The sequence below is a fragment of the Trichosurus vulpecula genome, chromosome 1 (genome assembly GCF_011100635.1).
Source record: "Trichosurus vulpecula isolate mTriVul1 chromosome 1, mTriVul1.pri, whole genome shotgun sequence".
Classification (NCBI taxonomy): domain Eukaryota; kingdom Metazoa; phylum Chordata; class Mammalia; order Diprotodontia; family Phalangeridae; genus Trichosurus; species Trichosurus vulpecula.
This window is the reverse complement of record NC_050573.1, coordinates 483,254,369-483,831,084: the sequence shown is the minus strand read 5'-3', so window position 1 is coordinate 483,831,084 and position 576,716 is coordinate 483,254,369. Positions and strand designations below refer to the sequence as shown.

The window sequence follows — 576,716 nt, the reverse complement described above, 5'->3', positions numbered from 1 at the left end:
TAACAGTTGAGTTTAATTGTGTAACAGCTGGTACTTGTTTGGGGTATTCACTGTACCTCATTACTTGTTCTTCATGCTATTTCCTGGTTTGGAACTGCTTCTGAACAATACATATTTTTTAACCTCAAATATAAGTTTTGAGACTGAAGGGAAACATAATCAAAATTATTTTTCTAAATATCTTTTCATTGTGGAGTTTCTTTAGGCTAGAGGTGGTGATTATTAGGTGTGGAAAAAAATTTCAGGGTAAAGGAAGGTTTCACTGGCTGGCTATCTTTCATTGTCTTAGAATACTTTCCAGTCTTTTCTTAGTTTGACTACAGTTATAAATGGTTGTGATTTACAGCTATTTATGGGCCAGAATGGCAAGGAATCCTGTCTTTTATGAGTGGGCAAAGATGTGCTTCCTCTTTTAGAAACATATGGGGAAGGACATATGTATGCAGTATTAGTGAGTAAAAAAGCATCATGGAAGCAAGATGTCTCTTGTGCCATATTAAATCCAATGAAAGCTTTCAAAGAGGAGACATTTAGGGAGGTAATGGTGAGAAGTTTAATGTTCATAGGCTGAAAGGAAGGAAACAATAATCACATGCAAAAGTGTGTGTCTGTGTGTGTGTGTGAAATAAGTCAGTAAAGTATTTTTAAATCATTGTTCCTGAGTAGAGGACTGGACCTGTGATTTCATCTGTATAGGGAACTCTTTACAAAGCAGGTAGGCAACTTTTCTGCAGTCTTAGAGTTTCCTAGAGTAATAGAAATGACCCGCTAAAGGTCAAACAGATAATATGTGTTAAGACTTTGAGGCTGGCTCTCTATGTACTACACAATATGGGCCCTGTGTGTTCCTAAATAAAAAAGATTTTAAAATATTACTTCTCTGAATGCATAGTTTAATTGGGAAAAGTGTATTCTGGTCCAAATGTGAATATATGAAAATATTCAGCATCTAAACAAAATGGCTCTCTTGGAAAAGAAAATGGTATCTGGTAGCTATCTTATTATAGACAAAGAAGGCCAAAGAAATGAATAATAGAGGAATTGTAAAACCACAGTATGGATTTATGATTAGTGAATCAACTTTATAAGTTGATGAGCTAGACTCAAATATCTGTAGACAATAATCTTTAAAACTTTTTTAAAATGAAAGAAAGAAAATTAAGCTACCCAAGGATTTTTCCTGATGAGGTAACTACTTTCAAAAGTAGCTAATTAGTGAACCTGATTCTGAAATAGCCAGGGTCAGTAAAGCATTTTCTGATAATTATCCCTGAACAGTAATGATTTGGCTTCATAGGGATGTACATTAATTTCCTTAGTTAACTACCCAACATAGAAAAATGAAATGAAATAAATAGTTTCTAAGATTATTATGCTGGAACCTGAGTAATACACTATTCGCCTTGGAAAGAACTATGTCAGGTCCATCTTTAGTCTCCTCCAAACCAGTATTATTTAATTACAACGACCTTAATATGGAGGCGTCTCACCTCAAATATCAAGCAAGAACCTTCAAGTAAAGTGGAATCTAGCTCCTCCCTTCCCAGGACATTGAAACCTCAGTCATTCCCTACAATAATCAATGCCACTTCATTCATTTCCCCCAACATACTGGACACACTAAAAGGTTTGCTTCTTGCTCCTCATTGTACTTCCACTCTGTTTCTCTATCACCATTAGTCAGCAACCTCTTCTCTGAAGTTCATTCCAATAGAAAACCATGTTGAGAGTCTGGTAACTTTTCTCAACCAATGCACAGGTCATTTTCATTTCTCAAGGAGTTGAGTTCCCTGTTCACAATCTTCTCCACCCTATACCAGGGATCTTCAATTTGTATCTAGATGTTTCCTTATTTCTTAGTTCATTAACCTAAGCTCCCATGACTTTCACCCCACCACAGCCACACAAAAGGATAGTCACATCCTTGGTCTCATCATCACCCACCGTGTTTCACAAAGAAGCATTAGGCTGACTACCAACCTGAAAGTCTACAGAGCCTTTGTGCTGATCTCATTGTTGTATGCCTGTGAAACCTAGACAGTCTACCAGAGCCACGCCAGGAAATTTTCTTTGCGTGTGTGTGTGTGCGTGTGTGTGTGTGTGTGTGTGTGTGTCTTAGGGCTGTGATGGAGCCTATGTCTGATTTCCTAAAATAGCTAGCTTTTTACAAAGCCTTTGCCTTTTGAACTGAAAGATCAGTGTAGAACCCACTCTTTTTTGAAGAGGGAATCCCTAAGGACTATAGCAGAAGCCAGAAGCTGGAAGTAAAGAAGAACTCCACGGTCATATACCTCATAAGGCCATGGAAGTATTAGAATGAGACTACATGCCATCCTGCAGCATCCACTAAAGGCTTTATTTCTAGGGAACCAGTATTCAGCAGAGAAATATATTTTAGTAGGAACAATGTCCAGCTAAGACTGTGTGTCCAAAGAAGACCAGTTGGAAATAGGAGCAGTGGTTGAAGTATGATGACATTACTAGAAGATGCCAGTGACCATTCAGTGTTGGTGTTATGATTTGCCCTTCCATACATATATTTGTGGCCATATGTGTTCCCTATGCATGTGTTTTCATATATGTGCCTATGTCTTCATGTGTGTCTTCAATGCATGCTCCATATATATATGTATATATATATGTTCACTTCACAGATGCTACATTTGTGGAAGAGGGGACACCAGGCTTATGAGAGAAATGTTTTATTGATACTGTGTAATGTCATTAAATCCCTATGTTTTGAACTATTTGTCTTCTTTAGCTTATTATTAAGTATAAATGCATTGATTTTAGTGGATGTATAACACTGAATATCTTGAACCTTGAAAGCTATCTCTGGATAAGCCATCTTTTGTTGGGGGGGGCAGATCATCAGGTACTACATATATTTGTATTCAATATTTGCTTTTTTGTGTAAATGTTGCTTCCCCTCCCACTCAAAAAAGAATATAAATTCCTTAAAGATAAGGACTATTTATTTGTTTGTTTGTTTTGCATACCCAATGCCTAGAACTTAGTAAATAAGAAATTAATGACTGAATCCCTGACCACTGGATTGGGTGTCATGATCTGGGCTTAATTCCTGGCTCCACTATTTACTATTTGTGTGAATCTGGGCAAATTCATATAGCCTATCTGAGCCTCAGTTGTCTTACTGATAAAATGGAAATGAGAATAATTCATAGGGTCATAGACTCATAGGGTCATTGTGAGGGAAGCACTCTGTAAACTATAAAGTACCATTTAAAGAGACAAGGTTGTAAAGAAATTTAGAGGTTTAGAGGTTTTAATTGGCTAATTGAACAGTAGAACTAACTAATAACATAATGTATAATTGTACTACTTTTAAATAAGAAATTTACGGTACAATGATTTCAAACCATGTAGATACCATCAGAAAGTTTATTACATACCCTTCTCAAGGAACAATTTCTCAATGCTTGAGTCATCCTTAAATAGTTTTTGAATGTCACTCTCCCTTCAACCCCAGGTCCAATTTAGAGTGGAACCCATCAACTGAACTAACTGACAATCAACACTGTATGTGATAATTATAAAGTGTTTAGATAGCATAGCAATGAGATAGAAACTATTTGGATTAGAAAACACTCAAATATTCTGTTATCACTATAACATGCCCCTTTTAGAATGCTTGATAAAAACAAATAAAAAAAAACCCATAAGGACAGAAGCTGTTGATTTGCTTGAGATCAGATCACTCATCCTGTAGTTGAAGAGAAACTATAAGAATGATTCTATTATCTTGATATGACTAGATACAGCCTGTGTTTTCATGCATGCATATTTAGACCATACAGATAGTGCATGCCCATCAGTCTAGGGAACTTACATGAATATTTATGAAACTGAGTTGAATAGTTAGAGTTACATTAATTTGCATTATTGTTGATAGAGTTGGGCTTTGGCTTTACTTATTAGTGTTCTTATAAATCTCACTAATGGATATAATAGAGGTCCCCTTAGCAATGTGCCCTCACTAATTCTACAGCCATGGCAATGAAAGCATTAAAGCGTCTTGAGACAATTTACAGTTAAAACGGTTTGTCTGAGTTTAGCAAGATATATTTATGCCATACTGTGTTTCGTGTTTTTATCTTTCTTAATGCAGTATTAACATTGATATTGGCCTCAGAAGGGAATTGCCGTGTACAAAAGATGCTGAAATGATGAAGGAAGAACTTATTTACTCACTCTTATTAAGGTGCATAGCATATTTATAATGATTTAACAGAATAAACACTCTGACTTAAAGAGTATGATCTTTAGCAGAATTAGGTAAACATTAACATCAAGTTTACAATAAATGTCAGATTTTCTCTGATTTCAAGGTTGTTGCTAATTTGGGAAAGGGTGAATTTTGAAAGCTTAAATCAAAACAAAAGGTAGTTCCTATACAGGCTATTCTTGGAGCTCCTCTGAACATCCCAAGTTAAACATAGATGATTTCTTTTTTGTATTTCACCTCCTCTCTCTCCCTCTTCCTCTTCACTACTCCTCTCTCCTCTTTCCTCTGCTTCTCCTATCCCTCCTCTTCCCTCTCTCTCTTCCACTCCTTCCTTCCTCCTCTAATGTCTCCCTCTTCTCTTTCCTGGATGGTCACTGAGAAGGGTCTATTGCAAGGTGCTGGGAGTGGAGCTCAGCCCAGCATGGGTCACATAGGGACCAACCAGACCAGTAGTCTGGTGGATGGAGCAGGGCTTAGGGCCGGGAATCACTGAGCTGTGGCAGTTACCAGACTTCTCAATCCACGAACACCAAACACAATGGAGCAGGTTAGTGGGAAAAATGCTGGATCAGGGTGAGAGTGGTCCGGCCCCAGCCGCAGGGGTGGAGGTGGTGCAGTGGTGGTGGTGGCAGCAGCAGGAAGCTCCTGAGGCTTCTTCCAGAGCTGGTTGTTTCTGGCCCCAGGCCCACCCATGGGAGGAATCAAACAGCAGATCAGAGCAGGAGTGCAGGGAGTGCTTTGCTGGTGTGGAAGCAGGTTCTCTCCAAATCTGGGTTGCAGTCCTGGTTGGCAGTTCTTGGGGGAGGAGAAGCACTGATGTGGCAGAGCTTGCAGTGACAGTAGAGTAGAAGTACCTCTGAAAACAGCAGCACAGGCCCTAAAGCTTGGGACAAGGTACTCTCTACTCTACAAGCAGTCGTACCCTGACAAAAAGCTCAAGGGTCAAGTAGTTAGCTAGGAACATGAACAGGCAGCAAAAAAGAACTCAGACTATAAAATCTTTTTATTTGGTTACAAAGAAGACCAAAACATACAGCCAGAAGAAGTCAACAAAGTCAAAGAGCCTACATCAAAAGCCTCCAAGAAAAATATGAATTGGTCTTAGGCCATGGAAGAGCTCAAAAAGAATTTAGAAAAGCAAGTTAGAGAAGTAGAGGAAAAATGGGGAAGAGAAATGAGAGTGATGCAAGAAAATCATGAAAAACAAGTCAATGACTTGCTAAAAGAGACCCAAAAAATACTGAAGAAAATAGCACCTTAAAAAATAGACTAACCCATGTGTCAAAAGAGCTCCAAAAAGCCAATGAGGAGAAGAATGCCTTGAAAGGCAGAATTAGCCAAATGGAAAAGGAGGTCCAAAAGACCACTGAAGAAAATACTACCTTCAAAATTAGATTGGAGCAAGTGGAAGCTAGTGACTTGATGAGAAATCAGGATATTATAAAACAGAACCAAAGGAATGAAAAAATGGAAGACAATGTGAAATATCTCCTTGGAAAAACCACTGATCTGGAGAATAGATCCAGGAGAGATAATTTAAAAATTATTGGACTACCTGAAACCCATGATCAAAAAAAGAGCCTAGATATCATCTTCTAAGAAATTGTCAAGGAAAACTGCCCTGATATTCTAGAGCCAAAGAGTAAAATAAAAATTGAAAGAATCCAACAATTGCCTCCTGAAAAAGATCCCAAAAAGAAAACTCCTAGGAATATTGTCACCAAATTCCAGAGTTCCCAAGTCAAGGAGAAAATATTGCAAGCAGCCAGAAAGAAACAATTTGAGTATTGTGGAAACATAATCAGGATAACACAAGATCTAGCAGCTTCTACATTAAGAGATCGAAGGGCTTAGAATATGATATTCTGTAGGTCAAAGGAGCTAGGATTAAAACCAAGAATCACCTACCCAGCAAAACTGAGTATCATGTTCCAAGGCAAAATATGGATTTTCAATAAAATAGAGGACTTTCAAGCTTTCTCAGTGAAAAGACCAGAGCTGAATAGAAAATTTGACTTTCAAATACAAGAATCAAGAGAATCATGAAAAGGTAAACAAGAAAGAGAAATCATAAGGGACTTACTGAAGTTGAACTGTTTTGTTTACATTCCTACATGGAGGAATGATGTTTGTAATTCATGAGACCTTTCTCAATATTAAGGTAGTTGAAGGGAATATATATACATATAGACAGAGGACACAGGGTGAGTTGAATATGAAGGGATGATATCTAAAAAATAAAATAAAATTAAGGGATGAGAGAGGAATATATTGAGAGAGGGAGAAAGGGAGAGATAGAATGGTGCAAATTATCTCACATAAAAGTGGCAAGAAAAAGCAGTTCTGTTGGAAGGGAAGAGGGGTGAGGGGGAATGAGCGAATCTTGCTCTCATTGGATTTGACTTGAGGAGGGAATACCATACACACTCAATTAGGTATCTTACCCCACAGGAAAGTAGGGGGAAGGGGATAAGAAAAGGGGGATGATAGAAGGGAGGGCAGATAGGGGGAGAAGATAATCAAAAGCAAACACTTTTGAAAAGGGGTAGGGTCAAGGGAGAAAACTGAATAAAGCGGGACAGGACAGAATGGAGGAAAATGTAGCGAGTCTTTCACAACATGATTACTGTGAAAGTGTTTTGCATACTGATACATGTGTGGCCTATGTTGAATTGCTTGCCTTCTTAAGGAGGGTGGTTGGGGAGGGAAGAGGGGAGAAAATTTGGAACTCCAAGTTCTAAAAGCAGATACTCAAAAAAAGTAGTGTTTGTATGCAACTGGGAAATAAGATATACAGGCAATGGGGTATAGAAGTCTATCTTGCCCTACAAGAAAGTAAGGGAAAGGGGAAAGGGTGGGGAGAGTGGGGTGACTGAAGAGAGAGCTGATTGGAGAACTGGGTAATAAGAATATATGCCATCTTGGAGTGGTGTTGAGGGTAGAAATGGGGAGAAAATTTGTAACTCAAAATCTTGTGGAAATCAATGTTGAAAACTAGAAGTATTAAATAATAAAATATAGATGCAGCATAAAAAAAGAGTGAATGTGCTAAAATTGACAGCAATGTGGAGTTATTGCATCAAATTCACGTGACTCTTGCAAACCACATCAACCTTTGCATCACAAATTATGGAAATCATATTGAAAATATTATTTGTCAATATTTCAATTAAATAAAATGTTATTGGAAAAAAGAAAAGACATAACCCAAGATTTTAAAAAAGATTAAATCATTCCCCCCCTATTTTTGTCTCTGTTACTCCAACTACAAACCTGCTTCTGAACAGAACTCAAGCTTCAACTACTGAAACCTGTACTTATATCTCTGGCTTCATTTTCACTCCTTCCAATTATTTCTAAAAGGTAACTTTTGAAACCTTAACTAGGAACTTTAGGATAAATAAGTAAAAGAAAGTAGGCCACTCTTCCTTTTTATACTTTACACAGTAGGTAACAAATTTAGAAACCTGTTTACCCCAAGGCATATAATAATAAAGGGATATAAATATAAAACAATTTCCAAAAATGTGGCCAAATATATGAATAATAGAGCCATAACTGGTAAGTGAAGCTAGGATATACCTCACCTTTTAGGTTGTCAAATATGCTCTTTCAGATGATGGGCGTGGGGATATCATTAGTAATATAATATTTGTCTAGATGGAATATATGGATGATCAATCAAATAAGTATTTACTAAATGCCAACTATGTGTTAAGAACTAGGCTAAGTATTGGAGATGCAAACACCATACAAAGAATGAAACAATCCCTAATAGAAGAGACAAGAAATGCCTTTACAAGTATATACAGAATAAATATAGAAAGAATGAATAGAAATAAATATACAGTAGTTAGGGAGAGAAGATGCTAACAATTAGAGGAGAGATCAGAAAAGTTTTCATGTAGAAGATGATGCTTGGGTTAAATCCTAAAGATCTTATGAGGCAGAGGTGAGTAAGTAATACATTCTAGGCTTTGGGAGCCAGTCAGTGGAAAGGCACAGTGATAGGATTTGGAGGGCCACATGTATAGAAGAGAGATAAGGCCCATTTGGCCATATAGCAGTGTACAGGAAGGAGAGTAAGGTATAAAGAGCTTGAAAGGCATGTTTAAGCCAGTTTGTGAAGACCTTTAAAAACTAAATAGATGGGTTAATATTTTATCCTATAAGCAATAAGGAGCCACTGGAGTTGATTGAGTAAGGAAAAGACATGACTAGATCTGTACTTAAAAAAACACACTTTGGCATCAGTTCAGGATGGACTCTGATGGGAAGACTTGAGGCAAGAAGACCAATCAGAAGGCTGTTACAATACTCTAAGTTAGAAGTGTTAGCATTTCAATTAAAGTGACAGTTGCATGAATAAAGAAGAGGGGCTGAAGGTGAGAGATGTTGTAGGGATAGAACTGGAACAGTTTTGCAACTGATTAGATATATGGGGTGAGTGCAAGTGAGCACTTAGGTAAAATGTCAAGGTTCCAAACCTGAGACACTAGGACAATGGTGGAGCCTTTGACCAAATACAGGGACATTTGGAAAAGAAAGTTTTAGAGGGAAAGAAAATGGGTTCTGTTTTGAACATATTAAGTTTAAGATGTCTCCAAGATATCTACTTTGAAGTGTCTAATAGTTAATTGGTGAAACAGAACTGAAACTCAGGGTAGAAACTGATTTTATGCATATATTTGTGAATTATCTGCATAAAAATTAAAGTTAAACTCACGGGAGCTGGTAAGGTTGCCATGAGAGAGAGAGTGTGTGTGTGTAGAGAGAGAAGATAGGCCAGCACAGAGATTTTGCAAACATCCACAATTATGTGGCATAACATGGATGATAACCAGCAAAGGAGACTGAAAGGAGGTAGTCAGGCAGGTAGGAGGAAAACCAGGAGAGAATAACATACAGAAACTCAGAAAGAAGAGAGTATCTAGGATAAGAAGATAGTTGTATCAAATGCAGCAAAGACATCAAGAAGAATGAGGAATAATGAAAAGCAATTTGGTTTGGCTTTTAGAGAACTGTTTTAGCTAAGTAATGTTGTCATAAATCACATCAAAAACAGTAGAACAATAAATGAGGGAAGAGAAAGTAGAGTCAATTGACAAAGAAAGCTTTTGCTGGGAGTATAACTGATAAAGGGAGGAGAGATAGATGGTAATTATTAAGGAGATAGTTGGGTCTAGATAATTTTTGTTTTTGTTTTAGCAAATACTAGAGGGGAAAAGGAGGAATATGTGGTGGTGGGATGATGTCAAGGGGCTTTGAGATGAAGAAAAGGGGAGAGAAGGGAGCTTAAGCAAACTGCTTTAATTTTGTCAGTAAAATAAGAGGCAAGGTCCTCAGCTAAGTGAGTGGTAGGAGGAAGAGGGCTGATAGGATTGATAAGAGTGAGATAGGGAATGAAGTATAGAGGAATAAAAGGCTTGCCCTGCTTTAATGAAGGTCTAGTTGAAGTTGGTTGACAGAAATTTATAGTATACTCAGCACAGTTACATGACTGCTTCCAGCTCTGTCTAGCAGCAAGTGGGAATAAGTAGTATTGATAGGACAATGGGGTGAGTGATTCAAGGGTAGAAGAGAGTATAGGGTTGAATTGGTTTAACTACAGGCATATCTCTTTTTATTGTGCTTCCCAGATACTGCGTTTTTCACAAATTGAAGGTTTGAGTAACCCTGCTTCGAGCAAGTCTGCCAGAGTCATTTTTCCAACAGCATGTGTTCATATCATGTCTCTGGGCCACATTTTGGTAATTCTCAGTATATTCTATACTTTTTCATTATGGTTACATCTGTTATTGTTATCTGTGTTCAGTGATCTTTGTTGTTGCTATTGTAATTGTTTCGGGGAACCATGAATTGTTCCCATATATAACGGCAAACTTCATCTATAAATGTTATGTGTGTTCTGACTGCTCTATCAGCCATTCCTCATGACTCTCTTTCTCTTCTGGCCTATTGAAGAATATTACATAAGCTTAATTGATAAAGCAGTAGCAGGATTTGAGAAGATTGACTCCAATTTTGAAAAAAGTTCTATTGTGGGTAAAAATGCTATCAAAAATCGTTGCATGTCACAGAGAAATCATTCATGAAAGGAAGAATCAATCAATGTGGCCAACTTCATGATTGCCTTATTTTAAGAATCTGCCACAGCCACACCAACCTTCAGCAACCACCACCTTCATCAGTCAGCAACCATCAACATTAAGGCAAGACCCTTCATGAGCAAAAAGATTATAACTCATTGAAGGCTCAGATGATGATTAATATTTTTAACAATAAAGTGTTTTAATTAAGGCATGTACATTGGTTTTTTAGATACAATACTATTCACATTTAATAGACTACAATATAGTATAAACTTAACTTTTATATGCACTGGGAAACCAAAAAATTCATGTGACTAGCTTTATTGCAGTGGTCTGGAACAGAACCCACAATATCTCCAAGGTATGCCTGCATGAGGTCAGAATTTGGGAAGTAAACAAAGTGGAGTAAAGCAGACTTAATGACCTGAGGAAAGGAAAACCAGGAAAACAATATAAACAATGACCACAAAAATATAAATGGAAAGAAAATCCACAAAACAATTGAAACTGAATGCTGCTAAATTACAATGTCTAAGCTTGGCCCAAACAAAGATATATAAGAAGCCACACCTCCCCACTTATTTGCTGAAAAGGTGACTATCAGTGTGGAACACTATACATAAAATCAAAATATTTTGCTATGTTACTGAACTTTTCTTTTCTCTCTGTCATTCTTTATCATAATGGATGGCCTTCAGGAAGTGAGAGGTACAAGGAACACATTGGGAAATGGTATCTTTGGATAAACAAAATGTATCCAAAATTATTTTAAAAGATATTAGCCTCAAAAACCCCTTTCTATGGAGGAAACTGCATAGTTCATCTGGTTAAAAAATAAGAATTGGATTTATGATAATCAAGGATAGTGTTCAGTTCCTCTTGACCTTCACCAGTAGTAAAGTCTGTGCTAGAGCCCTTCCTGATGGGATGTGTAGAGAGGGAAAATGACAGAAGATCAAAAAAGAGGCATAGAAACTATTCAAAGTATACGAGTTTGTTATCATAGATTGGTTCAAAGTCAGAGGCAGATTCCTCCAAAAATGCAGGACTTAGTTAAGTAGTATTGGAATCTAAGAAATGAGGATTGTAAAGGGTCATGTAATCAACCGTGAACTGGGTATCCAAAGCAATTTTGGGCTCATTCAAATCCAAAAAGATCTGTTCTCCAGTGTGACTCATTGGATTTCTTGACATTGCTATGTGTGATTCAGGGGCCAGAATATATAGACTGCTTGTAACTCACAGGTAGTTAAGCTGTAATTTACTTGACTGTGAGCTGAAGTAGCTTTCTGTAGAATTACAAAGTATTTGTACTTGGGCTAATAATTAATTTATATTTCAATAGTTTAACCAGGGTCCAACAAGAGATTGATAAGAGCCAGCTAATTCCAAAATTAGCATTCAATTCAATTCTATGAACATTTATTTTTTATTATTATTGAGTATATACTATGAGCAAGCTACTATGCTAGAAAGTCCCTTCCTTCAAGAAGTTTCATTCTAATGGAAAAGTATAACATACACAGAGACAAGCAGGTGAAATTTCAGTTGGGAGAATGTAATGAAGCAGTTCCTGAGCTTGGTCTTCAAGGAATTTTGAGTGAAAGGCATAAAGGGACAGATGAGACAACCTGTCTAAAGTCATAGAGATGAGAGATGGCATATGGAGTTCTAGGACCATGCTGGTTGGAGTACATGGAGAGGAATGATATGAAATAAATCTGGAAAGGAGGGTGGAAACTAGATTGTGGAGAGCTTAAATTCTAGGCTCTTCAGTTTTTATTTCATCCTAAAAGAAGTAGAGATCCAGAAAAGTAGGGAGAGGCATGGCCAGAACTTCACTTCATTATAGTCATATTGATTTGGTAGCTGTATGGAGGTTGGATATATAATCTACCATTGAAAACATACCCTGTCAGAGTCAAGAGATCTATCTTAATACAAGTCAAATACATGCTAGAGTTTCCTTATAAAATCTTCGAAGTTTCTGAGTCCCTTGTCAAGTCAAGGGCCAGAAAGTGGCTTTCTCTCTGAGTTATAAGATCAGAAAGACTATTTTGGTTCAAAGATTTGTCCCATGCAGAATTTTCTAGAATCAGATTCTAGGAATAGTTCCAGCTAGGCTACAAACTAGCCTCCAACTTGTTGATATTAGAGCAACAGACATCTGTTAGAAACAAGCACTCCTCATAGCAATCGGTTCCCCAATAACCAGAGAAGAAAGAAAATCCAGGCTCTGACCACAGGTTCAGCCAGAAGTAGATCAGAGGTTTGGCTCCCAGAATCCAATATGAAATATAAATGAAGATGAAAGGGTGATTCTAAGTAGCCAAGAGCAAGTGAGGAGGCTATACAAAGCTAAGAAGTTAATTATCATTACATGAGAAAGGATAATATTATTTCAAAGTCTGAAAGGGTCTAACAGGTCATTATCTCCAACTGTAACCTGAATGAGAATCTCTTCTACAATTTTGCCAAAAAGTGGTCAATATGTCTCCATTTGAAAACTTCCAGGGATGAGAAATTCCTCACCTCCTAAAGCAATCCATTCCACTTTAGATGGTTGGTTGGTTGGTTGTTGTCCTTTGTTCTCAAAGAGAACCAAAATGACATCCCTATTTTCGAGTCGAGTTACAGTGTGTTGGACTGTGGCTGATTGGGTTAATATGAGCTCACAGTGCTCCACTACAGGTTGGGCACAAGTAGATCATGTGAATATTTGGAGTGGATTCTCTAAATTAACACATCTCCTGTTTCTATTGAGCTACTTCAATTCTGCTTTCCTCGTAGAGTGCATCACCTTCTTTAATGAGGGCACACCATGCTGGGCAGTCCTATGCCAATATCTCCCAAATCTCACAGTTGATTCCAAAGTTCTTCAGAGAGGCCTAGAGAGTGTCCTTGTATCGCTTCTTCTGACCACAATGTGAGCACTTGGTTTGTGTGAGTTCTCTGTAAAATAGTCTTTTAGGCAAGCATACATTTGGCATTCAACAATATGGCCAGCCTATCAGAGTTGTGGTCTCTGCAGTAGAATTTGAATGATTGATAGTTTAGTTCAAGAAATGACTTCAATATCCAGTACTTATCCTCCCAGGTGATCTTCAGAATATTCCTAAGACAATTCAAATGGAAATGATTCTGTTTCCAGGCATGGCACTAGTATACTGTCCAGGTTTCACAGACATGCAGTCAGCACAACGGCTCTGCAGACCTTCACTTTAGTAGTCAGTTTAAGACCTCTTCTCTCCCACACTTTCCTTCAGAGCCTCCCAGAAACTGAAATAGCTCTGGCAATGCATGGGTCAACCTGATTATCAATATGTATATCCCTGGAAAGTATTCTGCCAATGTAAGTGAACTTACCCACACTATTCAAAACCTCTCGATTTGCTGTAATCAATGGTTCTACATGCGAATGGTGTGGGGCTGGCCAATGGAGCACCTGTATTTCTTGGTATTAATTCTTAGGCCAAAATGAGCACAAGCAGCAGAGAATCAATCCATACTTTGTTGCATCTCAGCTTCAAAGGCTGCATTGAGTGCACAATCATCTGTTTTTATTCCACATTAGACAATTCTAATCACTTAGAAGTTGTTCGTTATATGGAGTCCAAATCTGTCTCTCTGTAACTGATACACATTGTTCCTGGTTCTAGAACTAAGTAGAACAAATCTAATTTTTCTAATACTATTTGAAAGCTACCAAGTCCCCTTTTTTATATAGGCTCAAGATCCCAAGTTGGTTCAACCAATTTTTGTATAGCATGGTTTCCTGTCCCTTCATCATCTTGGCCCCCTACTCTATACATGCTCTTTCCTAAAATACAACCACCAGGATGGCAAACAATATTCCAGAGATAGTCTGACAGGGGCAGAGTGCAGTGAGCCTATCTCCCTTATTCTGGATGTTATTCTTCTATTAATGCAACCTAAAATCATACCAATGACCATCTCTGAACTAATCTTGGCTGAGCTCAAAGAGCAGATTCAACCTGTTGTTGGGCATATCAGGTTCTTCAAAGTCTTACGGATTGGTAAGACCAGTCAGAATTATGTTCCACTAAATTGGTAAATAATTAGAACAGGATAGAGGCAGGTTTGTATGTATGACAGTGATAAATCATTTGTGGCAGAATCTCAGTTTCCTCAAATGTAAAATGGGATTTATGATATTGGCGACAACTGCATCATAGAATTATTATGAGGAATGTTTTAAGATGTTAAAAGAGTTATATAAACAAAAGTTGTTGTTTTAATGTCTTCAAGAACTCAGAATCCTCTCTCTGTTGTAAGGAGAAAAAAGGAATTTAGTTGTCAGAGAAACGTATTAGAAGTACAGGCAATAGATTATTTGAGTGTTTCTTTATCCCTTGTTCAAAGCAACTCATGAAGACTGTTTACTTAGGCTACAGCCTGGGCTTCACATGTTGATTATTCCCCATAGCTAGTGGTATTTCCTGCATTAGCAATGGTTGTGATGAATGGATATCCCCAAAGCAAATGACACAGTTAGCCAGCATTTATTAAATTATAATTTTTCTGTATCCTATGAAGCAAATAATACCCTTTTTTCCAAAATGGATCATTTTTGGGGAGCAAATAGGCATTCCTCACCTAAGAGTATTACTTGGTTCTTCAAAAACTTGAGAGATGAAAAGGCAACTAGTTCTATAGGAATGACATAATAATAGACAACTGACTAATGTGATAGCAAATTTTTGTGACTATGCTTTTATTTGATTATAATGTATTAATAGTTACTTTAAAAATTATGTTAGATGGTATTACATAGAGTATAATCTATATAGATGGATCTGTGATCTTATCTGCATTCCTTTGTTAAAAGGAAAATTCTTTGTTTGGGCTTTTGTCCTGATCAAGGATGCAAAACTCAGGACAAAGAGAATTTATTAAAGTACATCAAGGTAGCAAGACATTGACTGATTACAGGAGATCAGCAATGGCTTCAGGATGAAGCCAGGTTTTATTTATAACTTTTGTAATGACATAAAAGACAATTCAAATAGGCCCACATCAGTAAAAGAGGATGGGTCATTGCATCTCAATTGCTTCCCAAGGTATCAAGTACAGATAATTTCCAGGTATAAGCAGGTAGAGGAATGACTCACTACACAATGAATATCAAATAATACAAAGCTGGAGACAAAGCAACTCCTTCCCCCAACACTGATTGACAAGCAGGTCTGGAAACAATGGGTCACTGAGTCAGCCTAACTTTCAATACCTTCCTGCTAGTACAGATGACAACTTCGCTGCCTCTCTTCTATCATGAGTAATGCTTGTCTGTGAATTCTGTTAAAAGAAAGAAAGGTGTTCAGAGGAGATGTATCAGGATGGGGTCATCTATCCTCCAAAAATGGCTCATGATCCTCCTGTTCCTGTCAACTCTCATCTTAATACCTTTTATCTCTCCTCATTTTCAAGGCTAAACTTCTTAGAAATGATCATTCAATTGCCAAAACTAGTGGCCTTTTTCTCAATCCTCAACTTTCTTGACCAATCTGTAACCTTTGACACTAACAATCACCCTCTTCTCCTCTCTAGGTTCTCATAATAGTCTTATGTCCTGGTTCTTCTCCTATCTGTTTGACCACTACTTTTCAGCCTCTTTTACTTTACTGGACCTTCATCCAAAAAATGCCCACTACCTGTAGATATCTCTCAAGGATCTTTCCTTCCTCTTAACAGAATTCATAGAAAAGCATCAGTTGTGATGAAGAGGTGGAGAGGCTGTCATCTGTACCAGTGGGATGGAATACAGAGAAGATCACAGATCCATTTATTAAAGTTATATTTTCTCACTTCTCTTGGCCCTCTATACTATCTCGCTCCATGGTTTTGGGTATCTTGTTTATGCAAATGATTCCTGTATCTCTTTATTCAATCTTAGATTCTTTTCTGACCTCTATTCTCAAATTTCCAACTGCCTATTGGACATCTCAAATTCAGCATGTCCAAAACAGAACTCATATTCTCCCCCAACCCTGTGCCAAATCCTCCCCTCTTCTAAACTTCCCTATTCCTATGGAAGGTACCACCATGCTTCTAGTCATCCAGGGTCACAACCTCAGTGTCATCTCTGATGCCTCATTTGTACTCACCCACATATCCAAGTATTGTAAGGTATACCAACATAACATCTCTTACACATGTTTCCTTCTTTCCAGTCATATAGCCACCACCCTGATGCAATCCCTCATCACTTCATGCTTAGACTACTTAAGCAGCCTTTTGGTTGGTCTCCTTGACTCAAGTTTCTCCCCACTATAGTCTATCTTCCATTCAGAATTCAAATGGATCTTTCTAAAACAAAGGTCTGACCATGTCATCTCTTCCCCCACCCCTGCTCAATAAATTAGTGTTTCCCCATTGCCTCCAAGATCAAACACAAAATCTTCTACTTGACTTTTTTAAATTTTTTTATTTTATTTTAAATTTATGAAATAAAACAAGCATTTCCATAATGTAGTAGAAAAAAGATGATTTCTCATGAAACTGCAAATCTATTACGTACAACTTGCTATTACTTTTATATATGTGTGTGTGTATGTATATATATATATATATACATATATATGTGTGTGTGTGTGTGTGTGTGTGTGTGTGTGTGTGTATACATAAAATAAAGCTATCATGTAAATTTCTTTTTTTCCCCACTACCATCCCTCCTCCAGTGGCTACCATTATCCCTTCACCACTTGGGACATTCCTACCTTTCAAGTGTTCTTATACTTTCCTCCCCTCCACTAACTCAAGGATGCAGAGACAGTGGCTTCCTTGCTGTTCCTAATACACAACACTCCATCTCCCAAATCTATACCTTTTCACTGGTTGACCTTCAGGCCTGGGACTTCTCCCTCCTAACCTCCTCCTCATGAATTCCCTGCTTTCTTTAAAGATGCAGCTCAAATCCAACCTTAAAACCTGTAGAAGAGCCTTCCTGATTCTTGCAATTCAGAACTTGTAGTCCCAAAACCCACTCCTCCAACTTAGAAGAAGAGATGTATTTCATCCAGGTTACCTTTTTGTAAGCAATGAAAGGTTTACATTTTGAGACTATTAAAATTAGAATTTTTTTCTGATTCTGAAACCCTACAATTCTATCTCTAAGACCTACTCTAAACCCAATGTCATGAGAAAATTTATTTCACTTTTTCTCTATTCATTTCCCCAAATGTTCATACAAGTAAAGGATTCTATAGTACAACATGGCTAACTGTCTATATTTTCACCATCCCTCCTCAAAAAGTTGTCTAGACTCCAGCATTTGCATGTCCAACATGCATCTGATGGTGGTTATACTCTGCCTGACCCTGTGGCACAGCCCACCTGACGCTTTTAACAAAGATAAAATTTTACCTGGGTGTTAGGTACTCATCAGGTAATAAATAGTCCATTAGGGGCTATCTACCTGCCTGCCACTGCCACTGTATAACTAACTGCTGCTAAACGTCAAAGCTTAAAAATCCTCAGCACCTAAGATCAGGCAAAGAAGATACAGAGTGGACTAGGTGCTTGCCAGAAAGCCAGGGCACAGCATCCAATTTTGCTACTGGAACAAAGGATAATTGAGAAGAAAGACAAAAGGAATTATTCATTGACGCATGTAATATATGAATCAAGGTAAGAAACTGAGATGGGAAAGAGGCTGAAAGGGGAAAAAGCAGGTGAGTGGGTGTTGTGGTTTCTAGACCGATATCCTGATGAGTGATTGTTTTCATTGATGAGTACATGCTGTACACACACATACAGTGGGTGAAACTGAATAAAGCTGTTGAGCACACCTCACCAGCACCTAATAAAAAAGAAAGGGATTTATGACAGAGGGGAAAAAAAAACACTAAGGAGAATAACATGGTCAGAAGGTTTCTTCCCTTGTCCTTTGAGCATATTTCATTTTCTCTAGAGAAAAAAAGGAGTAAATTGAATGTTATAAAGAGACACAAGGAACTTAGAGATCATCCACCGTGGGTTCTTAACTTTTTTGTGCCAGATATGCCTTTGGCAGCCTGGTGAAGCCTATGGAGCCCTTCTCAGAAGAATGTTGTTAAAAGCATAGGATTAAAAAGAAAACCAATTATACTGAAATTCAGTTATCAAAATATTTTTAATTTATTTTTTAATTTTTCCCATTTAATAGTATTTTTTCCAATTACATGTAAAGACAGTTTTCCACATTCACTTTTATAAGATTTTGAGTTCCAGATTTTTTCTCCCTCCCTTCCCTGCCCTCTCTCCAAGACAACAAACAATCTGATGTAAGTTATACATGTACAATCGTATTAAACATATTTCCACAGTAGTTATGTTGTGAAAGAAGAATCAGAACAAAAGGGAAAAACCATGAGAAAGAAAAAACAAAAAAAAAAGTGAAAATAGTATGCTTCGATCTGCATTCAGACTCTGCAGTTCTTTCTCCAGATGCAGATAGCATTTTCCATCATGAGTCTTTTGGAATTGTCTTAGATCATTGTATTGCTGAGAAGAGCTAAGTCTATCATCCTTGATCATTGTACAGTGTTGCTGTTACTATGCACAATGTTCTCCTGGTTCTGCTCACATCACTCAGCATTATCTCATGTAAGTTTTTCCAGGTTTTTCTGAAATCCGCTTGCTCATCATTTCTTATGGAACAATAGTATTTCATTACAGTCATATACCACAACTTGTTCAGCCATTCCTCAATTGATGGGTATTTCCAATTCTTTCCCACAACAACAAAAAAAGAGATGCTAAAAATATTTTTGTGCATGTGGGTCCTTTTCTATTATTTATTATCTCTTTGGGATATAGATCCAAAAGTGGTATTGCTGGATCAAAGGGTATTCACAGTTATCAAAATATTTTAAAAAAACAGTTCATAGAACTACTTCCTTTCAAGATAAAGTCAATTACCCAAGTCCCACAGGTACTAAGTTGCAGAGCTGCATAGTGATAGGGTTGAAAAAACCATCCACTAATATTTTGAATCCTGAGTTATTGCCACTGAAAAACAAGGAGAATAGTATTGAAGCATAAAATGTGGAAACCAAGCAATTCTGAAGTAATGGAAGCCAAAGAAATGGCTTGTGTCTGATGAAGTGGTGGAAGGTGGGGAAAGAGAAGGGGGGAGGGGGCTGGAGTGCTGGCACCTTCTCATTCAGCCGGATCACAACTTGGCCAAGTTGTTTACTTTAATCTGGGGCCAATCACAAGGAGGAGGTGTGAATTTGTGGCCAAGGCTGAAGCATAAGGTCCATGTGCCACAAAGGGTGAGGCAACCTCATAGAGAAGGCAAAGACTGCAAGGGCTCTTTTATATTTCCACTGAAAGAGTACAATGTTTTAACTCAAAACCAGAGGGTTATTAGTTTCCCAACCAAAAGAGTCTCAAATGTGGGATTCCACATAGCAGTGTTGCTTTTGAACTCTCCAGCCCTCAACATCTGCAGCAGTTTCCATTTCTTCAAGCTCTGCCAACTCCTGCTCTCAGGGCTGATATCTCCACAGACACATGGCTTTTGGCAGCAGTGCTTAGCACAAGGAGCTAGAGGAAGGGGAGCAGAGGGAAGCAGGGCACTGGATTCTTGGTGCATGGCTCTAACTTTCCTTTGTGCTTTTTATTTCCATCTATAGAACAACTTCAGAAGAAAATAAATTTAATGTGCCGCTTGTGAGTATGACCAGGCTATTATATATAAAATGCTTCCAGGCCTTTGTAAATACACACAAATAATAGATGCAAAAACTAAAAAAGAGGAACCCAGAATGCTCTGAGAAATCATACTTTATAATTTGACAGCAATAATAACACACATCTAATTAAGTTGCCCTACACATACCTAGTAAGTGTTTTGTTTTGCTTTGTTTTTACAATCACAGATGAGCAAATCATGGAATGGGTATACTGTCAGTTTCCCAAGGTCTATAATAATTGACCAGCAGTGTAAATAAGATCACAATCAGTGGAGAGACAATAGCACAGGGCTGGAACTCAGAATACCTGGTTTCTAGTTGCTGCTCTTCTACGCCTTGCTTTGTGACCTTGGGCCATTTGCACTTTGATATTCCTTGGTTTCCTCATCTGTAAAATGAATAGCTGATTTCTAAGATCACTTCCAGACAATGTTACAGTGGTAAATGTTTAATAACTGGTACCAAAAAATATACCCACAATGCCCGCCTTTGAATTTAATGTGCATTATTAATCTGCCTCTCCATCACCTTCTAAAGTCTAGACCAGAAGTTGGTAAAGGTTTTCTGTAAAGGGAAAGTTAGTTAATATTTTAGATGGGTGAAATGGCAAAATTGAAGATAGTATGTAGGTACTTACATAAGAAGAGAAAAAACAAATTTCCAAAAAAATTTTACAGACAAAATAAAGATATAATACTACTAATAATAAAATAATAGTGCAGTTTTAATACAGGTTTAGTGAAAAGAATGGAATTTCTTTTGGGGAAGGATAATATATTACTTAATTGGGATTCAAAGTGAGTGTTCCTTCTCATCAAAACTGATTTCAAATTTTCATCTGTTAATGGTGATCAGTAAAGAAATTTCATGTACAGAAGGAAGCTTGCCTTATGGCATTCCCAGATCCCCTAACATGGAGGAACCCTATATCCTATATTCTCCTACCACGAGGGTGGCAGTAGCTTCCTTTGACTGACTGTGTAAGTAGAACAGGCTGACTGTTTAAAACCAACTAAACTGGGACCATCTCTGTCTTTCCTGTGTGACTTTTCTGTAAGCTCTGGGTGAAGATCACAGTTTACCCACATTACAGGTGTAATGAACTGAACTGGAAGAGAGGCTACCTCCCCTCTCCTCTTTTACCCCAGCTCTGACCTACAGTTATTTGTTACTATTCTATGTCATTTATCCTTCTCAATTTCAGGGACCTATGGAGGTGGAGTCACAATTCCAGGCAGGATGGTGTAGACAGCCAGTCTGGCAGGAAAGCCCTGAGAAGCCAGGTTGCCTAGGACTTGAGCCCAAGGGGTGATGAGGTTGGACTTGTAACCAAGACTTTGTTATCACAGGAACTGAGCTAAGATGTGAACTTAATTCCCTTTCTATCCCAGAGACTGAGGTGGTAAAAGGGGGAAGAGGATTAAGTTCCATATGTTGGGGGAGTAAATATGTATATTTGTTATTATACCTTAGGAGTAAATATTTCCTCCTGAAACTTAATCTGTTAGGGACTAAATGAAACTAAAGTGCAGGTGATTCCCCACCCCGTCCCCAATCAGGGGAATGCCATTGGTGGGAGCTGGAGCCAATGACAGAGAACCTAGACACTCCCCACATACTCCAAGAGACCAAAGAACCCTGGAGGAGGGAGCAAAATATAACATACCTGACCTTCAGGCAATGAGGCCAAGGGTAGTAAGTGATACAAGCATTTCATCTTCAAAAACATCTTTTCACACAGATAAGTACTGCCAAATACTGATACCAATCCATAAAGAAATCTATTTAATTTTTCTCTTAATATTTGTCTATAACTTATCATTACTTCCATTTGAAGAGTAGGTAAAAACTTTTCAATTGCATAGTTAAGCAAATATTGAAATATGGACATTTCTTTGCATTTGCATTAAGGTCCAAAAACACTGCTGGAACTGTAGTTTGAGCTAAAAAAGACATATGTGTGTGTGTGTGTGTGTGTGTGTGTGTGTTGTGTGTATATATATATATATATACACACACACACATATCTCCAGTATATAGATCCGCTATATATTTATGTGTATGTTTATATACACACGTTCTCTCTCTCTCTCTCTCTCTCTCTCTCTCTCTCTCTCTCTCTCTCACACACACACACACACACACACACACACACACACACTATAAATTTGTGTGGGAATGGATACCTCACTTCTTGTTTTAACTTTTGTCAGCACAGAAAGTATATAAAGCAGCTAGACGTTACTTGCAATTCAAATAACATTAGTTGTCAGTGAATTGACTTTATCACAGTATAGTTTCACACAAAAATACTGCTTTACCTTGTAATTTTAGGTTGAATTCATTAAGGAATATTATCAAGTCAGCAGCAAAAACTAATTTCCAAAGCCATTCTGCATTAGATAATAGTGGCTAAGGACAGTTCTCATTCAGAAAAATTTCAGTCTGAGCTCTGAGCTCAAAAGATCACTATATACACATACACATATATATTCTTGTTTTGACATGAAACAAATGCACTAGTGATAAAAAAAAATAAAATAAAATGTCCCAGTAAGAAGATACATGTGGCATTTAAAACACTGTCAAGTTACAACCATGTCACTGCAATTTATAGTGAGCCAGGCACCGTGAGAAGTGATGAGAGCACCACATATGGTCTCTGTCAACTACTCAACTTGGCCTTTGTAGCTCAAAAACATCCATAAACAATATGTAAACAAATGAGTATTTCTCTGTTCCAATAAAACTTTATTTATGGACACTGAAATCTGAATTTGTATCATTTTCATGTGTAATGAGATATTATACTTCTGATTATTTTCAACCACTTAAAAATGTAAAAAAAAAATTCTTGCTCCTTTCAGACTTCTAGAAGTAACCTGTGCATATGTCTAATACTATAGCTTTGATACTAATGTAGGCATCTCCTCCCAACACACATTCTCATCACCAATGCCATTTTCTCAACATCATCTAACCAGTGATTACTGCCCCAATATTAACTGATCTCTCTTCAGTTATTTAGCTTTCAGCATTTAATAAGTGCCTACTATGTGCCAGGTACTGCTTTAAGTACAATTAACCAGTTAGTTTTTGATGGAGGGTTATTTCCTGAGAAGATATAGCAAGACCCAGAGTTCTAAAACTGAAAGCTCCCTCTCCTCTGCCACTTCAGTCTTTGAAGAGAGTGAATTCAAATTTATAATGGTGACTACAAATATTTCCCCTCCCCCCACTCCCATCAAGTTAATTTCTTTTTTAATAAATTTTATTTATTTTTAATTTATGAAATAAAACAAGCATTTGCATAACACAGTTGAATTTTTAAAAAGATGATTGCACATGAAACTGCAAATCTATTATGTGCAAGTTGCTATTCATTTTTAAATATATGATAATTATCATGTACCTTTCTCTTTATTTCTTTTTTTCCCTTCCCTCCCCCATCTCTTCCCTAGAGATGGCTGCTATTAGATAAAGATATAGTTATAGACACATATACATATATGTGTATACATATACATATATGAATGTAAAATATATGTCTATATATGCACATATACATACATGTTTATCCGTGTGATACATACACATGTATGTATATACACACATACATATATGTACATCATTCTATACTTCTATTTATTGGTTCTTTCCAAATTCACTTCTAAGTATGGCACAGCCAAAGGACGAATCTCTTCCCTGCTTTCAGGACACAGTATCTCAGCTGATGGGTCATTTCACTGCTAGCTAAGTCAAGCAGGTCACCTCAACAGGTTTGATTCCTACAGCTAAGGGCAGATTCTGTTGTGGACTCCAGTTAATAGTTATCTGGTGGGTCTTTCAACCTTTAGAAGATAACAAGGTCATAACCTGGTCTGTTCCATCTCTAACACTCAATCACCTAAACTCAGGAAAGAATAAACACAACAGAAAAACAGCAACCCATGCATTCATGAACACATAGCAAACGTGTATGTGCTTGAGTGGGGGAGGGGAGAGAGAGAGATTCAGAAACAGAGAAAAAGAGAGAGACAGAGAAACAGAGACCATTTTCCTACATGGAGACCCACAATATTGTCAAAGTCCAAAATAAAACATTTTTCTGGAAATTTAAGACTTTTTAAATCACATGTGTTAACATTTGCAGTCAGCATTTTAAAATCATTTTTAAAGATTTTATTGAAAGGATCTTGAAGTTTTGTTCAAAGTGGATATTTTCAGAACTTCAAAATGTTTGAGAATTACTTAAATAGGTACTTTCTCAAGTTCTTTCCAGCTCCAATATGCTATGATTTCATTAAATTTTTGTTTCATTTGTCTCTCTAGCCTTTGAAGAGCAATTAGCAGACTTTCATTTAAAAGCTTTCTTGATATCATTGTCAGAGACAAAATATTGGGCTAGATAGGTGAGATGGTGACACACTCCTATCTGTCATTTCTGATATTCATATAAAACCTCCAATCTATATCCCTACAGAAACTTTTCTTAAATATCTGCACAAAAATGATTCAACATGTCATGGTTAGAAATATTCTCTTGCTTCTAAGTGAGCTATAGACTTTTATGCTTGCACTCAATACTCTCATATTTGATATTTCTTATTAGTTTCAATCTCAGAGAACAATTTTGTCCCTTAATTTGGGTATATCTTGCATTGACTTTAGATAATTCTAATTATTTCTAATTAATTAGAATTATCTCTAATTCATTATGTCTCTAAAAATCACCATTTACCCGCCTACAAAGCAGTTCTCCCCACAAACTTCTATTTCTTTTTGTGTCTTTGTCAGCTAGACTGAAAAATTCACATTCACAATTGACTTCTTCCTCCAAACTCCTCTCTGCTTTGCCCTCCCTGATCCCCTTCCTCCCTCACTCTTTGCTTAGAAAACCTGATTAGTTAGATTGCTGTAATAGGGACATCTGGGAAGACCTAAGTGGTTGGGTACAGCCCCAGGAATACTAATGCAGGTCTCTATACAGTCTCTATGGCCTCAGGCAAGCAGTGCCTCTGACCTCTACTCAAGACTTGAATGACATCAGTTGGTTTTTAGGATCTACCTCAAATCAGCTTTCAGTGCTTAATCCCTTTTAGGAGGCCACCATGTGTTCTGGGCTTCCCTAACCCTGTTTTCTTTTTTTTTTTTTTAACTGAGCGTGGTTGTCATATAGTGAGGTCAGTTTGGAACTCTTTTTAGATAACCCTGTGCAATTGGGAGAAATTTCAGATGCCTAGAATACAGGGACCCAGAACAAATATTTTTCTGGAGATCTACTTACATATGTTTTTGGAGCTAGGCTGGGATTAAAATTTCTCTTAGGAGTTAACCTGTATTTTTTTTTTCTGCTTCTCTAAGTTTCTTGGTTATTTTTTCCAATTTTATTTTTTTTAACTCTCTTTGTATGGACTGGAACAGGTCCTTTTGAAGTATTAAGAAAATAACCGATGAATTTTGTAAAATGTCTTTTATCTGTTAGATTTGGGGGCAATTTTCATTTCTGTAAATTTGGGACTGTGTAAGATTTGTATTCTGTGGACTGTTTGAGACTCTTAATGCATGGCAACAGAGAGGCAAGTGAAAAACACTTATATATTTAATTACCTAATGTATTTTCCTGGATTGGAGATATGGACAAAAATAGCACCCCAAAATATAGTCCATTTGATTTTCTAAGGACAGTTACTAGGTAACTTGCAGGATCTGTGTGTATGCTCTTCCAGATCACATAGATACCAATTCCACTATGCTTCAGTCTTGCTATGGCTGTGAAATTTACTATCCTGTGGCTAACCTCACAATGAAGGAAAAAAGGTGGGAGGGAAGGAAGGAAGGAAGGAAGGAAGGAAGGCAAGAAGGAAGGAAGGAAGGAAAGAGGGAAAGAAACAAGGAAGGAAGGAAAGGATAAAAGGAGGAAGGCTAAACAATTGAATGTAATGTACTGTACTGTAAAAAAAAAAATGATGATAGGGATGAGACCCCTCAGAAGACTGGTGTGAACTGATACAGAATGAATTCAACAGAAATGAGAACAATTTGTATAATAACAGCACTTTAGATCAGATCAATAAAAACACCTACCATGATTCCAGAGGACTTATGATGAGCTATGTTACCCACCTTCTTGACAGAGAGGTGGTGTAGAATGAAACACATGTTCTTGAATGTTGATAATGTAGTAAATTGCTTTTCTTGACTATGGATATTTGTTAAAAGACTTTGTTACAGACTCTCTCTTTTTTTTAATCAAAGGAGGGAAAGTACATAAATGTCTGTTAATTAAAAATTCAATAAAATACTTTGCAAACTTTAAAATACTATGTGAATTTCAATTATTTGTTCTGTTGTTAAGAAGCAGTGCAGTATAGTAGGCAGAGCACCGAACTTGGTGCCAAAAGTCATTAATTTAAATCCCCTCCTCTGACACATACTAATTATATGACCATAGGCAACACTAATATTTAGAAAAATAGTCTTCAGCAAGTTGCTATATTGCCCCAAAATCTTAAATGGCTTTCCATCATTCATAGGATAAAGTCCATACCAGATTTTCCATCAGCATTTCAAATTGAATTTGTCCCAAACAGAATCCATCATTCTGTCAAGGGTACCATCAATCCTTCCAGTCATCCAAGTTTGCCCCTTCAGAATCATCCTCTGATCCTCATTCTCCCTCATCCCACATATCTAATCAATTGCTAAGTCTTGTTGATTCTATCTCCACAACATTTCTTTTATCCATCCCCTTCTCTCTATTCATAAGACCACCATAGTTCAGACCCCCATCTTATCAGCTCATGCCTGGGCTATTGCATTAGTCTCTAAATTGCTCTCCCCACTCAAATTTATCCTCCACTTGGCTGGAAGAGGAATTTTCCTAAAGTAAGGCAGATCATGTCAGCTTCCTGCTCTATAAACTCCAGTGGCTCCTAAATGCTGCTGGGATCACATCAGAAACTCATTTGTTCAGCCATTAAATCTTTTTCAACCTCCCTTCACCCTACTTCCATACACAGTCTATGGTCTAGTCAAATTGTACTTCTTGTTTTCCTTCCTATCTCTGTGCCTTTGTACTGCTTATATGCCTTGCCTGCAATCTACTACAATCTACTAAGCATCTACAATGCTTAGTTTAATGCCTGGCACAGAGTAAACATTAAATGCATTTTCACTCAGATTCTTATGTGCATGCTATCTCCCTGCCCTCTCCCCCCAAGAAATATAAGATCCTTGAAAGCAGGAATTCTTTTCTTTCCTTTCTTTCTTTTTTTCTTTTCTTGTGTCTCCAATGCATAGTAGCTATCACAGCTCTTAATAAATGTTTGGTAGCAGATTGATTAACTTGATATTAAAGGCTCTGAAATCTGACCCCAACCTCTTTTCATAATCCTATTTTCACTATTTCCTTACCTCAAATCTTTATCTCTAACAGATTGGTCTATTTACTCTTCTCAAAATTACATTTTTTACTTTAATATTGATCTTATAATCTTGTCCTGGTTTGGGAGGTACTCCTTCTACCCCTCTCCCCTTCCCAAATCCTTTCTATCCTTCAAATCCTAGCTTAATCAAGCCTTCGCTACTCTAGCTCACAGTAATCTCCTTCCTATGAAGTAACTCATGAGATAAATATTTGCTGATCACCTACTATGAACAAAGGATCATGCTAGCCTCAAAGCACTCACTGTTTATATCATTTATTTGATTTAGTCATACTGAGTGAAGGCAGCACTTACAATATTTCTAATTCTTTTATTACTATTTAACATATGTGCTTGCATATGTATATGATACCCATCTCTATATTATATTCCTTGAAATAAAGGTACCTGAATTATATTTTTGTAGCACCTAGCAGGCTCTTAGTTAATATTTGCTAATTAAATGATATTCCTATAGGGGAAAGAATGCTTAAAGTCATCAGTTATTTATACTAAAGTGGAAAAGGCTAAATGTGAAATTGCTGGTATCTTGACAGAAAATGACAGGCTACCAAAGGGACAGTCATTTCCAAATGAACTGCCCTGTTCAGCCAGGCTGGGTAGATCATATCTATGAAAGTAAAAATCAACACGAAAATACAAATAAGATAAAAGATAAGGAATTCAAGTACTCTATTAAGCTCTAACCTGACCTATTCAAACAAGCTACTGAAACTGAAAAGTGGGAAATGAGACAAGGAAAAGACATCAGCTTGGATTGTCCAGATGTCCTACAGAAGTTTAAGGTAAAGCAATTGTCACAATGAGGAGGCCTAAAGAGTTCAGAACTTCCTTGACCAGCAATCTCTTGACCTCCTTGACAAGAAAAGAGATATGGCAGGCAAAGGTAACATTAATTTAGAAACAATCATTTCCAATATCTCGTAGAAGAGTAGATGATTACACACATTATTACCCCTTACCTCCGTCAAATAGTGAGAAGCAATTGAGGGGAAACAAATAAGCTTGGAGAAAGCTTGGTAAGACTCAATCCCAAGATCATTAAAAAATACAACCAGAACATAAAAATGGGCCAAAACAATAGAACAATTGTGTTATTTCTGTAACAAGGTTTTTTTTCCTTTGTCAATGGCAATGAAACCATCGGATCTAGACTCCAACTTCCCAGATCCTGATATGCTTTATAAAAAAGTAGAAATGGCACTAGAAAAAAATGAACAACAGGAAGAGAAACTGAACCATATCAACTATATAGAGAGGAAACCCATGCTAGTTATGATACAACTCTGAGTGTGTTGAGGGATGGATTCTGAAAATATCTGAATGAGAAGATATTTTAAAAAATAAAAAAAATGGAAAATATTCCCACTGGAACACATAATCAAATAAGTATCAATAACTACCAAGCCACATGCCTATTTTTGAAACTCTATAAAATCTTTAGAAGGATGCTTTACACACATATGAATGGCATCATTCACAAAAATATGAGGAAAAAAAGCCTTTCAGAAAGAACATTCTAGAACAAATCACCTCTTAATAGACATACAATGCACTGAAAGGTGCTGAAAATGCAAGATCTCATTATAATCATTGTTTTCTTGATTTTTTTTAAATAGCATTTGACTTGATAGAATCAAACCCCCTTAAAGATCCCCCTCCAACATGGTATCTCTTATGCTTATTTCACAATTTCAGAACATTAAGTTTGTGAATTTAGGTGTCTAGAATGATCAACAGTAATGGGGATAATCGAAAGAAAGTGTGGTTTGAGGGGAAAGAAAATGAGTCAATGAGTCCTGTTTTTTGCCAGTGTTATGAATGACATCCTGTGCAGACTACAAATTGGAGAGATATTCTCTAAAACTTGATGAAGTTTGCCTGTTTGTGGATGACATTGGACTGAGTATGTAAAGCCCCAGAAAGACCTACTGTATAGTTTCTTAAATAAGATCCAATAAAAAGAGTTTGGTCTAAAAAACTCACATAGGGAAAACCAAAAACCCCATCATCATGGCTATCATATGCAGCCTGAGTTCTATATTGGTACCCACATATGTTAAAAGACATATAGAAAGACCTCCCTCAATTTGGATGGAGCCTCTCTGGAGGATTTATGTGAGGACATGAACAAGAGTTTCAAAGGAAGACAAGCAGATCAGCTGAGATCCATGAAGTGAATGATTTTTATCCATAATTCACCACCAAATATTTGTTACAGCACTGGGGTACACTATACATATTAAAGGACAAACTTTAGCTTTAAGAGTAAATTTTGGTAGAAATTATTACTATCCTGAGCCTTGAAAGGAAGGAAAAGAGCTCCTCCATAGAGGATAAGACTATGAAACTTGGATGATGAGCCCCTGAAGATAAAAAAAAAAAATTGCCCACTTCACACTTTTGTCCAGGATTTATGCCAATTATCTATCTTCACATGGATTCAGACACAGGAAGTTTCTATTTATCAAAGGTAAGCCAAAGTAACTGACATAAAAATTCCATTTTGCTTTCTCAACCACAAGGCATTGCATAATGTAGTGGGAAAAGGGTTGGCCTTAAAGTCTGATGACCTGAGTTGGAATTCCTGCTCCTCCTGTTACTACCTGGGCCAAGTCCCTTCACCTTCATCTCTGTCCTTATCTCTAAAATGAGTAATCAAATGCCAATCCTAGCTCGCCAAGTTCTTGTTGTGAACTTGCTTTGTAACCTTAAAACACTCGGTACATAAGATTGTGATTATTTTTTTCAAACAAAAAGAGGGATGTTTTTGTGTGTCCAGGCATGTCTGTCCCTTTGCTGATTTGGTGAGATTTTACTGTGAATTCAAGTCAAAATGAAATTGAGGTGAAGGGGGAAGAATATGTTAGGAGGAGCCCCAGGTCCTCCCAGCCAGGTGAAGGAGAATGAATCTCCCTAGGGCCATGGAACTTTCCCCCAGACTAAGAAATAAAATTGTAAAAGCAGACCCATGGAAATGGCTACCTGTTCAGTAAATAGGCTATAAGCTATTTTCTCTCATCTCCCTTTAAAAAAAAGAGCTTATTTTTAAAAGGGGGAGGGGGAGTTTTCTGCCATTCAATTCTCCCATCCATAAAACAAAAGGAATGTTTCAACACTTTGTAGATAAAAGTTAGTTGGAGAAACTACAGTCCCTTTAATCCAAAGAATGTATCCTGATTAGAAGAAGAGGGTGCATCACCTATTATTAATAATAATAAAATAACTTTGAACTTCTCTCACACCTTTCATCCAAGAATTTAAATTTGCTTATATTAAACCATTAAACCTTTCTTTTACTTTATCACACCCAGTGAGGTAATAAGACTTCAGTGCTTAGAATTTCTATAGGGCCTTGTAGTTTCTAAAGAGCTTTATAATCATTCATTTTTCCATGAAGGTTACAACTCTGGAGTGAGCTGCTATAATTATTCCCACTTTTACAGGTGAGGAAACAGACAGAATTTCAGGATGATAACAGAGCAAGAAACACAAAACAACTAATTCTTAACCCTGGACTTGTCTTCAATGGAGGAGGAGAAGGCCCCTCCCTGCCTCAAAAGAAAAGAAAAGGGGGAAAAAAACCTGTGATTTTTCCCTTCCCTTTTCTTCCTCCTATCTCCCGACTATCAGAAGAAGGGAAAATATAAGCATAAAGTACTAAAGATGCTTTTAGCTTACCCAGAAATAGTGGAACAAAGCTAAAACCTTTGAAAGACTGAAATTCTTTGGGACAGGCTACATTGTCTTTTCAAAGACTCAATCAATGTCTCTCAAAGTGAGCGTATTCTTGGAGAGGGTCCTGGAGTAAGAGCAAAAGGAATTCCCTTCTAGTCCAGTTCTGCCACTTTATCAGCCATGTGTTCTTGGGCAAGTCACTTAAATAAGACATAGAAAAGTTTCCCCTAAAGAGAGGTCATTGGATCTCCAGGCCTTACTTTTTTGCCTTTCTTTGTATTAAGTGCCCAACACCTAGAAAGTGTTAAACAGGTATTACTTGACAAGCTGACTTACAATCCAGGATTCTAGGATAAGGAGCATTTAGGGAAGCAGAGAAGCAGAGAACTAAGAAGTGACCTGTAGTGTCGGATTGTTGATTTAAAGCCAGAAGGGACTGTAAGCCTTCTGGGCCAGCCACCTCAATTCCCAGAGGAAGAAACCAAGGCCCAGAGAAGTTAAAAGACCTTGTCCAAGGTCACACAAGTAGTAATAATAAAGCCAGCACTGTAATCCAAGTTATCTGACTCCAGAATTCAAAGCTTTCCACTAAGAAATTGAATGTTACTAGGTTCTTGTTAGAATGTGCTTTTCCATTTTTTCTCTCTCTTTGCATTTTAAGGAGGGTGGGAGGAAGAAAAGGGAGAAACAAGGTCTTAAAGAAATTATGTATCCAAAATCCTCCTCTATTGAACTCCTGCACCTTCCAATGACAATGAAATTAACTCTCACAAAGCATTTTTTGTAGTATCAAAACATGTTCACTTTCTCTTGATTCTGTTCCTTCTCTCTCCCTCTCTCCTTCCATCCTTCCTTACTCCTTCCTTCTTTCTCTTGTTCTCTGTGTCTCTGTGTGTGTGTCTGCCTGTCTGTCTCTCTTTCTCACTCCTTCCACCTTCCTCTCAAACAACTTCTAAAGAATAATATTTTCCAATCTTTTAAGATATACAAAAATTACACTTTAAGAAAACAGTATTTTATTGGCAAGATTGTCTGATCATCTTTGTAAAGACACCAGAATGTTATCCCTTTAAATTCTATACACACAGGATGCCCTTTTCTCTCTTTCTCCAAATGGATTTAAAAAAAAAAAACTATAACCGAATGTCTTTAGTTTAGGAGGGTGCAATCTCCATTTCTTCTGATAAATTCTCATGACTTTCTGCCCAAGGCAATAAGCCAGTTGGAAACTAAAAAGTACCCAAAGTGGCTTGGCTACTGGTGTCAGAATACTGAAAGGAAAAAAGATATATTAACCCACAATATAAATGCATCACATCCTATAACCCATAACTATTCTTTGAAGAACCCCCACTATTCAAACAGTGGCCTGGTCTGACCCTGCTTGGCTTACACAAAATAAACCCAGCATATGGACCTCCTGGTTTGGCAAGCAGAGCATCCTAGGCAAACTGTGGCCTGACCCAGGCAGATCTTTGGCCCAGGCTTCAGAAGATACTACAAAGCAAACAAACAAATACCCCATGAATACTAAAATCTGCTTCAGGGAAACTCAAGGATTCCAAGGGAAAGGCATTTAGGGTAAATAATACAGTCATCAGAGAAATATTTTTGCACGGAATTTACCCAGGAATACCTGGGATTCATTTCAGTGTACGGATTTCCTAAATTCTGAATTCACTGACTGCATCCATCCCCTCCCAAAACAAAAGAAACAAACAAACTCTGATTTTCCTTTCTCTTTCCAAGCCTGAGCACTTTGACCATGATAAAGTCATGGTTCTCTCCCAAACTTGCAGTGAGAAAGAAAATGACAGATCTAGCCATAACCAATGAATGCATTGTGAGTAAACAGAAGGTGCGGAATGAATATGTTATAGAAATGAGAAGCTATTTTAAAACTTTGCCTAGAAATCTTGAAAAATGTGGGTTGTTTTTTAAATTCCAGTCAAAAGGTACATGAAGACTACTTTGAAGGAAATTTAATTTGGCGAGTTACTGCTTAATAGACACTTACTCTGCTGGTAAAAGTTATTCGTTTTATTCAGAGCAACTATACTGCAAATCCCTGGGAGTAACAGGCTCTTTAAATCTCAATCAAAGGTTAGAAGGCAGTGCCTGTTGGACTTTTCCTTAAGTCTGCCAAGCTGGCATGAAGGCAGCTCATTGGGGAGATTTTTTTTACACAAGTCTTCATTCAAAACCAAAATTGGACCCAACTGTCCCTTGCAATTAAATTTCAGTGATTCAAGCTGGGTGTTTGTGTTTTTGCTAGTTGATTAATAGTGTTCACATTTAAACGGTCACAGCCAGCCTTTGAAGTCATTAACACCCCATTAAGATGAATAGGGGGAACTTCACACCTTTTGTTTCAGTCAGCTGGGCTGTAGACTTTACAAAACAGCAAGGCACTTATTTAGAGAGGGAAGATTATTCTGACAACCAGCCAGGCTAAAAACTTTCCAAAAACCCAGCCCTCCCAGAACCTTATTTTTGGAAGCATGCTACAAAAATCTCCCACAAGAATCCTAAACCCGCTGCCTTTCTATACCTGTACATATTCAGTAGGGTTCTTTAGGAGTGTTTACTAAGCCATGAATCTATTCACTCCTGTGTCCTTTGCTTCAAGTCTGTAATTATGAGTGGGAGATTTCACTTTCTGAAGAAAAGGAATAGTAACATGGATGTCTACTTAATTCGTTGCATGGATTTCTCTACTTGCTTACACTAATACCCTGTACCCTATTCTTCCACTCTTCAGTGGAGGTTTTAAATGACTGGCAAAGTTAAAATAAGAATTTATATGGTTTATTGTGAGGAAAAAAAATTGGAAATGGGGAAGTCTAAGGCTTAGACTGCCTCTGCTTTGTTAAGTGAAGCCCAGGCCATTAGCAATATAGCAGTTGGTATTTCTAACTTCTCTTCTCTTTCTAAATACCCCCTTCCAAAAAAACTTGCATGATGACAGTAATTTTTAAATAAAAACAGCTGTCTAAAAACATGTTAAATACGGTAATTCACCTTTGTATTTGGAGTTCCCATAGTGACATGAGAATACATTATAAAAGCAGGAGTCAATCTGTAGTTGGTCTTATTTCCAGTTCAGTTCTCTTCAATTAAGTTACTTGGAGGTTTCCATTTAATCAAAATGGTAGCATTATAGTTATTGGCTGTTATCATTCAAAGTGACTTTTATTGAATCAAAGATTATTTAATGTTATCTCTGCAAATTCTCCCATTTCCTTCTCGTTGAAACTGATCACTTCTGCCTCTGAAAGCAAAATTTCTTGCATCGACAGATGACAGACTGTGGGGTTTGAGTGGTTCATAAACTATAATCCATCTATAAAATCTCATCTACCAAGACAAGAGAATGTTTTTTGAGTTCTATATATCTTGCCCCATTCCCCACCCCCACCCTTTTCACATGCCCCTGGGCAGCTGGCCAGCATTCGTATCCAGAGGAGGAAAAACATGTCTCTTTTCCATTTCTTGGTGTAGCACATTTCCAAGATCCTAGCAGGTTAGCTGTGCGTTATCATTTGTACACAAGCAAAGTTCAGAAGGAAAAATTCTCTCCTTGTAATGAATATGATGAAAAATAGATTGCTGTGTGTTACCAGTGACCACATGCACTTGGGAATTGGCTTAGAGGATATGGTTAAGAATATCTGTGATTGGAAAAGGAGGTGTGTCAGTATTCTGGAGAACATGTGAAAAGCACCAGGGGTGCAGTGTTACTCTAGAAAGGTAGAATGGAAAGGATCTTGGATTTAGAGTTAGAGGACCTGTCGTTGATCCCTATCTTTCTCACACTATTTGCTGCAACCCTGGACAAATAACGTAATCTCTCTCTACCTCGGTTTCCTTATTTGGAAAAGGAAGAGGTCAGACTAGAACTCTGAGGTTGAGGTACCATTGCAGAGTCTACAGGGCTGAGGCACTCAACCCTCTCTTTTTTGAACCCAGTTAGGAGTTGCAACCTACCTTTAACGAGAGAGGTTAGGCAATTTCTCATATTCTTCAGTCTATTAAACCCCTGTATGGGACAGATTTTTTAAACAATAGGAGAGACATCTTTGAGAGAAACAAAGTAAATTTGTTCTACAAACCTTGCAAGATTTGGGCACACCTCCATAATGGAGGAGGCGAGGTAAAAGGCAACCTGCCTTAATTTATAGTCTTAATGAAAAAGATTCCCACCCACCTCTATCCCTTCTCACCATTGGCTGGAAGGTGGGCTTACAGTCTAGGCACGAAAACTACACAGAGGACCAAGATTGATCCACTCCATTCAGGTTTTTCCCTATCAGAACTTTGCCAGGGTGGCTTCTGAAAGTCTAGGAGAAGAAATGGGGTGGGGGAAGGAGAGACCCTTCCCAGAGCAGAGAACAAATAGCTCACAGGAAGTTCATTATCTTCTAACATCTGAGAGAGAGAGGGGGAAGGGTGCCCACAGTTCCAGGCCCTCGCCTTCCAAAATCACAAAGCCAAATCAAATCCCAAAACCTCTCCATTAGACATACCCTGTTAAGTCTTCACAATTATCTGTCCCATTCACCCCTAACCCCAAGGACACTTTTACCAATAGCTTAATAGAGCAGGCTTCTCTAAAGGTTCCTCCAGAAAAGGGAGGGTGGAGGGGGAGATAAAAAGTCACTCAATATCCAGTGTGAATCATGGATAATAGGGTAATTTATTCAGTTAGTGTAGTGCCCTAGTCATAGTAAGCAGTTAATAAATGCCTTTACAATTAATTTATTCATCCCAACACACAAAAGAAGATGCTGAACATAAAAGACAAGTACGGATTTGTTAAAAAGCAAACTTCTTAAAAAATCAAGCTTTAGGAAGTTTGCTTTTAACCTCTGTTATAATCTGCTGGAGAGCGCATACTTAAACTTTATCATAACATAAAGCATTTGCAGAACTGCTAATTAAGTTTTTTACTTTTCACCTTAACATTACACTGTGCAAACAACTCCAGGGTACACAGTAAAATGGCCACTGGGGCCAATTCTCTTGTTGGTAGCTGCATAATGCATAAATTTCTACTAGATCCAGCCTGCCCTAAAACTGATGGGACTCAAGTCCTCTTGAACTCACAAGACAGCTTCCAAGCCTGATACTTCCGTCACCAGATATGTATCCCTTTACCTAAAGTCAAGGAAGAACAAATACCCAAGAGGCAGCCCAAACAAAGCTCAGGCTTGCCTGGAGGGCATGTGCTTTAGATACCAAGTGCCTACAATCACTTGGAAGCCTGTAAGGGAGGGTAAGAGCAACCCATCCTTCCTCCCCATCACTCTCCAGAAGCAGCTCAAAATAGTCCTGATTAACATTTGGAAAGAAAGAGAAAAGTCAGAGTCACTCCCTTTCATCTGCTAAATTACTGTCTCTGAAGTCATTAAGAAAACTTATCATCTCAAAGTCCAAGCCCTTCAGCCTTGAGTCTCATGTGGCCAGGAGCAGGTCCCTCAAAGCTTCAGCAAGTTCACCCAGCACTATGCTTCATCCTATACTTCATGAGATGCCTCCTGCTGTACTTTGAAAGTAAGGGGAAAGAAGGAAGGAAGGAAGGAAAAAAGGAAGGAAGGAAGGAAGGAAGGAAGGAAGGAAGGAAGGAAGGAAGGAAGGAAGGAAGGAAGAAGGAAAGAAAAACAGGAGGGAGGGAAAAAGGGTGGAAGAGAGGGAGGACTTAAGTGCTTACTATGTGCCAGCCACTATACTAAGCACTATACTAAGCTCTAGGAGGTAGCTGCTTTTATTATCCCCATTTTACAGCTAAGGAAACTGAAGCAGATAGAGGTTAAGTGATTTATCCAGGGTCACATAGCTAGTTAAGTATATTAGGTCACAGTTAAATTCAAGGCCTCTAGCCTGATAAGTAGATTTTCTATAGGAAATTTATTGAAGAAATTGGCTAAGAATTACATTGAATAAGATTTAGAGGAGACTACATACCAGTGAAGTTACAAATCTGCCAAGTACTAATAAAAATGACCACTTCTCTCTGATATTTTTTGACCATTTTTTCTAGAAGAAAAAAATCACCCACATTTTGGCAAGACCCTAGAGAAGCTATACCTAAACTGTTTCTTAAAGGTTTTTCTCCAGACTAGGGGCATTGAACCAGAATCTTTTACTTCTTCCACCTATTTTTTTCCATTGCTCCTGCAGCTACAACATGTTCTAGGCAGTCTTGGAGAGTAACCATTAGGGAGAAAGCTCTTGACTCAAATCAGCTTTAATTATTGCCTTGTGCCATTCTTCTTGGCTCCTGAATGTTGGAAAGGAGAACAAAGGCCTGACCCAACGGAGATAAGGCCCTGCAAATATTTCATCAAGATAAAGTCAACCTTCAAAGGTTCCATTCCCAAGAAAAGATAGTCTATTGTTTTAGAACAACTCCTTCGCAACCAACAGCTGGAAGGTAGGGAAAACCCCTTTACCAGAAAGACTACTGCAGCTGGAATGTCTTCAGAGGGTTCTATATATGATTGGAAAATCTGTAGATTGGGGCTGTCTCCTTTCCCTTCCTTTCTCCATCCTACCCAATCTAGCTTTACATTATAGATTTTAGAACTGGAAGGGTGCTTAGAGGTCATCTAGTCCAATCTCCTTATTTTAGAAATGAAGATGGGGCAGCTAGGTGGCTCAGTGAGTAGAGTACTGGCCCTGGAGTCAGGAGGACCTGAGTTCAAATCCAGTCTCAGACACTTGACACACTTAATAGCTGTGTGACCTTGGGCCAGTCACTTGACCCCAATTGCCCTGCCTTCCCCCCCCCAAAAAAAAAAGAAATGAAGAAAGGGAAGCCCAGGGAGCTTAAGTGATTTGCATAAGTACTAAGTGGCAAAGCCTTTATATAAGGGGGCAGACCTATCTGGGTTGTCTGGGACTCAGAAATTCTAGATTTTCCATAACAAACTTGTTCTTGATTAGATAGATGTGTCATCTCTGATCTTATCCTTCTGAAGATCACAAGCAAACCCATACCAGGATTTAAAAACCTACTAATGTACTAGTACCTCATCATAACTTACCTTTCTTTGTACCATAAAATTCTTTGCAGCTTTATGATTGCAAGCTCTGCAATTTTTTTTATTACTATTCAGATCATGCAGAAAAATATAGCCAGGTTATACCTGGATGTGAATCTCATTCAACCAGAATATTTTGGGTGTAAACATTCTATATATATATATGTTCTCCTCCTCTAGTTTTTGGTTCATTAATACAACCTTTTTCAGCATGTTATATTGTATTTGGAAGGAGGCTTTTCAAGGTCTAGGATAATTATGTTGGTTTGTTTGAAATTTTATGAAGTTATAGTCTGGCCCTCAGGCAATTAGCACATTTAAAATAAAAAATATTTATTTTCATAGCTATAGATACAAACTTACTGTAATCGAAGATATTAATTTAATTTTCCAGTTTATGAGCACAAGTTTATTGGTATGATCCCAGGACCAGTCAGATACCTTCATCCTGAGCCATATACAGAGACAGCACAACCCTTACTACTTCTAGCCAATTTAGAAATTTGCACTTCTGATTATTATCAGATTTGATTGATAGTGTAGCAGCCTCAGAGTAAAATCTATTTGCTACTGGCAAAGTAAAGTATTACTGAATATCACCTTGAGATACAATGCTCCAATCTGGACTCACCCAGACCCAGATTCATCACTGAAGAAAGGAATTCCCCCAAGGTAAGGTCAGATTTCTTTCCAGATTCTGGTTCAATGCCTCTAGTCTGGAGAAAAACCTCTAAGAAAAAGTTTAGATATAGCTCCTCTAGAGTCTTGCCAAAATGTGGGTGATTTTTCCTTCTAGAAAAAGTACTCAAAAAAATCAAGCATAGGATAGAAATTTATTTCCTCTACCATGAAGAATGTTTAATACAAACACACACACACATACACACACACACACAATACCCCTCAAAGGATCATAAGAAGAATTACAGAAAACATAAAATAGTTAAAATAGCTAATTATATTCCCCAAAAAGGGGGGGACACTGAATATATATTTAATATTCACTTCAGTCCTGCACCATTTGAGAAACTTACAATTTCTGTATCTCCTGGTGTATTGGCAATGAAAATGGGCTCTTAGCACTTAATTCAACCAAGTGCCCTTGAAGAGTTTGGCCTTTATTTCCTTGATTAAATTGGGAGTCCGTGATGACCTCCTTGCCTCAAGGGAAAGCCTAGTTTACATGGGTTTGAGTGATGTGTTTGTGACATCAGAGGCTTTTAGACCACGTGGGTTTAAGTCTCATTTTTGTGGCGATTTTGGGTCACGTGGGTGAGTTGCATGTGTGACTCACCCTTGACCCTGAAAAAGATATAAAAACAGGGGTTGGCTTTCTTTTTTTGGAGCTCTTAGCTGAAGCAGTAGTGACATGTGACTCTGAGCCAGCCGTTGTCAAGCTCCCCAGCTGAACTCAGATGTTGGTAACTATGAATTTTATTTGGTCTGTTTGTAATTTGATTGTATTTGCTCTGAAGTTCAGGGTGTTGGCTTTTTCCCCTGAACTAACTGAATGATATTTGTATATCGGATTAAAGTAAGATTGTTAACCCCTTAATGTTGCTTTCCTTAGTAAAGCCAATCAAAAGGACCTGGGCTTGCAGCATTCTGTGAGCTGGTTGTTGTTGGTTTTACACCCCCACAGCAGCTGCTAGTTGAATTGTTGAAACACCTGGTCAGCCAGAGCATGACTTTGGTTGTCTTTAGTCCCTCACAGGATCATCTTTTCATAGTCATCATCTTTTCCAAGAAGTTCTACTCTTATGAAGAGAGTGTGGGCAGCCCACACTCAAATGCAGAATTCTTGAAGTTTCGAACTCAGTAGGTAGCTACCAAAGTTGAGAATGTCTGTTCTTAGCATTGCTAATGTCTGCCTTGTTCTCCAGTAGGGGGCCAATATGGTCTTGGGCTTTACTAGTCAAGTACACATTGCTGCTGCCCTGTGCTTCTGCTTATGTTTGCTGTTGCTAAGGGAAAAAGATATCCCCTGCCTCTCTTTCTCAAAAGTCCAAGGGTGAGAAAGTATGTGCTCTGAGACAAGGGTGTGAAAGAGAGAGGGATTGGAGACATTTCTACAAGTTTTATAGCCCAGCCAGATTCCATCCTTTTGGGCCTCAAAGGCCAATCCTCTTTGACACAACATCCTAGTCATGGGGACAAATTAGCAGTTGCTGGGTCATCCCAGCAAGGAGTATGTCTCTCAGAAAAGAGAGTTCATACTCAGCAACATGTTCCCTTATCTGACATTAATGTTGGTCATGTTGAAGACCACTAAGCAATATATACAACTAAAAAAATAAAGATAGAAAGGTGAAAAATACTTTTGTCTCCATTAGAAATATTACTTTGTTCTGCCCTCCAGCTAATCACAGTTTTCCCATTTACAATGCTCAAGCCTGAAAAGTAGCAATTGGCACAGGAGGTTTGATCTACTCACTTTCCATCCTGGGTCAGTTTTCCCCTCTTTAGGCGACTTGGTAGTGCCCTTGCTCCCAGGTGCTCACTACATTGATGCCATATTGATCTTCATAGCCCATTTAGTGGGCTATATAATTGGCCAGTCTATGCCTCCCCTGTGGCAGGTATTATAGGCATTCACCACGGTGATAGCTTTGTTTTTACAATGCCTAGATTTCCCTCTCTATCGTTCCTCCTCCCTCCTTCCTAGAAAGCTATCTCTTATGACAATATTTTTTTAAAGACAAAAAGCAAAAGCAAAATAAAAATTCAGCAAAACAGATCAATACATAGAAAAAAAATTCAATACTACATGCAGAGTTCCATACTGGTAGACCACAACACACACATACACACAGACATACACACACACACACACACACACATACACACACATACACACATACATACACACACACATACACACACACACACACATACCGCTTCTGCAGAGGAATGGGGGAAGATGTTTTCTCATATTTTTTCTTTGAGGCCAAGCTTATTCTTTGTAATTCTGCAATTTTCATTTTCTATTGTTTCATAGTAGTTGTTTCCATTTACATTGCTGTCAGTATGCATATTTTTTCTTGGCTAAGCTTCATTTTTTATTCTCATTACAAAAAAAATTATATACATATATATAGTCATCTTCAAAACCAACTTTATCAATTATTTTATCTCTTAGCTATTAGTTATTGGGGGAAGAAATCTGTACCCATTACAAATTGCTAGACAGAAAGGATTTTAATTTCGTTACTTGCTATTGATTTTACATTTAAATGGCAATGGTGCTAAGCATACCAAAATGCTCCCTTTTCTGCTGATTTCTTCTTAACTTTTCATTCCTTATGAAGTACCAGAGAATCAATATTTGACAGTGAGGTTATATGGAAAATGCAAAAGGTTAGAAGGTATGTGAATGATCCCTACACATGGTCTGGGGTTTTGTATTATTCAAACCGAGAAATCTGGAGTATTTCATCTAGATCCTAAACCCCTGAGCAATGCTCTCAGTGTCTCACCACGTGGTAGAAGACAAGGGAGAGAACTGGCAGAAGTTATCTCTTCCCACCCAGTTTAACTGATTCAGACAGGGCAATTTTGTTGAAAAAGTCTGCTGGCAATCTGTAGCTCTCTGCTTGTTCCTCTCTGCCTTGCTGAGAGACAGAGTTGTTGGAAAGAAATCAAGGCATGAAACTTTTGCTTCTCTACTTTAAAGCTTATGAAAGCAGATGATCTCCAGGGCACTAATCCTTTCACCTTGGTAAACATACAACAAATCTCAAAGAAAGAAAAACAGAAGACCTCCCCATTCATTCCTCCTTCTGCAGCACAGATATATATCTGAAGACCCCAGGCTAACTAATAGATAGCTCCTGAGTCTCCTCGGGAAGAAGATCCTTCCAATGAAACAAAGAAACTCAAATTTGGGGATGACAAATGAGGAATTTTCCAAAACACTGAAGAAAATGTTTTGAGAGGAAACTGTTGATCTTCCCCAAATCCCACTGCCCTAAGAACCTGATGGTTTGACAGCAATTGATCTGGGATGCTAACAGCCAGTTTACTTTTGCAACAAACACTCAATAAGATGTCAGTTTTGTAAGACTTTTCTGGGATTTTGGTTGCTATTTAAATCAGTTCTGCTTTACTCTATAACTTGCTGTATCAAGTAGTGAAGGTGAGAAGTAAATTATTAGATTCAGTTTGATAGTTTTTCCTGTAGATCAGTTTATCAATTTTAATTATTGATTAAAATTATTTGCACTGGATAAAAATATATGAAGCTACAAGATGAACATGCAAACCTGCACATCCAAAGCAAAATTTATTTTTCCCTGAGTCATGCATTTTTTAATGCTATTATAGATTGTCAGGACATTTGAGGATATTTGGCAGCACATTCCAATGCTTTCATCTCTGGAAATCTAATATCAGGTCAAACAAGCGGTTTTATCAGACCCTTATCAGCAAACAGTAGTACAAAAAATAGCTTCTGAAATCTCATCCCTTGAGATGATGGTGAAGCAAACTGGCACCAAATTACAGGAAAACTCCAATTATGGATGCTACATGGGGATTTTAATCAATAAAGCTGTGACTTTTTTCCCACTAGGGATACATCAACCAGTGAAATAACTTGCTCCAAAAACTCACTCCAGCAAAGGAATATATGCTATACCATATTATCCCTTTCTTGTTTTGGTTATATTCAAAGATGAATTCAGCTTGAATACAACACTGGATGACCAACATAATGAGGGCATGTACTTTAGTAACTATGTGCTTCATGAAAATAGGATATTGGAATTAAAATTAATGCAATAGGCAATATTATTCTGAATGTTCCATATCTAAACCTCCCTCCTCCCATTCTTGAGTCCCCAAAGGATTTCTTCTGGGTGATGCTGCAGACAGATCATCAGACCTAAGTTTGGAAGTCCCAAGTTCAAGTCCAGCCTCAAATACTTATTACCTAGACAAGCCACTTAACTTCTGTCTGACTCAGTTTCCTCAACTGTAAAATGGACATAATAGCACCTGCCTTATGTGATTGTTGTGAGGATAAATGAGATAATATGTATAAAGTACTTTATAAACCTTTAAAGCATTATATAAAGCTATAATTATTTTTATTATTATATTGCTAGGATGTCTTCATTCATCTACAGCAAAACATTCAAGCTCATTCTCCATCTTTCTCCACAGTCTCTAAAAATATCTAATTTATCTACTTATTGATATTCCTTGCATTTTTCTTATTTTTCCCTCTGTAGACTTCACCCACCCAATCTAAGCCTTTCATGTTTCCATTAAAGTCTAGTGCAGACTTTCAGTTAACATTGGTAGGTATACAGCAGTTCTTCCAGTCAGCTCCCAAAGAGCTGCCTCTTCTGTGAATTATTTTTATTTTAACAAACACAGCATTGTTCAGCTTCTTCCTTAAGACAATAAATCCTGTTGGGAAAAGTTTCATGTGTGCGTGTGTGTTTTTTTTTTTTTGTTTGGCACAATTCAATCTATCGTAAAGCCTTCTGTACATTTACAGCACTATATAAATAATCACTCTGCTGTCCCCTGTTGCACAAGATTAAGTACCTCATACTTTTGGTATTGTAAACAAGACAGGATTATTGGACCTATGGTTCATGATTTTGAAAAGAATCTAAGGTGGTTTCCACACTGGCAAAGTGAAGCACATTTATAAAATCCCTGAAAAAAAAATATAGTGAATTTGACAGAGGCTCAAAGGAACCTGTTTAAAAGCAAAAAGAACACCACAAAAAATTGTCAGCATTTCTACCAAGTAATAACTTAAACCAGGAAGAAATTATAGAGGAATCTCTTTCATAATAACTAAAAAGTACATCTGCAAGTTTGGTCTAAAAAGCCACACAAAAGTCACATAATTACAAGTATAAAATATTATTTATAGAAATAAGAAAGAATTAAAAAATTGGAGGAATGTTCATTGTTCCTGGTTGGGTCACTCCAATAGAACAAAATGATGATATTGACTATATCTATATACAGATTTACAATTACACCAATCAAATCACCATAAGCTCCTTTATAGAACTAAATAATATCAAAATTCATTTGAAGGGATGAAATATCTTATATCTCAAGAGAAAAAAAAGTGGAAATAGAGGGGGAATATCACTTCCAAAGTATAAACTGTATTGTAAGGTAATAATCAACAAAATTATTTCATATTAATTAAAAATGACAAGGCAGATCAGGGAAATAGACTAGAAATGCAAAACTCAGTGCATACACACATACGCACATGTGCACACACACACGCGCGGGCACACACACACACGTGCATGTGCAGGAATTAAGTATCCAAGTATTTGATAAACCCTCATAGAGAAGACTTCTGTATTTGACAAGAATTGGTAGGAAAACTGGAAAGCAGCTTAGAAAAAAAAAAACACCTTAGTATTTTGTCAGTTATTTTAAGTGAAGCTGGGAAATTTGATTGATTGCTTCAATCAACCCCCACCAATAACAGGTATCATCAGGAACATCAGAAACTAGAAGATAGAAAGTAGAAGTCATATAGAGATACCTGAAAGATGAAAAGACTTTAGAGATAAAATAACTGCATCTATTTTTAGAAAAATTATTCTAATTTACTAACAGAAAATAGGATGGGAAAGTATAAATTTATCCAATGATAATATTTGAAATGGACCTTGGACATTCAGGTATCTGAATTGTGAAGTTCTATTACTGTGCCAGAAGGATGGTAGCTTTTTAAAAAAGTTTCAGACAGTATTAGCCAAAACTAAGTATGAGTAAAAATATTGGTGTGCTATTTTAATAATAATCATTATAACATCCACTTTCCCCTAGACTCTGTTTTAACTTGTGTCACAGACTTTTGGCGGGGTGGCATTTCATTTTGTTTTGTTTTACCAACTCTTACTATATTACCTTAGTAAATATGCCTTTCTAAAAGCTAATTGTCTGGCTAAGCAACAGATATCAATCAATAATCATGGAGGTAACACATCAGTTGGGGCTCGTGACCTGTAATACTAGAAAACCATATCCAATGCCTCAGGGCTAAGCCTATAAAACTAAGAGATATAGAATCCATATTCCTAGAACCCAGGATGGTCATGTGAACAGGGCTTGGGAGATTAGCTCCAGAGCACGTTTCCCTTGTAGTATGGGAAATAATTAGCTATCTTATACTTGAAACTACTTTGTATAGTAAGTAGATATCATTCTAAAATCACTTTTAAGGAGAGACCCTTAACATGAGTCAGGCTTAAATTGGGGTTTATAATTTTTTCCAGTGTTCTAAAAGTGACAGTTCCTATCACAGCATACATATCTTCTACCCTTGTGGCCAAATAGCATACATTTATGAAGAAGTTAACTGTAATTGCAAGCTCCTCTATGTGATTCTAACACCTAGACAGAAGATAAGTAGCATCACAGGAGACAAAGCACTGGATTTATAATCAAAGAAATCTTACTACCTATTTGACCTTAGACAAGTCATTTAAATTCTCTGAGCCTCAGTTTCTTCATCTTAAAAATAACATGGATGGACTAAATGACCTCATAGGTCCCTTACAGCTTTAAATCTATGATATGACTTTTGGCTCAAGAATTATTCTCTGAGCTAAATATCTGGCTTCCATAACAATAAGCCACCTAAACTGAAATGGCAGAAAGAGATGGTGTGAACACAACATTAAGGTTACAAATACAAGCAGATGAAGTGTTAAAAAAAAAGAGATGTTTTGCAAGGTAATATTAGATTTTCCCTATAATTATTCAGCATCATATCAGGTGTTCTGCACTATTTTTTTAAGAATAGAAAGTACTTAATTTTCATATTTAGGAAATGTTGACACCTAAGCAGAAGACACTGAATTCAAGTTCATAGTTCTGTTACTTCTATTAGTCAGGTGAGGAAAGTTTAATTAAAGCAAATGTCAATGAAAGATTTTATTCATAAGTACTAGAGTTAGCTATTTTTTCATAAAACCTCCCATCAGTGATCTGAGGACATTTTATTCATCAAAACAAATTGTCCCCCAGTAAGAAAATCCCATCAAGACAAAATTCGGAATTAAATATTCCTCATTCCTCATCTTTTCTCCCCCTAAACCAAGAGGATACAGGGACAGAATCAAGTCTACCCTGTCTGCAATGTGGTACCTAGGTCCACCCTTAAAAAGACATTTTGCCGTTCCCCAAACCAGCCCAGGCCCCAAGACATTTACACAGACCAGCAATGGACCCTTGATGAATTGAATGACACTGCATTGCACTGTCTGACTACCAATACTCACCCCAGCCCTGACTCCCCTTTTGGTATTGGACCAAGATTCCTTGGACATTCCTCTCCCACAATTGCTCATGAAACACATTTATAGAATGCCTGAGAAAATACAGTGAATTTGACAGAGGCTCTCAGGAACCTCTCTGAAAACAAAAAGAACACAAAAATTGTCAGCACTTCTATACAGTAATAACTTAAAGCAGAAAGAAATGACAGAGGAATCTTTTTCATAATAACTAAAAAGTACATAACATGTCTGGAAGTTTAGTCTACCAAGCTACACAAAAGTCACACAATTACAAGTATAAAGTATTCTTTACAGAAATTAGTAAGAATTTAAAAATTGGAGAAATATTTTTTTCAGACACACACTTCCCCTTGCCTAGGACAATTGATTGGCTGAAAACCAGGCCAGACTCTGGGAAAAGAATAAGAAACCAATGAGCCTGGCTTTGGACCAGCTGTTTTCAGTTCATTGTTAGATAAGCGTCAAAGCTGTAAAGAGAATGTAATGACTTGATCTCTAACCCCTACCCTGTGATATGATTTCTATCATAAAGTCTTAGAGATTTTTCTTTCTTACAAGCAACCTTTAATCTATTCTTTTTGATTTACTCAAAGTAATTGCTCAAGCTGGTCGTTTATTTTTACTTTTCAATTTTTTGTATGTTAAACAAATAACCTTAAAAATGTGGGTCATTATCTTATGTACAAACCACTCTAGAATATGCAAGTTAGCAGTAATGCCCCAGTATGAAGCTTTAATCAGTTAAGAAGTATATATTGAGCACTTACTATGTGCCAGGGGCTTCAAGCTCTATTTAAAGGGTTAATCAGAATGTTTTCCAAGGGTTGAAAGAGGAATGGAAAATGAAGAATGGCATAAGAATTGAAGGGTGTAAGCAGAGGTATCATGTTCAACATGAATTGCTAAACGAAAGGCCAGTAACTGTTAACACTCGGCTTCACATTGAGTTCTCCTTTCTCATTTTTGGTCCATTGAAGATTTTTATGTTTAATCCAAGTGCTCAAATTCCAATTCCCTTAGCTCTCTGATTCTGTCTCTTTAACTGTATAGTGGCTCAACCCTAACTTTCAAAGCTTGGGTGTGTCCATTTTTCACAGACAGGTTTTGTTTCCAAGTAGGCTTATGGCAATTCTCCCCTTCTAATGTCTGGGTTGTTTACACTGGGACAATTAAATGTATCAGCTGGAAAACTCCCCTGTGAGTGATAGACTGATTTAGATGATACATTTTGCTGTCATACCATCCTAGACCAAACTAGGAAAACAGCAGTCATATAGGCCTGGCTCCTTCAGGCAACAGTGCTGTCATCAAATGGCCAAAGAGATGCTGGACTGGAACTTAGTTTTTCAAATGATGATTGAAACATTTAGTTTTAGAGCTAGCATAAACTTAAAAACCAGCTATGGACCCCCTCACTTTATAAAGGAGGAAACTCAGCAACAGAGATGTTTTAAATTACTTGTCTCAGTTCATACAGCTAACAAGTATCAGAGCCAGGACTTAAGTCAGTCTTTCCACTGTACCATTGATGCTTCCCACACATTACAGGGCCATTTAATGTCATCCTTTAATAGTAAGCATCCACCATAGGCAGCATATGAAAAATATGGTTAGGCTACTTGATTTCTGGTGTCCTTTCAAGCTTTAATATTCTATGAGTCTATCAGGAGCTTACAAGACCTATTAAAATTGTTGTTGGATTTGGGGTTTTTGTTTTCTTTTGTTTTGAAGTTGGGTTATAAAATAAATTTATAATACCCACATTTTTTTTTACTTCTGAAAGGTTCTATGACTCATAAGACTGTTAAAAATATTATGGTGGCCAAGGAAATACCAATCTGCAATTAGGAAGAATGTATGAACCCAAGTTCTCCATACTTTCCTAGATGGAAAAAATCTTTTTTAGTGTAGCATTCTTCCTGTTGTCATAAAAATAATGTACAAATATTATATAGACATTAAAAAGCAAATTCAAAGACTTGTAGGAAATAGACTCACAATATTCTGTGCTTGGTCGGACTTCATCAGAAATGTGTTTTTTCAGTTGTAGATACCACCCTATAGTACGAATAGTGAAACCCTAGAGAGCATTTGGAGGAGAATGACTAGACTGCTGAAAGGCCTGAAGTTCATCCCATATAATATTCAACTAGAAAAAAGTGGAAAAATTAGTCCTGACATGATATCTTTCTCTAAGCTTTAGAAGGATTGTCATGTGGAAGAATAATTAGACCTGTTCTGTCCAGATGGCAGAACTAAGGTTAAGGTTGCCAAGAAAAAAAACTTTAGGCTTGACATAAGGAAAAAATTCCTATACATTAAAGCTATCAAAAAGTGAAATGGGCAGCCTCAGGAGATAATAGATGTCTTCCTGCTAGAGGTTTTCAAGCAAGGATGGATGAGCACTGCACTATTTAGGGTTATTAGTGAAAGGGAGCTTTCTCATTCAGGGAGAGGGTGGAGCAGGTGGTCTCTGAGGGCTCTTCCCAATCTGTCATTTGGGGTCTGTTTTTAATTCAGTGGTTCTTTGATAGGGCATAAATTGGACAAATTATTTATATTAGTTTATTTTTAATGTCCGTATAATAATTATAGGTTATTTTTATAACTGGAAGAATTCTCCACCAAGAATTATTTTTTCCCTACAGGAAAATTTGGAGGACTTGGGTTTGCATATTCTTCCTTTGTGCTCATGATGGTTTGCATAGATTCATTTACTCAATTAATATATATTTATTGCTTATTGTGTACAAGGCAGCACAGATGTGATTATATTTACTTTTTCACAAATTATAGCTTAAAAGGCTATATTCACAGCACTTGATATCTGGGTAATTTTTTGTTTTGTTCTGTTTTGTTTTATTTAAACCATAACTGCTCTTTTTGGAGTTGTCAAGCCCAGAGTTCTTTTTTTCAATCCATATAATGAGCCTTTTATACTATTCATACTAACAATTAAATTTAAAACATGATGAAAATGTTATACAAGTCAAACCAAAGTTTTATCTCAGCCACTTGAAAAAGAGTTAAAAACTAAAAAGAGGGCAATGTGATAAGGTAGAAAAGGCATTCACTGAAGGACAGAAGTTCTGGAGTCCTGGTTCTGTTATTAATTATGTGGCCCAAGACAAAAGACTCTCTGGACCTCGGGTTCTTCAACTGAAAACTGCAATGATATGATCCAGTCTATTGTGAAAATCAAACGAAATAATGCAGAAACACTGCATACTATCAATCAACAAACCACCAAGCATTTATTAAGAACCTGCTATGTGAGTAGAGCACCGGCCCTGGAGTCAGAAGGACCTGAGTTCAAATCCAGCCTCAGACACTTGGCACACTTACTAGCTGTGTGACCTTGGGAAGTCACTTAACCCCAATAGCCCTCCAAAAAAAATTTAAGAACCTACTACTTGTTAGATGGAAGCAATACAAAGATAAAAATGAAACATTCTGATCTCAAAGAACTTTACATTCAAAAGAAAAGGCCATCATTAGTATTTAGCATCTGCCTAGCATTATGAGACATTAAGCTGCATATTGTCCCAGAAGTCTTAGTGTAATTTTAAGCTTTAATAACAACAGAAATAAAAATACTACATGTAAATATTTTATAGTATGTATAAAAACCTTGTTCTTTGGATAATCTTAAGGCTTGGATTGCAAATCCAATCCTTTCAGTCACTGAGCAGCAGCTGATGAAAGTTTTTACAAAATTCAAAAATCAGAATGATATAGTACAAGTACTAGAGTGATTTTAGTACAAGATGGTAATTACGTCAAATTTTGTTTGGGTAGCAAGGTGACTCAGTGGATAGAGTGCTGGGCCTGAAGTCAGTCTTCCTGCATTCAAATTTGGCCTCACACATTTGCCTCAGTTTCCTCATCTAAGAAATGAACTGGAGAAGGAAATGGCAAACCACTCCAGTATCTTTGCCAAGAAAATCCCACAAGGGGTCACAAAGAGTTACACACAACTGAATAACAACAACAACAAAAATTTAAGAATTTAAAATAACCTTTTTTTATAAATTTGTACCAGTTATACTTTAGAAGTTATTAAAATTAAAACTTCACTAGTACTTTTGGGAAACTCTGTATATCAGAGAATCACACAAGTTGACTCAGAAGAGACTTTAGTGGTCATCTATTCCAGCTCATACATGAAAAGAATCCCCACTGTAACATGATAGATGGCAATCCTGAAAACCTCCAAGAAGGGGGAGAAGCCACCACCTCTTGGGACAACCCACTGCACTTTTGGACAGTTCTAACTGTTAGGAAGTTTTTCCTGACATCAAGCCTAAATTGGTCTCTTTGCAAATTCCTCCCATTACTTTTGGTTTTACCTTCTATGGGCAAACAGAGCAAGTTTAATCCTTGTGACAGCCCTTCAAATACTAGAAGACGGCTATTATTCTCCCCTCCTGAATTTCTCTTCTCCAGGCTAAACATGCACAATTCCTTTAAATGATTCTCATATGGCATGGTCTCCAAGTCCTTCAAAATACTGGTTGCCCTTCTCTAGACATATTTGTAATGTAAAAACAAGGCGTATCAATAAATGGACAATTAACTCTTAGTAAATACATTTACTCAAATAGCAAGAACATGAGTTACAAGACCATTACTCCATGAACATAAGGCTCTCTTTCCTACAAATACAGATAGCATCCATGGCAAGAGTTAGCTCAAACCTAGATCACAATAATATTAAAGCCCATGTATAGGATACATGTGTGAGAAAGGGTAACTCACAACCCTGGAAGTCATTTTTTCCTTTGTGGAATCTTCAGATGATTCCCTTTGGCTGCAGCATCTCTTCTGGACAGTCTGTTGACTTGCTCTCCCAAGGCCTGTTCCTTTTTTGAGTCTCTACCAACACTCCAACACAAAGGGTTTTTATTGTTGCTTTTAATATTTTATCCTTGAGCCAGGGGTTTCAGAATTTGACTATAATATTCCTATGTGTTTTCCTCATAGGATCTCTTTCAAGTGGTTGTTTGATGGATTTTTTTCTGTTTCTACTACCCCCTCCCCACCTTGTTCTAATGGTTCAGGACAATTTTCTTTAGTTATTTCTTGTATTACTGTATCAAGATATTTTCATCATAATTTTCGGGTAGTCTGATTATTCTTATGTTTTTTCTTCTTGATCTCTTTTCCAGATCAGCTGTTTTTCTGATAAGATGTTTCACTTTCTCTTCTATTTCTTCATTCTTCATATTTTGTTTAATTATTTCTTAATCTCTTATAACTTTACTGGCTTTGCCTTGCCCAATTCTAATTTTCAAGGTATTGTTTTCTTCGCTAAGATTCTGGATCTCCTTTTCTAATTAGTTGACTTTCTTTTTATAATCTTCTTGTTTTTCTTGGATTATTTTTTTCTTTTAGTTTTTCCTCCATCTCTCTCATTTGATTTTTAAAGTCCTTTTTAAGTTCTTCTATGAATTCTTTTTGGGCAGATGACCATTTGAGGTTATTCTTTAGGGTAGAAGAGGTTGCTCCAATATCCTCCTCTGAAGATGATCCCCAGTCTTCTCTATTCTCATAATAACTTTCTATGGTTGAATTCCTTCTCCTTTGGCTGTGCATTTTTTGTAGTAATAGCTTAATTTTTGTAATCACCTCTAGCCCTGGGGTATGGGAAATGGAGCCTCTTGCTCCAGATCTCAGTTCTCCCCTCTAGCCTGGAACCAAAACCAAACCTCCAACCTCCTGTAAGTGCCCACAGCCAGGGGCTTTCTGCCCTACTGCTTCTGCACTCACCCTGCTGATGCTGGTTCCTTATCACCCTTACTGCTCTTCACAGCACAGCTAGGTCTGTCATTCCTTGTCAGCAGAGGTTCCCTCTATCTTCCTGGGCTCAGATGCCCAACTCCCCTCATTGTCCCAGAGGCAGAATTTCTGGTTACTGGGGCAAAGGCCGCCTCCCAAATCAACTTGCTGCTTGTTGTTAAGGTGGACCCTAGCCTGGAGGAGTTCACTCTTCACAGGGACGAAACCTCCTCCTGCAATTTTTCTTCTTATCTTCTCCAATTGTCCCAGGAAGATGCCAGCTGTCTCTCTATTCTTATTTGTTTTTTACCGCACTTTGTTCACCCTAAGGTGCTATTTTATCTCTTTGGTGGAGGAAAATCTTGAGAGCTTGTAGTTCTCTGACCTACTCTGCCATCTTCCCAGAATCCTCTTTCAAAATTCTTTATTAATATTGTTTGAACCTAGATTTCATTTCATATCAACTGAGGTGGGGGATGGGGTGATTCCCTCCATTACACATTCCTAAAAGCTTTGCTAAAACTTAAGTAAACTATGCCGCTATATTCCCTTTCTATAGATATATAGACATAAGGATATAGATATATGTACAAGTATTTTATACATACTTCTATTTATCAGTTCTTTCTCTGGATGCATCTTTTCTTCATATGTCCTTTTTAATTAATTTGGATATCTATAATAGTCACAATAACTTATTCACTCAAAATCCTTCTTAAAACAATATTGCTGTTGCTGTATACAATGTTCTCTTGGTTCTGCTCATTTAGCTCTCCATTATTTCATACATTTCCATGTTTTTTTAAGCTGCGGATGCTGTTGCCAACCCTGCTCAAGAGCCCAGGTTTCCCCAAATTTCCTTTGCCTCAAAATGACAAATGTGCCTGCTACAAAGCTCTGTGACATCATAGAAGTCCCTTTCAGTGCCAGTGAGATCAAGTTAGAGAAAGGATATAGAAAGTTGGCCGAGGAACACTACCCTAACAATAATCCAAATGAAGGGACAGATTTTAAAAATAGGTTTTGCATATGAAGTTTTAGCAAACCCTGAGAAACAGGAGTTATGTGATTGACTTGGAGAGCAAGGCCTTTGGGAAGGTACTGGTGGAGTAGGGAGCACAGATAATATTTTTTCCCATATTTTTGGTGGAAGATTGTTCAGTTTTATGGGTAATTAGAATAGAAGATGAAATTATAGAAGAAATGAGGACCCTCGAGGTGTCTTTATAAGAGCATTATAATGACAATACCACCAAACTGCAACTTGACATCTTTGTAATGCATGCAATGGCCAAGGTGGCAAGACAGAAGCTGTTCAGAAATGTAGTACATGTTAGGTCAAGGTGTACAAATAATGATAAGACTCTTATGATGGTACAGTAGATGTAGTCTGTGTGCTTTAATTGTAATGGAGAAGGGAAAGTAATTAATGAGAAGTACTGTTGTAAAAAAAATGTGAAGAAAAGAATTTAATAAAAGAAGTGAAGATTCTTGAAGTGCATGCACATGAACAGGGGAAACAGATCAGGCCCCAAGAGTGGAAGCAGGAGTTATTGTTCTTTTGCTACAAGAGGAAAAAAAAAACATGAGGTGTTTCAGAGAGAGGTAAGCAATTTACCTGAGATTCACAAGATAGGACTTGTTGAAGTACCGTCTGGATTTCAGTTTACATTAAAGTACCTAGATAACAGAACATGGTGAAATATCCATCTGGCAAAATAATGGAACCAAGCTGTGTCCATGTAGTTCAGAAAAAAGGGATGCCACTGTATTGTAATTCCTTTGAAAAAGATAATCTTCACCTAAAGTTTGTTGCCTGAAAACAAATGGATTAGTCCAGAGAAAATTTCTGACTATAAAGACCTTCTTCCAGCTAAACCTGAAGTTCCTAGTGTGATTGGACAGAGAAGAGGTAGATAGGTCTTCAGGAGTTTGATAGCACTCGGGACTCTGCAGGAGGTCAGATGAAGGCAGCTTATGACAGCTCTGACAAGGCAAGTAGCCATCATGGACCAGGAGCACAGTGTGCCCACCAACAAATATCGCTTTAAAAAAAAGTGGCAAAGAAGAAATGCTCTTCAGTTTTGACTGATTTATTTTCAGTGATCCATCTGGATTGCCTAAGCGATCCAGGTATACTGATGGACGTTTGTTGCTGTATAAGTAACTTTTAAATTGGTTATAGTTTCTCAAGTATATAATTTAAACTAAACACAAAGTTTTATACCTTCATTTTGACTGTTCTGTAGCAGAATAAAGCTCTTGAAAAGAATACTAGATTCTCTTTCACACAGGTTTTAAGTTTCAGTGCTGGTATCTGCACTTGATTTTTATAGTTGTATAAATTCTATGTTTCTTATTTTAAATTCAAATCCTATATTGCAAAGGTTGTGCACAATTTATCCTAAGTCTGTGTATTTGGGTGTACTTGTATAAGCTGCCATGCATACAATAAAGAATTTCATAGTCTATATCGGTTATTTAAATGCATGGTCAATGTACACAATAGGGTTAGAGCTGAGTGGGAACAATAGAAAACTATATTAGAAGTAGTTATAAAGTTTGTTTGTTTACCATCTTGTGAAAGATTTCTGAACATAGTGATAAAAAACAATTAGTGGAAAAAATCCAAATATCGTTGGCCATGGCTATACATCACATCTACCAATTCTTTTGGGACCCAAAAGTCCAGGTGGTATAAATTCATCAAAGATAAAAAAGAGCCCACTTTCTAATTAAAGCCAACTTTAACATAGCTCTTTAAGCCTCGCAAAATACTTTACAGATACCTTCTATAACCCTCATAACCATCCGGGGAAGTAGGTACTATTACTATACTGATTTTACAGAAGAGGAAACTAAAACTGAGAGAGGTTGAGTGAATTACCCAGGGTCACAAAGTTAAAGTGTCTGAGGCTGGATTTGAACTCAAGTCTTCCTGACCCCAAGTCCAGCACTCTATCCATTGTGCCTTATATTACAGAGCAGTATTTGTTGTTCTTACAAAGGAAATTTATAACTGGGACTAGTCTGGAAATTAATATGATGAAAAACAAAGGGAACCAAAAACTTATCATAACAAACATACATTGTTTTAATGTCTATGATAACTTGGTAAGAACACTTCTTCTATCTCTTGATCATGGAGACGCAACACCAGGATGCATGACATAGTAGCTGGGGAAGGGCAATGGCAGCAAGAGTCATTCCCTTAGCCAAAACTGGTATACTTCTTTTGGTTTACTTCTCCTTTCCCATATAAAATGCAGGAATATATAGCCTGAGTTAGGATCCTTCAGCTGGTCTTTCACATCCCTGAAACCATACCTTCACCCAATAACTTTCTAAATTTCAAATTTATGGAAAATTTCACCTTCTATGACCTCCAAGACATTTAGCATCCACTGCTCACATTTTCCTGGGCACTTGTTCAAGGGTAGAGAACCTGCAGCCTCAAGGCCACATGCGGCACTCTAGGTCCTCAAGTGCAGCCCTTTGATTGAATCCAAACTTCACAGAACAAATCCCCTTAATAAAAGGATTTGTTCTGTAAAACTTGGACCCAGTCAAAAGGCCTCATCCGAAGACCCAGGTGGCCATGTGTGGCCTCCAGGCCACAGGCTCACCACCCTTGCTTCTTTAGCCCCTACCTCACAAACTCACAAAAGGCTATAAAGCTTTGTTTGGTCCTCAGTGAAAATTGGTTCTATAATAATTCTTCCCTTTTTTTTCTTTTTTTCTTTTCTGCCTTGTTAATTTATAATTATTGATCATCCCTTCTATCTTCCTAATTTTCAGAATCTCTTTACCTGCTGGCTCTCAACATATCCAGATCTCCGCCTTCTTTAAAAAAAAAAAAAAAAACTTCTCTTTGCTCTAACATCCCCTCCAGATATTGTCCTATATCACTCCTCCCTCTCACAGCCATACTCTCAGAAAAAGTTATCTACTCAAGTTGTCTCACTTTCTGATCTCACATTTACCTCTAAATGCCTTGTAATCTGGCTTTTATTCTTACCACGTGACTAAAACTATTCTCTTCAAGATCACCAATTATTGCAAAATTGAACAGCCCCTTTCTCATTCCTCATCCTTCTTGACTCTTTGCAATATTTGGCACTGTTAACTATCTTCCTGTTGGGTGTGTGTGTGTGTGTGTGTGTGAGAGAGAGAGAGAGAGAGAGACAGACAGACAGACAGGCAGGCAGGCAGGCAGACAGAGACAGAGAGAAAGAGAGAAACAGAGAGAGAGAGAGAGAGAGAGAGAGAGAGAACTCAATTTCCCTTGATGATCTGCATTAGTTCCAAACTATCATCTCTATAAAGATTAATCCCAGAATTATAAATCCAGAGACCTTATCTGAGATTAATTGGAGTAAGATATAGTAGATGATCTGCATTTAAGCCATAAGAATTCTCTTTACATGGGCGTGCTTCTAGGACAGATAAGAACAAATTGTTCCATCTCGCTTTTCAGGGCTGCTAACCTACCTTTGGGGTCCACCTTCACCCAACTGTCATTTATGTCTCCAAGAAGCTGTAGCATGCTAAGAATTCACACCTCAGTAAAAGCATCTTGACAGATGGGCTAAAGCAGGTTAAAGTCTCAATTCCATTGGTGAGTTAGGGGGATGTGTCCCCCAAGCACATGGAGACTTTCCGTAGCCAAATGGGCAAATGAGAACAATTTGTTCCAATGGCCATGAGAGCAGCTAAAGCAGGTGCTATGGAGCACTTAGAGCTTGGTCCCACCAAGGTCATCCACCGCATCCTGGGCTACTTGCCAGTCATCCTGATTTTTGTCTTGCCACTGGACTTCAATGACTCTGGAAAAGAAAGAGATGCTGAGAACATTGTGAAATTCTGCTTCACTTAAATCCAAATCATGTGCAAGTTAAGACATCACCTTGTGATGTCATTGGTCTGCTTAGAAAAAAAAAAGGACGAACAACATAAGCTGGCATGATTAACAATGGTTATATCAAGATTCATCAGATGGATCATAGACTTTAAGGTCAAGAGGGACCTTAGAGATCAATCAGTCAAACCTCATTTTATTTAGGAGGAAACTGAGGCCCAAAAAGGTGAACTAACTTGCCCAATGTCACCCAGGTACCCGTGTCACACATATGTCAAAGCTAGGATTCAAGCCAAGCTCCAAACATTCTAAATCCAATGTTCTTTCCATTTTAGCATGTTGTCACTCAACTTTTCTATGCCATTTTGGCCTGGGAAAGAATAAAATATGCCATTTTGGCCTTATCATCGTACTCTAACCACCTGTGCTAACTGGCCATCCACATCAAAAATCTGGAATAGAATGAATGCTTCCCAGTGGGGTTTCTCTCTATGCAGAACAATTACTTGGACAAAACAAGAATATGTGCAGAACAACCCAATGACAGATCAAATTTCCTCTCTATAAAGTTTAAAAGTTTCAGAGGAAAGTCTCTTGCCATCAGGATTGTTAGAACTGATCCTAGATGTGTTTCAAGTATCTCTTAAAATGGATACAAAATGCATTTTTCCTCACCTTCAAAAAAGAAAATCCTTCAACTCCTTTAAGTTATAGACTAATACATTTTATAAACATTTCTTCATAACTCTGTGTCACTGTCTTTAACACATGACAGAATTGGATTAGCAAAACTTATACTGTGCATGAAAAATAAGCAGGTTTTAGACTCAATTATTCTTTTACTGCTTACTATAATACCATTGTGGTTGTTTTGTTTTGGGTTTTTTTTGTTAATCACCCATAAAACAGTTAAGAACAGGGGCGGGGGGGGGGTGTGCTGTGCAAGATGCAATCTATCAGCTTCGAGACCCAAAAAGAGGAACTCAAAGATCAAGGGAGGGAAGGAAACAAGCATTTATTAAGTGATGTGACAGTCACTGTGTTAAGTGTTTTACAAATATATCACCTGAGGCTCAAAAGAGATGGGTACTATTATTATCCTCATTTTATAAATGAAGAAACTGAGGCAGTCAGGGGTTTAGTGGCACATAGCTACTAAGTTTCTCAGATTGTATTTGAACTCAAGATTTTCTGATTCCAAGCCTAGTACTCAACCACTATGCTACTTGGTGGCCTCTAACAATCTCCGTGTAGTTCCTGACCTATTAGGGCTTCTTTAGGTCTTCTATTATTATACTTCAGTACTTTTTCACTCCAACAGGTATGTGATCTCATGAATGTGGGTACCCTCATCCTGCAACAGCATAAACCAGAAACCATCCACACCTTCTTATCCTATGCAGTTCCAGTTTATTTCTTCCCATAAAACTTCCATGGGTTGGACAGGTAGAGAGGAGGGGCATAGTCCTGGTCATTCATCTCTTTGATGATTGTTCATATACACAACTCTGATGCTATTGATAAAAGCACATTGGGCAGGAAAGATTTCAAAATATATATTTCTAAATTAGTGTAACTTCTAAGTAGAGTTGTATTCTGGCCCTTCTCTTTTAATTTCATATCTAAAGAATTTGGTTTAGCTATAGTTAAGCATCTATATTTATATATACCATATTCAATATTCTCTTCTGAAAAGTTTATTGATTTAGTTACATGGGGGTAGGAGGGCAGCAGAGGGTGAGAATGGGGATGTTTTATAGATAAATTCATTCAGATAGGTCAGCAGCAGCACATCTACTTAAAATCAAATATTCCAAAGGGAACATAATGAGATTCTTTTATGTTCAAAATGCTAATATCTGTCTTAAATTTGGGAGAAGGGGGTGCTAGTCTCCTTCAGGCATTTATTCAATTCAGTTTGACAAGCGTTTGTTATATATCTACTATGTTCAAGACTACTTTGTTCAAGGCTGCCAGGGTGGCCTGGGTTCAAGTCCACCCTCTGCCACATTTCAGCTGTGTGAATTTAGGCAAAGCATTCAACCTTTCAGGAAACTCTTTAAGACTATCATTTGCAAAGCAGTTACTGACCTGTATTAGTGGGAGTTCCTCACTAGAAGTTCCCTGTATGAATCAAATCACAGATCCAATCCCTATGCCTATCTCTATGTTCAAGACACCAAAATATAAAAAAGCAAAATGAAAAGCAGCCCAGTTCTCAGCTAGTGTATGTTCTATTGGGAGGATATGGCGTGCTACAGGTAAGTAAAAGCAAGATAATTTGAGGGAGGAGGGAGTATCAATAACCAGGGGTCTCATAGGATCATCAATATTAGAGGTGGAATGGACCTTAGAAGTTATATAATTCAATCCCCTCATTTTACAGATGAGTGAACCGAGGCCCAGAGAAGTTGAGAGACTTGCCCATGGTCACATAGGTACTGAGTGACAGAACCTGAATCAAAAGGCTCTGGTAACTAATGAGAACACAACAACAACAAAAAAACCCTACAAACTAGGGAAAGGGTCCTAGACAGAACTTTGAAAGTCAGTAATACTTAGAGGTATATAAATGATGAAAAAAATAAAAAAAATTTAGAATGATCAGACAGTAGGAGGAAGAATAGGAGATAACAGTGTCAGAAAAACCAAAAGAGGAAAGAGTATCCAGGAGAGAAAGGAGTCAAGAAGGTAAAAACTACAGAGAGACCACAAAGGATAAGGGAGAAAAAAAAAAAAGGTCATTGGATTTAGCTATTAAGAGATGGTTATTAATCTTATAGCAGTTTCAATTGAATAATGGGATCATAAACCAGATTACACAAAATTAAGAAGCAAATGAGAGGAAAAGTGAAGACAGTAAGTATAAACACATTTCTTAGGAGTTTGGCTAAAAAAGGGAAGCATTCTATAAGATGAAAGCTTGAAGTAATGCCATGGCTATTAAAGGATAAGAGAGACCTGACCTAGGTAGCAAGGAAGGAGTGGGTAGATGAGAGATTGAATGTGAAGGAGAAGGGGTTATGATTTAAGGAGTAGACTTCTGAAGGAAAAGGGAAGGAATGGAATATCTAGGGCACAAGTGGAAGGATTGGCCTCAGCAAGGAAAAAGGGACTACTTCTTTATTAGAACCTGAAAAAAAAGAAGATAACGGAAAACATGGGATTTCAAAGTACAGAAAAGGAAGGTTTTATTCACAATATGTGACCCCAAGTTCCTCAGTAATGTTGAGGGTAATGTCCTTTGCTAAGAGGAAGTGGATGTATGGTTAAGGAAGCTTGAGGAGAGAAGAGAAAATCAGAGCAGCCACTGTGGGAAGTATAAGAGAAACTCCACTAAAGTAGAATAAAAACATTCCTTTCATTAGTGAGTGCCCAGTTGACACTAGATCACATAGATTTGTAATGAACTCAGCATGGCTGCCCAACTTTCTCCTGTGGCATTTAGCAGCATGCAAGTAGGAACAGAAAAAGTGGGAATGTCCACTGGAGGAAAGTGAAGTCAGAGCAGGAGTGATGGCCTGGGAAAGCAGGAAAAAGAAGAGTGAATGGAAGTCATGGTTAGAACAACATTAAAAGTTAAAGATGAGTGAGGCACAGGAAGAGTTTAAAGAAGAGGAAGTTGTCATCAGAGAGGATTTCAGATTTCTAAACAGTGGAAACAGAATAGCTATGTGTAATGGTGAGACTAAAGTACAAAAATGTGGGGCAAACCTAATTTAAGATTTTTAGTGGCCTGTTTTATGCCCTTTAAAGGCTTTTGAAAAGTGCTTTTGCAAAGGTGATAAGGGGATAAGAGAGGGGTGGGATGATAGAAGGGAGGGCAGACTAGGGGAAGGGGTAATCAGAATGCATGCTATTTTGGGGTGGGGGGAGGGGAGAGATGGGGAGAAAATTTGGAACTCAAAATCTTGTGTAAATGAATGTTAAAAACTAAAAAAAATAATTAATAATTTTTTTAAAAGTCCTTTTGCATATTTTAAAGGGTCAGGTATTGAACTATTTGAGAAAAGAGAAAGGATGGGAAACTACTCTATATGGCGACAAGATTCTGGAATTGATGTTTTAGAGGGATTGACTGAAAGTAAAAAGAGATGAACAATGGTACCAAAGGGAAGGAGGGCCTGGAAGTAGCATCAAAGAGCAGGCAAGCAAATCGATTCCTTCTTCTGTCCCAGTATACACATATGTGTGGGTGGGGATGAATTGAGAGAAGGCACACAAAGTACTAAGGAGGGTAGACAGGGATGTAGTGTTGCTGCAGGACAGGCCTGACTCAGGCTAGTCTGATAGTTCAGGTTCAGTATTTGAACAAAATGAGTCACTTATAGATGAACCAACACTTAATAAAAGTAAGGATACCACGTGGAAAGAATATTCAGCAAAGATACAACATTGATTCAGTTGAGTGAAGCTTCCCTGGTTCTTTGTTGATCTTGTTTGTATTTACTATTTGGAAGCATATGTCAAACCTGAAGGAGGAGCTCCTGACTTCTCACGTACTTTTGTATTTAGGTCACTGGGAAACTATGCCTTTACTTTCCTGGGGCAATTAAGACTTATAGACAATTTCAGTATCTTTTTAGGGAAAAAAAATTATACTACATATCAAATTCCTTAGTGTATGTTAGTCTTACCACATTGGTTTTCTAGGGGATAATCAGGTTACCATGAACATGAACATTAGTGGAAAAGGCTGGAGTCAATGGAATGGAGGCCTTGAGGGAGGAGTGGCATAGGAACTCAGTAGACTGAGAGATGAGACGATGGAGGCATGGGAGTAGAGGAAAGGGGTTTTTTGGCTAGGAAACTATATGAATCACAGAAATGAAAGGAGGAAGAGGTGGAAGTCAACAAGCTACAAGATGGGGGAAATAGCAAGGGTCCTGTCAATTTTCTCACAACCATCAGGGAAGAAAGGCACTAGAAAAAGTCAATAATAGATGATAGGGTCCACAGGGGCCTGGCTGAACTCTCATTCAGTACCAAATTACTCAGTATTTGTTTACCATCTTTGTTGCCATCTGCTCCTTTTCAGGTGGCCAGTGCTCTGTTTTTGTTTCTAATGGACCTATTTTACATGTCATTCAGATTTCTTAATCTGTGTCCAATCTTTTTGGAAGGAGGTGGAACATGAATTCAAAATATATGAAATCCATTAGCTGTAATGTGTTCTTTAAGGTCAGTCAAACTGACACCACATGATAAAGATCCCAGGAAACACAACCACAGAGAAAAATACACAAGTAATCTCAACAGTTCTAATTTCTACAAGTAGGACAACAATAACAAACTTCTGCATCTTTTTCTTTTTTGGTCTGAGTGACTCCCCAAAGTATAACAAAAATCAAAAAAGAAACAAGATAAATTCACCCCTGTTGCTCTCTTCCTGCAGAGCATTAATAGGTTTTAGAAATGAAATTGTTTTATTAATTTGATTAAGTTGAAGAAAAATCCGAGGCTTATGAATAATTCAGTTTTTTGTCGGAGCTTAGAAAACCATATGTAAAGCACTGTTATACCTCAAAAGAGTTCACAAGTCAACCCCATGTTTAATTTTCAATAATGCTGATTTATAGTTTTATAAAGAAAAATAATAAATATAATGAATTACCCCCATACTTCCTGATCTCAGTCACTATAAAATAACTGCTGCAGTTTTACATTTCCAGTGTGAAATATTAAATGCATAAATCAAAACAAAATTATTTTTCATCTAGAGAGGGAGACTGGGTCCTGAAACTGTCAAATTCATTTTGTTTTAAAATGAATGTTTTAAAGGAAAAAAAAACACCATTGAGTCTCAACCAGTTCCCAAAGAAACAAGAGCCTGCATTTTAATATTTTGCCTATGATGGCATAAATGACAGGAATAGTGCATAACAGAAGATTAAGAAGGTAGCAGCAACCCCAGTCTTCTTGGTGCAAATATGAGTCATTTTCCTTTCTTGCTTCCTTTCCCATGGCATTGCTTTTGTCCACAATTGTTTTATTTTTGGTTCCCATCCAGAGATAAGTGTCTCTCCCACAATATGTAGCTGCAGTGCCACCAGACTGGCATTTTTGTTATTCAAATGTTCTCTAACCGACACAACTAAGTAATCATGCAATGAGGAGTACATTATCAAACAAGAATAAGCGAAGAGAGATACAGATTTTCAAATGGGCACAAGCAGATTCATTTATTTTTACATCTTCTGAGCTTCATCCTAAAGTTTCGCAGGGAATGAGAAACAGTCTTTTGCATCCTTGATTAAAAAGAGTAAATCTAATTATAAGGATTCATTATAACATTTAAATACCTTTCAGCTCTCTGAGCACTCAACATTCAACAACAGGAAGCTTTCAAAAGAAGTGATGGAGTCTGAATACTAAAAAATGTGAGTGTATTTGTACAAAGGAATGAGGCTGAGCTGAAAGACCAAGGAGAAAAATGGAGCCCACCTTAAAACCAAGATATTAAAAAGCTTGATTCAACTATAAATTAAAAGACTCCATTTCTAAGCTAGAAGAGATGAATTTTAAATAGTGTTTTTGCATCCAATTTACTCATCCCCTTATAGTCAGGGTTTTTATCCTGATTATTATTATTATTGATACATAAATATATTTAATTATAATTGTTTCTTTTGTAACCCTTTGTGTTTTATTTTATGCATGTATTCTGAGGAGTCCATCTTCTCTAGACTATGAAAAGAGCACGACACAAAAAAGGCTCAACCTCCTTTCTTAAATGATTCTCAAGTATACTATACACACCTCCAACTGCATATTAGATGCTTGAAGTGTACCTTGTATGTTAAACTCAACATGTCCAAAACTGAACTCCTTATCTTTCTTTCCTCATCCCTTCCCTCTTCCTGACTTTCATATTGCATTCAAGGTACTACCATCCTCCCAGTCCTCGGGGCTCACAAGCTATGAATCATCCTTGACTCTCAACACTCTTATTCAATCAGTTGTTTCTATCTTCAAAACATTCTTTCATCTGTTCTCTTCCCTTTTCTGACACTGCCACAACTCTGGGTCAGGTCCTTATCACCTCACGCCTGAGCTACTGCAGTAGGCTTCTCGCTGCTCTCCCTCCATTCCATCTCCACTCATTTGTCAGAAAGATCTCCCCAAAGTCAGTTCTGACCACATCACTCCCCTTCTCAGTCAATTCCTGTGGTGCATTATTACCTCTTGTATCAAATATTAAAAGACTCTGCTTGGCTTTTAAAGACTTTCACAATCTGACCCCTTCCTACCTTTCCAGGCTCCTCCACTTCATACTCCCACACACACTCTCTCTATGATCCGATAACTTTGGTTTCCTTGCTGTTCCTCAAACAAAATATCCCACGTTCTTGTTCTATGTGTATTTTCACTGGCTAACTGGAGCTCTTGCCTTTCCAATCTCTGACTCCTGGCTTCTCTGACTTCCTTCCAGTCTCAGTTCAAGGCTTATCTTCTGCAAAAAGCCTTTCCCAACCCTCCTTAATCTTAATACTGTCACTCTGAGTCTACACCCAATTTATCCTGTACATATCTTATTTGCACATAGTTGTTTGAATGTTGCTTCTCCCATTGGACTGTGAGATCATTGAGAACAGGAACTATTTTTTTTTTCATTTCTTTGTATCTCTAGTTCTTAGCACTGTGCTAAGCAGGCACTTCATAGTAGGCACTTAATAAAGAATGTCCTGGGAAGGAGTGATTAACAAAACCAAATAAATTTCTATTTGTTAACCCTTCTGTGAGGCAGCTAGGAAGCTCAATGGATAAAGCACTGGGCTTAGAATCAAGAAGTCCTGAATTCAAATCTAGCCTCAAACACTGTACTGGCTTTGTGACCCTGGTCAAGTCATTTAACCTTTATTGCCTTAATCCACAGGAGAAGGAGATGGCAAACTACTGCAGCTAAAGGCAGCTAGGTGGCACAGTGGATAGAATGTTGGGCCCTGAGTTTGGAAGACTTATCTTCCTGAGTTCAAACTTGGCCTCAGACACTAGTTGTATGACCCTAGACAAGTCACTTAACCCTGTTTGCCTCAGTTTCCTCATCTATAAAATGAGCTGGAGAAGGAAGTGGCAAACCACTCCAGTATCTTTGCCAAGAAAACCCCAAATGAGGTCATGACGACATGATTGAAAATAACTAAACAACAAAAATCTTGTGACTAACGCTTCTTCATCTATTGGAAGAAAATTAAGTTTGGCTGGATAATGATAATACATATCAACTATAAACCATACAGCCTTAAAGAATAAAACTACTACAAGACTGCAATAGTTATTTATAAAAGATGCTCTAAAAATAACTGGAATTCATAAAGATTTTCAGAAATTAAATGGCTTTTATGAGAGAAGATTTACAGAAATCAATGTATTTTTATTTTTAGAACATCACAACATATACAGAAAGGGAAAAGGAAAAAGCATTCACAAAGTCATTCATAAGAAGCCATAAGAAACAGATTACCTTGAAAGCTCTAAAAGTAAAAATCATGGAGGACTTGTAAAAACTACCTCATACCTTAGACCAGAGGTATCAAATATAGGCCTGCAGGCTGTACGCACCTTGTAACACTCCTGAGTATGACCAGAACTAGATTAAAAGTAATTGTGAAATATTTAACAAAATAGATAAAAATACAATAAAACATAGACAATGTTAGTATATGGTTTTCTAAGTCAATATGACTTATATAAGACATACTTATGTATGGTTTAGTGGCCCCCACTTCTATTTGAGTTTAATGCCACTATACTATACCCTAGAAGTCCAGAGTAAGTTAGATTTCTAAACAGCAATTACTGTCAATCAAACAAAAACAACAAGGGATAAAATCTATATTTTGAACAGCAATTACAGATGTTATCACCTAATTATATTTAAATGTTTAAAAATTCTGATACTGTTACTTTGATGTTTCTGTAATCTCATTGATATAGGTGCTTCCACATCATCATCAGACTTGGTAAGGAAGCTCAAAGCCTATCTATGTCTGCCATCCTATGTGACTCTTGTCCATATCTTCCCATCAACTTACCAGAAGAGTTCCATCCAAGGTTTTGGAGCCTTCCTCTACGTCTCTTGACATCACATGGTCATGCAAGATGTCTCACTACATGCCTAGCCCATCTTTTTCCTTCATACATTTCTCCAATGGCTTATTTGGGAACTCTAGCTGACTAATAAAAGTAAACACATTGGTGAGCATTCACGACTTAATAGTTTTGAGTGTATACAGATTTACAGATTATCTTGAACTTGTGGTAACCATAGATAGGGGACCACTGAACAGGTTAGAGGGTAGCCCCAGTTGCAACGTTTATATCTGTTGTGTGTAGATGTATATGTATTGGGATCACCTCTTTTCTTCTAATACCCCCAACCCATGGCTATTATTTGAAATTCAGAACCCTATTTTGATTTTTTCTGAAACCACTTAACAATTTGAGTGAAAATGTCATAGAAAATGAAATGCAAACAGACTTCTTCTGTGTTGTGCAAAATCCAGTCAAATGGATATTCCATATAAACAAAGGGTTTGAGGATCTGGGGGATGTTTCCATAGAGAAAGGTAAAAAGAAGAATCCAGAAGAAAAAATTCAGAAAGTCTGGAGCAGTTGATTGCATTCATGCTGGGAGAAACCAGCTGGGCTGCAATGTGATTGCCTATATGATCACAACGGTATGTGTTTTTGAGGGTACCAGGAGAGTGAGGGGGAAATACGTGAGGAATAGGTATAAGAGAAATTTGTCAGACTCTGCAACAAGGAGTAAAATTATTTTGAATTAAAGCTAGCTTCAAGATGACTACTGACTATTTATCTAAGTAGCTAAAAGTTTCAAAACAAAATCACTCTACTGAACTGGTCTTCATGACACTGAGACCCATGCATGACAAACCAAACCAGTGGCCCTGGTGATTTTCAGTCAGTTACTAAACAAAAGGGTATGTTTAGACCTACACTTCCTAGCTGTTGTAATTTGAGGGGCACTGGACCAAAGATATTTTCCTCAATTATTTATTTGTGCCAGAATTCCATCATTAAAGATTCATTCTGTTGGGCACAAAGGTTTTTAGGTCTTTAAGAATCCTTTATTAAAATGTGAATGCTCTTGGGAGGGGTAACAGTTTAATCCATTTTCAGCCAACACTTACAGGATATCAGGAATTAATTGACAGTTAGCTGAGATAAGGGGAGTTGGGAGAAAGGACAGTGAAAGAAAGATCACCAGAAGGTGAAGAAGCAAATTTTAGCTACTTGACAATTTTCTCTAGGGCTTTACGGAGGACACAAATGGATTCTGGAACAGTTGGGGGAAATAGCACTGCAATCAATCAGTCAGCAAGACTTTATTAAAGGACTCTGTGCCAGTCACTGTGCTAGGCCCTGGAGATAGAAAGATAAACATCAAACAGTCCCTTCTGCCCCACCCCCACCCCCTTGAGGAACCCCCAAGATCTGCCAGCAGAAATACAGATTGGGGGTAAGCCAACTCAGGGAGAAAAAAGTGAAGCTGCAGATGACCTGATGGACCCTAGGCACACTCACTAATAGCCTGAGTGGCAGGTTCTAGGCTTGTGCTAAACACATGTACAAGCATATACAAAGTAAGCTGGAGAAGGCAAGGGCCAGGCACAAGCAGCTGGAGAAGCCGGTGAAGTTCTTGCTTAATAAATGATTAATTATAGGCTAAATGAGTTTTAGAGGTCCTTTCTAGTTTTAAAATGGATGATTCTTTGAAAAAGATAATAGGATCTCTTTCCTAAAACAGTTTATCACCTAGTTGGGAAAGACTAGAAATAAAACTACAGCAGATAAATTTGGTCTCCAGAATTCTTTTCCCCTCTTTCACATCGCCCAAGTATTCTTGTTCTTTCTTCACAGTTTAGCCCATCAAAACGTACTCTACATTGGAAAGGTCCTAAAAACACATCGATCTGAGGTGTACATTACTGCTTAAGGTATTACCTGTCCCAAAGGTGTTTTCCTTTCAGTAGGATACAAAGAGGTTCCAAAAGGAATTAATTTCTAAGGAGGTTTATTATGAGTTGATCTTTAAAGGAGGATTTTAGGAAGTGAAAAGGGAGAGGGAGGATATTCCAAGTATAGGCATCAGTCTAAGCAAAACTACAGAGAATGGGGGGGGGGGGGGAACGGGCATGTTCAAAGGACAGAAAGTAGTCTGATTTAACTGCATTTTGGACATTTCTAATTGTTAAGAAAGTGTTTCTTACTCACTGCAATTTCCAACCATTACTCCTAATTTGTTGCTCTGAATTCAAGAACAAGTCTCATTTCTTTTTCAAGTGATTGCTAATCCTACTATATTCAGTCTGTTGCCAAGGTCTGTGTATTTCACCTTTGTAACACGCTCACATCTTTCCTCTGACACTGCTAGACCTGTGGTACAGGCCTTTATCATTTCACACCTGGATTATTGAAACAGCCTCATAGTGGGTCTACTTGCCTCAAGTTTCTCTCCACTCCATTCCCATCCATCATCCATTCTGCCAGTAAAGTGATTTTCCAAGAGTGTAAGTCTGACCATGTCACCCCTCTACCCTAGTAAACTCCAGTTGTTACCTGTTTCCTCCAGGATCAAATGCAAAATTCTGTTTGCCATTCAAAACCCTTCATAACCTAGCCCCCTCCACCTTTCTAGTCTTCTTACACCTTAATCCTCCCCACTTAATCTTCAGTCCAGTGACACTGGCTTCTTTGCCGTTTCAAAAACAAAAGACCCTATTTCTTGGGCATTTTCTCTGGCTGTCCCCAATACCTGGAATGCTCTCCCCTCTCAGAAATTTATTGGATAGAGGGATGACATAAATTGTACTTTAGAAAAATTACTTTGACCACTTTAGAGGATGTACTAGAACAAGGAGAGACTTGTGACAGGCAGACTAATAGCAGGCTATTGCAATCATCCAGACATAAGAAGATGAAGGTCTGCAGTATCAGAGGAGAGAAGGAAGTGTATCTGAGATATGTTACAAAAGTGAAATCAACAGGCCTTGGCAACAGATAGGATATGAGATGGAAGAGATGATGAAGGTTGAAGGGCTGGGGAACTGGGAATATGGGGTTGTTCTCAACAGTAATAGGGAAGTTAGAAAAGAGGGGAATGTTTAGGGAGAAAGATAATAATGAGCTCAGTTTTGAACATGTTGACTTTAAGATTTCTAGGGGACATTTAGTTTGAGATGTCTGAAGGCAATTAGAGATGTGAAATTGCAGGTCAGCACTGTAGATTTGAGTACATTTGAGAATCATTAGATGATCATTAAATCCATGGGAGCTGATGAGATCACCAAGTAAAATAATATAAAGAGTCTTGTGGGACACCCACTGGTATCAGTTATGATTAAAATGAAGATCTGTCAAAGGAGGCTGAAAGGAAGCAACCAGATAGGTAAGTGGAGAAGCAGAAGAGAATAGTGTCCCAAAAACCTAGAGAGAAGATAGTATCCAAAAAAAAAGAGGGTGATCACCAATGTCAAAGGTTAAAGGAGTCAGGAAGGCTGAAAATTGAGAAAATGCTATTAAATGTGGCAAATAAGAGATTGCTATTAACTTTGAAGAAACCTGTTTAGATCACATGATAAGGTCCTAAGCCAGACTATAGATAGTCAAGAAGAGAGTGAAAGTAGAGCCACCTATTGTGGATGGCCTTTAGCTATTTTGGCCCCAAAGACTGGAGAGATATGGGATGATAATTAACAGAAATGGAAAGATCAAGGGAATGTTTTTTGAGGATAATGCAACCTTGTGAGGTAAATGCTATTATTATCCCCATTTTACAGATAAGGAAAGGGAGATTGAAATAGGTTAAGTGATTTGCCTAGGGTCACTCAGCTAAGTGTCTGAACTCAAGTCCTGACTTCAAGTCCTGTACTCTATCTACTGCATCAACTAGCTGCCTAAAGTAACAATTTATCTACAGAATCCGAGAGTCAAATACAAAATTAATTCTCACAATCACATCAGCAAAGTTGTAGGGTATAAAGGAAATCCGCATAAGTCAGCAGGTTCTCTGTATAACAAATAAAACCCAACAGGAAAACATAGAAAGAGAAATTCCATTCAAAATGACTACAATGTGTGTGAAGTATTTGAAGTATATCTAACCAGATATATAAAAGAATTATAAAAATACAAATAAAAAACATCATTTACATAAATAAAGACAGAGCTAACTTATTGATTAATGATAATAGTACCTATATTAATTTACTTATTTAATGTCATACCAATCAAATTACAGAAAAAATAACTTTATAGACCTAAAAGATCATCTGTAGGAAAAAGCTCAAGAATTTGAAGAAAAATGATGGAGAAAAGATTGGAAAGAAAAAGACTCAGCAGTATCATATCTAAAACTATAATACCAGTCAGTTATCGTCAAAAACAATTTGTTTTTGTCAAAAATTAGAAAGGTTGATCAGTGGAATGAATTATATGCACTAAATATATAAAAGAAAATGAACATAGTAGCCTAGTGGTTGATAAACTCAAAGGCCTTAGATACTGGGGTAAAGACTCATTATTCAATAAATTGTTAAGAAAATTGTTAATTATGCTGGCAGAAATTAAATATAGACCAACAACTCACACCATATTCCAAATTAAACTCCAAATGGATTCACAACTTAGATATGAGGCCACAGCATTAGCAAATTAAAAGAGCAAATAAGAAAATACTTTTTGCAATTATGGATAGGTAAAGAGTTCATCACTAAACAAGGTATAGAGAGGACAACAGAGAAATGCAAATTAAAGCAACTCTGAGGTTTCACCTCACAGCATCAGATTATCGAAGATGACAAAAAAGAAAATGATGATTGTTGGAAGTGCTATAGGAAAACAGGTACACTAATGCGCTGTGAAAGGAGTTGTGAATTGATTGAGCTATTCTAAAAAACAACTCAGAACTGATAGGGGTGGGATCTGAACCCCTATAAGGAAAAGCTCCTAGACTTTCCCACATGGCCCAGGTCCCAAGCATTCATGGTACACTGGGCTCTTCCCAGTTAATAATCCTTTCATTGTCTGCATCTGGCAGACCACCACTCCTTGATTCCATCTAGACCCTTTCCACGTAGCCCAGGTCACTGGTATTCACCTAGGGCACCTGGCCCTTCCAGGCCCTTCTCTGTTACCTCTCAGTCACCCCAGACTTCTTGGCCATTCCTAGATCCTTCTCATAGTCTTTCTATATATAAGGTCCATCTTGCCCCCCATTAAATTTCTCAGATTCCTTAAAAGTCTGGCCAATGGCTCAGATTCAATCTGACCCACTTGTCAATACAAGTGTCACAATAGTGTGGATTCTTAAAATCTCACCCACTCCATCCAGTGTTGTACTAAACCTTGTCTTTGGCTGAAAAAAAACTTGAGGTGAATTCATTTGAGGCAGAACCTGAATTGCTTGCCCTTGAATTTCAGAGTCCCAACACCCCTAGACTTCAGCAGAACTATACCCAAAAAGTCATTAAACTTTGACCCAGCAAAACTACCACTAGGTCAAAAGGCCCAAAGAAATCAAAGAAAGAAGAAAATGATGCATAAGTACAAAAATATTTGTGGCAGGATTTTGTTATACCAAAGAACCAGAACCCAATAGAACACTGATCAACTGGGGCATAACATAAAATTCTGGTATATGGATATAAAGGAAGATTATCCCATCATGTGAAATGCCAAATGAATGGTTTCAGAGAAACCTGGGGAAATGTAGGAACCCGTGCAGAGTAAGGTGAAAAGAAGCAGGGAAACAATCTATACAATAACAACATCATAAAGAAAAATAATTTTGAAACTCTAATGATCAACAATAATTTTAGAGTTTGGATGGTGTGATGGTAAGTAAAGTGGGACTTTTTGTAGTCTTTTGTTTTGGGGTGCTTTTCAGCACTAAGGCAATCAAGTGCCTTTGAGTTTTGCCTTTGTTTCAATCAAGAGTGTTTGATTGAATTGGGAGTCTTTGATACTCTGCTTACATCACAGGACAGCTTAGGTCACATGGGTTTAAATCGCATGGTTGTGATGCCCTCTGACCCTGAAGAAGTGTATATATACTCTGAGGTTAGTATTTTTCTTGGGGCTCACTCATTGAAAGGCTGTTCCTGTGATTTGGCCAGATGAGACTCTGGGTAGTAACTGTTGGAGCCCCCCAGCTTTGAAAAACCAAATGGTGCTTTTCTCTCTGGTAACTATGTATGTAATGTCTTGGACAAACAGATAGAAGCCTGTCTAGTGATTTGTATTTATTTGCTCTGTTTATATAATTTCTGCTTGTAATTTTTGTTTGTATTCTCTCTGAAGTTCAGGGTGCTGGTTTTCCCCCAGAACTAAGTGAACGATATATTTATGTTTAATTAAAGTGAGATTGTTAACCCCTTAAAGTTGCTTTCCTTAGAAAAGCAGATCAAAGAGCCTGTGCTAACAGCCCTCCTGTGTACTGGTATTGCTGGTATATACAGCCACAGCAACGGCAAGTAGCATTGTTGTTACAGATGGTTAAACATAATACCTACCTCCCAACCCATCTTGGTAATGGAATTAAGATGCCAAATAAAAATACACATTCTTCGACATGGCCAATTAGAGAATTTGTTTTGCTCGACCATATGTATTTCTTTCAAGGGAGAATTTTGTTTTCCCTTTTTTCCATTTCAATGTGAGGAAGGAAAGCTAAACTAGTTATAGGAAAGGAAGGGAAGGGAAGGAAAGGGAAGGGAAGGAATTGAAGTTTTTTATTCTTTAAATGAACAGAAGAGAACAGAGTAGAGATCAGAAAAACAAACAGGAAAGTTATACATTTAATTTATTATGTATTTTAAAATAAAAACAAGATTTACATAATAGGGATTTGAAGTTTCATGAGCAATTCTCTTTTTCTGTTCTACCATGTATATGGAAATTATCATTTTATTTTGTGTTTATTAAGTTCAGAATTTTTTAATTTAAAAAACAGGATTAAATAAAGTGTTTTTTTTAAGTACAGGCAAAAAGACTAAATTTAAGTTTAGGAATGTTTTTGCATTTTTCTTATGGTTTGTGCATTTGCTATATTCTCACTTACTAAAAACTGCTACAGATCTGTGAAGCTAAGGTTAGGAAGTCAACAGAAAAATGCTAAGGATGACAAAAAGTGGGGTTTTTTTTAGGTTTGTTCAGAGAAAGGAGAGGAACAAAGATATGGGCTTATTGCTTGGGGCAAATGGTATAAAATCAACAGAAACTTGCATTTCTATTTTATGGCAATGAGACTAAACCTGACGGTTCTTTTGATGTCTCTTCATCTTTAAAGTGAAACCTTAGACTTCTTTAAAAGGGGCATGTTTTTTATAGTTGCACATAGAACTAATACTTACTGAAAATAACAGTTACATGGTAGTGGAAAGTCAGTAAGAGTTTTTGCATTGTTTAATTCTCTCAGTATTGTACCAGTGGATCTTTTCCTAAATGGGTGCTCAAAGATTAGAAGAGAAGACAGATGTTATTAGTTGCAATAGGAACAAGAGGAAGATAAAGGAAAGGTAGATGGGAAGATAAAAGACACTAAAGGGAAGGTAGAATTACTTAGCTTTTTTTTGTTTCTGTTTTTTCTACCAAAGAGAATAATATTAAACTGATAAGCACTGAACAAAAATGGCAGACAGAAAATTGAAATCCAAAATAAGTAAGATAATAATACAAAAACACCTAGCTCCCCTCACTGAGTTTAAGTCTCTTAACCCTTAAAAACTACACCCAAGGGTACCAAAAACATTTAGAGATTAATTGCAGTCTGCAACTTGGAGAAATCAGTGGAGTCAAATACAATGTCGATTCATCCAACATTGTCCACTATATTGCTTCCCAATTCAGTACTGAACTGGGGGTTTGATTGTTAGCTCCTGCAAAAGGCCATCTCTTTTCCAACTCATCTTAACTGCTCTAATTTTGTCATTCCAAAGAAACCAACTTTCCCAGCCTTTTTGTTTCACTCTGCTTAAATCCCATTTTGGACCCCAACCATCTTCTCATAAAAGGATTGCCCTTCTTTTGGTTGGATGTGACAATAACATGAAAAATAAAAGCAATAATTTTTACTATATTCTGCCTGCTTGGATCACAACATAAATATTCTGGGTTCCACATTTAGAAAGCACATGGATAAGCTGGCGTGTCAGGAGGCTATTTATTAGAGTTTTTAAGAAAGGTGCTGAACAGACTGGCAGTTAAGATCACGATCTGAAAGACCCTAGAAGAGCCCATCTGTTCCACAAATACTCCAGCAAAGTTCTTAAAATACACCCAAAGGAAGAATGATAAAGAAAACTAAAGAGAAATGGGAATAATCTCCCTCTAGTTCAGGACTCCCCAAGAAGACTGTTAGTTTCCTATGGGTACTTTGAGTACAAACAAGACTGAAGAAAAGGAAGGCAGCTCAATAAGCTAGAGGTCTAAAGCCAGCAGGATATCAGCCCTGGCTTGTATCCCTAGCACCACCAGTGTCAGAAATAGACCCCAGAGAAACATGTCAGGTCAGTCTCACTTGAAGCCTTCCAAGAAGTCTGACTCCAGAGCCCCGGCATATTGTATGGAGTCATAGCAGGAGACAGGGCAGCATAGCACTCAGGCAGTCCCAACACCAAGAATCCTACCAGAGGCCCCAATCTCATGCTCCTAGTGGGGCCACCAGTTCATCATCCCTCATGCCTAGACCATTGAAATAGCCTGCTGGTTGGTCTTCCTGCCTCAAATCCCTCCCCACTCCAATTTACCCTTCCCTCAGCAGGCAAATTGATCTTTGTAAATCACAAGTCTGACCATATCACTACCCCACCCCCATCCAATGACCAGCAGTGGCTCCCTATTACTGTGAGGATCAAAGATAAAATCCTCCATTTGGCTTTCAAATCAGTTTACTTCCCTCAACAAATTCTATGCTCCAGTGACACTGGACTCCTTGTTGTACCTCACATATGACATTGCATTTCCCTAATTCTGAACATTTTCACTGGCTGTCCCCTATTCCTGGAATGAAATGCCCTCTTCATTTGTGCCTCCTGGTCTTTTTGGCTTCCTTCAAGTATTATCTAGAATCCTACCTTCTACAAGAACCTTTTTCCCAATCCTTCTTCAATTTAGTGCCTCTCCTCTGAAGCTACCTTGTACATATTTTATCTGTACATGGTTGTTTACATGTTTCTTACCCATTAGACTGTAAGTTCCTTGAATATAGGCAGTCTTTTGCTCTTTTTTTTTTGTTATCCTCAGCATTTAACACATTGCCTGGAAAACAGCAGGAACTGTGACCAAAGCAAACACCCAGATGGTCCTATAGGGTCCACAGCATGGGATGTTTCTGCAAGGAGAAAACAGAGAAGGACCAATACTGAAACTCATGTTGGGTCATCAGGAAACACACCCAGAAGTTCAGGATATCAGCAGAGGGGCTTCTTCCAAGACTCCCAAACCAGAAATGTAGCAGCAATAACCACCATACAGCAGAGTATGGCCTACCAAGCCCATCCAAGAATGTGGGAAGGAACAGAATCTGGCCCTATCATAAAATCCATAAACCAAAGCAGCAGATACTAGTAAAAAGAAGAAAATGCCAAATATAATGAAGAAATATTATTAGTTAAGAGAAGCTTCTGATAAAACCTTAGTTCATAAAAATGGTCACCTTGGGTCATGGAAATGATAATTGTAGCAGATGTTTCGTATAATCCATAGGTAATATTTGGTATAATCCATAGGTAATACCTATGCATTATAGGGTTTTTTTTCTACTTTCCATCCTTTAGAAATAAGGATAGCTTTTGTGAGTGGGAGGACATTTTAGAAAAGAAACACTTCTTTCCTCAGAATTAATGAGAAATGGTAGTAAATATTCAGGATCATAGATTGATTAGTCAGGTCATGTTTACTCAGAAGCTAATTAACTAATTTATAGTTTCTACCTCCACTAACCTCCTACTTTAATGGTTGTGACACACAGTTGACTATGGGTTCTCAAAGACTGTATCATTGGAATATTAGCTGTCATGTCTTACAAAACTGGAAAAGCTTTGAGTATGCACCCAGGGATGGAATGCATGTCTGTCATTTGAAGATGAGTCTTTAACTAGTTTTGGAGAGACTCATCACCAGGTCACTGCATGATGATTTTTTTCTTCTACTCAAAAAAATCAATTACTAAAGCATGGAAGAGTTTGAAGCTGTCCTGGTGGTGAAATTTCCTACACTTGTGAAATCACCACCCTTTGAAATATTGAAGTTAAAACTTCAGTCACATGGTTTCTCCCTCTTTCTACCTGTCATTGTATTGATTGATTGATACATCCTGCTTTCACACTGCAGACATTTCACAGTAAGCACCCAAACAATGCCCTCTTATAAAAGAAGAAATAACACCTTAACTGGCACAGATCAATTTGTTAAAGTGTCACCTGATTCTGAAAACATTTGAGTTAATAGAAGCATGAGAGGTCCAGACCATATGAAGGTTGCTCAAGAAAGAAACTTCTATAGAAGATTTGGGTGCCCTGAGAACAATGGTAATCTAGAGGTTTTTCCGAAAATGACTCTGGAAGGACACCAAAGATAATAGTCACTATGATTTTGCCCCAAGTGTTTCCTCAGAGGGGAAGAACAGGAAAGGTAGAGGAATAAGTCAGTCAAAAGTTTGCAGAGAAAAAAAGATGAAATTAATTGACTCAAGAGATTGCCATTTGGTGTTTCCAGAAGACACAAAATGTTTGTATTCCTCCTTTTGTAAGCAATAAAATTTAAGCATCACTATAATTCTTTACAAAAACAATCCCAGTGTTCAAAAAGGTATCATGTACAGAAGTAGTGGCCTCTTTCTTAATTGTAAAAGGCTATTGAGAAAAATTTTATCACTGTTGATTATAAGATCTGAACAGCTCCTAAAATAATATGATAACCTCATTAATGAAGATGTGACCTAAAAACTGTAGATGTGGCTCTAAAGTTACCAGGATTCTACTCTTGCTAAAGGACCAATACATGAATGCAAAAAAAAACCCATAGACCCATAAACCACTATTTATTTGGAGAATGGCAATGAAAAATATGAAAAGAAGGAATCAATCCTAAAAGTAATTACTAAATTACTAAAAATAGTGACTAATACCCACAAAGCTAGTGTCAGACTTCAGACCCAGTCTCCTCATTGAATCACGACTTGTAATACCAAGTTGGTATTATTAACTTTTGCAGATACTTTTAGTTCTCTAAAATTTTCACTTCTTGCATTTGCTATACTCACCTATGTTCCAAGGGATGAGTAGATAATTAATGGATCGTTCATGAAATAAAAGGAACTAAAATTATGCATAGCATTTAGCAGCACTCCCTCTTGACAACAGGCCAGTATTGGCACACCCTTAATCCCAAATCAACCACAACTGTCTGAGTCTGATCAGAGAAGCACCATTGTCTCTCATACCTTGAGTACATTGCCAACCTTAAGAGTCATAAGTGGAGGTATAATAGTAATACTGGTAATGAGTGAGGAAATCAAAACTGAGATTGATTCCTGACAAAGAATGGAGTATTTGTATATAAGCTCACTTCAGCCTTTCATTAACTTCAGAGAAATGCTTGTCAGTCATCTATTAAATGGGGTTTCACATTGTAAGCAATCATCAATCCTGAAGTCATGCCCCCATCAAACTTAAATCAGGGCACCTTTATAGCTATGGAGGCCTTAAGTGACCGTAAAGACTAGCAATGCAGGGTAGCAAACTATTGATAGGGATTTTAGCTCTGCATTTCCTAATAAGAAACAATGCCTGAACTGTCGTCCCCAATTTCAGTCAATGCTAGCTTCTAACTTCACAAGATTGTTTTGAGATTCCTGACTCTGAGGGAGAAAAGTTGGGCCTCCCTACCCACGCTGCCTTTGCATTGCTAGGGAATCAACCAAGCTTGCTTCATCATGAGGCAAGATCCAGGATTTTACAATGCATATCAGGCATCTAAGACAGCCCTTTGGTGTTAGATGTGTGTGTGTGTGTGTGTGTGTGTGTGTGTGTGTGTGTGAGAGAGAGAGAGAGAGAGAGAGAGAGAGAGAGAGAGAGAGAGAATTTGTGCAGAGATGTAGATGGGGGGCTAGTATGGTTCCCAAATCACTCTATCAAATCTTCCCTTTGGTAAGAGGAACAACCCTTTGTGCCACTCCAGGTGAATTCAGTGCATTTACATTACAACCACCATAAATCCACATCATCAAATTAGGAGGCATAAAGAGCATTCATTGGCTCTAGAGTCAGAAAACATTGTTTCAAATCCCACTTCTGATGCCTACTACCCTTGTGAACTTGGATAAGTCATTCAGTTTCCCTTAGCCTCAATTTCCTCATGGGTATAATGAGTGAATTGGACTAGATCACCTATAAGATCCCTTATAGCTCTAGATCTGACATCCTACAGTGAATTCAGAGTCCAGGTCATACACAGGGGGCCAAAATGAAAGTGACTAAGATTGTCACTTTGTCAGACAATTGAGGTTGTTTCCACTGCTTTGCATAGATAGAACAAGCCACTTGGACTTCATCTGACACTTTGCTAGAGGTATCCTTCAAGTGAATATGGTGTAGGGGAAAGATCAAAGGGCCTATAGTTAGAAGCTCTGAGATTAGGCATTTTCTAGCTGTATGACCTTGGAAAAGTCTCATCTCTCCAGGTTTCACTGTCCTCATCTGTACAATTGAGATGACAATACTTGTGCCACCAACCTGATAGATCTGAAGCTTTTCCATGAAGAGTAGAGTGTTATAAAGTATGAAAAGCATTGACAACTGCTCTGTCCTTTTCTTGTTAATCTGCTCACGTATAAAGTTTTCCAAACCTCGGTGATCTTTCAAAAGGATAAATCACTACTAGAACAGTTTTGTACAAAATAGTTTTGTTCTTTTGCATACTGCTCCCTCTCCCAACGAGCCTGATACAGAATAGTACCCACCTGGGGATCTCTTAGCAATGAATCATGTGTGAAAGGAAAAGTATGTCTGGTTTTATTCTGTCAAATTTAAATTTTACATGAATATTTTGACAACACAGTAGAAAGACAGCACTACACTCATGATCCATGTGTCCATTCTCCACATTGTACCTTTGGAAAAGTCATAGAGGGATTGACAAAACTTATAATTCTATCAATTAACAACCAGTGATCATCCACCACATGCCCCCCAATTCTCTTCTCAGAGTATAGCCATTGTGTAGAAAGAGAACGTTTAATCTATTAATATTTGCTGGCTAATACTTTGATATTTACAAAGGCTGAGGAACATCTGCATGAAACTCCAGCAAAAGATTAGGAAAGTGAACAAGGACGGGATAGGATGAGCAAAAGCCAGCTGGACCGGATCTCAGGGTGCGCGTCTTTGCTAGCACAAGATTTCCAAGATAAGGCCATGCTGCGACAATGCCAAAAACAATGTCAGTTCAGATATTTTTTGTCAATTAAATCAATTGATTTAAATTTTTAATAATTTAATATTTTCTTATTTTGAACTTAACATGAATATAAATATTTCTGTATATGAGTAACAGAATAAATAGATTGCATATAAAACCATAAATTTCCATTATGTATGGCTTATTTTTTTAAAGCACTTTCAGCAAACATGAGGTCCAGAAGTACCCAGCGTGTCTGTATTTTCCTTTGAACTTTCTCTTCTGTTGTGTGCAGTTTTTTAAATGCTTCATTGATGCCCTTAGCACTTTTTTCTTTGCCTCACTGTCATTAATTTCCTTCTATTTTCCTCCTCAAAAATATTTTTTTAACCTCCTTCGTAATTAAAACATATAACCAAACAAAATAAATATATACATTGGCCATGTGCAAAAATGTCAGTCTCATTCTTTACTTCTGAGACATCATATCTATGTCAAGAAATGCTAAGCTTTTCTTTTTTTCTGTCCTAAAGTGTCCTGATTGTTCATTGCACTGAATAGAATGTTTTTTCCTCTGTATAAAAAGTTGTAGTCGTATAAATTGTGCTGCTGTATCTGCTTACTTTACTCTGTATAAATTCATACAACTTAGCAGGTTTCTCAAAAACTGTCCTTTTCTTCATTTGCAGCGATATAATATAATCTGTGAAGTCATTTCCCAATTGAGGGGCCCTCCCTTAGTTTCCAAAGACCTGCCAGAAATATTTTCGTACATATGAGTCTTTTTCTTCTTTGATCTTTTTGATATGTTTAATGGTGGGATTAGTGGGACAAATTTTAGTAACAAAATTTAGTGGCATAGTTAGAAATTGTTTTCCAGTGTAGCTGTGCCATTTCATACCTCCACCAATAACACATTACCCACATCCTCTCAAACAGCTGTCTTTTTTGGTCATCTTTGCAATTCTGGTAAGTATGAGGTGAAACCTCCTAATCACTTTAATTTGCACTTATATAATTATTAGTCATTTGGAACATTTTTTCATGTAGTTTTGATAGGTTAGATTTCTTTCCTTAATAATAAAAAATAATGATTATAATAATAATGAAAATAGAAATATTTTATCTAGTACCTTAAAGTTTGTAAAGTGTTTTATATAAATTGCCTTATTTGTTTCTCCCAGCAATCCCAGCACCCAGTTGGTGCTATTATTATGTCCACTTTGCAGAGAAGGTAACTGAGGCTGAAAGAATTTAAGTGAATGGCCTGGCTAGCAAGTGACTGGGGCAGGATTTTGACTCAGGTCTTCCTGAGTCCCAGGTTCAGCACTCTATCCACTATGCTACATTGCTACCAAAGAATTGCCTATTCATTTCCTTTGACCAGTTATCTATTGAGAATGGCTTGTATTCTTACATATTTCAATCACTTCCCTAGATATCTTAGATCTGACATTTATCAGAAAAAACTTGTTACAAAGATTTTTTTCCCAGTTAACTGTCTCCCTCATAATTTGAACTACATTGATTTTGTTCATTAAAAAGCTTTTCAATTGTATGCAGTCAAGACTGTCTAGTTTTTTTTAAATCATTCCCTCTGTATTGACAGGAGGACAAGCCTCATCTTGACCATGATAGGGAAAGAATTCCCTTCTGCTGGGGTACAGGTATTGGATCAAAGAACCTTGTTCCTAGAGGCACCTAAGGGACATGATAAGGGAATTCCCTGTCACTGAAGCGTGGGGTTCAGGCACTCAGAACTTGCTCTCTTTAGTAAAGGCAATAAAGTACAGCTGCCAAAGTTCCCATTGCTAGCCCTAGTCAATAACTCATAGATCTAGGGCAGGAAGCTATGTGGCCCTTTGACTGAATCCAGGGTGAATTAGCTGATAGTGGGGAAAAACCATGCCAAAGAACTGTGATTGTTCCATTGACAGCATATGAATTCATTTTATAAAACACTGTCTTTTGGTAAAATCCAAAATATTTTATATATTCTATATTTATTTCAAATGGAATATTACATGAAGCTCTCTGCTGTGTTGCAAAGATTGGTACTTTCCTAGAGTCCATAGAGAGTTTTCCTCTCCATAATAAGAGACCATGATCTTTGAAGCTGCTACTGTCCTAGGGAATGGTCTTTTCAATTCCCTTTACAGGAGCCTCTTCTGCTGTTGTCAGCTACAACTCTGGTAACATTGGCTGCCAATGGACCCTCTAACATTTCTGATAGGATCTGCTAGTTGCTTCAGTTTTCCCTTCTCAGGGTAATTATGTGCCTAAGATCAGGAAACAATAAACACAGAAGAAATAGGTGATATGCGTTTATGACATGTATTTGTCATGGAATAAGCACTTATATAAATTACCTATTATCATTATAATCATCTCTCAAATATCTATCAGTCTATTTATCTGTGAAAGAGATCTATTGTATGAATGCTCAGTTCTGGCCCCATAGACTCTCAGTAACTTCTGGCCAGTAGTAGGATCACCAGCCCTCCATATTTTGTATTGAAACTAGACAGGTCACATCTATGCATGGTCTGCAATAGGAAAGGCAAATATGAGCACCCTCTAAAGACTAGGGCCTCATTAGCCAGTGTACCCATTATACATTGATTTCTTTTTGTATAGTCTATATTTCTAAAATTACATTAAATAGTAGTGGTGATAATGAACATCCTTGCTTTGTCCTGATTTTACTGGAAAATTTTACCTCTAGTCTTTCTCCATTACATATAATGTTGGCTATTCTTTTCAGATAGATATAAAATTTCATCTTAAGGAAAGGTTCATTTATTCCTATGGTTTAATTAATTAATTTATTTGTTTGTTTATTTTTTGCATTTTATCATTTTTATTTAATATTTTCATTTTCAACATTGCTTTCCACAAGATTTTGAGTTACAAATTTTCTCTGCATTTGTACCCTCCCCCCATTCCAAGATGGTATATATACTGATTACCTTGTTCCCTGGTCAGTTCTCCCTTCTGTCACCCCACTCTGTGCACCCCCATCCCCTTTCCCATTACTTTCTTGTAGGGCAGGATAGATTTCTATGCCCCATTCCCTATATATTTTGTTTCCTAGCTGTATGCAAAAACAACATTTTTTTAGCATCTGCTTTTAAATTTAAGGTTCCAAATTCTCTCCACTTTTTCCTTCCCACCCACCCTCCCTAGGAAGGCAAGCAATTCAACATAGGTCACACATATCATTATGCAAAACATTTCCACAATACTCATGTTGTGAAAGGCTAACTATATTTCCTTCCACCCTATCCTGTCCCACTTATCCAGTTTTTTGCCTTGACCCCGTCCCTTTTCAAAAGTGTTTGCTTTTGATTACCTCCTCCCCCTGTCTGCCCTCCCTTCTATCATCCCCCCTTTTTATCCCCTTCCCCTTACTTTTCTGTGGAGTAAGATACCCAATTGAGTGTGTATGTTATTCCCTCCTTAAGTTGAATCCAATGAGAGCAAGATTCACTCATTCCCTCTCACCTGCCCCCTCTTCCCTTCCAACAGAACTGCTTTTTCTTACAACTTTTATGTGAGATAATTTACACCATTTTGTCTCTCCCTTTCTCCTTCTCTCAATATATTCCCTTTTCACCCCTTAAATTTATTTTATTTTATTTTTTTAGATAGTGACCCTTCATATTCAACTCACCCTGTGCCCTCTGTCTCTCTCTCTCTCTCTCTCTCTCTCCATATATATGTATATATATATATATATATATGTATATGTATATATATATACACATATATATATATGTATGTATGTATTTATATGTATATGTATATGTACATATATATGTATATTCCCTTCAACTACCATAGTACTGAGAAAGGTCTCATGAATTACACACATCATCTTTCCATGTAGGAAAGTAAACAAAACTTCAACTTTAGGAAGTCCCTTATGAATTCTCTTTCTTGTTTATGTTTTCATGTGTCTCTTGATTCTTGGGTTTGAAAGTCAAATTTTCTATTCAGCTCTGGTCTTTTCACTGAGAAAGCTTGAAAGTCCTCTATTTTATCGAAAATCCATGTTTTGCCTTGGAGCATCATACTCAGTTTTGCTGGATAGGTGGTTCTTGGTTTTAATCCTAGCTCCATTGACCTACAGAATATCATATTCCAAGCCTTTTGATCCCTTAGTGTAGAAGCTGCTAGATCTCGTGTTATTCTGATTGTTTCCACAATATTCAAATTGTTTCTTTCTGGCTGCTTGCAGTATTTTCTCCTTGACCAGGAAACTCTGGAATTTGGCAACAATATTCCTAGAAGTTTTCTTTTGGGGATCTTTTTCAAGAGGTGATCAGTGGATTCTTTCAATTTCTATTTTACCCTTTGGCTCTAGAATATCAGGGCAGTTTTCCTTGGTAATTTCCTGAAAGATGATGTCTAGGCTCTTTTTTTGATCATGGCTTTCAGGTAGTCCAATAATTTTTAAATTATCTCTCCTGGACCTATTCTCCAGATCAGCAGTTTTTCCAATGAGATATTTCACATTGTCTTCCATTTTTTCATTCCTTTGTTTCTGTTTTATAATATCTTGGTTTCTCATAAAGTCCCTAGCTTCCACTTGCTCCAATCTAATTTTTAAGGTAGTATTTTCTTCAGTGGTCTTTTGGACCTCCTTTTCCATTTGGCTTATTCTGCCTTTCAAGGCATTCTTCACCTCGTTGGCTTTTTGGAATTCTTTTGACATTTGGGTTAGTCTATTCTTTAAGTTGTTTTTCTCTTCATTTTTGGAGTGGGGTCTCCTTTAGCAAGCTGTTGACTTGTTTTTCATGGTTGTCTTGCATTACTCTCATTTCTCATCCCAATTTTTCCTCTACTTCTCTTACTTGCTTTTCCAAATCCTTTTTGAGCTCTTCCATGGCCTGAGACCAATTCATATTTTTCTTGGAGGCTTTTGATGTAGGCTCTTTGACTTTGTGGACTTCTTTTGGCTGTATGTTTTGATCTTCTTTGTCACCAAAAAAAGAATCTAGAGTTTGAGTTTGAGTCTGAGTTTGAGTCTGAGATTGTTTTTGCTGCCTGTTCATGTTCCCAGCCAACTACTTGACCCTTAAGCTTTTTGTCATGGTATGACTGCTTGTAGAGTAGCGAGTACTTTGTCCCAAGCTTTAGGGTCCGAGCACTGCTGTTTTCAGAGCTACTTCTACTCCACCATCACCCAGGCTCTGTCACAGCAGTGCTCCTCCTCCCCCAAGAACCACCAACCAGGACCGCAGTCCAGATCCAAGCAGGTCACAGCAAGAGAATCTGCCTTTGTGCCCCCAAAGCACTCCTTGCAGTCCTGCTCTGGTCACAGCTAGATTCCTCCCACCGTGTGAGCCAGGGACTCAGGAAACAGCTGATGCTGGAGCTCCAGAGGCAGCCTCATGAGCTTCCTGCTGCCGCCACTGCCACAGCTGCACCTCCCATGCCACCCCCAGGGTTGGTGGCCAGACCACTCTCAACTCGATCCCACAGTTTCCCACTAACCTGCTTTTTGGTGTTTGTGGGTTAAGAAGTCTGGTAACTGCCGCAGCTCAGTGATTCATGGCCCTAAGGCTGTTCCAGCTGGCTGACTCCCAGTCTGGTCTGTTGTGGCACGGCCCATGCTGAGCTGCTCTCCACTCCCAGCACCGTGTGATAGACCCTTCCTGGTGACCATCCAGGCTGTCCTGGGCTGGAGACCTGCTTCTCTCTGCTATTTTGTGATTTCTGCAGCTCTAGAATTTGTTCAGTGCCATTTTTTACAGGTGTTTGGAGGGATTTAGGGGACAGCTTAAGCAAGTCCCTACTTTCCAGCTGCCATCTTGGCTCTGCCCCCTCTCCTATGGTTTTTTTTAATGGTTTTTGTTGTTTTACAGAAATAACTGTCAGTGAGTCAGTCAATAAGTATTTATTAATCACTTACTTGGCCCTGTTAAGTCCTAGGGATACAAAAGAGGCAAGAGACGAAAGCACCAGAAAGAAGTCCTTCCCCTCAGGAGGGGGAAGAAAAGTTTTTTCCTTCTAACAAGAGAGAAAACAAGCAAACCAATATGTCCAAACAAGTTATATGCTAAGGTAAGTCAGAAATAATAGAGAGAAGGTATTAGAAAAAATCGTTGAGAAAGGCTTCCAATAGAAGATCAGCTTTTAGTTAGAACTTGAAGGAAGCCAGGAAAGTAGGTAGATGAGATAAGGAAGGATAATATTCCAGATGTGGGAGCCAGAGAAAATGTCCAGGACCAAGAGACAAAATTTCTTGTTCATGGCACAGTAAGGAGGCCACTGTCCCTGAATTGAAGGATGCATGACAGGTAGTTGGTTATATTTACATATTTTGTTTTCTATACATAGCAATATAATCATTTTTTGTTATTAACATAATCATCATATTTATAATTTTCCTAATATTGAACCAATGCTGCCTTGTTGATGTAATTTTAACTTATTCATAGTAGATCATCTTTTTAAGGTATTGTTGTTTTCTCTTTGACAACAGCATATTCAATATGTATATAATGATGTTCATTAGGGATATTGATCTGTATGGTTTTCTGTCTCTTCCTTGTCTCTGCCTGATTTAGTATCATGACTACATTTGAATCATAAAAAAAGTTTGACAGGATATTTTTTGCAACTAAATTTTTGTAACTAATTTATGTATTATTATTAATTGTTTTTGAATGCATAATGGAATTCACTTTTAAATCCATATTTCCAGAGCCTTTTTCCTTTGAGAATTCATTTATGGCTTATTCATTTTCTTTTTCTGAGACTGGCTTGATTAAATTCTTTGTTTCTTATTTTGTGAACCTAGATGCTTTATATTCTCATAAATATTCATGCATTTCACTTAAGTATACAAATTTTTAGTATTTTGGTAAATAATTTTTTATTAATTCTCCTTCATTTTTTGTACTGGTAATTTAGTTCCACTATCTCACAGAATCAGAATAGCCAATAGTTTACCTCTTTCCTGAGATTTTTTTCAAGAAGTCAGATCCATGTTTTATTTATCAATTCATCCATTTTTTCTCTCTAACACTTAAGGCCTTATTGTAGTATATTTCCTCCATTGATTAGAGTTTCAGTTCCATTTAACCAATTAACATTTTATGATATTAATTTTGTTAATCCTTTCATGGGCTTTCAGAATTTTTAGCATTTTAGTTCATTTTTTTTGATTTGTTGATTTTCTAATGTTTTAAAAATGGCATGCCCAATTACTTGATCTCTTCTTTCTTTTGTTGATGAAATTGTCCAGAATTAAAATTTTCTTCTTAGGACTTACATTAGCTTTATCCTGAAATTTTTGGCATGTTTTCTCATTATTGTCATTTTCTTTGATGAAATTATTTCTATATTTCTATAATTTATTCCTTGACATGTCAATTCTGCAACATTAAAGTATTTCTTTTTAATGTTTAATCCTTTGTTCCTTAATCTCTTTGCCTCAGGTCCTCCCCACTCCAGTCCATCCTCCACTAAACCAAAGTGACCTTCCTAAAGCACAAATGTAAGTAACCAAATCAGATGTCAGTCCCCAACTTTAGCAGTTGCCTATTACATACATATGAGTGTGTATATATGTGTATATTTAAAATCTTCCACTTGATTTTTAAAGCCTTTCATAACCTGGCCCTTTCCTACCTTCCCAGTCTTCCTCACCTTTACTCCTCTTCTTGTACTCTACACTCCAAAGATATTGGCCTCCTTGCTGTTCCTAGCCCAAGACACTCCATCTCTCCTGACTCAGTGAATTTTCATTGGCTGTCCTCTATGCCTGGGGTGCTCTTTCTCCTCATTTTTCCCTCCTGGCCTCCCTTAAATCTCTGGTAAAATGTTATCTTCTGCAAGAAGCTTTTCTTGATCCCTCTTAATGTTAGCACTTGCCCTCTAAAACAACAACATGAACTCCTGAAGGAAAAGACTCTATCGCCTCTCTTTGTATTCCCAGCACTTAGCACAATGTCTCACTAAAGCTGCTGCTAAGTGTTATTCTTGACCCAATCCCCAACCTCCAGTTTTCCTGGCCAGGGCTCTGCCTCTTATATACCCCCTTGACACCCCTCTGGTTAGGAAGCTATTGCCCTTCCTGAGTTTTCCTGGTCAAGAAACCTCCTGAAGGGCTTCTGCGCTCGGAGCTGCTGGCCTTTTACCTGTATTTCTGTAGGCCTCTTTGGCAAGATGCCCCTTTCCAGTTTCTGAAGCTTCTGGTTAATGAAGGAGCTCATAAAAAACTCTGAGGGTTTGGGTTGTTGTATAATCAATTTAGATCTTTTTGGATCATGATGAAGTCAAAGTGGAAGAGCTGTGCTCCTCCAGCTCTTTCACATAGTCATTTTAACTGGAAGTTACTAGTTATTCTATATTGAAGAAATAAAACAAATGATCATATGTCTTGCTTTCAATAGGCTGTTTGGACATCTCTCCTAGAGAAATAGAAACTGATTGGCTATGTGTTTTAAATGGCAATAAAAAAGAAGAAAAACATTTACCTTGTTTTAGTTTATGTTTAATTTGTATCCACTGAGTATTTGGAAAGAGCTCTAGTAAATTATACATTGCTGTTTCTGCCTTTATGTGGCTTTCCTAAATGCTGCTATCATACTTTTTCATCTCAGCCTCACCTCTCTGCAATGTTCAGGCTAGACATGATTGAGATGTAACCACCAATGAGAGATGCATTTGACAGAGATGGAGTAGCTGACAAGTTGCTAAACATCGTGTTAAACTGTTTTGTTATTATTGAGGAGTGGGAAGCATTTCTTTAAAAGAATTCCCAATTTAAAAGTCAAAGTGATTAATATTCCTAGCAGACAGAGTGCGTGGAGATCTATATGGATGATGGAATACCATACTCGTTCCTGAACTTGTAGTGACACATACCCACTTCTTTAATAAGCTTCAATATTTCAGGCTCTTAAAAAGAAGTCGAGTCTAAAAGGTTGTAAAGATTTTTAGCCTAACAAATTAGTATCATGTAATCATAAGCAGAAGGCTGAGTCATAGCCAACTCAGAGGTACAGCTCATCTTCAAAGAAAGACTAAATGGACCATACACATCACATGATAGAACAGAAGCTGTTCCAGAGGTTTCTTATAGAAAGGCAAACCCAGCCACCACCCAGTACCCATGTTCTCAATCACATTTACTGTGGCTTAGATTGCTAATATTCCCCCTTTCAGATGGAATCGGACTTTTTTTCCCATGTTCTTGAAAATTTTACTGAATTAAACCAAAGAAGGATGTTTATCCATCAACGGTAATGTAGGGTCATACAGCGTGGTATGGTGTGATACAATGTGATATGGCATAAAGAGTACTAGACTGTAAGTAAGAATACTAATTCCAATCCTGGAACAGGGATTTCCTGGCCGTATGACTTTGGTAAGTCACTGCACTTGTCTGGATCAGTTTCTTCATCTGAAAAATGGGGTAGCTTAGAATTTTTAAGGCTTAAATGTTAAAGCTTGAATGATTTCTATACTTGAGAAATCTGATTCCATCAAATAATCATACAACCTAGCTGGATGTAGGACTCCAAAACTGACTTCTTAGATAGCTCAACATTTTCTCCAAAAATGTCCTCTCTTCCAAACTTCTGTATTTCTCTTTGTGGCACCACTATGCTCCTATAAGTCAGGTTGGAAACTTCAGGGTAATGCTCAACTCCATGTTTCACTCACCCCACATATATAATGAGTTCCCAAATCTTGCCGTTTCTACTTTCATGTCTTTAACATCCCATCCCTTGAAGTTTCCACCCTAGTTAAGATTCTCACCACTTCACACCTAGATTACTGAAGCTGCCTTTTAATTTGTCTCCCTACCTCAAGTTCATTGACAGACACTGGTCTATCATGTACATTGCCCCTAAATAAATTTTCCAATTGACACCCCTACTTAATTAATTCCAGTGACTCCCTATTACCTCCAGGGTAGTTTATAATTTTATAAACTCCTCTGTTTAGCTTCTAAAGTTTTTCACAACCTAGGCTCAATCTATCTTTTTAGTCTCATTGGTCATTATTTATTTTTTATTTTTTTATTAATTAATTTTTAATTTTCAACACTCACTTCCACAAGATTTTGATTTCTAAATTTTCTCCCAATCTCTCCCCTCCCCCACCCCAACTTGCATTTGATTACTCCTTCCCCCAATCTTCCTTCCCTTCTACCACCACCACCACCACCACCCCTCACCCTTCTCTTCTCCCCTTCCCTTCTATATCCTGTAGGGCAAGATAGATTTCTATACTCCGTTGCCTGTGTATTTTATTTCCCAGTTGCATCTAAAAAGAATTTTTAACATTTGTTTTTAAAACTTTGGGTTCAACTTTCTCCCCCTTCCTCCCTTCCCACCCACCCTCATTGAGAAGACAATCAATTTGATATAGGTTATACATGTGTAGTCATGGCAAAACACTTCCATAACAGTCATGTTGTGAAAGACTAACTATATTTCCCTCCATCCTATCCCACCCCCCCCATTTATTCTATTCTCTCCTTTGATCCTGTCCCTCCTCAAAAGTGTTTGCTTATGATCACCCCTTCCTCCCTTTTGCCATCCCTTCTATCACCACCCCCTCTTATCCTCTTCTGCCCTACTTTCCTGTAGGGTAAGATTGATTATCATACCGAATTGAGCATGTATGTTATTCCCTGCTATATCATTAAGGCAGAATTCATGACTTCAAAGATAACCATGAATATGCCTGAATGGTCCAAAATTGCAGGACATAAGGAATTCTCTAAGTAGAAGGCAGAGGAGTTAAAGCATTTATTGAAACTCAAAAGTACCAGACCCGCGGACCACTGTCCCCAATTCGACATCCTGGCGAGAACCTTCCAAAACCAGTATGCCCATCTCACAATAGTGACCAGGAGGTCACAGAAAAAACGTTATGGCAGCAAGCCAAGCCATACTGGTGCTTCCCTCCCCCAATGCCAGGGCCCTCCAGCAAGAAGACCACCCACTGGCCTCAAGTCCCTGCTCAGCACTCTCCAGTCTCCACGAGGGTCAGTCCTGCCTTTTTGTAGCACCTGCCACCATCGCCGCCGCTTCTGCCGCAATCTCCAAGCTGTGTTCCAGCTAGCTGACTGCTTCCTCTCTCCTTCAGCTCTTAACTGCTCTCACCAACTGCCTCTTAGCTCTGCTCCAACCATTCACCAAGCTCCTCCTACCATGGGCTTCCATTGGCTCCAGTCCTAGCCACTCCCCCCAGGACCCTGAGAGCCCCACCCCTGAAGCCCACTCAAATGGACCAGGAAGATCTTCCGATTCACTGATTGCCTTTACACCTCCAATGAGAATAAGGTTCACTCATTCTTTCTCACCTCCCCCTTCTTCCCCTCCATTGTAAAAGCTTTTTCTTGCCTCTTTTATGTGAGATAATTTACCCCATTCTATCTCTCCCTTTCTCCTTTTCCCAGTACATTCCTCTTTCACCCCTTTATTTTATTTTTTAGACATCATCCCTTCATATTCAACTCACCTTGTGCCCTCTGTCTATGTATGTGTATATATATACCCTCCAATTATGCTAATACTGAGAAAGGTCTCATGAGTTACAAATATCGTCTTTCTATGTAGAAATGCAAACAGTTCAACTTTAATAAGTCCCTTATGGTTTCTCTTTCCTGTTTACCTTTTCATGCTTCTCTTCAGTCTTATATTTGGAAGTCAAATTTTCTATTCAGTTCTGGTCTTTTCATCAAGAATGCTTGAAAGAGGGGCAGCTAGGTGGCACAGTGAGTAGAGCACTGGCCTTGGAGTCAGGAGGACCTGAGTTCAAATCTGGCCTCAAACACTTGATACACGTTTATTAGCTGTGTGACCTTGGGCAAGTCACTTAACCCCAACTGCCTTGCCCTTCCCCCTCAAAAAAAAACATAAAAAGGGGGCAGCTAGGTGGTACAGTGAGTAGCATGCTGGCCCTGAAGTCATGAGGACCTGAGTTCAAATCTGGCCTTGGACACTTGACATATGCACATGTGACCTTGGGCAAGTCACTTAACCCCTATTGCCCTGCAAGTAAGAACATTTGAAAGTCTTCTATTTTTTTGAATGCCCATTGCTCCCCATGAAATATTATACTCAGTTTTCCTGGGTAGGTGATTCTTGATTTTAATCCTAGCTCCTTTGACCTCTGGAATATCATATTCAAAGCCTTCCTATCCCTTAATGTAGAAGCTGCTAAATCTTGTGTTATCCCGATTGAATTTCCACAATACTTGAATTGTTTCTTTCTGGCTGCTTGCAATATTTTCCCCTTGACCTGGAAACTCTGGAATTTGGCAAGAATGTTCCTGTCAGTTTTCATTTTGGAAAATCTCTTTCAGGAAGTGATGGGTGGATTCTTTCAGTCTCTATTTTACTCTTTGATTCTAGAATAACAAGGTAGTTCTCCTTGATAATTTCTTGAAAAATGATGTCTAGGCTCTTTTTTGATCATGGCTTTCAGGTAGTCCAATAATTTTTAAATTATCTCTCCTGGATCTATTCTCCAGGTCAGTTGTTTTTGCAATGAGATATTTCACATTGTCTTCTATTTTTTCATTCTTTTGATTTTGTTTTATGTTTTTGATTTCTCACAGAGTCATTAGCTTCCATTTGCTCCATTCTAATTTTTAAGGAATTATTTTCTTCAGTGAGCTTTTGGATCTCCTTTTCCATTTGGCCAATCCTGCCTTTTAAGGCATTTTTCTCCTCATTGGCTTTTTGGAGCTCTTTTGCCATTTGGGTTAGTCTATTTTTTAAGGTGTTATTTTCTTCAGTATTTTGGGGTCTTCTTTAGCAAGCTGTTGGATCATTTTTCACAATGTTCTTACATCACTCCCATTTCTCTCCCCAATTTTTTCCTCTACTTCTCTTACTTGATTTTCAAAAGCCTTTTTGAGATCTTCCATGGTCTGAGACCAATTCATATTTTTCTTAGAGGTTTTGAATGTAGGAGCTTTGACTTTATTGTCTTCTTCTAAGTGCACATTTTGTTCTTCCTTGTCACCAAAGTAAGATTTTATAATCTGATTTTTGTGTGTTGTTTGTTCATTTTTTCCAGCCAATTACTTGACTTTTAACTCTTTGTTAAGGTAGGACTCTGCTTCCAGTGTGGAGGGTATACTGTCCCAAGCTTCAGGTGTTTCATGCAGCTGTTTTCAAATATATTTCTAGGGACCTGTAAATTTTCAGTTCTTCAAAGGTGGTATGATCAAAGGATAGGTGTTTACTCCTCTCCTGGCCTGTGCTCTGGTCTTTGAGTGACCACAAGCAACTTTTCTGCCTTGGCACCGTGAAGAGGATCCCCTCTCCACTGCCACCACAAGCTCCACCACGCCAACACTCCTACTCATGCCAGGACCCTCACCGAGGACTGCAACATAGATCTAAATAGGGCAAAGCAAGAGAATCCTGCCTCAGCACCATCAAAGGGATCCCTGCAAGCCTCCTCTGATCAGCTGCTTGATCCCCCAACAGTCTGTGGGCTGAGAGCTCCAGAAGCAGCCACCACCCCTACGGCTGGACTGGTGCTGGGGCCAGACTGCACTCCTCTCTCAGCCAGATGAAACAGATCTTTCCTATTGACCTTCTAAGTTGTCTTTGGTATTTGTGGATTGAGAAGTCTGGAAACTACCACAGCTGCCAGTGATTCAGTCCCCTGAGGCCTGCTCCAGGTTTGCTGGGCAGGGCCAGTCTATGCCAACACTGCCAGGGTGGGTCTGTGCTCCTCTCCCAGCCCAGTGCAATAGACCTTTCCTGTTGACCTTCCAGGTTGTCTTGTGGGTTCTTCTGCTCTAGAATCTGTTTAGAGTCATTTTTATAGGTATTCAGAGGGGTTTCTGGGAGAGCTCAAGCAAATGCCTACTTTTACTCTGCCATCTTGGCTCTTCCCCCCGCTCATTACTTCTTTAACTCTGTGAAATAGGCAAACTGGCATTCTCTCTATTCCTTCCACATGACACTCCATCAGCAATCTCTGTCCCTTTACATTGCCCATCCCCCTGTCTGGTATGCACTTCATCCTTTACTCTGCCTCAAAATGTCCCTTTCTTCCTTTAAGATGCCATTCAAGCATCATTTTCTGATTCCTCCATATTCTAACAGTTGCTGTGCCCTCCCTCCCAAGCTACCTTCCATTCAATGTATATATACACATATATACGTCTATGCACACACACACACACACACACATACATTTGAATCTATTAACTTTCTTTTTTTGTCTTTGCACTTATGCCCCCAGTGCATAGCACAGTGTCTAGCATATAGTAATCAATAAATACTTGATAACTGGTTGGTTCTACCTTCACAACACAACTGGTATATCTTGTCTGCTTTTCTGTTACACACACACACACCCACACACACAAACTTGATAAATTCCACTGCCTGCGTATTATCTTCAAGTTCAAATTTAAAGTCCTCCACTTAGCATTTAAAACTATTCAGAATCTGGCCCCAATCTCTTTACACTTTACGCTATTCTTTGTACTTTATGATCTAGCCACACTGCCTACTTGGTATTCCTTACACCTGATACTCCATTTTCTGAATAGCTACTTTTGCACCATCCCCCATCTGTCTTCACCTCCATTGTTCAGTATTCCTGACATCCTTCAAGAACCACCTCAAAGGCCACCTTCAGCAACATAACTTTCCAAGTCCCTCCAACTTCTACAGCCTTCTCTCACAATGTTACCTTCCATACACTCTGTATGTACTTTGTGTGTACCTACTTTATTTTATCAGTTATTCTCCCCCCACTTATCAGAATGTAAGCTGCTTGAAGACAGGAATTGGTTTTGTCTTTCTTTGTATCCCTAGCACTGAGCACAGTACCTGTCACATAGTAAACATTTAATAAATGATTGTTGACTGATTGACTGATATTGACAATTCAAAAGACATGGATATTTTTGGAAACAAATGCAGTGAAAAATTAGTTACCATTTCATAGAGCCTAAATGAATGAAAAAATAAATGAATAAATAAAAAGGCATCTCTTAATAATTTACCAAGTATAAAGCACTGTGCTAAGTACTAGTTATAATAATAAAGAAGCAAGACAGTTCCTTGTTCAAGGAGCTTGAATTCTAACAGGGGAAGACAAATGCAAGCCTGATGGAAAGTTGCCATGGCCCTTTTGATGCAGAGACAAAGTCAATGGCAATGCATTTTCTCTAATGTCATTTACATTAGTAAAACTGTACCAGATCATGCAAGTCAAATATTTTACTCACATCTGGCATTGTTTTGTTTTGTTTGCAGGGGTTCCTAAATGTCTCTCTGTATGCTGTATCTATCGTATTGAACATCCATCTTTTTTCATTGACGATTAAGTTCAAGTCTGCAGGGTATGGCATTTTGAGTTGCATCTTCAGTTCTTTTATTTTTTGGAATATACTCTATTCCCTTTTGTGGTTTCTAATGGTTGTAGAATAGGCTTATCTTATTTGAATTTTATTTCCTTTGTATTTGAAGATCATTCTCCTAGCCACTTACAAAATTTATTGCATTAGAATTGTTGACTATAAACACTTTGTGTCTTAGAGGTTGAAACGTAGGATATTTTTTCTGAAGATTTGTAGATTCTGTGGTTTGTTCCTTTGTTTTCTCTACCGATAAATTCTGGGTAGTTTTCCTGTATTATTTCCTGAATTGTGTTGTTAAGATTTTCATGAGTTTAGGAGTCATGTTCTTCTGGGCAATGTGTATATATATATACATATACATATATATATGTATATGTATATATACATATATATGTAACCCTTAAGTCATTTGTCAAATACAGATAATATAATTGGCACAACACTTCATAAGTTCCTTGGACACTGCAGAGTTAGTGAGTGGAGTGAGTTAATGATGAAACAGAAGGAGGAAAAAGACAAGGAAAAAAGTCAAATTTCAAGATTCAACCTTTGGTTGTATGAAAGTAGTAGTAACATTTATAACAATAACAAGCAGTTATTGAGAAAGGCAGTAAGCTTTGAAGGAAAATTTAATTTATTTTATCTAAGATGAACTTGACAGTGTAAGAAAAAATCCGAGTGGGAATATCCAATAAGCAATTGCAAATGAGTGTATAGGTCTCAGACATACAGATTTGATAGTTATTGGCACAAAAGTTGAAGACAAATAATACCCAATTCCTTCCCATATTTCACCTCTCCTCCCTCGATGTTCCAAATTGTTGTCTCATTGAGACAACATTAATTTTTATACCAATAATTCTGTAACTCCAAGGAACTGTTGCAAATGAGCTAACCATTCTCACCATCTTTCAAATTATATCTCCATTCTATTACCCATAGGGTGCATCGACATCATGCATTCAGATATGTTAGAATTTATTGTTTCTATAATGTCAGGCATTCTACCATGGGCTGATTGAGCATATGCCTGAAGCATTCATATGTTACTTTTCTTCTACAACTAAATTTAAGCATGAAAAAAATCCAGTGCTTTATAGATATCTATATTTACATATTTATGCTTTAGAAGTCATCATGGAGCTATTTTGTACTGTCCTTAGAATTTTAAATCATGAATTTGTACCCAACCCCCTTTTCCCCCAAAAGGAGCTAAATTGGGCTTTCCCATTCTGGAAATTTTAGTTGAATTTCCTTTAAGATGATCTGGGAAAGGACTAAGAAATAATAACAATTAGAGGAGAAATCAATGCCTTAGAGGTTGAGGGGGTATAGAACAGGGCTTTTGGGGACATCTATATATTTGGTCAATAAACAAACATTAGGGGGATAGGAGAAGGAAATCAAGAATTAGCACCTATTTCCAAATAACCCACCCAGGCACTCTTGCCCCAGTGACTTTATCCAACTCATTAATCATTGCTATAATCTTATTTGTCATAATGGAATTGGGCTGGGGGTGGTTGGAAGTCTCCTCCTAAACTTGACCTTTCATTTTGGCACTGTTCTGCTCTCAGACGTGGCACAAAAAAAATGAACCTGAGGAACTGTGAAAGACAATATTCAGGAATCGCTAGAGGATTGTGATAATCGGGGTTTGCCATTGTTCTTCTATCAGGAATGCAAAAAGGTCATAAAAAATCTCACAAAAGTAGAACAGCAACAGAATGACTAAGATCTCTTTTTCATTCCCATCAAGTTCATATTCTTCTGGTGTGCTTTCATGAAACACCTTGTCTAACCTTAGTAAACAAGATACTGCGAGCAGATCTCAAACTCTATCTCGAATTCAAGATTATAAGAGCAGTTGGCTAGTAATGTGAGTTATTATCAATGATTTAGTGATAATACTTTGAACTTAGAGGACCTTTTAGCCAAAGCACTTAACTGACATTAGCTCCATTAATTCCCATATTATAGCAGTAAAATGGTAACTATTAATATCCTGATTTTATGGATGGAGAAACTGAGGTAAAGTAGTTCAGTAGAGGGATGCTATTAAGCTCCAGACTGTACTTTCCAGCACTAATGTGCACCTGATTGGACTCTGAAAAAGAACATTGCCACATATTTTATTCAACCCTGGGGTGACATGATTTGCTATAATATCCATGGCCATGCCACACATTATAGCTTTTAGGTTTTTTATACTATTAGTTGGCAAGATGGCCTGAGACTTTTGGCATAGGTGAGCTTCTGGGGGAAGAAACATCTTGAATTCATTTACTTATTCAGTTCCTAGAAACTATCCTCTTGGGGAGCTCAGAACATTTTACAAAAAGTAAATAAAACCTCCTCTACCTTCCCTAGCTCTTATGTGGCAGGAGAGATGCAGCAATAAAACATGTTTAAGTAAGAGAAAGCAAATCAATTTTAAGGTTCTTTGATTACCTGCAAAAAAAACAAAGACAAACTGAAATACATTTATACAGATGATTGACCACATACATTTGGGAAAGGAAACTGTTTACTTCTATTACACAGGGATGTTTGGTCTCTCCAGTGGCCCTTAACCCAGCTGTCTTAGCCATGAAGAACTCTGTGTTCAGTTTCCCAAGAGTTTATATCTCTGTGTATCTTTCTGGGTGGCAGCAAACCCAGGCAAACATGGCTGTGACTGATAGGTGTATGAAAACATACGTGTCAGCACATGCTGAAAACATCAGACACAAGCCTGTAGGTCCTGTCCACACTGGTAACAGAAAGAGGACTGTGTTTGACAACTGTTTTTCAACATCTTGATAACTAGCACTGCTTCCATCTGATATGGTCAAAGCCTGTGCTCTGTTTTGCTTTTCTAAAACCAGGCTTACAGAATCTAGATCTCTGGCTTTGTCTCCTGCTAATTTCTCACATTATTTCAAGGAAATATTGTGCCACTTCCTCACCAAGTTAGACACAAAATCAAACCACACAAGCTATTTTTACATTTCCCTTTTCATTTTTTAAATTAAATTTTATTTTTTAATCAACAAAAATCCACCTTTCATTCACACCCACCCATTGTCGATTGATAAAGAAAGGAAAAAAAAACCTGCTGTAACAAACAAGTATGATCAAGCAAAACAAATTCCCATGTTGGTCATGTAAAAAAAGAGTCTCAATAAGCCTTCTGAGTCCATAGCCTCTCTGTCATGAGGAGTATAACACTGTGAGTCCTCTGGAATCATGTCTGCTCATTCCATTGATCAGAGTTCCTAAGTCATTCAAAGTTGTTTGTGTTTATAATATTATCATATAAACTGTTCTCTTGATTTTGTTCACTTCACTCTGCCTACAATTCTTCCCAGGTTTCTCTGAAGTCATCCTTTCAGCATTTCTTACAGCACAGTAGTATTCTATCACATTTCCGTACTCGAACTTAATTATCCATTCCCTGTTTGGTGTGTATCCACTCAGTTTCCAATTCTTTGCCACTACAAAAAGAGAGGCTATAAATATTTTTGCACATCCTTAATTTGTTTTGCTTAGGATTAATTCCTCCCTTGATCCACCCTCCCTCTTATCCCCATCCCTTCCTATTCTCCTTTCCCCCTGTTTACTTGTTGAGAGAAATACCTGTGTGTCAATCAGTCAGTCATTGAGCATTTATCATGCACATACTATGTGCCAGGCATTGTGCTAAGCACTGTGGATATATAAAGGAATTGTATTTTTCCCTCTTTTGGCAGAGTCAGGTAAGAATAAGGTTCAAGTATGGTAGACTTCCCCCACCCCTTCCTCCTTGTCTAACCCAGTTATGTAAGGTGATTTGTCCCATCCTCTCACTTTTTCTATGATATTATATTCCTTTCCCCCCTCGCTTTCTATTCTTCTTTCAAGATCGTCAAAAGTTAACAGAATCACTACCCTGTTTTCCAAGTTTAAGTGTTTAGTCTTATCCAATTCTTCATTATTCCTTTTTGGGAGTTTTCTTGGCAAAGATACTGAAGTAGTTTACCATTTCCTTCTCCAGTTCATTTTATAGATGAGGAAACTGAGGCAAGCAGAGTTAAGTGCCATGCCCAGGGTAACATAGCTAATAAGTGTTTGAGGCAGGATTTGAACTCAGGTCTTCCTGAATCCAATCCTAATACTCTATCCACTCTGCCATCTAGATGTTAAGTGACTTACCCAAGGTCACACAGCTAGTATCTGAGGTTGGATTTAAACTGATGAACATTAATCTTCCTCATTCCAAGCCCAATGATCTGTCGACTATGACACCTAGCTGCCTCACTCTGTCTGAAAAGACTCCTTCTAACTGCCTTAAGGATGATAAAGTTCTGAGGGGTTGCATGTATTATCTTCTCATATAGGAATATAAACAATTTAACCTTGTTTAGTCTCTTCTGATTTCTCACTCATGTTTACCTTTTTATGCTTTCCTTGAGCCTTGTGTTTGAATACCAAATTTTCTATTCATATTTGATTTTTCATCAGGAATGCTTGGAAGTTCTCTATTTCATTAAAGATTCATTTTTCCCATTATCTATTATTATATCTGGTTTTGCCAAGTAAGTTATTATTGTTGGTAAGCCTATATACTTTGCCTTCTGGAATATCATATTCCAAGCTTTTCCACTCCTTTATAATGGTAGCTGCTAAATCATGTGTGACCCTGACATGATCTTGTGATCATGTGAGTTCCTTGATACTCACATTCTTTTTTTCTGATTGCTTGCAGTATTTTTTTTCTTTGACCTGGAAACTCTGGATTTTGGCCATGATATCTCTGAGAGTTTTCATTTGAGAGTTTGTTCCAAGAAGTGAGGGGTAGCTTCTTTTGATGTGTATATTCCACTCTGGTCTTAAAGGATCCAGGCAGTTTTCTTTTATGATTTCTTGAAACATGAGACTCTTGTTTTGGGCATGACTTTCTGTTATCACCAGAAGTTCAGTGATTTCTAAATGATTTTTCTTCAGTCTGGTTTCCAGGTCAGTCATTTTTGCTGTGGGATACTTTATATTTTCTTCTCCTTTATTTTTTGTCTTTTGATTTTGTTTTATTATTTCCTCATCTCATAGAATCATAAATTTCTATTTGGTCTATTTTAATTTTCAAAGAATTTGTCACTAGCAAAAGGTTTGTATTTCTTTTGCCATATCTTTAATTCTCTTTCCTATTTTCTTTCAGAGTCCTCCTTCCTTTTCTATGCTTTTTCCTTTACCATTCTGATTTCATTTATAAGATCATTTTAACTCTTTTTTTTTTAAAAAAAAACCTCTTAATTCCTCTGTTCCAGGAATTCTAGTTGAATCTGTGCCCAATCTGTTTCCTTTTGAAGCTTTGCCTGTAGATGCTTTGAAATCATTCTCCCATTCCGGGTTTGTATCTTGAGCATCACTATCACCATAATAGATTTGTATGATGAGGTTCTTTTTTGTGTACACATTCTTCCAGCCTATTTTCCAACCATACTAGGGCCAGGCACTATGTACTTCGAAAGAGAATGCCTGGTCTGAATCTGGTGCTACTTTCCTGGAGTATTAAATGTTGAGTTATTCCAACATCTCAAGGAAAACTAGAGGTAGGGATCTATGAGATTTATCTATTACCTTCATAGTTTGATCCAGGAGAAAGACTGATTCCCACCGCACCCGAGTCTGAGTTCTGCTAGTTCCTGACCTGATTTTGGGTCTATACTGCAGATTTGCCCCAATAAGAGTTCCAGTAGGCTGTAGCTGGATTCAACTCTCAGCCATTATCAACCAGAAGAAAGCACTGCTAGAGTGACAGAACTGCTTGGTATATCACCTATGGCTCGCCACTGCTCCTTGCCCGGAAATGGCACCCTAAGTTCAGATGTCCTTCAGCCTTGGTGCTATGACCTGGTACTGTGTAAATAAAAATAGACTTGTCAGTTGACTATTATTCCTGCACCTTTCACAAAGTTGGGCCCCTCTCTGCTGGATTTGGAATGTCTTATTGCCTTTCCCTGAACAAGAATGCTCCAGACTCCTGCTTCTGTTGTCTGCAGATTTGTTTTCCCTAAGCCATCTTGGACAAGAAAAATGACTCCCTGTGATTTTTATCTTGGATTTCCTCATCATAATTCAGTTCAGTGCATTTTCTAGGTCTGTATGGAAGTGTGTCAGCTGTAAATTTTCCTACTACTCATTCTTAAATTTCAAACCCCCTTTGAGAGAGACTCAAAGAGTCTCTCTATTCTTCAACACATTCCCCAAACCTTTATGATCAGCTGCTTCACAAGCTGATCACACACCTTTTTATTTTTTAATCATATCAGTGATTTCTTTGGTACAGGAAACTTCCAATGATGAAATTTTAACATTGAAAATGAACACCTGTACTACAAGTCTTTGAGACTTGCCTATGGATGTTGAAAAGTCAAGTAATGACTTGCCCAGGATCACCCAGAAAATTTATGTCAGAATGGGACTGGAACACAGATCTTTCTGACTTTAAGGCCCATTCTCTTATCCACTATACTTATTGGCCCTAGAATCCAGAAAAGTGAGAATGATATATAAAAATAAAAGCTACCATTGTGATTTAAAGTATTCTTACCACTGTAGTCATCACTTAATATTGACTAAGAATTCCCAAAGTGTAAGGCACAGGCTTTGTCATTTGAAAGTGACAAAATGCCCAGGACTTCAACATTTTAGGGCCTTTTCAGTCTGGAAAACAACTCAACCAAAATTTATATACACCATGTAACGTGACACTTGGCTAAAAGCAAATCTGCCCTTAGAGAAAGATAGTCCATTTTAAACAAAACTAATTTAAAAACCTGAAATGAAAATAAATCAGCTAAGCATTGGCTTCAAATGCAGAGGGCCATGCAGTCCACATAGCAGATGCAGTCAGACCACAGCCATCCTCCCTCTCAAGAATAAAAGGGCAAAGGAACCTAGGAGGATCCTTTCCTGAACTCTGCCTGTGTGGGAAGTGTTGGAGTAAAGCTTTTGAAAACGACATTAATCACATTTGGATCCACGTACCTGAAGAAAAAGAGCCATCTCTGGGATCTGATTTCTATGTTTCAAACAGTAAAAAGCTTTTAGGATGTCTCTGGATGAGATAGAATCACCTCCTCCCACTACACTGCCTCTAAATTCTTAAATGTGTGTAAATGGAAAACACACTGTGGGTCTTTATTCCACTAGGCAGCTAGAAATAAATCACGATCACTCCTCCTCCCTGGGTCCCCGCCCCACTCTCTCCTGATATTCCACAGATGTGCAGCATTATTGGGAGGAGCACAAGCTCTTTATAAAATTAAGACATGGAAAGTGTTTTATTTACCACTGAAATCCCTAGCCTGTAGCTTCACAACCATGTCCCATCCAAAATATTAATCTGAGTACTTGTATCCTGTCAACCTAAAAGTTACCCTAGTCATTTCAATTAGACAGCGTATTCCACATTTTCCACCCAGAAGTGGTATCTTGTTGCAATGTGATATTAACAGCCAAGAGGTTACAGCCCAGAGGTGGTTGCAAGTCAGTGGTGAGCAAAGCAATTCATGTATAATGTATAAAATGTGTAAATCACTTTAGGATCCTGCTGGGTTCAAGGACCCATATAAATATCAGTCATTACCATAATTGACATTATACTGGATGCTGGAGACACAATAGCTGAATACAAATGCAAGAATTTTCATGTATGGTTCATTCATATCTAAAAATATGTGAAACATATCACAGAGCTCATGAAAAGGCTTTTAACTGATTTTAATAGTAGTCATTATAATAGAAAATGAAACTTCTCCTTGTAACAGTGATGAACTGGGAAGAAACAAAGGAGAGGTAACCAGTGCAGCGCCCCAGTGCCCTGCCAGAATTACTGTGCATCATTCTTGCTTTCAGCAGTCAGCCAGCTCTTTTTGTCAAAAAGTACCACCATCTAATGAAACAATTAAGGCTTGACAGTTTAAATAAGCTATTTTATTCTTCTCAGGCATAAGTGCCAGCCGCTAAGACAAACTATACCCACCACTTCCCTATCAGCCAAGTCATTGTTATACCAGATAGAGTGCCCTAAAAATAAAATCCATTTTGTATGTGAAGAATCATCAAGTCGGGTCATGCCTGCTCCTCAGGGCAGACTTGCAGTGTACTAATTTCATTATGCTATTTTTACACGTGGCCTCCTTGGATCTCTTAGTATGTCCTACATAGCAATACAAAGCCCACAGTTAATGCTCATGGCTTTCATTCTAATCACCTCTGTAGATATCACCCTCCTTTGTTCCCCCCAGCAATTGCATGAAGGCTTATATGTAGGACCAGAAATAGTCACACTAATGATAATAGGGTCACATCTGGGTGAATGGAACCTACTGGGCCTTGCAGAGCAGATAGGGTGTTAGAAGATCAAATCAATGTTTCAACCTAGATGTGGCAGGACGCCCTAGGAATTCTCCAGCCTAAGGCAATGGTCCTCAAAATGCAGAACCATTTCCAAAGACACTACAGTAGAAATTCTACCTTACCTAATATGTTTTAAGGGCTAGTAATTACCCTCAATGAGAAGATGAAAGGCATTATTTATATATTATATAACATACACATATAGACATAAGTGCATGTGGCATATATTTATACATATTTACATGTGTGTGTATAGATGTATGGGTATATATTTGTATCATAAATTTACATTCGTGCGCGCGTGTGCGTGCGTGTGTGTGTGTGTGTGTGTGTGTGTGTGCACGCAGGCGTGTGCTGCCTTTCAGACCTCATTGAGGAAATTGCACAGTAAAGGCAAAATGGCATAGTGCATTGTGGACAGCACCATGATAAGCTTGGAGTCTGAAAGATCTGGGTTCAGATTCTACTTTTCCATTTATGTGATTTTCATTAGGTTTAAGGCAACTCTCTAGGACTTCTCCATAGGGTTATTGGTGGTTGCAACCTGCACTGATAGAAGGAGTTGCCCATTGATAAAGTTATACCCTTTGGCATACAAATAAATCTGGGTATATCTTTTCAAACATGACTCAGAAAGCTAAAATTAGGCCTGACTGAGGGGTAAAAATGTGCTAAAAGCTAGAACAGTGATTTCACTGGTATGGGGAACTCCCAAGTGAGGAAACTCCCTCTACCATTACATGTCAGGATCTGAGCATCTTCAGTCCTCTGGAATCATGCTTTATCATTGCAGTGATCAAAGTTCTAAAGTATTTCAAAGTTGTTTTCTTATTCTTAACATTGTCATTGTATAATATGTTTACTTATGCTCCCTTCACACTACATCAGTTTGTAGAAGGCTCCCCATTTTCTCTGAAATTGTCCTTTTTATCATTTCTTATGGTGCAATAATATTCCACTATGTTCATGCACTACAATTTGTAGGGCCATTAAGAAGGAACGACACCCCCACCTTCAAGATAGGTGATAGAATTAAAATACAGAACGGGCCATACAGTATTTGACATGGACATATAGAAACTTGTTTAGCTTGACTATTCATATTTGCTGTGAGGGTTTTCTCTTTTTATTGCTCAGTGTGCGTGTGGGGAGAAGTTGGAGTAAGAGAAAGTAATTGCTTATTAATTTAAAAAAATAATATTTTTTTGAAAAAAACAAAGAATTGCCTAGTTAAGTGGTTGCTAGGAGTGACATAGCTTATATGTCAGAGAAAGGCCTTGGGCTCAGGTCTTACTTTCTGGCTGGTAGTTCAGCTCTCTAGCCAGATAAATTCAAGAATTGAAGTCCTTTGATAACCAAAACGTAGAACTGTATCTATGAGTTCAATTTTTAAAAAAAGTTTCATTGACATATTTTGTTGTTGACACTATAATCATACAATCATTTCTCCCCAAACACTCCCATTTTCCATTGTAACACAGAAAAATAGTTAAGTATAACCAAATGACAGAGTAAGTCATCTGACAATATATGCAATATTTCACATTTAATTAGATTATGATCCCCATTGCTCAACTAAATGTTTTATCAGATGTCCTCTGGAACACAGATTGGTCATTGCATTAAATTTGTGTGAAGGTGTCTGTTATTATTTTCCTTCGTTCTACTAAAATGATCGTGCATATTGTTCTTGGACTTCTGCTTTCTTCACCATGTATCAATTCTTACAAATATTGTCATATTCCTCAAAATTTCTAATATTCATCACTTTCCACTGGAAAAATTACATTGCATGACATTCATATGCCATGATTTATTTAGCCATTCCCAATTAGGGATATCCTCTTTGTTTCTCTTTCTTTTTGCTAACACAAAAACCACTGCTATGAATCTTTCTGTATACATGAGGCCTTTCTGACTTTGATCTCCTTGGGTTGAATCAAGGATAAGAGCGATTTAGTTTTCTCACTCACTTTCCAATTGTTTTCCAGAATGGTTGTAGTGACGCACAACTTTATCAATACTGCACTAGTGTACCTATGTTCCTACAGTCTTTCTAATATTATTTCCATCTTTGAAAATCTTTGCCAATTTGATGGTTGAGATAAAGCCTCAGTTTTCTTCATTTGGATTTTTCTTTTTGTTAGTGATTTGAAACATTTTTTCATATGGTTGTTGATAGTTTTTAATTCTCCCTTTGAAAATCATTTATATCATTTTACATTTGACTTCTGGTTTTATAGAGAATCAGAAAAGGCCTCCTGAAAAATGTAGATTTGACTTTAATCTTGATCGAAACCAGGGAAAATGATGGAGAGATAAAAAGGGAAAGCATGTGCAAAACAAGTTAGAAGATGGAGTAATATGCAAGCAAAAGTGGCTAGATTGTGTAGGCTAGATAGTAGCTGTGTGGAGGGCTGTAAAGTGTACAAGTGTACAAAGACTGGACAGACAGGCAGAGGAAAGGTTGTGAAGAAAATGCCTAACAGAAGACTTTATATTTGATCCTGGTGGTAATAGGGAGCCACTGGAGTAAAATTCATTTGTGGAGGAGGGTGACATGGTCATACCTACACTTTTAGGAAGTCATTTTAGGCAATGAGAGAAGAATAAATTTTTTAAAATGTGAGGAAGGAAGAGGAATTAGAAAGCTATTGTAATAGTCCAGGTTAGAGGAGATGAGGGCCTGAACTAGGGTGGTAGTTATTTGATTGGAAAGAAGTAGACATAGATGAGAGAGGTTGTGAAAGTCAAAACAACAATATTTGTCAATGGATTGGATATGTGGGGTGAACGAGAATGAGGAATCAAGGGTGACGCCGAGGTTTGTGGCTGCCCATTCTAAATTTCATCTTCCTCCTTACAACTTCCCAGTTTTAGTGTACTCTAGAATCTAATCTTCCATTCATGGAAGTTAGGTTGTTTTGAGTCACCAACTTCTCTTTGTTTTCAAGAATATTAGGTTCTGATTTCTTCGTTGGTTTCTTATAACTAAGGTGCAGCCTTGTCATATGAGCCCTTCCTTTCTCTCACGTATTTAGCTACCATAAGTGTTAGTTACTGACTATTAGATTGGACAGATCCTTAAAAGATCACTTAGCCTATTCTCACTGCCTTTAGGCAAGATAATATCTTAACCCATTTCGAAAGCTAAAAATCTACTCTCTTTTTTAACAACCCCAGAGAATATTTTATAATCTCTTAATAACAGTACTTAAAAACAATTACTGACAAAAAATTTGTTATGTATAAAACCTAAAGCCTTCTTGATTTCTTTAAATAGTCTTGTTTTGTCATCAGTAAAAAACAATTGGTAACTATATTCCATAGTCACCCTTCGTGATACACATAGGACAGACCGTCTCCAGTCATCCTGATCTGTATATTGCCACTGGACCTAGATGGCTCTGGAGGAGAGGCTGGTGACTTTGCACAGCCCTCCCTCATTTAAATCCAAGTCATTTACAAGTCACTTTCCTGATAACCATGGTCCTCTTTGAGAGTGAAGGACAAACAGCAACGACAAGGACAAGCAGTTCCATTTTAATATAGAGGCATCAGGGGATAGTGGACAGAACACTAAACTTGAAACCCAATGACTTGAGCTCAGCTCCCAATTCCAATCTTCATACTTATTAAGTAGTTCTGAAATTTGGATAACCAATCAGTGTCAATTTCTTCCTTTGTATGAAGGGAATAATAATACTTGTACAGTACTATCTGCCTAACAGGGATATTGTGAAGAAAGTATTATGGAGACTAGATCTGAGATTTCATTGATAGAATAAATGGTCAGGTCAGGAAAATCCCTCTATAATGCAGGTCAATAACATCTCTGTCTTAGAGCTGAGAGCTTTGAGAGATCAAGTGACTTGCCTAGGATCACCCAGCTAGTATATTTCAGAATTGGGACTCAAACCCAGGTCCACCCAGCTTTGAGGTCATTTCTCTAATGATTATGCCATGACGCCTCTCTCTTTTTGAGCAATTACTATTTAACAAACATTAAAAAGAATTAACCACATCTATATGAGAAAACAGTGATTGATTACTTGAAAAGAAAAGAGTTTGGTGTATTTTTTTTCATGTTGTATTTGAATTTGGAGAATTTTTAAAACTCTATTCCATTTGAATCCCCCAGATAATTTGAAACCACAGAAATGTCTAAAGAAAAGTGGGGATTTTTTTAAACAATAAACTATTTGGCAGCAAAGCCATGCCAATGGCCCCATTACATCTCCTCCCTAAGGTCAAAAGCTGGTTTCCTCAGATTCATCAGCTATTGCAAAAAGCCTCTACCTGCAATCCAGGCATTCTTCCATTGCACACTTTTGCCAAAGGAAGGGCAGCAACACTGAGCTTGATGAAAGACAGAAGGATTGGCATCATGGTTCTTGTAAATACTTTACCTCATGAGATGAAGCTATTAAGAAAATAAGATAATTGTCAATGCTCATCAAGGACACATTAAGAAACAAATGGAAGATTATGAATCTCTGCCTGACTGGTTTGTTAGAGAATATTCAGGACAGTGATTTATTCGCCTGCTATTCTAGGCTTGACTGAAGGAGTTTCTGAGTCATAATTCTTTATTATATTTGAATGCACATTACCATTTTTCACCATGTAAATAGCACTTTTCCCCCATAGGCATGATAGTGCTTTGAGAATGACTTAGAGAGTAAATCAATAATATCTTTTGGTGACATCTTCATTGATGAGCAACCTGGGTTCTAATTCTGACTGCCATATTATATAATATTACATGTTACTGCCACAATCATATTACCTTGGTTAAGTTGTAACCTATCTGGGCCTCAGTTTTCTTTAGTTTTAAAATAAAGGATTTAGAATAAATTAGCTCTAAGATTCCTTCCCACTCTAAATTCAATGATTCAATGATCCTAAACAGATTGGATCAGATCATCTAAGGTGCAAGATATTAAAAAGGTCATATTGTTTATCAAATGCTTAGAAATTTTCTCTCATTTTGTATTGTTCTGCTTTCTTTTTAAGTCTTAGGTTAAAATGTATGCATATTATCATGTATTTGTAATTTATTCTTTCCAAGCTCTTAAAATTTTTAGGTACCTTTCAACAGTCTAAGTGAAAGAGAAACATTAAATCAATAATAAAACTATCCATGTAGTAAATAATCACTAAAATATATTTCTACAAAACTTCTTTCTCTCACTGTGACATATAATCTTTTATCAGTAACTCCTCAGAAGAGTTCCATGATTAAAGTGGCTGGTGAAACAATACTATTCACACCATTTTAGGAATGATGTCTACAAGATCAAACTGAGTTGGAAATCTGAGAGTACTGACAATAATCATCCAGAAATTCAGAACAAAACAACCAGAACCCCAAACTTACTATCATTTCAGTTCAATTCAGCAAAATGAGTACCTTCTCTGTGCAAAGCCCTATGCCAAACTTGGAAGGTTCAAACAAGAATAACTTAGTTATAAATCCTCAGGTATGAACCTTACAATGTATTGTGGGATGGAAAACAAAACACATATACATACATGTGTGTGTATCTCATTGTAAAATCTGGGAATTCCCTCTTCCAACTTGCATGGTGAGGCTTTCAGATGAGATTGGCTCAGGTTCAAAGTACACTCTATATCTGCATCTACTCAAAACTATTGCATGTGAGATCATCATCAGTATGTATCTTTTCTTATCAGTCAAAAGACACAACTAATGAAAGTCATTTAACTAAATAGCGTCATTATAACCTCCACATTATCCTGGATTCCTCATTCTCCCTAACTCCACACAGCCAATCACTTGCCAAATCATCACAACACCTCTGCCTTCCCTTCTTTCCATTCACATAGCTGCTATCTTACTTCATATTCTCATCACTTCTCATTACAACAGCCTCCTCCTAATTGGTCTCCCTAACTCACTTTTCTAGTTTACCTTACACAGTTTTCAAAGTAATTTTCCTTAAGTGCCTACCACTTTCCTTAAGTGACCATACCACTCCCCTACTCAACCAAATTCAATGGCATCCTATCATCTCTAGGATAAAACATAAATTCCTCTGTTTAACTTTTGAATTCCTACACAAACTTTCCCCAACCTATCTTTTCAGACTCATTGGATATTACTCCTTTTTCATTGTGTGACAGTCAAACTGTCCCTCCCTCTTTTCTTCACACATGACCCTCATTCTCTAACCTCTGTGCCTTTACATTCTCTATGCCACATGCCTAGAAGGGTGTCCCTCTTCACCTCTGCCTCAGAGTCCCTCTGATTGATCTTTTATCAGTAAACTCTCAGAATAACTCCTTTAAGATTTAGCTTAACATGAATCTATACCTTCTATATCATTTTTTCCTTATCCACACAACTACTTCTACCCACATCTAACTACTTTTTCACACTTGCGTTTATTCATTTTATGTTTATGTTGTATATATTTATGTGTACTGGTCTCCCCCATTCAAATGTAAGTTTCTTGCAAATAAAGATTGTTTCATTCTTTATGGTTGTGTCCCCTCTACTACCTGGCACCATGTTTTGTACATAATAGGTATATAATAAATGCTTGTTGTTGATTCATTGAAAAGTAGAAATAAAACATTCTCCCCACCCTTAAACCTGGGGCATACTCTTTCACAAATATGCACATCAATACAAAAAGCAGATAAACACAGGGAACATATAGATTGGCATACATGTAGAGAATACATGTAGCTAAGAGTACACATATGATGGGCACCTCATTCCCCTGATGGTCTAGGCAGGCACAGAAGTTCCCAAAGTGATTAAGCCTACTATCCATTTTTCAAAAAAAACTTACTCAGCACCCCCCCCCCCCCGCAAAACCTACTTCCTTTAACCCTTTAACGTTTAACTACTACCATCATTCCAGTGCCCCCCAAGAGGTGGTATCACCCACATTGGGAACCTGTGCATCCTAGGGCATCTTCTGGCTATCTCATTGTGCTGCCTCCCACTGGACTACTTCCTAATGGTCTGCTAGTCATGTAGTTTCTATTGTGTTTTGCTCTCCTTTCTCATACTACCCCATCTTTAGGAAATATCATATTGCAACTTTCCTGGAATATATAAAGGGAATTTAATTTTTGTATAGTTGTCCAAAAAGTCTTACTCTTAGGAAGTTCTTCATCATATTGAATCCCCAGGAAAGCAGTCACCATCCTCTGTACAGTCACAATTATTGTTTATTTGAAGAGAAGACCATTGGTCAGTAAACTCATAGTTGAGAAAACATACTTCAATGTCATAGCTATGGTCAGCAAAGCACTGATTTAGATTATATGGCCATTTAGACTTTAGTCTGACAAGTCAATTCTCTGAACAGTCTGAAGTGACCCTATACATAACACATAGCCTCAAGAAGATTGGTACTTATATGAGAATTCTACCTACAGCTAGGTAGAAATTATTCTATAAGGTCAAGTAATAATAATGTGTGGACTATTAGAATCAAAATCAACAAGCCTGACCAATAAAATGAAATAGCTTTTTGTATTTTTTGCTCTGTCCCTACACAAATCAAATGCAAAAATTTTAGTCCCTAGACCTGACCAGAGAAGTTGTTAGGTTTGGATATTATACATGCCATATAATTGGACAAAATAAAATATAAAGAGAAAAAACCTAACTGCTTTAGATGGCATCAGCATATGCTATGTTGCATTTTTCTTCTTTCCTGATCATTACTACTTTCAAAACATTTTCATTTTTTTAAGTAGAGAAAAATAAGTAAATGTAAATGAGGTGACCTTTAATTCAAGAAAGGTGGAATTATCATGTCATGTGATGTTGTTTTTTTGTTCTTTGGAACTGAGTAATCTATAAATTCAGCATTATTTATATGATATATTAAAACAAAAATGTAACCTAAATTATTATTAAATTACACAAATATAATGACTATATTACAACAGTAAAATATATTATGCAAATTGGAGCTAATTTTATAATCCCCTCATTTATTTATGCACTAGAATGATAGTGCTGTAAAGTAGGGCTGGGTGCATATATATATATACACATATGTATATGTGTGTGTGCGTGTGTTTGTGTGGGTGTGTGTTTAATTTGAACAATTTTACTCCCTATGATTTCTTCACTATAGTAAGCATGGAAAAGGTATTTGCCATAGAGAAAACAAAGGGAGGGCAGATGTCTGAGGCATTACACCCTAGAGGATTTATCTAATTAATATCTTTCATTCTCTTTGGGTGTATAAGGTAGAGATTGCTTCTCTTCAGAGATGTATGAAGTTTCTGGTTTGCTGTCTTTTTGCCATGTCAGCCAGAGCAGCTTACAAAAATGCTGCTGGGCAGAATATTTTTAAGAGATTTGTTTTGAGATGAGGGCTACTTGAGTGTGCGGCATCACAAGTAGTTTTTGCCTCCCAGCTGTGTTCTTTAACAGATGGGCTTTGGTGAAGGCAGCATGGGATGTGGCACCACAGAATTAAGTTCCAAACATCACTTAGGAAAAGGTTTGAAGAAAACAAGGTCAGTATCCATCTGATGGAGAAATTGAATTGAATATACATTTTTAGTGAGAGAGAATGAATTCTATTTAGAAAAGAAGAGGGAAAAGAGAATATTCTATAATCTTGGACAAGTGAAAATCTGTCCAGGAACCATGGAAAGAAAACATTTTACTGCCTATTGACCCTTCACCGCTTGTTTTAGACTAACTGCTAGCCAGCTATTTCTTATAAGTAGAATTGTCAGCATATGAAATACCTACACCCATGCCCCAGTTCTATGACTTTTTTTCCCCAAATGTCTCACCAAATTTGTGAAGCAAGATTTGCTGAATTATAGCAAACTAGAACTTCAAAGACAAAGAAGAGTCAAAGACATTGAAACATTTTAAAATAGAATTATAGTTCTAAAATCAGTAGGGGCAGATTGATTAGCAATTCCTACAATATCTCTAAAACTATAAAGAAGTGGGGTGGGTATGGATTTAGGCTGAAATGGGTGTCCACAGTACCTCTACTTATGTACCTCATTAAGAAGTTGCCCTCGGATAGATTTCCTCTGCCTATTAGTCACCCCAGGCACATGAAGCTCATCTTTAATAAACCTATACTCCCAGTTTGTGATATTTTTGTTTCCTGTAAGGGTACTTCACTCCTCCCTCAAGGACCCAATATCATGATGCTCCCTAGGGCAAAATGTTTTGGGGAAAAAGAATCTGGATTTCATTTATCTTAGAGTAATGATCTACAAACTTTTTTGATTTTGTACTCCTTTCATTCAAAAAATTTTGAATATGCACCACCAATGGGTATATTTATAAATTATTTGGAGATATTACTATATTTAAAATCATGTACATTATAAAACTTACATAAAAATAGAAATTAAAACAGATTAGTTAAAGACAAAGCTATATTTGATTCTAGAGAAAATAGGGTGCTATTGGAGTTTATTGAGTTGGGGAGGGACATGATCAAATGTACCCTTTAGGAAAATTACCTTTGCATCTCTTTAGAGGCTAGACTGGACGCAGGAGAAACTGGAGGCAGCTAGATCAATTAGTAGGCTATGGCAGTAGCCCAGGTGAGAGGTGATAAAAGCCTGAAGTAGGGTTATAGCTATATGAGTTAAAAGAGGGTGGCAAATACCAGAAAAATGTTGTGAAGAAAGTAAGGCCAAGATTGGGTAACTAATTGGATATGTAGGATATGGGACATTTAAGAGTCAAAGGTAAAGCAAAAGTTTCAACCTGGATGAAGAATGTGGTCAATTAGTCACCAAGAATTATTGAGCACTTGCTACAGGCCAAGCAATGTCCTAAGGATACAAAGAAAAGCAAAAAAAATAATCTCTGACCTCAAGGAGCTCACATTTAAATGAGAAAGACAACATATAAACAATGCACATGTAAGTTATACACATACAAATAAGTCATACGTGCACATATAAGGTACTTTGGGAACAGGGTAACTTGGAGGCAATTGCACAAAGATATTAGCATTAAGAGGGATCAAGAAGGGCTGCCTACAGAAGGTGGGATTTGAGTTGAGACTTGAAGGAGGCTAGGGAACTCTAGAGGGAGAGATGAGGAGGAAGAACATTCCAGGCATGGATGAGAGCCTGTGAAAATTTAGAGTCAGGAAATGGCATGTGTTCTTTAAAGAAAAGCAAGGAGGTCAATCAATGGATCACAGAGTATGTGGAATGGAGTAAGGTGTAAGAAGACTAGAAAGGCAGGAAAAGGCCAAGTTACAAGGACTTTAAAAGTGAAAGAAAAAAATCTATATGTGATACTGAAGATAACATGGTCTGAACTGAGCTTTAGGAAGATGAATTTGACAGCTAAGGGAAGAATGGGCTAGAATGGGAGGAAATTTGAGGCAGGAAGACAACCAGAAGGCCATGGCGATAGTCTAGGTGTGGGGTAATGAAGGCCTGAAGTAGGGTGATGGCAGTATCAGATGAAGGAAGTGGCTATCTATGTGAAATATTGTGAAGGCAGAATTGATAGGACTTGACATCTGATTGGATATGGGGAGTGGCGAGGAGTTGAGGATAACATCTAGATTGCAAGCCTTGATGTCTGGAAGATGATAGTACTCATGATAGTAATAGGGAAATAAGGAAGAGAAGAGAATTTTAGAGGAAATATAATGAGTTCAGTTTTAAACATGTTGAGTTTACAAGGTCTATAGTAATCCAAGTTCTAGGTATCCAACAGGCAGTTAAAAGATGTGAAAGTGAAGATCAGGAGAGATGTTAGGATAGATAAAAAGCTCTTAGAACCATCTGCACAGACATGGTAATCAAATCTATGGGAGCTGATGAGATCACCAAGAAAACTAATATAGGGGGAGGAGAGAGTCCAAGATAGAGCCTTGAGGGACATGCATGATTAGCAGCCACAAACTCAATGAAGATAAAAAGGAGACTGAGCAGGAGCAGTTAAAAAGGTAGGAGGAGAAAGAGAAGAGAGTAATGTCACAAAAACAAAGAAAGGAGAGAGTGTCAAATACTGTAGAGAGTTCAAAAAGGATGAGGATTGAGAAAAGGCCTTTAGATTTAGCCATTAAGAGATTATTAGTAATGTTGCAAAGTAGAATGTTGTATCAGTAAGGCAAGATTCATGACCTCGAGGATGACCATGAACATGCCTGTATGGTTTGGAATTGCAAAGTATAAAAAACTCTCTAGGTAGAAGGCAGAAGAAATATAACTTTTATTTAGACTCCAGAGGATAAAATCCCAAGACCGATAAGCCCAATTTGATATATAAGTAATTATATTCCAAAACCAGTAAGCCTATTTCAATGTAGCAATAAGGAAATTATAATACAGTATTATCGCAAAGAACCAAGTCATTCTGTAACCTCCCCCCCTGCTAGGGCCTTCTCATAAACAATCACTCACGAATCCTAACTCTCTGCTCAGCACTCTCTTCTGCAGCTGTTGATGCTGGCTCTCTCAATGTCTGTTCTTCAGCACCCTCTTGATGTCTGCTGCCTCAAAGTCTTCTCAGTTCTACTGCTCTTGGTTCTGCTGCTTTCAGTTCTATCCCTCTTCGATTCTGGTTCTCTCACACTCTGGGCTCTCCTTATATACAGTCCTAGCCAGTGTCTGATTGGCTAGAACTTAGGTCTCTGATGGGCTGAATTCATGATTGACTAGAACTCAGTGCACATACCATTGGCTCTGGTCTTAGCAACTCCCCTTAGGGCCCTGAGGGTTCACACCCAAATCAGCTTAGCATCTAGTAAGTAGAGGCTTTAGGCCTACTTACAAACAAAGATATAATCAAGCTTTCCCACCTAGCCCCACCTGAGGCCTAGTGAATGGGTGGGGAAGATCTTTGATCACATTAATACTACAGATATCATTCTGTTGAATGAGGAATTTGGAAGCCAGACTATAGAGTTAAGAAGAGAGTGGAAGAAAAGAAAGCAGAGGCACTAATTGTACATCTTCCTCAAGTAATTTAGTCATAAAAGAGAGGAGAGATATGATGATAACAAGTAGGGATAGACAGGACAAGTGAAGGTTTTTGAGGATGGAGGAGTCATGAGCATCTTCGTAGAAAGCAGGGAAGTAGCCCATAGAAATGGAGAGTTTCAAGATTAGTGAGAGAGAGGAGACAAGAGAAGAGGCAATCTGCTGGAGAAGATGGGATGTAATGGAATCAATTTTGCACTTAGAGGGGTTTTACTTATCAAGAAGCACTACCTCTTCATGTGACAGAGGGGTAAAAAGAAGAGATGATGGCAAATGGCATGTGAGATGAGGAGGAGTAGAGAAGGTGAATGATCTCAATTTTGTTCAGTAAAATAGATGACTTTCAGCTGAGAGGATGAGGGGAGGGGAACCATGGAAGGTTTGAAGAGGAACAAGAAGCTTTGAAACAGCCAGTGCAATAAATGGGATAGGAATAAATTAGGGAAGTATCAAAGGGTTGTTTTGCTGTAATGAGAGACCTCTGTCTCAACTGGGTCTTCAACATATATATTAATATTCTTTGATATGTAAGAATTTCTGAGTTCATGAACATCTGTGAGTGATGGCAGAATCAAGCACATCACCATCTTTTGATGTTGCTGAGGTGGGTTTAAGGAATAGGTCACAAGAAATGAATAAATTCAGGAACTGGGAAGTTACGGTGTTTGACAGAGTATCAATATGTATGCTGAAGTAAATAACATGAATTGAATATGAAGTCTCATAAATAATATAAAATTTTAATGGACCCAGTCAGACAGTTTCGTGATGTTCTCCAACTCACTCAGCAGCAAAAGGAGCAAAGGCAGTGGATGATGAAAGCAATCTAACCTTGAGGGTTGGGAACAAAGATACTATAAAGGGGCAAGGGACTCAAACAGAGGGGACAATGTAAATTTGAACTGTTTCCTCAGGGAGTCAGGAGGGGGAAAAGAGGAGTGATGACTTGGGAAATAACTGAGGAGTGGAGGAATTGGGTGTCACAATGAGAATGAAGAACAAGTTTAGGGGTCAGAGGACAGAGAGAAAGCTGGGATGGCAACAGATAAAGATTAGATAAAGGAATTGCTGGGAAGGAAGTGGAACAAGTGAGTGATTGCAAAATCAAAGGTGTCACTATCCCTATATGTATTTGAGGTTAGTTGGAGGAATAGGTTATAGAAAATGAGTAAATTGAGGAACTGAGAAGTTACAGTGTTTGAGGAAGTATCAACATTTGTGTTGAAGTGCTCTAGTATGAGGATTGCAAATGGGGCAGAAAGATCATTAGCCAGATACTGCATTCATTGAGGGAGAAAGGAGGGAGTTGTGGAGAACATTCAATAATAGCCTTGAGAATTTTGATTGAATGATAAACATGTATTGAATAAATCCCAGAGGAGGAGATATTGTTGAGTAACGGTGGTAGAAGGACAGTCTGGATTAGGCAAAGGAAGCAAGAAGTATTTTGACTCAATCACCACAACTAATGAGGTGGGGGGTATGAGTGAAAGTATATCTATTGCTGGAAAAGTTGGCCAGGGATGCCTGTCATCAGGAGGGAACTTGCTATCAGTGAGTACAACAAGATAAAGGGAGTGAGAAGGGAAAAGGTTTAATATGAAACAATTTTCTTAGTCACAAAGCAGACATTCCCAAAGAGCACTGTAGAAGGGTTGAGTGGATGTGGAGAGGGACATTAGAGGGACTGAGTGGAGATGATTGAGACTAAGGGAGTGAGCAGTGTGGGACTACCACCATGACAGCTGGGGGTTCATATTCACTGGGATGGGAAGAATTCCTCCTATGTAGGAATGAGTTTACACAGATTATCAGAGACCAGAAGGAAATCTTTTTAGGGGATGAGGCGATTAGACTGCTCAGGAATCTTCATATTTAATCTTACAATAGATGATAATGTTGAGTACTGGGAGGCCCGGGGGACCTACCTCACAGCAGACAATATCAGGTGAAGGTAAATCCCAGGGGAGTCTAGATAGCATTTGGGAGTTGGACAGAAGGCAGATGCTGGAAATTATAGGTGGGTGTAGCCTGGAAATGGCCTCCAGAGCACTAGAGAAAGTCATGAGGTAAAGACAGAAGCCAGAAGCCTGAGGCCTGGATTAATGTTAAGGCAGGGCACCCTAGCAAGTCTCAGGTGAAGAGGGGCCACAGATAGACAGCCTGGATTAGGAGTAATGCAAGAGAAAAGGTGGAGGACATAGGCAGGCAGACACCAATACAAATGGCAACAACTCATCCATGCCGGCTCATCCTGTGCAACTCATCCTGTCTCACTCAAAATGAAAAAGGGTGATGAATGGTGAACTTATTCATTAGCCACTGCACTGGAGTACAGAGTCCATCCTCTGAGGGAGGATACCATCTGCCCAGACACAAGATAATATGGAAGACAGAGGGTGGGAATATTGCTCATGGAAGTGTATTCCCAATGAAAGCTGTTGTGGGTAGCCCTCAGCTGTTAGGTTATAACAGAGCCATCCTGAGGGGCTCAAGCCTAGCTCAGAAGCAGAGAAGTGAGAGTGGGCATAGAAGAGTCAGGGTGTTGTTGAAGGGTAGGCATTGATTGTGTTAGAAAAAGGTTTCACAACTGTCATCCCCAGGGAGAGTGGGATGTGATCTAGTTTTCTAGCCTCTGTTTGATGGATCACATGTCCCTTGAGGTTATACACCATCCCCTTGAGGTGTGACATAGCCACCATGAAGGGCCCTGTCCTCTACAGTAAAGACCACTGTCCTAGAGCATAAATCCTTGAAAGGAGTCTAAGGTGGTTCTTCCTCAAGGACAATGTGCATCTTAAACTAAAGAAAGGAAGGTACTATAATGAAATGTCAATACTCAAATACTTACACACACTCAAATACTCAAATATCGTGAGTGTATTACTAAGGAACGTGTATTATCCACCAATCATCCTTTGCCTTTGCCTCATGACCAATCTGTGTCCTTTTCTTTTTTATTACTTTTTTAAATTTTTATTTATTTTATTCTGAACTTAGGAAATAAAACAAGCATTTTCATAACATAGTAGAATAGGGAAAAAAGGATTGTAAATGAAACTGTAAATCTATTATGTACAATTTGCTATTCCTTTTAAATGTATAATAAAGTTGTTGTGTAACTTTCTTTTCTTTTCATCTTTCTTTTCTCCCCCCACCCTTATCCTAGAGATGACTACCATTAGACACAGAATCTTCCTTCACATGTCCTCTGTAGTTAATTTGGGTAAATAGAAAAATGGTAAAAATGACACAGGCACTCAGAGTTGTTCTTAAAGCGATATTCCTGTTACCGTATACAACATTCTCTTGGTTCTGCTCATTTCACTCTTCATTATTTCATACAAGTCTATCCATGTTTTTCTAAGATCATTTCTTATAGGACAATAGCATACCACAACTTGTTCAGCCATTCCCCAATTGCCAGACATCCCCATAATCTGCAGTTCTTTGCCACCACAAAAAAGATCTGCTGTAAATAATTTAGAACATATAGGTTCTTTTCCTTTTTCCATAAGCATCTTGGGAAACAGACCTAGTAGTGGCATTGCTGGGTCAAAGGGAATAGGCAGTTTAATAATTCTTTGGGGATAATTCCAGTTTGCTCTCCAAAAAGGCTGGAGTGGTTAGTTCCCAGTTCTACCAATGCTGAATTAGTGTCCTAATTTTTCCACCTCCCCTCCAACATTTGTCGCTTTTCTCTTCAATCATTTTAACCAGTCTGATAGATGTAAAGTGATATCTCAAGGTTGTTTTGATTTGCATTTCTCTAATTAATAATGATTTAGAACATTTTTTCATATGACTATAAATTGTTGAGATTTCTTCATCAGAAAACTACCTGTTTACACTCTTCAACCATTTATCAATTGGGGAATGACTCATATTCTTATAGATTTCACAAAGTGTTTATATATTTGAGATATAAGACCTTTATCTGAGAATCTGTCTACAAAAATCTTTTCCCAATTTTCTGCTTTTCTTCTGATCTTGGCTACATTTGTTTTATTTAAACAAATACTTTTTAACTTAATGTAATCAAAATTGTCCATTTTACACCTTACTTTGCTCTCTATATCTTGCTTATTCATGAATTGTTCTCCCATCCATAAGTCTGATAGAGAATATATTCCATGATCTTCAAGTTTTCTTGTAATATCTCTCTTTATATTTAGGTCATATATCCATTTTGATCTTATCTTGGTAAAAGGGCTAAGATATTGATCTAACCCAATTTCTGCCAAAGTGCTTTCTAGCTTTCCCAACAATTTTATTTTTACCAAATAATGAATTCTTGTCCCAAAAACTTAAATCTTTACACTTGTCGAATACAAGGTTACTATATTTATTTGCTGCTGTAAAATGTATGTCTACTCTGTTCCACTACCTTACTATTTCCTAGGCAGTACCAGAGAGCTTTGATAATTATTGCTTTATAATATATTTTAAGATCTGGTACTGTTAAACCTCCTTTCTTTAGTTTTTTTTATTAGTTCTTTTGATATTCTTGACTTTTTGTTCTTCCAAATGAATTTTATTATTGTTTTTCTAATTTGGTAAAAAAAAAAATTGGTAATTTAATTGGGATGCATTGATTATATGAAGTAGTTTAGGTAAAATTATCTTTTTTATCATTTTGGCCTAGCCTACCTATGAATAATTAGTATTTCTCCAATTATTTAAACCTGATTTTATTCATATAACACATTTTTGTTGGGGCTCTTATTTTATAATTTTGTTCATATAGTTTCTGGGTTTGTTTTGGCAGGTGTACTCCCAGGTATTTTATACTGTCTAGAGTTATTTTTAAATGGGGCATCTCTTACTATCTCTTCTCCCAGGATTTTGTTTGTGAATGCTGATGATTTATGTCGATTTACTTTATATCCTGCTACTTTGCTAAAATTATTGATTATTTCAAGTAACTTTTTAGTTGAGTCTTTGGGATTTTCCAAGTATATTGTCATATCTTCTGCAAAAAAAAAGACAGTTGTATTACCTCATTCCCTATTTTGATTTCTTCTTTTTCATTTACTTATTTTATTGCTATTACTAAGATTTCCAAGGCAATATTGAATAATATTGGCGATAGTGGGCATCCTTGTTTCACATCTGATCTCACTGGGAAGGCTTCTAGCTTATCTCCACTACAAATAATGTTTTGTGTAAATTTAATGAAAAATCCATTTATACCTATACTTTCAAGTGTTTTTAATAGAAATTGTGTTATTCTTTATCAAAAACTTTTCCTGCATCTATTAATATGATCATGGTTTTTAAACTTTTTTCATTGATACAATCAATTATGTTAATAGTTTTTTTATGTTAAACCTTTTTTGCATTTCTGGTATAAATCCCACTTTGTCATAATGTATACTCTTTGTACATATACTGTTGTAATCTTTTAGCTAGTATTTTATTTAGGTTTTTTGCATCCATATTCATTAAGGAAATTGGTCTATAATTTTCTTTCTCTGTTTTTACCCTTCCTGGTTTAGGTATCAGTGCCAAAAGAGCTTTAACCTTTATCAAGTGGAAGGGATCCAGTACTGCATTTGCTCAAAGTCTCCTTGCTCCTGTCCTCAGAAGAAAAGACACATCAACCTAGAGAGGCCTAATTGACAGGAACTCTGTGGCCACTGCAAAGACAAGAGACTACCCTGTGATAATATTTAGAGTTTTAAGTGGCTTCTCCTTAACTCCAGGATAAAATATAAACTCTGGCATTTATATCTCTTCACAATCTGGCTCTTTCCTATCCTTTGACTCTTCTTGAATAATACTCTCTTCCACACACTTATGCAATCACACCATACTGGCCTATTTGCTCTTCTGCGCACACAACATCCTATCTCTCATCTCTTCACCTTTGCACTGGCTGTCCATCACACCTGGAATGGTCTCCTGCTTCACCTCAACACCTTAAAATCCCTGTTTTCCTTCAAGACTTAGTTCAAATATTCCCTTCTCCATGAAGCCTCTTCTGATTTTCTTAGCTGCTGGTTCATACACTCCCTAAATTGTCTTGTATTTATTTTAGTTATTTATGGGCTCACATATGTATATGTTGTTCCTCTCATAAAAATATAAGAACCTTAAGGTCAATGTCTTTCTACTTTTGTGTTTATATCTTCAGTTGAATACTGTAGACAATTAATGCTTGTAACTGGTTGATTGAATGTAGAGTGAAGTTAGGTAAATAGTATGAAATCAGGTTGCAAAAATAGATGAGAGTCAGATCATGGAGGCTCTTGAATGTCAGGATAAGGAGTTTTGTATTTTATTCTACAATCCTTATCCCCAAATGAAGATTCCCTGAAGTGGGACAAAGACACAACCCAAGAGACTCAAGGATGTAGGACCATATCTTCTTGTTGAAAGGGTTTAGAGTGGAGTGTCACTTTGTACAAGTCAATTAACCTCTCTGAACTATAGAATGCTCACCTGTAAAATAAAGGTGTTGGATTGTATGACATTTAAAGTCCCTTTAAGCTCAAAAAGCTATGATCCTGTATCTAGAATTTGTTGGGGGTTTTGTGACGTATGTCTATAAACAAAAGGAAATGAAGAAAAGAGAGGTCATGAGTTATGAAAACAGGGAGCTATTGCATGACTGTAACCAGAATGGCCTTTGTTTTCTTTGAGTGACTCAGCTTATCTCATTGAGCCTCTGGACACTGTGGCTTGCTCTTCCGGGGCAGGAAGTCCAGCGACCATGCCAGGAATCAGAACTTCCTATGTGATGAGTCATGGGGCTGGCTGAGGGGAGGTGTTAGCTCCAGAGCCACGCCCTATTGGGTGTTAACCTGGTCTACGCTAGGGGGAGGGGCCAGCTCACGAACCAATTGGCTCTGGTCATTCAGGCGGCGCTTGATGATGTCAAAAACTCTATTAGAGGGGAGAGGACAGCTTGAAGAGCTCTCTTTCTTTCCTCTTCCGGTTGGTGTGGGAGCAACGGGGAGCATGACTCTGGGCCAGCCCTTGCTCTCGGGCCGAGCCTAGGTGTTGGTAACTATGAATTGTATTGGGTCTGTCTGTTGATATTTGTAATTTGTTTATATTTTGGTTTTGAGGTTCGGGGTGCTGGTTTGTTTTCCCCCGAACTAAATGAATGTTTTGAACCTCAGGGTGCTGGATTTTTCCTCTGAAGTATGTGAATCAATCTGTATTTGGTATATCTCTTGATGCTTGTCTTTTTGCTCCCCTGAACTAACTGAATGCTGGCGTTTTTTCCCCTGAACTAAATGAATGTTGTCTGTATGCTAACTGATTGCTGGATTAAAGTAAGCTGGTCAACCCCTTCACTGTGCTTTTCTTGTTTAAGCAGATAAAAAGAACCTGTGCTACCCTGGCGTCCTGGCAGCCTCCTGGGTCCCTCTGCCGGCAGCCTCCTGGGTCCTGGCTGTGGGTGCATCTTACGCCCCCACAGAAGCTGCTAGCTGGGTTATTAATACAATGCCTAGAAGTCATAGTGACCAAAAATATGTCTAAGATGAATGACATGGTGGGGCAGGTGGGAAGGCATTAGATTGTGAACAGAAAACATAATTTCAGAGCTCAAGATCTTGAAGACTGAAAAATTCCCAGTGATGGGAATCCCCAGATGGTTGAGATAGAGTGGAGATGGCACTTAGGGCAGTTGATGTTGATAAATTCAGAGATCATAATGTGAGAATGATTATCAATGAAAGATAATGGCAGAGATTGGGGCTCAGAGAAAAATCATATCCATTGCCTGAAGTCATTGAGTAATTTGGATAGGTGTCTTGGAGCTCCATAGATAGCAGCAACAAGAAGCTGAATAAGATGCTTTAATCAGAAGCAGCGAAATTAAAGGGTTTAAAGGTTAAGTAATGATAGGATTACAAAAGGCCATGGGGAGTAAAGAATGTGCCAAATCCAAATCTCTTCCAATTGTAGTGTTCAAAACATGGTCAGCTGGGTCACTCTAAGAATTATGCAGCTTCTTGTCCTCAGGTATTTAAAAGAAGTCTCTTAGGATCCCCTCATCCTAATGTAATTCAAACCATTTTTGAATCAGGTGACAGTAAACTCCCTGTTACTCAAAACTATTTCATTCAAAACACTTACCCAAGTCAAAGTCATTGTTCTAGGCCCTAAAGGGATACAAAATTGAACAAAATCCTGCCCTTGATGAACTTAAAATATAGTTAAAGAGGTAAAACATGAACACAGATAAATAAACAGATGGATAGATGAACGCAAATGGATGAAGGGACAGAGATAGACAGTATTAAGGCTTTAACTTTTATAAAGTGTTTTCTTCATACTTCACAGGAACCTTGTGAGCAGGTAGTGCAGATATTATCATTTCCATTTTTATAAATGAGAAAATTGAGGTTCAGAAAGTTAAAAGAGGAGCTTGCCCAGGATCCCATAAATGAGATACAAAGTGGCATGAGGCTTCAGAAGAGGGGGATATAACCCAGGGGAATAGGGATGGCTCTGTAAAGGAAGTAGAATTTCACTCAGGCCTTGAAGAATGGATAGAACTATGGATCAGGATAGAGAGCTGTTCTAGATATAGGACAAAGAGATGGGAAATGAAAGGCATGTTTGGGGAACCTCGAATAAAATAAAAAATGATATTAAGTGTCTGCCCTCAAAGAGCTTATAATCTAGTTGGAGAAATATGTCACATAAACATGGAAAATTAAAGAATGATGTGACATGGTTACGTGAATGAGTTGTATGCATTCAATTAATTCATGGTTCTTTCCCTCAAAGAGCAGTTGAGATGAGATTTGACCACAAACACATACCATATGAATTAGCATGTGATAAGTGCATGAGAAAGATGCATAATAAAGTCATCATGAAGGAGGTAGCATGTTAGCTGGCCTGTGAAGAATAGGTAAGCATTTAGTGTGTCACACCGGGAAAAAACAAGGGATTTAGACTAAGAGGACCTGAGTTTGACAAGCAATTACTCATTCTCTCTATGCCTTGGCTTCCTCATTTATAAAATAAAGTAAATTATCTATAAGGCCTGGTCCTAATTAGATTCAAATTTCAACAGGTAGAGACAGAATGGAAGAAATTGCAGATATACAGAAAGGTCTGGAGGAAAGAAATGATAGGACATGTTCTGCAAATAACAAGTAGTTAAATTTGGCTACTGCATATGAAATAGGGTTTGAAAGGTAGTTTCCAAATTACGTTGGACCTTAAATGCTAATGAAGATATTTTTGCCTGGGATATTATGCTACCACCTCAGAGTCATGATCATGATCCTTAATTAGATGCATAATATTTAGGTGCAGAAATAGTGGTCAGTAGAGAGTGATGGCTAATGTGTTTTGCTGTACAAGTCCTATTTGACAGGCTGTGACAACCACATCCCACACCCTACAGGAAATGGTCCTCAAAAAGCAGTGTCTAGGATGAGAAGTTTCAATTTGGCTGCCGGTGACTCACACAGTTCATTAAAAAAGCAAAAATTGAATTAAAATAAATACAGAATTCCATCTGTCCATAGTAAAAGATTGCAATTACTAAACATTTCAGCATAACTCATATGTAATCATTTCCCAGTCAGTGTAAATATTATCATCTCTGTATTACAAGGTGTGACTATAAAGTATTTTTGTTTGTTAGTTAAAAAAAACTCATAGCAGAATTTATGCATAAAAATCAGTATCATCCTCAAAGGAGTTACCTCAAGCAATCACACATGCATTTCCAAAGTGCTCTCCTTGCTCAAAACAATTGTCGAGCGGATGCCGTAGCAGATTGGAAATATCACTGGATTTAGAGTCAGAAGACGTGGGTTTATGTTCTTGAACTGCTTCTTCCCACCTTCATAACCTTGGACAAGTCACTTATATCCTCTTTGGACCTCAGTTTCCTCACCTGTGAAATTAGGAAATTGGTCTAGATGTTATCTAAACTCTTTTCCCACTCAAAAATTATAGGGAGCTATGGACGACCATCTATGACCTATGAGAAATTGCTTTTAAACCCAGCTAATGTGTTTAGTAAAATTAGTCTCATTGCTTTGTAGCCACATCTCATTTTCTTCCATTATTTGATATTTCTTTTCTTTTTATTTTTTTCTTTCATCTAATTTTTACAAAAATATCATCCAGGAAGATTCTTATATTCTTGTATTATAACTTCTTCCTCTCCTTCACTCCATATATTTTTTGCTTTTTTACCTCTATAACATCCCTTAAATCTGACCAATCCTTTCTTTCTAAATACTTAATTACCACCTTAGTTAAGACCCTCATGACCTCTGGCCTAAATTATCACAATGGGCTCCCAATTAGCCTCTCTTCCTTAAGTACTCCAATATAGCCTCCACGCAGCTGGCAAAATGTTTGTCTTTAAAAGCAGATCTGACCAAGTCATAACTTTCCTCAGTATACCCGGTATTTCTCTATTGACTCTAGGATCAAATATAAATTCTATTTAAGTGCTTTAGTTTTTTAAAATTCTGAACTTTGCGAACACCAAAAAAAAAAAGGGAGAGAGCGTTTCCAAATATGTAGTAGAATAGAAAAGAAGGTTGTACATGAAATTGGGGATTTCTGTTATGTAAAGCATACTTTTCTTATAAAATATATAATAAATTCAACATGTAAATTTTAAAAATATCCTGATTGTCTATTACTCATTCTGATTTTGCTTTTATTTTCTTCTGTGTTAAAAGTAGTTCAATGACTTTTTCTTTCTTCCTTTCTGTGTTTCTTTTTTGTTTTTCTGTATCTCTTTCTTTTTTCCTTCCTTTCTTTTTTTTAATTAATTTTTTTTTTTAGTTTACAACACTCAGTTCCAAAAGTTTTTGAGTTCCAAATTTTCTCCCCCTCTCTCCTCTCCCCTCCCACTCCCAAGACAGCATGTCATCTGATATAGGTTCTACATATACCTTCACATTAAACTTATTTTCCCAATAATCAAGTCGTAAAGAAGAATTATAACCAATGAAATGAACCATGAGAAAGATGTAACAAAACCAAAGATAAAATGTAATAAAATAACAAAGGAAAAAAGAGAGAGAGAGCAAATAGTTTGCTTCAATCTGCCATCAGATTCCGTAATTCTTTCTCTGGATGTGGATAGCCTTTTCCATCATGAGTCTTTTGGAGCTGTCTTAGAACCTTGCATTGTTGAGAAGAGCCAAGCAGATCAAAATTAGTCATCACCAAAGCAATGTGTCTGTGGTTGTGTACAATGTTCTCCTGGTTCTGCTCCCTTCACTCATCATCAGATCATATAAGACTCTCCAGGTTCTTATGATGTCCATGTGCTCCTCATTTCTTATAGCACAATAATATTCCATTACATTCATATACCACAATTTGTTTAGCCATTCCCCAGTTGATGGACATCCCCTTGATTTCCAATTCTTTCCTACCACAAAAAAAGCTGCTATTAATATTTTTGTACATACAGTTCTTTTCCCCCCTTGTATGATTTCTTTGGGATACAGTCCCAGAAATGGTATTTTTTCCTTCCTTTCTTTTATTCTTCCTTTTTCTTTTCTTCCTTCTTTCCTTCCTTTCTTCATTCTAGTGACTCACTTCCACCACACACCCCAATTAGGAAAAAAAGAAAATGAAAAGTCTTTGTAACAAATATGTAGTCAAGCAACACAAATTTCTACATCAGGCAAATCTAAAAATATAATATTTCCACATTGGCCAAATCTGAAAATATATTCTATATATTGAATTCATCACCACTTTTTTAGAGGTGGGTAGCATGGTTCATCATTAGTCCTCTGGAATTGTGGCTGATTGTTGCATTGGTCAAAATTCTTTTGTCATTCAATATTGTTTTCTTTTCTTTTTAAAAACTTTTTGTTTTTATTTTCAATTCCAAATTCTCTCCTTCCCTTCACTTCTCCTCTCACTCATTGAGAAAGCAATAACTATCATTCTCATTTAACATATGAAGTCATGCAAAATATTCCACATTAGCCATGTTATGAGAGAGAAGCAAGAAAAAAAAGAGAAAAATGCTTTAGTGTGCACTTAGAGTCTATCAATTCTCTATCTGGAGATGGATAGAATTTTTCGTCATGAGTCCTTTGGAAATTTCATTAACCAGACTTACTAAGTCTTTCAGAGTTGATTATCATTACCATATTGCTGACACTAGGTATGTTGTTCTCCTGGTTCTGATCACTTCACTTTGCATGAGTTCATATAAGTCTTCCTAGGTTTTTCTGAAATTGTCTCCTTCATAATTTTTTATATCACAATAGTATTCCATTACATTCAAATACCACAACTCATTCAGCCATCCTCCACTCCAATTTCCAATTCTTTGCCACCACAAAAAGAGCTATTATAAATATTTTTCTACATATGGGTGCTTTTCCTTTTTCTTTGTTTTCTTTAGGGTACAGGCCTAGTGGCAGTATTGGACATAGTTCCATATTGTTTTCCAGAATGGTTGGAGTAGTTCACAGATTATACCTATTTTCCCACATCCCTTCCAGCATTTGTCATTTTCCTTTTCTGTCATTTTAGTCAATAAATTTGTTTTCTTTGTATCTTTGTGATTATACACATTTTCCTCCTGGTTTAGCTCATTTCCCTTTGCATCAGTTCTTTTTTATTATTTTTTGTTTTAAACAAATATTAAAACTGAAACACATAATAAGAAAAAAAGAAACATTATAAACTTAAATATGAAATAAGAAAAGAATAAAATATGTCGTATGTACAGCAGAACGTAGGAGAGGATTCAGAATATATATCAATAACTTTTCATTTCAAGAAAGCCTATATATTAAATACTGTGCATTATGTTGAAAGTTGTCCATCTTTTCTTTGCTTCTTTGTCAGTTTTCTTTTGTTCTCTACTGTGCACTTTTTACTTTGTTCTTTTTTCCTCCTTCTTCCCCACTATCCGCCACCCCAAGGTTACAATTGAGCATGGATATATTTATATACACACACACACACACACACACACATACATACATATATATGAATACATGCATACATATATAAACATACTTTCCCTAAGAGATTCTACTCCTAATCTTTGTTCTTATGTTTGTGTGTATCTCTTTTTTCCTATCTCTGCTAACTCCTCTATTTTACTTCTACCTGCTACCTTGCCCTCTATTACTTAGCTAACCCCTACTTTATCCTCCCATTCCCCTAAATCTAAACACCTTTTTGTATATCTTTTTGACCTATTCCCCCCCGCTCTCCTCTAAAGCTCCTTCCCTTATTCTCCCATTCCCCAAAATCTAAACACCCTTCTATATCCCCCTTTTAATCTATTCCTTCACCCTCCCCTCTAAAGATCCCTCCTTTATCCTCTCCCCCCATCCCCTTAGAGTTTTATTTCTTTCTAAGTTTAGAAGATGTCTATACTCTTCTAGATGTATATTTTCCCTTCGTAAACCCATTCCCAATGAAAGTAGGTTTCCAGAACTAACAGCCTCCCTCCCCCATCTGATTCTTCTGTATTGGTTCTTCCTCTTGCATCTCATTTGTATACGATAATTACTCTTTTAGCTGCTCTTGAATGGTTTTACTTTTTGAAGTCGTATAATACTTAAATCTACCCCAATCATAAGCTATCTAATTTCTAGTAACAATCTTAGACATAGGATTTACATTTTACATACATGAAAGGTAAACATTCTATCCTTATTGAGTCCCTTGTAATTGGTCATTGGTAAGTACCTTATATTTCTCTTGACTCTTGTATGTCAAGTCTTCTTTTGAGTTCAGCGTGTGTTTGTTTTTTAACAAAGTCCTGAAAGTCTTAATCAAATGTCCATTTTTTTCATTCAGAATTATGCTTAGCTTTGCTGGGTATGATTTTTCAGCCTGAGGTCCAATTCTTTTGCTCTTTAATACATAGTGTTCCAAGACCTGAAATCTTTTAGTGTCGCCACTATTAGGTCTTGTGTGATTCTAATTGTGATACCACCATATGTAAATTGTTTTTTGCTTGTTGCTCATAATATTTTGTTCTTGATCTGGGGGTTTGGGAATTTAGCTATAATATTGTAGGATCTCTTTCGGGTGGTGATCAGTGGATTTTTTCTATTTCTACTTTCCCCTCTTGTTCTAAAGCTTCAGGACAATTTTCTTTAATTTCTTGTACTACTGTATCAAAATTCTTTTTTTGATCAGAGCTTTCAGGTAGTCCAATTATTCTTGTGTTTTCTCTTGATCTGTTCTCTAAATCTATTGTTTTTCTTATGAGATGCTTCACATTGTCTTCTATTTTTCATTCTTTATATTTTTTTTAAATTTCTTCATCTCTTTATAACTTCCCTGGTTTCCCCTTGCTCAATTCTGATTTTCAAGGAGTCATTTTTCCCTTAAGATTCTGGATCTCCTTTTCTAATTCATTGACTTTCTTTTCATAATCTTTTTGTTTTTCTTTTATTATTCTTATTTTTCTTTTTAGTTTTTTCTCAATCTCTCTCATTGGATTTTTAAAGTCTTTCTAAAATTCTTCAATGAATTCTTTTTGGGCAGGTGATCATTTGATGTTACTCTTGGGGGTAGAAACAGGTTTCTTTGCTTCAGTATCCTCCTCTGAAGATGAACCCTAGTCTTTTCTATTCCTATAGTACCCCTCTATAGGTGGATTCTGTCTCCTTTGCCTGTACATTTTTTTGGTAATAATTTAGTTTTTATAATCACCTCTAGTCTTTGAGCATGGGGAATGGTGCCTCTGACCTCTGATCCTCTTCAGTTCTCCCCTCTGACCTTGAACTCAAACCAAGACCTCCAGCCTCCTATAAGGGACTCACAGCCAGCAGTGCCCTGCCCCACCGCTGCTCCACTCACTGGGCATGTTATAGTTCCTTCTCACCCCTGCCACTTCCTGAAGAACAGATGACTCTGACGTTCCTTGTCAGCTGAGGTTCCCTTAGATCTTCCCCAGGTAAGAAGCCCAACTCCCCTCACTGTCCCAGGGGTAAAAGTTCCTGTGTCTGGGGCTGAGGCAGCCTTCCAACCCAGCTAACCCCCAGGCTTGCCGCTTGTTAAAGTGGACCCTAGCTTACTCTTCACAGAGAGGAAATCTCATCCTGGGATTTTTCTTCGGATCTTCTCTGATTGTCCTTGAAGGACCCCTGTTCTGCCCCTATTCTTATTTGTTTTCACCCAGAGGTGCTATTTTTATCTCTTGTGGAGGAAAATCTTGACAGCTTGAAATTTTCTGACCTACTCTGCCATCTTCCCAGAATCCTCTCCTGCATCAGTTCTTAAAAGTCTTCCTATGTTCCTCTGAAACCATTTCTTTAGTCATTACTTATTTCACAATACTACTCTATTACATTCATACAACATATGATGTCTAGCCATGCCCTAATTGAAGAGCCCATAGTTAGTTTCTGTTCTTTACTATAATTTTTTTAAAGGCTATAAATATTTTTGCATGGATGGGTGTTTTTCTTCTTCCTTTAATCTCTCTGGCTGTGGACTGAGTAGTAAAATTACTAGGTCAAAGGAATTTAACAGTTTAGTGGCTTTGGGAAAATAGTTCCAAATTACTTTCCAGAATGGGTAGGCCATTTTCTCATAACCACTTCAACAATGGTCATATGCTATTTATGCATCTTTGTCAATCTGATTGGCATGTAACAAAATCTCAGAGTCGTTTTAATTCGCATTTCTCTAAATAAATGGTTTGGAGCATTTTTTTTCATAGTTGTTGATAGCTTATATTTCTTCACTCGAGAATTGCCTGTTCATATACTTTGTTCATGTATCTGCTGGGTAATGGCTCTTCTTCTAAGAAAATTGAAATAGCTCTATATCTTGGATATGGACGTTTTTCAGAAAAAAAAACTTGCTGCAAAGATTTTTTTTTACCCTAATTGAGAGAATTAGAGAACTATTTCCCTTCTCATTTTAATTACATTGATTTTATATATGAAGAAGCTTTTAAATCTTATGTACATTTTCTCTTCTGTGATTTTATTTATTCCATGTTTAGTTATGAAGTTGCCCACATCAATAATTGCAAAATGAATATTTTTCCTCTTGCTGCTAATTTGTTTTTGATCTTTTATGTCTAAGTCATATATCTATTTTGGCTTCCCTTATTAAATGGTATGAGATGTTAGTCTATACATAATTTCACACAAATGGCTTTTCAGTTTTTACAGCAGTTTTTGTCAAATACTGAGTCATTAGTCTAGTAGTTGGGGACTTTGGGTTTATTCAAAAAATATATTATTTGTGTTTATTTCTGTGTGTTATATGCTGAACCTGTTCTAATGATTGACTTCTCTATTTTTAGCCAATACCAAATTATCTTGATGATTACTGATTTTCAGTGTATTTTGAAATTTGCTGCCAGTAAGGTTCCAGCTTTTACAATATTTTTTCACTGTTTCCTTTGAGATTCTTGACCTTTCATTTCTCAATATGAACTTCATTATTATTTTTTCTATTTCAATAAAATAATGCTTCTGCAGTTTGATTGGTATGGGACTGAATAAATACATTGTTAGGTAGCATTGTCATTTTTCTAATATCAGCATGCTCTGCTCAAGAGCAATTAATATTTTCCCAATTTGTTAGGTCTATCTTTATTTCTGTAAAGAATGTTTGTACATGTATTCCTATAATTCCTATGTGTTTCTTAGTAAATAGACTCATTAATATTTTATATATTGTGTATTTTAGTGGAATTTTTCTTTCTATCTCTTCTGTTTGGGTTTTGGGTAATATACAGAAAACTTAATTATTTCTATAGATTTATTTTATATCCAGCAATTTTGTAAAAGTTAGTTTCAATTTTTCTTTGACTTCTTTGAATTCTCTAGCTGGTCCACCTTATCAACTACAAAAAGAAATAGTTTGGTGTGCTTTTTGCTTATATTTATTCTCTCAATTTCTTTCTTTCTTTTTTTTTGGGGGGGAGGGGTTATTGTTGTTATAGATAGCACTTTTAGCATCATGTTCAATAGTTGTGGTGATAATGGACATACTTTAATTATCTCTGTCCATATTTGAAAGGCCTCTAGACTTTCTCTGTTTCATATGATATTGAATCTTGGATTTAGCTAGATAATACTTTGACCATATTAGGGGAAAGTCCATTTATTCCAATATTTTTCTAATTTTTTTAATAGAAAAAATAGTACTGTATTTTTCCAAATGCTTTGAAATAATTTACTAATATAATCATGTGTTTTTGTTATTTTTATTAATACAGTACTGTTTATTTATTCTCATATTGAACAAAACCTGAATTTTTGGCATAAATTTAATCTAGTCATAGAGTATGATCTTTTATGTCATTGTAGCTTCTTTGCTAATATGTTAGTCAATATTTTTACATCAATGTTCACTTGTAAAATTGGTCATTAGTTTTGTTTCTCCTTGTTTTAATTGGTAAGAACTTACTTGTATCATAGAAAGAGTTTGAAAGAATCCAGATCTACGCTTTAAGAAGATCACTTGGACAGCTAGTGGAGGATGGACTGAAACAAGGAGTGATTTGTGGCAGGGATAATAATCAGAACAATAGTCCAGGTATGAGGTAAAGGGGCCTGCAGTGTCAGAGAAGGGAAGAGGACATATAGGAAATCTCACGAAGGTAGAAATAATAGGACTTATAACAGACTGAATATGTAGGAAGGGAGAAGTTGAGGATGACACTTGGGTTATAAAAGGATGGTGATTTTGTCCTAATAGATTATGCCTGGTTTTTCTAAATAGGTTCTTCTTGGTTGTAAGCCCTTAGTAAACTTTATAAGATCTTTTGCCATGTGGAAAACCATATTTCAAGTCGTGTATTCATGACTGTATACTCCTTGGTACTTGAACACTTTTGTTTGGCTGCTTAGAATATTTTTTCTTTTACCTTGAAGCTCTAAATTTTGGCTATCAACTTCATTTTATTTCATTCTTCTAGAGGTGACTGGTGAATTCTCTTTTTGTTTTTTCTTGGCCTTCTAGTTATAATTTCTTGAAATATGGTATCCAAGCTTTGCTTTGGTCATGATTTTCTGGTTGTCCGATGATTCTCAGATTATTCCTCATTGACTTGTTTTCCAAATCAATTGTTTTTAATCATATATGCCAAACATGTCCTTCTGTTTTGATTTTGTTGTAATGTTTTTTTGTTGTCTCATGGGGTCATTTCTTTCTGTTCGATTCATTCTAACTTTCAGGGAGCTAAATTTCTAGTAAGGCTTATCACCCCTTCTGTTCTAAGCTATTAAGTTTCCTTGTCATCCCTCCTCACTTCCTTTAGCATTACATTTTGTATCCTTGAATAATTTCTTCCTGGGACTCTTGTAGTCCTTGTGGCCAATACATTATTTTCTCTCAGGAACGACTTGAACTTGTAGTACTCTTTTACTGACTTTCCATCTTGGACTTCTCTTAGTTCACTGTTTTCAGCATTATATCCTAGTCAATCTTATTTCCAGTCTTAGTTTCTGGATCTGTGCTTTGTACTGGATCAAACTCTTGACTCTTCCTTCCATACTCTTAGACTGTGGGAAGGCCTTGCTTCATCATGGATGCAGTAGCTAAGACTGTATTCTACCTTCCGTAGGAATTCTTGTGTTTTGGCTCAGTCTCCTGATGGCTCAACTTACATTTTGGCTTTGTTCCTCTCTCTGTTCTTACACAATTCCAAACCCAGAATTGGCTCTGTCCCTTGGTATGAACCTGACAGTCCCCACCCAGACGTTGTTGATTATGCAGATAACAATCTTCTGTGAGACCTTAGATATTTTGCTTCCCAAATGTTGCTTGGGTCCTTTCTCCTATGGTGGCTTGGAGGGCGTTGCCTGGTTGCTCTTGCAGCCTGGACAGTGGTCTGGTACTAGTCCTTGATGTATCAAATGAGATAATATTTGTAAAAAAAAATACTTAGCAAAGTTCCTGGCACACAGTAAGTATTTAATAAGTGCTTATTCCCTTCCTCTCCCTTTCTCCTATTAGGTGAGCAACCTGAGTAATGAGCTATCTTGGCACTGATTTGGCCTGGGCTCCCTCTCAGGGTCCCATGCCCTTTCCTTCTGCCTACCTGGCTTATCTACATTCAGAGTTTCAGCAGGATTCTGGAAATCCTTTGTGCCATCATGTATTGAATAGAAGGACTTATGCCTGTGTCTCTTGAGGTTACTTCATCATTATTCATTTGGTGCAATTTCATACATTGAGTGGAGTTTTTGTGTGGGACATAGTCTCCTTTAGGTTCTAACATGATGCCATCTTCCCAACTCTGTTTAGCTTTTAAAGCCCTTCTCAACCTTGTCCCAACCAGCTCTTCCTGCTTCCTTGTATGTGACTCCCCCTCCCCCCTCCCCACCTCTGTAATTTGACCTTTATTCTCTGATCCTTATACATGACACTGGGTTCTATTGGTTCTTCTACGTCTCTGGTCTCTGTGCCTTCATATTGGATATCTGATATGCCTGTAATGCACTCCCTCCTGCTGTGCTTCATTAAATACCTGTATTTCTTCAAAACTCAGCTCAAGCACCACCTTTGAAGCCACTTCCTAAGGAAGAAAGAGCTCCAAATATGTTTTGAGTGGCATTAGAATTTGTGCATAACTTTCCAAAATGACTATTTTAAAGGGATCAGTTGGATGTGAAGGCTCGGATATGTTTACTAAAAGAATCAGTTCCATTGTTTGTAGTTCAAACCTTCAGCTATCATATGATCACTGCCTTCATCACCATTTGGAAAATGCCATCATTATTCTCCCCACCCATGAAGCAAATGGAGGCCAGGCACACAAAAGCAATAGTCTGAGGGAGGGAGATGGAAAGTGGTTGAGGCAGACTTACAGAAAGCAAAAGGCTAAGAAAAGGAAAGCAACATCTCAATTTCAAAACAATTCCTGAGCCCCAATCCTGCTCTCCTTGTTGCCACAGCCGTAGGTTCTAGGCAAAGAGGGAGATCTATCAGGAGATCGGGTCTCTTGTGATTTCTCATCCCAAGATCAGCTTACAGCTTCTTTTCATTCAACCAGAAATATTTACTTTGTTCTAACAGTCTTCCTAAGACCTCAAAGTACAGACTTTGGATCTATTTTGTCCCTTAGCCATTTCCTCTGATGTGAATTGTTGTTCAGATGTTTCAATTGTGTCCAACTCTTTGTGATGCCATTTGGGATTTTCTTGGCACAGATACTGAAGTGGTTTGCCATTTCCTTTTCCATCTCATTTTACAGATGAGAAAACTGAGGCAAACCTGGTTAAATCACTTGCCCAGGGTCACACAGCCAGTAAGTATCTGAGGTTAGATTGGAATCTTCCTGATTCCAGGCCCAGCATTTTACTCACTGTGCCACCTAACTACCCCCTCCTCTGATGTGAAGCAACTGATAATTTTCTTTGCAATTTTTTTGCAGTTTTATTTAATCCATTAAAATGAAGTCAACCTTTGGTTGTTCCCTGTAAGAGGTCTTAGCCTGGCAATTCCCATCCTATTTCCTGAATATTTTTTTATGTTGTGCACTGGCAGAGCTATATATACCTGACAGACTGGTAAGTTATCATACTCAATTCAGCTGGAAAGAAAGGACATGGTTCACTATCGCCACAGTCATAGGATGGCTTGAGATTTTCCATTCCTTTGATCGTTTTCCTCACAACCTACACATCCTTCCCCCAGAGAAGAGGAGGAACAAGGAAGCAACACGTTTTTATTTTACCTGGCACTTGGCCATATGTAACCACACAAATGTGTTATTTTCATTTGGATCATGTCTTGTATATATCTAATGAATGTTTTCTCTTCCTATTAAAGTGCCAAGTTCTTTAATAGCAGGGATTTTGTCTAGCCATGTATTATATACAGCTTCCAAAACAAAGTAGGCACCTTAGACAAAGAACACTCGTGCAAATATCAATAACAACGCAAGAATATGTTTCTCTATTTCTAGTTTTCGTTTTCAATGTTCACTCTTGGGGCCTGAAGTAGTTTACTTACATGAATATATGTTGGGAGCTATTGGTAATACTGGAATGAGGATACACCAAGAAAAGCAGCAAGGTGGCATGGTGGATAGTCCTGGACTTGGATTCAGGAAGACCTGAACTTGAATTCTGTCTCAGAAACTTGTTCTAGATATGTGATTCTGGGCAAATCTCAATGTCTTTGATCCACATCTATGAAATGGGGATAATTTCAAAATCTGCCTGAAAGAGGTGTTGTGCGGAATAAATGGTTAACAGAAGTCTTTCGCATATGTTAAGTATAAAAAAAAGCAGCCTAAGAACTTCTCTGTCATAAAGCAGAACACATACTATTGATAATAAATGACTTTTTAAGTTCCTGTTGAATGCTGGCTTTGGTCAGATTGACAAAAAGAAAATGAAGATCTGACCTGAAGGATGGGCAGTTACCCACACTCTCAAGTTCCACCTTTGACCCTGACCTTAGAAGAGGGCTGATGAGCAAGAGAGGCAGAGAGCACCACAAGCAGGAATGACTTTCATAGCGTGAAGCAGAACCATGGCTGGGAGAACAAAGAGGTGTCCAGATTATAGGCCATAAGGATGATCTTTTGTTACTAATGTGTGCCAATAAGGAGAGCAAAGACACCCCCTCCCCCAGAGGGCAAAGAGTGAGACATTTACCCAGGCTAATGGTACCTGATTATTTCCCTTTATCTGGCTCTTGCTGGAGAAGCCACTCTCTTGTGAAGCAGTAATCACTTCCACCTCTCAGGGAAAGTCACATAGCACCCTTTTGCCTGCTGGTGAGATTAGCCAGGTGTGTACAAACCTGTTTGTTCCATATCTAGTAATTTTAGTTTAGATTTTTGTACTAACCAGTATTTTTTACCTAGATTGATTACTATATGTAACCTAGAAGGGACAGAGATCTAAATTATTGAGGTTTTGTGAGTTTGTCAATAAAAACTGCCTGGGTTTAGATCTACACATTTAAATAGAGGCTAGACTTTATTAGATTGTGTGTATATATATGTGTGCATATATACATATACACATATGTACGCGTATATATATGTATGTGTGGTGTGTGTGTGTGTGTGTATCCTTTCAATTATCAAGCTATTTTTTTGGTCCCTCCTACTTCCTCTCATCTCAGGGAGTGGGGAATTTTAAGAAATACAAAACCTTTATATCTTATAAGCATGGTAAAACAAAACAAACTCCCACATTGGCCATATCCAAAAATGTGTTTCTCATTCTCCATATTAGTCCATCACATCTTTTTCAAGAGATAGGCAGCCATTCTCCATCATGAGTCCTCTGGAATCATGGTTGATCATTGTATTGATCCAAGTTCTTGTCTTTCAGAATTGTTTATTTTTATAATATTGATATTGTGGTATAAATTTTTCTCTTGGTTCTGCTCACTTCACTTCACCCTGCATCAGTTTATACAAGTCTTCTCAGGTTTCTCTGAAACTGTTTTTTAATTTCACATAGCGCAACAGTATTTCATGGCATTCGTATGTTATGATTTCAGCTGTTCCCCAAAGGTTGGGCATTCCAGTTGTTTCCAATTCTTCACATTGATATTAAGTTATATTAGTGAGTACCAGAAAGAAAGAGAGTAAGCCAATTCTGGAAAGAATGCCCCAGAAGTGAGTTTGGGCAGTCAGTTTTCCCTTCCCCTAGGAGACAGAGGATTTGGGGGTTGAAAACATGCCACCCCCATCCCTTCAGAGTTTGTCTAGATAACAAAGTTAGGTGCGTAGGGATATTCAGAGAGGACTAGCACCTCTAGTTGAGGGCTTGACAAGCCCTTTTCTGGGTTTCTCATCCACCTTTGGTGTCACCTGGCACTCAACTCTCACCTGTGGCTCCAAGAAGCTATAGGATGTATTGTGGCCACATCCCAGTGAAACTGTCTCAGCAGATGAGCTAAACTAGTTTGAGGGCAGCCAATAGGCCTCACACCTGTCAGTGAGTGAGGAAGATGTCTACCCCAAGCACATGAATACTTCCCCCCAGTGGAATTGATGAATGACAACAATTTGTTCCAATGGCCATGAAGGTGGTTCAAGCAGGTGCTGTGGAGCACTTAGAGCTTGGTCAGACACTGAAGATGCCAAGGTCATCCACTGCATCCCAGGCCAACACCAGTGGTCTTGACTTTTGTTTTGCCACTGGACTTTGGTAACTCTGGAAGAGACGGTGACACTGAAAACTTTGCCCAACCCTGCCTCACTTAAATTCAGTTCACAGGTGAGTCAAGACATCACCCATGATGTCATTGGTGCTCTTCAAAACTGAAGGATAAACAACAAGAAGATAACAAAGTTAAAAGAACTCTAGGAGGTGTTTCTAAGAGTCAGCAGCAATAAATTAAATATAAAGCATTATATTTTGCAGGAGGTTGGACTAAGGAAGCCCAAGAAGTTACTAAAGAAAACTTTCCAACATGAGAAGAATGAGTTCTCTTGACATGGAAAAACAGCCTTAGTCTCTAGAATCACTAACAACCTCAGCCTGCCTTGCTCATCTGAGTGGCCATTGATTCTTTATTACATTGTTTGTCTTGTCTTTGATTTTTTGTTTCTCTGCTCCTAGGTCCTGGGATTTAGAACCAGAAGGAACCTTAGAGTAAATTATTTACCTGAAGTCACACAGGGTATAAGATTCATCCAGGTCCTCTGACTTAAGAACTCATTAAAGGCTTAGTAAATCTTTTTTGTCTTCTACCTTCTAAAATAGCAAATAATGTTTTATTCAGTTTCAAGTTCTCTATGTATGATATGAAAGGCATGATATAGTGCATCTGAGCTGTCCTCAGAGTCAGGCTAAGTCCTGCATCTCATAGGTACTGGCTGTTCGACCCTAGGCAGGTCCTTAATTAATTTGTGCCCCCAGACAACTCTCCTAAACTATGTAAGTTGCAGAAAAAGTACTGACCTGGCTTAGTAGGAGAAATTTCCTTACTCAGATTTCCCTACATTGATAAAATCACAGATCCAATCCAAATGCAGTTCGAAAAATATAGGAGGCAATACCCTATTTCAATTATTGCTCCTGTTCTAAGAAACTACTGCCATAGTCTAGATTTTGTTATCTAGCTGTTTTATTCCATAAGGAGGAATGGCTTATGGGATTTGGTAATACTAGGTTCCAAGACTAGTCTTCTGTTCTATAGTTGTTGCTGCTCCCTTAGTCTTGGATGGTAGACAGTTCTCATGCAACTTTGCTTAATGTTGGTATAATTTTAGAGGAAGAGAGATTTTGGTTTATCTTTTTCCTTTTGTGATTTTTTCTTTTCCATTCCATTTGAGATTGACTATGATTTCAAATGAGAAACACTTTGCAATGAGTCAGAGAGATGAAATTTCACTGAGATGCAGAACACAGGAAAAGAAAACGTGTGAAAAATCACATTGAACAGGGTTGTCTTGGTAGCTGGTAAAGTAGAGAAAGGAAATTCCCACACAGCAGGCTTTAATAAAATTGGCAGGCTGGGACACCTTATTGTGTGAGAATTCTTATAAAGAATATAGAGTTGGAAAGGAAGTGAAAAAAATCATACAGGCCTACCAGACCCAGGTTCCATACACATAGTTTACCATTAAATGTGTTTCCAGTTGAGAGTCATGTGTTTCATTGATTTACATTAGCAAACACACGTGCATGGTTGTGAACTTACCAATGTATGAGATTCACCAAGTGTTTTGCTTTGGTTTGATTGCTATTAATGATAACCAAATCAAGTTCTCTTTGTGAGAGAGAAACATGAAATCAAAAACAAAAACAAACCCCCTCACACATACCCACAAACTTTGTCTATGTATATCCCATTTTACACAAACCTAGTCTGTGAAAACCAGATTTGCTACTTTGGTAGATTATTGGCTTGACAAAAAGATTCATTATCACACACATCTAGCCAAAATGGCTTTCTCTCTGTTCTTCAGCTCCATCTATTATCTCCATTCCTTAACACTGGCTATCCCATATAGGTAGAAGTCACACTCTCCTAACCTTTCTTTTGTAGAATCCATCTCTTCTTTTAAGAAACAGCATAAACACCATTTTCTTCATGAAGACTTTCTTCATCCCCTCCATGACTTTTGTCCCAATCCCAATCTACCTTGTATTTAACTACTTTGTAGATATTTGTATTTATTCGTGTATTTTATATATGCCCTTGTATTCTCTCCCCTTCAAATGTAAGCTCCTTTGTGGGTTAGGATTGTTCGATTCTTTGCTCTTATATCTCCAGCACCCAGAACATGGTTATTGTATAATGGATGTTTGTTGATTGACTGATCACGTGTCCCCAAACCCCTTTAAAATGCAATGTGGGGACAATGATTTGATTTAAACAAAACTCTTCTGGAATGCAGCTCTTGTGTAAAAAAAAAATCACAAAACACAGAAAAATGTAGAAGTACTTTTCATTTTGAAGTAATAACCCCAGAACCCACAATAACAGAGGGCTCCTAATTTGGGACAAGAGTACATTTAGCCTATGTTTTTTGCCTCACTAAAATGTGCCTTAGGATTATGCAATCTGCATGAGTCCATCAGTTCAGGCTGGTTTAATTCCTATCCCTGCCTCTTTCATGGATTCTAAATATGAGGAAGCTGGAGGTTGCATTGGAGAGGGCTACTCTGAATTAGGGACTGAATTGCAGTAACCACTCTGCAGCTTATGTCACATCAGTAAACCTAGCAGAACAAAGAAGATATCTGAAGGATGAACTCTAGTAGACCACTTAATAGATCTCTAGGCATGTACAAGAATGAATTGGTGTGTGTGTGTGTGTGTGTGTGTGTATTGATATATATTGGTATATATTAGTATATATATACACACACATACAAATATATGTATATATGGGGATGTGTAGATATATGTGTATGTATATATATAGTTGGCATATACAGGTATGTATGTGTATATATGCATGTATATGCATTGTATGTGCATATATATGTATGTAGTTGGTATGTATGTGTATATATGCATGTATGTGTATATATGTATTATAATGTGTATGTAATATTATATATGTAAATATATAATATGTGCACATATATTTATATAAATATGTATGTGCATGTGTGTCTGTGTATACATGAAATCTAATAATTTAGTAGGCCTATACTGACTTTTCTAGTAAATCAAGCCAAGATGTGTTTAATGCTATGTGACTCTAGTAAGTAATATCAGAATTGCATGGAGTTCTCCTATATACATCCTAAAAAAGGGGCCAACCAACTAAACTTATGAGCCACAAATTTTCTGAGATGGAATTTTAGATCTTAACCTGAAAAATTCAATGTCCTTGAAGGTGAGGCTATAACTACTAGTAGTTCATTTGCTGGTGGTTCAAACATATTTACAATGCTACCCACCTCCTGACAGAGAGGTTCAGATTGAGACATATATTTGTTAGTCATGGCCAATGCAGAAAAAAAAATATTTTGCTTGACTGTGTATATTTGTCCCAAAGATTTTGTTTTTTCTTTTTTTTCCCCCCCAATGGGAGAGTACAGTAGGTGAAGGAAAGACAATAGAATTTTGTTAATTGAAAATTTTAAATTAAACTTGAAAAAGAAAAAGAAAAAATTACAATAATTACAAAAAATGAAAGTAAGGGGTAGGATGGGGAAAGGTTGCCTATAATGATATTCCTTCTAGAGTTACCTTGATGGAAATCTTCCAGAAACTGAGTCAGTTTGCCTTAGAGGCAGAGTTCCTAATTTTTGTGTGTATCATGGATCCTTTGGCAATCTAAAGAATCCTTCTTAGAATGTTTTAAATACATAAAATAAAACACAAAGACTAAAAAAAACAATTATATTGAAATAGTTATCAGTTTTATTTACGTGTGTTTTATGTATTTATAATTCACGAGTTGAAGCCTTTTGTTCAAGAACTCCTATTTTTTCAGGCTAAGATCTAAAACTCCCCTGTAGAAAATCTGTGGTTCCAAAGATTCATTGGTTTGGCCATGATATATATGGGTCAATGGACCTCAGACTAAGACCCGCTGTCTTAAAGGAGCAGTATTGCAATGTCAAACAACCAACCAAGAAAACCTCTACGTTGAGATTGGAGAAGAATTTGGTTCTTACAGCTCTGCTATTGTTCTTACTTTGTGCCTCAGTTTCCTCACCTATAAATTAAAGTATTGAATTAGGTATCATTTTGCTCCAAAATGTTGTGATTCTATGACCTTTGTATAATAATTTGCAACTCCTGGCCACTGGTAAGCGCTTTTCAACTAGGAGCTATTTGAAAGAAAGCAAAGCAGCCACTTCTGCCCTCAATGTGAAATGCTACTCTAAGAATGTCTGAACAAATATATATAATGTTTAGAAGTTGAAGGTGAATCTATAACAACATTACTTAAAGTCTTGAGCTTCCTTTTAGGAAGTGAATTTTGGCAGACTACTCAGCAAAAGAGCCTCTTTGTATGAAACTATCTTTAAAAAAAAAAAGCTCCAAACCAAACCCTATGTCCCTTTTTAAACTTAGTTTTGGTTGGAGAGGAACAGGAAAGAGATTGAGGGGGGAAGGGAGCCTGATCAGCTCCTGCTGCTCTCAGTGGGGTCCCTACAAGGAGGAATTCTTGTATTAACCACTTCACTGTTTTGTCCTGGTCTTGTTATCTGTTCTTGTTAAAATCTTTATTATTCATGGATGCAAAAAAAATCCCATTATTAAACCATCATAAATATTCATAACACTTTGCAATTGTGTGCATTTCATTTAGCCACTTGGCAAAACTTCTCTGAAGTATGGGAGTTTTAAGGAAATCTGGCTAATGAGAGGAGAGCACAGGAAATGTGGGGTGGGAGGTTTTTTTTTAACCTGAAAACAAATGCAGAATATAAATAATAATTTTCAAAGATAAGCAGAGGACATATTCATCTGCAAAGGAGATGCACACATTCATTGGCTTTGTCTTAACTCTGCTTTTGTGCGGAGAAGAAGATCCCAGCAAATACTAAACACAGTGAGTCCTACAAGAGGGTGAGGATCATGGGGCTGCAATGCTAATGGAGTCAGTCCCTGCTCTACAAAGGCCTGATAAAACTCCATACTTTGGTTTATCAGGGCCAATACTCCTCTTACTTTCTGCATAATTCCTGACGCCAGGTTGAAATTAAGATAAGCTGAGGACTTTTCTTGTGATGATTATGGCAGGGTAGTGTCCCACTGGAGTGTTTGTGAGGGAGCTGTATCCATGTCCCTGGTTCTAATTCAGGTTATCTGGGTTGTGCACTCTTGCATCAGCCCCGGGTGCTTTCCTCTAGTGATCAAAGGGAGCCCAGCAACATTAGCATCATTCTGTGTTTGCCAGCTAAGTGGAATTCAGGAATAATGTGTTCCTTCTCCTTTGCTTCAGTGAGGGGCATGGAGAGATTCACATTGGGAGATACTGCTTTTGATGTATGCCACCAGATTTGTGCTTCAGAATGTTCTGAACATCTCAGCTTAAGAACTCTCATTCCAATAGAGGGATTTTTCACATGATGGTAAGCTTGAAAAGAAAAATAAAATTGTATCAAAAGTAATTGATTTTGTCCATTGCCTGCATTCTTATTTCAGATGCTTCCATGTCATTACCAAAGACAAGACAGTCAGGTATGGCTATGAGCTGTCTTCCTCAAATAATGGCTAATGGGTGTGGCAGAATATTTGCAAGGCTATTTGCAATGTCTGCTGCCATTTGCCTTTGCTGAGCAAATATAAAATCCTTTGCATTCTAGACCTATGAAAAATAGTCCTGGCCCTATATATTAGACTGGACTCTGGTGAGGAGCTCTGTAGTCAAATGCAGCTAGGTGACTATAGCCCTGGGATCAGGAAGACCTGAGTTTAAATCCAGGCTCAGGCACTTCCTAGCTGTGTGACCCTGGGCAAGTCACTTAGCCTCTGATTGCCTGCATTTCCTCATCTGCAAAATGTGGATAATAATAACACCTGCCTCTCAGGATTGTTGTGAGGATCAAATGAGATAATTTATGTAAAAAAAAAAACTTTGCAAACCTTCAAGCACTGTATAAATGCTAGTTTATTGTTACTGTTGCTGTTATGATATTATCCTTGTTAATGGGTAAACTCTCTGGGTTGTCTTTCTGAGTTTTCTTAGGTGGGATTTGTCTGATCTTTAAAAAAAAAAAAAAAACAACTATTGATCCCTAAGCAGCTTTCTTGGTTTTATTTTATTGCTTCCTGGCTACTTCAGAGACTCAAAATTAACTAATTTTTAGCCCTTTTCTGTGCCAACTGTCTTGTCTGTCATTCTTTTAATGATTTCCCATCCTCTAAATGAGTTCTTTTCTTGAGAAAACTGTTGGGCTATTTTTTTTACCAGATTGAGAGCACGCAACCAGGGGTAGGGAATAAGTGGCCTTTGGAGTATGGAAAATATCCACAATTTTATGGAAATTCAAGAATCAGGTTTTCAAATGTCATTATTCTGAGATCTTTCCACATTTAATAGAACCCTCTGAGGGGATAAAAGAACTAACTTGTTCATTGCATGTAATTCAGTAACAGTCACTTGGTAGCCACAGGTTAGAAAGGTTGTGGTGCTCAGCTTCAGAGAGCTATGGTGTATTGAATCACAGACATACTACTTTACTTCTATATCTGTTTTGGAAAAAACCTAGAAAAAAACAAAATACAGCATAAGTCAGTGTCCCTAGACTCATCTCAGATGAAAAGGCTACCAGAAGCTCTTACTGTTTCCCTCTGTTTTCCTGGAGTCCTGGGGTAGGAGGGAGCCATGGGGGTGGGGGTGGGGATTCCTGAATAGCTTTCACAAGCATGAGCTCTTTTACAAATCATGACTTTTAAATGATCTGCTTCTCTGGAACAGAATGGAAAGTTGAGGACTCATCTTGACTACAAACAAGCTTTGTAAAAGACCCAAGGTATTGAAAGCATACTCCTTCTCCTGAAAGTGTCTAAGGTGCTTCAGATTGAGCACTTGAGAAAGACACAGTAGCAAAGTACCATGTCTCACCAATAGTCTTGTTGCATAGTCTTCAGATTTCTCTCTTTTTAGTATCATCTTCGATTTCACATAATCAAGCCATGTTCCTCTTGTCACTAAGATGTTTCTCCTTCTAGGCTAGGAGTTCTAACATCTTTGTGTGTCATGAACCCCTTTGAAAGTCTGATCAATCCTATGTACCCTTTCTTAGAATAATATTTTTAAATGCATATCTGTGCATTTAAATGCATAAAACATATATGATTACAAGGGAAACAAATTATATTAAAAACATAGTTATTAATTTTTTTTGAAAGTTCATGGCCACCAGATTAAGATATCCTACTTTGGACTGATAGAAGCTTTGCAGATGGGAAGGACATTGTCTCCAGCACAGGGATAGAATTTAAGAATATGTTGCCAGGATTGATACTCTAGAGACCCACTGATACCCCTACTGCCTCCCCCCAAAACGAAGGTCATCTGCTTGTGTGAAAACCATAGGAATTTTCTATTCAGTCTTCAAGAGAACCTTCTTGTGTTTGGGAGATGCTTCTGAATGAGTTGCTAACTGCCCAGGTGACGAGAAAATGGAACAAACTTACTGGTGATAAGTCCTCTGACTTTCTTTCTGTTTGCCTCCTCTGAATCTTTGTTGCTATAAAGGTCATTTTTTGTTCTTCTACTACCCTTTCTCTTCTCATTCTATACTTCTAATTAAACCTGGAAAAGCAAAATGTGTGTGTGTGTGTGCATGCACGTGTGTAACGAAATTCCTTCTTTAATTCTAGTAATGGAGTTGGTGGGCATCCTTACTTAGTAGACAGAATAGGTATTAAGTCATGTAGGGAGATTCAATGAAAAAGGAAAAGGAAAAATTGAGGGCTAAGAGACAGAAACAACCAATCAAAATACATTGAAAGTGAATCTACTTGCCGAGTCCACTAGCACTGAATCCTTGACACTCTCCTCCCTTTTTCAATTGAGTTTAAAAAAATTGATTCCATGCCACTTAAAGTGGCAGAACTGTCACTTAGCAGCAAGATTAACTTGCTCTGCTGAATACTGACATGAACTAGAGGAGGCCATAGCACACATGGAATATAGGGGACTCAGATACATGCTAAACACTAAACCTGGACTCTCAGAACTCCAGGAGGTTAGGGATTGCACCAGAACCCAGTCCTGAATATGGCAAAACTGAGAGTGAGCTTTGTGCTCCCCAAGTCTAGGGCATCATCGAAGTGTCCATGAGATTCCCAGGTGTTGTCTGGAGCAGGTCTCGAAAGATTTTCCTTCTGAGGACCTGAAGCTCAAGCAGTCCTACACCAGGGAATCCCACAGATCTAGCTTCTGCAGCATTATATGACATTAGGCATGTAGCCAATTGCTATGTGCTGAAGAAGCTGTCAGCCAGAGGGATAACCTGTGGCCATAGTGTTATTGCTAATAATGTCCCAGTCCAGCCTCCAGGTGCTCTGGAAGCTTCAGAGCTACCCTGCAGTCCTGGAGTGTTGGCTGGGGAGCTGGCAGGAAAGCTCATAGCCCAGTTATACCAACTGTCAACTGGTGTTGCCACATGGAGGAGGTGTTTTATTTTTAAAATGTTTTATTGGCTCTTTACTTTTTTTACATCACTGCCACTTTCCGAAGACTCCCCCTAACTCAATTCAACTCTTCTTTGTAAAAATAAAATAAAATAAGTCAAGCAAAACAAATTAACACATTGGCCACATTTGAAAAAAAATGTACGCAGTGTTCAGCACCTATATCGACCACCTCTCCTTTGGAAGCAGCAAGCCATCGGCCTGCTGAAATCACAACTGACACTGAACTGACCATAGAAAGGATGTGGTTTTTATATATACCAGAGCTTTTGGCTCTGGAAAAAATTCTATAAAAGGCAAACATATTTGAGCCTGACAATGGGTGACCATTTTATCCTATTTCTTTAAATTCTTTCAAACTGATTCTTCCTGATTTTGATATGACCCTCAGCATTCTCATCCTGTTCTTTTCATTCTGCTTTACACAAATGCTGCCAAGGGAAGAGCACTGTTAACACATACAATTAAAGCCAACAAACAGGCTGGAGGAAAATTGCAGAAGAAGGCAGTATCAATGCATATATTCTCTGTCTCCTTTCTGTTCCTTCTGTTGTTGTTTTTTAAGAAGAAAGAGATGGAAAATGTCTTAAGAACTGATCGAAAAAGGCTGCCTTTAGAAGCCAGTTTTATGGAATGTTAGAGCTGGAAGGACTTAAGAGACCATGTGCCAGGTGAGGAAATCTACCCAGAGAGAAGTGATTAACTCCAGGTCACCTAGTTAGTGAGGGGCAGAGCAGGAACTGGAAACCATTTCTCATGCTTGCCATTTCCACTCCACAATTTGTACTCTTTTCTGAAAGAACTGGGATCAGAAGGAATTTAGGGAAGTTACATAATGCATCCCGTTCAGTAGAACTGCCTGAAACTTTTGCAAACTCAGAAGAGAAACACCTGAGTTGTTTTTCCCCTGATAATACTTTAGATAAAGCTTTTAATCAGTAATGGGACAGGAATCTTTGTTTAAATACTGAAAGGACATGTCCTGCTGAGTTTCTAAAGTAAAAGATGGTAAAGATGGTACTCTAGTAAATTCCTGTTGTTGCTTTGAGGCAATCGGGGTTGAGTGACTTGCTCAGGGTCACACAGCTAGTCAGTGTCTAAGGTCAGATTTGAAGTCAGATCCTCCTTACTCCAAGGCTGGTGCTCTATCCACTGCACTACCTAGCTGTCCTTAAATTCCTGTTCTTTAGGAACATTCATTAGTTTATCCTTTTGTTGACTATGCCTTTAAAGTCTTGGGATAAAATTCTCTTTATAAACCATGAAGTCTATTACTATTATAAGAAACTGTATCTTCCAGGGTTGGGGGGGTGGGAATGTACTGGCTCCCCACAGGAGAAATTAATGCAGTTGAGTTTCAGTTGGCATGTGCTTTTCTAAATAATATTTTTAGGTACAAGATTTTTTATACTCCTCACAGCTTCAGGCTTATCCAGAAAGAAATGCTTCTAAAATGACTAAAGGGTAACGCAAAGTACTGAGCCAGTATGGAGTCCATAAATACTGTATGCAAAAAGCGAGGTGGACCAAGGTAGCACATAGTTTCAAAGATATGTGTGGACCATGGTCTTTCCAACCTTTTATTGTCCTGCTTGATAGTGATGGGAGGAAGAAACCTATTTTGATGACCCAGATAACAAAGGATCATAGATTCCAAGCTAGAAGAGACCTCAGAGATCATAGTGCAACTCTCTCATTTTATAGCTAAGGAGACAGTGGCCCGGAGAGATGCAGTACCTGGCCCAAGGTCACAAAGAGAGTTAAGTACTAAATCCAGATTCAAACTCATGATGTCTGTCTCCAAATCTAGTGCTCTTCCCATGACACCACACTATTTCAAATTATATTTATCATCCAAGGGGGTGTCTTTCTCTTAAGAACAAAACAACATGCCAGATATCTTGTTTCATGTTTTCTACTGTAATCCCTTTTGGAGTTTTTGTTTTGTCATTGAGATAGATAAGCAAAAAATTGTGTATTTGCCTGAAACAGTCATCACACACACACACACACACATACTCACACACACAGATATTTCAAACATCATTGGCTTGGGAGAGGTACCACCTACACCAAACTCTTTTGAAATAGCAACAATTGACAGCATCATCAAGGCCTAGCTTTTACCTAAAATTCAGCTCCTTCCTACTTTTATCATACTTTTGGCATTTCAATCCTCTTGGTTGAGGCATCTTGAAAGCCCTGGGGTTGGGAAGAGAAGGCTTGCTGTTCCAGCTTTGGGCACTCATCAAAAACCCTGATTTAAGGATAAGCTACTTTGATTCCAAAAAACATACGTGTGTGTGTGTGTGTGTGTGTGTGTGTATTTATGTGTATGTATGTGTGTGAGAGAGAGAAAGAGACAGAAATGGAGAAACAGAGACAGAGAGAAACAGAGAAACAGACAGATGGAGAGACAGAGGCAGACAGAGACAGAGAGACAGACAGAGAGAGATGGAGAGACAGAGACAGACAGAGAGGGAAATTTGTTGAAAGGATCATTATATAAAAACAAAAGTCTTCTCCCTTTGCACCAGTTCTCCAAGCAAGATCAGATCATCAGTTCCCATGGATGTAATGACCATCCATATATGGTTGACACACAAATGTCCACTGGGTATTTTTCTGATTTTCACATTGTTAATCAGCTCTACAAGTACTTTTCAAACTCAGTCACTATTCTGGACTGTCACTACTGATCCAGCACCTTTACTGGGTTCAATATTAGTAAATTTATCAAACTGAAAATCTAGGAGTTTTGTCACAATGAATGAGCTTTAAACAGCCCTCAGGAGAGTACTGGCCTTCCTGACTTTCAGAGGACAAATTTATAATCCCTTTCTATAGCTACTTTAACGAATATTTTAGATATAGGCCTCCTGGGATGAAACCTTTGTACTTTTCACTGATGCTTTTCAAAGAGAATTGCCTAACCCTGAATTCTCCCCTTGTTTTTATCTATAAGACATCTTAAGTGCCTAACTATAAGTCCAAAATACATATGGTTAACATCGTTTCCGTACCTCTGACCAATGTGGACCTTCTTGTTATAAAAATTACCAGTCATCTCCCCAATCTGCTTCTTCCTTGCTCAGAAATTCACTCATCTTTAACAGAGGCCTTAGTCATCTCTCATCTAGCTTTTGTAACACCTCCTCCCTCTCCAGACCTAATGCTTCCACTTTCACTGACTTCACACAAACCACTCACCCTCCCTCGTCTTATTAGGACACTATGCTGGTTTCTTACTACATTAAAGAGAATGACCAAATTCCTTAGTTAGTACTACTTCAAACCTCTAGGTTTTCTTGGGCCATTCTGCTTCCATTATGTCTTCTTATTCTCCCAATCTATCATCTGCTTTTCTAGGCAAATCTTCTTTATGTCCCCTTCATCTAATCATTCCCACTCTGAAATACTGATAATGACTAGGAACTCACCCAGGCCCCTCCTTTTCAAGTAGTTTCTGAACCCTTCCCTCCTCTTGACTCTATGGAAAAGCTAGTATGTATGTGTGTTTTTCCAGTCAATCCTGCCACGTCTAAGTAAGCAGCTCCCAAGACCATCAGGCTTCACTTTTTGCCAAAAAAACAATTGCATTTATCCCATTGCTCACAGAATCATAAATATTTTACTTGATTTGTATATTTGTCCAATGTTTGTATTCATCTAGTTATCATTACAGTGTTCTATCAGTGTTATCTATCTCAGGCTGTAAATTCTTTGGGTAGGGCCAAGATTGTGTGTTTTTTCATCACTCCATACAGCACCTCACAATAGTGCCACACACAGACAGGAACTCAATAAATGCTTTGGATGATAATGGTGATGATGATGATGTAATGCTGCCCTGGTTTGAAAATATCACATATACAGGCCAATGTACTAGTTCTAGGTAAACCATCGTCATATGAATTGTTCCTCTTCCCACAGAGCTGTCACTCCTCATTATCAAAAGAGGTTACAGTAAGTTAAAATTAGTATTTGCTGCCCCGTCAAATAATTGTGTAATAAATGCTTTCGATGAATTTAATGTTAACATGGTATAATTAAAGCCAAGTCTTGAAATGCATTAGGTGTTTATTATATTCAACATTTTGTGTTTTCCCCCCACAACTGAAATTCCTTGGCTCTGCTTCCAACTTTCTCATAGACTAAGAAGAGGGCCAGTATTGAGGACAACAGCATATTCAAGTCACTCAAATTTAAAATTGGTTTTGCACTGCTATGATCGTCATGCATCAGGAGAGTTTAAAGAATCATCAAATAGGAATAATTTTAGAAAAGAGAAAACTGAGACCCAAATAGACTAGGTGACTAGCTTAAGGTCACACAATGGCACAGATGTCCATTTTGGGAGGGGGGGAGGGGTGATCTTATTATGGAAGGTGCCAATGTTTCTCCTCTTGTCTCCTGGGGTCTGCAGTGGTGCTGAAAAAATTTTTCAGGACTGATTTCAAAAGAGCAAAAAGAATTGTAAGTAAAGAAAGAAAATATTTAACTACTTATCTCCAGAGGATGCAGCACTAGCCATACAGCCTATTTTAAGGGTTCATAAATTTGCAGGCAAAGTTTGAACCCTCATCATACTATCAAAAGTCAGAATTCAGCTAGAGATTTGGTTAATTCTAATCCTGTCATCTTTTAATTTCCCAGAATTCCCACATAGATTTTAAATTATCTTTTCTTCCCACAAAGATTTTTTAAAAAATCGGCAAAGGACAAGTAGTCCCTGAAATAAGGCATCATTCAAGGAACAAAGAAGTAGAAGGAGGGCTCCAATTAAAATGAAGAAAACCTTTAATTTTTATTTAGGTATACTTGTACGGACACGTGTATATACAAATACAGATTGTATGGGTTTGTTTGTTTGTTTTTTTTTACATTTTTTAAAGTTCATATAATGTAAGCATTTCAAAACAGCACTCGAATAAGTGCAAAGGAACTGCAAAGCAGGGCAGTACAAGCACAGGACCACACTGAGCTGGACTTTCATACCCAGATGAACACACAATGAGTGGCTTCAATGGGGTGTCAAGAGTAAGCATGGAAAGCGGATTTCGCAGACTCATGGGTAACCTTCAACATGCCAGCATCTATTAAACTGTACAGACAATGGCAGCAAGTCTATTGTAGGGAGATTTGTCTCACATCTGAGAAGCTCAGGGGAGAATGCATGGGAAAAACTCAGTGATGCCAAACCAGAAACAGACCTGCCCATTCACAGCTGGGAGTGGGGGAGTGGGAAGAAGGCAGAGAGGAAAAAAAAATCAGGAAGTGCAAAGGGGGTGGTGGTGGAAGTGGTGGTGTTTAAAAGTGAAGCTAGTGACCACAACTCGGAGTGCAATGAATGGACAGTTGGAACGAAACTTTGATTTTGTGAAGTTAATAGAACCACCATGGCTGCTGTTAAGGCAATGGGGAAAACACAATTGTCTCTGAAAATCCAATGATGCTTTTTTTTCCAAAATGAGAAGGGGGAAGAGTAACAGACCCCGGCCCCTCCCCCATCTGTCAGTTTAGATTCATATCCATGTGTATGCCACATGTGATGCTGGCAGGACTCTTGGGAAGGAGGGTGGGGGGAGACAGTCCATGAAGACAAACAAACAGAAAACCAGACCAAACTGAAGTGTAGAACCATTCCTAAATCCCTCGCCTCTTAGAACCAACATGCTAGAAAAACACACTGCACAGGGCTCCAACATTAAACCCTTAAACAATGAGGACAAAACATTGATCATCAAAAGTCATGTTGTTCTGGGTCCTGATATTGTGAAGTCTTGAGATTGGATGAGTGCTATTCCCGGATGAGTCCTGGGTGTTAAAGTGTCATGACCACTTGGGATTCAGTTCTCAACCATGTAACATTGGATGCTTCAAAGCTGTCTAATAATCAATGCATGTTTTATATCCTGAAAGTCTATTGTTCTCACTTACAAAAGACATAAGAATCAAATTAATACTTTATTATCAAACACTATATACAACAGAGGTTGCTAATAATACAGAATTTAAAGAACGTAGTTTTTTTTAATGTTTTACTTGTCTTTCCTTTGCCATCCAAGAAAGTACAGTACAAAACAATATTCTAAACTAACACGAAATGTTATCTTGTCTATTGAAGGATACACAGTATCCACTAAACAGACTGATCCTTATTTCCCTGCTTCATGTTGCAAAGCCCTTGGCAACCAGGACTGCAGGTCACTGGGGTTGGCTATCCCAGCCCAGTGACAGCCAAAGCTGCCCCTAAGGCTTATAGTTGCGGTTGTTTTATTTTGTTTTAAACACAAAGCTGCTCAAAAGTTGCACTGACATCCTCCAAAGCTCCCAGAGGGTCGTAACAACACAAATAAAGGCCACCAGTACTTTCTTGATGTGACTGAAGATTGCCTGATGCCATCAAGTATCCAAGATAACTGGTAACTGCATTACCCACAATTATGCTATTTATAGGAGGTGTAGCACTCAGTCTACTGGCATTAATAGTCTTGCTATTTTTCACTTAATTAGCAGTGGCACTATGGTGAAGCAAAGGGGTCTAATTTCACTGTGAATAACATTAGTTAAAAGAAAATCCCTGACAATGGTAGAGAGGGCCATGAGTACATTATTTCATTATCTATTAGAGACAAATGCTAGAAAACCACAAAAGTCACCATTTCTAAAGTGAAATTAGCACTGTTAATGTAATTACAACTAACTGCAATCATTATGGGGCCATTCTTTACTCATGGTTATGGAACATGCAGCATTATTTTGTTTCTGACTATTGATCCATTTTAGATGTCATTCTCCTCACCCCCCACCCACCCAAACCCTGTCGGCCTACAGTCCACACACAAAAAAAATCACTGAAAGTATTAACATAAGGAGAAAAAAATACTGAATGATGTGAAATGGTGACTGAAATCTACATTAGACTGTGGCTCTCTGTTGAGTTGGCTGAAGTTCTAAAAAATGGATTAATTTTACCTGTGTCTGATAGCCCCACTCAACTTATCCTGTATAAGGACAGCCCCTGCATCAATTTCATATACACTCTGAATAACAGTAGGTGAGCCCAGATTATACTTGACCATGTGTACAACTCTCCTGTGTGCCAGAAATCCATGGTTGCCTTTCATTCATGTTTTTCTAATTGAGGACTTCCCAAAATTCTAAGTAAGATCATTATTCCCATTTATAAATTCTGTCCATTAACATCACCAATTTTTTACATAGGTATTTTTAAAAACTAATATATAAAAATCCTTTTCCCCCACTGGAATGCGGTCCATTTTTCACATTTGACATGTTCATCACAGTTTTTGTTTTTTGTTCATGTTTTTGTTTTTGCTTTTGAAAGGCTTGGTTTCAACCAACATGTCATGCAATAAAAAAAAGGCTTTGTTGTTGCTGTTTTTTTCCCATTGGTCTGACACATTTCCCTGACTATGCTTTGGAGTTCAAAGTTCATGGCAGCCTGGCCAGTAAAAAAAAACCCAAGGCTTGCATTTCCTGGTGATCAATTTGTAAATCCCATGTTGGCCATGCTAAGATTCTTTGAACAGGGTCATCCTGCTTTTTATTTTTCAAGAAACAAGATATTTCCCCACATTCCTAAATGTATCAAGGGATACCACATCTCTCACAAGTTTAAATAGGACAAGCATATATACTCACTCTCAGCATAAAGTATATCTAAATAATGTATTTTCTATTCTAGTGGATCTTTAAAAAAATATTTTGTTAAAGTCTTTGGGACCCCATCTAGTTAATCTCCTGTGGATAAACACATGTTCCCCCCTACTCTTTAAGCTGTATCTGAAAGGGAAAGAATATAAAAGCAACAGTTGAATTTTTTATTCCAGTTTTCCCTTTTGCCCACCCAATCAATGTTGACTGACTCTCCTAGTGACAGGGGTTTTGGTTAGCTTCCCCTGTGGTAGTGGTGGAAAGTATAGCAAGGAGTGAGTTTCAAGGCAGGACTTACTTTTGTTTTTTTGTGGGGTTTTTTTTGGGGGGTGGTAAAAGGAGAGAGTCGGGGGAAGGCAATAAAGCACTGGAGAACCAGCGTTCCAGAATCACATTTCCTCTGGCCAGTGATGTTCTTTCCTTGGTACGTTATCATTTCCCAGAGGGATATGCCAGGCTATATACTCTATCCACTCATCAACCCTGGCTTGTCAGCCCTGGGGAAGGTCACTTTATTCATAAAAATGCCTCTTTGTGTTTGTAAAACAAATAAACAAACAAAAACATTGTAGCACCATGGTGATCTATTTTCAAAGAAAAAAAAAATCTGGTACACGCTTCCCAGTTACCAAAGAAAAAAAAATAGAGGCACTCACATACATACCCCCAGTGTACTGCTATCTATGGTACCATGCTTGCTTTGTGTTAATATCCCTACATGTAACCTCCTTTCAAAACAAAGCTTCTTCAATGGAGCACAAGTCTTACTGTCAGGATTTCTTTAGGACAGTCATTTAAAAAAAAACCAGTGTCTTTACCTTTTAGAAGCCTGCTAATTTAGGAACTCCTAGAGGAAATGATGTTACATTATATCTATTCTTAATATCTCCCCTCCAGTCCTGACATGGTGACAAGCTGCCCTGCATGATCATCTTACAGTACTGAATGAGAAGGCATAAATATTGTAGAGGAGAGTAAAATCCTCCTGGGCTTTTCCTTCACTGACTGCATCTGCCACTATTCTTCCTTGTCCACATACTGATGCCGCAGCAAGCTAACGGAGGTGAGTCCTTTGAAGAGAATGCACAGGAGCATAAGAATAACTGGTGTCATTATAACAATTTGGCTTTTTCATCTGGAGTCCATTTAATTTGGAAAGGGTGAGAAAAATCATGAGCAAAAGGGAATGGGAGGCAGAAACTAGTTATGCCTCCCAAGTTGTTGCTTATAGTTCAGGCTGAAAGGAAAAAAAAGAAATCTGACATCTGCAAAAACCAATAAAAAGTCCCTTTCTTAGGATGAGCAGTTAGGTGGATCTCTGATGTTCCAAGATCCTGATGTTTTCTGTGACAGGTTACTGGAGTAAAGTGTGCTATAATGTCAAACTCATCGCCAGGAGAAACAGCAGGATTGCCAAAAGCCGACTGGGTATCCTTGGTGTTTGTGCCGCGTTCTCACCACGGGATGGCTCGGCTGACTCATGTACGGTGTCATCTGTTCAAATAGAGAGCATACATTCCAATGAGATTTCACATCCTTAATAACTCTCCTCTAGCAGCCTGCTGCTAACCGAATTCACTACCCTCCACAAAGTAGGGTAATGAACCTTGTGCCATCATTGACTTTCATGTCTATGTAATCACTCATTATTTACAACAAACAAAGGAAAGTCACAGAAAATTGTCCCCCTTTTTTTTTAACAGTGTAAAAAGACCAGTGGGAAAATGCTCACGTTTTGTAACCATAAGTGTATAAAGCACTCTAATTCACCTTTAGCCATGCACACCTTGTAGATGAGACTCTGAATATTTAAATGTTCCTTCTAAAGTCCAAAACCTTAATGTAAAACAACCAGTTCTTCGGAAAAGAAGTAGTAACTTTATTTATCAGTGGTAGAAGGTAGCTGTCCATTTACCTCATTTACATTATTAGTCTTGAATGCCTGTTGAATGTCTGGATTAATTTCCAAATTTGAAAAATTAAAGATGAAAACGATAACCTCCTAAAATGAGACATACCTAACTATAATGCTATTTTTGTTATGAAACTCTCTAAATCCAGGATTAAATTACTTTAATTTCTGTCTGGAAAGAAAGCATGGTATAATATAATGGTAGAAAGGGAAGGGTGAGGGTGCTAAACCATACATAAGTATCTCTGCTTGCGAAATATTGATTTAGAAAACTATATATTAACACTATTTTCTATTATATTTTTATGTTGTCAAACACTTACCAATTATATTTTAATCTGGTTATGGAATAGGGCTATTTCTATACCTCTGGTGTAGCAGATAGAGAGCTGGCCCAGAAAAACGTGGTATCAAGTCCTGCCCATGACACGTATGTTGGCCGTTTGACCCTAGTGAAGTTGATTAACCTCTCTGTTCCTCCCAGGCAACTTGTTACGGCTGTAAGTTGCAAAGCAGGTGTTGATTTGCCAAATTTAAGGAGTTTCTCACCCAGAGCTCCCAATTCCAATTAAATTTGAAAGCTAGTCAAAATAATAATACTAAATTCTTTCTGGATGAAGCCTGGAATATAAAATATCAGCAAAGAGGCATATTTCCCTCTAAATGAAATGGATTAAGATGGTTGAACTTCCCTTCAACCTCTTCTATAAAGTGATTTTAAGAGATTGCTTCTGACTTTTTAGGCTTTTCCTGATTGCATGACTCATACAAGGTTTAATTTTGAAGCTAGGAATTTTATGGAGCCTAATTCTTTAATATAAACTGTTCATTTGTATACCTATCGTGGTCTGCCCTAATACTAAAAATCCTTTCACTTAAAACTGGCTTCTTTGTAGCTTTAGCTTGAGTATTATGCTATAGATGAGTGGGGTTAAATGTGGGTCTCTTTAGTAGGGATTCATTGAGTGTCAATAGAATTAAACAAGGCAACACAGGAATTGTCATGTTGTATCAGATCAGCAGTTCATTTATTTCACTCTGATGCTCAGTCTCTTAGAGTGACACCAGATGACAGTATAGTAGATGTTCATGATTTTGACCTTAAAAGGTTAAATATGTGCCCCGAGTCCCTCAGTTTCCTTACAATGTTACGATGGATATTTTATTCCTTAATTTGCCTTTTTGAAAACACTTTTCCTTTTTGCCCTATAAACACTGACAGGCAGCAACGCTTGGTGGAGAGACAGCAAGCTGGCCTAGGAGACAGGAAGACTGGGATTCAAGCGCTGCCTCTGATCACAATGGCTAAGGGAGTTTGGCTACTCAATTAACCTCTCAGTGCTCTAGACAACTTTGGAAGAGTCTAAATTGCAGAACAATTGCAGAAGCACTTTGGTAGGAGCTTCCTCACCTGGAGTTCTTTATGCCACTGAAGTTACAAGCCTGGTTCAAAACAAACCAACCCATCCAGTGGAACCAGAAAGGCACACAATTTACTATTTGTAATTTGTAGTATAAAGTAGGGGGTCTTCTTGTCTCTACTAAAATAACCCAATAAGAGTTTGGAGAGCTGTCTCACACTTTGGGCTTCATTAATTAATTTGGTTCTAGTTCACTTAGTTCATCTTATTCACATCAAATATTATTTTAGAACATGCCCTCTCTCTATCTTTCCTGTATGAAGAACTTTGATCTTCTTTTGTTTCTCCTTATAAGGAAGTAACTCCACATGTTTGATAATTTTAGCTTCCCTTCTCTGGAACTTTTCATGGTCAGCTTTTAGTATTTAGCCTAGAGAGCTAACAGGGGTTAGAAAGAGGGGAGTAAGAAAGCAGGGGAAGAATGGGAAGAACAGAGCTGGATGAAGGAGGGGATATGCATAGTGCTGCCAAGTACTCTGGAATCCTCCTTAATCTCTGCTATTATTCATCTTAAAAATTCATTAAATAGGTATTTAACAGAACAGTTAGTCACAGCCCTGCAAACACTTTGCAGGAAAAACCAAACAGTTCCACACAATTTTTGGAAGCCTCAATATACTGTCAATCAACCTGAAGTGGTTCAAGAAATGGCAGCTCAAGTCTAAAAGGGCTCTACCTGCTGACAGATGCTTGAGTTAGTTTTGCTTTTAGATGTATGACAGTGTCCATAGACTCCCCCTACCTCCAGTCATCCTTTAAAAATATGTTGCCTGCTCTTTCTCTCTATATACTTTGAGAGGAGGATCCCATAAAGCTACATGAAATTTACTAAGATTTATTTACAATAGGGGATAGTGTCACATGCACTGATTTATGTAATGGTTGCACACGGTAGACAGGAGATCCTACAGACATCACTGTACTTTGTGGGTAGGGGCAGCTTGGTAATGATAATTATGCCATCCAACAGGTCAGCTAAGGGGAAAGCCTTTGCCCTCTCTCAGAATCCAAGCAAAGTCTCTTTGTGTATACCATGATATCCTGCCAGCTAGTCTAGAGTAACGTCAGGAATTTAGGTCCTTTTATTTCTCCTCTGCGCCCCTTTAATAAGATAGTAAGTTTACATCTGGGAAGACACCTTAGAGATTATTTAACCCAGCTGATTCATTTTATAGGTGATGAAACTGAGCCCCAGACAAGCGAAGTGATTAACCTAAGGCCTCTTATGCCATTGATAGTAAACAGGTAAACCAGGATTCAAACTCAGGTACCATTACTGCAAGTTCTGCACTCCTGCCTCTACAGTGGGACTCCAGGAGTGAGGTGCAATGGATTGAGCAATGAAGTGTTTGTGAACATGGAGGCAAAAGATCTAGGTGTGAGTCCTAACTCTACCCTTTAGTAGCTATATGACCTTGGGCAACTCACTTAATCTTGAGAGTCTCATACTTCTTTTTCTAAAAAATGGGAATAAGAATAGTAAGGCTTCCTACTTCCCATATTTATTAGGAAGAAAAAGTACAGTAAACCATAATGTACTTGATAAAGGGAGGGATCAAGACTGGGGCTTGTGACTTCAATGATGCAGAAAAGCGCTGCCAACACAAGCTGGCACCTTCTCTGCAATAGAGAATTGCTGAGAACACTGAGATAGTAAATGAGTTGCTTGAGGTCACAAAGTTAACTATTTTATTAAAGTGTCATATCCGGTCCATTAAGGCAATATCGTGAAGGGCCACACACCCTGGCACTTTTCCATGCTTCTACAATGCTGACATTGACTAAAGTGGGACCTTGATGCAAAGGAGTTCCATGAGAAGAGATGAGAAACTGATCAGAATATTTCGTGAATTTCACTCTTTTCAGGTTCTTATGCATTATATAAAACTCTAAATTACAAAATTTTTTTTGAATCACAAAACGAAATCCACTCTAATGGATCAAGTCAGATAACACTAATAAAGCAACTAACACAGTGCCTGGAACATAGTAGGTACTTAATATATGCTTGTTCCCTTCTCAACAGAATGTACATCTGAACATGTGATTACTCAAAATGTCAACAATCCCTGATGTCTTAGAAAATGTGCAATTTAAAAACTCTCCTACATAACCATACTTCATCTTCACAATCAAACAAATCAAGTCTATGAATTCTTGAATCCTGGTACTCTCTAGCAAAGGTTAAATGAGAGATCACTGGCAGTATTTCTGAAGCTAGTATGTAATACATGGCTTGGCCTATTACCACCCTGTGACTGTGCCAGGAAGAATATGAGAGCACAAACAAAAGACAAGTACATTCCAAAGACAGGTAAATTAGTACACAATGCAAATGGCATGCAATTGAATTCTTTCAGACCAACTGGATTCATTAAGGTTGTATCTATGAACACTAGATGAGAAGGAAAACAAGCTAGCCTATCTTCTGGTGGCTTTTCTTGATTTAAAGTCTAATACAAACATATTTGACAGCTTTTCATTTGATGTGGTTGTTTGGCTGAATTGCCTGTGTTGACCACTTGCTTGGCTACTGCAATGTATACATCGTCTAAGCCTATGTAGCACACACTATCCTGTCCCACCTTGCCCAGGGCTACAAACAGCTCAACTAGAAAGTGGTTGAGGCAGCATTTGAACTCAGGTCTTCCCAACCCCAATACAAGTAATCTGTCTACTACTACTCCACCTAAATCACTTATATGGTCCTTTTTTAGCTCTAACATTCTATGATTTGCTATATGTACAGGGGGCAGATGATAATGATGTCAAAGAAACTGTTTCTTACTGTCCACATAAAATGAATTTTTTTAAATGAGAGATTATCAAGCTTTCTATCTAGGCACAAAAGTATCTGTTTTAAAAAAGATATGTACACATATACACAAATATATGAGCTTGTTCATTAGAATGTTTGCAGAATCTACCTGATACCTGTACAGATCAGAGTAGAAATAGTCTAATTTTTTTTTTCAATTTTAGTTAGAAAATAGTGTATAATCATTTAGAAAAATGTTTTGGAAGAGGGCGAGTTTGAGGGAAAAGATGAATTATGTTTTGACTTGTGGAACCAAAAATCCTACTTTTTTATTGTTGAATTCAAAAATAACTTTCTAAGCATCATGAGAGTCCTCAGTATGTTTTTCTAGTAATAAAGTGGCTATGTCATCTATAAAGCTACCAAATTAAAAGGTCATTTCTTTACCATGATAAAAAGGCTAACTCCTGAAAATATTACTGGAGAATTCAATTTAACAAACATTAATGAATTGCCTACTGTATGCATAAAAGCATCATAGCAAAGTACATAGAATGCTGGGGTTAGAGTCATGAAAATATAAATTTAAATTGTGCCTCTGACATTTACCAGCTGGATATAAATCATTTAACCTCTACTGCCTTAGACAATTCCCTAAGACTTAGCCATGAAATCAACTGGGTTGTATTTGGTGGATGTGGTTTCCTGTGAGAAATCACTAACCTTTCACATATATGCAAAGTACTGTGCTAGGTGCTGGGAATTCAAAGATAAAAATATGGAAAGTGATAGATGATAATTTTCTGTATGTATCATGCTTTCTTCCACCCCACTCACCTCCAGCTAGAACCTTAATGAAGTCATGATTGTTACTGCTATTAGATAGAGCAAGTCAATAAACTATGGCCTCCCAGACTGCCACTTCCCAATACATGCAGTCTTCCCCATTAGTATATAAATTCCGTGGGGACCGAGATTATCTCAATTTTACATTTGTGTCTCTGGCACTTAATGTAGTGTTTAGCATATAGTTGGCACCTAATAAATGCTTTTTAATTCATTTATTCAACAATTAATCCCTGTACTAATTTTAAAATAACCAAACAAAACCATGAGAAACACTAGGGCAAAAATTAATCAGTGAATAGGTATCAATTAAATACCTATTATGTACCAGTCACTGGAGGAAAACTCCACAGTTGTGAACCTGGTTGACTGTGATAATGGCAATGCCCTCTACAGACATACAGAGGACTGAGAAAAAGGAATGAGTCTGAGGGAAAAGATAAAGATTTCTGTTCTGGACATGTTGAGCTTAAGATGCCTACAGGAATCTAGCTCTAAGTGTCAAATGAGTTCAACAACTCAGAATCACATTATTTGAAAGCTGGAAGTGATCTAGTTACCCCATTTTGAAATAAGAAATCTCCTCTACAACATGCTTGACAAGGTTTTCAGTCTCTGCTTCAAGATATCCAATAAAAAGGATTCCACCACCTCCTGAGGCAGCTCATCCCAGTTTTGGATAGCTCCAATTGTTAGGAAGTTTTCCCTGACAGTAAACCTAAATTGCCTATTTTTAACTTCTACTGAATATTTCTAGATTGGCTCTTTGAGCCTCCCAAAAAGGACATTTTAAATACCTCTGTCACATAACTCTTCAAATACTACACACAACTATCAATCCTGCCTGCCCTCTGAATATTCTCTCTAGAGTAAGCATCAGGTGTTCCTTCAACTTCTCTCATATGTTTGTAATCAAGGCTTTTTACCATCCTAGATGCCCTCTTCAGACACTCTTCCACCTTCTCAATATCCTACCTAAATTATTTCACTCATAAATGAATGTAATGCTACAGACAAGGTCTGTCCAGGGCCTTCTTAGTCCTAAAAGTTATGCCTTGCTTAAAGTAGACAAAACCTTCACTAACTTTCATGCCTGCTACAGTATGTTGATGACATATACTGATTTTGCAATCTACTAAAACTCTTCAGTCTTTTTTCCCCTACAAATTTCTGTCTAACCATGCCTCCCTCATCATGTACATGTAAAACAGATTTTTTGACTCTACATGTAAAATTATTTCTCCTCACTGAATTTCATAATTAGATTCAGCCTAGTGCTCTATGAACCCAGAATGTCAAACTCACAGTCGGTCAATAAATCTCCCCAGTATAGCTTCAACCAGATTAAAATGTAATTGGGAAACTTGAATAAAAAATATATAATACAACACATATATACTTCAAGCAGGGGTCCTATCCTGCACTTTTCCCCAACATAACTTAAAAAGATCTTGTTATCCTTAGCTTTCTCTGCAAGTCTCAGATCATTCCTAATACTATTTTTCAAGAGTCATACTATGCTATTATGTTTCTCTTATGTTATCTGCCTTTGTTTTCCTCTTCTGAACATATCATTTTTATTTCTAAATTGGTTGGTGAATTTCCTGTGCATCCGTATCAATCTCTTCAGACAGCTCCCATTTTTCTCCTCAACAGAATGATTTCCCTTCAAGTCTTCAGAACTTCATTCTTGGGGGTTTCCCATTCCTATTTGGCTGACTTCAGGTGTGAAATTTTAGTTCATGGAATCCTACACATCCAAACGTCCTCAGAATCCTTTGAAATCTGCTCACTCCCAAATCTAGGGGGCATCCCAGACTATGCTTATATTTCTTTTCACTACCCCAGATTATAGGAGGGAGTGGTCACTTCCCCCCAGGGTTCTGATTACTTTTACTCCAGTAACCAGTTTGTCCCTGTTAGTGACAATCAGATCCAGAATGGAATTTCCCCTTTTGGTTCTTCTACCATTTGGAGGATGAAGTTGTCATCAGGACAAAAATCAAGATACTGTTAGCTGCTCTGATTCTGACAGAAAGAAAGCTCCAGCAGACTAGATAACTTAAGTCCCCCATCACTACTATATCATGCCTTTTTGCCAGGCTTGATGCCTATTCTATTTCTTTTTTCCTTCTCCATAGTCTATCATATGTTCTGATGACAAAAGTGCTTTCATTTCTCCCTCCACTGATCTTCATCTAAATGCTTTCCACCACATTTCTACACACTGACCCTTGAATTTCCTCTCAAAGTATGCTTCCTTATTATTATTGTTATTAGATCCCCTAGCTCTTGCCTAAAATTTGGACATCTGTATATATTCATTTGACACTATTGTTTTAGCTGTCTCCTTTCTTAGACTTTGTCTCCTGTAGACTTTTGGCCTTTAACTACTATTCTACATTCTCTATAGTTACCCTCGGTGGAATCTAGCTTGATGAATATACAAAAGCAGTTTTCTCCCTCTTCCAGATTATGGGGGATGGGTACACTAATAATAGAATCTAGGGAGTGTAGGACACGTGAAAAGTATTCAGAACAACAAAGATTGGGTCCCATGTATTTTAAAGCCATTTTGATTAAATTTGCAAGACACCATGCAAAATGTATTCTTAAAATCTCAGGAAACTAGTAGAAGACTTAAATGAGCAGAGAAGACAATCTTGAGGAACAGAAAGGGAGCTGTAGGTAGTCAGGTAAAATAAGATTTCAGGAGAGGAATGAAGGACTGAAAAGGGAAACTTTTTAAAGTTTCTCCAAGCTCTACACCCAAATAAAATGGTATCAGATTTAGTTCAGGGAAGAGAACACTCTGCTTATTGCTAAGGATCTCTACAGAGCTCTATTTTAGTGCCGCTTCGGCCCCAAATTTGCTCTGTGACATAGGTATGTCATTTCTCTCTCAGCATCAGTTTTCTTGGAAGTAAAAATGAAGGAATCTGATTAGATTATCATTAAGGTCCATATTAGCTGCAGGATTCTGTGAGTCCATGTAAAAATGTTACTGCTTGTGTACTCTTAATTTTTTCTACAATAGTCCAAAGGGGATAATGGAGTTTTCCAAAATAACTAATTCTTAGTAATTAGGTCTGGTAGATGTACCTTTCATTTACTTCATGGGTAAGATTTGGATAATTCAAATGCTTCAGAAAGACATGAATATTTCCATTAGTAAAAACAATAATGAAAGAATATGCTAACTTACAGTATTTATTCAGTTTAACTTTCCCTATGGCTTATTTACAGTGCTAACAGTGACAACAATTTCTGTCAGGCTTAAAAGTGGACTTGAAATCCTGCTTAACAACCGTATTTCTTAAAATAAAAATTCCAGTTACAAGTAGTTAGAAATTTTCTGTTTGAATCAGGAGTCCCTGAGGTTATGGTTTTGAAACTCTGAGATCTCTCCAAGAGAGTATGCTGGAGGGGTGTACTGATAAAAGAATCTAGGGTGGGTAGGAAAGGCGAAAAGTATTCAAAACAACAGGGAAGGGGCCCTATGAGTAATTTCTGGCTATAGTCTTTGTTCCTACTGGAAAGGACATTAATTTGTGGGTAGGATGGAGCACAGTAGCATACTCAGGACAGGAATCTTTTCCCAGTGGAAGTTAACTATGGAATGAGAGGAAGAGGCAGTAAGATGGCAACATGGTCAGGCTTTGCCAATGGCTATTTGGTGACTCCTGGTTCACAAGGAATCCATCATATGTGTGTTCATATGCAATAATACAAATATTATATTCTCTACTTTCTAAAAATGGGAATTTCATTTTGTTCACAAAGGAGGTCCCCAGTCAACATTATAGTTATATGATTCAGGGTCAGTTTGACTGCTATTGGGTACTATATTTATAAGGGGCAGGGGGAACAAAGAGGAGAGCAGGAGAATAGGTGGAATAAATATTTTATTTATTCACAAAATAATAATAAAAAGCTTTATTGGCATAACACTTTAAAATTTAGATAATGATATGTATGTGTGTATATATGTGTGTGTGTGTGTGTGAGACATATATTCATCCATATAATATACACATATATACGTATATAATAAAATCTACTTTGAGATTCAACACAGCCTTGTAAGGTAATTTATCTTATTTCCAAGTTAAAGATGGCAAATCCTGAGGCCCAGGCTTGGACCTGTCCTTGGTTATATTGACAGTAACTGTAAGCTATGGGCTTTGAGTCTAGGTCTGTCTAACTCTAAGTCCAACATGCTATTCCTCTGCCAAACTGCCTCGGTCCTGGAAAATGGGAAGATTGTTGGATTTAGAGTGAAGCGACCTAAATTCAAAACCCAGTTTTGAAGCAATATGCCTTGGAGTAAATCATTTAACCTCTGCGAGTTTTAGTTTATTCATCTGCATAATGTGGATTTTTGAAGCACTTACCTCACAGGATTATTGTGAGGAATGTGCCTTGTAAACCTTTAAAGGGATATATGAATGTGAAAGAAAGATGATGATGCTGACATCATGATTTTAGACTATTTTATGTAATTTGGGAGCCAGAAAGTAACACAACTAACTATACTATAAAAACAACATTTAAAATTTTAATGTCAGTTAAAGCTCACCATTTACCTTTATCAACTGCATATGGAATGATAAATTTTGAATCAGCTACATGTTTTGTTGGGCATTATTATTCTTAATTAATGATCTCATTACTTTTTTCCATAGACACTGACATCATGTAAAATAAAATTTAATAAACATATACAGTAGTCTAACAGTAGGAAAATAGATCCACTTAATAGACACAATGGTTTATTGGCATGCGGGAAAGATGTGAGAAAAGGCAGTGATTTGAATATTCTACAAAGGATTCTGCATTAGGGTGCTGTATTTGATCAATCCCATGTATCCAAAAAGTGCCACTTTTTATCTACCATGCACTACTCAGGAATACTAGAAAAATGAGGTAGATCATAAGTCATATTAGCACTACTAGAAATGAGCAAAAGCAGAGCAGCTATACCCATGCAAACATGCAAAGAGGAAGAAAGGAAAAAAGTACTGAAGCACCAGAGAGAGAGACGCATTGGTTAAAAGAGATTTCTCTAAGCATACTAACCTGCTGGTTCTAATGAATTTTCTACTTTGTCGTTAACATCGAAAACACGATCATGAACACCTATAGTTTTCATACAGCTGTCTATAACGAAAATAAAGATAACAGCCAAATATGTTAGTGAGACACCCTTAAACGCCCCATTTTCCTTCTTTTTTTCTCTCTTTCTCTTTTTTCTGTTCATTTAAATATAGGTTATTTTTAATTCTCTGGCATTTATTATTCGAGTGCCAATATTGTCTTCTATTTGCTGTACATGTACCACAGTCTAAGAAACAACAAGTTAGCGAATGCTATGTACTTAATAAAAAGCTTTATGAAGAATGATAAGAAAAATATGATGAAAACTGAAACATGAATGCTGATATACAGAACAGATACCACAGAGGGTTTAACAGTAAAAAGTTTTACCATAGCTAACCAGACCACACAGTGAAGCATGCACTAGGAAAGTCACCCTCGAAAGATCATTCTCCTGAACTTACTTGCTGGTCGAACAAAGACTTTGAGCTTTAGACAGGACCTCCTTCCATTATCCGGGATTGCTGAGGCTGAAAAGGTAAAAAGAAAGAAAGAAAGAAGAGAAAATGGGAAAATAAAACCTCTAATTATTCTTTATTTCCAAATAAGAAATATTTCATATCAACCTGTCTTCTGAACAATATTTTACTTCTTTGTTTAAAATGAAAGTTTCAGATCTAAAGACAACCATTCATTCGACAAACATTTATTAAGGGCTTACAAAGATGGAAAACGCACATAATCTCTAAAATGAGAGGAGAATAGTCAGAGAGACACTTCCCTCTTTTAAAATGTGCAGAAAAGAAACTTTATCTCACACTTCTAATTTTATTCATTCCTATCATCTCAAAAAGATAAGAAAAAAGCCATATAAAGATCTGTATAATCTATAGAAATAACATTTTTGAATTTTTTTTCCCAGAGACACAATTTCTTGGCTTAATCTTTTAACAATTCTCTCTAGAGAAAACAGAGAAAGTTTTATGTATCATACTTTCAAAAAACACACTTTTTCCTTACTACAAAAAGCAGAACCCATCGTAAGGCCCAAATGAAAGTAAAAATTAACTATAGATAGTGATGGTGGAGAATTTGACATGATCTATTTCTTTGAAGAAAGGTAGAACTTCATACTCCCAGAAAGCTTATCTGTCTAGTGTAATTCATCACTTGGAGTCATTACTATGAACTTGGCTCCATGTTTTAGCTAAGGCTAACATCATAACTTACTACATCTTCCTAGTATAAAAACAATGGCACTTTTAAAAAACTACAAAGAATATAATTTTAATGAAACATTTTATGTCATAAATCATTTAGTGAAAATCAGTAGAATTATATGGATTTAAACTTCTCCCCATGTTTTAAAGATTATTTTTCTTCTAATATACAAAGTGTGAGCATCAAAGGGTATTACAGAAACCTCTAAGACCTCTTAATATATTTTCTCTTCCATCCTAGGTGCCTTAAATGAACATTACTATTCTCTTTTCCTATGTGTTTTCTAAGAGTGGACCCTTTGTTTAAAAGAGAGAGAGAGAGTGATGACAGCCAGGAAGCACAAGGATTTACAAATTAAACTTGACATCATCTCAGCTACATAAAAAGAGAATTTGATGGGGTTTTTTTCTTTCTCTCTTTTTTTTCCTTTATTATTCTCCTGGGGCAGACAGAAAACTAAAATGACTCGTGTACACATACAGATCGACTCTGAGAGGTGAGAGTGTACAAGAGGATTGGTCTAAACTCCTTTAAAACATATCCTCTTATTGCTCAGTGTAGTTAGTACAAATCATGCCATCCCGGAGAAGAACTTAAAAATTCAACACAGAGAAAGAAAAAAGAAAAAGCATGAAAAAGCTAAAGTAGTCTTGCTTCTCTTTCTTGGCACTTGCTGAGGACTAACTGCATGTGCAAAAATGCCTTTCATTTTTAATGCAAAGGCCAAAAAAGTGCACAGAAAAGTTGCTTCTTCCTCCCTCCCCACATGCACACACATATTCTGACAAGCAGTTAAAAGGTGCTAACAGCTGGCTTTGCTGTAGGCATTCATTAAATCAAAGTCAGAAAAACTCCCTCTACTGACATTTACAGTAACTGGTGTGCTATTTAGGGGAGAATATTTGCACTCTGTGGTTTGATCCAGGAAATGGTGTCCTTCCTGTGGCCCTTTACTACAAGGGTGTAACTTATTAGACCATACCCACTATATGTGGATAACTCTCATTTACTAAGTGATATGGACTTCTTTGTCAGTTTCTGCATCATTCATGGAAGGCAGTGTTAGGTACATCCACTGTCCCATACAAATTCTAAGTTGAACTCATTTTAAACTCCTGTGAACTGATTTACCACACAAGAGAGCTGATTTTATAGGTGATGCAGCAAGATATGCCAAGCTCAAGGCAGTATCAAATGTTTAATTGTTTCTGTCTGGAGGTGGTTGGGTTTTATATAGGTCTTTTAAATTTCCATTTATCAGGAACCTTGTAAATCCTGTAAGTGAACACCACCTTATGGCTCATATAAATAATTAACAGCAATCATATGTTATACAACAAAATAGAAAAAAGAATCCTTTGAGAAAATCTGTTTGTATTTACACCAGCCTTTTAAAAGGGGAAACTTGTACAGCGCAACATATTGTATAGGCTCAGCTACTTGATAGGTCACATTCTTCTTTGAGGGGAAAAAAGATTAAAAAATGTACACTATCTTAATCTCTCTCTTTGCTTACTACCCCCCACTTCCACCCCACCCCAGTTCATATTCTCTATTAAGTGAAAGGCTGTGCAATGAAAACATGGGATTGGTACAAAATTTTCCCTGCTAACAGCTGATTGATAACTTGTGGTACATACAGTTTAAGTTCAAAGATAACACTAGCACTACATTTACAGTTCAAAGAACAGATGTTAGGTACTGATCCCATGAATGATGAAATGTCTTCCTGCACCCAAGGTTCTTTATTCCACAGATTTCTGGCAACCTTCACATTGCCTGCAGTTACAACTCTATTCAGGGAGTCTTCTCTCTCTTTGTATGCCTCCTCACAAGTGTCTCCTGGCACACCTTAGCCATTAAGATACAGAAGAAAAGTCTAACATTCACTAGTCTCCTTGAGGAAATAACTACCTGCTACAATAGGTGCTTTCAATGAATTTTTATTTCTTTCCTCCTTTTCCATCCTTTTCATCTTGAAATAAAAGCAATGACCAGTTTGCTTTCCTTTTCTGTCCAAAAGAATTACCCACAGGGCAGACATCAGGAGGACTTCTCTCATCTGTCTTCTTTATACACATACCACATAATCTTACCATTCAACTCCTGCCTTAAGGGACAGACTTTTCCTCCTCTCCCATGAGCTGTTTTATTTTTTATTTGCTTGTTTTCCACATTCAGCATAGAGACTTCTAGAAGCCAAACCTATTCATTTTCCCACTCTAGGTGTGGAAAGATGGGAAGGTAGATATGTGCTATGTTACCTGAAGTAATCACAACACCTACTTCATGGTCGGCTTAAAGGAGGGTTTTTGGTTTATTGGTCAAATGGGAAAGGGAATATATATATATATATATATATATATATATATATATAGTCACTGCCAGAACACATAAGGGTGGCCCCTAAATGCTTTGTCATAGGCAAATGGTGGGGGGAGGGGGGGAAGAAATGGAAAATTTCAGAATTTAAGATAACATAGCTAGGGGTGTGTTAAACTCATGAATTCTATAAAAAAGCTTCCTCTGGGATCATGATGCAATGGAAAGAGCACTAGCCCTAGAGTTCAAATTTCACTTCTGACACATGATCTGTGTCACCTCGGGAAAGTTACTTAATTTCTGTCTTATTTTCCTCATATCTAAAATGTAGGGATTGGACTAGATGACATCTGAGGAATCTTTCAGCTCTAAATCTATAATCCTATGATTAGGAAGAGAATGTTAGGGAGGAGAATAAGAAGGAAATAAGAGATTCAATATTCCACTGACTTCAGTCAAGTCCCAACTGAAAAATGAAATACACTGATATGTGCTAATATAGATCTCTGTGTATATATACGACAGAGAGAGAGATTGAGAGAGAGAGAGAGAGAGAGAGAGAGAGAGACAGACCACAGTAATAAAAGAGATCCAACTTAACAGAGATATAATTTCCTTTACATAGACCAAAATCACATGCAATGTAGTTAATGGGAAAATTATGTAATTGACTATGAAGCTTATGAAAAACTATCACCTATTCCTAGAAAGCAGCAATGCCATATTACAGAATGGGTACAATTTAAATGCTATCCTAATATATTTGACACAACAGCGAAACTTAACTGTCCTTTAGTTAAGATAGACAGTATTATCAATGAGTTTATAACTGTAATAAAGTTCTCAAACAAGTTTGATACTAGCAACAAGTATAAAAATTGCTCTTTTCGGGGCAGGGGGGATGTTAGGAATAGAACAGTGATGTAGGGACATTAAAGAAAATTGTTTCCAATTCCATTAACAATCTTACAAGAGAATTCCTAGGGTCCATTGCTTCTATTAATCTGTAATTTACTAATCAAAACCTTGCAACATTTAGTGTAATACATTTTGGGGAAATAACACTTAACTCAGTTAGAGAACCACTACACCAACTTGGCCTAAACTCCTGAGCTTTTTACCGTATCGGCCAGTTATCTTCTCTATGCCATGACTACAGACTATATCTTGTAACTCTAGCCAATCCTGAAAATATGTACTTTCAGTCACAAGGCGGACCAGGTGTAAAAGTATATGGCTCAAATGAACTCTATCACCACTACTGGAAAGAATAACAGCACATTATCTCCAAATTAATTTTTAAAAGTGACTTCTTATAAAAAACTGCATTTGGTATTACAAATATATTTATATATGTGGATATATACATATGTACATATATGTACATATCAGTATAATATATAATAACAATTATTATACATACACTATTAGGAAGGCCAATAAAGAGAACTCAGATAAAGTATGGCATGCAAATGGTGCTTAGACATCAAAAGTTTCCCAGTGTCTAACTTTTTAGACTGAGAGACTTTGATATTAAATTGCGTCTTCTGCCTAGTATTATTTTTCTCCATCAAAGCTACTTGGTATAAAATATGCCGTGGTCAGTATTGAACAATTTTATCTATTACCACCTTCATTCTATTGTTACGAGTACATTTCAAATACAGCTTGAAGGAAGCCAATTATAAACTGTTGCTTTAAAAATGCTATAAGAAATTTAACAATTGGTTCTTATTACAGCATTTGAAAAACCCATTCTTCCATTTCCTTTTCCATGAAGCTTAAAGTTTGTTTTCAGTAGCGTAGCCAACCTATACTATCTGAACCAAAATGAAGTCTTATTTTAACTCCTAATGTCCTGGGTGAACCCTACCATGTACTGGCACAATAGGAAAAAAATTCTATCTTACAAAAGTGAAATCTTTCAATGCAAGAGAAATAAATTGCGAGGTGGGAAAAAGGGGAAGGAGTGGTTTAATTCACCTAAAATGAAAGGGTTAGAAAAGTTGAGCTTCTTCTCTGAAATGAATATATTCAAGTCAAAACCTATCTTGACAAGCCATACTATCAGATAAAGCATAAGCATATTTCAAATAGGAGTCTGAATAGTCAATCGTAGTAATGGCTTTTCTTTGCCACAGAAAGATGGAATTGAAGGTTCCAACTCTGGATATATTTCTAATCTTTTTATATGAGAAGTATAGGACAATCTTTTCCAGAACTTGCATTTGTTTCACCTTTTCAAGCACAATACCATTCTCATTAGTCAATTCAACATTTCTGCCTAACCTTATACAACCCTCAAATCTTCTTTCCCAAAACTAAGAGCATTTTCCTTTTCAGTATCCAGTGTCAATCGTAATGCTTTGGGAAGTTTTATTTTTGAGACCAGTCAGCTGCTTTCTTCTTTTTAAAGAAATGGGCGTGTGTGGGAGCATTAAAAATGCAGTTTTCCATTATGTTTGCCACAGGCAATATTTCTCAATTTGTGCAAGTCAAAAGAAAAGATGGGCTATTAGTTGTTAGCAGAGCTGAGCTTTTCCCTGTTGGTTTTCATGTGGTTTACCATATAACGCAAATGTATGTAAATTAGCCAGGTAAATGCAGAATTAGATATTAATATTCCTCTCACAATGAATGCTAGAAAAGTAGCCCTATTTACATAAATGGTACTACGCAAAAGTCTGCTGGAATTTAATGAATCAATAAAACACATTTTGTATGTATGGAGGGAGAGAGCGGAATGGAAGAAATGGTGAGAGTATGATAAATATTAACCAAGGCCACATGGATCTTTTAGAAAATGGTTAACAGACCATCCAAAATAGAAGTTGGGTTTCTTCTTGGTAAATACCAGAAATGATTTAAAATGTGCTAATTGTTCTAGTTCTTTTAAAAATATTCATAAATGTGAGCACTCTAACTTCATTTCCACAGCAAGGACAAAAGTACCAGTTAGGCTGTGACAGGATAAATCTCATTGTTCTGCTTGTTGAAACGTAAAAATCATGTACATTTATTACCTGCTCATTCTTGATCCCTGCTTTATCAAGCATGCATCCTGAGTGAATTGTTTGGCTATGCAGCCGCAGGTGGTTACTAAATTTGCCAACACGTTTGATCTCACCTAGTCAGCCCTGTCTCTGTGCTAAATCAGTGGCACATTCGGGTCAAATCCTTAGACATAAGCATTAATGAAAAGATTTGCTGCTCAGGTTGACAGTCCTATGGAACCTTAAAATTTCATCTCGAGGTACATATTAAATTGCACTGACTTTGGGTAAAGGCTTCATTAAAAAAAATAAGAACAGAGAAAAAGGGAAATTGAACAATGTAAAATCTCAGTAGAAGTACCATTCCAAAAAAAAGGTTGGGATTTAGATCTAAGAGGAACCTTAGCATCACATCATCTGTATTAGACAAAAATATTCTGCAGATGAAAATTCAAGCCCAGTGAGGTGAAGAGACTTGCCTAGGGTCACAAAGTAACAGTTGGTATTTTAAACTATGCCCTCTAAATCTAACTCTAAAGTATGCGCTCTTCCCACAGGACCACACTGCCTGACAAGGAAAAGTGCCTGATGTCTAATCTCACCCCCAAAAGAAGCCCTGAAGTAACATTCCTGTTCAATCTTTTTTAACCACTTGGAGAAACATTCCCAATGTAATTTTATCATTATTCAAAATGAAGACCTTTTACCCTAAAAGATAAATTTGGGCAGACCCATTACTGTTCCATAGCATCCTCTAAAATTTGCTATTGGGACAAACATAAGAAAAACCTCCTTTCCATAGAGACTTCTGAGAGGCATTCAATACAGCAAATACGTGAGTTCTTACTATATGGCAAGACACTATTCTGAGCATTTGGGGGACAGAGAAATCCCTAAAAGGCATAGAATCTGTAACTACCATGTCTATACACAGATATGAATACACTCGTCTACATATATGGGTTTATCCCATGTAATTTCTAGTCCACAACACTTCATGGATTAGAAATATGTTTTATATATATGTGTGTGTATGTATATACACACACACACATATATATATATACATATATAGATAGATAGATAGATAGATATGGAGAGAGAGAGAGAGAGAGAGAGAGAGAGAGAGAGAGAGAGAGAGAGAGAGAGAATATAAGTTTGGAGAACTCTTTCCACATCATTTCAACACTTCAAAAGCATCTGCGATACCTTCCACTAATATGGACCACAATCCCTTCGTATCTTAGACAGTTTTTGTGAAGTACACTGGATGAAAAAGAAAAAAAAAAGCTATCCCTACCAAAGGTGTGTCCAACCTTCTGGTAACAAGCCTCTCTAAGCCTAGCCAGTGATCCTCAGGCAACATCCATCCAATCCAGTGCTGGGTCCACAATCAGTTCCCCCCCACCCCCCACCCCCCCCCCCCCCCCCCCGCCCCAGACTGTGCTTCACCAGCATGGCTTTCAATCACTTTAGTTGCTTTTAAAAGGAGCTAGAGTCAGATCAAATTCCATAGCCTGAGCTTACTTAGACCAGTGAAATGACGGGAAATATGCTCTATATTAGCTTAGAAAAACAAAAGGTATTCTAGATTCTTTTTATTAGGTGTTAAAGCCCCAAGTGAAAGCAGAAACACTTTTATTGTTTTTATTTAAATCAGCATGTATCTTAATGTGCCAGAGTAAAATAAATCTTTCGCTAATGGTAACCCTCATTATAACCACGTGCTCAGGACCGAGAGTGCCTGAAAAAACCTTAAACCATGTTTAATTTTGGGGGGGGGGGTTGGATTTTTGTTTGCTTGTAGGAAATTTTCCCAGACAGGAAGGGTCAGATAATAATTTCTTTCAATCTTAGGGGAGTTTTCTATTTCTCCTATTTAAAACTGAACAAATGACAAAACATAACTTATGATTATTTCAATCTTTCTATTACAGACTAGTAGAAGTTTTTGTTATTAAAGAAAGAGATATTAGAGATAAACAACTGTTTTCTCACAAAAGCTATTCTTTGGCTTCAGCCCTTGATGGGCCAGAATACTAAACATCTTAGTAGAATTCCTACATTCTCAAGGCATTAACTGTTTATCATTCTCCATTGGCTTGTCCTAATCCTATACTGCTATATGTCATCAGTGTTACTCTTATCTAGTAAGCAATGAAAGTTGTGAATCTGACAGTAAATTGATTTTTAAAAATCAACCAATTAATAAAATATAGAGAAGCTCCAGGGGAGAGGAATACCTCATAAAATTTGCCCATACTTTCATAATCATAATCATCTTTATTCTTCTTGACAATGTTCCTGGGTAAGGATCTGGCCTGGTAGTTTAAACATCTGAACCATGAGATTTTGAATTTTATTCCTGACACAATTTTTGGCTATTTTGTGCCCTTATGCAAATCATTTAACCTGCCTAAACCTCAATTTCTCTAAGCACGCACACACACACGTATACACACAGACGTGTGCGCACACAAACGCACACACATACACACAGACTACATAGCTTATTACACAGAAATACTGTAAACATTTATATACCATCTAGGGACTCTCATATATCAGGTTTAGAATGTCATTACTATTCCCAGCAGATCAACATGACAAGTTACATATCTAGAACTTCATCTGCATCGGCGTTTACACCATTAAAAACTCTATTTAAACAGGACCGTTGGGGGTGGGAGGTGAGGGTGCGTTTAATGTAGCTTCAATACTGAGAATGAGTGTGGACAAGGCAAGCAGATTCTGCTGACAGCTATTATAAAAGTGATTTACAAAATCTGGCTGAAGAAGGAACCTGGTGAAGAGAACCTTCATATCTCATCTGGTTTAGTAAACTGGATTATCCCACAGTTCGTTGAAAATCAAGATACTTTCTCTCAAAAATGATGTTGAAAATCTACTAAGTAGTAAGTATTCTAAGGTGTTATAACACTGTTAGCATGCTGTTAGAGTGAGGAACAGGCAAAAAAAATCTATATAAATTCTACTGAAAAGCAGCTGGGATAGTAGGAAAGCCCTCCTTTTCAACTCTGTTGTCTTTCTGTAGTGTCGCTGCAAGGCTAAAGCCTGGTCCTTGAGATGAGGTTAGGGGCTGCAGTATTTATCATCATCATATGACGCTTATCTACCACTATTTTAAGTGTACCCTATTCCATTCTTGAACATTTTTAGATTATTGCACATAATTCATTTTTGTGAAGTCAATTGGTGCTTTTATCACAGGCATAAAAACGGTGTATGCTATTATGTCCCAATCCGTGGTTTATATTGGTTAAAGTTTATGAATTCTTCCCCTTCTCTAAGTCACTCCCTTGTACTATGCTCCTAGGGAAGCATTACTATTAATAACTTTGCTATACAGCAAAGTAATACACATTTGTTTAATGAATTAAATTAATAGACTAACGGTATTACCCAAGTGGTCTGAAAGAGTTAACATAGCCTTTTTTAAAGCAATTAACCTGCTATTATAAGAAACTATTTAGGCATAGGAGACAGCAAATTCCACTGTTTTTGGAGCAAATTTGAATCTACACAATTCTGTTGTGAAGGATGTTTTTAGTTACATACCCCACCAATAAATAAAACAAATATTTTAGAAAAAAAACTACAAAAACCTATATTGTTCAGCGAACATCCATAATATTGAGATTCTCATATTGTTAGGTGAAACCAGAATTCAGAACCCAACTAAAATCTGGGAGAACAGGAAGGAGCATCTGTCTTGATTCCACAGATTAAAAACCAGAAAGAGCTGGGACTTTTCAGGTTCATGAATAGGTTCCTAGGATGCTACTGAAATTTTAGATCTGATACTAATTGAATTGGTGTTTTTCACACTGGACAAATCACTTATTTGTTGTCTTAGTTATTTCATTTCTAGAATGAGAATACTAAAAACTGTCTTTAGAGAGCTGAAGCCCTGCACCCTAGGGAATATAATAAGGGACTAGAAGAATCAAAAGAGCTATACCCATGGATGCAATCTGACCAGAGGAAAGCCCTTCTTTATATAGCACATTGTTATTTCCCTCTTCCCCACCCCCACCTCCAATCCCTGGAAGAGAAATTGGATAAGAGCCATCATTATCATTTCACAGATGGGGAAACTGAGGCTCAGGACCATGCTGTAATTTGCCCAGGATCATGAATTTAATAGGTGTCAGTGTGGGGACTCAGATTCAGATTCTTTTGATTCTAAGATCAGCATTCTTACCACTATACTTTGATACTATTTATATACACAAATACATTACAAGGTCCCCACAATTGATAATGAATATCAAATGTCTTCAAATCATTTATATTGGTCAAATACATCTGAAAAGTACTAATTCATTGTTACCATTTTCACTCTGGAATGAGCACAAAGCTGGAAGTCAAAAGGAGAAAACCAAGATCTAATGCTGGTGTTACCAATAACCAGTCATGTGATCCTAGGCAAATCATTCAAACTTTGTTTCTCCATATCTCCATATATAAAATGGGGATAATGAATCTATATTAACTATGTTAGAAACAGACTATATAGCTGAGAAGTAGTGGGGAATTTGTACAAAAAAAAGGACACTACTTAAGAAGATTGTTGTGAGGATAAGAGCTTTTTTCAAAGGAAAAAAAGTTGGAAAAAATAAGAACGTTACATAAATGAAGGTAAATTCTTCCATAATAGGTAATTTTGTCTTCATTATATTGTCTAACATATAGGATGGATGCGATTGATGATGTCACTGATGAATCTCTTTCTCCCTCTGAATGGTCACATAAATAAAACTTTAACCCTACCCTATATTACTGCTCAACAGGATGTAATGGTAATTTAAATTAGAAAATCTTTCCCAACCATTAATAGGCTCATGTGACCTGCTTATGTCACAGGAAGCCTAAGTCACATGCGGTGGGAGGAGCTTGCTGAATGAGAAGAACAAGAAAGGGTAGAGCAGGAAATGCTCAGAGCAGTTAGAGCTGAGGGAGAGAGCTGACATGTGCTGGCTGTGCTGTCTTTGTTGGTGACAAGGCCCCAGCAGGCGGTGGGAATGGTTTTGAGATGAAGTCATTCTCTTCTGTGATAACGTGTATCAATTTCTTTGCTGCTATGATGGATTGGACTTAATTGGTTTTGGGATCTGGTTCTCTGGTTTCTGAATAAATGGTTTACTTCTTCTACCTTCTATATGGAGAGTCTCTTATATTTTGCTATACAGAACTACATTGGCATATTTACAATTATCATCTATATTGTGATTATTGCCTTGCTAATACACAGGAATAATTTGCTTATTGTATATTTCATCTATGTGTGAAATTTCTGAAAAAGATAACTCACAAATATTGTTAAGCACAAGAAAAGAACGGTAAATTCTGAACATAGCTTGAAACTAAAATGTGAATAAAGCAAATGTCTTCAAGTATCTGAAAAGTCTATATAGAAGTAAGAAAAGGCTACAAAGACTAAAATACCTTTAAAGGTACAAGTCTAGCTTTTTATAATCATAGCACCTCAGGTAAAAGTCTAAAACTTAAATTACAGATTAATTACCAATCTGAATGGGCTGGGGGAACTTCACTAACCTGATGAAATCACAGGCTTGGTACACTTGGATTCTGGAAGATCTAGGTTCAAATTCTGCCTGAGACATTACTAGCTATGTGATGCCACCAAGAGGAACCCAAGTCCTGTTCTGCCTTGTCAGATGACATGATGTTGACTTTGAGTGGGACAGTGCAGAGAGATGAATACAAAATACCTAATTGGCAGCCTTATACAATGCTGTTTTGATGAGTTTTAAGTAACATGCTCTCAGCAGACTGTTACATAGTTACATATAATAGTTATAAATAGTTACAAGGTAAGTTACCAAATCCCGTTTTAAGTTGTTCTGTCTACACATGCATGTTGTCCTCCACCCATTCCATCCCTTGATGAGGATTCCTTCTGCTTCGGACGATGCAGACTGTGGTCTCTAATTTTTGCAGCCTGGTCTCTAATTTTCCTCATACTCAATAGCTTATTATATTCCCCATTCCAGTGCTAGAGAGACAAATCAATTGAAGCTTCAGTTGTGACTCAGGTCGAGGGTCTCTCCAAATAGGGCAATAGAAAGGTACTCAGTGAACAATACAAATCAGGTACTACACATATAAGGAATGTTAATTGACACAAAAGACTTATAAGCCCACACTGACAGAACAACAAAAAGGAATTTAGAAAATGTTGCAACAATTCCGCTAGCAGCTACTGTGGCTGTGTAAAACCAACAACAACCAGCACACGGAAGGCTGTAAGCCCAGGTCCTTTTGATCTGCTTTATTAAGGAAAGCAATGTTAAGGGGTTAACAATCTTACTTTAACCCAACATACAAATATCATTCACTAGCTCAGGGGGGAAAGCCAGCACCCTGAGCTTCACAGTAAATACAAACAGAGCAAATAAACACGAATCAACAGACAGATTTCTTTCTGACAAAATTACAATATACAGTTGCCAGAGAAGCATCGACATCAAAGCTGGGGAACTGATAACAACAGCTGGCCTAGAGTCATGCACCACTCCTGCTGTGGCTCAGAGCTCTGAAAGAGAGAGCCAGCCTCTGGGTTTATATGTCTTGTTCAGGGTCAAAGGTGAGTCACACATGCGACTTACCCATGTGACCTAAAATTGTCACAGAAATGTGACTTAAACCCACGTGGTCTAAAAGCCTCTGATGTCACAAACATGTCACCCAAACCCATGTAAACTAGGCTTTCCCTTGAGGCAAGGAGGTCATCAAGGACTCCTAATTTAATCAAGGAATGCTAAGAGCCCATTTGGATTCTCAATACAGAAAGTTAGCTTGTAAATATTGTTACTTTCTTTTGGGAGACTGATACACTTTATCAGAACATAAAGCAGTTTGAGGAGCCACCATCTGGCTGCTTTGTCTTTGCACTGTCCAAATAAATCTCAGTCCATGTCTTCTGGTTTGGGTCTATCCTTTGTTAGTGGTCACCTTCTCCAAGAGCACTGGAGTAGTTCTTGGGGACTTCTCCCCAAGCCACCTGTCAACTCCGACCAAAAGCCCCAGGTCCTCCTCATCTCTCAAACTCATAAGAACACTTTAAAGCTCGGATTTTTCCATCTCAAGATACATACTTTTTCACTTAATATCAAGAAATAACAAATATAAAGTGCAATCGCCAGACCCAGGCTTATGCTTGCATAGGCAAGACATATGCTTAGAGACACATGGCAGATGGGTTGGATGATAAGAACAACTGCCCCTCCTGTACTCTGCACAAAAAGTGGATCATAACAGTCCTGAATTGATGTGCCAGCCGGAAGGGAAGAGAGCCCAGAAGGTAGGGACACTCCATTTTAAATATCCACTGATACTTAAACATTTAAGCTCTTCTTGCTCAGCAATCAGTAAGGAGACTCTTTGTCATTTCAAAGTGCAGGCCCTTCAGCGCTGAGTCACACATGAGCAGAAGCAGGCCCCAAAGAGATTCCAGATGGTCCCAGGAAGGGCAACTTGAACAAACTGCATGAGAAGGTACTACTTACATATAAATGTTTTCCCCTGAATAGGAGCATAGATTTAGAGCTCTAAGCAGTCTCAGAGATCAACCTATCCCACTCTCATAGTCTGTATAAATGAGGAACAGAGGGCCAGAGAAGCAAATGACTTGCCAAATATCACATATAGATACAGGGCCAGGGTTCAAACTGATATTCTTAGTTCCAGATTTAGTATCCTTTTTCATGCAATGTGCTGAGCCTATCATTCTCCTGCCTCAAAAAGTCCAGGGGCACCCAATTACCTCTGGGATACAATACAAATTTCTCTTTTGGGTGTTTTAAGCTCTTCAAAATTAGACTAAAGCCCACCTTTTCAGACTTACTTTTCATCCCTTTCCTTCATGCACTTTACATTTCAGCCCAACTGTCTTCCCTACTGTTATCCACACACCATGATATTCCATAGTTCTAAAATTCACCCTTTCGTCAACTCTACCCCCACCTCACAGAATCCCTGGCTTTCTTCAAGGCTCAGCTTGAGTGCCAACTGCTATATAAGACTCATCTAGATCTCCCCAGGTGCTACTTTAGAAATTGCTTTGTATGTATTTTGTATTTAGAAATGTTTATGCATGTTCTCAACCTCATCTCTCCCCACCCCAACAAAATAGAAATTCCCTAAAGACAGGGACTATATACATCAATTTTTGTCTTTGTAGCCTAGGTGCCCAGCACAGTGCCTAAGACACATACAATTAATAATTGCTGCATGAATGAGCTAGAATTTTAAATATTCCAAGCTATTTGCAGCATAAGCTTTAAGAAGTCAATGTATATTACTCAATATTTTGTTTCTGTCTTACTAACTTGGAATATTTGTTATATAGTCTTCCATTGGGGGGGTTGATTTATATCCTTTTTTTCTCCCTTGGGTGACTAGATTAATAAGTACTATTTCTCAGGCTAGTATGATTTTTCTTTTCCAAAAATATGAACTTAAAATTGGCATTGAAGTTGGTTAATTACAAAGCTCATTTGGTGTAATTCCTATTTCAATTTTGTAAGTCTCATATTTTAAAAAGATTAAAAGAGTCTGAGTAGACAAAACATAAAAGTTTAGAGAGTAGGCCTTCTTGTAAGAGGATCCTCACTCCTCAGGTATCTGTAATGGGATCTTTCATCCATATTATCTAATGTATGATACCCCTCCCTTTTATTTTGACTGTAGAACCATAGACCTTGAACTTCCCAGAGGCTACAGTGCTGCAGGGAGAAGTGACAGGTTTTTTTTTTCACTCTAAATATGTTGGGAAAATTTATGTCCTGAGACTGAGTTACTGAGAAATAGAGGTCTGACGTGCAATCAGTGCACACTGCTTTCTGCAGAGCCAAAGTGATGGTGCTCAGATCTTTTCATTCTGGTGAAAAGATCATTACCATGCTACTCCAGGGAAGTTGGCCCTCCTGTAAGTGAGCTCCTTTGTTATGAATATGGAACAGATGGAGCCAAATCTATCTGCTCTGTAGGAACAAAAACACTTACAACCTAGCTCTCTCTATTAAAGACTCCACTTAGCTCCTTTATACCACTGGCTTTCTGTGCACTGCTGTGAGGTTTTGACTTTATAGAAAAAGGCACTTCATAAAAGCAATAGTTCTTCCTCTTAAACCAAAGTGGCCTAAGAACTGTAGAAGATGAATACATAGTTTAACCCACAGGACTCCTCAAAAATATGCAAATATACAATTATTCAACAATTGAGTTAAATTAAGGATAGGGAGAAGACACATTTTGGAAGAAGGAATGATATCCTCCAAGTTGGTAAAAAGCCTATGTCAAAAACCCTAACATGCCAAGTAGGGTGATAAAGGTGTCAAATGTGCCATTGACAAGATTAACTCTAACTGCCTTGATGAAAGAAAATGCCAGGATTTAAACCTATAAGTGTCAATTTGGATCAATTAAGACAGAACTACACAGAAAATACACAACTCCCTAAAGGCAAATATAATTAGGATCTGATCTTTTATTTTTCCAAATAATTATAGTGAGCTCTTTAAGAGAAAGCTTTACCATAACTACAATATTTTACTATATGAAGACATAAATTACATTTAAAATCAAACTAGCTTACAAGGTTCACATCTAGTCTGCATGTTCACATGGTACCCAATGACTTCAGCTGGAAAAAAAAAACATGAAGTACTCTTCCTTTCTCATCTTTGGAAGATCCATACCTGTGATTTCATTGGTGTAAGAACCTTGTGATGAGGAAATAGCAAATCAGATCTGCAACCCTTCTGCAACTTCAAGTCTTAGAAAGTTAACTGGTGCACAGAGGTTAAGTGACTTACCCAGAGTCACACAGTCAGTCTGTGACAAAGAAGATTGGAACCCTGGTCTTCAATGCCACTTCCCTCCTTTCTCATTACTTTTACTATATTGGTATGTTTAGTGTCTGGTAACCTTTTCAGAGGTAATTGGAATAAGGAATTCTGTGACAGAATGCTTTGATTCTGACTAAATCAAGTCTTCAGGCAAATTTCCCCCTGCCAGTGGAATCACAGCTTGCCTGAAGTCGTAACCTTTGTTGGCGGAAGGGAACTGGCCTTGAAGCAGATCACGGAGCAGATGCTTTATGCCATATCGGAGTCTAGGGATACATAGACTACTACAAATAAAACTCTTCTCCTGTCTGTTCCATCATTCCAATTCCCTGCAGTGTGAAATATGAACTTGCCAACAAATGGCCAGCATGCTGTGCTACGCAGCAGGGGGAGAGAGCACCACAGCTGTGCCAGAGACCAGAAAACTCTTGACATTCATGACATGTTCATTACTTCTCCTTTACAGCAAGGGTCTGAGCTATGACATACTAGAAGAACCCATCAGCAAGGAAGAAGATGGGGTTGGTTATGTGACCCAAACAAGTAAAGGAGATTTTCAATAAAAAAATAGATATTCTTCTCATAATAATATATTTTTGGCCAAAGGAGGCTTTGTTTTGTTTTTGAACAATAATTTTTTTTAAAAATGAGCAAAACATGCTTAATCTAAAAAACAAGAAAAAACATCAGTTTGTTTAATATCTAGAAATTACATCTGTCACATTTTAGGCTATTCAACTTGCTCTGTGATCAATAAATGAATGATTTTTTTTTTCTGAAGCTCATATCACCTATGATAGATTAGAATAGAAAACAGGATTCAAATGACTTTTTCCCTAATAAGGGAGCTGGAATGTTGCACATGGAACAGGTATATCATTTTGAATGTGAATGTGGCAAAAGATGGATATAAGATTTTTTACCTTACTTTCTATTCTTGCAGTAATAGGATGCCTGGTTTCATTTAAGCTTAATGAATTAAATTTTTAAATGAAGATTTAAAATCCAGACGTGAACATCCACTACATGAAATCTGAGGTCTTAAGTGGCATCTAAACACACGCATGTCTTTTTACTACTCTTTATGTCTGCAATCATATAAAATCGGTATACTCTACTCAGTTTCCTTCCATAATTTTTCGAAAAGCTATTTGTATATACTTCAGTCCAACTGTTTCAACTCTTAATTGTGAACTCATTAAATAGAAGTCACTGGCATCTGCCAACATCTCCTTGTAGTAGTATTTAAGAGTACTTTCTTAATGTACCAGCATTTTAAGAGTTAAATAAATCAATAAACCTTAATGTGGAATAACAATCAAGTACAGGAATAAGCATGATCCTTTTCTATACTATTTTAAATGTTTTACATTTTTCTGGTTCAAAATTGTCAACATTACATAGGTAATTTGGGGTGACATTGCAGGGACATACATATGAAGCATAACCTTAAGTCATATGGACATTTTTGAGAAATGAAATAAATATGAAATAGTTTATCATTTGAAATGACAAAAAGATGCTTGAAGTTTAAATGTTAGCTTTTATAACTAATAGATTATTATCAGATCTAATATCTAATTATTACTAGCTTAGCATTTCTGAAGGAATGTTGGATTCAATAAACCCATCTTTGAAATTGTTAAATTATGGTGTTTTTTTAAATATCTAAAACTGACTCCTATATGTTACTGAGAATTCTGCAGGTACTCACATATCCAAAAATTATTCCTTTAAAAAGAAAAAGAGAAACAAAATGACTACATACAACCTTAGCTCATGGATTACATACATACAGACAGACACACCCGCTACATAAATTTCTAAATCACAACCATATCACACTTAGGGTGCTGAGTAGGACACAACAATAAATGCTTATCCTCATCACTTTCTTGAATCTTTTCAAAAAGCCCCTTTAAAAAATCTAAACACCATAAAATTTCCCAGAGATACTATCAGTACATGACTGTTTAATCATTAGTGATTAGTTTCAAGAGGGAAATAGATTTAGGTTTCTGCATGCAAAGGCATGCCCTATATATATTTCTCAATCAATTGCATGCCAAAGAATAAAATCTCTCTAAGGCTTTATTACTGTAATCGATGTATTCCTAGGTGTCTAAATATAACCCTTTAAAGTGGGAGAAGACAGAGAGGCAGAGTAACCAGATTTTCAAATGCAGCCACACTTGATTAAGTTGAAAAAAAATACAAGGCTTGGGGCATACCTAGCATAGCCTTTTCTTCTGGGGACCTGGATGTCACTTCTGCAAAGAGAAGGCTGTGGTCTCATTAGATGCAAACAGTTCTTATATCTGTACACATGCCTCAAGGTTGATCAGAACCTAGAGGGAACATTGCTTAACCAGCAGCTGTTAGCTGACAAGAAATCAAAGGTTACAGTGTAAGGCTGATAGAAATCTGTTATTCAAAACTCAGTCTTCAGGGTAGTCCAAGGTCATGCAGCTACTTAGTTGCAGGGCTAAGACTACAACTCAGGTTTGCTAGCTCTGTGTCCAGTGGTACATGAGTCAAATATTTTGCTAATTGCACCATGGGCAGAAATGTGGAAACAAGGAAAGGGAGATGTGGATTTCAGTTACTTTATTTCCTTTCTCTTTTTCTAGCTATTTATTTCTCTTCAAAAAAAAGATGAGCCCATACAAAATGTAAAACTGAGCACGTGCAAAATGTAAAATTAAAAGAAAAAAATGGGATATCTTTTATTTGGAGGAGTGATACAGTAAAATGTCAAAAAGTAGTGGAATAGAAAATACATTTTACACCCTGGAAATGAGATAGTCATGATGACACAGTCAGCTCTGTAGATTTTTAAAAGTTAGTGCCATTCATTAAATCTTTCCCTTTATTTTGGTAAGTATCACTTATCCTATATACATTTTTTCAATGATAAGTCAAGTAGACCATTAAAACAACACTCAGCAGACATATGGAATATTAAGAGGATGTTCATAATTCCCTTCATAAGGACCATATATTTGGTATTAAAACATTCTAGGAAAAAATGGTATAAGAGGAAAAAAACAAAATGAAATGGAGAAGTAAAGGAACTTATGTGTAAAGAAGAAAACTAGACACTGTAAATATGGTAACACATAGGAGTTTATATACATATCTTGTTTCTGTTATCTACAAAGCTAAGCTTGCCAAAAAAAATTAAGAAAAATTAGTCTAGTGATTTCAGCTTCTGCTTTCTTTGTGGAATAAACTGTTTTTGTTCTTAGAATCAATTACATTACCTTGTATCTTTATTACACAATTTTATCAAGGAAGTAACATCATGTTTTCTTTTACACTCTTGACTGATGTGGAATTTATAGTAAAATACATATTCTTTCCTTGCTCTGGTTGGCAGTTGAGGAGGAGGGGAAAATTGTCTTCCAGAAATCAAATCAGTTGTCAATCTGACTAATAATAAAATTTGATGAAATATCTATTAATTAATATTAATGACTAATTTTCCTCTTAATGATTAATTGTTAAAAAAAACAATTTAGCAAGTTCCATATTGCAAATGTAGCTCTATTATGAAATTACCTCCATTCTCTTATAACTCAATTGGATGAGTTAATGTCTCAATTTAACTCATTGCAATTGCATTTTTAAGTGTCTGCCACTAGTTCAAAGTTCTTAATAGGTTACAATGAAGAAGCTCCACTAAGTCTTTCTGTCATATCTGATTTTGTAGTTATGAGAACAAAAATAGTAAGTGAGAGAAGGCTATTTCCAATTGAATCCAGACATTGACAAGATAACTTCATCATCCACAAGGGCATCATTACCACGAAATTCACCATAGAAGCTGCTACTCTTAATTTTCAAAATCCAATAATGTAATAAACTGTTTTCTAAATCTTAATATTTGCAAATTAACAAACAAGAGAATAATATGAATAAAATAGAAGTGCTTGACCACTTTGATAAAAGCTGTACCTTCATCCAATTTTCATATTAAAAAGCATGAGTATTGTGTAAGATTGCATAACCTGTCAATTAAATCAAGACTAGAATTTAAATCTTATGATTCTAGGCTCCCTAATCACTAGTCAATGATGTCTTAAATAATGAATCTATTAATGAATTCATTTCCAAAGTTGAAGTGATATTATATAGTTTAATAAATGACTACAGGTTAAACCTAAATGTAAGTTGTAGATAGTAATTTAAATGTCATTACTGAACTTGAATAACAAATATTGCTTAAATTAGATACTTCCCTATTGCATTTAGATATTGGCTGACATCATTGATTTCTTCCAAAACAAACTGAAAAGTACAAAAGGTCATGAAAGAATTAATTTTTCCTCTGATTTTGATGATCACCTTTCTATTACACTTCATAATTTTTCACAAGGTGTTTTCACAAATTTAACCTCTTTTGAGACTCACAAAAACTTCTATGAAGTACTACAGACATTATTCCCATTTTACAGGTGAGGAAGCAGGTTGAAAGAGTTCACATATCTCTTCCCCAGTCACAAATCTAGTATCAGAGCCCACATCTCTGATATCTCCAAGTCATTTTCTTTCTACTACATCACGGCACCTCTCTTTAAAAAGGTAATGCAATATGCAGAGAACATTACAGGAACAATTCAGCATTCTTGCTATGGCTTCAAATATTATCTCCTCCCTAAACTGAATTTTTTGGTCACTTGACATTTTATATGCTTGTAACTTTTATGTGGCCTTTTGATCCTTAGCCTAACTTAACATTGTAGTTGATTTTAAAATGATCTAAATCAACAACAAAAAGAGTGAGGGATATTTTAAAAGTAATCTAACAAATTTAGACAAAAAAGGTTACAGAAAAAGGTTTGCCTGAAACAGCTTAACCAAGATCATATAGATTAAAAATATGTGGAACTTAAGGATGATGCAAGTAAAAGTTGGTATCCCATATAAGACAAATAGAAAAGTTAATTTAGTGATTTAATGTGATGTGACTATCAATAAAACTTAACATGTGCAGTTATACAAGTTGATACAATGCTAGTGCCCTTACCAAATGTCAATCAAACATTTTTCAATTCAGTATTTAAAGGAATCCTATAGTGAATCTTTTTTATAAAGCAAGATCTTCCTTTTGTAATGTGAATTTCAGTAATGCAAAGATCAAATTTTGTATGTCAAGTATTCTTAATATACATCAGTAAAGAAAAGCATAACATCTTAAAGACAGATGAAGACTGACCTCCTCTAACACTAGGCTTCTTCAATTATTCCTTCTCTGCCTGTATCTTCTATTTTTTCCCTTCCTCATCAGATCCCTATAGCAGACAAACTTGCATATCCCTTGCTTGACTTTGTTGCCTTTTCTAACTACTCTTCTAATTCTCTTCTTCCTTTTGATGGTAACTTTATATAATTAAGGAGTCTATGTCTGCTTCTTACACCTCCCCTGAATTCTCTTAAATCCTAAACCTTCTGTAATCTGGCTTCTGCAATCACCACTCCACTGCAACTGTTCTTTTGCAAGTTACTAAGGCTCCCCTGATAATAACTCATGTTTATATAGGTCTTTTTTATATCACTTATAACATGTTTTTTCAAAACAACACTCTGTGAAGTAGTTATTCCAAATATCATTATGCATATTTTGAAACGAAAAAAAAAACTGAAGGTTAGATAACTTGCCAAGGTTAACACAGGAATGAAATCTTGGAATGGAGGCATGAACCCTGTTCTCTCCTGACTATAAAGCCAGTGCACTTTCCACTTTATTGACTCCAAAGGGTTTGTCTGCTTTACTTCTTCCTCACACTAGGAATTGAGGGTTCACCTCTTAAATCATCTCCCTTGACTTTTCAACACTACTGGCTTTACATTAGTGATCCTACTTTTCTTGTTTGTTGGCCCCTCTTCCTACTTCTGCCTCCCAAAGGTACACAAACCCCTAGGCAGCCCTCAACCTATCCTCTTATATTTCTAAGTTCTCCGGCTTCAGTGAGCATAGACTCTCATGACTTCAAACGTTATCTCTATGTAAGTGATTTCTAAATTCCTATCCCTAGCCTTGACTCTCTCCCTGTTTTATTCTAGCATCTCCAAGAAACACCTGAGCATTTATATTTAGTTGCACTAATATTTTGGTGTAATTATCACCATTCAAGATTATATAAAAAGTACCTTAAGCTTAACATGTCTAAAACTAAACCATTATATCATCTTTTATCTGAAACTCTTCTTGACATGTTCATTTCTGTTTATGCTGTCATTCTCCCTGTCACCCAACCTCAATGACATCTCCAATTCCTCCTTCTCTTGGCCTACTCAAATCTAATTAATCATCAGATGCTTTCAATTGTTTCTGCATCTCTAGGACCCATTTCTTCCTTCCTATCTTAAATGCCACCACTTTAATTCAGCCTCTTATTACATCATTTGTGAACTTTTGCAATAATTTCATAATTGGCCTCCCTGTCTTCAATCTACCCACTCTCATCCATCCTAATGCATAATATTTTAATAACAATGATCTAATTATTTTAATCCCCCATGTAACTTCAGTGACTTCCTTCTGCTTGCCAAATCAAACTGAAGCTCCTTACCTTGGCATTCAAGCCTTTCTGAATCTGATTTTCTATCCTTCTCTCCCACTGTTCCTTTAAATGAAGCTTCCCCTGAAGCAAGATGGTATCAGGGCATCATTCTAGAACAGATAGTTCACACTTGGTCTCCTAATCTAGACTGCCTTTCCCCTTCTCCTTACCTATTTCACCTATTCCTCATAAAATCATTAAAACCTGGAGCTAGAAGAAGACTTAGAGACCAGAATAATCCTGTATCCCTTGTGTCTTGGATTCCCAGTGCTTAACATAATGCCTGACATGTCCTAGGTACTTAACAGAAGCTTACTGAACAACTGTTTGATTTCATAGATGAGAAAAATGAAATACAGTGATGTTAAGCATGTGGCCCAGGTCATGCAGACGGGACGAGAATTCCTGATCTCCCCACCTTCTAGGAACAAGTTTGTATGTTTTTTTTAACAGAAGGTTTAGCTTAAATGACTACCTTCTGCATGTGAAGCTGAACTCCTATGATGCGTGTCTGCATGATCATATTCGAGGCTTATCAAATACTTCCTTATATACTGTTAGGTATCCTTTCACGAATAAGGGTTTGGCCTTCCTCCATTAACGTTTTAGCTCTGTGGGGACCAAGTTTATGTATTGCACCTCTTTGAATCCTCCTTAGCACTCAAAACAGAACACAGGGCTTCAAAGGGCAAGGACTCAATGAATGTTTGTTTAATGATTAATGAAAATATAGGACCCGTAATTAAAGAATACCCTCCTTTGGCTAACGGGTCTTATACTATCAGTTAAAGCAATGTTAAATGAACTAACAGTTAACCTTCAATGTAAATTAGTCAATTTATTAACAGCACAAATAGAATACTATTTTAAGAGAAAGCTGCTATAAATTATCTGGGATATCCCTTAATACAGAGCAACAAATCCGAAGAATTAAGCGATATTTTATTATTTGATTGAACTAATAACCTGGTAATATTTATAACATTCCATATTATTTTAAATATCACAGGATCACATGTAAGAAGGATAAAAAAAGCAGATGGCTCTGGAACAGAAGTTAAAGCTTGTGTCAAAACTGTAGAAAATTCAAATGAATCCAGTTAATGTGTGTGAGGTTAGAGTTTTTTTTTGAAAAAAAAAAACCAGATTAGTATTTTTTAAGAAAATGGGTTTTCTAGATCTTGATCACGTAACCAGAGAATTTTTGGCTGACAGGTGCCCATGTCACTTCTTTACTAAAATATTATCATTTGTTCTTTTTTAAGAAGCTATCATAGCACTATTATATGACTATATGAATACATCATTGCACCAAATCCAAATTCCTAATTATTAACATCAACTTGATCTATTTGCCAAGATGTACCATTCATAACACATCATATGTCCCATTGTTACTCCTGCTTCCACTTCTGTTTTTGCTATTCCCTTTGCCTAAAATATCCTTCCCATTTCTTCCTGCTAAATAAATTTCATTGGTGCTTCAAGACTCACCTATTCCTTGAAGTCTACCCAATAACACTAGTCCACACAAAACCAGTTACTTATAATGATGATGATGATGATGATGATGATATAATTGTGTGGCACTTTAAGGTCTGCAAAGATACGGACACATGTCAGTGTATGTATGTACACACACACACACACACACACACACACACATATATATATATATATATATACACATTCGCACAGGTGGGGCAGTGAATAGAGTGCCAGATTAAAATGTGGCCCAAGACACTTACTAGCTCTGTGACCCTGGGCAAGTCACTTAACCCTGTTTGCCTCAGTTTACTCATCTATAAAATGAGGTGGAGAAGGAAATAACAAACCACTTTGCCAAGAAAACCCCAAATGAGGTTATGAAGAGTTGGACATGATTGAAAACGACTGAACAACCACAAAATACAGACTCTCTCTCTCTCTCTCTCTCTCTCTCTCTCTCTCTCTCTCTCTCTCTCATTTGATACTCACAAAACCCCGTGAGGTAGATTCTTTGTGAAAGGAAATATAGCAGAACTACTGGACTCAGTCTGGAGAACTGGGTTCAAATCTTAGTTCCAATATCCACCAGCTGTGTGAATCCAGGCACATTTCTTAACCTCTTGAGCTTCAATTTCTTTACCTATAAATTTTTATGAAACTTTCTAACCCTATTGCCCGATACCAGGTTTTTGTAGAATCACTTAACAATGTGGGCTGAGATTTTGTCACATAATAAAATGCCTTTACCTCTAGTTTATCCGCTCATCAATCCATCATTTGTATATGCCAAAATAATCTTCCTAACGCATACGTCTGATCTTGACTCCAAAATCAACAGTTGTTCTACCTTGTCCCACAAATAAAGTTGAAACTCCAGAATCTGGCATTTGAATGACTACACAATCTAACAGCAACCTTTGCTCAGAGCTTTATCACATAGAACTCCCTTTCCTGTTCTTTATGTTCCAGTCAGACTAGACTACTCTCTGTTTCTTGTATTCAAAAAGACACTGCTAACCATGAATAAAATCTATCTCACCACAAAAGCAGGCCCAGCAGGAAATATTCAGACCCACTTGGAAATCCTAAGTTGTTAAGAGTAGCTATATACACTCAAGAGCAGTAAAATCACATTTCCTTCAAAATATAGTAATTGTGTTTTATAATATAGATTTTTTATACTGCCTTGATCCATTCAACCCTGCTAACTATCATCCCATATCTTTCCTCTCTTTTTTGGCTTAACTCCTTAAGAAAGCTGTCAAAAATAGGTGCTTCTACTTCCTTTCCTTTTACTCTCTTCCTAATTCCCTATACTCTAGTTTCGGACTTCTTCATTCCATCAAAGCTGCTCTCTCCAAAATTACTAATCCTCTTTCAATTGCTCTATAAAATAGCCTTTTTCCCCCAATCCTCATCCTCTCTGTCCACTCTGTAGCCTCTGACACTGTCAATCATTCTCTTCCCCCTAATATTCTCTTCTCTCTAGGTTTAGTGATATCACTCTCTCCTAGTTCTGGTACCTGAGACCTCAGTCTCAGGAGACCTGTCTCCATTGCTGGATCTTTATCCAGGTCATGCTCACTATCTGTGGGTGTCCACAGGCCTCTGTCTTGGCCCTTCTTCTCTTCTCCTTCTATACCATTTCATGTGTTGACCTCATCGGCTCCCATGTATCTCTAACGTTCTCATTCATTTGTTTTCAGTCATGTCCAACTCATGACTCCATTTGGGGTTTTCTTGGCAAAGATAATGGAGTAGTTTGCTATTTCCTTCTCTAGCTCATTATAGAGATGACAACACTGAGATAAACAAGTTTAAGTGACTTGCCCAAGGTCACACAGGTAGTGTCTGAAGCCAGATTTGAACTCAAGAAGAAGAGCCTTACAAGCCCAGGCCTGGTACTCTATCTACTGTGCCACCTAGCTGTATATTATTTCTATACAGACTCTCAAATCTGTTTCTCCAGCCCTAACCTTTTCTCTGACCTCCAGTCTTACATCTCCAGCTGCCTACTAGGTATCTCAAACTGGGTCTCCAAAAAGTGAATTCATTACCTCCTTCCTTAAGCCCTCCCCCCATTCCAAACTTCCCTATTACTGTTAAGGGTACCACCATCCTCCCTCTCCCCTTAGCTCAAATCTAGGTGTCATTCTAGGCTTTTTATTCTCTCTTACCCCACCTCCTATAACCAAACTGTTGCTAAGGCCTGTCAATTTTACCTTTGCAACATCTCCCATCTATGCCCCTTTATCTGCTCATACTGGAATCACACTAATGTAGGCCCTCATCACATCATACCTGGACTAGTGCAATAGCTTGTTGGCTGGTCTGCCTTCCACCAATATCTCCCCATTGCAGTCCATCCTCCACTCAACCATCAAAATGATCTTCCTTAAGCACAAGACTGACCATGTAACCCTCCTACCCAATAAACTCCAGTGACTCCCTATCACCTTAAAGATAAAATATAACATCCTCTGTTTGAATTCAAAACCCTTCATAACCTGCTTCCCCCCAATCTTTCCAGTCTTCTTACACCTTACAGCACCATCCCTCCACCATATTCTTTGATCCAGTGATACTGGCCTCTTCCTTCCTGGTCCTTGAACAAGGTACTCCATCAAATGATTTCAGGCATTTTCAATGGCTATCGTGCATGCCCAGAATGCTCTCACTCATCTCAGCCTCCTGGAATCCCTGGCATCCTTCAAGTCACAGCTAAAATTCTACCTTCTACAGGAAACCTTTCCTAATCCTCCTTAATTTGGGTGCCTTTCCTTTACTGTTTATTTCCCATTTACTGCATTTCCCCATGTATAAGATGTACCTTAATTTGGGGGCCTGAAATTTGAAAAAAAAATGTATTACATAAAGTTATTAAGTTTTATTCATCATAAAATTCATACAGCTCCTCATCACTGTCAAAACTCCCATCCATTAGCTTGTCCTCATCTGTGTTTGATGACGAATCACTGTCTTCATATATTGCCTTGTCCTCAGTTCCATCTATGGCATTTGAAATGCCACCCTTCTTAAATGACTTGACAGCAATCTCAATCTTGATATTATCCCAGGATCTTTTCACCCAGGTACAAACTTCTCCTATAGTTGGTTTCTTCACTCTTGCCTCTCATGGTCTTCTTCTGCCCTGGCATTTTCAGTAGGGTTTCTTCTTCCCATAGACGGTCTCGAATTGTTTTCTCAGTTGGAGGAGGACAAACTTACGTTCAGCAGCACGATTTCCATTTACTTTTGCCATCTGGATCCCTTTCAACTTGAATTCAGCACTGTACAAAAATCTTTTCTGAGCCATTTCTGGGCAGAACGATGGCAAAACGTAACCTAACATACCAGTAACAATTGCGAAACAATGAGCACAAAGACAGCAAGTGCGAAAAAGCAGGAAATGCAAGTAACAAAACTACAACCACTGTATATGATGCACCCAATTTTTAGACCCCAAATTTTTTGAGAAACGGTGCGTCTTATACATGGCGAAATACGGTATCCTATATGTAACGTGTTTGTATATAATTATTGGCCTGTTGTCTCCCCCAATAGACTTTGAGCTTCTTGAGGGCAAGGACAGTCTTTTATCTTTCTTTGTATCATCAGTGCTTAGCAGAAAGACTATGCTAGGCACATAGGAGGTACTTACTTAATAAGTGTTGACTGACTGAATATATAACCAATTAGTTCCAACTGATGATATTTTGCTATATGGAAAAGCTCAGGTAACATTGTTAATTGATTCTATACAAACATGGGACTGGGCAAAACAATGTTATCGGGGCAATTACTTAAAAAACAACTTCGGTTCAGATCTACAAGGTCAGTTCCCAGTGGACACCACGCTCAAGTAGTCATTCATCTTTAATATACAGAGTACAGCTGGGGTTATTAGAGTATTTTGTGGAAGTTTTATTTTAATGTCCTAATAATGTTTTCACAAAATTATGTTGGTTTGGTACATCGTTCCTCAAGGCATATCTGTACAAGCTCTCTGTTTTCAATGGAGTTCATCACGTTTTGTAGAGCTTTGAATTTCAAAGTCAAATTTAGATACAATATCATTAAAGCTCCACTTTCCACGCAGACTTGTCAAAATATTCCATGAAACATCTGGTGGAAAGGATGTCCATTAACAATATTCTCAGTGTTTCATTTATCAAACAGAAGTAAGAGCATGTGCATAGAAGACTTAACTAGTTCAAATAAACATAATGAGCCACAATAATGAATTATAATGCCTTATTTGCTGTACAGATATTAAAATAAACAAAAAATCTAAAATTCCACAACCAATATAAGTTCCCTAGGCAAGATACAAGACATTTCAAAATTTGAGAACTGTTTCCCAAAGGGGCAGAGATCTGGTGTATGTATGTATGTATGTATGTGTGTGTGTATGTTTGTATGTGTGCACATAGGCAGGTAGGTATTTATTAGCAAGCCAAGCAAACAGTAACACAAATTTCTACATAATGCTCACTGTGAAAAGTCTCGCTGGTGTAATTTATATTTCCTCATTAAAAAAAACTCAATAGATAATATAAATCTGCTAAGAGATTCTATGATAACTTTTAAACCAAGAGTTAAATGGCCATCCTGCTAAAATAGAGAAAAATTAGAAAAATGGGTCAACTTGAAGAAACAGTATTTCTTTTCATCAGAGACTAGAATACTGTTCTCCTGGTATCATATAAGAGGCTCAGAATTATCTCTAGCTTTCTTTCCAGATAATGTCCAAAATTTCAGCTGCATAGACTCCTAAGTTTTTTTTTTCTCATAGAAATATCTGGACATTGATTTTGTGTTTGTTTTGGGTATGCATGTGTAATTAATTCACGATATATGACACTTGGACATCATCAACTGAAGTTGAGTTCCTTTAATAAGTTACTTTGGAAAACACTGAGAATATCATGTTGACAACATGAAGTCAATAGAGTATAAACACTGTTATTCCAAGTGTCACTAGAATGTTATTTCCATTTCTCTTGACATCTGCTCTATGATACACAGAGCATACATGCAATATGGCAGCTCATTAAGTTGTTTTCAGTTAATTCAGAAACCAAATTACCTCAATATCACATCTTTTATATGTCTGAGTTACTCTTTCATTGTGAAGTTATACAATTTATCAAGGATAAAATTTCTCTGAGCAATGGGGTCACTCTTGACATTTGGGAAGAAACAAAGATAAAATACCCAAATTTGTTTCCTTTAGGGCTTCCGGTTTCAATAGAGAAAAAAGAAGGTAAGGAAACTGGATTGCGTGCTTTCTCCCCTAGGTTAAGGACTACAGAAGTAGTTAATGAATCTCTGTTGAATATTATATATTTACTCTATCAGTATCTTGACAATGGAATGCTAGAAAATAAAGGAAAAAAATTAAAATTCTTTTCTTTCAGTTTATCTGAATAATGCTGAAGAGTCAGCCAATGGGAATGAATAAGACTTTACTCTTCAGATTTTTAGAAGTGATATCATGAATTTTTACCAAGTCCCAATTATTCAACAGCTTTTATGCCCCCTTTTGACAACTTTCTGAACGCTACCAATGTCACAATCTATTAGGCCATTATGTTTGTTCTAGCTTTCTTTTCTAAACAGGACTGGCACTTAATTCTTCTCATTCTTTTTAATAGAAGCAAGTCCTTTAATCTACTTACTCTCTTAGCTAAGCATGAATTTACACCTTTAAAATTCACCTTCCTTGTCCAAGTAATATTACCATGAAATATAAAAATAATAAAATTTCTCCTAAATACCCTACGTTTTTTGCAACCCTTTTTCTGTCATTTTGATCTTACTCAGGCTTTCTCTAGTGAATTTGTCAAACCAACCATCAAATATAACATTCCCCGTGATGGGATAGATCTAAGCCCACTGCTGTCAAAGCAACTGTGGTGTGGGGTTTATGCTGATCAGATCTTGAGCAAAGGTTAATGAGGCACCTGGTAATAAACAACTCTTTTCCTAAAAGAAAAGTACAATTATGTTAATGAGTACAGAGAAATGTAGTCACCTCCCTGAATGCCTCCCTATAATGTTCTTTGTTTAACCTTTATTTAATAGTTCTCAAATTCCACTCATGTTTCCCTCCAGTATACCCTGTGATGATTAGAAACAGAATCAGTGCCATAAATTCAGTATATTCTTCCAGATTTGACTGAAGACCCTCGGAAATTAAGAAATGCAACAAAACTATTTTCTACTATAAAAACCAGCATGGTTACCAGACAGTCATAGTGGCATGGAAATGGTTTCATTCTATGAATATCTCTCTCTTTGTAAAATAAACAAAACTTTTTTTAAAATGTGTAAATGGTGTTAAGTCTGTAAGTCAGAAATTTCAACTATTATGTCAAATTCATTAAATTCTTTCTCTTTTCAGATACATATAAATATTCTATTTACAAGTTTTCAAGGGAGTACTCAGAGGTGGTGGGAACTCAGTACTATACTTCTACATTTTTTATTTCCCAAACAACTGATTTTTACAGGCTATATCCCTGAGAAGGTATGAGTATTTGCCTAATGACTTAAGCACATTTTACCTTTTGCATGTGATTTCCATTTACAACAGGGGAGAGAAAGAAAAGGTATATTCTTAACATTGATTTTAAAGGCCCATTAAATTGTAAATTTAAAGGAAATTGATGCAAATTGTATGCCAAAATAGCTACACAGCCAGCAAACAAAATTTTGGTTGACTTCTTTCACATTATATGTGATCAAACCAACTGTGCATCCTAGGCCATCTCCAGTCATCCTGGTGAATATCAGGCCACTGGACCCAGATGGCTCTGGAGGAGAAAGTGAGGCTGGTGACCTTGCACAGCTCTCTCTCACTCAAATCAAAGTCAACTGCAAGTCATGTCATCATTTTCCTGATGTCATGGTCCTCTTCAAAAACAAAAGACAAACACAAGATCGAGTTCTTGGAAATCATGTGGGTCCCTGAACGTAAGAATATAATTTTTCTTCCTTTATATTGTTGACCTATATTGCTGAAATTTGAATGAGTCAAGATCTAAAGTGTACATTCTTTGATATATATATATATATAACATATTTAATATATTATAATTATAATATAAACACACCTTCTTCATTGGGATACTTTCTTGAGATGGGGGTGGGGGGGATCCAAATACAAGTCAGTTTTCTGAGCTTTTTTCCTAAATATGGTGTCACAAGGAAGACTGAATGATAGAATCTCTTATCATCATCATCACCATTATCCTCATCTTCATCCCCATCCTCATCCTCATCATCTCTAACATTTATATAGCACTTATTATGTGCCAAGAACTTTACAATTGTTATCTTACTTGATTCTCACAACAACCCTGGGAGGCAGGTGCTAGCATGAATAAATAAAATTCAGGGTAAAACAGTTGTCCTCCTAAGACAACATGAGAAGACCTCAGTAAAGAACTTACTTCCCAGGGCAGAGGTTCTGCCACAGTAAAGAGCAAACACCTCCAGGCAGACTTCACTGACTCAATAAACAATAATCCTTAGGGGCAGCTGGGTCTGGAGGCAGCCTCCAGCACAGCAACTTTCACCTCACAGATGGGAGGTGGAAGGGGGTAGTGTTGGAACAGCTGAATAAGGGAAGATTGAAGGACTTTTTCCTATCTTGGGATGCCAGGCCCAGCTGTGCTGGCCAGACACAGTCCTGGGCTGTGGCTGTAGGAAGGAGCTAGCACATAGATTAGTGTAGCAGCAGAGTGGTGGGGACCCTGCTGGCTATAGGCATTTGCAGGAGAATGGAGTCCGTGGTTTCACGTCCAGGGCAGAGGAGAGAGCTGAAGTTTACAGCTGGAGGGACCACAAGGAGCAAGAGCATTTTGGAGCATGGCTGGGAGTCCTAGCTGTGGCTTGGGGTTGAAGAGGAGTATCCAAGGTTGGGCCCCCACACAGAGCTCAGAAAATAACAGTAAGAAGGACCAGAGGCCTGGGGCACCATTCCCCATACCCCAGGACTAGAGCCAATTACAGTAATAAGCTGCTAAAACAAAATAAAACAAATAAAAATAAGCAAAAGAGAAAGAACATGACCATAGACAGCTACTATGGGCATAAGGAAGATCTGGGTTCATATTCAGAGGAAGATAGTAAAGTTTAAAAAGCCTTTCCTACCTCAAAGAGAATGTCAAATGCTCACAAAACCAAAAAGAGTTATTGGAAGAATTTAGAAAAAACTGCAAAAATCATGAGAGAGTGAGGAAAAATTAGGAAAAAATAAGAGAAATCCAAAAAAATTATGAGAAGACAGTCATCCAGTAACTGGAAAAAGAGACCCAAAAATGTAAGGAAGAAAATAACTCCTTGAAAACTAAAACTGGGCAAGAGGAAACTAATGACATTATAAGACAGCAAGAAATAATAAAGCAAAATTAAAAGAATCAAAAAATAGAAGAGAATGTGAAACATCTTATTAGAAAAACAATGGATTGGGAGGGGGTAGTCAGAAGTAAACACTTTTGAAAAGGGACAAGATCAAAGGAGAAAAAAGAATAAGTGGGGGGTGGGATAGGATGGAGGGAAATATAGTTGGTCTTCCACAATATGACTATTATAGAAATGTTTTGCATAACTACACATGTATAACCTATATTGAATCGCTTGCCTTCTCAGTGAGGCGGGTGGGTAGAGAAGAAGGGAGAGAATCTGGAACTCAAAGTTTTAAAAACAAATGTTAAAAATTGTTTTTACATGCAACTGGGAAATAAGATATACAAGCAACGGGGTATAGAAATCTATCTTGCCCTATAAGAAAGAGGGAAGGGGATAAAGGGGGAGGATGATAGAAGAGAGGGCAGACTGGGGTTGGGGTCATCAAAATGCATGCTGTCTTGGGGTGGGGGCAGGGGAGAATTGGGGAGAAAATTTGGAACTAAAAATCTTGTGGAAATGACTGTGGCAAACTAAAAATAAATAAATAATTTAAAAAAAAAAAAAAGAAAAATTGATCTGGAGAACATATTGAGGAGAGACAATATAGGAACTGTTGGACTACCTGAAAGTTACAACCAAAAAAATGTCTTGGTACAAAATTAAAGAAATTATTAAAGAAAATTACCCTGAAGTTTTTGGAACAAGAGGACAAAATAGAAATAGAAAAAAAAATCCACAAATAACCACCTGAAAGAGATGTCAGGATGAAAACTTACAAGAATATCATAGTAAAATTTCAAAGCTCCCGAAAGTTAAGAAGAAAATATCATGAGCAACAAGGGAAAAAGCAATTTAAATACTCAAAGCTGCAATCAGGATCACACAAGACCTAACTATATTAGAAGACCATGGGTCTTGAAACAATATTTTGAAGAGTAAAAGATCCGGGGTTGTGACCAAAGTATCCAGCAAAGTTGAGTATAATCCTAAATGAAAAAAGTGGACATTTAATGAATTGAAAAACTTTCAGGTATTTGTGACAAAAAGGCCAGAACTCAATGTAAAATTCAACATATAAGATTCAAGAGAAATATAAGATAAACATTAAAGACCAATTATAAGGGAATTAATAAAATCAAACTGTTTGCTTCTTATATGTGAAAATATCAGTATTCTTAAGATGTCATCATTACTTGGGTTAGGGGTAGGGAACCTGTGGCCTTCTAGGACCTTGAGTGTGGCCTTTTGACTGAGTTCAAGTTTTACAGAACAAATCCTTTTATTAAGGGGATTTGTTCTGTGAAGCTTGGATTAAGTCAAAGGACTGCACTTGAGGACCTAGAAGGCCACATATAGCCTTGAGGCTGCAAGTTCCCCACCCCTGACTAGGGTAGTTCAGAAGAAAGACTTGGGCTGAACTGAGTATGATGGATTGACTCTGAAAAAAATAAAACAGGGCAGCTAGGTGGCGCAGTGAGTAGAGCACGAGCCCTGGAGTCAGGAGGACCTAAGTTCAATTCCGGCCTCAGGCACCTGACACATGTACTAGCTGTGTGACCTTGGGTAAGTCACTTAACCCCAATTGCCCTGCCTTCCCCCCCCCCCCCCGCCAAAAAAATAAAACTAGGTAGGGAGAGCTATTATCTCATACAAATGAGGAAAAGAAGAACTGATATAGAAGAAGCAGGTGGGGGTGGAGGGTTGGTACTGCTAGAAACTTACTCTCATCAGAACTGGGTAAAAGAGGGGAAAATATATACATCTTCGAAGGGTATAAAAGTATTCTCAATTTATGAAGAAATAAGAAGGGGAGTAGGATAAGGAGGGGACTTTTAGAAGGGTGTGTAGATTAAGAATTAGGAGGGTAAGGGAGAGGATGGAAAATTAATGTGGAGTGTAGAGGAGGATAAGGGAAGGATTCTTAGAGGGGTAGGTAGATTAAGTGATGGGAGCGCAAGGTAGTGGTTAGAGGTCAATTGGAAGTGGAAGGAGGGATAGGGCAAATAGGGCAAAAAGGATAACTAAGTGAGGAAAAATAGGATGGAGGTAATTATACAACTAGTAATTATAACCTTGAATCTGAATAGGACGAATTTACCCATAAAATGAAAAAGGACAGCAAAATGGACCAAAAATCAGACCTCAACAATATGTTGTTTACAAGAAACATGATTTAAAATGAGAGATACACATAGAGTTAAAAATAAAGGGCTTGGGTACAATTTATTATATTTCATTTGATAAAAAAGTAGGGGTAGCAATCATGATCTTAGACAAAGTTAAAGCTAAAACAGATTTAATTAAAAGAGATAAACAGGGATACTACCCTATGTGTCACCCATATTATTCAATATTGTTTTAGAAATGCTAGCAGTGAGAGAAGAAAAAGAAATTGAAGGAATCAGAATGGGAAATGATGTAATAAACTCTCTTTTTAAAGATGGTATGATGATATATTTGGAATATCCTAAAGATTCAACTAAAATTAGTTGAAACAATAATTGTAACAAAGTAGGATACAAAATAAACCCACATAAATCATCAGAATTTTTATATATCACTAACAAAACCCTATAGTAAGTGATAGCAAGAGATTTCCCGTTTAAAATGACCATAGGCAGTAGAAAATACCTGAACATATACCTGCCAAAACAGACCCAGGAACTACATAAGAAAAATTAAAAAAAATTCTTTATGCAAATAAAGCCATATTTAAATAACTGCAGAAATATTAATTGTTCATGAGCAGGCAAAGCCAATATAATAAAAATTACTATTTTACCTAACTAATCTATTTATTCAATGCCATTCCAATTAAATTATTTTTTAAAAGTATTTTACTGAGTTAGAAAATAATAAAATTCATTTGGAAGAGAAAGTCAAGAATTTCAAAAAAATTAATGAAAAAATATAAAGGAAGGAGTTTTAGCAGTACCAGAACTTCAAACTAAATTATAAGATAGTAAATATCAAAACTATCTGGTATTGGCTAAGAAATAACAAAGTAGATCAGTGGAACAGAATGGACACACAATACACAGGATTATAGTAACCTTGTGTCTGACAAATGTAACGATTTAAGTTTTGGGATTAGAATTCATTATTTGGTGAAAATTATTGGGAAAGCTAGAAAGCATTCTGGCAGAAATTGGGCAAAGACCAGTATCTTAAACCATGTACCCAAGATAAGGTCAAAATGTATACGTGACCTAGATATAAAGGGAGATATCGCAAGAAATGTCGCGAGAAAATTAGAAGAACATGGAACATATTCCTATCAGACTAATGGGTAGGAGAACAATCTACGAATAAACAAGAGATAGAGAGCTTTGTGAGGTGTAAAATGGGCAATTTAGATTATAATAAATTTTAAAGTTCTTGTACAGCTCTTCTCTTCCGCTGTGGCTCTGAGGTCAAAATGGAAGTTCAATCCCTTTGTGACCTCTGACAGAAGCAAGAACCGCAAGAGGCATTTCAATGCTCCCCCCCCACCCCACATATAGAGGAAAATCATGTCTTCTCCTCTTTCTAAGAAGCTGAGACAGAAGTACAATGTCCACTCCATACCCATTTGGAAAGATGATGAAGTCCAGGTTGTTCAAGGACACTACAAAGGACAGCAAATTGGCAAGGTGGTCCAGGTTTACAGAAAGAAATATGTGATCTACATTGAGCGTGTGCAGCTGGAGAAGGTTAATGGTACAACTGTCCATGTGGGCATTCATCCCAGCAAGGTGGTAATCACAAGGCTAAAGCTGGACAAAGATCGCAAAAAGATCCTTGAGCGAAAAGCCAAATCTTGCCAAGTAGGAAAGGAAAAGGGCAAATATAAGGAAGAAACTATTGAGAAAATGCAAGAGTAAAAATTACATGGCTGTAATTAAATTTCTAGAATGAACAAAAAAAAGTTCTTGTACAAATAAAACCAACGTAGCCAAGAATAAAGGAAATCAGAAAATCTGGAAGATATTTCCACAGACCTCCTCTCAGATAAAGGTCTCATTTCTCAAATATATAACTTTGTCAAATTTATAAGATTTCCAAATCATTCCCCAATTGGTCAAAGCATATGAACAGGCAGTTGTTCAATGAAATAAAAACTATATATAGTTATATAAAAATGCACTAAATCACTATTAATGAGAGAGATGCAAATTAAAACGACTTTGCTATATCATCTTACACCCATGTGTAATGGCTAAACAAGCTGATAGGACTGTGATGGAATACTACTATGCTATAAGAAGTGATGAGCTGGCTGATTTTAGAAAAACACGGAAAGACTTGGACCAGTGAAGGAACAAGCTATCCACCTCATAAACAGAAGTACGTACAGTATCGTTTTACATATATGTATATGTGTACATATGTATGTCAATAGGCATGTATGTGTCTGTGTATCTGTGCTTAATTGTAGCCTTCTCTAGGACAGGGTGAAGAGGGAGAAAAAAAATAAAAGTACACAGCACAGAGCAAAACAAAACTTAAAACGAAGCACAGAAAAGCTGGATAGTTTTGAAAACAATGGGTAGTATTTATTACATAGGATATAGCATATATTACTCTCAAACCTGGGAGATGTTACATCTAGAGTACTCTTTATCCTATCTCCATCAATGGAGTTTAGAAGTTATCCTGTTGTCATTAGCCAATTTGGCTTGCTTTGACTGACAGAGAACCAGGCTCTTTCCACTGCCTAAGATGGAAACAAAAGGCATACTGCCCCCAAGGGTGGAGGTGACCCACTGAGGCCTGCACAAGGGTTGCTACCACTACTTACCAAACAGCAGCAGCTAACACTATCGCTCCACTGTTTGCCTAGGAAAACTTGTTAAATGAGGTTAATGCAGAATGCACTAAAGGGCTGAAAGGCTTCTAATTAAGCCTGCTTTTCTTCAAGCATCAGCACTTAAGAATTTTTTAAATTGTTCAATTTTATTGTTTTTTCTGTCTGGATTAACTACCAGAAGTATAATTGCTACTATTTCAGCTAATTTATTGTAGGTTAAATAAGCTTTTGCGAGTTAGCCTTTGAACCTAACCATGATTTATAACAATGTTCCAATGAGAAATTATTTCCAGATTTCAAGCAACTAACAAAGAATGTTTTAGAACAGGGGTTGGCAAACTATGTTCCATGGGCCAAATCCAACCTGCCACCTATTTTTGTATAGCTCATGAGATAAGAGGAGTTTCTACATTTTTAAAAGAAAAAAAATTTCTAAATGAACAAAATGCAAAAACCATAGAATATAACTTTTTTTCAGAATGTAAACTCCTTGAAGGCAGGGATTTTCATTTTATCTTTATATCCCCCATGAGTAGCACACTGCTTAGTACATAGTATAACAGACATTTAAAAATGCATATAGATTGATTTGGGGAAAGGGAAAGGGACTAACAATCCTATAGTATTCTTCCGGCTTCATTACTGATTTTTGTGATCTTTATGGGTTTTTAATAACCCACACCATACAACCAAAAGTCTTCTAATGTCTAGAATAGATAATTACTTAAATTTCTTTTCCCAAATTATAAATTTGTATCTTATGTGATAAAGTTGCCTCAAGTTCCAAGAACAAAATATTAAGCACTTAGTTAACACATAAAACATTATCAAATGTTAATTTAAAAATATGTGCCTAGAAACATGTTCTGCTTCATGACCCTTTTTAAAATGAGACGCACAGAGAATAAAATATGCTTCTGTTTATTTTTGGGTTGTATGTCTTTTTTCAATACCTTGTAGGTTTTTTAGTATAATGAATCTTTCAGGATCATTGACCTTCAAAGAAATGAAAAACTTCTGCTATGTATTTCTATCAATCAAAGGTATGACTTCTACAATGTTAATTTATAAAAAGTTGACCAGCATTTGAACAACAAAGATTTTTTAGCTTGGTGATTAAACAGACTTAATGAGGGTGGATTTACTAACAACTTTCAAGAAATGTCTAGCTCCCAACCAAATGCGCTGAATGAAAGAGTTTTTAAAGACCTGATCCTGGAAGAGAGCCAAGACCTAAAAGGAGTGAATGAGGCAAATTATTCTTATGATTCTTTTAGTTATTCTTATTCATTTCTTCTATATTCTCTCCCAAAGAGCCCACTCTTTTATGGTTATCTGTATTTTAGATAAAGCACGCCCCATCCAGCCTGGATATGGCATAGTCACTGATCACCGCAGAAAAGTCAGCATACAAAAGTGGGTTCTCTCAACCTGTAAACATATCTAGATTTATAAAATAATCTAAACCTAAATCATCACTCTGAGAAGGCATAGACCAAGTAGTGTCCTAGAGATGAAATTTTTTCTTTTCGAAAATTAGCAAAACTGGCTTAAATTTAATATTTTCTCCTGCAAAATCTAACAATATTGCTGAGAGAGTAAAGCTTGACAGAACTCTCTATACTGTAGCTGTCAACATGGCAATTCTTGCTAATTATCTCTATCTCCAATAACAGTGCTTTTAGAGTATAAAGATGAAGGCTTTCCCCAATTGATAAATGGACAAAGGATATCAACAGACATTTTTCAGATGAAGAAATTAAAGTTACCTATAGATATATGAAAAAATGATCTAAATCACTATTGATTAGAGAAATGCAAATTAAAACAATTCTGAGGTAAATCATACCTATCAGATCGGCTAACATGACAAAACCAGAAAATGATAAATGCTGGAGAAGATGTGGGAAAATTGGAACACAAACACATTATTGGAGGAGTTGTGAACTGATCCAACCGTTCTGGAGAGCAATGTGGAACTATCCCCAAAGAGCTATAAAACTGCACATACCCTTTAACCTAGCAATATCACTTCTAGGTCTGTGTCCCAAAGAGATCATACAAATGGGAAAAGGACCCACATATACAAAAATATTTATTGCAGCTCTTTTTGTGGTGGCTAAGAATTGGAAATTGAGGGGTTGCCCATCAATTGGGGAATGGCTAAACAAGCTGTGGTATATGAACGTAATGGAATAGTATTGTTCCATAAGAATTTGATGAGCAGGTGGACTTAAGAAAAACCTGGAAAACTTCATAACAACCTGGAAAAACCTACACGACATAATGCTGAGTGAGTGGAGCAGAGCCAGGAGAACGTTGTGCACAGCCACAGATATATGGATTCCGTGAGGACCAACCCTGACATACTGTGCTCTTCTCAGCAACCTAAGGGGCAAGGACAACTCCAGGGGACTCACGATGGAGAATGCTATCTTCATCCAGAGAAAGAACTGTGAAGTTTGAATACAGATTGAGGCGCATTACATGATCGCCTTTTTTTTTTGCTTCTCTTTTGTTTTTTTGGGTTGGTTTTTTTTTTTTTTTGGTTCTGTTTCTTCTTTCTCATGATTCATTCCATTGGTCAAAATTCTTCTCCACGACTTGACTAGTGCATAAATTAATTCAATGCGAAATTATACATGACAGTTATATGAGATTCCATGCCGTCTTGGGGAGGGAGGGGGGAGGGAGGGGAGAAAATCTGGAACTCAAAACTATGTAGAGCCATGTGTGGTAAACTAAAAATAAATAAAGAAATTTAAAAAAAAAAGAAAAACCTGGAAAGATTTACATGAACCGATGCTGAGTGAAGTAAGCAGAACCAGGAGAACATTGTACACAGCAACAGCCACATTGTACAATGGCCAACTTTAATAGACTTAGCTCTTCTCAGCAATGCAAGGATCTAAGACAATTCCCTAAGACTCATGATGGAAAATGCTATCCGCATCCAGAGAAAGAACTATGGAGTCTGAATGCAGATGGAAGCATATTATTTTCTCTTTTTGTTGTTGTTGTTTTTTCTTTCTCATGGTTTTGCCCTTCATTTCTACTTCTTCTTTGCCACATGACTGATGTGGAAATAAGTTTAATATGATTGTATAAGTATAGTTTATATCAGATTGCATGCTGTCTTGCGGGCGGGGAGGGGGAGAAAATGTAAAACTCAAAATCTTATAAAAGTGAATGCTGAAAACTAAAAATAAGTAAATACTTTTTAAAAAAAGATGAAGGCTATGTTTCAATTCATTAACCTTTATCCTTTTAGCTACTTCCCTAAATGCTAGGATGGAAATGTTCCCCATAGGATCCTGAGAAAGTCTAGTCAGTCACCTTACCTAACTCATTGTGTGCCTTATCAGTTTAGGGGCCACTTAGTTATAATAATACAATGATAACTTACATGTATAGTAATTTCCAATTTTCAAAAATAATTTTCTCATTTGATCCTCACAACAGAACTGTAAAGGCAAAATTTATCATCTCAATTTTAACAATAAGTAAATTGAGGCTTAGAGAGGTTAAAAGATTTAGTTACAGGATAACACTGCCAGGCAGGTCTTTTGAATTTCAGAGAATGTTCTTTTCACTACATGGAAAATACGTATGCGAACATATGTGTATGTCTTTGCAAACAACACTAAATTAAATAAACTAGGTTTATATACCCTGAGTGCTTCCCCACGTTTGGGATTCAAATCTCCAGCTGACTAAATGACATTTTTTCCTGCTTACCAACACTGAATATGCCTAAAATAGAGAATATAATTTTACTGCCATAATTAGTAATAGCTAACATTTACACAGCACCTACTATGTGCCAATGCTGTGCTAGGTGCTTTATAATTATTATCTCATTTGGATCCCCACAACAACCCTGTGAGGTAGGTGCTATTATCACCATTTTACAGAGGAGGTATGGAGGTTAAGTGACTTGCCCAGGGTCACGCAGTTAGTGTCTTCCTGACTCCAGGCCTGGTGCTATTTACTTTGCCACCTAGCTGCTGAAACTTGCTCATCTTTTTGACTTCACTTTTTCTATCAATGGTTGTTCTTGTTGTCGTTCAGTTGTCTCAGTCATGTTTGACTCTTCATTGCCCCATTTGGGGTTTTCTTCACTGAAGTAGTTTGCCATTTCCTTCTCCAGCTTATTTTACAGATGAAGAAACTGAGGCAAACAGGGTGACTTGCCCAGAATCACCCAGCTAGTGTGTGAGGTCACAGTTGAACTCAGATCATCCTGACTATAGCTCCAGTAAACTATCCACTGTCCCTTCGATTAGTGGTACCACCTCCAGAAACTTTGTGCTATCTCTAAATTTTCCTTCTCCTCCACTTCTTAAACATAATCATTTCAATTTAACAAGCAGTTATTAAGTGACTTCTCTGTGCCAGCCCCTGTGCTATGTGCTAGAGATGCAAAACCAAAATGAAACAGTCTCTGAACTCACAGGGGTTACAGGCTAACAACTAGTTATGTGCCTTACCCTACTTTCCATTCCTGCTATTATCTAACTGAGCTCTTGCAGTGAGTACTGACAGGTCTCACTGCCTCAACTATACCATTCTCAACTAATGCTCCTATTTTTGAAACATTTATTTTCCTTATGTGTAGACACTGTTATACCTCTGCTCAAATCCCTTTAATGGGTTTCTATTCCAAATGACAGAATGTTCAAAGTTTTGGGGTTTTTTTTTACATGGTCTTCAAGGCCTTCCAAATCTAGGGCAGCTCTATTGTACTGGCTTTTTGTCTCGTTTGACGTATACTATACTTCAGTTAAGCTGAACTATCTATTATACATAACCTGGACTTTTCTACTTCCATGATTTTATTCATGATTTTCCTAATGCCTACGGGAACTTCATATGGCCAGTATACCAGTCTCCCAATCCCAACCTGACAAAATCCTTTGCATCTTTTTAAAGCCCAACTCAAAAAACATTATCTGCTGTAATTCATCCTTCACCCCCTCTCCCTCAGGAAGAAATGCCTTCTCCCACAGCATTGTTTTCATCTCTTTTATGCACTTTTCAGACATTCCGTTGGATTAGGTATTTATGAATGTATTTCCCTACTATTTATAAGATACTATATCAGAAAAATGAGCTTAGCTAAAGTTATCTTTCCAAGAATGTAGCTCAATATTCTGTATACCATAGGTGCTTAGTAAAAGCATGATGAATTGAATTAAACTTGAAAATTCAGTTTATCTTCTAAAACCTTTCTTTTAAAAAATTTTTTTTCTTGTGACAAGTAGCCCTTAACAAATATATTTGAAGTAACTGGCATGATAAATACTTTTTTTTAAAAAAAAAGAACTATGGCTATCAGAATGCCACTGTATTTAGAGCAATGAATTAAGTGAGCTATATTTGCAGGTTTATCCCCTTTAAATCTTCGTAAGAAATCAGATGTCTTGAAGCTAGATGCATCCCACAGATTGGAAGGCAAAGTAACAGCTGACAAGAATTTAAGAAAGTAGAATAAAAATAATAGTATAAAAGTCCTAAGTATAAAATACAACATTATAGCAATTTATATGTGACAAACAGCTAAGAAACAGGACTAAACATATGTCTACGGTAACAACAATTAACTACTGAAAACAAACGGCAAAGAAAGTTTTGTTCTACTGCTTACAAGGAGGTGTTTTTAAAAACCACCTCAAAGTCTAATTATATTTACTGTTCTCCATGCTTTTTCTGACATAAGAATCACTATGAGAAATATTTTGCAAGCTGAACTTTAGAAGTCTCTAAAAAAATTTCCCTTAAGATTTTCCATTCTATGTTGTTAGTATTGTCCTAGTTTGTTGAACCATAATTCTTCAAATGCATAGTTAAGTATAAATACCATTAATGTCTAAAGAAGGGGTTATTAACCTGAGGTCTGTGAACTCTTTTCTCCTTAATATTTTGATAATTGCATTTCAGTGTAATTGTTTTCCCTTGTAATCCAATGTATTTTGTTTAATTTATTTGAAAACATTATTCTGATAATGGTTCAAAAGCTTCAGACTGTCAAAGGGGCCCATGTCACAAGAAAATAAGTATCCCAAAATTATTCCAATGGAAGATGATCACATTTGTCAGACTGACAAGAACAGCCCAGATACAACTGATGATTTAGTAATAATGTCACATAGCACAATTATTTAATATAGAACTATTAAAGAATAAAATAATTGTCACCATCGTTCTAGGGTTCATGGCGTCCTGGGGTTTCCCCAGGACAGATGGCAGGAAGGGCCTGAAAGGAAATTAAATCTCTCTATTTTGAGCAATTTGGAAAATTTAATATAAAAGCCTTCAGGTCACTTCATTTCCTTAATTCTACACAGGTGACAAGAATCAGGAAGGAAACATCGTGTAGTGGTAAAGAAGAGATCTATATTGTCTCTGATTTATCCAAAGGATTTTTCCTTTGGGAATCTAAATCAGGTGAGTACTTTAGTATAAAACTATCTTTCCCCCCAATTCAAATTAGCTTATGATTATTTTTTCAACTCTCCAGTTGCCACAGAAATAGACCTTCTTCAGTACCACTAACAATAGATCCTGAAGCACAAAGTTTTTTTTTCTTTAGAGAAAAAAAATATATACATCCACTGAGCTATAAAGTCCAACAGGGAGATGAGAAGCAACGCCGGCCTGGTAATGACTACTTCATCAAACTGACACGTAGGTTTCACGCTTATTTCTGAAATCTTCACAATCTAAGTATGTTGATAAATTGAAGAAATGGGTAAAGAACCATTTACTAATCTTGTTCCCTTAGCATACATTAGGAGAGAGAGAAAAATCCTATGAAGCACAATTCTCCTTTGAGAATTTTTCAGGTTTAATTGTGAGCACAATATATGCTGCTTCTCTGGGACCTCCACATTGACTCTATTACTACTGCTATCAGAAGACTGAAAGAAAGAACATAAAGAAATATTTCAACAACAAAAAACGCATGAAAGAAAGCTTTCATGCTTATGAAACATGGCTGAAAATTTAATTTCACTGAATATCAAGCCAACACAAGCCTTATAAATGAACACCTCCTTGTTACTAATTTTGGGCTATTTCACTTTTCATTTCAAAAAAAGTAATTCCAGCAAAACTCATCTGAACAGCATAAAGCTCTTGATATTTTAAAACATTTTGGAACAATTACTTTGATGGGAGCTCTTGACAGTTAAATGACTCTGTTAAATGAATGTTATAGAAGACACATAATGATTTTAGTGAAATATTGAATTTAACTAAAAATGAGGAAAACCAGTCATAAGCACCATGGGCATATTTGAATAATAATAATATCTTGCTTATAAAGCTCAATGTATTATGGATTTTTTCTAATAATCACGCTATCAACTAGTCAGGCCATGTGTATATTTCTCATCCCAGGGTTCCACACATTTTGTTGGCTTTCTTCTGTTTTTGTTGTCATTTCTTTATCTGGGAAACCTGAATGTACTTTTTACACTGGAATGATATTTTCCTGTTAGGAGGTAAATGGAATTATCTGCCTGTTCTGAAGCATTCCCAGTTCTATTTTTCTTGTTATCATTGTTCTCTTTCTCTCATTTGCTCCATGGGATTCCAAAACAAAAAATTTCACAGGTCGGAAACACAATACTCACAAAAAGTGCCAAATTGTGGTCATGCTGGCCTTTTTAGAATCTTGTCTTTTAGCATTCTTTTGAAATTCACTTCTAGAATGTGAGACAGCATCAAAGCTTTTACATGTTTTCTTACAACCACCTCAGGAAATAGATGTTGAAATAATAAAACTCTCATCACTTCATTCCCCCTTTTCACTATATGCCAATGTATGAGCAAATGGGCCATTCTTCGTATGAAGCTGAAATTATTCTTATAAAATTTTGTTTTGAGAGGGAAAGGGGGAAAGTACTAACGGAGAGTACTATTCTTGTCTACACTGAATCTGACATGACTTTACAGTGTAATTTTACACAGTTGACTTTCCACTGCTCTTCAACTCCATACTCTTCCCTATGCTAGGAATGGCAGACCCTCTCTCTACCTGTGGTAATCCTTTCATGCCGAGATAAAATGCTGACTCTTTGGTGAAGCTGCCATTGATCTCCAAGCCAAAAGTCATTTTATGAATTTTCTCAGCACTGTGAATATTTCTTATACTTGTTCATATTCTATTTTGTACAGTACTTATTTGTGCATATGTCTTATCTCTCTAGAAAGGTAAGTTTTGTAAGATGTACGTGTCTTCAGGGCAGGACTAGTACCCTACTTATCACTGCTTCTCCCTCAGGACGTAGCACAGTATTCTACACATATCAGATGCTCAATAAATATTTTTATTTACTTTCTGGGGAAAACTGAAGTAGAAAAGACGATTCCATTCATGGTGGGTAGTATTTCCTGATGTACAAATAGACTCTGCCACGAGAAACTTTTTTAACGTAATTATAATATTCTACGTTTCTTAATAAACAGAAGAGCCCAAGATACATGACAAATTAATTATTACTCAGAAAGTTGGAGGAAAAGGATAACAGAAGATTTCTTGTTGCAAGTGATAGGGAAAAAGAGAAGGTAATTTGGAGGGTCACTAGCATAAGGTTTTACTGAAAAAGATTCTGAGTGCTGTTGTATATGGTCACTTCCTAATCACAGGTGGGTAAACTCACTCACACTATTTCACTTACAAGATACTCTCACAGTACTTTACACTTTTTCCTGCTTAAAGACACAGCTGCTCTTAATAATTATCTTTTTCTCCTTGGTGCAAAGAGATTATTTATACTAAGCCTGCTGACATTCACAGGAGTTTTAGCTTTCTCCACTGAAAATGTAGATGATTGAAAGGATATTGCTAACACCTGCACAAGAAATTCAATGACTCCATGGTATGTAAATTTAATTATTTTCTTTTTTTCCACGGTTTTTTAAAAAACATTTCTGAGCCTTAGAAAAGTCCTAGCAGTATCTTTTCATTTAAAAGTGGTTCAGTGGTTCACTGAACAGGCTGACACACAATTTCATAGCGGGGGAAAAAAGCTGTACCTTTAATCTAATTTGTGCTTTCAATTCCCAGCTAATGTATCTGGGGAACCTGATGTCTGCATTTACTAAGAGACATCTGTAATGCATAGAGCCAAGCCCTCCGCAATTTCATGAAGCATAGGTGAAAAATTAGTCTAGATTCTTGCAGCTGCTATGCAACATAGCAGAGATTTATCAATTTCTCCATATACTCACAGATGTAGAAATATTCCCGGCCTGGCCTGAACTCAAATCCTAGAGAGAAGGGAGTGAAGAGCTGGAATTTTTCAGAAAATTTCAGTGGTCCATTTGGAGAATGAGGTCGATTACATTCCCACCTCTTGAACCCTTTGGAGGTGTGGTCACAGGAGCTATAGCCATCAAAGTTCACCATGTATAGGACATATCGTTCTGTCTTATCTTCGGGGACTGAGTCCTCATAGTGAGGGCAGAACACATCCAGGTAGTCATTAATACAGACATCGATGTGGTAGTCACCTCTCTGGAATCTACAATAGAAGGAGAAAAGGTTCAGATTATTCATAGGCAAAAAGCTATCCATCCAGAAGTATCAATCATGTTATACAGGGGAGTCACTCTGCAATGATTAAGTTAAGAGACAGAACTAGCAGCCACATTATGGTGGTGTTATTGCATGAGATTGCTGGGGTCTGTATAGGGATTTGTGTGTGTCATGATTTGAGCTACTGTGTAGCCAAATCCAAGTAACCTGTTAGAGTGGGATTTTTAGTTTACCCTGTATGCAACATTAGAATTACACTTAAAGTTTTAACTGTTCAAGTTCCTGAGTAAATTGTGTAGTAACTGTAGTCAATTTTCAATTATCAGCATTAGTGAAGGGGCAGGAAAAGAAAAAATTACATATACAAATAAACCACTAACCTCATTTTAATTCATTAACCCTATTCTCCTCCCTGTCTCATATCTCTTTCTAAACTGAATTTTAAAAGTATACAAAATGTTCATTTTCCTTCCTTTTTATAATTTACTTTTGGGAGGAGGTTTGGTAAGTAGTGAAAGGAAGAATGTTAAGTGTGCAAGCAACAAGTCTAAATTATTCCTAAGTCATCAAATACACATAAACACAAATCATGTGTGACCTACAGTATAAGCAAGTCCTTTCCACCAACCAATTGGACACTTTCTCAGAACGCGTTAAGTCAAATCAACATGAGAAATGTTAGGAAGTACAAATGAAAAATGCTGGAAAACTAGTTGCAGTAGAGTTGAAGGTATCACCTTTAAAATTTTATAATTTTTCAGGGGGTGGAGCCAAGATGGTGGCTGGTAAGCAGGGACTAGAGTGAGCTCTGTTACCGAGTCCCTCCAAAAACCTATAAAAAATGGCTCTGAACCAATTCTAGAACGGCAGAACCCACAGAACAGCACAGGGAAGCAGGGCTCCAGCCCAGGACAGCCTGGATGGTCTCTGGGTGAGGTCTATTCCACACGGAGCTGGGAGCTGGGAACGGAGTGGAGCAGAGCCCAGCCTGAGCAGCGTGGACCATCCAGACCAGAAGCCGGGCGGAGGGGGCCCTAGCACCCTGAATATGTGAGCTGCGGCAGTTACGAGACTTCTCAACCCACAAACACCAAAGACTGCGGAGAAGGTTAGTGGGAAAAGCTGCGGGAGTGGAAGGAGGAGTTCGCAGTTCAGCTCCCAGCCCCGGGGGCAGCGGAGGTGGGGCAGCTACAGCTGTTGTTACTTCCGGCTCCAGGCCCACCTGGTGGGAGGAATTAAGTGGTGGATCAGAGCAGGGGTGCACAGCCTGCTGAAGATCTAAGCCCAGTTCGGGTTGGGGGTTCTTGGGGAAGGAGCAGTGCGGGTCTGACAGAGCTGGCACCTCCCCGCCAAACGTGGAACATAGAACTTGTTAGTCTACAAGCAGTCATACCCCACTGAAAAACTCAAGGATCAAGTTAGTTGGTTGGGAATATGGCCAGGCAGCGAAAACACGCCCAGATTCAGTCTCAGACTTTGGATTCTTTTTTTGGTGACAAAGAAGACCAAAACATACAGCCTAAAGAAGACAACAAAGTCATAGAGCCTACAACAAAAGCCTCCAAGAAAAACATGAACTGGCCCCAGGCCATAGAAGAACTCAAAAAGGATTTGGAAAAGCAAGTTAGAGAAGTAGAGGAAAAATTGGGAAGAGAAATGAGAAGGGTGCGAGAAAACCATGAAAAACAAGTCAATGACTTGCTAAAGGAGACCCAAAAAAACACTGAAAAATACACTGAAGAAAACACCACCTTAAAAAACAGACTAACTCAAATGGCAAAAGAGCTCCAAAAAGCCAATGAGGAGAAGAATGCCTTGAAAGGCAGAATTAGCCAAATGGAAAAGGAGGTCCAAAAGACCACTGAAGAAAATACTACTTTAAAAATTAGATTGGAGCAAGTGGAAGCTAGTGACTTTATGAGAAATCAAGATATTATAAAACAGAACCAAAGGAATGAAAAAATGGAAGACAATGTCAAATATCTCATTGGAAAAACCACTGACCTGGAAAACAGATCCAGGAGAGATAATTTAAAAATTATTGGACTACCTGAAAGCCATGATCAAAAAAGGAGCCTAGATACCATCTTTCAAGAAATTATCAAGGAGAACTGCCCTGATATTCTAGAGCCACAGGGCAAAATGGAAATTGAAAGAATCCATAGATCGCCTCCTCAAATAGATCCCAAAAAGAAATCTCCTAGGAATATTGTCATCAAATTCCAGAGCTCCCAGATCAAGGAGAAAATACTGCAAGCAGCCAGAAAGAAACAATTTGAGTACTGTGGAAACCCAATCAGAATAACCCAAGACCTGGCAGCTTCTACATTAAGAGATCGAAGGGCTTGGAATGCGATATTCCGAAGGTCAATGGAGCTAGGATTAAAACCTAGAATCACCTACCCAGCAAAACTGAGTATCATGCTCCAAGGCAAAATATGGATTTTCAATAAAATAGAGGACTTTCAAGCTTTCTCAATGAAAAGACCAGAACTGAATGGAAAATTTGACTTTCAAACACAAGAATCAAGAGAAGCATGAAAAGGTAATCAAGAAACGGAAATTGCAAAGGGACTTACTAAAGTTGAACTGTTTTGTTTACATTCCTACATGGAAAGATGATGTGTATGATTCATGAGACCTCAGTATTAGGGTAGTTGAAGGGAATATGCATATATGTATGTATATGTTTATGTATATATATAAGAGAATGTGTATGTATGTATATATCTGTGTATATGTATGTATGTGTATGTATGTGTATACATATATATATATGTCTATATATATATGTAAAAGAGAGAGAGCAGACACAGGGTGAGTTGAAGATGAAGGGAAGATATGTAAAAGAAATAAAATGAAATTAAGGGATGAGAGAGCAACATACTGAGAGAGGGAGATAGGGAGAGATAGAATGGGGTGGATTATCTCGCATAAAGGTGGCAAGAGGAAGCAGTTCTGTGGGAGGAGGGGAGAGGGCAGGTGAGGGGGGAATGAGTGAACCTTGCTCTCATCAGATGTGGCCTGAGGGGGAATACCATACATACTCAGTTGGGTATCTTACCCCACAGGAAAGAAGAGGGAGGAAGATAAAAAAATAAAAAAAATAAAATAAAAGGGGGCGGGGATGATGGAGGGGAGGGCAGATGGGGGTGGAGGTAATCAAAACAAACACTTTGGAAAGGGGACAGAGTCAAGGGAGAAAATTCAATAAAGCGGGATGGGTTGAAAAGGAGCAAAATGTAGTTAACCTTTCACAACATGAGTATTGTGGAAGGGTTATACATAATGATACATGTGTGGCCTAGGTTGAATTGCTCGACTTCTTAGGGAGGGTGGGTAGAAAGGGAAGAGGGGAGAGAATTTGGAACTCAAAGTTTTAAAATCAGATGTTCAAAAAAAAAAAGTTTTTGCATGCAACTAAAAAATAAGATACACAGGCAATGGGGCGTAGAAATTTATCTTGCCCTACAAGAAAGAAGGGAAGAGGGGATGAGAGGGGAGGGGGGTGATAGAAGGGAGGGCTGACTGGGGAACAGGGCAACCAGAATATAAGCCATCTTGTAGTGGGGGGGAGGGTAGAAATGGGGAGAAAATTTGTAATTCAGACTGTTGTGAAAATCAATGCTGAAAACCAAATATGTTAAATAAATAAATTTAAATAAAAAAAATTTATAATTTTTCAATCTAGGAAGTTGTTTTTCAGAAGCAACTAAAAATAAAGGTTTGGTTTTTTTAAAGTGCTTCTAGCATAGAAAACCACAATGAGGCAGCGCAAAGAAAAAAAAAAAAACTTCATTTTCAGCTGGTAAATTATTCTCAGAATGAGTCCTTAAAAGATTAATCACAAAAGAAAGCTGCTGCTAAAAACAACAACAACAACATCCTGGCTCAAAAACAACAGCAAAGCCCAGAATCTTAAAGTTGGAAGGGACTTCAAAAGGTTATGTAGTCCAACCTTCTTTCCAAAAGAGGAATTTATTCTTCAATATCCCTTAAAAGTTCCGCCCCTACCTAAACACTTGTAGTGATGGACAGCACAATATTTTGAGACATGACTGTTCCATAGTTGGACAGATCAAATTATTAGAAAGTTATTCATTATAGACAGCTGAAATGTATCTCCCCTGTGTGATAAGAAGTGATATCATGAGTGATGACTGAATAAATCTATTTTCTCTACTCCAAGCCACACCTTCAAATACATAACATTATTATATCACTTCTCTATGAAGAATGTATCTAATTACTCAAATTGTTCATCAAATGATATTATTTTTCAGGGCTTTCCCCATGGTAATGACTTTCCTCTCTATACATTCCAGTTTACCAACTTCCCTCTTAAAGTATGGTGCCCAAAACTGAATATGATAGGGTCTAATCAGTGCAGACTAGAGTAGGACTATGTATTAACTGTCTTGATCTAGTTCACACACTTCTTTTAAAAGCATCTTAAGATTACATGTTATCTGGGAACCAAAGTGTAACACCTTTTGCCTCTGAAGAACATCAAGCAGAGCTAAAAATCACAACTACTTCTCAGAACATATAAAAGTTAGGGGTGGGGGGAATCCATAGAAAATAGAAATAAAGGAGGAAAATCATAGATATAAAGATTAACTCCTATTTTGCCCCAAACAAATCACACGGAAAGACTATCAAGGGCATTAGTCCCTAAATTCTATTCTTAAATGTAAAACTATTCGTAGATAGAGATATTATCACCATTCGTCCCCTGTGTTTTCAGAACAAGCACACTTTGGCTCGAAAGAAGTGAAAAATCACAGACTTTTACACCTGGGAAGATCATCTAGGCCAACACTCTCAATTTACAGACAAAACTGAGGCCCTTAGATCTTAAATGATTGACTCAAGGTCACACAAAAGTAAGTGACAAAATCAGGAATAAAACTGTCTCATCACATCAGTACTTCAGTTATTAAATAGCAGAACTTTTCTCTAGATCTTCCTCTTTAAAAATGCAAAAGAAAAGACCTTTCACTAGGCTGTATCTACTTCCTTGCTGCACAGATATTAGACCATTGATACTTATATTTACAGCTGTCCTAGGATCATTTCATTTATTATTGGCAAGATGCTTTGGCAAGATGTGAGGAAAGCCCATGATGCTTTTAAAAGATTTTTAAAAAGCAATGTAACATTGTTGCCAAAGTATAAAAAGGAGACGCTGCAATATTCGGCTAAAAAGATGCTGGGATATGAATCATCAGCACACAGAATAATTTGATAGTTCTGAATGAGTGCCATAGGAGAGATGCAGTACTGTCCAGATGCACTTTGCATTATCATAATTTTTATTTAGGTTGCTGTTGATGATAATTTTTAAAAAATCATTGGTGTTTTCTGTCACACATTTTTAGTCCCTAGAGTCATGTGTTATTGAAAATTAGAAAAGTGAAATAGCTTCTCCAAATGTTTAGACCAGTCCAAGACCAGAAAGGATCTTTAAGAGAGGTTACAGACCCCATACTTTAACTCAGATTTCACAAACTGTCACAAGTATTTCACAGCACTTATTTCATTCTCTTCCCAATACTTACTCTAAAATTTTAACATTCTTTCATGTGACAAACATGATGGTTTAATCCCACTGTAGGGTTTTCCAGCTAGTTTTCATTTTTGGTGCATGTTGGTTGCTCATCTTTCTTCTTGTTGCTTCCTCCTTTTCATTCTTCTTCCTCTCCTCCTTCTCCTTCTCCTCATTCAGGTACTGAGTATACCTTATAATAATGAGCTAATGCTATAGTTACCAATGAGACTTCCATTTAATCACGGTCCTCAGAGCGCAGAATGAGACACATTTTTTTTTGGACATGACCCACACGTATTTGTTTTGCTTGACTTTGAGTATTTACTAAGAGGGTTCTGTTCTTTTTTCCAGTGGAAGACAAGGAAAAACAGATTTTTATTCACTAGAAAAAAGCCATTAAGGTCTTAAAAACAGTATCTTCCTATTTAATCACCTTGCCTCAAGCTTCTCCCTAGTCCCCTTCACAGCCATCAAGATAATTTTCCTAAAGCACAGGCTTGAAAATATTATCACCCTGATCAACAAATCCAGTGATTCCCTATTACCTCTAGGATTAAATATAAAATCCTCTATCTGGCATTTAGAGCTTTTCACAACCTGGAACATCCTTCCCTTTACAGTCTTCTTATATACTATCTCTTTCCATATAACCCAGACATAACGTTCTTCTTGCTGTTCTTCACACACAACACTCCACCTACCACAAACAGGCTTTTGCACTGCCTATTCCCCATACCTGAAATGTTCTCTTTCCTCATCTTGGCCTCCTGAAATCTCTGGTTTTCTTCAAACCTCAGCTAAAGGACCACCTTCTACGTGAAGCCTTTCCCGATGCCCTTAGCTTCTGGGCCTTTCCTCCCCACACTATTATTGTATACATTTTGCATATATTCTATATACTCTTGTATATGTACGTGTTGTCTCCTCCATTCTAATGTAAGTTCCTTATATCCACTTTTGTCTTTTCATCTCATGTTTATCATAGTACTTGGCACATGTTGGTTCTTAGTAAGTACTTGCTGATCAGTAGATTGATTGATTTTTGAATCATTACTTCCTGATGTAGGTGACCTTACCTTCTTCATTCTAAACACACGCTCCTCTGGCAGTGATGCAGACAGCTAGAGAATTTGATTTCTAGAAATGCTACTAAATAAAGTAGATTTCAAGTTGAAGTGTAACCACATCTTAATTATCCTCCCTTCAAGTTCACCTTTTTGTTAATTACTTTTCCCTGTGTAATCCTATTTTCATTCCCAATTTATTTGCTAGAGTCAAAAACATTTGCATTTTTCCAGTGAAAAGGAAAGATATGGTGCCAATTTAGAGTGGTCTGTACTGGGGCCTTCAAGATGCGGTGTGCACAGTGGACACAGGGCTGGTCTTTGAGTTAGGAATACCAGTAATCAAGTCCTGTAGTTGAGAGATACTATATAGGAGACCACGGTGAAACCATTAAAATCTCAGTGCTCCGAAGAACTCTTTAATATGTAAAGTTACAAATGTAAATGACTCATTTGCAACAGTAGAGAAAATTTCCACAATATGGTGTTCCCTTTACCAATGAAACCACAGATCTGGACTGGAGGGGAAAAAATGTTTTTTTGATCTTCAGTTGATATTTCTGATGTATCAACGAAACTACATCAAGGGAAACATATACCAAGCTATTCTAGCATGAAGCTCCTGAGTGAAGTTTCTTATTTCCATTGATACACAAGTAACATCACTAAAAGTTAGGAAACAAAGCTGTGTTTTTTTCCTTTCTATTGTATTCTTTAAGGAATTAATTATGGATATATTAATCTGTCCTAACTAGATAGAAGGCTATTGAATTCTAAACTTATTTGAATCAAGGAAGGATAGAAGGAATGAAAAAAAAAGGAAGGAAGGAAGGAAACAGGCATTTATTAAGCACTTACTATGAATTAGGCACTGGGGATACAAATGCAAGGAAAAAGAAACACATATTTTCAAGAAACAGTTTAATTGGGGATGGAAGTGAAAAGTGAGAGAAAGATTGAAAGAAAGAAGGGAAAGGGGCATGGTTTTGAAATCTAGAGAAAGTCAGGTAGAGGACAACGATGAGGAGGAAGGGAGGCTGGCCTAGGACCCTCTACAAAATGGGAATTCTAGGAGGAACTCATCAATGGGATGGGGCAAGGTGGATGCTTATGGAAAGATATTCCATGGTTTCTAGGCCATGGGTTGTAGTAGACTCAATATTCCTATTATAGTGGACCTAAATTGTAACTTCTTCAATTATAAGACAACTTTATTATTCTGAAAAGGAAGAGAAATGACGTTTTCTGTGTTCAAAGGCTAAGTGAGCATTTGATTAGCTACTGATGTTTCTAATCTCAGGGTACTTTTCCAATCCTCCCCTCTAACCCCTATTTCCAATAGCAAACCACCCAATATCAAAACTAAATCCAGAATGAGTGAATTTGACACAGTCTTTTTTTTACTCTCCCTATTAATTTACAGTTTAATATTAGAATATGACCTCTTTCTTTAAACAAAATAACACCAGTCTCCTTTAAACAAGTGCATAGTCAAAACTGCAATAAAAGTGAGGAAGAATAGAATATATTTGCAAATATGCTTTGTTAGAATATGTGAAAAGTAGCAGTCCCTGTTTGTAACAAAACAAGCTTCCTCCTCTTTCCCTTCTGCTACTCCTGTCTACACAGAATGTAAACCTTATGCTTCCCTAAAGCCTCTCTCACAACAGATGTTCTTTTTGTGGTCCTCAAGCAGTTACGTTAGAAACTACACACCTTCAAGGAAAGCTTAGGGCAATATGAGAAATATTAGCGCCACAATGTGCCTAAAATAGATTTCTTTTGTTCACTTTTGCCCTCCTTTCAAAATATGTATGCAAAACAACTTTACATATATTATCTCATTTGATCCTCACAACAAACCTTAAGTGTTATCCAATATTATTATTCGACACTACCAATATTATCATATCTATTTTAGTAATGAGGAAACTGAGAATTGGAGATGTCAAGTGATTTGCTTTGAGTCACACAACAAATAAATGTCAAAGAGATGGAACTCGAATCCAGATCTTTCTTGATTTGGGGTTCAGCACTCTTCCCTTCTTTCATAATCTAATCTTTTAACTGTACCAGTAGTTAAGCTTTTTTTAAAGATATATTAATTCATTATCACTGAAATTTTCACTACTACGAAGAAAACTAATAGTAAGTAATGCTATGAGCTATTATGTGCAAAGACCATTAGAGATAAGTTGATTCAATTCAGTGGTTTCTATCACCAGCATACTCCAGTAAAACTACTTTTCGGGCAGCTAGGTGGCACAGTGAGTAGAGCACTGGTCCTGGAGTCAGGGGTACCTGAGTTCAAATCTGGCCTCAGACACTTGACACATATACTAGCTGTGTGACCTTGGGCAAGTCACTTAACCCCAACTGCCCTGCCTTCCCCCCCGCAAAAAAAAAACTCCTACTTTTATGAATACAGAATATTTGGTACTTTTTAGAAAAATCTCAGCAGTAAATTGTAGTGATGTCACCTCTTTATCTTTTGTCAGAAGTGCAATGAATCAACAGTCACTCCTGCCCCAACTTCCACACCCTATTCCTCCCCAAATACATTTTGTAGAGAGAAACACAAGACAACTGTCAAAATATTTTGAACCTAATTTTGTTGCTCTGTTTATCCATTAATGAAAATTCAAATGCTGCCTGTGAACTTTTTTTTTTGGTAATTCCAATTCTGGTCATGAAAGCCTTGACTTGAATTCAGTAACTGTAGGTCATTGAAATAAGACATATTTCAGTTGACTAGGTGTTTAGAATGCAATAATAGCTTTGTATGCTGGCCCAATTTTTTTCCTTTTAAAAATAATTCAATATAAAATCCTATTTTGAAAAATGCCATAACCGACACTAATTGCCCATTATCATAATGATGGATTTAAAAGCCAAAATATTTTTATTGTTGCTTTCTCCAGACAAATCACATTAGTCTTAATGCACTTTTGTAAGTGTACATCACAAGAATAGCACCTATCTTAAAAGAGGGTACATTAAATGTTTCCTCTTCTAGTGTCTTGCTTTCACTCATTTGAAGTTTATTTTCTTAAGCTCCAAAGTAAACAGAATTAACATGGCAGACCCTAACACAAATTGCATTGGAAGCATAGGAAGCTCAATAATTGGTTCTAAACAGCTTAGATCAGCCTGAGGCTGATAGTGAATTCTTTCTTGGCTTTTAAAAATGTGTCAATATCAAAAAAGCTTAACCATGATTGCACAAAACCAACAAACACAGATCACATTAAATGCTTTTTTTCTAAGAAAAAAACAATTAACATTTGGGGACATAATGCATTTTGCTACAGCAGCCTCTTCTACAATGTTAAAAAAAATTTCTTTCCAGAACCTACTGAGCGATGCCTTCCCCGACAAAACTGCAGCATCACCCTCCTTCAATCACCCATTGCACTGCATTTAGTAATATATTTAACACTGCACCTGTCATGGAAACCCAGATTCGTAGAATAAGATGCAGAAAAGATCAAAGAGGCTATCCAATCCATCCTGTAAGGGCTGGATTAAACCAAATGATTCTGTTCAAGAAATGTCAGCCTCAATCAAATAAACCACCTGCCAAAATGACTTTCCCATAGCCTTTGTGTATCCTATTAGGAGTCCTCAGTCTAGGTTTTGTTTCATAATAATAATAGCAACATCAACAATAACGGATCTCCTTCACACAAAGACTCTACTGAAGAAGAATGATTTAACAACTCTTAAGTGTTTTAGCAATGCAGAAATACAAAATGAAGCGTTTATTATAGGCAATCATGATGAACATTGCTACCCCAAACCTACACTTGGCACACATAAACAAGTAATAAAATAATGTAATGTGCCTATCTATGACTTAGAAATTCATGGTTTCAGCTCCAGCTGTGTCAAAACCTTGCTGGGTAAACATGAGCAAATCAGTTAACCTCTCCAAACCTCAGTTTCTTTGTCTGAAAAATAGAGATAACTCTTCCTCTACCTAGCTTACGAGACTGCTATAAAGTTCAAATTCAGTAATGTTCATAAAATACTTTGTTAACTAAAGAGCAATAATTAAATTATTATGCCAAATACCTAATAGTATTGAGCTGTTTCAGACCAGCTGTTGTTTAAAATCATAAAAATAACACTTAAACCATCGTTCGGAAAGTGGAGAGAAAAAACTTCTAAATATTCTGGTTTTATGGCATCTCTTCTCCCTTTGGTCTTCATTACCACAAAGCAAATATATCCTCAGCAAGAATTCTTTGATGGGACTCAACAAAGAAATAAATTTTCATAACCACCATGCAAATGTAATAAAGTTATCTGTGCTTTGACGCAAAATATGAAAACAGCAATATTTAAAAAGAAAAACTAGTAATAACTAGGGCCATTCTATATTGAAACAGCATGAATTGATAGGATGTGATAGTCTTAAAAGTGAAGGTCAAGAAAAGGCGACAAAAGCATCTTGATTTCAACAAAGAAAAACAACCATTGCAACCGCTATTCTAGCAGTGGTTTAAAAAAATAATTATGCCTAGACTAGGAGACAACTTAAGTACCTAAGGCAGAGTGAAAGTTCTTCTCTTGTCATTAAGTCCTCTATTCAATTACCATTTATTGGGATAATTAAACACTGGAAAGTGATGCCAGGCTAATTGTTAGATTATGATAATTACATGTCTTTGCTATGCTACAGCTGATCAAAATAAGATGTGGTCCCATGCACTTAGCAAAAGCTGCTCTGTAATCGTCAGACTTCTATAGAGAGCCTAGTCATTTATTACTAGTTCATTAAAAATCAGGCAGAGAAGCTTATTGTTTGTAATGTTTCTTTCTTGTTCTTTTTCCCCCAACACAATCTGCTGGAATAAAACACCCAAAAGGTTAAGCCCAAACTTTTGCCTCTCACTGGCTCACTTCCATCACAATTACACAGCCGAGTAGCATCAGGCTCCTGTGTCTGAGAAGGTTCAGTGGACTGCTTCAGAATACCCAGCAGCCACCCATCACATTGGCAGGAAGACCTGAGGCCTCTGTCAACTGTGAAATGTGTCACAGGGAGTCACGTACAGGGACAATTAATCCTTTGACATTCTAGACGAGGGAATCTTGCTCTAGGGCTAATCAAACTCTAGTTCTGGCCTATATTGCTCCAGTTTGGAACATTCCCTAAGGTTCTGCTAACAACACTTTTAGGAAATTTTAACATCCCTAGATTAGTTGTATGCCTTTCCTAATCTAGGAATTCAGGTTCCTATTTGAATGTCTAGGACCAGGATAGGAATCTGATTTTTGAGAGGGACCTTCCAGTGTCAATCTTTGGGGAATGAATGAAAACCAATCCATTCTCCCTTGGAACTTTAGCATCAGGAATGACTGACCTTTCTAGGCTCACTGCCCAAAGCATAGGAAACAGTCATTCTCATTCTCATGATGGGAACTCTGATTTATCCTCAAGAACACTTAACCTCCAACGCGATCATCACTGGGCATTTCCCATTACTTTTCCTACAATGTTAAGCAAAATAAGATTTTTATGGCCTCTGCCAAGAGGCAAAAGTAGAAGTTATAGAGATTTCTTTGAACTAAGTAATAAGGCCCGAAGAGCTTTTAGAATTGCCGATATTTATAGCATTTCTTATAGGCTTATGGTACAGTTCATTTTTGACCCGTAATTTATTTCTCTTCTAATAAGTTCATCCCCGCCCCTACACTCGCCGCTCATTTTTTTTAGGAGAATGCTCTCTCTGAAGATGAAGAGTTGTGATTATTACCATTTTCATATAGCTAAATCCTCAATGAGAAAAGAGGCAAATGACAGGTGGCAAAGTAATGATGGAGGAAGGAAGGAAGAAAAGAAGTTACATATGAGGTACAGTTCCTTAGACAGAACTCAATAAACATTTGTTGATTTGAACGTCAGAGCAGGACGGTGAGGTGGGGCAAGGGGGAACATTTTTCTAAATAAAGATATTAACTATTTCTGAACGCCAAAATTAATTCACAACACTGAGAAAACTATGTATCATCACTCAAGTACTCTGTTACCTCACAATTTCAGAAAGGCTTTCATCCAGGAGATAAAATGAAAAGTGTTATAGAAAAGTCTCATGCTCTTCTTTACCTTTCTTTCACCTTGACAAAAAGAAGAGATTATGCTACTATTCTCCAAAAATAATATTAAACTGCATTCTGATGTGATGTCAGAATAGTGCTTGAAATGCCTTACTTTATACTAGTATATGTGAAGCTATGATTTTGTACGAGCATTTCAAGCCCCTGGCTTGAAATTCAAGACAGGAGAGGCACTTCAGAATAACACATAGAAAGGTTTTGTACCACCTAGTAGTATTGTTTCTTCCTCACATTCATTACAATGACATTCATTCATATAACTGGGTCCTATATTTACTTTTATAGCCTGTACCACAGAAGGTTAGAGGCAAGAAAAATGCAACCATAAAAACAACCCCCTCCCCTCCAAACTAACTGCTCTTCCCTGAGGAAACATAAAGAGGAAGGTGAAACTTTTTTAAAAAATCAACATTTATTTCCCATGGATAAATCTGGGCACTTAAAGGATGCTCAAGTACTACAATGCCTTTACCAACTTAAATACTTGTGTTTTTTGGTGACGGAAAACATCTTCTTTCTTTAAAATAAATTCCACTATCCCAACATCTGTGTTTGGAGTGGGGTTGCAGTTCAAAGTAAATACACATGACCTTCTTGGTCTTTAAAAAATTTTGTTCTACTTTTGTCTCTGAAGGAAAACACTTGTCTAGTCTGCGGGGTTTCAGGGGCACAGTTGTACCAAAACATGTAGATGATAAACTAAGAGGTTGATAAAGGGCACCTCCATGCTGTGGGACATGTCGGCTCATTGATCCTGAAGAGAGCAGGCTCATCTTTGGTTTCTTGCAATATCAGTACCTCGAATCCCTGTTCCTGCAGCTTCTTTTTCTGTGCAGATTTTTCATGTCTTTGGGAAGTTAACTTTCTAAGTTGGTCCATACTCGTAAAGGAAGAAGTAAGTAGAAACTATGAATCATTGTGTTAAAGGTATTATTTTTATTTTTTCACTAAATTTTAATGCTGACTGATCTTGGTCAGAAAAAATTGTGGGATATAACTCCAAAAGGGACATCAAAATCAGCATGGGATTCAAAATAAAATCTGTAATTCATCTCAGAAATAATAACATCTGTGATGATATCTTTTTGCTAGATTGATTTATGGAATGTGCTCATAGAACCTTAAATTATTATTTAAATTCAAATAAATACATTCAAAACAAATATTGATTTTTAAATCAAGAGAGAAATTAGATTTGCAAATCTAGAATAGGAAGTGCATCTTTCAACAAGGTTCCTGGAATGCTAATGTACAAGTTAATATAATATTCCCATGAAAACACTCTCAATTGCTCTCACTCAAGACATATAACATCTAGTTCATGTTTCTGAAAGGATTCACAGCAACAGCCAAGTCACACCCATGAATCCCAGACATTAGCAGAAAAATTTATATCCTTCATACACACATGTATATTACACAATAACAAAATAGGGCTATCTAGTAACATGTTAGTCATGGGTCTAACCTGGAAGACACTGTCTACGGGGCTTAACAGAATGAAGATCCATGATTGGTGTTGTTAATTTTGCCATGAGGCATATCCTGGTATACATTAATGGATTAGGAGTAACAATTTTCCATCTTGACAGCTCAGTTCTGTTACGAAATAGAGTGTTAGTCTTGGAATCAAGCAGACCTGAGTTCAAATCCTGCCTCAGATACTTTCTGGTTATGTATACCTTTCTCATCCTCAGTTTCTTCCTCTGTAGAAAGGGAATAATCATAGCACCTACCTCCTGAGGTTGATGTGAGGAAAAAATGACATATTTGTAACCAGTTTGCGAACATTAAAGGGCTACATAAATATTAGTTAATATTGTTATCATCATCAACATATCATCCCTAATGTTTTGGCTTTCTGTATATATAGACAGAAAACTAACACTAACGTAACAGGAGTAGGAACACTCACCAATTTGATTAGAATGAGCAATATGGTGCACTGAGGTATGAAGAGCAGGTTTGGAGATCTGCCTGTATGTCCCCCCCCCCCCAAAAAAAAACTAGAAAAGTCTTCATCTGAAAACACTACACTAGTGAAGGAAACTAAGATACCGTAAAGTGTATAGTGGATCAAGTGACAAAATATGAACCAGAATGAAGATAATTCACAATGGAAATTTGCATTATAAACCTACTATGCTACAAACAGAAATTTATAGCATGTAAAGTTGAGGTAATATCTCATCAACAACTTAATTTCAAGCATAAAGAATTTCTTGAGGAAGCATCTCCATTTAAGTTGTTTGAGCAGGTTTGTGTCGATTTTTAATTAATGCTAGTAAAGTTCTCAGAAATATTTGAAAGTACTATGGAAACATGAACTATTGCTGCTATCTGTTAGAAATCAGAACATTTTAAAATTCATACTCTGTGTGAGGAATTGTTCTGATTCCAATGACTAGAAAAGAATTTACAGGGCAACTCAAAACTGGATATATCACTCCTATTCTTTTTAATGGCAAACTACACTCCTTCTTCTCCAAGCACTAAATGAAATGAAAAATGGAATTTTCATCATTAAATTAGCATCTGCTTATTATTTATCTACCACATCCATGAACTTTTCTAAACATAAACTTTAAGCAATCTGGAACCAAAATAAAATTTCTGTCATTCTTCTCAATAAAATTAAAAATCAAAACTTCTCCCTTCAAAAACCAATAGCTTATTTCTTTTGTATTCCTAAACATTACAACTGTTTTCTAGCACTCTGCTATAATTACAGATTTGATGTTCACAGCATGAATTACTCAAGCTGATAGATGACAGGGGACCTATACAAATAGAGTTCCCTGAGGTCTCCGTACTTTAAATAATTTCACATGAGCCCTAACTCTGAGTCAGAAGCCCTGTGATCTCTCACTTGCTATCTGTGTGAGCTTGGACCAGTCATATCACTTCCCTGTGTTTCAGTTTCCTCAGTCTCTAAGATGTCTTCCAACTCCAAATCTATGCCCCAATGATATAAATAAACATGTAGAATAAAAATTCTACATATTAAGAAGTTGTCGGTTCTGGTCCATTTAATATTAGTGAGGGAGTATTTTTTCCTTCTAAATTTCATGAAAAAGAGAAAAATATAAGCAAGTTAGTTCATATTTCCCTATTTTAAAAAGTCTAGCTCCTTATCTTATTGATTTTCTATAGCATTAGTTATTTCCAAATGAAAATTTCCTGTGTTATATCACTCTAGTTCAACACCATTTTTATTGTCTAATGTGACAACGGCATACCATAATGATAAAATACTGATTGTAGTTTGCCATAAAGGGAGAATCAAAATGTAGCTTGTTTTTAAAATATACAAAAAAACTATAAAGATACTAAAAGTACATACTTGAGGGCATTTTTTTTACTCATCTTTACCTTCTGGACTAGGAGCAATTTTTATCAACAAGGAAAGAGACGAGTGTTTTCTTCTCTGTTTTGTACATGGAGTACAGTCTCTGGAATGGAATTTCTTCAGGGTTTACAAAAAGTGGGATAGGCTCTTCTCCAGTTACCATAAAAATCAACAAGGTCACTTTTACAAACATCTCCTTTAGATGCTCTAACTTCAAAACCCAGAGCTCCCTCTAATAGGAAATACTACCAAATAGCCAGATTCTTCTAGATCTATAAAGCAGTCCTCAGCACTGCCACAAACTTTTGTGACCTTGGGCCAGTCATGTCTCCTTCTTTGGACCTCAATTTCCTCATCGGTAAAGTGAGAGGAGTAAGCTGACTGTCCTGTGAGGACTCTTCTCCCTCTAATAATCTGTGAGGTTGTTGTGGTTTTTAAAGGTTGTACCACTCACTATAAATATCACATTGGACCTTGTAATAAAACTGCTTTAAACACATTAAAATTAAAAAGAGAAGTACAATTTGAGACTAGAGATGTAAAGTATCCAAATAATTATAGCTGATATAGCTAGGGAAAGAAAAGCCTTTCTTTCATAACTTTTGTTTTAACAATGCTTATAGCTTGAACTTTAAAATTTCCATTATTTGCAAATCTAGCCTTGATTTCTAGAGTAGCAATTATCAGATAAGTGTATCAAGGTTGAATTAGCCTATAGGCACCATCATATGGTGCATGCCAAGAATTGTATCTTTTCCTTCCCCTTCCCATTCCAGTCAAACATCGCTCTATTCCAGCAATATGGTAGCCCAGTGCTAAGAGAACTCGGTGTTTTGAAATGCTGTGGCAAGCCTTAGGTGGTTCTTCAGTTCTTTCCTCACACTATAATAATAGTATCAAGATAGACAGGGTGCTGAGCCAGTTAAAATAAACAACTTTCTGCTTTGTCTCTTGCTTTGATTTTCATGTGTGGTAGGTAGTGTGCTCTGTCCCTAGACCCTCAATGAAGGGGGTTGGAGGGAATGCGTTGAGCTCTTTACCAGCAGTATTTCAGCTCCCATATGGAGCAGAGGCTCAACCAGGCAAACTGGCACTCAGGTCCCTAGCTGCCTTTTCCACTTTGTGTTTCCTTTCCGGGGTAGGTGATCAAACATCATTTTTGGGGTGGATATGTCTAACCCTGAAGACAACCTCGTGAGAACAAGAAGTTCAGTGGATTTAGTTCCCAGTTATTTAGGTCCCAGCTCACAGAGGAAGCTTCTGCATCAGAGAGGATGACCACCAAAAAAAGTATTGGCCCAAGCCTGGCCAGTCTATTTACAAGCAGATATGTACCAGATGTCGCTTAGACAGTGCAGAGCCAATATGAAATATAAAATGCCTAATTAGAGGTCCTGCAAATTGCTTTGTCTTTTAAATTTTTAAGTACCACCTTTCTAGCATGTTATGTTTAGAATTTCTTTACAGGAATAAATTGTTTGTTCCATGCTTGATGCATATTGTACATTAAGCATGCTTTTGGTCCCTTCTGGGGGGCAAACCTAGATGTGAACCATAATGTAAACAATTAGTGAAATGATCTGCAAGATGCTATGGGTTTAGCAAGCTGAAGAGTGTGATAAAGTGAGCTAACTCATCTCATTAGAAGTAGGCTCCCCTAAGACACAACACAGTCCAACTCCATGACTGGGTCCAGAGCCTGTAGGCCTCCTGGGCAGCAAAGAAAATGCCATGGTACCTCAGCCCCTGCAGGCTCAACTGTGGCTCCTCAAAATTAGAAATAAATTGGTGCCTGTGGGCTATCCATTCTCCCATATTGCTTTTACATGACTTAACAGCATTTTTTTGTTGAAAGAATTCTTTAAATGGTTAATGTGTTCTAATATAAACGTCTGCTTGCTTATTAGTGTTAGACTTCTGCAAACAGATATTTGATCTAATTTCTGATTATAATAACTCTAAGAATATTTTAAGGATCTGTGATCTGATTAGTATAGATAACCCCCAGTATGAGAACACCCTTCAACCAATACAGATCTCAATGTCTGTTACTTAATAACTGGTCCCAGGGAGTTGCCTGAAACGCACACATGCTCGGTTACACAGCTAGTAATTGTTGAATAGTATTTGAACCCAAGTCTTCCTGATAAATTGAGCATTCTCTCCTCTACACCATACTGCTTCTAATAAATTATAAATGGACTGATATAAAATAACTGCAAAGATTGTAGCCTACAAGAGAAAATCAATATCATCAAAGAACAAAAAGCAAACATTATTATATTAAAGTATTAAGTAAAACACCTTTCTAAAAGTCTTAGACCTCTTTGTTGAAGAGTTCAAGTTAAACCATCAGAGGGTTACAACTGTTATTGCTATCATCTCATAAGACATTTATGTCCAAACATGAAAAATGAAAGGTAGATTAAGTTTGTTGAGTCCCATTAGTTTTCACAGGTGCAAAACTTGATTGGAGACTTGGAAACCATGCATATTTGTCACCCAGAAATCTCTGAAGATTGTGAGGAGTCAGCTCAAGACATTTATTAGTGTGAAAAAGCTAGCATTCACATAAAATATTGGAATAATTTGATATTAGTTACTCATTGAAAAGTGGGAAAATCTGAGTAAAAACTCTGATTTTTATCCTTAATTCTCCAAGTGTTGTTAGCAGACAAGGTTTGTAAAATTAGGAACTATCTGGAGGCATCCAGTAAACTGAACTGAGGTTTTCTGGTTTTAAAGAATATATCAAATTATTGAAAGGGACTATTATTACTGAATAGTTTACTATTGAGAATAAACTACAAAATGGTATTGAAACAATTAATATTATATATTTTCTGACTGCAAAAATTATAAATTACAATTCTTTGAACATATCCTCAAAAAAGAAAAATATTCAATTCTTTTGAACATCTTGATGATCTTTATAAATGTTCTTGATTTCAAGAACTTACTCTGTCATCTACTTTACTACTTTTCCAAACTGGGATTAAACTATACACCAAGAGTTAATTATGTAGTAAGACTTCAGGGATGCCAAAAGGCCAGCCTTACCAAAAAAATCTTCTTGTGATACTTGTATTCCAGTTCTCAAAGGCTTTTTGCATTTTAAGTGGGTTAAGACATTACAATACTGGGAAGGAAATGGCTAGATGACATTATGTATTTTATTTATTTAACAAGCTGTTCTAATTTAACTTATCTGCTCTCACTTGTAACCTACTACTCAGCCATAGGAAAAGGAAACTTTGATATAGAAGAGAGGACCTATGGAATGAAATCTTCTTGGGGAGAGAGAGCAAGTATTACTGAGCACCATTGTGGAAGGCCCCAAGCAGCCTAACAACAGTCCTAGGCATTTTATATTTTGCAAGAAGAAGAATAAACATAAAAATAAACAGACAAGTTTAAAATTTTGATTAGGACGTCCTACTCCTACATGTTGTAGCATATGGATATCAGCAAAACCTCTATAAACAGAAGCCCATTCAAGTTATTATTTCGCCTTGTGTAATGAGGAGGTCTGGCACATATGTAGAGCACCTGGGATGGTGTCTCAACACAAGGACAACACAGGAAGCCTCCTATGGAAAGAACTGTGATGACAAAGGAAGTACCTTGGAGAGATAGACTGTAGACTTTCTGAAACAAGTTCTGGTTAGCTCACTACATGTCAAAGGAGTCTTTGGTTGGCTACAGAACAATTCAAAATAGGCCTTTTAGTTTCACCTAAAATCACTTTGCTTCATTTGCTTCTGGAAAATCTTGGTGATTTCCTCACTCGGTGGAGTTCAGAATGAAGTGGAATGTCTGAGCTTGGGCTGTCTGAAAAGACTGGAGAGAAATCTACAGAAAACTGGGAGCCTGAGCTCAGGCCAAATGTTGCAGTAAGATCATCCCTGAGAAGCAAGGAACAATCTACAGGAACACATTGGGTTGCCTGGCAGCAGAAGTTTAAATGAAGATATGTCTGGCAGAGACCCCACCCTTGAATATGAACTTGGTAGGACCAATGCCAGGTAGGAACTGAGATAAATTAAGCCTCCTCCTCCTGAAAGAACCAGGTGGTATAGGACAGCACATACTCTAGAAGTGTGGAGGGAAATGTTTGTATGTTTCTTCTGGCTATGTCTTAGAATTAAATATCCTTCTGTAAAAGCTGATTGATATTAACTGATTAAAGAGGAACAGAGTCAATGGGGGTTCAAGCCTTTGGCAGTAGAAGAAAAAGCTGCTTTAATCCCCTCCGGGCAAAAAGGTACCCTGAGGGGAGATACAATCCATTTGTCTTTGAGAAGTGAGCTAGAGTACACACTACATTTATATTTCAGTTCAGGAATACAGCATTGTGGACAGACTAAACTATACTACATTCTCCCACTAGTTACAGGAATCATATGTTTATGACATCACATCAAAGAACATTAAGCTCCTGGAGAAGAAGAAATTTTCCATGCCCTTTTCTGACACCCCTGAGTGCTGTACACATAGCAGGAACATAATAAATCCTTGTTGATTAAGAGTAGGAACAATGTGTTTGAATAATACTCACTCCAGTTAATGGCATTGTATATAATTCTTCATTTTCCCCCATAGTGCATGAAAAAATGACTTACATTTGTATGGGCTTTACAGTTTTCAAAGCACTTTTCAATATCATCTCTCATCCTAGAGTAGAGTCTGTTCATAATAGTGATTAATAATGATTCAGGATGCATTATCTCCAACTTTGTTTATCCCAACTCCTTCTTGTCTCCTCATCCTATGTGATTCTTGACCATATCTTTATAGAAATCAGTTAAGGAAATCTACCTAAAGGTTTAGACACCTTTCCTCAAGGATGGAGGTGCAGTGCTGCTCTCAATGTGTCCCTTACAAAACCACGAATTCAGAGCTTGAAAGGAACTCAGAGATAATTTAGTCCATTCCTCTAGTTTTATAAATGGGAAAACAGCTGTAGAGAGGATATTCCTTGAAATATCTGACTGGTGGTGGCACTTCTTTTTCTAATCATATATATCCTTGTGAAACTTACTGAACATAGGTCACCATCGATAATCTATATGCTACACTATAACTTATTGGTATTTATCATAAATCTTTCTATTGCTCATTTAGTCACCAGGAATTTTGATATTTCTGAGTCGTTTAGCACTGGTTCAATAAATGTTATTGCTTAAGTCAAGAAAATCAACATGAGAATTCATGTGGCTCAATACAGATTCTTCAACCTCCAACCACATTTGTCTCTGTATAATGAAGATCAGTCAATGAATGGAAACTGATACAGCTGAAAACAGCTGAGCTGCTCTCAAGGTGGAACCCCTATTGTTCAGAAACTACAAGTGGCACAGTAGGCCAGGGTCAATCAATCACGCAAACATCAATTAAGCACCTACCATTATATATGTCAGGCAGTGAGCTTAGTGATGAAAATACAAAGGCAACAATAAATAAACTAAGCTAAAATACAATCCGCTTCCTCAAGGGATTACAACCTAGCTGAGGGAGGCAATAGCTATATATATAGGCATATTTAAAATATACACTAAATAATTTGTGGGGTAGGGCATTAGCACTTGATGGTAGCAGGAAAGATTTCACATGGAAGGTAAGCCTTCAGTTGAACCTTGAAGGAAACTAGGGAGTAGAAGAGGTAGAAGGAAACAGGGAGTTTATGCCATGCAGAGATGGGAAAAATATTTTAACAAGCATTTATTAAGCACCTACTATATGGAAGGCACAGTAGTATGTGCTTTACAAATATTGTTCTCATTTGGTCCTCATAACAACCTTGGAAGGCAGGTACTATTATCATGTCCCTTTTATACATGAGAAAACTAAATCAGACAGAGATCAACTGATTTTTCCAGGCCCTCACAACTAGTAAATGTCTGAGTACAGATGTGAACTCAGGTCTTCCTGATGCCAGGGCTCAATCCATTGCACCACCTAACTGCTTCTAAAAATGGAATATCATGTGTCTGATGAACAGAGGAAAGGACAGTTTGGATGGACCTTAGAGTGTGAGGAGGTGAGTAATGTCCAGTGAGGCTAGAAAGACAGGTTGGGGCTAGGTTGTGAAGTTTTAAATGCCAATCCAGAATTTATATCTGATCCTAGAGGTAATAGGGAGCCATTTATGTTTATTGAGTAGGGGGAGGACATGGTCAAACCTGTACTTTAGGAAAAATTACTTTTGCAGCAAGGTAGATGGCGGATAGAAGTATGGTCAAAAACTGACTTGAAATGATAATAAAGATTTTTAAATTAACATTTTAACTTTTGTCCTAAATGACTTCTGAAATGTCGCCTATTCTTTTAGTACCTAAAGTTTTTAAGAGAGCTACTGAATCCCTAAACTTCAGTTTTAAGAATTTGAGTGCAGATTACAGAAATGCTCAAAAAATGTTTTACACCTGGTCCACCCTTACCACAACATCTGCATGACATTGGTTGATTGATAGATCTTTGATTCCAAAGATTTTGGAAAACTAATCATATGCCCAAGCACAGATAATTTGGCCTTTCCCAAAATGGTTTACAATATGTTGAACAGATGGAGGTCATTTCCTTTATTTCTCTAATTTTCCCTTTCTCCTGTGATAAGAAAGATGTTGAAAAAAATGTACTTCACTGCTATGCAGAGCACATTCCTGTAGGTCCTAGTTGTGTTTAAAATCATGTATTTTAAATAATTGATTTTATCAAAGATAAATTTGGGTTCAAGATGGACAATTCTAGAAATTTTTATAAGCTTTAATTCTTACATTTGGAGAAAGTGCATGAAACATAATGGAGTCATGATTTGAGATTTTTACAGTTTTTTCTTTTCATTAAGGATCTATCGTTGAAACAACAAGACTTTTCCAATACTGTTAGGCCACTGTATTCTTTGGTTCAGGATCCCAAAAGTAAGAGATTCCTTCTAGAATTGTTTCTCTTGATTATAGAGTAAAGATTATCCACCACCTTGAAATTGAAGCTATCTGCTTCATTAAGTCTTCACTTAATTAAGCATATGGGACAAAAATTCTACTTTGTTTTTGTGATGACTCTCCTTGTTCATAGATTGTCCAAGATTTATCAGATTCTACAAGCCAATCTGAAGGTCACAGCATAGTCACAGAGATGCACTGAATGTTTTTAGTTTGATAATTAACCAAGCCAAGTTTGAAGAGGTTCATTGACAAAGAGTTGGCCAACAGGTGACATATTTTCTCACCTATATGAATTCGTGAAATTATCGACATAGCCACAGAGGAGATATGTGCATACACAAAGTACAAATACATAAAGATGACTATGAAACTACGGTTCTTTGAAATTGAAAAAGCATGGTACTTCAGAATTTTTTCAGTTCTTTATACTATTCCATCTCTCTTTACTCCTTTTACAATAATGAATTTCCTTAATGACTAAATAGTTTCTCTTTCTGCTATCTTCAAGCATGTTCATTGCTACATTCCATGTACAACATTTAAAAATAATTCTGAAATGTTTTTTTTTCTGGGTCTGTACTTGAAAATATGCCTAGAGTAGGACACACTGGTTCTTTGGCCTCTTCTTTATAAAGAACCATGTAAATTAGAGAATTATGGGTGAAAATAAGGGCACTGTACATATGTAGCTCATCCACAAAAAAATTCAACAAAATGTCCATTGTAGAGTATAAGCCAGACCTCATTCTGTAAGAAACACTGCTGATTTCTCTCTCTTTGGGGGTGTTTAAAATTCTAAAATTATATAATGTTGATGTGAATTAAAAAAAAACCTAAAACAATAGAATAAGTGAATCACATCCATACATGACAACTAATAAGTACTAAAATGAAATCTTTACAGTAAGGAACATCACTCTTAGAAGGAAAAGCTAATTATTCCAAAGTCTCTAAATAACTACAGGAAATAGAAAGAACAGTCTCTCAAGATCTAATCCCTGAGTTTTAATCCCAAAGGAATAAAAAGAATCTTCATCTTTCTGAGTCAAAGACTGTAGTACTTCATAACATAAAGATGATAGGTCCTTTCAGGATAAACAATTTAAATATTGTTTGTTAGCCTATTAAAAGTTTGCGACATCTCTGCTCTATTCCATGATATTCATCAATAAACTCCCATTGATCTCTACAGGAATCTTCATATAGACTCATACAGTAATACCTATGTGCTCAAGCATCAAAGATCCATTTACCTCACATGTGCAATTTGCCCACTTATTCATGCTGCGATAATATTCTCAGTTTAATTACCCGTAAAGCAAGTAGCTAAATCAGCTACATTGGTTAGTATTCACTGTTTACGTATATGTATGGTGCGTAAAATCATGTAATGTTTCTCTATTTGCAAAACGATTTTTTAAAATTTCACCATTCAGAATGGCTCTTTTCTTCTATCATAATTAGCTATATTCAGCAGAGAGGCTATTGACCTTTGTTCTTTTCATACTTTTTTATATTTTTCAAACTGAAATAAAATTGTTAATGTTCTGAGGGATAAGGTCAAACATTCAAACTTTCATGATTTGTATAGTACTTTGGAAAGGTGTATATAGTATACATACCGACATACAAACAGATTGTATGAGTACAGGCCATCTAATGCATGAAGAAGATATGAGGGAAAAACAACTAACAAAATACCAAAATAGTTTTGCTTGAACTTCTGTCGTAAAAGAACCACAGATTTAGACTACAGATGTCAGTATAGATTACTGCCACTCCTCATATCTCTCTTATAAAATAAAAATCTATAAATTCCAAGCATACCTGTGGAATTTATGCATACTTTTATATATTGATGGGCACTAATTACTTAAATGAAGGTTAAACATCTTTCTTAAAACAATTAACCTTGAAAATAAAATCTTTATGAATATGCTAATTATTCTTCTCTAGTAGGCATTAGCCAACACACACACACACACACACACACACGCATACACATGCACACACATTGATTTGGTTCTAAAGCTACAGATTCTATAACTGCTGTTTTATAGTACAAGGTCAAAGCTACACATCTTGCAACTATCTTCTGATTAATTACAAACATATATATCATATAAAGAAATGGTGAATATATTGACAAGGATAATTGCATCTAATATAAAATATAAACTCCCCTGATTGGCTTGGAGAGTCCTTATACATTAATTCCTTTCTCACACCCTTTGGTACAACCAAACTGGGCTGCTTGCTCTTCTTGTACACAGCAATCACTTCCGAGCCTCAAAGAATCTTCCCTTACTTCCTAATAGACTCAGCTCAAAGTCCACTTTCTATATGAAGTCTTTCCTGATGCCCTTCCCCAAAATGTCAGTGCTCTACCTCTCAAAACAATCTTGTATTTACTCTAAATAGGCTTGCATGTTTTAATGTTCTTTTGCCTAATTGAATGTAAGCTGTTTGAAGACCAAGACTCATTTTTTTTTGTTTTTGTAGCCCCAGTACATAAAAGGTATCTGGCATAGGATAAGAATTATAACGCTTCTTGATTTATTTATATTTTTTGGTGTAAGGTCAAAATAATCAAGTGTTTTGCAAAAATAGGATTACAGATTTAAGAGGTGAGACAGACCAAAGAGGTCATCTAGTCCGACCTTCTCATTTTACTTATGAGGAAACTGAGGCCTGGTGATGGGAAGTGATTTTTCCAAGATCATTAGCACCCATGGATCCATTACCTTTATGGAAATAAATTGCAGATCCATTTTTCCAGTCCTAGTCTCTTCCAAGCTTCAATCCCATGTCACCACCTTTTAGACATCTTGAATTAGATATCCTCTAAACATCTCAATCTCAATATTTCCAAAATGGAAATGATTCTTTTTCTCTCTCAAGTCCTGCTATCTTCCGAACTTTCTGATAACTGTCAATTTGGGTTATTATCCTCCCTGTCAGTCAGGCTAGCTGTACTGGTTAACTTCTCACTCTCACTCACTCCACACATCCAATCCAAATCTTACTGTTTCTACCCTCTGTTCTTATGTGTACGTACATTCTCACATAGCTACAACTCTTGTTCAGGCCTTAATTACCTCTCATTTGGACTACTGAAATAGCCTTCTAACTGATCTCCCTGTTTCAAGACTTCTCATTCCAATCTATCCTCCACTCAGCTGTCAAAGAGATTTTCCCAAAGCTCAGTTCTGATCATGTTACCCTCCCTCAATCCCAAAGGCTCTCTAATATGTATTCAAAAGCCATTTATAACATGGATCCATTCTGCTTTCCCAGTCTTTCTACATTTTGCTCCCCACTATGTGACTCTATGATCCCCAAATCCCATTCTTCTTGCTGGTCCTTCAAACTATTATCACTTCTCTGTGCTTTTTCACACCAGCTGTCCCCTATGTGTGTGGTGCTAACTTTTAGTGTCCCTGGCTTTCTTTAAGTCAAAGCTCAAATGACTTACTCTACAAGAGATGTTTCCCATTTCTCCCAGATGAGAGTGCCTTCCTTGAGATTGTTTTCCATCCACCTGGTGTATACCTAGTAGTTTGCATATTGTCTCTGTCATTAAAATGTGAATACTTTGAGTTCGGAGACTTTTAAAAAAATTTTCTTTGTATTGCCAGTGCTTAGCCTAGCACACAGTAAACCCTTAATAAATGCTTTCTGATTAAGTGGTTAAGTCAAAATCTAAACATAGGTCCTCTGATTATAGTCCTAGTACTATTTCCAAGATATCACACACACTATATTTAATCTGATAGCTAGTCCAACAATTTAGAACTTTAGAAGTCTTTAAACTCAAAAATATATTTCCTATTTCAGTTAAAGTTTGATGTTCTAAACAAGTAGATTGAAAACCAAAAAAAAAATATTGGCTTTACCCTTATTCTTAAAAGAATCTCAACACAAAGTTTCTTATACTGCAATAGTATTATGTTCATGAATTACCTTCAATAAATCCATATTAGTCTTATGGCTTCCTACTAATGACCATTTTCCTACAGAGATATGCATTATTTAAATAGATACTATTAAACATATCTTTATATCTTCATTTGCTATGAAAATCTGCAGTGCAGTCATCTTTTTCTCGGTGCTATAAATGGCAAAATGGTTCAAATAGGCAAAAGTGAAGGTTACATGCCCCTCTGAGAGATTCTTATATTTAATCAGTCACCCATCTTCTTTATTAAGAAGCTTTTGCTACCTAGTGAATTTAGACAACAACTAGACCAAAGGAGTTCATGAATCTTCTAACAGCAATATCATTTGTTCTGTCACATTTGAAAATACTGAAAAAAGCCCATTACTGCCAGATTAGTCTGAACCCTTCTGATGAAATCTGCATTTTACCTCGCCTGAAAAGGATGATGCCTATTTTTGTACATATGTGAATGTTTTACAAATGAATTTTCCCACAGATTATATGCATTTTACAGATTAGAATCATACGTATATATAGATATAAATATTTCACATATGTGCATATCTGATTTCATCATTTTTGAGCCATTTATCACCTAAGTAATTTTAAAATATACCACTAGTTCTGAGGTCTGCCGTGCATTTCTGCTCCTGAAAACGCTCAATCTCTTGTGGTCTCACTTTAAAATACACTTAAACTCATGTAATACAAGAGAAGAAAAGCAGGTCCTGATGACAGCAGGTGGAGCATAAAAGGTACTATTGAAAATACTTATTGATATGATTCAAGAGTGCTCAAAACCATCTGATTCTACAGGCCAAAATCAGCAGAGGCCTAACCTAGCTAATTGTCTCCCCTGATTGTGACAGTTTTGATTAGAAGAATAATCAGCTCTCGGCAGCCTGTAGGCGAAAATGCCAACTGAGGATTTGCATGGTATCTTTTTTTGATGATGATGCTTAGCAGAAAAGATGCCAGATCACATCATTAACCCACTCTCCCAAACATTAAAGAGGCTCCAGAATGAACAAAGCCAATAATTCCCATCATAATTAGCATAAACATTTTTCAGTCACGTTGAAAAGCTTTAATGTAAATGAAGCAAATACTGATATCTAGCCTTTCTTGAAATGGAGACTCTGCTATATTTTGTCACTAAAATTCTGCAACTATTTTGGAATGTTAGTGTGGAATAAGTTGTTAAAAATAAAGATTCAGTTTAAAATACATAAAAGTGTAGCATTGTTTGGACAATGTTACTATGTATTCCCTATCGAAATATAAATGTAAATATAAATACATAAAAGAAAATGCTTTTTTCTTCCTAAGCTAAATCAGATTTTCATCTTTAAAAACCAAAACTACTGTATTAATGGATGCGAATTTCATTACAAAAATCTACCACTTTGTCATCTTTTCTTCTTTTACCTCCAGAATGTAGTAACTACCTTACAAAAGGTAGTGAAGAAAAGAATGATGACTATCAGCAGACAATGAAAATTTACTATAACAGTTATGGTGATTCTAAATAAGAACTTAAAAATTGTGAAGGGAAATGAACAATCATTACTTGAATAAAAGTATTTTGGCTTTTGAGGGAATTTGCAATTAAATTTTTTTAATCTTAAAATTTCTAAAAATTTTAAATGATTTAATTTTTGAAACTATGAAAAATGAGCAAAATTAGGAAATCTGAAATATAGAGAATATTTTTAGCATACTTTCTAGACCTAGAATTTTATCGTAGGAATATTAATATGGCATTTATATAACTTGTTTTCTTATAAAATAATCAAAATATAGTTTGAATAATAAACACCCAAGAAAGAAGCTAGTGGGGGAGGATTAATAACAATCCCTTTTTCTTTGTTCTGCCAGTACAGAAACTACTTGAACTGTATTTTGTTTTTTTCTCCAGATACATTAAAATGTAAGCCTCTCAAGGGCAGAGAATTTCACCTTTCTTCATATGCCTAGCACTTAGCACCATGCTTTACATATTCTAAGCTTAATAAATGCTTATTAATGATATTGACAGACTTCCACTATCCCATGGTAAATTAGCTGTCTGGTATCTTTGAAAGCCCTCAGTTTATCATATACTCTCATGAAAATTGGGAAACAAAGTTGTGGAAAACTAAAAGTTGACTACCTCCACTTTCATTTCATCCAGTAAGCAGGTTTTAGCTTCAAATCAGCACTTGGAAGCTATGATCGAGATCCATCTAGAGTGATTAGTTGGAGCTGGGTTCCCATCCACCTACTTGATTCAACAAATGGCCATATTTCAGTGGGATGCTATGCATTTAACTTTCTATAAAGCAATGCCAGCACTTCATGTCTTCAAAAAGGCTACAACCAGCTTGTCCTCTTGTAAGTATCAATAGTCTATAAGTCAATCAGAATAATAACAGCTAATTTTTGTAGTGGACTTTAAGATTTCCAAAACGCTATAAATACATTGTCCCCTTACTACAACCCTGTGACATAGGTACCATAGGAATTTTTACAGTTGAGCAAACTAAAAGTTGACAGGCTAAAAGAGATTAGTTTACTTTTCAGTAGTTGTACAACTAATCAGCACTTGAGAAGGACGGAAATTAAGGTCTCCTACTATAGGTCCATATCTCTTTCCATTACAATATATTGTGTCATAGTATCACCATAGGCATATTACTTTACACAGGTCATACAGACTAGAAGACCTCAGAGCTTAATTTAAAGGATACTTTTGTTCTTGTTCCATGTTGATCAATTCAGTCAAAGCATTAAATACTGGGCTGAATTAGGTAATAAGGAAATAAAAATGTCCTCAAGGAATGTCCAATCCAATTGGAGGCTGAACAGTACAAGTTAGAATATGCAAAGTACCTAAGAGAGGACAAAGAGGGATGAAAGATCGCAGATCAGTAATAAACGCAGTAATATGAGAAAATTTCTTGGAGAAGATGGTACCTAAGCTTGGGTATAGGATGATAGGATCATAGTTCTGGAACAGACGGAAATCATAACCTACCCCTTTAATTTTACAGAGAAGGAAATTAAGGCTCAGAGAAGTTACGTGATGTATCCACAATCATGCAGGTTCTAACAGCAAAGAACACTCTCAAAAGACAAAACATGGAGGAATTCTGTTTTTCGGGCATAGGGAAAAGCCTGATCTTATGCAGAGAAGAAAAAGCTGGCAAGATGAGATCAGAAAATGACTAACAGTCTAATTTGACTGAAATGTCGAATATTACAAAGAATGAGAAATAAGACTAAATAGGTAGGTTGGAGCCAGACCAGGAAAGGACTTGAATGCTATAAGAGTTTGTGTTCTATCCCATAAGCAATGGAAAACCTAAAGATGATAGATTAAAATTAAATAAATTAATGTAACCTGAAAAATTATCAGCAATTTCTCTGCTCCTCCCCTTCTTTTATTTATGGAAGTTTCTACCTTGACAAGAAATTTGTTGAAGGAATGTTAACTTGTCTATTAGAGGAAAAGCACAGAAATATGCTCCTTCAGCCTTTGACTTAAAACAGACACATTTCAAAAATTCTTTGCAGAAAGAGGAATTTCTAACCAATCCATTAAGATGTTTTCACACTTCTAATGGGTATAGTTTATGGGGTGCCCTTGAAACTCTAGTGTTTGAATCTGTGAACTCTAATACCAGTAACAATGGAAATCCCCAGGCAAATATATAAATGAGAGAGGTTAGTTAAACTCCATAACTAAGAATTGATAAGGGCCTTTAGCAAAAGATTTTAATAGTTAGATTAGAATTGAAAAATCCCAACTTCCCACTTTCACCTTAACTCCTCTCTTCTCCCACTCAAAAAGAGATAAAGATTCAGAGAAAGCACAAATTTCTTTCTGTCTCACTTTTAAAGCTTGTTGTAGTCTGGTAATGGAGGACTTACTTGCTTTTTCACAAGACTTCAAATAATCTACAATAGATTCCAGTCAGCATTAGCATCCTTTCTGACCTACTATAATTGGACTACACAGATTTAGTGAAGAAGAACTCATGATTTTGAGGCACTCTGGTATGCAGAAGTCCTCCACTGGCAAAGAAGAATATTGGGAGAAGTTGGCTTCATCCTCTTTTTCTTAAAGATAGCATTATGGCTTATAGTTCACGTTACTAATAAAAATTACAGGAACATACTTTTCATTCAACACTATTCTACAAACTAAACAGAATTATGTTTCATAAATTAGTTTTTGTTCATGCTCATATTCCATGTGTTGACGCCTGGATGACAGGGCTCAGATGATGCTGCTTGTTGTCCTGCAAGGAGCTATTCATAAATGTCAGTCTGAAGTTAATTTAACTTATAGCTGATGAGGGTGTGACAGACACTTAGACTGTAAGACTGCAGGCCATTTTTCACATATCTCCTAACATGCTAGAACTTGTTTTTGCACCACAACACAGAAGGAGAAAAGTCTGATCAGAGGAAAGATTGTTTAAGTAACATTCAGGGCTGGGCAACTCAGCTTTATGGAGCCAGCTGCTCTTATGCTATAATCTAGGACAGCAAAGCCTGTTTGAACATGCAAAGCTGTAGGTTAGATGCTTTCAATGTAGGTAAAAGTTTGCATGAAAGAATGTGTAGCAGTTAGCAAACAGGAGTGAAATCATTCAGGTCTTACTGAACTTCTAGGGAGATAAGCATCCCCTTTAGAGTGCTGCTGATGATCCAAATGTAATTAAAGTTTTACCAGTTGGGGGAGGGGGTGGATACCTGTCTATGTAGGTAGTTTGACAAACCACATTTTTTTTGGCCTGAGGTTAATCAACCAGTCTGCACTTGCCATTGAAACTAAGTAGCTCATATTTGTTGCTGCTTTCTCTCTTACATCTCCTATTATATATAATCAACATCTGATGTGACAGTTCTATTAGAAATCCTGCCTGCCTTCAGAGGCAAGTCCAATGTCACTTACTAAAAATATGTCTAAGATTTTACCACTACTTTCTTAGGTATAAATGGCCTCAGAAACACAAAGTATCATAGTGGACAGAGTGCTAGACTCAAGAGTCAGGAAGATAAGTTTTGAATCCTTCTTCAGACACTAACTATATTGATCCCAGGCAAATTTCCGCTTTCAGCCTCAGTTTCCTCATCTGTAAAATGGGGGGGTGGTGGAATAATAAGACTTATAATAAGATTCCCCCTTGACATTGGTGAGAGAGGGAGTAGAGAATGTTTCTTTTCCTTTTGTGTTACTTTATGTTCCTTGGGGCTTTTAGGAAGTAGGTTTTTCCTCTTCTTTACCAAGGGATCAGTCTAGATCACAAGTGACACAGGCACTCTACTCGATCAACCATTTAGGAACTAATGACCCATCCAACCCATCTGAAAGCTATTACTTTTACAAACTCAAGTTGTGCCAATACAAAATTCCTAGTCTTGATAAAAACATAACTTTCATGTCTTTTACTACTTGAACCTCAATCTGCTTTAACCTGTCACCAGTCTAAGGTCATGTTCTCCAGAGGGAAAGAACAACGAGGAGCTCTGCTATGTTCTACAACTGACAGGATAATCATTTAAAGTGTAGCATTTTGCAGAATTTAAAAAAAACAACTCTAAAGTACAGCTCCTTTCTTGGGCACTGAAAATATCAAGGCATTTAAACATCTTACAAGTAAGTTACCTAGTTACCATTATAGTAACAAGCTGGACTAGCCATAGCTAGGCTGTAACTTCAGTTATGTTATATTTACTTCCTTTTTAAAAATGGACTTTGTCATGGGAGAAAACAAAAAGGCTTGCAAGAAAACACTGACTCTGGGTGAATTTTATTAAATATATGCTAAAATAGCAGCAGAAGCAACAACAGAGAGCAGGGACTGAATGATCCTGGTTAGTACTTCTTATAATGTAATGAACCTCATTTTTCAAAAAAGATTTCTTTTTTAGAGAGATCTAGTCTTCTTAGGAAGGTTTCCGTGTACTCTGTTCTTGCCTTTTTAAGCTGTATCATGTGTAACAATGCTCTTAATACTTAACATGCTACAATATGTATATACATATGCACATGTATATGTATGTAAAGTAAAATCAGACTTCTTTCTCATCTGATTTTATAACATTAGAACACTGATAAAAAATTTTAATACAAGCATTTTTTGTGATTTTTTTAAAGGGATATGGGGTGAGTTTGCACCAAAGTTTACAAACATTAGACAGTTTTCTTCAGAGATCTAGCAACCTTGAGAGGGACAGTCTGGGGTTATTTCTGAGACTAATTCTCCACATGTGGATTCCAAGTCACTGACAGGTTCCAAAATAATTTGATTTTTACTCTTGAATTAAAAATTTATTTTGCCAAATGTACACTTAAAGATCTTAAGTTCCACAGCGAAAAGAGGGGCACTTCCCCTTAAAATTTAATTCCTTCATTAATATGGAATTCTTTTTCACTATGTTGTTGTGTATGTTTTCTCTGCCCATAGAACAAAATAATAAAAATGGCACAGGGAAACAAGTATGAGGTAAAAATCATATTCTAGAATTTTCTTTTATCCCTTGTACTCTGAAATCTCAATAATGTGGTATTTGTATTTTTCCTCCAACCCCTACCCTCCACCACTCTCCCCCCAAAAAAACTATGAAAATTAATTCATCAAGCAATGGAAATAGTGGGTGAAACAGGAGGGGGGGGAAGTTTTCTTAATTTCTGATATGATGGGTTAAGCTGACATTCCTTCCTTGGGAGGATCCTAACACCTGGAATCTGATACTATATAATGAGGAACTTGCAGACAAATGGCTCTGCAGGACTCTCCATTAGATTCTCCTTTAATGGCTAAGACTGTCACCACCTGCCAAAAAACTCAAGTATACTGGAGATGAAACGGCCATACGCCATGCGTGAGCCACTCTCACATTCTTCTGGTTTTGTATACTACTCCCCTTTTACCACTTGTCTCTACTGTCATTTTTTTTTTAAATCAGAAGCACTTTATTTAGCCTGGTTTGGGGGTCTTGGGGGGAGGGAGTCCTGTCGGTCTGACCGCTCCATCCATGTACCCGTCTTGGCCTGGGCAGCACTATGCCCACTGGCTTTGCAGGGGAATCATGGCCAGAACCAAGGAGATGAGGGAGATTCCAGAAGATTTGGGAGCGAGGCTTTGCTGCAGGAAGGTGACGCCGAGAGTGCTGCTGGCAATGCCGATGTACACGGACACGGGGTTGCTGGAGGAGGTCCAGATGTGCGGAGTGCTGTGGTTGTAAGCAAAAGCACCGGTACTCTCCCGAGTTGGTCTCCTTCAAGTCACAGACAGAGAAGTTTAAATCTGGGCCAATGATCTCCGCCACGTGGTTTTTTAATTCGATGGCGCCCTTGAGCATCATCCATGTCTGGACACGGAGGTTCTCGGGGGCCTTGCAGACAATTCGCCCAGAGCCAGCGATCTTCACTTTAGTGGGGTGGATGGTCTTGGTGGGTCTGGGGAAAACATCTTGGTGCAAAGAAGGTTGTGGGGGAGGATCCAAGAGACTTGGCTTCTGAATGGCAATGGCAATGATGGAGGGGGGAGGAGGAAGGGTAGGAGCGGGGGTAGGATGGGGGGATGGGGAGGAGGGAAGGAGTGGAGGGAAGGAGAAGAGGAGAAGGAGGGGAAGAGCTCTACTGTCATTTCTTAAAGGGGGGGGCGGGAACAATCTTGAGCTGGACAATTGCACATGACTGCTTTGAAGGAGCTACAAATCGTGACAAGGGCGAGATATCAAAGATGAAAATTTCTTTTATGCTTTGTTGTTGTAGTACAATGATGACCTCAGAATGACTAACTTATGGGAAAGCTTCCTTATTAACTTAGCATAACCAACACAAGTAATTATTTGACTTGTCCAACCATGTACTGCATGGCCACGCGGCAGAAATGTTTGGTTGTGGTATCTGTTGACCTTCTGGTTTTATGCCAGCTTTGGTTCAGGAAAGATTGACCTGCTAAGACAATATCTTTGAATTGAAAGATAGCCAATAAGCCACTACATTCAAAAACAGTTCCCTTCTGCCAGTCAGAGAATGGAGACCTTACCATTCCCTCATTTAACTCTCCCTGTTAGTATGTGAAAGGTTTGATTTTGAAAGAACTGAAGTGTAACTTTTTTTTAACCTTGCTGCTTTCTACATATTGATGAGGTGAAAAAGACTCTAAAGTGAATAAAAGAAGGAGCTAGGGCCATAGAGCAAAGGATTGTGGGCTCCATCCATTTCTGCTCCATGTCTTCCATTATTGCCTGCTGACTATTTCTGCTCATAAGGGATCGTGAACTATCCATGAGTGCAAAATGGATACAGCACAAATTGATTCAGTAACATCACACAGATATGTATGAAATAATGAGATTCAGTTGCAGCCTGTCACACAGTAAGCATATCAGTGTAACTGATTTATTGAAAACTTGACTGAGGAAAGCCTAATTCATAAAAGGGGAAAATAGTCAAAAGCCTACATCAACTTCTCCTTTATATTTCAAAATCTTTTCTTCCCTAAAATCCAAACTCAAGAAAAATTAAATTCTCTGTAATTTAAAAGGTAGAAAATCCAAAGAGTGAAAATTGTCACACTGTTAACCGACTTTTCCCCTACTTAAAAAAATAAGATTAAACTATCAGAAGTCTGTTATAAAGCTTAAAAGCTTACTAGTGATTTTAAATAATATCGAATTTTCTGACCTAATAGCATCTCCTTATTTAAACAGTAAGTAGTACAGAAATATAGTCACTAAAATACAGGAAAACAAAAGGAAGCTTCTCACTTTCTCATCTTTAAAGAAAAAATGCCTAGCAAAACTGACATTGACATTCCAGTGATAAATGCATTTTATATTGTTTCTGGCTATGTAAGCATTGTGCATTTTGCATGACTATCAAGACCTTGTTTATAAATACTGATATTCAAAACAGGGGAGCCCAATACTGAATATAAAGGATATAAAACCTCTCAAATTTGTAAATAACAATAGACAGAATTTATTTCGGTGCTTTAATGTTTTCAAAGAAATTGATGAATACTATCCCATTTGATCCTTACAATAACTCTGTGAGCCAGGTGCTATTATTATCCCCATTTCACAGATGAGGAAACTGAGGCTGACAGAGATTAAATGACCTATTCAGGGTCACACCACTAGTAAGTGTCTGAAACAGGATTTGAATTCAGGTCTTCCTGAGCCTAGCACTCTATTCACTATATTACCTAGCTTCCTCTACTTGAAAATTCTTTTATGGTTTCAAAGAAAAAGGAAATGTTAAATTATATCACATATAAATGAAAAATAAAAGTGAGAATAAGGGGGAACACTTTCATAAGAAAAAGAGAAAAATAATTATGAGTTAAAAATCTATGGCACAGCATATATATTCCTCTTCACAGGAAGGAAAGATGTATACACATGCATGGGTTCTCATGATCCATAAGAAGCTATTAATTTTTTTAGGGTACAAAGGAAATTTTTATAGTTTCAAAGAATCTTAGGTTCTTTGTTTTAAAGATGAAAGGGACCTCAGTGGGCATCCACTGCATGTTCCTCATTTTCAGAAGAAAATGAGCCCCAAGAGACCAAGTTCATAGAAGTTTGCAGAAGAGCTGGCCTCCAGACCCTATCAAGTCCAACCCACACCTGGCTCCCTAATCCCCTCTACGATGTAATCCAGTTGTCACCTCACCTTCCCCTTAAGATCTACACTGTATAGGAGCCCATCGCTTTCCCAGGCAGCCAGCCCATCTGCTTTGGGATAGTTCTAATTGTTAGCAAACTTTTCATCAAATATAAAATTACTTCCTAAATCATTGGAATTAGACCCCATATGGTATTCTTGTAACTAGACCATTTTCTAAAAAAAGAAATGCATTTAAAAAAGAAAAAAATGATTAAATGAACCTATTTTGCCAAGATATCTAAAAGAGACACTGGTGAAAATTAAGTCAACACCAACCTAAATGAACAAGAGGATCTTTTAAAGGGTCATGCTTCTGTAAGCTAAAAAACAGAATTCTGAAATAAGAAAAAAGGTTCATATTGACTTTGAAAATAACTAAAAGTAGTGTCAATTTAAACCCCAAAATAAGCTGATTAACCTATCTAGATTGTTATGTTGGTTAAAAGAATTACAACTGTAATTTATTCACTGGCCCTAAATATATCTTTGAAGTAAAAGACCGCTTAATCACATTCTGAAGTTCGCACCAAACACTTGTACACATTTTCCAAAAGTTTTGAAAGCATAAAGTGCTTTTAGCTGTTGACTACACATTAACTAAATTCCAATATGCTCTGCATGGACTGCTTGACCATATATTATATCCTACAATTCTTCAGAATGTGCTTCTCAGGGATTGATTGTTAGACTCTAGGATATGTAAGGAGAGCCAGAAAACTATAAAAACATACTCCATCATACTAAAACCTTGCTTCATGGAGTTTTCGTCTTTCCAGAAGACAGAGGGAAAAGAAGACTTGAGAAAAAGACAAAGGGGAAGAAGACATAAAAAGGGGAAAGAGAAGACAGTGAAAAGGAAAAAGGGAGAAGGGAACATATTTTTTATGTCTGCAGGCTTGGGTTTTTGGACCAAGCTCTGGACTTTTTGCTAAGAAGCACAGGCAATAAATAGGAATAAACAGAAAATGAAGCATCTGCTTTCCTGTAGACTTGATTACACTATTTAAAATTCAATATTAAACTTCATTCCAAACCAGTCACTCACGTTGTTGTTTTTTTTAAAAAGTGTAATCATGCAGTCTCCTAAAATCTATGCAAATGGGCTACAAGTAAAACTTTTGCCACCTTTGCCTTGCATGACCAGGGTTTTGGGGGATGTAGTTGAAGTGGTCAACATTATCTACTTTTCTAATAGTGAGCATTTTATCAAAACGTACCATTCATTGAATGGAAACATTTTCACGTAGAATCATAATTTTTTTTCCAAAATAAATGGGCTATATTTTAAAAAGACTCATAAAAATGCCATTTTCAGTATTTGGCCATTTTTCTACTAGCAAGGGAAGGAATGTGGGGATAAATAAGTTTAAGGACCATGTTAGTTGTTTTTCAGAACCCAGCTCCATTAGTTTGGGCTAGGATGAGAGCCCAGGTTCACAGAATCTATTTTGAGTGCTATAGAGAAAGGAATCTGGTAAATTCCCTGGAAAACTGGAATGGTCTTTTCTATGCACTGGTTGTGTCTGTATCGGGCTTTGTGTAATCCCAATGACCAGCATTTTCTTGAAATGTGTCTCTACTAGGGAGAGGTAGATTAGGAATCCACCTTAGGGCATCTTTTTCTATTAGTGTAAATAGCTAAATTATTTGTCTTGAGTCCACTCAGTTATCCAGATTGAAATGGAGTAACCTGGCTCTATACAGCAAATGATTCATTTACCTAGATCAAGAATAGAGATGGGCCAAACTTCATTATTATCAACACATGAGAATTTGAAGATAAGTCAATCACTATTTACTTCCTTTTCTGCCTATACATCCTCCTATGTATGAGTACAATCTTGTTTTAAGGTACCCAATAGTTATCAAGGTAATATATACATACATACAAATGGTGAGAGTTAAGGGTTACTGGTATCTTAGTGAAGCCAAATTCTCTTTCTCAGCATAAACTTGTTCAGTTTCCTAATGTTAACTACAGGAAGACAGAAGGAGAAGTAATGAATAACCAGGAAAACCAATCAACCACAATCAATCAGAAACTCTCTTTGAATGTTTGGTAGGAGTGTGGTCCTAACTCAGAACAGTTCTCAAATGTGGTCATCAGGGACTTCTAGACGAAAATAAGCAAGAGTCATAGTCATCCTAGCCACCTCCCCCCAACCCCATTCCAGAGATAATTTAGAGACAGACAAAGTTTCAGTGCTCTGCACCACTCAGGCATCTCTCCTGGTGTTTTTTTTCCCGGTTTAATTACCTGGAAAGTATTGGAGGAGGAAGGGAGAAGTACAAAGCATATTGGACCTAGACATTATTCTTAAGTATTAAAGCCTTCTTTCTCCAAGGAGAACAGTTTCATCTCTAGTCTGAGCTTTCTACAATAAACTACAATAATTCAGCCTTCTGCCACACTGACAGTTTAGTTAAACCCATAGAGTAAAATGTTACAAATAGAATCTTGTGTAAGAGAGTAGCTGCCCATAGGCTGAAATTAAGTATCAGTCCCCAAGTACCTAACCTTCACTTTGCACATGGAAAGAACTCTCAAGTGAAACCAAGTACTTGAGTAAAATTAATCATTCTAGAAAAGAAGAGGCAAGGGAATAAAACCTAGAAATCTGCTGCTACAGTTAAGAACTCTGCTTCTAAATCCCAAATTCTAACAAAGATGCCATTTTCAGGAGGCCCTCTGCTTGTAGAAGTAAATCTTTTTAATGCAAATATTGCAATTAATTAGGCATTTCCAACCCTATCCCTTTGAGACCAATCTGTGGAACCCATTGAAGAAGCTGGGAACCTGTGGCCTAAACATTTAATTCTTTGGGGAGATTTTTTTAAAGGGATCATTCATGGAATGTTCCTGAAACACAGTTTTTCCTTAGGTCACTTTTGTCAACAGTTAGGACATGATTTTAAAATTTAAAATATGACCCAAATGATGACTCATGTTGCAGCGCATCTCATTTTCATTCCTTTCCCAAACCAAGTGCTCAACGTTCCCACAACAGTAACACAATCAGAATCTCTGAAGGGCTTAAGCAAAAATAAGCACAATTAAGTCACCAGGTCAACTATCTTTTATCAGGAATCTATTATGTAGTACAAACTGTGCAAAAAATGTGAAGATGATTCCAGAGGGATCCTTATGCCAACCACTATGTATTTTCCATCTCTTCCCTAGTTATATTCTTATATTGGTATAAACACACCTTGAGCAGACTATAAATCAAACAGAATAAACAGAAAACTCTTAAAAGGGCCCTAACCCTCTTGATTAAAAGGCTAAAGTCAATGTTTCTTATAGGTACTTACGAGAACATATGAATTTCTTTGGAGAACTCTTCTGATTCAAGAAAAACTATATAAATTTACCTCCTTGACCTCATAAAGGAATGAATCAATGTAAAAGAAAAAAACCAGGATGGTAAATATGAAGTCACTGCAGCCACTATAAGAGGCCCCAAGTCTAACTTCATTAAAAGTCAAATAAGCAGGAAGCAAAATTATTGGAGGCTTCATTTCAAGCCAATCCAACAAAGTGGACATGTAATAAGTATTTTAAAAGTTCTCCTCTTCTTCAAATGAACAATTAAAGAGTTCTTCTCTTTATAATTTGCCAATCCAATTCTTCTGCAGAGATTCCCCCTTTAATGTTACCTTAGTAGAGAGCAAAGAAAAGACACAACAGGAATCGAGGCAAACAGAAATGAGCCTATCCCTGGAAAAGGCTTTCAGTAAATAAGGAAGTAAAAAGAGAGTACATAGATCTGTGTGTGTCTCCCTGCTAAACTACTAGTCCTCTTGGCAACAAACATCTTTATGGATAGAAGGCAGTATATTATACTTGAAAAAGAAAAAAAAAGGAAATAAACAGTAGTCTTTGCATCATCTGAATTTGTTTCAATTCTTGGCTCCCCTGGACACTTACTAGATAGCTGTGTGACCTCAGGTACTACTTAATCTCTGCCTCTCAGTTTCTTTATCTATAAAATGAGGATAATAATATTTGTACTACCTACCTTGGGGCTGTTGTGAGTAAAGCATTTTGCAAATCTTAAAATACTATATAAATGTGAGCTGCTATTATAGATTTAGAGATTGTTGGCAGACCATGAGGAAGAAAGATATGATTTGTGGCCCAGCTGCTGTTTTTAAATGCTATGTCACTGCTTGGAAATGGGGGGGGAGCAGTGATACTGCCTAGGCACTTACAAAAAGCTATCTGGATATGGAGAAAGAAATCTAAACAAAAATCACAGATGAAATTATGTAAATGAATAATTTTCTACACTCCAATTGTTTCATTTTTCCAGTTTTCCCCACACAGCCATGCTTCCTTCCTCTCCCCCCTTCACTATTCCTAATTCCCAAATGAGTGGAGATTATATCAATTTCTACAAATGTGAACAGAGCAGAAATTAAAATATTTCATATTTATTAAAAATTACTTACAGGTTATTAAACATTTTGCTCACAATTTATACATGTAAATAAGAAGGGAGATAGGTAAATAGTGCCTCACATACAGCATTCTATCTTCCATCTCAGTTCCCTTGTTCATGCTGGAAATGCCCAGCCTCCTCATATGTGCATCATAGGATCCCACTTTCCTTGAAGACTCGGCTCAAATACTCCTGTCTGCATGATGCCTTTTCTGATTCCCCTCAATGATTGTTCCCATCATCCCTAAAATACTGAAATTAACTACTTGATATTATTTTGAAATTATTGTGTATTTTGTACTGTACATACAATTGACATATTGTATATGTTATCGCTCCCCCAATAGTGGCTTCTTTTTTTTTTTTTGGAGAGTGGAAGGCAAGGCAATTGGGGTTAAGTGACTTGCCCAAGGTCATACAACTAGTAAGTGTGTCAACTGTCTGAAAATGGATTTGAACTCAGATCCTTCTGACACTAGGGCCGGTGCTCTACTCACTGTGCCATCTAGCTGCCCCTCAATAGTGGTTTCTATAGAGCAGGGATTGTTTGATTCATCATTTTGGTCTTTATATCCATAGCATGCAGCGCACAGTGATGAGCACATGTGTTTAATATATGCTTGTTGATTGATTGATCGGTGGTACAAGTATTAATTACCCCTCATTTTACAGATAAGGAAATGAAGGCTCAGAGAGATGAAGTGATTTTCCTAAGGTCACATATTTAATAAATGTGGGGAGCCAAACTACAGACCCGTTTTGACTACATCTCAATGTCCTTTCCTCATAGAGGCTGCCAGGTGGCAAGACCATTAAGTATTGGACCTGGAGTCAGAAAGAAGTGAGTTCAAATCTGACCTCAGATACTTTACTTACACCCTACTCTTCTCTGAAACAAAGGGCCATCTTTTTAATATCAATATTCTATTGATATTAGTGTATGATTATGGATCATACTCACTATACTCTCTGAAGAATTAAAAATGGGTATAAGTAGGCTGTAACAGGACCAAAAAAAGGAATTACGAAGAAGAAAAAATGATGTCATTAAGTAAATGGAGGATTGAAAAAGTAGTCAAATGGAAAAAGAGCTAACTATCATATAGTCCATGTGCTCCACTAACATACTCTGACATCAAGAGAGATAAATGGCTTCAGCATGTTGAATAGACCCCCCACACGCACTCCATGGCAAGCCTATGAAAGTAACAAGATGAGTTATTATCAGTATTATTGAAAGAAATATCTACAACTAATATCATAGATCTATTTCACCATATAACCAATGACTGGGGAAAGGGTGGCTTCTGAATACTTGCTAAAAATGCAAATACATGGTGTTTTCATCACTGACACAAGAAGCCTGAGAAGCCTTGTCAATCATCCCATTTCCACATGAACATGGACTTCAAACATTTAATATCCCTTGGGAGGTATAGTATCCAAATAATATACCAAATATATTCTCCTTTATATTCTCAAAGACTGAATAGAAGAGTGATAATGTCATCTTTTTTCCAAATACTCCTGAAAATTTGTAAGTAAAATTTTCTGAAAACATCTCAATATTTAGCTGCAGAGACTAACTGATGAAATAGTTCCATTTTTTGTTAATAGGTACTTTGATATAGCATAAAGAAGTGACAAAGAAAATGATAATCATCTGGAAGTGGAGACCTGTAGACCACCACAGTCTGGTTGACCTTGCCACAGTGGTGTATTTCTTTTCTTGTTAATGTGTCTTTCAACCCTCCAACAAGGTATCAGCCACGAGGAAAGTTACTGCCCTTTTCCTACAATGAACACCAGAGGAGTTTCCACACCAGAGAGAAATTACTGCTACTCTCTGGTGAACACTTGTTCACGGCAATTTGACCTTGAAAAGAAAGCAGATGTACAATACCTTAAAAAGACACAGAGAAAAAGACATTTTCCCCACACATTCTGTCTCCTAACACTACTAACTCTTCTCTGCATTCTCCCCTTTTATCTAAAATCTTCAGATTTATCCTCTTTCAATTTAACAACTTTCTGGCAATGAAATATAGAGAGGTGATGACTTACTCCAAATTAGGAGGACATTAACAATTAAATGTTAATGTGAACACCGTTAACAGTAATGCAATTATAACTGTATTCTATAAAGGGCAATCTGAAATAATTACTCTCTTTCTCAAGTGATAGGTCTAGGAGAATGAGATTCGCAACCTACGATTCATTAGGAGGAGCAGTGCATTTCAGTGTGCAAACCTCCTTTCTGCACTAAAGATGATGTTCTTTTGCCATATGTGTTTGTAACTCAGAGACGATCACAGTGGGATCTTGGGGATACACATTCTTCTAGTCACTGGTCAACCACTCTAAGGGTTAAGAAGATTCTCGTGTGGAGCCAGAAATCACCTTTAGCTCGCAAAATGAACCAAAGAAATGGACAATTCAAGTGCTCTAGGCAGTGGTTCTGTGGATGATGAACTCTCCCCAAGATATATGTTTCCCAAATGCACCTCAGCATTTAGAATCCACCCAAAATTTCACACTGCCCTGAAATTTTAAGTTGTTGAGAGGTAAAGGGTACCATATATATATATATATATATATATATATATATATATATATATATATATATATATATATATGCAAGATAGGCAGACTGTTAATGTTTTCATTTCTTAAGTGTTTTAATAAAAAGGTAAGATAGTTGACTCTCAGTCGAATAGAGATCATTGTGCTCTTCAAATGATTTCCCAACTGTCTTCAGGACACCCTTTATCAAAGCTGTTAATAAGGACTAAAATGGTATGACTTCAATTTAATCTTTTCTTTTTTCCCCATTTCCTAGTAAAAATACTAATGGTAGAGATTCACTTTTCACTGTTCGTTCTTCAAGCCCTACAGTCTAGTTACCTATTATTTAGTTTTGTCTATTTGCCTTCAAAACATCTCCAAATCATTCCTTACACTCCTACTGCAATGCCTGAAATATATAGTAGGCACTTAATAAATACCTATACATTGACTGACTTTAGTGAATTGTCCAAGATCACATGGGGGAGCAACTGAGTCTCAAGCCCAGTTGTTCTAAATTCAAGTACTCATGTGAATTTGATCTCTTCCCCTTATGCTACACTGCCTAACTGAGCTAAGATCTGGATTCACATAAATACCTACATATATGTGAATATTCATTCCCAAGTGCAAACAGATATACATATACACACAATATATGTATTGTATAGTTGACTATATCTAATCATTTTATGGCAACTAGGTAGCACAGTGGATACAGTCAGGAAGACCTAAGTTCAAATCTGACCTCAGACACTGACCAGCTGTGTAACCCTAGGCAAGTCTGTTTAACCCTGTTTACCTCAGTTTCCTCATCTGCAAAATGAGCTGGAGAAAGAAATGTCAGACCACTCCAATATTTCTGCCAAAAAACAAAAAAACAAAATCCAACAACCCAAAAAGGGTCATGAAGAAACAGATACAACCAAAATAAAACAAAAAATCATTTTATGTATTTTGATCTGATCCATCCAACTAGATTGTGGGTCATTTGACAGAAGGATACAAATTTAGTATTTCTATTGAATTCTGTAGTGCTGGGAATAAATGATATTCCCAACAAATATTTAATAACTGGTTGCTGGATATAAACCATCTGAATTATTTTAACTTTGAATACCAGCATGCTACAAAATTAAAAGCTGATAAATAATACTAGGTCTAAGAGAATGAGCATTGGTATATGACAAAAGTGTGGTAAGTATAACTAATATATAGTAACCAATAAAATAGCTAAATTTATACTTTGTGCTTTGGCTGTCATGAATGAATGCCTGCCTTTGAATCAAGAAGACCTAGGTTCAAACTCTGCCTCTGACTTATACAACTCTGCCTTTGGCTTATACAAGTTGAATGACCGTGAACATCTCCCTTAAACTCTCAGTGCACTTAGGCAACCCTCTAAGGCACTTTCATCAGAAGCTCCAGACACAGAAGAAATCACAGATCTAGACAAAGTAATAATAAATGCTGCTTAATAATAAAACCCAACACATTTTTCATATCATAAGGGGCATAGGCAATGACCAATTAGGGAATAACAGTGATAGTGATGTTCAGTGGAGATTCTATTAGAATCAGAGACAACTGCAATAACTGTGAAACTCTGTCAGAAACACAGAAACATCAATAAATTGGTCTCTAGTGATACCTCTGATTGGATTGGATAGTATCCCTCTCATTCTCTGTGAAGTAACTTCTCCTCTGAATATAAGAAACAGGACAAAATAGGATTGCAAGCTGCCACCCCTCCCCTCAAAACTGTTGCAATGAATAGCTTGACCTGGAGAATAGTGGTACTTGATACCACAAGAAGGCAAGATTCATCAGAACAAATCAGAAATCCCACCTGCTGAAAAGGCTTTTGGGTAGATGACACAGACTGCTTAAGTGGAGAAAGCATGTACATAAAATGTACTGAAGATATGAATATTTTTCATTTTGTATGAGTATAATATCATAACAAAATTGGAAACATATCACCAGTAAAAAGGTATGGATTTCAAATTGCTTTTTGTCTATGACATTTTCAACTCCAAATTACACAATTTACTGCAGATCAATGCAGGGCAAGCAAGGTATGACTTGATTCCTAAATCTAATGAGATGAAATAGGAGTAAGAATTGAGGAGGTAACTGAATCTGAAGAGGGAAAAGCTGAAGAAGTAGAAGCCATTGCAAACCTATGTTTACTATATGCCCTGGACACATTATCTAATATTGACACAGATGACAAAATTAGTGGCAATGTTGAAAAAGATTTTGAAAAGCAGATGGACATGCTTGGAATGGAATTGCAAAAAGGCATTTTTTAGTTTTAATGACATAAATTTACTAATTGACCAACTATGACAAAATAGACTAATTTTTTAAAAGATGATATAACTATAATGAACAAATATATTTCCTAAAAAATATTTGACAAAGCATGTAAAAACATATCAAGACCAACTTTCAACAGTAGATACCATATAAGAAATGGTGGAACTGCCTAGGAATAGTCCAAAGGATAATAGTCAAACGCTATTGTAGTTGAAGCTGTTTGATAACACTATTAAACACCAACATAAAAAAATTAGATTATGTAAACATACAGTCACTAAGTGCAATAGAATACACAATATTTACAGTCATCATTTAAAGACAAAAAGAAATATTCAAAACAGAATCTGGAAACAAAATATAACGGAAATTCTTGATACTCTTAATTAACAATTAAAACCTAAAGCCAAAAAGTTAAGTGATAGATAGAATGTGCGCATGCACACACACACACACACACACACACACACACACACGGAAAAGAAATAAAAAACTAAACACCAAGCAAAAACTACATTATAGAGCAGAAGGTTCTTAATTTTTTTTTTGCATCATGGGTCACTTTGGCAGTCTGATATAGCCTAAGAACACCATTTCAGAATGATGATTTATAATGCATAAAACTACAAAGGAAACCAACTTTATTAACATATAGTTATCAATGTAAACAAATAGACAAGCAAGTGGGGGAGGGGAGAGAGAGAAAGAGAGAGAGAAACTCCTAAATATGTAGAGCATTTCTCTTCATCTGTAGCGTCAAAAAACATCAAACACAACAAAGTGCACATTGGATCAAATTCAAAACAGAAACCTCATATACCATTAAAATCATGAACAACACAATGGAATGGTCAATATATCAAAGGAGGTAACTGAAATTCTAGGCTCTCTGCAAACTGCAAAGTGGCAGGTCCAGAATCTATACAAAATTATTGGTTCAAATGCTTCACAGTGGCACATGAATTACTAGAAAAGTGCTTCACTGGCTTCCACTCTGATGCAAGTCTGATAATATCTTAATAGATAGCATGACATTTATTACCAAAAGATGAGACATCAATTCCCCCCATTCCCCAAAATACGCCAATTACATATTTACATACTTTATACAAAGCTTGTATTTCCGCACCCCTATTAAATATAGAAACACAACGAAACAATATATTGGCTAAGGAGCTAGTAGACTATGCCAAAAAAAATCCCTGGAGTGTAAAGAGTAGCTCATGATTGATTCAGTGATTATTGCAACAAGCTATCTGAAAGAAATATTTGGAACACCTTAATTGACTGCAATGCAAAATCTTTTATTCAATTCTATACTCATGGCTTGGACAGGTTCTACGAATATATAAAATGGATACATGGATGAGGAGAAAGTTAGTATATTCAATGCACATGTGGAAAACTATTCTTTATTCAAAATATGCTAATAAAACAATAATTTCAAGAACAAAATATACAACATAACATCTTCCAAGGTGACCATTTAAGCCCACTATGCCACTACCTAGCTTTAAATCAATTATCATCATTCCTAAATAGAAATGAATATAGCTTTCAAGTAAAAAAATTAAGTAGTACCAAAACATTGTATTAATCGCTTGATGTACATGAATGGCGTCAAGTGATATGACTCCACTAAAAAATTATACTAAGCAGCTATTTCATCTCATGGACTATTTCTCAATGACATCAACAGATGTAAAGTTCTTAATGTACATAAAATAGGAAGAAAGGAAGGAAGGAAGGAACTGACATTTATTAAGTGCCTACTATTTGCCAGACACCTTTTCAGATACTTTACAAATATTATCTCATTTGATCCTCACAACAACCCTGGGAGGTAGGTACTACTCTTATCTCTATTTATACAGTTGAGGACAATGAGATAAATAGGGCTTAAGTGATCTGCCCAAGCTTGTAAGAGTCTTATAACTCAGGTTTTCATGACTCCAGGCCCAGGCTCTCACTATGCTACCTAGATGATGGCTTTCAGCTTGAATCTGTGGCTAAGCAGAATCAATGGGTGAAGGAGATTCTCAAAGATACCTCTCCATCCCATCTAGGTAAGAGATATCAAGCATAAATATATCAAGGAGAAAATGAAGGCTGTACTCTTCAAGATCCTGACTGGCCTCCTAGAGTAAAAGTTTAAAGGGGAGAACACATGTAAACCAATTAACAGCTGTATATACTAGTCTGAATAAAACTGGTAGTACAACAAAATGGACAAAAATGGATTTAGAAGATGTAAACACAAAAGCCTTTTTTAAAGGGGCAGGGGGATTCACCACCCCATAGCATCCATAGAAAGTCTTCCAATTTGCTGTCTAAAAGGAGAAAGCAAAAAAATCTGTTCTCAGAGTACATGATAAGTTTAAAATGCACAGGAATACTTTTGGAACAAACAGACAAAGAAATAGTAAATTCTGACAACAGATATACACTACTGGATTTGTTGAATGTCAGTGAAAGTCATTAGTCTTCTGATAGGACTGACAAACTGGCCAATTCATAACATCCACCTGAATTCAACCAACAATATGTCAATATTTAGGGTTAGAGTAAGGACTGCCATGCAGATTTGCTTGTAGGAAGAGTGGCTTATGGTACCAATTCAGGACACAGTCACTGCCACCAGAAATTTTAGAAAGAGATACTTAAGGATACCATACTTATTGATCAATGCAATGAAGAGTAGACACTATGGTTATGCAACATATCACTACTGACTGCAAGAATTTAGCATGTACTGCACATATAGAAAAATATGACCAAGTGAATAGAACTGCAAACGAGAAACTGACTATCCTTCACAAACTAACAGACAATAAACACAGAGAATTCAGTACTAATACTAGGACCAGAGCATCACTACAGATAGAACCATTACCCACAGTCACCCCAACATAGTACTGACCCATAAATATCTATGAACAAAATGTTTAATATATCACCTGACCAATAGCTGAACTACATAGAATGGAACACTTTCAAAAACAGAGATGCAATGGAAGAAATAAAAACTATGTGGGAATGGGATGAGGTACATATTATCCACTTTATCTTACCTACTTCTAGAACTGTCCTAAAGATATATTTAAGGAGTCTACAGAAAATGAATTTATATTCTAATACTTCTATTCGACCATACAAAGAAGTTATGTTACTCCACAGTACAGTAATTTACAAAACATTAAACATATAAAGATTAATAGCAGAATAGTGATCTGTTCCAGGATTGTCTCTGAGAAGAAGATGAGGAAGGGGTAGAGGACAAAGCAAAGGAAGAAGTGGAGCAAGAAGAAAAGGCAGAAAAGGAAGAAGAGAAAGAACAAGAAGAAGACACAAATAGATACTGCCATACTGAATACTCATAACCTTCAACCTCTGTGGAAAAGCTCTCTAAATAGCCTATTAGAAAAAAATCAAAATGATGTGGGAACTGGATGAAGTACACATCATTCCGATTGTAATGACTGCTAATGGAGATATCCAAAAGACACTTTCAATAAACCTATAGAAGATGCTTACATAGCAACACTTTTATTCAGTTAATAAAAAGTAATCATTATCCACCTATGTGATAGATATTAAAAACAATATTACAACAGATTTTTCCAGGATTATTTTTATAGTCCTGAAATCCCTTGAAAATAATATATGGAGAGAAGAGAAATATCCATTGGCAATAGCTTTTAAATGTGGTTGAACAGCCTATGAACCTAAAGACCTTTCAAACAACCATCATATAACAGAAGCATACAACTCAGACTATACCCCTTCATATTAAAGATTAGGAAACGGAAACCTGTGAACGGCCCAGTGTAAAACCCATGCCTCTTGACTCACTGTCCAGTGCTTCTTCCATTATATCACAAGGCTCATACAAAGTGTAATGGGAGAAGTCACTATTGAAGACCACTTAATTTTTAAAAATTGACTGCCATTTGATAACACTGATAATGTAGTAGAGCTTGTGGATAGAGCAATTCCCCTTTGTAGATACATCCAAAAAATCTCAAGAAGGAAAAAAAAATAATATGCACCTCCGACAACAAAGCTAAAGTAAATGTATAAACTGTGAAACGGTAAAAGAGAGCCAGTCATCACACTATCTCAAACAAGATAGTATTTGTAAAGAACCTGCCACCCAGCAGGCACTTAATAAATGCTTGCTCCTTTTCCCTCCTGAGTCTTTCATCATCTTAAACGCACATCTTATGGAATTAGGAACTGTACATCTGATGGTCAAATGACATTCTGGCATCAATTTAACAACTATTTTTTTTTCTGAAACACTGTCACATTACTATAAAACTTTTATCCCACCATCTCTTATCCCTCTATTCTTAGTGGGAAGAGCCAACATTGTTGTGATTACATTTCTAAGCTGTAACATTCATTACTAGTAGTAATACCTATAATGGCAATAGGCTTGAGAGGCAGTGTGGTGATGCAGAAAGGGATTTGCCTTTGAAGTCAGGAAGACTTGGGTTCAAGACCTATCTCTGACACATACAGATTAGGTAATCAAAAGCAAGTTACATTATCCATCAGTGCTCTGTCAACAATCCAGAACCATAAATGATAAAACAGTGCTACATTGGAAGGCAGAGTTTCCAATGGTGTGGAGTCACAGATTTAGACCAAAAAAAATGTATGTATGTAAACAACCACACACAGAGAGGCCACATGATTAAAGCTTCTGACTGCACCTTAGTAAGCAACACTCCACAGTCTTTATATTAAAAGCATGGGCAGTAAGAAAGTTCGCCCAAAGGATAGTGCTTCTATGGTCTCTAAGACCTGTCAGCCTCTGTAATAGGATCCTTTTGGTCTGTCACAATCAAGTTAATTAGAGACATATGTAGCACAGAGATCAAGAGGGGGTAGTAGTGGCAGCTTATTTGCACCAGAAGAGTACAACTCATGTGGGAGGTAAAGAAGCTAGAATGACAAACAGATAGCCATCAGTAACTTGAGACTAATCAGTCATCTGAACCTTACTCACTTCTGAAATAAAGCTAACAGGGCTAAATGATGCAAATGTAGACTTGATGAAAAGGAGAGATATTTGAATACACCTTTGATATTCTTAGCCCCTTCAGGAATCTCACCAATGTAAATGGAGCCCCCAAGCACCTGCATGAGCTCATCTTCATCCTCCCAGACACAGAAGATGATGATTCTGTGGGATGCTCCCAGCTAAGTGTTCTCATTCCACCACTGTTGTATGTGGATAGCTAGCTAGAAAGACAGGCAGAGGGGAGGGATGGAGAAGGAGAAAGGGAGAGGGGGAGTGGGAGACAGAGGGAGACAGAAGGGGAAGGGAGGGAGGGAGAGAGGGAGATGGAGAGAGACAGAGAGGGAGATGGAGAGAGAGAGAGAGAGAGAGAGAGAGAGAGAGAGAGAGAGAGACAGAGAGACAGAGAGACAGAGAGACAGAGAGACACACAGAGAGAGAGTTGTTCATACTCCAAGACAATATTCTCTCTGGTGGGTTATCCCAGTGTAAATTCTATGCACATAAAGATAGTCTTATTTGAAAATGCAGTTGTTTGCACGGCTGACATAGTTAATACCTTTGCTCTGCACGTATTGTGACCATATGTCTAGGTGGTTTTTTTTCAGAGTAATCTTGATTTGAAATATTTCAACCTATTGCTCCTACATACTACTGAAAAGTCCCCAAAATGCTAGTATTTCAGCAGATACTAATTTAAGTCAATAAGCATTATAATAAAGAAGAACAAAGAGCTGGAAGACATGATGATAAAGATGTATAGGCTGAAGAAGCATTATATTTTCTGTTGAAAACATGTGCATATTAGCCCATGTTATGTATTTGTGTTGTTATGTATACATGAAGGACGAAGGCCTAGAAGACAGTAACATCGGTCATTTTCAATGAAGTTGATCTGTTAAATGTGTAACTGAATGTTTTTTTAATACTTTGTGAGACTTTTCATCATGCGATTTAACTATGGGTTCAGAAAACGTGGCCACTGTACCTTTTCCAACTGTTTTACTTAATTTTCAGATCTGTTTTTGTTTGTTTATTTATTTGAGACTGGACCCTCTATCTTGCCCAGGCTGAAAGTGCAGTGGCCAGTGACGGGCCAAACCCCTCTGCTATTCGACACAGAAGTTCTGACTTGCTCTGTTTCCATCCTGGGTCTGCTTACCCTCCCTAAGCAGCCCAGTGGCCCCTGTTCTCAAGGGCTCACCATAGTAGTGTTGGATTTAATACAAACAGCTATAGTACCTTTCAGAATTCCCAAGTTGAAGCAATTGACCAGCCTTAGCCTCCCAGGTAGCAGGGAATATAGGCAAGTGCTACCACTCCAGCCTTCAAATATTTTATGCCAGGACTATTTTTTTCTAGTACTCCAGAAATGTTTATAATAATAGCATCTCAGATTTCTATAGCTTTAAAGTTTATGAAGAATTCTCTTCAAAACAACCCTGTGACACGAATTAGAGCAAGTACTGTGATTCCCATTTTACAGATAACAACAACAATGAAAATAATTTGTTGTTTTTCAGGTACTTCTGACACTTTGTGAACCCACTTGGGGTTTTCTTGGCAAAGATACTGGGGTAGTTTGCCATTTCCTTCTCCCATGCATTTTACAGATGAAGAAACTGAGGCAAACAGTTTAGTAAGTGTCTGAGGCCAGATCTGAACTATGCCTGGCCAGCACTCTATCCACTGCACCATTTAGCTACCAATTAATGCCAATAGCTGACATTTATATAGCGCTTACTATGTGTCAGGCACTGTGCTATGCACTTTACAACCATCACCTCAGTGGGTACAACAACCCTGCAAAGTAAGTGCTATTATTATCCTCATATTACAGATGAGGAAACTGAGATTAAGTGACACCAGTTTGGGAGTCACTAGACCAGAGTTCAATACTTACCAGTTGTGTGCCTGCCTCTCTCGGAGCTAAATTTTCTGTATTTGGGTAGCACAAGGGATAGAGCACCAGGGCCTCAAGTCAGAAAGACCCAAGTTCAAATACAGCCTACTATGTGTCAGTCATTCTGCTAAGCACTAGGGATAAACGAAGATGAAAAAGACAGTCCCTGCCCTCAAGGAGTTCATAACCTAATGGGAATAATAAGTAAAAATAAAAGTACAAACAAGCTATACATAGGATAAATAGGAAATTATTTATAGACAGTCAGCCCTAGAGATTGGAAAAAACTTCCTGTATACGATGGGATTTAATTTAGGACTTAAAGGAAGCCAGGTAAGCCAAGAGGTGGAGGTGAGGAAGGAGAGCATTCTAGGCATGGAAGAGAGGAGTAATTTGTTTTTTAATGGAATAGCAAGGAGCCCAATGTCACTGGACTAAAGAATATATGGAAGGGAGTATGGAAGAGTATAAGAAGACTGGAAACGTAGGAGGGTGCTAGGTTATGAAGGGCTTTGAATGTCAAATAGATTTTGTATTTGATCCTAAAGGTGATAGGGATGATAGTAAACTGGAGTTTACTCAGTAGGGGAATGATACGGTTGGACTGTCCTTTAGGAAAATCATTTCAGTGGCTGAATGGAGGATGAATTGGGAGTTGGAAGAGACTGAGACAGTTAGACTCACCGTTAAGTTATTGAAATAATCCAGGCAAGAGGTGATAAAGGCTTGCACCAGAGCAGTGGCAGTTATCACAGAAGAGAGGGGGAGTGTATTTGAGAAATATTGCAAAGATGAAATCAATAGGCTTTAGCAACAGATTTGACATGGTGGGATGAGACATACTGAGGAGTTGAGGATGAATCCTAGATTGCAAGACTGAGAGGATGGTGCTGTCCTCGATAATAATAGGGGGAAGTGAGGAGAGTTTCGAGGGAAAGATAATGAGTTCTCTTTAAGACATGCTGCGTTTATGATCTCTCCTGGACATTCAGTTTGAGATATCTGAAAGGCAGCTGGAGATGCAAGTTTAGAGGTGAGCAGAAAGATGAATGAAGGATAGGTAGATTTAAGAAATATAAATACAAAGATGATAATTAAATCCAAGGGAGCTGATGAGATCACCAAGTGAAGTAGTACAGAGGGAGAAGAGAAGAAGGCCAGGATAGAATGCTGTGAACTGAATGAGGATAAAGCAAAGGAGACTAAGGAGGTCAGGAGAAAACCAGGAGAGAATGATGTCCCAAAAACCTAAAGAGGACATAGTATCAAAGAGGAGAGAGTGAGCAACAGCGTTAAGCAGAGAGGTCAAGGAGAATAAGGACTGAGAAAAAGCCAGTGATCTGGAAGTTAAGAGATCACTGTTGACTCTGGAAAGAGCAGTTTCGGTGGATAAATGAAGTCAGAAGTCAGAGTGTAAGGGATTAAGAAAAGAGTGAGATGAGAAGGAGAGGCACCTATTATAGACAGCCTTTAGAAGGAGTTTAGCCATAAAGGTCAAAAAAGATATAAGGTGATATTTGGCAGGGATGGAAGGATCAAGTGAAGGTTTCTTTTGAGGATGGGGAAGACAGGACTATTGCCAAGGTCGATCAATTCTACCTTCACAATATCTCTCCTATCTGCCACATCTCTCCTTTGACACTGACATCACAATGGTGTGTGATATTTCTCAGTCCCACTTAGTGGAAATGTCTTCTATCTACCTGTATATACTGTTTCTGCTCCTTTTTTGTATTCCCATAGCTTAGCACAGTGACTGGCACATAGTTGGCAATTAAATAAGGCTTGCTGAGTAACTGATTTATGGTTTTCCCTATCTAGTTCTTCAGTCCAATTTCTAGTAAACAATGTTTTCACTAGACTCATACTGTAGACAGGAGGCAACCCCACATTCACAGGGAGAATCCAGAAGTATTCTTTCTGGTTAAGCTTCTGCCAGCAATAAAGAATGGGATGACATGGTAGTTGCTGAAGCTGTTCTGCATGCTTGCTTAGGTCATTCTCAATGAAAAGAGTCAGTAGCTTCTAAATGCTCTGTCCTTTGCAATTTATGATTTTTTAATTTAACACAATACTGCAACCTCATAGGGTTCCTTCCTGATACCTGAGATAATGCAAGAATACTGATACAGGGAAAGGAGGGTTGAATTTAGAGTCAGAAAGTTTGGATTTGAAACATCTCTGCTCCTTAGTACCATTTTGATCCTGATATAGCTTCATTGGACTTTAGTTCCCCATTTGTTTTTGTACTAGATGTGTTCTGGAGTCCCTTCTAGCTCTATGACTATCATCTTATGATCCTTCCTCTTCACAAGATATGATGGTACTTGCCCTAAGTAAACTCTCAATCTGAGGTGCCAGTTGATAAAATATATTGTTAACAAGCCAAAGGGCATGTCTTCGGATTATAACTTTAGAAATCAGCAAAGTATTCTTTTAACGTGGAAACTATTTAATAATATGTCAAGGGAGTGTGCTCAGGAAACATTCTTTTCCTGTAGGGTCTATGAAATTAAATTTTAGTAATAATTTTTCAACTAATGCACATGAGTTTTTCAAACATTCCAATTTACTCTCATCTCAACCTTGTAAAAATGGGAAGTCATTTTATATAATTCACACTCATCATGACAGCAGTATTTTTTTACTTTCTCCTACTAAGTGTAAAGTAAGAGGTGAGATATTTTACAGTGTATAGTAACACAACAACACATGGTAATTTAGGGCATAGAGTCAGTTGTTTCCTCTGCATGGAGATGGTTGTGAAGAGTTTAATGAAATTGTTCAGGAAATTCAAGAGGAAAAATGTGCCACTGCTATTTATGGAAATAAGTTGGCTTAGGATGCATAGGTGTGAACACAGTGTGGAGTGGGTGTGTATGAAACATGCAGCTGGGCATACTGGTTTACTGAAGGTAACAGAGTGAATGAGCAAACTTAGCCCTCCCTCCATTCAGGTTTATGGACTGCACATAACCTATCTCACCAGTCCTCAATTTTCTCAATTCCAAGGTTTTCTCTCCCCCTCACTTTGGGCTCAGGCCAGCACAGTAATACATGTGTGTCATCATCCAATGAAGTTGTACTTTTTACAAGATCTTTAAACCATTCTCTAGTTTCCAATCTCTTCTGTTCTGGCTTTTTTTGCCTAAATTCTGAGATTTGATTGCAAGGTAAGCTACTTCAATACTGCACTAAAAACACAGTAGAATTCTTTACTCCTCTGGCTTAGTAATCTTCAGTCTTCAGTAATAGTCATCTGATTTCTCAGGCTGCGTACATGGCGTGCCATGAGATACTGGGATCAGGAAACTGTGCTGACTTTGCCCACTACATATTTCTGCTGCACAACTTCAGGTGGGGCCCCACTGCTGCTTGGCAAACTTTTCATTTTACACACTTTTCAGGGAATAAAGTAGTCATCTCTTTACCAAAGCTAAATGATTCCTCTACCTGTGCCCTTGATTCTATTCCCTCTGTGCCTGATTTCATCAAATATTCTCTCCTTTTCTCATACCTTTGGAGCTATGAAAAACCTCTCCAATGGATCCATTCTACTTACCTACAAACAGGCTTCTCTACTTGTATGAATTGATGGAAAGTAAAGTGAAGATGACCAGGAGAATACTATTCACACTTACAGCAATAATGTAATGATGTGAAAGACTTGGCTACTATGATCCAAGACAATTCCAAAGGATCCATGATGAAAAATGTTATCTACCTCCAGAGAGAGATCAGATTCAGAAATGAACTCTGAATGTAGCCTGAAACATATTTTTTTCATTTTTTTTTGCAACATGACTAATATGGAAATGTTTTACATGATTTCACATATATACTTAATATCATATTGCTTGCATTCTCAATGGGTGCAGCAGAGGCAAGACGGAGAGAGAGAAGTTGAAACTCAAAAATTTAAAAATAAGTTAAAAATAAATATTTTTAAAAGCTTCCCTGATCTTTAAAACAAAACAAAATTTTCCCTTGATCCTTTTATACAATCGAACTACTGTCCCATCTCTTACATTTGACCAACAAATATCTCATAAAACATTCTCTATCCTGGATGCTTCTACTTCCTCACCAATCCGTCATTCCACAACCCCTTTCGGTCTGCTTTCTGTTACTATCACGCTACTGAAATCAATCTCATTTACCCACAATAACCAAATCCAAAGATCTGTTTTTCAGGCCTCATCTCCTGGATCTCTACAACTTGTGATACAAATTATGGCTCACCTTCTTCTGCATATGCCCACCATATTTGGCTACTGAGACACTGTCCCTTCCCATCATTTATCTTTCTCCTGTCTCCTTTGCTGGGTCTTCTTTCTCTTTAATGTTTTTACTCTCTAAGGCTCTATTCTTGGCCCTCTTTTCTATATTCTCTCCCTTGATGACATTATTCACTCCCACGAGTTCAAATATCATATTTACGCAGATGACTCCAAAATCTCTCTATCTACTCAGACTTAATTTTTCTCCCAAGCTTAAGGCCCACACCTCACACTGCCTACAGGACATCTCTGGCTAGATGCTTTATGAAAATCTCGATTTCACTAATGTGGTTTATTCTTCTACCCAAAACTACCCTTCGTGACTTCTCTACTTCCATCTGACACTGAAATTCACTATTCATCCATGCCGCAAACCTTTAAAACCATTATTGAGTTTTTTCTCTCCCTCATTCCCTATACTTAAAGGTTGTCAAGTTTTGTTCTTTCGACCTCCAGTCTTTATCACTCACCCTTCAACCCCATCTAGCCCCACTATGATTACTCTAGGATCTTAAGATTGAAAAGACAACATAGAACATCTAGCATAATCTCCTCATTTTATGGATAAAGAAACCAAGGCTGAGAAATTAAGTGATTTAAACAAGGTCATGCACACGTTAAGCAGCTCAGAGGTTGTAACAAGTAACTGTTCTTTCCAATATACCATAGCCTCTGTCTTAGTCCAAGTCCCCATTACAAGTCCCTTGTGCCAGTCTTTTTATTTTACTCTCTCCCCACTTTTCTGTCCTTCAAATCCTGCCAAATTAATCTTGCTCATAAACAGACTGAAATGGCTTCTTTGCTCAAAATCTTTAATAGCTTACTGTTTGTCATACAAATTTAAAACTCCTTAAACATGTCACTGAAGGCCCTCCATAATTTGATACTTCCCTACCCAATTCTGACACTTGCTACCCATGGAACCCTGAGCAAACTACTTAACCTCAACCTCTGCTTCCTTATTTATAAAATGAATAGAGTTGATAATATTGACACTACCTAAAGAAAGGGATTGTTATAAAGAAAGTGCTGTGTAATCCTTAAAGTGTTACATGAATGAATTATTATTTTCTGTCTGACCTTATCTCACATTAATTGTACTCCATGAATACACTTTGCTCTGGCCAAACTGCACTATTTTCATGCTTCTCCACACGTTCTATTGTGCCCTGTTTTTATATCTGGTGATTAGATGAGTAGTACCACTTTTTTTTTTACCTATTCACCAATGACTGACTTTTGACCTCAACCAATGTCTGAACTATTACCCCTTCCTTCATCTCTGTTTACTGAATTTCTAGCCTTCTTTTATAAACCAAACTTCTATGTGTTCTTTCTCAAAAACCCATTCATTGAAAACAGTTTTATATAACACTTTGTACCTCTGTTATCAACTTATATTATTTTGCTTAGTAACTATTTATATGTGTATTAGGTACCCCCAACTAGACTGAGTTCCAGGAGGGAAAGGACAGCATTTCATTTAATTTGTTTATCTCCAAAGCACATGGGCACTGCACATAATAGGTGTTTAAAAAATATCAGTTGTCAGGATACTTTAAGCCTCTTATTGTAATACGTTTTATTTTTATGAAACAGTATCTCTATTTTTAATTTGTTTTTCCCATTATCAAGTATTTATTTTATGTCCCTCCTCTCCACTGGCATAATATTTTATATATGCTTTTGAAATATTTTTAATCTCTTGGGTTGTTGAAAGAAGAACAGACAGAGCTAGAAAATAACAACCAGAACTTAATTTTGAATTCTGTTCAAGGACTATGTCAGCCGTACCATAACCTTGCATAAGTTTTATAAATCTTAAGATGGATTTGCCCAGGCTATCCATAACCTTATTAAGCATTACTCCTGAGAACATCCCTTTAATACCTTACCCCAAAGAGAGAATACACTTTGGATCATTCTTACCAAAGATTATACTTCTTCAGAGTCTCACAACACCCAACCTGAATAGTTTGAATAGTTTCTGGAGCACTGGGATGTTTGTAATTAAGATCAACTCTTCCTAGGTAAAATATCTAAAGCAAAAAAAATTTTAACAAAAGGGAATTTCAAATTGTGTATGATTTTTACTGCATAACACACAGTATAGGCATGGCATGAAGACAAAGTAGATAAAATATGAAGTAGAAGAGGATAAGTAATGAATTTTGGAGTGTTTTTGTTTGCTTGTTTTTTATCTTTTTTCAATTAGACTTTTGAGAGGAAATCAGTGTATGTCGTATGATATGCCAACAGGAATTTGTTATAAAAACTGTAGTATCGTAAGCCCTTCCCCTCCAATAATGTCAAGTATTTAATTTCTAAGATGCCCTTATGGAACAGGAGTCAGTGTCCTTCAGACTAGGTGAATACCTGAAGATCACATAAATCACCACACCCTGCCAGGCTGACCAGATGTATTTCCATATGGAGATGGGGAAGGCCATTTATAGAATTTAACTGCTACTGTATACTTGTTGCATTGTCTTTTCTATCTTAGGGTTAGGTAAAGCTCCTTTTGTTAACTGTTCAATGACCATAGAGTGCTTCATTTTGTCTGAACAATGAAAAAAATTCTGGCATCAAGCCTGCTTCTAGCTTTCTTTATATGGAATGATACCATAAGGGGATTTAATCATAATGTATTAATGATGTTAATGTACAGGAATTTACATTGGCAGAATGTTGGACAGTGTATTCCTGTAGCACTTACTGAACAAACATTTTCAAATAAGTAGGCAGTAGATGGAGCATTGGGCTTGGAGTCCATAAAATTTGAGTTGAAATCTAGCCTCAGATCACTTACTAGCCATGTGGTGCTGGGCAAGTCACTTCACCTCTCTGCCTTGGTTTGCTCAACTATAAAATGGGGAAAATATTAGCGCATACCTCCATGGGTTGTTGTGAGAATCAAAATGAGATGGTAATTGAAAAGCACAGTGCTTAGAATGTGGCAGGCACTTTCTTTGCTTTCTTCCTTCCCTTTCCTCCTTCCTTTGCTCTTTCTTTATATTATCATTCCTTGTATCTACAAACTCAAAGCAGGAATTATTAGTTGCTTGTTTATATTCCCCATAGAGCCTTGCATATAGCAGGAACTCAATAAACATTTGCTGAATGAGTGAATGAAATATCCTTAATAAAGAGTTCCCATAAATTGAGATACTTTGTACTGTCTACTCTCACAAAATAAAACAAGTAATACTGAACTCTGAAATCAAAAGATTAATGTTATTGTCTTAAAGAGGCCTTCTTAAAACACCCAACTCAAACATGTAGACAGAAATGAAAAGTGAATATCAGACAGAACATTCACTATTTAAGTGATTATCATTCTGGTAATTACCTGTATGGGCCCTGTTATTTTTATTTTGAAATATTCTCTTGAACTATATATTTCATGTCTTTTTTTAAAAAAGGTGATATCTATGGGATAGAAGTGATACCTCTGAGAGCAACAACAACACAGTGTGATGAAAGATCACTGGGTTGGAAATAAGAACATGCTATTCCTAGACCTAGCTGTGCCACCTTAGGCAAATTATTTAATCTCTGACTCTCATCTTCCTTGACTGTCAAAGGAAGGGGGTAAGATGGATAATCATTAGGTTGCCATGTGGTTGTAAAATTTTATGTATCTATGATTCAATCTCCACATGTGATCAGGGGGATGTTATGAGGCTCAAATGACATAATGGATATAAACCACTCTGCAACCTTTAAAGCACTATATGTCAATTGTTTATTATTATTATTAATTATAATTATCATATAGTCACAGGATCTCTTGCCTGGGGATGATTTCATCCCTTGAGCCTTATTCTGTACTCCTATTAAGCTCAAGCATTTGTTTATAGAGCTAAACAGAGATGTGCTGGTCACTGTCTAAAAACTGGACTCGGGAGGGAAAATATATGCACATGCACTTTTAAGTTTAATCTGCATTAATATAATTTAAATTTTTAAGTTTAAGTTTTAAGTTTAATTTAATTCAATTTAAAAAGGCTAGACAATAAACAATAACAATAAAAACCATCCATAATTTGTAGTAATTACTGGTTTCAGAGGTATAAATGTTCACACTGAAAATTTAACAATTGGTTCTCACAAGCCAGTTAAAGCTGGCTCCAGCACATCCTTGCTTGTAATGGTGTACGGCATGTAGCAACAAGCCTAGAAATAACATGGTATCATTCAAAGAATATTGGACTAGAAGTTAGGAGACTCAGGCCTAGCTCTACCTACAGGCAGATCTATGTGATATTAAGCAAATCATTTGACCTCATTTGGGCTTTAATTTCTTCATCTGTAAAATAGTTTTAAAATTGAACTAGCTTATCTCTAAGGGTCTTTCCAAGATTAAAGGATATGATATAATCATGTAGATGTAATAGTGGCCTGATACACATGCAGCTCCCATGAGTTTGCTAAGCAAGCATCATCCACTTGGAGGATGATAGAAGTTACACCCAGGAAAGTTGTAAGAATGGGACCACATATGGACCTTCTGTTACATAGACAGAAATATCAGTGCATCTCCAGAGCAAACTGAGTCAGCACTAGCTTTGGTGTTTGCTGCATTCCTTTCTGGGGGGAAGCAAGGTGACTTCTTCACTCATAGCCCTGAGGGTTTTAGGGGCTCTAAGGACATATGGCCTCTGAGAAACAGACCTAGCTCCTTGGGGCTTTCATTCATTCTTTTCTGTTCTAGGTGCAGGGAGTGAAGTCCCTGATCTTGACTGGAAGCTAGAGACACCAGGAGTCCAAGAATCCAGGCTGGATGTTGTAGTCGGTGACACTGAGGACTTGAGGAGTATAGGTCAGGGAATGCAGCCTAGGAAAAACCAGCATTGACCTTGTTATATGAACTTGATGGGGCCAATGCTATGTAGTAACCAAGCTAAATTATAAACCATTAATCTCTACTTCAAACCCTAGCTCCAGAGACCAAGGTAGTACAAGGGTGATTATGCCCGTGAAGAGTTGAGAGAAATGTTTGTTTCTGCTATATCTATGAAGTAAGCATCCCTTTGTAAAAGCTTATCAATACTAAGTGGCTAAATGGAACTGGGGTGCTAGTTGCTGAGTAAACTAAAATCGGGGAACACAGCCGGTGGAGGCTTATACTGATAGCACTCAAAATATCTCAAATCTTCAGGGTGTCTGAGAACCCTGAAAGGCAAATGTATCAGGGCTGGCCCTAAGAGTACAGAGGAGAGTCAACGATGTTATACAGAGAAACCAAAAAGGTAAAGTTCTCAATGCGTCATTATTGCAGTCTTTTGAATAAATACTTACATGACATTTTCCCTTTTTAAAATTTCCTCTGCGATGCAACATGAATCCTTCTTGGATACAACAGTAAGACTGAATATATTCAGATTTTAACTATGCAAATGCATAACAACAAATAGATTTCAGAGAGCACCTTGTTTTTCTCAACCATGCAAATCAATACATCCTGAATTAAATTCATGCATACTGTAAATAGTTTTTCATGGTTCTGAAACTGTCTAACTAGCTATCAATCAGTGGCTGATATTTAGAGGTAGCAAAACTGATTGGCTACACTGGGATTTCTGGATGTTTTAAAGGAAATATATGAAAAAGTTTCAAAACTATAGGTAGGGGGAAAAACCTGACAATATAGAATACCATAACAGAAATACTATTCATTAAGTCATACCTAATAATCCAATTGTGCCTCATTACATAGCTGTTTTTGTTACATACTGTTGCCACACAAAATTCCTAGCTTCCTTCCCTGCGCCAGAAGTTAATATGTATTTCCAGCACAGTGGCCAGCAATCTAAAGAGAAGAGAAAGTATTCAGGAAACCCAAAGTCATAAAGATAGTAATATCCTTAGAATTATTCAGGAATTTTTAGTTGGTTGTTCAAACCCATTAACAAAGGGCCTATTTCCCAAAGGTTTATGCTGTGTAATTAGGAGCTACAAACACTGCTAGAGATTCAATGTATAGGTCAACCTATGGGATTACTTAGAAAGGTTTTGTAAATTTCAAAAGATACCTACACAGATGTCTAGGGGGAAAATGCAGACCAGCATAATAGATGCAGCCAGGCCCATTAAGCAGTTTAGGATTTGTGAGACTCAGACAGCCTATAAATTTTATGGCATAAGTCATAAAAGTCGAATGGGAAAAATATATAGCATAAAAGTTCCAAACTTTTAAACAGCCTATTAAAAAAAAACCAACAACTAGAAATTAGGAAGGGGACAAGGAAGGGAAGTGTAGGCAAAAGTTCATCACTCATAATAAATAAGACGGTCACCTGTAATTTCTGGAATCTATTTTATTTATATCTAATTATTTTTGTTAAAAGATAGTTTAGTTTTCCATTTACTTTATTGATAGATTGGCTCATTATTTGTTAATCAGCTTTCAAAAATGAAAGCTATTAAGTTTATATATGAAAGATTTTGCTCTTGATTTTGATGATACCATGAAAATATTTTCCAAGGGCATGTAGCTAAGTAATACTAATGTTAGCATTAGTAAGGTCTAGTGTTAATAAATAACAAAGCAAATTTGTCACTAAGAGAGTGACAACTACACAATCTGATGAAAATAGCTTAAATCCTAGAAAGCCATTCTAATATGATGTGGGAAAATCACTTTGCAGATGATGGGATAAGGAATAACAATGTAAAGACAATGTTTGTGGTTGGTTAATAATGAATTATTCTAGTTTTGTGAATTACAGTTGGAAAATTCTGGAGTCCACTTCTCCATAAATACTGATTAAGCAGTGCTAAAACTAAGCTGATACCTGTTAACACAAAATTGAAACTACTGTCTTGGTTGCCAACAGAAATAATTAATAAAACGCCCCTAACCTCAAAATAAAAATGTAAACAAGTGCATGGTAATGAATAATAAAAATAGCACTTCCTCCTAACTCTGATCCTAATTAAAATCTGATCAAAGAAATAATTGAGCAGCGCCTGGGCTACACTGATTTTTTTTTGTAAAGTTTCAATTGTTATACACAAATGCACTGACCTCAATAAATGCAAACACATTAAAAATAGATTGTACCTGTCCTTATTAAGGCCAAAATGTGATACACTGTCACCAAGGAATTCTGATGTTAGGAAAAGATTTCTGGTTGACAATGCAATTGCACTTAATCAGAAGAGACTGTGAGGGAGCAAATCCTCAATCCTAATTTATAGGAGGGGTGACCTTGTGCAAGTCAAATTACCCATCTGAACTAGAGTTTCCCAATGGTAATATGATAGGGGAAGAGGAAGGGAACAAGCATTTATATGGTACCATTATGTCCCAGGTACTACGCTAAGTGCATTTACAAATAACTCATTTGAGATAGGGTTCACCTATATCAGGCATATTAACCTGGGGTCTACAAACTTTTAAAAATTTTTTTAAAAAATATTTTGATAATTGTAATTGAGTATAATTTTTCTTGTAATCCTATTTATGTTATTTTATTCATTTAAAAACATTATTCTGAGATTGGGTCCTTAGCTTACCCCAGAAGGCCAAAAAACAGTCCACAACACCCACACACACACAAAAAAGGTTAAGAACTCCTGGTGTCAGTGATCTCTAAGGATCCTTCAGCTACCAAAGTGTATGATCCTATACGTAAGATACCAAAAAGAGATACTGGTTTTAGTCCCAGATCATTGCCTAACTGCATGATCCTGAAAAAGTGACAATCTTTCTAGGCTTCAGTTTCCTCATCTATAAAGTGACAGTCTTGGATTCTTGGATGTATAAGGTTCAGTCCAGTTCCCACATCATAATTTCTCTTTGCTGATACTAGCTTAGTAATAATATGAAAATGACATCCTCCATAAAAAGCCTACTTTGATCTCCTGGAGTGGAGAGAATTTCCTATGTGTTAAACATTATGCTAAGCTCTGTCAGGGATACAAATACAAAAGACTGTTTCAGCCCTCCAGGAGCTTACCTTCTAATAGGGATGACAATGCATATAGCAAATTGGTAGCTAGGGAAGGATGTTCTGGAATAGGATAGGGATAGAGTGGAACAAAGCAACTGATTAACATGCCCTTTTCCAAAAGCAAAGGTAGTGTTGATTTGATTACAATTCCCTGTGTAAGAGATTTAAAGGAGGGAAAAGGGGTGTGGGGGTGGGGGAGAGGGGGTGATGCCTTGGAGGAAGAGGTAGGATTATAATGCTTGAGTGCCTGGAGGCAGCTCTCAACAATCAGGACATACATGTCCCAAATTAAGAATTCCAAAGATAAGTAGTGAAATCAGAAATAAGGAATGAAAAAGATCTGACTTACGGACTAAACTCCACTGTTTCTCTCTTCAAATCTATCAGACCTTGCTACTGTGCCTCCCTTTTCACTATGTTACGCATTAATCCTCTTCCTTGACTCCATAATTTAGCTATGGTCTAGCCAAACTGGCTGTCTTGCTGTTCCTTCTGGGTATTTGCACTGCCCATCCCACATGCCTTAAACACACTCCCCAACTCATCTCTAAGGCTGTCTCATCTCTTTTAAGACTCAGTTCAAGCAATGCCTTCCACATGAAGCTTTTTCTGATCCCCAGTGCCCTTCTTCTTTAACAACTTGGTATTCATTAAATTTTTATTCTGTATAAATGTATATATGTACAAGCTATCTTCCCGAATAGAATATAAGCCCCTTAAGAGCAAGGATTGTCTCATTTTTGTCTTTGTTTGGCCTCCCAGAGCCTGAGACAGTGCCTGGCACACAGTAGCTACTTAATAAATTATTAATGACTGACTGATTCCTCAGAAGTTTCATGCATATGTATGATGAATGTTTCCTCCACAGAAAGGGTCAGAAGGCACTGGACACAGCAAATACTAAATACATCACAAAAAAAGAAACAGTGTATCTTAATAATCAGGAAACAATTCAGTACTGATACAGAAGTCATTCCTGAATCAATTCTCTGTTGTTGGACCACCAGTTTGTTAGAGCAAAGACTGGAGTTATTATAAGCAAGACAGGAACAAACATTTCAAACATAGTATGCAACTGAAACTTCAACTGCAACTATGTTAGTCACTGATGATGACAATTTGGAAATGAACGGAATAAAGGATATTGAGACCAAATACAATAATTTCATATTGACCTTTAACCAATGTAAATCAATTACTATAAAGGAGAGAACAAAAGAATCTAAAAGCACCAACTAAACAGCCAACATACAACTTTTTTTGCCAAGCAAAGAAATGTGGCATCCAATGGTAATACTGGTTTACATTATAAATTCATTTGTAAAATATTACAGAGGGTTATGGTGAAAGATAATGAACAATATTGCCTCATAGAACAGAAAGAAACAGTGGAAGTTAAAAAACCGTTTAAAGATAGCTCAGTGAGAGCTCTGCTAAGCAGTCATAACCAATTGTATCTAAGGATAAAACCAGAAGAACAACAAAAAAAATAAAAGATTTGTCCCCCCCAAAAGTTGTAACAAATTCTTTTCATGAAAAAAGATAGTGGAGCTACCATAGTTGGTCTCAGATGTAATTACTGAAGGGCTAGAAATAGCACCAAAGAGAACAAAGACAGGAAAAGCACTATATTAGATAAGTATACATCAAGAATATCTGTGCTTCATGTATAACCTACATCAGATTGCTCGCCATCTTGGAGAGGGGGGAAGGGAGGAGAGAGAAAAATTTAGAACTCAAAATCTTTCAAAAAATGAATGTTGAAAATTGTCTTTACATGTAATTGGAAAAAATAAAATACTGTTAAATTAAAAAAGAACATCAGAGCTTGTGACGGCACTAAAAAAGCTATTCAAAAATTATCTGAAAGCAAAGAAAATGTAGTAAAAGCCTTGACTCATTAACATAAAAATAGAACAAGGACAACAGCAATAACTAAGAATTTGCATACTTGCTTTCAATATAAAATGTCTCATATGCCAACAATCAATATAAAATTTTGTGAAAATAATTAATGGTATCTTTAATAAGGGTATTAATATGGGACAGGTAAATTCATCCAACCAATATTCCACAGTACACTAAATCTTTCCCATCACAAGTGGGCTAAAATATATAGAGACTATAAGTATATTTATGATTTGATCTGTAAAAAAGTAGTTGATTTTGGTCTCCATAAATCTCCTCTTAAACAAGGCATCAAACACGCATAGTTCTAAATATTCTAAGATTCCTTCAAGACAAAACAGATGTTATCCTCTGGCCATTATTATCAGGTAAAGCATAAAATGGGGAGATCTGTGCTGTCTACATATGTTTACACTGTAATGGAGGAGATCTAGCATAGAGGCCAAGTTATAGAGAGGTTCCTCTACATGTTGAGGCCCTGGATGCTCCTGTTTGCAGATGATATTGCACTAACTGCCTCTAACTGTGGAACACTAAAGAGCTTCCTGGATAAATTTCATAATCAACCAAAGGCATTTAGCCTAACTTGTTTACATAGAAAAAAATAAATGGGTGCAGGTCTACTGTCCAGATAATAACTAACATTTATCATGCAAATAATACAGATAGCTAACATTTATATAGCACTTTCAAACTGGCACAGCACTTTATATATTAACTCATTTGATCCTCACAATAGCCCTGTGAAAGAAATATTATTACCGCATCTTACAGATGAGAAAATAATGAGAGCTGATAAGGAGGAGAATAATGATAGCCAACATTTATTTAGAATATACCCTGTGCCAAGAACTGTGCTAAGAGCTTTATTATCTCATTTCACCTTCATAACAATTCTGGGAAGTATGTGCTAGCATTATCCCCATTTTACAAATGAGGAAACCGAGGCAAATGGAGGCTAAGTACTTGTCCAGGGTCACACAGAGAGTAAATGTCTCAGGCCAGGTCCTCCTGACTCCAGGCCCAGCACTCTATCCACTGCTCCACCTAGCCACCTAATGCAATTAGATGGCTAAACTATAGAGCTCAATTAGTACATCAATATGAATGGGCAATTAGTTAGGGCCATAATTAATCAGGAAGAGGACAGCAGATATTGCCTAGCAAAGCTCCTAGAATTACTCCAATATTACCCCTGAAACAAAGGTTCCTACTATTGTTGTATGGCTGTAAGTCACACACTACAGAGTCGGAAGAAATAAAAATGAGAATCACGTAGATGTCCATGACAGATGAATGGTATATATGAGCAATTTGCAACATATATCCAATGAAAAACTTTGAAAAGAACAGGAATAAATAAAAAGCTCATTGGAGAAATGTCTGATAAGGAGAGAAGATGCACAAGTCCAGAGTACAGCTTATAAATACAAAGTGAATAAATATAAATATACAAAGTAGTTACATACAAGGTAGTTTGGAAGGGAGGGCACTAGCAGTTGGAGGAAACGAGGAAAGGCTAAAAGGCTACATGAAGAAGTGAGCACCAGAACTGTGTGTCTGAATGGAAGAGAAGGACTATGAAGCAAAAATGAGACAATGCATTCTAATCATAGTAGAAAGACTGTAAGGAAAAGATGTTTTAGCAACAGAACAAAAGAATGAAATTAAATAAATTTTTCAAAAAGGAATAAAGGGTCTTCTCTGTCAAATACATGCTCTTTCCCTCTTCCATATGCACCCCCATCCCAGCCTTAGAATGTCCTGACACAGGCTAATTAAGAATGTGTCAGCTCACTTGTGCTTAACTTAGGCTGGAGCTGCCAAAGTGCCTGCGAGCAGCAACAGGGATTCTTCAGGGCCTTGTCATGACATCATTTGTGCAATGTAGCCTGTGATGGTAGAAGACTGGAGCTAGTATTTATACAAAAGCATTAGAGAAGAGTTCTCCCATACCAGGCTTCATATGACTAAATGTTAGCTTCAGTCTTGGGACAGGTCTCCCTCTACAACCTTTTTTTAGTTGATTGATACACACACACACACACACACACACACACACACACACACACACATATATGTATGTATGTGTATATCTGTATATGACGCTAACAGAAAAATAATTGAAAGGAGCACTGAGGCAGAGTGTATTTCACACCCTGATGCCAATGTTTCATATCTCATGAACCTCCTGAAAACAATTCATAGAGCTAATTAGTTTACAGTATTTAAGCAGCTTGTTTCCTGTCTTTAATCTTCTTTATGTAATACTATGAACAAAGCCATATTATCTTCTGATTTTTTTGGTCCAGTTTGACAAATATAATCTCCCTTTTCTTTGTAGAGATTACTTCATTTAGACATCAAACTGTGTTTGTTTTTTCACCCCCTTCCCCCAGGGGATATAAACAAATTGGCATTCATTTACACCAGTCTCAATGGCCTCCTAGATCCAACTAGTCCCTAATCTCCTTTGTTGTCTTAGAATGTACCTGGCTTAATTATATTTCCAATTTTCAACTAGTCTTCAAGCAGGTGTTTCCTGAACTCTGCACATCTTCTTGAATCCCAGCTGTAACTTACAGTTAGTCTGGCTTTTCCCTTCCTAAATTCTAGACTGGAGTGGGGGGGGGGGGAAGAGAGAGACTGGGAATGAAATCCCCATTCAAAATTAAACATGAAGTCCTTAGGGAAAAAAAATCCTGATAAATTTTCCTTTTAGATGTTTTTACAATACATTAAAATGATATTTTACGAGCACATACGAACGAAGAACAAATAAACTAAACAGTCATATAAAAGAGGAACAAATCAACTGGGAGGATGCATGGCAAAGAGGAATAATTATAGGTTGCAAATTTCAACTGAGATTGCTATTCTTACATTGGAGGATCATATGGATTTTTCAGTGAGACATCTTATGCTCTTTCATTATCTAGGTAACTCTTCCTTAATTATAATATTACCACGATATTATTCAATAGAGAAGAGGTGATTGAGTTCATGAGCTAGTTAGGGCCCATGGTGGAATAAGTGCTATGCAATTCTGTAGATGACTTATACTGGGTAAACATATTCAGTAGCAAGAGCTCAAAGCAGTCGTTCCCAAGGAGATTCTTTATTGAACGAACACTCACATACATATATTTCAATCTAAACTTTTTTTAAAAAAGGCATAGCCTCAGTAAGCCTCAATGACTTTTTTCACTTGCTTTAGAACAGCTCACTGTCCCATATGCTAGCCTATCTTCCCTAAAGTTCATTCTTTCCTTAACTGTAAAACATGTTTGTTGTAATTCTTAACTGGAGCGAAACAGGTAACACAGCTGTGGCTACACAAACCCCAAACACCTACCTAAGCCACATCCAGCTGAGCTCAGAGGACCACTCCATTTTCTATCAAGGTTTATGTCTTTGAATCTTCTGAGACTTGGAAAGCATTCATGTGAGGTTAGAAGGGACACCTGATTTTTCAGTCCTCTGCCTGTGGTACTAATGACGATTCAAGATAGTCTGAGAAGCTGAGAGTACTAAACAAGTTATAAGAAGTAGAATCATGGTAAATTTTGTTCACCCTCCATGCCCTCAAACAATACTTAAAACTATAGATCAATATCAGGGTTGAAAAATCTTTCCATTGCACTAAAATAAGCACAAATTCCCATTGTAATTATAATAGTTTGCATCCTCAAAGGTAGGGTGATGAAGCAGAGGATCTCTCAAGATCTTTTTTAGCTTTCAGATCTATGATTATATTAGCTGCTTTGTCCCCAAAACATTACAAGATAGCTTTGTAACCTACTTTGCTTTGCATCCATCTCACAACTTTGAGAGGTGTTAAGTAACTCACTTTCTAAATCAATATCCTAAAAGATTTTTTTTTAAAGTATAGAATTCAACTCAACCAAAGAAAGAATTATTTAGAAAGAAACCTTAAAATTAAAGATGTGAAAGGAAAGGAAACTAAAAAAAAAACAACTACATGAGAGAACAGGAAACAAGGAAGGAGAGAAAAAGAAAAAGGTAACAAAAAGCAAGGTATGGAAAAAGAAAGGGAGGAAAAAAGGGAAATAAAAAAGGAATGTTGCTTTCTAGATCCTTATTTCTTTCTGTCCTTCCTGATAGAGCTTTCTGCAATAAAAGTAGTATGTACCCTGAAAGTAACCTCCAAGGCATACTAATATAATTTGCAATATTTTGAAATATGTTTTGCTTCATGACAGATAACAATAGCCCACAATCGAAGAAGGAATTGATTTGGTACCATGTGCTCCTGGCCACAAATAAGTACATGTACTGTTAGTTTGGGATTTTTTTAAAGATTTTACTTAAAAGCTACTTGTTCTCTGTCTTTCTGCTATAGGAAATTAATAAGGAGCCAGTTCTTTCTCTTTTTCACTATTGTTTTATATCAAGCTTGGCAGGGAATAAAAAATCAAAGAGATTGGGCTGCGGAAAGGATAAAATGTTCATGGTTTGGGCACCTACAATACCACTTTCCAATAAAGTGCTGTGTAGGCCCTGACCTCTCTTCTTTTTGTATGTGAATTCTTTTTTTCAATATTCTCTTTTTAAAAAATTTCAACTCAGTATACTTGTTTTCAAAGGTGAATGACAATTTATTTTTCTATTTAACTTATCCAACTGTATACTGAATCTTGGATGACATATTTAGCTGGCCCTACACTTTATTTCTGATTCGTTGCTAAAATATGCTAATCTAATGTCGCAGCCATAGTAAATACTGTGAAATATCCACTACCTTAGAACAAGAGATGTAGACCTCACAAGCTAAATGTCATTAGTAACTTCCCATTAAAAAAGAATTAAATCCTCAACATTTTAGATCAACTCAAATTATAAATATCTGATAGATATTAAAATCTCAAACAAAAATATGCCAGATAATTTCCCCTCCTCCCCATACACTAAACAGGAATTGGAAACTTTGTCTCATTCAAAAGCAGCTCAAACATAGGCAATAACATCTCTAAATTGCTACATGACAGGAGTCTGATACATTGCATTTAATAAATTCTATTTCATTCCACTCAACCAGTAATGAATGAAAGATTTCTTACACCCCCAAGACCTACTAGGCATTGGGGAAATATAAAAGAAGATAATACAATCCCTATTGTCAAAATTATAATAGTCTAGTTAGTAAAAGAATACTAAAACTAGAGAAAAAAAATCTAAAGATGTGCACCTTGAAAGCATGTATAACACCATGATGCTAAAGACCATATGCATGAGTACTATTGGTATTCAAAGGAAAGGAAAGGTCATTTTGGAGTACATTGAATGTAGGAAGCCTTCACAGAAGAAGCAGACTTCTAGCTAGGATTATAATGAAACTGTAGCATATTAAGAGAAGTATAAGAAAGGAACCCTAAGCAGGGAGAGCTACATCCATGAAAAGGCATGGATGTGAGAAAGGCAGGATGAAAGGAGGGACAAAGAGTTAGAGATTAGGAGAAACCAGATTATGGGAGACTTTGGATTTCAGGCTTAAGAATGTCTATTTTCTTCTGTAGAGGATAGGAACTTGCACTTAAAGAAGTAAGAGGAGTGTTTCAAGATGATGGCTCTGGAAAGAATATGAAGGATGATTTTCAGCAGAGACAGACCAACTGGTAGACTATCAAAATGATTTAGAGAAACATAGCATAATGGATAAGGAGCCTGATTCAAAGCCAGGAAAACCTATACTCAAGTTCCACCATGAACATACTGGCTGGGTAACCCTATGCAAATTTCTTGACCTGTCAGTGTCCCAACCAACTATAAATTGCAGAAGAATTGATGATCTGCATTAGTAAAAAGGGTTTCCTACCTTTCACTGCAAGTTCCTTTCTCCAATGAAAGGGGGGGGGGAGAAGGGCTTAGACAAATACTAATGAAGGTAAAGAAGAATTAAAAACCTATAAAAACAAATAAGGAGACTTGGCAACTGATTTGGATGTTAGGACAAAAAGAGAGGGTGTAAAGGAGGATATAGAGTAAAAGTTCCAATGCAGTGAAGTCTGAGGGACTAGGAATCTGGAAGTGTATTAATTCATTCAGCAGTCATTTATTAAATGCTTAAACATAAAGGCAGTCTTTGCCTTTGGAGAGCTCATATCCCACAAAGGGGCAACAATATGTACAGAGAAGTCAATACAAAACATTCTACCTGGGGAGATGTGGGGAAAGTTATTATGTGAGATAACAATGAGCAAAAACTAGAAAGGAAGGTGAGAAAAGAGTACATTCCAGCCATGGGGGTGCCTGTGCAAAGGCAAAGAAGTGAGAGAAGGAATTTCATTCCTTATGAAAGGAAAGTTGAGAAGGAGGGGTGGCTGTTACTGGAAAGGCAATGAGTTCCCTTTATGATACATTGATCTGAGAGAAGACAAGGGATGCTATCCTGCAGTTGTAAGCAGCTAGACATACAGAGTAGAAGACCTGTGAGAGATCAGCCAGTAATAAATATATGTTAACAACAACAACAACCCTCTCTTCCTTTTATTCAACATTTGTATATTTAGTTAACAAACACTGAGTGCTTCCTTTGGGCATTCTCAGAATTTATCCAAAAACCTATTTATAGTTAATCTCTGGCCAAAATGTAAATATTCTATCCTTTGATTCTATGAAGTAATAATGAAATTACTAATGAAAGAAGATATTGGTAATAAAAAAGAAAATGCACTACCTGTCTTTCCTTCTTCTGTGCTGTTCTTGCTATTACTCGCTTACCAGGAACAGTTTGCTATGTATTCTGCTTAATAAAGCCCTTTTCATGTTATGGTCATAAGCATGGAGTTTCTAGAGACTGCTAATCATCTTATAGGAAAAATGACTCACCAACACTATTCCTTCTCTTCAAAAGCTTTTACACAGACTAGAACTGGTTTTAATATAACCACTCAGTGGGAAATTTAGTATCTAAGAAAACTTTAAATGTTCCTAGTGATATTACCTTCTTAAAAGAATAGAATTTTGAAAAAAATTATTTCCTCTCTAAAAATTGAGCCCTTTGGTGAAAAATATCTCAGGGCATAAACATGAAAAAAAAGTTATATGCACATGTATTGTAAAAAAAGGCCATTTCTTTCTATCAAGAAACAGTCCATAAATACTTGAGACTAAGGTAGATGGAATTACATTTCACAAAACTTGAAAGTGTGTTTATAATAATATTAAAGCTATTTTCTATTTTTACTAGCTTGAGTGGAAAAGATGTTTCCTACTTATCAAATAGGATTTTTGCTATATAATTAACAACATCTGTCAGGCCATCAAGCAAAACATAATGAAGCCTCACAAGAAAAAAGTAGGTTCTGGTTCAACTTAAAGGAAAACCTATAAGGTTTGAATTCTTCATATTGAGTGCTTACCAGACAGGCCCAATATGAGTTTATAAAATAATTTTGAAAATAGAAATTAAAAAATACCCTTCCATATCTCTATTGATTACTGACTTCCAAATTTAGTGTTTATTTTTTGCAGCTGAATAGAACAAATTTTTCATAAAGTGAAAAGAATTGCATACTTATACTAAGCAATTCTTTGACAAGCACAGTCTGGTCTTCAAAACTCCATGCAAGCCATGTCACCTACACTTTCATTAAAATATATTATTTTCTTCCTAGGAACTGCATTACATTTTTAGAAAATCAATGAAAAGGAAAGTAACATTTTATGCACACTTATTCTATAGCACTTGAATATGAGCTTGACAAGAAGTTAATGGATGAAAGCTTTGATCTCAGCTGGTAGGGCCAGTCACAGTCTTCTTCCTGGAGATTCTGTCATTCTATGTTGCTCCCTTAGGAAGGAAACAACTAATCTTTTTCTGTCACTATATACCTCAGAGGTTGATGGAATAAAGAATAAAGAAACTATTGGTGAGCATGTCTACAACATATGGTTAACATCATAGAAACAATCAGTTTTAGCTTCATATCTGACATGATAATTAAGGAAAATGACAACAGAATCAAAGCAATATTAAACCAACTTAGACAAATGACAGTCATTTTTAAAGAAGTATCATCTACATATGTTACAGAAATTTTGAGAATGAGAAAGCTCAACATAAAAATTCTCACTAACGTAAACAAAAAAAATGTTATTTATAAAATTGGGAGCTGCTGTACAATCTTCAGAATCTATTTTGACCAGGATACAACCCTGGTCACATGAAGGTGAAATGAAAACTAATTACAGGGGCCACTGGAAAGCATGGCTCTCTTCCAACACATCTATGATTCAAAGAGTCTCTAGGCTCTCTTCTACTACATTGCAAGGAATTTTCATTGCTTTTTTCTTTTCCCCTTTAAAAAAAACCAGTACGCTAATATTTACTGTTGTTGGAGGAAACTTATTTGACTAGGCTCATAGATACATTCAGCTTTGCTTAAGTGTATTTTTTTCAAACTTGACTGCTTCTTTTTACTTTTTTTCAAGTATATTATAGAGATACTTGTAGAGAGATTGGTTTTCGTACTCTGCACTCATTTAGTACTATCATAAATATCAGCATTCAACAGCCAGGCAGGCTTGTAACATACCACTTCTAGAATAGGAAAAATAAGTTTAGATTAATATAATTTCACTTCTTAAAGCAATTTTCAACCACAGTGTCTATTTTACATACTGAACGATATTTTTTTTATCTACTGGGTCTTTGTTACTTTGAATGATTCATCTTTTCATGAAGATGAGTACTCTCTCCATCAACACAGATCACAACCTCTCATAGTCCCTTATAGGGGGTTAGGGCCTATACACACATACAAACATAAAAATACACACACATATAATAAACACACATATATAAAAGATTTAGAGTTGGAGGGGACCTTAGATATCATGTAGTCTAACATCCTTATTGTAACAGAGTGAAAACTGAGCCCTGGATGGGTTATGTGGCTTGTTCAACAAAGGTCACACAGATATTATCTGAGATATGATTCAAAACCAGGTCCTGTGCTTTGAGAATTCAGTTTCTTCCCAGATACCATTATGCCTTCTTTTGGCTGAAAGACAAAAGATCTCTTAAACTAGTATTTATGCCAATTTTATCTATCAATATTATGAATTTTGATAGTTCATATTTAATGAATGGTACAAATGACTTAGGAAATAATATTCTTAGCTTTAAAAATAATGAGGCAACTTTCCCCTGTTATAAGTCTTCTTTTCTGCATATTTCAAAATTATCATGGAACTGTGTTGTCAGGTTACTATACCTAAGAGACAGCAGAGCACAGTGCACAAAATGCTTGAAGCCCTGAGTTCAAGTCTGGAGTCGCAACCTGTCTGAGGCTAAATTTTCTCAACAATAAAACAGGGACAATAATAACACTGATCAAACAGGTATTTTCTGAGGATTAAATTAGATAATGTATGTAAATGTTTTAAAACCCTTAAAGTTCAGCTACTATTATTGTTATATATGAATTTTATTTTTTCCTCAAAGTAAAATGTTTTGAATTTTATCTAAAATAGACTTGCCTTATCCCCAATTTCTTAATGCAAATACAAAGATATCTAACATAACACAAATACTATATCTAATATTATTAATTTATTCCATAAAAACACAAAATTATGGGGCAGCTAGGTGACACAGTAAGTAGAGCACTGGCCCTGGAGTCAGGAAGACCCGAGTTCAAATCTAGCTTCAGACACCTGTCACACTTACTAGCCGTGCAACTGTGGGCAAGTCACTTAACCCCAATTGCATTCCCTCCCTGCTGCCAAAAAAAAACCCAGAATGTTAGGCAAAACAATATTACATGAGGTAGAGTTTTTCCCATAGGACAACTGAGAAAAAATAAAAATACATTTCTTCAAGGCCAAAATTTATACTGCCTTCAACTTCCAGTTGAAGTTCATTGATATGGGTATTCCCTCTACCAGTAGAGACCAAAACCCATCAACCCCTTCATCTTGTATGACTCATGCCTGTGTCCTCTGAAGCTCAACCACTGGGTACCTATTAGACTGTTCCTAGGTCTTTTTACATCCCACATGTTCACCAGTGCAGCACTCAGACTCTCTGTCTGTTATCCCTCACACTCAGTACCTGACTGTCCTACCTCTTTTGACAGTCACACATTTCTTCAATAAGATCCCTTTATGACAAATTTTGTCATCATTCTAAAGAAGACTTTGTGAAGATTTATACATGATGAAAATGTGCAAAGAATAACAGGTAGAATTTTGTCAGTAATTTTTCTATAGTAGACTACAACTTTACAGGACATACAATTGACTAAACAGTACAGAATATATACAATCTTATTGTTGGCTGATTTTCCTTCAACTGCTACAAGGGGTTTGTTGTTCAGTCATTTCATTCATGGTCAATTCTTCGTGACTCCATTTGGAGTTTTCTTGGCCAAGATACTGCAGTGCTTTACCATTTCCTTCTCCAGCTCATTTTACAGATGAGGAAACTGAGACAAACAAGGTTTTTGCCCAGGGTCACACAGCTAGTCAGTGTCTGAGGCCAAATTTGAACTCAGATCTTCCTGACTCTAGGCCCAGCACTCTTATGTGCCCATAGGGCTCCTTTATTTCTTTCCTTAATATTTTCCTACACAAAGAAAGTGCTAAATTTGAGGAAAGTAATAACAAGATGATTTTCCTCTTATATCCACTGTTAATTTTTTCCTAATCTTTCTTCAAGCTATAGTCAATGTAAAATTCCAAGTTCCATGCAGAGAATATAAAATTAGCCAAATGTTGATGCTTGAACCTAGCAAGTTACCTTCTTCCACTGACAAATAGTCTAATTGCTATTATATTAGTGTAAGTTCTTTATTTTAGAGAAAATATTTTATGAATAATTCTAGATAAAATTTGACCCTATAAGAGGATTTCTGCTGTTTATCTAAAAAGTCAGTAGCTAGAATTTCAGTAAACTATTACCATTGAAAAGTTGAAATGTTATTTTTATAAAATTAGTCCAAAAAATTACACTTATAAGGGATTTTTACTGAGTTACGATTATCTTTACTTAGCCAGAGAGATATTATATATAACGCAAAACTTCGCAAATTAATGATTTTAAAAAAGATAGCACATGTTCTCTGAGAATCTGAAATCTAACAATCTCCTACTAAGAACAAGCTATATATTTCACATTAAGCTTAATTCTGATTTATACATGTTTATCTACAATAGTGGTTGAAACTATATTATGATGGTTTAGTAGCAGACCTCTCCTTTTGAGAGTCTGGATTATCCAAATAGATCTAACTTAGATTTTCTATCAACTCAAGCTTGTTGAAGAATTGTCAAGTCTTTTCTCATTCCCTTAGGCTGAACCAGTATACGGAAGATCATAGCTATTAGATAACAATAGTGAAAAAGAAAGATTTAATGAGAAAATAAGCTGGACAATAATTATATTAGCTAGGTAAGTAAGAGGAGGAAAAGGATCTTTCTAAATGACTCTTACATTGGTCTGGAACAGATTTAGACTCATATTTCTTGGCTATCTCTAAATTTTTCTTCAGATGACATATCTGTAGTGGTACCTAATCTTTCCTGTGAAAGACTTGCTCTACCACCCACAATCCTTCTGCTCCTATAGGAACAATCCTACCTAAAAAACTAAGAAGGCTATGCTTTTGATTAAAAGGTTGTCAATTTTTGCTAAAAGAACCAGTTAGTCTTTTACATGAGAAGTCTGTTAAATAGTGTCCTAGGCTATGGAGCAAAGAATTGCAAGTCCCTGACTAGATCTCAAGGATTAACGTGTACAAGAAGAAATCCGACTCAATGTATTAGTCACAGAATCGGCATGGCAGAACCTTTGGCTTGCCCTCTCATCGCTGAAACATGATTTCCCCCTCTGAGAAAGAATAGTTTTAGTTTTTTGGGTCTCTGTATTTGTATTTACAAAGGGGACTGCCCCCTTTGATTTGTCAATGCATCAATCAATCCTTCCCATATTTAAAGGGGTGATGATTAAGGAGAAAAATTCAGATGAGAAAGAGAGTAAGGGAATATTTAAAATGTGGAAACAAAAATTTGAATAAAAGAGGAGGGGGAAATTGTAAGAAATGGGAGGAGGAGTTTTGTTTCCACAGAACTAAAGGTGTACTCCCCCTACTCCCCCACCCCAGCTTTAGCAGAAACCAGGCCTCAAGATCAGTCAGGTGGGAGGTCAGAGGCTTGTAGGCATGAGAATGCTTTTTGAGAAGGCAGTCAGGGGAATTAGAAAGGCCAAACCAGATTGAAACAGTTCAAGCTTATCTAGGGTCTGGTCTAGGTCAAGAATCCAGGCCTACTGATTTGCATAATTTGCATATGTTAAAGAGGGAAAGTAGGGGAAGTAAAAGAATGTAGTTTAATCCTAAACTAAGACAAGGGGAATCTAATTAACTTCACTTTTGCTTCTGTATCCTTATCATCCTACCTATATAAACTGTATAACCTAGGAAAACTATGTAAAAAAAATAAAGATTGTAAACTAACCATAACTCTAGTAGGAGTGGAGGGAATGGTTACCCCTGCTCCTGCAGCTGTATCAGTGTGAGTGTTCCAGTGAGCACTACACCTGCTCCCTCGAGAAGCATAATAAATGCCTTTCTCTGCCCCACCCCCAAAATAATAGGCAGCCCCTTTACAAGGTTGAAAATGCATGCTTTCCAATAGCAAGGAACTTCCCATTTAGAATATTGGATTTACACAAAAATCTGGAATCTGCTTTGCTTAGCTTAATGACTATCCTTACAGTGACCAACATCTGAGATGACCCAAAACAAGGAACTATTGTTTCTCACCGTGGTCAACATGAATTCCTTCTATTTGGTATTGCTGTTTTGATCTATAAGTCTATTAATGCCTTAGGTGGAAATAAAAACAACAGAATGATTATAAGCAAAATATAAGACTAAAGGAATTATGACATTAAAATACATCCTTTTACAAACTCATAGGAAGTAAGTAACTTGAGGGCAGGAAATGTTTGTTCTTTCGCATCCTGGTGTACCTTTTCGTGTGGTAGGTTCTTACTAAATATATGTGTAGTTGAACCACTCCTAAAAGATAAATGGCTCCAGGCATGCGATATTAATGACAAAGTATCAGTCATGGAAAAGATAAGTCTATTCAGACACATGAGTTCTTATGAAACGTGTGTGTAAAAAGTGTGGTAAGAATTTACGTGAAGGATGAGTGGACAAATTATTTTTAATCAAACACAGAACACAGCTGGCAAGAGACTATCATCAGAGGAACAGCCTGAATGTGGTCCATCACCAAGTTGGCCACAGGTCAATTACTTTTTTAGACATTAACAATTGACAAAGATGGGTGCGTAGATTAAATGCACATGCTGACAAAATACTAGATTTTTGAAGTATGGTACCTAATGAAATAGAAGAGATACAGGGAAAATACTCCTTTTCCCTCTCTGCCTGATGGTTCAATGTGCTCCACATGAAGAAAAAGTAACAGAGCTCTGAATTCCAAATTCCACATGAATAACCAAGAGAGATAACATAGCCTTTTCCTATCCAACTAAATTTTTGTTTTGAGTTTACAAAGGATTGCAGATTTAGCACCCAAAGAGATTCTAGAGGTCACCTAGTCCAACCTCCTTATTTCAAGGATAAAGAAACTGAGGCCCAAAGAGGATAAAAACCTAGCCCAAGGCCACAAGAGTAAAAAGTCACAAAGCTAGTAGTTGAACCCAGGTCCACTGACTCTATATGCTTAGCTCTTTTCACCAAATCACACAGCCTCCACCACCACTGTAATACTATACTATTTTATACTGCTGTTCTGTCCTATCAGATATCACATCTGGTACTTTGGTAACAAATCAATGATGTAGGGCTATCGTCTAGAGTACAAACTGTAGAAACTCTGTGAAGAACATTACAAGATATTTATTTTAATGAAGTTTTCTTCCTCTCAGTGGTTTATCCTGTAACACCTATGATTATGAGTAATGTTTCTTCTGAGACTTCCACTGAAACCTAGATTTATTCTCCTGAGTAACAGCCTCATAACCCATTATAACCCTCCAAACAATTGGAACTATAATTTATAACATTCACACTGAGTCAAGACTCCCCATAGCTAAACTCATCCATATCTGGAACTACTCTTGCCCATTGCAAATGGGAGGTCACAGCAATATTCTTTTCTTTATGTCTTGAAACTTACCACAGACAAACCACAAGTAGTCAAAAGTCCTGGTTAGTTATGCAATTCTATGAAAGTAAAAGAGAAAAGTCAAGGATAATTCCAAAGGGGGAGAGAACAGGAGAATCAAGGAAAGAAATTATTTCAGAGGGAGTCAGGCGAAAAGGAAAAAGAAAATCATTCTCTAATACTAAATGATAAGACTTTCTTTAACCCAGGGACTATCATTGCCCAATTCCCCCTTTAATCAGCTACCCTCTATCTCCACCCACTCTCTGAATTACCAAACAGCTACAATTAGTTTATATTAAAAAGGCAAACACATCTAGAGGCAACAGCTGGAATTCAGCAGTTGTTGTTAATCTACCATAATTACTTATTATTATGTTATTTGTGCTTTTGGTATTCAGTGTAACTCTTTCACATACACACCCTAGCAAGCATGACTTTTCTCTGTTCAAATGGTGGTCAAAGAATTTTCACATTATAACACTACAACATGTATTTTTCTGAAATGAACAGACATTAACAGTAGATGAAACATCAAAATACTTAAGCAGAAATGCACATTGAACCAGGCTTCTAGTGGCACAATTGTTGGACCGGACATGCATTGGCTGTAGGCCAAACCAAAAGGAAACTTTGTTGCTTTTAATTAAAGTTACAGTAAGGAAAGTTGCCATTTCCCTAAACAATGTGTTTCCCGCCTCAGTAAGACCTTTTCTCTTCACTGTATTTCAAGAACAAATAAAATCAGAATGGAAGGTCCAAAGGAAGAAAAATTACCAACACCACTGGATACAAATTATCAAGGTAAATGTGGCTGTGAAGATGTAGCACCACCTGGCATATCTGACAGCTCAAAGGGAAAAAGCCCAAGAGGTCAGTGTCTCAATTCTGGAGCATTCTGTAGCCATTCCAGTAAGAATAATTTGCCTGGTGAATCATAGTAATCAATAGCTCAAAGGCAGCTGTTATTTGGCACTGAGAGCACTCAGACTGGAGCTTCATTTGTCATCCAAATGACATTCTCAAGTTGTGTCTCTTGTGTCCCAAAAATGTTGCTACAAAAGATATTTTTATCTAAATATAATTAATATTTTATTTAAAAGCCATGGTTCATAGTTTAAAATAAGATAAAAGCAACAAAATGATCGCTGATAACAAACAATATATGTAGCAGGTATTCTTATCTGTATATCTCCAGACTACTCTTGAAATTGTTTAAAAACAAACTTTAAACACTTGATTATGCTTAATTTGAATCATTTAATTAACTGAATTAAATTATTGGCATTTACTTTTAAATAATTTCAGAGTTTGAAGAGATTCAATGGCCATTCATGCCAATCTACACGTGAAAAAGAAAGCTCTCTACAACATGCTGGAATGTTATCATCTAGCCTTGGTTAACGTCCTCTAATGAGAAGGAAAACGTTATCTCCTGAGAGAGTCCATTCTACTTTTGGACAATTCTACTGGTAAAGAAGTTATTTCATTATACCGGGCCTAACCTCGGCTGGGCCCTCACTGCTACTAGGCCATCCTTCTACACATCCCCTATCAGCTTACTGTTTCCCACTCCCCACAATAGCTCCTCTAAACCTTTTCATCCCTTCTCAAATTTCTCCCCTCTCCCACCTTCTCAGCTGAGAACCTTGTCCTACATTTTACAGAAAACATTGGAGTCATTTGCCATGTGCTCCCTCTTCTCGTCCTCATCTTATATCATCCAGATACTTTCAGCCACTATCTTCTCTCTCACTGCTGTCTCTCATAAAGAGGTGGCCTTATGCTTTACCAAGGCTAACACCATCTGCAGATGCATAGGTGGTCTCATTCCATCCTTTATTCTCTTCCTGTCTGCTGTCACCTTCCCTACTGTCTAAAACATGGTCATGTCACCCCAATCCACAAATATTCCTCACTTGATCCCTCCATCCCCACTAATTATGATCCTATATTTTTTCTGCCCTTTGTGGCCATCTACAATAGATGCCTTCACTTTGCCTCCCTCTCTCCTCTAAACCCCTTACAATCCAGATTTCAACATCATCTTTCCATTGAAACTGCTCTCTCCAAACTTATTAATGATGTTTGAATTGCCAAATCCAATGGTCTTTTCTCAGTCCTCATTCTTCTTGACCTCTTTGACAATTTTAGTCACCCTCATCTCAATATTCTTTTCTCTCTAGGTTTTTGACATTCTCAACATAAACTTAAAAAAACATGTAAAATGCCATAAATAAATGGAAGGATGTCTTTCATGTTCTTCTCTGAGAAAATAATTAGGTAAATTTGTTTCATCACATATCCAAATAACAAAAAAATATCATTTCATTGGATGTTTACTCATACCATCCATCTTACAATGCTTACGATGAGCATAGACCAACAGACCATAAGGAAGACTATTTCAGTTAATAATTCCCCACTGGCCTTTTGTAAAGGATGAAGCAGTAGTGTAATGCTAAAAAGAATTAGACAAGATTTTCCAGACTAAGTAATGTGTTTTCGATCCATTTCATTTCTCTGATATATCTTATTGGTCCAATCCCTTAGCCATTGCTGTGGATTTCACTGAAGATAATTGATAATGTTTTAGGTCTTGATGTAACTATGATAATGCTGTCTCCAAATATGAGCATTTGGAGCATTTCACCAACCAAGTAAAATGGGTAGAATATCTTTTATGATGCTAACAAATACCTTAGCGGTCATGACTTCTCATTTCATACTTTTTTAGGTGTCAGGACTCACTGTACTATTAAACAATGTTATCTGAATAATTAGATGCCATAATAGCTCCTAATCATATGCTGTTTAAAGGTTTGCAAGGCACTTTACATACATTAGCTCATTTCATCCTTCCATATGCTCACTTTCACATAGATTGGATGTAAAAATTTACTTAATTATGTTGAGAATATCCATAAGGATGTGGTTCAATTGCTGCAGTGGCTCCTGGACAATGACCACACTTTAACAGTAGCAATAATTAATGTTTTAAACAATCTAATAGCTATGCGCTTTTCATCATCCCTACCCATTTTCCAGTACCACAAAAAATGGAAGGAGATCACAAAGGATGAAAGATCATTTGTATTTTTAGCTATTTTATGTGTTATCATAGGCAAAAACTTCATCACATGTGTAAAAGTATTTCAAGGACAAGGCTTTCACATTTAGTTAGGCTGGTCCTCTGGCAGCAAACACTAGGTCTGTTACTTGGCTATACGAGAAGCCTTGGCTAAATTTGCTAGATCTTAGGATCTCCTGAAATACCTTTTGAGAACAATGGATTATCCTAATGTCATTATGAAGCATCACAGTAGGACTTTAGTACAAATACTCTTTAGTACAAATACTCTTGCAGTTTATATCAGCCTCACATTTATTAAGATCAGCTTCAATAAATCAAATTGCCCTAGAAAAAAATTCCTGGACATGGTTTTCAACATTAATTCAATGAATTTTGATTGAAAACCTAAAACTGAATAACATCCATTTAACATAATTATTCCCTGAATTAATTGTGCCTTGAATTTTTTAAAGCATATATAGTAGAAAATACGTGAGAGTATCATATGGGTGTATATTGATTTACAATTCCCTGAATCTGAATGAAAAATCATTTTCACAAACAGCTGGGGAATAATAAGGGTCTTATGGTTGTATGTGGGGGGAGGTTGGATATTAAAGAGATTTGGAATTTTAACCCTTTTTGCCCTTTAAACATGTTTTTTAAAAAAATATACAAACTCGCACCATGAAGTAGAAGACTGATAGCAAGACAATGATTTGGGATATGTGAACAATACAAATGTAGACAAGTATAGAATTATTTATGATGCCCAAATACAACTTCTGTTTATGCACTCATTTCATTCAAAAGTAGTATGTAATCATAGCCACAATTCTCCATGTCCCACAACTTTTAAAAAATACTTTAAACATTTCTCAATTGCATTTTTAACATTCATTTTTTAAAATTTTGAAATTCAAATCTCTCCCTCTCACCCCTTCTCCAACCCCTTCAGAAAGCAAGCAATATATCAATTATACATGTGAAGTCATATAAAACATATTTCCATATTAGTCATGTTGCAAAAGAAAATAAATTTAAAAAACAAGAAAAACAAAGAAAGTGAAAAAGTATGCTTCAATCTACACTCAGAGTACATCAGTTCTCTCTCTTCAGAGGTGAACAGCATTTTTCATCATGGGTCCTTTGAAATTATCTTGGATCACTGTCTTGATCAGAATAGCTAAGTCTTTCATAATTAATCGTTGTTACAATATTGCTCTTTGTGTGTACAATGTTCTCAAAGTTCACTTCACTTTGCATTGGTGCATATAAGACTTCCTAGGTTTTTCTGAAACCATCTTGTTTGTCATTTCTTATACACAACAATATTCTATCGCAATCATATACCACAACATAATCATTCCTCAACTGATGGGCATTCCATCAATTTCTAATTCTTTGTCACCATAAAAAAAGAGCTGTTATAAATATGTTTGTACAAATAGGTCCTTTTCCCTTTTCTTCGATCTCTTTGGGATACAGATCTGGTAGCGGTATTGCTGTGTCTCAGGGTACGCACAGTTTTCTAGACTTCTGGATGTCATTCCAAATTGTTTTTCAGAACGGTTAAACCAATTCACAATTCCACAACTGGTGCATGATTGTCCATTTATTTCTACATCACCTCTAGCATTTATCTTTTTTCTTTTCTATCATGTAAGCCAATCTGATAGGTGTGAGGTATTCTATCAGAGTTCTTTTAATTTATACTTCTCTAATTACTAGTGATTTAGGGCATTTTTATGTGACTATTGATAGTTTTGACTTCTGAAAATTGCCTATCCCTATTCTTTACATGTCTCAAAACTTTTTTTTAAAAAGGATACCTCCTCACCCCATACTTAAATACATTTTTTTTCTTCTCATAAGGGAATATTTAAAATCTTTTCACAGGAACTGTAAAAGGACAATTGGTCCAGGATCTTGTTGGACCATGTATGAGCCTTGTCTTGCATTAAAGAAACTCCATTTGGGGTGTTAGTTCATAGTTATAAATTTGAAGCCTCTGTTTAAAATTTGAAAAGTATATAGAAAAGTCCATCTGGAATGTATTTTCACAGTAAGATGGGCCAGAAGTATTCCTTAAGGAAGGCAGCTAATTATACCAACCTGGATTCTGTGAGGGCTGAGCAGTGTTCCCCTTCACCAAACATATAACAGAAACCAATCCTCTCACTTCACTGATCTAATTCCAGTTTTCAAGCACCCTGGCTTGAAAGAGCAACTCACTATGCCAATCCACTTCCTAGTTTCCTCACCTTTCTCTTCCAATCCTTTCTCAAATGGAATAAAGCTAATTTATGGCCATTTAATGCATTTTATCCCTCATGACTCACTGCAACTGCTAGCTGCTGCCTACATTGTACTGTGACTAGGGCGTCATCTTCAGCTACTAGCTAACCACAGTATTTTCATTTAGAAAAATCTTCATTGTGCCACAGTAGGAAACCAAACAGTTTCCTAACATTTTAGGGGTATTTAGACATTTCTCCCATCTGATAAAAATGTGAACTAGCAAAAATTTTCAATGAGAAAATAGTCTTTAATGTATGCTTTAAAAAGAGTTTCTGGCACCATGAAAGTCAAGTCATGCTGCAAAGCACAGTTGTATCCTTTTGTTTCTTCTCTCTATCTTTTGACAATGAATGAATGGCCATTGCTGCTGAAAAACATGCATATGTGTTGATGTATACAGAGGGGAAGCACAAAGGAGAAATAGCCCATGTTCACTTTAAGTGTATAAAACTGTGAGTTCTAAATTCCTTTCCATCAAATGCCAGTAGAAACACTTGATAAATGGGCCCTAAGAGAGCACTTCTTGTTGCCTTAAGATGGAATGACTTGCAGGCATATGACACTCCATCAATACAGAAAGCTGGCAGATTGAAAGGCGGGAAGGACGATCACTGATAGCATGCATCTGCTTACTAATAGCAATAGTGCTCCAATCCTTTTCTCATTCATCGCCTACAGAAACTACTCCATGGAGAGGCACTCCATCAACAGATGGTCCCAGGCTAAGGTGTAATCAGGAGCAGCTTGCTAAATTTACCCAAAACAAATAGAATTACAGGCTTTTGCCCAACTCTGAAATTGAACTGAGAACTTGGGTGGTAGGTAATGGAAGATTACTCAAAATGCATCACAGCGTGTTGGAAAAGAACTGTCATAGAGAAATATTGTCGTGCTGAATTTCTTTATTTACTGCCATGTCACCCATCTATTGACAATCATGTCCTTTGCTCACAAATGTGTCCCCAACTAACAGAGTTTTCATGAGAATTGTCACCTGCTAATAAAGTCATTTACCTTTTATCGGTGGATTTTCCTGATAAAATATTTTGCTCTTACATTTTAACCCAAGCTGTGCCCTTTTGTAATCACTGCCTTATTTCTATTTGACAATGTCAACAGTCTATCAATTCCACTTTCATTAAGAATACTAAAAATTCCATCAAAATCAAATCACTACTGAGAAGACAAAAACATTAAGAGTATTAGATACTCTTGAGCTTCTACGCTGTTACACTTAGGTAGTCTTCATACCTAGACTATACTGAATGGTACTTTTCTGCAATAATTAAATGAGGGCAAAAACTAAAGAAATAAAATTAAAGCACATATTCAATAGAACTTGGCATACTTGCAATATTCACCTAGTGTACGGACTTGCTAGGTGGGAGTCAGGAGAAACATTTTGGAATTACTGAAGCTTCACAACATAAAGAAATCACCTAAAGAATAAAAGGATCTTACTAATAATCATTTGGTGAGGATGCTGTAAAGATGCATGAATTCCTAGAAGTAAAAGTATTTAAGTCCTTATGAAAGAAGGTCTTTAGACATATGGAAATTTACAAATCCAAAAGAGAATCATAATTATTACAATAGTAATAGTTTTTAATACCAGGGAAAGTGATTTAGCTATTCATAAAGGATTTTAAATATAGATATAGAATTGAAAGGGACATTAGAGGTCATCTAATCCAACCCTCTTATTAAATGAGAGAACTGAGGCCCAAGAGAGGTTGTGATCTCCTTCTGGTCACAAAAATATAGTAAGATTCAGAGCCAAAATTTGAATTACTGTGACTCCAAGTTCAGGGCTAATTCTAATGCACTATACTGCTTCCTTGTATCTAAATTTTCCTTTAAAGATAATCTTTAAAAGTAAGCATGTGCATTTTACTTGTATTTTATATTATTTACAAGTCTCAATAAATTTATGATACTGAAAAGTTTCAATTTTGTTAAATTTTAATAATGAAAAAGTTACTCTAGCCATAAGAAGCTCATTTTTCATATATCAGTATATAACTGAAGTGTAATGGCTGGTGTCCAAATAACTCTTTAAATGATACAAACTTCTACCAGTTACAGGAATGGAATTTCAAAATTAAGATTTTTCTATGGTTGTTCTGAAGTTAAGAACTTAGGGGAGTTATTTTACCTGGAAAAATCACCTGATTTCATTTACACAACCACAAATTTCACCTTAAAAAACAAGAAAAGAAGGAAAGTTGAAGTGAAGGAGGAAGAAGAAAAGGAAAAGGTTGTCAAAAATGCATCTACCTGGGTTGCTTACCAAGATATATTTTTCATGGGCACTTTGGAAAAGAGAAAGACAAGTGGTCTTCTGACATTACTAAATTATTTGTCCCCCAGAACTGAACCTTTAACAGCTATATTCTCACTCTTTTATTATATATGTGTACACACACACACACACACACACACACACACACACACACACACAAAGATACTCAAGCAGTAAGGATACATGGATAATACTACATATATGTTTACAAATATAGGGAAATAGTATAGAAAGGATGGTTACTATTCCATAAAACTAAGCATAAATATGACAGGCTAAATCAATATGCCTACATATATGGTTAGAACTATAGAGGAGACTGGAAATAAGATAATAGGATATAGAGTCATAAATGCTATGACTCTGGATGATTCGTTCAGCTTTTTTTATCAGCTTTTCTCATCTGTGAAATCAGCATAACAACCTAATGTGCCTTCCATCTCTGGATCTATGATTCTTTCCTATGATCTTGCCAAGGCATATTGGGAAATACAGAAATTAAGTACATTGAATAGATGAAAGTAAAAGTGTTAAGTAACATTGTGACCACTGGCACATGTTATCCTAGGAAGCACATGGAATGAGAAACTTTAACCAAGAATAATTGCTACTCTTTAAATCAGCCAGCAAACATTTATTGAATACCTGCTATGTGTAAGTCATGATGTTAGAAACGGAAAACTACAAAGATTAGTAAAATGTGACCTACTTTCAAAGAGCTTACAACTTAGGGTGGGAGATAAAACAAAGCTCTAATACCCACTAGAGTGTAAAACTGCAAAGGATAGGCATAAGCAAAACACTGAGAGAGAATCTAAATAATTTCTCTCAAAACATCTGAAAAACAAAGCTCAATGGAAAACCTACCATATCATTCACAGGAGAATGGTGCCACTATAAAATTTCACGGGTATTATTCACATACAGCTTCAATGAGACACTGTGTATAAAAAAATAAATGTTTCTTTTCTGTATATTTTATGCAAAGTGTTCTGAAGAACAAACATGATGCTAACAGCAAAAGACAAGCACAACAAACTTAATAGAGGAAAGAGCCTAGAAGGAAAAAAAAACTCAGCTATGATTTCAAGTCAGGGCAATACTAAGTCTTTTTACTATTATTATAGATATGTTAAGTAACATTCATGTTTGTCCAGTGTTTATGAGGTAACATATTATTATGTACACTCATACACACAGAGATGCACATTTACATACACATGTGAAGGAGTGAAAGACAATGTACAAATGAGAATTTCTAGTTTAGAAACTAAAGTTTGAAAGGAATAAGGGGAACATATTCTACCCCCTTTCTCCCTTCTAAAGTTGTATGCTTTTAATTGGAAAGGCAAATAGGTACCTACTGTTAAAATGTGAGAATGTAAGGATTACTGTGCATCACATCCTCCATGAAACAAATCTGCCATTATCGCCTGTGGCCAAATGCTGTTTTCAAAATTTAGGCAGCTGGAAATCACAGCAGACAGTGAGTGGTTCAGGTCATTAATTACAGAATTAGAAAAATTTCCCCTAGTGTGGAAAAATGAGACCAGAACATGTCACCCACACAAATACAAAAAAAATTTGTACTCACAAAAGAACATACTACATACACCACGGGAAAAGCACACTTTTAAAAGCTAATACTTGAAATACCTAAATTACTAAGTGGAGCTAATATGCAAGCATTTATTGAGAACTATCTACAAGGCACTGTACTATGCACCATGGATGGTTCAAGAGATGTAAGAAACAGGTCCTGTCCTCAAGTAGCTTACAATACAGTTAGGGAGCTATGACACTGGGTTTGGTTTATTTTTTTTTAACCCTAACAAATTAAGGTTGCAAATGGGATTAGGGAATTAGTCATAGAGTTGCAGTAAAATGCCAATAGGGAAACTATAGCCTATAACAGGAAGAAGAAACAGGGCATGAGCTGGATCTCAGAAAATTGGTAGAATTCACATAAGGCAACAGAAGAGAGGAGGGTATGCCATGCAGAAAAGTATGAACAGAAGCACAGAGGAGATAATATGCCAGATGTTCAAGCTTGGCTGGAGATAAGGTTAAAGAAAGGTTAGAGCCAAATTGTGGAGGGTCTTGAATAACAACCTAAGGAATTTAGACTTTTCAGCATAGGCAATAGGGAGACATTGCAAAAATTTTAGCAAAGGAATTGCAAAATATATCAGTATTATCTACCTATGATGAGTATCGCTCAAAGAAAAAATCACTGCAAAATCATCAGCAAACAAAAAAAGTGCCATTTCAATCTAAAGTGAATGAAATCGGAGAAATGAAGAAGTACATCCAATCAATTGAATGTCTTCTCAGAGTATGAGAAGGGGGAAAGGTATCAGAAAACAGCTCTGTGTAAACACTTGTAATCATTCTCATATAACATTCCATTTGCATTGGAACTTCGAATATAAGGCTTAAAATTAGACTAATGAAAAACAAATCCCCTAACAATGGGTGTTCCACAGGGTTCTGTCCTCTTCTCTCTTCCCAATATAGTATTTCATTTCTTGATCTCATCAGCTCCCATGGATTTATTTATCACTCTATGCTGGTGATTCTCAAACTGATTTATTATCCTCTCTGCTGATCTCTAGTCTTACATCTTCAACTGCCTTCCTGACATCTCAAACTGGATATCCAGTAGTAAACCTCTTAAACTCAACATGTCTAAAACCAAACTTATTATTCCCCCCTAAAACCTCCCATCTTCCAAACTACCCTATTACTATAGAGGTCATCAATATCCTTCCCAGATCGGTATCTATCCTGTCCTCCAGGTTCACAACCCAGCCTTCTGTATATTTTGCTTTTGCAACATCTCTCAATTATAACCCCTTCTCTCTTCTTGATACTGCCACCATATTGGTTCAGGCCTAGATGATGATGAAGATGATGATGATAACTAGCCTTTATATAATACCTTCTATATGCCAAGCACTATGCTAGGCACTTCACAAATACTATTTCATTTGATCTTCACAACTCTGGGAGGGAGGTGTCATTATTATCTTCAGTTCAGAAAACTGAAGCAAAGTGATGCTAAGTGTCTTGCCCAGGGACACAAAGCTAGTAAGTGTCTGAGGTAGAATTTGCCCACTCCATGGCACCACCTAGCAGTCTCATCATCTCACACCTGAACTACTGCAATTGCCTGCTGGTTACTGTGTCTGCCACAAGTCTTCCCAACTCTAAAACTTTCTTCATTTGGCTACCCAATTGATTATCCTAAAGTACAGCCTAACAATGTCTGTCTGTCTGTCTCTTTCTCTCTCACCTCTAGGATCAAATATAAAATTCTGTTAGGCATTCAAAGTCCTTCATAACCAAGCTCCCTCATACCTTTCCAGTCCCTGACATGTGTCAATTTAGTGACACTGGCCTCCTTGCCATTCCATGAACAACACACTCCATCTCTCAGGTCCTGGCATTTTCTCTGGATGTCCTCCAAGCCTGAAATGTTCTCCCCTCCTCTCTGTCTCTGGACTTCCTTGGCTTCCTCCCCATCCCAATTAAAATCCTACCTTCCAGATGAAGTCTTTCCTAATACTTCCTAATAATAGTGCCTTCCCCGTTAATTATTTCCTTTTTGCTCTATAAATTCTGTAACTTGTTTATACGTATTTTTGTTGTCTCTCCCGTTAGACTGTGAGATCTTCAAGGATAAAGAATGCATTTTGCTTTTCTTTGTAACCTCAGTGGATAGTGCCTCAAACATAGTAGTCACTATGTAAATACTATGTAAACCAAAGCAAAAATCCTTTAAATATAAACAAATTCTAGTGAATATAAAAAGCTAAGAGGAAAGCAGACATTCCAAACAACAGGTTGATGAATTCACTTTTTCCTTTTATTGTAAACTCAGTTATCAACAAATTTTGATATGCAAAGAACAAGAAAAAAGACTGTCTAAGAAACTGAACTTTGGTACAATCTGTCTTTTAAGAAATACATGTACATACTTATGTACACACATATGTGTGTATATATATATGCACATACAATTTAACAAGGCATTAATAAAATTGTTCTGTCTCCTTCAGCACTTTTTTCTTTCTTCTGTGTATACATATATATATATATATATATATATATACATGTATGTGTGTGTAAGGGTATGTGTGTGCACACACCCTCACATATACATATTAGATGCTTTCGGTTTTGCTGGATTACTACCTTTCTTATTTGCTGTTTTACTTTTTGAAATTTTAATTTTTTACTTATATGTTTTGCTTTTAAAAGCATTAATTTCCAAAAACATTCTTCTTCTCTCATTCCAAATATGCTATCCCTTGACCTTTAGCAAAAATCTTACAAGAAAGAGAAAAAAAGTTCTGTAAAACTCACCAGATTGTGCTTGACTATCCATAATTATATGCCTTCTCTGCAATGAAGGGAGAGAGCTACATTTTCTCCACTCTTCTTCAGTGCCAACCTCAGTCTTTATGATTGTGTAGCAGTTAATTTCATTTTTTAAAATTTTTGTTCTTTCTATTTATAATATTGTAGCCATTGAGTATATTGTTTCCCCTGTTGTGTCTAATTCTCTTTGTATCAATTCATATACATCTTCCCAGGTTCTCTGAATTCTGCATTTTGGTTGTTTCTTATGGAATAATAATATTCCTTACATTTCCTAAACCATGCTTTGTTTAGCAATTTCCCTAAATAGAAAGCATATGCTTTATTTCTAATCTTTGCTTCCAAAAAAAGCTCTGCCATGGATATTTTGGTATATAAAGAACTTCAGTGTCTTTGACCTGTTTGGAGTACGCGCCTGGTGATCGGATCTCTGGTAAACAGGTATGGGCATTTTAAGCATTCTTAAGCAAAATTCCAAACTTATTTTCAGAATGGTTGAATCAATTCATAGCTCCACCAACAGTGTATTCATGTGCCTATTTGAATGCACCTACTTTTAAAATGTTGGCCAAAAATTAATATAGCTCTGGATCAAAAAAAGAAAAAAAAAGATGAGAGAAGACAGAGAGAGGAAAGAGAATGCAGAGAGGAGGAAGAGGTAGAAGGAGGGAGGGAGGAGGAGAAAAAAAGAGGAGAAAAAGAACTGCTCTGATCAATAGCTCTTTTCTAAAGATTTAACAACAAAACCTTGCCATGTTCTGCTCCCATTTAGGAATGTCATGGGGCCCTCTGTGAAACATTCAGCTACTCACTGCTTGCTTCCAGTGGACCATGTGAGAGCTTGGAGGTGGGAACCACACAATGTTCAGCCATGCATGATTCATCACTGAGAGTCCCCAAATTGGATGCTGAGTCAGAAGAGCTGATGACAGGAGGTGTGATACTTGGTAAAAGAAGAGCTTGAACTAAACTAGGTTGGATTTGTATCAAGGCCTCTGGCTACCTTTGCCTGTTGGCACTGTTTCCTTCCTTTAGCATCAACCTTGTAAGGATTGAAAGATCTGTGGCAATGGCAGTTGTCATCTTCTTCCCTGGCACCCACACAAGCAGAAACAGAGAAAGGACTGGTGCCCAGAGAGATGCCAGCATCAGAACTGGCAATCAAAAACAGACATGGCCAAAAGAGGTGACGTTTAAGGCAGACAATTAGAAGTCTTACAAAAAACTCTCTCTCAATGAGGCTTGGATATTAGCCTCTGAATTAACTGTCCTAGTAGTAATAAATACAGCTATTGAATTCTCTTATAACTATTCTAAATGTGCACTATCATTCTCATATTCAGCATTCAACTCTGTGTAGGAATAACCTACCTATTTAAGGTGAAGATGGCTGCCTGATTAGAGGGAGATGGCCCAGCTCCCACAGATACACTCTAGCACAAATCTAAAAATCTGATTAAATAATGATCATGAAATTTTAGAAACTAGAGTAAGTGACTTCTTTCACCTAAGTGAGTCATAAATTAATAACAGGAAAGCAATAGGAAAGAGAGTTGCCAACAAAGTCAGCAACCTCTGAGTGTGACCAGAGATTAAAAATAGAGTTACATGTAGCTTGCAAGGCTCTGTATCAAGAGACAGCAATCAGGCCCAGGAGGAAACAAAAATCTATAGTCAGTACTTCAGACGTGACCAAGAAGGATAGTGCCTAGTGGTCAGACTAGAAAAGGGCTCTGCGCTCCTTTGTTGTCTATTCTGAATTGTCATACAAGGTCTGGAACATGCAGCGCCATAAATCTCAAAGATGGGGGTGGGGTGGGGTGGGGAAATGAGGTGGGGGAGGAAAAGATGAGAGGGGCTAACCGTGTAAGGAGAAGGTCAGCTCATGAACCAAGCTGACCTAAGTCAAGACCAAGCAAGCTCAACCACCCCAACCAAAAAGGCAGTGGGGGAACAGCCTGGCCCTGGCACATAATCTCATTTCAGGAATTAAGACTAAGGAGATAGTTAAACTGAAAAAGATACCAAGCACTATAAAGAATTATTGAAGTTCCATAGTATCTCTAAAATCAAAATCAGGAAAAAAGTAATGGATGGATGTACTGGAGCCAGCTTATATTAGCTCAAAAGAGCCAATTATCAAATTTTCAGTGTATTTATATATTGGAATTTAGCAAACAATAACACATCAGGCCTTCATTTTTTTCCTTTTCTAGACTTATGAAAATGATGGGACAAATATTATTAATGGATATTAAACTTAAAGTGTGGTGTTCATACTTTTTTTTCCAGAGAGAGAGAGTTGTTAAACATTTAGAAGAACACTCCTAGAGCCATAATAACTATAGGTAAAGCACTAAAAGGAAAAAAAAAAAGAATTTTCCACAGAGACTACCTGAACACATAGGGAAAACAATGAAGAGATAAGGAAGTAGAAAAAAAGCTCTGGAAGAAAAATATGGAAAGATAATAAACGGAATAGAACAAAAAGCAATTAACCTTGCCCAAGTAACAAACTCCCTGAAAAATGGAATATAGAACAAGACAGTAAGAAATAATAAAAGAAACTTCAAAAATAGAATAAAATGGAAGGTATCTGCTATCAAAGGCAACTAGTCTGGACAGACAGTCAATATAGAACTACTAGGAGGTTTCTTTTGCTCAGTATAATGAGGTGACTGACTATCCATCATTTCTTCTACACACCTTTAAGAAATTCCAACTAATTCTTCTATGATCGTTAAGCCATATATGTAACATTTTAAAGTCACCAGACTTCCTGAAAACTAAGACAAAAATATGCTTGGGTATTATATTTTAATCATAAGTAAAAATTTCCCAGATAGAGTATAACTTGAGTAGCAAAGTGAAAATACAATCTACCAACCATCTCTTGAAAAAATTTCCAAGAGTTCCAAATGTGTCATAGCCAAACTCCTTGGCTTCTATATCAAAGAAAAAATTCTACAAGCAGACAGAAAGGAGTTCAAGTAACAAGGAACAACAGACAGGATTGCATAAAACCTGACAGTAATTCTGTCAAAATAAATTCCATTGTTTAGAACACAATATTCAAAAGGAAAAATATGTGGGCTTGCAAGCAGGAACTTACCCTAAAAAGATTAATATAATCTTACATGGAAAAATATGAACCTTATAATGGAACACAGGACTTTCAAGCATTTATAATGAAAAGACCAGAGCTGAATAAGTACTTTGAAATGCAAACATAAAAGTGCAGAGAAACCTAAAAAAGTAAATTTATTTGAGCAACTGGAAGGGAATATATAATGATGATGATGCAGTGCTAAAATACTAATATAGGAAGAAGAAATGTGTACTCTAAGCACCTTATACCTTCAAAAGGTATTAAGGAAGTTTAAAGAAAGAAAAACAAAGTACCTGAGAGAGGACTGGTTCTGTTCTGAGGGTTAGAGAAGGGAAAGTAAAAGGAAGACATGCATGTCTTCCTTTTGGTATTTCTGATAATTGTAATGAGTGAGATGAAGCATATACAAATATGGATGAAGAGATGTAGGAAAGATATAGGAAACAGACATCATATGAATGTTACTCTTATTTGAACTAGACAAAGGAGGGTTGGCCCCACAAATACATGAGTATACATAAACAATGTGGTATACAAATACATTCTGCTCGACTGGGAAACGAGCTAGAATGGAAGAGGGGAGTGTTAAGCAGGAGGATAGCACCAGAAAGAGAACAGGCATAAGCAAAAGAAACTTCCTAAATCTGAACAGGGGATTAAAAGGAAAAGAAAAAGACCCTAAAATCTAAAAATGCATCCAACAATCAGAGAATGACTGAACAAAATGTGGAATACAAATGTAATAGAATATGCCATAAGAAATTGTGAAAAAAATGACTTTGGAGAATACTGAGTAGTATAAACTGAAGAAGAATAAAGAGAACAAAACCATGAGGATAATTTAAATAAGGATACCACCACCACAAAGAAAAACAGCTTTGAAAAACTTAAGAACTCTGATAAAAAAAAAAAGCAACTACCAACCACATCTCCATAGAATCCATGAAGAAACATATTATTCACTTCCTGAGAGATGATAGACCCTGGGTGCAGAGATACATTAGGGGGTATGGCCACTAGACACATATGCTTTGCCTGTTTAAGGTTATTTGTTATAGGATGTCTCTTTTTCCTCCACTGCTTTTAATTGGGGTAGGGGTTTGGAGGTAATGAAGGGTTTAACAATAGTCATGAAAAAGAGGGCCATTAAAAATGTTTTTAACGCACCAAAGAGAACAAAAGGAAATTCAAAAGGAAACAAATAAATGAGAAAATTTTGAAAGTAATGTCAAATTTATTATATACTTTTTAAAAAAATCAGTGGTATGAAATGAATATTTATGGTTTCATACAATCGTATTGTATTTGCAAGTATATACAAAAATGTTCATTGTTTTGGTGTTTAAGTTCATAGAAAAATAAAATTTAAAAAATAAAGTTAAAAGAGGAATAAACTACCTTTTCTATACCTAATTCATAAATTACAATGGTTACTTCTTTTATTCTCTTTTCCCCTTTCTGGAAAAAAAAAACGCTTGGATTTTCAAGTCTATGTCTGGTTCAGTCAACATACAATTACTGGGAGGTTTCTTTTGCTCAGAGTCTGAAGGGTTCACTATCCGTCATTTCTTTCTACATACCTATAAGAAATTCCAACTAATTCTTCTATCATCAATAAGGGGCCGAGTGAATTGTCTTGATAAGGACCTCTCCATTTTCTAGGCCTATTCTGTAAACAAGCATGTTACCCACTCTCTCAATAAATCTGTATGAGTTAGATTTCCATTGGTCTACTAATTTGTGAGTCCCTTGAATACCAAGGTTTTCAACAAATCTCTGTTTCCTTGTTGAAGAACTGACAATGTACTCAGGCATCATACTGTTTTTTGTTTCTGTCTTAGCTCTTCTGAGCTGAAATTGTGGCTAATTGGTAAGCTTCTATCAGCTTCTCTCTAGCTCAGAGATGTCCTATAGTTCTATGGAGTTGTCCCATTGATAGCATGCTCATTAAAATTGCATTTGATAGAACTGAGAGGGATGGCAGAGTCAGGATCCAAAAAGACCTCGACAGGCTAGAACACTGGGCTAAATCTAATAAGATGAAATTCAATAGGCATAAATGTAAATAATTCAATAGGGGTAAACTGGAAACTGCAGATATGGCAGAAATACTTCTATTTTATTTTGATCCATGCTCACACCATACTGAAGTTCTATGTGACCTATATACCTAACAGAAGCTTTTAAAAACTTGCAGTTGTCTATTGACTGCTTCTGACCAATCTCCTGAAACTGAACCAACATTTTCATCAATTTCCTCTTACATTCACCCAGTATCTTTCCAAAGACAATGAGGTTATCAAATTACATTAATATTTCCAAGTAGTTCATGTCTCATACTACTTTTTCCATCGGCTACTGGAAAGTGGAAGGTGTCCCTGAGATGTCTCGGGGCATATGCTCAAATTGGGAAAATTCATCTGAAGAGAAATCTGAGTGTTTGCTACACAAATCCAAGACTGAGAACCACTGGCTGCCTAGCAGATAATCCATGACATATTAAATCCCTGGCATAGAATACACATCTACCTTAGTTATTTTTTTCAAAGCCTGCATTATACACAATCACATCTTTCCATTCTTCATTATCATGACTAAAGGTGATGCATATGAGCTACTAAACTCTGATGATTCCACTGACAAGTATTTTTCTTGGATGCTTTCAGAGGTCTCCAAAAATTGACAAAGGAACCTTCCTAATTTTTTCTTGGAATGATCACCAGTCAGTGAATTGAATCATGAGGGTTGCTCCTCAGATGTATCTCATAGCCTAGTGATTCAATGAAAACATGCCTATCATCTTGCTGCATCTCTGCTTCAACGGATGTTCCATTCTTTTGCTACTGCTGAATAACCAAATACCTCAGAATTCATTTATGCTTTTTTTTCCCAGTAACAACAGATTTATTTTTTTAATGCAATTTATTTATTTAACATATTTGGTTTTCAGCATTGATTTTCACAACATTTTTAATTACAAATTTTCTCCCCATTTCTACCCTCCCCCCCCACTCCAAGATGGCTTATATTCTGGTTGCCCTGTTCCCCAGTCAGCCCTCCCCTCTATCACCCCCCTCCCCTCTCATCCCCTTTTCCCTTCCTTTCTTGTAGGGCAAGATAAATTTCTACGCCCCATTGCCTGTGTATCTTATTTTTTAGCTGCACACAAAAACTTTTTTTGTTTTTGAACATCTGATTTTAAAACTTTGAGTTCCAAATTCCCTTCCCTCTTCCCTTCCCACCCACCCTCCCTATGAAGTTGAGCAATTCAACCTAGGCCACACATGTATTATTATGTATAACCCTTCCACAATACTCATGTTGTGAAAGGCTAACTACATTTTGCTCCTTCCCAACCCATCCCACTTTATTGAATTTTCTCCCTTGACCCTGTCCCCTTTCCAAAGTGTTTGTTTTGATTACCTCCACCCCCATCTGCCCTCCACTCCATCATCCTCCCGCCTTTTATTTTTTTTTTATCTTCCTCCCTCTTCTTTCCTGTGGGGTAAGATACCCAACTGAGTATGTATGGTATTCCCCCTCAGGCCAAATCTGATGAGAGCAAGGTTTACTCATCCCCCCCTCACCTGCCCTCTCCCCTCCTCCCATAGAACTGCTTCCTCTTGCCACCTTTATGCGAGATAATCCACCCCATTCTATCTCTCCCTATCTCCCTCTCTCAGTATGTTACTCTCTCATCCCTTAATTTCATTTTATTTCTTTTAGCTATCTTCCCTTCATCCTCAACTCACCCTGTGTCTGCTCTCTCTCTTTTACATATATATATATATATAGAGAGAGAGAGAGAGAGAGAGATATAAACACATATATACATACACATACATACATATACACATAGATATATACATACATACACATTCACTTATATATATACATAAACATATATATATATATATATATATATATATATATGTGCATATTCCCTTCAACTACCCTAATACTGAGGTCTCATGAATCATACTCTTCATCTTTCTATGTAGGAATGTAAACAAAACAGTTCAACTTTAGTAAGTCCCTTGCAATTTCCGTTTCTTGATTACCTTTTCATGCTTCTCTTGATTCTTGTGTTTGAAAGTCAAATTTTCTATTCAGTTCTGGTCTTTTCACTGAGAAAGCTTGAAAGTCCTCTATTTTATTGAAACTCCATATTTTGCCTTGGAACATGATACTCAGTTTTGCTGGGTAGGTGATTCTAGGTTTTAATCCTAGCTCCATTGACCTCCGGAATATCGCATTCCAGGCCCTTCGATCTCTTAATGTAGAAGCTGCCAGATCTTGGATTATTCTGATTGGGTTTCCACAATACTCAAATTGTTTCTTTCTGGCTGCTTGCAGTATTTTCTCCTTGATCTGGGAGCTCTGGAATTTGGCAACAATAATCCTAGGAGATTTCTTTTGGGATCTATTTGAGGAGGTGATCGATGGATTCTTTCAATTTCTATTTTGCCCTGTGGCTCTAGAATATCAGGGCAGTTCTCCTTGATAATTTCTTGAAAGATGGTATCTAGGCTCTTTTTTTGATCATGGCTTTCAGGTAGTCCAATAATTTTTAAATTATCTCTCCTGGATCTATTTTCCAGGTCAGTGGTTTTTCCAAGGAGATATTTCACATTGTCTTCCATTTTTTCATTCCTCTGGTTCTGTTTCATAATATCCTGATTTCTCATTAAGTCACTAGCTTCCACTTGCTCCAATCTAATTTTTAAAGTAGTATTTTCTTCAGTGGTCTTTTGGACCTCCTTTTCCATTTGGCTAATTCTGCCTTTCAAGGCATTCTTCTCCTCATTGGCTTTTTGGAGCTCTTTTGACATTTGAGTTAGTCTATTTTTTAAGGTGTTGTTTTCTTCAGTGTATTTTTCAGTATTTTTTTGGGTCTCCTTTAGCAAGTCATTGACTTGTTTGTCATGGTTTTCTCGCATCCTTCTCATTTCTCTTCCCAATTTTTCCTCTACTTCTCTAACTTGCTTTTCCAAATCCTTTTTGAGCTCTTCCATGGCCTGGGGCCAGTTCATGTTTTTCTTGGAGGCTTTTGTTGTAGGCTCTATGACTTTGTTGTCTTCTTTAGGCTGTATGTTTTGGTCTTCTTTGTCACCAAAGAAAGAATCCAAAGTCTGAGACTGAATCTGGGCGTGTTTTCGCTGCCTGGCCATATTCCCAACCAACTAACTTGACCCTTGAGTTTTTCAGTGGGGTATGACTGCTTGTAGACTAACGAGTTCTATGTTCTACGTTTGGGGGGGAGGTGCCAGCTCTGTCAGAGCCGCACTCCTCCTTCCCCAAGGACCCCCAGTCCAGACTGGGCTTAGATCTTCAGCAGGCTGTTGCACTCCTGCTTTGATCCGCCACTTAATTCCTCCCACCAGGTGGGCCTGGAGCCAGAAGTAACAACAGCTGTAGCTGCCCCACCTCCGCTGCCCCTGGGGCTGGAAGCCGAAAGGTGAACTCCTTCCACTCCCCACAGCTTTTCCCACTAACCTTCTCCGCAGTCTTTGGTGTTTGTGGGTCGAGGGGTCTGGTAACTGCCGCAGCTCACATATTCAGGGCGCTAGGGCCCCCTCCACCCGGCTTCTGGTCTGGCTCATCCACACTGCTCAGGCTGGGCTCTGCTCCACTCCGTTCCCAGCTCCCAGCTCCGTGTGGAATAGACCTCACCCAGAGACCATCCAGGCTGTCCTGGGCTGGAGCCCTGCTTCCTTCTGCTGTTCTGTGGGTTCTGCCGTTCTAGAATTGGTTCAGAACCATTTTTATAGGTTTTTGGAGGGACTCGGTTACGGAGCTCACTCTAGTCCGTGCTTACCAGCCGCCATCTTGGCTCCACCCCATTTATGCTTTTTTAAAAAATAGTATTATGGTGTTTGCTGTCACTTTATATTTCTATTATCTTGTAGGCCTCGGTACAGAGGTTTGTATAGATGGTGAAAGTGTGTAGGTATTGGGGCTCAGCTTGCTGCTTGCAGAATCCTGTTAATATATTGAATAGGATGGAATTGGTTCCAATCAGTGCTAAAACTTCAGTGAATGTTGATGGGTCTAGACATACCATAGCAATCTTCCTATTATTCATCTTCTTATTTAAACCATCCACTTTTTTAGGGATACAGCTTGATGCATCCCAGGTATAGGTAGTCTTTACCACCTAGTCTACCCAGGCCAGGTCTTTTTTTTTTGCAGGGGGGGAAGACAAGGCAATTGGGATTAAGTAACTTGCCCAAGGTCACACAGTTGGTAAATGTGTCAAGTGTCTGAGGCCAGATTTGAACTCAGGTACTCCTGACTCCAGGGCCGGTGCTCTACTCACTGTGCCACCTAGCTGTCCCAGGCCAGGTCTTTTAAAGGTATTTTTCTCAATTGTTTCTTATAGAACTACCGGGAAATAATGGTAACCTGACATCTACTCCTATAGACAACAATATAGTCCACATCCTCAACCTTCACCATCATTTGAGTCCTAGGTCTAATGAGTCCAGGTGGAATAGACCCATAAAGAAATGATGATGAAGTCATTATGATTTCTCAAAGGAAAAATATACTGTATATTCTTGATGAAACTGCAAACAATGTATTTTACTATCATGGCAGCTGACTCTCTAAACTCTTGACATTTGGGGAAGGCCTTGTACCAAAACCCATACTTATCTCAGAAGAAAACAAGTAGGCTACAGAATTAGACTCTGTAATAAGTGACTCATTTAGGTCTAGCTATACTACAAAGCCTTGCTATATAATGGGGGGAAGGTTGAATTTGGAATTCGTTATCAAGCAGTGAAGTGCACAAGAAGAAGAATGCCTATGAAATAAATATTTTACTTCCCAAGTATAAGAGAACAGTAAATCGTTTAGAATGTCTACAGCCTTCCTCTGATAAGTCTCTGCTATGGACTATTCCATAAAGGCTCCAGAGAGCCAAAAGATAGGCCCCACACTGCAAGAAAAGTCACTGAGAAAAAAAAAATCACCAAGACGAGCAAGGGATCATTTGCAAAGCTTGGACGAAAAATGAAAGGCAAATGATACAAACGAAGAAAATGTTTCTAAGCTTTAATTTTAGTTTAAACTATTTTATAAATACATGGACTTAGAAGAGAGTTGAAAAGAAGGTGGAATAAATCATTAATCATTCAATCGATAAACAAATATTTGTTAACCACCTTCTACTAAAAAGACATTATGCTAGGAGCTTGAAATACAAAGACAGAAATGAGATCATCCTTGTCCTCAAGGATATTACATTCTATTGGGGAGGGACCCTGTACTATATCACTCTTTTTTTTAAATTTTTTACTTTTTTGACATGTGCCATAAAGCAAAGGGATCAGATTTGAAACCTGTAGGCCCACATGAAACTTGCCAGCACAGCCCAACTAGATTAAACTAAAACTTGGAAGTATTTAACAAAATAAATTTTAAAAAAACAACATAGATGTTTAATGTGTAGTCTTCTAAGTCAAAATGCCTCCAGGAGAGATATGTTTCTGTTTGACTTTGACACTACTGCCATAGAGAAATATAATTCAAAAAAGTACTTTCCTCAAGGGCTTGTGACCACCTGATGTCTCAGAGATGCCATGGGGGCCAATACCATGATGCTATCTATTCTACTACGCTATCTGATTTTCTTTTGTAATATCTGTGTTAAAGAACAGAGTAAAAAATTTAAAAGCAAAGTGGTTTCAAACTATAGGCAGATGTAAATGCCATATGTTAAGCAGTAGCCAACAGAGGAAGTCTCGCCCACTGAAAACATAAGCTTCCACTCCATCTATGTTTTATTTGAAGGCAAACTGACTGTCAATCAAAGTGTGCTCTGCAGTTAAAGAAACAAGTCCTGGATCCTCTACTGCTGCAGTGATAGTTACAGGCAAAAGCACTTCATTTTCACAAGTTGAGTGAAAAAAAGGCTCAGTGTTGATAAATACACATGCCAGAGCTATTCTGTAGTTTTTCTTTATTTACTTGAAGCACACAACTCTCTTAGGCCATCCCTAGAGACCACCAAATAGGGCAATATTGAAAAACTTTTAAGAGGCTGCATTTGCTGGCCTTTTTCAAGGCTACAAATCTTGTACTATTTTCAGTCACTGTTGCTATGAAAGTAAAACAACTGGAAGAAACAGTTTTACCAGTGCAACAAGAATGGTGTGGTGTTTTAATGGACGCATATTCACAGCCTAAATCCTCTAGGACAGATCCATCTTGCAGTAATTACAAAGGAATGTGGCTCTGAACGTGGGTGACTCTGCCAGCTATGTTTTGTGAATAAATCCTTTAACCTCTTTTATATCACTGGTTCCAAATTCTGAACGACCTTACACAGGGCGGTTAGGAAGGAACACTAATAAAAATGATTTCTTGAGCTCTTACAAGAACTAAAGGTGCTAGATAAAAAATGAATGATGAAGCCAATTCCGTGTTTCAGAAAGGTGTAACGTTCTACAGCTGGGAGATTGTCTTCTCAAACTACAACTCTTCACATTCCACTACCCCACCCCCCCACCCCTGTCCAACACTTGTGATTTCATCAATTTGTTAAATTCCCAGTCTAAAGACCACATCCACCAATTTGAACCAGCAACATAATAATAATAATAATAAGCATTTGCACAATGTTAAGGTTTTCAAAGCACTTGGCAAATGTTAACTCATTTGAGAATTACAACAATCCTATAAGGTAGGTGCTATTGTTAAACTTCACTTTACAGATATGTAAACTGAGTCTGAGTGCAGTTGCATGATGGTTACAGTTAAATAGAACAGCTACTGGCTGGGGCAGGATCCGAACTCAGGTCTTCTTGATTATCTACTACACCAACTAGATTATAAAAAAAAAACAAAACACTGATGTTTAATGTGTAGTCTTCTAAGTCAAAATGCCTCCAGGAGAGATCTAGTTCTATTTCACTTTGACAGTACTGCCATAAGAGATTATGTAATTTACCTACAGTGTAACCACTAGTCAGAGATAAGCAGGGCTTGAACATAAGTCTTCCTGTTGGAACTCCAAATCTACAATACCATAGTACCCCTCCCTTATATTTGACCAACATAAATCACTTTCCTGACAAGTCTGCTCCTGGGTCAAACCAAGGCCCTGAAGTCCGGACGTGATTAGGTCCAACAGTAGAATTAGAAAGCATACGTTTCTGGTATATTTAGCACACGCACGCGTGCACACACACACACACACACACACACAGTGTAAGTACAGATTGTAGCAATGTGATCCTATAGCTAAAGCCAAGTAGAAATGTATCTATGGCTAGAGACTCTATAATGGAGAAAAGGGAAGCTTTTCTTCCCTCCAAATTCCTGCCTGTAGTGTCTTCCTGAACTCAGAGTGAAACTCAAGAGGAATAAAAAAGAAGATTCTAGTTTACAAGAACATGCTCATTGGGAGTGCAATATAATTGTCTGATAACAATATTCTGCATTCTATACCTTATTTCTAAAGTTCTCACATCTTTTTGAATCTTTCTTTTTCTCTCAGTGCCTCAGTGGACAGGATACAATTATACCCATTTAATAGGGAGGAAATCAGTCAGATTCTGGTAGGTAGACAAATGAATGAAACCTAAAAGTCACCTTAACACACATTAACATTTGGCTAGAAGACCAATGAAAAATGCAGATACTCATAGGGATTTTACTTGAAAAGTTGAAAAATGCAGACATTGGCTCAGAAGAAACATTGAATCAAAAGAGACTGATGGTACCCATCTTTTACAAATAGCCTCCTCCCTACTGACACTCAGGATTCAGCTTTGTTTTCTTTTAGTTTCAAGTTTAGTTTTAATTTCAGGAACTAAAATTGCTGTAGTGGATGAATGAAAATGTCTAGAAAACACCAACAGTAGTAGACAGGGAGGAGAGATGGAAGCAATGTAGAATGTAAACCGATACATGCAATACAGTAAGAACAGGATGTGGTAAGGTAGACCGAGGTCAGTGGCACACAGGTGCAGGAACTAAAATGAGTTTCTTGAACATCTGCAGTGCACATAAAAACAACAGGCAAGACCATGGGTGGAGAAATAACATGTCTCACGTTGCTCTGACAAAAACAACAAAATAAAGCACATATACCTTTTCTTTCCCCTATGCCCGTCATGCTAAATGGCGGCTCAGTTCTCAGGGTGTGCTATGTGATTTGCCACATCATAAAAACATAATCAATCTTCTCTTTTTTTCTTGCAGCAAGTTGTGAAACATCTTTCTTTTGATAGCTAAACTGAGCTTGTCCCCCAGACGGAAGAAAAACAAAGCCATACACTGGGCACTCCTTTTAGGTCAACTAAGAGATTTTCTTTTTTTTCTTTCTTTCTGTTTTTTTTTTTTTTGTCAAATCCTTTAGACTAAATACAGATTGGAGTTTCCATATGGGAATTCAACAACAATTCATCTTATGGCATATTCTAAATAAACAGGGAGAAAAGAATAATTTGTGTGTTTTCTTCATCTGGGAAAAAATCCAGAAGAAGAAAAGCTTATTGTTTTATCTGAAATTATTTTCCCCTTCTGTGTAGTATATTAAGCACCTACTTTACTCATCCCAAATCTTAGCCATTAATGAAAATTATGCGTTAAATTTAGGGCACTGCATAATCAATAAAGGGTCAAACATTGAAAAACGTTAATTTTTCCAGAAAAAGGAATCTTGTCAATGTGGTCACCAACAACAGCACTCATACAACAAAAATAGTTTATTTCTTAATCATAAAGAAAATATGACGGGAGGGGAGATATGTGTGTTTGTATATGTATATATGTATATGTACAAATACCAGGATATAAAAAAGACCCAATATTTCCTGAACTACTTGTATTTAACAATACCATTCTGCTTTCCAATCATATCTAAATCGGATCCATGTGAAAGAGCAATGCTTTTAATGGTGTCTGATCATGTAGCTTTCAGAATGTACTGAAATATGTATCTAGAGGCCTCTCTACCACAAATAAAATTAGTGAATTACAAAAAAAAAATAGACTCCTGTATTCTCCGGGCAGTATATGGATGGCTCTTGGCCACAAAGTCAATAGGACTTGGGGTTTAAATCTCACCAATGACACATAACTAACAGGCTGGTGTCCATTGTCAAGTCACTTAACCTCTCAGTACCCCAGGCAACCCTACGAATTGCAGAGTAGTTCCTGATCTTTATTGGTGGAGGAATTTTTCACACTGGGAATTGCTTATACCAATAAAATCAGAAGTCTGGTTCAAAAAAAAACCTCACAACTTATGAAACTATATAATTTTCTCCTACCCATCTGTAAGGCTCAAAACTAATTAATGAGATGCTTCATATATACCCAAATCCAGGTTCTGATAATGATGAACAAAATCATAATAAAAACCATTGGAAAATAAATAAAACAAACCAGACTATATGTTATTTTTAAAAACATCCACCAGAATCTAAAACTATGTTTCCCTGCTTATACCAATCACCTGAATGCTATAACTTTCCACATTTTCCATACGAAAGCACCAAGTAGTTTAGAAAGCATAATTCTGAATAAAAAAGTCAAGGTTTTGACTACAATCCTCTTCACACATTTTCCCTCCATAATTTCATCTTTTCTCGCACTTTGCTTCCAATTCCTAAATCCATATTCATTGCCCTGATCCCATTGCCCAGGTCTAATGCTCTATTTCCAAATGCTTACTGGATTTCTCCACATGGAGAGGTTAGAAGCCCAACAAACTGAATGTGCACAAAACCAAATTTGTCCCATTCACATCCAAACTAGTTGTTTCTCCTGACTATGTCATTTTCTCATTGATAACAGCACCAACTTCCTAATTACCTAAGCTCAAGAGCTTGGAGACATGTCTGACTTCTCCAACAAGTTGCTAAACACTGTATATCCTACCTATGCAACATCTCTCAGATTTGTCCTGTCCTTTCCATTCTCACTAGCACCACCTAAATATAGACCCTCATTACCTTCTGCCTTAAAGTAGCCTCTTAACTGGGTCCCATGTCCAGTCTTTCTTCCTCTCTAATTGAGGCTACATAGCTGAAAAAGAGCACTAGACTAGGAGTAAAGAAAGATTTGGGTTCGAATCCTGCTTCTGACACTGTGTAAACATGAACAAGCTTCTCAAAAACTTCAGCTGTAAATTGGAGAATAATAGCACTTGTAGTTACATAGCTCATGAGGTTGTCATTAAATTCTAATGAGATTAATATATATATATACACACATACATACATACAACACACATATATACAACACTAGAATATATTTATACAACACCACAATATATACACACTATAATAAATTTAAACTATCATCATCATTATTAATTTTCACAAAACTCAGATTACTAGGTTATTCCCTTGCTCAAACATCTTTAATTTTCTCTGTTATCAATAATGTAGCAAATGTGCAAAAGCTGGGGGTAATGTACCAAATGTGGAAAAGCGTGCTCCCTTACCCCATAATCAACCCTCTACAAAGAGAGGGGAAGGAAGGCAGCAGAGTATTTGAAGTAACAGAAAAAGGTATCACTTATAAATTTAATGGTGCCATGGCATATTTGCAAAAGAGAGAAGCAGGACTTTATTATGAAAACCAGTAATTGTTTGAAGGCTAAACCATGAGGCAAAAAAAACTGCCCCGATTTGGCAGAAGTTTTTATCATCAGGAAAGCATCCACTACCATTTTTATGAATGGTAAAGCTGAAGATATGGACCAGACTCCACTATGAGAGACATGTCTCCAATACAAGAATACAAGACCTAGGATCTCACTAGCCAAGGGAGCAGTTTTGTCTGACCAAAAGGGAAAAGGAGTAAGTAGGGGCTGGGGTGGGGGGGTGCAGAACCTGCACCACCAGGGCACTTTTGGCTATTTGGATTCCTCTCTTTGTGGAATCAAATAGCAACCATTCTGGGGAAGGAGGATAAGTGCTAACACTTCTATAGGTGCTAAAAGGGCATGCTATCCTAGTAGAATCATAAATTTTAGTGATGGAAAGAAGTCCAAACGTCGGAAAAGCTGAGGCCAAGAAAGGTAAAATGGCCTGCCCAAAATCACATAGCAGGAGCAGGGAAAGAATCCAACCCAGATTTTCTTTCATTCCAAATCCAGGGCTCTTGCCTACCATAAATTTTGTAATATACCCCTGTTGCTTAGAAGAGTAGAACCAAATACCCCCAGATCAAGCCATAAACAATACTAGGATTAAAGTCAGATCCCTGTAAGCAAAGAACTTTGGTCCTGGGTAGATTACAATCACATAACCAAGTCCAAACTCTTCACCCTAACATTAAAGTCCTACTACAATATAACCCCAACCAGACTTTCCAATTGTATCTCCCACCACTTCCCTTCTGAAAATCTACATTCTAAGTACATTATACTCCTGTTTCCTTAACAAGTTACAAACTCCTTGAAATCAGGTTCTATTTCATTTTATTCTATTATTTCGTGTATTATTTCTGTAGTGCCATGCCTGGAACAAAGTAAACGCTTCAATAAATCTAGGCCTTTGCTCATGGCAGTCCCTCAACTTGAAAGGCCTTTCCTCCTTATCTTTACCTATCAAAATTCTACCCACTTTTCAAGTTCTACCTGAAATAACAACTGCTACATGAAGCCCTTCTTGATCTCCACTCAACCAAAACCCCTATATCAAGCATGATTTCTCACGTCTATGAACCACATTCTGCTTTCCATTACATGTCGGACTCTTGTATACATGCTAGTCTTATATAATTTTCCGGATTCCGGAAATATAAATTTCCGGATTCCAAGATCCAAGATTCATTCAACACTAATTCAATGAAGGAATGAATAGTATGCATTTATTTATTACCAGCTATCTGCACAGAGCATTTTGCTAGTTGACACAAAAGCAACATGACACAAAAGACAAAAATAACATATTTCTTGAGCTCAAGAAACTTACACTACACCATGGGAAAAGCAACACGTACCCAGATAAGTCCATATTAAACATATACAAACAGTGGTCAAAAGAAGAATTGGAAACTATTAACAACAATGTGATAGAAAGTTCCAAATCACAAACAATAGAAAAAATAGAAATCAAAACAACCATGAAGTTTCACCTCAAACCTAGTAAATTTGCAAAGTCGACAAAAGACTAGAATAGTTCATATAGGAAGGGTTGTGGAAAGATAGGTACACTCATGTGGTTGGTGGAGATATGAATTAGTAAAACTTCTGGAAAGCAATTTGGAATTAATGCAAATAAAAGTAACTAAAAATCCTTTTACTCAGATATTCTAGTCTAAGTATGTACTCCAAGGAAGTCACCGACAAAAAGAAAGGCTTCATATATACCAAAATATTTATAGTAGGACTGTTTTTGTGGTACTGAAGACTGGGAAACAAAGTAGATGCCCATTGATTAGGGAATGGCTAAACAAATAGTGGCATATGAATGTAATGGAATATTAACATGCTGTAAGCAACAATGAATATGGTGAATACAAAAAATGGAAAATGTACATGAACTGATGCAGAATGAAATAAGCAGAAAAATACACATGACTATACAATGTAAGAGAAAAAATTAGAAACAAACTACCACAAAACAATCAAGACCGAATGACGCGAAATTATAAAGAACAGCTTGTCCCCAGAGAAGAAATACGAAGAGATATATGCTCTTCCTTTTGCTAAGGGGGAAAGAGGAAGCAAGAGGAGTCCATGAGTGTGGGAGATAGCATACAGTAGCAGGCTAGTTTTTATGAATGTTTTTTTTCTTTTCCTCATCTTTTTAAAAAGAGTTCTTTTTCATAAGAAATGATTCTCTGTGATGGGGAGGGAGAGGGATACATGGGAAAATACATGTTAAAACAAAATATATTAATAAAATGCATTCAAAATGTATATAAATTAGTGTGGGAGAAATGAAAGCACTAATTAGGTTGTTCAAGTGAAAAGAAGATATTCCACACATGAAAGATAGCCCATGCAAAAGGCAGGAATGTTAAGATAGGGGTGTGCTGGGAAGGGCAAGTAGGACACTATGGCTATAATGGAGAGCGTGTAAGAGAGAATGGGAAATCAGTCTAAAAAGAAAGGTTGGCAACAGATTTTGAAGGGTTTAAAATGACAGAGGAATTTGTATTTTATCCTAGAGGAAAAGAAAGGGGTGCCACTAATACTTCATGAGCAAGGATGTGACATGATTGTGCTTTAGAATAATCACTTTGGCAGCTTTGTGGAGGATAGATTGGAGTGGATAGAGGGAAAAATAGTCAGAAAAGAAAAAGAAACCAATTAGGAGACTGCTACAATCCTTGAGGGCCAGAACTAGGTAATACTCATTATTAATGGAAACATGATAACTATTCTGGAATGGAAATTGCTCACCAAGACTGGCACAGTGAATTGAATACAGTAGGCATAATAAATGTTTGTTGACCTGAATGAAAAAAGTGCATAGGCTGCAATATATTGCCAAAGTATAGAAAGAATAGCATAAAAGGATAAGAGATTAAAATGCTGGCCAAGTTATGTCACAAAAGTGAGGGATAATCAATGGATTTCTTGAATTCTCCATTAGAATTTATGCAATGTCATGAGATCTAGAGAAATATCCCCAGGACATTGGGTGGAACTCTGCTTAAAGCAGAGTTGAGAGTCTTTATAAACTCATTTCATAAATTTATATCCTAAAATCAACTTTACTCAAATTTTCTTTGTTAATTTTGTAGGTACGGTGATTTTAAAGTTATCTTGTGCACTTGTTTGAGGTCACAGCATAAAGTTTTGGACTGGGCTTATAGGTTCGTCTGTTAAAAAATAATTTTCTTTTGATTTTTTTCCAGTGTAAAATGAAATATACCTAGCAGAGATCCAGATTGTGTGTGTGTGTGTGTGTGTGTGTATGGAACTATATCACAACATGATTAAAAGCTTTTTTAATGAATGTACTATAAACAACATTTTTTTTCCTTTTGCTTTAGAATATTTCAAATAGAACATTAGCAAACCTCTGAGACTAGAATTTCTACTATAGGAGAGATGAAAGGTTAACTGTTTTAAAAAGAAGGAATATGTTTGGCATATTCTGTTTGGAAAATAAAAGAGTTTCCTAATAAAAGCAGAGGCCCCATTTGATGTTCCTAATGCTCTTTCAATGTTTGCATACACTACCAAATAATTAGAAAGCCCCACTCCAAAAAAACAAAAACAAAAACAAAAAAGACTGGAAAAGAAAAAGCCGTTGAAGACATCAGCTGCTCCTTGTTTGCTAGGCTCACTGGAGGCCCCTGGAGGTCACTGTGATTGACAAGGTTTTGGTGTCCTTAGGAGGGTTGATAATGCACACACACACATCTCTAGAGGAGAGTTCCCTGAGTACTGACCATGCTTAATAGAGCTAGGGCAGTCACTAGGTTGAATAATGTAGCAGCCAAAGCCTGGGGAGCTGGTAGGAGAGACACTCAAGGATCTCAAATTATGTTCCCAGTCAATTAGTAGCAATTAGGAAGCAAAAGTATACTGTGCCAGAAAACAAAATCCCATGGCAAGGATCTCCATTTATTATGCTGCTCTCTCCAACATTTAGATGCACCTTTTGGTATTTCATACATGCTAGGGCTCCCCTAGCACTGAAAGAGGTAAAGTTAATTCAAAAAAGCAACACAAACCAGCAACATCAAAACTGAAGTTTCCAGAATATACAGAAGGAAAGTACTAAAACCACCATTTCATGAAGTATATTTGAAAGACAAGAAACTACAGTTTTGAATCATGAAACTACAATTAATTCCTTGTCATGTCTGGGTCTCCTGAGTTTTAATGCCAAGTCTTCAATATTTCCACATCCTTCAGAGGAACCCTGTTAATACTTCCAAATGTTGTTATCCTGAAAGATGAGGTCTGTTCATCCCCACAACCCAAAGTTAAAGTAACCTCAGCCTTTTTCATCTGGCATAATTCTACTTTGGATGTGTGATAACACAGAATCAATCCATTTCACTGACATGTTATTACATTGTTTTATGATATGACTTCATCTAGGGAACTTGTCTCTTGTCCAGGTATACAACAGACTGCTGCCACTTATCACTTCTGTATTTCCACCTTAGTTTCTTGCACTGAATTACTCCTTAAATTATTCATGAGGCTGAAGATCAAGAAGTATCAACAGCCTCCTCCTAACATTTTCACCACCAAAAAACCTCCACTGTAGTTTTTGAAATGCAAAGTTCTGTTGAGCAGACATACTCTTTGTTTATTGATGATATTTTAATGATTCAAAGTACTTTCAAGAAGACTATAGGACTTTGATTACATTTGATGAATTAAGACAAGCATAAAAATAAATTTTTCCTTGACATTCCTACCCTAAAATACACACCATTTCCCTTAAATAAAGGAATACAAGCACAAATAATCTGATCTTGGCAAGGTCACACCAAAAGTTTTCTTAAAGTAATCATGTCAGAAATTTTCTGTTTTACTTAGCTCACTATAATTTTAAAAGATCTGTTTGGAATTTCCGTACAATATAAAACAATAAAAGAATATGTAAAAGTTGCCAAAGTTCTAAGAAAAAAAAATACGATGTAGCTTTAAAAGAAAAATTATACTAGAGGCTTTTTCCAAAATAAAACCTATTTGAAAAGCCACCTTATTATATGAATTAACATTGTAGATGTCAATAAATAGCACATACATGTACACACATGATAAAATTCAGTGTGTATCTTAGAAGTAAAAAAAAAATCTAAGACATGCTATAATTGTATCACAGACCTTGTGAAAATATTTATGTTAAAAAAAGTTTTCTTCAACATTATTTAGATTTTCAAAAAATAAAGCACTTTGAAAAGCATTTTAATTTTGGTATCCTTGAAACCAAGACTAAATGATACCAGGAGGGCTTAACGTTCCCCTTTGAACTGTAAGCACTGTTCGGCTTATGTCAGGTGTGATGAAGTGAGTGTAACTGTGACAAAGCACAGTGACTCATTTTCCCATTCTCTCCTGATTTCTCATTCATAGCTTTGTTTTCCTCTTCAGAAAGGAAAAAAAAAACTACCCTCCATTCATTTTCAAAAAGGTACACAGAACTATTTCAGGGCTTACAGGGACAGTGTGTCACCAGGACAACAGAAATAAGCACAAGACAGATGTGAAGGCCAGAATTCTTCAAATGCAAGAGGGTTTGACACTTCATAAATCACTGCGTTGCTCTGGTATAATAATAACTGTTCTCATGGACTGTACTCAAGGTTTTCCTTCTTAATACAACCTAGTTTATCCTTGCATACCACATCTGGCTTATCACTAAACATCCTGTAAATGCAACAAATCAATAGGAAGTGGAAAAGTACTGTAGAACACTCTTAAAGGACATTTTACAATGAAGCAGTTGCTTCAACAATGAAAACTTCTTGGGAAGAAAACAGAAAAACCTAAAAATCTTGCTTGTTTATTTACTTAACTATTTTCTCATCCATTATTTACCAAGTATCACTTACGAAATGCTTAATCTCCTGGATTTGGGGTAAATCCAAACTGGAAGTACATTAAGGTTTTCTACCATAACTATGTTTCTGAACATTAACATACAGCAGAAGATTTGGTTTACCTAACTGTAATTAGCATGTGAGAATGTCTCTATTTGTCCACTTACATATCATCTAGAATGAATTAATATCAATGCCCAATAGTCAGGATGTTTCGCTATTTCTTGGAATAAATGAAGTTTATTTCAATTTCACAGTGTTATTAGGATAGCTGATAATCAGCTGAATGATGCTTTTAATATTGTTTAATTGTATTACAACAAATAAAAAAGTTTCTCTTTTGCCTGTTTTTTTCTTGCTTGGCCTCCATACTCTTAAAATTATTTTGATATCAATTCAAAAATAAAAAACTTCAAATTCGGGTTAAAAATATAATTGGATCTGAACTATAAGTAGTTTGAAAATGTAAAAAAAAATAAAGAAGAAGCACCTGCTATTTTGACACTGGAACTACTTTGTCAACTTTTGCTACCTTTGTTAAGGAGGAAAGCCATACAAATAGAATCTTTATACTGCAGTGGCCTATTTACCCTAAAATGGCTTATGGACTATTTAACTTCTGCTTACTTGGATTTCACAAGAGAAAGGACACAGAAACATAAGAATATAATACATAACCAAGAATATTATTGCTTGATATTTACTCTTTTTAAAAATGGAAGGTCTTTACTGATTGCACAATGTAATTTGCTGCTTGTTTTTTGAAAGACTGACCACCAACCAAATGTTTTTGACATTATCCAAATTTGGGAATTTATTATGACAAACCCATTTGTGAGAATATTTCAGATAGTTTTAATTAACCAAGTGAATATCTTTAAAATTATATCAATATCTTAATTATCTCAATCATTAATAACTACCATTTAAAAGAGATAAATGCAGTAAGACCTCATCAACTGAGGTTTAACGACCTGAAGATGCAGTGTTTTTCAGACATAGTATACTTGATGCTTCGCATAATCTTGACTTTTCACGGAATTGGATTCTTATTGATTAATTCATATCACTATTGATTCTTATTTAGTCAAAATGTTTGTTTATTGTCTGGCTTGTTTCAGATTGAGTGTGCAAACCACCATTAATTCACAGGATCATGGGACTTACAGTCAAAAGAACCTTAGAGACCTCAAACTTTAGTTCACTACAGAGCTAGAAGGTATAAGAAGAAGAAAATCAGTGAGTACAACTTGTACCTCCAGATTTCTACAAAGAAAAAGAATGGCACAAAAGGGGGATTTTGGTTGCAGGAATAACATCAGCCTCTGAAAGGGTCTCAATCATTAACAGGGAATGCAAAGATAATATTCACTGTCCACATTATACAGCTTGTGGTAATTCTCAAAAGGTTTAAGTGTACTTATCTGTCATCCCTTCACTTTATTTCTTTATTGAAATAAATCCCTTTATAATAACAAATGAGAGTTTTCTACTTATCCTGTATGCAGATGAGGTACAAGACTGCTTTTACAATGAATTAGTGAAAGACAATGACTACAGGTTGCACAAGGAGCCTGGGGATTATCATGTGCAATTGACTGAAACAGACCTATCTCCTTTTTTCTTCCCTTCTCCTTTAGTTGCTTTAATAGAAAATAATTAAAATGAACAGCACTCTAAAGCAACTAGTTGATTTCCTCCACATCTCTGAGTTAGCTGCAAGACAACAATTAAAATTTAATTTCTGTACTTGTGATTTGGGTCTCTAAAAACAATCTGTTGAATTTTTCAAATTTTATTACAGTTCAGAAAATCATCCGAATGATGCTGCTTAACCTTATCTTCACCTATGTCAATCTCTGATGCAAAGGAAGTTATTAAGGCATGGTTATTGCTGAATCCTAATTTACCATTAAGAAACACTGATACTCTATGGAGTTAGCTTTAGTTACCTCAGTAAGTAATGGCTATGACATTGTCAAAGCCAAAGACAGTGGCTATTTGTTTCAGTGAAGGATGTTTTCCACACTGGTAAAAATCACAAATCCTTCTGAATTCATGAAACTTTAATATTAGTGAGGAAATTAAATCATTATCCTGACCTGCCCAGTGTTTCCCACTTCCTCATAATTTCAACAAATGCAAATTCAAGGAGGTAGTATAACAAACAGGCTCTTGCCCTCTCCCTTTTTCTCTCCTCTTCTCCCCCCCTCCACTGAGCATGTGCAAGTGCAAGTGCAAGAGCACCCTAGCCCCACTAACAAACAGCCTTTCTTGTTTCCATCAGTCCCAGTAACATAATTTCCAGATAGATGGATGGGTAGTGACATCAGTGACAGGAAAGCAGTCTGGGATTGGCCTGGTCAGACACTACTGACTAGAACCTGACCTAAGGAACTGCAAGCTAGAAAAATACTTCAAAATAAGCACAGAGAGATGTCACTTGCGCTTATGCTCATTAACAGAACTAGGTAGATATGGGAAAAAATATTACTGCATCATTTACAATTACTCTGTTGATAATTTCTTAAGGGAAAGTGATTTTCACCATCCAATTTACTTAAATTCAATAGGTAAAGGTAAATAAATTTAGATCTAACTGTACCAACTACAAAAAATTATAAAAGTCCTGTACAACCATTTGATCCAAGGAAAGATTTGACAAATTACAAAGTGCTGAATCACCTCAAAGCTATTTTGTTCTAAAATTAATTATGTAATCTCTGTAATCTGATCAAAATCTCAATGAGTGTTTTTAAATTAAAGTTCCTCAAAGAGGCTTCAATGGAGAATCACCATGACTTATTAGGCATTTAGAATAAAATCAAAAAATTAACTAAAGAGATCTAAAGCAGATGAAATAGAAAGGGTAGTGATTACAAAGTATATAATAGGGTTTAAATTCTCAATTATGTTTGAAGGAGGGAATGTGAATGGGAAAAATGTACTATAAATCAGTTATGAAATGACTCTAAGATCAGTTGCTACGGTTACTGTGTTGACAAAATAAGTGGTTTGTTACTTATTCCTGAGTTGCTGTATTTTACAATAGCCTTGAAGGAATTTTGTTTTTGTTGTTTTCAGTTAGCAATTATTTAAATTGTCTCTTCTTGATTTAATTTTAAATTCTTACACTTCAATTAACATAGATTCTTTCACCTAAAGAAAAGTTCCATCACATATAAGCAAATGAAATTCCACCTTCAAACAGTATGCTTAAGTACACAAGGTACTAACTTAAATGAAAGTTGAAGGAGCTTAACATTAATGTGTAGTTGCTCTTATAATGGCATTACTGTACTGGCCTAGATTTTTAAGGCTAAATGTAAATTTCCTTCATCGATTACTGTAGCTACACATACAAAGTAAAATGAAGAATTAAGGTAATTATCCAAATAATACAAAATTAAAAAAAACTTTCCATAAAATATTCAGATAATTCAAGCCACATGATTTTGCAGGAAAAGGATTAGTTTTCTGGGTAATCATCTCAGTCACCCATTACATAGATGAAGACAATCTAACATGTGAGGCTCTCAAGAGTATTCCTTAGGCACTATTAGGTACTTGAAAAATGCCAGAACATTTCCCTGGAACTTGTTACTGAACTTATTTTTAAAGATTCTATGTATTAAGCAGTAAAACATGCACTGTCTTATATAATGTGCCTGTGATGGAAATGCAAAAGGTTTACCTTTCAGGTCACCAATCCTTTTTCCAACAACTATGCTTTAAAGATTTTACATAATTGATATTTTTAATAATCTAATTTATGATAATTTTATTGATATAAAAACCTTCAATGTAGAATACAATGATATAACTAAAAACTTAAGTCACTGAAACTATTCATTGAGTAAAAGTAACCTTAGGATTATCAGATTCTAGGACCTTGCTTTTTCAATAGATCAGGATCTTTCTCAAAATGCTTGAGAACTGGAAAAGCATGAAATTTCCTTAACTCCTAAAGGAAAAAAAATCTCATTATACTTTTCTTTAGTCACTTTCCCATCTCCTTTAGGTGTAATTCCTTAATGCCAATTTATTTCAACATGAGTTTTCTTGTTTCCTATCACCAATTTATATATTTTTTTTCCTTACACATATTTGTGTCTTACTTGTGATCATTTCCATCTGACTTCCAGAAAAAGCAAACAGAGCAAATTTGGTTGGTATCTAAAAAGAAATATTTTTTGCCCCCTTCCCCCATTTCTGTATTGTGGAGCAAAGAACTTCAAAATACTATTTTTTGAAAGCACTTGGAGAAGCTTATCTAAGAATTGTTGTACAGGACAAAAACTGTAACAATATGGAGGGAGTGAGGGGAATTATCTGTGCCAGTGACACTAACCAAACTGATAAAAACACTTACACTTCTCCATACCTTCACCCATTCCCTCCCCACCCCCATGTTTAATCAGTGAATTATACCCATTGCTCTGTTTCAACTACCTTCCTGGGATGAAAGATGTAGTGAAGGATGACTTCTGAGGAATGGAGTTTCAGTCAAGGCACCAAGACAGGCAAACTCTCATACAATAAAGGATATGTCAAGATACTATTATAATGAACACAGCAAAAAACTTCCTAACATTAGAGCTATCCAAAGTGCAATGAGCAGCCAATGAGGGAGTCTTCAACTAAGAATTGAATGACTACTTCTCTTACCTTCTTTAGTTGTAGCTAGATGGCCCCTGAGGCTCCTTCAAACTGTGATTCTGTCTCAGAAAACTCTACCATCAAACTTCTCAGTTAACTTGGGGTTTACTGGCCTGGCTAGATTTCCTTCCCAAAGACCAAGCCTTAAAACTCAGTTCACTCTTGATGTCATGGATTAGACAACAATAGTTCCCTGCCAAAACACCACTTAATGGTTATTTTTTGAGCCTCCTGGCTCAGAGTGAAGGTTAATAGTAATTGGCCAGCAACCCTGAGGGTCTTCCCCTCCCGATTAATTTCTTTGTTTGTTTTTTAAAGGGGCCATCCCCTGACTCACTTTTTAAAGAGCCCTATTCACTGAATGGGCATTGCCTCACTCCAAGTAACCTGAAAAGACCTTAGCTTAAAAGGGCCAAAGTCTCCCATTGCATCCTGGGCCATCTCATCATCCCAACTGATATCTGGCCACTGGACCCAGATGGCTCAGAAAGTGAGGTTGATGACTTTGTAGCCCTCTCTCACTCAAATAAGTCAATTGCAAGTCATGTCATTGTCCTCCTGATATCATGGTCCTCTTCCAGGACAAAGGACAAACCACAACTTCGGGAAAACTCAAGTACTTTATATGTGCTTTAAAGATTTAATTTTCTAGGATAGTCATAGATTTTGCTTACAAGACACCAAATAGAAATACTTATCTTAGATTTCAGGTGTTTATATTTCACTTTTAAATTCAAAATTCAACCAACGATGAATCTATAACCAGGTAAGATTTTAGAATCTCTCTTTGGAAGAGGCATTAGAAATCATTTCATTCAACTCTCCTTTTACAGAAGAGGAAACTGAGCAAGATCCACATTCAAGTTCTACCTCTAAGATTACAAGGTGCAGAGAAGGTGCCAGCTTGCGTTGGTAGGGGGAGTTTCTTGTCCAGGAAGTTCCCCATATCAGAGAATTCACAAGACTAGTCCCTAATGCTGTAGTACTTTTACATTGCAGTATTTTATTGAATCCTCATAATAATCTTTGGCAAGAGGCAGAATATTTATCATTATCCCCATTGAACACATGGAAGAATTAAAGTTCGACAGGTTAAGTAATTTGGGTAAAAGCCAGAGCTGGAGTTCTAACCCAGACAAGTCTCTTGATCCTTTCCACTAGATATAGTCATTCATTTGATCTTGACAACTCTGTGAGGGAGACAGATAAAAAACCTCAAAAAGGTTAAAAAGAGTGCAAAAGGCCACAGGGCTGGTTTGTAAAAGCCTCAGGAGTAGGATCAAGGTCACCAAATTCTAGCAGTAGTTTTCTTTCCATCTTATCAAGTAGAATGCCATGAGGGCTTCAGGCTTCCTCTCATATATAAATGTACTTCATAAGTAACACTTTTTAGAAACACAAATTAAGTTCTTTTTTAGAAAACAAAAAGATACAATTGAATATAATTATTTTCTACCCATTTAATTGAATAGGTTGTTATAGATAGAAAAAAATCATTATACCACAGCCAATTAGATAGCAGCAGTCTCATGGGTCACATAAAGGTACGTATTCACTCTCCTTTTAGGACTAAAGAAGTATTCAAGAACTTAAACAGGACAAATAGTTAAAATGAAGCACAGCAACAGAAAGCTAATAATCAAAGGGGAAAAAAACTTCAGAATGATAAGTGGCTTTAAAGAGTATTCATTCCAAAATCTTCATTTATTTATTTGTCTCTACCTACGCGAACACTGGCAAAAAGCGTGGAAACTCCATCTAAAACACTGAGAGGTTAAGTAAAGTTGAATGATTTGCCTGTGGTCTCACTTAGACTCAGGTCTTCCCTGACTCCCAATCCAGTGCTCTGTTCACTAGACATTATTTTTTCCTATCATTTTTAGATAAGGAAACTGAGGCTTACAAGGAAATCAAGGCGTCAAGTTACTGAATGTCATACACTTAGTAAGCAGTAGAGGCAGGATTTGACTAGGCTCGTTCAGACTCAAAATTGGGTCCTTTTCCCCTCTATCTTCCCTCCTTTCCTGCCTAACACCCTTAGTTCCATCCTTTCCCATATTTTCCACCCACCTCCCTTCATGCTTACACACACTTACCATATGCAGCACGGCATTATGGATAGAAATCTGGTCTCAAAGACAAGAAGACCCAGGCAAATACACCACCTCTGACACACAGGAGTATGATCCTGGACAGATCACTTTAATCCCTCAGTGCTCTTGTCAGAGAAGGTCATTGACAGAGGAAGTTTCCTTACCCATACTAATGAAAGCCCAAGTTCAGTCCCTATCTATAACTGTGCTAGGTGCTGTAGATACAAGTACAAAGAGAAAGGTGGCATAAAGTAGCGGATAGAACACTGCATTTGTGAATCATGAAGACCTGAGTTCACACCCTCCCTCACATATTTACTAGCCCCTGTGACTTTGGACAAATCACAACTTCTCTTGGACCTCAGTTTCCTCATTTGTAAAATTAGTTCCCTCCCACCCCAAGTTCCCTTCCAGCTTTACATACGATCCTATACAAAACAACTACTACCCCAAAGAGATTACTTTATACTAAGGGGAATATCACATGTATGAAGCCAATTATATACAGAGCAAATAAGTAAATAGAAAGTAATATCAAGGTAGTGAAAAGAAATAGAAATCAGAAGAAAAAAATCTTCAGGCAGGACGTGACACCTCAGTGAGTCTTGCTGCCACCGAGGCACTGGCAAGCGTATATTCAAATGGGAAAATCAAAACACAGCATAAAAAAGCCACAACTAGTTTGTACACTGCAACTCATGTAATAGAGTAAAAGAACATTGGTCTCAGGAATCAGGAGGCCTCAACCTGAGTCCCAACTCTTCTAGTAAATATCTTTTAGACATTAGATAATTTACAACTTTTCTGAGACTCAGGTTAAGTCATCTGAAAATGGTAATAACGATACATTACATACCTCACAAGGTCGTGACAAAGAAAGTTCTCTTTGCACAGATCACAAGAATGAATACAAGATATATCTATCACAACTCAGAAATACAGATACATGTTACATTTCACAATCTTCTGGGTTAAACAAAAGCAGGAGGAATAGGTAGTAACTCATTATCGAAAATCAGGATACAAAATGTGTCAACGAGCCAAAATTAGTAGCTAAAACTAACCACATGATATTTGGCAAGCTTAAATTCAAAGCCCTACACCTGAGTTTTACAAATACACAGAATGTAAGAAGAGTGCTTTAACTGCAACTCATGAAAAAAATAACCATTAGTGTTTTAGTTGACTGAAAACTCAATGAGCTAAAAGTATGACAAGGATACCAAAAAATGCTAATGCCATCTTGGACTGCATTAACAGACATATAGTGTCCAGAACAAGGGACTACTGATACTATATCATGGTCACAGAACATCTGGTATATTATTTTAAAAGGAATATTGACACACTGGAGAGTGATCAAAAGAGGACATCCAGGATGGTGAAAGGTCAGGAAATGATGCCATTTCCAAGAATGGATGAAGGAGCTAGCGATATTTAGCCTAGAGAAGAGAATATTTTAGAAGGAAAAATGATAACTGTCTTCAAATATTTGAATTATTATCATGGCAAAGAAGGATTTAACTTAATCTATGCAGTTCCCGGGGAGGGAAGAACAAGTAACATTAGATGTTAAGTTGTAGGAAAGTAGAGTTCACTACAAAACAAACAAACAACTTTCTAATAATCAGAGATGTCTAACAACAAAAAGGACTAATTTGGAAAATAGGGAGTTCCCTATCACCAGAAGTAATTAAGAAGAGGAATATGACTACTTACTTGTCAGGCATGCTTTAGTGAGGATGACTTCTAAGGTCCCTTCCAATTCTGAAATGAAATCTCTCGCTCATAAAAATGCTGAGCCTACATAAATATCAATTCAACATAGGCATTATTTTATTTTCTTCAGAAAAATATTATAAAAATATTAATGCAATAAGCAAGAATTCATCTACATGACCATGTGATTTAGCAGATTCCTTCAGGATATTATTTCTGCTGATAGTTGCATATGATAAGGATGTTGTCAACTGTGAATTATTTCACTCAGTTTGACAGATTATCAATTTTAACAGTAAACAAGGAGAAAGTAGGCGGCTACATCAGTTTGGCTGATATCTGTCTTTTCTACATAATTTGAGATCGGTAGAGCTGATGGTATGTTGGGATCCCCTAGCTGAGGAGGAAAAATAATATGGATATTAGCTTCAGGATATGAAGGTTAATGGAATATGGGAACAGTTTGTTTTATGGGTACTGCTGAAGACAGATCACTGTGCAGATGAGCACAGGAATTATTTCTTATTTGGAAAAAAATAAGGTTAAAAGATGAAGCAACAGAGTATGAACACTGCATGGGACAATTATTAGTCAAGAGCTCTGACTAAAGGTGAATGGCCTGCTGGGAGATGCAAGACATCTGATAGGTAAAGTCAGACTTGCCCTGGGGCCATGACCTCATTAATAGTTAAACAACATCACTGAAAATTAATGACCCACACTTGACTGCCCAGTGAAACTGCACTCCTCTTTACAACAGGTTAGGAATCATAACATTCACATCCAAGCAGGGAGCCTGCCAGGCAATGGTTATAGCAATTCCTTTGAGAATTAGCATGTTGAAATGAGAAGTAGCAAGACGGATGAAGGAATAGACTTCATCCGGACTATGTGATAGGACATGAAACAAAAGAAACTTGGAGGAAAATAAGTCTAAAAACTGCCCATGTGGAAAATATTTAGAAACAGAGAAACAAGAAAGGTATTGTATCAAAATTAGCTGGGCTGACCCACACAGCCAACATAAGGGTAAGGAAACTGGGTTGCCCATTAAGTGATCTCCAGCCTACCTGGCCTATGGCATCATGTGAGAACCATTCTGCAGGCTTCTCCTCTGCCTAAAAGTACTGATTTTTAAATCACTAACTGGGAAGAGTGAGCACTAGAGATACCTTTAAATTATGCATTAAATGGCCTCATTTCAACTATGGGACTTTATACTTTAGATATTTGGTTACATGGGCATTCACATAGACATCTACTCCAAGGAGAACAAAGAACACCCCTACAACCTTGGGGGGCAGGGATGGTGGTTCTGCTTTGTGTACAGATATCTGAAAACAAAATAAATTCACTGCGTGACAGTTTGCAACAGCTGAAGACTACGCTCTTGAGATGTTCCTTTTTTTTTAATTTATTGGGATTGGTGGAGTGAGGTAGTAATGGTTCCTGTATTGGATAGCTTATACTTTCTGGACCTTTAGGGACCCATCTCTGAAGAATTCTTTAACAGCTGATATGACAGGGATGTCCATTACCCAAATGGACAGCACTCTCTATTGATCAGTGCTCCACTTAGCCATCTCATCTGTCATCCTATTGTCTCTGGCCTTTACTGCTCACTATAAAAAAGGGTGGGGGGGTGGGGAGGGGCGGGGGGGGCACCATGGGCAGCGATTCTTGTTTATTCCCAGATTTTAGAACGTTAATCTACATTCCAGGCACAACTGAGCAATTAAACTGTGTAATGAGGAGAACTCTCAGTACTTCAACTACAGAGAAGCAGAAATTGGGCTTCTTCATATCTCCCCCATACAGGCCACAAAAAAGAGCACTCCTGAAAAGCTCAGGATACCAGAATACCCTTTAAACCTCAGCCATGTCAAGTGTTGCCTCCATCCCTGCTTTCAAAAACTCATTTTAACTGATAAAAAAGGAATATTTTAGGAAGAAAGGAAAAAAGCCTAACAAAACAATGAAAAGACTACCTAATCCACCAGTTAATCATTTGGGGGAAGTCTTGCTCTGAATGTAATTAGATCTATGCAGTTAAACAGCCACCATGCATTCGCCTATCCAGGGTATGTTTTTATATTGTTCTCATATGAGAGATTAAATTGGGCATAAGAGAAGCAATCTTGATACATTTAATAGTCTCCCCCAAAATACACATAAGAATCCATGTCACGAAGCTGGAAGGCTTCTTTATCCTTCCACCAAATGCAATAACAGAAATAATTAAACATCTCTCAGACCTGAACTGCATAGTCATTAGCCAATAGTCAATGATTAGAACTGCTACTGGAGCTTGAACGGCACGTTACCCTGGTTTTTCTAGCTATTTCTATTCAGAAAGCTTTCCATATCCAGATTTCCCCTGAGAACCATTTTATGATGCTATAAAGACTGTCAACCAGAGATGGGAACTCCAAGGCACCTGAGCCACATACAGGACTATCAAATAACATTTAATTGCTGGATGACACTGTGTGGCTGGGCTTGAATTCTGAACTCCAAATATTATCCATGCAACTGTGTGCAGAGATAAGGTTGTTATGATAGCAGCAAATAAAACCAATTAAATGTGAAGACAACAGACATACACATCAGGATCTTGACTTTCATTATAAACAGCTTTAAGTATGAGGATATCCAAGGAAGTCTGATATGATTTCAGCTACATAAGGAATATTGCAGAGAATTTTCCCCCCTTTGCTGGGTGTGCATGTTTGTGTTTTCCTGCACAAAAACATGAGCTGAGGGAGCTCTACATATGTAAAGATTCAAAAGCTGTTAATTAATTTTACAAGTTATGTTGAGTAAATGCTGGTAAAAGTTGTATAACTAGTTTATTTTTAAATACAGAGTGCTATTTAGGGTTTAAGCTGACATGCATGAATATTTCATCTTAAAAACACTGCACGATTTTTTTCCACCTTTTCACATTTCAGTGAGTCCTCTGCCTTTTAGCTGATGAAATTCTACTAGCCTCTCTGGTGGGTAGCACTCATATTCTAGTCTTCTTCATGATATATTTCTCAGTGCAACAGCCAAAACACCAGTCTGAAGCTCAAAACCTTAACACCAAGTTACTGCTGCTAGACCACAGATAAGGAATAACACGCTGAATTGGGGTGAAAGGGACAGTATATGTGAGCTCCCCAGAAAGCTTATCAAAATCTGACAGCTAAACAGGATGCTAAGAAATCTATCAACCAAATGATATCCTAAAGGAAAACAAAATTGATAGAAAGTAAGGGAACTTGGTTTCATTTCAAAGGGGGTTTTATTTTATAAAGTATGGATTTCTGAAGAGAAATACAGGTGGAAAACAAAGGAATGAAGTTTGTCATTAATGAAAACCTTCATTTAATCTTCTTCTTTCCCAAAATATTTTTTGTTGGCACAATGTTCAATAGCATTTTTTCCTGATAAAAAGGCCAAATTGTAGAGTCATTATCAAACAAAATGCTAAATATTCCATCACATTTGGCTTATGAATAGAATAAAATAGATTGAACTGTTGTCTCAGAGAATTAAGTTCAACAGTGAGATTCTGAATAGAACAGAGAGGTAGGAAAAATCACATATGGAAAATGAAAAATATACAAATAGGGAAACATCTGAGTGAGTCATGAAAAGCATAAATAAAGTCTGAATTGTGATGTCAGCCTGTTAAGTTAATGACATTGAGGAGCTCTGATTCTGAAAATGATCAGATCTTTATCAGAACTATATTTGAATTTCATGATGTAAAAGCGGTAAGTAAACTAGGAAGATCTAAAAGAAAATAAATTTATTTTTGTTTGGGAGGGGCAGTCCTATGTGGAAAGGCTGTTGAAATTGGAATTATTTAACTTGCAGAGAAAAAGCCTTAAAAAACACAAGCAGCAGAAAGAATACTGAACTAAGAATCAGGAAAGGTCTGGATTAAAATCTCCCCCCCAAGACTGGTTAGTTATGTGCCTACAGGCATACTGTTTAACCTCTCTGAGGATCAATGTACACTCTGTAGATTGGGATAATAATACCTGTAGAAGCTACTTCATGGGACCAGGGACAGGGGAGGATCAAATAAAAGAATTTTGAAAATCTCTGTCACTCTCAAAGTGCTATATAAATATCTATTGTGAGAAGAGTTAGTAGCATAAAAGACAGGCAAGACATTCCTAAATTCAGACAGAAGGAGATGGAAGTCTTTAGATTACTGTACATGTAAAGAGAAATAGCTAGGTTTTAACCTATTCAAAGAAAAAGAATTTCTCTGAAAATATTTGAAAGTGAATGCTTGTCAAATTAATTCATTTAGTTTTTTCTACCTCTCCTTTCTAGGACATCAATCAATCAACAAGAATTCACTAAGCACCTACTATGTGTCAAGTTCTATGCTATCTGCTAGGAATACAAGTACAAAGAATGAAACAATCCCTATGTGTATCTTACATTCTAATGGGGGAGACAAGGAGTACTTATGTAATCATAACAGCAGAAAAAAACAAGTTAACAAATGCAAATATATACAAACTATTTCAATACATGGCAGTACAGGAGCAGTTGAAGGGATGAGGAAAGGCTTGAGGCAGAACAGAGAGCTTAATCTGCATCTTAAAGAAAGAAAGGGTCAGTATGAGGTGGAGTAAGGAGAGACTCCATTACAGACACAGCCAGAGAAAATCAAGAGTTGGAGTGTCATGTGTGAGGAGCACAGATAAGTCACTGAGTGCAAGACCAAGAATAATGTGCGATAAGAATGAAAAGGTTTGGACCTGGTTGCATAGGGCTTTAAAAGCTAAGCAGAGGAATTATATTTCATCCTGGAGACAATAAAGAGACAATGGAGTTGATCTATGTTTAAGGAAAATTATTTTGGCAGTGGTATGTAGACTAGAGTTGGGCAGAGACTTGAGGCAGAGACTAATTAAGAGGCTGTTACAATGTAGGTGAGAGGCGATGAGGCCCTGAACTAAGGGTGTCACTCTGTGAGTGAAGAGAAGAGGTCAAATGTGAGATGTTGTGGCATTAGATACAGCAAAATTTAGAAACTAATTGGATGTGGGGGGTGAGGCAGAGTGAGTAGTCCAAGACAATGCAGAGGTCATGAACCTGAGATGCTACAAGGATGGTGATGCCTTTGCCTTTGGAAGCAGGGAGGATTCAGGAGCAAAGATGAGTTTTGTTTCAGACGTGATTTTAAGATGTCTCCTCAAAGTCAATACAGTCAAATCTAATTATGAACTTCCCTATTACTGACAAGGACACTATTATCCTTCTATTCCAAACAGTTCTGGAACTCCCTCCTCACTTTTATTCATTTCATAGATCCAATCAGCTGCCAAATCTTGTGATTTCATCTCTACAATCTCCCATATATTGATGGGGTGCTCAGGCCCCAACCCTGAGATCAGGTCCTTGTCCTATGAGAAAATCTTCTCTTGTTGCAGAACACATTCTCTCATCAGAACAGATATAGGGGTGCCTGGTCCAAGGATTTTTGTCCCTGGCTGGCCCACGGACTCTGCCGGCACTAGATCCTATGCCTCTGGCAACTATACAAAAACACTCTTTTCTCCTTCAATATCTGGTACCAACAAAGTTATCTCTTCAAAATTCCCCACGTTTTCCCATTCATAGCTCCCAAAGAAACCTGGATTCCTAGATTACCTAATTAGAATCCTCAGCATCCTTTCCCTTGTCCCTTTTCCATATAAGCCCCAGCACCATTCCTACTATCTCACAGGTTCCCTAAAGACCCTTGCCTGCTTTTACTAAAGCGTTTACAATAAACTTTTTGCCACTTGACTGAGAGAAAGCTTGAGTGTGTGAATTCATTCCAGGCAACTGTGCGTTAGCATTCTTGGGGTCTCAGCACTCCCAAAACTCTTCATATATGACTCCTTTTTTCCATTCACACAACCATTGTGGTTCATCATCTTTCACCTATACCAATAGCTCTTAAAATGTGGTCCAGGGTCCCGTGGCATGCCCCAGGACCCTTTATGTTCGTCTATGAGGTCAAAACTATTTTCAACACAACATTAAGATATCTTAATTTCTAATACGGTAACTATTCAAAGATATAAGCCACATAAAAGCTATTAGAGGGGGGAATCCCCCAGTAATTTTTAAACATGTACGGGGGGCTTAAGACAAAAATGTTTGAGGACCGCTGAGCTAGACCATTTTAATAGCCTCTTTCCCAAATCACTCTCAACCCTAATTCATCCTCCCTGAGCTACCAAAATGATTTTTCTAAAGCACAGGACTGACCACCCTGCTCTCATACTCAATAAATTGAGTGATTCCAGTGCTCCTTATTACCTTTAGAATGTTTGGCATTTAAAGCTCTTTACAATCTGAATCCTTCCTAGATGGCAGTGGATAGGGAATGCTGTCCTGAAGACTTTAGTTCAAATCCTTCTCAGACACTTACTAGCTGTGTGACCCTGGACCTCTCTCAGATGCAATTTCTTCATATGTGAAACAGGAACAAGAAGAGCACCTACCTCCCAGGGTTGTTATAAGGACTACACATTACTTTCCTCCATGTACTCTAGGAATCAGACATGCCCAGAGTTATTTCCTGTTCCCCACACAGGAGGTTCTATTCCCTACGTCTATGCCTTTGAACTAGCTGCACCTCATGCGCCTTAGAATTCCTGGCTTCCTTAAAGACTCAGAAGAAGCCTTCCCCTTAAAGGCTAGCTTATGTATACACAAAAACACAAACTGCTTTTGATTTCTTTTTTCTGTGCATCCCTAGTACTTAGCAAAGTGCTTTGAACACAGCAAGTTTGTTTGTTGATTGAATATAGAGAAATATACACAATTAGGAAACAACAGAAAATAAACTTATTATTAAATACTGAATGATGTGAGCTATATGTTTCACTTCCTTAAGAGAAACATCACAGAGCAGAAAGAGAAGGTTTCTAGATTATTCACAAAAGTCCATTAGAAAGTGAGGGGAAAACGATCCGCAAAATATTTAATGGATACTCAATATGTTCACAGAATTGTGCTGGGGACTGTGGTGATACAGACAAGTTTTAAAGACCATCCTTGTCCTCCAGAAGCACACAATCTCACTGGAGGAAAAAGTTGTCTCTAAGTGACAAACTAATCCATATGCGAACAAATGACGAATGAGTAAAACAGAACCTCAGAGGACGGTTATGATAAAAGAGGAAAAGGGAACTGACCTGAGTGGAACAGACAATATGTTCCTTCTGACACCAACTCAATTCTCAGTTCCTTCATTGTGGTATACTTGGTGACCTTGGATTCCAAAAGGTACAAAGAATCCAGGAAAGGAAAATCCTGGAAAGAAAATAAGCTTCCTTCTCCTCCTCCAGCATTATTCTCAGGCCCCTCTTGACTTGTTCTCCTGCACTTCATATATTCAATTAGTTGCTAAATCTTGCCTTTTTTACTTCCACAATATCTCTCACGTCTGACCCCTTCTCTCCACTCAAAGAGCAACAGCCTTGGTCCAAGACCTCATCCACCACCTCTTATAGAAGCAGTCTCCAAAATGCTCTTCCTGGCTTGAGTCTTTTACTAAAAACCCTCCTACACACTGCCGCCAATATAATTTTCCTTTAACATGTCTGACTCCTCTTCAATCAACCCCCAGTTGCCACAAGGATAAAATAAAACTTTTTATCCTATTGCCACCAAGAGAAAAATAGAACTTTTCTGTTTAGCTTTTAGAACCCTATGCAACCTGGTCCCAATCTATCTTTCCAACCTTCCTGCCGTCACACTGACCTGATCTGTGCTCCAAATGTACTCCTCCTTATCTACACCTCACAGTGGTCCTCTCTTCCCTTAAGATGAACAAATGAATGAAGCGTTTATGATGTGCTGACTTTGTGCAAAGGACTGAGCTAAGCACATACGGATACAAATAAAGAAGTAAGACAGTTCCTGGTCTCAAGGAGTTCACATTCTAATGAGGGAGCTAACATATATGGAAAATTTCTGCTGAAGTCAGATGGAAAGGGCCTATGGTACTTAAGGTATAGAAGCAAAGTACATGTTAATAGTGTATTAAGACTTTGCAGCTGCTAGTGCCCTCCCTCCCAAAATAACTTGTATTTACCCCTCTGTATGAATATATACATAAATTAATTTTGTTTATACAATATATATTGATGTGTACATATCTGTCTTCCCCTTAGAATATAAATTGCTTACGAATAGCAATCTGAGTGCCCGGATATGACATGACTGATCTTTTGAAGTATTATTTTCATTGTGTTATAATCTATTAATTAAATCTAAATTATTACCTAATAGAATAATAGAAAAACCTGAACTATCAATAGAGGAGATAGGAGAAAGGGGAGGATATTTACCTTTTTTATTCATTGGTCATTTTGAAACTTTTAGTCTTTTCTCAAATACAATTAACAATTGCACACATAAGAACCATAGCCATTGCCACAATCTTCATAGCTTCAAAGTTATCTCCAGCTTTCAAGGCACAATGCATAGTGAATACATAAATATAAAGCTGAATTTAGAATCTTATTCATCTCCCAAATGTCATACTACTTTAAGATATCCTTAGGATATTGCTGGAAGACACTGGCCTCTTTCAATGTTGTCCACGATAATTTTTTTTCATAAAGATAATTATGCCTTACATGCCTGGATTTTTTGAGGCAACATGTGCTCATCTGTTTTAAGGAAGGTGAACCATTTTAAGAAGAATGCTAAGAGCAATTCTTTCCTATATAAAGTGTTCTCCCTCTTTTGCTAGCTAACAAGATAGGCTTAGACAGGTATCACGGGTAACTAGTTTGCTTTCCTGTTAAAATATATAATTCACTACTACTAGCGAAATTTAAAGCAGGACATGGGGATCACCTAAATTTACAAGGCTCTTAGAAGGAGTTGGTCTGCTTAAGGTTTAATTTGAACACAGCTTTGTCTTAAGAGGGTAAATTCTTAAAGGAAGCATTAGTGCCCGAGCTTGAAGTCAGAATGGGTTTTTGGATGTTGTTACTGAAATCACACATTAGTTGATGGCTTCTTGCCTAACACTACACTCAGTGATCAGCTAAAAGAATAGCTCTGATTTTCACACTGCTCATCAGCTTTTCTTTAGCTTGGGACTATTTGTTTTGGACTATTTTCGGGAGGTAAAAAAAAATTTTAACCTTGTAGGCATTTGACTTGACAAGTGCACTCAAGAGGAAAGACAAAATATCCGGAGAGTAAGGGACAAGAATTACAGATGCAAGGCTACACCATTCTTTATGCTATATGGGAAACAGGAGGACCACAAGTAAAAATAAATTTTCTGGCCACAGTCACCCCTTCTTATACACTTAACCAAACCATGACATAATCTAACAGGACAGGTCAGTCAGAAAGCTAAGAAATATCCTCTCCCATGTTCTGACAACTCCATCCCTCATGTAGGCAGAGAGCCTTCAGTAATCCATCTCTGTGAATGAGGTGAGTCTCATGCAAATAATTGATCCATGGGTTACATAGAAACAGCAGGGGTGCTTTTACAGGTCATGTATAAGATGCCTCCTAGGCAAAACTGACTAGAGGAGGATACATAACATCTAAGCGTGTTCCCTGGTTCACACTAAAATTTCTCCTGATGTACTAAATTCACTCATCAATGTGAAAGAAGTATTATAAAAGAAAAGAAAGGAACTCTCTGTAAAGTAAGTTTTAAAGTATCTTCTTTAAAGGCTCTTTTACATTTATTTTAAGCTGACATTTAAATCTAAGTGACATTGTCAATCATTTTCTTTTTAAAATATGAAATGCTATTGTATTCTCCACTTATTTCTCATAGCTTCAAAAAATGGGTAAGGGAGGGAGAACCCACAGTCTCTACCAAACAATAATACAGATTTCCTTTGTAGAGGCAACTACCTCAAATATTTTATTTTAAATGCTTGTTTTAATTTAATTATTTCCTGCTATTTGGTATCATCACAAAGATGGTTTGTATTTTTTAAAAATTCCTACAGGGCAAAATACGAAAATGGCATATAGGTAAGATTTTCTGAGATTTTTAATCTGGAAATGAATCATGATGTATTTAATAAAAAATATGGAAGGTTATGTGGTAGGGCACCAAGATGGGGGAAAAAACAAAGAATACCTTGAAATTTTTAAAATTTACCTTATATTACAGTTTCCTACTTTTCAAAAGCTATTCTGCCAAAATATGAATATACTTTCCACTAGCTTTCATCTTAAGTAGTAACCTTAAAAATACCATTCCTTTGCTTAAAAATATAATTCTCATGACATCTCATTCAAAATGTTTATAAATGATAATAAATCACAATTTAATACTCTGCAAATTGAAGCATAATTCAAAAGGTGCAAAAAAATCCCACTAATCACTGCCCCCAATAAGGGCACAAAATCAAGGTGCCATCCAGGAGCCAGCATTATGAAGAGAGTGCAGGTATGGGAATGAGATGTCAGGTGGGCAATGCTGGAAAGCAGATTATATCTGTGGGGGTCCTGACATTTTGGGTAATCTAAACCTTGTTATTGTGTGAATCACCCCTGGTAGGTGGGAGATTTTGAATAGACATCTCTCTACCCAAGCAATTAAGATCATTTAGGAAACAGTTAAAATGGGCAATAAGGGGATCCCTCCTAGAGAGCACTTACATCAATTCAATCAGCACAGTTCAGCCAAAGCAGATGAGATGTGGCATTTGCTGAATAAGAAGAGGGGGAACCACTATGATGCTCAGTACCGTAAGAAACCCTTTTCTCTTAGGAGCTATTTTCCTGAACATCATGCGCTTCAGAAACACAGAATATACATCAGTTCTGAAGCTCTGACAAGTAGTCAGACAAGGGCACATTTTCCCTCAATGACCCCTACAGGTACCAGGTCACATCTGCCCTTCAGTGACTATGAACAGGTCTGTTCCTGCAAAATAGCTTATCTTCCATGAATAAAAATAAAAACCTGAATTTTAAAGTACACAAGAACAGTGCTTGAAAACAGCAAATACTAGACCCTTACACATTCTGAAAATCATCCACTGTGCTTACACATGGGATAAGAATACATTTCTTTTGCAAAAAAGAAAAAGAAAACTATTATTATCCTTGTATTTTTTTCTTCCTCCAGTAGACCTTAGATGCCAACAACTTTCACTGAATTACTGATGTCCTGCTCTTCTTCCTCAGTAATTAATTTCTATGCAAGTGACTTTAAAATCAATGACAAGGAAAACTAGCAACATAGGCTACAGGTTGAATGACAAGTCCAGAACATATGTTCTTCCCTGTCTCCTAAAACCATACCTTGATCTCTGTTAAATGGAGAAATAAAAGCTGCACATTGAACCTTTCACTTTCCTTAATGCATCGAAACCACATTTTTCACAAACATTACCTGCCTGTCAAAGCATCAAGGTTTGGCACAAGGGATGCAATGTTGATTTTATAATCTCGGCTGTAAGCCATATGTGCTCAATCTATTGGCCAAATTTTCCAAAAGCCATGGGCAATATTCTGATGAGTATGAAACAAGCTTTTGATCCCATGCTTTTCTTTTCAAATCACCTGAAAGAAAATGGTCATATAAAACATTAAAATAATGAACAAGAGCTATATCAGGGCTATACAAAATGTGGCCCATGGGTCACATGAGGCCTGCAGTGCAATTTATGTGGCCCCACTACAAGCATATAAATTTACATAAATGCTTTAGTAAATGAAGCCGAGCTACCACAGAGCTCTCACTAAAATGGCAAATCAAAATATATTATCTGTTGTTTCAATAAAAACCTAAGGTTTACATAAAGCAGCTTCATGGAAACATGTCCATCTCCACCCTGTCCCTGTGTTACATGGAAAATCTCCCCGTCTGAACCTGAATTTATTAACTAAGGATGAACATGTATTTGCGTCACAGATTCCTGTAGAGGACTGTGTTGCTCCAAAACTGCTAATTCCTCGAGGTAGGGGTCAGGGACCTGTGGTCTGAAAGCTCTTTAGCAGCATGCATTTATCCTGTACCAGACCTGGCATCAGACCCTAATTTTCAATAGCACATAAGTGCAAAGGAGTTTTGTTGGCAAGAAGGATCTTTGATGGTTGTGTAATAACTCTGCTCCAGCAGTCCTTTTACAGTGACTGAAAGCAAGTCAAACTTTCAGAAATCCATTAGTTTTTCCAAGCGAAACATTATCTCTATTCCTCCCACCATCTTGCCTGTAAGATTGATATGTGTGGACAAGCAAAAAAAAAATCTGAATAACTCATCATGGTAACAATCTGAAAAGAGAACAGCGCCTCTTCTATGTTTTTAAATGGACGCATAATATTAAACAATGTACTCCCAATCACAAAAGAGTGATTTCCACTAAAACTCACTTTAGGGTACAGTTTTTGGCTGCTCTTCCATTTCCATCAAGTGATAACATATTGTCTACCTTTCATACATGAAAGAGGAAAACAGGAAAAGGCAGCTTTCTTCCTCTCCCTGCAGTATGGAGAAGAACTAATAGCAAAGAGTCTTAAGAAGATAATATAATTTCTAAGGCGCACCCTCCCTAACACTGTTGCTACTGTTCTGTTCATCCTCCCTGATCAATTTGGTTCTCTCTAGCACATCTGCTTGTGAGCCGACAAATGATGAATTCCATCTCTGAATCCATAAGCAGAGAAAAGCATGCTGATAAACAGCTGAGAGGAAATATATGCACCTTTCCTAAGCAAGACAAATCACTCGTTCTCACCAAATGCTTTGAACAGGAACACTGATTCTGTATTTATTTGCACAGCATATGTACTGCGTCCAAGTAAGTACATTAACAAATATCTCAGGCAGCCAACTGCTTTGATTACATTTATTCATCTCAGTATTACAAGGTCTAAATGGCACAGCTCAGAAACAAGAAGCTGGTGGAAACTGGAAACATTTTATAAATGGTTTATTAGGGTTAGGAGATTTTTCTGCTATTTATTATATATAATGGCTAATAAGACATACAATACACACACACACACACACACACACACACACATATATGTATATAAGCATATAGAGATATGTATATCTCATGCTTATAGATACCATTCCCTGATTTGGAAAAGGATTTTTTTAATATTCAAATTCTGTGGTCATACAAACCAAAGCTCTCATGTGCCTTTCCTGCTCTACAGAAGTTATTTTTAATAATAACTCCAAGAACATATTGTAGGATTCTTTTTGTTTTTAGATCCGGTCATGTGACTCTCTTGACACCAGGGAACACTGGGTAAATTGTAATGTTCTAACATGCCAATGAATGGTCCCTTTTAAAGCAGAGATGGTGATGAATTGTTATTTGCTAAGGCCTAAGCAAGCACAGAGCACTATATATATTCTGTCTTCTGTGTTCTCTAGAATGATGGATAGAAGTGAGAGGCAGGAAAGAAGTCACAGAAACAAGCTCGAGCTGACAACCAAGCAACTCCAAGCAAGATTGTTTTAATCAAGCTGCAAGAAAAGTGGCTTTTTGTATTATTACTGTAGCTTCATTCTCCTACTAAAGCATTGATCATGGATATACTGTACCATGTTAGCCTGTCTGAGAACTGCAATGCAGTGGAAACAACAGAGAAGAGAACTTCCTTCAGAACCCAGAGAAAGATCTTTTCAGAGAGGTATTTCCTATAAATGGCAGAATATCAAATGTATATTCCATCCACATGACAGAACTGTCTTTCTGGAGGAGAAGGATAATGGGCTTAGTCTATTTTCCTTTAATTATATACTGGAGCCTCACTTCCTCACTCTTCTCAGGGTCCATGGCACAAGACCTTCACATAGGTAAAACAGCATTCTAATAATATCCTTTTAATAATAATCCTCCTATACTCCAGTGGGTCGCATAATAACAAGCCTTTACTTTGCTCAAAAGAAAATTCAGGCCCATCTCTTGTCACTGGAGGTACTAGGGCAGAGACTAGCTATAACTAGATATAAATTTTTAGGTTATCTATTGTAGTCAGGGTTCCTTGTACAAGGTGACTTAAAATGTCCATTTCTAAATCTAATATCCTATGACCCTGTGAAGTCTTTTTGAAATAAAGGTAGCTATCACACTAGACATTTTTTATTACAATTGGCCCAGAATTACCAGAAAAAATATTGAGTTTTATATTTGCTGTGATTTTTTTAACAACATAATTTTTAAAATCAATTCTGCCTTTTGGACAATGAATAATAATTGTGAAGAACAACAAATTGGAGTATCCCCATTGAATTTTTTTTTGCAATTTTTTTTTTGGAGGTGGAGGGCAGGGCAATTGGGGTTAGGTGACTTGCCCAAGGTCACACAGCTAGTAAGTGTGTCAAGTGTCTGAGGCCGCATTTGAACTCAGGTCCTCCTGACTCCGGGGGCGGTGCTCTACACACTGCACCACCTAGCTGTCCCTCCTCATTGAATTTTAAAGGGATATTGTAAATTTGCCAAAATAGTTCTGATAATCTTTTAAAATAAGCACTACATGACTGAAAAACATCACATCAGTCTCAAGCGAAGCATGCTAGGCTTAATACCAATTGCAACTCTTAAAAAGTCTCATTTCTTAATCTAAAACACTATTCAATTCCAGAGGAGGCAGTCAGTACTCTCTGTATCATACAAGTTCAGGTGCCAATGTGGTTCTATTAAAAAAAATTTTTTAATCAGTGCACAAGGTAAAGTACTTTAAGAAAAATCTATTCCATGAACTTTTAACTAGAACATAATTTTAAATTTGGAAAGGGCCTTTAAAATCACCCAGTCCAAATCCTCTATTTTATAGGGTAGTTACCTATCTCAATGGTTAAAGTACTTTTTGTTGTTGTTCAGTTGTTTTCAGTTGTGTCTAACTCTTCATGACCCCATTTGAGGTTTTCTTGGCCAAGATACTGGAGTGGTTTGCCATTTCCTTCTCCAGCTCCTTTTACAGATGAGGAAACTGAAACAAACAGGGTTAAGTGACTTCTCCAAGGTCACACAGCTACTATCTAAGGTCAGATATGAACTCAGGAAGATGAGTCTTCCTGAATGCAGGACCAAGCACCCTATCCATTGTGTCACCTAGCTGCCCTTAGCCTGAAAGGGCCAGGGTCTCCCGATGCATCCTGGTGAATATCAAGCTACTGGACCCAGATGGCTTGGGAGGAGAAAGTGAGGCCGGTGACTTTGCACAGCCCTCCTTCACTGAAATCAAAGTAAACTGCAAGTCATGTCATCATTTCCCTGATGTCATGGTTCTCTTTGAGAATGAAGGACAAACACAACAATAGCTGCCCTATATAGCCAGTGAGTGATAACTAAACATTGAGTTAATATTGTAGTGATGGGTGGTACAATATTTAGCTTTTAAAAATAGAATCCATAATTATACTTTGTCTTATAAACTTCAAAGAGTAACCAAACTCCTTAAAACTCTACATGACCCAAATATATGCGGAAAAATGATGACATGAGTATTAGCTAATAAAAAAAAAACTCTGAAATTTCTTATTTCATCCAGTTTTAGTTCACAGTTGACAAAAGTTGAATATTAACCCCAACAATGGGAATGGGCAAAATATAGGAATACTGCAAATATATTTCACCTAATTTTTTTTCTTTGAAATGCTAATAATGTCTATAATGGGCTAGAGTGAAAACTCAAAGTTAGGCCAGTATTTGCTTTGGTTTCTATTGCATAAGAGCTACAAGATACCTCCATATAAATAACACAGTGCTGAAATGTGTGACTGACATGAGATTTGAATAGCAGAAATGCTTTTCAGAAATAACTAGTCTGATACTGCATGTTTGTGAATTGGCCCTTTGTTTGAGGACCAGATGTGCAAAAGGCAATAGCTCCAGCCAGTTGTCTAATCAGTAAGAAGTAGGCTTTCAAAAATCTGTCCATGTTAGTGGATTAAAGTGAATGGGACAAGTAATCCACCAGTTTCATTAGCTCTAAACTGGAATTTGGCAAAGGAAAAACTCATCAAGACTCTGCACTAAAGATTATCAAAACTTCCAAGACCAATAAATGGCCTTTAGTTTGGTAAAGTGTACAACCCAGACCAGACAGTCTGGCACATACAAGAGACCTGCACAACCATGCTCTTCCAAAGTCAGTGAAGGCCTTCAAATTAAAAAAAAATCACAACACATGGCCTTTAGAAGATGGCATTCAAAAACTCCCAAGAAAAGCTAACCAGTTTGGTTTAATTGTCAAAGACTTAAAAGAGCTTGGAAATACAATCCTCACACCAGGAGTTAGGAGTTTATTTGCTGTGAATGGTTGGATTTGATAGAAATATCTGTTTTATTCCAATTCACTGAAGATTTTTCTATATGGAAATGATATTCTTCTTTGAACTATACTTAAGAGAACCTACTTTAAATCAGACTATCAGGATGTTTCAACAATGGTCTAATTTGGCCAGCATGATAAAAAATGAACAAGTCTGGTTCATCAGAAGTTTGGGGGCAGGATGCTGCAACTCTGACAACTCTGGAAGACTAAGGGTACTGGGGTTGTAGTCTACATCAGGGAACAGAGTAGCACACTGACGAAATCATGGATGTCTGATGTATTGAAGTAATTTTGTACATAAGGCATGATTCCTTAAGAGTTCCCTTCATTACTCTAGCATCATTATCCTTTTGATTGCTCCCCAATATAATAACATCTGAAACTCTAAGAAAAACTCCAAGAAAAAAATATAATCAAGATAATAAAGCATGTTAAACTTTATGTAATAAAATTATAAAATTATCTCCTTTTCTAGATCAACAAAATCCACCGAACTTCTTTCTTCAAGTGTTATTGTCTTTGGGGGGGGGCGTAACGGAAACCATCTCATTTTATAAAAATACCCAAGAAACTGGTAACTTTACACTATGGACACATCTAACATAGAAGACATCATACGAATATGCAACATCGAACTGATTACTAAAGCTAACCCTTTGCCTACACACACACACACACACACACACAGAGCAGGGTTACAAGGCCATTAGCATTATGCCCCACAATACTTCACAATGTATAGAAAGTCATCATTATTCTGGTCATTTATAATACAGATGGTTAAGGAGGCCAAAAAAAAAGCATTCCTCATATCAGCCTCATGTCAAATGGTGCATAAATGGTAGAAAAGAGAATGCGGCATCATCGGGGTTTAACTTTTAATTTTTTTTTACTTTTATTTTTTATTAATTTATTTTAAACTTAAATACACAATAAGAAAAGAAAAAGAAATATAAATTTAAATACAAAATAAGAAAAAAACATTGCCATATGCACAACAGAACGTGAGAGGATTCAAAATATATAGCAACACATTTCCATTTCAAGAAAGCCTATATAATAAATACTACACATTGAGTTCAGCACTGGCCATCTTTTCTTTGCTTCCTTGTGAATTTTCTTTTGTTTTCTGCTATGCACTTTTTACTTTGTTCTTTTTTCCTCCTTCCTCCCCCATCCCCCAAGAAGGCTATAATTAAGCACAGATACACACACATATGTATATGTTTGTAGGTATATACACATATACTCACATATAGACATACATAAACATACATATACTCAGATGCCTATAATCATACTCATATATAGACATATACATTCATATGCATCTATGTAAGACTGTACTATACTTGTTTGTCCTCTGTTTCTCTGAGGGTGGGTAACACTTTCCTTCATAAATCCAAGTCTTTCCATATTTTCCTAAGTCTAGCAACTCATCATTTTCTACATCACAGCAATATTCCAACCTTATACTGTCTAGTTATTTCATCATAGCTGTATGTCCATGGGCAAATTACTTTCACCGCTCAGTGCCCCAAATAACTCTGAAAGACCATAAATTTGAAGGCTAGCTGCTGATTTGCATTAGTGGACAGTGCTTCCCCACTGGGAGTTTCTGAAACCAATGAAATCACAGGTTTCTAAGAACAAAATACAAAGAATTGACCCACTAATTTCAAAGCATGCCTTGGATAAACCATCATTAAGGGTCATGATCCTAAGGAAGATAAAACCATTGATTATCTTATCAATTCCTTGAGCATAGAAATCCTGGCTGTTATTTATTTCATATCTCCACGAAATAAAGTTGTTTCTACCATACAGGCAAGGCTTTGACCTATAATAGAGGTTCTGGCTCTTATCTATCACAGCCCTTCTCCTGACGATAGTTCATCAATTCTCCAGAAAATCATTATGCTGTGTAGACTGTTTGAGTGGCTTGGTGGTTAATCACACAGGGTGACTGGCAGCGTGTGTGTGTGTGGAGAAGGTGAAGAAAGGCAAACTAGACTAAATGGGTAAGTTGTGGCCACAGCAATTAGAAAATAAAAATATGAATCAAATGGAGACACAACCAATGCGAAAATCTGATTCAAGCGAAAGTGAAAAAAGAGAAAGCTGGTGTGAAATCAGAGGTCAAACAGCATTGATAAAAATGCTTAGCTTAAATACATAGATGGAAAGTGAAATAAAGTGTAAGAACATGAGGAATGTGGAGGAATGTACTGTGGAGGAGACATTCTCATATTAGTGTAGGAAACAGTTTAATCAATTGTTTGGATATCTTATAATGATGGAGACATTTAGGCATACGCATTTACTAACCAATGAAATAAACTGTGATTAGTGATACAGTGTGATGTCCACTGAAAGACTGATATCCTAAGTAGGAACACAGATGTTAATCAGATATATTAAATTCAAAGACGCTTATTATGCTATTTAACCCTATGAATTTGGGGACTATTAGTAGAGGACATGCCTATCTTGGGGATAAAACAGGGTAAGCTAGAGTAATTTTTGCTATGTGTTACATACCATAGGTGACACAGAACAGCTCAAAGGAGGCAGGGTCCTAGTACATGCTTTGTCTAACACATACTACCATTCAGTAGGAATGCTAAACAAACACTAGATTTGACAGATAATTCAATCCACGTTTTTTTCTTCAGGAGATTACTTGTTTGTTGAGCAACAAGGACATTAAAGCATTGGGAATGAATTTGCAGTACAAGTACATTTGTGCTTCTTCTCCTGGCTAGCTTTTCTGCAGCTTGTTAAAATACACAACTATGTTTTCTACCCATGCCATTTGCTGTCCATAATTTATTTTTTTTATATTTCGAAGAAAATCTTTTTATGATGCTTTTAAAAAGATATTTAACATTCAGAAATTATTACTCAAAAAACTGGAGTAGTTTTATGATGAAATTTGTTTCCCAGAATAAAAACAGTTTCTTCAAAGAAACATAAAATGGAATTGATGGTTCATCAAACTGATTATCCTGTAATGTTTTTGTGCTCCTTTAAAATGGTACTGACAATAATATTCCATTTTGCAAGGCACTTTTTTCCTTTAAAATATTTCAAAGGCCAGCAAATGTAAAAAGGAAAGAAATTGCTCCAGATTACAGATAGATTAGTATTAAAATCATGCATCTCATTTATGTTAAAGCCTTCCCCCAAATTCAAGATTTATGCATCCTTTTCAGCAGCATTCCATTCTGACATGTAAGTTGGATTTTATTTATAAATCTCCAACATGGAAACAATGAACACTGTGTAAACAGAACACAAGAACAAATCTGATAACATAAATGTTATCCAAAAGCAACAATTGTAAGATATCTTAATTTTGTTATAACAAACAGTAAGGAGAAAAATGTGGAATAATCAAAAGTAGTATAAAAATGAAGGGAAACCATTTTAAAAGGATGAGCAAAATGAAAAAGATCAGCACTGTAAGTGTCAGTAAGTCCTGAGGTTAGTCATTCAAAAAGAGCTTCACCAGGAGTAGAGGTCAGGAAATTCACTTCTGTAAAACTCAAAAGAAATTTTAAATAGCAGCTCTCCATATATATAGGACACCACCGTCCTGATTACTTAGCGAGTCACATGACCTACTATTACACTTACTCCCTGGCCATCTCACCAACTTTCTTGCCATCTAAGTCATGCTCTGGAGGACTTAACCCTTTCATATCTAAAACTTCTGGCCTTGGGAGCTATTTTCCTGACTGGTGACTGACCATTCATATGGCTCACTATTTCAGATCTGTTCAACTACAGCCATACTTCTCTTTTTTCCTCATCATCTCTTCACCAAATGCCTGCTCCTTTCCTTGCCCCCCCTTTTCCCCACTATTCCAGATCTAAAATCATAATCAAATCAACACCATGAAATCAATGTATCAGTTACCTCCACCAGGGCTCCATTCACCATGCTTAAACTTTCCAAACCATAATATCCCTTTCTGGCTGCCACTCCCCATTATATATTGTCTTCCTCTAGCAGAGTATAACCTACTTGAGGAAAGGGACTGGCTTCTTTTTTGTATTTGTATCCACAGTGCTTAGCACATGATAAATGCTTTATAAATATTTTTTCATTCATATGCTGTGTTCCTAGGATTCTATCTGTGTAGGAACCATCTTAGAGACTATGCATTTCCCTCAGCATCACAGTCTCTTAGATCAATATTACATCTCCTAATCCTTAGACATCTAAGGTTGAAGAGCGAGGTGTCTGTCAGCTTTGAGCTAGAGCTTAGCAATTTTTCTGCTTGAATTGGGCATATAGTTGCTTCTTTCTAGGTCTACATAAAACACAGTATTTTACTTTTCAGAACCAACAGTTGTGAGTGGGCAGACTAAGAAATAACAGGTCCTAACTACTGAAAAATGACATATTGCTAATAGATAACTGGATTTTTCAAATCAGATTAATCACCTTGTAACAGACAATTCCACTATTGTGCCCAAATAAAAACTCACAGTTAGAACATAAGTCTAATGTATATAAAATCAGATAGCCTTTTCTCAGTCTTCATCCTTCTAGACTTCACTGCAATGACTGACATTATTAATCACCTTCAACTCTACACATTCTTCCCTCCCTAAGTTTTTGTAACGGCATCCTTTCCTGGTTCTGTTAAAAGCTGGACATTCCTTCTCAGCCTCCATTGCTAGATTATCATCTAAATTCTGTATCATACCCACTTTGTGTAGAAGCATTCCAGGGCTGTACCTTGAGCCTGCTTCTTTTTTGGTGCTCTCAGAGGCTGCAGAGAGGGTGTGTGTGTGTGTGTGTGTGTGTGTGTGTGTACTGGACAGCCTCAAATTCTACATATTCAAAACTGAATTCTTCATCTACATAATTACAAATTGAAATCTAGAATGGATGGACTTCTTCATAGCTCCACCAAGGAGTATATCACATTTACCTTGCAATAATGTCTGGTCTTGTCTTTTTTGACAGTTGTCAATATGCATGATGTGAGATGAAATTTACTATTAGTGATTTGGAGCACATTTTCACATCATCTGCCTCTTTTTTGTTTGTTTGTCTTTTTTGGGGGGGAAGGCAGGGCAACTGCGGTTAAGTGACTTGCCTAAAGTCACACAGCTATAATTGTGTCAAGTGTCTAAGGCAGGATTTGAACTCAGGTCCTCCTGACTCCAGGGCCAGTGCTCTACTCACTGTGCCACCCAGCTGCTCCACATCTGTCTCTTTTGCTCCATTTACAGGGGCACCACCCTGCTTCAGATCCTTATCACCTCTTACCTCTACTGTTGCAATGATCTTATGGGATTCACTGTCTCTAGGACTTACCTTCTCTCATATATTGTCAAGATAGCTTAAAAATTGTTATTCTTAAAGCACAGGTCTGACCATATCAGTCCCCTGCTCATCAAACTTCAGTGGCTCCCTTTTGCCTCTAGGATAAACTACAAATTCTTCTGGCTTTTAAAGCCCTTCACCATCTGGCTCAAAGTTAATTGTAAATTAATATTCGTCATGGTCTTTGCTCCAGCCAAACTGACCTACTTTGAGTGTTCCCCTATATGTTATACTCTATCTTCAATTTTTATGCCTTTGCATAGGCTGTCTCAGGTTCCTAGAAGAATATCCTACTCCTCACCTTCACATCACAGAATCTCTAGTTTCCTTCAAAACCTAGCTTAAATTCCACCCATTATGTAAGGGATGACAATGAACTCTCTTCCCTACCCAATGCTACTTCCCTCTGCTCTGAACTTATCTAACATATATGTTCTATTTGCTTTTCTATGTACATACTATTTTCCTCCAATAGAAAGTAAGCCCCCCAAGGGCAAGGACTACTTTGTTTATGCCTTTTTTTTGGTCAGGACATAGTAAATAGCTTGACGTCACTTAATAAATGCATGTTTAGTGATGGATATACGTATATAATCATTATATTAATTCAATTGCATGTATTAAATATATACATTCATAACCCAATTGTGCAGACAGAAAAATAAATCAGTTCTATATATCTACATATCCTAAAATATTTCTAGTTTTTTTTTTCTCACTGCTTCCTTTCTTTCAATGAGGAATAGTTTCTTCTATTTGATTGTCTTCATTTTTTCTGAATATTTTTATTTCTAGATGATATTAAAATATTTTCATGTACTATTGAGGATCAGTGTTATACATCTAATAACCTTAAATTATTTGCCTATTGAAGATCATGGGAGGGCTAGAATTGGAAAGTACCTCAGATGCCATTCAATTCAACCCCATCCTTCAACTCCTATTTTGCAAAATAATAGCAAAAAAGGCTATGGTCCAGGTAATTTAAGTGATGTGAAGGGTAACAAAGATATTAAGCATCTGAAGCAGGATTTGAATCCAGAATTGTAGCATATGTAATGTTTCAGACAATATGAATACTAAACAAAACTATGATTTGGTTTATAAACAACTATTCACTAATAATAACGATAGCTAACATTCATATGGCTGTTTAAGGTTTGTAAAGTATCTTACAGATATTATCTCATCTTCACAACAACCCTGGGAAGAAGGTACAAGTATTATTGGGCCCATTTTACAGATGAGGAAACTGAGGCAAGGTGTGACTTGCACACAACTATATGTTTTTGTGGATGGACTTTAACCCGGGTCTTCCTCACTCCAGGGCCAGTGCTCTATTCAGGGCTTCTTAAACTTTTTTCCACTCCTTACCCCATTCAGTGCTTCTCAAACTGTGCACCATGGGGTCACAACCTCAAGTTGAAAACAATGGATGGAAATTTTTCTAAAAAAAAAAAAGGAACAGTGTATATGCCACAAATGTCTCTTAACTGGATTTGGAAACTAAAAGACCTGGGCTCAAATCTCTTATAAAACTGACTGTAGGCAAGTCACCTAAACTCTAAGCCTGGCCTTTCTCATCTGTAAAACGGGAATAATATTAGCATCAAGCAGCTGGGTGGCACAATGAATAGAGTACATTGGGCCCGGAGTCAGGAAGACTTGAGTTCAAATCTCACACTAGCTGTGTGACCCTGGGCAAGTCACTTAATCCTGTTTGCCTCAGTTTCCTCATCTGTAAAATGAGCAGCAGAAGGAAATGACAAACTACTCTATATTTGCCAAGAAAATCCCAAATGGGGTCATGAAGAGTCAGACACAACAACAGTGACAATATTAGCATCAAAAAAAAGGACTGTATAAGGTGTATCCAGATGACAAGCAACCTAGCACAACCGTGTTAAGGAGAAGAGTCTAGGGGAATGGTATAAGGCATAGCAGAGGTAGAGGCAGCTAGGTGGCATAATGTTACACTTGCAGGTTTAAAAACTTCCCAACCAACTTGCTAACTATATGACCCTGGGAAAGTCACTTAACCTCTCTCAGCCTCAGTTTTTTCATTTGTTAAAAAAAAATGGAGATAATCATAGCACCTACCACAAAGAGGCCAAAATTAATTTTTTAATAATTTGGCAAGGGCCAAATTAACAGGAAAAATGCTTTGCAAACACACTATATAAATGCTAGTTATTGTTTACAGATTAAAAAAATGGCTTTAGGTGGACATCGTGACCTCCATACAAAGGAAAATTTTTTAATTAGTGTACTAGGAGAGGGCAAAGACGCCAGGTAGGAAATCTCTGTGCAGAACTACAATAGTCTGGTGTTTCTGAGAATATCCTCCTCTACCCTCTTATCATCTACTAATGCTCCTCCCCTTTGAGAAAGGTTCTGCTAAGACTTCTACAATCTGTGATTATCTCTTATCCAAAAGATGACCATGATGCAAATTAGCCTCAAAGTCTGAGAGGGCACGACAGTCAGTCTATACTTTCAGGCAAAATGGGACTTACCTAATTAGTGCTTCCTGGGGCCAAAATGGTCCTTTTAAAGGTACCAATAGGGAAGGAAGGAAAGAAGCATGTATTAAGCACCTACTACATGCCAGGAATTACGCTCAGCCTCATTTGATACTCATAGCAGCCCCATGAGATAAGTGCTAGTATTATCCCTATTTTACAGCTGGAGAAATTGAGGCAGACAAAAGTTAAGTGATTTGGCCAGGATCGCACAGCTAGTGTCAGAATTTGAACTCACCTCTTCCTAACTCCAGGCCGTGTTCTATCTACTGCACCACAGTAGGGGAGAATAGCATGAAAATGCCACACTGCCTATATGCCCTAATGGCTGGAATTATTTCCACCATCATTTCTATGTATACAAATCCAACTTCAGGATCTGGCTCAAGCTGGTGATTAATCTGAAACCATCCCTGCCTACGGCAGTCCACAGTGACCTATCTCAGCCTTCACTGAACTCCTATAGCCATTTATTTTTTCTGGACTATTGTTTTGGTACTTAGGTCATCTTATATTACTATTGGTTTTTTCCCCATAAATGTATGCTCTCCTCAATGAGATTATAAACTCCTTGGAGGTAGTAACTTACAATTCTCTTATATTTCCCTCCACTACACCTAGCATAATGGGTGCACAGTAAGTTTTCGATAAATGTCTATTGAAATTATGAATGAATTCCTCACACCAGTAATCATGCTGCAATTTCTTCCTAACTGGAAATTCCTTATGTAATTCATGGTAGCATAGTAACTTTTACCAAGATCTCAATCTGTTTAAATTAATTCTAATGTGTAATATTCTATATGAGATAAAATGCAGTCTCCAAAAGAGTTCTTTAAAAGTATTCATTCTCTCTCAGGAAGGGGCTCTTCTGTAGTTATTCTAACCATTTGAATGAAATTATTGAAACAGAATGTGAGTTGCATAACATTGCAAAGATAAATTCTGAATACATAGTTGATGCCACTAAAAAGCAATTATCCTTCAGAAAGACTGTTTTTTGGAAGAAATTCTGGGTTATATTTTTCAAATGTGAAAACAAATATCCTGTGTTTGTAACTTAATACATGTTTTGAAATTGAAAAGAGGGACAGATTTGCTATGGATATAATACATACATATTTCTACAATGTTACTGTAAAGCTCTTGGGATAATGAAAATACGATATAAAACTAAGTTGACTCTTTTCTTTTTTTTTTTTTTTATGTTCACAAGGGAATTTTATTATTAAAAATTCAACTTTAATATTTACATGTTTAAGTTCTTTTGAAGGTCTTTTTATTATTTGCTTATTAGAACTGAAACTCTAAATGAGCAAAAAGCAACGGGATGATGTATTAAAATGCATGTTATGTGGAGGAACAGACTTTTATTTTTTTTTTTTTAGTTTTTTTTTTTTTTTAAATGCAATTTATTTCTTTAACATATTTGGTTTTCAGCATTGATTTTCACAACAGTTTGAATTACAAATTTTCTCCCCATTTCTGCCCTCCCCTCCCACTCCAAGATGGCGTATATTCTGGTTGCCCTGTTCCCCAGTCAGCCCTCCCCTCTATCACCCCCCTCCCCTCTCATCCCCTTTTCCCTTCCTTTCTTGTAGGGCAAGATAAATTTCTACGCCCCATTGCCTGTGTATCTTATTTTTTAGTTGCATACAAAAAGTTTTTTTGTTTTTGAACATCTGATTTTAAAACTTTGAGTTCCAAATTCCCTTCCCTCTTCCCTAAGTTGACTCTTTTCTGAAAAAGCTCTACTACTTGATTCAAGTTTCTTACCATTTAAAATTTATTTTGTTTTTTTTCAAATTGAGATTTCACCAAATTAATTACTTTCATGTCTTATTCAATAGCTATCATCCAAGATACAAAAGTCTTTACATTTCAACTCTAACTAAAGTAGTAAAGTGGTTTTTGTCTACATGCTGCCAAAACAACTAGTTACTTAGTCATTTCAGTGAAAAGAAATCAATCAAAACCAACTAGATGACTGTGATTGGGTTTTTTCTCTTCTCTTTTTAGTATTAGGTAAACCTAGTCACAGCACAAAATCAAAAACTTTAGCTATGTGTGAAATCAATGGGGAGGGAAGAAGACCTACCTAAGAACGTTCTTTTTTGTATTAATGGGGATTCTTTGAATAACTCAATGCCAATCCTGAATAACATCTACTTGCCACTCCTGTAACCCAACTACATAATCCACCCATCTACTTTGGATAATACTATCTACATTCCTGGGCCCTCCCAAGGTTATGGAAATTTGCCAGGGGAGATTGAGCTATATGACTCTTAACATATAGGGCTAGCAGGATAAGCAGGCATCTGGAGCCCCTCCTACAAGGAACCAAACACAATCTCCACAGCATGGTCATTTTCACTCAATCAAATTACTGCTGTGTTCTACCATCCATGGCAGCCCTAACAGTCTACTATCAAGGACAAGTTTCCATATGTTAAAAAGCAAGGCCATGGCCCTGACCCCCAGTTTGATGGATTAGTAGCTTATTTCCAACATCTAGGCCTCTGCTCAATAATTGAGTTAACTATCTTAATCTTGAGTGTTTTCCTGAGATCATTTGCAATGTTTCTAGATACCTTGAGAAACAGCAATACCACTAACACCCCCACAGGACAGGGTAAAAAGAAAAGAACACTGCACACAGCATTTACAAAGCCTAAGTTTGCTCAGGAAAACTACTGGTAATTTACCAAATCAATAGCAGAGCAACAAAATCTTTTCGGGTTATCTTTTATACTTTATGCACAAAGATGAATGTTCACATGACCTTTCATAATTATTATGACTTAATTCTCCTTTATTTAATAAGGTTAGTATGTAAGCACCCCTGAATGAAAAAATGGGTGATTTTTGTTCTATATTTTGATTTTCAATAAGACCTGGAATTTCAATATAATGCAGGCTTTAAAAGCCTAAAACTTTTTATTTTTCAGTCATCCAATAGTTAATGAAAAATTAGAGCTAAGCTAAGTAATAATTTGGACATACAGAAAATATATGGACATTTATATAGACAATTCATCTTTCCTCAAGAAAATGAGTAAACTGTGCTCACAACAGTAAAATCATGTTTTAAGTGTCCACTCTGTATGTATATAATGTGTTGGGAGATACAAAGAAACAGAAAACATAATTTCTGCCTTTAAAAATCTGTGTTTAATGAATTAAAGGAAATAAAACAGAAATGAAGATCATTTTCCCATAGATTTTTATTTTTATACTCATTCCAAGTATACTAGCCTCTACTGTTTAAAAGACAAAAAGCCTAAATTAATCTGAAGGTAATCTTCCAACACTTAGAACAGTGCTTGGCACATAGTAGGCACTTAATAAAGGTTAATTGATTGATTAAAGTTTATGTAGACATTTCATGTAATTAAAAAAGGTAAATTACATGTGAAATTAAATACCAGTTTTATTAGATTTGATATGACAGGAATTACTTCGGGGAAGAGACAATTTTGATAGCCACATCCTTGTATAAAACTCAGATATGTAAAGTACTTTCTATTGGCACTGAAGTTATTGGGGGGATTTTTAAACACAAGGCACAATACTTCTCAAAGCCAATCTCAAAGAATTGCAGTATGAGTTGATCTAAATTCTTTTTCAGCAAAGATGGCACAATGTGGGTCTTTTTGATGTTCAAATCTCTCCCTGAAATGAACCTATTCATTTTCTGTAAAATCATAATAAACCTAATTAGGTCACAAAATAGAAAAAACGAAAGGAAGAAAACACTGTTTGGCTACATTTTGATCTGATTATTTGGCAACAACTAGTCCAAAGTTTCATAAATATGTTTCAGTAATAACTTGGGGGTCTAATTCCTAAAGGGCCTTTTACTGGTTCATTATCCTCTTTCAGCTTTCTCTAGGGCCCTTTTTCAAGTCATAGTTACAAATGTGTTAGGAACGGATAGTAATGACTGTCAAGTATCAGTATATCATAGCGATCCCTGATGTGTGTGATTTTTTACTAGCTGAGAAGGTTCACTGTATGCACAAATTTTCCGAACTACACTCTTCTTAGTCATCTCATTAAGAAATCGTATACCCTTTCCTATGTATGCTTCCCTAATAAGGAAGAAGCAACATGTGACCTTTGCAAAGCCTGGGTGCTACAAGCTGGAAAACCATTAGCAACTCTGGCAGATGTGAAGGCCAATGACACACTATCATCATTCTGAGGGAAAGCCACAAAGGAAGTCCACACTGGAACTAATTGGCACTGAACAGGAAGTGTGATACAATACTCTACTTTCCACAGAAAAGCCTTCTGTGGTTTCAGGGTGAGGACCAGGGGAAAGGAGAAAAGTAAACATAATGTGAAATATAAACCACACCAAGAACTAAACATTTTGGCCCAAAGACCACAAAGCAGTATTTTATGGGTAGCCTTTAATTTGATCAAGATAAAATGAGGAAAAGAGGATGCATAAGAACTGCACAGTTTTGTCGTACGACAATAAATGCCAATATTTCATTCCATGTGGGGGCTAACAACAGAGCTCCTCACATTTAACTCATGTTTATTAAAAAGTATACTCTTTATTTACAATATTCATATTTTTACTATCTCATAATATATACTTGTAGGAACTCAGTTACTTTATGGAAGATGAATATAGATTGATTTCTAATATATGGTTTTCATTTGTTACATTGGACAACTTAACTTCCATCCCATTCATACAAAAACACTGCTATATTATACTTTCAACCTATGTAAAAGAAGATATTCCATAATACGATGTATAGCTATTTACCAACATGACCCACCTTCTTTGTTTATGATTCTGAGGCATAATAAAGCTAAAAATATGAAAAATAAAAAGGAGTTTTATCTTCATTATATTTATATTTATCATATTTTTTTCCTGTGCTAGATGGGACTAAAGATTAAAAACAAATATGTTAAATTATTTAAGCTCAACAAACCCAAAAATGTAAAAAAGAAAATCAGAAAAATAAGAGATAGAATTTAGATAGCTAATTATCCTCTCAAGGAAGAAGGGAAAAGTTCGATTTTAAGCATATAATTTCAGCTTAAGAAAATTCTGAGTTATCCCCCAAAATTCATCTACTTTCTAATAAAATTTGTTTTGAAATGTCCTTTGTTTATATGTTAAAAAAAGATTTCTCTAATGCAACTGGCACTACCCTTTGACCTCCAACCTTGCCTCAATGAGAGACTGGTTAACAAATCCCAAAGCATTAATAAATGAAAAACCATTTAAATGGGGAGAAAACACCTCACAGCCTGGTTGTCTCTCTCACTCTCACCCTCTCCTCTTGGCCCCCTAAATGGTGGCACGCAGGTCTAGTCAAACTACACAATTCCCTAGCCTTCATAAACCAACCATTTTTCACTCATGTTTGATGGGTTTTTTCCCTCCCATTCAAAGGGGCTTTCACAGACATGTGAGTGGTGAGAGCTTTCTCTTCTGGGACTTAGATTTGATTAATTTGTGGCATTCATGTGTCTAATTCTCTCCACACAATGGGAATAGACTAGCTTAGACTCCATCGACAATCAATTTATGCCAGGAAAGTTCAAACTTAAAGGAAAATGCAGTAACAGAGACAATAGTTTCTAACTTACTAAGAATGGCCAACAACGAAATATAATGAAACGTTAGCTAAAAATAATACTGCTACTTTTGATGATGATATTTTAAAACATTTACACATAAGAGCCTAAACAGCTTATCTCTTGTCACATATACATACATCTTGTAAGGATAGGAAAAGACAAAACTAAAAAACTCTCACCTAATTTAAAAGAAGTTTTATGTACAACATAAAGTTAGCTTTTATCATTTCTGAGGAGAGGGAAAGAGAATAAACATTGTGGCCATATGATTTTTATTTTTGATTCATTTTTTTTTATTTACAACAATGTGAAAATACGAAGCAAATGAATCTTTATTGAATCATTTTTTAACATTCCATGCATTCTTCAGCTACGGCACTAGGCTACCCTATTAATTAATTTTGGCTGAACCAGACAAATAGTCAAGCGTTAAAAGATACCTTCCTTCCCTGTGTGATTTCTCCATTCTATTTTCCATTAGAATTTTCTAAGTTGGGGACCACTAGAAATCTGACAGACTTCCATGCATTACTCACTTAATTCAAAAACAGGCAAACAGAACCTAAAATAAGATAAAATTGCTTGATAAACACAAAACTAAAGGAATGATAACATTGTGGCATGGAATTCCACATATACTGTGGTAGAGAAGAGGATTCTGACTGATCCATGAGCTGCTGATTTCTGAGTAAAATGACTCCATAGCTCAAATTCAATTATTTTCTATATAACTGCATTAAAAAAGAACAGGAGAAAAGAAAAATATGCTGTAACATAAGATATTATTAGGAATTCCTGTGAGAAGATCCCAAGAATGGAAGGAACTCTACCATCTTGAACTTAACTTTCTCTTTTCTTCTCTTTTCTCTCTGTCTCTGTCTGTCTCTGTATCTATCTCTCTCTGTCTCTCTCTCTCTCTCTCCAGGTATGACACGCTGGGTTTGCTTTCTCTATCAGAACAATTATGCACATATTTTTATGTACACAAACATGCACTATCTGTTGTGCAGGATTCATCACTAGGTTGGCTTCAGGTTCATTTTTTTTGGGGGGGGGGGTGGAATATCAACTCTCAAAAGACTGCCTACTAAGTTTAAAGTATGGTGGAGTAAGAACTCATGCTGATAAAAATCACAGATGTTGAAATATAAAAACAAAACTGAGAGGCAGTGTGGCATAATTGTTAAAGGCCTAGGCTCAGACTCAGGAAGCATTGGGATAAAATCCTGTCTCAGACACATGCTGCCTGTGTAACTCTGAACAAGCCCCTTCAGCTCCCAGTGCTTGCCCCCAGGTGATTCTATAAACTACAGAGCAGGTAGTGATCAACGCTGGTAGAAGAAGCTCCTCACCCAAGTGTTCTATAACAAAGAACTTACAGTTACAGGTTTTTTTTAAAAGAAGTATCAAAATTCTTACTTCCCTATAGGCTGACTTCTCTTAGGTTCAGACGAATTTCTCCTGAGTACACACATACACATACATGTACACACACAGACATGCATGTGTGATACATGCATTTAATACTCAACATATTTATCCCAAATCAGACATAAAGGTCAGAGCAACACTTTAAAAAACAGAAATTGTTAATAGCTACTATTTTTTAAAAACTTCCCCAAAAGGTAGTACATCCAGAATATGTTAGGAGAACAAAAGGGGTACATACTGGAAATGGCCAGTGTTCCTGTTAAATTTTGCTCCCGTCAGCCAAAATTATGTACATTATTACTCTGATCTCAAACATATGAAGACTTCAAAGAAATCCGCAAGTTTCTAAGTCGGTATTAGGATAATAGGATCATAGATTGAGAAACAGAAGACTTCTGAGAAATCATGTAGAAATCATTTTACAGATGAGGAAGCTGAGATCCAAGAAGTTAACTGATTTGCACAAGGTCATACTGACTGATAGTAACTAGCAAAGGGCAGGGACTCAATCCTAGTCATCTTATTTCCATTCCACCTTACCTCTTACAGCTGCTTAAACACTTTCACTGAGCATGCCCAGGAAGATTCTGAATATAACTAGTGCCCACCTAATAACAGGTCTACATCCGTTAACACTAACCAGCCAGAGCCATAAAACTATAATGGTGAAAGAAACTGTTTTCATATTCTGTGAGGCAAGATCCACAAATGAAAGAAGCCCCTCTAATTTCTAGTAATTACCCTGGTACCTTAAAGTCAGTAATTACACAAAGAACCATGCCCTGAACTGGCCTTCAGTTTGTTCCATAGCCAGTGCATGTAATTAGCTTTGATTAATATCCCATGTTTCACATCAACAGAAATAGCAAATCCAAATGATCTACATTTTATGCTGCCTCAGGAAAACTCAACGTTCATATTATGTGCCTTTATCTAGAGAACATGCTGCACAAATGGTATGGAAGGAGGCCTTGGCACCCTCATTGGCTGACTTATTAAGAGAGGAGCAGCAATGCCTTTCATGTAATCATCTTAATCCCTTGTATCAACTAATTAATACACAGAGAAAGCTTTTACTTGCATTTGAGTAATTATAACAAGTTCCTGGTCTGTGTCCAAATGGATTTATGATATAATTCATGAACAATGACAGTGTAGAAAAGACAGCTTTGAAAGATGATTTCTAAATAGGAAAAAAGGGGGAAAAGTTATGGCTCAGAATTATTTTTTAATTAATAACAAGAAAGAATACAAAACACTAGAAGAGATAGTATTAAATAAAAGTCAAATCTACACTGTGGTGCTTCTGTTACTTAGTGAGATGCTTCAGCCTAGGTAAGTACAATATGAGCTAGCAGTCCCTTTGAAAATCTACCAAGATTTTACCAGGGAAACTGATAAGAAGGAAAATGACTCCATTAAATAGCAAGCTTTTTACAGGTAAAACTAACCCAACATGGGCTCAAACTCCTGATAGCACCATGAGAAATCTGTGAAAAAAAAAATGAATGCATGTCAGCTCACTGATACCAAACACCTCACTGAAAAGGAGCTACTTTACCTACCTGTTGCACAGGTTTTCCACCTTGTAAAGGTGGAGCAGCTTGTGACACGGATGCCCTATGACAAGAATCAGCAACAGCTGTCCATGGAGCCCATTTGCAGATAACAGGAAAGTAGCCTGTGCGTGAAGCTAACATTAAAAGCAACAGAACCTGCTGTGTGGTTTCTGTTCTCAAGGTTTTGCCCCAGTCAGAGTGGGAAGCCCTCCAGCATCGGAGCAGCACATAATCCCACACAGGGCAGAGTGCACAGGAACCTACTGGGCCGGTCATCCAGGCAAAGGCTCTCAGTCATAAAGCACAACATTGTGGCTACAAACTCGGAATGTACAACCCGTGAACTTTTCACTGTGCAGATGGTCCGCTGCCTGGGTAAAACTACTACAAGAGGCCAGTGAAGTGATACATTGAATTCAAATTTCAAGAAATAAAATATCCCTTTTGGATGATTACTGCACTGTGCAGGGGTTGTTTTAAAAGTACAATGAAAAATCCTCATTAAGAATAAGATTCTAATCACACAGCATTTGAGCTCTCAGAATTAAATACTGTAGCACATCACCCTGGGAGGCAGTCTGCATGTATGCTCCAGGCTAAAAGGCTGAAGAATGAGCAATCCCGTCAGTGGAATTTTCATGATCCAATTTCCTCATGCCTTATACCCCCTGGCAGGCACCAAAGAGTGAACGAAGCCCTGTACCCAGCTTATGAAACAGGTTTGGGTTTATTTTTCCCCCCTTTCCCACGGAGACATTCTTTTACAGCTAGGTAATGTAAAATGAGAGTACAATCACTCTGTGATCACTTTTTAAAATTCCCTTCAGGTCATGTGTGGGTGCCCTCAGAAATAAGGGGAAACCCCAGCTCCCAGCTCTAGAAAAAAAAGGCAATGAAGGAAAGCCACCCTATCCCAAATGCATCATGTTTTTAAAAGGGGAAAAAAAAAAACCTGATGCCTTTTAATCACCAGGAAGTCACAGTGGCAGCTGTAAACAAGTGAGGTGAAAAAGGAAAAAGGCCAGTCAAACCAAGGTAGGGAGAAGGGAAGGTAGAGAGGGTCCCGAGGAGCTGTGGTGTGGACACTGAAGGAGTCACGTCTTTTCTGGCAAGGACACCCCCTGCTGGTGCCTACTCAGAACTTTTTCACTCAGGCTTCCTCCAAAATCCTTTGATATTTATTTACATGAACAGCCTAAAGGAGAGGCCGGAATGTAGTGCTCTTGGGCACAGACAACACATGACAGGAGGAAATCGCTCCATGGCTTGATAATTTTGATAAAAACACATTAAAACCCCTCAAAATCTTTTGACTAACTCTCTGCACTTAAATGAATTCCAAACAGGACAAAGGGAAATCTGAATGCTATTTTGTGCCTGAGAGGTTTAGTCAGAGAGAGAGAGAGGGAGAGAGAGAGCGGGGAGGGAGAGGGTGAGGGGAGAGGGAGAGAGAGGGAGAGAGAGAGAGAGAGAGAGAGAGAGAGAGAGAGAGAGAGAGAGAGAGAGAGAGAGAGCGAGCACAAAGGTAAATCACTCAGACATAAAGTGTTTGATCCCTAGAGGGAAATAGAGCTACTATTTGAAAAACTATCGGTTGATCTCAACCTATTAAAGTAGATATTTAAATCCTTGGAATACCATAGCAGAATAATATTTGCAATAAGAAAAAATATAAAAATTAGTTAGGATGGGATCTGTTACTAATAAGATATGAAAATCAAGTCCATTCAATAACCCATCACTTGTTTTTAGGTCATGCTGTGATGTTCCAACAATAATCCTTTTCCTTTCTTTGTCACTTCATTTCTCTTAATTTCCATGGCTAAATTTGAAAATTACATTGATTTGTTAACAACCACCTTCTATACCATTTTGGTTAATTCCTCTTGATACTGTAATCTTTCAATGCTTTGATACCCCTCTCTCCAAATCCTATCCTCATCAACTTAAAGAAAGATGCCAATGTGTTGCACTAGGCTCCATCCAGAGTGAGGACAAAAGGAAACCTGTTTTTAAAGGGAAATATTGCATAATCTGGTAAGTAAGCCCTTTGAAGGTATCTATGTGGCTTTCCCCCCTACTATGATGACATACCTGGGCATCTTGAACTGAGTGTCCTTGCCCTTAGTCATAATAGGTTGGCCAGCTATGGGTGAACTGAATTTCCCCTGGGACATCAGTCTACTGACTGTTCCCAGCTCTCTACTTCAAACACTCAGGATAGGGAAGACAGACATCTGAGACTGAACAGAGAAATATAATGGGTAAAACAAACACTCCTTATCCACTTTGGGTCATATGTTCTGGGTTTTATTTTCTCGTTTATATAAGAAGCCACTGGGATTAGGACAAACACTCATAGTACATTAGCCTTCAAGGACAATGTTATCCATTCATACAGAAGGAAAAAAAAAAGATTTCTTTAAAGTTGAACATCTCAGTCCAAGCTCTTTATTTAATCATAGATTCTCCCAAGTCCTCAGGTTTTACCTTGCTATTCTCCTGCAAAATCAAAAGTTGACATAAGTTAGGGGAGGTGGTGAGACAACTGGGGTTTTGTCTCTCACTGCTCTAGTTTTGCCAAAATATTTGGTGCGGGCAATATTTGGCAGTAGACCAATAACACACCTCCATCTACCATTGCTTTCAGCAGGTAATGTGGATGTCTATCCCCTTTAGCAACAAGACTGTTTGGGTTTCCATGCTGTGGTTTCTAGAGTTTAACCTCTGGCTATCACAAGGCCTAAAAGTGGTCTCATTTTTACTTAGTGGCAGAAAGGAGAGAAGAAAGCTTTTAGAATCAATATGTACCAGCTCTGATAATGAGAGTTGCCAACAGGGGCTTTATTTATTTTAAATAGAGGTGTCAATATGTCCATAACCTGTTCAGCCCAATTTCTGTTTAGATTTTTAACACTCAATAACTAATTTTTGAAATTTACCATTTAAAAAAGGATTCTCAGAAAAACTTTTTCTGGAGGTAATTCAGTTTTCTATTGTTTTATATACCAACAAACAACGTAAATGCATGTTATATGTTTATCATGAAACAGATCTAATGAAAGCAATGACATCTTGGTATAATCTCTCTGAATCATCTCAATATTTAATGTTAGACTTTATTTAATGGCAAGGGCCAAATCTAATGGCTTATTGTTGTCTTTCTCGAATTCAACAATTGTCCAAGCAATTTAAATGAAAAAAAACTTACTGAAGAGAAATCCAATTTATGGGAATTTGTTTAAGTCTTCAAATATCACCACATAGTGAACAAGGGGATGGGGGTGGTGGGAATCAAAAACTAGATATTTACACATCTATTGTCAATCTCCAGTATTTTTTAAATAAGGAAAAATTCAATAAATTAGCTCTGACTGATAGCAAACCTCACTAGGTTTAACTCAATATTCTATTAATATGAAAAGAATTTGACAGTTTACATAAGGGATGTGACCTAGTGCCAATAACCTCTGGCTTCTCCATTTTCCAGATGGCAGAAGATTAGCAGGCAGCCTTTATTCTCATAAGAAGATTTTTTCCCCCACAGAAAAACTATAAAGGCTAATTCTGTTCCAAACTTGGAGTCTCCTTCACAAATGTCTACTCAATTCTGGGCCTTAACTAATGCCTATTAAAATAAGCCCTTGGGCTTGAAGCTGGGGTGAGGGTTGAGAAGGGAGGTGAAGACTACAGCAAACTTAACTCTAATACCTGCCTTTAAAAGATCTATTGACAAAAGCAGTAGGGAAGAGTTTGAACTAATGTTAACTTAAAGAAAAAGCTTGGTGAAATTCAATTGTGGATTTGAACGCTTGCTTGAGTTTGATCTTGATAGGATGATGAAGGAAAAATGCTAAGCCTGCTTACATCTTTTAAAATTCAACAGCTCCAACTTCACCAGGCATCATTTTTTCTCACTCTGATTTATACCCATCAGACAGATTACAACCCTGAAGGATATTGCTGTATCTAACATGGTAAAAGATTGTGCTTTCATTACTTGGCAAATATCAATGTGAGGAATCAGGTCCTGACCATTTTGTGCCAAAATTTCACATTAATTTCTCAGCAATATCAAAGATGTAGAAAAATGGAAACATTAATTGATCACATTCTAGAGGTAAGAAACAAGTGGTTAATCAGGAAGGGCCAAGAGGTGAAGAAATACATTTCTTATAGAGTAAGAAATATTTTAACAGCGCTATTTAATTAGTTATGACAGGCAGTCATGACTTAATGGATAAAAGGCAGGCCTCAGAGTCAAGAAGTATTGGGCTCAAGTACTATCTCAGACATACATGGACTGGGTGACTCTGGGAAAGTCCCTTAACTCTTAAGGCCCCCAGGCAACTCTGAAGACTATCAGTGTTACAACAACTGCCTGTCTGCATTGAGGGAGGTAGTTTTCTCAGCAGAAGTTGAAGATGAAATCCTAAGTCTGGACCAAAAAAAAAATAACTAGCTTTTTAATTTTATTTGCTCTTCTTATTAACACCAAGATAAAAACTGTTAGGCTTTCAAATACTTAACATATCAAGAAAATACAATTATACAAAACAATAAAAAAGATTCATTTTGTGGCTACCAGGACATAGAATTTCATTTCCCACCTTGTCAGGAAAATGACTTTCCCCAAAGGAAAAAACCATTTTTAGCCAGGAAGCATTCTTCTCTTTTGGTATATGAATTCTAAATATGGAATACAGATATTCTTTATATGTCAATTTGTTTAAAAAATTGTGAGATATAAATTCTTTATGGACATCAGACTTGGAATATCAGCTCAATCTTCCAGAAAGTTTAAAAAACAACTTAGGCCTACTGACTAACATTTCTATCAGCTGATAATGATAGGTGCCAAATTGAATTTGCCCAGTGATTTTTCTTAAGTAGGTTACATTCATTATCTTCATGAATGACTCTTAACAACCCAAGTACAATCAAACATTCACTGAGCACCTACTATGTGAAAAGTACTGGGTAAAATGCAAGTTGTAAAGCGTTGTCCTTACCTACAGTCCATTTATGAGACAAGCAATAAAAATGGGATTAGCGAAATAGCAAGCAAAGATTTAAATATTTCAACTTTAAGCTAACAGAGAGATATCCAAGAAGAAACATACTTAAGGCTATTGGAAAAGAGAACTCGGACTTTGGGAACAGAGAATTATTAATGCAGGAGATATAGTTCTAGGACTCATCTACACAAGAAATGTCAACCAAAACTACTGAAATTCAGGAGACCTGGGTTCTGGTGACAATCATCCGAACTTCAATTTCATTTTCTGTAGAATGATAGGGATTGCTTAGGTCAGGTATCAAACACACAGCCCCAGCTGCATTGTTGTAACACTTCCATGGACAGCCAAACTAGATTAAAATATATTGGGGAAATATTTAAGAAAATAAATAAAAATGCAATAAAACAATATTAATATGTGGTTTTCTATATCAATATGAGACCAGAGATCCTTATGTAAGGTTTAGTGGCCCCATTTTTATTTGAGTTTGACACTCTGGATTAAAAGTGGTTTCCAGCTTTAAAAAGTCTATGATTATAGATGAGATGCATAAGTGGAAGAGAGCCAAGTGGAGAAAAGAGCCCAAAACTGAACTGAATCCAAACAAAATCCAGTCCCTTCATCAACGATCACTTCTTATCACAATCTCCCAGGGCTTTTAATTAAAAGAACAGAAGCATCTTCCTGTAATTCCCACGATATTTTAAAAATTAAAATATCATAGCCTCAAAAAAGGAAAAATAGTACTTAGTTCTTTTTGTTTGGAAAGAAGTTCAAATAGTTTTATTTCTTCAAGGCTATAGGCATATGTAAACTCACATAGTCAAGCTGAGTCACCTAGTGCTCACAACACAGGGTTGCTGACCAATGAAATTTAACTGAAGATGATGTTTCATTCTGTAATTGTATTAACATGGAATAAAATTTAATGAAAAGATGGTTGTTTATTTACTCACCTTTTTCCTTATAACAAACACTTCTCCAGGAAATGTCAATTCTCACTATAGCAATTTTAAATAGAAAAAAATGACATTATCATTATGGCCATGCCCAATAAAAGAACTACCATACCCATCCGCAATCAGAAAACAAATTTAGGAAATGGTTAAAGGAAATGAGCTAGCAAAATTAAGCACAGGGCAAGATTATTTCTGATTGCTACAATACATGCTATTGGGGTACACTGTTCTTTCAAGTGATCATTTTTAAAGCTGTTTCACAGAGGTTAATCTGCAGTCTAATTCATAAAAATCAGCTTTGGAACATGTCAATTATAAAAGAATTACATGCAAATCAAGCATCAGAAATCATAGCAACAATTTCTTGCCTGGTAAAATTCTACTTTTCTTTGTCTTATTTGCAACTAATTTGGGTATTATACATCCTCATTGGTATGACACAGTACCTTATTTACCTGGTGTGTTGGGAAAACATAATTGATAGCACTGGCTGCTTCCCGTAAAAAAAGTTGCCAACCCAGAAATTTGGTGATCTGTGAATATATATAAAGGTTCATGCTAGCATTCAATTCAAAGACTATCAAGACTCTTCTTAATGCCTGAGGACTGAAGATATTAGCAAAATCATCTGTATAACACCTAATTGTGATAAAACCCCTTCCTTTAATCCATTCTGTGGTAAACTAAAATTATTACAACATACCCTGATGAGGTTTAACATTCCAAGGTAATCTCCAGTTATTTCCAAGAAGTAGAAATCTATTTCATCCTTTCCTCCTATCCACCTCTCTTACTTCCACTGAGAACAAACATAAATTTCACCCTGAAGTCCAAAAAAAAAAAGACCTACTAATTGCCCAGGTTTTTACTCTTGGCTACTAGTAGATCACATTGTGATATGTAAATCACATCTTTCCTCTCTAAAATATCTAACATAAATATTGGAACCAATTTCTTCAGACCTTTCAGGGCTCCTCTAAAAGCATTTGTGCTATGGAGTCACTTCGAAAAACGTCAATTCGGAAAATACCATTTTACCTTAAACCTTGCTTGAGGAGAGTTTTAAAAGATGTAAGTCTGCTGTTCATAAGATAAATTCAATACATCTGCCTGTTATTTGTGCCTATGAACAAAATTTCCATTGCTAGTGAATATGAAAATTAAATATTAGTTGCTATTTGAAAACACAGATGGGTAGATATCTTAGTTTATTCCAGAACCACAAAAATTGAGTATCTCTAGTGGGATTTGGATTAGAATTCACTACAATGGTAAATTTTAGGATGTACCACTCCAGTTGGATTACATCCAATTTTCACTTATCTGAGATGGAATTAGACCAAATGTCACAAGAAAAGAAAAGGCAACCTTACCCCCTTCATGTTTGGGGAAGAGCTAGACTTGGTGTTTTGCTGACATTTTAAGCATAAAAGAATCTTATTGTAAATTCTGGACCCCCAGAAGGGCTGCTTCCAGAGAAGTATGAAAAGAGAGATTAGTTGAATGAACTTTAGCTGTAGATACCAACCTTCAATCACGTTAGACACAGAGCTTTAGCCACCTTTTTGCCCAAAGCCATGCATGTGGCAGAAAGTTTAATTATATCATAGACTGCATCAGCAAACATATTGTCCTGCATCCACAGGAGGGGAAAAACCCTTCCTAAACTGCCAGAGCTCAGACTGATCTAAGGGACGCTTCCTGAATCTTTGGGTTATGCCTGACAATTGACATTTTTTTCTCGTCTGATCATAAAATACAGCCTGGGTTCTAATTTAATGACAAAAGGTTTCTTTCACAAATTTGACCATTTGGGATAGGCTGACCAGTACCACATGTACAGGAAACTGACGGTTTAACTGACTGGGTTACTGACCAGAACACTTATTTATTGCTCGACAATTATTTATTATTTGTCTTCTAGGTACATAGCATCATGCTAGATGAAGAGGGGGGAACCAAAAAATATATATAAGGCATGACTCTACAAATTATAATTAGCTGCAACAAACCAGCCCACTAAACCAAAACAAAAAGGACTTTGTCCTACCTAGGATGTGCACGCAAAACCTAATAAACCCATATATTTTAAGGTACCAATTGAGATTTATGCTGCAATCTGTGATAATTTGATTACATCACTAATAATATGCATGGCGCTATACCAAGAACAGAAGTAACTACACTTTTAACACTAAGTTCTAACTCAAAGGGCAAATGGATCTATACCTGGGAATAGAATTTCAACACCGTCCCCTCAAAAATCAATATAGAATTACAAATTTAGAGTTAGAAAAAAATTTAGAGAAGTCCCTTTACCATGTATTGTTGTCTCTCAAGTTAGTGAAAGCAAAAAAGCCTTTCCTTTCTCCCAAGTGAGTAAATGTCCAAACTTTTTTCAAAGATAAGATATACATATGAGGAGTAAACTAAAAATGAATTAAATGTTATATCTTTAAGAATAACAGGCAACTGAACAGAAATATCATATAAACTGAACCCAACTCCAGGGTTGGGTCTGAGTCATGCCAGCAATCACCACTGAAATCAACTGTCTAGTTCTGCCAGCAATAACACAACTCTACCCTCCTACAGCACCAAGCAGAATGTTTTGCGCACAGTAGGCATATGATATTTGCTGAATGAACAGAAAAAAAAAACAGTGCTACTACCACTGATCAGAATAGTATAGGTCCAAGTTTGAAGTCCATAGAACTCAGGCAAGGCACATGATATCCAAAGAAGTGAGATGGAGTTCTTGAAGCAAGGTGCTACCTTTCAAACTACTTACGGTATTTATGAAATTAAAAACAAATTGTATGGGTGGGATTTCCATATTCTTTTTCCTAGATAGAGATGGTAATGTGATTTTAGTCATTTTAGTTCATATGATACAAGAGTTAAAGCCGATATCCTGATTCCATTTAAAATACAATTTTAATGTGTCTGTCAACGATGGCAATAAACTACATTATTTTGACCTGATTATTCAATAATTTAATTTACATATCAACTTTTTCTTTGTTTACAACATTTCTGTTCCATGAAGAAGAAGTGAGATATCAAATTGACTGAAACATAAAATTATTTACAATAAGTCTGTGTTCATAAATCTCTTAAAAATGAGAATCCTTCTTTAAATTACACTGAAATTAAATACTTGTTTTATGTTCTTTTGACAAGGACAGTAACAATAATTCAGCCTCTTGAAAAGACATATTAACAAACTACATAATCATACTTGTGAAAGTACTAGAAAAGTCCATGTAACTACACACAAATTACCATTTAATAGCTCTTTCCAGTTATACAGAATTGCCTATGTAATTGAAGCCACTTAATACTAAAAGTTAAATCCCTGATGACACCTCATGAAAATGGTGAAGAATGTTCCATTTAAAAACAATCTTGGTAATATCCTAATTTCTATTCCCCCCTTTTATAATCAAGGACATTTGCATAAGAACAGGAACTGTATTTTAGTAAACTAATTTGCTTCTGCTGCTTATTCCCCACTTAAAGAATTCATCCTTTCTTCATTATTCAGAACAATGACAAGTTTGGGTGAGGGAACAAAGAGAAAAAAAAGCAAAAGAAGGGAAATCTTTCCAGGAAAAAATGATGAACATATAACTATGTCTAGTTGTTTGCGTCCTGTTTTTCAGGTGCTTCCTTGTGCCTATTTAGTCTTAAAATCAAGTTCAATGGCTCAGAAGATTTCCTACATCTGCTCATTTTAGTTTTTTTTTATTTGTGTAGACATCAGAGTAATTTTCATTTTAGAGCCATTTGTCAAGTTATATATCATAAGAATGATACAAAATTGAGTGGAAAGCTGAACAATTAAATCACTAATTTTGATCAGTGTAGGGCCAACCTAGATAATGCTCTTTTTTGTCAGTATTACCTTGATATGCACATCTCAATTTTCAGTTTGGATCAAATTGAGATATAAACCAAATTGTTTCTTAGACATTGATTTGTGGAGTGATGATTTTTTGTAGGTTATATTAATCATGAACATATAAAAGACCCTATGATAAGAATAAACTGTATCTTCAGGGATGTTAACAGCTGAAGAAGGAAAGAGAGGGGATAGAGATTGCCTTTGGATCAGGACAAACTAGTTCCAAGTCACACTTCTGACACATACTGGCGACATGATCCTGATCAATTCAATCAATTCACTTAGCTTATCAGTGCCCCAAGCAACTGAGGCTGTAAGTTGCATAAAAAGGGTATCGGGGGTTTCCCCACCAGGAGTTCCATAAACCAGGGGAATTAGACATTAAGTATGCATACAGACGCAACACACACACACACACACACACACACACACCCCAATTTTTAAAAATTCCAAGATGTAATGTAATTCTCAAACAACTGATTAAGTTGGTATAGAGGAAAGTATTATATCATAGTAGTAGCCAACTGTTTAAAACTAAGTTCTGACACCATCTATACTGACTCTACAATGCTACTTGTGTACTGCCAGGCATAAAGCAAAAACTGAATTTTCCCAGGCATTTCACTCCTGTAGACAATAACAGATGTCACATTCAAGTTTCATGTGCTGTAATACGCAGTGATTTGGACTCAAGTTCCACTTGTACAGCTGCCTGCCTCAGTGTAAATATGAACAGGGAAGTGTGAAGGGCAGGCTCTACAGTCACACAGAAAATGGATCTTTTTATGTCTTATGAGACAGCCTCAATGCTAAGGCGTCTAGCTACCTCGAAGCTCTGGAATCCCTATGTCATTCCAGCAGCTGAATTAGTATTGCTCAGGAGCCAGGAGATTTTAGTTCTAAGTTACAGACTATACTGAAATCACAGACACCAGCTGAGTGGAGCTTTTGATAGACAGGAACAGAATGGAATGAGTGATAGAAAGAACCCTAAATTACAACTTAGCAATATTTTTTAAGAAGTATTTAACACTGCATTCATCTAGGGAGAGGCTACCTGAGGAATCAACAATCAATGTGCCATGAGCAATGACCAATACACAAGAAGTGGGCATTGAATGAGGAACAAAACTTCAAACTTCAGAGGCTGACTTGAGGCTCAGAGGCAGTTTGGCGTAATAGTAGGTAAAGGGCTAGACTTGGGAAAGAAGAAGACTTCCCTTCTCACACTTACAAGCTATATGAACTAGGGGAAGTAATTTCACCTCTTTGAGCCTGTTTTTTCTCCTCATTTGCAAAAGAAGTTCAGACTAGATTGCTTCTAAGAACCCTACCTATCCTAAAGCTATGATCCTATGAGTTAAAGAAACGGAAAGTAACCCAAAGTATAAACACTAACAAGTGTACAGTGATCTTTAATATTCTATAATGTAATTTTTTTCTATAAACACACTTTAACACAATTCTACCACAGGCTTCATGTTAGAGTGGAATTATACTTCTGAAAATAGAAAGTAATATTTCTCATTTAGGTAGCTGGGAGGGGTAGGGGGTAGAGGGAATGGGTGGGAAAGTGAGAGAGAGGAAGAGAGGGAGAGAGGGAGGGAGTGATGGAGGGAAAGACAGAGAGATAGACAGAGAGAGAGACAGAGATAGGGATGAGACAGAGAGAGACGAGAGAGAGACAGAGAGAGAACGCATGAAATTGAGGGAGGTTGTAGTTTCAAATGAAAAAAAGTTTCATAGAAATCACATCCCAACTTTAAGATAGTGGTATTTAAACAAAATGTTAAATTCTATACTACTTAATACTAAAGTCTGAAGCACAATTTGTAACTGATTTTTTTTTAAATCTGGTATCCAAACTAAAACTATAAAAGAAAGAAATACCAAGGAAGGTCTATGACAAGCTTGTAAAATATTCTTTTAAAACTTGAACAGAAATTCTTCCTCTTTTTCTCCATTTCCAAGTCTACTTTGTATATAAAAAAATCCACATTCCATGTAGAATGAGAGATGAATAGAAGTTTGGCTTTCCAAGGAAACAGCTATTTAAAAAGCATTATAATCTGGTTATCTGGATTCTTTTTGGTTTTAAGGGACATCAGGAGCGCTAAGCCTCCAGATGCAAAACTTTATCTCCCTCCTATGGGGAAACAATAGGACATTTACTAAAGATCAAAAAGAAGAGTTCTTAGTTTAAGAAAGAAATAGCAATTATTAGTCTCAGAATAAAGGAATTTTAATACCCCCAAAGCAAAGATTCAAATATCTAGTAAGCAAATATATCATAAAAATATGAGCATGGTGTAAGGAAAGAGTACTGGAATAGGGAACAGTAGATGTAGGTCTGAATTGTGACTGACATGTATGACATGTATTAGCTGTGTATGAGTAATACGCCTGCTTCACAGTATTTTAAGAAAAGCTTGAAGATCCATGTGAATGGAATGAGTTGTTATTGAAGAAAAATCTAATTGTATTATAACTTCTCATATTGCCTTAGTCCAAATGTAGAAATCTGAGTTAATGATTCAGAAATGAAAAGTATGATAAAATTAAGTAAACTAAAAAATAAATGACAGCCATATCCAAAAAACCCATATTGTTAATATTCCCCTATTTAATGGCTCAGTCCCTATGGAGAGACTAGTGTAAAAAGGGAAAGTGGAAGCATGGTTTTATTTTCAGGGATTAAACTTGTGATTTCATTGGTATAAAGAGCTCCTAAGGAGGAACTCCCTTTACCAATGGAGGTCACCACCTCTTCTGCAACTTAAGAGTCTTCTGCTCATAAAACTGCTTAGTTTAGAATGACTTAACCAGGGTCATCTAGTCAATGTGTCAGAGGCAGAAGTTAAGCACAGTTCTTCCTGTCTTCAAAGCCAGCTCTCTACATACTCTATCATCTTACCTCTTGTATTTTGAGACATATAAATACATAACTCCCTCTGAGAAAATAAGGAATGTCTAAAACCTGTTTCTCTTCCTAACTGATAGTATTTGATAGTAGTTATTTGGGATGAAGCGTGTGGTTCAGTTTTTCACATGCACTTCCTTTTTGTTTTAAAATTAATTTGTGGTCTCCTATAGTCTAAAGAAGAAAGATTATGCAGATTAGCATTTAGCCCCGGCCTTGTGGGGAGGCATGAAGTTCAACTTTTGAAAGGTCAAGTTGCAGATTTCTGTTACAGATTTTCAACCAAAAAGTGGAAATATTCTCTATATCATCATACCTACTGATGGTAAAGTCATACTGGTTCTTGCCAATTAAAATTTATAATTCAGGCGGGCAGATGACCACCAACAGTTTACCTTGGGTATACAAGTATTACTTTCCAAATCTATGTTACAAGTCAGGGCTGCATATTGTGGGAGCTGCAGATGATAATGAAGTCTCCCTTTGGAGTATATCTCTTCCATTGCACTAACAAATACATCACAACAGGTAAATTTGTTTAAGTAAGACTTTCTCAATCTAATAAAGCTTTGCCCATTTACCATTAAGATGGAGGCTGTGGAATTCCAATCTGGCTACTGAAGAACCCAAGCCACGCACACTTATACAAAAAATGTAAGTATTCCACTGGTTCCTGCTACCTCAGAGAAAAAACAGCAAGAACTCAACTTCCTCTCTCCTATAAGTCAGAGCTGTATTCTGTGCCTATAGCAGCAGCAAATTGGAGGCAAGCATCAGGTTTGGGGATGGCAGAACCCTACCACTATGTTACCTACAGCTCCAACAGAGGAAACAGTTGCAGTCCTCAATTTAGGGTACCTGTGGTAACCATATCTCCTAAATGCTTCAACTTCTACAATGGAAAGTCTCACTTTATAAATGGAATTTTAGGTGCATAGACATTTTAAGCTCACTTAAAGGAAAGAGTAAAAAAAAGTGTCACCTTCAGCTGTGCAGGATAAGTCTAGTAGCTTACCAAGTGCCTGGCACATGTAAATGCTTAATAAATGTTTATCAACTGACTGGTTGCATGACATTGATCTTCAGGAAATTCCAAATCTAGAATCAGTGGTAAAGACAAGTAAAACTAATTATAAATTTTCCCCAGAAAATGGAAAATTATTATTCATCAAATCAATTTGCTCTTTAAAGGAAGTCATTCAAGGGAATTTTTCCACTTTGAAGCCGAGACTGGTACAGCAGAACTTCGTCCTAAGTGTGGTTAGAAGTTGTCATATAAGAACATCTGGATGGTGATGATTGTATTTAGGGTTAGTTTATTTCACAGATGTGTGTGTGTGTGTGTGTGTGTGTGTGTGTGTGTGTGTATAATGCTTTAGATAATACAGTGGGTAAATCTACCAAAATGAGTACTTAAATCATTCAAACAGAAAAATTAGATATCAAAACCCCTACCAACTCAATATGCAATAAATCATGTCCACTGCTTTGAAAGGCTATATGCAACAGAGACTCTGCCATGTTTCCTTTTTCCTAGTCCCTTATTTCATTCATATGACTGTCCGGATTTTAAAACTCATGTTCTGGCAGTTCTGATTTTTAACAAAATCACACTGGGGTGATAGCAAATATACATTGCTTACATGAAATTCACTACACAGAAACCTGCAGTTATGGCAATATTAGTCTCAGAAAAGATTTTTGGAAGGGTAAATTTTTTTGTTGTCATTCTAACTTGTTATTTCACTGGTCTGGGGAAACTTCCTATGTGGAAATGCTTCCCTTCTTCCTACAGACTGCAACACAATTGTCAGTTAAAATCAGTACCTAACATTCCGAGATTAAGTGACTTCCTCCTCCGGGTATCTAATAACAAGAAATTCCTAAAGAGAAGTTGGCCCTCACCAAAAAAGTTGTGAAGAATATAAATAAACGCAATACCCTTATTAGGGTCTTTAAATAAACATTTCAGAGATAGGGCAAGAGATAAACCACTGTAGAAGAAACAGTTTACAAAGGGAACTTTTCTCTTTATACAACAGTCAAAGCCTGAATTTAAAAAATTCAATTAACAAAACTATATTTAATTCAATTCACCTTTTAAAAAAAATCTTCTGCTATCCTCTTTCTGATCATATGGCTATATATAATACAGGCAGATAAATGACTACAACATAGTAAAGGAAGAAATAAGCATGGTAAGAGACAGAGAATACTATGGTAGTACAGAAGAAGGAGGAACCAAGGAATGCTACAAGAGGAAACATTTGAAATAATACATCTTTTTCCCTTGAATCTAATGTGTTTCAGCAGCACTTCTCCATTTCTTTTAATTCAGATAACTTTTATGTGTTGACTTGTGTAGTAGGAAAAAAAACAATAATTCTGTAGTCAGAAGACCTAGGTTTTGACTATTTGCTCTAACCCTTACTAGACCTCATTGAACTTGTAATACTTCGAAAACTAACTCTAAATTGTGAGGAAAGTGCTTTGTGATCCCTCAAGCTGTATATAAATAGCTTCTTCTTCTTACTTTCATTCCCTCTTTTCTTCCTTCCATATTTTATCAGAGAAAAACTGTAAGGATAATTAAGGGGAAAATGATTGCCAACTATGAGAGATGTACTAACTTCACTATTATATATAGAATCATAAAACTAAAAGTTAGGTCTAAACTCTTGTGGCCTACTTGATGCTTCTGTCTCTAAGAAAGTTACTTGGCCAAAGCTGAAAAATTGTTGCTTCTCTTGAAAAGAAATTTCTGGTAATATCAATATTATAAAATCAGAAATGTATATTTCAATATAAAATTATACTTAAAGGGAAGCAAACATTTTAAAATCATATATTAAAATAATGATTTGGAGCTAAATAGTAAGTTCTATGGGTACATGAACTGAAGCTGAGTGAAGTGAACCAGGAGAATATTGCACACAGTAACAGCTACATTGTGCAATGATCATCTATGATAGGCTTAGCTCTTTTCAGTAATAGAATCAACTAACACAATTCCAAAAGGCTCACGATGAAAAACGATATTCACATCCAGAGAAAGAATTATGGTGTCTGAATGCAGATTGAAGCATATTATTTTCCCTTTTTTTGTTTTTTTTTCTTTCTCATGGCTTTTCCCTTTTATTCTGATTCTTCTTTTACAATATGACTAATGTGGAAATATGTTTAATATGATTGTACATGTATAGCCTATATCAAATTGCATGCCAAATTGGGGAGGGGGGAATTTAGAACTCAAAATCTTATAAAAAGTGAATGCTGAAAACTAAAAATTAATCAAGTAATTTTTTGAAGTTGTCTGAGGAATTGAAATCACATAACCAGTATGTGTCAGAGGAGAGACTTAAAGGTGTATATCCTAGAGACAGGGGTATCAACTATACTACAGAATCACAAGATTTTAGATCTGACCCCTTAAATTCACTTCCACTCTTATGATTCTAAACTGAATAAACACATCAGTGTAAAATTATTATAATCTCTTTATGTAGTCCTTTAGGGTTTACAAAGCATTTAACTCACCACAATTCTACAAGTTAGATGGTAGAAGTTATTACTATTGCATTTTACAGACGAAGAAACTGAAGTTTAGACAAACTAATTTGTTCAGGATGTCAGAGGCAAGAGTCAAACAGGTCTTCTGATTCCAAGATCAGTATACTTTTTATTACACAAATCAACCTCTAAAAAGCAAAAAAGATGTTTTGAAACACAGAAAAGTGCTGTGGATACAGACTTCATAGAACGTAATTTTTTTGTTTCTTTGCTTTCTGAAACATCTAAAAATTCTATCCAGACTAAAGAAACTTCTTGACCTAGTCATATGTGGCAAAAGATAAAGCAGAAATTACATAGAATATCTTCAGGAAAGAAAAGTAGTCATGGGGAACCCAACACTCGCTTAAAACTTAAGGTACTAACCAATTAAACAGTGATCCTGCTCTGCTTCCAAGATTAGATCTGCAATTTAAACTCATTTTTTGCCACCTGAAGTTTTGAGATGTGACAACTGGCTGTTCTCTTTTCTGAAGCTGGCACTCCCTAACTACTAGAAAAATAAACAAGGCAGCAAAAGATGCTGAGAGAGGGAGATAGGTCAACTCCCAGAGCTGAAACCAAAGGCAGCAGGCCTAGTGGTGCCAATCACCAAAAGGCAAACCACTATGCACATGAAAACTTAATCAAAGCCAGACAAATTGTGAAGTTTAAACAATTTAACATGTGTAAGGATGAAGCTGAAAACTTGCAATGACCCCTTATCCTTGGCTCAAGCATGAACTCATTAAAAACATGGCTTGGCAAGAAATTAGTCAGACAGACCAAACCACTGTCTCGGAGAAATGTTCATGTTCTACTTGCTGCTTACGTGGTCTGCAGTAGCCTGTAAAATAATCATATTTTATGATCTGTCTGAAAAAAGTAGGACACAAGGTTTTTTGGCACATTATTTTATCCTTAGACTAGAGAATTAAGAGACAAATTATAGTCATATGGACACAATTCTCACATCCCAAAAGGGAATCTCCTGCTGACTTCTTTTTTCCTCAAGTGATATTCTTCTTATAGTTGTATTTTCCTTATCCTGGTCTCTCTGCCCTGATACTAATCTGCCTTGAAATTGGTTGATTCCGCTCAAGCCATGTTTATAGGGAAGCAAGTTTCATCTGGTTGTCCTTGTTGGGAAACCAGTTTATGCACTATAAGCTGAGAGATTATTTTTTAAAAAAAATAACTCTATGTTACATGCACATGCTTTAAAATGACTCAGTTTGGGGAAGATAACTGTATCATATCTGCATTCCATTCCCTAAACTGTAGAAAGGGGATAGGTATCATTAAAATCTGAAATGGAAATTGTTTCCTAAAGATATTATCCTCAATAAAAAACATTTAGCAACTGTTAGTACCCATGAGACAAAGGCTAAGGGATTTAAAAAAAAACCTGTGTGCATGTTGGGATGAGGAAGAGAGAGGAGAAAAAGGCTCATTTAAATTATCACGCTGAGCATTAACCACAAGGAGAGAAAAACAAATGTTCTCTGTTTTGCACAAACATCAATTACACCTAGTAATTTAGCTGATTCCTCTTACCGAACAGGTGCGTTGGCTGCAGTGCAAAGCAAGAAAGAAGTTAGCACACTATTCCGACTTCTAGAAAAGGAACAAAGAGTGCTCAACCTTGCACTAAAACAGCTTTCCAATGCTCACTCTCATTAATGTCAACAGTACTCTGGACTGCGTGCAGGACACCATGGGCACTGTATGTGTACTAAAAAAAAAAAAAAGGTTAGTTCCCTGCCTTTTGGAACTATTCAGAATAGACGGACAAAAAGGGGGTATAACAATACCAAGGGTAGGAAAACTTATACTTCTTCAGGCAAATGATTATTTTCCTTCAGAAGAATAGAAACATCTGCCCCTTCCCCACCCAGTTACTGGGAATGTCAAAGATTCTGCTGTCTCAACAGCGAAGAGAGATGCAACTGTGGCAGGGAGAGCTGAAGTAAAGGCAAAGCTGGGAGCAGACAATCAGGGATAGCGGTGTCACTGGTTCTTGAAAGGTCTGGCTGCTGAGTCCGCTCATTCCAATGGGTTAGAAGCAGTCAAACATCTCCGCCAATGAACAAACAGCTCAGAGAAGAGGAAGCATAAACCTTCTTGAGTACCCCTTCACACAACACCCCACGTTCCAGGCTATGGATCCCAAATCCAGACATCCACCATTTTGGGCCTCCACATCTGATTATCATTCCTACCAGAACTACAATTACCACAACCTGTTGAAACTATGCTAGGTATAGTCCTCTTGCCTACTCATAGGAGCCATGCCAATGGTGAACTATTTGCATATTTTAGAGAATTTCTGGGTCCAGATCAATCAATCCAATGTCTAAAAAGACTTCTGCAGTTTATAAGAACAGTGTACTCACAGGCACTTGGTAGATCTTGTATTTTTTTTAATCTGTTTCCTTCTATTAAGGGCTCCACCATCCGTCTCTCTGGTCACCCAGATTTGGATATATGGGGTAAGGGAGAGTCAAGAATGAAGAATTACTCCAAGGTTGTGAACCTATCTTTTGCATATGCCTCATTCTCTCCACTCACACACTCACCACCTTAGTTCAGACACTCATCACCTCTCACTTGGATTATTACAATAACTAATTCTAATTGGTCTCCCTGCTTCAAGTCTGTCCCCTCTACACAGTCACCAAAATTATTTTTCTAAAGGCAGTAAACTCAGTAAACATCAGGGACTACCTTACCTTTTGGATCAAATATAAACTTTCTGTGCATAATAAAGAAAGCCAAGTGGATTAATTGACCCTCTTTCAATCAACAGAGAAAGATCCTGAGATAGTCAAAACTGTCCAAGAAGGATACCAAAAATACTGGAATCCAACATATTTACCTTAAGTCATAAAAAAGTTATGTAAGGCATCTGTTTGCAGAATTGATTTAAACACATTATCCGTTGTACCTCTCTAATATACATATCATGTAATACTATATATTACAGGTATGTGTTGTATTCCCCTTACAGAAGGTAAAGCTCCATGGAGGTAGGAACTGTGGGGTTTTTTCCCCTTTCCATTGTGAATCACCTTCAGCGCTTAAACAGCAGCCTGCACAGAAGAGGCACTTAAAGGTTTGCTGAAGCTTACTGAATTCTATTATGACAAAGCAAAAAGCCCCTTCCCAGTAAGAGAAGCAGAATACTAGTTTCAACCATGCTTTCTTCTCTAAGACCCCTATCATACCAGTCACAGAAAAGAGGAGACAATTTTCCAGTTTCACTATTGTTTTATCATTATCATTCGTGAAGGGAAAAATCTTAAAGAAACGAGCCCTTAACCTTCCTTGTTGACTTTCTACTTTGGTTATTGATGTTAATCCCAGAAGAAGAGAAGAGGATTTTGCTCTGAATGCCAGGGTCTTAGGTACTAAGGCATTTGTTTACTTTGGGCTCCTCCTTCCTCCCCCTCCCTCACTAAGTAAACTGAAATAACTTAGAGCTTCTTTTTCTTTTCTCTTCCTTTCCTTGTAGTTCCTAATTCCTAAGTTTCTAGTTTTATCAACCTTGCCAAGCAAAGAATTCCCTCAGGACTCTGGCCTTCTCTCAACAATGAATAGTGATAGTCCCCTGTCTTATGTAAATACATGAGCAACTCTGTATTGACATGAGAAGAGACTACAGCTACTCCACGTTTACTGAGCTATATATTGCCAAAGAAATTCTAAGATACATACTTCAGCTTAATAATTTTTCAGAAAGGAGGAGGGGGACTAACAAGTCACATAAAAGTGTGTTGGGGATTTCAATTCCCATTCTAGTAAGACCCAGTAACCTTGGACTCAGTAACACTTATACTAATTTCCTGGATTTTATACTGTGGCTCTGAAGAGGGAAAATTTAAATGACTAATACTGATGGCAATCAAGATCTTTGTCTATAAAAATGTTCAACATAAATAAAACCAATTCATTTTCTTTTAGGGAGGTAGTTACTTCTTGTATTCTAATTCCTACCCTCCAAAGGATACCATTAAAATTATCATTCTTAAACATTTTTAAAGCAAAAGTCATGGGAGAAAAAAAAAAGTCTGATGTCAAATGTTGATTCTTTGGGATCTCTAATCACAGGCATTATGTTATCATAAAAAAATGGCACAATCATAGAAATGAAGAAATTGATTCCACATTTTCCTTTACCTCAGGCCCTGACCATATAAAGATGATTATCAGCTTTTTGCTGCTCCTTCGAAAGTGACTTCAGACAAAGATTTAAATATGGCAAGCATGCATTTGGGCTGTAGTTTCAATGTTCCTGACTAATAAATATGTTATCACCTTACAGACTTTTATGCAATCAGTTTGACTCTAGATAAACATATAACTAATAACGCATAAAATAATAGAATCACAGAATCTTGTCATTTGAAAATGCCTATTTTAAAAAACTCATTTTTAAAATATCTGAACAGTGTTCATCCATCCTTTGGTTAAACACTCTAGATAAGTTCCCTGTAAGGGGAAAATTATCCTTTTTCATATGAATTTATTTTGTTTTCTTCAATGTGGAAAATTATTTCCACACAGCATACACTTTTGAAGTATTAGAATACTTTTTTATAAAATTGCTTTAAGTACATTTTGGAAAAGTAGCTTTTAGTTACACCTATTTTCCAGGTCCACAGAAATGCAATATGCCCTTGTAAAGGCATGTACCTTCAATCAAAGAGGAAAGTCAACAGAAGCCAATACTGCATTACTTCTGAAACTGGGCTGAGCCAGAGAGGGTCAAATGATTTTGGCAGCCACAAACATGTCTTAAAGGGTCTATCAAGCCCTAAAATTTTCTCTAGCCAGTCCCCATTTATTCTCCCCCACCCCCAGCAAAAAAAAAAAATCTTTGGTCTTTAACAGACCAACTGATTTTAACACTATGTAAAATGAGTCTAGAATAGGGCAAGGATGCCATTCTACTTTCTTCCAGATAGGTTTCAGATTAATCTCCTACCTTTTGATGACTTAAAAGCATCCCCAACACAATATCAAGAGGAAAAAAAAATACTCCCTAGAAATACAACACCATTTACCCTGAGGTACAGCAAGTATTCATGGAGAGAAGACCGTGGGTAGCCACTGAAAGGTCCCTGAGTTGGGACTGTTTAATTTTAATTATAAAATAAAAATAAGAGAGTAGATTTTACAGCAGTCCATAAATGATTAATTAAAATAATAGAGCAATAGATTTTATATCCTTTTTTCTGATGTCAAATATTAACTTAAGATTACAAGGCATAGTGAAGGCTATGATGACTGAAGTTGTTTTATGACTAACCACACTTATGGGAAATCATGAAAAGTCATCAATGAAACACCAACTCTTGGCACAGCTGATTTTTCACAAGCAAAAGCTAACTGCAAAATCTATTTTAATGGGGAAAATATGGTACAGGAAAAGAGCAACAGTTTTAAGACTATGGTGATAAGAAGTCATTTAACCTCTTATGGTCTCACTTTATTATTTGTAAGATGGGGGATTACACTATCCTATTTCATAGTGTTGTGAGAACAATGGTTTATAAAATGTAAATACATAAATATAATAGCTGCCATTATACTGTGAGCAACTGAGGGCACTGTTATTAAAAGAGGATGAAAATGAATTATATTAATCCTTCTACTTCTTAGTTTTCATTTGATTCATTTTTTACCCTAAATATATCTTAGTATCTGCTTTGAAAGACGCTTCTAAGAGGATGACTGATCCTGTGGATAATACAGATAAAAGTATAATACAAAACCATGGGCATAAGGGACACATGGCCTGGCAATCAATAGCTTCATCAAAGCAACATACTGTTTCAAGTAGAACACAGTACCACACCATCATATACAAACTTGGGTGTCCCCCAGGCGTCTATCCTGGGCAGTCTTCTCCCTTCATACTATTTCACTTAGAGTTCTCATTAACTTTCATGAATTTAATTATCATCTCTGTGCTGATGATTTTCCAGTCTACTTAGCTTGCCCAAAGCTCTCTCCTGACCTGCAAAATCACATCTCCAACTAACTTTCAGACATCTTACACTGGACATTCAGCAGATATCTCATAATGGAGGTCTAGTAGATATCTTAAACTCAACATGTCTCATGAGCTCAAACCCTAAAACCTTCCAACCTCTTACCTTCCCTATTTACTGCAGAGGACAACACCATGCTCTGTCAGGCTCACAACTAGGTTTCATCCTCAACTCCTCACTATCTCTCCCCACCTACATCCAATCTGTTGCCAAAGCCTATCAATTACACCTTTGCTACCTTGCTCCAATATGACCCCTTCTCTCTTCTTACATTGCTATCTCTCTGGTGTAGGCCCTCAACACCTCACACCTCGGCTACTGCAATAGTCTGCTGATGGGATCTGCCTGCCTCATCTCTCCCCACTCCAGTTCATCCTTGATTCAGCTGCCAAAGTAATTTTCCTGAATTGCAGGTATGATCATGTCACCCCCACCTCCCACTCAATAAGCTCCAGTGGCCTCCAGGCTCATTGAAAAATCATTTGTTTGGCATTCAAAGCTCTTCATAATCTAATCCCCTCCTTGTCATACACTCTTTGATCCACTGACACCGGCCTCCTTGCTTTTGCACAAACAAGAACACTCCATCTCCCAGCTCTGGGCATTTTCTTTAGCTGTCCTTCATGCCTGGAATTCTCTCCCTCATCTCCATCTCAGCTTTCTGGCTTCTTTCTAGTCCCAGCTCAAATCTCCTCATTTACAGGAAGCCTTTCTAATCTCTCTTAATTATAGTGCCTTCTCTCTTGTTTACTTACTATTTATCCTGTATATAATAGCTTGTCTGTACATATTTGTTTCCTTGTTGTCTCCCCCATTAGACTGTGAGCTCTTTGAGGTCAGGGGCTGTCTTCTGACTCTTTCTGTATCCCCAGTACTTACTGCCTGGCACACAGTAGGTGTTTAATGTTTATTAACTGACTGACAGAAGGCTGGGAGCATAGAACCAGTTAGTAATACTTCAAAATATTTCAGCAGTATGTACTATTGGGATCAGTCTGTTTGTTGGGAAAGGGGAGATGTCCAGCTATACTGTATAGTTGATATCAAGGCAATTCCTTTCTGACTTGAAAGGAAATTTGTCCAAGACCCTTATGCATTCCCAGATAGGTCAGCAACTTTCGGTACTCTGCAGGACACAAAGAATAAAAGAAAAGGTGGCGGGGGGGGGGTGAAATGTGGACAGAATGAGACAGGAAATAGAAGAAAATAAAATTATAATTTCCATGTGAATAAAATTTATAATGGGTCTCCTACCACTCTTCTCAGAATTCCAGTGCTGAACCATATATGTTCTGCATTCTGTCTTCCCTTCTTATCAATCACTCTCTCATTTATAATGTGATTTAATTCAAACAATTATTAACTGTATGCTATGTGTAACCTTTGTGGAGCTGTCATTATTGTGGAGAAAGAAATACAATATGTACACAAATAAACACAATACAAGGCAAGATGGAGAAAGGGTGAGCATTAACAACTGATGAGGGTTAAGAAAGGGTTGTGGTAGAAAGAGGTACCTGAGCTGGGTCTTGAAAGAACACAAGGAGACATGAATAAGGAGTAAATTCAAGATGTTTAATATAGCCTGTGTGCTAAAACCCCATCCTACCTGCTTTTGCTTCACACCATTTGATTAGTAAGAAAAGCATGAATTTACCCTTTCGTTACAGGCCATTTCAAACATCAAATTAAAGTGGGAAGGCAAATAATATAGTATGCTTGGACTCCTGTCAATATAGTTAGCCTACAGTCTCTTTTCTTCCATAAGGGAATAGATGTTGGCATCTAAAAGTGACATTTCTGAAGTAGATTTGCAATTATCAAGATTTCAAGACTTATTTATGAAAGAACAAATTTGAAATGTATAAGGATCTTGGATTTGCATCTTTTAAAAATGTAGCCCTAGTTACTATTTCCTAAAGCACCTTCTAGTTGGATGAATCAATGAAGCTATCTTAACTTGGAATTTTTGGAAAATAGATTATTATCACATCATAATTCTTGTAAGGAGCACAGTAAAAAAAAATACCCCTTTAGGGCTTTGGCCAACTCCAAAAGCTATTGTGATCACTGCTCTCTATACGTCAAACAACTTCATCTATATGTGCTTTCAAAGACTCGATTTTTTTTGAAAAGTTGATTTTTTAAAAAGCAAAACCAAAGTTAATAAAATGTTCCAGTAACACCCTATCATCAAATCTTACTCAGCCTGTGGTATGGGGCAACATTTGTTAATATTTTAGCTACAAAATCAAAGATTTTTCTTCCAAGCATTTCCTCATCCACTGCCCCCCACCCCATATACAGTCCACAAAGCATGGAAATCCCTGCTTTTTATACCATATATGCTTAAGCATCCACATGAATAAAAAATAGTGAATATCATTCTTGTGAGACTTGGAAAGGCAATTGAATGTTTCCCATTGCTCACTTCAATGATCTGGCTACTAAGCAGGTTTTTAAACCAAAATGTGGCTGGCTGAGCCCTAGAGTCCTTTATATTGCTGTGTTTTTCACATGTTCTGATTCAGCCTGGCAAACAGAAGTAGAAGAAAAGTAGAATTAAAGACAGGGATAGAGAAAACTCAATCACTTGTACCAACCTTGATTAGTTTGTGCTAATATACTATATAACCAAGAGAAAACCCACCTTCAAAGTCTTTTGTCAAACTTTCCTTAGAGAGTTGGTTGGGATTGTAAATAAATAACTGTCATCTGACTGAAAAGCAGGAAAAGGAGCTGGAAACTAATTAAGAGCGAAAAAATATTAATCTGCATCTTCATAAAAGGAAAAGGCAATGTTACTTTGCAAAGGGATTTTCTAGTAGTATTTAAAAATTACAGCACACACGAGACTGTCAGACTATTTAAAAAGTGATATGCTCAATGTGAAAGGGTGAAACACACTGATGCAGAGATATGATCTCATTCAAGCCATACGTTTCTTATATTATTGGCCTAAAATTCTAAAATTATAATTTTTCTTCATATACTCTTTTTTCTTTGTTACTCAATATGATTCAACATAGAAAAAAAGAAAACAAGAAAATATTCTCTTAAAGTTTCAAGAAAGGCAGAGTTTTTTTAACCTTTTATGTCTACTCAATAAGTTACATAATTACAAAATACACTTCAGGGATAAGCCTGTAGCTTTCAAAATGATGGGCACAAAATCTAATACACTATAGATGATCATATAAATTACAACCACCTTTTCTCTTTATATTTAAAAATATCATTTTTGAGACCCTTTTGTTTGAACGTAAGTTCCTTACAAGAAACAATTATTTCATTCATTATTGCATACCCCAACCTGGAACACAGTAGCTTAACAAATGATTGTTGAATGACTGGTTGGTTGTTACATTATATTCATTTCTTTTTTTTTAATTCTGGACTTGACAAACTCTGACAAAGATGAACATTTGCACATAAATATATTTGCAAACCCCTCAAGGTCTGCACATGAAATTGTGAATATTACCTATAGCTTGATCTTTTAAAAATATATAATGAATCAACTTGTTAGTTTCATAGCCATCCCGCTTATCTGACTTTACTCTAAACTTCATGCTTCATTATCAGTCTTCTGGAATCATGTTGGTCACTGCATTCATCAAAGTGCTCAAGCCTTTCAAAGCTGTTTTTCTTTTTCAATGTCAGTCAATAAGCAACATCGCCTTAAGTACGGGGGAGATACAAAGAGAAGTAAAAAGTATTCCCTGGTCTCAAGAAGCTCAGAGTAACAAGCAAACAACTATGTACAAACAAGCTACATACAAGATAATTTGGAGATAATCAATAGAGGGAAGGCATCATAACGAAGGGTGTAATCAGGAAAGGTTTCCTGGAGAAGATGAGATTCCAGCTGGGACTAAAAGAAGCCAAGAAGAGCAGATGAGGAAGAAGAAAACCACCAGTGAAAATGCTCCAGTTCGAAGATGTAGTGTGTTGCGGGTGGAACAAGAAGAAGGCCTATGTCTCACTGGATTGCAGAGTACACAGAGAAGTAGTAGGAAGTTTAAGTCTAGAAAAATGAAGGGAAGGTTATGAAGGGCTTTGCATTCCAAACAGAGGCTATTTGATGCTGAAGGTGATAAGGCTTCACTATTAAATACAGGGGTGACATGCTTCAACCAGCACTTTGTGAAGATCACTTTGATAGCTGAGTGGAGGGTAGAATGGAATGAAGAGAGACTTGTGGTAGGCAGACCAACCGGGAAACTATTGCAGTAGTCCAGGTGGCATGTGATGAGGGCCTGTACCAGGGTGGTGGCAATGTCAGAGGAGATAAGTGGCTGTATTCTGAATACAGCTCTTGGTAACAAACTGAATAAAATGAGTGATAGAGAGTGAGAAGTTGGGGATGACACTTAGATTGCGAGCCTGGGTGACTAGGAGGATGATGGTGCCCTCAATAGTAATAGGGAACTTAAGAAGAGGGGACAGTTGAGAAAAAAAAATATGAATTCAATATTGGACATGATAAATACAAGCTGTCTACAGGACATCCAGTTAAACTGTCCAATAAGCAACTGGAGATGGAAGACAGGAGGTCAGCAGAGAGGCAGGGGTTGGATACTTAGATTCAAGAATTATCAGCATAAAGATAATTGAATTCATTGGAGCTAATGATATTACTAAGTGAGTATATAGAGGAAGAAGATAAGACGGTTCATAACAGAGCCCTATAGTTATATAAATTGCTCCTGGTTATGCTTACCTTGGCATCAGTTCATACAATCCACATTTCTCTGAAGTCATCATTTCTTTGGGTCAATAATATTCTATAACATTCACATACTATACTTTGTTTAGCCATCCCCCAATTATTGGGTCCACTCACCAATTTTCCAGTTCTTTGCCCATTAAAAAAATGCTACTACAAAATTTTTTGTGCATGTGTCCTTTCCCTCTTTTTAAAATTTCTTTGGAGTATATGCCTAACTAGTGGTATTGCTGGACCAAACCATATGTACAAGTTGATGATTTTTTTTTAATGCACAGGCCTAATTTTCTTTCCAGAATAGCTGAACCACTTCATAGCTCCAAAAAATAGTGCACTGCTATCGCTGTCACAACTATCATTTTCCTTTTCTGGTTATTTTAAAAATCTGATGGGTAAAAAAAAATCTTAATTGTTTTAATCCATACTTCTCTATCAGTAATTTAGAGTATTTTTAATATGGTTGTTAATTGATTGGACTGCCTTCCTTGAGAAATATCTAATCATATGCTTTGACCATTTATGTATTGGGGAATTGATCCTGTTCTATGTATTTGAAATAGTTCCCTTTATAAATAAGCTTCAATTTCATACTTTATCAGAGAAATTAATTGCAAAGATTATTTTTTCTGAATTAACAATTTCCCTTCTAATTTTAATTGCATCAATTTTATTTGTGCAGAAGTTTTAAATTTTAAGTAATTCTGTGAATTTTTCCAGCCCTGGTTAGACAAGAATTCTTTCTCTAAACAGAATTGTAAACCTATATCCTTTATTATTCCTCTAATTTATGTATGAAGTGACCTTTTTATTTAGGTCAGGCATACATCGGGTGTATGGAGTGAGATGTTGACTGAAACCTAATTTCTGCCAGATAGCTTCCCAGTTTTCCCAGCAATTTGTTGAAGAGTGAATCCTTACAGAGGCCAGTGTTTATCAACCATATATTTCTATGTTCATTTACTTTTGTATGCTATGTCCCTAATCTGTTCCACTATCCAACTTCTCTATTTTTAACTAGTAACAAATAGATCCAATGATTGCTCTTTTGTAGTATATTTTGATACACAGTACTGCTAGGTCTCCTTCCTCCTGACTTTTAAAAATTAATTCCCTAAAGATTCTTGAGTGTTTATTTCTCCAAATGAATTCCAGATGCATTTTTCTATAGTATTTTTTGGTATGGCACTGAATCTTTAAACTAATTTAGTCAGTACTATCATACTGGCAAGCCTGACCATGAGCAATTCATCTCTCTCCAATTATTTTAGTCTATCATTATTTCTGTGAAAAAAGTGTCTTGAGATAGTTATATAATTCCTATATGTTTTCACAGGTAGATAAACTTGTTAATACTTAATACATGCTGTATTTGACTGGTATTTCTCCTCATATTTTTTCCACTGAGTTTATATGTATAAAATGCATAAAACATATTGATAATGTTGATACATACAATAGTAAGAATATATATTAATATGTAATGATTTATCTGGTCTTATTTTATAACCTCCTTTGCTGAAGTTTTTGTTTTAACTAATATTTTAGTTGAATACCTAGGGTTCTCTAAGTATATAATCATTTTATCTGGAAAAAGGAATATTCTTGTTTTCTCTTTACTCATCTCTATTCTTTAATTTTTTTCTTCTTTTACTGCTATAGCTAACATTTTTAGCACTAGATCAAATAAAAGTGATGTCTATGGACTGCTTGTTGTACCACTCCTTCATCTTGTAGTTCTTTTGAATGAGGTATCCCTTCCTATTATTTTTTTATGAATTTTGATTCTTCCATATAAAAAATTATGATGATTTTTTGGGGGGTGTTGTACCCTGCTGTAGTACTGAAGCTCTGTCTTAACTGTTTTTTCTTTTTCTGACTCATTCAGTTTTTTTCCTAAGTCAACTATCATGTCATCTGAAAATGAAGATAGTTTTGCCTCCTCTTTGTCAATGTTATCCTTGCTCTTTAAACAAAGATAACCATATACTTCAAAAAAAAGGCAATAAGCAAAAAGACTGTGATGAACAAGTATTTTTCTCACTCATTAAGAGATGCTTTTCCCCTCAATTGAATTTTCAATAAACTAGATTCCAAAAGATTAAAAAAAATTTAAAAAACTCTATTTTAATTGACTTCATAAATATCAACCAAATAAATATCAAGAAGATGTAATTTTCATAGTGAAATGTTTCCACCTACTTTTGTTAATTTCTCATAAACAAAATAATCATCTTTTTACATCAAAGTAATTGACTTTTAAATCAAAAGTTTTTTTTTAAAGGAACAATAATCTGAGAGTATCTTTTTCAAATTTTGTTAACACTGAACGAAACTTTAATACAGTGATATAACATGTTAGCTGAAAGAATATCTTTACAAATCAAAATTAGTGAAGCCATAATTTAAAAGAACTTTTTTCATGGCTGTAAGATGCTCATTTAATTTCTCCTATAACTCATCCATGACTTGAGCTATACAATAGGAAAACAATAGTGACTTTTCTTGGTACTGTATCAATATTTTGTACCCCAGGTGAATAAACTACTAAGGTATAATTTAATAGATACATACATTTGGTTTATAATATATTAAGAACTCCCACAATTAAATTTATTTCAGAAAATTATAATGAGGATCATCTTTAAGGACAAAATATCAGTCTAAAATTATAAATATTATTTTCCAAACTCATAAACAAAGGTATTCAAGAGCTCACTATATTCATATCTGCTAAGGTACTTAGGCAAACATGTGCAGGCACATACATATACATGAAGTATACAATTCTTAGTTTGGTCATATTTGGTTTCTGTCAAACAGCCTAGCAAATACCAATGTAAGCTCCCACTCAGTCAACAGTGCCTGGAAACAAATTCATATTCAATAAAATTATTTCCTTAAACTGGCACTGACCCATTACCAGAAAAAAAAATTCCTGTTTTCTCAGTATTCTGAATTAGGAAGTGGATGCTCAGGCTAAAGAACCTCCTGAAGCTCTGTGTGTGTGTGTGTGTGTGTGTGTGTGTGTGTGTGTGTGAGAGAGAAAGAGAGAGAGAGAGAGAGAGAGAGAGAGAGAGAGAGAGAGAGAGAGCGCTTGAACCTGGTTAAAAAAATAACACTTTTCACAAATGAAAAAATTGGCTAAATAAAAAGTGAAGGGAAGATTAAAATGAAACATTTCCAAATAACAATACAGAAAAGGAATCAAAAGAAAAACATCAAATTAACCATAGTTTAAAAAAATAGACAAAAACATTATTTTGCTTTGTTGCGCCTTCTAGAAGAGCCATTTTAATATAGTCACATGAATTTTAACAGACCAGGAACTACAGGTTTATAACACAGGATGAGCAAAAAAAAAAAAAAAAAACCAAAGATTTTTTTTTAGCTGATGAGAATGTGGTATTGGAATTAGTACATATCTTGATAAAATTGTTAATGCACTGTTTTTAAAATAGAAAGGTACTAAATACAAGAATATCATCCATAGGTAACATGGTAAAGCAGATTCAAGCAGATTACAACAAACTACAAATAAGGCATTCCAAAAGATGAGTGGCATAAAGGGTGTAATCAAAGAAATATGTGACTACACAGATAGTGCAATAGATGGATAGATAGATGGATAGATAGAGAGGTAGATAGATGGATGGATGGATGGATGGATGGATGGAATGGATGAATGATCTCTGTCTATATTTACATATTTTCATATATGTATATCCATATATATATGTGGGTATAAACTGGTCACGTGGCAAGAGAGAGGGAATAAACAGTGGAAAGACAATGTGCTCCATTTGTATTATAATATCAAAGGAAAGTAAAGAAGGTGACCAATATGTTCAATGGACCCTCCTTGGCCATCCTATGGAACAAGTTGCATAGGATGAGAAAGCATGGATGGGGTATTATCTACATCACTGGAAAGAATGCTTCTATATCATTTGAATATCTGAATACCAAACAAATCACATAACAGGAGGGCCCACATAAATTAATATGTGTGTATATTTGTGTGTGTGTGTATGTGTATATATATATACACACACACACACATACACAGATATATGTACACACCCACACATGCAATATACATAGTTCCTTTAAAGTCATGATGAGAAAGAGTATAGAACGGTCAAATAATTTATTATGGAGTTCTCAATGTAAATGCTAAGATTCAGTAATAACAATAATGATTATGATAATTATAATAAAGCCTGCATAGCCCAATTCATTACCCATGTCAGGAGAAGGGGGCAAGAGCCAAGTAAGGGAATGCCAGGCAGGATGATATATAGAAGGGACTTCATGTGCTCTGAGAAAACTACAGTAGATATTAAGGCCTGGAAAGAACTCTGATGTGGCAGCCAACTGTGCTCCAGAGATACCATTGACTGGATTCCTATCTCAAGGCCAGTGTGATGTATCTGCTTCTCTGAATCTAAGAAATAAGCAGGGCCACATAAAGCTGGCCCTATTCAAAACCACTGTGATGATCAGCTAGACAAAGATTATGATGGTGTAAATGGTGCTCAATTATCTAGGCCCACAAGAAGGCAAGATACAATAGAACAAATTAGAAATACCAACTCTCCACCTGCTAGAAATGCTTGGGTGTGGATGGAACCAACCACTAATAAAGAGAACAAACCACAAGTGTGCAAGAAAAAAAGATTGAGAATATCAAAGTTTGTTGCTATGAAGCTGAAGAAAACCATGAAACCTAATTATATACCCACAAAGTTATGTTATGTAATCTTAAGTGGGCCTTCACTTCAACAAGACCACCCTTTTAGACACCCCTGCTAGACTCACTATCCACTCACTACAGCACTTTTTCCAAACCTTGCATTTCCCATAGCTCCCCCTCCTATATCCTTTCCACTGAGAACCTGCCTTCATAATTCACTGAAAAAAATTAAGACCATTCATCAACAGTTCCCTCTTCTTCCTCCCTCCTCAACTCACATCACCCCACGGCCTTCTTCCACTATTTCCACCATCACCCCTGTCTCAAATGCAGGACCTCTTTTAGTTGTCAAAGCAAACTCAGTAGGTGCACAGATCCTATTCCATGTCTCTTCTCCAGCAAACTGTCACTTCCATCATCCTGTCTTATCTCCAATCTCTTCACCTATTAGCTTCTTCCCTACTGCCTACAAACATGCTAATGTCTACTCTATCCTCAAAAACACCTGTCACTTGTACCATACATCCTGGCTAGCTAGCATTCATGATTCTCCTCCCTTTTGTGGCTAAACTGCTCAAAAGGCCATTTGTGATAGATGATTCCACTTCCTTTGCTCTCATTCTCTTCTTAACTCCTCATAGTATGGAATCTGACCTAATTATTCAACTGAAACTGTTCTCTCTAAAGTTATTAAAGATCTGTTAATTTTCAAATCTAATGGCATTTTCTCAGCCCTCATCCTTCTTGACCTCTCTGCATCTTCTGGCATTACCACCTTCTCCTTGATATTCTCTTCTTTCTAGGTTTCTGTGACACTACTCTTGGTTCTCCTACTTATCTGACTTCTTCTCAGTGCCCTTTGCTCCTTCATTCAGATCATGCCAACTAGCCATGGGTACTGAATAGGACTTTGTCCTGGGCCCTCTTCTCCCTCTGTACCATTTCACTTGATGATCTCATCACATCCCACAAATTCCATTATCATCTCTATTCTGATGATTCCCATATCTACTTATTCAGCCCTAACCTCCCTGCTGATTTCCATTCTCTCTATTCCAAAAGCTTACTGGAGTTCTATCCTTCTCCCCAAACCCTCTCTTCTTCCTAACTACCCTCTTACTATCTAGGATTCTACCATATTCACAGTCAAAAAGCTCACAATCCAAGTGTTATCCTTGACTCCTTGCTCTTACTTACTGACTCCTTACTCTCCCTCATCCCCCAAAATCCAGTCTGTTGCCAAGGCCTGCCAATTTTACCTTTGTAACCTTTCTCATCTATGACCCCTTCTGACATTGGCCCTACCTTCATCAATTCATGCCTAGACTACTGAAATGTTCTGTTAGTTGGTCCCCCTAATACAAGTCTCTCCCTACTCCCATTCCCATCCTCCACTTAGCTATCAAAATGATCTTCCTAAAGTATAAGTCTGATGATGTCACACCCATCTATTTACCCCTGCCACTCAGTCAACTCCAGCACCTCCCTATTACCTCCTACCTCTGCTTGGCATTCAAGGTCTTTCATAACCTGCCCACCCTTCAATCCTTATGTTTTACATTCCCCTATGCAGTCTGAGATCCAGTGATACTGGACTTCTAGCAAAACTTTTCATTTCCCTCCTCATATCTACCTCCTGGCTCCCTTGACTTTCTTCAAGTCCCAGCTCCAAACTATCCTATACATAGCTCATACATAGCTATTTATATAGTTGCCTCCCTCATTAGACTGGGAGCTCCTTGAGAGTATAGACTATCTTCTACTCTGTTTCCCAATACTTTGTTAGCATGGTACCTGGCACTGTGGAGGCACTTAATAAATGTTTGTTTGCTAAATGATGAATTATGTGTCAAAATAACATAATAAACTAGGGAATGAATCTTCTTACAAGCAGGGGCTTCAAACTCCTTTATATTTATGGTATCCTCAGCTCCAAGTTATACAACAATATACTGCATGTCAACGCAGGGCAATAGTAAGAAATAACTTCATTCTTAAATCCAAATTAGATGAAATTGAAGGAAACTGACAGTTAGCTAAGAAAAGGAAAAAGCTGAACACAGAGGAAATTAAAAATCTACATTTAACATGAACTCTGCAAATGCTACCTAATAATGAAATAATAAAATTGATTTTGAAGAGGAAGTGGGTATACTTAAGATGGAATTTTGAAAAGCCTTTTTTGACTTTGATGACACAAATTCAACTAGTCAACCTGCTATGCCAAAACAGAGTAAGTTTAAAAGCTGGTATCTGCTACAATGATCATGAAAAAATACTCTCCCCCCAATATTTGATAGAGAGTATTCAAAACATTTCAGGGCCTATCCATGCAGTAGAAAACTAAAATACGATATTGCCCAACTAAAGCCAAGAAAAAAGAAACATTAAGAACACAATAATTAAAAACAGAAAGCAAAAGCCAAGAAGCTAAAGCAACGCCAGGACTTAAAGCAGCACAAAGAACAAAATAAACAACTCCATTACAACTTTTAAATGTATATTTTGAAGGTCATGGAAGCCAAAGAAAGAAAGGAAAAGAAAGAAAAGAACAAGATGCTGATGATATTGAACATTTAGATAATGGTTTGAGGTTTATAAAGTACTTGATGAAAATTATTTCATTTTACCCTCACGACAATCCTAAGAAAACAGGTGCTATTACTGTCCCCACTGTGCAGCCGAGTAAACTGTCCATTGTGCCACCTAGATGCCATCTGAAAAATGTCTGGCCATTCACCATATAAGCATCAACTCATGAAAAGAAGGGAAGAAAGAAAAAAGAAGGGAGGGAGGAAGGGAGGGAGGCACCAAGCAGCTATTATTAGCTGCTTACTATGTGCTAGGCCACAGTATATTATTGGATAGGTAATATGGTTAGTATAGATTCTGCATCGTTATCTGCCGCTCCATTTCTAACCTTGGGGGTCAGCAAAATTGATCCCTTGGCTAGCTATAGCCTCGTCTTGCCTACAGCCTTACAGCAACACTGCCCTACTCATGGTGGAGTCCATGTCTACAGTTTTCACTCTCAGATCAATGGAACTTCTTGATTTACAATCCTTGCCTGTGTCAAATTTTTGTGCTTTTAAAAAATTTTTTATTTTTATTTTTTTAAAGTTTTTTAAAATTTTTGTACTTGTTTGTTTGTTTGTTTTTGTCTCATGGTTCTCCCTTCCAGCAATCCCCTGCTCTCCTCCAGAAACCCTTGCTGTTCTCCTTTGCAAATGTTACCTGGCCTGACATTATAGAAAGGCAAGTCCTTTTCTTATTTCTAAAGGTCCCCTTCTTTCCCCCACCATTTGCAAAGGCTATGGGTCAAGGGAAAAGAAGGAAAGACTCAGTCTGAACAAAATAAATAATTCAATACGAATTACCTATATGCATATGTGTGTGTAAATAAGCATATCTATAAACACATACCTTAGCAACTCAGGAACAAAGAAATCAGGAGAGAAAAGCTTCCCCCTCCCAAAGATGGAAGATATGGAAAATTTCTGATCATCTAGATAGTCTAAAGAAATGCAATACAAAGAATGCAAATGTGAAATGGAAAGCTTGCATAAGGTGAACAACGAATGACAGAATGGTTCTATCAAGAGAGGTGAATGAATCTAGTAAGCAGCAGATTTAGATAATAGCCGTAATTATTGGTTCAAATACTTCACAGTTAATTATGATTTTTCTACCAAAGAACTTTACCATCTTCTTGTCTGATGCAAGCCTGATCTCACCTTTCTTAATAAGAATTTATTACCAAAATGATTTATTAATCAAAAGATGAGAAAAGGGGCAGCTAGGTGGTGCAGTGAGTAGAGCACCAGCCCCGGACTCAGGAAGACCTGAGTTCAAATCCAGCCTCAGACACTTTGACGCACTTACTAGCTGTGTGACCTTGGGCAAGTCATTTAATCCCAATTGCCCTGCCTTCCCCCCTCCAAAAAAAAAAAGATAAGAATATCTGTGACCTCTCCAAATACACATCAATTACATGTTTATGTTCTTTATGAAAGGTATTCACAGCTTATATGACTAAGAAAAACTATATATATATATATATGTGTGTGTGTGTGTGTGTGTGTGTGTATGTATATATATATATATATATTTATATACATTTGTTTAAGAAAATAATATATTGCCCAAGGAGCAAAAAGGGTGTGTCAAAAATGCCACAGGTTAAAAAGAGCAACTCATTATCACTTACTGAAGAAGCCACCTGAAAGAACCATAACATTTACACCACCTCTTTTGACTACTGTCAAGCTATGATTCAGCTTCATTCTCACATCTTACAACAGGTATTCCAAATATATAAAACAGACCCAAGCATAACGAGAATGCTAGAATATATGATGCCTATGTGGGAAAATTTACACTACTTAAAACATGCCACCAACACAGTTTTCAAGAACAAATGACATAAAGAAAGCATCTTCCAGGAACACAGTTTAAGTCTATTGCAATTCTGCCTATCATCACTCCTGAAAGCCACTCCATGGCTTTCTCGTAAAAGAGGGAGTTGTACCTGATCATCGTGTTAATCACTTAATCAATATGGATGACATCTAGTTATATGGCTTCACTTGGAAAAACATATTAAGCTCCTATTTCACATTATGAGAACTTTATCCAATGGTATCAGAATGTCTTTTGGGCTGGATAAGTGTAAAATTCTTAATGTGCACCAAAGAATAATAGAAACTAAAGTCTTTGCATTCAAACTTAGAGGCCAAATTCAAAAAGAAGAAGGCAATATTTACAAGTACCTTAGTCTTCTTCAGACAATAAACATCAAGCATAAGGCTATTTAAAGAGATAGCTATCTTTGCAAATTAAGACACTGACTAATCTTCAAGTCAGAGCAAAAGAACACACAAATCAATTAAAATCCTATGTAATATCAGTCTTAATGTATACTTTGAGTGCAATAAAATGGACAACAGAACTAGAAGATGTCTAAACAAATTCTTGGAAAATTTTAATGAAATCCAATGTTCTTCACCCCCAGAGAGACATTAAAAATTAATACTTCCTCACCATAAAAAGAGAAAGGGGATTAATAGTGCTCTTAGAACACATAACAAAATGATTAAAATGTAAAGAAATAATTTGAAACAAACACATCTCACTTCAGAAAGCAAGAAAAAAGCCTGATAAGAAGCATACGTGATGAGATTTTTTGAATGAAACCCAAAGTAGTTTATTTCTGGGAGGGGCCTCTGAAATGGCTAAGATCCAAGAAAGCAATCAAAAGGTGCTCCACAGGCAACATGCACATGAACTTAACCAACAATATGTCAACAAAGAAGGATCAAACAAAGAGCTGAGTCATGTGGAATTACTTATAGAAACATAAGGCTCAGTGATAACCATTCAGGAGCAAGTCATTGCCACTGTAAATTACAGAATGTTTATCCTTACGGAGGCCAGTCTTACTGATCAATTCAGATTATTCAATGAAGTGGTAAAAACGGCAACATTATCACTCCAGGTTGCTAAAAAAATAGCATCTACAAGATACCTAGAAAGATTCCAGTTGGATAAAATTATACACTAGAAGCTCACTATCCTGGATGAGCTGATGACAAACTCTCATATAACAAATATAAACATCCGGGTATCCTCTATAATCCCACAAATCAATGGCACTGGAGCCAGAACATCATTATAGTTAGGATTCTTGCCCACAATCACTTGGGGTCAAAATTAATTCATAAAATATTAAAACTAATATTTTCAAGACATTAACTTACTAAATAATAATGTTCAAACTACATGGAATAAAACATTTCAAAATATAGAGACCAAGTGGAAGATATTAAAACGAGGTGGGAAAAAGATGAGGTACATGCCATCCCTGTCATACTGTCTGCTAACGTAATTACACATAAAATGTTTTAATAACTCTGCAGAAGATGAGCTTATATGTCACTTTTCTTCTTCCATTCGCAAAACAGCAGTCTTCTTATCTATTTCTGTAACAGGCTGCAGAACACTAAATATAAAAGAATAATAGCAGGATAGTAACTTGTCCTTGGACTTTTATATGACTTCCATTTTTAAAAAAAGATGAGAACTATATGTTTATTTTTTAATGGATTTGTGATTCCACCAGGGCATGAAGCTCCCAAGAAGAATCTCCCTCTACCTATGCAAATCAGAAATTTCTCCACATCTTAAGAGTCTTAGAGAGTTACTTTGTAACACTAAGAGCTTATATGACCTGGCCAAGGTCATACATGCCACATATGTTAGAAACAGGATTTGACCCCAGGTCTTCCAAACTCTTGATAATGATGATAATCATCACATAAAAGTAACAGAATTAAGATATCAAAAAGGGGGAAGGGTCTGTGCAAGTACTACTGAGGACTTCATATTCTATATTCTGTCCTATTTTAATGTCTTTATCAATGACTTCCATAAAATGATAGTGTGTTCGTTAAACATACTGTCAAAGAATTTTAGAATTGAAAACAACCTCAAAGGCCACATATTCAGTGAACGTAAATCCCCTTTATAACACCTCCAAAAAACAGTTAAACAGACTATGCCTGAAGCTCCCTAGTGAGGGAGTGAGGCACTCTAATCATTAGGAAATCTTTTCATAAGATGAAGTGTAAGTCTGTTTCTTTGCACTTTCTATCCACTGTTCCCTATTTTCCATCTAGAGCCAAAAAGGATCAATTTTAAACCCTCTTTCACAGGACCACTTCTTAATATTCTTAAAAGTAAACTTGTTCCAAGGTAAACATCCACAGTTCCTCAAACTTATCTTTGTATGGCATGTTCTTAAGTCCTCTCAACATTCTTATCAAGGACATTTAAAGCACTGGGCCTGAAGCTGGGAAGACCTGAGTTCAACTCCAGCCTCAGACACTTACTAGCTGTGTGACCCTGAGTAAATCATTCATTCTGTTTGCTTCAACTTCCTCATCTGTAAAAATGGGATAATAATAGTACTACTTCCCAGAGTCACTGTGAGGAGCAAATGAGATAATTGTAAAGCACCTGGAATACAGTTAAGTGCTATAAAATTTTAGCTATTAGTAGTAATTCTCATCACCTGACTGTGGATGTACTTCAACTTATCAGTGCATCAATCAGTAAAAAGGATGGAGCTAGAATTTTAAATGAACAAAGTTTTCAATAAATGGTCACAGACAAATGGAATGAGAGCAGCAGAAAGCAAAGGTATAAATAAAGAAAAAAAACAATTGAATTAAAAAATGTTTATTGTCTAGGTGACGGTTTACACTTGAATAGAAAACCTAAGAAACTTTTACATCAGGACAAATATGCTGTACAATTTCTATAAATAGATCACAGGATTATAGTTCTTGAGTTGGGAAGGACATTATAGGTCATGTTGTCCAACTCCCATTTCAAAGATGCAGAAACCAGGGCTTAGGGAGTTTATGTACCTTATGAACTTGCCCAAATTTGCACAGATATTAAGTGGCAGACCCAGGATTTGAACTCAAATCATAAGATCAGGATGGCATATATAGAGCAGCAAAGGACCTTAGAGGTCACTGAGTCCAAGCCCTATACTGTATGATGAAGTAAATGAGGTCCAAAAGAGTTGAGCCAAAGTCATATGGTACATCCATAAAGCAGGATTTGAGGCTGTCTTCCTGATCCCAAGCCCAGTCTTCTATCCGCTACACTAGGATGCCTCCAACTACACCCTCTCTCTCATCTGGCGATGCCAAGTTCAGTACTGCAAATTAAGCACTCTTTTTATTGTACCATGATACCTCTGGTTTGATCTCAAAATCAAACAGGAGGAGAGTGACTTTGAGAACCTGCAAAGCTATTTTAGGAACACCAAGTCTCTTTCTGGCCTCTCTTTTTAATACCAACATTCTTCCAGAGTAATTGTATGGCCCTAAGACATAAGACATTAATTAGACTCTCCAAAGGCTTTAAAATGAGTTATCATACAGAGGAAAAGGAGAGGTTACTTGGTAGGTGTGAGCATGCTGCAACAGTACAAATGAGGAACAGGGAGAAATATAATACAGGATGTCATCAAAAAGATTCATGTTTGAGAAAAATGGGCTGGCTACATGGTGAGATAGAGGAATAACACATGGACAGCCCATGTGCTTCATTGCTATCCTCACAACCTCAAGAAAATTGAGGAAGCCCCCCAGCAGCAAACTTATAAACTTACAAGAGAATGGGCAGACAGCATGGGCAAGAGTCACACAAGATGGGCAGGTGTGGATAATTTTAACTGTTAGAGGAGAGAATATACACTCCAATGAGATTGCAGATCCATTAGAGTGCTAGAGCAAATTAAGAGTTTGGTACTTTTCCATTTCTGATCTACTTCCAAATTCATAGCACTTCCCCATAGCTATGTTTCCTGATCAATAGCCATCTAACCAGATCAATGGTACATTACTATGTCCTCTTCCATGCTGTGACTCATCTTTACCCTGAAGTCTTAATGTAGCTACTTTCTTAAAAATGCAAATTTATATATACATATGTAGATAGGTAGAGAGATAAAGAAATGATAGATTAGATAGACAATAGATAGACACATATTTCCATACTGTCTCTATGGCACATTATGTCCAGTGACCATGGGTCAGGTGTTACATACACTTATAAATAACTTGCTTAAGCAACTACAACGTGTAGAGCAGTGTGTTACGTCCTGGGAGAGATGTAATTTGCAAAAGGTGTAGTCCCTGCCCTCAAGAATAGAGGGTACGTTCAGGATACAACAAAAATTATGAATTTCATAAAAGGTCAGGCTCTGGACAGTAAAGTGAAGCAGCTACTGAATTTCAGAAGTTTAATATTCTTTTCAAATGTGTACAATGTTGGCAGACAACTCAAACTCCCTTATTTTATATTCCTTTAGGCCAAATTGCAAAGATATCATTGTTTTCTTCCAGAAAATCAACCTCCACTTCCTCAACATTCGCTCCTTCTTTACCTCCTTACAATTGGTTTCCATCCTCATCATTCTACAGAAACCATTCTCTCAAAGGTCCCCAATTTACTTGCCAAATTCAATCAAACATTTATGAAACATCTACTGTATGTCAGGCATAATTTAAAAATATTTTTATTATAGTGAATTATTACTAATGGAATGAGATGTCTCTTTTTATTAACTTGTACTTGTTTGTACTGCACTTTGCAAATATTCTCATGTTATTTCATGTGTACATATTTGCTCACCCCACACACCGTAGGTTCCTGAAGGACAAGTATTAAGTTTTCTATATCTCATCCTCTATTATTCGAGCTTGAGACTACCAGTTTTGCAAACAGTAGGTATTCAAATGCTGAATTGTTTTCACCTTACTGACAAACGAGGCTATCAGGAAGCCAGACTCAAAAGGAGGCTAAAATTAGGTTGAAATGGTGAGATGAAATGCAACTGTAAGGAAAGAAAGACATTAAATACCAACAATAAAAGTATAGTCATCAGAAGCCATACAATGTAAAGAAAGATAGCCTTATCCACTAAGTCCAGAGGGTATCACTAAGCAGAAGAAGGAAGAACTGACTAAAATACTTCAGCAGTCTGAGAGAAATCACTAGAAGAGCTAGTTAACCCTTCTTTTAGCGGTCATAATTTCATCCATATGGACATTCCCTCCATTGACACAGTGAGTGTCAATCAACCAAAAGGCATTTATTAAGCATCTTCTATATGCCAGAATTATGAAACAGACAAAAACAAAAGTCCTTGTCTTCAAGGAGCTTACATCATTATAAGGGAAAATAGTGTGCAGACTGAAATCCCTCCACCCCTTAGCAAAGGACTAAGTGGCATGAGCTGCTGGAGTCAAATTTAAAAAAACAAAAAACACAAACCTCATGACCTTTGGTGAGGGATCTCTCTAAACTTGTCTAGACTGGTCCTTAGATAAAAGACACAGAGTCCATCATCAGGCATATACTTAAAGGCTTTCTAGTTTAGAAGAGCTTATGTCCATCTCATAGCCTTTGAGAATCCAGGAATTACCTTTATGTCACGAAATGGACCTCTAAATAACTCAAAAGCTCCTCAAATAATGGCTCTTTGAAACCATAACTGATGTTAATAATGAAGACCTGGAATCAGCAGAGAAAAGTCAAATTATATTCAATATATTGTTGATGCTTCCAAAACATTATTTAGGAAGATTTCCACTTAATATGGTATAATTAGATTTTCAGTGATAAAGTATTAAGCATCATTTATCTGGAATTTTAGATATCTGGAATACCTCTTTCCCTAGCAATGTTAGATAAGTGTTACTGTAACTAATTCTCTTTAAAAATAACTTAATTTGTAATAAAAAAACGATAACTATTTTCTTTTAATGGATTTTTATTAAGTTTAGCCCAGAATGCACATTGCTTAACTTTGATTACAAGAAACTGGAAAGCTTCTGCACGGACAAAATTGACATACCTTGTATAAGTATGGAAGCGGTCAAATATGAAAAATTCTTTATCTTGATTAATTCTTTTTTCTTTAATAAGGGTTTGATATCTAAGATATATAAACAATAAACATACATGTGTATAAATATATATATGTACTATATGTGTGCATATATATGCATATACATATATATACACACATGTGTGTGCCATTCCCAATCAGAAACTGGGCAAAGAACGCAAACAAACATTTCTCAAAAGAATTGCAAAGCATTAACAACCACATGAAAGAATGCTTACTATGTTCCAGGCACTGAGTTAAGTGGTTTTTACAAATATTATTTCATCTGATCCTCACAACAACCCGTCAAGGTAAATGTTATTATTATCCCCATTTTATAGTTCAGAAAACTGAAACAAACAGGGATTAAGTAAATTGTCCGGGGTCACACAGCTAATAAGCGTCTTAAGACCAGAGCTGAATTCAGCTCTGACTCCAGGCCTAGCACTCTGTCCACTGGACCACCAGCTGCCTCTATAACAAGAGAAATGCAAATCCAAACAACTCTGAGGTTTCATCTCACACCCAGCAAATTAGCAAAGATGACAAAAGACTGTAATAGTCAATACTGAAGGAATTGTGGGATGATAAACACATTGGTGCATTATTGGTAGAGAGTTGGTACAACCATTTTAGAAAGCAATTTGGAATTATGCATATAAACTGACTAAAACGTTCATACCATTTGACCCAGAGATTTCGTTACTGGGCTTGTATCCCAAGGAGGTCACTGATAAGCAGAAAGAATCCATAAACACCAAGATATTTATAGCAGCACTTTTTGTGATAGCTAAGAATTGCTATAGCTAACAATTATCCATTGATTGGAGGATGGCTAAATGAGTTGTGGTACATGATTGTGATAAATATCACTGCCCTGTAATGAATATAGAGAAGCATGGAAAAAATCTACTTGAACTGAATCAGAATGAAGTAAACAGAACTAAGAAATGAATACGCAAGTGACTACAACAATGTAAACAGAAAGAATGACACACCAAAAAAATCAAAAGTTGAATTATAAAAATCAAAATTATAAAGAACAAGCATGGCTTGAAGAAGATATGTGAGGAGGTACTCCCAAACCACTCCCTTTTCAGAAGATAGAGGTCCACAAGTGTTGCACATTGTACACATTTTTAATCTTTTTCAATGTACTGATCGGTTATGCTGATTTTTTCCTTTTCTTTTTCTTATTTTGTTTTTTTAAAAAAATACTATTTGTTATATCAAATTAATCTTGGAAGGAGTATACTGCAGGGGGGGAACCATGGTGATAGAAAAAACAAAAATCAATAAAAACTTATTTTTCGAATTAGCATTTACTATTATATAATTTATTCCCATTCAAGAAAATATTATGACAATATTTTATCATCTTCTGTCACATAAAGTACAGGCAACTTTTCCAAGAAGCATAATAAATCACTGTCTTGAATCCCACTGCCATGATAAGGGATATGTACTTAACCAGGATTAACTGGCTAGAGCAAAGTACTTTCACCCTGGCAAGTTCTTCTTCAAGTTATCTATGTTTATCAATAGAAAATTAGTCCATTCACTCTTTATTTTGACTCTTCCATTAATCTCACTTCCCTCATATCCTGCCAAATTATCAATCACCACCAACTTAATATCCAACATTTTTATACATTAATTTCTTCCTATCTTTGGCAAAAAATTTTACACGTTAATAGTAAAGCATTATAAAGAGTTAGTGTTTTAAAATACGGCCTATTCACCTTTCTTTTTTCTCTGACTGATAATCTTACTCTGTAAAATTCTAGTCTGCGTTATCAAGAGGAAATGCACAAAATTTATTTTTAAGAATCAGCTAGCATGGTAGCTGATCCACCAAAATGACTGATTGCCCACCTCTTCCATTCCTTGTCACATGCTGCTGAACATTACTGGAAGAAGTATATATGTATACGTATATATGGATCTATGTGTGTATACATATACACACGTGTGTTTATATACATATATAAAATCTGCCCCAATAGAATATAAGCTCCTTGAAGGCAGGAACTGTTTTTATTTTTGTCTTTGTATCTCTAGCACCTAGGCACAATGACTAGCACATAACAGGGATTTAACAAACGCTTTTTGAATAAATGAATTTAAACTCCCGGAGCCTCAGATTCCTCATATAAGAAGAAGCTGTACTAGAAGCTCTCTAAAGCCCCTTCTAGTGCTAATCTATAACTGTGATCTTAAGCTCACCATAAAATTATGACCTTACTTCAATCAATATGAACTTTTAGACTTTGCTCAGACTTTCTTGTCACTTCATAACCCACAAATAAAGTGTTTTCTTCTTTTCATTCAGACACTCGAAAACTAAAAGACTTATGACTGCTACATAAATTGGTTTATTCTTCATTAACTATTTGCTTTGGACCAAATAAAGGCAGCTAGGAAACGGACAACTCCACTGGGAGAAGAGCCATGTGTGACAAATTAAGAACTACTCTTAAGATTTAGAAGCTAAGGGAGAGAATGGAGCTAACTCGAGGCAGCTGTCAGGATGTGGTTTCTGTGTTTATATTCCTCTTCTTCTCCAGCTTCAAAGCCCCTTGTGTATATTATAAAAGTAAGACTCAAAAAAAGAGGGTCAATTCGCTGTAACTTGGGATGCTTGAGAAAGAAGTCACTTTCTAGGAAGTAGACACAATTGCAATAGAACTTCAGTCCATAATAATAATATCATTCTCTTCCCTAAATACAATAATACAGCAGAAAATTGTAGCTTTTTGAGTTATAAGCCATGATAACTAAGGGGACTCTTGCAGAAGCAATACACCTAAGCCAAATGGGGACCCGGGGTTTACTTTTTGTTCTATGAATGGTAGATCATGTTGCCAATTTGACCTCTCTCTTCCCCCGCCATGCCAGCTTCAAAGTCTCAACTCAAAATTTCCACATGGCATACTGCCAGCACCTTTTCCTTTTGGGGTGCAAAAGAGGGTCTGGTCTGTTTATACACAAATATTTTAAGAGGTTTTGAGTTTCAATTTTAACTTAGAATAGATGTTACACAGTATTTAGAACAACACAGAGAATGTATTGTTCTTAAAAGAACCTTTCTTTCCCCTACCCTCCCTTGACCCCTTTTTTGGCTCATATTGTACATACTAGCAGACTCTCTCTCTTTCCTTTTAAAGCTGGGGATGAAGGAAGAGGGTGGGGGTGACAAGAAGAGAAAGGGATGAGGGGGAAGGGGAAGCATTTCTAATATCTACGTCTCCTGGCACTAAGTAAGCTAGATCCCCAGAGGATGAAGTTTCATTCCTTTTTCAATAAACCCCCTTTCCTTATGTAGTATCAGTTAAGGTCAATTTAGGGTGAGAAGGATATCAAAAACACAGATAAGAAAAAGAGACAACACAGAAGCCATGGACTTCATGTTCCAATTCAATGCATAGCTGACACTCCACCACCCTCCACCCTATTCTAATCCCTGCATTCCGTATATTTAAAAAAATGCTAACAACTAAATGTTCTGCCTCCTTGAAAGCATAAAAAATCTAGCAGCACGGTAGTACAAAAGACCTTATCTGCAATACTTTTTTTTAAAGTTCCTCAGCTTTCACTGGCTTCCTCTAGCATTATTAACACTTTAAACAACAGGAAAATGTAGAAGAATTGACTCTAAATTACATGACTTGATAAGGGCAGCTAAGCTACAATAACTATAGAGCTGAGAAAAAGGGGAAACTGCTTAGTTATGATGCAAAGTAAAGAAATGCACAGAAGAGAACAGAATGAAGGCAAAAAGTATCACATACAAGACAGATAGCTTTGAAAGCTACATGTTGAATTTATTCTGTATCTGAGAAAGGAAGGTATACGTAATACAGATCTACAGTGTCATATATCAAATTCTCTGCATATACTATGTATGGAAATGCCCACTTTACTTGGTGTTTCTTAAGTTTAGATCTTCTAAAATAATTGTAAAAATAAAGAATTAACCAAAGTGAGGTGCTCCTTAACTCTTGAAAAACTCTTACCCTTCTCTTCAGAGCATGAGCACGCAAATTGCAACCGCAGCCCATTTAAATGTCCTCTTTCTGCAATCTCTCCAGCAGAGGGCTAGCCTCCAGATGAGGAATTTCTTTGGCCACACAGCACCTTGTGAATATGGTCTACTGAGATCTACGCTGCTGTGATATGATTTAGTGCATAAACCACATGAATAAAACCATGGTGACTAGAAAGACTCAAATAAGTTAAGGCAAAATCTGACCATAGTTATTTTCCCCCTGTTTTGGAACTACGTGCTCTAGCTTATACATCCACCTTGCCTTTCATCCATAAACAAGAATATACATAACCTAAACCTCTAATATGCTATAAATATTGACCATGCAATTATAATACAGTGATAGATACCATTTTCTACCTTCTACGAAAATAGCAGAAGACTCTGCTGACATTAGAAACATCCTAAAATTTGTCTTCCTAAACGGCTGATTTTCAGCTTTCCAAAATGACATGGTCTGCTAAGAAGGATTGTCTCAGTGTTCCTTGCTCTTTCTTTTACAAATACTTATTCTTTATTAAGCAAATTGGTGGTATATGAAGAGAGTAATGGATTCAGAACCAGAGAACCTGAATTTAAATACCAGTCTGCTACTTACTACTTACGTTGCCTTCGGCAAGTCATGTAACTTACTTTGGCATCAAATTTCCTCATCTGTAATCTGGAGGTTAGACTAAATGACCTCCTTCATTTCTCCTACTCCTAAATCTATGATCTTATTGCCCAAAATAATATTTTATTTTGTCCTAAATTCTATAATTATCAAAATGGAAAAGTTTAGACTGTAACTTCCTATTGATAAGATAGCCAATTTATAGAGACCCACTTTATATAATAATTATTCTAGGACTTTTTGCCCAGAAGGGAAAAATAGAAGTTTCTTCTGGCCCTAAATCTAAAATCCTGTTTCTTAACCAAAAAGCTACTAAGCATATCAACACATTATAATGCTAAGAAAACAGCAATTATGAGACTTTTCACAAAATCAAGTATATCGCAAAAATAGCACATAAAAATGATTAAATAGTGGACTGGCTAAGTTAAGAGAAAGAGCAAGATTTGACAAGCACATTTAATCACGGTGCCTTTAGAGTTATGTTGAGTTTCTCTAGTCTTCTGACCCAAAAGTTTGCAATCAACACCTGACAAAGAGAAAAAACGTATTTTAAGGAAAAACTGTATTTTTCTCATTCTAGTCAACTAGCTTCCTAAGATACTAGCTTTCAACATGCCAACGTTTTGTTTTGACTTTATGAAATCCAAGTTTAGATATCACTAACCTGTATCACTGAAGCTAAAAAAACCACTCTTGCCTCACAGTCTATCTAATGTCATCTGAAAAGAAACAATATCAGATTTTGTATCTGAATTTTATATCTTGTCTGCTGAAAATCCAAAGACTCCCTGCTTCTGAGCAGAACCATCACCACTCTTACCGACTTTTTGTGTGGTGAGGATGGGGGAACAAGACAAGCAGAAATAAATTTCTGTCAGAAAGAATTCTACTTTGCTAACAGTGTAGAAAGAACAGGATGTGAATGGGAATTACCTGAAGCAGATTTCCTACTTGTCCTTATCTTCTCCCAAGCCTACCCTGCAAAAATGATGCACCTCTATAAGTCATGCAGAGATGAATCATAAATCAGTGCATACCAAATGTATTGTCCTGGGATGTCTCTCCCTTAGTGTAGGAGCAAAGCCCTATGACATGTCCCAAACTGATAGGATACATTTCTTCATATTAAGTGAACATAAGCCACATCTATAATGAATACACATGTAAATTGAACTTAAGCAAAGTCTAAAAACCAAATGACTAACTCAAGCCATGCTTAACATTCAACAAACCTACAACTGGTGTTTATTACCGAAAACCACCCGCAGATGTGCAGTGTGCTCTAATCACCTCTCATTTTGTTTCGAGCTGCATTCTTCTTTAGATCTTGTATAAAAGGAGTTGACAAAATCCAAGGAAAAACAACTGATACCAGAGATTCAAGATGCAGCCCACAATCCCGAAAATAATTTTAAATGTTATTCCCCATTCACCACCTACCATAGAACGGCATTTTTCAAAACTGGAATTTTACCTTCTTATAGACATTTACTGAAATATCATAGTGTATCTCATCAGGTCTCATCTGTCTAGCTAGAATTCCACGGAATATGCCTTTGTACGAGTATGCCTTTGTAGGAATATGTGTGTGTGTACGAGCGTATGTGTATATAAATCTGTGTATGTGTGTGTATTCTTTGATTTGTCTATCAAGATAAGTCGTTTCTCTGCAACATAATCAGTGATCAAAGGGTCAAAAGGACTAGGGACATAATGTTCTCTCCAGAAGACATTAGCTGTCGAATAACATTGATGTTGGGTCAGCCAGCTGCTCGTTTTCCAGGGGGACGAAGTGTAATTCGGCTGAAATTAGGGGCAAGGGAATGTGGAATCAGGGCTGTGCTTTGCCTCCCTACTGTGCAAGACACAGTCAAAGCCAGGCCTCATTTTCCACCATGTGGCAGTAGAGCCAAATAGTCCAAAAACATTTTATCCTTGATCCTTAATGGCACTAATGACCATCACAGGGATGGGTCGTTCCTCACTGGTGCCTGCAAGAAGAGTCTAGTTTGAAAAGGAATTTCCATATTAGCAAAAGGATCCAAGAGGACATGCACATTGTCAATTTGGTGAGAAAAGGAAGAAATAGGAAAGGCTGTGATTTTGTTATTTTTATTTACCTATTTTTTAAAAAATAAAACTACTATAATTGAACAGCACTGTAGACATCCTTATCCTTCCCACACTTGGTCTTGAGCTGAATGAATGTTCCTTCTTTCTGTGAGTATATTTTATTTTTATATCCCACCCTTGGTCATATATTGTTATGATAATTTTAAAAGAACAAAAAACTTTTTCAATAAATATTTTTAAGAAAATAACTAAAAGTATATGAAAACCAATGAAATCAATTAAAATTATGCAAGATGATGTCAGTAGAATTTTCTATTAAACTGTTGTCCTCATAAGAAAACTCTGAATTTTTGTTCACATCTAAAAACTGAATATTGTATCTTCCAATATTCAATATTACACAAAGGAAAAAATAAAAAATTCAATGTCAATAATTTACATTCATTTAGCTAAGGACTAAAAAGGACCACTATTAAAATTATATATAAAACTAGTTATTAAAAGTGTATTTCATGTCAACTAAAATTGCCCTACTTCCATTTTCCTGGGGCTATACCCCTTTTGATCTGTCTCTCTCAGTTATTATATTAGTGGCAGAAGTAATAGATTCAAGTAAAAATGAGAAAAATAATTCCTAAGTGAAACCGTGCTCAAAACACAGGAAGAGCAGACACTGTGATATTCAGAGAAGAAAACAAAATCACCCTAGCATATGAATCAAACCTCCAGATACTCTGGAGAAAAAATCTAATAGCCACTGAGGGTCTACAAACTAGCTTCAGGTCAACAGAAGTTACAGTTTTGAATATTTTCTTCAAATTAATCAATGTGTCACCCTCTCTCTGATTTACTCCACACCATAAGATTCTCCAGCACAGCACACGGCTCTTCAGAATCTACCTTACTCTTTCTCCCTCTACTGGGATGGCTCCCTACTCCCAGCCACCAGCATGCCCCTACCACCGAATGATTAAAATTCCATAACTGAATTGTGCCCCTTGAAAGGTTGCGATAACAAATCCAATTTATTATTTTCAAAAGGACAACACCAAAAGGTGGAAGAGTCTGAATAAGTGCAAAATTGTATTATCCTTTAATTTTATTCATCAACAAGATCACCTCCCACTTAAGAAGGAAAGATAGACACTTTCCCTTTTGAATGAAAAGGGAGGGAAAGGGAGAAAAAAACCCACTTGTCCTTCAAAACATAACCCTGAGTTAAATTCTGTCCTGTTATTTCCAATCTTGAAACAGACAGCAAAGTATTGAAAGAACACAAAGCCTTATAGTAGACCTGCATTCTTTCAAAGAACGAGAACAGTGACTTGAAGAGTTTTCAGGTCACAGAGAAATTACAATTCTTTATGCATCTATAAAGAATTCAGAGTTTTCTATTTCTATTAACATTATTATAATATTCAAGAGTTTTCAGGCATAACATGAGAGTAGCACTCATGAAGAAATACTGAACATACTAGCTTCACAGGGTATACTCTTCTAGTGAGAATGCCAATGGCAGCAGGCAGCTTGGCAAATCAAAAAGATATATATTATAGCAATTCCAATACCATATTCATACATATATATGTATGTATGTACATATATACATATGAATAAATCTTCAAAAGCATTCTGCCCTAAAAAGCAAAAGAATAGTTCTCTTGGTGAACTGTTAAGGCTTTAGTAAAAATTAGACCATAGCCTTGAGTAGAGCAAATTATTTTAGGTTAATCTGTCTAGGTTTAAATTTTTCTTGCATTCTTTATGTCCTTACTAACTCATCACATGCCTTTTATTTCCTGTTTCATGCTTCTTTCTTCCCCTTTTGAAGAATACTTGCCATTGGATTGATTTTTTAAAAAGCTGAATATATTAAAATAAGCCCATGCATACAATGTTTAAAAATTTAATGTTTAAAGTTTAAGAACAAGAGAAACAATCTACACCCTCTCTCTGCATTATTCACATTTTTATTGTTCCACTATTATTAGACATTATAGAAGTCTTGATCATATTCTACTAGAACTTGGGTACAGAAATGATTCAAAAGACAGAATGCTCAAAAAGCCATAGAATGAGTGAAGGATTTTCTGGAAATGCAGCTTCCAATCTTGCTCTCTCACTCTTATTCCCTCTGCACATTGCGTGCCAAAAATGTCAGTTTTATAGAGATGCTTGTGATGATGCAATATATGGTCACAAGAGCTGAGCACTTATCTATTTGTCCATTCCCAATGATGTTCTGTCTCAAATCATTTCCATACTCAGAGAAGCATGAAAATGGGGCAGTGACAGACACAAAACCTTGCATGAAATGCCACATAAAGCTCTACCTAGCATTTACCCAGTATTAGCTACTTGCCAACTCAGTTTCATAACTCTAGGTTTCATGCCAGGAGCACCCACATAGCAACAGTGACATGTAAATCAAATAGATAAAACCAGGTTTTAAGGAAAATAGCAAATCTTCATTTTTAAAAATTGCCTCTTACACTGATTCATACACGCAGATAAAATAACTGCTGTTGGAAATTGCACTCACCCTGGACTAAACTTTCTTCTAGTATATTCTCTACCGCTACTTAAAATGAGCCAAGCAGAACATAATTTTGCAAAATTCTATAAGAGCAAATAGCATGATATATATATACATATACATACACAGACACACACACACATATATATGTATGTGTATGTATATATATATAATATATATATATATATACACACATATATATTTAATCTTCATTCATGTTTTTTAATGGAGTTTAGCCTTGACTTTTAAATTGAGTTTTGCTTTGGGACTTGTAAGAGGAAGGTGAAACTACATCAATGACTATTAAAATTTTCTTCTAAAAATAAAATATAAAATTTTTAAAATAAATAAAATATGGAGAAAAATATTCTTCTCTAAATACTTTATCATTCCTAATTTCAGATAGACAGAGATATACCCATACATACATATATTGTTGCTTTTATATATGAAATTGGCCATTCCTACTATTAAGAGGGCATATATTTCTGTTTCCTATAGCAATCCTGGATAATGTGTTGCTAAATTCACACTCTTTCACACAGTTTTAAGAACACAGACTTGTGAAAAATCCAGCCAGAGTCACGATTATTGTCTGGCCACATAATGAAACCAGCTAGTCTACAGGACCTATTGATCTATCAACATCAAGTATGTTATTAAAATTAAGCAGCAAGTATGAGATTGTATTTTTGAACCATATCTTTTAAAAAATCACTTACGAAATAATGCTTCCATAGCTAGCCACATAACAAATTTGCTGATGGTCCATAACGTTGGAATGCCGTGAGAGAACGAGGCCATAAAGCCTCGATCAACAGACCAGGAAACTTCTCTATGTTGTTCTTTAAAAAAAAAAAATCAGTCCCTATAGCGGTAGTAGTAGTTACTGTCCTAGTTGCAGAAGAAGAAAAAGGAGGAGAAGGAGGGAGAAGGACTGATTTATAAAAGGTTTTGCAAAGCATTTTACTTTCATTATTAGGCAATGCATTAAATTAAAACATCCTATAGAGATATCTACAATAGATAGATATCTAATTCTGTTTTATGAACATGTGCATCACAAGTTTCTCTACAACAAGTAATAAACTACAACTTTTATTTCTTTTATTCTTTTTAAGTAACTCTTAGGGGCTAAATTTCATTTATGAATATAGATTCAGATTAATACCTTATTTATTATGGGAAAGTTGGTCTTTAATGAAATTATACATCTTATAAAATAATGTGATGAAATATCAGTAAAATATACAAGTACTTGAGGAAATTAATTATGGCAATATTGCTAAAGTTAAAACTGTCCTTTCGAGCTGATGATTATGGGAAAGGCTTATTTTTACTAGGACATACATACTTGCATATTCCAAGGTAGTAAAAAAATATTTACCAGGCTGATATAGCATCTCCTTCACTGAGTTGTGTTTAAAAATTCAGAAATTGTCAAATATGATCCAACTATCTGTATGGTAGTAGTTTGGAGCTTGTGTGTGATTATGGGTAACTGATATTACAACAGAAGTGGTACTGTGAAACATGAATACTGGGCAATTCGGTAGTGCAATATAATTGAAAAATTATTCATGAAATTATTTATTTTAAAGTTTGCACAGATGCAAAAAGTATGAGACCAATGTAAGGTGCAACAAAAGAGTAAAGAGCCTCTTTCCATAGAAGCATAAGTTTTGACATTCCTATCAGTCACTATATTAATATTGTAGGAAACTTTTAATGAATTGCTATCAAAACAGAGATTATAGAAGGATAAGTTTTGCGTAAAATGAATAATAAGATCTCAGAATCCTCTTAGAAGAATAAAGGCTAGAGGGAAGAACCTTCCAGGACTACACAAGTAAAAAAGAAAAATTGGTAAAAGATACCCCATATATCATTTCTGACAGGCTCATTCATCCCTCTGCAAAAAACACAAACTACACTTAATTTTCTTCAAATGTCAACCAATTAATACAAATACATCATCCCAAATGTCTTTATTAAACTACGTAAACTTAGTAATTTTCTTCTACAGTGAAAAAATAAATAATATTAATAATTTGGAAATTCTGATATTTCATTAACCCACAACATAATTTTTAATCCTACTTTATTTGCTAGCTACTCATTTCTAAATGCATCATTCTAATAAAAACACAATCTTAAACACTTCGTGGAAGAAACAAAACCAAACATTTGGGGGTTGTTTTGAGATCGTGTTAAAATTATTTCTCTTCTTGCTTTTAACTTGAGTTATTTTCAGTTTGCTAGAAAGGAATAGATTGAAGATTTTTGTTTTCTTTTTAAAATCAATGACTGAGTGGCACAATATGATATTTTGTGCTTGGTTTTTTAATCCTCTAATTCTCTTGACAGTTGATATGTCTAAGGCTATAGACTAAATTAAATAATTTCAATGAATTTATAACTATTTAAACATTTTAAAACATATGAAAAGTTGAAGTGCTACATTAAAAATCAAAGTAAAGACCCCAAGCAGAGATTACTAAATTATCAAGTAAATTCATATGAACACAATTAGTCTTAAAGGCATTTCCTCACTGGATTATAAAAGGCTTGATTAAATCTCTTTCTGGCACTAAGGAAGCCCTGTAGTTCTAAAAGCACATCATTGCCACAAAGACTATCTCAAAAGGAATGATTACCAAACAAACTCAATCATAACTCTTCCCTTAAAGCTATGAGATCCTCCAGTTCCATAAGATTTCCAGACAACTTGACTATCTCATAAAACATAAGGATAATTAAACTGACATGAAAATCACTACACTATATAAATTCTAGGGGCAGTTTGTCTAACCTTTTGATCCCTAGAGAACTCACAGTCATCCTAGCACCTGTCCCTGCTCACCATCAAATAACCTTCATAAAATGATTAACATCAAGCTCTTACACATTTGGCAATCTGCACATTTATTATATATATATTTAGAATTTCTTCTCAATTTTTCATGAATAAAATTTCACAATGGACCAATGCGCAGGCTTCAGTTTACTCCACTACATTCTTTCAAGACCTGAGACAGAATTTGATAGGTGTCCTTGAACGGAGCATTTTTATGTCGTTTTAATTTTCAGTATGTAAAGGGTTTTTTTTACAATTTTTAAAAACTTAATTGAGCATCCCACAAGTTTTAAAGCATTTCAAACCCCATGAATATTATTAAGACACAATTCTGACTGGTATCTTATCCTAGATGGATAGAAAAGGGATATCCTTTGGAAGCAAGAAGACCTAGGTTCAAGGTTCTATCTTTGCCACATTGTGGATGCTTAATTCTTAGGCAAGCCAATTAACCTTTTAGTATCCCAGTCTCAAAGACTGTAAGTTGCAAAACAGTGACTAATTTTCTTTGTTCAAAGGAATTTCCTTAATGGGATCTCTCTACCCAATGATATGCCCTGCCCCACCCCCCCTTGCCCTAAAAAATACAACTATTTTTGTGATAACCATTTTCTCATTTCATCTGAAATATGCTGAGAAAACAGACTAGTAACATAGTCAACCTTCACTGACTGAAAGAACTTTTTTTGTCAAGTAGGAAAATCATGTGTTCAGTCACTCACTCAATCAAACATTCACTAAACAATCTCCTTGCATCAGAATATTTTTATACATTCAATTTGAAGTCTAGTCCTTATTTTGAAGGTAACACACACTCAATTACTGACTATCTGCACAAATCCTTACACAATAACTCATTACTACTAATTTCAGTCTATCGGTATAAACGTGAAGGAACTAGGCATACATTGGGGCTATGATTATATTCTTTAGCAAAAAATTGAGAAAGAAGTATCTGAAGAATGCCTAATGATGATCAAATAGTCATTTTTGTTAAATAAACACACTCACCCTATTAGGGAATTTGACATAGAGGATATAGTCATAGAGGATATAGTTTAAGCAAAAGTTAAATACTTGGCAAAAATACATTATGTAAAAGAACAATACAATTTATGGCTGTTTTCTTGCTGTACTTTTATCTGATTTTTAATGTTTTATTTTGAATAAAATCAAATGAGATATTTGGGTTCCTCAATTTATTGCTGTTATCAACTGAAAGAAAATACAGTGTCTGTTGGCTTTTAATGCAAAAGGTATATAGAAATGTCCAAATCATCTTTCTAAATAATAATTCTCCCACTAATCTTTTTTCCTTTTTTTTAAGTCTTCAAAATGACAAGGTAATCTCAGCAAGGAGTTTTAAGGGGTACCTAACTGGCTTGTCAGACTAAAGTGGCATGCTAACCATACTCATCGTGGCACCATTGAAGGCTCAGTTTTATCATTTTGATATTCCCCCCAGGGTTTCAATCTTCTCCCTCAGAGCTCAATCATGCTCTGTGATGCTCTGTTCCTACATAAGGATGCGATGGAATTTGTATTTAAAAATATATTCCGAGGGGTGTCAGGCACCACTGATTGAGAAGGCATTCCGTGATGATCCCTATTTTCAGTTAAAATACGTACTTACAGTTTTAGATTTAACACCCCTGCCTTTCAGTCAGACAGTCATTTAGCTGGAGTCAATCAAGCGTATGATTAGAAATAATAACTCACAAGCAATGAATTCAAAAAGATTAGATCTTTGCTGAAATGCACAAGTATGGGATCCCATTATGCATCCTTTCCTCTCAGGTTTCTAAAGAAAATACCAAAAAGAAAAAAATACTCTTTGGACTCAAAAGGCTACACTTAGTTGAAATCTGACTAACCACTATTCGAGTCCATCATCAGAAACCTCACTTTCCTTGAAATGCAATCAGCTTGAGTGCACTATAGAACACTTTTTTTCAGCAGATTTTTTCCCTAGTTATGCCACAAACTATAGGTTATATTAAACAGGTCAGAAATTAGACATATTGTGTTATTAGTACACATTATGGCAAAAGGCCAAAGCCAGCTAATGTCCATAGCAGGGAAAAACAATAGAAAAATTAATGTTAGATCAACATTAACAGGCCTTTCCCTGCCCAAATAGTGCTTATGGAATCTGCTAAGGGAAAGAGGACATATATTTAGATAACTTTAATATGTAATAAATATATGATAACATATATGAAAGGTGCAAAACAAGGTGCTATAGAATATCTGAATGCAAATATCCTAAAAATGTTGAACTTGTAAGTCATTATTGTTTACCCTTTACTGCGCAATTAACAATGTACAAACTTTAAAACTTTTTAAATGGGCTAAATCTTAAAGACACTGAAGCAAGAAAAATTAACTAGGATTTATTGGACACAAGAGCACAGTATTTTGACTCATAATCAGATTTCAATCCAGAGAAAACTAATTGCAACATAGACTTTTCAGGAAGAAAGCTAAAAGGAAAAGGTATCTTTCTAAGCAAACAGAACTATTCCTAATCCCCCAGTTGACCCTGACAACTCTCTCTAGAAGGGAAGGCCAAAGAAAAATAGAATTAGAGAGATGAGCCAGAGTGGTTCACATTTGCTCAAAAACAGAATTAAAGCCACTAAATGAACCAACACCACTCCCACATCAAATCATATTCTCTCCCTCCTACCTCAAGCACAGTTCCAAGAAATCTGCTAACCAGAACTTTTACTAAGGAGGTAGACAGGAGAGGGAAGAATCAAGATGATATCTAATTTTTAAAAATTAACATCTGGGAAAAGAACTTTATTATTTGTAAAATAAAATGTAATTTAAAGATTTAAATTTGGATGAAGTCAATGTTCAACACTGCAAGACAATCTAACATCTTTCCTAAATAGAAATAAATGAAGTAACCCAAGAAAGAATGACTTGGGTCATACAGGTTACCTTTTAATAACAAAAAATACAGTATTCCTGTGCCAATTTGGTAACAAAGTCTTGAGTTATTTCAGTCTTAGATTATGTTGGTAGTAACATGTTACTTTGAGTGTAAAATTCATTTTAAACAACATTCATTATATGAACTTGTGACATTCTCATGAATTGGCCTTCCCTTCATTTCCAAACACTAATTGACAGCACTTGAAAACAGTGATTCAGTTTCTATACATCATATGACTCACAAATCACTATAACTATATTCTTCAGGCCAGTAGACTGACAAATCAAAAGATAAGACGTACTCCTCAGCTTGAATCAACTGAAAGATGTCAGAAAATACATTTGGCATAATCTTTAGAAATGTCAGGTTTGGGGATGACAATATGGGTACAGTCTTTCTGACAGTTTTAGTACACCAAAGTTTAAGAGTCCAAGGTAGAAGGTGGGGGTGGGAATTGTCCATTATTTTAGAAGGGATTGTGTTATCCAACAAGAAGAAATGAATTAAATACACTCCAGTCTATGACAAGAGCTGTTATGAATTGTCTACCTATCAAATTAATAGTAAAACAACAGAGAAAACAATTACTATATTAAAGTGAGCCTTATGATATTTCTGTTTGAGAAAATCTGCTTGCCCAAAAGAGTACAGAAAGATATGCCAGAGATGAAACATTGTGGGACTGCAATTGGTTATTCACAACAAGGTAATTAGATGGTGCAGTAGATAGATCATTGGATCTAGAGTCAAGAAAGACCTGAGTTCAAATCCAGCCTCACACTTGCTAGCTATGTGACCCTAGACCAGTAACTTAGCCTAGTTCTGCCTCAGTTTCCTCATCTGTAAAACAGAAATAATAATAGCACCTATCCCCCAGGATTACGTTAGAATCAAATGAAATAACATTTGTAAAGCTCTTTGTAAACCTCAAAGCACTATAGAAATAGTATTATTATTATTTTATTATTATTATTATTGTATCATTTCTGTACCAGAATATGATGTAAAATTATCTTGAACAAATCAGTTGACAGCAGGGACAAGCAAAATTTAATCTATAGTCCAGACAAGTAGGTTCCAAACTTTTTTTGATCACAAACCCTATCAGTAAAAGCAATTTTTAGCATGCCCTCTCAATCTATTTTTACTTACAAACTACTGCACAAATCATTATTTGCATTATAAAATTTAGAAATTTTAGACACAAAGATGAAATAATATTTGCTTTATTCATAATAAAAACCTTTTATTGATAGGGTGTCAGCAAGGTTATTAAATGTGCTTCCTTTTTTAAAATCTTGGTTTAATTTTGTAATACAATAGTTCAAATGTCACGTTCTAAGTGAAGTTTCTTTTAATACTTGGTTGTCATGGCTGAAAAAGCTAACTCCAAAAGACATGTAGATCCAAATAGAAGCAGCACACTGCTGACTGTGCTTACTAATTCATGATGCTGATTTTTAATCCCATTCACCAATTATGCAAAAATTTTTATTGAAATATGACTAGTAAATTTCTACCTTCCCTTATGTCAATCATTTGCTCTCGCAAGCTAATCAGAAGGTATTACATTTTTATATTTTTAACAAATATATTCAAAATCCACTGAAACTTGGTTAAGTTTTAAAGAGGTTAGAAAATTATGTTTTCAAGTTTTTTAAGTGTGCAGATATAACAGCTTTTAGAGGTGAAATTCTTACATTAGTTTCAGCAACATAGAAAGGAGAGACTAAGTATCCAAGAGAAGAGGGTGATCGATTGTTAATTAAGAGGTCACTGGAATCTTTGAGGAGAAAAGTTTCAGTTGAGTAAGGAGTCAAGTACACTGAGGCGGTGGAGAATACCGGAGGCTGTAGAAACCCTGGTACTCTCAACAGATATGGGGAAATTTACAAGAAGAGTGGGTTTTGGGGAAAAGATAATGTAATGAAAACGGCAACTCATCCATGTATCTGCTTATCCTGTATGGCTCACACTGTTCCCACAAAAAGGGAAAGGGGAGACTTTGCCAGCCACTGCCTGGAAAGCACGTCTGCCCATGTCACAAGTACAAGGTGATCTGAAGAGATATGTTGGGTGGGAAGAAAGAGTTAGCTTTTCTCAGTGGCACTGATCTGCACTAAGGGGTTGACACCTGGTTTAGAAAGAGAAAGGTTTGAAGCTTTACATAGCTACTGGGAGGCCAGCTATGGAAGACAGGCAGGAATGTATTAAGAGATGGTATAATTCCTTTGGAGATAAGTTTTGCAATTGGCTACAATGTTGAGGGTGCAAAGTAAAATGTTATCAACATAGAACAAAATTTCATGTTTCCATACAAATTTCCCAATTGTAAGAAATCCAAAAGAATTCTATCCAAAGGCTTGTAAGTTTCTGCAGACACACTGTACTAAGTCTCAAATTCCTTCTTAAATATAAGATAAAAGCTACTTTACTGATGCCAATTTTCCTGAATTATCTCCAAAATTCAAAGTTATTGCATTTAATATTATTTACAAATGGAGGTGCACAGATATACTAGCAATTATGAACATTAATATTTAGTTTTACAACTATTTTGACATTTTCCCCTTCTTCCCCCCCCAATAAATATAGGTAGCATTCTCTACCATCTCTTAATCATCCTGAATAAATTTCATTTACTTTTACTACTAACCAGAACAGTCTGTCAGTATTTATACTACAAATAACCAATAAACTGTGCTTTTTGTTAAACCTGCTTCACATTTACATAGCTTTGTGATAGACTGTGATATAACAGAAAACTCACGATTATTTTTAATTACTGAACCTGTATAAACAAGCATACAGTCCACATATGTCAATTAAAGAGAAATGCATTTACCTGTAAATTATAGTTCTTTGCCAATGCAATTAATCTTTTCCCTCAGTTTTCTGTATACATCTCATCCTTTCCTAAGTGCTTTTGTTTTTCTTATAAAGGGAACAAGAAAATTCTTTGATAGCACTGAGGATTTTTTTTGGGTTAAAATACAGAGCATCTAAGTATATTTGTAAATACTTGACAGTCTCAAAGTCATTTGAAAGAAGAGATGGAATCAATGATCAGATGGACATTAAGACATCAAAAAACGCTTAGTTTTGTCCTTAACTATACACTCTTCTTGAAAAAAATTTTAGCTAACTGCAGAAAACTAGTTTGTCTAGGTTACTAGTCTCTGGACTAGCACTGTAAGCTGCTTGATTAGCTCATGGTTTAGGTCTGACTGATTTGCTGGGGCATGAAAACACAAAAGTTATATGACTCTTTGTAAAAAGGAATTTGTATCCAAACACAGATATGTAATTGGATATTTTTTACAATAACATAGACAGTTGACTTTTCTTGGGCTCCTAATTTTCTGAGAGGCCAGCAAAGTCCCCCAGAATCAACCACGTTCAGCATATAAAAGTATTTACTACTCAATCATTCATTTGCCTTGAAAAAGGGAGGTGGGACAAGAAAAGGCAGGGGTTGGAAGAAGAGTATTGATCCAAATAAGCCCGAATATTTGATTTGGAAAGCATAAACTAACTTATTTACTTATTTCTCCCTCTGGCTTCACTAATAAAATATTATGGCACATCAATAACAAACTATTAATATGATCTGTAAAATTAAAGGCCTAATATGTGAATATACTCTATTTATGCATATGTAATAAAAACTATACGGGAAAAAACAGAAATAGCAACAACAAAAAAGCTAGTAAAATGCATCCTTCAATAGTCACTCATAACAATTAGATGAGTTGGAATGCGGATTGCCCACGTGTAAACAGACACATGAATGCAATCCAGATTCCAACTCACCTTATTCCTTGTCACACCTCTCCTTGTAAGAAGTGTAAAAGATTGGTAAGAATTTAGAATAGGAAGAGACTTCACAGGTGATCTGGTCCAATCTATTTCTGATAAGGAATCCCCACTACAATATACCTGATGAGAATATATTCTTACTCTTAGGAGAGGCAGCCTATTCCACTCCTAGGTATTTCTAGTTGCTGGGAAATTTTTCCTTTTCCTTATATCAATTCAATTCAACTCAATTCAGTAGACATTTAAAAAGAGCCTACTATGTGCCAGGCACTAGGTTTGCCAAAAAAAAAAAACATGCCCTTCTATCCCCAAGGAGCTTCCATACTACCAGGGCAAACAATATGCATATAGGTAAATATTACAAAATAAATGCAAAGCAATTAGGCAGAAGCAACATCAACTACTGGTGGAATTAGGAAAATATTATTTTAGAAAGGGGAAACTGAGATGAGCCTTGAAGGGAGGAAGTAATCCCAAGAGGCAGAGGCGAGTGGGGAAAACATCCCTGGCACGAGAGGAGAGCCTGTGTTAAAGCACAGAGAGGTGAGGAAGATGATGTTGCATAAGGGGAACATGGAGTAGGTTAGTTTAACTAAAATGAAGCATACTGAAGGAGATTATTGTGAAACGAATCTGGAAAAATCGAGTAGAGACAGTTTGTGAAGGTCCTTACATGCCAGAGACAAGTATATATTTTATCTCAGAGGCAACTCACACCTGTGTTTTAGGAATATCATTGCGACAGCTGCCTGTAGGATGGAGGAGAAATGGGAGACCACCCCATTGGGCTTGACTCTAGTCTAGCATGGTGAAGACACATGAAAAGTATAGAGTAAGTCAGAGCCTCCAAGCCCCACTGGGGATCCAGAAAGAGGTCCCACTCCAAGGAATCAGTAAGTCCATTGCTAGTGAAACGTCATTTCCCTGATTGTTTTCCTCCCAATTAGGGATTGGGGAAAGAAGATAAGCCCCAAGGGGCTCTCACTTCTGGTTCCAAGTAAGAGCAAGAAGGCAGGAAATCCAATTAGGAGGATATAGCCCAGGCAAGAATTGATGAAGACTTGACCTAGGGTGGTGGTCGTGTGAGTGAAAAGAAAGGGAGGGATACAAGCAATGTTATGGAGGTACACACTGACGGAATTTGACAACTGACTGGATATGGAGGGTAATGAAGAGTGAATATTGAGGATTAGACTAAATCTGCCAAAGTACATGAAGCTCTCCCCTCTGTTCAGGCAAAGTCATGCTCTTCCTATATGTACAACTGCAATAAAACAGGAGATAGCTGACTTCAATGGAAAAAAGTTCTGGCTTTGGACACTAAAGCTGGATTAGTCCAATAAACATGATCAAATTCTCTAGCCAGTATTGACTTAAAGATTGTAAATACATACATAAAAAGGAGTTACATAGATAAAAAGGAGATGTATACTAATAAGTGTCAATACTATAAAATATGGGCAATTCTTACTTGATGAAATAAATGTTTTAAGTCTATAAAATAAATATCTGTAAAATAAATCATTTTCCAATCTTCTTACATTATAAAATTAAAATAGTATTCCCGAAATACAAACATGCACACTCACACACAAAAATCAATTTTCAATACACTAACTTTGGTTTGGAAGCAATGGAAGCAATGGTTACCAATTATTTTGAATGCTGAGCATTGCAATTATAGAAGCAATGTAGTGTCCTTTGCTGCATGCAATATTTTTTTCCAAAGTTAATTAGGCAAGAAAACAAGCAAGCAACAAATATTTCTTATGTACCTATAGGTGAAAAGTATGGTGCTAAATACTTTGGGGAATACAAAGAAACATGAATAGTATTTTCTTGCCCTTGTATGAAAAGCATACTTTAACTCTATACTTAATTCTCTGAATTTCATATCCTTTAATCTTGGAATTTTATGTTTCATAGTGTCAAGTTACAAATTTCCAAACTAAGAATTCTTTTAAGGTCAGTGCTTGTGATTTTTTAAACTATTTACTCACTTATTTTGTAAGTCTGAAGTTCAGTATATCTAAACAGATACTGTTATTCAGATAAGATGAGAAATATCTGTAATATGAGTTTAAAAATCCAACAATTCAAAAACAATTAAGTACTTAGTATGAACAAGGCATCATGTTAGACCCCGGAGGATATGTTAGTTAATGCTTCTGTTTTCATGGAGCTTACAATCTAATAAGGAAAGTAAGAAGAAATATAGGCATAATTACTATAAACTACTATGAAAACTATAAATTACTATTCTAACTATAAACACACTTTTATATAAAACATCTGTATAATTAAAACATACAGACACAAAATACTTTGTAAAGTGCACTAAATACTTCTCTCACCAAACTTTTTACCAGAATATCAAAGAGACACAACAGCAGATGAGAATTTCACTTCATTTCATTTCATTTCACCCCGCCACCCTTCAATGAAGACGCCAAGGAACAGCAGGGGAAAAAAAGAGAAATGAAAAAAAAACAGAAAGAATATGGAATACATAGAGATAATCAGACTGAAAAATCAAGTGTTAACGATTACTTTTTTTCATCTTAGGATGCTACAACAGACTGAACTAAAATAATTTTCATTTCATCATTATAGTAGGTACTAATGAAACTCAATTTTTTTTTATTTCATTAAAACTTCTCTCAGATCAAGGCCAGAATTCCCCATATGAGGGCAAAATTCCAGGCCATGTTCAGCAGCTACCAAATATCATAAGTAAAATCCCTCTTCCGCTTGTCCAACTGCTGATTTAGGAGGTAGGTTAAATCAATTATAAGAAATTATGTGCCTAAGCACTCTTTCTCTCTCCCTCCTCCTCTCTTTGTCTCAGTCTCTATTTTTCTCTCTCCTTTCCTAACCTTTAATGATGATTTATAGCTACAGGGCCTTAGTAAATTTAACAGTCTATCAAAGCATCTTGAGAACATACCAAGCCTAAGTGCTCATTAAGTAACGATAGGCATAACTTTTCATAAAGTGCTATATTGCATGAATGGATGGGCAGATATCTAGGGAAGGACCACCTCTACAATAATTTATAATTCATAAGTCAGCCCTACTTTCATAAGCATAAAAAAGAATGCTTGGCAGCTACCAAAAACAAACTTTAGTCAATGCTATAAATTATTTTGGCAGGAAAAAATACTTTATTTTCTGGGATATAGAGACTAGACCTGTGATTTCAATGTCATAGGGAACTTTCAGATCAGGAAGCTTTCTCTGCCAAAGCAGATAGAACCTTCTCCGCAATTTACAGTTGTAGAGCAGGGATTCTTAACTTGAGGGCCACAGACAGATTTCGGGAGATCTATGAACTTGTATGGGGAAAAATTTACATTTCTATTTTTGTTACCCTCCAATGGAAATTTAGCATTTCCTTCAATCATACATTTAAAAGACATCATTCTGAGGAGTCCATAGGCTTTGCCAGACTGCCAAATGGATCCCTAAAACACACACATACACACACACACACACACACACACACACAGAGACACTTAAGAACTCCTATCTTAGTGAGTTGATATAGCACTGAGAGATTAATTGACTTAACAAGAGTCATACAATCAGTATATATTAGAGGCATAACTTGAACCCAAGTGTCAAGGCCAGTTTTCTATCTATTGTAGCATATTGTGTCTTTTTCTTATTTTCCTGAGAACTGGTTAATTCCTTCTATTCTCTCAAAGGCAATGAAGTTCTTTTGTGATGATTCGCTATAAGTTTCTTTTTTGTTTATTTGTACTTCATCTACCAAATTTATGTAAACTCTACGATGGCAAGAGCCTCACTTTATCTAAATCTGTAATCGCTTCTGGAACAGTAGTACTCTGAATGTAGCAGGTGCTTAATCAGGGTTTACTAATTGAAATTCCTAAAGAACATCAGTGAAATGAAACAAAAGATAATTCCAAATTTTTCTAAGAATGTGAAATTCCCAAAATGACCTATAAATAGACTAAAGGAAATCACTTTACCCACACTGAATGGATTTTGCAATTTGCCTTCTTGCAGTAACAAATGACATCACCATAGCAACTAACCTATGCTTCGGAACAGTCACGATCTTATCATCCTGCATTCATCACTTCAATGAACAAGATTACATTGATAATCAGTATTACAATGAAATGGAATACTAGAATGTAAGCACAGGGTAAATAATAACCAATAACTATAAATGATTTCTTAAAAACAAGGGGGAAAGGTTCATATTCCCATGCACATCAAAAATGCCTCATCCTCATTTCCTCTTATACAATTAAAAAAATTTAAAATGAAACAGAGGGCAGATGACATTTTCAACAGTGCTACATAATAAGTACTTGAAATTTAATATGTAGGTTGCTTAAAAGTAAATTATAAGGTTAATTCAAGTATATCACACATGTTACAGTACTTTAGTTGATAGAATAATGCTCTCTTGAAATGTGTGACAGCACTACAATGTGGACTCACTTCGTAATTACTTATTTCCTACTTTTTAAATACATGCTCTCCAGAAGGTTCACCGCCGGTATTCTGCGGCTCTTATGAAAACACAGCAGGTCGCATTGATAGACTGGCGATCAAAAACATTCTGTCAAATTTTCTGGAGGAAATGTAATGATAAATATCTGCAGCGACAGAATTTTTCGCTTAAAAATCTAGCCATTACAGGCATTTCATCTGGGAGAGCACCCATTTTAAACTGTAATTTAGTTAGATGCTATATTATGTTATTAACCAATTAATTTCAGAAAATGTATACCAGGTTAATTTTAATGTCTCAGCAACATTTTTCATCTTTACTGAGTAGACCTATTTTGTATCAATACATCACGAATCTGTAACTTTTACCAGCGGAGCGCCAGTGTAGATCAAAAACTCTCTATAACTTAGCAGATGAGAATTATCTGGGGTTCAGAGAAAGTAAGTGATATTCCTGTGGTTACAAAGCTATTAAATTATCAGAGGCAAAACTGAATTCGGATCTTCCAGATTCCAAGTCCAACACTTTAGCTAATACTTTGTGCTGCCTCTCTTTATAACACGGGACTTGATAAAACAAAAATTTGTACTTTTAATAAATATGAATGAAAAAGAAAATCTTTATCCTATATAACAAAAACATAGTGATTGCCAGTTTATTATATGAACTTATCAAATTCATCAGGGTGTTTTTGGGGGGGTGGGGGCAGAACAGAGACATGGCAAAATGTTTAATCTGATGGGTGAGATGCTGGAACTTCTTGATATGTATGCTAACACACACCCCTAGAAACAGGGTTACTTTATGAAAGATGCTGTGTTGTTGAAAAAGATCACTGGACTGGAGCCAGAGAATTCAGATTAAAAACTCAGTGCTGGTATATCCTACCAAAGTGACTTCAGACAAACGCTAAGGTTGCAGCATTTTATGTTAAAAGAGGGTCCTTGTACACACAGGTTGGAACTCACTAAACTACATGATCTATAAGGTTCCTTCCACTCCTAAATCTAGAATTCTATGATCTTACCTAATTACCCATAACTCACAGCATAGGCAATCACCATCTCCCAAACTTGACCTATAAATCAAGTTTCCCCAAAACATAAACATCTCTAAGACAGACTTAGCTCATATAAAAAAAAAATCCATCATATGTAAGGAGTCATTTCAGTTGTGTCAGATTCTTTGTGAACCCAATCGGCATTTTCCTGGCAAAGATACTGGAGTGGATTGTCATTTCCTTCTCCTGCTCATTTTACAGATGAGGAAACTTGAGGCAAAAAGGGTTAAGCGACTTGCCCAGGGTCCTACAGCTAGTAAGTGTCTGAGTTCAGATTTGAACTCAGGAAGATGAAGCTCCCTGACTCCAGGTCCAGCACTCTATCAACTTCCTCACCTAGCTGCCCATGAGAATACATACCTAAATACTAACAACAATTTAAATCAACTCCAACATATGAGTTTGAACTAAAGAACTGAAATGTTAATGCTAATTCCATCCCACCTCTGCCCCTTTGTTGTTTCCTAGACACTGGTATAGAGAATTTCCAGGAAGGTGACTTACAGTGTTAGAGAGTTTCCCAGGGCACTGAGAAGGTCAAGTGACTTACTCAGGGTAAGGCTGCCAGTATGTGTAAGCAGAATTTAAACCCAGCCCTTTGTGATTGCAAGGCTAGTTCTCTATCCATTATACTATGCTCCCTCAGTTCCTATTCATGTTAAATGTGAATTTCCTTTTTACTTCATAATCAATGGCCTATGGTAGCAAGGAGAAGCAGTAGATTCTGCTCCTACCAGTATTTAATCCATGTTGTAAAAGTAAATAGTTAATATTACAAAATAAAATCATTCTAAGTACCTACAACACTTAAACCCAATTGTAAAATTAAAAACTGCACTTTTTGTTATTCATGCTACAGTACTTGAATTCTTCATTCTCTTTAGCAAATGTAAATTAAAGTAATACTATTGATCATTACTATTAATCACTTGACCTTAAGCATGACTTTTTATTTTATTGGAATACATGGTAATTATATGTATTTTGATCAAACTTAAGCCCTCATTCAACCTTAATGCTGTGTAAACAAGCAAAGGCTAAGGACTCAGTGTAGGCCAACATCTGTAGAAGGCAAAAATAACTAACAAATTTATGAACCAAGATCCTATGTCTGTGAAGGATGGTCATTTGTTTGCCTAAGTAAAATCTCATGCCTTAACTACCATCATTACTACACAAAGTATTGTCTGCATTTATATCTATCTGAGAAAGCAAAAGACTTAGGAAATTCAAATATATATTTTTACCTGCAGACAGGAGCTTTTAATGAATGCGAAAGAGCTGATTTAAAAGACACAAAACATTATCCTAGGTAAGAGATATGAAAACTACACCCTTATTTGATAAATTTGCCAGTTCATCTGTACTATGGACATTGTCTCTTTTGGTTCCTAATCTAACATCTGGTCGTTAGCCCTGATATGCAGCTAACTTTGGCACAAAGAAAGCAAGCAAAAAGAAACCTAAAATAAATAATTTAAATGTAATATTTTTGTATTATTCTTTAAGCTATGTTTGGGATTTTCACTTTTAACTTTAGCAAAACATGTTTCTCCTTACTTTTGTGGTAAGTGTAGCTCATGAAAGACTGTGCAAAAAGAATTAAAAGCAGTTAGATTTGGGTTTCCTCTTCAGAATCTAATTACCTTTATCTCAGCTTCCAGCATATCGATGTTTTTGACACCTAACACCTTATTTTAAAACAGAGCTGACACTCCTTTCTTTATGGTTTATATTTTATAGCACTGTCATCAATGAAACTGTAAGGATCTGTATTACTTCATTAAATGTTATAAAGTTGTTTTTTCTATGAGAAATACATTTGTGTGCCCCTTCTCTGTTGTTTTTTTATTGTCATCATAAGATTTGTGTGATTTCCTTTATTTTTCTTTTATCAGTTTGTTTTCTTTGGTGGAATTAATATTAGAAATGTTAATGATGCAGGGTTATTAAAGTACCCAGATGAATTGATGAGTTCTCAACTCTCTTCTTCCCATTGAGTGGGGATAAAGCATTCATTTTCTCTGCACAGAAATAATAATAAAAGTTATTAGCTACTTTATCACCTGAAGAATTGCCACGAAGGGACCATTTAGAATGTAAATGACTACATTCACTCTACTTTCTCCCTCAGAGGTAATGTAAGCAGAGGTTTAGCTAAATAGTGAGTGGTCATTTACGACAGACAGACAGACAGACAGACAGACAGACAGACACAGACACACACACACACACACACACACACACACACACACACACACACACACACACACACACCCCCAAGATGCTGTATCATTCAGGACTAGAATGCAATAGCAATTAAAGACCATTTAATCATGGTTCTTCTGTCATAAGGTACCAATTCTTAGATATGAATATATGTACGTGTGTGTATATATGCATATACATAGTAATGTTTCATTACTTAAGTCATGTATTTTATAATATAATGAATTTTCATTTTAATTATTACAATGGTGTTTACACAAACTGTAATACTTGTTTTCACTACAGGAGAAAGATTCCTATTCATTAAAACTATTTATGAAATAGATTTATTTTCAGCGTCATAGCTAAGCAATACTTTGTCTTAAAACAATTATCAGTACTCAAGGAGAATAAAAGGAAACAATGTACCATGACTAATTAGGCCGTATCTACAGTACCAGAAGTCATTTATAGACGGAATGCTTTCTTTAGAAGCACCCTTAGTAGAACTCTAATTTTATTTACTTCTCCAATTAATAACAGGGTGAACACTACCCACAATGCTGTATTTTTGAAAATGGTTAGTAGACACAGTCCTTAAAAAACAATCCAAATACATAAAAATAATACAAACTGTCATTTCGCCTAAAACAAACTTTTCATGAACAGATTTCCTATATCCAGACTATATCCAAGACTTCCATGGCTCCTAATTCTAGAAATATCCTGATGTCTATATGTGCTGCTGTACTGAATATATTTCTGTTCTCCCTGTTTCCTATTTAAATTTTAAACTAGGAACTTATGGGCAGGAAAACATCTCACATATAATTTTCAGATTCCCACATTATCTTTTACCCATTGGAGTTGAGATGCATGGATACAATAAGAGATGGTGTGATACAGTGAAAAGAATCAGAATGCCTGGGTTCAAGTTCCAGCGCTGAAACCTGTATAAACGTAGGTGGGTCACCTTACATATCTGGGCCTCAGTTTCTTCATCTTTAAAATAAGGTTATGTTGTTGGTGTTCAGTTGTTTCAATCATGTCTGACTCTTCATGACCCCAATTCGGGGTTTTCTTGCAAAGATACTGGAGGGATTTGCCATTTCCCTCTCCAGCTTATTTCACAGATGAGGAAACTGAGGCAAATAGGATTAAGTGACTTGCCGGGAGTCACCCAGCTAGTAAATGTCTGAGGCCAGATTTGAACTCACAAAGACTGTTTTCCTGACTCCAGGCCCAGCATTCTATCCACTGTGCCACTAGGTGCCCTGGCTGCTAAATGATCTATCTCTAAGCTTCCTTTCACCTCAAGGATCCATGTTCCTAACACTTTATGTATCAAGGCTGTAGGGAAAGCATGATTACAATGAAACTAACTACTACCTAAGCAGATCCTCTGTATTTAGGGACCCAGCAAAGTATGGGGTCCTCCAATAAAAATGTAGGCTCTTTTTGGGAGGAGGGCAGGGGCTTTGCAAATGTTTTATATGTTGCAACTCCAACTGTTTAAATGACTAATGTTTAAAATGCCTGCACACATACAAATACAAAGCACTACACATGCATGTTCTTGATAGTCTTTTCAGCAAAGAAAGTAAAAAATACAGGAAAAAGTTACTCTCACATCCCAATAAGAAAATCTGTTTTCAGTCTCTTCACTGGATGTTTTTCTAAAATCAAAATGTTTTATTCAAATTAAGCAAAGTAATACAATATTTAGCTAACATCACTTTGCATTTAAGTAACTAAAAATTTTCATTTTTACAAACTATATTATATAACAACGTGCCAAGGAGGAAAAAAAATGTGAAACCATATTTAAAGGGATACATTTGCAATTTGGAGTAATTTTTTTCTCATGCTAAAAGCAATTGTTTTCACTTAGCATAATCCATAAGTTCCAAACGCTAATAGATCTTATGATCCAACACTGAAACTTTACTAATTAAATTTACTAATTAAAAACAAGTATTATTACATGCGTACTATGTCAGAGATAGCATTTAGAACAATTGACTGACTACCTTCTTCAGAGCAAAAGTTTGATGAAATACTGAGGATTAATCCTACATGAGAAATATACTATATTCATTTTTACAGTGAAGATATGAAAATTATTTCTATTTTCTGTACCCTTACTTATACTGTGTCAAAGATAAAAACTTGACCACTCTGATAAAATGTCTTATTCTAAAAATACTTAAAAGCGTTTTTTGAAAAAGTTTTTATTAAAAGAAAACAACAAATCTACCTACCTTAATTTCTCACACGTCACATGGGTCTACAGTTGAATAATCTTCAACTATTTTGAGTAGATGTAATGAGTTTCTCAAATTTTCTTTTATTTTTCTCCTAAGACTATTTTCCAACTGGTACATCTCAAAGATGCTTCAGGTTTACTTCACTGAATTATCATGATGGCTCAAACCACAATTGATGCTTCCTCCAACTTTGCCTGTTTCTAAACAAAGCAGGTGTTTCCCCCATCCCATAAAGGAATCCCTATGCTGTTATTACAGTGAGTTATATAGAAGTACAGCTGCCACTAATGCAGCCCTGAGACCTGGGGAACTAGAGCAAGGGAAAAGGTCATGAACCAGCAGGAGGGAAAGGACAGCTCCAGGTGGTGGTACTACAGAAGGAAATCCAACAGTTCTCCAAAGTTAACCCCTCCCTTTTTTTTCTTGTTCCTTTTTCAATCATTTTTTCTCCTCTCTCCATTATTCTTGCTCTCTCTTATCTCACTTCTCCTTTTCCTTGTTTCCCATTAATTCTTTTCTCCTGTTCCCCATGATCTTCTCTCCCCCTACTTCCTCTTCTCTCTCCTTTCCTCAATTCGACAGTGAAAAAGGCAAAATCCTGCTTCCAAAGAATTTACAATTTCACACCTCTCTCCTCTTTTAAACTGTTTATTGTCTTCTGTTTCTCCTTCTATCTTTCTCTTTTCACTTCTCCCTGATATTCCTACATTCTTCTTCCTCTTCCTTTCATCTATCTTTCCATCGCTGATCTTCTTTCTCATTTTGTCTCTCTCCCTTCCTTCCTTTCTGTTCTCCTTCCCTATCGTATTCCTTGTCATCCTTACTGTGGTTAAGCATACAATACCTGCACACATAGTTCGGTAGAAAGCACACTGGAATAGGAGTTAAAAGACCCAGGTCCCAGCCTTAAAGTTCAGCCGCTTAAAAGCCATATGATCTTGGGAAGTTGTTTTATTTCCCTGGGCCCAAGTTTTTCATCTGTTAAACTAGAGGCTTGATCTCTAATGGCATCTAGCTCTATTCTGACTAACATTCCGTATTTTCTGTACAATTCCAAGTCCCAGGGTATACAATGCTTTTTAAAAAATCTCTGTATATTTTTATTAAATTCTACAAAGGTGAAATATGACTTCAATATTTGTAATCCACTTACTGATCTCAATCAAAATCATGATAAAGACATTGAGCCCTATGTTAGGTAGATCCAGGTACTTCAGATACTAGGTTTAGTGGGGAAAGGAACCTTAGAAGCCATCTAGTTCAACTCCATCATTTTACAGATAGAAAATGAGACCCAAATAAGTATCCTATTTGCCCAAACCTATTTGCAAGTGATATCTTTCCTCCATCCCACACACGCACCATCACCACTCATAAGCAAATGTAAGCTCTTTGGGGGGTAAGGGCTCTTCATTGCTGCCTTTGCTTCCTCAGCACCTAGTACAGTGCCTTACACATGGCAAGTATTCAAATGCTTGTTAGACTGGATTAGACTGTCCAAGAGTCACACTGGCAACCAACTGAAAACCTGGGATTTGAACTAAGGTCCTCTGATACAACTTATGCACTTAATTACATTAAACCCCTTCTTAAGCTTTACACAAGCTTTACATGCTTTGTGAAAATCATTAAAAGTGGCCCAGTTCAATTCTAGTACATGGTTTCAAATATCTGAGATGTCAATTCCTCCTACCTTTCATAACTCCTCTACCTTGAAAAATAAGTAAAGGAGGGAAAAAACCCTTGCTGAGATGCAAAAAGAAAACCTGTTCATTCTGGAATGCAACCTGAGTTATCATGCCAATGTTCCTTCTTCTGTGGCCGTGGATTCCTCAGCCCCCGTGGTCTCTGACAACCCAACCTGCCTCACTGCACTTTGGCGTCACATTATTTCCGCTTTTCTAACTTTTCCACTTCTGAGCACCATCAATTATGCACTAGAATAACAGAGACCTGGCAAGACCATGGAATATAAAGGCCGATTATGAGTATAAATAATTTAAACACCTGCATTCATGTTACTTTTACTAACGATATGAGGCTTGTGCAATGTCATTCACTATTTTTGAAGGCTCACATAGACTGTTAATTTGGGAAAAAACAAATATAAATTCATTGGTGAACTTTCCTGTTTACTACTTCTCTTCGAGATGTAATGAATAAAATACATTTAATACTTTAAAAGGCAATCATAAGTTTAATTTTAAAAAGTTCTGGAAATACTAAGGTCAAGATAACCTGACATATTTCCATTTTAGTTAAAGTGAATTAGCACTGTAAAACATAAAAGTTATTATGTAATTTTAGATGGGAGATGAAAGATTGCCTTATAAAGATTCCAGGCAAAAGTCAAATTTTATTTTAAAATATTTTTTCCTAAAATTTAACAATATTACATCCCAAAGGGCCTTCTGACAAAACTGACATCTCAAGTAGTGGCAAAATTTTTTATTAACTTTGGCCTCAAAAACATTTTTAGACATTGTGGATTTTTATATGTCCCCTCGTAATTCAACGATCTCAGCCAAAACTAGCATCCATCAAAAACTGTTAAACGTGACTCAAATTGAATCTTGTGTCCAACTACAATGACAGCAAATCACAAAACTTTAAAAAAATGATTATGGCTCTTACAATGTTATGCACATATAATGGCTGAGTCAGCATTCCTGAACTACAAAACTGAGATTTTATATTTTTTTCCTGAAATACCCAGATAATTGAGGTTAAGATGTATTTGAACCCAAAAAATTCAAAAAATTGCCTCAATTCCAGTTTCCTAAAGTATGACTTAGACTTAGCATGCCTAACACAGCAACAATATGAGGTTAATCCTTCTGATTTGTACAGAACTGAGTAGCAAGAGGGATGTTTATAAGTCAAAACCTGTCCTTCAAAACATACATACATACATATATAAATGGATTCTAAGGGAGTAGCATGAAATTGAAGCATTCATTTCAACTTCTGATAACAGGCTGCCTTTATCTAGAAGTATTCCAAATTTAATCTCTGGTCTATATAAGAACTAATATTATATCACTAAGTAAGTCCGTGAAACTCAAGAAGCAGGGAAAAAAATTCTATGTGGTTTCCAAAAAAGGTTTCCAATTTAGTCATGTAAAATTAAAGGGGAGCAAAGCTTCTTAAAATAACAATTTTACTTAATCACATCCATATGATTTAACAAACTGATATGGCCAAAGCCAATAAATAATCATAGTTATTTTCTGATATGATTTCATTATTTGCTTTGAGCCAACTATTTATAATTGAGGATTTTTTTCACATTAGATGTATCATTCTTGACTGGGAAAATATAGCTACTATGTGAATATTTCAAACAAGTTCTGTCATGTAATAGGTAGGCTCTTGCTTTTTCAATGTCAATCTACTGACTATGAGGGGAGTTTATACTTCCAAAATAGTTCAACAGAGCACACTAATATCTGTATATGTAGCTCCACTGATGTACAATCTATTAATTTCCACCCATCCCAACCTCACCACTTTTCAGTGTATAAATAACTTGTTCTATCTCTTTTATCTGTGTCTCTCTCTCCCTCCCTTCCTCTCTCTCTCTCTCTCTCTCTCTCTCTCTCTCTCTCTCTCTCACACACACACACACACACACACACACACACACACACACACACACACACCCCCAAGGTTTTTATTTTGTGCTTACATACCCAAGAAGAAATCTCTGCAGGACTAACCTTTTAAGGCAAATATTTTGTGCCTTCCTGTATTGATGGACGTTTAAGAGAAATAGTAGTTATAACAGGTCTTGGACTTTAGGTAATAGACAACCTTATTATGAGAGGGTTCAGTACACTTAAGGCCAAACTCAACTGTAAAATGTACAATACCAAGTAAAGTCTCTAAATACAATCAATTCCATACAAATTGACAGGTAAGCTCTGCAAGTAAAAATTAGTTACTACTAACTAAAGAGTCTGCTTAGTGAGGCAATGGGCTCAAGAGTCCTTTGAGTAAACCAAGATTATAATAAAATAAATATTCTCTGTAACATCTGACCACACCATTAAAAGAATCAGTGAAAACTTTAAAATACTTCCATCCGTTAATTCCTATTCGTTTTCATGGGATGAAGGACGTTCTGATTTTTTTTAAAACTACATCCCCCTTAAATTACAATACTGGTTATATATTTCATTAAACTTCTAATATTGTTTTTTTTTCCCTCATGCTGAGGAATTATAAAGCAGTTGTAACTAAAATTAATAGTAGTATTACCATCCAGTACCAAAAAACATCCCATTACAAGTAAATGGCATTGCTTTATAATAAAAAAATAAAGTCCATGAGCCTTGACCTCAATTTTTACCCCTTGGTGTATGCATGCGAATTTGCCAGCCTGTAAGACTGCAAGCTGTAGTTAATATTTCATTGGGCCCAAAGCACAAAGTACGTTCAAACTCAATACAAGAAAATGCTTTATCTCATCCTTCACATATGAATAAAGTGACACAACTAAAAACACCAGAGAACACTGGCAAGTTTTAAGACAATGACATGGGTTCTTTCAGATGTTTCTAGGTCATTTATTAAATAATCTTTGACATAAATAAAAAAAACTCACTTTGAAACTGTGACTGTTGATCTGCCTACTTTATGATTCTTGATCCCCATGATCATTTTAAGAACCATATCATACCATTTATTCTCTCCTGAAGCTTTGGATACATCTTTATCCAGTTTTTCTTCAAGGAATTCACCATTATATACACTAATAATTTTGGCTCAAACTCTGGGCCTACGAAACAAAAGTTTTCCTATAAGAAAATTTTGAAGGGTAAATCTCATGAAAATTTCTTGAATGGGAAAATCAGGAATCAGCAGCAAAGAGAGCCACACAAAAATCAATTACGTATCTTATAAGATTTTTAAAAATCACACAAAGCAATAATCTAAAAGCCAAAAGAGAAAAGTATGACATTATTCAGCATTTTATAAGTATATGAGAGTGAAGGAAAAGCCAGATTTAAAACTTTCTGGCTTTATAAAAGTATGCTACTACAAATCTTTCTAAAGCTTGCTTTTCTTTTGTTTATTTTATTTTAACCAAGCCAATAACGACCACTACAAATATTTAAATGCTGAACTAGGCAAAGATTTTTATCCCTAAATTGTGTGTGGGCAGCTTAAATATCTTTTATAATGCCAACTATAGTAAATGAGTTCATTATTGGCTGCCTTCTTTCTGTTAACCCATAACCAGAGACATTTTTTAAAGTAAAAGTTTTAAAAATACCAAAAGTCCCTCTAAACTGAAATTATGGCTATCTACTCACCACCCCCTCCACCTCTCCAAATGAAATTTTTGGTTAAAGTAGTCCATTCAACCCATGATATTCAGAATGACAAGAGGAGTCCTGTGACTCCATACTGCTTCCAGCATCTGTCAAGAAAATCACAAACCTAACTTTCAATTCATGGGAGAATGCTAACATGAGATGAATAAATCTTGTGGAAGGAAGAAACATATTATTACAGTTCGGAGCCAAATATATACAAATAGCTGAAAATGTAACAAGTTCTCATTTTTTAACTTTGGGGTATTGAATACAACAAATTTAGATGAAGAAAAAAATTAACTTTATATTTAAAAGATTCATGATAGGAGGAAAATATTAAGTCCTACCTGAGAGGCATATTTACTTCCTGTCACTCAGTATATAAGTATCTCTCATAAAACTGAATTACCAGTATGGAAACAGAAGTACAAGCTAATGTGCCAAGAACTTCAATTGTAGGTCATTTTTATTTTTTTAATAACACTTCATCAAAAAACCACTTTTTAAGACTTATTTTTCAGGGCAGATTCCATCAAAGATCCAAGAAGCCCCATGCACATAGTTTGCACAGAGTTCTGCACTGGTGATTAAGAATTCAGTTTCCATTCCTAAATGAATTTTTAACTGCACAACACGTAAATCCGAGCATTTTACATTATTTTACCTTTTTTGTTCACCCCGTAACCTAACCTGTTTTATATAACAGAACCATAACACCATGAGGCTTCAATAAAGATGCTTTAAGTGATTTATCCTTTCTAAAATATCGTTGCTTTGAAGAAAAAAGGGAAAATGCTCCCCTGTTCTGATGAGGGCTAAATCAGCATTTGTTTAGTAAGTTCAGGAATGTGGAAAAGTACTTGCTTTCAAGTCAAACTGTGCCAAGGTCAAAGAAGTATCAAACTTCTAATTATGTCAGAATCTTTCTTCATTCTCCCAGATCTTGAAGTCCTATATGTTACTTTATTAAGACCTAAGGGGAAAACTTTTAGGAAGAGAAAGTGACCTGAACTGATAATGATTAACAAATAGTAATTAACAAATCTGATTAATCAGTTTCAAGGACGAACATGGGAAAACAGCCAGCCTTCTCAGTCTGAAAGTGGGTAATGAAATATTATCTGCAGGTAAGCTAATTGTCTCATAGTATTCCACTTCTAAGTTATAAATAATTACATATGGATAGAAGCAAACAGGTACTTTTTGAAAGGCAAATCAGTACATTTTTGAATTCAAGGTCATTCAAAATGAGCCCTATCAAACTTTTACTTCTTCCTAAACAAAATATAGAGAGATCGTCATGATATGTAAAGGGGGTAGGCTAAGATATTTCTGAAACTTTTTATGGGCTTTAATTTAGCTACCTGGAACATATACCTATTTATATATGTTGCTCAATGTCTTTGTTTATAATTTTTTTTAAAACATCATTTTTATTGTGTTATGTCTAGAATTAAAAGATTTGCTTTTTTTCCTTGCTGGACACCTTGCAAGCATTCTAAAAATTATCTCACCAAATCAGATTAATGTAGGTAATGAAAAATCCAAATAATCAACACTAGGGTTAATTCACCTGTTAATAACTGTCACTCATCAGTTACCAGGGGTTTTCTGAGGTCATACATTCTATCTGAAGCAATTCTATTCTGTCTTTTATGATACATTCATTTTTTTAGTTATATTGGCTTAAAAAATAAAAACTACATACTTTGAACCAAAGCACCTGCCCAAGCACCTGTTCTGTGTATTTTTACTTAGAATCACAAATATTAACCTTAATCTAAGGAGGCACAAATGGATTTTCCTGCCATGAGATGGTCCAAAGACTAAAAAACTAATGATTGTCTATCCAGACAAAGAATAGCTGTTCCTTAATATTTCTACCTGATATCCAACAACTGCGCAACTGAAAAATTGATTGAGCTGAAATAAAGTCAAAACTGCCTCCCCCACTTCAGGATGCAACAGGAGAAGACTCCTTAATTAAGAATATAAACTAATTCTGTCTTCTGGATTATATCAAAGACAAAATACAACCTGTCTGAGAAAACAGGCATAGTACTAAGCACTGGATGAATGTCTGAAAATACAGGAGGTAGTCGCAAAGGGAAAAATGGTTTTCTTTGTGTTATTCTCTCAGGGCCCCAAATAACTTTCAAATGATATCTCAAAAAAATCAGAACATGACCAGCAACCTAATTTAGCAGGAAGAAGGAAGGGAGGGAGGGAAAGAAAAAAAGAGAAAGAGAGAAAAAAAAGAAATATGTCTTTATCTTCTGGAGTAACATGAAAGGGAGGAAGTTAATACATTTTAGGTGTCTAAAGTGAAGTAATAGGGAAAGCTGCTTAATAAAGTAGAAAGAACAATATGAATATGTTTATGGTGTAGCTGTATCAATATATAATTGCAGTGCTCGGCTTAGTCAGTAAGAATTGGTTCAAATTTTGTCTTTACCACTAGGGAAAGTCACTTAATTTCTCTAAACCCCAGCTGTCGGAACCTGAGGATACTGGATTCAATTATTTCCAAGGTCTCTTTCACGGGCAGCTAGGTGGGGCAGTGGATAGAGTGACAGACCTGGAGTCGAGAAAAGTCATCTTCTGAGTTCAAATTTGATCTCAGACACTTACTAGCTCTGTGACCCTGAGCAAGTCATTTAGGCCTGTTTGCCTCAGTTTCCTCATCTGTAAAATGAGCTGAAGAATGGCAAACCATTCCAGTACCTTTGCCAAGAAAATTCCAAATGGGATCACAAAGACAGGACTGAACAGCAACAACAAAGTCTATTCCAACTCTAAATCTAAGACCCTAAGACATAGCTATCTGAGTGGGTTCACCTAAATTATCTAATCTCTCAAGAACTAAGTACACAAAGGAGTTGGACTCTTTGATTTCCAAAATCCTGTGCAGGTCTAACAATCTGCTTGGTACCATGAATTATTTACTGAGACTGGAAATTAACATAAATAATCATATCCTGTATCATCTACATTTAGATAAATGTCCTTTCTTTTCCTTCTTAACAAATATATTCAATGACTATTTCATAACTTTGTTTTTCATCCATTCTTAGAGATGAATTTAAAAGAACTACTTATTAGGATAAATTAGTTTTGTTTTGGTTTTTGTTGGATAGGATGAAATGGAGTGGGTTGGCAGACCTGTGATCTCATTAGTATAGCAAACTCCCACGGAGTAAAGAATCTCTACCGATGCAAAACTCTAACTCTTCAACAATATAGTGGATTAGAGCAGGGGCGCTCAGAGTCACAGAGCCAGCATTTATCAGAGGCAGGACCTGGACCCTCGACTTTCTTAATCTGAGACTGGCTCTAAGTAATTGAAGAAAGTTTTTAGAAGCAGTGACCTTAAAAGAGATTGCTACTTTATGATAATGACTAAGAGCCTTAAAATACAGTTTAAATACTTCACTGAAATACCCAGTATCCTTAGACTTCGAAAGAAGTTCAGCATATGTAATAGTGTTCCACACATGTCCATAACACAAGCAGCACAGGGTCCTCAAAAAACAGCTCTTCCAGAGATCTCCTTATGAATGGAAGTAGTGACCTTTAAATTACATAGCATGGTCATCTTACACTGTGTTCTGCTTACGTTAACCACAAGGCTGTGTGACCTTACGAGTAGCAATTCCAAGGGTCATAGACTGAAATCCAGTCATCTATGGGAGGATGGGTAAACGCATCTTTGATTAGCTGTGAAGTGGTGGAAACACACACCTCCCTCTTCTGCCTTCCCCCTCTCCTCTGCCATGTCCCTTTCCAGTCCCCCTTGGCCCCATAAATGCTCTGCTTCAGTGATCTGTTGTTCTTGGAACACTATCTCCCCGTGCACAGAACCCTAACCATCTGGGCCACTGAAGGGTCCTCAATCCCCAGTCCTGAATGGTAATTGTCTCAGAGAGCACCCTTACAGGCATTTCAAGCATCAGAGCTTATTAAAATCCTGAAGGGCAGTAATCCCTGAATGCCACTAAAAGATCTCCAGCTGCTACCGTTTATGAAGTGGGTTTGACAAGAGAGAAAAAAGAGGGGAAAAGAGGGCGGGAAGAGAGAAGAATTTAGAAAAGGGCAAGTTATCCAAACAGAGCCCCCATCAAAAAAGAGTCATGTTTTATCAGCTTAAGCTTTCCTGCCTCCTTTCCCAAAGGTATTTCCCCCCTCAACCCTCATTAATTCTTCCCTTTAGCTGTCTGCTTAAAAAAGAAAAAAAAATCATCAGCACATGACTACAGAAAGTCCACAATTGGATGAAAATGAGGAAGACTGACCAAATGAATTAGCTAGAACTGGAACTAAATTAGTAGCTCTGAAAATTCTGTATGGAAGATGTTGGTGGAAAAGAATATGAAAATGGTCCTCTCTGTCACTCCCTTCTTCCTCATTCTTTTCAAAAGGTCTTTTCATCTCATTAGGTTAAGCTGATTAATAAAAATTCAGCAGTTTGCCTATGGATCCTTTAGAAGTGGTGATGCAACGTTGAAAGATGCAGGCGGAAGGTTTTTGTGTTGAAGACAATAAGGGGGATGACTTTTTAAATCCTTAGTTGTCATCCTCCATTAGAGATAAATAGATACCTTGGCTCAAATTTCTCAGGCAAATACTGCAATTGCTACTCTACCTTAATATATGTTAACCTTCAGAAAGCTTTAGATCATACAAATTTTTCTTGTTTTATTTTTACTGTTTTAAATTTATTTTTAATAATAGAAGGAAGATTTTACTTCATTTTACTATATAGACAATTTGATTAAAAGAAACTGTTGAATGCTTTAACAGTCAAGGGGAATAGACTTGAAAAAGCAAAAAAAAAGAAATTTACCTAAAGAAATTTCACATGTAAATATATAATTTAACAATTTATAAATTAAAAGAACATGAATCCAAACATATTATTTTCTTATAGTATATTATTTAGGGTTTTTTCTGCAAAACATACTTTTAACTACCCAGAAACTTTTAGTAATTTTGAGTAGATAATAGTTACACAGCCATGCAACTCTTCCACTATTTAAAAACTCTCCTTTTATAAGTTAAATTTGCCTTTTTCATCTTATATATAAAATACCACAACAGTCCGTTCCAACTCTTGATCTTCAATCTAATCTTTTTTTAATGAAATGTTTGATCATAAAGCATTATCTATATTAATTTCAAAAGGCTTTTAAACAACATTTTTTAAAACTTGCTTTTTTAACACATATGGCATACTTATTGCTGGTATATGAAATAGTCCAAAAAGATTAAGAAGGTTTTTATTTGTTGTTGATTTTTTAAAAAAGGTAAAATTGCGTTAACATTGAATGTTTTTGACCTAATTGATAATCCCACTGTAATGTGTGACTTAAAACCAAAGTACTTATGCACACTAATAAAAAAGAAAAAAATTATTATTTTGCCATGGTCTTGCTATCTAATAATGGTTTGTTTTCCTCTGGATGGCATAGGATGCCTAGGTACTAGTCCCAATTTTACCATTAATTGGTGGTGTGAACTTGAGTATGTCTTTAATCAACATGCTGGGACCCAGATCTGTGAAGTGAGAGTGATGAACAAGAAGGCTGCACATAGCACTAATATGCTTTGATTCTATGGATGATCAGCCAAATAGTATAGTAAAGCAACAAACCGTTTAAATTTATACTATGAATAATAATTATTTGTTAGATAATATTCTGTCTCTTCACCAAGTGTTAACCAGAAAGTAGTACTGACTGAAGCTGAATCCCTTTATATGAAATGAAAAAAAAAGTGTGAAATTTAAAGATCCTTTTAAAATTCAAAAGCATTTTCATTTACACCTGGTGTTTATGGTTTTTCTAAAGAACGAATATTTACCTGAAACTAAATGCAATCCTGGAACGCAAAATTGTAAGCAGGTCCCTTAATTAATGATGTTGCTAATTGTTCTCTTCAGTTTGGGGTATTAGCCTACATTAGATCAATATATTAACACTGGTTACTAGTATGCAGTCACTTTTCAGATAAATCTTAATGGGTAATACAGAAACTAATCTCAGATACTGTTTAGTGCATAGTAGACATTCTATTACAAAAGGTTTCATAACATGTGATCTCATAAACTCCAAATAAATTTAACTCTGATTAAAATATTTCATAAAGTAACCTTCATTGTAACTATAATAGCTCCAGTCAGAGACAGTATGATCCTTAATATTAACTCTCCACTGAATTTGGGATTTAAAGTTATAGCAACCTATAGACATAGTAGCATCCAAAAAATCCATGTAAAACTGATTATCAAGTTAAAATACATATAATATCGTCCATTCCCATAGTGCAATAAAAAAAATACATTTTAAGAATGCCAATCTTTCAAATGATATCTTCAGAGTATAAAAGGCAAGAATTATATGAAATATTAAATATTTAAATATGAAGCTTTCAAGATCTGTTACTAAATGTATGTATGTGTTAAAATTTATAGACAAATGAAATGCAACCATAATAAAGTGGCTAACTATGTCCATCATCTAGAATTCAGTGAAACATGAAATTCAGATTCTCAAAACTTTCCACATCACAAATATTTAATTGCTGCTATATAACAATATCGTAGCTCATCATATTATTTACTGATGGTAGCTCAATGTTTATTAGAAAAATATGCATTAAAATCCTATCTTCATTATAGTTCTTGATAGAAAAAAATATTAATTCAAAGAATATAAAAGTTATCCTATACTAAAAGGAAGTAAATTTTAATAACAATCTACCTTTAAATATTTGTTTTCAAAAGCTGAAAGCCTAGTATAACACTAGTCTAATGAAATAAATCTGTCTAAAAGCAAAACTTGGGACAATAAATGCAATCAGATAAGTGAAAAAGTTAAGTGTATAACACAACAATTTATTCAATATAAAAACATTAGTAAACATATTTAACTTTGTAGTGATTGCTGTTTTCTGATCAATCTACTTAGAGCAATGAGGTCAAGTGAGAATGATATCTAATGTCTAGTCTTCATAAATTTATTGAAGTCACTGTGCCACAGGAAATATGTTGAATCTGTTCCAATCAAACCAGGAAACATAATTAAGATAATTTGAATCAGGAACCATTTTGAGAATGGATAATTAAGTAGGTTTGGAGGTCTGTAAATAAACAAAACTTTTCTTTCCTCTATTAACAAGCCTACCTAATGCGTGGTGTATACAAATAGCAGGTGAATTAGGCTGTGTAACTAAAGTGGCTGAAAACAGCCTTTGAGTATATAACCACGATCTTTACCCAATTGCATACATTCTTGAATTAATTTACTCTCTTTGTCGAAACCTCCTTTCTAATATAACAAGCAAGTTTCTTTACTCTTCAATTTGCCTTTTGATAATTATAATTTTAAATGATACATTTTCAATTTGAAAGTCTACTGTTGCCACCTTATGAATAGTTTTTATATAGTGAGTGTTTTTATCAGTTCCATGAGAAAAATAGGATAAAACAGACTATGTAACTCAGTAAAGAACCTTATTTCTGTTGATTTTTTAGGTTATAAATTTTTATCTGTATATTACATACCAATACCCATTTTCTGAATTGATCCTACTTTTTTGCACAAGGATAAAAGAAGGTAAATAAATGGAAACATTAAAATGGATCAAAATACGTTATTATATAATTTATGTAGTGGTAATAATGCTGAGAATTGAAAAAATTCCTTCTTAAATTCTGTTAGAATACTTTATTTTAAAGAAATATTCTTTTTTAAAAGAAATATTCTTAAGTTATTTTGGAACTAAAACTATTTCATGGACAGACATGAAACTACAGATTTAGTAAAACTGTAAACATCACTGTATTTAGTTTCAGAATTTGAAGTTTTTAAAATTTAACTTCATTTAATAGTTTTTTTTTACGAAATTAAAGTATGGAAGCCAAGAACAATGATAAGAACATGCTGTAAATCACTTTTCTTGCTGTTTAAGTGTATTTTTCCAGGTCCAAATGCATAGCTTCATTTAGGGTTATAAATTATTATAGATTCATTTATAGATGTTTGTCTTTTGGGGGGTGGATGGAGTATCTGGACATGGAATATCATTGGAGTAGAATTTCCCAGAGTAGAATATACTTCCATTAGTGCAGATGTATAGATTTTCTCTAACTTAATCTTAGTTTCCAAGGGGACTGAAAGTGACTTTTTGGGATCTTACTGCTAATACGTGATAGAAACACAACTTTCCAGACCCTAAGGATGGCCCTTTATCCACTATGACTCATTGCCTCTCTATTAAGACTATATCAAAGTTCTTTAAAGATGTATTTCAGTTTCTACACGCACACATTCAAACCTTATACCCCAGAAAGATTCAATAATGAATAAGGAGCCAGACTGGTCCCCACTGCTAGGTGACATTATCTGGTGCTACTGATTTCTTCTTGTCCAGTTATTCTGATAGTAAAACTCAAATATATATCAATGAGCCTATTTTGCTTAAGGTTTTACAAAAAAAAATTATACTCCAGAGTGAAATGAATAAGTTCTATGATTACCTTTACCTTGTAAATGTTGAATACCACATTAATTCATTTGTACCACTTTCTCCATTACAGAAAACATGTACTAAGGAAATTAAGGCACAGACAGGTTTTAAGAAGGAGGAGGAGGAAATAAGTCTTGAGAAAAAAAAACTGGCTAGGGAGACTCAGAAAAGGGTAGAACAAGGAGGTAACTTTCTTCTGCCACTATGAGTAAGAGTTCTCCTCCAAGGACCACACCTCAGGAGTTTCAAGCTCCTGTCCTTCACCTTCACCCATAAATAATACCTCTCTCACCCTCTATCCCCTTCAGCACAACTTCTTTAATCAGATGTTTAAAGTGAAAAAAACTAAAGTGTGAAGAATCTTAAGATCCTAAGAGCTAGGCTACCAAAAGGAACCTTAGAGATTATTGAATCTAGTCATTCTGTAGCGGAGGAAAGTGAATCACATAGCTGTTGGATGACTTGACCAAGGTCATACAAATAAAAGTGACAGAGCTGGGATTTAAACTTATGCCATTGACTCTAAGTTGAAACTTCAGGTTTAGCACTGTTTTACAGCAGGACAGATAAATTACAGGTACGTAACTCCATCATCTTAAACAACAATTTGAAGGCTGGGTGAGTGCTTCCTGGGAACGTTACAGTATAGACAGCTTCTATGATTTGAGTAGTTGTTGTACCGATTGACTTTTGAAGTCCCTTCCAACTCCAAGCTATAATATAAAAGCTATAATAAGATCGGACAAAGCAAGTTCAGTCTCTGAAAGGCACTCTTTTACATCCTACCCTGGTTAAACTGTATCTGGAGTATTACTTCCAGTTTAATGTGTTACACTTTAGAAAGGATAGTCACAAGATGTAACACATACAGAGGATGGCCAGAAAAGCCAAGCAACTTACAACCATGTTGTTAAACAATTAGAGAAAGAAACAAGAAATATTTAGCCTAGAGAAGACTTTAAAAAGGATGTGATCCTTCTATTTTGGTATCTGAAGGGCTGTCAAGCAGAAAAAGATAATACTTGTTTGGCTTGGCCCCACAAGGGAGTCCTAGGAACAATGGATAGAAGTTAAAGAGAAGACATGATAGCTGTCCAGAGCCAAAGAATCACAGAATTATAGATTTGGAAGGGATCTCAACAAGAGGAGAGAAAGAAAGAGAAAGAAGGAGGGAGGAAGGAGGGAAGGAAGGAAGGAGGGAAGGAAGAAAGGAAAGAAGGAAGGAAAGAAGGGGGGGAGGGAGGGAGAAAGGGAAGAAGGGAGGAAGGAAGAAAGGAAGGAGAAAAAGAAAGAAAAAGAAACCCCACTACAACATACTTAACAAAAGGAAATCTATTCCCTCACAATGCATCCAATTCAACTTTGGGATAATTCTGATTGTCAGAAGTTGTTTGTTTTTCTGACATGAAGCCTTAATTTGCCTCTTTATGACTTTAATCTATCATTCCTAACTATGTCTCTAAAGGCCAAACAGAACACTTTGTCAATAAACATTTATTAAGTGCCTACTATGTGTCTAGCACTGTGTTAAGTACTGGGGATACAAATAAAGGTAAAAGGCCATCTTTGCTCTTGAAGAGCTCACAATCCAGTGGGAGAGACAACATGCAAATAACTATGTAGAAACCAGTTATATAAAGCATAAAGTAGAAATAATCAACAGAGGGGAAGGCAAGACAATTGAGAAGGATTGGGAAAGGCTTCTTGTATAACTAGGATTTTACCTGAGATTTGAAGGAAGCCAGGGAAGGCAGGAGACAGAGAAGAGGAGGAAAAGCATCTTACGTATAGGGGAACAGGCAGCCAGTGAAGATGGGAGCTGGGAGTGTCTTAGTTAAAGAACAGGTAGGAGGCCAGAGTCATTGAACAGAAGAGTAAGTGGGAGGGGAAGTTATGAGGTATAGGAAGACTGGAAAGGTAAAAGCAGATAGGTTATGAAGGGCTTTGAATGCCAAGATATTGTGCATGATGTTTGAGGTGATAACAACTAGAATTTATGGGTGGAGGGAGGTAACATGGTCAGATCTACATTTTGGGAAGACCACTTTGACAGCTGACTGGAGGATGGACTAAGTGGGAAAAGACTTGCAGGAAGACCAACCATTAGGCTACTGAAACAGTTTAGGCATGAGGTTTTGAGGGCCTGCACCACGATGGCAGCAGTGTCAGAAGAGAAAGCCAGGCGCATGCAAAAGTTGTTACAAAGGTAAAATCAACGGGTTGGATACAGGGGGTGAGAATCAAGCGTTGAGTATGACATCTACGTTGTGAGCAGGATGACTAGGGAAGTTTGGAGGAGGGGAGGGTTGGGGAGGGAAGATAACAGCTCTTTTACATGACAGTCCTTCAAATGCCTAAGTCCTGAGTCTTGGTTTTTTTTTTCAGGCTAGTCATCCCCAGTTTTTTTAACTGATTCTTATATGGCCCCCTTTACTATTCTGGTTGTCATCCTTTGGGAGCTCTGCAGCTTATCCACATCTTTCCTAAACTATGGTGCCCAGAATTAAGCATAATACTCTAGATGCTGTCAAAGCAGTACATAGTACAAAGCTATGATTATCACCTCTTCTTCCTAGAAACTATACTTTTCTTAATTCAGTCTGAGACTACATCAGCTTTTTTGGCTTCCATAATATTGAGTTCGCAGTGCATTAAAATCCCAAGATTTTTTTAAAACTGCTCTCTGGCAGGTAGGTGGCACAGTGGATAAAATACTGAACCTGGAGTCAGAAAGGATGAGTTCAAACCCAGGCAATTGCTAGCTGTGACCCTGGGCAAGTCATTTAACCTATCTGGCTCAGTTTCCACATCCATAAAATAAAGATAATAATAGCACCTACAGCCAGGGTTTCTATGAGGATTACATGAGGTAATATTTGTAAAATACTGTAAACCTTAAAGTGCTAGCTATGATGATTATTAGCCATGCCTCCACCATCTTGAACTTGGGAAGCTGACTTTCTGAACCCAAATGTAAGCCTTTACATTGACACCCATAAACCCATCTTATTAGTGTCAACCCAGTGCTCTAACTTGTAGTTATCTTGGTGTATCTTAACTATCATCTACTGTGTTCAGGTATGCCCCCTCCCAGTTTTGTGTCCACAAATGAAATGAGGTACTTCAAAAAGTATCTCTCACTAAAGATCTTCAAGCAAAGGCTGAATGACCTATTTATAGATAAATATAATAGCAAATGGGTGCCAGAAATGTGACATATCGATTACAAAATACTAAAGGGGGTCAGTGATGAATTTTTGAACTTTTATGTACATTCATTCCAAATGTAACACCGTAGCAAGGCTTAGTCTATTCAAGGCAAATATTTACAAATCTCTGTATCACCACTTTTCCCTTGTCTACCTGGAGACAGAGAATCTGAAGCTGACTGGGAGTAGCTTACCATTTGAAAATCCAGAGTCTGTATAACTCCCCCAAACAGGTCAGAAATAAAGGTAAAAACAAAGGTAGCCCCAAGATGACAGAAAAAATTGGAAACATTGAGTGAATTCACACAAAATGGGTTCCCGGGAGTAGGGGATAGAAGACCAGACCTCAAAAACCACAAAGCTCCTAGGATCAAGTCCTGCCTCTGACAGGTTGTGGGTCAAAAGGTTGTGGGTCAAATAACTTAACCTCTTAGGGCTCTCAGGCAGCCCTCTAAGGCTAAAAGTTGCAGAACAGTTGTTGATCTGCATTTGTAGAGGCTTTTCCCATTCCAATGGAATCGCAGAGATCTAGCACAAAACACATGCTCTATATAATGTGTGTATGTGAGTACACACAGATCCATGTCACATATAATTGTCCAACGTTGTTGTTGTTCAGTCATTTTCAGTCATGTCCAACTCTATGTGACCCCATCTGAGGATTTCTTGGAAAAGATATTGGAGTGGTTTGCCATTCCTGTGTCCAGCTCATTTTACAAATGAGGAAACTGAGGCAAATGGGTTTAAGTGTCTTGCCCAGGATCACACAGCTAGTAAGTGTCTGAGGTAAGAGTTGACCTCAGGTCTTCCTGACTTCAGGCCCAACACTCTACGCACTGCATCACCTAGTTGCCCCAGTTGTTCAAAAGCTCTAAAAAACCAGTTTGGATGCATTATTCTCCAAAATAAATTTGTAATTAAGGTACCCTTGTACTCGTCAATGAGGATAACTACAAATGATATTAAATAATATATTTCACAATAGGATCAGACAATTGTAGATTTAGAGCTGGCAAGGACATTGGGTTCTTAACTTGGAGTTCACAGACAATCAAGGGGTCTGTGAATAGATTGGGGGGGTCCATGAACTTGTATGGGGAAAAATTATATATATATATATATATATATACACACACACACACACACACACACACACACATATATCAATATAATTTGTTTCTATTATTATACTATGTATTATTTTATTTTACACATTTAAAAAATATCCTGAGAAAGGGATTCATGACAATAAAAAAGGTGAAGAACCCTTTATTTAGTCCAATCACTTCATTTTACAAATGAAGAAACTGAGATTCAGAGGAGGTACGACTTGCCTAAGATTAGGAACATACAAAGTAGCAAAAAGGATTTCAAGCCTTGGGGTCTTCTGGCATCAGACCTAATGTACTTTCTACCTTTCATTCACACTCCTCTTTTCAAAAGACATTTAGGAAATGAGTAAGCCTGATTTCCCCCCAGTTACACAGGCTTCCATGCCTCTTGTGAGATGATGTGTAATGAATAATATCCACCTCCTCAGCTACCCACTGAATTCTGACTGAGTAACAATGGTGTGTGGAGCAAGGTGCCATCATTGCTTCACTCAATAATTCTCAGAGATTCAAAAGACCCACTTCTTTAAACCATGGAATTAGTACTAGTTTTAAAAGTAATAATCACAACAACAATGAAAACTAACATTTTTATAGCACCTACTATGTGCCAGACACTGTACTAAGCATTTTAAAAATATCCTTTCATTTGATCCTCCCAACAATTTTGGAAGGTTGCTGGTATTTTTACACCTTTTAAGAGAGGATAAGTAACTTGTCCAGGGTCCCAACAACAAGTGTCTGAGGTCAGATTTGAATGGAGTTTGATTCCAGGGACTGCCCCTATCTGAATCAACTATATTTTGTTCTCAATCTTTCCACTCAATACATAAAACTCCAAAACACTACTGACATTCAAAAGTTGTAGAATTGAGGGAAATATTAATTATGAAATTAAGACAACACCTCAGGAAATCGTCACACTTTGGTGTATCTATGATTTTACTAAGAATATGGGGAGAAATTATCATTAGAATAATTTATATTAGCCTACTACATAACCATTTACAATTCCAGTCAAAATCAAAGGTCCTCAGGAAGGTACGGACACCTAGTCATTTATCAGGCAACTGAACAAAGAATAATGTACATAGCAGAACAAAACAATTTGAAAATACATTGAAGTCCTACTTATGTTTCTACTGGAATCCAATTTTCTGTTCCTATGCCTGAATTCCAGAGATGTTTATGAAAGGCTTTGTCCTTTTTATAAAAATCCAATTTTGTGAAATTCCACCAAATTTGTAAGATTCATATTCATCATTATTTACTCAAATACACTGATGTTTTTTATGAAGACAGACTATCTTACTTAAAAGTGGTTGCGTAAAATTATGGTACTAACCGGTAAAAAGTTGCCCACACTTTGGTTTTTAGTCTTAATAAGAATATATCTGTTAAAAGACAATAAACTTGGGAATTTAAGACTACAGGAAACTTGGTATACCAATAGGAAATTAATAACAATACAATGCAGTAATTTGACTTCCTTGTACTATAGTTATAGAAATTTACTTTACAATCGGGACACAAAAATTTTTATAGATGTTCCAGTCAATAAGCATATTAAGGTGTTTTTTCTGTTACGACATAAATCAGCCAGCTGTTTGGGCCCTTAAGCAGTAAAAACACAAGCAGTTGTTATTCAGTATATTCCATTTTTAAGGAAAGGATAAAATATTACATGTTTACATGGCTTTATTAAAAGAAAAATATTTACATCTTTTATATAGTTTTTTTTAGAAAAAGAACAAAACTCTTTAGAACTTCAGAACTTACACTTCAGATGGTAAACGGTTTGACTTATTTGATGTCCATGGGATCTCAAAGCACTTAAAGGAAACCCACAAAGACTGCATGGTCAGTCAGTTTTAAGAAATTGACAAGAGTTCTCCTGCTGACATTACCATCAGAACATGTATCAATTAGGGCAAATTATAGTTTTAGAGCCCGGATTTGCACAATACTCTTCTTAAAAGCCTCTTAACATGGGAGCTTTAATTTCCACCTGGGATGACAAAACAGGCTCATGAGTAGGATGATGATCCCAACTCATTGCAAGGCAAGAAGTTACATGTGTCGAAAACTTCTCTAACCTCAGAGATAAGGAAGCCAATGTCTCCGAAGTTTTCAGTAGCCCAGTATAAGCTCCTGCTCTCTTTGTTGTAGGTTTTCCTTTCCTCTATATGGAGCATTTACAAGTTCAGCTGTGTGCCCTGTTTAATTTCCCTCTGCTGCCTTTCTTCATTTTCTAACACATGCATACTTGAGCCTTGGCTATGGAGTGCTGACGAAGGAGGAACAATAGGATCCTTTGAGAAGGGCTCAGCTCAGAGACCTAGTCAATATTTACTTCAGTTTGGAGCTACTGTTTTACAGCTCCTTCCAAGCAGAACTCAACAGTGGGGAGCCCCCGGAGGTTGCTGGATTTTTAAATGGGGAAAGGGAATTAAAAGAGGGGGGGAGGGAAATAAAGAAATAATAGATAAATAACTGTCCACCATCATTTTTTGGTAGAAGTAATAAAGGAGACTTGATCAACAAAACAGTTTAGATTTTTCAGTACTAATTAGCAGTTTGTGATTGGGAAAATTGATTGTCCTCTAAAGGTGATTAGAACACTCTAAAAATCCCATATCAGGCAGAAACAACATGCAAATCCATTCAAAGTGATCCTTTTACATCTTGTCCAGCAGGGCACTGATCTTCTTGTCAACTACCTAAAGCTTACTATTTCCAACGATGGCAATGCAGTGTCCTTAGAAGAGTCGTTATTTTCATACATTTTCAATCTGAAATATTATACAGCCAATTCAAATGTCTTAAACATCAATTAATATTATTTTGTTTTGTCAGTTAGTTGTATCCAACTCTTTGTGATCCCATTTGGGGCTTTTGTGGCAAATATACTGGGGTGGTTTACCATTTCCTTCTCCAGCTCATTTTACAGATGAGGAAACTGAGGCAAACAGGGTTAAGTGACTTGCCCAGGGTCATATAACTAGTAAGTGTCTGAGATCAAATTTGAACTCAGATCTTCCTGACTCCAGGCCTGGAGTTCTAACCACGTTGCCATCTAGCTGCCTATCAATTAATACCTGGCTCAAATTATTACATGTGATAAATAGCATTTATAAGACAAATATCTTGTAAGTGAATGAAGGGACCACAATATTTTAATAATTTTTTTTATTTTTTGCAGGGGGAAGGCAGGGCAATTGGGGTTAAGTGACTTGCCCAAGGTCACACAGCTAGTAAGCGTGTCAAGGGTCTGAGGTTGCATTTGAACTCAGGTCCTCCTGACTCCAGGGCTGGTGCTCTACTCACTGTGCCACCTAGCTGCCCCAAAGACTTGATAGACCACAATATTTTAACAAGAACACCTCACATTTATCTAGCACTTTGTCATTTATAAGGTTCTTTTACATAAATTACCTTACTTAATCCTTGAGTGGCAAACAATTAACATTTTAAAGATGAAGAAACTGAGGATAGGAGATGTTAAGCAATTTGCCCACAGGAACACAGCTACCAAAGGGAAGAGTAAGAACCTGCCAGTCCTTCTCTCTTTGCATTATACATTTCTTCAGTCTGCAGAATTCTGCATTAGCTGGCATATCTACACTGAGGACACTGGCAAAAGCATTAGTACAAATGATTTACGGTAAAACTAGATTACTGCACATACTAAAAATTAGGACAACAGAATTTCACACCCCCCCCCCCAAATGAACTTAATAACTGGCATTTACATAGTAGTTCAAAGTTTTCCAAACATTTTAAATAGATAATCTCATTTGATCTTCACAGCACGTCCCATGAAGATGTGCTATTATCCCCATTTGACAGATGAAGAAAAAATAAATAAAACAACTTGGCCGGAGTCACATAGCTAGCAAGTCCTAGTGGTGGGATTCCAACAGAAGTCTCTCCAAACTCACGGTCCTAGGTTCTTTCCATTACATCACGCTGCCACAGCAAAAACAAAAACAAAACTGCCTTCTTCTCGTCTTTTTTTAATCAACTACCATAAACTTCATCTGAAATCCCAATTATAAAACTTCACTAAAATGATTAAAACCCCATTCTAATAATCATCATCTTCATCATCATAGCTAGAATTTATGTAGGACTTTAAAGGCTGCAAAACATTTTACACATTGTGATGACTATTATCAACTCTAGAGTTTGTTTTTTAAATGCTAAAAGATTTGTTTGGAAACTCTTTTTATATTTTCTACTCTCTACGAGGTATCAAGTGATCTAAAAAAACCTGTGATTTTAAAAAATTAGAAAAGATATAAGTACAAACCTCCTATGTATCAAAGTTTGAAAATTATCATTTATGATAGTTTGGGGGTTAAAGGGCAGTTCATCAACTCTTTTCTTTAACAATCAAAAGAAAAAACCAATTAAGTAGAATACCTATAAGTAACTTAGCTTTGCTTACAAAGCAAAAGCAAGTGGACGCCTGAGGAACTCATCCAGAAAATGTAGACAAAAGTTCTCTTAATAAGGGAAAGTTGGGGGTGGCAGGATTATTAAATGTCTATGTTAATCAAGTTCATTCAATTATTATCCTCAATTATACTATCACCATCAAATAATATGTCATGCCAGGATTGGTTGGAGGAAATGTGGATTTTGAGCTTTAAGAAGAAAAGAATTAGTTGGGACTGATAATAGTCTCCAAGTATTTAAAGGATAGAAAAGCACCCTTAACTCCTAAGTCAAGAACTTGGAGCAATGGATAGCAATGACAGAGAGGAAGATTTTAGTTCCATATAGAAAAAACAAATAAACAGTTAGAGTAATACAAAAGTGGAATAGACTGCCTTGGAAGGTAATGAGTTCCTTAGCACCTCTTGCTCAGACATCAGTTGGATAAGATGACCTTTGAGATCCTTTAAACCTCCCAGATTCCATGAAGTGTTAATGACTTAATCTAGTCATTTAAGCAGTTTTAAAGAACTGGCCATGCAGCTATTTATTCAGTACTCAATCAATCAGCTTATTATGAATAATAATTATGCCTAACATAATAATCATGAAAGCAGAGAAAAATATGCCAAACCTAACCTGATTTCCGCCAGTTGACATTCTCTACAGTTGATGAATGACTATTTAAAAATATACTTCCCAGATTAGTATAAACATTTTTCTTATAAACCTAGGATCTAGTAAAGCAATAGAGTTGGAGACTAGAAGACCCCAGTTTAGTATCTTGAAAGTGGATGATGGGACCCCAATATTTTAACAATAACACCTCACATTTATCTAGCACTTTGTCATTTACAAGGTTCTTTTATATAAATTACCTCACTTAATCTCACTTAAGTGGTGAACAATTAATATTTTAAGGATGAAGAAAACAGAGTATAAGACACTCATTATGTGGCAAGTCACTTAACCACTTTGGACCTCAGTTTCCTTGTCTATAAAATGAAGGGGCTGTACTTAATGACCTGGAGGTCTCCTCAAACTCTAAATCTATAATCCTAGGAAAATAATAATCACAATCAAAATTTGTTTCGTTACAATTCTACAGTCAGATTATCTGTATATGCTAAATCTCCTTATTAGACTGTATAATCTATGAGGGGACGAATAGCTTATCTCCTCCATGCCTGGCACACTGTTCTGCATAAGCTTAATTTTTGTTGAAGTGACAATGTTATCGAATAAAGAAAAGAAGCCTGGGATAGACACTGGATTTTAGAATAGAATTTAGGATAGAGTTCAAGGGTAGAAACTAAATGAAATGAAACTATAAATGTTTTAAAATAAGAAATCCATTTATAAAGATACCAGAGATCAAGTCACAGCAAGTTTACTTTGTGGACACGCTGCTCCCAACATAAGATGAAGAAATATCAACTAAATACCAACTAATTAGGGAAAAACAAAGTAAATCTTGGGGTGTTCAGGTATACACAAATAAACATAAAAATTAGACCTAACGTATTTTATTATTCAAGAGTAATGTGTTCATAGAGATAAGATATTTGCTTCCTAAACATTCCAACACAAAACATTAATTGCAGCATTTAAATTCTATAGGCCAAATTCTACTATTTACTCACTAATTTGTTGAACATAGGATATGTAATTTTATGGATCTTAGCTAATTCCCCTTCTGAACACCTTCCAGGAAATAAGACATTTAATCCTTCAAGGGCAAAGGATAGCTTAAAAAAACTTATAAAACAATTTACTATGTAAGCAAATAAAATTTTAAAAGGCATCCATATATAAGTACTTCAATAGTCACCTAAATATCTATGAGTGTTAAAGTGATTATAAAGCAGCTCCACAGTGTTTGGCAGGTGTTTGAAATACAGGCGATCTGCTAGGTAGATAATAGCATATTGTAAGCAATAAGTGTTAGTTAGGAAAGACCTACCATTTGCTTAGACGGATGATACTATCATCTGCTTCTATTTATCTACTACATTACAAATATATATATATGTGTGTGTGTGTATGTGTGTATACACACAAACACATCTCTCCGCATATATGTATATATATGTAAAATTAATCTGTAGCAAAGGTCTTTGAAGAAGTAGGGTGCCATATTGCAGGCCTCCCTGCTTCCAGCCTAAGGAGAGGAGAGGCATTAGAAATTACCAAAGGGTATCAGAAAGGGTCTGCTTGCTTAATAAAAAAGCCCGCTCCCCATATATTTCAACAATGAGAGATTTATTTAGGCCAATAAGCTCCTCATCTCAAAAGTACATATCCTCTGAGGAAGAGAAAACTGTCCTTTACACATTAAAGTACATTAAACAGATACGTATGAATGTGGGAGGGATGATTTTGAAGCAATGTGGAAAACCTACCTCCAGATAGCCAAAGGGCAAGATAAGAGAGTACACTAGGTGCCTGGGTCTGGATGTGAGGTGTATGGCATGAATACAGTGCCAAAAAGAAATTTGAAAGTCTCAATAAACAAAATTTAATTACTCTGCCACTTTGTCCAGGGTCAGTAACTGATGAAAACCATCTCACACTATACCTGTGGTGAGCGTATCACTATTTGATGTATGGTATACCCAAACTTCACCTATCAGGATAGATTTGATCCTTAATTCTTAAGCTCCTTTCTCTGGAGATAATCACCTCTTTAATCCATCTGCTATGGTCCTCTTAGAGACATAACAATGCAAAAATAAAATGTACCCCATTTCAAAATAAAATAAGATCTACAAAATTCACATAAAATGAGATTTAAAAACTTCTTTTCATCATGAAAGAACTCTTTATAGGTTTATAGGTTTCCTTTAGTTGGTTTCCTGATGCATTTGAGACATTTTATTTACAAAAATGTGTTTTTATTTCAACTCCTTAATAATGCATTTATTATGTAAAATGAAGTACAGGTGTATTGAAGAAGCTAAGATTTAACTATTTGATTAATATATTTCTGACAAACTTCTTTGAGATTCTTGTGTGAATTTGGTTTTTTCCCAAACCTGAACTGCTGAACCTCCAAATGTTTTAAAAAGTGAAAATGTTCTAGAAAAGCAGTTAATTCATGATATGGATGGGGAGGGGTGGGGCAAAGGCTGCCAGACTGAATTCAACTTTCTAAAAAAGTGTAATCACATTAATTTTTACATTTGGGTAGCTTCAGTGAAGAATCCCACTATTAAAGCCTATGCTCATTATAAAAATGGACCTCTATGATGGATACTTTTCACTAAATATTAAATTATTCTAAAAATATCAATTCCATGATAATTCAGTTATAAATGAAAAAAATGTAAAAGTACAAATTTACTAAGAATTTTTATTAGAAAAGGGGACAAAAGTGACTGCAATATCAGATTTTATTAACATAATCAACTTCTCCCTAATCACTGAAAGTTCTAAATCGCGCTTGTATAAACTTTTCTGTATTTTATTTTTGCCTCTAGGTGTACAATGAATTTTTCTTTTTAATCAGTAAAAATATCCGAATGAGTAACCACTCTTACCTAGCTTACACTTTCTTTGGGAGTCAATCACATCCAAATTTATTACTGTCAATGGAAGAGGTTCTTTAATCCTTTTTCTCTCTGAGAATCAGGAAATATAAACAGAATTCAAAGTATTGGTTCATCTAGAAATTCACAATCAACTTTGTGAACAAAAACCATCTGATCGATAACTCGTATTATATGCCCTTCACCCAAAATAAGTTCTTATAAAGCTCTACAAAATGCTTTGTTCTAAAGAAATCTACTTAGTAATAAATCAAAATGGCTAATTAAGAAATGTAAGCTGTGACTACTTGAAACTGAAAGACTATGATTCCATTTTACAGTAAACTATAACATAGTTCTTTCAATGACAGTGTATTGTCAAATTGCCCAGAGTGGGGTGTGGTCGAGGGGGGGGGATATAAAAGAAAATGGATACGTTAGAAGATACCTGCCCATGATCTCATCTGTCTCTCTTTTAAAAGACAAAAATGTTTTAAATAAGAAATGGTTATTTGCATTACTCTGTTTATAAGGGTTCTTGGAAAGTATTTTTCCATTGGCTTAGTATTTGTTGGTAGCTTCAGACAGCTTAAAATTCACATCCTGTGGATAGTGTATTAGTAGCATGGTCATTGCATATAAAGACACTAAGAACAGCAAATAGAAAGGAAGGAATATACCTGCAATTCACAATGTTTAACTATTTTCTTTATGATATGATGATAGCACGTAATATTTTCTACGAAAAAAACAGACCTGGGGCTTATTTATACACTCCATATAACCTACCCAGTACAAGAATACAAACTTCTCTCACTAATTCAAGAAGCTACCAGGGCATTTCATAAAAGATTTTATGGTTCTTGAGAAAATGTATACTAATATAAACCACTCTGGAGAATCACCCATAGTAGAAGTGGAGAAACAGTCATCTTTTATGCTGAATGTAAAATGAACACTTAGGGGTTCATTTAACCATATGGATTCAAATCAGAAAGTGCTAAAAAAAAAATATTGTATCAGGAGAATTTTGTAGAAATTTCTGCTTTAGAAATTTATGGTACTATTACCCAAAAAAAGCTTTTTTATAGTTAAGGTTAATTAATATAACAATTAAACATGACCATGATTATAATTCATTACAGCTTCATCCACAAGTCATGATCCATAGCAAAATTCCTGGCCTATCAGCTTTTATTTTTAATATTGCATAACATTCAATTAAAAACTACACTGACAATCTATATGTAACTGCACTAAACTAGGATCAAACATATTTCTCAAACTTTCAGGCTTTCAGAAAGACAAATGAATTCCACATATTTAAATAGCGTGCTTCATGAAATATTGGGAAATTTGTGGCAATATCACATAGCATTCTTTCAAAAGAAATAGTCTCTTGTGATTAATGTTACATGTGGGAAATGGAGGAGTGAGAAATTGTTGTCTGATACACTATTTTACCACAAAACTCTAGAAAAGTCTACATCATCAATTAATTCAATGTACACTTCCTGAACCTACCTCTACTTTGTTTAAGTTTTTAAGAAGGAAAATCTAAAACTAAAAGAGTAAAAATACTGGAGGGAAGAAAAACTTGTCCACCACCAAATCTTGGTTTATGTGGTAACAGAGAGAGCATAGAACTTTTGCTGGTACCTGTAATGTCCTCTTCTACCAAACCATATTTACACCAAAGCTGATTAAACGCATTTTTTAAAAAAAGAAACATTTTTAATTTAAATTTTTCTTTCCTTTTCCATAGTCATCCACTGGTGGCCAGCCTCGTTGGTAGCAACATAAGTAAAAGCCACCGGGGCTGGGGGGATGGAGGAGAGAGCAAAGTAATTAACAAACTGGAAGAGTAGTAACTACATAATCAGCAATTAGTGACAAAATATAAGCAGTACTAAAAAACACCAAAATTTTAAAATCTACAAAGAGAATTCTTTAAAGGATGATCTAGGATTAACAATAGATGATTCAGTTATCAAAAACTGGCCTGGTTATATCCCCAAAACAATGAGATATACCTATTAACATGAGTGTGTTAATATAAATGAAATAATATTTGTAAAGCACTTTGCAATAAATCTTAGTTATTGTTGTTATGTATCCAGTCAGTCCTCATATAATTCAAAGAGATGATGAAAAGGAGTGCATGAAAGGCCCCTCTCTATTGTAGTACTCCTTTTGCGTCTCTTTGTTAATTACAAAACAAAAACTAGATGGGGCTCAATCTACAATATTTCCTTTGGAGATCTATAATCTAAACTTATGTCATTAGATATTGTTAAATGCAGTAGCATACATATCCATGCATTTTGTCACAATGCTGTTTTCCCAGGAGCACAGTTGACAGTGGTGACAGCCGAGTGTGTAATTAGTTTTCATTGTTCCCCTGACAGACAGAGCTCCACACAGGACCCCTTTATTTTTATGTTGTAAGGTATGTTGTAAATGCTATGGAAAAATACACTAATAACAGGCGTTTAATGATGGGCCCAGCAGCCATAGTGGGAATAGTGCCAGAAGAGATTGGCAGCTCTGGGTTCTATCCATGTTTGCAGAAAAAATTTCATTCCTGAAGTACTACGATGCTCAAAATATTGATCATGGGATTCCTGATGATAAAAATTATTATATTTAAGTTAGGTCTTTTGTAAGTTGAATTAAACGTGTAGCACCAACACCAAGCCCTAGGCTCAAAAGATAACACAAAAATCTTCAATTCAGGGGGTGAGACTGGATGATCTAAAATTATATGACTGATTATCCATGGTATGAAGAAAGGTATTGCATATTAACAAGTGGAAAAAAAACATTTAGAACAACTCCATCTTCTGATACCATTTTTAAACAAGGAAGTCTAAGAGATACAGTTTAAAAGTTTGTTTTTGGAGGAAGGATTGTTTTGCCTCTTAACAAGACGTTTAAAAAATTCAGTGGTGATATGAAACAACTGGGTACCATATTCCCTGTGGATTGTGCTAATTTGTTTTATACAGTACTTAAAATCAAGGGCCCCAGAGATGCTGTCATAGTTGACACTGGATCTTTCACAAAGGTCCTTTATCGCTTGATTAATTAGTAATTGGGAGACACATTTTGGCAGCTTTCATTTCCCTATTATTTCCTCTAGTTTGGCTCAAAACCCTGTCAGGAGTGACACTATTTGAATCAGAGTCCTCTTAGTGCTGGATCACTAATTTTTTATAAATGGAACCCCCAGAGAACTACAAAAAGGTATAAAAGTTTATTGAAGCAATAATAGTAAACAAATATATGAAGAAAAACTTGAATGTCATAGTATTCTAAACACCATTCCTTTCCTGGTCTGTCTGAATCCAGGGGTTACTGGTGAGATTGTACAGTCTGAAGGAAATGGCCATTAACAAAACCACTGCTTTCATCTGTTTGGGGGGAAAAAGGTTTTGACCAAATAAAGCAGACAAGCACTTTTCTAGCTAAAGAATGCTACATCTGAGCCTCCCTCTGCCACATACCTTCCCCCAAACCAGATGAATGAAATTATTCTCAGAGGCAAGTATGTATAGGGGAACTACAGAGGTAGTGAATCTATACAGTGGTTACAAAATCTGTGACTAAACTGAACAAAGAAACATGTTTCTCAAATGATAAGCTTCAGAATTTTAAAATGAAACTGTCAAGTATGATACTGGAAAGTTGAATATAACTGCAAAGTCAATATGCGGCGCTCCAGTCCACAAGCAGCCACCTCTCATGTCAGTAACTTCAAAAATGCAGGCTGACATTATGGTGGCTCAAGACACTTGATGTGACAGTGTAATAGCCATGCTGTGTGTGTGTCAGAAGGTCACTGCTTCCAAATTCCAGCATCTTTCTTTTTTTTTCTTGCCCTGAAACAACAGAAAGGGAACTAGGCTCATTTGTTCCCACTTTGTTTAACCTAATTGTTAAACACATGGGATAAATGTTCCCAACTATGCAGTTTCCCCCCTTTATTTTCCTCTAAATCTCATTGTTTTTTATAAAGTATAAATAAATAAACAGAAATCTCAACTACAAAACCCACCACCACACATATTTGATTTTGGTAAGGACAAAATTGATCTAGGCCAAACCCATATTATAGTCAAAACTCTCCTTGCTCCATATGATTCTATAAACATCAAAATGCAATCTACCACTACTACAAAGGATATTAGCAATATGTACAGAAACTATGCAACAAAAGTAAAACATGAAGTGATTTCATTCAGATCTATTGTTTATAGAGAAAGGAGATATTGCCATTTACCTCCATAATACACATTTTGATGAAAAGGGGCAATAGATACTATTTGTAAATTACAGATTTTACATACACTAATAATTGACAGGACATCTGAATACTAACACCTTGGCAGCTTGGAACAGCAGGAAAACAAAACAGAAGATGTTCTTGAGTTCATTCAAAATAGAAAGGTCATTTTAAACATTTGGATGTTTGGACTTCTCTACTGGGTGGTTATTTTTTTTTTTTACAAAGTAATGGTTATCCACCTAACAGAAGTCCTTCTGTCTTAAAGCTGTTGACACTTACACCTGGACTGAAACAAGAAGCCCATTTGTTATCATAAGACATGCATCTGTTATCCTCCCCCTTCCTTCCATCCATCCCCCCAAAAAGGAAAGGGAAAAAAAACTACCATGAATTTTACTTATCTACTTCTTTTTAGTCATTTTGGAAATTCTGGAAATGATATTAGCAGATTTTATTAAATCATCAGAAATACAACTGTTAATGCATTCATGTCAGTCTACAGCACAGATGTTCAGGGTATGACTTGTTAATTCACTTTGTCTGACTTGGACTACATTTGAAATTAATCTTATGGCACAGCAGCTACACTTCTATAATAAAGCAATGTTGGAAGAACCAAAGGGATGTTCATGAAACACAGCACAGTCTAAGTTTTCTAACTCTTCACTAAACTCCGAAATAGTTATTCTGGAATTTTAGAATCAGTTAAATCCAGAAAGAAAAATAATACTTTGTGGAACTCTGTACTGTCAGAATACAATATTCTGATAATTTAATATATCACTAAAGAATTCAATTACATAAGTGTTTCTAATAAAGACACAATAAAGGCATGGAAGGAAATATACAGAAGGGGGTTTTGTAATAAAACCCTTATTGTATAATGTGACTTGAAAATCTTCGAATGCTTAAATTTTAGTAGCCATCAGCATCTCCCTTTAGAAAAGAATGCTCTTTATTGATGTACAGTTACGAAATACGCCAGTTAGCAAATATATACTACCAAAGAGCAAATTAAATAAAAGACTTGAGGTTGAGTGAGGCTGACAAAAGGATCCAGAGTACCCAATTAAAATAAACATTTTTGTTGAAATTAAGAACAAATATTAGTAGTTAAAACTATAAAAATGAATGGTGGTACAAGCTATCACTTAACATTAAAAGATGCATGTGTTTGAATTTAAATATAGTGTTGCTAAGTAAAACATTCTTTTCTCAAGAAAATGCTTCTACAACATGAGACAAAAAGGGTTATCTAACATTTTCATGAACTGATGGATAATATTACGTCTCTGATCCTTACCCAAATAACTATCAAATGGTGTAGTCCTTTCCTATTATTCACACTCTTTCTGAGCTATTTTCATGAGTGAAATAAACTCTGCCTTAAAACAAGATGGCTGCTACTAAAGAGGCTGACATAACTGAAAATGAAAATTTATTTTTTCAACCTAGAAAAAAATGACTTAGTTACCTTTTGGTAAGGCATCTCAGCATTTATAGGTATTATGTGCTCATGCCATCAAATATGTCTACAAAAATGGATTTTATTCATCGAAAGTGGATCGGAAGAAAAATACCACCTAATCGGTGCTTGCTAAAAATATGGTTGTCCAATGCAAATAGGAGGTGATGTCACCTGACCCAACAATTCCAATTGCATTACTTTCTGTAATGGAAATGTGCTATTCGGCCATTGATAAAGGCAGAGGGACCTACGAACTGACTGTCAGATCGATATATACGCACGGATAGATATCAATATATATGTACATCACAATATTGTGTGTGTGTGTGTGTGTGTATACACACATATATACATACATACTAATTTAAATGGGGAAGGGAAGCAGCATAAGAAAGAGTCAGGAAAATTCTGCCATTGATGATTCAACTGTACCTAGCCCCGTAATAAAACTCTTGAAAATTTAGCTGTTAGACAATCCTTCCTTGGAGTATAATTTTATTGTTCCACCTTACAACTGAAACAAATCACAGAAAACCCCTAGGATGCCAGATAGCAGAGCATAAATGTATCAATACGTTTCCTTCTCTTTTAAAGTAATTTTGAAAATAAAAAAATAGTCAAACTTATTTTTATTTCTCATTTGAATGAAAAATAAGACCTGACAGTACATTTTCTTCTACCTCACAACTGTCAAGCACTTTAAGGGTGTTTCTGAAGATGACAAAGGTTTACTTTGTTATTAAAAATGATAGACTAGCACCTGAGTGAAAGCTTATCTAACAATAAATGTTGCACAACACATTCATATTCTCTCCCTCTCTGTATATGTATATGTACACATACAATACATATATATGTATATATACATATACTAGTTGACACACTTTTATTTTAAAATGACATTTATGTCAAAATATAATGTTTCACTATTTGACAACTATATTTTATAACTTTAAAAGCCAGTGTTTGGAGTCACAGAAAACTTTTAGTTTAGTATAGGCTCAATTATTTTATAATATATTCTTTTCTGAAATACAGTAGGCCATGGTTGAGGTTACCAGAAGGAATACTAAAATAAAAGCAGGTTTTATTTTTCCCCACTCAGCTCTACTGAATGGTTTCTACCCAGAGTAACTGTAATACTCAAAGAAAATTTGCCATTATAAATTTATTTTAAAGTGTTTTCCATGTCATTATGTTGCCATGTTTCTGACTTTAAAACACAAGTACAGAAAAACTTAAACCAAGCCTTTTAATTCTTAGTAGTAAAAATAAATCATTCAGAAACACCTGAACACCAAAATAATCAATCATCTTATTTAAACTGTTCCATAAAACAGCTCAAAATTAAGGTTAAGAAACTGACAAAATATAAATCAAACTAAAAGCACTTGTAGACATTTGGCTATATGGAACTACTACCATAAAAAAGCAACTATAAAAAGTACATTGAAAATTTTAAAAATTTATTAAGTTTGAGGTGATTTTTTAAACAGTTGTTTCTCAAAATGTTCAAACTTCATCACAGAAGAAAAAAGAAAAAGTTTCCAACTTAAAAGAATGATATTCACTAAATTTTTCTGCATTGCAAGAAATGCTGATTTGGGGGAGGGAAGTTGGGGCATAGAAGTGTTTCATCTTTTTACTCAAGTAAATTATTTCTCCAACATTGTGAACTTCCCAATAAAGACCAGTATTTTAACAGATCCACTTTGGGAAAGCTTCACAAATATACCATAATAATGTATGACAGTCATTGCTAAGTGCTAATTTTGAACAAAATATTATAGTTACATAATATTTGTACCAATATCTAGAGATTGCTTAAATATAAAAATGGAGAGGATGGGGAGCTGTTGAACCAAAAAAATCAGCAATTTCTTTGCTTTTATTTTTTTTTAAAAAAAAAAGAAAGCAAACCAGGAGTCAAAACTAAATGGAAAATTAATACTTTATGGATGAATTTTCTTCATTAACAACAATTCTTGCATGAGAAAAAAGTGTTGTCCCAACCTGTATTTTCCTGTTAAAATTAAAGCTTTAACTTCCTTTTTAAAAGATATATTTCTTGACATGATTGCACATGTGTTTATACGTATATATGTGTGGACATACGTATGTATGTATATATTTCCCAAGCTAGGAAAGTGCAGGACTCCTGAAGGACTAATTGTATTCATTCATTTTCTCAGCCCAGCATGTAGCTGGTAGATTGCTTGGTTCATAGCAACAGGGGAGAGAAAGAAACACTCATCTTTATCTGTCCCCATCCAACAGGAAACCAGGCCAGTGAGTGGAAAGCAATGAAATGCCTTTTCTGAGGGCATTTGCACAAAATAAAATGGCAAGAATTTAAGGAAGGCAATTTGCCCTTTAACTATGTGCTCCTTCTTACCGGAAACAGCAAAAGTTGAGGCCTATAAAAACACTGCTCATTGGTGGGAAGACATAAGGCAACAAGGTATTCTTCCAGTCACCCCGTCACCATTGAAATCAACTAACTGGGGGTGGGAACTGCTACTGAATGGTGAAGACTCTTCTCCAGAACTTTTATTTAAGTGGAAGTTATAGAGCTTGAGATCTTTTTAGCTCAGATTGAAAATGCCAAATTACACTATCATTTCAAGTGGGAGACAGGTATTATTAATATTCCCATCTATTTTCAAAATACCAGGAGGTTGGCTGACTTTGATATAATTTAAAATCATAATATGATGGCTTATATAAGTTTCAAAACAAATATACGTATCCTGGTCTTACTTATAAAGAAAATAATTGGAAGTGTTCAGATAAATTCAGGGAACAAGAAGATACTCAGAGTATGTACATGCTTTATTTTTCAAATCTGCACCACATATATAAAAAGATCTCTTTATAAATGTTAAAATGTATTAAAATTATAATAGACATCTAACACATTTACTCTAACTCTATGAATGTTTTCAACATGTGTAAACATCACTAAAATGTTTTAAAATCCCCAAAGTAAAGGAAATTAACCTATTTTAACTTCTATAGTTCAACTCTTTAAAAATTAGTAACAATGTTCCCCTCTCTCCTCAAAATAAATTCATGAAATCTAACTGTGACAATTTAGCTTATTTCTTTATTGAATTAGGAATTTGCTGACCATAAGAAAAAAGATGACTCAGAAAAAAATATATACATATATATGACATATGTGAATTTCAAGAGAAAAATATCAACTGAAGTATGATTGGGGAGATGGGATGTTACTTTTTTCTCCATTTAACACAGAGTAGTAGTATAGTGTTGGTCTTGAAAAATGGATAGAATTCACACCATTTTCACAGCACCAAGACGTCACATTAACAAAGCAAAATTGTGTCAACTTTTCACTATCATACTACGAAATAATTAATTCACAAGTCTTAGATTGCAAATAAAGCAAAGAAAAAACTTGATTATTTCAGAATGAGGTGGTAATCATTCTTTAAGTGGTGATGCACAAAAGTGATCCTTCCTGTTTAGGAAAGCTCCCACACACCTTATTAGTAACATAAACTACGAACTAAAAGTAAAGAGAACAAAATTATACCTGAAATTGATTTTCCTGAAAGTACACTAGGCATACTTAGCAACAGAGCGATTTCTTATTTCACATTATTTCACTACTCCATACATTAATGTCAACCGGCAGAGGACAATTTTAAGTATTCTTGCAGCACATACTTTGAAAAATCCCATATGCTCATTCTATTTAACTTAAGAACATTTCCCCCTTCTGATAGCACTAATGTTTTTATAACTCATCTTAATTTTTAAGAGTCTCCAAAAGTCACAATTACATCATATAACTTTTAAAATAAGTAAGGAATAGATGTAAATTAACTCACATTGCTAGATGTTTACATAAAATTACTTAAAAGCTTTCGAAGTTCTTTAAGGAATAAGATACAAATAGGTTTATCTTTTTGCTTGGAGGTTACTTTTTTAAATGTTATTTAGATGATAGAGCAGAGTTCATAATACATCACTGAACGTCATTTTTTATAACCTTCATTATTTAGACAGAATTAACAAAATATTGTAAAAAATTATAGAAGATTCATTTGTCACAAATGCCTATTTGAGCTACTATTACCCAATTGTTATCTTATTGATTTCTGTCCTATTCATTAACATAAAATCAATTCTGTCCACTATCCCATAAATACTGGCAACTCTTAAAAGTTGTTGGTTTTAGAAAATAACTAATTTTGTCAAGAAATAGCAGATAAATGAACATAGATTCTAACCAATTTTTTCTTCACAGTAAAGAAGATAATAATTTTCTTCTCTGTATCTGACTACTCAACACACTACACAACAGAATATCCAAACCCTTCCATCAAGATAGCAAATTAAATTCTGAACTTATCTAAATATTTTTAAAGTAACATCATATTGATACAAAATATTTACTTACATTTTATACAATACCCACTGTTTCTACTCTTGCATTTAGTGAACTTTCTTCCCTCTTGCAGTAAATGAAAAGCTACTATAGAAGCAATTAGAGCTATCCATTTTGTTTCAACTGATTACTTAGCAATTTCATTACTGGCTTGGTATAATCTTAAGCCAATTTGATTACATAAAATAATATTAAAATCATGGATATCTTCCTTCGCAAAATGCATATTAAGAAAGAAAAGTTTAAACCACTGGACTTTTAAAATATTGAAAACATTTGACAGAAATACATTTCCTCATATAATCTTTTACCCTTTACTGATGGATTTTATTTAAAAGCTATTTTACTGGGTTTGGTTGTTTAACTTTCCTCTTTGGTGACATCTGATGAAATATAGAATATGCCTTTTTATTCAATATTTACATTTGTGTGACATGTTTTCCACTTTAAAGCTGTTAAGTTTCAATGAGATGGGAAAAAATCAGTTGATAAATTGGTAAGGAAACACTACTTCATGAAATGTAAAATATGAATCTCTTTTTAAAACATCAGACTTTTGGTAGAGGGTTTTCAGTATTAAATTGGTCCGGTAATCTAAAAGAGAGGCGCTGAAAAGCCTCACATTAAAATACTCAATTGACAAGAAAACTCTGGGCACTTTAAAATTCTACAGATTAACTTTGTCTCAGCCATTTCAAACCCACCATGGAATACTGAGCAGAATAGTTTTCTGCAGGCAAGGCAGATCTATTAAAAAACATGACCTGTGACAAAAATCAATGTGGTAATCTCAAACCAAACAGCAGTATCAGGAACATAAAACAGAGATAACCTAAGATAAAATGTCCTCAAACTCACTCAGACCAGCTTGACAGGTTAAAAAAACGGGGGGGGGGGGAGGGGTGTCAGGGGGGAGTCCCATCAGTTTTCACCAGGAAAAAAGATAAATCAGGTATCAAAACAAGTGGATACCAAGAGAGAAAAGGTTCACAATGTTTAGGATGATGTGAAAAAGAGGATGGTCACTACAGCAAAGAACACCCAAGTTAAACCACCTTATTTCTCCGTTGTTTCACCTAATGCGATCAGTTTAAGTTTTTAAAGTATAAATTCCTCCGTTTCATAAACACTGTTTAATAAAGCCCAAAGGGAATAAACGAACCTACATAATGAGCCTTGATTTTAACACCATCACAACTGGAGCGTTTGCTCCATTTGTCTTGTCAGGTTTAATAAAAGGCACCTCCTCTGGTAGAATGGCTTCTCTTTCTCTTTTTCTAACAGTGCTAAGTGCCGTGTCAGAAATGAAATAGGTTGCCCTGTCCCACCATTTAGATGGATAGAGAGATTTGTGTATACACTCACACTTAATGCTTTAGGAATGCTTGTTGGCACTTCACCTTGTGTTGTGCATTTATCACTAACAATTCTATTTTGGCTGTATGCTTGGCGGAGACTATTTTTCCGAGGTTGAGTGGAAGGGGAAATCATCTTTCTCCACCAAAGGACCAGTTCTCCCATCTTCAGCCAGGACCCAGGTGGCCCGCAGGGGTAGAAATACGCGCCTTCTTTACTGGGCAGCCTTGGCTTCAGCAGGGATTCCCTCTCATCCCGGGACAATGGAGCGGGCGGAGGGCCGGGCAAACCGGCTGAGAAGAGGCGGGGATCGCTACTTGTACCTCCCTCTCCTGAAGCGAGCGCTTAGCGCTCGCGGCGGCCACATGGTTCTCCGAGAGCACGGTACTTGGCGCGGCTTTCCCGTGAAACCGCGCGCTCCGTGCGGACTCTCTATTTCCCACTCGTTCAGTTCAACTTTTATCTTTATTGTATGGCAGTCCAGTGACCTTATGAGTTTCCGCTGGCCAATAAAGAAATCAGACCTAAGGGTCGGGCAAAAGCGGGTGGGGTGAGGAGTGGATGGACAATAATATGGGAGCTCAGCTGGAAGGGATACCAGGCGGATCGGGTCAATTTGGGTCCGGTCTGAGTCGGGACTCCAGTGGGCCCCTGGGGAAGGCCCAGATGTAATGCTTAAGCACCCCGACCGAGACTCCCCTGGCTCATCAGACTGAAGATGACTCAGTGGCTGGACCAGACTCAAGTCATTCAAAAAGCCGCGGCTGGACCGAACCTACATTTCTGCTTCCCCCTTCAGATTTATCATTTCTCTGACTTTTTCGGGGAGGGGGTCGTACCAAAATGTTTATCAATACATTATCTCGGCGAACTGGCAAACAGAGCTACCAAGAGAATTAACACACTTGGCAAACGTGACGTAACCCTTGTATTAGAGCAAACTTTTAGCCACCATAAAAAGGACCGGGGGTGGGGGGAAGGGGGAGAGAGAATAGGGAGAAATCTCCACAACTGCCAGGTCAAAGGAACCAGACTGATGGATGGGCTATTGTATTTCCTCTCAGTTAACGAGTTAAAGGAAAACTAAAAGCTTCCGCTTCCCAACTCCCTCCTTCCCCTGCCAGTGCGCTCGGAGCGCACCGAAAAAGTTTGGGGCTCAACTGGAGGAGAGGGGCTTGACTGACTCTCAGTGCACAAGGGAAATTCTTTTCCGCTAAAGGAAAAGAAAGAAAATTAGGGTTGGGGGAAGGGAGAGCACAGCTCTGCAACTATAGATTCTGCTCTGGTAGGATATGGCTCGCTTGTCCCAAACAGTGTCGAGTAAGGAAGAACCTCCGCCTTCCCGTTTCACTCTTTTCAAGGTCTCACCCTGCGTGTCCTCCAAGAGTGAGGCAGGGAAGGTTCATTAGTCTCAGGTGAACCTAGTCTCCGCCTGGCTTCTCCAGGCACACTTAACAAAGAAGGAAGTTGAAGCCTCCTTCCCTGCTAATTCGGCCAGGATTTCTATTCCCAGTTATAAAAGGAAAGAGTCCTTCGGGTTCCTGAGATGTCGGCGCCTCAGGCGTTTCTTCACTCCCACCAATTCCTCTCCTCCTCCTCCAAACATCTACGCCTGTCCTCTCGCCTACCAAGTCGGCCTAGGGAGGCGAGGACCCCGGATCATGTCCCTCTTACCACCACCCTCTTACCTGGGGTTGGTGCTGTTCCAGTAGACAGCGTAGCGATCAGCGACAGCTTTGGAGCCAGGATCTTGGCTGAACACAGACATCCAGAGCACCAGAAACACCAGCATCAACATCTCCACGTGCAACATCACTCCCCTCCAACAGTGAAAAACACAAACACAGGAGGGAGCGGGGGGAGGGGGGAGGGAGGAAGAAAAAAAAATGAGGGAAAAAGGAAAAGAAGGGTCTTCTAAACAGAACGTAGGGGACGCGGGAGTGAGAAGTAAACGGAGTAAAGAGAAAAATCACAGATTTAAAAAAAAAATCAAAAGAGCTCTCCCACCCCCCGGAGGGGGGGAGGGAGCGGGGAGTTTAAGAAAGAAATAAAGAAAATAAAGGAGGGAGAAGAGACGCGTGTGTATTTCGTAGTTGGGAGGGGGAGAGCGGGAGGATGCCTAATCAGTTTCTTAAGAAGTGGGAGGAGGCTGGTCACCCCGGGAGGGGGAGGTGGGAGCCGAACCGGGCTGTGGCAGCGGCGGCACAACGAGGAGGTGGCGGCGCTCCGCGCACATTCACCGGGAGTTCAGTGCAGCAGCCACAGCGAGACATACACCAATCCACCCACCCCGGTTCAGACCGTGCACCTCCAGCTGAGGGTGTTAGTGGAAGCTGACGGGTGGTGGCTCTTCTTCGGCGCTGTTCTCTCGCTCTGCCTTGTTTCGTTCAAAGTTATTTTGGTAGTTGATTGAAAAAAAAAAAACCTGCCGAAGGAAAGTGGTTGGTCTGGGGTGTATGCGTTCCTTTTCTGAGAATAAAATGCTCCCCTCACTGCCACCCTTTAAAAGCCTTTGCTTTACCAAACCCGTAGAAGTCTTTGAGGAAGTAAATGCTGCGGGCTCGGGGAGGCTGTGAGGAGCAAAGATGGGTGGGGAAGCAAAACTGGTGAATTAAATCTCACTCTGCCAAGGTCCTGGAAATGGTTAAAAAGTAGTTGGGTTGAAGAAGAATGGCAGTGCCACCCAAACCTTTAAGAAAGTTTGGTCCTTTCCTTTATCCAACAAAAATGCTCGGTAGAGTTTGGCTGCGGTAGCTGAGATGAAGCGGTGGTTCTGCAGCAGCAGCAGGAGGAGGAGGAAGAGGAAGAGGAGGCACCCGGTGTGTTGGAGGAGACTTGATAGGGATTTTTTTTCCGTATTCTTTTCTTTGCTAGGTTGTGGGTGCACCAAAGAGTGTAAGAAACAACAGATGTAAAAATCAACCAATCCAAGCAGTGCTATGATGCTAAATCAAGTCGACACAAATAAAACTGTTTTGCTTGAAGGGTGAAAAAATAATAATTTTAAATGAATCCGACAAACTCTGAAAAAAGCTGGTGTCAGTCGCCTAGTCCGCACAAGGACTGAGATCGAGATAGAGGCATAAACTGAGATCCAAACATCTCCGGAGCAAGCTGTCAAAGTGTCTGCGGCTAAAACGAGTCCAATCCCAGGAACATGAACTTGGAGAAATGCATAAATCAGTTTCAAATCAGAAAAAGAGCAAAAAGAGAGAGAGAAACCTCACCGATGACTACATCAGAAAATCTTGTTCTTCGGCAGCTGCTCCCTTTTCCTTTCCGGAGGAAAAAAAAAAAGCAGCAACAAGAGGGGGGAACTACACTGCTACTCCCCCCCCCCAAAAAAAAACGTATCCTGCAAGAAATGAATAAACTTCAGTGCAGCGGCAAGCAGCGAAGGATTTCAACGACTGGAGAGGGGGGCAAAAGTCAGTTTAAAAAAAGGGGGGGGGGTGCTTTATAGGAGAAAAAAAAATCTTTAACAGTCACGCCCCCTTCGCAATGACCTGCGTGTAAATCCGACTTCAGCAGCAACCTAGGACAATCCAAAAGCTGGGCGCCCTCTGTGCAATGAACATATGCGAGTACGTATGCAGCATATATATTTTATATCCATGCATATGTCTGCATGTGTGAGCGATCTGGAAGCTGGTTGGCGTGTATGCGTGTATGTTTTCGGAATATGTGCACAGAGGAGGTGCAGCCAGCAAGCTCAGAGCCCTGGCGCTGCTGGTTGATCATGTGGTTTTTTTTTTTTTTTCATGCAGTTTACTTGGGAAAGGGGATTTGCAGGAGCAGCCAGTCAGGGAGCAGCCTGCTGTTTGCTTACAGATTGCTTTTTTTCCCTCTCTTTACTCCAACCCGATTGGTTTGCAACACGAGAAAGAGGCGTTTTCCTAATCTCTTCCCCTCCCCCCTCCAAAAACACCGGCCCCACCTTCCTGCAACCTGACTAATTGAATTACTGGGAGATCCGAGTGGCCTGTATCCACTACGGGAGCCTGACTGCTGAGAGTAACCCTTTGGATGCTGCATTCCGGTTAGAATGTTCGAAGGATTCGACACCTTTTATCATAGCAACCGGGGCTGGGGTGGGGGTGGAGGAGGAGTGGGTGGTTATAGGAGGGGGTGTCATTCTAAGAGCGGATTCTCGTCCCTTTATCATAGGACAAAGTGTGTTTCCTGCTCTCCATCGGTGACACAATCTCTGATGATTGGGGCGTAGCAATAACAGCTGTATTTTTATTATAAAATAAGTCCCTTAATCTTAAGATTTTATATCTCCTGGTGTTTGTCTGAAAAATCAGATATTCGCTGGCAAGAAGTAATGTCTTTTACTTCTTACCAGTGATTTAAAGGTTAATAAACGAGTAGGGAGACATTTCTTTAAATTGGTTTTAAATGGTGCTCTGAAAACACGTATTTTTTAAAAATTCTGAGAAATCACAGTTGAAAATTATTACAATTCAGTGCAAACCCGCAGCCGAGAGGACATTAATGCGGCAAGTGATCCGATTAGAAATACTTTACACCCTGTACATTTCAGCTAAGAGAATGTATTCATACCCCTCTCGGCTAATGCTCAGCTCTCTTCAATCCCACTTCCCTAAAGGCGAAAATGTCATTAACACTTACAGGGTGGTTGGGGGGAGGTGGGGTGCAGAAAGGAAGGAGGGATGAGTGAGCGAAGAAAAGGTTTCCTTTATTCCTAAGAATATAGCCCCCTCTTCTTCGACTTTATAGATAGGTCCGTAGACATTTGCATTTGTCTGGCTACTGAAACATAGTAACCTGGCAGCAAAGTTTGTGCAGATCACCTAAAGTGCCTCTGGGTTTTCACCTGAGGACGTCAAGGGACATCTGCGTCTTGTGTCCAGAGGGAGAGTCTACAGCACAGAGACTGCTGCAATTTTGCAGCTTGTTCCCTTGTGCCACGCCGGGCCCGCTGGAGACTATCGCTCTCGAGGTGTTGCGGTCTCAAACCTCCCTTTGTATTTTTTCTCTTATTCTCACAAGAGTTTTCTGTCTCTGGAGGAAGGGCTGGACCGAAGAAAAAAAGAGAGCAAATTAGATTTTGCCCTTAAAGCCTGCCACTTCTGCATTGTACATGCTACTCCAAAAGACCACAACATTAGCTTTTTCTCTCACATCCTTTCTTTCTGTTTCCCTCGACCTAGCTTAGGATTTCTGAGGCTCTGAGCTGTTTGAAAGCGCCCAGACTCCCTCCAGTGGTGGATTTTTATTACACACTCTTTAAGTGTGTTTCTGGACAGTGATAAAAAGGACATATTAAACTTATTAGATTGATATTCATTTAGATTTTAAGAAAAAGAAAAACTCTGATAGGAATGATGCTAGCTAAGAGTTTTGTCTCATGTATGCTTTGTGTTATTCCCACAGTGTTACTGAAAAAATTCCTCAGTTAAGAAGATTGCATTGCTTGAAGAGAATATACAAAAAAGTTGTCTAGCTAATTCATTCTTCCAGATTTTATGATTGGGTCTAGATTTTAATCTATAGAATTCTGGAGCTTCAAATGAAGATATTCAGTAGTGACCCAAAAAATCTAACACAGGGACACCCACTCTTTTCTAGAAATTTTAAAGACTGGCTATTACCTAACTAAAACAGAAGAAAAGAACTTGAGAGGAAAAGAACTTGAACAGTAAGCTCCAACGAATAAGCATTTTCTCCATATAAAGTTTCATTTGAAATATTATTTCCTGAGTTTTCGTTATTTTATTTAATCTGTACAGAGCCTAGATTTTTTTTTTTTGCTCAGAAAAAGTATCTAATGTTAGTTTCCCCTCAACTTTTTGGGAATAGTAACAATAGACACTTGGATGACTGAATCAGCATTAAAAGAAATCTGGATCATGTCAAGGGATACGTATATCTTCAGGAAGAGGAGCATCTACTGCCTTTAATAAATCTTTTATGGAAAAGTGCTAATACATTTATGGGTGGAACTTTTTCTCAAAACAGATGCTATATTATATATCTATGGCATAACCACTTGTCTAAGTTGTTTAAAAATGAAAAATAAGAAACCCCAAAATCACTCATTTGTTGCTTGAAATAAATGCTATATATAAATGAGAAAACCAGATGCAAGAAAGAGCTTGCAGATTTCAAAATATTTAGCATCTTCCTACTTTGGTTAATTATATGATGGTTCACTGCGGACACAAAGACTTTAACAAGATTATCAAATTATTCTGCCTTTTAAATCATGAAAGTATGTGAATAAAGAAAAATATTGAAATTTATATCTCAGACCATAGTTCAAACAGGCACATAAAATGCCAATATATGAATACTCATATGCTCCTTTTGTTGCTTATATAATTAAGAATATTTATTTTGAAGTTATAACTGTTTAATGATTATTACTTTTTTTATTTTATTCTGAACTTAAGAAATGAAACCAGTATTTCCATAGCATAGTAGAATAAGAAGGGGGAAAAAAACGATGATTGCACATGAAATTGCACATCTATTATATACAACTTGCTATTCCTTTTAAATATATAATAAAGTTATCTTGTAGTTTTTTTCCTTTTTTTCTTCCTTCCTCCCCCCTTCAAGATAGTTACCAATAGACACACATACACACAATCACACACACTATCAATCATTCTATACATACTTCTATTAGTTCTTGCTCTGGATGCAAATAGCATCTTCTTTCACAGGTCCTTCGTAGTTAAACTTGATACTTATAATAGTCAAAATGATTTAAACACTCAAAGTTGTTCTTATTTCAATATTGCTGTTACTGTATACAACATTCTCTTGTATTACTTTTTTAATAGCATTTTCCCCCAGTTACATGTCAAGAAAATTTTTAGCATTCATTTTACAAGAGTTTGCTTTTCAATTTTTTTCCCTCCCTCCCCTCTTCTGAAAATGGTAAGCAGTTTGATATAGTTTATACATGTGCTATCCTGTAAAAATATTCCCATATTCATCACAGTTGTGGAAGAAGAAACAGATCAAAAGGGAAAAACCACAAGAAAGAATAAAGTAAGTGAAAAAAATATGCTTTGATCTGCATTCAGAGTATGTCAGTTCTTTTTATGGACATGGACAGCATTTTCCTTCATGAGACCTTTGTACTTGTCTTGGATCATCGTGTTGCTGAGAAGAGCTGAATCATTCATAGTTGACCTTCACATGAGGTTGCTGATACTATGCAAAATGTTTTCCTGGTTCTGCTTATTTCATTTTGCATCAGTTCATACAAGTCTTTCCAAGTGTTTCTGAAACCTGTCGTAGTATTCTACTACATTCATATACCATAGCTTATTCAGCCATTCCTCAATTGATTGGCAACCCCTCAAATTCCAATTATTTGCCACCACAAAAAAGGATATTATAAATATTTTTGCACATATGGGTCCTTTTCCCTCTTTCATGATCTCTTTGGGATATAGAGCTAATAGGGGTATTGCTGGAAGAAAGGGTGTGCACAGTTTGGTTGCCTTTGGGCATAGTTCCAAATTGCTCTCCGGAATGGTTGGATTGAGCACAACTTCAACAGGGCATTAGTGTCCCAATTGTCCCTCATCTTCAGCATTTATCGTTTTCCTTTTCTGTCATACTAACCAATCTGATTTGCATTTCTCTAATCAAGAGTGATTTAGAGCACTTCTTCATACCTATAGATAGCTTTGATTTCTTCATCTGACACCCGCCTGTTCATATCCTTTGGCCATTTATCAATTGGAGAATGGCTTGTATTCTTGTAAATTTGACTCAGTTCTCTGTATATTTGAGAAATGAGGCCTTTATCAAAGACACTTGCTGTTTCCCACTTGTTTCCCATCTTTCTGCTTTACTTCTAATCTTGGTTGTGTTGGTTTTGTTTGTACAAAAGCTTTATAATTTAATATAATCAAAATTATCTATTTTACATTTCATAATTCTCTCTATCTCATTTGGTCATAAATTCTTCCCCTCCTCATTGATCCAACAAGTAGACTATTCCTTGCTCTTCTAATTTGCTAGTGGTGTCACCCTTTATGTCTAAATCATGCCAAAGGTCTGTCTTATGTAAATTTTCTAATATTCTGTTTACCTCCTTAGTTTCTTTCTTGTTTATTTTTTGGTTGGATTTATCAAGGTCTGAGAGGGGACAGTTGAAGTTCTCCACTAGTATAGTTTTGCTGTCTATTTCTTCCTGTAATTCACTTAACTTCTACTTTAAGAATTTGGATGCTATACCACTTGGTGCATCTATGTTTATTATTGATATTATTTCATTGTCTATGGTACCTTTTAGCAAGATGTAGTTTCCTTCCTTATCGCTTTTAAATAGGTCTGGTTTTGCTTTTACTTTGAGATCAGGACTGCTACCCACCTTTTTTTTTAATTTCAGCTAAAGCATAATAGATTTTACTCCAGCCTCTTACCTTTACTCTGTGTCTCTTTGCTTCAAGTGTGTTTCTTGTGAACAACATATTGTAGAACTCTGGTTTTTGATCTACTCTGTTATCTGCCCCATTTTATGGCAGAGTTTGTCCCACTCACATTACAGTTATGATTACTACTTTTGTATTTCCCTCCATCCTATTCTTTCTCCTGTCAGTCTTCTCTCTGCTTTTAACCATTTCCCTTCTCACCAGTGTTTTGCTTCTGTCTACCACCTCCCCTGATCTGCCCTCCCTTCTGTCAGTCCTCACCCCTGCTTTGCTTAGTCTCCTCCCCTCCTACTTCCCTGTCTAGTAAAATAGATTTCTATATTCAACTGATTGTGTATATGATTTCCTCTTTGAGCCAATACTGATGAGAGTGAGGTTTAAGTGATGCTCATCACCCACTGTCCCATCTTCTCCTCCACTGTAGTAGGTCTTTCATGCTTCTTCATGTGACATAAATTGCCCCATTCTACCTCTCCCTTCCATCTGCACCCATTGTACTCCTCTTTCTCATCCCTTAATTTTTATGTCATTCCCTCAAACACCTTATACCCATGCCCTCTGTTTATGTGTATGCCTTCTAGTTGTACTATTAGTGATGCAGTTTTTAAGAATTATAAGTATCATCTTCCCATGTATGGATGTAAATAGTTTAGCTCTATTGAATCCCTTATGTTTTGGGGTTTTTTTTACCTATTTATGCTTCTCTTGGGTCTTGATATTGAAGGTCAGATTTTTGGTTTAGTTCTGATCTTCTCCTCTCCTTATGAAATCTTGAAATCTTTCTATTTCATTGAATGACTATTTTTCCCTTGAAGTATTATGCTTACTTTTGCCAGGTAAGTGATCCTTGGTTGTAGTCCTAGCTCCTTTGCCTTCCAGAATATCATGTTTCATGACCTCTGATCCTTTACTGTTGTAGCGGCCAAGTCCTGATTGTGCCTCCCTGATATTTGAATTGTTTCTTTGTGGCCACTTATAGTGTTATTTCCTTGAGCTGATTGTTCTGAAATTTGGCTATAATGTTCCTTGGAATTTTTATTTGGGAACCTCTTTTCTGAGATGATTGATGGATTCTTTCAATGCCTATTTTGTCCTCCGGTTCCAGGACAGCAGGGCAGTTTTCCTTGATAATTTCTTGAAAGATGCTGTCCAGGTCCTCCTTTTGATTATGGCTTTCAGGTAGTCTAATCATTATGATATTGTCTCTCTTGGATCTATTTTCCAGTCCAGTTGATTTTTCCCATGAGGTATTTTATGTTTTCTTCCATTTTCTCATTCTTTTGAATTTGTTTAATTGATTCATGATAGAGTCATCAGCTTCCACTTGCACAATTCAAACTTTTAAGATTTTTTTCCTCAATTAGCTTTTGTACTTTCTTTTCCATTTGGCCTATTGCACTCTTTTTAAAGATATTTTATTATTTAATATTTTTAGTTTTGAGAATTGATTTCCACAAGATTTTGAATTACAAATTTTCTCCCAATTTCTACCCTCCCCCACTCCAAGATGGCATATATTCTGATTGCCCCATTCCCCACTCAGTCCTCCCTTCTGTCACCTCACTCACCTTATCCCCTTTTCCCTTACTTTCTTGTAGGGCAAGATAGATTTCTGTTCTCCATTGCCTGTATATCTTATTTCACAGTTGCATGCAAAAACAACTTTTTTTGAACATCTGCTTTTAAAACTTTGAGTTCCAAATTCTCTCCCCTCTTCCCTCCCCACCCACCCTCCCTAAGAAGGCAAGCAATTCAACATAGGCCACACGTGTATCATTACGCAAAACCCTTCCACAATACTCATGTTGTGAAAGACTAACTATATTTTGCTCCCTCCTCTCCTGTTCCCCTTTATTCAGTTTTCTCCCTTGACCCTGTCCCTTTTTGAAAGTGTTTGGTTTTGATTACCTCCTCCCCCTATCTGCCCTCCCTTCTATCTTCTCCCCTTTTTTATCTCCTTCACCCTTCTTTCCTGTGGGGTAAGATACCTATTTGAGTGTGTATGATATTCCCTCCTCAAGTCAAATCCAATGAGAGCAAGATTCACTCATTCCCCCCACCTGCCTCCTCTTCCCTTCCAACAAACTGCTATTTCTTGCCACTTCAACGTGAGATAATTTACCCCATTCTGTCTCTCCCTTTCTCCCTCTCTCAATATATTCCTCTCTCATCCCTTAATTTGATTTTATTTTTTAGATATCATCCCTTCATATTAAACTCACCCTGTGCCCTCTGTGTGGGTATGTGTATATATGTGTATATATATATATATATATATGTGTGTGTGTGTGTGTGTGTGTGTGTGTGTGTGTGTGTGTATTCCCTTCAGGTACCCTAATACTGAGATCTCACGAATTACACACATCATCTTTCCATGTAGGAATGTAAACCAAACAGTTCCACTTTGGTAAGTCCCTTATGATTGCTCTTTCTTGTTTACCTTTTCATGCTTCTCTTGACTCTTGTGTTTGAAAGTCAAATTTTCTATTCAGCTCTGGTGTTTTCATTGGGAAAGCTTGAAAGTCCTCTATTTTATTAAAAATCCATATTTTGCCTTGGAGCATTATACTCAGTTTTTCTGGGTAGGTGATTCTTGGTTTTAATCCTAACTCCACTGACCTCCGGAATATCATATTCCAAGCCTTCAGATCCCTTAATGTAGAAGCTGCTAGATCTTGGATTATCCTGATTGTGTTTCCACAATACTCAAATGGTTTCTTTCTGTCTGCTTACAGTATCTTCTCCTTGATCTGAGAGCTCTGGAATTTGGTGACAATATTCCTAGGAGTTTTCTTTTGGGGATCTTTTTGAGGAGGTGATTGGTGGATTCTTTCAATTTCTATTTTGCCCTGTGGCTCTAGAATATCAGGGCAGTTCTCCTTGATAATTTCTTGAAAGATGATATCTAGGTTCTTTTTTTGATCGTGGCTTTCAGGTAGTCCAATAATTTTTAAATTATCTCTCCTGGATCTATTTTCAAGGTTAGTGGTTTTTCCAATTTGTCATCCATTTTTTCATTCCTTTGGTTCTGCTTTATAATATCTTGATTTCTCATAAAGTCACTAGCTTCCAATTGCTCCAGTCTCACTTTTAGGGTAGTATTTTCTTCAGTGGTCTTTTGGACCTCCATTTCCATTTGGCTATTTCTGCCTTTCAAGGCATTCTTCTCCTCATTGGCTTTTTGGAGCTTTTTTGCCATTTGTGTTAGTCTATTTTTAAGGTGTTATTTTCTTCAGTATTTTTTTGGGTCTCCTTTAGCAAGTCATTGACTTGTTTTTCATAGTTTTCTCGCATCCCTCTCATTTCTCTTCCCAATTTTTCCTCTACTTCTCTTACTTGCTTTTCCAAATCCTTTTTGAGCTCTTCCATGGCCTGAGACCAATTCATATTTTTCTTGGAGGCTTTCGATGTAGGCTCTTTGACTGTATTGACTTCTTCTGGCTGTATGTTTTGGTCTTCTTTGTCACCAAAATGATTCCAAAGTCTGAGTCCAAATCTGAGTCTGTTTTCTCTGCCTGTTCATGTTCCCAGCCAACTACTTGACCCTTGAGCTTTTTGTCAGGGTATGAACGCTTGTAGAGTAGAGAGTACTTTGTCCCAAGCTTTAGGGGCCTTGTGCTGCTGTTTTCAGAGCTACGTCTACACAGCAAGCTCTGCCACACCAGCGCTCCTTCTCCCCCAAGAACGACCAACCAGGATTGCAGCCCAGATTCAGGCAGGACAAAATAGGCTTTGCACATGGGCTCTAATCCGCCACTTAATTCCTCCCACAGGTGGGCCTGGGGCTGGAAACAACTGCAGCAGTAGCTCTGGAAGCAGTCTCAGAACTGTACCACCTCCTCAGCCCCAGGGGCAGTGACTGATCTCAAACTCCATTCACTCTGTCCCAGCAGCTTTTCCCACTCACCTGCTCTGTTGTCTTTGGCGTTATGGATTGAGAAGTCTGGTAAGTGCCACAGCTCAGTGATTCAGGGAGCTACAGCCTGTTCCACCTGGCTCCTGGTTTGTTTGGTCCTGGCGTGGCCCACACTGGGCTGTGCTTCTCTCTGCTTCCAGCTCCATGCAATAGACCCTTTCCAGCGACCATCCAGGCTGTCCTGAGCTGGAGCCCTGCTTCATGGGTTCTGCAGCTCTAGAATTTGTTCAGAGACATTTTTTATAAGTGTTTGGAGGGACTTGGGGGAGAGCTTAAGCAAGTCCCTGCTTTCCAGATGCCATCTTGGCTTCGCCACCTATTGCACTCTCTAAAGAGTTGTTTTCTTCAGTAGATTTTTCTATCTCCTTTACCATTTGGCCAATTCTACTTTTTAAACAGTTGTTTTCTTTTTCTAAACTATTGACTCTTTTTTCATAATTCTCTTGCATCACTCACATTTCTTTTCCCATTTTTTTCCTACCTCTCTTACATGATTTTTAATCTCCTTTTTGAGATCTTCCATGAGTTCCTTGTGGACTTGAGACCACTTCTCATTTTTCTTTGGGGTTTTTTGCAGAGGTATTTTGACACTGTTGTCCTCTTCTGAGCTTATGCTTTGATCTTCCATGTTATCATAAGAACTTTGTACAGTCATATTCTTTTTTTGTTGTTTATTGCTCATCTTTTTTTGGCAGGGGGGGGACTTTGTCCTTTCTTTTAAATTTGAGCTCTGCATCCAGGGTGGAATGGGTGCTCTCTCAGGCTTCTTGTGCCAGGGGCTTCAGGCCCATGCTGTTTACCTGGTATTGATTGATCTTTCCCTGAGACCTGTAGGGGACCCTTGTGTCTGGCACTGTTCTGAGCGGGTGGTGAGGTGGGCTGGCATTGCTGCAGGCCATAGGGGTCTGGCAGCTTACCTGGAGCTGAGCTGGAGTCCTAGTGGTGGTGTCTGGCATGTGTTGAGGCTTGGTGTAGTGTTTCTGCATTTCCCCAGAGCTACACTGAAGTATATGGAGGTCTGGCCTACTTTCTAGTCATGCTGGAGGATGCCCCTTTCCCTGGGGCTACAGTGAAGCACATGGTAGTTTTTGGAACTGGAGTCTGTGGTTCCCCTAACTAGCCTAAGGCACATGGGAGTTCTTGGTGTTGGCATTTCCCTGCTCTACTACAATGGGGCTCTGGATCTCCCACTGGTTTGCTAAGGTTGGGCTTACTGCTGGTTTGCTGAGATGGTTCCTGTCCTGGAATGTGTTCCCCTTTTACCCAAGTGAAATGGACCTTTCTTGCCACTCTTCCAAGCTTCTTGGCTTAAAAGATTGTTTTACCCCATCTTTTTGCTGGTTCTGCTGTTCCAGGATTTGTTTTAGGATACTATTTTATGGTTGATTTGGAAATGACTATGGGAGAGTTACAGCAATTTATTGCTTCTTCTGCCATCTTGGCTTCTAGAAGTACCTCCTCCTATTTTATTACTTTTGAAGAGAATTGTTATCTTATCATTAGATATTGAAAAACAACATGAATACTTATAAATCAGCATCATTGAAATAATTGCCTTGTACCAGGTTTCCCTACTTTCCTCCTTGCCTTTTTAAAGAAGTAAATTTCAAAAGTTTCTTCCATGCGTAACCAGATGGTTCACAGAATTTCCTTGCCTGATAGGCCACCACCTGTGCTTGAGCTCTTTGGAAATGATGAAGCCCCTAAGCTGCTTCTAGCTAGTCATGTGTGGCTCAGAACTGAAGAGTACTTTAGGGATGACTGCTTTAGGAATGACAAAGCAAAACCTTTATTAGCCAGTGACCAGGAAGAGGCAATAACTAAATGTGACTTTAAATGGGAAGGACCATGTTCCCCCAGGTTGCAAAGCATAGAAGGAAATTGTAAACATTTTCCTAAGAGGAGTGGAGGGAAGGAAGCATATATACCCCCACCCAGCCATGAGTGCCTGGTAGCTAAAGCACATATGCCTAGACCAGCCTGAGACTGAATCTTAGAGACCTAAGTGTTTCTTCTGCTTTGTGTTATTTTCTAAGAGGCAGTTGGTTGCCCAGTGGAAAAAGCAGTTTGCTTGGAGTCAGGAAGACCATAGTTCATATGGGACCTCAGGCACTTATTAACTGTGTGACCCTGGGCGAGTAACTTAACCTCTGCCTCAGTTTGCTCAACTATATGATGGGGATAATAACAACACCTACTTTGCAGGGTTTTTGTGAGGATCAAATGAGATAATATTTGTAAAAACACTTAGCACAATGCCTGTAACATAGTGCATATTCAAGCGTAGGTGACTGAGCGTAGATCTCAAGAGACAGCTAGGTGGTACAATGGATGGAGTACTGGGGCCATGTCCTCACCTCCATATGTTGAAATCTGTGTCTTTCTACAACCAACTTCAAATATCCCTTCTCCACAAATCCTTTGCTCATCCCTGACTCCCTTGCCCCTGTCGGAAATGATCCTCAGACTTCCCGAAGCACTATTTGTACCCCATTTCATTATTGTGTTCTACACTTTACTATAGTTATTGTCACTGTTATTCTGTCTTCCTACTGCCTGCTGTAGTACTTTGCCTTAACTTACCACCTGCACATTGGGAGAAACCTTATAGTACTATAATATACATGAATTATTATTGTTTTTGAATTAATGAATGAATAGCCTTTGCCATGAAGGTGACTGAAATAGGTCTGGATTTAAATCACATGATCCAAGTCTTTTCCAATCACAGAGGCTTTTATTAAAAATAAAAATATGATTAGAGCTGGCTCTATAACAAAGGAAATACTCTTGAGTACAAGGATTAAAGAGTCAGAATTAATTAGGCACAAATCACATACTTTCCTAATAGATGTTAAACTGTTCTTAATCTTTGCTTTTTGGGCATCTTCCCAGCACTGTTCAGTGAGTCCTCAATAGGTTCCTATCACTGGAAAGTAGTTATGGATCTCATCTTGCCTGTATGCCTGAAAAGCCTTTTGTCTATTTCTCCAAATTTACTACTGCTTCGAGCTTGGCATAAGGTCCTATCCACCCTTGCATCAGAAATTCTCCAGGACATTTCTTCCTCTCTGTAGCTAGCCCACCTGATAGCTGTCTTTAATTGGGTTGCGTAGACTAGAGGTGGGGAACCTGCAGCCTCTGTCTAGGTCCTCAATTGCAGCCCTTTGACTGAATCCAAACTTCACAGAACAAATCCCCTTCATTAAAGCATTTGTTCTGTAAAACTTGGACTCAGTCAAAAGGCCACATCCAAGGATCTAGAAGGCCACATATAGCCTCAAGGCTGCAGGTTCCCCATCCCTGGCTTACACTTCTTTAGCAAGGTGCTATATGTTAGAAGAGCTGGATTTCTCATTGAGACTTCCCTCTGAAGGCATTAAGAAAAACCTCTCATCTTTTTTTCTCCCTTCTGAGTGTAGAATGAAAGTTCTACTAACTAGTAATTTTTGGAAAGCTTTCCCAATCCTGTGAGTGGAAATCTGCCTTTTCCTTATTTTCCCCTCTTCTTCCATTGCATGCTAAATCCGTATTTCACAACACCCACCTACTACTAATTCTACTACCAGTTAACACATTCTAGGCCAGCAGTTTTACAAGCTGTTGCAGTATTCTGCAGAAGGAATTTTCTTAAAGGGGTTGATCTTATTGTTTCTGAACTTTCTAAAGTATATTTAGAACTTGCCAAGTTGTTAAAAAAATTGAGACCTTACAGATTGGTAACTCCCGTTCACACTCCTCAGCCTGTCTCTTAAGGCCCTATAGGAGATTGACCTTGACCTAATTTTGTAGCTTTATTTCATATTAGGGACAGCTGTAGCTTTACATGAGTGGACCATTCCACTGACTTCTACACAAAGCAATTTTTACCAGTAATGCAAATTTTCTCTCCTCCAAAGTGGGTTAGGGAGAGAGAAAAGGGGTATAGAAGGAGCTGGCACATGGTTCAAGGACACTTGGGGGCTAGAAATAGGGAAATGAGATTAGTAGCAGGAGGAGGAACACAGAGGTAGGACCAGCCACATGAAGGCTTGGCTGGAACTGAGAAGAACACATGTGGGGCAGACACCTGGGGACAGACATGGACACAGACAGGAGAGGATGGACAGAGGACAGACAGGAAGAGGGGCAGTCACAAGGGTAGGTGGGCGGAGTGGGCAAAGGTTTCCTCTTTCAGCTCCAGAGGTCTCAAGCCAATCCCCACTCCCACTTCCCAGTCAGATAGAGGTGAAGGTGTCTCTGTATCAGTTCTCCTGCTTTCCCTTGGAGGTTTTTTTTAAGGTTTCTTTGGGGGGAGGCAGGGTTTGGTGGGGAGGGAGGGAAGGAGCAGGAGTGGAGAGACAGAGCATAGTACTATATTGTAAAGTTAACGTAAGTGTTGAGGTTTTTTGTTTTGATTTGGCTTTTTTTTAATGCAAGTTTCTTTCAGAATTCTTTACCAAAAGTTATGTGAAGTGAGAACTGTCTGTGTTGCCTTTTGTGCTGCTTTTGTTCCAGCCAAACTAGACTACTGTGTGTTTCAAATACTCAGATCTTCAATCTTTTCATGGTCTTCCAAAATCTGTCTCCCATGAATTCCCTCATCTTTACTCTTCAGAATCCTTACTTTTCTTCAAGGCTGAGTTCAAGTGCAATCTTCTCCTTGAAGTTTTCCCTCATTCTACTAGCTCTCAATAGTCTCTCCTTTCTCAAATTATCTTCTATTTGTTCAGCTGTGTATATGTTGTAGTTTCCTAATTGAATGTGAGCTCCTTTGGAGCTATAATAAACCATCCTTTATACTCTTTTTATCGGTAGCACCTAACAGTACCTTGCTCAGAGAAGATGCTTGGTAAATTTTGTTGGATTAAAATGAGTCTCACTGGGAAAAAGTTGGTGTTGAAGGAATGACCTTTCCCAGTATGAAGCAATTTTGGATCATTGAGAGCACTGTATAATTTCCTAAATGTATTCCAGCCTGATTTTCTTGTCCTACTCAAATTTGGTCCAACTTCAATATTGCTGTCCAAGATATACATATTAATGAACTAATTAGACAAGCTACCCATCCAGCCGCATATTATAGTCTGGGCAATGTGCATTTTCTGTGTAGTTTGTTTTTCTAGGAGAGAAAGAAAAATCTCTTTTACATTGCTGTGGACTTCACACAGTTGTGCCACAGATATTAGTGGAATTATATGATGTCATCTGCAAATATAGGATTTAGAGAACTTTGTCATCAGTAGGAAACTCTTCTTTCCCTTTGACTGTATAAAAGACATATTCCATGCATTAATGATTTATCTCACTTGATGTCAATTGTCAGATACATAGAGACAGACAGAATATCTATTAAGTCCTTACAATGTGCCAGGCACAGTGCAAATACAAACAAGCAACATAATCCTTGATCTCAAGGCATTTACATTCTCCTGGAGGAAAACAACCCATAAAAGAGATCTGAAAAGGGTCAAAGGGCACTTTTCATGCCACATAAAAGTGAAGCAGAGGCCTGATTCTGGTCAAGATGAGGAGAAAGGTCACCTGCCTGAGCCCAAGGTGGTTCCAGGAGTGGAGAAAAGGTTATTGGAGGAAGGATGTGGGCACGATGGCCAGACTAGAGACATCATGGTTTGGAGCTGGTGGCTGGGAAGGTTGTTTGAAGAAGTTACCCCTGAAGTTATTTCTGTCATGGAAAATTGCACAATGAGTCGCCTTGTCTAAGGTGAGCCTTTAAGACTACATTGTGCTTGATCTAAATACAAGAGAACTTATATTTTATATATCTGTGAATTAGTCTTGTAACTTTAAAATGTTGTTCCACTGGAGAAAATCACTCAGGAAGGCCTGCCTGTCCCTTTCTCATGTTTATATTGTGGGATGCCCTCCATGAGTGCAACTTAAAAGGCAGCAACTATACTTCTGTAAAATTATTCAGTATGCTATATGCATTTCTAAAATGTTATTTTTGGTTTCAAGGGACCTGTAATTTCATTAGTGTGAACAACTCTCAATGAAGAAATTCTCTCAGCCCAATGCAGATCAGAAATTATTCTGAAATTTATAGTTTTCAGGAGTCATTTGGGAGCAATTAGAGGTTAAGTGACTTTCTGAAAGCTACACAGCCAACATGTCAAGGGAGGACTTGAGCTCAGGTCTTCCTAACTTTATGGCCAACTCTATTTACAATGCTTAGCTTTATTTTCATAAAAATTATTTGTCCAGTTAAGTTGTCAATTTGTCTTACTGTGAAAATAAATCTAAGTGTAGACAAGGTAGCAGAGTAGAGTGTTCATTCCAATTGAACTCTCCTAATATTTTCCAAACAACTTTAAAATAACACATGAAATCAAGTTTTTGAGCCGCACAGCCAACAAAAAGTCAGGGTGAGTCATTTTTCCAGCCCAAGACAACTTGGGGAATCAGAAGAAGTCCATGATATTGGAGTGGGGGCTGGACAGGCAGTGACACCAGCTGTAGGTCTTGGAAGCTGCACTGGTGACAGCAGGAGCAACAGTTCTGAAAGCTCTCATTGCCCAGAGACAGCAAGGGAATTGGACAACTGGTCAGAAAGAGATTATAGGGCACCAGTGTTCAGGTACTGGGAGCAGAACTGAGTGTCTTCTGGTAACTCCGTTGCCCATTACCCAGTTGCATGTGGCAGTACTAGGGTGGAGAGAGTACAAGGGCCCTAGTTCCTGGTAGCAGTTACAGGACAGAAAGAGAAGTGTTGGTGCTTGTGGTTCCAAGGGAGTAGGGTCCTTCTGAGTAAGGACCAGAATGCAGACCAGGAGAGCAATGACCGTATTCTCCCCAGATCATACCACCTTTAAAAGCACCCAACATTTACAGATCCCCAAAACTAGCTTTGAAAATAGCAGCAGAAATTTTTAAAAATAGTATGAAAAAGCCTGAAGCTTGGGATAGCCCCCAATACCAACTCCCTAGGTGAGCAGAGCCCAACTTTAGCATAAAGTTCAAAGTCAAGAAATAGCCTGGAAAAAATGAGCAAACAAAAACAGAATCTGGCATAAAAAGCTAGTATGGTGACAAGGAAGCTCAAGACAAACTTAGAAGAAGACAATGAAGAGAAAACAACTACAAACAAAACTTCAAAGAAAAATGCAAATTGGACACAAATCCAATAGAAAATCCTAGAAAAGCTAAACAAATGGATTTTAAAAGAATTTTTAAAAGGTTGTAAAAATCAAATAAGAATTGTAGAGGAAAATTTATGGAAAGGAACTAGAGCAATGCAAGAAAATTATGGAAGAAATAACTGCTTGGTAAAAGAAGCACAAAAATACTGAAGAAGATAACTCCTTAAAAAGCAGAATTGGTCAAATGCTAAAAGAGGTATAAAACCTCATTGAAGAAATTTAACAATTTTAAAAGTGCCAGATATCATATTTCAAGAAATTATAAAGGAAAGCTGTTCAACTATCTTAAGAACAGAAGGCAAAATATAAATTGAAAAAATCCAAATTCCAGAGCTCCTACCTAGGTCAAGGAGAAACTACTTCAAGGAACCAGAAAGAAATGATTAAAATACTGTAGAGCCACAGTCAAGATTACACAAGATTTTGCAGCTACAACTTTAAAGAAGCAGAGGACTTGGAATGTGATATTCCAGGAGTAAAGGAAGCTAGGATTACAACCAAGAATAACCTACCCAGCAAAACTAAGTATAATCTTTCAGGGAGAAAAATGGATGTTTAATGAAATAGAAGACTTTCAAGCATCCCTCATTGAAATCTGAAAATATGACATTCAAACACAAGACTAAAAACAAGCATAAGAAGGTAAACATGAGCAAGAAATCACATGGGACTTAATAAACTGTTTACATCCCTATATGGGAAGGTGATGCATGTAAATTCTAAGAATGTTATCATTATTAAGGCAGTTAGGAGTCTCCATAAAGGGAATGAGTGTGTGATAATTATTTTGGGATGACCTCAAAAAAGAATGGAAGTGTGAGAAAGAGGGGTGCACTAGGAGAAGGAAGAAGAGGGTGAAGAATGGGGAAAATTGTCTCACTTAAAAGAGACATTCAAGGAAGAGTATTTACAATGGAGGAGAAAATGGCGAGTGAAGTGGGCAACAGTTGAAACTCACTCTTATATGACCTGGTTCAAAGAGGGAAGAATGTGAGGTGGTGGGAGTAGAGGGGGGAGGAACACGCACAGAGTTGGGCATATAAATCTATCTTACCCAATGGGGAAATAGAAAATTAAGGGGTTAATAAAAGTTGGGGGTGTTAAGAGGAAGGGCAAATTAAGGGAGGCAGTGGTCAGAAGCAAAACAGATTTTTGAGGAGGGACAGGGTAAAAAAAAGAGAGAGAAGGATAAAAAGAAAGAAGGAAGATGGGGGGGAAATACATGATCATCATAATATTGAATGTGAATGGGATGGACCTACCCATAAAATAAAAGCAACAGAATGGATTAGAAACCATAATCAAAAATATGTTGTTACCAGAGACACACTTGATATGACAAGACATTCAAAGTTAAAATAAGGGGCTAGAGCAGACTATTATGCTTCAGCTGAAGTAGAAAAGGCAGGGGTAGCAATCATGATTTCAGACAAAGAAAAAGCAAAAATAAATCTAATTAAGAGAGATAATCAGAGAAACTTAATTTTGCTAAAAGATGCCACAGAAAATGAAGTCATACCAACATTAAACATATATGATCCAAATGACATAACATCCAAATTCTTCAAAGAAAAGTTAATGAGTTACAGGAGGAAACAGTGAAAACTATACTTGGGGGGGAGGAATTCAATTTACCCCCTGTCAAAAGTAGATAATTCTAACAATAAAATAAATAAATAAGAAGTTAAAGAGAGGAATAGAATTTTAGAAAAGTTAAAATATGATAGACATCTGGAGGAAATTGAATGGGAATAGAAAGAAGTATACCTTTTTCTCAGCAATTAATGGTACCTTTGCAAAAAAAAATGACCGTGTACTATGGCATAAAAATATTACAATTAAGTGCAGGAAAGCAGAACTATTAAATGTACCCTTTCAGACCATAAAGCAACAAAAATTACATTCCATAAAAGGCCTTGGAAATGTAGATTTTCTTGGATTGCTCTTAATTTTTTTCCCTAATTTTTCCTCAACCTAGCCTATTTGATTTTTAAAATCCTTTGTAAGCTCTTCCAATAACTCTTTTTGGTCTTGTGACCATTTGACATTTTTCTTTAAAGTAAGAGTGGCTTTTTACACACTATCTTCTTCTGAGTATGAACCCAGATCTTCTTGATCAACATAGTAGCTATCCATAGTCAGGTTCTTTGTGTTTTGCATCATAATCATCATCATCATCATCATCATCATCATCATCATCATTATGTTCTAGTCCTGAGGTGGGAGTGTGTGTGATGCTTAAGGCTACAAATTTTTCATACTGTTGTTTTTAAGCACTCTCTGCATGCCTAACTCATCTCCACCCCTGAGCCATTGCTAGGGCCCCAGGCCATGCTGTCACTGCAAAAGCTCTTGCTGCCTGTGGTCCATCCCGTGGCTGCAAACTTCAGTTTATCCCTCTGCCCTGTAACTGAAACTATATGTTCAAAGAACCATTCAGTATAATCAGGTTGGTTTCATCCCAAAAATAAAAGTATGGTTCAACATAGAGAAAATTATAAACATGTATCATCATATTAATAACAAATATAATAATAAATTTCATGATTATGTGAATGATTCAGAAAAAAGCCTTTGACAAAATGATGCACTCATGAAAATGATGTAATGTAATATGTCCACAGGCATCTATGTGAAACCAGGAAATTGCATTTTTGTTAATGGAGAAACACTGGAAGATTTCCCCTCAAATCAGGAATGACTCAATTAAATTTGTAGTCCTACTGTGGAAAATCACTAGGGGTATAGAGGATTCTTTTTAAAAAAATTTTGTTATTGATGTCTTTTGTTTTTTATACCACCATACTTTCCCCCAGTATCCCTCTTTACCCCTCCCAAAGAAACAAGCTCTATAGCAAATAGCATTTTTAAGAAAAAAAGAGAAGAGGAAAAAATCAGCACAACTGACCAATGTATTGATGAATACATTGATAAACCAAAAAACATATGCAATGTGCAATACCTATGGACTTCTCACCTCCAAGAAGGAATGGGTTGGGAGTGTCCTCCAATATATCTTCATTTGAGTCATACTTGATCTTTATAATTGTGTTACGTTCACTTTTAATTTGCATATGTATGATTGTTCTTTCTATTTACGTTGTAGTAATCATTGTGTATATTGTTTTCTTGGCTCTGCTTACTTAACTCTTCATCAGTTCACCTAGATTTTTTCCATGCTTCTCTGTATTCAATCACAAATCATTTCTTATAACATAGTAATATTCCATTACATTCATGTACCACAATTTGTTTAGCTATTCTCAATCAGTGGCTATCTATTTTGTTTCTAATTCTGTGCTATTACTAAAAAGGGCTGCCATAAATATTTTTGTGTATACAGGGAATTCTTTTTGTATCCATGGCTTCCTTGAGGTAGAAGCCCAGTAATGGAGTCTCTGGTTCAAAAGCTATGGACATTTTTGTCATTTTGTTTGCATAATTCTAAATTGTTTTCCAAAATGGTTGTATCCGTTCATAGCTCCACCAACAATGTAATAGTGGATCTATCACTCTAAAATCACTGCAACATTAACTATTGATAATTTTTGTTATCTTTACCAATGGAATGTGTTAGGTGAAAACTCAGAATTGTTTTGTTTTGCATTTTTATTGCTAGTGATTTGGAGCATTCTTTCATATGGATATGAATACTTTTAAATTCTTCTTTTGAGAACTATTTGTTCACATTCTTTGACCACTTACCACGTGGAGAATGGCTAATAGTTATTCATATGTATAGTATTATATATGCTAAAATAATTTAAATATACATGAAATATATACATATATTTGTTCATTGTTTATAGATCTTGGATATCAAATCCTTATGAGAGAAATTTGACACAAAGATTTTTTTCCAACTAGCCACTTCCCTTCTTATCCTGGATCTATTAATTTTCTTTGTGCTTTTCAGTTTCATATAATCAAATTCTTCTATTTTATCTTTCACAATTGCCTCTGTCGCTTGTTTGATTAAGAATACATCCCCTACCCATAGCTATGAAAGATATACGATTTTCTTCTCTTCTAATTTTTTGTAGTATAATCTATAAGAATATATTATAGAAAATTGTACAAGGTGTTAGTCTAAGCTTAATTTCTGCCAAACTGCTTTCTAGGTTTCCTAGAGGTTTTTTTTATCATATAAGATATCCTTTCCTAGGTAATTTTTGTTTCCATTTATCAAAAACTGGGTTGAATTCCATTGTATCTGATTCCCCTTTAGATAGACTATTTCATTAACCTACATCTCTATTTTTTCCCAGTACCGATGTTGATGCCTGCTGCTCTTTAATATAGTTTGAGATGTGGAAGTGCTGTGGAAGTCCCTCTTCATCCCTACATTTTCCCATCATTTCCCTTGATAGACTACATCTTTTGTTTTTCAAATTAATTTTGTTATTAATTCATCAAGTTCTATAAAGTATCCCTTGGCAATTTGATTAGTATAACATTAAAAGTATAAATTAATTTAGGTAGTATTGTCATTTTTATTATATTGGTATGACCAAGCCATGTGCACTATGTCAGTCTCTCAGTGGCCTTATAGGTGTGCTCTCTACTGGGTGCACTTGGTCTTATCTAGCTGTGTACCCCATCTTTTTTCTTGTTTGTATTATTCTCCCTCTTTTCTAAGCATATGTGGAACCACAGTGTTAGAGCCCAAGTTGATGGCTTCTCTGTTTCTGATAGTGACAAAAGTTTGCTATAAAAATCTTTGCACTTTATTCAGAGAATAGTGGTGAGAGAGAGAGAGAACATAGTAAACTTATGAATAAGTGTGTGAGGGCATGGAGGCCTGGGAGTTTGTGGACCAGCATAGACCTTTGAGGGCTAGGTTCAGATGCCTTTCTGGTGATTTCATCCCTGAGATTGTGCATCTTTCAGTCCTAGCTCTCTCATATGTAGTATCATTATCCAGGGAGCAATGAAGAAGGAAATTTAACATCTGAATAGGACAGATCCCACAGTAATTTTCACATGGAAAAAAAAATTGAGCGCCCAGAGGAGTAAGGTGGGAGTAAGGTGAGGAATAGGTGGGGCAGGAAGGGTACATGCGGAGCATATGAATTCAGAGCTTCTCAAATTATTATGATCAGAGAATTTGCAGAATGAACTAACAGATATGGGCAGCTACATTCCCCTATCTCCTCCCCAGGATAACTACCTGCCTAGGAATCCTCAGTGCTTGTTGAGATGAAATATACTAATTTCGTTTAGATTCAGAATACTTCAACACCTCCTCAGTAAAATCCATGACAATATGAAAGACATTGGTCTCACTGTTAAAAATGGGGGAAAATGAATGAGAAACACATTTTGCCCAGATTGTGGTATGTAGCTAGAGGGGCAATCCATTGAGCTAGTGCATCAAAATGTGTATTTTAGAAAATTATCTGGATATAAAATGGAGGAAAAGGAGATTAACCTGAATCATACTTGGGAAATTGTGCAGGGCTTTCAATGACCATTGCTTTCTGCCATAAAGGCTCATCTCTTTACCACATATATTCTCCCCCTTAGAATATATGTCTGTTTAGTCATGTATGGCTGTGACCTTACATTATTATCAGTAGCATAAAGAGCACTGAAAAGATACATTATGAACATAATTAATTATAGCATCTTATCAACAAAGATTTTTTTCAAGAAGTAGCTGAGAGTCATAGGATTATAGATTTGTAGCTGTGAAGGACCTAAGAGGTTACGAGTACAACCCCCTTATTTTATAGATGAGGAAATTGAAGCACAAAGAGGTTAATTGACTTGTCCAGCTAATAAGTACCCGATACAAGATTTGAATCAGGGTCTTCTTGAGTCCAAGTCTAATACCCTATCGACTATGCCATGCTGCCTCAAACAAACCTAGTTCCCTTGCCTAATCCATTGTTCATCTGACTACACCATACTCAAGTCAAAGCAACAAATATTTATTAAGGGACTACTGTACTTCAGTAAGGATACAAATACAAGCAAAAAGAAAGACAGTTCTTGCTCTCAGGGGGTTACATTCTAATGGGGTCCTGCCTCTGACACATACTGGCCATGTAACTTTGGACAAGTCATGTAACCTCTCAGTGTTCTAGATGACTCTCTAAGAACATCAGTTTCAGAGAAAGTACCAAATGGCACTGTCAGGGTTTCCTTAATAATGAAATCACGGGTCCAGTCTCTCTCTCTCTATCCTTATCTTTTCTATTACAAAAAGTGTTGTTGTATTATGGTACATATGAGATTTTTTTTCTTTGACTTCCTTACAGTATGTCTAGCAGTGGGATCTCAAGGTCAAAGGGGATACACACACATATACCTACATATATATACACACATACATACTAATAAATATTTGTCACTTTGTAATGTAATTCAAATCAAAAAGCCAATTGTCGTAATAGCGATAGCAATCTCATAGGTGATCCTGCATAGCCACAAATCATGAAATACCAGTGTCCAAGATATCAACATTTGAATTATTTGAAGGGCCACAAAGAGATCTACCATCATACATATATATGCTTATAGTATATTTACTAATGGTGATTTTCATCTAAAAGCAGCATTAAATAAATTAATGAATAAAAAGCACGTTTAAGCACTTACAACATGCTAAGTACAATCCTAAAGCTTGTGAATACAAACAGAAAAGCTAGAAAGTTCCTACTCTCTGGGGTTTCTACTGAATGGGAAAGAACATGAAGAAGGGCTCAGTTGCAAGATGGATGAAAAAGCCCAGTGGTCTTTAGGTTACAGCAGCAATTTCCTGAGTAACTCACTCAACATCCATATTCTCTGATCAGCCTGGAATATATGACTCATCCTCCCATTGATAGCAATCTTCTTTTTTTTTTGGAGGGGGAGGGCAAGGCAATTGGGGTTAAGTGACTTGCCCAAGGTCACACAGCTGTGTCAAGTGTCTGAGGCCGAATTTGAACTCAGGTCCTCCTGCCTCCAGGGCCAGTGCTCTACTCACTGTGCCACCTAGCTGCTCCAATAGCAATCTTCTTTAAGAAGTTATAGCTGCAGGGAAAATCAGGGCAACTAGTACTGACTGAGGAATCTAAGAACTCCTGAACTCCCAAGGTAGCTACCAGACCTGAAAAGTATATCTCTTAGGATCACTATTCAGTCAAGGAAGCAAGCACATCCTGGAAAAGGCTACTAGGTCTTTAAGATACTGTCTTAGGATCAGCTAAATAAGCACATGTTCTTGCTGCCTTGTGCAAACAGCTACCATAGCTACTAACAGAAACTGGGGAAGAAGAGAAAAACACCCTCCACTTTGCCCCTAGAGAAGTCCAAGGAAGAGCTGTCAGAATCCCAAGAGACACATTAAGAAGAAAGAAAGGAGAAAGAAGCAGATAAATTTGTTTCTCCTTTTAAAGTGCTTTGAATGGGAGGTTCTTTCTGCCAAGTAGCTAATCAATCCGCTTTGGCATGACCCATTCATCCTGCCCCACCTCCCACATATGGTAATATTAGCAGAAGGAGGGGAAAGACATAAAATCCAGATGTCTCTGGATGAACATGAGCTTTGTCAAGGGGCCCACAGGAAAAGGCCAGAATGAAGGACTGTCCGGATGGATATTCAATAAGACAACCACTGTTACATCATCATTCGCTGTGGTATTGCATCACCAATAACAATATTGTTGTTAAAAAAGATTGTCTAGTGTTTCAGGGAGCAAGCAATATTTGGCTTAGTTTAGTCACTTTAGAAGCAGAAAAGGGATTGCATAGGACTGAGGTCCATTTTGTATTTTCTTTGTTTCATGGGTTGCTAAAAGCCAAATTATCTATCACCAAGTAGACAGACTAACTGGTACTGAGCATCTTTGCAGTTATCTTGGCTGATTCTCAGAAGCATACAATCTGTTCCTAGGACTGGGCTTGAAGCTTTTTAAGCATGGTTTCTACAACAGTACAGACCAGCCTCGTGTTCCACAGCCATAGCCTTCAGGAATCCTGGGGCAATTGAATTCCTTGGTGAGGCACTCAAAGGATTCACAACAAATGCCTTAACAATATAACCAATTTTTTTCTTTCCAACATGGAACTTTGTTGTTATTGTTTGTCCTTTGCTTTTAAAAAGGACCATTGACATCATGGGATAATGTCTTGACTCGTGCATGAATTGGGTTTAAGTAAGGCAGAGTTGCACAAAGCCATCAGCCTCGTTATTCCTTCCAAAGTCATTGAAGTCCAATGGCAAGACAAAAATCAAGATGACTGGTGATGCCCCAAGACACAGTAGATAACTTTGGTATCTTCAATGTTTGACCAAGCTCTAAGAGATCAACAATCCGTGCTTCAGTCAACTTCATGGCCCTTGAAACAAATTATTCTCATCTACCCATTCCCTGGGGGAAGTCTTCATATGCTGGGGGTAGATATCCCCCTAACTCAGAGTTTGAGGCGTATTGGTTACCCTCAACCTGGTTTAGCCCATCTGTTGAGATGGTTTTACTGGAGTGTAGCCCCTGCACATGCTATAGCTTCTTGGAGCCACAGATGAGAGCTGAGGGCCAGGTGGACACTAAAAGCGGATGAGCAGCCCTGAAAAGGGCTGAGCAAAATCTCACACCAGAGGTGCTATGCCTCCCAGAATACCCCATACACATGGAACCTTATTAGCACTCAAAAGTAGCCAGTTTTTACATGATAAAAGAACCTAATTAGTAGCCATCTGTTTCACAGTATATTCTATAAAATGAATTTCATAATTCCATTTTTAGACATTTTGTCCCACTTTTAGGTACTGACATCATTAAGCTTGCATCCACATGTTATTTCTGACATTTTTAAGTTTCTCAAAAGGTAACATTTGGCTATAGGGTTTTTGCGAAGGCAGAATGGACTTTAGTACTATCATACTAAGTTCTCAAATTATTCTTCTCATATTTGTTTTCTTACACATCTTATAATTTTCCTTTTGATCTTGTAATTTGCAGATATTTTGAAGAAAGCTTGATTTTTTGTTCCAAATTTTTGTAGTTAGCTTTCTGCTGCTTAATGGTTCCTTCAGCAATCTTTAATATTGTATATTTATGGACCAGGACTTACTTCTTCCAGGGAATGGACACTCAGATTATAGGATTTCTAATTTTCCTTTTCATCATTTTTCATCATTTTTTTTCACTGTCAGCTTCCTGCACTGACTTTAAAATTTTTTAATTTTCTGTCTCATTTTTTTATAGCAAGTACTTTTTTGCTAGATTGCTACAGTAGTCACAATAATGTTGAAGTTTCATTAGTTTTCCAGGCCTCATAGAATACCAGATTTCCCATAAGAAGTTCCTAAACCACAAGCAGAGAGGTGTCCTCAAACACCCACTTCAAGCAGCCTAGGGTTTGGTTCACTGTTTTCCTTGGAGGAAGGATGCTTGGTCTACAACTTGCTATTTTCCTTCCGCTTTTTCCTTTCAGTTTGTAGTGTACTTTAGAGATTTGCTCTTTTTCTCCTCAATAAAAAAAAAATTCACACATATTGATTGGCTACTAGATGTTATCTTTATCTAGTATCCCCTGTTCTGCAACCCATAGTCTTTGAGAGTTGCCTAGAACAGAGGTGTTAAATTACTGGCCTGTGGACTGCACATGGCAGGCAGGTGTGGCCCCAAACCAGATTAAAATGTAATTGGGAAATATTTAATAAAGTAAATAAAAATGCAATAAAACATACAAAGTGTTAATGTGTGGTTTTCTAAGTCAATATGAAACCTACAGCAATCCTTTCTATTTGAGTTTGATACAACTGTCCTTAAGAACTATGAAATTAAGTGATTTGCTCAGGGTCATATAGCCAGTTTGTGTCAGAAGTAAAACTTGAACTTGGGTCTTCCTGGCTCCAAGACCACAAAACAGTGCACTTTCCTTTATGTTGTTCTACAGAAGGTTATATTCTTGTCCCTTTCACTCATGTCATGGAGTGGAGGTACTCCACTCAGAGGCCATCTACTCCAAACAATACCTGAATGGGAATACTCCTTACAACATACTCCATCAAGCAAAAGCTTCATGTGGCAAACTAATCCATACTTCAGTATTGATGATTGCTAATGACAATTGTTATTCCTTTCTATTTTATTTGCATTTTAAAAGAGAGCAACAATCAATTCCTTTAGAATCAACAACAGAAAAGGGAGATAGTTGAGGGTAGGGGTATCCTTCAAATCACATTTGCCAAGTGAGTAGCTTTGCCTATATAGACCAGCCCTGCTTTTACCATGCTGATTACACACTTCTCCCTCTCACATGTACACAAATATATTCAGTAGCCAGACTAACCTACTTGTTATCCCCTGGATATGGCATTCTGTCTCCCTTCTCCATGCCTTTGCACAGGCTGTCCTCCATTCCTCGAATGCACACCCTGACCACCTACTCCTTTTGGAACTCTCACTCTCTTCAAGATTCAGTTCAAATCTTTTGGTTTTGAACCACATCTCATACACTTACTGGCTTTCTGACCTGGGCAAGCTACTTAATTTCCCTGGATTCTAGTTTCCTCATTTGTAAAATGACAGGGTTAGATTCTATGTTCTCTAAGTTCCCTTCAATATCTAAATCTATGGTCTTATAATCCTATAATTCTAAGAGGCTTTTCTTGACTCTCCCAGTTGTTAATATCCCCCACTTCCAAAATCACTCTGTATTTGTATTTTATGTATGCTAAATTTACTTATCTGTGAACATGTGTTATCACCCCAGTAAATTCTTTGAAGGGAGGAGCTGTTATTTTGTATTTGCATTCTCAGTTCCCAGAAAAGTGTCTAGTACTTAATGAGATCTCAATAAATACTTGTTGATAGATTGCTTGTTATTGTCAGTATTAGTAACACTATGACATGAATATTGTAACTTGTAAATTCAGCACTTTAGAATTATTGTGAATATTAATTTAATTGGCGCTTCTCTTCATTCTTGTTATCATTTGACTTTGAGACTTAATCAGAATGTTAGTTTAATGCTAATAAACATAGAATCAAGAAAAGGGTGATTAGAGTACCAACAGATATATCATTTCCCCATGATATTATCTTCTTAAGAAAAAATACTGCACCCAGGAAATGTGGAAAGAAATGGTTAACAGAGTCAGATGTCCAGAACAGTTCTATTTCAGGAGATTTACATCTATATTAAGAAACATCCACACCTCAGCCAGTGGGGGAGAAAGGTGTACTGAGTCCTACAACTCTTAGATATGGCTCAGGGGAAAGCCCAAACTATTGCATGACTTATTCTAAAAGAAACACATATGGAGAAAAAGATTAGGAAAAGGCAAACGTTTTTCATAACATGCTCTGAGTGGAGGTGGTGATAAAATGTATGGAACCATCTTGTCAAAAGAATTTTTGACTGTTTGTGTAGTAGGCAGCATAAGTACAAACACACAGGGACACATTTTTAGATGTGTAGGAAACAATCAATTTTGCAGAAAATATAAAGAAGATATTTCCTTTCCTAATTTAGCATCCTAATTGATAAAGTTAGTTTAGAGAAGAAATATTTTCATTGCTTTGAAAAGAATAAAAAGATCAAACCAATAATGATGCCTTTGGGGTTCTACAAACTACTACTACTACTACTACTACTACTACTACTACTACTACTACTACTATTACCACTACTACTTCTACTACAAAATGGATAGAGCAGATTTTAAATACAATTAAATTTTTTGTAGCCATCTACATGGATATACACACTGCAAAATGGACTTGTGTGTCTTCTAAGTCAATGTTTTAGAAACATCTTCAAATGAAACATTTCATCTCTTTGCACAGACTGTCCCTCATACTTGGGATTCATGCCTTTCTCACCTCATATCTTAGAATTCTTAGTATCTTTCAAGAGAGGCAACATGGCATAGTGGATAGAGAGCTGAGTTGAAAGACTCAAGTTCAAATCATGCCTCTTCCACATACTGGCTCATGACTGTGGATAAATAACTCAATCTCTCAATCCTCAAGGTAAGTCTGTAAGAATTTGCCTGCTTTCATTGGTATAGTTAGTTCTCTGTGCTAGTTAATCAGAGGTCCAGTCCCTATATCTCTTGATTTTGTATAGATGAGTCTAGCATAGAGGGCCCATTTAGCTGAGACTCATAGGGGATGCTGAACTGTACCATTTTCTCTTCTGCATCCGACGATTGCAGTTTGCCTAGGTTCAGCTCTGGGGACACCTGACATTTAATTAGGAGTATTAGGTTTCCCATTCTTATACTCACTGGTTCAATAATAAAGCTCCACCTCAATATCCTGGGGTCAATAATTGTAACAGGATGATTTAAACAAGATTCAATAAGTTAACCTGTAACTTAAATCTGTTGGGAGGCTGATAGTAAAGATCTGACAAGACATAATGTAGTTGCACAATACTTAACTGCTCATGAGCCGTTTTATATTTTACTTTAGCTTGGGATTGTCCTATCACTTCCAGTACTTGTCTGTCTGCAAAGAGGCCAGGCTTAGCCTTTCTCCTAGCCAAATGCTGTATTGCCGAAGCTTCTTCTTATGTCAGCCATTGTTACTTCACTGCACAACACTGCCATTATGCTAATAGACACATCTGTTGCCACCATGCTACTAGACATTGCTGACAAAGTAGCCATAGACCTTCAGACTTTTTGAAACTCATATGATTCTCTGGACGCTTACATCTTGAGACTGGTGATCAGTAACATAATCAAGGAAACTGAAGTGACACATCTGAAGTAAGTAGAAGTGTAAAGAAATGTTTATGCTTCACTTCTCCTTTAGAAGAGTGAAAGGGTTCCTCAATAAAATGTAGTGGAGTTATAAATCAGCTAATCATTGTCTGGCTGAAGATTTAGCCATGCCCTTAATTGCCTTTAAAATCAAACTTGGGGGGAGGGAACTACGTCTTGCTAAAGGAACCCACAAACAATGAATTAATTCAATGCTTAATGTATAAGCACCAAATAGAAAAATATCTAAATGCTTGAATTAAAAACTAAATGAGTTATAGGGAAAGATAGATAGCATTAAAATAATAATGGGGGATCTCAAAAGCCCCTTCTAGAGCTAGATAAATCTAACCAAAAAACAAAGAAAGAAGTTAAGGACCTGAATAGAATTTTAGAAAAGCTAGATATGCTAGATCTTTGGCAATTAGTGGAGGGGAATGTAAAAGAGTATATAGATATATAGATATGTGTGTATTTGTGTATATATGTATATATACACAAACACAGAATACACACATATATACATACATATCCAGTTAAGGGGGGGCATTGAAGAAAGCATTAAAAATTAACTGGAAACTCGATAACTTATTCCTAAAAAATTGGTGGATCCAAGAACAGATCATAGAAATAACATATAATTTCATTAAAGAAAATGTCATTAATGGAACAACATATCAAAATGTTGTGGATGCAGCAAAAGCAGTTCTTTTGGGGGAAATGTGTGTGTATATATATGTATATGTGTGTACATACATACATACACACACACACACACATATATATATATATATATACTTTCATCAAAGAACAGAACAGATCAGCAAATTAGACATATGACTAAAAACACTAGAAATTCAACAAATTAAAAGCCCCCTGGAGAAATTAAAAAGAAGAGATTAACAAACTCAAAATTAAAATTGAATGAATAAATAAAGCTAGAGTATTTTTAAGCAGTAAAAGGGACAAACCAATCACTAATTCGATTTTTTAAAAAGAAAAAGAAAGAAAAATCAAATTGCTAGTGCAAAAATGAAGAGATGACTGACAACAAATCAATAAGAAATAAAAGATATTATTAGAAACTAGTTCGCCCAAATGCATGTGCCAGTAAAACTTATAATTTAAATGAAATGCATAAACATTTGAAAAAAATATAAAATATTCAGATTAACAGAACCATAACCTAAAACAGGGAAAATCAAAATGGAGAAAGAAAACTATAGATCAATATCTCTAATGTACAATGATGCAAAACCTATAAATAAAATATTAGAAAAGAGGCTACAGCAACATATCACAAAAATTATTTAATATGATCAGGTAGGATTTATAGAGGAATGGCTTAATATTAGAAAAACTGTGAAATACTTTACCAAATTCATAGCTAGAATAACAAAATAACATAATAATTTCAATAGATATACAATTTCATTTTAGAAAATACAATAAGCATTTCTATAAACAAACAAGAAAGCAGAGGAATAAATTTTCTTGACGTTGTATGTTATGTTATGTATCTAAAACCAAGAACTAGAATCACATGTAATAGGAAAGTTCTAGAGGCCTTTCCAATAAAATCAGGGAATAAGAAGGATGTCCATTGTCATCAGTTCAATTTGACATATGGCTAGAAATGGTTGTGATAGCAATAAGATGAAAAAATTAAGGGAATAAGCATAGGCAAAGAGGAAACAAAATTATTGGTTTTTGTAGATTTAGGAGGTTGTAGAGAGCTGTAGAGAGTTAACTAATATTAATTGAACTAATAACTTTTGCAACATTGCAAGATACAAAATAAATTCACGTAAATCTTTATCATTTCTTTATATTATCAACAAAACCCAGCAGGAAGAGATTAAAAGAGAAATTCAATTTAAAATAATTACATAATGCATAAAATATTTGGGAGTCTTCCTACCAAGATGTACATAAGACCTATATGAATACAAACATGAAACACTCTTTATGGAAATAAAGGCAGACCTAAATAATTGGAGAAATATTAATTGTTCTTGGGTAGGCTGAGCCAATATAACAAGAATTATAATACTACCAAAATTAATACACTTATTGAATTCTGTACTAATTAAATGACCAAAGAATTACTTTATGGAGCTAGAAAAAGTAACAATCACTGGAGAAACAAAAAGTCAAGAATCTCAAGGGAAAGAATGGGGGGAAAAACAGGAAGGAGACATAGCAGTATCAGATTCCAAACTACACTACAAATAGCAATCACCAAAATGATCTGGCATTGATTAAAATAGAGAGAAGCAAGTGAATGGGGAAATAATCTTTATAGCACGTTTTTCAGGTCTTATTTCCAAGATGGATAAGAAACGGATTCAAATTTCTAAGACTAAGAGACATTCACTCAAGTGATAAATGGTCAAAGGATATGAACAGTCAGTGTTCTAAGAAAGAAATCTGAGCTAATAATAACCTGATGGAAAAATACTTCAAGTTACTAATAATAAAAAAGTGAAAATCAAAACAACTGTAAGTTCTACTTCATACATACTGGGTAGGCAAAGTTGACCAAAGGAAAATGAGAAATGGAAAAGTAGGTTGTGTTGGTAAACAAAATGGGCTCTTAGCACCCAGTTCAACCAAGTGCCCTTGAAGAGTTTGGCCTTTGTTTTCTTGTCTGGATTTGGGAGTCCTCGGTGACCTCCTTGCCTCAGGGGAGGGCCTAGTTTACACATGAGTTTGAGTGACATGTTTGGGACATCAGAGGCTTTTAGACCACATGGGTTTAAGTTGCCTCTTTGTGACGATTCTAGGTCACGTGGGTGAGTCACACATGTGACTCACCCTTGACCCTGAAAAAGATATAAAACCAGGGGTTGGCTTTCTCTTTTTCAGAGCTCTTACCCACAGCCATGGTGGCATGCATGACTTTGGGCCAGCCCTTGTTATGAGCTCCCAGGCTGAACTTAGATGTTGGTAACTATGAATTGTATTTGGTCTGTCTGTCAATGTTTGTAATTTGTTTCTAATTTGCTCTGAAGTTCAGGGTGCTGGCTTTTTCCCCTGAACAAAGTGAATGATGTCTGTATGCTGGATTAAAGTAAACTTGTCAACACCTTAATGTTGCTTTCCTTAGTAAAGCAGATCAAAAGAACCTGAGCTTTTGCAGCATGCTGGTAGCGTGCTTGTTGTTGGGTCTGTGTTGGTCTTTCACCCCCACAACAGCTGCTAGCCAGATTGTTGAAACACAGGTACATAAGAAAGTAGGTACATTATTGCACTGTGATGGAGTTGTGAACTTGGTCCAGCCATTCTGGAAAGCATTTTGGAACTATGCCCCCAAAGTTACTAAAGTATGCATACCTTTTGCCACAGGTCTATACTTCAAAAGAAAAAAAAGAAAAAAGAAATGAACACATATATACAAAAATATTTACAGCAACTCTTTTTGCAATAGCAGAGAATTGCAAACTAAGGCAGTGCTCATCAATTAGAAATATATGAACAAGTTATGGTATATGAATGTCATGAAATACAATTGTGCTATAAGAAATTATGAAAGAGATCATTTCAGACAAACCTGGAAAACCTTATATAAACGGATACAGAGTGAAATGAGCAGAGCAAAAAGAACAAATTAAACAATAAAAACAATTTTGTAAAATAATGACTTTGAAGGATTTAGGAAGGCTAATCAATGCAATGACCAAGCACAATTCCAGAGGTTTCATGGTGAAAAATGTTACCCACTTTCTTATATTGGTAATATACTCAGAGTGCAGATTAAGACATATTTGTTATAAGGATTTTGTTTTTCTTTTTCAATGAGGTGGGGAAAGTTTGAAAGAAAGAAGTATATTTGCATTAATCAAAAATAAAATTTAATTCAATTAAAAAAGAAGTGGGTTAATGAGAGGGATAGATCACAACACAGAGAAATATATATTCAATATATAGAAAAGAAATGAAATTAGTAACCTAGTGCTTGAAAAACCTAAAGACCCCAGCTATTGTGGTAAGAAGGCATTATTTACCAAAAGCTGCTGGAAAAACTGGAAAACAGTCTGCCAGAAACTAGTTATACACAACAGCTCACATTATAAATCAAAATAAACTCTGAATGGGTATATGACTTAGATACAAAAAGTGACATCATAAACAAAATAGAGGAGCAAGGAAGAAATCACTACTTTGATTTATGAATAGGAGAAGAGTTTACAACAAAAGGATGAAGAAGGTTACAGAAAATAAAATGGATAATTTTGATTATATAAAATTAATGTTTTTGCAAAAAACAAAAGCAATGCAGCTAAAATTAGAAGGGAAATCAGTGGGAAAATTTTTATATCATATTTCTCTGACAAAGATCTTATCTTCAACACAAATAAGGAATGGTTCAGATTTCCAAAAAATAAGAGCCACTTCCCCAAGTGATAAATGGTCAGAGAATATGAAAAGGCAGTTTTCTAAGAAAGGAATCTAAGCTATCAATTGCTGTATGAAAAAAAATCTGTAAATCACAATTAGAATAATGCAAACTAAAACAACTCTGATGTTCTATCTTACACCCATCAGACTGGCTGAGTTGATTTTTAAAAAGGACAATGAAAAATATTGGATGGACTGTGGGAAGATAGACACATTTATGCACTTTTAGTGGAGTTGTGGATAGATTCTGCCATTTTGAAAAGCAATTTGGAACTGTCCCCAAAATCATTAAACTGTCTTAACTCTGACCCAGCAATACGAAAACTAAGCATATTCTCCCAGGGGATCAAAGAAAGAGGGAAAAGACCTACATGTACAAAATTATTTGTAGAATTCTTTTTGTAGTAGAAAAGGATTAGAAACTAAGATGGGAGGAGTATTCATTGTGACTGAACAAATTTTGATATATAAATATAATGGAACACTATTATGCCATCAGAAATGATAAAATGAATGGTTTTAGTGAAATCTGGAAAATTTGTGTGCAGAATATAGAGAGCAGAATAAGGAGAACAATTTGTATAATAATCATAATGGTGTGAAAACAAACAATTCTGAAAGACTTAAGAATCAATGCAGTAACCAACCATGATTCTAGAAGACCAGTGCTGAAGTGTTTATCCACCTACTGACAGAGATGGACTCAGGGTGCTAAATGAGAGCATATATTTTTTAACATGGCCCAATCTGGCCTTTTATTTTGCTTGTTTGTGCATATTTCTTACAAGGCCTTTGGTTTAATAAAACAAAAAAATTGACCCCCAATGGTGGTGGATGGGTGGTGGGAGGGAAAGAAAATCAGGCTTTTGTTTTTAAATTGAGAAAATAATTAATTTTAAAATAAAATGAAATTAGAGTGGACTAAAGGGAAAGCAAAAATCAAACGAGGCAGCTCTGCAATAAATGAATGGTTACTCCTAGGAGGAGTTAAGCTACAAAGATAAATAGGTCTAGGGAGCACAGTTGAGAAGCTTGCCCAACAGAGATGTTGACCCCGGGAGAACAGAATAAGGATGTCATGCTAAGATAAGAGACACTAGGCAAAAAGAGATACTAAGAGATACCCCTATTTAAAATAACTCTAGACAGTATAAAATATCTGGGAGTACACCTGCCAAAACAAACCAAGAAACTATATGGGTGTGCAGGGCCAATATAATAAAAAAGGCAATTTTTCCTTAACTATTTAATATATTCAATACCATCTCAATTAAATTACCAAAAATTATTTTACTGTGTTAGAAAAAATAATAACGAATTTCCTTTGAAAGAACAAAAAGTCAAGATTATCAAACGAAATCATGAAAAAAATGTCAAGGAAGGGGGTTTAGAAGTACCAGATCTTAAACTATATTATAAAGCAGTAATTATCAAAACTATCTAGTACTGCCTAAGAAATAGAAAGGTAAATCAATGGAACAGAGTAGGCAAACAATCTACAGCAGCAAATAAATGTAGTAACCTTGTATTTGACAAACATAAAGACCTAAGATTTGGGGGTAAGAATTCATTATTTGGTAAAAATTGTTGGGAAAACTGGAAAACAGTCCACCAGAAATTGGGCATAAACCAATAACTTACACCATTTTACCAAGATAAAGTCAAAATGGATATATGACCTAGATATAGAGATATTACAAGAGAATTTGAAGAATATGAAACATTACTGAACAGACTATGGATAGGCAAACAATTTATGAATAAATGATAGAGAGAGCAGTATGAAGTGTAAAATGGATAATTTTAATTACATTAAATTAAAGTGTTTGGATAAATAAAACACATGTAGCCATGATCAGAAGGAATGCAGAAAATTGGGGTGGGGATTTTTATAGTCAGTTTCTCCAATAAAGGTCTCATATCTCAAATATGTAAAGAACTTTATCAAATCTATAAGAATACAAGTTGTTCCCCTATTGATAAATGGTCAAAGGATAGGAACAGGCAAGTTTTTGATTGAAAAATTCAAAACAATTTATAGTCATATAAAAATGCTCTAAATCATTATTGATTAGAGAAATGCACATTTAAAAACAAGTCATTTTACACCTATCAGACTGGCTAAAATGATTGAAGGGGAAAGCAACAAATATTGGAGGGGATTGTGGTGATAATGTGATTAAAGATATTTTTTTTTCCATTTTGTCAGTTGCATTTTTAAAGGAATTGTTCAGTTTTTCTTCCACCTCTCTAATTTGACTTTTAAAATCCTTCTTGAGCTCTTCCAAGAAGGGTTTTTGGGCTTGAGACCAGTTCATTCTCCCCTTTGAGGTTTCAGATGTGGGTATAGTGACAATGCTGCCCTCTTCTGAATTTGTGATCTTTCATGAATCTATGGTCTTTGCTTTTTTAAGTTGCTTTTTCATTGTGTTTGCCTCCCGTCCTGTACTGCATCCTTCAGCCGCATGAAGGGGGATCTTTCCTGTTAACCCCCTGAGCCTCACAAGCTAAAAAACTGCTGCACTCTGTCTTTCTGCTACCTCCACTGTCCCAGGAATATATATAGGGGCAGCTAGGTGGCACCAGTGAGTAGAGCACCAGCCCTGGAGTCAGTTGGACCTGAGTTCAAATCCAGACTCAGACACTTGACACATTTACTAGCTGTGTGCTCTTGGGCAAGTCACTTAACCCCAATTGCCCTGCCTTCCCCCCAACAAAAACAAACAAAAAGAGTATATATACCCAGAAAGTAGCCATAGAACTCAGAATCTGCAGAGAGCTACAGAAGTCAGAAGTCAGCCCAAGCAGAAGGAGCAGGAACTCCAAGTCAACAGAGAACTCAGAGAGAGTACAGAGCAGAGCAGAGAATGGAAACCAGGGAGCTTCGGAGACCAGAGAACTGAGCGGGGGAAGAACTAAGGCAAGCAGACAGTTGGGATTTGTGAGTGAGTGTTTCCGGGAAGGCACTAGCAGAGGGGAAGGTTACAGGATGACTTGGTTCCTTGTTATAATACTGTGCTATAATTTCTTTGTTCCTACATTGAGGTGGGCTTACTGGTTTTAGAATATAATTACTGCTATATCAAATTGAAGTTATTGGTCTTGGGATTTGATCCTCTGGTGTCTAAATAAATGTTATGCTTCCTCTGCCTTCTACCTAGAGAGTTTTTTATACTTTGCAATTGTGAACCATACAGGCATGCTAATGGTTGTCTTAGAGGTCATGGAAAAATTGGGACACTAATTCACCCTTGGTGGAAATGTGAACTGATCCAACCATTTTGGAGGACAAAAGAGTTATTCAACTGCCTATACTCTTTGACCCAGAAATACCACTAAGAGGTCTATTTCTAAAAATTATTATGGAAAAAGGAAAAGAATCTATACATTCTAAAATATTTATAGAAGCTCTCTTTGTGGTGGCAAAGAACTGGAAATTGAGGGGATACCTGTCAATTGGGGAATGGCTGAACAAGTTGTGGTATATGATTGTGATGGAATGCTGCTGTGCTACAAGAAATGATGAGCTCAGTGATCCTAGATTTGCATGAAATAGCAAAGAGCAAAATGAGCAGAACCAAGAGAACATTGTATGCAATAATAGCAATATTGGTTTAAGAATACCTTTGAGTCTTCCAGGAGCCAAGATGGTGGAGTAAGCAGTAAGTCACTCTCACTCTCCTTTACTGACCTTGAAAAACCCAGAAAATACCACCCTAGGAAAATTCCTGGAACAAGAAAAGTGGAACCAGCAGAAAGACAGAGTGCAGCAGTTTTTTAGCTTGTGAGGCTAGTGGGATTAACAGGAAAGATCCCCCTTCCTGTGGCTGAAGGGTCCAGTACAGGATGGGAGGCATCCCAGCAAGCCAGCAGCAAGCCCCACCTTAGTAAACCAGCAGGAGATCTTGGGAGACAGCAAGTGCCAACACCAGGACCCCTGCATGCCTTTGCACAGCCAGGGGAATCAGCAGCCACCAATTCAGAGAACCACCATTTGTACCATGGATGGGCATCATTGAACCTACCCTTGCTCTAGTGCAGCCCCTGGGGAGGAGGAGACCTCCTGCAGCCAGACCACCCCTTCCCCACACTTCACCCCAAAAGCTTCAGTATAATCCTGGAGAAGTGTAGAAAGACCTCACTGGCCTTGGCACACACCAGCTACCACCAACAGCTCCAGCTCAGCACCAGGTAAGCAACAGAATTATACAGCTTCCAGCTGCTAGAACCTGAGGCCCCAGCATACAAAGTCAGTAACCAGACCCCTAACCCCCAGCTCAAGAAACATGGGACAGAGCCCCCTGTGCCCCAGAAGCAGAAATTAACTTTAAAAGCCAGGAAAAAGGCAAACACAGTGAAAAAAACAACTTAAAAAAGCAAAGATCATAGATTCATGGAGATCATAAATTCAGAAGAGGGCAGAAATGTCACTATACCCACATCTGAAACCTCCAAGGGGAGTATGAACTGGTTTCAAACCCAAAAAGCCTTCTTGGAAGAGCTCAAGAAGGATTTTAAAAGTCAAATTAGAGAGGTAGAAGAAAAACTGAACGATTCCTTTAAAAATGCAACTGACAAAATGGAAAAAAAAAATTCACTGAAGGAAACAAATCCTTAAAAGGTAAAATTGGCCAAATGGAAAAGGAGGTACAAAAGCTAACTGAAGAAAACAATTCATTAAAAATTAAAATTGGACAAGTAGAAACTAACAACTCTATGAGGAATCAAGAATCAGTCAAACAAAATCAAAAGAATGAAAAAAAGAAGAAAATGTAAAATACCTCATGGAAAAATAACTGACCTGGAGAATAGATCCAGGACAGATAATTTAAGAATTATTGGTCTACTGGAAAGCCATAGTGAAAAAAAGAGCCTGGAAAGAATCTTCCAAGGAATCGTCAAGGAAAACTTCAGCAAGGTCCTAGAACCAGACGGTAAAATAGTCATTGAATGAATCCATGATCATCTCCTGAAAGAGATCCCAAATTGAAAATGCCAAGGAATATTGTAGCCAAATTCCGGAATTACCAAGTCAAGAAGAAAATACTGCAAACAGCCAGAAAGAAACAATTCAAATATCATGGAAATAGTCTGGATCACGCAGGACCTTGCAGCTTCTACATTAAAAGATCAGAGGGCTTGGAATATGATATTCTGTAAGGCCAAGGAGCTCAGATTATAACCAAGGATCAACTATCCAGCAAAATTGAGCATAATCTTTTAGGTGAGGAGATGGAAATCAATGAAACAGGGGACTTCCAGACGTTCCTGATGAAAAGACCAGAGCTCAATGGAAAATTTGATCTTCAAATACAAGACTCAGGAGAGGCATAAAAAGGCAAACAGGAAAGAAAAAAATGTTATTCAATAAGGGCAAACTGTTTACATCCCTACATAGGAAGATGATATTTGTAAATCTTGAGAATTGTATCTTTATTATGACATTTAAAAAGGATATACGTAGACAGAGGTTGTGGGTATAAATTAACTGATGTGATGATAAAAAACCTATTTAAGGAGTGAAAAGGGATTGTAATGAGAGAATAGGAAAGGAGGAGGCAAAAAAGAGTAAATTACATCACATGAAGAGGCACAAAAACATATTACAGTAGAGCGAAGGAAGGGAGGGAGTTGAGCATTGTTTGAACTTTACTCTCATCAGATTTGGTTCAAGGAGAGAATAGCAAACTTAGGTATAGAAATCTAACTTGCCCTACAGGAAGTAGGAGGGGAAAGGAGAAAGAAAAGAGAGGGGGTGGTTAGAAGGGAGGGAAAAAGTAGTAAGAGAAAAGGGAAAGAAAAGGGAGGGGGGCTGATAGAAGGGAGTAAGATTGAGAGAGGCAGGAGTCAAAAGCAAAACTTTTGAGGGGGAAAGGGAGAAGGGAGAAATAAAAGCATAAATAGAGGGGAGGGGGAGATAGGATGGAGAGAAAGACACAGATAGTAATCATAACTGTGAATGTGAATGGGATGAACTCTCTCATAAATCAGATGCAGATAGCAGAATGGATTAAAAACCACAATCCTACAATATGTTGCTTATAAGAAACACATTTGAAACAGGAGGATACACACAGGGTGAAGGTAAAAGGCTGGAGTAGAATCTATTATGTTTCAGCTGAAGTAAAAAAAACAAGCAGGGTAGCAATCTTAATATCAGACAAAGCAAAAGCAAAAATAGATCTAATTTAAAAAGATAAGGAAGGACACTACATCCTGCTAAAAGGCACCATTGACAGTGAAATAATATTGTTATGAAACATGTATGCACCAAGTGGTATAGCATCCAAATTCTTGGAGGAGAAGTTGAGGGAGTTACAGGAAGAAATAGAGAGCAAGTAGGGGACCTCAACCTCCCCCTCTCTGAACTTGATAAATCTAAACTCAAAATAAATAAGAAAGAAGCTAAGGAGGTGAATAGAATTTTAGAAAAGGTAGATATGGTAGACCTCTGGAGAAAATTTAATGGAGATAGAAAGGAATATACCTTTTTCTCAGCAGTATATGGCACATACACAAAAATAGACCATGTACTAGGGCATAAGAATAACTCTGAGTGACTAAGTAATTCCAACTATTGTAAAGACCCAAACTAACTACAAATGACCAATAAAGGAAGACACTGTCTACATCCTAAGAAAGAACTGATAAATAGAAGTATGTAAAGAATGATTTTGTGCATATATATGTATATGTGTGTATGCTTTTCACTCATTACTGTAGGGTGTTTCATATTCTCTTTCACTCCCAAACAACTGGCTGTCTCTATTCCCTACCTTCATTACTTTTAAGAGCTAGTGTTCTTTTTGTTAGTCTAAAGGTATAGTATTGTCTCTATTTATACAAATAGACTGTTATGGGCCTACTTGAACCCAGTCAGGAGGAAAAAAATCTCTACCTTTTTTCTTTCACTTCTGCATTTTAGTGGTGTTCATGCAAACAAAAGCATGGCATAAGGGATTTGGCCAAATGTATGTGGAACTCACCATTCCAATACTGGCAATTATAGGGAATCTGTCTTCTCATAGTCCTTCTCAAAGACCCTTTAATTCCTTTCCTTCTGGTCTCCAGAAAATCGAACACCCCAATAGGCTGCTGCCATGCATTGTTTTTGTAGGGCCCTGACCACACCCTGAGGCTAGCCAGTTGGCAATCTTTCAACTACTTAGTATGTAATATCGATTTGTTCACTATCTTGTGTATCACATACACAAGATTTTTTTTTTCCAGTAGAACTTTATTGCCTTCCTGAAGATCTTGACTTAAGCATAATATTAAGGTTTGGTTCTGAGTTCTATTAGAGATTCTCTGAGCTAAGACTATAGCAAACAAAGGCCTGAAAGCAACTTTGACCCATGACTTTATACAATAGTTGTGTGTGTGTGTGCGTGTGCGCGCGCGCACGTGTGTACGTGTGCAGTTTTCTTCCCAATTAGTCTATAAGCCCTTTGACAGAAGAAACTATGTCTTATTCTCCCCACACTTTCTGCTTCCACCTACTCTGGCTCGTCTATCTCAGTGTCTTCATAGATTTCCTGAGGTTGTTCTGTGGATCCTTTGTCTACTGGTGATTCATCTTATATCTTTTATTCTAAGCCCAGTTAGGGTATTTATGGGGACCTGGTTTCCTCTACATCCTAGGATGATGCTATATTCCTTCAATCCCCAAATTCCATGATTTTGTGAGCATCCATCCTATTCTTTCTTTACAATTGAAAACTTTTCTCAGGCCTAATGACTTTAAGGCTCGCAATTAATGAAGATCTATCAGTAGACCTCAAAGCCTTAGGTAAGTATCTGAGCTGATGCCTTCCAACTAGGCCTCCCTTTGCCTCACAATCACTTCTTTAGGTTTAACAGGGTCCTTCAGGAAACCTGTGGAGACACTGGGATAGACAAGCTGGAGTAGGTAGACAGTAGCACAAAGGGCATCAACAGGGCCTCCAGGTAGAAATTGAAATAGCACCAGTGGCCCTGAAGCCAATGGGAGGGGAAAGGTTCTAGGCAAAAGGAGTACAACCTGAGCCAAGTAGCAGAGGTGAAAGACCCTGGCCAGAACCAAATGCAGGAGGCATAGCTACAGAAGAGTCCCATGGCAGAGTCTAGAAGCAGATCAGCCCCAATGTACATTTAAGGAGTGGCCTAGTTTTGACACCTATACTCGGGATCAGGCAGATCCTGCCAAAGAAATTCAGTTGCCTCGCTATAGTGTCTTTCTGCCCTCTGCCCCCACTAACCTCTTTATGAAGGCTGATGAAATGAACAAACCAAGAAAAACTGCATGTAGCATGAACATACTTTGAGAGACTCCAAAGGGATAAATCTCAAAGAACACAGGTCCAGGTAAAGCCTGGGGCAGAGAAGGGGATATGTCCTGGCTATAGGGACTGCAGGAGTTCCTTAAGAAACAAAAAAAGAGAAACAATTTGAAATGGCTGTCAAGGGAAGAATGATGAAGAGAATTTAAACCTTTAGAAAAGACAGTGGAAAACCTCCACCAAGAACTAAATGTCCTGCAAATTAGAATAAGCCAAACAGAAATCAACTCAATAACACAACAGAAATATTAAAACAAAACCAAAAGATGGAGGTAGGGAGAACAAAATGCAAGAAATATTATATCAAGAACACCTGACTGAAAATGGGTCAAGGAGAGGTAATCTAAGAATTATTGAACATGGCCAAAAAAAATCCTGGATGCCATATGTCAAGAAATTACACATTAAAGCTGGCCAGAATGAAGATGGCGGCTGGTAAGCAGGGAATAGCGTGAACTCTGTACCGAGTCCCTCCAAAAACCTATAAAAAATGGCTCTGAACCAATTCTAGAACGGCAGAACCCACAAAACAGCAGAGGGAAGCAGGGCTCCAGCCCAGGACAGCCTGGATGGTCTCTGGGTGAGGTCTCTCCCACACGGAGCTGGGAGCTGAGAGCTGGGAGCTGGGAACGGAGTGGAGCAGAGCCCAGCCTGAGCAGCGTGGACGAACAAGACCAGCAACCGGGCAGAGCATGCCCTAGCGCCCTGAATCAGTGAGCTGCGGCAGTTACGAGACTTCTCAACCCACAAACACCAAAGACTGCTGAGAAGGTTAGTGGGAAAAGCTGCAGGAGTGGAAGGAGTTCGCGGTTCGGCTTCCAGCCCCGGGGGCAGCAGAGGTGGGGCAGCTAAGGCTGCTGTTGCTTCCCGCTCCAGGCCCACCTGGTGGGAGGAATTAAGTGGCAGATCAGAGCAGGGGTGCAAAGCCTGCTGAAGATCTAAGCCCAGTTTGGGTTGGGGGTTCTTGGGGAAGGAGCAGTGCTGGTGTGGCAGAGCTGGCACCTCCCCCCCAAACGTGGAACATAGAACTCTGAAGTCTACAAGCAGTCATACCCCACTGAAAAACTCAAAAGTCAAGTTAGTTGGCTGGGAATATGGCCAGGCAGCGAAAACACACCGAGATTCAGTCGCAGACTTTGCATTCTTTCTTTGCTGACAAAGAAGACCAAAACATACAGACAGAAGAAATTAATAAAATCAAAGAGCCTACAACAGAAACCTCCAAGAAAAACATGAACTGGTCCCAGGCCATGGAAGAGCTCAAAAAGGATTTGGAAAAGCAAGTTAGAGAAGTAGAGGAAAAATTGGGAAGAGAAATGAGAAGGATGTGAGAAAACCATGAAAAAACAAGTCAATGACTTGCTAAAGGAGACCCAAAAAAATACTGAAAAATACACTGAAGAAAACAACACCTTAAAAAACAGACTAACTCAAATGGCAAAAGAGCTCCAAAAAGCCAATGAGGAGAAGCATGCCTTGAAAGGCAGAATTAGCCAAATGGAAAAGGAGGTCCAAAAGACCACTGAAGAAAATACTACTTTAAAAATTAGATTGGAGCAAGTGGAAGCTAGTGACTTTATGAGAAATCAAGATATTATAAAGCAGAACCAAAGGAATGAAAAAATGGAAGACAATGTGAAATATCTCATTGGAAAAACCACTGACCTGGAAAATAGATCCAGGAGAGATAATTTAAAAATTATTGGACTACCTGAAAGCCATGATCAAAAAAAGAGCCTAGATATCATCTTTCAAGAAATTATCAAGGAGAACTACCCTGATATTCTACAGTCACAGGGCAAAATAGAAATTGAAAGAATCCATCGATCGCCTCCTCAAATAGATCCCAAAAAGAAATCTCCCAGGAATATTGTCGCCAAATTCCAGAGCTCCCAGATCAAGGAGAAAATACTATAAGCAGCCAGAAAGAAACAATTTGAGTATTGTGGAAACCCAATCAGAATAACCCAAAATCTGGCAGCCTCTACATTAAGAGATCGAAGGGCTTGGAATATGATATTCCGGAGGTCAATGGAGCTAGGATTAAAACCTAGAATCACCTACCCAGCAAAACTGAGTATCATGTTCCAAGGCAAAATATGGATTTTCAATAAAATAGAGGACTTTCAAGCTTTCTCAGTGAAAAGACCAGAACTGAATAGAAAATTTGACTTTCAAACACAAGAATCAAGAGAAGCATGAAAAGGTAATCAAGAAAAAGAACAAGAAAAAGAAATTGCAAGGAACTTACTAAAGGTGAACTGTTTTGTTGACATTCCTACATGGAAAGATGACGAGTATGATTCATGAGACCTCAGTATTAGGGTAGCTAAAGGGAATATGCATACATATATGTTTATGTATATATATGGGTGAATGTGTATGTATGTATATATCTATGTGTGTGTGTGTGTATATATATATACATATATATATATATATATATACATATATGTAGAGAGAGAGAGAGAGAGAGAGGACACAGGGTGAGTTGAAGATGAAGGGAAGCTATCTAAAAGAAATAAAATCAAATTAAGGGATGAGAGAGGAACATACTGAGAGAGGGAGATAAGGAGCGATAGAATGGGGTGGATTATCTCGCATAAAGGAGGCAAGAGCAAGCAGTTCTGTGGGAGGAGGGGAGAGGGTAGATGAGGGGGGAAATGAGTGAACATTGCTCACATCAGATTTGGCCTAAGGAGGGAATACCATACATACCCAATTGGGAATCTTACCCCACAGGAAAGAAGAGGGAAGAAGATAAAAGTAAATGGGGGGGATGACAGAGGGGAGGGCTGATGGGGGTGGAGGTCAAAAACAAACACTTTCAAAAGGGGACAGGGTCAAGGGAAAAAATTCAATAAAGGGGGATGGGTTGGGAAGGAGCAAAATATAGTTAGTCTTTCACAACATGAGTATTGTGGAAGGGTTATACATAATGATACACATGTGGCCTATGTTGAATTGCTTGACTTCTTAGGGAGGGTGGGTGGGAAGGGAAGAGGGGAGAGAATTTGGAACTCAAAGTTTTAGAAACAGATGTTCAAAAACAACAAAAAAAGTTTTTGCATGCAACTAGAAAATAAGATACACAGACAATGGGGTGTAGAAATTTATCTTGCCCTACAAGAAAGGAAGGGAAAAGGGGATGGGAGGGGAGTGGGGTTACAGAGGGGAGCGCTGACTGGGGAACAGGGCAACCAGAATATATGCCATTTTGGAGTGGGTGGGAGGGTAGGAATGGGGAGAAAATTTGTAATTCAAACTATTGTGAAAATCAATGCTGAAAACTAAGTATGTTAAATAAATTGAAAAATAAAGTTAAAAAAAAAAAAAGCTGGCCAGAATTCTTAGAACCAAAGGGCAAAGTGAAAATAGAAAAAAATTTACCAGTCTTCTTCTGAAAGAAGCTCCAAAATTAAAATTCCCAGAACTTTATTGCCAAAATCTAGAGCTTCCAGGTCTAAGGAAAAATACTAAAATTCAAGTAACAAACGAGGAAGGGAAAAAAGAGCATTAATGATATCATGAAGCGATAACTGAAGAAAAAATGATGAAAGTTCAGAAGGGGATTCAGACAAGTTTTGTTATTGTCATATTAAAAATATACTTTTAAAAAAGCAAACTATACAGAAGTTCACATTTTCACATGCTAACCTCATTTCTGTTCTTCTTTGTGTATTAAAGGTTCACATATGTTGGTGTTTAAGTTCATAATTAGAAAGAAATTGCATATAAAAAGAAAGGATAGTATGTGTATAAAAAGGCATTTTATAATAAATCCTTATTTAGAAGAAATACTTGAAAGCTTACAAAAACAATATTTTTTTAAAGTAACCCTCAACTTTTCTCTTGTGATGATGGAAGAAATCAACTTCATTTCTCCTTAGAAACTTTGAAATTCAATAGCCCAATGTCAGAATAAAAATTAAATAGTTTTGTGATCCCCAAGGGAAGACAACTGTGAAGTGTTCCCACCAGAAAGCTTACACTTACATGAAAGTGAGTAATCTCAACTTTGTGTCATTTGTGCTTGCCTTTTTTTGACAACATTGTTTATCACAACAACTACAATTCTTATTTTAAAAAGACTACTTTTTCTACATTGTTTTTCCATCTAGTGGGAACAATAAATAATAAGTTTAGGAAGTTTTTGGCGTAGTTATATTTAGCTACCTTGTTTGTTAGGCCAGTTAATTCTTAGATGTGGGTGCCTTGATTGCGATTATTTTCTACATCTTATATTTTAAAACTGTTGTCCAATGAGATTCTTATTAATGGGATTTGGGGAGAATGATAAAACAGATTTCTTTTAAAGAACAGTGCTCACTTTCTTCTAGTTTTTCTTCATTTTTTTTCTTATTCAGTATCCTAATTCTGAATGGATTGAGTTGGCACCTCAGGGTAGCTGGGTAGACCATTAGCCCAAGGCACTTCACTCCAATTGCTTGGGTAACTGCATTAGAGTACTTGTAAATTATCTTATTACAATTAAAACAGACATTTAATTCATTTTGATTTTTTTCAGATGCTTTTACATTTCTCCTTACCCCTACCCTCTCCTGCAGCAAAATATCTCTTGAAATAACATCTTTTCAAAAGCGGCTCTAATCCACTTAAGTGGTAAGTGATTTTTTTTAATGATAGGTATGACAAGATATATTAGAGTATCAACTAGAGAAACATTTGTTTTAAATACTTGGCCTTGCTAACTACATGGCTCTTGAATATTTTTCTCTGAGGCAATTTCTTCACACTAGCTAAGGCATTTTTTTTTGGTAATGTATGGTGGTCATGGGAGTAGTAAGCCAATTTTTCTTTCTTATGGGGAAGGAAACTGCATTCCACTCTACAAAATGCTTCACCAAAACCTTTCTTTCAAACTGTTTTTGTCATATTGAGAGATGCCTTCCATATAAAAAGTTTAGTAATTGACCAACAATTAGTCATTCAGTTTTGTTTTCAAAGCAGCATACTAATCTGAATGAGTATTGGAGAGGAAGGAGGAAAGCAAAGGTACTCCCCCCAAAAGAGGCAAGATATAACCCCTTTCTTCAAGAAGCTTGCAGTCTAATTAAAGACATAAAGTAATTCAAATGTAAAAGTTGCTTAAAATACAATAAATTTTAACTTAATATAATAATGATGATGATAATATTATTGTTATAAATGGATATAGGATAAAGCAAACCCTTAAGTATTATTTAAACTCAATAAGCATTCATTAAGTTCTATGCACAACAGATACAAAGATAAAACAAAAAACATTCCATGCTCTCAAGTAGGTTACATTCTACAGTATGGTTAGAATATGTACATAGATAAGTAATATGTTCAAATTGGAAGAGAGAAAGCACTAACAACTAGGACAGGGATGTGCTGATAAATAGCTGGCTCTTGGGAGACAAGCCAAGTATGTACAACACACATTTAAGTTTAATCTGCATTAGTAACATTTTCCCCATCATTTTCTTAAGTCTAGACAATCTACAAAACAACAAATCAAGCCCAGATTTGTAGGCTCTCTGGAACTGGCTCCAGAAGGTCCTTGAACTAGGGGCTTTAGGAAAGGTTCTAGTAGGATGTGACAAATTATCCAAGGCAATACTTCTTAAACTTTTTCTACTCTGGACTCCATTTTGCATTTTGGCAATATTTGTTGGTGCTGTGTGGCCTGAAGGCATGTGCAGTACAAAGTGCACATGCTTTGTGTTGAGAACCAAGGCTGCAATGAAGTTGTGTGATGCAACATGGGCAATGCTGCCAAAAATACCTTGGATTCATTACATGTTTGATTTTGAATTAAGTTTTGTTTGTTGCACATTCAGAAAGCTTTTGCTGTTGCCAGATTTTTCTTGACCCTATGCTCAAGATCCGCAGTTAAAGAAGCACTACTGAGAGAGCTCCTTTCAGTCATGAGGGCAGCCTATGCAAAAGCGTGGTGGTGAGAGGTGGAATGCTTAGTTTTGAGAAGAGTCAGTAGGCCAATTTGGCTGAAACATACAGGACAGGAAGGGAAGTAATTTGACATGTCTGGAAAGAAAGCCTAAAGCAAAACTGTGAAGGGTTTTAAATGGCAAACAGAGTTGCCTATTCTATAGGCAGCAGTAAGCCATTCTTGAGCAATGAAGGGCCATGGTCTGACCTGTATTTTAATAATATCAATTTAGTAGCTGTGTGCATGATGAGTTATAGAAGGGGAAAATTAGAAGCAGGAAGACCAATTATTATACAATATTGCAATATTATAAGCAAAAAGTAAGCAAAGGTCTAAATAAGTTTGCTAAGTTTAATTTTATAATGAATGAAATCAATTTGATTTCAAAACTTGTACCAACATTACTCCACAATCAAGGTGCTGGATGTTTAGAGAAATATGATAAGGAGAGTTCACTGGGGTCAGCCTCATTGCCTTATCAGAAATAGTGGAAGGTTAAGAGAGAAAAGAACCTAAAGTTTATTGCTACTGAACCAAACTGCTAAAGTGATTGACCACTTGCAAGGGTACAAGTTGAAGCCGTAATTGGTAAGATAGAATGAGAGAATAAGAAGGTATTTTCCAACCAGAAGATATAATAAGATCAAACAGCAGGTTTATTCTGAGGGAAAAGATGGGAGAAGTGAATAGATAGAAGGTTTTGGTTAGAAAATAGAATTTAGGAGTTCAGGATTCTGGAAGTGTCACAGTTCCTGGTAATGGTGTGGTGGTATGTAATATGGAAATTATAAGAGATGGAGGTAGAGAAACTGTGATGTCAAGACATATTATTATAAGAATTTCAAGATACATATAGAATGATCCTAAGAATGATGGCAAGTGCTGAAATAGAGAGGAAGAGGAAGAGGCAGGTGCTGAAGTTGTTGAAGGGGATAAGCAAAGTTAGCCTGAAAAAGAGAAGATTTCTGGGGGGCAAAATTGTCTTCAAGTATTTGAAGATCTGTCATGTGGAAAAGAAGTTCACTTGCTCTGTTACCCTAGAGGGCAGAAATATGAGCAACAAATAGAAGCTACAGAGAGGCAAATTTAGATTTGCTAGAAAGAAAAACTTCCTAATAATTAGCCCTATACAAAGATGGAAGGAACTACCTTAAAAGGTTCAAATGAAGGAACATTATTAAGTATGCTGCAGAGCAAATTCTTAATCAGGCATAGGATGGATTCAGTGGTCTTTGAGGTTCCTTCCATTCTGAGATCTGTGATTGTTAAATATCCATTACCAAATGTTTTTAAACTGCCTACAACATGCCAGGCACTCTGCTAGTGCTGAGGGTACACATACCAAAAAAAGCAAGACAGTTTCTTACCTAAACAAGCTTATATTCTACTGTGAGATACATGTTCATCATTGAGTACATTCAGGATGTATGCAAAATAATAACACAATTTGAGGGAGATATTATTATGTGGTTCTGAGGGGGTCCATTTAGATATATTGACTTTAATATTCCTTTAGGATATCTAATTGGAAATGTCCAATTAACAGACAATAAAGTATAATAGGGACATATTGTTTCCAGTTGCTAAACCTCACCTGTTTCTGAAAGCAAATTAAATAAAACTGAAAAAATCAACATTGTTCTTATATTTAGGACCAAGTTTTCATGTCAATAAAAGAACTGGAATTTTAAAAAAATAAGCTACAATTCAAATTTCTGACGAAGTAATGAGAGGGAGTAGAGAAAAGATATTAAATGAGGTCCCCTCTTTCTAAGCACAGCTGACACCCTGTACCTTAATACATGCTGCAGCAAAACTTGTAAGTAAAGATAAATAGTATGGTTTTAATGCATATTTGTCCAAATATTTCTGAAGATGATGCAGACTCCTTTCCTAAAACTTCATTCCTTTTTTGACAGGATTACTAAACTAAGAGGTAAGAAGAATTCTGTAGATATAGTTTGCCTAGATTCTTGAAAAGTTTTCAAGAAAGCATGTCATGCTATTCTTATGCAGAAGATGGGGAGATGTGTATTATAAAACAATACAGTTATATGGATACAGAATTGATGTGATGGCTACACAAAATGAGTAAGAGGATAGGAGAGTTGATAGAAAGCGGTCCCAGGGAAGGATAGAACTGATAGAGATGAAGGACAGAATAGGAGAGAGCATAGTATTACTACAAAATATCCACGTTGGAAGATACCTCAGAGGCTTTGTAATACAACCTATACCTAAACCCATCCCTTCCAAAGTATAATTTAAAAAGTAGTTATCTAGGAGTCACCTGAGAACTTCTAATGAGAGAACCCCAAAGTAGCTCACTCCACCATTGGATTTCTCTGATTGTTAGAGATGTTTCCCTTGATTTTGATGAGTTGAAATCTTCTTTTTCACAGCTTTCATCCATTGATCCTAGTTTTACTCTCTACAGCCAAACATAGTAAGTAAAATCTTTCTTTCATATGGCAGTCCTGATGATTTGTTTCCCTATATCTTCTCCAGGATAAAAAGTTTCTTCAATCAATTCTCATTTAACCTTCTGTTTTGAATATACTCCAATTTACAACGTCCCTTCTAAAATGTAGCAACCAGAATTAAACATAATGTACCAGGAGTAGCCCAAGCGAGGAAAATTATAGAGGGGGTATCATTCTCATTCAGCTTAAGCTTCTGTTAATACTGTCTGCAGAGGCAACATGGTGCAGTAGAGAGAATGAATTTTTTGGAGTTAGGAAGATCTGGGTTCAAAGATTACTTCTGATACTTAATAGCTGTGTGATGCTGGGAAAGTTACTTATCCTCTGAGAGCCTCAAGAAATCCTATAGGACTTATCTAATAAGATACAGATGGGTTGCAATCTGTGTTGTTAAAGGAAATTCCCCCACCTTGAATTCTCCCACATGGATGAAATCATATATCCTTTGAGGATTCACATCATACAGCCTATGCTAGCATTAAATTTATTGGTTACCATATCACATTGTTGACTCACATTGAGCTTGTAGTCTAATATTTCCAAATCTTTTTCAGATTAAATGTTTTCTAGCTATGCCTCCCCCATCTTGAACATGTGTAGTTGATTTATCAAGCCAAGAGTAAGACTGTATCTTCATATTTATTTAGTTTTATTTTCTAAGATTTGGCCCATCATTCTATCCTGTCAAGAGCTTATGGACCCTGAGTCTATCATCAAACATATTAGTTATATCTTGAACCTTCTTCTACATCTGTAACTTTGACAGCCGTGCCTTTTACACTCCTATTTAAGTAATTGATAAAAAATGTTGAATAATACAAATTCAAGGACAAATATTTGAGGCACTCCATAGAAACATCCCTCCAAGCTAATAACTACCTTTTCAGGTATATTCATCAGATCAATTCTTAATCCATCTGATCTACCTAATCCTAAATGATGAAGGCAATAATCACATTTTAAAAAGCTCAACCTCAAAATGACACAAATTAAAACAACTTAGAGGCTCCATTTCAAACCACCAATGGGCAAGAATGATTAAATGCCACAAATCTTATTGCTGGAGAAATTGTGGAAGAACAGGAGGGATACTCAGGTACTAATTGTACTACTGGTAATTTCTTATCATTCTCTAAATCTTTATTACTTAGCAATTCCTTTTTGTGTGAGAATAAACTATCTGTTCCATACCTTTTTCATTTTTGCACATGTTTACTTTCTTGCCTTGCTGGAGGGAAACTCTAGACTCTATAATTAGTAATTTTCCTCAGGAATCTGAAGTCAGGGTAGATTGAAGTGCTGGACAGCCTAATTTCTCTGTTGGGGAGTCAGGATCCCCAGAACAATGAATCCCAAACAAACCCAAATGGCTGATGAGGGAGAGATTAATACAAGTTGTCAGCCCCAGTAGCCTTAGTCAAGTTTGACTATTGCTACTATCCTAGAAATTAATAAGAATATTAGCCACAGATTGACAATATTCTTAGCCACATGTCAGATCTTTTGGAATTGACCTCCTGGGAGCCTTCACAGTTATGAGTGTGAAATCCTCTCTTTGTTAACCTTCACCCTTACTTTGTAACTACCCTGGATAACTATTTAATCTCTATCCTAAAGTCTCTCTCCTTATTGGCAGAAATGAAAGCCCTGCTCTGCATAACAGGCAAGGCAGAGCTGGAGAGAGGAAGGAGAGCTGCAGTTTTTGCCAGTCCCTTTTCATACACATCACGGCAAGTCCCCTTTGGGGACTTACCTAGCTTCAAGTCTTTAAGCCTCAAGTCACTTCAGGCACTTCTGGCTTCCACGTTCCAGCTTCAAGAGGGAAAACAGAAGAGGCCAACCCCACTTCAGGTTGCTAAAGGAGAAGACTCTAGGAAGACATGACTGGAGCTAGCAGTTTCCATCATGCCCTTATTCTCAGCTTGCTATACCAGAGACTTCATGTAGTTTCCCCTTAGGTGAGATCCAGGACACTCTTTCTTAGTTGAGCTAAGTTATCTTGCTCCCAATAGGAATGCTCCTTCACTCTGTATTGTTTGAGATAGATAGATAGATAGATAGATAGATAGATAGATAGATAGATAGATAGATAGATAGATAGATAGTTAGATAGATAGATATCTTCTCTGATTTTTGTTTTGCTACTGATTTGAATAATGGGTTTCCTTTGCTATTTACTGTGTTCATTGTGAAACTGGTATTGGATAGGAAAGGGATCAAGCCTTGGATATAGAGTTTGGTGTGCTCCTTCCTCCAAAAAAATGACAAAGCAATCAGAAATTAGATGAAGCCCAATTATATCTCCCCAATCATATCTTAGGGAGCAGGTAGGTACTTCTAGCCCAGTACCCTCTCTCTGAGGAGAGGAGAGTAGCCTCTCACTCCCACTCCCAATTTCCTGCTCCCTGTCTTAGGAGGAACTAAACTCTCTTAGCAAAGGTGGGAGAAAAAGCTAGAGATGTCTATATTGCCTCCCTTTGAACCACACAAGCAGAGACCCCACCCCCCACCACATACAAACTTCTCTTTCTACATGTGGAAGGTTTTCCTTACAATGGTAATCAGTGCTTGGCTGGAAAATTGCTGCAGTCCTCATCATTCTCTGGGGAAGAGAAAGAAGGAGAAGTAGAAGTGATGTTGAGAGGGAGAGAGGGAAGAGAGAGAGGGAGTAGAAGGAGGGAGACAGAGAAGCAGAGACAGACAGAGACAGAGAGAATAAATAGAATACCTCAAAAATATTTTGAAACCAAGTCTAAGAGTAAAATTTCCCCCCTTTCCTTTAAAGGACAGAGATATCAGAGACAGTTAAAATGAGAGGGTTAGTAAAAACAGAATCTTTGTGAATTAGACTAGCTCACTTACTTCAAATTGAATTACACAGAATCATGGCAATTAGAATTGGAAAAGAATTCTCAGTCCACTCCCTGTCAAACCATGACTGCTCCCCATAGTATAGTCCCCAGAGTTTAGTCTAGTCTAGTTTAGAATTTTAAGTGATTCAAGCAATGGGGCTTCTACCTCATCCCTTGAGAGACAAATCGACAGTCTAATATATCTAACTGTTTGGAGGTTTTCCCTAGGTATTTAATCCAAATTTCCTTAGCTTTATTTCCATTATTCTTTGTTACACTCTTTTTATCCAGCTGAAAACTATTTGAATTTAATGTTTACATGCTCAGAATCTAAATGTAAGTAGTATCTAATCTAAATTATCAAAACAATTTAAGATTAAATTTTCTTGGGCTAGATTAGAATCACACAGTTTCTTGTGAGTACAAAGCTACACCCTAACCACAAAGAGAAGTAAATTATTACATTAAGACTCCTCACTTTTGGCTGTTGCACTGATGAAACAATCACCATCAAAAAAAAAAAGGCCAAATCAGTAGCACGCTGATTAGAAACTGAGCCAGCTGACAACCAAGACAGAAGGAAGCAGGCCCTTTTTAGAGCCATTCAACTGTAGCGGAGAGAAGGTTGGATTTGGAGTCAGGAAGCCTGGTTTTGTAGCCCACTGGGACCATCGGTGATTTACCGAACCTTTCTAAGATTCGATTTCCTCATCTATATGATCCGAATAAAAATAGTATCTGGATTATGCCAATCATTTTATTGAGAGTTGAAAATGAGACAATGTATGGAAAACACCTTGAAAACTTTTAAAGCACTCCTCTTATTTCTCTTGTTACTGCCAGATAGAAACATTAGGGTCATGGCTATGTCTTAACAGGATCAAAGGGCCAAACTTTTTTTGGAAAACAGTTTGTGCAACAGCAACCCAGGCAAATGCTTTAAAGAGCAAAAAACAAACAAACAAAACAACTTTGTCGATGGACTTTCAAAAATGTAAAAAAAAAAAAAAAAAAAAAAAAAAAGATGGATTCCTCAAACTGTAAGCCAGGGAGCTTAAGTCTGGTTCCTGGCAATATTCCTGGTATTTAAGGGATAGTTTGTGAGCCATTGGAAAAGAAAAATCATGGTGAGCTCACTTGAGTTCCTGAAGAATAGGGTCTACTGACCAAAGGGAGACTTAATAGGGCTGAACAAAATAGTGACAGAATTCGTTTGGAGAAGCAGAAGATCTGGAATCTCAAAAGGAAAAAAATGAAACAAACTGGGAAGTGAGATCACATATCAAAAATGATATTATGGAGAAGTAATCATGAAAACTTTTTAGTACTACTTGTAAGGTAGGAAAGTAGATCAGTGTCAAAGATTTGATAAGGAATAATCAAAAACAAATACAGTAACTCAGTGTTTGATAAAACAGAAATTACATTTTACTTGAAAGAAGAATTCTCTATTTGACAAGAGTTCCTGAGAAAACTAAAAAGCCATTGGGCCAAGATTAGTGTTAGAATAACAGCCATTGACTGATGTGGCTGCCAGAAAAGCTAAGTGATTTTAAGTCTAGAGACTGGTCCTGTGATTTCATTGGAAGAGGCAGGAATATGTTGGTAAATTTTTATCAACTGGCTCTATGGGAAAAATATATGCAAGACACACTCTTAAATTTAATTTGCATTATTAATATGTTCTCCATCACTCTCAAGTCTAGACAAGCAACAAAATAATAAATCAAGCGCTGACTCGTAGCATTTGCTGCTTTCCAAGATGTAAAACCCTCATTCTGAAAATTTAATAATTATTTCTCATGAGCCCTTTCAGGTGGGCTCTGGTACATCCCTGGATATGGGTAACACCTCAATGACAACTCCTTCTACAAATATAGATTAGAACTTTCTTGGCAATTTATATTCTTAGAGAATTGCACAGAGTACTGAGAGAGCAAAACTAACTTAACGTAGTATGCGTCACAGACAGGACTTGAATCCAAGTTTTTATGTCTTTGCAGACGCCTAATATGCTTTCTTAGTTTGTATTAATAGAAACCTAATATTCAGAATGAGGGAAATTGTAATGCCGCTGAATTCTAGCCTAGTGAGGCCACACTTGAAACATTAAGCTCCCCTTTGAACACCATTTCTTAGGAATGACGCTGATAAAGTTGGAGCACATCTAGAACAGGGCAATCAGAAAGAGTGAGGGCAGGGAGCACTTCCGACTATGCTCTGCAAAATTGGTTGTAGGAATTGAGGATATTTAACCTGGAAAAGAAAGATTTTAAAGGATAGAAAAGAGATTTGATTTCCTTTACTTGGTTATTTCTATAACAGGGGTTGTTGATGTGGGCTTTACATTTCCCCAAAGGATCAGTGAATGTATTTCACCCAAGTTCATGAACTTGGATGGGAAAAATAAGTCTTTATTTCAAAATGATTGGTTTCCTTTGTAATCCTATGTATTTTATTTTATGCGTTTAAAAACATTATTCTCAGAAGGAGTCCATAGATTTTACCAGGCTGCCAAAGGGATCTACGACACAGAAAAGGTTAAGAACTCCTGACCTAAAGGGAAGAACTAATGGGCAAGAAAACACAGAAGGAAATTTCACTTTAACATAGTAAAAAAACCTCCTTAAAATTAGAACTATCACTTTAGTTCAGGCCTTCAACACCTCTTACCTGGAACATTTCACTAGCCCCCTAATTTGTCTCCCTGCTTCAAGTCTCTACCCACTTTAGTCCATCTTTCTAATAACTATCAAAATGATTTCCTTTAAGCTCAAATATAACCACCTTACTTCCCTTCAGTGTCTTCCTACTGCTATTTCTGCTTGGGTTTGAAACCCTTTCACAACCTATCTTCCCATCCTCATTATATATTAATCCCTTTTCTGTCTTCTGTGGTTCAATCATAATGGCCTTCTTTCTTCCTCACAGACAGTATTCCATTTCCCATCTCTAAACATTTTTTGCTGTCCATCCCACATGCCTAGAATGCACTCCCTCCTCTTCTCTCCCTCATAAAATGCCTTACTTCATTCAAGGTGCAGCTCAAGCATCACCTTTTTCAGGAAGCAAAATAGGATGCTTTCTGATTGATCTCATCTATGCTAGGAACAAAACCCACTAAGCCACATAGACTAGACTAGTTTTTCCAAAAAGGCAATAAAACCATCCCTGAGACTTCACTGGTCCAGGGAACTAAAGCTGGAACCATTCTTGTAGTTTCGCAGTGACCAAGAAAAAAAGCCTAGTGCATGAGGGGTGGTCATGAGCTCCTCAAGCATGCCACCATGGCAAATGCAGAGGCAGGAAAGCTGCACCCAACTGAATCTATGCTGTCATATTCCTCACTAATTGTTCCATGCCATATGGGGGTAAACTATTTTTTTCTTTTTTTATTTAATATTCGTAGTTTTCAGCATTGATTTCCACAAGATTTTGAATTACAAATTTTCTCCCCATTTCTACCCTCCCCCACTCCAAGATGACATATATTCTGATTGCCCTGTTCCCTACTCAGTCCTCCCTTCTGTCACTCCACTTTCCTCCCACCCCCTTTTCCCTTACTTTCTTGTAGGGCCAGATAGATTTCTATGCTCCATTGCCTGTATATCTAATTTCCCAGTTGCATGTAAAAACAACTTGTTTTTGAACATCTGCTTTTAAAACTTTGAGTTCCAAATTCTCTCCCCTCTTCCCTCCCCACCTACCCTCCCTAAGAAGGCAAGCAATGCAACATGGGCCACACGTGTATCATTATGCAAAACCCTTCCACAATACTCATGTTGTGAAAGACTAACTATATTTTGCTCCCTCCTCTCCTGTCCCCCTTTATTCAATTTTCTCCCTTGACCCTGTCCCTTTTTGAAAGTGTTTGGTTTTGATTACCTCCTCCCCCTATCTGCCCTCCCTTCTATCTTGCCCCCTTTTTTATCTCGTTCCTTCTTCTTTCCTGTGGGGTAAGATATCCATTTGAGTGTGTATGTTATTCCCTCCTCAAGTCAAATCCAATGAGAGCAAGATTCACTCATTCCCCCTCACCTGCCCCCTCTTCCCTTCCAACAAACTGCTTTTTCTTGCCACTTTCATGTGAGATAATTTACCCCATTCTGTCTCTCCCTATCTCCCTCTCTCAATATATTCCTCTCTCATCCCTTAATTTGATTTTATTTTTTAGATATCATCCCTTCATATTCAACTCACCCTGTGTCCTTTGTGTGTGTGTATTCCCTTCAGCTACCCTAATACTGAGCTCTCATGAATTACACACATCATCTCTCCATGTAGGAATGTAAACAAAACAGTTCAACTTTTCTAAGTGCCTTATGATTACTCTTTCTTGTTTACCTTTTCATGCTTCTCTTGACTCTTGTGTTTGAAAGTCAAATTTTCTATTCAACTCTGGTCTTTTCATTGAGAAAGCTTTAAAGTCCTCTATTTTATTGAAAATCCATATTATGCCTTGAAGCATTGTACTCAGTTTTGCTGGGTAGGTGATTCTTGGTTTTAATCCTAGCTCCACTGACCTCCAGAATATCATATTCCAAGCCCTTTGATCCCTTATTGTAAAAGCTGCTAGATCTCATGTTATCCTTATTGTGTTTCCACAATACTCAAATTGTTTCTTTCTGGCTGCTTGCAATATTTTCTTCTTGATCTGGGAACTCTGGAATTTGGTGACAATATTCCTAGGAGTTTTCTTTTTGGGATCTTTTTGAGGAGGCAATCAGTGGATTCTTTCCATTCTATTTTACCCCCCAGCTCTAGAATAACATGGCAGTTCTCCTTGGTAATTTCTTGAAAGATGATATCTAGGCTTTTTTGTGATCATGGCTTTCAGGTACTCCAATAATTTTTAAGTTACCTCTCCTGGATTTATTTTCCAGGTCAGTGGTTTTTCCAATTTGTCTTCCATTTTTTCATTCCTTTGGTTCTGTTTTATAATATCTTGATTTCTCATCAAGTCACTAGCTTCCACTTGCTCCAATCTAATTTTTAAGGTGGTATTTTCTTCAGTGGTCTTTTGGACCTCCTTTTCCATTTGGCTAATTCTGCCTTTCAAGGCAGTCTTCTCCTCATTGGCTTTTTGGAGCTCTTTTGCCATTTGAGTTAGTATATTTTTAAGGTGTTATTTTCTTCAGTATTTTTTGGGTCACCTTTAGCAAGTCATTGACTTGTTTTTCATGGTTTTGTTGCATCACTCTCATTTCTCTTCCTAATTTTCCCTCTACTTCTCTTACTTGCTTTTCCAAATCCTTTTTGAGCTCTTCCATGGCCTGAGACCAATTCATGTTTTTCTTGGAGGCTTTTCATGTAGGTTCTTTGACTGTATTGACTTCTTCTGGCTGTATGCTTTGGTCTTCTTTGTCACCCAAGAAAGATTCCAAAGTCTGAGTCTGAATCTGAGACCATTTTCACTGCCTGTTCATGTTCCCAGCCAACTACTTGACCCTTGAGCTTTTTGTCAGGGTATGACTGCTTGTAGAGTAGAGAGTACTTTGTCTCAAGCTTTAGGGGCCTTGTGCTGCTGTTTTCAGAGCTACTTCTACATAGCAAGCTCTGCCACACCAGCGTTCCTCCTCACCCAAGAACCGCCAACCCGGACCGCGACTCAGATCCAAGTAGGCTCTGCACTCCCACTGATCCGCCATTAATTCTTCCCACCAGGTGTGTCTGGGGTTAGAAGCAACTGCAGCTATAGCTCTTGAAGCAGCCTCAGAGCTGCACCACCTCTGCCGCCCTGGGGCAGTGGTTGACTGTGAACTCCTTTCACTCTGTCCCAGCAGGTTTTTTTTCCCACTAACCTGCTCTGTTGTCTTTGGTGTTTGTGGGTTAGAAGTCTGGTAACTGCCACAGCTCAATGATTCAGGGTGCTATGGCCTGTTCTGCCCGCCTCCTGGTCTGGTTGGTCCGGGTGCAGCCCATGCTGGGCTCTGCTCCCCTCTGCTCCCAGCTCTGTGCGATAGATCTTACCCAGTGACCATCCAGGCTGTCCTGGGCTGGAGCCCTGCTTCCTTCTGCTATTTCATGGGTTCTGCAGTTCTAGAATTTGTTCAGAGCCATTTTTATAGGTGTTTGGAGGGACCTGCGGGAGAGCTTTAGGCAAGTCCCTGCTTTCCAGCCGCCATCTTGGCTTTACACCTCTGGTAAACTATTTTTTTAGTCTAAATCACTAGTCCAGTCTGACACAGGCTGACTGATTGAATTGTTCTATGAAGTACAGGAACCTGGTACAGAAAGAGAGGGAAACTCTAGTCAACACTTCTAGCATCATTAAAACAGTCAAATTTTTAATTTCAATCATGATTTTATGGATTTATAGATCTAGAATTGGAAAGTCTTCAGAGGTCATCCAGTTTGGCCCTCTCATTTTTCAGATGTGAAAATTGAGGCCCAGGGAGTTCAAGGAACTTCCCATGATCCCATGGATAGTGAGAACCTGACATGGGATTCGAGGATGCTTCTTCTGACTCTCCAGAGCCACTGCTTTTTCTACTGTACCACATTGCCTCCCATTATTTGGGGTAGACTGTTCTAATCTGAAAGCAATTTAGAAAGATTATATGGTCAGGCCTCTTCCTTTTACCACACAGGAGAAACTGAGATGCAGAAAAAGCCACTTGCCCAAGGTTCAGTGAAAGTCTTCCTTCTTTAGAATGAATAATAATTAATGGCCTTTATATAACACATAAATTAAAATAATTAAAATAAAATAATTGTATAACATACAATAATAAAATAAATTATTTTATCTCATTTGATCCTCACAGTAACCCCATGAAATAAGTACTAAAGGTATTATTATCTCTATTTTATAGATGGGGAGACAAGCTTAGGAAGTTTCAGTGACTTTTGTTGTTAAGGCATTTCAAATGTGTTGGACTCTCCCAGATCCCATATGGAGTTTTCTTGGCAAAGATACAAGACTTTCCAGCTCATTTTACAGATGAGGAATTGAGGCAAACAGGGTTATGGGACTTGCCCAAGGGTCACACAGCTAATGTCTGAGACCAGATTTGAACTATTTGAATAGACGAGTCTTCGTGAATTCAGGCCCAGTGCTCTATCCACCAAACCACCTAGTTGCCCTTCCAGTGACTTAGCCAGGGTCAAACAGCTAATGGTTGGGAAGAAGGGATTTAAACTCATACTTTCTTGACTGCAAGTTTAATACTTGATCCATAGCACCATTCTGCCTCTGAATGCACTTTTTAGTTAAATATGGTTAGAAAGCTTTGTCTGTTCCACACTGTCCTAATATAGTAAAATCAAAGGTAACTGATTAAACCTAATGTAAATAACTCCTTTTCTTTCAAACCATTTATAGTTATCCTACCATAAATACTTCCTGTGACAAGATGGATCTGTATCAGTGGATCAAAAGTATGAACAAAATTGAAAATGCATTTTGAATAATAATAGCCCACAATAGCATTTTCCAAATGATGTGAGACAATTACACTCAATGTAAGAAAAATTTCAAGAAATCACTGATTGAAGAGGACTTCCTTCAAACTCAATAAATGCCGAGGTGATTTTCATCAGGGTTTCTTTACTACTTACCAACCAATAAAATGCTTACCATAGCTTTGTAGACAGGCGCAATAGCAAGTTGAGTTTATTGTATGTATTTGTAGATTGAAAATGTAACCTTGCATGGGATAATTTCAAATCCTCGAACTTAGTGTTCACAGCTTTTTTTCAGGTGCTACCTGAAATTTTCATTTGTTAAACTAATGCAAATTATTCATGAAATTCAATATGTATAGAGCCTCAAGATTAGGGAAGAAATCTTTTCCATCCCTAAACAATGAACAGGAACTGTCTGCTCTTTTCTATACTACATTCTGAAGAATTCTTACCATTCTTACTTTTACCCACATCCTCTATAGCAAACATCAGCACAGAATGCAATAAAAAATAGCTAGTCTTCAAGAGGCTAGTCAGGAAGATGGATTGGCAGGAAGAAGTATAGCCAAGTACTCCTCCACAACACCTCCACAAAGATCCAAAAAATGCAGCAAACCAAGTTCTCGGAAATGCAATAAAAATCACAGTGAGTCATTTTTCCAGGTAACTGGATGATGCAGTGACTAGAGATCTGGGCCTTGAGTCAGGAAGACCTGAATTTATATCCTGCCTCAGCCACTTACTAGCTGTGTAACCCCAGGCAAGTTACTTCACCTCTCTGTCCATCTCAGTTTCCTAAGCTATAAAATAAGCTATATAAAATGGAGATGATACTAACACCTATCTACCAGGGTTTTTGTGAGGATCAAATGTTTGTAAACAACTTGGCATAGTGCTTTACACATAGGAAGAACTTAATAAATGCTTATTTACTTCCTTCTACACTACATTGGCATAAGGAGACACATAAAGGTGTCTGTGGAACTCAGCACGGTCCAGCCAGGAACAACCATGCAAAACATACTAGCACAAGCACTGAAAGAGGCTGCTGCTGCTGTATATCAGGGCAAAGACAGATCTGTAGACCCACAGAGAGGGACCCAACCTTGTACAGCCTGTTGGAACAAGTGCCAATTGGTAGCTCTGTCATTTACTCCCCAGATCCAGGTCCCACATCCAAGGCAAACCATAGAGGAGACCTGCATCTAGGAATAGCATTCCAGTAGCTGGCTCCAGGCTGTGTGCTAAATGAGGAGAAAGTTCAGAAGCAAGAGGAAGCTATGTAACTCTAACCTTGGGAAAACAACAGGGTATGGGTATCAGTTCTAACTATCAGACCAGTCTGAAGCCTGAAGTGGAATAAGGTCAGAAATATCATACCAAGGGGGAGCCTGAAGTTCTGTCACTCTGAATAAGCAGAGCCTTACCTCTAGAGGACAGTGGCTGAACCTAGGAGTCGTCCACCGAAATTCCAACCAGAGACAAATCTCCAGGTGAGTTGCTTAAACACAAACCCAGATCAGGAACTTGGAGAACTCGGACAAAGTCTGTGATGAGACTTCACCCTGTATCACTTTGGGACTACTGAAAGCTTATAGGTGCGTGGCCTGAGCTATCCGGAGATCCAGGAATAACATAAAATTCAATACACTAAGAAAGTAGTAATAGGACCCTAAAAGACACAATGTTAGCCCAGACATTGCCTCCAGAATTATGCAGAGCTCAACCCTAATGTGAAGTCCATGTCATAAAGTAGACTAGAAGAATAAGAAAACAAAAAAAAAATCCCATGATTTAAAAGCTGTTATGGGGGTTATTATGGGGACAGGGACATTCAAGACACAACCCAGAAGAAGAGAATTGACTCTAAAACATCTACAAGTAAAACTTCAAAGGAAAACATAATTGGGCCTAAGTTTAGCAGCAATTCTTAGATGAGATAAAGCAAGAGTTTAGGGTTTTTTTAAGAGTTAAAAATGACTTTAAAACTGAAATGAGAGTGCTAGAGTTAAAAAAGGAAAAGAAGTGAAAGCCATGGAAGAAAGTATTGGAAAGAGACTTTATAGTTCAGCACATGAAATTGCCCAAACAAAAAATCCCTGAAAATTAGAATGGATCGAATAGAAGTTATTCTTAACTCCATGTGACAAGAAAAGTTAAAACAAAGTCAGCCATTTGACTTTATCATTGCAAAAACACCCAACCTTGGAAAACAGATCAAGGAAAGATCATTTAAGAATCACTGGGCTATATGAAAGCCATGGCAAAAAGAAAGCAGAAGGAAGGAAGGAAGGGAGTCATATTTCAAAAAGAAATATTTTAGCATATTTCCTGAATGAAAACTGTTCAGACATATTAGAATAAGAGGGCAAAATTAAGAGAAATCCACCAGTCACCTCCTGAAAGAAGCCCCAAAATAAAAACTCCCAGGAACATTGCTGCCAAAATCCAGAGCCTCCTGGTCAAAGGAAAAATATTTTAAGTGGCCAGAAAGAAAGAATTCAAGTACTAAGAAGCCACAGTCAGGATCACACAAGATTTAACAGCCACCACTATAAAGGAAAAGAAAACTTCAAATAGAATATTTCAGAAGGCAAATGTTTACTACAAAAAATAACTTACGCAACAAATGAGTATAATTCTACAGGGGAAAGAAGGTACTTCTTTCCTATTAAGTAGAAGAGTTAAAAGCATTACTGTTGAAAAACCGCAACTGCTTAGAAATTTTGAAATACAAATACAAATTAGGAGAAACATAAAAAGCTAATCATAAGGGACTAAACAAGGACAAATTGTTTACAGGTTATAGATGGAGTTTAGTAAGACAGAAAGGAGTAGTTTTTATTATGTTTTGATTATCTTAAAAGAAGAATAGAAGGTGAAGGGAAAACAAATAGGCTAGGAAGAGGGAGAAAGGGAAAAGAATAGAGGAAACTCTCACATAATCAGAGTGTGCAAGGTAGAGATTGCCTAAACAACTCCTTGTTTATAATGATGTCGAGGAAGAAACTAACACTTGAAACTCCCCTTTATTTAAACGAGTCAAACAAGAAAAGAATACATACACACTCACTCTCGCCCTCAAACTCAGAGTACAGGTACACGATGTCTCAAAAGTCTTAGTACTGTTTCAAATTATTAAAGTTACATAACCTATAAAACCTTAACATTGTACTAAGACTTTCGGGATACCCTGTACATTTCATTCAACAGAGAAACCGGAGGGAAAGGGAGAGAAGAAAATGGATTTCTTTTTTCATTTCATTTACTTATTTATTTCTGAACTTAAGAAATAAAACAAGCATTTCCATAATAGGGAAGTAGGAGGAAAAAATGATTGAACACGAAACTGCTAATTTATTATGTAAAAATTGCTATTCCTTTTAAATACATATTTATACAATTATATATATGTGTGTGTGTGTACATATATATATATATATATATAAAGGTTATCATGTAACTTTTTTTCCTTTTTTCTTTCCTTGCCTCCCTACTTAGAGATAGCTACCATTAGACACAAATATGTATGTGTGTATATGTATTTCTATTTATCAGTTCTTTCTCTGAATGTAGATAGCATCTTCCTTCATATGTCATTTGTAGTTAATTTGGGTATTTACAATAGTCAAAATTACTTAGTCACTCAAAGTTGTTCTTAAAATAATATTGTGTTACTGAATAGAACGTTCTCTTGGTTCTGCTCATTTTGCTATTCATTATTTCATTCAAGTCTATCCATATATTTCTAAGATCATTTAGCTCATCATTTCTTATAGCATGTACTTATAGCATAAAAATAAAACCTGTAACAATCATAGACCACAACTTTTTCAGCCATTCCCCAATTGACAGGCATCTCTGCAATTTCTAGTTCTCTGCCACCACAAAGAGAACTGCTAGAAATATTTTAGAATATAGAAGCTCTTTTCATTTTTCCCTAATCATCTTTGGAAACAGACCTAGTAGTGGTATAGTTGGGTCAAAGGGTATGACAGTTGAATAACTCTTTGGGCATAATTCCAGATTGCTTCCAAAATGGTTGGTTTCGTTGACAGATCCACCAACAATGAATTCATGTCCCAACTTTTCCACATCCTTTCCAACATTTTTCCTTTGCCCTTCAATCATTTTAGCCAATGTTATAGGTATAAAATAATATCTCAAGGTTGTTTTAATTTGCGTTTCTCTAATCAGTAATGATTTAAAGCATTTTAAAGGACTATAAATTGTTTTGATTTCTTCATCTGAAAACCACCTGTTCATATCCTTTGATCATTTATCAATTGAGTAATGACTTGTATTCTTATAGATTTGAGAAAATTCTTTATGTATTTGAGAAAGGAGACCTTTATCTGAGAAACTTCCTATAAAAATGTTTTCCTGAATTTTCTGCCTTCCTTCCAATCTTGGCTACATTTCTTTTATTTGTACAAACCCTTTCTTATTTTAATGTAATCAAAATTATTCACTTCATGCCTCACACTTCTCTCTCTCTTATTTATTCATAAATTGTTCAGCAGTCCATAGTTTGGTGAATAATATATTCCATGGTCTTTGAATTTTCTTGTAATATCTCTCTTTATATCTAGATCATGTATCCATTTTGACCATTTCTTGGTAAATGATGGAAGCTATTTGGTTCTATGCCCAATTTCTGCCAATCTGCTTTCCAGCTTTCCCAACAATTTTTACCAAATAATGAATTCTTATCACAAAATCTTAAGTCTTTATACTTGTCAAACACAAGCTTACTATAGTTATTTGCTGCTGTAAATTATATGTCTATTCTGTTTCACTGATCTACCTTAATATTTCTTAGCTCGTACCAGGTAGTTTTGATAATTGCTGCCCTATAATATAGTTTAATATCTAATACTCCTAAACCACTTCTTTTACATTTTTTCAGTTAGGTCCCTTGATATTTTTGTTATTTTTCTAACTCAGTAAAATAATTTTTTGGTAATTTAATAGGGATGTCATTGCATATACAAATTATTTTAGGTAAAATTGTCCTTTTTATTATATTGGCCCTGCCTACCTATTAACAATTAATATTTCTCCAATTGTTTAAATCTGATTTTATTTGTATAAAAAGTTTGAAAAAAATAATTTTGGGTGTATTTGTCCAAGTGGGGTGGGGGATGGGGGTGGTATGGGGTGGTTCTGCTCATATTGCTATATAGTTGCCATATAGTTCCTGGGTTTGTTTTGGCAGGTGTACTTCCAGTTATTTTATACTGTTTAGGGTTATTTTAAATGGGGTATCACTTCCTATCTCTTTTTGCAGGGTTTTGTTTGTGGTACATAGAAATGTTGATGATTTAGGTGGATTTACTTTATATCCTGCTACTTTGCTAAAATTATTAATTGTTTCAAGTAATTTTTTAGTTTAGTCTTTGGGATTTTCCATGTATATCATCATATCATCTGCAAAAAGATAGTTTTGTTACCTCATTTCCTATTTTGCTTTCTTCTGTTCCTTTTTCTTGGCTAATTGCTATTGCTAGGATTTCCAATACAATACTGAATAATAGTGGTGATAGTTGGCATCCTTGTTTTACACCTGGTCTTACTGGGAAACCTTCTAGCTTATCCCCATTACAAATAATGCTTGCTAGTGGTTTTAGGTAAATGCTTTTTATCAATTTAAGGGAAAATCTACTTACCTATACTTTCCAGTGTTTTTAGTAGAAATGAGCGTTTTATTTTATCAAAAGCTTTTTCTGCATCTATTGATGTAATCATATGACTTTTGTTACCTTTATGTAATCAATTATACTATTAGTTTTCCTTATGTTAAACCATCCCTTCATTCCTGATATAAATCCCACTTGGATCATGCTTTAATTGACATAAAAGAAGAAGACATAGGAACGATGATCTTAGATAATATGTCCCAAATAGCATAGCATCTCAATAGTTAAAAGAAAAATTAAATAAGTTACAGGAAGAAATAGTAAAATTATAATAGTGAGGATCTCAATTTAACCCTTTTAGACCTGAATAAATTAATAAAAATACAAAAATGCAGAAGTTAAGAATTTTAATAGAATTTTATGACTACTGGAAAATTACTGAATGGAATATGGAAGAATGTACATTTCTTACACGAACATAGCACCTTTACAAAAATTGACCAGTATTAGGGCAGAAAAACCTCACAAACAAATTCAGAAAGGCAGAAATATTAAATATGTCTTTTATTGAACACAAGACTATAAAACTCACTCAATAAGGAGACACCGAAGAAATGATTAAAAATTAAATGGAGACTAACTTAATCTTAAAGCATGATCAGAAAATCAATAATAAAAACAATTCATAATTTCATTAAAGATAATGACAACAAGGAGAAAACTTACCAGAATTTTTGGGGTATAGCCAAAGCTGTTCTTAGTAGAAAATGTGTATCTCTAAACATTTTCATCAATAAAAGAAAGAACAGGAAAAAAAAAGCCAATTGTAAGGGCAAGCAAAGTGGGACTTTTTACTGTGTTTTCTTTTGGAGTGCTTCTCAGCACTAAGGCAATCAAGTGCCTTTGATTGAGTCTTGCCTTCATTTGTAGGAAGTCCCATACCCTTTTGCTAACTAGATCATAAGAAGTGTGAAGCCTTTGAGAGGTGTGAAGCCCTTGGGCCCTGAAAAAGGGCATATATACTCTGAGGGTAGCCATTAAGCTATAACTCTCAGAACTGTGCGAGGAGAGGTTTTGCTTTGGGGCTCACTCATTTGAAGAGTGTTCGTGTGATTTGGCCAGATGTGACTCTGGGTAGCCATTAAGGACCCTCCTCCTTCCCCACTTTGAAAACCCAGATGTTGGTGCTTCTCTCTCTGGTAACTATGTATGTATTGTCTTGGTCAGACAGTTAGAAGCCCTGTCTGTTGATTTGTGTTTATTTTCTCTGTTTATAATTTCTGCTTGTAATTTCAGTTTGTGTTTTCTCTGAAGTTCAGGGTGCTGACTTTTTCTCTAGAACTAAGTGAATGATATAAGTATTTTTAATTAAAGTGAGATTGTAAACCCCTTAAAGTTACTTTCCTTAGAAAAGCATATCAAAGAACATGTGCTAGCAGCCCTTCTGTGTGCTGGTGTTATTGGCCTTATGCCTCCACAGCAGTTGCAAGAGACATTGTTGTTACACCAACAAATTAGAAAATCCTAATTAAATACCACAATATTAATCTTGCAAATCAAAGAAGAGATTGATAAGGATGAAAATGAAAACACATTCAATTAATAAATAGAAATAGGAGCATCTTTTTAAAAATTAAAATAAACCATGAGCCAATTTAATGTTTAAAAAAGAGAAAGAAAATCAGATTACCAGGATCAAAAATGAAAAGGTAGATTAACAAGCAAGAAGAAATAAAATAAATTCTTCAAACTATTTCATCCAATTATGTCAATAAAATAGACAATCTAAACTAGATGGATGACCTCCTGCCTCTTCCCATGCCTGGAATGTTCTCCCTCTTCCACTCTGGCTACTGTTCTCCCTGGCTTCCTTTAAGTCCCCCCAAAATCTCACCTCCAGGAAGCCTTCCTCAAACCCTCTTAATTATAGTAACTAATGTTAATTATTTCCTATTTTTCTTGCATGTAGCTTGCTCTGTCTGTGTATATGTATTTGCATGTTGTTTCCTCATCGAGCTGTAAGTTCCTTGAGGGTAGGGACTGTCTTTTGCCTCAGAGCTTAGCATAGTGCCTGGACCATAGTAGGTGCTTAATAAGTGTTTATTAATTGATTCCTGATTTAAAAAAAACACTAGAAAGTATCATGATAAATGGATCTTTCCTTAAAATAAGTAGTTTTCTCTAAAATCAAGTGCCATTATTACCTGTAATAGCAATAAACTTTATGGCTTTATAAGACCCTGGGTAAAATAAGGATGTCTATTATCTTCTTTATTATTCAATATAATTCTAGAAATGCTAGCTATAGCAAAAAGACAAGTAAAGAAATCAAGGGAATAAACACAGGAAAAGAGGAAACAAAATCATCACTTTATTGGAGAAAATATGATAGTTTACTTAGAGAACCCTAGAAAGTGAACTAAACTAATTAGAACAACTAATAACTTCAGAAAAGTTGCTAAATATAAAATAAACCCACCTAAATCACTAGCATTTCTGTATATTACTGACAAAATCCAACAGGAAGAGATATAAACATAAATTCCATTTAAAATAACTCTAGATTTTGTAAAGTACTTATGAGTCTATGTTCCAAAACACACATAAGAACTATATGGGAAAAAATACTCTTCACACAAATGACAGACTTAAATAATGTTCATGGGTAGGCCAAGGAGATATAATAAAAAATGACAACACTAGTTACATTAATTTGCTTATTTGGTGTCAAACCAATCAAACAACCAAAGGATTACTTTATAGAGTTATAAAAATAATAATAAAATTCAACTGGAAGAATAGAAAGTCTAGAATCTCAAGGGAAATAATAAAAAGGTGGCAAGAAAGCCTAGCAGTACCAGATTTCAAACTATACTATTGAGCAATAATCAGCAAAATAATTTCATACTTATTAAGAAATATTGAGGTAGATTAGTGGAACAGATTAAGTATACAAACCATAGAAGCAAACGAGCACAGGAGCCTAGTGCTTGATAAATCCAAAGATCCCAGCTATTGGTTCAAGAAGTTACTATTCAACAAAAACCCTGGGGAAAACTGGAAAGCAATTTGGCAGAAACCAGGATAGACGAACAACTTACCTCATCTTAGTTACCTCGTCTGCTAAAGGTAGATAATAATAACACCTACTTCTCAGGTTTTTTTTGTGAAGATAGAGATTTTTAAAAAACACTTTGCAAACTTTAAAGTGTTATGTATTTTTAATAAAAATTTGGCCTCTAAAATCTTGAGCTGACATATTTCCCCTGCTCCAGTAGAGAAACTGTTATTGTTAAGGTGAAAATTTGTGACATCACATGATGTGACATAACATAACATAGTATAGTATAAGATAAATTAATATAAAATATATATTTATGGAATTTTAGCTTTCAGGCAATTTTGCCGATATATTTAAAGCCAAATATGTTTTTCAACTTACATAATTAAAATTTCATCAAATTCCTACCCAACTGTTCTATTAAGCTATTTTTATATGGCATATAACAATATAATATGAAAAGAAAGTTCAACTATGCTGCAGTAGAAATGCAGAAGTAATTATATTTAGATTGGTTACATAATGACAGAGAAAGATTTTTTTCTCTATAATGATTTTTGACAGAGAAAACATTTCAAATGCAGGTAGTTAAACAGGATTGCCTATATGCTAAAATATACATTTCTAATTTTCTGCAGGTGGAATCTCTAATGATATGCCAGATATTTTTTCCCTTTTGGGATCTGTGATTAGATCTTTTGTTAACACACTCTCTAATACTGCACCTGTTACATTCCAAGATCACATTGCACATAATGGCAAGATTATGTACCTTGGGAGCTTATTGGTATACTACAGTTAGAAGACAATGGATTTGTCATTTTTGCTTATAATTTGAAAAATAGCACTAGAACAATTAGATCCATGAAAGGTAAGTAGTAATCCATTTTCAAGACTGAGTTATCAAGGAAACAGTAGTGAAGTATATTTTAAGAGTCTAATACCCCCAATTAGCAGACGATTCTGTCAGCATGATGATAATTTCTACCCATACCGCAAGTTTTTGATTGAATGATTGTTATGTCAACTTAGACCATCTCCATTTATTTTAACTATTGTTTTTCTTAATGTATGACTATCACTCAAAAAATCAAAAAGACTTAAGTTCTCTTCAGAGAGACAAAAAAGTTGACAGAGTTGGTTTCAATATGTGCCCGAAGGCAACTTTTGAAAATTTGTTTGAGACCACCATGGAGAGAATTGTAGCTTCCATACCAATGTCTGTTACGGATGACATAGTAGAAGAATTCTATAAGGGACTTTACATAATTCTCCTAATTTAAGTCAACAGAGATCTTGATATTCAAGACCTCGCTGCAGAAGTGGATACAGAGCAGGATGGCACAAAATATCCTAAAGAAGCATAGTATAGTCAAAGAATTAATCCAAGAAAAAGCCTGATCCAGATAGGTTCACAGGAGGATTCTTTTAAATTTACTGAGTACAAATAATCCCTACACACATTATTACATACATTATTCATAAACACGAAGAGTGGATACCACAATATTTTATGAGAAAAACATGGTATTAATTTTCAAACTAGACAAAACTAGCATTAAAAAACAAATTTATAAGGCAATAACTAATTAATATAGATGCAAAAGTACTGAATAAATTTTTGACCAATAGAATATAGCACTGCATTAAGAAAATTATTCATTTTGACCAAGCATTGTTAATATCAGGTATGCAAGACTGAGATCAGGAAAAAAATCAACAAAATGAAAATATAACCCTCCCCAATTAAAAAAAAAACCTTATATATTCTTATATTACTATATGATGGAAAATTTTTTGATAAAGCTCAACATTCATTTGTAAATAAGAATAGGGAGGTTTCTCTCAATGCAATAAAAATTATCTACCTTAATCCAAAAGCCAACATGACATGCAATGAAGAAACCTTAGAAGTATTCCCATCAAAAAGAGGCAAAAATCAAAGATGTCTACTTTCATCATTTGTCTTTGTCATAATATTGGAAAGTCTAACACTTGTAATAAGATGAGGTTTGAAAGATAGCAGAATTAATACTGAAACGCTCTTAAGACTACAAGTGGAAAATCAGTTGCTGACCTGAAGTCAGAGGAGGGTTTCCAATTTGACTTTCCCTGTGTCAATTACAAATTCAGACTAAGACAAACAAATAAAAAATGGAAATGAAGAAAGTCAAAATATAGTTATTTACACATGGAATAAGTGTCTTTAGAAATACCAACCATCTCAACTGAAAAAGCTAATAGACACAGTAAATGAGTTCAGTAAAGTACAAGATAGGTTAACCCACAACAAACAAACAGAATTCGTATTTTCTATCAACAAATATTTTAGATGTCATAAAATAAGAAACCCCTTTTCCTACAATAGAAATTTCAAACATTTGGGAATTAGTCTACCTAGGAATATACAGAACCTCTATTAGGACTACAATGAAATTATAATGACCAAAATAAAGGAAGATCTAAAAAACAAGAGGAAAATTTATAATAAAGGTATAATTCTACTAAAGAAATCATCAAATATTCCTTGCTTTGAAACAATTAGAATCCTTTGCGCGGGATAGTAACATGAACTTCACTGGGAAAAAACTCATAATTATAGCTACAATGATGCAAAAGGACTATTAAGTATTTGTGGTAATAATAATTTCTTAACACACTGAGAATTAAAAAGAGTTCCTACTAACAGGAATATTCTCCAGATCATCTGTTTACATCATGTGCATAATTAAATGGATGGATTAGTATAGTGTTAACCATCTTCCAAAACACAATCTCAAAATGCACTGAAACAGAGGTAAAAAAAAAAATCTGGATGCTATGCATGTAGGACATGACTAGGATTGGTATTCAGAAAATTCTGGGAGGAAGACAGGAAGAGAAGCACATTTTCCATCTTGAAAAAGAATGTAGTAGACGGACTTGTTTCCTTCCCATCACCTCCATTAAGAGGGAGTGTGAGAACCAGTCACCAGAGAGATGCTGCTAATGATTTAGCTATGTTATCATGTCTAGTATCTGTTGGGTGAGACCAAGGAGTCCAGGCCCAGGTGAATGGCAAGGGGTTATTGAACTCATTGATGCTTTTTTTCTTTTACTGTGACTGACTAATCAGGAACATTTTGCTTTCATCTAGAAAAAGTCCAATATACTTTCACTGTCCTCCCATAGAGTTGCCGGAACTCTCCTTCATATTACCACATTCTGGTGGGCAGAGATCTGAAAGAGATCCTGGCTAGAGGGGTGGTTGGGGTCCATAAGGAAGCTTCTCTTTCAAACTCTACTAGAAATAGTTGGAGTTTTAGCCACAATAACCATACTCTGGGGCTGTATTTCTAGTGTCTTAAAGCAACGGCACAATACTGTAACTGGATTGAGATTTTAGTAGTGGTATGAGATGGCCGCTCAGAGCCAGATCAAGGCAGATACGGTAGGCTCTAGTCAGGCTTTGCTATAAACCCTGCTAAGTCCCAGTTATTTACATAGAGTCAGAATGGAGAGATACCCTAAAATACTTGCACAGTAGAGATTTAATTGTATGGAAGCAGGAAAATAAAGTTATAAAGCTAGAAAGGGAAAGTCCAAGGTGATAGAGCACCAAGGCATATAACACCATACCCATTTCAATGACAATGTTTTCACAATTACCTGAGAGACTCTGGACTGATATGGTAATTAGAATCTGAGTGGGATAAAAGGAATGGTGTGGACAGGTGACAACCTGGTGACTGCATCACTTCCATATGGGCTACTGGTAATGGAATCAGGTGTGTCTCTGTGAGGAGCAGAGAAGCATCCAGAAGCCAAGCTTAGTTTTCTTAATGGATCTTTGAATGTCTATGTGACCGAAACCCTCTGTGGTAACAATAAAAGGATAATTATAGGTTGTTTCCCAAGAACACTTGCCAAAGCCAACACCTAAAGGACTCTCTGCCCTCATTCAACCAGTCTTCATTTCCAGGCTTTTTTTTTTTCCATTTAATTCTCACACACTATTTCCCAGCCAAACTGGACATTTCACTTCTGTTTCCACACCTTTGCACAGTCTGTTGCCCATGCTTGGATTCTGTGCCCTCTTAATTTCTGCCTCCCAGAATTCCTAGGTTTATCCCATCAGTGAGAAGCCATAGGATTCTGCAACCAAATCCAAGCCTAAACCATCAAATACTGGCTATCTAGCAACCCTACCTAAGGACCATATCTATAAAAAAGAAATTATCTGAAGCCCAGATAATCCTTCTTATGTTGCAGGAAGGGTCTTCTGGTTGAGTTGTTAGAGGATTCTCTTTAATAGCTACTTCTTCACCCCATAAATGAGCAGAGGCATATGAAGGACAAGCAGACCACAGAACAGAGACAGACGTAAACATGTTCAAAGTTTCCACATATGCTGAGTGTTATCTTATGTGGTGGTTAGGATAAATTCTGGCAGCCTAGCAACAGGTGAAATCCCAAGTGGTTGATCCAAGTCCCAGAGGCTTGATTTTACCTGGGACTCGCCTTGTGACTTAATTGTCTTTTCTGTCAATCCTAAGTAGCAACCTTTAAGTGTAACAAATTGGCTCCAGAACCTTTGTCTCCTGGGGCATAGCCTAGTCAAGGGAGTACCTCACCTGCCTTGATCCATCTCAGCACACACATACTCCTACAATTGGAGCTTTTTTGTCAATGATATAACCAGATATTTGTCCTTGAGATTCTAGTGGAATTAGAGTTTCTTTTGATGTTCTGGTTGGAAATATGGTTGTTAAAAAAGACATCAGTCTTGACGGAATGATTTCCCCAAAATCTTCAATTGATTTGTTCTATGGGGAACAGCATCCATTAAATATATTAAATATTTTAAATATCTTGGCATTAACACGTGAGTGAGTGAATGAGTGAGTGTGTGTGTGTATGTGTGTGTGTATGTGTTTAGGAGTGGGGGGAAAGAAGAAAGATGGTGTTATTAGGGTTCAAGTTAGAATAGACCTTAGTAGCAAATCAAGACTCTGAAGCTTAGAAGGATTAAATGACTTTTCCCATCTTATTCTTGAAAACTTTGACTTCTTTTGCTTTCTCCTATTCCTTCCTCAGTCAAACAAATACTTAAAATATGCTAAATACAAAAATCATCTCCATCACCTTTTGCTCTCTTGTCTTGGTAATTGGTAATTGTCACTGGTAATTCCATCCCATCTTTCACCTCATGGCCCTAGCCTGTAGCTCTGAAGCTGGGTGCTTAATATGACTTGCCTTGGTACCAAAAAAACTCATTATGAACGGTTTTGAGGTATTTTTTAAATCTTTTTTAAAAAATATTTTTTCCAATTACATGTATATTTTTTAAAACATTTAAAATTTTTTTTGAGTTCCAAATTATCTCCCTCCCTCCCCTGCCATGTCATTAAGAAGGCAAGCAACTTGATACAGGTTATATATGTGCAGTCATGTGAAACATATTTCCATATTAGTCACGTTGAGAAAAAATACAGACTAAAAAAACCAAGAAAAGTAAGGGAAGTTTTTAAAAAGTATACTTCAATCTACATTAATTTTCTTTTTGTAAATTTTATTAATTTTTTTCTGAACTTAAGAAATAAAACAAACATTTCCATAACATAGTAGGATGGAGAGGGGGGATATGATCGTTTGATTCATTGATTCAGACTCCATTTTTTTCAGTCTTTCTTGGTGGTTTAGCCAGTAGTTTGATATTAAGTTCCACTTATATCTTTCCTCTTACAGTTTCCATATTCTCAGTTCCATACTCTTTTTAGCATAAGTAAAGCTTCAAAGTCACTACTTTTTGGTTTTCAATCAAGAACAATTGACAATATAATTGGTACCTGAAGTTGTCCAACTTAATCTTTCTAATATATAGTCAACTGGGCAGTGAAAAAGAGTCTCTTTTCCTTAGCAAACATAATGCTTAAATTTAATGTGGCAGGGAGGAAGCAAAAGCTTATCATCTTTACTTAATTGCCATCTCTCTCAAACATATAAATACAGATAACATTAATGCTTTTTCATTTAAAAATATTTTATTGATACTTTTTTCCTCATCTTCATTTCTGACTCTCCCTCTCCGCCTTCCCTACTCGTAGAGCCATCATCCCTTTAAAAAAAAGATAGTGAGAAAAAAGCAGTTCAGTAAAATTAACCAACATATCAACCATGTTCAACAATGTGCGGAATGTTCCACAACCATAGTTAAGTCTCCTCACCTCTGCAAAAAAAGAAAAAAAAAGGTGAATTTTCTCACCCTTTCTCTGGAGGCAAGTTTTATCATCATAATTATGTGATATTTGAAGGGTTTTTTTAGGGGAATGTTTCATTCTCTCTGTTTACATTATCAACATTCATTTTTTCTATATATATCTGGTAAAAATAGTTCTATTTACCAAGAGTTAAAAAACCTCTGGTCAGTCTTCTGGTCTAACTTCTCATCGTACAGCTCATAATATCTCCCAGGTATGTAACTATGAAGTCCTCTAGAATCATTTGTAATGAAGGTACTGAACCCATTCTCAGAGCTTTGGAAGTAACAATTTTCTTGGATATATAAATGTGACTAATACAACATTAGAGGCTGTTTTTCCAAGTGTGGCTAATGTCTTCTCTGATTTGTAGCTAACCTAGAGCTTTCAATGTGTGCATATATTATCTTCCTTGATAGAATATAAACATTTTGAGGACAGGTAATATTTTATTTTTCTCTTTTTATCCTGAGTGCCTAGTATACACTAGGCACTTGCTAAATGCTTGTTGATTGATTGATTTGATAACCACCTAGAAAGGCCCAAGGTTTAACTACTCAGGTCCCCAGCATATAAGTGAAGTTATCATTGTCTGAAGTGAAGACCTGCGTTTCTATTTAGATGTCGGTGGAAGATGTACAAGGAGAGGGGGCTGGAATACTGTAAAAGCCTGAATGAGAGATAATTTTTTTAAGTTCATTTGGCAAAATTTACCTTTTAATTGTGTGTATCCACGGATTCAAGTAATATTGTATGTCAAAACATCAGCACTTATATTTTAAATTTTTTTTCAATTAACAAAAATATTTTCTTTCCCTCCTATCCCCTCCCCCCTCATTGAAAAAGAAAAAGAGAAACAAAATTCTTTTAACAATAGTCAAGCAAAACTAATTCCTAGATGGGAGACATATACACACACACATACATATACATATGTGTGTACATACATACATACATATGTACACATATATACATGCATACACACATAAATACATACACATACACAAATACATACACATATATAGATATATCCTGAATGTAGCATGGTTATTCATTTTGTTGATCTGAGTTCTTAAGCCTTTCAAAGTTGTTTTTTCTTTACAATGTTGTTATTATATACATGATTCTCCTGGTTCTGCCCACTTCAATCTTCATCATCATCATTTCTTATAGCATACTAGCATTATATTACATATATATACCATAATTTGTTCAGCCATTCTCCAATTGAGTAACAGCTTGGTTTCCAGTTTTTGCCACCATAAAATGAGGTACATGTATTTTTTAAAATATCTATCCTTTTCTTCTTTCTTTGATCTCTTTGGGTTATAGACTAGTAGTGATATCACTAGGGCAAGGAATATAAACAGTTGAGTAACTTGGGGCAAATTATTTTCCAATATGGCTGGACCAATTTACAGCTCCACCAATAGTGTATTAATGTGCTTGTTTTTCCAAAGGTCTTACCAACATTTGTCATTTTCCTTTTTTTGTCAACTTTGTCAATCTGAGAAGCGTGTAGAAGAAACACAGAGTTATTTTAATAATCATTTCTTTAATTTTTAGTGATTTGGAGAATTTTCTAAATATAGCTATCAATAGCCTGGATTTCTTCCTTTGAAAACTGCTTGTGCATATCCTTTGACAGTATAACAATTAGGGAATAGCTCTAATTCTTAGAAATTTGAATCAGTTCCTTATACATCTTGGAAATTTTACACTTATCTGCAAATCTGTCACAAAGATGGTTCTTCAGTTACATCTTCCTTCTAATTTTAGCTGAATTTGTTTTGTTTGTGCAAAACATTCTATTCTTATGTAATCAAAATTGTCTACTTTATCTTCTGTGATTGTCTCTATCTCTTGTTTGGTTGTGAATTCTTCTCTGATCCATAGATCTGAAAGGAAGTTTTTTTTCCTCATTCCTTTAATTTGTTTATTTAAATCTTGCATTCATTTTCATAGTATATGTTGTGAGGTGCTGGTATATACCTAATTCTGGCCATACCATTTTCCAGTTTTATCAGGAGTTTTTGTTGAATAGTAATTTCTCTGCTACGGTAACCGAAGTCTTTACGTTTATCAGACTCTAAGTTTCTGTTGTTTTTCCATTGGTTTCTATATGTTGTATTCCACCAGTATTAACTGCCAGTGTTTGATGCCCCATTCAATTTAACCAATTAATTTCAATTAGTATTTACAAAGTATATCAAAAACAGAAATACAAAATTCCAAAACCGTCACCCCAGCCAACACTCAAGGTCACATTTTTCTCTATACCGCCTTGGTCCTTAGGAAGAGTAGGCTCAAACTTTACATAGTTTCTACATGGTATTGCTCCCACCTAGTTCATATTCAAATGCAGCACAAATCTTGGTCTCAGTTACCACTGGGCTGGGTCCCAAAGGTCGTTCGTCAGGGCTTCATTGCTGCACTGACTTGCCTCCAAACCCAAGATAGACTCTGCTCCCAGGCGTTTGATAACTTGTTCTCCCGACCTTTCTAAGCTCACAAAGTCATAACAATCTCCAGTCTCCTTTAACCTAAAAGCAAGAAGAATAGATACAACAGTGACAGCAGCAACATCAAGGCTATGCTCTCTCAGCTTCATGTTGGCTCTGAGAGAGCCCAAAGTCCTTCCTCTACTTGGAAGCCATCAACAGCTTGGCCCCCTTCTCCCCTGTCAGTAAGCCTAGAAAAAGTCAACACCAAAAAAGTGGCCCTGGCTATCTAGCACCTTTTAAATGTACCCCAGTTCTACCTCCATAGCCATTCAAACTGGATTCTCTTCATCACGGGGTTAACAGACTAAAACCAGTTACGTGATGCCCATGTGCGCTCCAAAATCTACATTGGGACTACATGGCCATCTGCAAAGGCTCTATATAACTGGACTTATTAGCCAACCCCTTCTTATACCAACATATGTAAGACAAATACAAGATAATTGGTGGGGGGAGGGGAGCATAAGCACTTGCACCTAGAAGGATCAATCAACAAGCATTTATTGAGCACCTACTATTTGCCAAGTACTGTGCTAGGTCCTGGTTGTACAGGATAGTTCCTGACCTCAAAGACATTATATTTTACAGGAGCAGACAAGATATAGTATATATACACACACACACACACACACACACACATATATACATATATATATATATATATACACACATATATATATGCACATACACACGTATGTTTATAATAAATATGGTGTAATTTTTTAGGGAAAGGCACTAGTATCTTGGGAAGGTTAGGAGACACTTCAAAATGGAGATGGTGGCTGAACTGAACTTTTCAGGAAACAAAAGATTCTAAAAAGAGGAGGTGAGGGATGGTAAATGCATTTTAGGATAAAGTCAGGGGTCCCTTGTCATAGGACTGATATAAATCCATCACCTCTAGACTCAGATCTAAATGAAGAGGGCACTTCACCCTTGCCTGTGGAGAAAATCAATACCCTGATCCACATGCTGACTGACAGTCATCCAGATGGAAAGTCAACAGCAACACAGGCAAAATGAGCCCCCTTATCTGACCTATAGATGTACCTGCACATGTAGTACAATTCTGGGCCCATTACTGATATTCTTCAAACAAACCATCTATCTTTTGTGTGACAGATACACTTGATATAACATCGTACTCTCTGTCTGCATGATAAGTGGGGGATAGTGGCAGAGATGCCATACCTTTATCTTGGCCAAGAAGAAATCAGCATATAAAGAACAAAAGAACTCACACAAATACATTAAGGTTTTCTGACTAGCTAGGGCACAAAAATGAAAGCAAAATCTGTCAAACTATGATAGGATCCAATGACCAAGTATCAGCAGGCAAGGGACCACAACTAAAGAGTTGAGGAAAAACCTTGTATAGTTCAGGAACCCAACAAAGAATTCCATCTCACCATTTCTTTAATAAGATACAGCCCAAGTGTCTTCGCAGTGTTAGGTCAACCTAGTACATTCCAGATACTCAAATCAAACACAGAGATCAATAGCAACAAATGCTGCCATTAAATCTGTCAAGAAGAAAGTAGAAAGAGGGCTTCAGTGCAACCATACAACGCCAAATTATTAATAGTGTTAAGAAGGAAGCAATGGTAAGAATTGGAATATCGCTGAGGTTCCCACTATTAAAGAACAGGGCAATGTCTATATTTCCTTTCCCTTTTTCACAAATGTGAAAGTCAATCTAATGCCCGAGGCATCGTTGCATTAAATATTGATGGAGAGTCACTGTAGGTTTTTCTTTTAAGAAACTGATAAATAGTTTATGAGGAATTGGGAAGCTGAGTCTATCATGAATAGGTAATTCTTTCAAATAAAGTTGGCTTTATCCCTGGAATTGTTATTCCTTTTTCCATATTGCATAATAAGACAATTTCACTACAGGTTTATTTTTCTGCTAATTATAAAATTACATAGGTATGATAAATACTTTCAGATTCTAAATTATCTGAAAATATTTGGAAAGTCCTTACTCTACAAGAATAAGAGTGAGTGAAACCTAGTAGGGGCTGTCCTGCAAAATATATAGTACTTGAAGTAAAAAAAAATCAATAGCACCTACTTAGAAGCAGGAAGTAACTGACTGGCTGAAAAGCTTTAGCTCCTACTTTCTCCTGAACTGGCCAACTTTTTTCCTGAGAGCTGTAGACACTCTGGAAATGTAAAGGTCAAGGAGGTCATCTCTTTGAGGTGTAAGATGGATGTGTCTCAATTGATTGTTTCTCAATTGGTTCAATTCAACTTAATAGGAATTTACCAAGCATCTTCTCTATGTATGGAGTTAAAAGAGGAATCCAGTGATTAGTATAGTGCTTTACACATACTAGGCATTTAATAAATATGAGTTGACTGACTGCCTGAACCACAAGGTATACCAAAGAAATGAAAGTCATAATGACATAATGGAAAGAACACTGAAAGATGAGAGTTTGCATCTTAGCCCTACTACTTGTCACCTTTGTGATGTGGGGCAAGTCACTTAACCTCTCTTGCCCTAAGACTAGATAAACTTGAATATCCCTTCCAGCTCAAAATCTTATGATCCAGTAACATAGTTCCAGACTTAAATGAGAACACAATCTGGATTAGAAACAAATCCCATATGCATGACACTACCAGATGTTACCTGTTCAGTTTTGGGAAAGCTGTCTTAGAATAGTGTTTTTTTCCCTGGATTTTGTCCCCACCCAGGGTTTCTTAACTAGCATTTATGTAGCACTTTAGGATTGGCAAAGCCCTTTACACATAGTCTCATTTGATCCTCATCACAACCCTGTGAAGTAGGTGCTATTATTATGTCCAGGAGCATTATTTTTTAAAGCGATAGAAATAGAGTATCCAACTGATAGGGGATTTTGCATGCTAAGGTAAGGAATTTAAATCTGGAACTGAAAAGCTATAAGGAACCATGGAGGTTTCTTGAATATGGGAGTGATAGTGTTTAGGGTGGAGGTGGGAAGCCAACTTATTCTGGTATTTGTGGGCAGGGTTAAAGTGAAAAGCACTCCAAATAGTGCCTGGCACATAGTAGGTACTTTATCAATTCAGATCAAGATCTTCTTGATCAGACTGACTGGATAGTGTGAGGCAACAGAAAGAACACCAGTCCTAATCCTGCCACTTGTGTGAACTGTGTAAACCTTGTATAGTGGAAGGAGCACGGAGTTTAGAGTCAGAGGACTTGAGTTCTAATACTGACTCTACTCTTTACTACCTGTGTAACCTTGGGCATATCAGTGAAGCTCTTTGGACTTCTTTCTCATGAAAGCTTTAATCTAGATTATGGAATCTTAACCTGAGTCTGTGAACTTAAAAAATTAATAACTATATTTCGATACAGTTATCCCTTCCACATTGCAACTTGCCCCATTGTGGTTTCAATATATTGTAGGTGGACAGAAGAAATTAAATGGAAATTTAGGGGGAGTTTTGTGTAAGCTGTAGAGACATGTGAAGGCTAGCAGATGACACAGAGCCCATGACCAAATACTTAACCCAAATTTTACAATAAGGTACTGTAAACACTCTATAAAAGAAAAATAAAAAAAAATTTCGACTTCTTCTCTGGTACAAAGGGAGGGCCAAAAAATTTTCCAGATTTTCCAGTTTGAAAGGACACTATGCTCCTAACACCTTGATGTGGAAGGGATAATTGTATAATTGGTTTCCTTTGTAATTCTATGTATGAGTATTTTGTTTTGTTTTGGGTTTTTTGCATTTAGAAACATTATTTGGAGAAGGGATCTGTAGGCTTCACCAGACAACCAAAGGGATACTTGCTAAAATGGGTTAAGAACCGCCGGTCTAGAAGGTCTCTAACGTCTGTTCTGGTTTTAATATTTTAAAACTCTAAAGGGAGGAAAATCAGCTAGGGGACTGTTACGATGATCTCAGTTTGAATCATGAAAGACTAGATTAGGGTGGTATTTTTTTTTGAAATGGAAAGGGTAGAAATAATGAATCAATGAAGATCAAGAATAGGCAAGACATAGTAATGAATTTTACATGGGACAGGGCAGGCCAATGTATGAAAGACATAGCTGAAATGGATCCATGGTTAAGAATACTGACAATAACTGGTGCCAGGAAGGAAGGCAGAGACAAAATTTTCACATCTTGTCCAAACAGCCTGTTCTAGTATTTAACATCGCTTTGAAGTTCCTTGAAGGCAGGGACTTTTTTTTAGCTTCTTTTTGTATCCCCAAGGCTTAGCACATTTCCTGACAAATACTAGCTACTTAATAAATATTTATTGATTAGTTGATTGAAGCTCCCTCTCTACTCTTGGAACAAAATGTTCTCCTGAGTGTGACACTTTCAAGCTAACTGAATAGTCATGTTCTTGCCTCCTAGTACCATTATGACATTGCTTCCAGGTCAGTATTCACTCCTGGAGAGTCACCTCTAGCAGCACTTTTGGGGAGCAACCTCCAAATGAGAGGGAAAATGTTGTGCTCAGGAAGGGAGTGGGAAGTATGGTCATAAGAGTTGGCTATGTTGTGTTCTGCTGTGCATGATAAGCTTTTTTTTTTCTTTTCTTACTTTGTATTTAAGTTTCAGTATTTAAATTTATGAGTTCTGGTGTTTGAGTCTAAAATTTAAAAAAGAAAAGAAAAAAAAAGAATTGGCTATGAAGTAACCTTCAATGTCAGAATAGAGAAAAGATCAACTCCACCACCCAATGTCAAAATTACATATTGGCCCATAGTGGAAGCTAAAAGTAGGATATGGCTTCTTCCTCCACTGCCACATCAGGGCACTTTCATGGCATCTCTGACAAGAGCCATTTTTATTCACAAATAGAAAAACCAGCTACTGATGAAGTGGAAAGATTTCTCTGAGTAACTTGCTACCCCCACTGGTCTGCCAAATAAATTAAAATTCTACCCTTAGAAGTTAATTCCTTTGGATTATATTGTTATATCTTTAGGGAATACCTATATTCTTACAGCAATAGTCCCTAACCTGTGGTCTACAATCCCTGGAGGGTTGCAGAGGTATCTTCCTAGGTCTTCCTCTTCTTTCTCTGTACTCTCTCTCTTAGTGAGCTCATTTGCTGATATTCATTGAAGTATAAAATCTAAACTGATAAACTCCTAATCCTCATTTACCACCTTAATATTTGTGCACAGCTCCAGTTATGCATCACCAACTGCCTGCTAGACTGGATATCCCATAGACATCTATTCAATATGTACAAAGTAGAGTTCATTTTCTTTCCCCAAAATTCTACTTGTATCCTGGACTTCCCCATTTATGCCAAGGGCATCAACGTTATTGCAACCATCTAGGTTCATAGCCTCAATGTCATTTTTGAGACCCCACAGACCCACTTGGTTGCTAAATCTTAACATTTCTACCTCTACAAAGTCTCTTTCCTCTATCCTCTTCTTTCCACTCACAGAGTTGTTAATAACCCTAGTTCAGTCCCTCCACACCTCTTACCTCTGCCTCAAATGTTTCCCTATTCCAATTCATTCTTCATACAGCTGCTAAATTGATTTCCTTAAAACACAAATCTGATTATGTCACTATCTAACTCAATAAATTCCTGTAATACCATCAGGATCAAATATAAATTCCTTTTTGGGGCATTTAACTCCCTTTACAACTTGGCCCCAGCCTGCTTTGCCGACTTATTTGAATGATACTCCTCTCCATACATAATGAGGTCCTGCCAAACTGGTTTAATTGCTGTTCTTCCTACATAGCTCTATGGCTTTGGTTGTTCTCATATCAAGAAAGCACTCCATTCTCATCTCTCTCTCTCTCTCTCTCTCTCTCTCTCTCTCTCTCTCTCTCTCCCTCTCTCTCTCTCTCTCTCTCTCTGTCTCTGTCTCTGTCTCTCTCTCTGTCTCTCTGTCTCTCTCTGTCTCTCTGTCTCTCTGTCTCTCTGTCTCTCTCTCTCTCTTTCCCTCTCTCTCTCTCTCTCTGTCTCTGTCTCTCTCTCTCTCTGTCTCTCTCTGTCTCTCTCTCTGTCTCTCTCTCTCTCTCTGTCTCTCTCTCTCTCTGTCTCTCTCTCTGTCTCTCTCTCTCTCTGTCTCTCTCTCTCTCTCTGTCTGTCTGTCTCTCTCTCTCTGTCTCTCTCTCTGTCTCTCTCTCTCTCTGTCTCTCTCTCTCAGAATTCCTAGTTTCTTTCAAGGCTAAGCTCAACAATTTGGAACTATGCCCAAAAAGTATTATACTGCACATCCTTTTTGGCCCAGATCTATATATTAGGCCTATCCGCCACAAAGATCAAAGAAAGACAAAAGGCCTTTTCTTTACAAAAATATTTATAGCAGCTCTCTTCCTAGTAGTAAAAATTGGAAATTAAAGGAGTGTCCTCTTATTGAGGAATAGCTATGCAAATTATGGTAATGAATATAATGGAATATTATTGTGCCATTAGAAATAAAATGTACCATTTAGGAGGAAACTGGGAAGACTTCTATGAACTGATGTAAAATAAATTGAGCAGAACTAGGAGGACAATTTACATGATTACAAGAAATAGAGAAAAAAAAGTTTTGAAAGACTTTAGAAGTCTATCATTGCAATAATAAACCATGGGTCTTGAAGACTGAGAATGAAACATGCCACTCACCCCTTGCCAGAGAGTTGATGAATTGAAATTCAGAGAAAGACCTAAGTTTTGAGGTGAGGCCAATGTGGGAATTTGATTTGCTGAACAATCCACATTTATAGTGAGTTTTGTCTTTCATTTTTTGTTGGTCAGTTGTGAGGTGGAGAGGCCAGTAGGAGAAACAGATTATATATAATCTGTGTAGAAATAAATAAACCTATTTAAGAAAATTTTTAAAAGGCTCACCTCAAGTGTCACTTTCTTGATGTCCCCAACTTGCTAGTGCCTTCTCCTCAAAATCACTTTGCTATCAATTTCATATCCATGTCACCTATATCTGATATCTATTTTATATCTACATCACATATTTACATGTTGTCGCTCCATAAACTTCTTGAGAGCAGGGATTTCTTTCACTTTTGCCTTTGTATCCCTAGTGCTTAGCATAGCACATGAAATATAGATGCTTGATAAGTTTTTGATTGACTGATTGAAGTGGTCCAAGTCATTAAATGACTCTATAGTAAATAAGGCCAAATAACTTCTATAGACTGAATAAATGTCTCATACATATATGCATTGCCATTTTTCAAATATGTGTAGGTAATATTATGAGGAATAAAACACAAATTCATCTAAAAGCATGAATCCATAATAGCTTTTTGTTATCAAATATTTTTATGCAACAAATGCCAGTAATATAACTCAAACTTAATGCCTCTAAAGCCAGCACCCTGTAAGTTCAGGTTTGATGTTGGGATATTTAACAAAGGAAGTTTACTTTGCCCAAACACGGCAAGAATATCTGGCAAGGATAACAGCAGCACTTATCTTCAGCAAGATGCTGCTGCCATCTCCTCCTCACGAAAACAGGTCTACAGGATATGATGACCCCAGTGGTGTTAGGCATCCACCAAAGCAAAGAGGCTTGAGTCTGCAGGGCTCCTGTTGGCCCCAGGCCACAAAGCTGAGTCAGAGAAGCTGTCAGATTTCATTGTGGAGCTGGGGGTGTTGGGTGGTGGAGAGGAGGCAAGTAGGGGTTGGGGGAGGTGGGGATGGGTAGGGGTGAGACAACCAAGCTGCACCAGAAGAGAAGCTGTTAGAGAAACTGGGGATAAATGAAGTTATGTAGTGCCTATGTGTGGGTAGGAAGCTGTGCCAGGGAAGTAGAGGCCATCGGGGGTCCTATCACAGTGTTCTGTGAATTTTTGTATCTTAAAAAGGAGTCTTGAAAAAGATTGGAAGAGGTTACACATTAAGCCATCATCATCCATCAACCTTTCAGCAATCCAGACCTGAATGTGTGCCTAACTTGGGATGCTAGTGGAGTGCCTTATAATTTCAAATGGAGCTATCCTAATCTCTACAAGTTCCTCCTTGCCAGTTAGCATGCAGGGAAGCCCAGCCTGGCCAGAAGTATGTTTAAAACATTAGAGTAAAGAATGGGTGAATCATTTTCAATGATGAACAAATTAGTAAATGAAAATAAATTTGAAACTGACATCATTGGGCTATCATCACAATGTATGAGTATTATAATTTTATATTTATTAATTAGGCAGTGAGGTGGTATATTGGTAATTAAGGTGGGACTTTCTTTTACTGTTTCCTCTTTTAGCACTTATTTAATCAAGTGCCCTTGAAGAGTCTGGCCTTTGTTTCTATGATTAAAGCAGGAGTCTTTGATAACCTCCTTGACTCAAGGGAAAGCCTAGGCCACATGAGTTTAAGACACATGGGTTATTTGCATGTGTGACACCCTTTGACCCTGAACAAGATATATAAACTCAAGAGGTTGGTGTTTTCCCTTGGGGCTCTCAGTCACTGGAAGAGTGGTGTGGGACTCTGGGCAGCCCCTCTAAGAGCCTCCTGGCTTGTGAACCCAGATGTTGATGCTTTCTTGATAACTATGAATTGTGATTTGGTCTGTTTATATTGTGTATGTTTGTAATTTGTTTGTATTTGCTCCGAAGTTCAGGTTGCTGGCTTTTCCTCCTGAACTAAGTAAGTTGTATTTGTGTGTGTGATTAAATTGGGATTGTTAACCCCTTAACGTTACTTTCCTTAGTAAAGCAGATCAAAAGAACCTGTGCTGGAAGTTCTTATTGCTGGTTTTGTTGGGTCTTACACCTCAACAGCCCTGCTAGGTGAATCGTTGCAACAGGTGGCACAGTGGATAGAGTCACACTTGGAGACAGAAAGACCTGAGTTTGAATCCAACCTCAAGACACTTACTGGCTGTGTGAGGCAAGTCATTTGACCTGTCAGCCTCAATTTCCTAATCTGTAAATGAGGATAATATTAGCACCTCTCTCATAGGGTTGTTGTGAGAATCAAATTATATAGCATATATAAAGCCTTTTTAAGCCTAAAACTATGTAAAAAGCTAGCTAGTAATTTTATTAAACCAAACTAAGTTCCAATACCTAAATATAACCAATTTCAACTTACAAATTGGCCTCCAAATGGAATCAAGACAACCTGAATTTCTTCATGGCAGAAATGACTAAAAGCCAGGCCAAACCTTCCAGAGTCCCTGAAATTTTTTTTCCTTTAGTTTGAACCTAGACTTCTGACTGTGTTGAAATTAAATATGCTTTTTGAGTGGGAAGTGACATTCACCCAGGCATCCACCCTGGATGGCACTAGAAAGAATAAGAAAATTTCTTCATTTCAATTGACCCAATTTAGGAAATTTTTAATCAGTCAGCAAATTTTTAAACAACTATTATGCTGGTATGCTAATTACTTATGACAGTGTAAAATAATTAAATTTATTGTTGTGCCTTATTTTTTACTGCAAAAAAATTTGACATGTATTATATTCTCTTTTTCTGCGGTCATTTGTTTTATATGATAGCATTGAGTTCATTAAGTTTTGACACATTTTATTTTTTTTCATCATGAAATCATACTTTTATCACTATAAAAGTTGCCATAGTGTATCTTTAACAAATAGTCCATTTTTCCAAGTCTAATCTTGTTTATAGCCCATAGATTTTCAGCAGGGTTTGAATGAGGAAAGTTCCTGGGCCATGATTAATTCATCATTTAGAGAAATCTGTCAGCCTTTCATGATATATAGCATAGTACAAGGTCATGTTGCAGGATTCTATCTCTAGTTAGGGATTTTTGTAATCCTGGAATCACTGTCCTTCCCAGAACTGAATAATTGAATCTGAGGAATCCAAGATAATCGCAAGGTTTCCAGACTCCATGAATGGAGGAAGGATTGCACCACTGATGAATAGGGAAGTGAAAGAGCACGGGATTTGGATTCAAATGTTACCTCTTAAATTTATTATTTATACACTCTCTCTAGGCCTCAAATTCCTCATTTATAAAAGTAGGTGATTGGATTAGATAACCTCTGAAGTCCCTTCCAGCTTTCAATCTATAATCTCATTTCAGTTTTAGAAAATTTTAATCTGTAGTAATAGTAGGACATACAGATTAAAATGACTAACAGCTAATTGAAGAATAAAAGCTAAAGATCAAGAGATGGGTCAGGGCCAGAGGTGTAAATCTGGGAGTACCCCAAATGGAGGTGATAATTGAATTCATGAGAGTGAACAAGATCTCTGAGGGAAAAAAAAAAGAATCAGAGAACTGAAGACCAACCTTTGGAGTATGCCCACATTTATGCATAAGAAAAAGGCATAATCAGGTCAGTAGCAGATACAAAAGATGACAGAGGAAGCAATGTAGTGCCACAGAATCCAAGGAAAGAAAGAATTTCAAGGTGGGTACTTGACAGAATTGGGTACTACAGAGAGGGACAGGAGAATGAGTACTGAGAAAAAGCCACTGGGTTTGGGCGATTAAAATGTCATTAAAATTTTTTTCCGAACAGAAGATCTAATGGTTTGCTGAGAGCAGAAATGACTAGACTACAAAGAATTCATCTGAGAATGGGCAATGAGGAAGTGAATGCAATAGATATCGACCACACATTGGAGAAATTTGTCAGTAAAAGCAACAAAGGAAATAAAGCAAATGATAGAGGGGGTGGCACATTGTCGAGTGATTATTTTTTTCAAGTTAGAGGTCTCTTTTAAAGTACTTATCAGTGTCCCATAGAGAGTCTGTTTTAGAATCACTGATATAGATAGTCCCAGGGATTAGTATTGCTGAAGCCATCCTACAGATGTTGTCATAAAATTCTGTCTTTTATAGGTAGTAAGGATTATCCGCCTAGATTGTTTGTCTCTAGGTCACCATTATGACTCAGTAACTGAAATTTTTCCTTCTTTCATGAGCTTATGAAAGAGACATTCACTGCTTGGGCGTATTAGCCAGTGATAATGAATGCTTTATTTCTCATCTGGCATCTTGACCACAGGCACTGACCACTCCTGATCGGTGTCTGACAGTTGTGCTACAGGGAGCACAAGACAGGGAGGAGTAGGTTGGAAAGGAAATAAACACTTTAGTCACACAGAAGGATCTAAAGAATTGGATGTAGATCTGTGCTCTTTTCATACTTCAAATTAGAAATAATCCTAATCATAGGGAGTCAGTGACACTAGGGTCTCTTGCATTATGAGTCACAGAAGACTTCTTAGGGGTAAAATGTACCCTTCCTACACCTATCAGCAAATTTTAACTTCCTATTCTACCAAATATAGCAAACTTCAGAGAGGGTTAGGGAAGACAAACAAACCAAGAATGAGTAACAGACAACTAGAAATGAGTAATTTCGCATCACAATACTTTTTAGTTATAAAACCAATCCATCCCATCTCAGATCATGAATATATTTAAGTCACCATGTGAAGGCATAGGGAAGATAACAAAGAGTCCTGTCTTTCCGGTGAATACATTTCTCCTTTTCGGATTCAGAATTTCAAGGTAAAAGCATTTAAGGCAGTTGTAAATTTTATTCAGTCTTTTAGAACATTCTGAGTGTCATATTCCCCTGTGAAACCTGAAGACCTGGAATTGTCATACCCACTTTCTTATTTTCCTCAAATCCTACTGATCCTTGTCTTAGCCCCAGGACTTTAGAAAGCTACATTATTTTTTTAACCTTAGTCACTTTCTGAGCTGAGGCAAACTTTCAAGGAGGTCAGGTGTTAACATTCTTTTTAGAGGAAAGGTGGGAGAGCACCGTATTAAGCACCTCCTATGCACCAGGCATTGTGCTAAGCTCTTTATAGCTATTATCTCAGCTGATCCTCACTGGGAAAACTGAGGCACAGGCAAAGATTAAGTGACTGGTCCAGGATCACAGAGCTAGTAAGCATCTGCTCTCAGTTTTGAAATTAGGTCTTACTGGCTTCAGTCCAAGTGCTCTATTTACTGCACCACCAGCAGCCCAGAGAGAAGGTACCATTAGGCATCATATAGCAACTGGAACAGCTACATCAGATTATATAGACACAAGTACTCAACTGATCCCAGATTTCACATCAACCTCATCTATAGTGTTTTATCTAATTTATCTAAGTTTATAGAATGTCAGATATGAAGAGAGCTTAGAAATTACCTACTTCAGTTGTTTTGTTTTATCAATAAAGCCACTGAAGCATAAAGAGGTCAGATAAGCTTGAACTTCATCTAGTGCCCCTTCCACTATACTACACTGAAATAGCAAGAGAAAATAATCATGTATTGTGTCCAGAAGGCCCTCATATGACCTCAGATCTAAAGGGAGGGCCCTGGCAAATTTCTATGTGCTTCTTCTATCAGCACAGTAGGGCAAAGAACTTTAGGTTATATTATTGTCATTTTGTAAGACAGAGAGAACCTAGCCCTGAGGAAATAAGATTTGAGAAGGGAGGAGAAGGGAAGCAAGATAGCAGTAAGCCCTGAAGGAGGAGGGCTTGACCAGGAAAGGCATCCCCAGAAGAAATGGGAGGGAGGGCAAAGGGAGTGTGAGTGCTTCTAGTGTGAAGATTTGAACTTTACTCATGTGGTGAGGGATCACTGATTCTATATTTAATTTTGAACTAGACTGTTCATTAAGAAGTCAACACGAAGATTATAAGATCATTGATCTAGAACTGGAAAGGACCTGAGAGGTTCATTTCTTTATTTTTGGCTAAAAGAAATTCTGGGATATAATATTATCACATCAAGAGGTATCAAGAGCCTCAGAGATGTATCTTCAAATCCAGGAGTTTTTAACCTGAGGTTCGTGATTTTTTTTAAAAGAATTTTGATAACTATGTTTTAATATAATTTAGTTTGCTTTGTATTCATACATGTCTTATTTTATGAATTAAAAAATCTTAGTCTGAAAAGGGGTCTGCAGTTTTATCAATCTGCCAAAGAGGTCTATGACACAAAGAAGATAAAAATCCTTGACTGTACTCCAACCCTTTCATTTTGTAGATCAGGAAACTGAAATCCAGCAAAGTTAAATAACTTGCCCAAGGTAATAAAGTGGTGGGGCTTTTAAGCCTGGGTCTTCCTCCAGCTTCCAGTTTAATGTGTTCAACTTTCCATTTCATGTGAGAAATGCTCTAGATTCAAGTGTTCACTACCATACCACATCACCACTCCCATCCACTGTAGCTATAAATTTTCATTCTGTTTTTGACATTGTCATGATCTGCAGAGCAACAAAGAAGCTACCTTCTGACACTCCTGTCTGATAAAACAAATGGTTAATGAACAGATAGCTGAACTATTCTTCTGAGTGATATTTTTACTTGATTCAAGCAAATAAGTGAATAAATATCTGTGTTTCGGATATAAGCAGTTTATTTCCCTTTTCACTCTCTGATGTTTGTCTTGGACTTTTGCCATGAGTTTGTGGTAAAATATTTTAAGTAAATTGGGTCAAATTTTAAATGAATTAAAGTACACACACTAATTAAAGGAATGCTCAGAAACAATCATTTTGGAATGTGACAAATCCTTTCATAATGTAAATTTGCCTCTTTTGTAAGGTCATATTTTAATATAGCAGGTTTTTGTAAAGAAGTGTCTATCAGTTCATACTTTAAAAATACCTTTAGGTGGGTGGGGTCAAGAGGGAGGCCAGAGTCAAGGTGGCAGAGAAAAGGCATCAGCTCTCTTGAGCTCTCCCCAAAACCCCTCCAAAAACCTTTAAATAATGCCATAAAACAATTCCTGGAGCAGCAGAATACACAAAAGGATGGGGTAAAATAATTTTCCAGCTAAAGACAACTTAGAAGGTCAGCAGGAAAGTTCTGTCATACCTGGGTGAAAGTAGAACACAGTCCAGGACAGGTGGCACCAGCATAACCCCAGCCCCAGCAAACCAGGAGCAGGCCTTGGGAGTGACAGAATCAGCAGTGGCAGCAGCTGCTTCCAGAGCTCTCAGCCCACAGACAGTAAGGGGTTTGAACAACTGGTCAGAAAGAGATCACAGGGGTCTTCTTGCTAGCACTGAGGCAGGACTCTTGCTTTGCCCATGCTTGGATCCAGGCTACAGTCCTGGGTGCTAGTCTCAGGGCAAGGAGGAGTACTAGCTCACCAGAGCTTGTGACAGGAGTGGAACAGGAACCCTTTTCACAGTTCCAGGGCAGAAAAGACTGCTTGTGGTCACTCACAGACAAGATAATAAGCCAGGAAAGGAGTAAACACCTCCACTTAGATCATACCACCTTGGAAGAACTGAAAACTTACAGGTCTCTCACAGCTTCTCTGAAAACAGCTGTACAAAATCCCTGAAGCTTGAAACAATGCATCCTCCATCCTGGAAGCAGAACCCAACTTTAACAAAGAGTTAAAAGTCTAAGAAATAGGCTGGGAAAATGAGCAAACAACAGAAAAAATATGACCATAGAAAGTTACTATGGGGACAAAGAAGATCAAAACACACACTCAGAAGAAGATAACAAAGTCAATGCTTCTACATCCAAAGCTTCCAAGAAAAATTAGAATTAGTCTCAAGCCATGGAAGAGCTCAAAAAGGATTTTGAAAATCAAGTAAGAGAGGTAGAGGAAAAATTGGAAAGAGAAATAAGAATGATGAGAAAAAATCATGAAAAATAGGTCAACAGCTTGGTAAAGGAGACACAAAAAGGACTTAAGAAAATAACACCTTAGAAACAGAGTAGGCCAAATAGCAAAAGAGGTACAAAAATCCAATGAGGAGAAGAATGACTTGAAAAAGCAAAATTGGCCAATTGGAAAAAGAGGCACAAAAAATCACTGAAGAAAAAAGCTCCTTAAAAAAGTAGAATTGGCCAAATGGAAAAGGAGGTACAAAAGCTCACTGGAGAAAATGATTCCTTAAAAATCAGAATTGAGCAAATGGAAGCTAGTGATTTCACGAGAAATCAAGAAATAATAAAACAAAACCAAAAGAATGAAAAAAATAGAAGCACTGTGAAATATCACATTTGGAAAAAAAAACCAACCTGGAAAATAGATCCAGGAGAGATCATTTTTAAATTATTGAACTACCTGAAAGCCATGATCGAAAAAAGAGCCCCAACATCATCTTTCAAGAAATTATCAAGGAACACTGCCCTGATTTTCCAGAACCAGAGGGTAAAATAGAAATTGAAAGAATCCACTGATCACCTCCTGAAAGAGATCCCAAAATGAAAACTCTCAGGAATTTATATCCAAATTCCAGAGCTCTCAAGTCAAGGAGAAAATATCACAAGCAGCCAGAAAGAAACAATTCAGTTATGGTGGAGCCACAGTCAGGATAACAAAAGATTTAGCAGCTTCTACATTAAAGGACCCCAGGGCTTGGAATATGATATTCTGGAGGGCAAAGGAGCTAGGATTACAACCAAGGACCACCTATGCATCAAATCTGAGTATAATCCTTCAGGAGAAAAAATCAATATTCAATGAAATAGAGGAGTTTCAAGTATTTTTTACAAAAAGACCAGAGCTGAATAGAAAATTTGACTTTCAAATACAAGACTCAAGAGAAACATAAAAAGGTAAACAGGAAAGGGAAATCATAAGGAGCTTAATAAGGTTAAACTGTTTACATTCCTGCTTTGGAAGATGATACTTATAATGCATAAGAACTTTCTAGTTATTAGGGCAGTTAGAGGGAATTTATATAGTCAGAGGGCACAGGTATGAGTTGAATATGAAAGGATTATATCTAAAAAAATTAAGGGGTGATAGAGGAATATATTGGGAGAAAGGAAAAGAGACAGGTAAAATGGTATAAATTATTGTAACAACCATGCTGCCTTAGTGCTGAGAAGCACTCCAAAACAAAAGACAACAAATAGTCCCATTTTGCTTACCCTTGCAATTATCTCACATAAAAGAGGCAAGAAAAAGCTTTTTCAGTGGAGGGGAAGAGGAAGGAGATGAGGGAAGTGAGTGAAACTTACTCTCATCAGAACTAGCTCAAAGAGGGAATAACATCCACACTTAATTGGGTATAGAAATCTATCTTACCCTACAGGAAAGTAGGAATGGAAACAGACAAGAGAAGGGGGTATGGTGATAGAAAAGAAGGCAGAGTGGGGCAGGTTGGTCAGAAGCAAAACATTTTTGAGGAGGGACAGGGTGAAAGGAAAGAGAATAGAATAAATGGATGAAGGAATAGGGTAGAGAGAAATACAGTTAGCAGTAGTAACTGTGAAAAAAAATTGAAGCAAGTTTCTCTGATAAAGGCCTCATTTCTCAAACACATAGAGAAGTGAGTCAAATTTATAAAAATAACTATTTGTCATTCTGCACCGTTAGTTGTTATGTCCGTCTTTATACTTTCTATGCTTCTCTCTAATCCTGTGCTTGAACTTCAGAGTTTTTCTGCCATTCTTGTCTTTTCATCAGGAATACTTGGAAGTCTTCTGTTTCATTAAAAATCCATGTTTTTTCCTCCTCAAGCTTGCTGAGTAAGTTATTCTTCTCCTTTGCCCTCTAGAATGTTGTATTCCAAGTTTTCCACCCCTTTTACTGATGGCTGCTAAGTCATGCGTTATACTGACTGTGTATCCTCAGTATTAAAGTTCTTTCTTTCTGTCTGCTTATAGTATTTTTCCTATGACACAGGAGCTCTGTATTTGGCTATGTTCTCCCTGGGAGTTTTCATTTGGGGGAGGGAGTCATTTCATAAGGTAATGTGTGTATTCTTTCTATTTTTTACTTGACCCTCTGTTTCTAAGAGATCGGGCAGCTTTCTTGAAATAAAAAGCCTAGGCTCCTTGTTTGCGTCATGATATTCAGAGAGTATAATGATTCTTAATTTTTTTATCTTAGATCTATTTTCCAGGTCAGTTTTTTTCTATTAGATATATTATATTTTCTTCTATTTTTCAGTATTTTGATTTTGTTTCAATATTTCTTATTGCCTCATGGAAGCATTAGCTTTTATGTAACCTGTTCTAACTTTCAGGGAGTTTGTGTTTGAGGTTTCATACCTCCTGTGCCAAGTTGTTAGTGCCCTTTCCAATTCTTTCTTCTATGGCTCTCATTTCTTTTC

General features: G+C 36.7%; 1 protein-coding gene and 1 pseudogene across 2 annotated transcripts; one reads left to right on the top strand and one right to left on the bottom strand.

Annotated features, from left to right (window-relative positions):
• Nucleotides 1-153,677: 153,677 nt before the first annotated feature.
• On the bottom strand, nucleotides 153,678-482,472 carry EFNA5 (ephrin A5). 2 transcript variants are annotated; one of them, XM_036740917.1, is made up of 5 exons: nucleotides 480,418-482,472; nucleotides 213,427-213,719; nucleotides 166,961-167,026; nucleotides 166,479-166,559; nucleotides 153,678-155,956 (listed from the first exon to the last, which is right to left on the bottom strand). In XM_036740917.1, the coding sequence occupies exons 1-5, from the start codon at nucleotides 480,540-480,542 to the stop codon at nucleotides 155,835-155,837; spliced, it is 687 nt and encodes a 228-aa protein (XP_036596812.1). In that variant the 5' UTR covers nucleotides 480,543-482,472; the 3' UTR covers nucleotides 153,678-155,834. The 2 variants fall into 2 exon arrangements, with proteins under 2 accessions (XP_036596812.1, XP_036596813.1); XM_036740918.1 differs by lacking the exon at nucleotides 166,479-166,559.
• On the top strand, nucleotides 194,356-203,307 carry LOC118857859 (annotated as a pseudogene).
• Nucleotides 482,473-576,716: the final 94,244 nt, after the last annotated feature.

Bases quoted from the DNA above. Each gene is read 5' to 3' on its own strand.
- EFNA5 (XM_036740917.1), bottom strand. From the start codon at position 480,542: ATGTTGCACGTGGAGATGTTGATGCTGGTGTTTCTGGTGCTCTGGATG. The intron at 213,720-480,417 runs GTAAGAGGGTGG...CTTCTATTGTAG, and splicing joins TGGAACAGCACCAACCCCAG to ATTCCAGAGAGGTGACTACC. The intron at 155,957-166,478 runs GTTAGTATGCTT...CTATTTGAACAG, and splicing joins AAATTCATTAGAACCAGCAG to ATGACACCGTACATGAGTCA.